The sequence below is a fragment of the Triturus cristatus genome, chromosome 6 (assembly GCF_964204655.1).
Source record: "Triturus cristatus chromosome 6, aTriCri1.1, whole genome shotgun sequence".
NCBI classification, from domain to species: Eukaryota; Metazoa; Chordata; class Amphibia; order Caudata; family Salamandridae; genus Triturus; species Triturus cristatus.
This window is the reverse complement of record NC_140589.1, coordinates 1503945673-1504522388: the sequence shown is the minus strand read 5'-3', so window position 1 is coordinate 1504522388 and position 576716 is coordinate 1503945673.

Below are 576716 nucleotides of genomic sequence, written 5' to 3'. Positions count from 1 at the left end.
GGAGATTCAGAACAGTTCAAAGTCATCCAATTCATATCTCAAAACAATATGCTGAACCTTGAGATACATTCCCAATGCATTTCGGGTGAATCTATCACCCTTCTTCAGGGGTATCTACAAACAAAAAGAAATCAATGTATTCACTATACATATCATTCTAGTGAAAACAAAGAGATGATTAGAAATCTAGGAGGGGCTAAGTGCCACAGAGGGATAGAGAATACTGCGATGCCAGATGAGGAATGAGGACTCATAACCAGTAATTAGAAAACAGAAGATGGGAGCGTGGCCGTACAAAAAAGCATGGGAAGCTGGAAAACTGCAAGTCACCATGATGTGAAGTAACCCAATCACCATAAGTGCTATGTTTACCAAAACTACTCTACCTCAAAATAAGCGAAAAAAAGATGTCAGTCTGGATGATCAACCAAATAGAATGTGCAAATATCTGTAAATAAACCAGAAAATAAGTCTCCAGGTTTTAGAAGAATTATACCATGTACACTGACGGGGTAATCTAACTAAAATGTAACAACTCACCGGGCGTATTATTACGCTCTGTTACTCAACGGGCAGTTAGAACGGTGTGCGTTAAAAAAGCTAATCATGTGTGTCGAGGTGCGCAACAAACTGGAGGGATGGTGGAACCCAGGACCCGCGGGGTGACTCCAAGTGCAAGTTGGCTTGACTCATGAGTGAGCTACAGGGACATAATAAGCTCCAGAGACCTTGTAACCTGCATCTGTATTCTTCCTGGAGTGTGTCCTACCACCCAAATGGTGTCCCTCAGGTCCTGTACCCCTGGAAGTGGTGTTAGATGTGCTCCTCCTGCCTAACCCTAAAACTTCGGAATACAATCCAGCAAAATTAGTCAGAAGAACTGATAGAGGACTGGGATCTACCTGTGAGCTGGTCCGCCCAAGGTGTATCGCCGGGGTGAATCACTTTTTTGGCGCAGCCCAACACAAAATCTATTTTGGGACTTACAAAGCCATGCAAAGTCCGATTTGTGTGGCTTTGTAAAAAAAAGAAAAACAAAGTAATACAAAGCAGCTCATAGCTCTGCTCTGCGTCACCTTGAATTAGGGAGGTGTTACATGCAGGGTGGACTGGGGCATAAAACAGGCCTGGGCACCAAAATAAAAATGGCCCAATTAATAAATCAGATATCTAAAAAAGTGGCTCACATCTGCAAATCAAGGCAGTTTGTTAAGGCAAGTTGTATATTTGTTTTGCAAGATTACAGTGACTGAATGCATTTGAGCTTGCTGGAGGGCAATGTTTGTGGTAATACCAGAGAAAAAACTGAATAATCAAACCATAAAACAGGCTCACAAACAGCTAAGAAAATTGGCCCACACACTGGCCTATTAAACCATCCCATTGAGCACTTCCAGATTGCACTTTAGGCAAATTTGATCATGGTTACATGTGTGGAGCACCTGCATTCCAGTGCAACCCCCAATGTACTTTGACACAAGCCTATATTCATGAAAATCACTAAACATGTGTTTGTACCAAAATATTGTGCCTACTCGAAGATGGTGTAATGAGGAGATATAGCTTGAATTCTCCTCGGTACGTCCACTTTGCAAGTGTGCTGCATTCTTTAGCACATATACAAAGAGGAATAAGCCTCAAGCAATAGTGTTTGTGCAGGTAAGTATCCCTTCCTGCACATAACCTATTCTGCGCACAACAGTGGCTCCCTTGAGTCATGGTGCAAGAGTGCCTGTGTTGGCGTTAGGCAGCCAGAAGTGCGCAAGCGAAACGAGAGGGTAGAAATGTGTCATATCTTGATAGATGTGGCACAGTTATGCTCTCTCCATTTCATGCAGCACAACAAAGCAACTTTCATTGCTGCACTATGTTGTATGAAATGTTAGTAAATATGCCCCTGCAAGCGCTAACATGCAGTATCACACACAACTGTGCAGCCCCTCAAAAGCCGCAGTGCAACCCTCAGTAAGTATCCCCCTTTGTTAAGCATAAGCGGATTAACACCAGAGTCAGACTGGGACACAAATCCAGTGCCTGGGTCCCCATTAGCGAAACAGATAGCTTAAAAAGTGGCTCAAATTTGCAAATTGTTGCAGTTTCAACTTGCAAAGACATGATGTATAGGTGTTTTACAAGGAGGTAGCATGCATATGTGCTTGCTGCAGGTAATGTTAGTGGTAATATTATGGAAAACAATGGAAACAACAGGCCAACAAGACCATAAAAAAGGTCCACAAAAGGGAGAAAACTGGCCCACAAACAGATCTGTCAGACAAGCCCTTCGTGCACTTGTAGATTGCCCTTTAGGTCAGTCCGAACCTGCACCATATTGAACATGATCGCTAAATAAATATTAATACAAATGGATTCTGTCCTGTCAATTATGAACACCACAACAAATCTATTGTGTTGCTGCTATATTTGCACTATAAATATTACATACATGCATACATACCCCTATTTTTTAAGAGATCAGATTTCTGCAGTATATTTGATATCTATTTTAATTGTAATAATATCCAAAATATATTCTTAAGCTGGTTGGTGTTTAGCTCCCTTTAGCAGATAATTTGCTCCTATATTCTGATGAGAACCCTGCATTCTGCTGTTCAGAATTTGCTTTCTATGGGTGCTTTTAAACTCTCAATGGTGGGCAGATATTGGTTGGGGTACTGAGTTCTTGTGAAACCCCCTACCTTGAACCATCAGGCAAAACGCTAATATTTCACTTTATAGACCTACATTCACAGACTTCTCTTCTAACGCCTTGGATACGAGTGGCCTGGAAAATTCCAACCCATGCGTAAACCCCTTTACGCACACGTCAGCATAATGAGTTTGGCTGTATTTAATGCATCTGATAATTATCGGATACGTTAAATACCTCATCTGTTGTTAAACTTTGGCAGGTTAAACCTACTGAAATTTAACAGGGTAAATTGTACTGTATTTACCATACCATGCAGAGTTTGGTGCATTAAACACCAAAATGTGCATATTATTCTCCACAAACTCGTGATAGGTGTTATTTATCACCCCCCAATAAATAACGTACACGTGGTATCGCTATTTATCATGTGCAATAAATAACACCTCAACTTATAATCAGGGCTTAAGTGCAGCTAAATCTTTTTGTTGCCATGATAGTACATACGAGCTGGACTAAAACATCCTTTTTTCCGAAGAATGTAAGTCTTTACAACCGATTCAATTACCTTGCAGTCCTTTTCCACACAGCCTTTACCACGCAGATGTCTTTACCACGCATGATATGTATATGTAAGTTAAGTATATTTCATTTTTATTATTTAAATTAATATTAATATAAATATTATTTTCTGGGGGATCCCAAACCACGTATTCTTTTAATTTACTCCTACCTCCCTTTACCACTACCCACCCCTAAACCCTTTTTTCAAATAATATTAAAATTATGTTTTTTAATAAAATATATACTTACCTGCGTGGTAAAGATACAAATACCTCCGTGGTACTTACCTGCTTGGTAATGGCTGTGTGGTAATGCTCTAGTTTAGCCACACACAGGACCTAGGACCATGTCTCCGAATCCTAGTCATCCTCGTCCCGATGCCTATAGCTATGAAGACTGGGAGGAGGAAGATGGACGAGGATTTAAGAATAAATAATATCGTAAGGTATCTTTGGTTACTTGCTTATTTTTGTGACTTATTTTAGTCAGAGCCAAAATGCCTAGTTTCCCAAACTGAGAGGTTGAAGAATAGTCTGACATTTTCTGGCATGCATTATGCACTCTGCATCCTTTCTCTCTTGGGTGGATTATCTGCTCTGCTATTTGGTTTTGGTTTTGTTTGGAAAGCAAACAAAGTGCACATAGTACCCACGATTTTCATCAACAATGAAAAATGCAATAAAATAATATGTTTAATCCACTAATGAATCAAAATTCGGTCCGCTCTGCCAGTGGTTTTTCACTACAAATAGCATAAAATCCCCATCATTGTTGTTGCAACTAAAACTGTAGCCATCTTTGGCAATTAACTCAAGTAAACTGTTAAATTATGTGTGCTTAAGGCCTCAAAGGGGTGGCTGAACAAATCAGTTTAACTGCCAAAAAATACCAACTGCTTCACAGCCCTAATGTTCGACTTAGTTTGTGTGTGCCAAGTCTGAAGGAGGGAGAGCACTAAAAGTGGTCTAACCCTGCTGGTAAGTCCAGAGTCCATGAAAAATGCCTTTTTTTCAAAGTGAATGTGTCCATCAGTGATGCTTCTGAGGTGTCTATCGTGCTAGAATCCCACATTTTTGGCCTACGCATACTGTAATAGGTTTATGGTTTAATAAAGAAAAAAGAAAGAGGAGTGAAATAGGTTTTTTAGAAGAAAAAAGAAAATTGGTATTTTCTAAAAAGAAGAAAGCAAACCAGATTCAGAATTCTTCAATCTACTAAGCAGCTTTCTAAATGAATGTCGTAAAATTAGCAGCAAAGATTTTTGAGAAAAAGTATAGAGAGCAGTTTCTGCAGCAGTGTGCAAACGAGGAACTTCTACCCTCACCGATTATAAAAAATCGTAGCTTATTTTTTATGTACCACTTACAGCCTTATTACAAGTGGATCAGTTAATTTCGACACATGCGTAAACCCCTGTTTATACATGGATTTGAAATTACAACTTAAAAGGTAATTTTTGTATCCAATAATTTTCGGATGCATTAAATAGCTCAAGATTTGTTACATTTTGGCAGCTAAAATATGTACGTTATTTACTGTGCCATGTGGATTTTGGTACGTTAAACAGCAAAATCTGCATGTTATTCCCCACAAATTCGTAAAAGGTTCTATTTATCGCACCCCATAAATAAAGTACACCTCGACGCAGTAACTAGCACCTACACTCAAACAGGGCCTTTGTATCATACTTCTGCCTTTCCTAAACCTGTAAATAATATCAGTAATAGTAATAATTTAGGGGCAGATTTACAAGCCCCTTGCGACACATTTACCCCACCGTTGCGTCACTTCTGTGACGCTGTGGCGGCGTAAACCATGCACCATGTTGCACCTTATTTACAACGTGACACATCTAGGGAGATGCGTCACGTTGTAAAGCCCTGCGCCACATTAAACCTGCGCCAGGTTTAATGTATGCAGGGTTGGCGTTCCGTCGGAAAAAGTCTCGGAAAAGTGACGCAGTGAAATCTACAAAATTTCACTGAGTCACTTTTCTGATGCCGCTGCGTCAAAACCCTGCGCCTGCTTGAAGCAGAGGCAGCATTTTAGGTATGGGCAGCCCCTGAGCATTGCTGGAGTTGCGTGGCGCTTGCGACACAACTCCAGCAATGCGCTGCCCTTACGCCATTGGATGCGTCATGCATCTGTTTATCCTTGCGCCATGATGCGCCGCATAGTAAATGCGGCGCATCTGTGGTGGCGCAAGGGTAAACCTTTGTGACGCATCTTACCTGGCGCATCCCTGTTGATATGCAGGGATGTGCCATTCCTTGTAAATCTGCCCCTCTATTTCTTGGAGAGATGTCTTGCTGGAGCACTGCAACCGTGAACCGTGTTAGGCCATGCATCAGAGGATGACATCTTCAGAACCTCTATATTTGAATCAAGATAAGGGGAGATAGAAGGGGATGTGGTCCATTCACCTTCCGGCAAGTAGTTGATAATCAAAAATAGAATGGATCACTTATTATATATTATAGAAGTGATCCATTCTATTTTTGATTATCATCTTCAGAACCTCACCAGCTCAGAAGTACAGATTTTGATAGCTTCAGCGCAGCGACAGTCTTCTGGCCTGAATGCACAAGCCTGATGACAGCTATTAAGCCAGAAGCTACCAAACTGTTGGTAAGAGTACCTGAAGGTCACACCGCCATTGATGTCGCTTCCAGTGGCCTATGCCACAACATGGCACAAGTACCGAGGTCTTTGCAACAACAACAAAACTGTGCTGCTCAGCTTTTCACTCACACCACCATAAGAATGCATTTCATGAGCATTAAACTTCACATAAAACCAGGCGGTCGTAGCACCTTTGGCAACAAGTTGCTTTTACGACACTTTGTAAGCAAAATCGTGAAACAAGTGTCAATATGATCCAGGTCTCATGTAAGCCACACAGTGATTCTGCTGAAGAGCTTTAGAGATGCATATGACATTGGCACCGGAGCTTTGCCATAAAATATAGGAAGCCTGTGTTTTATGGTATATGTTGAGACAGAGTAACCTCAAGGTCACATGGTTTGTACTACCTCCCAAAGAGCAAGGGTGAACGAGTGATTAAGGGTAGGAGGTTACACCAACAAAAAGGAATTGTGGATAAAGGACACTTGAGAAGGAATTAGGTTAGAAAGCTGTGAATAGCAAGAGTCTGAACTCCCTTAAAAAATAGGGAGAGTTTTCCATTGTGCACAGGGTAACAGGGCACCTGTCCTCCCTTCTCTGCCTTCATGCAATTCTCTCCCTCTGGCTTTTGCAGATATTGTCTTTCTCTCACACCCTCTCCTCCGCCATCCCTATCTCACTTTGCTACTCGCATCTCCTCTGTCAACAAAGATTATTTCTGAAAACAACGATCTTGCCATGACAATAGAAGGAATGAAAGGTACTGTAGATAGCTGGAATGTACTGAGATTCTGCTTAAATTAATTCTCTTTACATACCAGGGTGACTATAACATCAGTGTGAACAGAGTAGATGGTAGTTATAAGGGGATGAGAGCAGGAGAAAAAAACATCATCCTCCCAAGGTACTTATTTTAAAAGGATGGTATCTCTACCACTTCCACTGGCATCCTTCACATCGGGTACCCTCCTTGCTTCCACCAAATAATTGAGTATGTAGTGGATCCAGCGGGATGGAGGCTTTTTTAGAATCAAGGAAAAATCATGCTATACACACTCACAGAGCGGATGTATTTTATTTTGATTAATTCGTGTGTTGTCAGAGAGAATCCATAAATGATATGAGTCCTCTTTATGAATGCATATTAATAATAAAAAGGCATAAGAGGAGGCTTCTTCTTTGCATCCCTAAAAACTAAAATATGTGAGCTCCGCAAATCTTTAGTAACTCAATATATGTCTGCCCTTGTCCAGGTCATGGGCATTTGTCAGAACTGGCCTCTGTCTTCCCATCAAACTGCCTAAGTCTTACCACTAAGGGGAAAAAAGAGGAAGAAAAAAAGATGTAAAAGTCACCAAATGGACAAGTCAACCCCTTTCCAAGAATTAATTGCATGATGTTGTCTTCTTGGTTACATCATATTTATTCTCGGTGTTCACTCACACAATTAAAATTACTATGGATTCATCACTTAATACCTTAGATCCATGCTGTACGTCATCTACAGTGCCTCAATCACAGAGAATCAGTGCCCCATCACTGCACACCCTTCCCCTTCACAAATGCTCCAGCAAACCCGTGTGTTTGGAAGGGCAGTTGATATCTAAGCACTTGTCACTGTATAGAATACCCTTACATGGACATCACCCTCATGGTACTCTAAGGAAGAGCTATGGTCAGACCAGTCAGAGTAATTATCAAGTTGCATGTTAGTACATCAGACTCATATATGCAGGTCTTACTTACCAAATTTTGCAACCAAAGCCAGCCCTGCTCCTTGGATCAGGCTGTTGATGATGACTTTGGGGTGAGGGTGCACCGTTTTTGAGTCTGCAGTCAGCGGTGGCTCCTCCGCTAAGGTGGAGTAGCGTTGCCCCACTGCTTTTCAGTACTGCAAAAAAAGAAAAATAAATGACAATAACACAATGTTATCATTTTATTTTTCCTTGCTGAAGCAAGTTTTGGGGCGGGGCATGGCTTGGCTGTCATCACAGCTAGCAGGGGTGTTTAGTGGTTGGTTCAATTAAGTGTGCATGACGGTTTGGCCGGCTGTCTTGGGCAGGCCAAACATTCATGCGCACTTAGCATGTTCTACACCCGGTTGTATTGCACAGCCTGGGTGGAGAACATGCACAGGCTCCCACTCCCTGTCTGAGTGCCGAACCAGGCCCCTTAGACCAATCATGAAGACACTGCAGTCATGCTGGTGACAGCAGTGTCGTGATTGGCTAGGGGAGTCTGTGTTCTTCCGGTTGACAGAGGAGAATGAAGGAGAGGCGACTGGCGGCCAGCAGGGAAGTGATATTTTCTTTTCTATTTTTTTACCCCCTTTCCCACCTCACCACTTCTGCCCCAGAGCAGCCGCCACTAGCTGCATTTTATCTGTTTCTAGGTGGCAAAATCGCTTACACCAAAATGAGGTTTTTAAGAAAATTATTTTGGCAGAATTAAGGCTTCAAGCAAACTTTTATTGTGCGATTATTGTAAGCATTTTTGTTTAGAATTTAAATTCATTAATCAATAATGAAATATAGCCATCCATTTAAATACAAAGCAAATTGTAGTTTATAGTTTGAAAGTCAATCGCACAGATAATACGTATCACAGAAAACAGGTTGAAACAGCAGCCTAGCAAAGTTTCTACATACAAATCCGCTTATGTTGAAAGTGGACATGAATGTATGATATAAAAATTTAATGCAAGGAAGAATACATTTATGTGGTAGGGTTTATGACTGCAGTCGGAATCTGGAATGTCCATAGGGTGAAATGGAGGTTAATAATAATTTACTGTTGAGAAAAGACCACTTTCCTTCCTCCAGGAGTTAAAAATAACATGCTCCCCCTCATCGCCCTAATTATTTACTTAACGTTTGCTTCAGTGGGTGTAAACAAAGATGGTAGGGTGGACCCTAAACGTTGGAAATTTCAAAGTGTGCACAATGTTTTTCATATTCTTTATATTATTTGCTTCTATTAATGTATTATTCCTAATGTTTACATTTCCTGTAAGTAGTTTTCAAAACTGATATTTCAGGTCATGGCAGTATTAGTCATCATAGCGCGTCATTAAGAAAGTGATCGATATATATATCCTGTCTTTTATTACAGTGATCTTATGTGTATTTGTAAAGTGTACTATCACCCGGGAGGGTATCCTGGCGCTGAGCAGGTGTGTGTGCCTAGACTGTCTATGGTAGATTCATGAATTGAAAAGACAGGTTTTCAGCTTTCTGCTGAATTCAAGCAGAGCGGTGAGGGCTCTGATGTGGAGTGGGAGTTGTTCCATGCTTTAGGAGCGATGTAAGAGAACACCTATCCTCCTGGTATGGTTCTGTGTATATATGGAATGTGTGCAAGCAGGAGTCCTGTGGATCTGAGCTGTCTGGGTGGTTGGTGGAAGGAGAGGGGAATGTTCAAGTAGGTGGGCCTAAGTTGTGTAGTGCTTTCAATGTGTATGTGTGAGGAATTTGAAATGAGTGCTTTGTGTATTGGAAGCCAGTGGAGCTCCCTAAGGTGTGGTGTGAATATGAGTTCTGTGTGGGAGGTTGAGGATGTGTCTAACTTGCCAAGTTCTGGATGGTTTGTAGTCTTCTAGTGAGTTGCTTGCTTATCCCGGCATAGAGTTTGTATGCTTAGCCCAACTTGCTGGCGACTCAGGCATGGGTGACAGCTTTTTTAGTGTTCCTTGGAAGCCATTTGACGATCTTCTGCAGTTTCTCAAGGGTCATGCCCAGTTTACTGTTGATGTGTTTTCCGAGTTTCCTGACATGGGTGCTGGGTGTGGGTGTGGGTCCGTGTTTAGACGGTCATCAGTTGGAGTCCCATGCTGAGGTGTGCTTGCTGAAGATCACTACTTATGTCTTCCAGATGCTCAGCTTGGAGACAGTTGGATTTCATCCAGTTAGCAACTTTGGTCATGCAAGCAGGATATTGATAATGTGCATGAATGACATTGGCCAGAGGGATCATGTCTGCACTGAGGAGGGTGGAGCTGAGCGATGAACATTGAGGCACTCCTCAGATGAGTTTGTAGGCATCCAAAGAGAAAGATGGCAGGATACCAGCTTGTGTTCCATACTTTAAAAAGGAGAAGATCTAGCAGAGAGTAGATCGTTGGTTGCCAATATCTTCAGGCGCCTGACAAGAATGTGCCAAATGGAGCACAGAGGTCAAGGAGAATGAGAGCTGCCATGCCCCCCTATCAAGGCTTAGTCAGATGTTTTCTGCGGCAGCAATGGGTGCTATTTCTGCACTGTGGTTGGGCCTGAACCCAGACTCTGTAGTATTGAGGAGCAGATGTGTTCTGAGGTGGTCAGTGAGTTGTTGGGTGATTAGTGTCACTAAGAACTTTGCAAGGTATGGTAGGAGGGAGATGGGTCTGAAGATGGAAAGCGTGGCTGGGGCTGCAGATGGTTTATTGAGCAAGGGCATGACAGTGGCATGTTTCCAGTTGTCCACAAATGTGGATGAGTCAATGAAGGCCTTGAGGATAGGTGTTAGTGCTTTGGTAGAAGTCCTTAGTTAAAGGCATTGTAGGGCCAAGGGTTGGACGGGGGACACTGAGTGGACGTTCTTCATGGTAATAAGAGAGTCTGACCTTTCCTATCATAATTCTTTGCAACTACTAATGAACAGTGGTATAATGCTTAGGTATTTTGGCGCCACTCAGGAGAATAACACATGTATTTGTACATGAAACCACTTATTTGGAAGACAGTGCTGTAAGGTGAGGAGAAACACCAACCTCCCCAAAATAGCGGCCAAAGCCAACAAAACATACAAAGAAATCCTAAGCACACGTCATAGGTGTATCAACAATTCATTAAGTGCACGATGTTAGCACAAATTATACACAAGTTATTTCAATTCTTATTTTCTTTCTTTATTCTTTTGGTCTTGCTTCAGACAGCCAACACGTGTTTCGTCACTTACGAAGGGAAATCGTCCAGTGACTTTCTCAAGGCTATGTCCTTTTTGATAGAGACCTTTCTTTTGTGTGAGATATTTCCAACCCACAAAGGGATTCAACTACACGGAGAGCGACATTTGGGACGAGACCGTCAGACTCATGAGCTCAAGATTTGGGGACTAAATAGGAACCCTCAGATGCATGGACTGCCCTATTGACGTCGCACAAGATATTGAATCCCTTTGTTCAATTCTTTGGTCAAAGGGAATAATATACAGCCATTTCACTTTGTCAATCATGCATTTTCAAAAATACTATTTGTCAAGCTCCAGTGGTGAGGGCTTAGCACAGCAGCGCACTAGTCGATTACTAATTTTTAGGACAAATATTTTCAATGAATGTTGGTGCTCACTCCTCATGGTCCTCTGCAACAACCACTCTTACAGAAAACTATGCTATAAAGAGAAGGAGCTCCACAAGTAGCAGTTCGTATCACAATGAATTATTGAAATCCTTCTAATAATAAGTCCTCAGGCAGTAGATTCAATGCAAAGTTCTTCTTCTTTATTATAGATCAACAGAAATTCATTTCAAACTGATGAATTCTCATTTCCAGCAGCTGAGCTCAATTATTTAGATCAGACTCCACATTTTAAGTCAGCCAACGCGTTTCTTCCTAGAAGGACATCATTATTATTAGAAGGATTTCAATAATAAATTGTGATAGGAATGGATACTTTTGGTGCTCCTTCTCTTTATAGCATCATTTTCAAAAATAGTGCAATTGTTGATTGCCTCTAGGGTATAAAAATAGCCCCAGGCTTTTTTCAGCTCGAGTGACAGATCTTCCACAAAATTCTTACAACCAGGCATTGTCCTATGTCAATGACATACATTTGACAGAGGATTACCATTCAGTACAATTGACAAGAGTAGATAAGATAGTTGTGGGATTTGCTCACATGGGATACAAATTTAACTCTAAAAATTAAAAAATGCTGAACTCAATGTCATGATTTTGGGATATAAGCTGTGAAGTGAAGGCAAAACCTTGCAACATATTTCTTAGAGAAGTGTGCACTTATGCAGCCTCCAACTATGTTGAAGAGGTTACAATCCATATTGGGATTCTTACATTTTGGTAGAACTTAATTCTAGATTACGCAGAATGGGTTAAAACATTATATGACTTGATTCATCCAGACTTTTCAAGCACACAATGGACCACTAAACACATACAAATATTTTGTTCAGTACAAGCTGATATGCTAGCTGTAAAAACACTTACACACACATGTGTGACCACAACAAACCTGGTGATCCATATAATTGCAAGGACATTGGGGCACACATATATTACATTCAATGAAGGTGACACTGAACCGATTGCATATACATTGCATTTTTATATACTAATGCTGAAATGTAGTTTGCACCAACAGAAAAATACTAACTGTGGCACAGACTGATGTGGTGAGGGAGAGCGTACTAGCTCAGTGAAAATAGGCCATCACAAAAGCAAGCGTTCCGAAGGCAAAAGCACTACATCCATGATGGATACAATGGGCTCACTCACTCATCACAACAGATGTAAGTTACAGATTTGACTTTACACTACAGACACAAGCCGTTCTGTAGTATGAACATGAATATCCTCTGCCTAATGAAGTCATGCCTCTAGATCAGTATGTTTACATCATATATGCTGACAGTTTGCCCTTCCTGCCTTAGGGACAAAGCACCAATACTCAGCAGCGTGTGCTGCCATAGAGGGGCACATGCAGGATAGAGAATTCCATCCTGGAAATACCTACACGCAGTTACTCAGTGACTGCACTGCACAGTTGGCAGAAATTAGGGCTCTAATTCTGGCAATGGAGTATATGATAGTGTGCGATTTGTATTATTAAGTCCAGTCTTATAATGAGTATTTACACTGTTAGAGCCAGAATGGATTCAGAGATTTGAAAGGGTGCACAATTAAGCACAGGATGCTTTGCGAACGGTGGATAAACTGAAAGTGTACTTGCCACAGACTCATGCTGTCGTGTAGTTTCCACCTCATGGTATGAAATATACATTTGTGGACAGCATAAACCATGGGATGGTGGCAGACTGATTCAATGCACCCCTCAGGACATGTTGACCTATAGACCAGCTAGATCACAGTGCCATCATATGCCCCCCTCAACCTAGTCGGTCAACAAATAGTTTCTGGCAACCACTGAACATGACAACCCTGTTCCCCCAGAAGACATGGTAACTGACCTTGAACCCTTTTACTTAGACACTCATGCTCTAGTTTTCTCAGTTACACAACTAGAATACTGAAGTAGGTAATAACGATGGTATATAGATATATGAGAAATCACAGAGGGGTGTTTCTCAATATTTATTGAACAAGTGTGATTTATGTATAAAATATATGTGCTGTAATGATCAATAGACAGAAGCAAATTGAATTTATTAAGAGCACCAGATTGGTGAACAGAATAAAAAACATCACCATGGGGTGGTAAAAGAATGTATATATGCAGGCATAAAGTACAATATACAAAATTGATCATACTCCTAGTATGCTACCTAAGGCGAGTGTGTGTCTAGCAAAGAAAACCCGTACTAGATGATCCAACCTCGGTTACCCAATGGGAAAGAATGTAAGTCCCTGTCTTGGTCACGAGATGGACACCCTTGCAGGGAGAAGTCAGCCAGCTGCTAGGCTGAAGCGTCAGTGCGTAGAGAGCTCGCCAATATCAGCAAAGCGCTCCTCTGCCCAAACCCGGAAATGTTTGTTTATTTATAAAGAAAAGCATCCTTGTGAGTCCTGTGCAAGCCAGCATTGTTTTGGTCTATAGGTAGCCATGTCGCCCCATGGATGAAAAATAGAATGGCATTTGCACAAGGTGTGTCAAGGCCTGGTATGCAGTGTGTAAGAAATCATAATAATGTTAGGGGAAGCAGAATCCGTACGTGAAGTAGTTTCCAAGATAATAAGCCAACATTGTCATGCATGCAAATGTGCATAAAAGGTTATCGTGTAAAGGGGAAGGCAACTTAGGAAAACGTGTCAAAGATAAAAGATGACATTGGTTCTTTGTAGGCCTCCCTCAGACACATACAAATGTAATGCATACCTTGAGTCACCAATGCTTTGGCGTACACGTTGCAGGGAATTCCATGGCTAATGAAGCCGCAAAAGCAACAGTGCAAGCTGCTGTAGTCATTGCAGTTACTTGTTCCAATACGAGACTAGACAGAGACATCATGCCGGCTGTCAACAATGCATGCAATTACACCCACTTGCCGAAAGGCTTTTCACTCAAGTACTCCTACAAGTTAGATGCGCAAAATCTACCATTTGCTCACATTACTGGAGTGGGGGATAGAGTAATAACAAATTAGGACTGCAGGTTCGGTTTAGTTCTACCAGCGCATGAGGGTCAAGCATCTGCACACGCAGGGGTGGCAGCTAAGATTACATTATTGCAGCCATGCTACTGATGGCCTGGTCTCTAGAAACAGATCAAGGACTTTGCCCTTAAATGCAACTTCTGCCAGCAGATGAAGGACTCCACCATGGCACGTCCACCACAGACACCTCTACTCATTTCCAACAAGCTGCCCGCTTGTGTTTATCTGGACCATTGAGGGCCATTTTCATCAGCTGGGGCTTAGAATCACATCTTGATAGCAGTGGATTCCTGCTCTTGATTCCTATGGGTCTGGCCACTGGAGTTGGCTGATGCATGAACTGGTATAAAGGATCTGCAAGCCTTTAGCGGGACATATTCAGTTGGCACATTCCACTCCGACTATGGTCTGGTGTTCGCCTACAGGGTTTACAAAGATGCCATGGAAAGTTTGGTTGTGACCCTCTGGTATTCCTCCCCATACCATCCAGAGGGAAATTCAGTCATGGAGAGAAAAAAAGAGACTTAAAGCAATCTATAACAGCTATGGTACAAGGCTCGGTCACAGATGGGTCCAACATCTATATGGGGTCCAGAGAGCTTTGAACAATTCGCTTGGAAAATCCCTGGGTGGTCGGACTCCCTATGACATCCTATTGGGGTTAAAATGTGGGTCCCAGACCTCGACAGTGCAGTGGCAGCTGAAACAGCATTTGATGCAAACAAACGTTTGGCTGTTTGACAGTAATAGAACAGTTTCCGGGATGAACAAAGCAATCTCCATGTAAAACACACAGCCTCTGGTGAAGTGAAGGAAGTGCCAGCAACTCCCAGTTGGATCACAAAGGTTGTGGAACTTGTTAGTGGGAAAGAAGTTGAGCCATCCCACAGAGTGCCTGAACCTGTCCTGGCTGTTAAAGGTACCAGAACTGTGCTTCTTCTGCCTCATACTGGCTGCAGAAACAAGAGGTTTGTCTCCATTGCTATGATCAAATCACACTATGTGGCTAATTCTCAACAGGCTGCGTGGGGTCCAGGATAATGACCTGCCTCCTCTCACTACCGTACAGGAAACCCCTAGGGAAGCTGTGCTTAGCGATGATGCTTTTACTCCCCGGATGCGGACAGTAAACAACAATGAAATATCCCTTCTACCTGTTACTACAACAGTTACTATACAATCAACTTGTACAGAACACAGATTTCAAATCGGAATCCTGACATAAATGCTGTTCACGTCAATGTACCATAGATCGAGTCATCTCCCAGCTCTGCACAACCTGCAGCGCTGCCAAAAATAAATCGGACTGCCTCTGGCTGCTTCATTGACTTTGATTACATTTCCTCCGATTCATTTCATCCACCAGAACCTACACCTCTACCTTTTTGAATGAGACTGTGTGTTTTGTATCTTTGGTTGAAAATTTTGTTAATGTTCCTGGTCCTTTGGGTTGCTTTTGTGGGAGTCATTTTCTTGCTCCTGAACGGACACTATCTCCCAGAATGCTCTGCTGTGCAACTGGTGAACTTGGTTCTAACACCGCATTCTTCATCACACAATGTGAGAAGAGACCTTTCCCTGGTGAACATTTCAGCCCTTCTAGTTTCTGATTGGATTGTTTGGGATAGGGTATCTTATGGTGTATATGGTCCTACAGAACTCTTGCAAAAGCCATATGTATTTTTTATTTCTTTGAATGGCATTATTACTCCTAGTACTGTCTCTTGATGAATGGGATATTGATACAGTGCATGAAATGCTAGAAGATCTTGAGCATTCAACAGTTTTTTCTTCTAATTGACTAACTGTGATAAAATGTTCTGTTTTATTATGGTCAACACTTCTTACATAAAGGAAGTACTCCACATGATGTCTTTAATTAAACACAAAGGGAACATTGCCCTACACTACCACGGGTTAGTTCAAAAACATTTGCTCAGAAGTTTGCTTATTTTTCTGGTTATGATACATTAAAACCAGTGTCTTATTCTTATAATCTTACACCATCACCTGCAAAGAAGAATATGCTGAAAAACACCAAGCTGATTTATTCTGCTTCTGTTTTTCCCAGCTGTCCACACAAGGGTTTGACTTTTGAACGGACTCTGCCCATGTTAAATCAATTTGGGGAATTAAGGATTGGCAGATTCAGGCGAACAAAGCTTTGTTTAGAGCTTGCCTTATACCACAACAGATAATTTTACTGAACAAAACTATGCAACAACATCATGCCTTGGGTTGGCTAAAATCAAGGATTTGAACACTCAGAATATTCCCACATTTGCATGATTTCCAAACTAACAGCAGTTTATAAAATACAGAGGTAATACTAGACACCATGCTACGCAATGGCACGTACGATCCATCAGATACCAATTGGAAGGGATGGTTTGTGTGGCAGTTAGATACTAACGGATGTCAGGCATGGTTCCTGGGTAACACCAAGGGTGTCAAGATCAGCAGGCTTGGCCTGTGTTACGTCCAGACAGAATACTCAGGGGTGGTGACAACTTATAGTGTTGGGAAGTTGTGTCTTGATTGGCTAAAAACCTCAAACTTGTCCCAGGTGAAACAACACTTGTTCCTTCTTTCTGATGACATGGGGCTACAGGTCTTCTAGCTAGATACTCGAAAACCATGTAAAAAATGCTTCTTGCATGTATTATACAATGAAGTTTACAAAGTTTCTCAGTATGAAGCTGCAGAAAAACTGTGCGATATTGACAGGGCTAATATAGCAAAGGCTCTAGCAGTGGTTGATAAAGTATGATAACCTTATCTTCCGGGATATACTCTCTGGGTAACTTAGTCTCAACTGCAATAACATAATGTAACATAATACAACATGACATGTCTGCACTACAACACGGGCAGTCACAACCTAGATCGATCATGCTATTGAGTTGGACACTTCAGACTCTTTGTTCTGGTCGCGTACCATGGCGACATATTAATGCCACCGGCCATTTTTCACCATACTACCATATGAAACAGTAAATACTCATGGCACGCAAAGATGCAACATACACTATGTTACACATAGTGAAGTCAGAGAAATTACCTTTCACTGTTACTGAAAGGCCTTCCGCTGATTGGGTAATCCGTGAGTTCATTACTCTGCTGATTTCGATATTCCACTTCCAATACTGTTTACAACACAGTCAAGTAGGCAGATATGAAGCGTTGGTGGAAGGATATTTATATCAGTCTTGGGTTTTACCTTTTAAATTGGATTGTCGGAATAGGGAGACTGATGGTTTTGTTAGTGGGTCTGTCTGCAAGAGTACTTTAAGTAAATCCTTAGTGTGCAAGGAGGTTTCGCTTCATGGGGCTTGTAACACATCTATGGCAAACTTATCTTGCTACTTGAAAGGTTCCCCAGTGGTTGTGATCCGCCCAGCTTTCAGATTGCTCTCGAATGGGAGTTATCACATAACCTCACCTACAGCCACACCACCAAACTCTTCTGGACCGACCACCACTGCATTTACTTCGCCTTCACCACACCCACCATACGCAACTGCCCTCACCGCTCCCCTGTCGTAGCTGGAACAAGGCCACCAAAGAACATATAACCGCCTTCCTCAGCACTACCACACTGCCGACATCAACAGAGGCCTAAGCACGCAACCTCCACAGATGGATCTCCAACTGCGCCAACACTCTGGCACCCATCAAGAAGGCACCAGACAAGCAACCCTCCAAGAAAGCCCGGCAGCTGGTTCACTCCTAACTCCATGAGTCCAGACGCATCTGCAGGCTATTCGAGAAGAGATGGAAAACAGCAAAACCCGGAAACCCAGACCACCTTCAAAACCGCTGTCAATGCACACCACCACCTCCTCCCCAAAACCACAAAGAAAACGGCCCTCCAAGACAGAATCAATGCCAACGCACACAACAGCAAAGAACTCTTCGACATCGTCAAGGAGTTCGCCATGCCCAACAGCGAGACCACAGACATCCCACCCTCCCAAGACCTCTGCAACAAACTTTGCCCCTTCTTCTACCACAAGATCAGGCACATTTACGACAGCTTCGACAGCCAAGACCCTGCCTCAATGCCCGTCACCACTGCATGCAACCACGCCGCACCCCAACAGATCCTGCTCAACTAGACTCTGCTCACCACAGACTACACACTCAAGACCATGAAAAGCATCCACTCTGGAGCCCCATTGGACCCCTACTTCTAGCACATCTTTCATAGAGCAGCCATCTCCATCACCCAGAGCTTCGCCGTACCATCAGGTGCTCCATCGAAACTGCCACCTTCCCCAATGACTGGAAACATGCCGAGATCAACCCTCTCCTGAAGAAGCCATCTACAGACCCGACAGACCTCAAGAATTTCAGACCCATTCCCCTCTCCCACTTCACAGCCAAGGTCATTGAGAAGGCCATCCACACCCAACTCTCCAAGTTCATCTAAGAGAACCACGTCCTGGACATCTCTCAAGCCAACTTCCAAAGTAATCGGAGCACCGAGACCAGACTCCTCGCCACCACCGACGACATCCACTCCCTCCTCGACCAAGGCAAAACTGCAGCCCTCATCCTACTGGACCTCTTGGCTGCCTTCGATACCATCTCCCACCACACCCTAATCACAAGACTCCATGACACCGGCATCCATGACAAAGCCCTGGACTGGATCCACTCCTTCCTTACTGGTCGAACACGACGAGTCAGACTACCTCAGTTCCTCTCAGAACATACAAAGATCAGCTGTGAAGTACCCGGGGGCTCCTCCCTGAGCCCCACCCTCTTCAATGTCTACATGGCCCCCCTCACGGTTATCGTCAGAAACCATCTACTCAACATCATCTCCTATTCCGATGACACCCAGCTGATCCTCTCCCTCACCAATGAACCAACAGCCACCAGATTCAACTTTCACAGCTGCATGAAGGCTGTTGCCACCTGGATCAAAGACAGCTGCCTCAAGCTCATCTCAGACAAGACTGAAGTACTCATCCTGAGACCCACCCCCTCAGCCTGGGATGACTCCTGGTGACCTGCCGCACTGGGAACCCATCCCATCCCCATGGACCACCCACCTAACCTCGGCATCATACTGGACTCCTTGCTCATAATGAACCGCCAGACCAATGCAGTATCCACATCCTGCTTCCACATGCTCCGCCTACTTTGGAAGACATTCCTATGGATCTCCACAGAATCCACACACTCATCACCATCAGACTCGACTATGGCAATACACTCTATGCCCACTTTATCCAGAAACAACTCAGGAAACTACAGAACATTCAAAACACCACAGCCAGGCTGGTCCTAGACATCCCCCGCCACATTCAGATCAAAGAATATCTTCGACAACTCCACTGGCTCCCAGTTAACAAGAGAATCACCTTCAAGCTCATCACACATGCCTACAAAGCTCTCCACAACGGAGGACCAGCATATCTGAACCAACACCTCTCATTCCACATACCCACCAGACAACTTCGCTCCGCCCAAATTGCCTTGGCCACCATACCATGGATTCACACAATGAGAACTAGCAGAAGATCCTTCTCCTACCTCACCTTCAAGACCTGGAATACCCTGCCCCTCCACCGCAGGCAAGCCTCGTCACTGACCCAATTCAGGAAGGATCTCAAGACCGGGCTCTTTGACTGAACCTCCACGCCCAGACGAACCAGCAGCCCCCCACCCCAGCACCTTGAGACCCTCATGTGTGAGTAGGTGCACTATACAAACTCATGATTGATTATTTGATGTTGAACAATTAAGGTTGCTGGGGCATGAGACCAGGCCTATCTTGTAATGGTTTTTGCCATTGTGACTTGTACACAAGTACTGTTTGCACCTGCATGTACAGTTAGGGAGGTGATGCTTTGGCCTTCGATAAAACTTTTGAATGTGCACTTTGATGCCTTGGCCATTTCAAAAAGATGAGGCCTTAACATCTGCAATGGAGATGTTTGATCTTCAAGTTGAGAGGTCCTCTTCAGAGATGCAGTCGTTACTCCACACTAATTCTCACTGCATTTTGGAGAAATGGTGCACCACATTTCTAACATGTCTAATATTGCAGGGTAGCGTACTTTTTCATATGCATAGGCTCTGGTTTGGTCAACACCTTCCAGACAGTCTTTGGAGTTATTCCATCATTATGGCATAGTAGGAATACACTATACACAGTACTTATATGGCAGCATATATACACTGTTTTAGCACGATGTTGTAACTGTTTATCCTTTTCACTGTTCTCGTAAGCTTTCATCTGCTTCTGTCAATTAATTATTGTAGCACATATCTTTTATACAAGAATCACAAGTCTTCAATAAATATTGAAATGCGTCGTGTATTTCTTGTGTAGCTCTCTGGGCATGCATGAGTGACAAAGTGAAAAGGTTTTGGATCTGTTAATACGAATCCTTGGGGAGTCAGGGTTGTCATGTTCTGAGATTGCCTAATTCATTTATTACCTTCTGCGGTTTAGGGAACTTATGATGGCACTGTGAGCTAGCAGGACTATAGGCCAACATATCCAGAGGGTGTGCACGGAATCAGTCTGGCACCATCCCATTGTTTATGTTGTCCAACAAACACACAGTTCCACAGTGAGGAAGTAGAAGCTGTACAACAGTTGGGTCATCTGCAACTATTTGGTATAAGGCCCATAATGTTCTTATGTCTCCCCAAAGCACCCATAAACAAGATTTAGTTAATGTTTTCTTACTCACCATCAAAGAACACATCTCCTAAATATATTTGTTCTCTGTCTACAGTTGCTTTCTGCATACAGTTTTCTGCATAAAATGCAGCGTGGACCATCTTTCTGTAAACTGCACATGTGGGAACTCGTGCAACATACAATAAATTATGCAAGGATTGAATTTAAAGGCTGTAGCCATCTTTGGTATAGACATAAATCAAGTGGCAAGAAAACAGATAGTTTTGTGCATTTAACACATAAGGCATTCACATGTCACAATTCAAACATTATCCAACTAATGTATCAAAACTGAAGACAGATGACATCATCCCTATACTAGGGAGTGCTCCCTGTGGCTATGCCTGACTGCATCCTGTAGTGTCCTGTGAGATGAGGTAAGAAGAGTGAAGAACCTGTGCAAGAAGCAAAGCCGCTACTCACTGCCAAGGAAAAAGACAGCACCTCACACCCGGACAGTGAGCGCAATGTCCCATTTGCCAGCATGGGGCTAGTGCTCGATGAAGGTGTTGGTACTAGTGGGCAGCAGACGCTGCTGGAGCGAGCTCTGTTCCTGAGAGCAGAAGGTTCCACAGGTTATGATGCTGCTGGATTCCTAAAACTACTGCTTCCCTTCAAATACCGTCAAAAAGCAAAATATTGGTGAGAGATGGACTGCCTGAATCGAAGCTGTTGATGATTTCATTGATGCACTGGAGAACCAAATGACAAAAAGATCATTAAATGTTTAAGAATTAAGCGGGTGAATGGGTGATATAAGTGATAAAAAATACCACAAAGTGATGAAGTGTACCATCAAATCAAAGAGGGGTTAACCAACAATTTCAATTTTTATCAAAATGTCATTTATTTCGGCTATTGGAAAGCCATAAAAGGCATCATACATACATTCACATCAAAACATGAGATATAATCAAATTATCATAAATAGCATAACATGCCTATCATGAGATAGTGAATCGGTTTCCATCCTTGTTCCATGGACTAGGAAGTCTTAAGACCATGAAAGTGCAACTTCACATAAATGAGGACACCCGTCCTATTGCTCAATGACATTGTGGAATTGCATTTTATTTACAAGAGGCTGTTGAGAAAGAACTTTTGACACTATTAAAGCATGTGATCATTGAGAGATCCACTTGTCCAACTCCATGGGTATCACTCATAGCCGTAGTGACAAAAAAGAATAGTGGAGGAGTCTTGCACATCTGTGATGATATGTGCAAAGCGAACAAGGTGATTGAAAGAGAACAACATCCAAGTCCTCACATTGCTGACATGATTATTTTGCTGAATTGAGATAAAGACTTTTTTCACCTTGATTTGAACAAAGGGTGTCACCAGCTCCAACTGGAAGAGGGTTGCAGGGACATGGCTACCTTTTCGACTTATGTTGGTTTATTTAGATATAAAATGCTAAGTTTCTCAGTGTCATCAGCTGCAGAACTTTTTCAGGATGTCATTCATCGCATAATACAGTCAGTCGCAGATGCTTTCAATTAGAGTAATGATATACTAGTCTTTGGTGCCACACAACAGGAACATGATAAAGCTCTTACACAAGTGTGCTGTATACTTGCCAATGCAGGTCTCACTTTAAATGCTGCACAGTATGAGTTTCATAAGACCAAACTCAAGTTCTTTGGTGATGGGGTAATGACTCCAGATCCAAATAAAGTACAACCCTTGTCATCCTCTTCTCCCCCAAAAGATGTAACTATGCTGCAATCCTTTCTTGGTATGGCCAGTTATTGTTCAAGGCATATACGTGACTTTGCCACTGCAAGTGCCCCATTGAGAGACTTAATGAAACAAAATGTCGCATTTTGATGGTCCAGTGAATGTGAACAAAGCTGCAAGAAAATCAAGCATGCAATTGAGAAGACATTTATCCAAAATTACAGACAGAGGTTGCTGTTGATGCAAGTCCAGTGGAGTTAGGTGCAACCCTCGCCCAGTACACTGGAGATCCCAATGCCCCAAGACACATTATGGCTTAGGCTAGCCGAAGTTTGTCATTGACGGAACGTGCCTCTTCACAACCTGAAAAAGAAAGCCTTGCTGCGGTGTGGGCTTGTGAGCATTTTCATGTATTACTGTATGGAAAGCATTTCACAGTCATCACTGACCACCAAGCACTGCTCACCATTTTTGGCAATCCTAAAGCCATGATGCCCCCTTGCATTGAGAGGTGGGGTTGCAACTGCAGGAGTATGGTTATACGATTGTGCACAGTCCAGGATGAGATCAAAACCCTGCTACATGTACCAATACAGTGTCATGACACCTCTTCTAAAGTGACTGATGATTATGTTAACTTCATCCAGCACTGACAGAGATTTGCTGATACTCAAAAACATTATTACACATAAATTGTAGAGAAAACATACTCGACCTCTTCATGATGACTTTGAAAACTAGAAATTCAAAAATGTACAGGAAGAGCTTTCAGTTACCCCAGAAGTCAATATCTTACAATGGTCGAGAATTGTCATACCCGAGAGTCTAAGACAACAAGTTGTTGAACTGGCCCATGCTGGACCAAACAAGCTCTACGGGACCAAGTGTGGGTCCCTCATCTCGATGAGAGAGTTAATAAAGACTGAAAGGCATGTAGTCTGTACAACTGCTTGTCATCCAAGACAACCCCCCATATGTTAAACTGTTCCAAAGCATGCATGGGAGAAGACTGTAATTGATTTCTTTGGACCCCTTGACAGTGAACATTATCTACTAGAGATTGTTGATGAATATTCCATTTTACCCTTGTGGAGGATTTGTCATCAACTACTCATTAAAGAGTCATTGAGGGAAAGTATTTTTGCAACATGGGGTGTCCTTGCTTGTGCTCAGAGCACTGTGTTCAAAAGAGGAAACATAGTCATTGTCATGCAGAAACGGAACCGCAGCTCCTTTTGATGTTGACCCGCTGAGGCAAGTGATTAGTAAAAGACACATAGTAACTGCTCATCGTCCTGGAAAGTCCATTACATGAGATTCTTTGCATTTCAAGCACCTGCCTCAACCTTCGCCAGCTCCAGATGTCAGAAGTGAGACTTATCCTTCTGAGAATCTGCAGATAAATGACTGCACCATTTTCTCTGTCACCAGTGTCACCTGTGTCTCCGCAAACCCACGTGACCATATCCGGGCGATTGATTTGAGCACCAAAACGACTTATTGAAGAGTTGTGATGTAAGCATGTATTATTTGTACTTTTTATTTAACAAAGGGGGGATTTAGTGTCTAGTGAGTTAGAGATGAAAGGACCCTTTTGGTTCCTCATGTAGAATGTTCAGTTAATGGCTACATGCTGAGGAATAAAGATGTGTAATAGCAGACACTGTCCGTGGCACAATCATTTGCATGTTTCCGGGCAGGGGAGGTCGCTACACATCCAACCAAAGCAGAAATAAGGAAAACATTTCCCATGATGTGAGCCACCTCAGAGTAGAGCTAAAAGTCATATTTCCCCACCAAACTTGACTGCAAACCACCACTAAATCATCATCAATGGTAACTTACAACAGTGTCAGTTAGTTCACCACAGCACTAAACAATTTGTTATGTCAGCCTTTTCCATCAATACACCAAATAATTTACACACTGTAAACAATGTTTGAAAATACATTCTTAAACAGTATCGGGGTACTATAGTATGCAAGTGGAAAAGGGCCAAAGTCCTAGTTCCAGCAGACTTTATAGCCTCAACTTGCCCCATGGTCATTTGCTGAGCATCTACCTAGAACTCTGTCCTCCTTCAGAAAAGCCCATCAAAGGGCTTTCTCTGGCAGAAAAGAACACACAAGAAACAAATACTATGAGGTGCTTAAGATGAACTTCCTCCCTCCAGAAAATGGCTGAACTCCACATTTCATCCGAAGCACAGACTAAAACTTGGGCACTTGCCCTGATGAGGGAACAGATCAGCGCAACTCTGCAGCATGGCGCAGCCTATCAGATCGTGGTGCACTACCATGGATTTCCCACCAAACACCCCCAGGAGGTAGATTGCAAGCATTTCAACTTGTACCACTAACATTTTGTCTGTCTCTCTTGATAATGATGTAAAGCGAGAGAGGATTTGATTCACTGCGAGTACATTGTAAAGGTTTTATGCGCTTACATCTCAGTAGCCTGTTTTCCAATATTGACAACTAAAAATTTCATGGGAAACACAAAATAGCATGAAAACTGAATTTCACCAGTGTTAGCAAGTGTCAACGAATATGAAACAGAAACACTGGTAACATTTCAGAACAACCTTTTCAAATATGTGGTCTCCGGGCCAAAGCTAACAAAGAGAAGATGCTAGTCGGATAGCAAGACATTGCACGAATTACAAACATGCAACATGTGGTAAAACTTCATCTCCCACTTTGTGGGGCGGACGTGACCCTTTGATTTCAATTAATTGCAACAATACAGATACGCATCTCCTAATCTCAAGTATTCTCTTTGGCTTTCGTTCTTTTATCCCCACCTGCATGCAGAGCCTGCACTAGCACAAAATATAAACAATTGAAAGACAGCCCTTTGAAAAAGAATAGGCCACATCCACCCAGGAGATTAAGGGTTAACACGGGCTTCATTGAACGCCTCAATGAGGGGAAGGTTTCAGTTATGTTCCTTCCCATTAGGGGATTCTACAAAGGCGTACATCAACAGGAGCAAACCATTTCATCCTGTTCAGGGGCTGAATATCCATCAGTGGGCGAGATCTATGCCAACAGGCCTCAAGATTGACAAGATATTATTATTGTTGTGCCAAGGGAGAAATGAACAAAGCAGTGTCCTGATCCTGCTCTAACAATGAGGCCCTATTCTCTTTCACTGCACCTGAGAGCCAAGGAACTTTGCATTGTCGCGACTTTGTGATGTCTCATGCACTTAGCCCTTGGCCATAACCATACCATGGCCCTGAAAGGTGAGGGAATGGGGGGGGGAGGTTCTCCCTTAATCTCATCCCTCGAGTGCGATGTCCTCTAAATACAACAGGTGATGTTATCACCTTGAGCCAACTGCGCGTGCGGAATGTGTCATGCCCTAGCTCCCAACCCCCACCGCTGTCGCTCGCAGTCATTGTTTGACTGAAAACAGTGCTTGCTCCTGCAAATTTAAACGCAGCACACAGCACAAAAGACCCATTTGTGAAACGCTCCGATTAGCACTACGTGCTCGGGGATTTTTTTTTGGTCAAACACCCGCTACTTTCAAAAGAGCTAGATAGAACAAAGGGAAGCAGACAAAGTAGAAGCTGGAATGGAACATTGCAAAGGTACAAACCCACACAGTACATCAAATGTTGCCGAGCTCGGCACAGCTGTGAAACCCCCGCTGTAGTACGCTCCTCTGTTGTCACAATATTGTGTTTATTTGTCAATTATTCCCTTTGTTCGTTAATCTCATTCATATATTTATTTGGACACAAATCACATTTGCAGCTGCATTTTCCTGCTATTTGGGGAATTATTATCAGCAGGGATGTGACTATCATTAGCACAGCAGGTGCACAGGGATATGCAGGGTTCCCTGCATCCCAATCATGCCCGGCTCCAGGAATTTTTATTTGGGAGGACCAGGGTGCATTCGGGTGGGCCACTACCGGCCCAATTTGTCGCTTCTAGAGGTAGTCGACTAGAAGCCATAGATTACATCATATCTACATGCAAACAGTCACTATGATACAAGGATTGCTTCTGTGCGTATACAGAGTATGTGGAGAGTTATTTATTGGCGCCCCACCACTGACCTCTTTCTCTGTAGATACCTTTACTATAACTCTCCAACAGTGCACTCCATCTCTCCTTAGCCCCTCCCCCTCATGACCTCCTCCTCAGACTCCCTCACTACCACCCTCCACCAGTGCCCCTCATCTCTCCGTATCTCCCACCCTCCCCCCATGACCTCGTCCTCAGATTCCCTCACTACCACCCTCCAACAGCACCCCTCCTCTCTCCAAAGGCCCTCCTTCTCATGACCTCCTCGATGGATTCCCTCATTGCCACCCTCCACCAGTGCTCCTCATTGCTCCATAGCCTCTCCTCCTATTGACCCCCTCCTCAGATTCCCTCATTGCCACCCTCCACCAGTGTCCCTTATCCATCTGTAGTCCCTCCCCCAATGGCCTCCTTCTTGGATTCCCTCACTGTCACCCTCCACCAGTGTCTCTCATCGCTCCAAAGCCCCTCCCCCTCATGACCTCCTTCTTGGATGCCCTCACTGCCACCCTACAACAGTGCCCCTCACAAACTCTCCCTAGCCCCTCCCCCTCATGACCTCCTCCTCAGACTCCCTCACTACCAACCTCCACCAGTGCCCCTCATCGCTCCGTATCTCCCCCTATTGACCTCCTCCTCAGATTCCCTAATTGCCACCCTCCACCAGTGCCCTTCATCGCGCCATAGCATTTCCTCCAATGACCTCCTTCTCGGATTAGCCTAATTGCCACCCTACACCAGTGCCCCCCATCACTCCATAGCCTCTCACCCTATTGACCTCCTCCTTGGATTCCCTAATTGCCACCCTCCACCAGTGCCCCTCATCACTCCAAAGCCCCTCCCCCATGACCTCCTCCTCGGATTCCCTAATTGCCACCCTCCACCAGTGCCCCTCATCGCTCCATAGCCTCTACCCCTATTGACCTCCTCCTCAGATTCCCTAATTGCCACCCTCCACCAGTGCCCCTCATCGCTCCAAAGCCCCTCCCCCCATGACCTCCTCCTTGGATTCCCTAATTGCCACCCTCCACCACCAGTGACCCTGATTGCTCCATAGCCTCTCCTCCTATTGACCTCCTCCTCAAATTCCCTAATTGCCACCCTCCAGCAGTACCCCTCATCCCGCCGTAGCCCCTCCCAAAATGACCTCCTACTTGGATTCCCTCACTGCTACCCTCCACCAGTGCCCCTCATCTCTCCGTAGCTCCACCTCACCCCATGACCTCCTCCTCGGATTCTCTCATTGCTACCCTCCACCAGTGACCCTCATCCCTCCAAAGCCCCCCCATGACCTCCTCCTTGGATTCCCTAATTGCCACCCTCCACCATTACCCCTCATCCCTCCGTAGCCCCTCCCCCAATGACCACCTGCTTGTATTCCCTAATTGCCACCCTCCACCAGTGCCCCTCATCGCTCCATAGCCTCTCCCCCTATTGACCTCCTCCTCTGATTCCCTAATTGCCACCCTCCACCAGTGCCCCTCATCTCTCTGTAGCTCCACCCCACCCCATGACCTCCTCCTTGGATTCTCTCATTGCTACCCTCCACCAGTGCCCCTCATCGCTCCATAGCCTCTCCCCCGATTGACCTCCTCCTCGGATTCCCTAATTGCCACCCTCCACCAGTGGCCCTCATCGCTCCATAGCCTCTCACCCTATTGACCTCCTCCTCGGATTCTCTCATTGCTACCCTCCACCAGTGCCCCTCATCGCTCCATAGCCTCTTCCCCTATTGACCTCCTCCTCGGATTCCCTAATTGCCATCCTCCACCAGTGCCCCTCATCGCTCCAAATCCCCTCCCCCATGACCTCCTCCTCGGATTCCCTAATTGCCACCCTCCACTATTGCACCTCATTGCTCCATAGCCTCTCCCCTATTGACCTCCTCCTCGTATTCCCTAATTGCCACGCTCCACCAGTGTCCTTCATCTCTCCGTAGCCCCTCTCTCATATTCGATTTCATTTGTTGTATAGTGCTACTCATAGTGTAGGGTGTCACAGTGCTTTACAACATGCACACATTATGCAGAGACAATGAATCATACAAGTATGTAAATCAGCCTATATGGAATTTCACATATGCCAATGAGGATTACAAGGTGTAGGAATCACATGTTATCCATACTGGTGGGCAGTATGTTTTAAGAGGGTTTGGTCTGGAGAAGCACAAACACAGGATTTAAAGCAAACCCCAGTGTTTACGGGGTTGGCTTTACTGATTAAAATGTATATCTGCCGGAGCAAACTCTTTATAGCAACATTAGAGTAATGAAAGACTGGGGAAATTCTAACTCTATTGCAACACAAAAAAATAAGTTCTAATTATACCATTCAGGATTGTATGCAGCTCCTTGATGTCAGTTTATAGGTCACTGTCCGATTTTAGGATTGTAACTAATGTACTACAAGTAACCCACTGAGCTATCCACATAAAATACAGTTTATCTGCATTTAAAAATTACGAACAGACAAAATATTGCTCTCCAGCAGGATCATTAATCACAGAGTTATCTGGACATTTTAGTAGTTGTGTCTTGCATCTGTCATGATAACGATACAACAATATAAATTAAATATACACGGCATTCACATAATATGTGTCTTGCTGACTCACAGACTTTTGAAATAACTATTATACACACATCCTGGAAAGCATACATTAAGTATGTTTCGCGCTGGACCTTTGCAGATTATCAAAAACGGAACAATAGCCACACATTCTCTTACCTGCTCCGTTCAATCTCTGTGTCACAAACTCTGTCTGATAAACAGCTGAAGAGGTCAGGAAAGGAGAATCACGATCAACAAACTCCTTTTCTCCAGTGCTGAAAAGAAGGATATATCCATGCAGCAGGATGGTACGCACAAATTACCCGGTGCCAAAGAGGATTTCTCCCCTACGCCATGCCTCTGTACCTGCATGTGTGGGCGGGGACACAACCCACCTTTCTAAAAGGAGATGAGTCATTGGGGGTGCCTGTGAGAAAGAGCCCAGGCCCAATCACGCAACTCCTAGAAAAATAAGAAAAATAACGTTAAGAGGAACGTTTTAAATTTCAGTGGCCATTTTATATTGGCCTTCCTGATATCACTGCGTGGCCCAAGGTTCATTGTTGGGTGGGCCAGGCTCATGTCTGGGTGGGCCTGGCCCACCCGGTCCACCCACTAGGACCGGGCCTGATCCCAATAATGACTGTCTTCTATTAACCAAGCACAGGGAAAGATGGTCTATTTTCATCACTCGCTTTACCAGCCATAGCACCCTTACTACTCCACTGCTATCAGTTAGGTCTGAGTATGCCAAACACAGCATTTCACTCACATGAGGATGGCTGCACTTGCTGTAATGCAAAGAGACAAAATATAATATCATTGCGATTGAAAATACACCATACATTGAAATTGTAAAAATAAACAGCAAAGGTGCAACACAAAAACAAGGAAAAATATTCAATCCGTGTCAAAGTTCTTCTTTTATTCAAACAGCATAAAAAAATTAATCTTGATCGCTTTGAGCAGTCAACGCGTTTTGTCCATACAAATGGACTTCTTCAGGGGTGTCAATTTAACAAAATATATACATATAAATACACTTAACAAGGACATTTGACAGGGATTACAAACATGGACATATTAAAACAACATTCATAAACACCATACTATATACAATCATATTGTTAAGAAGATTGTGTGTACAAAAAAGGCAACCATCTATTGCCAAACCTATAGCCTATATATCACAACTGTATTAACTTATTTTATTTCCTTTAGCCAAAGCTTTCGTAAGGTTAAAAAAGTTTTAGACAAAAAGGTGAAGGAAACAGCAAGGAACTCCACCATTTAAGAGGATTGAAGTTTAATCGAAGTCACGGACAGAAAGGGAAAAAGGGAAGAAAGAGGGGAAAGAAAAAATACAAAGAATACAAAAAAAGTCTTGTATAAAGAAAGAGATTTCAATAAGGAAAACCCACCAAGGGGTGGAGATAAAAGTATATGAGCTGACACCAAATTAGAGAAAAGAAAAGAAAGTGCCCACGCACAATGTAAAGTACCAAAGATCTACTTTTAAGGGGTATGTCAATAAACCCAAGATCGAACCCAAGTGGTCCAAGATAGCTGAGAGAGCATAATCCAACAATAAATAAACCCACCATGGGTATAAAAGATGCTCTAATACGAGGAAATCAGGCCAACTGATTATAGGAACAGCTGATGCAGTACGGTCTTTTTCTGAGATCTATTCAACGAAAATACAAGAAAAAGGAACATAAATAACTGGTCCTCCTGTATTTGAGATATCCAGGAGGAGAAAATACAATTGCTACACAAAAACAGAGAACAAACTACTTATTTCTTGGGAAACAGTTAGCTTATGTTTGAGCGAGCATCTGTTTTAAAGGTCAGTTGAATTTACGCCATCATAATTATGTAACATAATAAAATAATCCATGAAGCGCTATTTGCAGGAAAGGGGCAACAGGGAAAAGAGAAAACGTACGTATCAGAAGCACATACAATGGAAGGTCTAATTTAGATTTACAGAGAAAAAGCGACAGACCCCTCAATACTCACTGGGTCAGAAGTGATAAGGGCCCTTAGAACAGGTCAGATTTGGATACTGCAGGGCAAATTATTGGTGGATCTGGGTCCTCTTAGTTTAATGTGGGCCCAGAGGGATAGCTGCGCACTGTTGCCGGTCTGGTGGAAAAATTGAGAGAGACCCATTTGTATTACAACGATACAGCCTATAATTGACCAAGATAAGATATCAAATATAAATAAGAGCAAAGAGGTTTACAGCTCTTCATTCTGGAAACAGTGAGTCATACATAAAGACTTAAAATCAATGTATATATTTGTTTATAAGGTAAATGTCAAGGAGAGTTATTTATGACGATTTCGAGATTAATGGTATAAAGCTTTTATATTAAAATATAAATTATGGAAAGCATGATTTATATCCTGATCAGGGCAGTGAAGCTGCTCACATGGCCATCATCATGGCGATAGATAATTAGAATCAAGATTAAGACGAGCATAGTCGCTGGAACTGGATAATAGTCCACTCTCCATCAAATTAATGATATAATGCCCAAAAATAGAAGCAGTGTTACCCTTAAATGCATAGCATAATAGCCCAAAGGCTGTTACCTTAACCCCTTGAATGCCCATGACGAGCTGGACTCGTCATGGCACACAGTTCTCGTGTGCTCATGACGAGTCCAGCTCGTCATGAGGGATTCCCTTTATTCAAAATAGCCTCGGGAGCTGGGGAAGAGATTCCCCAGCTCCTGAGGCCCCCCCTGCTTTCTGTGTAATGACGATCAGCGCGCACGTCGCACCAAAGGCATTACAGTGAAACTGAAACTGAAATGAGCCAAGAGGCTCATTTCAGTTTCACTTTCTACGTGCTCAGGGGGCTAGCTCAGCCCCCTGAGCACGTAGAAAGACAGGAGAGGTATTGTTGGAAAGGGAAGAATCTCCCCTTTCCAATGGTACCCCTCCCCATTTGGCGACACAGGAGGGCGATCCCCAAGCAGGGATCCACCCACTAGACACCAGGGAGGGGGGAGCGGCACCTTGGGCAAGGGCCTTTGCTCCCCCCGATGACTTTGGCACCATTGAGTCTTTTTGCCCCCCTGGGGGGCAGATGGGGGCAGTAGCCCTCAATCTGCACCCCTGGGGGGGCTAAAAGCCCACTAGACACCAGGGAATAAAACAAAAATAGGTGTGGGGGCTGCCCAAAACGGGCAGGCCCATGCCCCCACCCCACCCCCCAATTATTACAGTCTTTCTGCCCCCCGGGGGGCAGATGGGGCATTGGCCCATAATCTGCCCCTTCGGGGGGCAGAAAGCCCACTAAACACCAGGGATTTGTTTCTAGTTTTTTTTTAGGGTGGGGGCTGCCCGAAACGGGCACACCAATGCTCCCACCCACCCGCCACCATTACAGCCTTGGGGCAGATGGGGCATTGGCCCCCAATCTGCACCCCCGGGGGGTGGTAAAAGCCCACAAGACACCAGGGAATTTTAAAAAAAATAAAAATAGGAGTAGGAGCTGCCCAAAACGGGCAGGCCCATGCCCCCACCCCACTCTCCAATTATTACAGTCTTTCTGCCCCCCGGAGGGCAGATGGGGCATTGGCCCCTAATCTGCCCCTTCGGGGGGGGGGCAGAAAGCCCAGTAAACACCAGGGATTTGTTTTTAGTTTTTTTTTTAGGGTGGGGGCTGCCCGAAACAGGCACGCCAATGCCCCCACCCACCATCATTACAGCCTTTCTACCCACCCTGGGGGGCAGATGGGGCATTGGCCACTAACCTGCCCCTTCGGGGGGGGCGGAAAGCCCACTAGACACCAGGGATTTTTTTTGAAAGAAAAAATAAGGGTGGGGGCTGCCCAAAACAGGTATGCCCATGCCCCCACCCCCGCAATCATTAGTTTTTCTGCCCCCTCTGGGGTCAGATGGGGCATTGACCCCTAATCTGCCCCTTCGGGGGGCAGAAAGCCCATTAAACACCAGGGATTTGTTTTTAAAAGGTTGTTTTTAGGGTGGTGGCTGCTCGAAACGGGCTCGCCAGTGCCCCACCCACCTGCCACCATTACAGCCTTTCTGTCCCCCCTGGGGGCAGATGGGGCATTGGCCCCTAATCTGCCCCTTCGGGGGGGCGGAAAGCCCACTTGACGCCAGGGATTTTTTTCACGCAATTTTATTTAGGGTGATGGATTTTATTTAGGGTGGAGCCTGCCCGAAACTGGCACGCCAATGCCCCCACCCCTGCAACCATTACAGCCTTTCTGCCCCCCAGGGGGCAGATATGGCAGTAGCCCCCAATCTGCCCCCCCCCAGCGGGGCAGAAAGGCCACTATCCACCAGGGATTTTTTTTGCGCAATTGTTTTTAGGGTGTGGGCTGCCCGAAACGGGCACGCCAATGCCCCCACCCTCCCCCCCACAAAAATGACAGTCTTTCTGCCCCCCAGGAGGCAGATGGGAGCTGTAGCCCCCAATCTGGCCCCCCTGGGGGCGCAGAAAGCCCACTAGAAACCATGGATATTTTTGTTTTATTAGTGTAGGGGTAGGGGCTCCCCAAAATGGGCATGACAATACCCCCGCCCCACCCCCAGAGAAATTCCAGTCTTTCTGCCCCCCCCCCGGGAGGGCAGATGGTGGCAGTGGCCCCTGATCTGCCCCCTGGTGGGGCAGAGAGTCCACTAGGCGCCAGCGAGTACACAGGCTTTTTTTATGCTTGGGGGCTGCCCAAAATGGTCATACCAATGCCCCCACCCCCACAAAAAAAAGCCACAGTCTTTTTGCCCCTTTAGGGGCATATCAGGATGAAACCCCCTTCCCCGATTCCCCCCCAGGGCGGAAGAAAGCCCACTGGGCTCCGACTTTTTTTTAGCAATGTGTATACCTGTGGATTTTGGGCCCTAGCGCAGTTGGCACGTAGGCAAACCTAGCAAACCTGTACATTTTTTAAAACTAGACACCAAGGGGAATCCAGGATGGGGTGAGTTGTGGGCCTCTCACCAGGTTCTGTTAACCAGAATCCCTTGCAAACCTCAAACTTAGTTAAAAAAACTGTTTTTCCTCACAATTACCCAAAGTCTTCCGAGAAAAATGATACCTCACTTGTGTGGGTAGGCTTTGTGCCCACGACAGGAAACGGCCCAAAACGCAATGTGGACAACACCACATTTTCATACTGAAAACTGACCCTTTTTTTCCAAAGTGCCTAGCTGTCGATTAACAACCCTAGCTCTGCCGGCACCTAAGGAAACCTAGCAAACCTATACATTTTTGAAAACTAGATACCCAGGGGAATCTAGGATAAGGTGACTTGTCTGGCTCTTACCAGGGTCTGTTACCCAGCATCCCTTGCAAACCTAAAAATGTGTCCAAAATAACACATTTTCCTCGAATTTCTGTGGTGGAAAGTTCTGGAATCTGCGTGGGTCCACAAAATTCCACCCACCCCGCGTTCCCCAAAAGTCTTCCGAGAAAAATGGTACCTCACTTACGTGGGTAGGCCTAGTGCCTGCGTCAGGCAAGGGCCCAAAACCTATTGAGGAGACATCAAAATTACCTATAACAAAACAACCTGGTTTTGCAAAGGGGGTCCATGAGTTTTTGGCCCCGGGCTTGGCGGCCATCTAGGGAAACCTACCAAACCCACACATTTCTGAAAACTAGACACCCGGGGGATGGCTGGCAATTTTCATGTCACCTCAATACGTTGTGGGCCCTTGCCTGTCGCGGGTACTTGGGCCTCCCACACGAGTGAGGCACCGTTTTTATCAGGAGACCCGGGGGAACGGTGGTGGTAGGAAATTTCTGTCAGCCCGGTGATGCCACAACTTTCCCACACAAAATTGTGTGAAAAAGGTGATTTTTTCAGCTAAATTTGAGGTTTGCAGGGCATTCTGGGTAAGGAAACGTTGGAGGATCCACGCAAGCCATACCTCCCTGGAATCCCCCGGGTGTCTAGTTTTCATAAATGTGCCGGTTTGGTAGGTTTCCCTAGGTGGCCGCTGAGCACTGGGCCAAAAACCCAAGTGACCCCCCTTGCAAAACCAGGTCGTTTTGAGATTGGCAACTTTCATGTCGCCTCACTACGTTGTAGGCCCTTGCCTGTCGCGGGTACTTCGGTCTCCCACACAAGTGAGGCACCGTTTTTATCGGGAGACCCTGGGGAACGCTGGGTGGTAGGAAATTTGTGTCAGCCCAGTGATGCCACAACTTTCCCACACAAAAATGTGTGAAAAAGGTGATTTTTTCAGCTAAATTTGAGGTTTGCAGGGCATTCTGGGTAAGGAAACGTTGGGGGATCCACGCAAGCCATACCTCCCTGGAATCCCCGGGTGTCTAATTTTCAGAAATGTGTCGGTTTGGTAGGTTTCCCTAGGTGGCCGCTGAGCACCGGGCCAAAAACCCAGGTGACCCCCCTTGCAAAACAGGTCGTTTTGAGGTAGGCAATTTTTATGTCGCCTCAATACGTATTGGGCCCTTGCCTATCGCGGGTACTTGGGCCTCCCACATGAGTGAGGCACCGTTTTTATCAGGAGACCCGGGGGAATGGTGGGTGGTAGGAAATTTGTGTCAGCCCGGTGATGCCACAACTTTCCCACACAAAAATGTGTGAAAAAGGTGATTTTTCTGCTAAATTTGAAGTTTGCAGGGCATTCTGGGTATGGAAACGTGGGGGGATCCATGCAAGCCATACCTCCCTGGATTTCCCCGGGTGTCTAGTTTTCAGAAAAGTGTGGGTTTGGTAGGTTTCCCTAGGTGGCCGTCGAGCACCGAGACCAAAAACCAAGTGACCCCCTTGCAAAACCAGGCCGTTTTGAGATGGGCAAATTTCATATCGCCTCACTACGTTGTGGGCCCTTTCCTGTCGCGGGTACTTGGGCCTCCCACACGAGTGAGGCACCGTTTTTATCGGGAGACCCGGGGGAACGCTGGGTGGTAGGAAATTTGTGTCAGCCCGGGGATGCCACAACTTTCCCACACAAAAATGTGTGAAAAAGGTGATTTTTTCATCTAAATTTGAGGTTTGCAGGGCATTCTGGGTAAGAAAACGTTGGGGGATCCCCGCAAGCCATACCTCCCTAGAATCCCCCGGGTGTCTAGTTTTCAGAAATGTGTGGGTTTGGTAGGTTTCCCTAGGTGACCTCCAAGCACTGGGCTAAAAACCCAGGTGACCCCCCTTGCAAAACCAGGTCGTTTTGAGGTAGGCAATTTTCATGTCGCCTCAATACTTTTGGGCCCTTGCCTGTCGCGGGTACTTGGGCCTCCCACACGAGTGAGGCATCGTTTTTATCGGGAGACCTGGGGAACGCTGGGTGGTAGGAAATTTGTGTCACTTCGGTGATGCCACAACTTTCCCACACAAAAATGTGTGAAAAAGGTGATTTTTTCAGCTAAATGTGAGGTTTGCAGGGCATTCTGTGTAAGGAAACGTTGGGGGATCCACGCAAGCCATACCTCCCTGGAATCCCCCGGGTGTCTAGTTTTCAGAATAGTGTGGGTTTGGTAGATTTCTTTAGGTGGCCGCCGAGCACCGGGCCAAACACCCAAGTGACCCCCCTTGCAAAAACCAGGTCGTTTTGAGATAGGCAATTTTCATGTCGCCTCACTACGTTGTGGGCCCTTGCCTGTCGCGGGTACTTTGGCCTCCCACACGAGTGAGGCACCGTTTTTATCGGGAGACCCGGGGGAACGCTGGGTGGTAGGAAATTTGTGTCAGACCGGTGATGCCACAACTTTCCCACACAAAAATGTGTGAAAAAGGTGATTTTTTTCAGCTAAATTTGAGGTTTGCAGGGCATTCTGGGTAAGGAAACGTTGGGGGATCCAAGCAAGCCATACCTCCCTGGAATCCCCCGGGTGGATAGTTTTCAGAAATGGGAGGGTTTGGTAGGTCTCCCTAGGTGCTGGCAGAGCTAGGGTTCAAAAACTACAGCTAGGCACTTTGCCAAAAAAGGTTCCTTTTTCAAATTGAGGTGTGTCCACGATGCGTTTTGCGCTGTTTCCTGTCGCGGGCACTAGGCCGACCCAAACAAGTGAGGTACCATTTTTCTCGGAAGACTTTTGGGAACAAGGGGTGGGTGGAAATTTGTGGATCCACGCAGATTCCAGAACTTTCCACCAGATAAATGTGGGGAAAATGTGTTTTATTTGGCAATTTTTTAGGTTTGCAAGGGATTCTGGGTAACAGAACCTGGTGGGAGGCAGTCAAGTCACCCCATCCTGGATTCCCCTAGGTGTCTAGTTTTCAAAAATGTATAGGTTAGCTAGGTTTCCCTTGGTGCCGGCAGAGCTATGGTTCAAAAACTACAGCTAGGCACTTTGCCAAAAAAGGGTCATTTTTTCTGCGAAATTGAGGTGTGTCCACGTTACGTTTTGAGCCGTTTCCTGTCGCAGGCACTAGACCGACCCACTCAAGTGAGGTACCATTTTTCTCAGAAGACTTTGGGGAACGCGGGGTGGGTGGAAATTTTATGAATCCACGCAGATTACAGAACTTTCCACCAGAGAAATGTGGGGAAAATGTGTTTTTTTTGGAAATTCTTTAGGTTTGCAAGGGATTCTGGGTAACAGGACCTGGTGGGAGGCAGTCACGTCACCCCATCCTGGATTCCCCTGGTTGTCTAGTTTTAAAAAATGTATAGGTTTGCTAAGTTTCCCTAGGTGCGGGCAGAGCTATGGTTCAAAAACTACAGCTAGGCACTTTGCTAAAAAAGGGTAATTTTGCATTGTGAAAATGTGGTGTGTTCACGTTGGGTTTTGAGCCATATTCTGTCGTGGGCACTATGCCTACCCATACAAGTGAGGTACCATTTTTATCGGGAGACATAGGGTAATTCAGATTTGTAAAGGAACTGTTATTACCTATTGACTTTCGATGCATTTCTACCTTCCAAATGAAAGACATTGTGTAAAAAAGAAGTCATTCTAAAAAATGACTGATAATTCTCATGCTAGTATGAGTATTCCCAATTTCGGAAATGTGCAAATATCTACTGTTTCTAAACTCTATATCTTGTTCCCATTTCAGAAATACATAGGTGTCTTTCATACCGATTTTTCCATGTACACATTTTCACAGAATAATTACTATATACCCGGTACATAATAAAAAACCATTGCAAGTTGCTGCTCAGTTTTTGGCTCTGGGTTCGTCGGGTTCTTGGTGAACCTACAAGTCCTATATATCCCCACAACCAGTAATGTCCAGCAATGTAACGGTATATTGCTTTCAAAGAGCTGTCATAATTAGAAGAAGTTACAGGTGAAAACGTTGACACAAATGGCTTTTTTTTTCAACAAATTTTCAATTTATCCGATATTTAACTGTTAGTTTCTATAAAGAAACCTTGATGGATCTAAACAAATGACCCCTTGCTGAATTCAGAATTTTGTCTACTTCTCTAAAATGTATAGCTTTCCAGGATCCATTATTGCTTTTGTACCCATTTCTACCATTAACTGGAAGGGGTTGAAAGCACAAAAAATAGCAACAATAGGCTATGTCCCAGAAAAATGCCAAAACTGTGTAAAAAATGTTGGGTTTCTGACAAAAGTCTGGTATCTCCTAAAAGCTGGGAAAAGGGTGATTGCAGCCCCACAAACCCTTTTTTGATAACATTTGCAGGGAAAAACGCAGATGCTTTCATTTGCAGCCCGTTTTTCCCTTTTTTCCCCCAAAAAACGAAATGTTGCTGCATTGTGGCTCATTTCTGTGACCCCTCCAGGGGAATCCACAAACCCTGAGTACCTTTAGAATCCCCATGATGTTGGAAGAAAAGGATGCAAATTTGGCGTGGATACCTTATGTGGTCAAAAAGTTACAGGGGCCTCAGCGCGCGCTACCCTAAATAGCCAAAAAAGGGCGTGGCACAGGAGGGGGAAAAGGCCTGGCAGCGAAGGGGTTAATAAACCGAACAGCGAAGAAAAAGCGTCTCTCCTCTCAACTCTGGTCCGAGTGAACTGAGATCACAGAAGAAAAGCTCCCGTTTAAATATCCCGCGACAAGTACACGATGAGGATCAGCTGTGGGCAAAAATTAAGGAAATGGAGCGTTCATGTTAGCAGCTCGTGCAATATTGGCCACCATCTTAGAGTGGTGAAAGTAAGGGGCAATGTACACAAGCTTACTTGTGACTCAAATTTGGGTATTTAGTAATCCGATCTGGAATATGGGTATTAAATATTATGACTCTTTTCTTTTTGATACTTTTACTTGTTTTTTCCTGTTTTACACAAATTATGTTTGGCGGCATATATGGACTGCCTTTTTAGATTTTTACTCTTGGTTTACTTATCGCTTATGTGGCCGCTTGTGTACATTGCACCTTACTTCCACCACTCCAAGAGGGTGGCCAATATTGCACGAGCTGCTCACATGAACACTCCATTCCCCTAATTTGGCCCACAGCTGATCCTCATCGTGTACTTGTCATGGGATATTTAAACGGGAGCTTTTCTTCTGTGGTCTCAGTTCGCTCTGACCAGAGTTGACGAGAGACGCTTTTTCTTCGCTGTACGGTTTATTAAGGTAAGAGCCCTTGGGCTATTATGCTATGCGCTTAAGGGTAACACTGCTTCTATTTTGGGGCATTATATCATTAACTTGATGGCGAGTGGACTATCATCCAGTTCCATCGCCTATGCTCGTCTTAATCTTGATTCTAATTATCTGTCGCCATGAGGATGGCCATGTGGGCAGCTTCACTGCCCTGATCGGGATATAAATCATGCTTTCCATAATTTATATTTTTTTTATAAAAGCTTTATACCATTAATCTCGAAATCGTCATAAATAACTCTCCTTGACATTTACCTTATAAACAAATATATACAGTGATTTTAAGTCTTTATGTATGACTCACTGTTTCCAGAATGAGGAGCTGTAAACCTCTATGCTCTTATTTATATTTTATATCTTATCTTGGTCAAATATAGGCTGTATCATTGTAATACTAATGTGTCTCTCCCAATCTTTCCACCAGACCGGCAACAGTTCACAGCTATCCCTCTGGGCCCACATTAAACTAAGAGGACCCAGATCCACCATTAATTTGCCCTGCAGTATGCAAATCTGACCTGTACTAATGGCCCTTATCACTTCTGACCCAGTGAGTACTGAGGGGCCTGTTGCCTTTCTCTGTAAATCTAAATTAGACATTCTATTGTATACAGGAAATGTGCTTCTGATAAGTGTGTTTTCTCTTTCCCCTGTTGCCCCTTTGCCCTTTCCTGCAAATAGCGCTTCATGGATTATTTCATTATGTTACATAATTATGATGGCGTAAATTCAACTGACCTTTAAAACAGATGCTCGCTCAAACATAAGCTAACTGTTTCCCAAGAAGTGAGTAGTTTGTTCTCTATTTTTGTGTAGCAGTTGTATTTTCTCCTCCTGGATATCTCAAATACAGGAGGATCAGTTATTTATGTTCTTTTTTCTTGTATTTTCATTGAATAGATCGCAGAAAAATACCATACTGCATCAGCTGTTTCTATAAGCAGTTGGCCTGATTTCCTCAGATTAGAGCATCTTTTATACCCATGGTGGGTTGATTAATTGTTGAATTATGCTCTCTCAGCTATTTTGGACCCCTTGGGTTCTATCTTGGGTTTATTGACATACCCCTTAAAAGTAGATCTTTGGTACTTTACATTGCGCGTGGGTGCGTTCTTTTCTTTTCTCTTCTTTGGTGTGAGCTCATATACTTTTATCTCAATCCCTTGGTGGGTGTCCCTTATTGAAATCTCTTTTTTTATACAAGACTTTTTTTTATATTCTCTGTTCTTTTTCCTTTCCCCTCTTTCTTCCCTTTTTCCCTTTCTGTCCGTGACTTCGATTAAAATTCAATCCTCTTAAATGGTGGAGTTCCTTGCTGTTTCCTTCACCTTTTTGTCTAAAACTTTTTTAACCTTGTAAAAGCTTTGGCTTAGGTAAATAAAATAAGTCAAGACAGTTGTGGTATATAGGCTCTAGGTTTGGCAATAGACGGTTGCCTTTTTTGTACACACAATCTTCTTAACAATATGATTGTATATAGTATGGTGTATATTAATGTTGTTTTAATATGTCCATGTTTGTAATCCCTGTCAAATGTCCTTGTTAAGTGTATTTATATGTATATATTTTGTTAAATTGACAGCCATGAAGAAAGTTCATTTGTATGGACGAAACACGTCGGCTGCTCAAAGCTATCAAGATTAGTGTTTTTATGCTGTTTGAATAAAAGAAGAACTTTGAAGAACAAACTGTGGACACGGATTGAATATTTTCCTTGTTTTTGTGGTGCACTTTCGCTTTTTGTTTTTACTGTGATAATCCTGTAGTGTATTGGATTGCATTGTGGCAGTGGGTGCGTTGTCAGTGTGCACACAGATTTTTAGATACTCCCAGTAGATGGACATATCAGACTAGGGATAGTGTGTCAGGTGATGTGCCCTCTAGGGTTCCACTGTCTAACCTTTTCTTTTCTTTCATACATTGAAATTGGTTTACCAAGCTGTACAGACAAGGAACAAGAACTATATTCTAGTTTAATGAGAACCTCTTGGGTGGGTAACACATCTTCAGTTCACCTGAGTTTAATTTCTGTACCCCCAAACCAGCCTTCTTTCGTCTCATATGTTATCATTTATCCTCTTGACTCGCCCTCCATCGTGGACGTATTCTTGTCACTCTTGCTTCTCAGTGCCCATTCTCATTTGTTCACACTTCTCCCTATCAACCCATCTCATCACCTGTCCTACTCGCACATAACTTGTGCTCTCCACTTGCCCACATACTTCCATGGGTCACTTATACCTTCTGCTTTCTTGCTCCCCACATCTGTCATCCTTAGTCATCACTCATTATGATCCTAAATCCACTTTTTCTTCTCATTTAGCACACGCACCAATCACTTATCAATTGTCCTGATCAGTCACTCTAGGCATTCGTCTTTGTCTCTCATCCTACTGACTTATCCACATCACTCTTCCTCCTTAGTTGTCCTACGCACTTATCACCCTTGCACATTGCATCACACATATTTGATTCTTATTATTCTGATAAGTCACATCATGTTGGTATAAAGCAACCAATAAGGGCAAATATAGTGGACTGCCACTTAATTTGTTTATGAGAGATGAGTCCTATCTGCTCAAATGCACCCTCACACACCAATGTGTGATTATGAGCAGCGTAAATGGGAACCTCAGTAAAACCCACTCTGATCAGTATCTAACCCTCAGTGTGGGTAGGTTCCAGCCAGGTGCCCTGCATCCAAAGGACAGAAACACTCTGAGGAGAGAGTACAGTGTAAGGCTCAGTGGCCTGCTATTCAGGAGTAACCATTGATTTGCTACTGGCAGGGCCCATTTTTTGATTAGTACTAGCATACAGGAACATTTCTGGACTAGCTGACAAACCTTGATCCAAGGAGGTGCTCTCCCTCAGGATTTTAATTTCTAGAAAAAAGAACAATGGACTCCTGAGGCGGAAAGCCGGGAGATAGACTCTGCGTTATTTTAAAAACTTGCTGTGATACTGTGTTTTTACCTCTTTGCTCACCTACCTATCTCCTGTTGACATCCTCGAAACAGCGCTCCACGCTGCAACGACCCCCTCCTTCTGGCCGCCATTCACGAGGGCGAGGCGCGCCTCGAGACACGCCCCCTCGGTTGGCCACGCCCCCTCACCACGCATAAATAGCGCGCGCCAAAAGCTGGGCGCTGCACTAACATTGGACTCCTGAGGCGGAAAGCCGGGAGATAGACTCTGCGTTATTTTAAAAACTTGCTGTGATACTGTGTTTTTACTTCTTTGCTCACCTACCTATCTCCTGTTGACATCCTCGAAACAGCGCTCCACGCTGCAACGACCCCCTCCTTCTGGCCGCCATTCACGAGGGCGAGGCGCGCCTCGAGACACGCCCCCTCGGTTGGCCACGCCCCCTCACCACGCATAAATAGCGCGCGCCAAAAGCTGGGCGCTGCACTAACAATGGACTCCTGAGGCGGAAAGCCGGGAGATAGACTCTGCGTTATTTTAAAAACTTGCTGTGATACTGTGTTTTTACTTCTTTGCTCACCTACCTATCTCCTGTTGACATCCTCGAAACAGCGCTCCACGCTGCAACGACCCCCTCCTTCTGGCCGCCATTCACGAGGGCGAGGCGCGCCTCGAGACACGCCCCCTCGGTTGGCCACGCCCCCTCACCACGCATAAATAGCGCGCGCCAAAAGCTGGGCGCTGCACTAACAATGGACTCCTGAGGCGGAAAGCCGGGAGATAGACTCTGCGTTATTTTAAAAACTTGCTGTGATACTGTGTTTTTACCTCTTTGCTCACCTACCTATCTCCTGTTGACATCCTCGAAACAGCGCTCCACGCTGCAACGACCCCCTCCTTCTGGCCGCCATTCACGAGGGCGAGGCGCGCCTCGAGACACGCCCCCTCGGTTGGCCACGCCCCCTCACCACGCATAAATAGCGTGCACCAAAAGCTGGGCGCTGCACTAACAATGGACTCCTGAGGCGGAAAGCCGGGAGATAGACTCTGCGTTATTTTAAAAACTTGCTGTGATACTGTGTTTTTACTTCTTTGCTCACCTCCCTATCTCCTGTTGACATCCTCGAAACAGCGCTCCACGCTGCAACGACCCCCTCCTTCTGGCCGTCTTCACGAGGGCGAGGCGCGCCTCGAGACACGCCCCCTCGGTTGGCCACACCCCCTCACCACGCATAAATAGCGCGCGCCAAAAGCTGGGCGCTGCACTAACAATGGACTCCTGAGGCGGAAAGCCGGGAGATAGACTCTGCGTTATTTTAAAAACTTGCTGTGATACTGTGTTTTTACTTCTTTGCTCACCTACCTATCTCCTGTTGACATCCTCGAAACAGCGCTCCACGCTGCAACGACCCCCTCCTTCTGGCCGCCATTCACGAGGGCGAGGCGCGCCTCGAGACACGCCCCCTCGGTTGGCCACACCCCCTCCAATTTCCTGTTCTTTCACCATAAATCATGTGCCTTGGCAGGAAGCGCAGCGGACGAGCGCAGCGGGCACGACGATTGCGCGCCGAAGGCGCGCCTAAGGCAAGCCCGTCTGCGCCCGTTCGCGACTGGCCGGGACTAGGGGCTCGTCACTCTGCTCCGCCTATCACCTATACCCCGGACCAACTTCGCTGCTGCCAGGGCCCCTGGCCAGTCCCGGCCTCTATCTGCTCTCGCATCTCCTCCCTTGGTCTCTCTCCTGCTACTCCCTTCCTCTGTCCTTTCCCCACAGTTGACACCCCTCCCGTGTCTTGTAGCACCGCTCCCTCATCAACCCCCAAAGCCTTCACAGCCTATTATCTCAACACCCGGTCTGCTGTTGCCCATGCACATGAACTTTCAGTCTTATTGGATCTCCATGCTCCCGACCTTCTTTTTTTAACCGAGACATGGCTCTGCGATGACTCCCTCCCTGCCCTACTATCCACCCTACCGGCCACCTACTATGCCCTCAGGGCGGACCGTACTTCTGGCAGGGCCGGGGGTGGCGTGGCGGTCATCGCACGCACCAACCTCCCCTTCCAAATTTTATCTTTACCTGACATTGCGACCACTGAATTTCTGGTGATCCGCACAGTCTCCACCTCTCCCCCCCTGACCTGCTTCCTTACCTACCGTCCCCCTCAGTCCCCCTCACAGTTTCTCCCCGACTTTTTGGAGGTCTTGGCCACCATCACAGTCAACAACTCCTCCATTCTGCTCCTTGGCGATTTTAATTTCTGGCCCTCCGACTCCGCTGAGTGCCCATCCTCCAAGGAATTCTCCGAAACCTTTCACTCCCTCAACTTCACTTCCCATGTCCATTCCCCCACCCACATCAAAGGTCATATACTTGATCAGATCTGGTCCCTGAACTGCCCTGTGGATTCACTCTCTATTACCCCTTGCTCCTGGTCTGATCACCACTTGATCTTTTTCCTTCTTCCCATCCCCCCTCCAGCCAAGCCCCCCGGCCTAAAAACACCTGGGTCCGATCATGGGGTCGTGTCAACCTGGAGAATCTCTCTTCCCATCTTACCTCATCCCTCCCCCCCCTTCAGGGTCTTCCCACACTTTCCCAGGTCGATGCCATAGATCAGTGGCTCTCCCACGGACGCGACGCTTTTGCCCCACTCAAGCGCATTACCTCCAAACGCGACAAGGACGCTAATCGGTGGTTCACCGAAGAGCTTAAGACCTCCAAATTAACAGTACGCCGCGCGGAGCGGGCATGGAGAAGAAATTACTGCCCTCTCTAAAACTGGATTATACTAACATCCTAAGCCAGTATAAAAAAGACATCTTGGAGGCAAAAACATCTTACTTCGCCTCCAAAATTTTAGCCGCGGAAAACCAGTCCAAGGAGATATTCACCATCATCCACAACCTAGCGTTCTCGGACAGAACTACTCTTAAGCCAGCCCCGTCCGAGGAACTCTGTTCTTCTCTCAACAACTATTTCATTCACAAAATCATCACCATCAAGGCTAATATCCCGCCACCCTCCCCCTCTTTTGTCGATCCCCAATGTCCCCCCCCCAAGGGCGTGCTTACCTCACTTCCCCCTATCACTCGGGAGAGCCTGATCACCTTGGTTCCCCTGGTCAAATCCGGCTCTCCTCTAGACCCCTGTCCCGCTCACATTCTCCGTCATATCTTTGTTTCCTGCCCTGACCCTCCCCTTCACTTTCTTAACAGCTCTCTTGCTCAAGGCATCGTTCCTAAACCCTTGAAATCGGCGGTAATTGTGCCCATCCTAAAAAAACCCGGGGCAGACCCTTCTGTCCCCGCCAATTTCCGTCCTATTTCCCTCCTACCATTCCTAGCCAAGGTGCTCGAGCGCCACGTCACCTGTGCTCTGAGCTCTTTTGTGGAGAATCATGGTGCTCTTGCCCCCCGTCAAGCCGGTTTCCGCCCTGCACACTCTACGGAGTCCGTTGTCCTGTCGGTCTTGGACACCCTCAGGGAGGGCATGGACACTAATCAGCACCAGGCCCTTGTACTCCTCGATCTCTCAGCCGCCTTCGATACGGTGGATCACACCATCCTCCTCTCCCGTGTCGGAGCGGCGGGGATCGGGGGGACTGCCCTGGTCTGGTTGTCCTCCTTCCTGAGTGACCGCACCCAGGCTGTTCGCCTGGGTGACTTCACGGCGGACGTCCGGAAAGTTCAGTGCGGGGTTCCCCAGGGTTCCTCTCTTTCTCCCCTCTTGTTTAATCTGTATATTGCTCCCCTAATCTTCTCGCTTCAACAGATGGAGGTCGGCGTATTTAATTATGCGGACGACCTCCAGCTTGTCTTCAATCTATCTTCTCCTTCCTCTGTTCTAAACTTTCAATCTGTTATGCTTCACATCAGGGACTGGATGAACCACAATCACCTTAAACTCAACCCCGACAAAACCGAGTTGGTGTTGACGGGTGGTTCATCCAGCCCCTGGTCCCCTCTTTTCTGGCCCCCTTCTCTTGGCCCCCCTCCTGCCCCCGCTTCCTCAGTCAAAACACTTGGTATAAAACTTAATTCTCAACTCACTCTTCACTCCCAGGTTAGCTCTGTGGTGTCTTCTTCTTTTCTTTCACTGCGCACTATACGCAGGGTGTCCCGTTTCTTCACTTTCTCTGCTCTCAAGCTCATCATCTTGGCCATGGTGGTATCCCGCCTGGATTATGGCAACGCCCTGTATGCCGGCATCCCCGCCTACAGTTTGCGTCGCCTACAACAGATCCAAAACCAGGCGGCCCGCCTGGTTTTCAAACTCCCCAAATTTCACCACTCTACCCCGCTCCTAAAATCACTTCACTGGCTCCCTGTGCGAGCCAGAATTCAATTCAAGCTTGCTTCCATCACTTTCCGGGCCCGACACGGACTCGCACCTGCGTTCATCTCCTCCGAGATTGTTTCCTATGTTCCCACCAGGGAACTTCGTTCATCCTCCCAGTCCCTCCTCACCATCCCACGCTTCCGGAGAAAGAAGTGGGGAGGCTCCAAATTTGCTATTCTCGCCCCTACCCTCTGGAACTCCCTTCCCCTTGAACTCCGTACCATTTCTCTCTACCCACAATTCCGTAACCAACTTAAAACCTACCTGTTCACAAAATATTTCGAATAATAACCTTCCTGTCCCCCCAGCTTTTTAATTTAGGATCCGGTTAGTAACAGCGCCAAGAAACCGCTGGTATACGTGCGCTTTATAAGAAATTTTAAATTCAAATTCAAATTCAACAGGAGTCTCAAGGACTGCACTACTGCTAAAAATGCTTGATTGGGCCTGGAGCTCTCCCTCTTGCTCAGGAAACGGATTGTTAAACCGTTACAGGGCTAGATCTGGAGATGTCCAAGGAGCACCATTCCCCTTTTTCAGACAGGGGGAATGGTGGAGGGGAGTTGGGGGGGGGTGCATTGACTGTGTGGCACCTTTTTGCGGTGCAAAGCCAGTGCAAACTCTGACACCTTCTTTGCCTCTGTCTTTGGTTTTTGTGCCCATGCCAATAAGAAATATATAGCCTAACACAAGGCCTACAGTACTTTATAATCCAAAGGCAAAGTGAGCCTAAGTGCATGTGCGTCCTAATTGAATATGCCACAGGGAATCTGTGATATACATTTATGGATATATTTCTGGTTTGGTCTCCAATGTCTTACAAACATTGGTTGTAAGGTCAAATGTGTTGCTTATTCATTATTGGATTCCTCTAAGTCACAAAGGGGTCTCCCATCTTGAATGAGTCCCATAGGGCACTTTATCACAATTGGAAAGAGCAAAAGATTTGAAAAAAATAAACATTCTCCTCATATCACCATTCTGATGCCTAGTATTCCATGGTGTTAGTTTTTGTTGCTGCCTCAGCCTTGTAAATCTGTGGCAGCGTCAAAAAGCAATGGGTGTTGTGGTGGAAAGCCCACAGTAACACCCATTGCATGCCCCATTTCCGCAGAGGACTGCGGTGGAAAGGGGCATATTTTCAAGGTGGCGTTAAACCATGCTAAGTGGCTTAGCGCCACCTTGTAAATATGGAAAATGGCGCTATGCAACCAGAGCATCAAAAAAAGTGACGCTCCGGTGGCGATAGGGGCCTGTAAATATGCCCCTCTGTGCAGTGTCTTTATTGAAAACATATGGAGACTAAGGATAGGATCCAGTTTCTGTCATATCACTTGCAGGTTGAATGGTCAGATGATTTGGTACTTTACTACCATTGGGTCAAAATGTCGACAAACCCTCTCCTTGGTTTTTGTTTGTTTATTGCAATGGGGGGTACTGTGATGTATGGCACAGTCTCCCCACCTGTCAAACAATGAATACTATGTGAAACCAGGGGATTTCTCAGTGTCTTTATGTATATATGCTTGTAAATATCGTGTCCCATCTGAGCACTGCATCACCTGCATTTTATTCACCTTTGACTGCATGTAAACTGCAATATATTTATTATATAATATATACAATTGACAGAAATAACAAGATTTCATGATTTTTTTCTGGTTTCGTCTACAATGTCTTACAAACGTTTGTTGTATGGAGCAATGTGCTCTTTATTAATTTATGGATTCCTCTAAGTTACAAAGGGGTCTCCCACCTTGAATGAGTCCTACAGGACATTTGTGTGTCTATTACATGTCTATATTACAGTGTGGGTGCAGAGGAAAAGTATTTCCTAATTTGCACAAGACTGCACGCCGATGCAAATAAAGGAACGCCCGCTTGAGATCATCGCAGCGCTACATGTGTGTCAGCACAATCTTCAATATTGAAGGGGCAGCACAAGTTTCTGTGACCCTGTCTGTAATACCAAAGTTGACTGGGACACAGAAAGTTGGCACAAACACCTATTGTGAGCCTACGGCAGTTTGTGTAGTATGTCTCCTGATAAAAATAAAAACAAAAACTGTGGGCTTAGCTAAAGTCAATCCTTTAAACAGAGCATCTTGTGTAAAAACATCTCCTTTTGTCCCCATTTTGAGCTTTAACATTTGAATTAGTAATTACAGCCTTTTTCTTGATTATTTGTAAACCTGAATCTTTTAGGCTAACAGGCTAACAGAGTAAATTAGACTTTTGTGGGGGGGGGGGAATGGAGAAATAACACTTCTCATCTTTGCTGAGCTTTTTGTAATGGGTAAGGTTTATCCCTGGTTGGTATTTCTGTTTTAATTATTTTAATTCTTTCATGGTTATGGTAACTTTAGTATAAACTCTCTAGCCTTAATGATTTATCCTTGGTTTGTGTACATTCTGTGGAATGCTGCTCAATAATTTCCTCTTGTAAGTATAACATGAATTGCTAACGAGAAACACAATTGATTGGAGGGTCTTAGGGAGTTTAAAGACCTGCGTGGACAAATCCCCAAATACTGAAACTTAAACAACACCAGAGTCCGTGTGTCAATATCGGTCTACCTAGAACACAAGCATAACACGCCAGCTACATACAAACATGTGAAAGTCCTTTCAAAAGGGACCAAGTCCCATCACCCACCGAAGTGGCATGCTTCATCATCTGGGACCTCCCTTAACCGCACCTGGTGCGGTTAAAGAGCTACAACTCCTTTGATTACTATAAAAAGGAGGAGCTCAAGGATGTTTTAACTGGTGTAAATTGGAGGATATCAATCTCAAAGTGAGAAGAAGCTACCAAAAGTGTAGTGAAATTAAGTGCAGTGTGTGAAAAAGTGGTTTAAAATTGATTATCACTAGAAAAATATTTTATTCAATATCCAGTGGTATCAAAAGTAAAAACGCAGAAATAATAGAGGAAAACGTGTGCACAAGTAATTTAGGAACACGTCCTCTAAGTATAGGTCTACATGTTTCAGCCAACTAGCGTCTCAACAAAATGACAGTGGCTTTCTTCAGGACCATGACAAAACACTACTGCAATGTGAAAAATTGTGAACGTAAATATAAAAGGAACGATACAACCTACATGGGTACCTGTTTATCTGAGGATATACGGCACCGTAGGGAAGTATAATAGTCACCTGTTAAGAAAAAAGGGGGTAATTTTAACAGTGTAAACTGTTAACAGGGACAAACATACATAGTAGGTAAAAGCTGGACAAGATAGCAAATGTAGGTAGACTCTTGCAAACATTTCATAAGTAAACGTATGCCAGGAAGGAATCTCAAATGCCTTCTTACCCGTCAAATGATCGGGGAACGTCCCACACTCCTGGTCACAACTCAGGGCGTGAGGCAGCGCTCTAAAAGACAAAAGGAGCAGACCAATACTCACACAACAAGGTATTGTCTGATCGCTAACGTCAGCACAAACAAGGTCAGCTATACGAACACAACATGTCAGGGCGATAGGTAGACTAACTTAAAATAAAATGTTGTGATCGAGCCCTCGCTGGAGATCTTGGCATTCGCCCAAGTGTTAACTGAAGACATGCCCCACTTCTAACTCAAATAAAGTCAAATTGAGATGGCAGAAATACTGGAGCAGTGCAGCCACAATAAGCGTATGACCTGGTTTGTTTTCTCATAATAGCAATGTAAAGTCATATAAGGAACAATGAATCAAAGGACGCTACTCGTTACCCCTATTCAAGTCCTCGCAGGCTGCCACACGATGCGTGTGCGTGTGCCCCATTCAATCCCAGCGCTAACCACACGGGTCTATGAAGCAACAAGCCCTGGGAAGAGTGTCCGAGATGCGGATACAGCTTCAAACCATATAAACTACAAAATACTCTTCGAGGTCTGCTTACCTGTCCGTCGCTACCCTGGACTTTCTTCCTGATTGTTCCGAGTGGTAACCGGAACAGTGTAAGCGACCAGACCTTGAAGCCTTACTGAGTCACACCCACATCGCTGAGCCAATCCCGCGCGTGACCCTTGTCACATGACTCGGGAGTTCCAGTATCAAGCGTGGTGTTAATCACATTGAAAAGAGCATGTAGGGTAATGTAGTTGAACAACCAAACCCACTGCGGTCACGTCATATTCTAGACGTAATACACTAAACATAGCTCACTATGAGTAAAGACTCCAAAAGTGTATAAACAGGATCGCAATATCGGAAGCAACGTAGGGATAGATCGAGAGCGATCAAGTTGACAAGAAGTATAAGTTTTTATGCCAAGATCCCTAGTAATGCTCGATTGATTCCCTAGAGTTGAACTCAGTAAAGCGGACACTGGAAGGGACGTGTCCTGTGCATCCCCATTGAGGAGGAAAAAGGAAAACAACCGGCGACATGCAATGTATTAGGTTAGAAGCAAATACGACAGCGAGACACACCGGTGGGCCATATGATTTCTCGTGGCAAAGATATTCATCAGAGTAATGCGGACCTGTCCAAGCCAACAACCCTGAATGTCTGGATCTCAGATATATAATGAACCGGTGATGACAAAGTTGTATATCAAAAGTATTTACTAAAGTCATGTGAATACATTCTCATGCCAACAGCCCTGAATATGTGGTTCTCAAATATGTAATGAGCTGGTGGTGAAAAACACTCAAAAGTTATATAGTGTCATGCACAGCACGAGAACCGCAAAGAAGCCATCATGGATCAATAAGACATCTCGTTGTCTCAAAGTGAACGAGACACAGCAATCTCACAGTGTAGTCCAAGGAATAGCCTCATTCAGCCCCACCTGGTCACTGTTCAGTTTAAAGACCCATCGTTGTTCTTTCCTGAACAGAAATTTAGAAATGTCAGTGACATGAGACAGAATAAAAGGCTGTTCAAGTATCGTCCACCTTATATCTTCAGGCCTATGCTTAAGATCCAAAAAATGTCTAGTTAGACGTGTCGCCTGTCTCTGGCATCTAATGGTACTTTTGTGTTCCATTATACGCATCTTGACCTTCCTGGTGGTCATCCCCACATATTTCTTTTCGCAAGGGCAGGTGATCAGTTAAATTACTCTCTCGCTATTGCAGTTCGGATGTTTCAACTGTCTCCAAGGTTTGCTTGTTCCAATGTCAATTTCTGTGGTATGTTGCGTGTGTCCACATACCCCACAATTACCACACGCATAATGACCCTGGACCGGTGGCAGATTCCAAAGTGTATTAGTCGTTGGGGCCATTGTGTTCCTCGGACGTGTATGAACCAAAGTAGCGCGCAAGTTAGCGCTTCTCTTGAATGAAAATAATGGAGGAGCTAGATGTACCTGTCCTACATTCAGAATGCGCCAGTGTTTGCGTATGATTTTCTGTAGTTGGTTTGACTGGGTACTGAACGTTTGTACGCAGGTCAGTCTGTCCAGAGGGGGCTTTGGTGTCGAGGGCTCGAGTAAAGCCTCTCGGTTGTTGTTACTAGCTCGTTTGTATGATTGGCGAATCAGATTGTAGGGGTACTGACGAGCCTTCAAATTACGAGACAGAACAGCGGCATGCTCCTTAAAACTGTCAGTAGTGGAACAGTTCCGCCTAAGTCTCAAGAATTGTCCAAAAGGTAACCCTGCACGGAGTGACTTGGGATGAAAACTATCGTAAGACAAAAGGGAATTTCTCGCCATCGGTTTGGTGTACAACTCACTAGCCAAACCATTGTTAGAAGGAAAGACCCGGAGGTCTAGAAATGGCAAGCTGAGTTTACTAGCTTCCATGATAAAATTGAGGAAAGCGTTTTGGTCATTGAGCCAGGAGTGAAAGGTCTCTAGAGTGGCAAGATCACCCCACCAAATGACGAAAATGTCGTCAATATAACGCTTCCATACGACTATGCTGTCGCGAAAGGGATTGGTGACATTAAGAACAGAGCTTTGTTCGAATAGATGTACATAGAGATTGGCCAGGCTGGGGGCGAAAACACTGCCCATCGAAGTACCCGATGTTTGGAGGTAGAATTGATTCTCGAACTTAAAAAAGTTTTTGGTCATGGCCAGCCTGGCACAATTCATAATGAATGTCACTGGCGAACTCAACCTGATGGTGTTCGCTTCAAGGAGCCCTCTGATAGCTTCGAGGGTCTCTGTCTGGGGAATACAAGTATACAATGATTCCACATCAAAAGTGACAAGGAAATCAGTGTCAGTGTTGAAATCCAGACCGGGGAGCAGCTGTAGTACATCTTTGGTGTCCTGCAAGTATGTAGGCACGGTTCTCACCAAAGGCCTGAGGAAAATGTCAACAAAAGTGGACAAAGGTTCAAGAAGTGAACCCAACCCAGAAATGATAGGTCTACCCGGTGGGGGACGCTGTACCTTATGTATTTTGGGTAGCATTTAGAAGTAGAGGGTGATCGGATGTTCAGTCACCAAGTATTTTGCCTTCCGTGCTGAAATCCAACCCTCCAATTTGGCCTCAGTAACCAGCTCGAGAATTTCTTTTTTAATGCGGGGTGTTGGATCTGTCTCCAGGCATTAATAAAATCTCTCGTTGCTTAGTTGTCTTAAGCACTCGATCCTGTAGTCTTGTGCGTTGAGGATCACAATGGCGCCACCCTTATCGGCGGGCTTGATGATGATATGAGGATTTTTAGAGAGAGCAGTAAGATCCTGTTTTTCAAGGTTGGGTAAGTTGTAATATTGTCTCGTGGGTTCGCTCATGAGTGCTGAAATGTCTTTGTTCACCGCTGTCTCAAATGCAAGAACATGTGCAGGTACCGAGTGGGCAGGTGGATTGAAAGTGGATTTGTTTCTCAAACCGCTATCGCTCACACCATCTTCTGCATCTGTGTTGGCCTCTTCTCCGCCCCCTCGAACGGCGGAGAAGAGGCCAACACAATCAAACTCAAAATCAGACACGGGTCCATTGGAGCCCTCCAACTTCACCCCGCAACCTCCGCAGCACGGCGAAAGGACAAACAGGGGCAGGATCCAGCAGCAGCTAGTGGTGAACCTGAGCTCTTACACCTTGACGGACATGGAAGACAAAGTCCTCAATAGAGGATTAGGCTTTGTACCGACCAGTCCAGGGGATCCTTTTACCTTGCAATGTGAGGTAGCCAACTTCTTTCGAAAAATTAGACTACACTTCTTTTTCAAAGAAAAAGATCATGACATCACAGATGCAGAAGATGGTGTGAGCGATAGCGGTTTGAGAAACAAATCCACTTTCAATCCACCTGCCCACTCGGTACCTGCACATGTTCTTGCATTTGAGACAGCGGTGAACAAAGACATTTCAGCACTCATGAGCGAACCCACGAGACATTATTACAACTTACCCAACCTTGAAAAACTGGCTCTTACTGCTCTCTCTAAAAATCCTCATATCATCATCAAGCCCGCCGATAAGGGTGGCGCCATTGTGATCCTCAACGCACAAGACTACAGGATTGAGTGCTTAAGACAACTAAGCAACGAGAGATTTTATTAATGCCTGGAGACAGATCCAACACCCCGCATTAAAAAAGAAATTCTCGAGCTGGTCACTGAGGCCAAATTGGAGGGTTGGATTTCAGCACGGGAAGCAGAATACTTGGTGACTGAACATCCGATCACCACCTACTTCTACGTGCTGCCCAAAATACATAAGGTACAGCGTCCCCCGCCGGGTAGACCTATCATTTCTGGGTTGGGTTCACTTCTTGAACCTTTGTCCACTTTTGTTGACATTTTCCTCAGGCCTTTGGTGAGAACCATGCCTACATACTTGCAGGACACCAAAGATGTACTACAGCTGCTCCCCGGTCTGGATTTCAACACTGACACTGATTTCCTTGTCACTTTTGATGTGGAATCATTGTATACTTGTATTCCCCAGACAGAGACCCTTGAAGCTATCAGAGGGCTCCTTGAAGCGAACACCATCGGGTTGAGTTCGCCAGTGACATTCATTATGAATTGTGCCAGGCTGGCCATGACCGAAAAATGTTTTAAGTTCGAGAATCAATTCTACCTCCAAACATCGGGTACTTCGATGGGCAGGGTTTTTGCCCCCAGCCTGGCCAATCTCTATGTACATCTAATCGAACAAAACTCTGTTCTTAATGTCACCAATCCCTTTCGCGACATCATAGTCGTATGGAAGCGTTATATTCACGACATTTTCGTCATTTGGCGGGGTGTTCTTGCCACTCTAGAGACCTTTCACTCCTGGCTCAATGACCAAAACGCTTTCCTCAAATTTACCATGGAAGCTAGTAAACTCAGCTTGCCATTTCTAGACCTCCGGGTCTTTCCTTCTAACAATGGTTTGGCTAGTGAGTTGTACACCAAACCGATGGCGAGAAATTCCCTTTTGTCTTACGATAGTTTTCATCCCAAGGTACTCCGTGCAGGGTTACCTTTTGGACAATTCTTGAGACTTAGGCGGAACTGTTCCACTACTGACAGTTTTAAGGAGCATGCCGCTGTTCTGTCTCATAATTTGAAGGCTCGTCAGTACCCCTACAATCTGATTCGCCGATCATACAAACGAGCTAGTAACAACAACCGAGAGGCTTTACTCGAGCCCTCGACACCAAAGCCCCCTCTGGACAGACTGACCTGCGTACAAACGTTCAGTACCCAGTTGAACCAACTACAGAAAATCATACGCAAACACTGGCGCATTCTGAATGTAGGACAGGTACATCTAGCTCCTCCATTATTTTCATTCAAGAGAAGCGCTAACTTGCACGATACTTTGGTTCATACACGTCCGAGGAACACAATGGCCCCAACGACTAATACACTTTGGAATCTGCCACTGGTCCAGGGTCATTATGCGTGTGGTAATTGTGGGGTCTGTGGACACACGCAACATACCACAGAAATTGACATTGGAACAAGCAAACCTTGGAGACAGTTGAAACATACGAACTGCAATAGCGAGAGAGTAATTTACCTGATCACCTGCCCTTGCGAAAAGAAATATGTGGGGATGATCACCAGGAAGGTCAAGATGCGTATAATGGAACACAAAAGTACCATTAGATGCCAGAGCCAGGCGACACGTCTAACCAGACATTTTTTGGATCTTAAGCATAGGCCTGAAGATATAAGGTGGACGATACTTGAACAGCCTTTTATTCCGTCTCATGTCACTGAAATTTCAAAATTTCTGTTCAGGAAAGAACAACGATGGGTCTTTAAACTGAACAGTGACCAGGTGGGGCTGAATGAGGCTATTCCTTGGACTGCACTGTGAGATTGCTGTGTCTCGTTCACTTTGAGACAACGAGATGTCTTATTGATCCATGATGGCTTCTTTGCGGTTCTCGTGCTGTGCCTGACACTATATAACTTTTGAGTGTTTTTCACCACCAGCTCATTACATATTTGAGAACCACATATTCAGGGCTGTTGGCATGAGAATGTATTCACATGACTTTAGTAAATACTTTTGATATACAACTTTGTCATCACCGGTTCATTATATATCTGAGATCCAGACATTCAGGGTTGTTGGCTTGGACAGGTCTGCATTACTCTGATGAATATCTTTGCCACGAGAAATCATATGGCCCACCGGTGTGTCTCGCTGTCGTATTTGCTTCTAATCTAATACATTGCATGTCGCCGGTTGTTTTCCTTTTTCCTCCTCAATGGGGATGCACAGGACACTTCCCTTCCAGTGTCCGCTTTACTGAGTTCAACTCTAGGGAATCAATCGAGCATCACTAGGGATCGAGGCATAAAAACTTATACTTCTTGTCAACTTGATCGCTCTCGATCTATCCCTACGTTGCTTCCGATATTGCGATCCTGTTTATACACTTTTGGAGTCTTTACTCATAGTGAGCTATGTGTAGTGTATTACGTCTAGAATATGACGTGCCCGCAGTGGGTTTGGTTGTTCAACTACATTACCCTACATGCTCTTTTCAATGTGATTAACACCACGCTTGATACTGGAACTCCCGAGTCATGTGACAAGGGTCACGCGCGGGATTGGCTCAGCGATGTGGGTGTAAGTCAGTTAGGCTTCAAGGTCTGCTCGCTTACACTGTTCCGGTTACCACTCGGAACAATCAGGAAGAAAGTCCGGGGTAGCGACGGACAGGTAAGCAGACCTCGAAGAGTATTTTGTAGTTTATATGGTTTGAAGTGGTATCCGCATCTCGGACACTGTTCCCAGGGCTTGTTGCTTCATAGACCCGTGTGGTTAGCGCTGGGATTGAATGGGGCACACGCACACGCATCGTGTGGCAGCCTGCGAGGACTTGAATAGGGGTAACGAGTAGCGTCCTTTGATTCATTGTTCCTTATATGACTTTACATTGCTATTATGAGACAACAAACCAGGTCATACGCTTATTGTGGCGGCGCTGCTCCAGTATTTCTGCCATCTCAATTTGACTTTATTTGAGTTAGAAGTCGGGCATGTCTTCAGTTAACACTTGGGCGAATGCCAAGATCTCCAGCGAGGGGTCTATCACAACATTTTATTTTAAGTTAGTCTACCTATCGCCCTGCCATGTTGTGTTCGTATAGCTGACCTTGTTTGTGCTGACGTTAGCGATCAGACAATACCTTGTCGTGTGAGTATTGGTCTGTTCCTTTTGTCTTTTAGAGCGCTGCCTCACGCCCTGAGTTGTGACCAGGAGTGTGGGACGTTCCCCGATCATTTGACGGGTAAGAAGGCATTTGAGATTCCTTCCTGGCATACGTTTACTTATGAAATGTTTGCAAGAGTCTACCTACATTTGCTATCTTGTCCAGCTTTTACCTACTATGTATGTTTGTCCCTGTTAACAGTTTACACTGTTAAAATTACCCCCTTTTTTCTTAACAGGTGACTATTATACTTCCCTACGGTGCCGTAGATCCTCAGATAAACAGGTACCCATGTAGGTTGTATCGTTCCTTTTATATTTACGTTCACAATTTTTCACATTGCAGTAGTGTTTTGTCATGGTCCTGAAGAAAGCCACTGTCATTTTGTTGAGACGCTAGTTGGCTGAAACATGTAGACCTATACTTAGAGGACGTGTTCCTAAATTACTTGTGCACACGTTTTCCTCTATTATTTCTGCGTTTTTACTTTTGATACCACTGGATATTGAATAAAATATTTTTCTAGTGATAATCAATTTTAAACCACTTTTTCACACACTGCACTTAATTTCACTACACTTTTGGTATCTTCTTCTCACTTTGAGATTGATATCCTCCAATTTACACCAGTTAAAACATCCTTGAGCTCCTCCTTTTTATAGTAATCAAAGGAGTTGTAGCTCTTTAACCGCACCAGGTGCGGTTAAGGGAGGTCCCAGATGATGAAGCATGCCACTTCGGTGGGTGATGGGACTTGGTCCCTTTTGAAAGGACTTTCACATGTTTGTATGTAGCTGGCGTGTTATGCTTGTGTTCTAGGTAGACCGATATAGACCCACGGACTCTGGTGTTGTTTAAGTAACATGAATTGCTGCCATTCGGACACTAAGCTTCCGAAAAGGTTCCCAAACTTCTTTTAAGGTTAACAATCCCGTGCCATGCTGACATAAACGTTTGACACTTCTTCAAAATTCTACCCAGCATCAACAGATTCGCAAAACTGTCAAAGACCACATGTTCTCAATCAAAGAGTAAGACAATTACTTTTGTCAAGATGCCTTGTCTAATGTGGTTTCCTGCGCCATTTTGAAGGTCGCGAGCATTGATTCACCTTAACTCATCATTTCTCTGCATCTGGTATTTTTTCTTTCTGTCTTGATTGGTTGGGGGGTTATTCTTCTCGTCCTATATTGTGAGTATCTAGGAAAGCAGGAAGTACCCTGTAGCCCAACCGTTTCCAACATTTGCTCTTCTTTTTCGTTTTTTTGTCTTAAACTCATCCTCTTTTTTGCATTTGAATTAGGATCTTATTGCAAATGACCGGTTATTTGGTGTGGAAGTGCTGCACCTGATAAATAAATGGGGTGTTACATTTTCCGGGTGTGGTACTCTCTCACTGTTCCACGTTTTGCTGGGATAACCAGCTGAATTGCTGTTAGTGCACTCAGTTACTGAAGCTTTTTTGTCTGTCTGGCCAGTTTTCTTTGTGGTGGTTTAAAAGTGTGATTCAAAATTACCAGGCCACTCGGAATGAGTTCTATTTCAATTACTCCACTGCCTAAAACTGTGGGGTACTGTGGGGTACTAAACGAACTAAATCAGAGCAGCAATTCTGTGCTTTTGCTTATATGTTGTAGTAGTTTTAATAGCAAACAATACTGATTTGAAAACATTCATCATTTTTCATTTCATGTTTTAATAAGAAAATCAAAAAAATCAGAATGCATATTAACAACATAAAATTGGCATTCATCCTACCTACTCCGTGATGAAACCACTAAATAGACTGCACTGGTCACCTCTCTAATGGTGAACTTACTGACCTTCTCAACTTCCTCAATGCTACTCTCCACGAATATGACATTGTACCATCCTTCAATGTGAAATACCTCCACTGTGATACCCTCTAACACCTCCTCAACCTTGTCAACACCCCCTTAGCCAAGAGGAGACTTATTTATTTAAGAACAATCATTATACATAAGGATGGTTTTGTTTTGTTGCAGAAGCCTCTGCTGACTGATGATCCCAGTAGGGTTAGGGAATCTACCAATATAGGGCCTAATTCACAACTGCATTTGCAATAAGTAAAGTAGTGCTGCAGAAGTACTACTCGTACCCTACACAATACAGCTTACAAACCTATGGTAGGAGTGCTCTGCTACTGCCTTTCTTATATAGGCCCAAGTCTGTCACTGTGGTTGAAATCTCCACTCACAATATGGCTTTGTGGTAAATGTGTGAGGTACCGGGGGAATGGGATCCATTACTCAAAAATGGATTGGATTTATGAAATTTCAGGAGGGGTTTAGAAGGGAAACACACATCCACATAAGAGTATTTATTTAGACCTTACTACTCCTGATGAGACATTGTAAAACTATTGTAATTCACAAAATACATTTCTAATGTCTGATGTAACTGCAGCCTTAAAAGTGTCAAAACAGGTTTAAATGTACTCCAGTCCAGCCTTGGAGAAAGTCAAGGACCGCACATTCGTAACCACTGGCACTGCAATAAAACTCCCATAGAAAACAATAGAGGCTGGGAATCATAATAGCACCCCATAGGAATTAATGGTATTTTAATTCAATTAGCTCAACATTTATATGATATATAATACAGTGGTGATAGCAACTCTGTAGTTAGAGTTAGGGTTACCAGAGCTGGGAATTCCTTGGATTGTTCCATATTAATAACTTTACACCTGTTTGACAAACTTCCACAAAACTTTGCAGACCTATTCTTCCTTTTACATTGGCGGATGATGCAAAGTTTTTTGTTGAGTCGTTTGAGAGGTGCAAAATTAAAAGGGGGTCCCAAAATACATGTTCCCACCAATGTATTTTCCATAGACTTTTGTAATGGATGTAGCGCGAAAATAGCTGAATGGATTTACATGAAATTTGGCAGGATTAGACATTGTGAACCCCTGCTGATCCTTTTGGGTATTACAGGTAAGTATTTTTTAAGTTATAAGGTATTTTAACATAGTAATATCTGTTGTCACAGTATCTTTTACATCACAATACCCCCATATCCCAGCCCCATAAGTGGCTTCGGTAACACACTTGGCTTGGTATATTTGTAGCATCTCTGCCGGAGGTCTCTTTACTATTTTTTGGCAGAAATTAACTAGAGTTACAGCCTGACACCATGAGGCATTGTTATCGAATAGAATTCCTAGATAGTGATACGTTTTTGTAGATTCCACCTTTTTATTGTCTATATATATGTCTTTCCGTTTTCTTCCAGCTGACCCACAGCTCATTATAAAAGTTTTGGTAGCATTGATTGTTACATCTAAGTTTTCCATAAACTTGTTATAACTGTCCAGGGCCCGTTGTAGCCCTATTGGTGTGCGGGCCATGACTACGGCGTCATCCGCATAGAGTTGGGCAGGTATAGGGCGTCTTTGTGACTGTGGTGAGTCCCGGCACCCCTCTAACATGGCTTGCTCCAGGCCATTAGTATTTAAAGTAAATAAGAAGGGTGCCAGAACGCAGCCCTGTCTAACCCCATCTCTACTTGGAATGGCGCCGTGCATTCTCCCTTACGTCCGTATCGTACCCGTGCACTCGCATTATTATACAGTTCTCTTAGAAAAAGAATTATGGGAGCTTACACCCCCATACTCACCAAGATACTCCAGAGTTTACTATGACTGACACTGTCAAAAGCAGCGGTTAAGTCGACGAAGGCCAGGTACAGATTACCCCTTCTCGCCTTTGTATATTTACCCATAATGATGGTCAGGTTCAGGCCCTGTTCTACTGTTCCTAGCCCTTCCCTGAAACCGAATTGGAGATCTGATATGATGTTATTATACTCCGCCCACTGCTGTAGTCGGTTCAGGACTATGTGTCCTGCGACTTTCCCCACAGAGTCCAGCATTGAGATGGGGCAATAACATTCCGGGTTCTGTCGATCTCCCTTTTTGAAAATCGGTACCATTATAGATTCAGACCACGAATCTATAAGTCCGATTGCGCAAAAGGCTTCCAATACTTTTGTTAAAATTGGACTCCAAAGCTGTAAATTATGTTTGAAGATGTCGACAGGTACACTATCGGGGCCTGGAGCCTTTCCGCCTTTACTAGCTTTTACGGCACCTTCTACCTCTTCCAGGGTAAAGGCCAAGTCGATTGGGCAATCTGTTGGAGGAAGACTTAAGGCTGTGGTATTTACAATTATAGCATCCTCCTCCCTGGTTTTACCAAAGATGTTAGTGAAATGTTCCACCCAGCGGGCTTCGTCAAAGGCAAGTTCTATTGTCGGGGTGTTTTCTACATTCATAAAAGGGGATTTTACCACTCGCCAAAAGGCTGTACTATCCTTATCAACATTTGCGTTGTGTAGGTCAGTCCATATCTGTTTTTTTAATTCTATCTTCCGTATTTTTACAGCCTCACTATAGGCCTACCTACACACCCTAACTTCATTTATGTCCCTATCATTTTTATGCACCGCATTTTTCAATTCTATATAGGCAGTTAAACCACCCCTTGTTTTTTCCATTTGTCTTTTTAGAACTAACTTTCAGAAAATTTCTAATTGTGTCAAATATTTGTGCATATGAGTCTAACACTTCCTCATGTGATGGTGAATCATCCAGATATTTCATGATTGGTTTAAGACTTTTCTTGACCACTGTCTCTACGAAATCCTGTGGAACTACCTTATCCCATTTCAGAGAGTAGCCATTTATCTTGTCAATAATCAAACTTTGGGCTGCATATGCCCGTTTCTTGTATGGCGTCCGTGTTTCCAAAGGAAAGAATATGGACACGCTCAATGGGAAATGAACGCTTATTGCGTTCTTGTGTGTTTTAAAGGACGTCAAGTGTGTTCTACATTGGTTAGGACTTATTATAAAATCAATAATAGTGCTCAATCCCCGCCCATTAAAGGTATGCTAGAATGGGACTGGTGGTGAACACAGTGCATTAGCAAAGCCCAGGTCTAGGACAAATAAGATTTCATTTAACAAATCCCCGTACGCGGATTGGGGAAAATGAGGTACGCTACAGTTATCTTCATCAGCCAATCCACAAGTTACATCAGTATTGTGCAAACACAGGACTGTATTCAAATCCACTCCATACAAATAAAACATTCTCTTTACTACTATTCTGAATTTCTAGCAAGGTATTTCTCAACTGTTTTAACAAGTCGGCCATATATTCCTTCAGGACGTTATTATAAAAATTAATCAAGACAGACACATTTTGTTTATCCATATACAGTGTCACAATTTGATAGTTTGGTTTAGAAATTAGAAAGGAGATTTTATTTATTGTCACTAAATTTGAGACGTGGATACTCAGACCTCCTTTCAATCTCCCATGTGTGGATGCAATAGCAGGTGTATGGAAGGTCTTATAACCTTCAATATGAATTTCATTTACAGACCACGTCTCCTGTAGAATATTGCCATCAATAGCACCGGTTGTTCAACATTGAATGGAGCCGTTCGGGCCCACTCCACAAATAATCCAGCATGAGTTTTCCTTGCTGTTGCTGGTGTAAGTCCTTCTTCCCTACCCCCCGCTGGTCCTGAAGAAGACCCCGCTTCCAAGATTTCCTAATTGCTGGCTCGATTAGGGGTCGAAACGTCGACGACTTTTCCCTTTGTTTAATACACAAGACTGACAGTGATTGTACAACTGCTTTTCTTGCTAATGTTATTGCATTTGTGTTATTGCCATTCGAGTGGCAGGTTAGGTCTTCAAATTCATTTTGGATGTTCTAAAACACACGACCTTCCCCCTCACTTTGTCTGCACTTATCCCGATTTATGTTGCACTTTTCACTTCACTTACACCCGTAGTAATTGAAAATGATGATTGTGACATGCATTTGTCTATTTAATAGGTTGAAATGTTGACCCTTTTCTATGCTGAATATGATTAAATGAGGTCATTTGTGTATCTCAATAAGGTGTTGTCATAACTCGATTTAAGTGTATACTCACATACTTGTGTTTTATTAAGATAAACTGCTCCACTGTGACTGTTTTTTCATATACCAATCTATACACCCGAGTCCAGTGGTCTATCGGGTTACCCCATTGAAACATAACATATCCTGTAGACAGAAGACATAAAATTTCCCCACAAACTCATACCAGAGGTGGTTTGTTACTTTAGATTGTAGACCTGCTATGTTCCAAAATAAAATCGTTAAACTCTTCCCTTAGATGGTTTGATCTAATTGGGTAGCAAGATCTATAGTACTGTATAATGAAGTATGTAAACTCGAAGACATTGTTATTCCCTGATCAGCTTCTAGGCTATGAGAAAGATTGGATCTAGCGTTTTGAGGTCTATCGTCCACTGTCCTATCTAGGGTCTTGGATATGCAGTCCCCACTTGGAAAGGATTTCTTTGGGCTAAGTTCTATAGAATTTAATCTAGGGAAGGTATAGGCTGGCTGTTTGGCTTGTGCTGTTAAAAATGGCTGCGCCAGTCAATCTACCTCTTCTAGAGTGTGGGGAGTGAGTGACAGACAGATTCGAGTGGAAGCCCGGAAGTCCGGGAGGCGTGGCGAGGCAACGCGAGTGGGAGCTGTGCGGCTGTTGGCACGGCGGAGCTGGGCAGTGTGAGCCTCGGAACCCCGAACACCTTGAGCCCTGAGCCCTGAGCGCTGAGCCCTGACGAAGCGACCGGTGAAGTGCAAACAATCAGCACGCCAGCGGAGCCAGAGGAGCCGCCAGAGCCGAGGGGTGCCGCGGGAACAGCTGGTGAGTTGCGAGGATAGTGCATGCCGGTGGGCTGAGGTGAACGCAAGCCTACAAAGGACTTCAGTGCCTGTAAAGCACCCTCCGTGCCTTTAGAGCCTCTATAACGCCAGGTCCAGGGAGGAGGTTATAGGAGGCCTGAGGCAGAGCCTGTGGCAGAATGGGTGTGCTGGTGTTGGTGCAGCTGTTGGTGTTTATTATGAATCCATGGGCGGAAGGTGCTTTAAAGCTGCAAGACCGTGGCTTCACCCTGAAGGCCCCCTGAAAACTCCTGAAGATCTTAGGACCGCAGGAGCAACAGGGGGAGAGGGCCATTGTCTTTGTCTTTGTTAAAACACAAGTGCTAGGGGAAAGTGAGCACTTGGACAAAAAGTGTGAGCAGAGTGGAAGCAGTAGTGGGAGAACTGCTGGTGCACTGGCACGCTGTCATGTTGTAGCACCGATGTTAAGGAGTCAAGAAGCTGTTCCGACATCAAGCCTTGCAGGAGTTGTCTATGACCCTAAAATTGCTCCATAACTGCGATTGTGTCTGCGATTGCAGGGATTTGTGGGGTGTGAGAGTGCTCTCTCCGGGACTGCTACAGGTTATCTACGATACCTAATGGAGAGCAGGAGCTGTAAAAGCTGCAGGACCACCCTCATCAGAAAGCGAGCTTGTGAATTTTTATTTATTCCTTCAATCATCCTGCATTGCCTAATCTGTGGCGTATATTGTTGCATATACTGTGCTACACAAGTAAACACGCATTATTGATAGAAAAAGTATTTATATATTTTGAGGGGGCTAAGTAAGGCTACTATTTGAAATGTGCTCAGGCAAAGAAAGAACTGTAGGTACTCCAAAAAGGCGTGCCTGAAAAACTCAAGCACCAAAAGTGCTCAGAAATACTAAAGCCCAAATTAAGGGGGTAAGCCAAACGTTAATTTCACCAATAGCTAGGATGTTTGAAAATTCTACTAAAATTCCACATAAATTTGATTTTATGCTTTATCCAACAACTGCACTTATGTCAATGCATCTAGAAGCAGAAATAAAAAGCCTGCAGACCCCAATTAAGCCAACAAATAATTTAAAAGAGAATATAAATTTAATTGATGTAGACTGGTAATCGGACCAGGTAAACAAATTGCAAACTGAAGATCGTGAAGGACAAATAAAAGAGCAAACCGAGGATGCGGATCCATTACACTTAATATATCAGTATACCGAAATGTATCTCCACAAACTGGAAATAGAGAGACGGAAAAAATAGGACGGAAAAACCAATGAAGGATTTTGTACGTGAAGGTCAAATAAAAGAGCAAACAGTGGATGTGGATCCATTACATTTATTACATCCAGTATACCAAACACTATCTTCACAAACCGGAAATAGAGAGACGGATAAAAATAGGACGGAAAAACCAATGAAGGATTTTATACAAATTGATATGACCAAGAATACGCCCACTGCAGGAGCTCCGTGGCCAATAGAAGTAAAGATTGATATAAGGAAGAAAAATGAGGATTTAGTCAATGAATATACACTGAGCACTAAAACAGGAAACCAACAAAAATTCACCGCGGGTATAATTAATCCTGTATATGGACCTGTTATGCAAAATAATGCTTGCTGGAGAAAAAGAATAAGGAACAGAGTTCTGAAAGCCAAGAACAGGCGAGCATAAAACAACCAAAAACATCAGTAACTATAAATAAAATTCTAGGAAGCAACGATCAACCGATATTTATAAAAAAATATTCTACTAATAATAATAGTATGGCTACGACAAAAAATGTATCAGTAACAACAAATATAGAAAGTGGACATGACGATACTAATATTTCAATGTGTGATAAGGAAACAGACATGGACAACAAAACAAAAAATAAAGACAAGTAGGATCCATATGGGATATATTTGATCAAACATCAGTATTAACTCTTGAAGCTCTAACAGTACAATCTAATAAAATGGATACTCAAATTGATATACTCGGAGTTATGGCAAATGCAGTTGCTGGGATTGAGCACAAATTGGCCGAACTGAATAATCTCATAATTAAAGCCCAAAGGGAACCCACGTCAAATTATCTTGAATGTACATGCGCTCCCTTAATTAACAAATTGGTAACTATTCCAGACGTCGTGAACACAATCTTAGAGGATGTCAACGATATCGTCTGCAAAAAAAAAGGAATATCGTAAGGAGAATTGTTGTGACTCAGATAAAAATGTATCTGCTTTGATAGAGGAAAAAAATATGGAGCAGTCGGGTGAAAAAATAGATACCGAGGCCTTTGCTATACCAAGCACGGTAATAATACTGAGTAAAAAACAAGATATAAACAAGAAAAAAGGTATCGAAACACTGTCGGATTCCTCACATGACCTGAAGGAAGGTGTAGAAAATTATGAGGATTCAATAACCTTTGAAATAACAAAAAGACAGAGTAAAAAACTACGTAAAGCCAGAAATAAGGCGAAAAGGATAACTAGAAAAAACAAACAATAATATGGATACACCATTAAAAAAGGAAATTGCAGCAAAAAAATTAGATATCAAATTAGATGCATCCTCTAATCAACTTGACGTAGGAGGAAAATTAAGGAAAAAAATATTAGAAAACCAAGACAGTAATGTAAATGGGATGAAAAAAACCTTGAAAAAAAAGAAACATATTATGATATCTTTACTAAGTCTGGGAACATTTTGGGCGAACAAAATTCCCTCGCTACAAATACAATTACACTACCAGATAGAACTAGCCAAGGGCCTTGTTCTCCAGTATTTGAAGTAAATAGGGACCAAGAAAAAGAAGCATTATGCAAACTCAATGGAAATGGATGTGCAATAAAAATGTCACTTCTTGTGATATTCAAAATGAACAAACAATAAATATGACCCAAGTCATGAGGCCCCCAAATCTTCTTGGGCCTAAAACTGCAGTGCACAATCAGAATGATGAGCAAAACTACATGGGACAATTGATTCAGAAGACAATATATCACAACCAAAAAACTGCACTAAGTATAGGTGGGAACATGAACCAACAAAAAGTTAAGTGAGCAAGGAATGAACTGTGGGTTGATAAAACATTGACTAATTCCTTGGAAGTCAATGAAACAATAGAGGAAATGAGACAAAAAAACATGGGATAACCTAGTGATTGAAAGAAGTGGTCAAAATCGGCAAATTACATATGAGGAACAGGGAAGAATTGAAGAAAAAAGAGAAGTATGCCTCCTTAAAAGGTCTTCTCCAATTATTTTCACACCATTATATGACTCACAAGGTAAACACAATATTTTGAATAGAGGAAATATCCTTCAGCTATTGAAAACAATAGGAACATTGGAGAAAGTAACATCTGAAGATGTTGAATGTGTAAGATTTTTACCTAATCCCGAAGGCAAACATGCCCTAATGCTCTTAACAGTGGTCTCTGGGTTTACAGCGGATTTAATCATGCAAGAGCAAGGAACCTTTCAAAACTGGGGGATATTAATTAGTCAACCGACTCCAAAGGTCTATCCAACACCTTTTTTAAAAACAGAAAGTCCGACAAAAAAGCCAAAGCTGGAAAAAGATGATTCCGTTTTTCCATATTAAAAAATCCCCTTGGAAAAACATGTCTTGAAGAAAAAAACTCTTCCAATAAAATAAAAGTAGAACATGTAAATGGTATAAATGAAAAATGGATTGTGACAGCTCTACATGGTGACGAAGAACATTGACAAAACTCAACACAGGCAGTATTAGTAGAGCAGAATAGGGACAGTTTTGTAATAAGAATGTGCTCATGGAATATAAATGGGATATGTAAAAAACTAAAAGATACCCAAATAGATGCATTACCAAGTTCTAGTCATGCTATACTGTTGCAGGAAACATGGGCAATAGACCCATTTATGTTACATCAATATAAAGGATATTTTGAACCTGCAACCAAAAATTACAAATTTGGTCGTCCATGCGGGGGGCTTGCAATATTCATATTGACTGATTTAAAAATAAATCATGAGCGCATAGTTACAAACAACTCTAATCTTCTTGCTGTAAAGTTGGGAGGACTTAAAACAAACGAATAGGCATACAACCCTATCAATATTTTGAATGTAGTAGGGACATATATATTTTTTGGTCCTGATGAGTAAAGCAGTGGGGACTGCTTACGAAACATGTTGACCCAGTAGGGAGTATCTAATTGGTATACACCCCCTACGCAACCCCAATTTTTAACATTCTCAGCTAGGGAATTTAATAAAGTCTGTTTTTTCCACTAGCTAGAGGATTTTTAATTTTTTTGTATATTTCACTCACTAACCCTATCTCACTCACCATCACTTTACACATAGTTTTCTTCCTTCACTTAACAACAGTGCTCCCATATATTTATTGGTCGAAGCACGCCCCGCCCCGTAGAGGGACGGGAAGACCCCCATGATGAAGCATGACACTATGGGAATTCATAGTGTGTGAGGGGTATTTTAAAAAAACATTAAGTGCCTTTATCTGACATTACATATGGCACTGTTTTATTTATTTATTCACTATTTAAAATAATAAAATACACAAAAAATATATTTTTATATCACATTGAGTAGAACCACCTTGTTTATTTTATGTAAAGTTGAGATATACATCGGGCAAAGGTAAGATTCAAAAAATCATAATTTTGATCAATATATATATTCCACCAAAACAGAGCACTAGAAAAAAATGTGTGCTGCTCTAAATAGTCTTCTTCTGGAGCATATTTTGGAAGAGCCTTTGGCAGATTATATCGCATCAGGTGACTTTAATATAAATTTATTAATACCTTATCTACGGGACGACCATGTCCAGTCCCAGAACCAACAATGGGAAATCCCTGAACAAATAACTGATCCTTGAACAAATACTAAGCAAAACAGAATGGGGAGAAACTTTTTGATGGACAAGGAGGCATTGGGATTAAGAATATTGAACGGTAGATTTCCAATGGATATACCACCTGCTTGGACATTTCATTCGCAGAATGGTAATTCACGAATTGATTACACAATGGCTTCATTATATATCTTCAATAAAGTGATTTCCTACCAACTGAACGAAGTGCCGGACATTGACCATAGTCAACAAATAATGAAGATAAAACTATCTTGTCCAAAACCTCAAAAATATTTGACAACGCAAGGCCAGATCTATACCATCAATTATAGGAAACTCATATGGAAACCAAATAATGCGGATGATATAAAGGGAAAAACACAAAACCTAGTTAATGAGTGTTTTAAAGAAACTGCGATGAAAACAGTAATAGAGCAATGGGAAAATTTTATACGGAAAATAGTGAAGTCTATTGAAAAAACTGTATGTGTACAAACAAAACAAGTGACCCAGACTGAAATAAGAGAAAATAACATCATTCTCCCGTATACTGTGAGAAAAATTAGATGCACCCGCAACAGACTTAGGAAACAGCTAACCAGGTTTCCGTTAAATGAAGATATAAGGGTACAATTAAGAAATACTAATTATAACCTGAGGAAACTAATTTGGAATGAACAAAACAAAGTTAGACAAGAATTGTGGACAAAAATCTTCCACGCAAGTACTCAAACAAACTCAAGAGAATTCTGGAGACTGATTAACGGTCTGGCCCAACCGAATAAATCTGCCGTAGGATCTCCCCTAACTGAAGACGAATGGTCTACGTTTCCTATAAAACATCTAAACCCAGAGTCATCACCAAATATTGAATGCAACATTCAGAAAAAGATGGATAAATTTGACATAGAATGTAAATATGAAATTAATATAACTCAATTACAAGTGGCCAAACTGATAAAGAAACAAAAGGATGAGGCACCTGGCCCCAACGGTATACCGTTTGCATTATATAAAGAAGATCCAGAATTTTGGTCCTTATATCTAACTGCTGTCTTTAATGAAGTGGTTCAGAGTGGATTAATTCCGAAAACGTGGAGAGGGTCACGAATATCTCCTATCTTTAAGAAAGGAAATTGGCAATTGCTGGAAAACTACCGCTTAATTACCCTTCAAGATACTGATGCAAAATTGTTTGCTGGGTTTCTATTGATGATTTTAACAGATTGGGCAAAGGAAAAGCAGGTAATGCCCCCGAATCAAACAGGCTTTATTAAAGATCTCGGAACCTCCACAAATATATTAATATTATCCGTACCAATGGATAAGGCAATCTTAGCAAAACAACCTTTATATTTCTGTTTTGTGGATTTTAAATCTGCTTTTGATTGTGTTGATAGAAATCTTCTGTGGACAAAACTTGAAAAACAAGGAATTCCTGATACATTGTTAAAAATGATTAAGCTTCTGCACTCTGATACTTGGAGCAGGGTGAGGATTGGTGATGGACGCACACTAACAAAAGAAATCCCCACGTCTAGAGGACTAAAACAAGGGTGCGTCCTGACCACCCTACTTTTTAATTTATTTTTAGCTGACCTTTCTACAGCTTTGAATGAAATGAATGCACATCCCCCGAAGCTAGTAGACAAACAAATATTCAACTTGTTATATGCAGATGATGTTCTACTCTTAAGTCACACTAAAATTGGATTGCAACGACTAATCAAATGTATTTTAAATTTTTCAAAGGAAAATGGTATGATAATAAATGAAGCTAAGACCAAGGTAATGGTTATTACCAAAAATACGCGACTTGAATGTAAATATAAATGGTTTTTGGAAGGCAACGAATTGGAACAAGTTGTTTCCTATAAATACCTGGGTGTTATTTTTAATCACAATGGAAACTCCTTGCAACAAAAAATGGATATTACAAGGTAAGCAAATAACCTGGTTGCGGCATTTAGGACTATTCAGAAAGCTATAAGTGACTTGTCTTATCGTCCCTTTTTAAAAGTAATTGCTGCAAAACTACTACCAACTTTAACGTATGGGAGTGAGGCAATGAATGGGAAAGATGCGGAGATCATTAATAGTGCGGTTGCAAAAACCTATAAAATGTTATTCTCCCTGCCAAAGAATGCCTCACAAGCACAGGTGAGATTGGAATTTGTGTTAAATAATCAGCAATATGCAAGGAATGGCCAAGCACTTAAAGTATGGAATAGAATAAAAAATGACCAAGATAACCAAATATCTCGGCTGTTGTGGCAAGAAGTAAAAAATAACAGAAAATTACACGCCTGGTCCTATCTAAATACAGCGATAGAGGAATATGGCATAACATCGATTTGGAATAATACAATTGCTCAGGAGAGCTTAAAAAAACTATTAATAAACTTACCAACCACCTATCCTTGATAAAGGATAAAGACATACTAGTGAAAAGGAATCATGCATGGCCAATTATAAACGGATTTAAGGGAAAAAAGGTTAAAAAATATCTTGAATCATCATGGTCTAAGAAAAACAAATAAATCTTCATTAAAGCTAGATTTGGTTGTTTGCCAGGATTATGTCACTTACCTCCATGGAAGAGAACAGAGGAGGACAAACTATGCAGACTATGTAAATCTGGCCAGGAGAACATTATCAACTTACTGTGTCTTTGTCCGGAGTTGGAATATGAAAGAAAATCCACTCTTAAGAAACTACTTAATAATCGTGGTGTAAGGACAAGTAAGCAAGCCCTGATATCATGTTTTAATCCTGAAGACTTACTAATGAATTCTGCATTTGTAAAATGTATATGTGCTGTTGGGAAAAAGCTGGATGCATTTATCTGATTTTATAATGGATTGTGCTAATATATGTTATATAAGTACGTTTTTTAAAATATAAATATGATTGATTGTTTTATAAAAATTTTTATTAACTTTGACAATATTTTAGCAATTTTTGTAAGATTTTAATTAATCAAACAAATAAAAAAACTTGAACTTGAAACTTGAAACCTCTTCTAGGGAAGGGAGAGCTGCAAACCGATTTCTGACTGGAATATTATATCCAAAATGTTCTCTCACCTCTAAATCCCTACTACTAATCCCTCTGTCCAGCATTCATGGTGGTCGATAGAAATAGCCGAGAGGCAAGATATTGATGCCTCCCACTATCTTATTGTTATTCCCTGCCATCCATAGAATATTTTCCACTAACTGGGGTGTTCTAAAAGTAAGTACCACACAATCTCCTGGTAACGTTTTCTGTTCTTTACCCAGCCACTCAAACCTTCGGGCCATCTTAAACTCCATGAATAGTTGTTCAATCTGCCCAACTTTCATGCCCAGCCAATGCAATGATTTATTTCGTAAGGTTTCCCAGGATTCACTATCTTGAGTTCTCAGGTTAGGTACATTTGCAAGTATTACCGTGTATGGTGTAGCTGGTGGTGGTAGGTCCAAGTAGGATGGTTTAATCAGGGATTTCCTTGTTTATGGGGGGGCCATATGATAGTTAGCAAAAGGCCTGATGAGATTCTGCTCTTGAGTAACGGTTTGCTTCGAACTCCCTTTTGAGACCTCCCGTAAATATTGACTATTAGTATTATGAGATGGGGAATGTGGGAGAAGGGAACATCCAGATTGATGGAAATTAGTCAGGCAACCGCTTGTATCTTCTCTATTCTGACTTTGCTTGCTCTATACATTGGAGCATTTGCAAGGCTCGGGATTCCCGTTGCCTACCTTTGTTGGGTTGTTCTTTGCGTGTTTTCTAGTCCCTCCTCAGTTATACAATTAGCCAACCAGGTTTCTATCTGGGCAACTCTTTTACCCAACTTGTCTAGTGAGTCTCTAACGTAACCATCTAGCTTTTCAATTACCCAAATTAGTTTGCCTATCTCGCTACTGTGTAGTTTTGTATCATTAGCTGTGTCTTCTATATTTTTCTGTATACCTCTTTTTGTTATAGTAGATATATTTAACATTTTTAGAAGTGTTTGACACAGGGGATTTTACAATTGTTAAGGGTTCTCCTACCAACCCTGTAACATCAATCCGCTTGTTTGTTTCTGGGTATGTATAAGTTGGATTTTTCTGTCTCTTCTGTGGGGTTTGTGAGATAGAATCGGGATTGCTAGCTATTAATTTATCTGATATATCTTGAATGCAGCCGTTTTCCCTTGACCCCCCTCTCTAGAAACGGGGACTTCTACTTGTATATTTGTTGGGGCTACAATTGTCCCCAATGTACACAAAACTAATGTCTCCTCTACTGAGGAGATCTGTTTCTCTATTGCCCCCATGGCCCCGGTGAGATAACTCAATAGCGTTTGTTTTGAGTCACCCGGAACCTTTTTCTTGGCGGCCGACTGTTGTGCAGTTACCGCCTTTCCTTTCCCCATTGTTCAATAATCGGATTTGGAGTTTCTCTTAGGGACTTTTACACAAATGATACAAGGATAGTAATATCAGAACTAAACCATAAATGGACAGAGTAAAATGTGCCAAATACGTTCTTTAAAATGTCACGGTTCAATCCTTTAGCAATGACTGATGTTAATACCACAGTTGGGTTTCTTTCTGTGATCGTTATTTACTCACTTTGTCAAGTCCCACGGTATTATACCTTTAACACATGGACAGTCCTGGATTTCCTGAAACTTGGCGGCAAGGGAATTGGCCCAGCCCGGCTTTGTCTGGGTTTTGTCCGCGCACGTCCCGCGCCGCGGGGATCGAGGCTGCGCTTTGTAGCACGATGGACACGCCTCCTCCCTCGCAACTGCTGGGAATTGTGAGTGCAGCACCCTGGGACACCGAGTCCCACCAGGGCATGTAGTCCAACAGGGAGGAGAGCAGCGACGGCAGACCGCAGAAGAATATCGCCGTCAGCAGGTAGGGGAAGAAGTTCTAAAGTGCTTTGCAGCAAAAGCACGACCCCCTGACAGGAAGCTATAGCTAGTGTTCAAACGCGTCCTTATTTCTAGTGTCTCTCAGCCCAGGGCGCTTGGGCCTGGCTTGTCTATTGCAGACCACTGCCTCGCTGATTGCTGCCAGATCCAGCCCCCAGAGGCAGAGGCCTAGCACCAAATGGTCCCCCGTCACTGCGCAGGCGGTGTAAACTCTCCACACCACCTAGCTCTCCTCACCTTGTATGCGCCCTGTCAAGCCAGGTCCCTGGCACTCGAAATCGCCCTTTGCTGCTGGTTGGTAAGCTCTCCTGGAGTCCGCAGCAGCCTCGGCCCACCACACGACCTACAAGATGGGCACTACTCCGTCACTCCTCCTGGCGTTGTTGCACAGTATTGGGAGTCCCGAGCCTCCCCTCTGTGGGCGTGATGCTTGTTTTTAGATGGGGGGGGGGACTTTCATGCTCCCTGCCAAACTGTGCCGCATTCTCCCGGGTGCTCACACTGTCCCCAGGGCCGCACTGTCTTTCTGGGGTCTGCGCCCAGTTATCGTGCGCCGCAGCTGTGCCTTGGACTTCTGACCAACCGTTTTGCCGTCGCCTTCCAATAAAACATCCGCTGTCCTGCAGCCAGCAGCCTGCCAGCCAGGAAAGAGCCAGGAAAGGAGTAAAAGAAAGTTCCTCCCACAGTGATGTGCCGAGTTGCTCCGAGTTGCGGTCAGTAGTAATAGGGAGTGAATAATAATAAAACCTACTACTTAGCTATCTCTAAAACCCTAATCCAAAACGCAGTGAAACACAGACCACAGAACACAGTGAAACTGTGATAGAAATTACATGACTGCCTTTTACCTTTGGTAAACACAGCCATTAGCCAATGATATACTAACGTCTCATCCACATGTGCCATGGACATACAGCAAACTAACAGCGATATACTGTGGCACAATATATAATTTTTTAAAACGTATAACTTTAACACTACTTACACTATTCACACATACTACCAAAAATTACCATTTACATCTCATAATGTATATTCCTGCCACATTACCTCTATTCACACACTTTCACACTGTGTCTGTTTAAATTAATACACTCCGATCTGCACCACTCCACTCTATGCCACTCCAGTCTATGCTGTTACACTCTATGCCATTACACTCTACATCACTTCTCTCTATGACACTCCACTCTATGCTAAATGCTAAACCACTGTACACCACTCTACTCTATGCCACTCCACTCTACACCACCTTACTTTATGCAATTATACTCTACAACACTCCATTCTATGACACATCAGTGTATGCCACTCCCACTGTACGTCCCTCCACTCTATGCTATCCCACCGAATACAACTTCACTCTACGGCACTACACATGCTATTGTACTGTATGCCACTCCACTGTATACCACTTTAGTGTACACCACTGCACTGTACGCCATTCCAGTGTACGCTTCACCACTCTATGACACTCTACTCTATGACTATCCAATAAATGCTATTACACTGTACAACACTACATTCTATTTCACTCCACTCTACCACACTCCACTTTACTTCACTTCACTCCATGCTAATACACTCTATGATATTCCACTGTATGACACTGCACTCTATGCTACTCTACTCTATGCTACACCACTATATACAACTTTCCTCTACGTCACTATACTGTCCCACACTAAACTCAACGTTATTCCACTTTACACCACTCCACTGTACGCTACTCCGCAACAACCCACTCCACTATACTCCACTTCTCTCTATGCCACTACACTCTGGTCTATGCTATTACACTGTACGCCACTCCATTCTGTGCCACTCCACAGTACACTATTACACTGTTTGTCACTACAATCGACCCCACTACACTCCATCCCACTCCACTCTACAGCATTGAGCTCTTCTGTATTCAACTATACAACACTCCACTGTAGGCCACGACACTGTACGCCACTCCACTCTACACCACTCCAGTCTATGCTATTCCACTGTACTCTACTCCACCGTACACCACTGCACTCTATGCTATTCCACTGTATGTCACTCCTCTCTATCCCACTCCAGTCTACGAAATTCGACTTTATGCCACTACACTGTAGCTCACTTCACTCTACACCACTCTAATGTAAGCCACTCCACTCTATGCCACTTCACTCTACACCACTCCACTCTGTGTTATTCCACTATACGCCTGTCCACTCTACCTTGCTTCACGCTATTCCATGCTACTCCACTCTATGACACTCCAGTCTATGCCACTCCACTGTATGCCACTACACTGTGTGCCAGTCCACTCTACACCATTCCACTGTACTAAACTCTACTGTACAATACCCCACTCTATACTATCCAACTCTTTACCACTCCACTGTAAGCCACTCCACTATACGCCACTCTACGCTATTCCTTTGTATGCCACTCCACTGTGCGCCACCCCACTCTATGCCACTCTGCTGTATGTCACTCTGCTCTATGCCACTCCAGTCTACTCCACTGCATGCTACTCCATTCTATGCTAGTCCTCTCTACGCTATTCCACTGCACGCTATTCAACTTTATGCAACTCCACTCTATGCTACTCCAATGTACGCTACTCCACTATACATTATTCCACTCTATGTCACCCACTCTACACCGCTCCACTCTAAGCTATTCAACTGTATGCCACTCCACTCTACTCCACTATACTGTATGCCACTGCAATCTATGCCATTCCACTGTACACTACTCCAAGCTACACTACTCCAATGTGCGCCTCTCCAGTGTACTCCACTTCACTGGAAGCCACTCAAATATATGCTACTCCACTGTTTACTATATCAGTAGCCATCTGGCTCTTTACCATCTCAGGCTGTCCCTGGCAGCTTCTGCATATGATGCCAAGTTCCAGATCATAAATAAAGAATTCAAGTTTTTGGAGTGGCGCACCACCAATGTATAAACAAAGTTGTTTTGACAATGAGTCGCAAAGTCTTTATAGTTGGTAATCCAATAGTGTCTTTAATTGGAAAATGTTTGACATTTTTAGATGATTGTCAGCCAACGCGTTTCATTCAAAGATGAACTTCTTCAGGGCATGAGAGAGTGTTGTCTTGTGTGCACTGTAGCGTGTTGCTTGCCAGTCCGGGCCTCCTTGATAAGGGCTCGTGGTCTGGTAGATCAAAGAAAAGCTGCTTCCTGCTCCGTCCAGTGGTGTCCACTGGACTTTACTACCCCTAAAATGAGAAAAATCCTAACTTTAAGACTTTCGGTACTCACAGAAGGCATTTAGGAGTCCTAAAGTTAGGTCTCCTAACTTCTGTGAATACCGAAATGAGTAAGTGCCTTCTGTGAATACCAAAATGAGTAAGTGCCTTCTGTGAATACCAAAATGGTAGTAAGTTTAGGATTTTGTCTTAAGTTAGTTCTGTGAATCGGGCCCATTATGTACAATTTTGAGTCTTGCTAATAGCACATAAACTTTATTATTTACCTGGCTGTTGGTTAAGTAGCAGAACTTTGGTCAGTGACCCTGCAGATGCAAAGACATTTCCCAATTTACCCAGCTGTTTGATAAATAGCAGAAAGTATGTCCTGTTTGACCAGTGTCCTTGCAAATGGAAAACAAATGTAATTCTTCCCCTGGGGCTTGCTAAATAGCAGACAATGTGCACAGCCTGGCCTTTAGCCATGCAAATAGCAAAGAAACTTCACTATTTACCCAGGGTTTGTCTAAACAGCTTACATTTTGAGTATGCCTAATATAGATTTCAACAGATACTTACTACCAGGTAGAACTGCAAACAAGGAGTACATTTAATTGGCATCCATTTCCTTATGAAAGGTAGGGTCCTGATGTATTTTTGTTTCAGTCACACATTCCATGCATATTTATTGCGACGGAAATAGTATTTTACAAACTAACCTATGAACTATTATGTCAGCTTACAAATTATTGAATTACATGGGGTTCCAGAACGATCTGTCTAATTAATATTCATTAGGCAGCTGCCTGTATGCAATTTTCGGTGATTGACTGTAATCACAGGGATGGTGGCCTACAAGGAACAGCACACCACCATCCCTGTGACTGCATATAAACATGGAAAACTTGTTTTTAAAGTAGCCAGTGTTCCTTAAAGGAAAAAACAGGTTTTCTGTTTCAAAAAGCTTCTTTTCCTTGAGGGTGCCAACGTAATTTCCAAAGAGAAAGGGCTCTTAATGGGATCCCTTCCCCTTTGCAAATTATTTACCACTCCAGCTCAGGGGTTGTTAGCTCATCAGTGGTTTGTGACAGCACTTGCTCTCGTAAACTATCAATACATTTCTTTCTGACTTGGAAATGGGAAGTGACACCCCTTACATGGCGCTCCTATTTGTAATTCAGAAATTATCACAAAAGTTCTTTTACGAGTTGAAAGAAATTTCCAACTCATAAAAGGGGTTTTGTGCATAATGATAAGCTCTTTTGTGCTGTGATTTTGCGACATGAGGTCCTTAGTGCTAAAATGGGTTAAGATGCAAGCCTGGGAGAAAGTTTAATTATGCCAGGGTAATCAAAGTAATTTCAGTAATTCTGCATTACTCTTGCAATGCAGCATTACTGAAAATCACATGGTTAAGCAGGCTTGCATAAATAAGCGTAATTTGTGGCAAAAATCCTATCGCAGGAGCATAAGAACACAATTCTTGGGGAGCGCTATGACAGCTAGCTGTTGCTGTTCCTATTCTGTTGCATTTGCACTATTTCCGTAGCGCGAATGCATCATCTGGTACATTTTGGATGCGAGGGTGCATTTTGCAATAAGAAAACAGTTCTGCTCCTCATGTAATTTGCCGTAACTTTACTGTAATTCCATGTAATTACTCTAAAGCAAATGACACAGTTTTTGCCCACCCATACTTATAGGTCTTAAGATCCCAAATGTTTGAATATTTCCAAGTTTTTTGACAGATGTGGCACAGACTGCCACTCCATTGTACCATGGGCACGAAACAGTGACTTGGGGGGCCCTTTATGGAGCGGTCTCATGCTCCACGCATGTTCCGACTACTTTAAGTTTACCTGCAGCAGTGGCTAAAGGTAGCGATGATTAGAACCTTTTCAAGACTAGACGATGCTATTTACTCTTTTACAGCTATGTATATTGCTCTTACTCACAAAGTCATGGGAATGTGCCAAGGCCAGATAGAGGATTACCAGAAGGCTCCATGTTATGAGAAAATATCTTTTTCTACAGGAAATCAGTACATTCTAGGAATGTAAAGCCCTATTCAGTGCAAGTAAACAAATCAGATGAAAACAACTGAAAAAAATATTTGCATAAGCAAAGACCTGAGCTGGAAATGGTGTATCCTAGTGACATAATGGCATCTGATATTTAGGGTGTTTTATTGCAATAGAAACAATTGCATAAGGCCTCTCGTGTAGTCACCCACACAGTATAATTCAGAGGCTTTATTACAATCTTATGATGGACGGAGGAAAACCTCTAGGTCCTAGTCATCCTGCTCCTTTCTCTCATGGTTCTGCAATAACCTGTCCAGTCGTTCCGCAGGTCATCCCAGCCTTTCCTAACTCTGATGTTCCTTGACATTGGGTGCACGCTAGCCTTAGAGCTTCCTGGTCTGTCTGGATATCATTCCCATGTACTCTTGCACCTAGTCATTTGTATCCTGGGTATCCTGTTTCACAGAATCCCAATCCTGGGCCTTTTTACTCCCCTCACCCTAATTCTCATTGATGAGCCCTCCTGGTCCTGCTCCCATGGTTTACCTAGTACCCTATTCTGAGTGTTCCTAATACTTCTGCTCCTGGTTGTAGTTCTAGTTCTCATATTCCTTTATCTGGTTCTCATGTATTGGGTATTCAGGTACTGGTCCCTCTTGCCTTGGTTTCCCTAGCCCTCTGAGTCCTCAGGTTCTCCTGCCCCATTCTAGTCCTCTAGTCCTAGCCTCCTGGTTTGCCTTTTCCACCTTGTGCTGAACCTGGTCCCCTCTAGCATGGTCCTCCTAGTAGTGGGCCTCTTGGGTCTGGTCTTCCTCATCCCTCTCGGACTGGTCCCCCTAATTCACATATTGAGGGTCGCCCTTGCTCGTGTAGTCCTTGTGTGTCTGGTTTAGAATCCCCCTGAGTCTGACTCTCATGGACCTTCTGGGCCTAGACTATCTGGGCCTAGACTTTCTGGTCCTTTATATCACCCCTGGTCATTCTAATCTAGTGTCTCCAGGTCTTGCTAGCCCTGTTCTGATCTGTTCGCGGTCTTCCCTATCCTGACCCTTTTGCTTCTGGTCCCTTGGTCCTCCATGATCTGAGCTCTATAGGCTTGCTATTCCTGTCTCTGGTCCTTCAGTCTATTTGTCTCTTGGTCCTGGTCCTGTTCGCCCTTGTCCCTCTGGTTCTAGTCAGTGGGCTTAGGCTCAGGTATAGCCTCCAAGCCTGTCACTCAGGTTTTATTTTTTCAGCTTTCAGATTTCTTTTGCTGAGACAGCACTGTCAAGGACAAAAATTAGGGTTCCGTAGAGACAGGACCTTTACCACTTAAAATGCTGCTTAGCATGTTAAAAAGTGAAACTGCCATTCCCAAGATACATTGTGCAGGTGACTAAAATGTCAGTGCGGCTAAAGGAGCTGCTCATGACATGGGACCAATAAGCAACTATGTCTAAAACCCGCTATGCTTGGTGAATAATATGAAAAGGTGGGTTTAGTCACAAGCAGCATAGTGAACTCCTTCTGTGAATTGTCCAGATGCATTACTTAGCTGCCTCCTGCTTTCACTTACCAATACATAAAAGGTCCATTAGTGTGTCTCACACAGTTTACCTCCTAAAAATGTTCCAAGGCGCTATGCCCCAAGCATCATATGACTTCTGTACGAGGATTTCCCATTGGGGCCCAGATATCACCTATCTGTCTGCATTCCCAGTTTGCTGTTGCTTGTCAACTGCTGCTGTGTTGCCAGGGTTGAAATACTAAACAAGCACAACCCCCTTAAAAAGAAGCCTAGAGCTACCACAAGGCTATCCATAAGAGACCCAAAAAGAGCTCAGCCCTCAAAAATCATCAAAAGGAGGGTCATGAACCTTAAAAAACACTATGGATTCTCATGAGTAAATAAAACATTTATGTAACATGCTTTAAAACCATGTTCATTATTCTTTGCAGACAACCAAATACTCCTATGCTGCACCACAAACTATTTGTGCACCATATCCTAAAACTCCTTAAAGAGAAGTTTGATTTGTTCATTTAATATCTGAATATTCAAATTACATAAATGTTTTATTCAAAATTGATTTGACTGTTTTTCGTCTGTAAGCAGCTTAACTTAATTCATACACTTAGCTTTGAAAAAATGATTGTACACTTGTAAATGCACGTACTTTCAAATGCCTCACACATGTTGCACCACCATTACAAAATGGCCACCACTCTACCATTGCTTGTTATCCCTTTTTTCTTCATGGCTGGCTAAATAAATACCTTTTTTTCACACTATTTACTTGGCTTCCAGCCAAATTGTACATCATCTCTACCACTTAGCCTATGGATGGCTTAACAGCAGAGGTTATGTGCTATTTTGCAGGGGGCTGGATAAATAGCACAGATTATGTACAATTTCCCCACGGCTGGGTGACTAGCCACTTCAATTAAAATAACACAACAAGTGTGGAAGTGAATTTAAATGACAGCGTTAAGCCAGAACTTTAATATTGCACACGTTGAGGTTCAATAGAAGTTCATCAGAAGAAAAGTAGATTAGAGCTTTTGAGGTAGAAGGGGACACTTACAAAACAGGTCACTCTGAGGTGCATTATATCACCTTAATTCTTATTTTTCCTTGGCCACTTGATCGCAACTTTCCGAAGAGTGCTATGATTCTTTGTATTGGGCTATTCCCAACATGGTTTCTTTGGAATCTTGCATGATTTTAAGAGAGATTTCATGCAAACGCATTTTTGTCACTGGCAAAATCTAGACTTTGCTTCATAGGAAAATCCTTCCCATGAGATGGCCGAATTCACCTACCCTGTGATATCTGCCATTCTTTTACTAATCCACCAGTATCTAGTTTTGTCAAGAAGGCATGCAGCACAAAAACCAAGTTAGGGACAGGTGGGGTCTTCTCCAAATGGAACTCCTGATGGCCAACAGAAAGGATTCACTAAGTGAGCACTAAGAGAAAAATGATACTTCCTGTGTTTCTAATTCACAGACAGCGGCCAAGTATTAGATAGAACAGTAAGTGCATGACTGGCTGCATAATCCTTTCACCAAAGTGGTCCACCTGATGGGAATCTTTTAGATGCTCAGTGCTACTGACAGATCCAGGATCAAAAACAGCAGAGACTAGGTGGGTGCCAGGTACCTGGGACGGTCCAGGAGGGCAGATGAAAGGAGGAACGCTGCAGATTACAATTACCATAAAACTGATCAGATCCTACCTTTCCTCTAAAATCCTAACCTGGACCTAGACTAGAGAATCACCTACCACCTCATTAGCCACCTATCTTTATCTTTTCGTTTTTACTTTTATTTCCAAAATTAGCAGTTTACATGAATACTAAAAGAAAGACTATCATGGCATTATATTATGCCTTTTACCAAATCCTTATCATACATCAATGTTTACCAGGGCACATATGTGGCATGCAGTATTGATAATGAATAAATACCTACAACATGAAGTAAATCCATCATAAATATTGTGCCGTTATATCATGATTCTAGGATTAAAATGAAGGTAGGATTCCTATCGTAGCCCCAAATTTAAAACACCACATGACTCAACGTTCAGGTCTGACCAATATGATATACATTTTCCTGTGACCCACAGTTATGAGTGGATGATGTGAGACGAGATTTAAACCCTCTATGATGCTTGTTTATTCACCAGTAATATCTAGCCCTACCACTAGCCAATCATTGAAGCCCATGTTATCGTGTGATCCAGTTTAACAATGGTGACCAAATCATCCTCCTTCACCTCCCGGCACCCCTCCCCATACAATTGTAGAGCGTTTTCTCTAAATTATACGTAATTAATAAATGCGCAAACCATTGCTGTACAGCATGTGGGTCATCAATTTTCCATGCCGCTGCTATCAGGAGGAGTGCTACTGCCATAGAGATAAAAACAACATACTGCTGCCCCAAATCCCCTGAGGGGCCCTGATCAATGTCGAACAACATCATAGCTGGGCTGAAATGGAACTCTGTTGCAAACAGCTTCCTCTTAAAGGCCTCGATCTCTTCTTTACATTTCTGCAGACATCCGCAACCATAAAACATATGTACCATGTCCACAGGCCACACTCCACTGTGGGAGAATTTATCATCCGCACTCTTACCCCAACTGAACAGTTTTGAGGGTGTATAGTACAAATTCAATATCATTTTGTAGTGCTTGGTTCTCAAGCAAGAGGTGAGAAGCACTTTCATCCCAACCTCAATTGAGGCCTGCAAATCTATACCCCATATCCCCAGTTTTTCTTCCCATCGTACCTCTTGTGGTTCTAGATCATCCGGCACTATATACATCAGTGGTTTATAGATCTGGCTGATTTTACTTCTCGACTGCTGGATTGTGTCTAAAAGGGGAGTTCACTCAACTGATACGGACTCATTCTTTAGCTTGTTCATAAATTCCCTCATCTGCAGATATTAAAAAGACGTCTTCACCCCAACCCAAAATATTGCTGTAGGCCAGCAAACAAACACAGTTGCCCTTGCAAGAAGAGGTTTCCCAGCCTGCTCAGTCCATTGCTTACAAATCCCATCATGAAATGTTGCAGGTAAAATGGGGCTCGCCACAGTGAGAATGTGGGAGCAGGAACAAATCCCTGCCTTGTCCCTCTACTTATTATTGCAATCCTGCCTGACACTTGGCTCATAATTTGAAGTTGAATAAATGGAGAGTGATACAGTGCCCTTGAAAGCCTTGATCAAACCTGGGCCAAAACCCATACACCTAAGAGCTCCCCAGAGATAACTCCAGGACACTCTGTCAAACTCCTTCTCTTCATCGAGGAGGATCATAGCCACAGGGTGTAAGAAAGTGGGTTTCTGTTGCAGTAACCCCCCCCTTTTTTGCCTAATAGCTGATGCACTTTTCCTTGTTGTGCCCTGGGCTCCTGCCAATCAGGTGCCCAGGGCCTGTGTTCCTTCCCTAAAAACTGCCTAACAGCCAAAACCCAAATTGGCAAACCCTGGCCACATGTCAGCCCCTGGTAAATGGTACCCTAGGTACCCAGGGCCTTGTGGCCAGGGAAGGCCTCTAAGGGCTGCAGCACTCATTGTGCCACCCTTAGAGGCCCTGTACCCTAACACACACACACTGCTCTTGCAGGCTGAGTGTCTGGATACAAGACAAAACAGAGAGTCGACATGGCACACATCCCTGTGTGCCATGCCCACAACCTACACTGCCCTGGCATTTATCAGCCACCCCTCTAGCTGGGTGCCCTATGCCAGTGGTGTGGACACAGAGCCAGGAGCCCTGTGCCCCTACAGTACCCAGGTCCATTCCTGGGTCCTGTAAGTGCAGTGCTGCCAGCTAAGAGAATATGGGGCTGGGAGCTTGTCAAACGCGAACTCCACAGCACCATAATGGCAGCACTGAAGACTGAGAAGTTTGATATCAAACTGCTCAGCACATTAAATCCACACTGATGCCAGTGTGTGATTTAATGTACAAAGCACCACAGAGGGCATCTTAGAGAGGCCCCCTGAATCCTAAACCTACAATCCACGTCTGTTCTGAGGCTGCCTAGGCTGCCACACAGCAGACATGTTGCTGGACCCCTGGGTAGGAGAGCCCCTGCTCTCCTGGGCCTGCAACAATGCACATCCTGGGCGAGCTACTAAATCTCCTCCCCCAGGATGGGCAGGGGGAAGCTTCAAAGGCATTCCGCCTCTGTGAGCTTCCCCAGGCCACTGCAACCCCCCACTCTGGCGGGAAGCTTGGCCGGAAACACCAAATAAGGACAGGGGATGTGCCAGCCTGCCAACCCCACCCCTCAGGTGGGGGAGGCAAGGTGAAGCACATCTCCGGGCTCTCGCCATCTTGAAGATGGGAAGCCCTGCCCAATCAGGACTAGGCTCCTGCCCCCCTCCCACAGGAGAGAGGCAGGATAGGGGGTGTACCCACCCCAGGACAGGGACCCATTGGCCCCTGCCCTTCACCTACCTGTAACGCCCATAAATCTAGTATTTAGGGGCACCCTGAACCTTCCTTCCCCAGATCCCAGATTCAAAACTACAAGAAGAGCAAGAAGAACAAAGACCTGCCCTGCAGCTGCTAAAAAGAGGAAGACACCAACTGCTTTGGCCCCAGCCCTACCGGCCTGTCGACCCTCGAACCTGCTCCTGCTCCAGCGCGGCATCTCTTGTGGCCAGCAACCTCAGAAACCCCGGAGGACCTGGCTACCTTTGAACTCTGATTCCCTGGGACTCCCATGAGTAGAGGCTCTACTCAGAACCTACCTTTCACCCCTAGCAGCAGCCCGGAACCGCGATCCCAGCCCACTCTGCACCAGCCAAGCCTGACCGGTGCCGGAGTGAACTAAACCCACGAGGACGACCCCACGGCGACTGTGACCCCGAGTCCGGCACCCAAGGACCCCCCTCGACAATCCTGAAGAAGCCTGCAGCCTCAGAACAGTGTGCCACCTCAACCGCGATCAACAGAGGGTAAGATTTTCTGACACCAAAAGGCACCCCTGCACCCGGCGCCCCACGGCCCTCTGTGTCCAATCCCGGGGTACCTACCTATCCTCCAACTACCCAACTTACCTCTCAAAGTGGTGGTGGCACCTGAAGAGTCCTCGTCCCCGAGCTTGCAGTCTTTTTCCTAACCGGAGATTTCCTATTGACTACCATTGAGCGCCCGAAGGATCAAAAGCACTCTGCACCCAGCCGCCCGAGTGGCCCTGGCAGTGAAAACTCTATTCCTTCCTACTTCCCCACTTGCCCTGAGTAAGTGACCAGGAGCCCAGCTCCCACAGCTGCGTGGCTTGCCCGTCAGCAGCCACCAAACAAGGCCCCCCTATCCCTCATAGGATAACATTGGGCCTAACTCTCTCTGCACCCGGCCGCCCTAGAGTCGCTGAGGGTGAACCAACTGTACCTACCTGACTCTGGGAGACCCCTGAGTCTGTGCCCAGAACTTCAACTCTGCCAGTCGAGTACTTACCCTTAAACCGCAAACTCTATTTTCCTCATAGGGTAACATTGACTGGCTTTTTCCTGAAATTTCTTCTAAGTGTGGACTTTTCAAATCTTCAAATATTCACCAAAAATCAGCCAAGTGACAAAAACGAATTTACTCACCTGCTCTTAGGTGAGCTCCCAGTGCTGGATCTTGGTGCCCAGCACTGACTTCCGTAGGAAACCATTGACTGTTTTTCTGTGAAATTTCTTCTAAGTGTTGATTTCTGCAATTTCTAAATATTCTTCAAAAATCGTATAACATCTGAAAACGTAATTACTTACCTGTTTTGGATAAAGGTCCCAGTACTGAGTCTAGGCACCCAGTACTGGATTACACAAGTAACGATAACCTACTGTACCTATAACCTGAATTTTCTTCCATAGGGAATCATTGATTGTTTGCTCTGAAATATTTTTCAAGTGTCAACTTTTAAAATAGATAAATATTAGTTAAAAATCATTACAGTACCAAAGTCGACTTTCATCAACTGATTCTGAGAACTGACCCAGGACTGAATCTAGGATCCAGTCCTGGAATTATAAAAGTAATCTAAAAAGTAAACTGATGCATACAACTCGAATTTATCATTGAGCTCAATGTATTGTGTTTAGAAATAGAGTTGCCTACTGCAACTACTTGTAACTGTTTACTAAAAAGTCTATTGCATATACAAAAGTATTTTTATGAAACATCTCCTGTCGAGAAAGTATATTTTAATTCCAAGTGTTGGTTCTAAAATAAAACAAGCATATATTTTTTATATACAAACCATTGGCCTAGAGTTCAGTTATTGAGCGTGTGGAACTATTTGCTGACTGAGTGTGTACAACAAATGCTTTACACTGTCCTCTGATACTGCCTTACTGCTCGACCAGGCTACCACTTTGGAGAGTAAGGTTATATCTAACTTTAACCTCTGTTAAACCCTTGGGGTCTGTGGACTCTGTACACCCTGTACCTATTAAGGAACAGTATATACAGAGCCACTTTCTCACACAGGGTTCCCAGTAACCCTGGGCGTAGTACTACGGTACGCTCGTGGAGCGTGTGTAGTTTGCGCTACTATGCACCACGCGAATTGCACGTAGCACAGTGCAAAAATGCGTAGCGAGCATTTTTTTGCTTGCTCGCGGTCCTCAACGTCAAGTTGGCAACCGTGAGCGAGCAAAATCAACATCCTGGCGAGACTTTTTCCTCGTTCGCGATCAGCAACATCAAGTTGCCGATCGCGAGCGTGGAAAATAAACCTCCCGGTGAGATTCTCAATGCGGGGGGTCAGGTTTCGCATTGCGAGTGGTCGTGTATGCTCGCAACCGCTCGCGATGAGAAACTACCAGTCCGCGTTGAGAAAGCTGCAGCTCGAGTACAAATCTACTCGAGCAGCAGAAAACAACCGTTTGCACTGTGCAAGATGACGTTTGCAATGATTGCACAGTGCGGACAAGCATCCCGCACTGTGCAATCAGTGCGAACAGCATTTCCCTACCGCACTACGCAGTTCGCATAGCTACGCGTAGTGTGCGTAGTGCATAGTGCACTTCGCGTAGCTACGCGTAGCGCTGCTACACAAACTACGGCCAGGGTTAGTTCCCAGTCACCTTAGTGATTTTGTATGATGTAATAGCATGTCTGGCATGTTCAGTGTTCACTCTGTCAGGTATAAACCTGTGCTGCCAGGGTGAAACCATCTTGTTTATCCCTTTCACCACGGCGGGAATTCCGCCGCGGTGCTGGGGGGTGCGGGGGGGCAGCGCGGTGGCGCTGTGCTCATGACGGAGCCGCTCCGTCATGAGCCACGGTTGGGCTGTGCTCATGACGGAACGGTTCCGTCATGACTCCGCCCATTTGCGTTGTCCCCCCGCACAGGCGGGGAAACAGCGCCGTGCAGGCGGAGCGGCCGCCAACGGGCGTGTCATGACGGAACCGTTCCGTCATGAGCACACGGCAACCGTGGCTCATGACGGAACGGTTCCGTCATGAGCAGGGAAGGGGTTATAACCCTCCCCATGCGCATCACAAGTATTTTCAAATACAGTTTGGCATCAGAATTAATCAAAGAAATAGGCCTGTAGGAGCCCAGTTTAAATCCCTGCACACAGTCAGCAGGTGTAGTAATATTGTATTGTGAAATGTGCATCTTGTGTATATGGTTCAATCATTATGATATCATTTGTAGAATCTCTGTGTTGCTTAGTGATAGAATGCATTTGTACAGTTGGTACTGGCTGCTGAGCCTGGTGGAGCTGTTCTCTACTGGCTCCATGACCATGTAGTTTAAATAAATACTTATGCGTATTTATTTCCATCTCTGCCTTAATTACCACAGCAGAGTAGGCCAAGTGGTCAGTTTCACCACCGGTTCCTTCAATTCGGTTGCTTCATCTAGATTATATCCATAGATGGAACAGATTGTGAGTCTGACCCCTGCAATCTGATATTCAACAATCACCCATCTGCCCAATTTGTCCACTAGCTTACGTTTCCCAAGCTCGACACACTTGTTGTCAATAAAGCCACTCCCCTGGAGGAAGTTCTCTGAGTTGAACACGCAAGGAGGAAGTGCCCCCCCACCTTCAACAGGTCCCTTTTGCCCCAGGGAATATGCATCTCCTGTTCACAGGTGATATCTAGCCCCAGGGTTCTGATTATCTCTGCCACCCTTTGCCTCTTAGAATTGTCATTTAAGCCACAAATGTTCATCAAACAAATACTAATTTTACCCGCCTGCATTGTGTAACATCCAGATATTTCACCACCAAGAAGACTTTCCCATCCACTACTTCTTTGTATCACTCGGTGTAAGCTTCTACCTACTTTAAACTAATGGTCACAAAGCCCTGACTCAACTGAACCATAGCTTGATCTCCCTTGCCTCTACCTTGGCCTTAGCTTTCTTTTTGGCTTTTTATGATGCTCCCTCTTCCCTCCCCTCCCATTCTCCCTGCCCCAACCGCCCTGACCCCTCTTGATACCCCCTCTTCTACACACTAGCCCATGAGAAGCATACAGACCACGCATAGGTCTGTTAAGTTGTTTGCACACTCTCCGTCCTACCACCACAGCCCAAAACCCCCTAACAGCTTTCAATCATAGTGAGTAAATCTGCATAATCACACTTTAAGAACACTTAATTATGGTTTCTTAATTATATCACATTTCTAGTCCCCAAGTCACGCCCTGCAAAGAGAGAGGTAAAATGTACATTACATCAAAATTCGTGACCACCCAGACACTCAAAATGTATACAGTCTTGCCCTCCAAACACCCCTTAGCCATTATTTTGGATGTGAACATCCTTGTTTTATTGTTCCAGACCAGCTTGATCCTCGTGGGGTTTAATTAAAATACCTGAATCCCCTTGTATTGGAAGGGTTTGATCAGTTGTCGAAGGCTACAACACCTCTCAACTGTTATGTGACAGAAGTCAGGTTTTACAAAAAAGAAGCTGTCACTCACACTGTGCTTAGAATACGACCTGGCTTTCTCAAAAATTGCTTATCTCAGGAGAAAGTTCCCAATGTATACCAGGATTGCCCTGGGCTTCCCACCTTCCTGATTTGTTTGATTCAATACCAATGGAATTCTGTGAGCTCTTTCAATCTCTTGACCCCAGTTCCACACCTCCTGCTCAGGAAAGGCCTTTTGAAACAAGTCCACCACAAACAGTCTTGCTTCAGATCCCTCTTTGCCTTCTGCCACCTCGTTATCCTGCAGGTCAATTCATCACTGCTGATTTTCCTGATCTTCTAGTTTCCACTGGATAATGATCAACTGAGATTCATGCACCTCAGTCTGCCCTCGAGTGCCAGCAACACCCATTTCAAGAGCTGAATCCCTAGTTTCGAGGTCATCTATTCGCTCAACTATATCAGCGCATGTCTTGGCCACTTTACAAACTACCCTTTGCTGCTTGCGTGTGTAGGAGAGTGGGATCTGCTTCACATGGGTACCCCCACTTTTTGCTTGTGTTTCACTGTTTTTCGACCTTAGTCTGGCTGTGGCCCTGCTAATCAGGCCCACAGCCTAGCTGCGTCCTCTCTAAAATGGTTTGCATGTACATTAGGTACATATCTAATTGGATTCTGGAGTGCCTTATAAGCACCTAGTATATGGTATACTATGTACCTAGGGCATAGGTACCTCAGAGGCCTACCAGGGGCTGAAGCATGTATTATGCCACCCCTGGGAAGCACTCCAAAATGGCACCACAGGTCTGCTACTGCTGCCTGGGTAAGGTTGTGCTTGCACCCCTTACAGTGGTATAGGCTACATATATCCACATATATATATACAGACACATATAAACCTATAAGCCACATCTATGGCAGGCCTTGACAATCCTGAAGGCATAGTGCTTGGTTTTATGTGAGAGGGTGCCCAAGCATGAGCTGAGCCCCTCTGCAGCTTTCGGAAATACTTCCTTATGGCTGTTCTGTGATACAGCCATACCATATACTCTTAAGTGCATTATAACCTCGCGGTAAATGCTAACTTTGGGATGGCTGCATCAAAACATGTTGTGTTTGGTGTCAAATGCTTTGGAATACTACCCCCCCCCCCCCGCCAGGCCTGGCGGCGGGGGTAGCATTCCACCCTTCTAGAGGGAAAGACATGTTCACACTGGTCAAACCCGGTAGGACTTTCCTGAGCCCTGACATCATAAAATGGATGCCTCTGCCACAGACACGGGTCTGGCCTCCTGCTGCTGACCGAAACTCGGGGAGGCCTGGACAATAGGTTTCCTGTCGAAGGGAGGTGTAACCACCTCCCCAGACAGGCAGTTGTGTATTGGGGCTGGGCGGGAGCACTCTCTGGTGCTTTGAAGTCCTGCACTGGGGGCACGTTTGCTGTCCCTGTGCATAGTCCAGTTCAAACCGGTTGCAGGGGCTACCTGTCCCTACTCTGGCGTGAAACTGGACAAAGGAAATGGGTGTAACCACCCCTCTTTCCAAGCCCACCCATAGGTTGGGCCTTCGAGTTAGGTCATCCCCTAAACTTAGTATAAGTATAGGAATCCAGTCCCTTGGACTTTAGATTACCCTGGACAAAACTCTGCAACATATATCCTGGACCTTCGACGTTCTATCCTGACTAGAAGACTGACGAAATCTCCCTTGGGGTCGAGGAGTGACTCCCCAGCTTGGCAGGCACCAAAGAAGCAACTGATTGGTCTGCATCGCTGAAGCTTCCGCCGGACGCCGAAGTCTTTGCATCACCAGAGATGGATTTCCAGACTTCCCCAAGGCTTCCCTGAGTCCACAGCAAATCTGAGGCCCGTGGCTATCGTGGGTGATGTGGATCCTTGACCCCTGGACACTGTGATCTTTTGCAGCAACAGCATCTTCCTGGTCCTCTTCGAAGTTGTGCTTTTGGCTCCAAGTAGCCCCAGCCTTGAGCACCTCCTGCACCGAAGATTGCTGGCCTCCACTCTATGAGTGACCCGTGGGCCAGTTTCAAGTGCGACCGCTTGAGGCTCCTTTGCGATCACTAGCCCATTGGCTAGCAGGTCCCCACGAAGGCAACTCCTCTTCTACTTGGGCTTTCCTAGTTGCTCCAGATGTGCCCTGACTTACCCTTGCTGGGTGAGTCCCTCAGACCTTGCTGCTCTGCACCGCAGTCCTTTCTCTTAATTCCTGTGACTTGCCGTTGCCAAGGCTTGTTGGCTCCAATCTGGTCACTGACACCGCAGCACTCGACAGACTTTGTGGGTCAGCACGAATCCAGCTCATGGACTTCATCAACGCCTCCTGGACCTCGTGGCTGAAGAGTCAAAACACCCATCAACTTACCTGAAGCACCCGACATCTGTGGGCATTGGTCCATCCTGCCCTTGGTCACTGGCTAGTGACCCAGACTCTGTCTCCTCTGCTTTCAGGTTCCTTCCATCCCAGATCCAGGCTTGCATCTCTTCGGACACTTCTCCTCTTCACGGCAGCAGCAGTTCTTTGCAGGCTTCCATTGAAATCGACAACGCGACCCGACAACAAAAGACACCTAGGCACCCGGCTTCCCTGGGTGAGGTAACTCGAGAACCCTGGTGCTCCCGTGGGCGCTAGCCCTAGAACTTCTTAAGTCCAAAAGGGTTTGGTCCTGACTTGATTCTAAGTGTCCCTAATCTTTAAATTTCCAACCGCGACATTGCCCATAGAAGCTAACGGGAACCCGCGGGTGTGTTTACACTGCATACAGTCCCCGTGGGTCCCCTGTGTCTCTACCTTGGGTGGTTCCTTGGGGTCCCAGCAATTCTACAGGCTCTAGGCCTTGTGTCTATTCCAGTCGTGGTTCTTATACCATTTTTTTGGTATATGGTTTGTTACGCCCCTAGGGCCCAAACGTGTATTTGTGCTATTACTGATACTTGCTAACTTGTAAACCAAGTACTTCAAAAAGAGACTAGAGGGGTGTGTTCTATCTTAAATACATATATTTTTAATATATACCTGGTGTGGTTGTCCTTCGATTTGATCATTCAAGAGATTATAGACTGGTAAAACAAGCAGCTTTACATTCCTTCAAGACTTAGCCTGACAGCTGCTCTCCATAGCTACCACTAGGATAGCTTTCAATAAAGGTTGTCTTTAACCATTCACCATAAGGGGTTGTTTGGACTGATACAAGGTGCCCACTAGTACTAATGGACAGCATATATCAGGCCACCTTCTCACAGCGTGTCGTGGCTTAAACCCTGCGGCTATTCATATGTGTTTCTTCCCTATAGCTCATGATACATTGGAAAATGGTCTCTATGGTGGGGGGGGTCAAAATGTTATGGTCTTGAGAGTAGTCCTTCTTCAGACTTTTACCTGTGGATGCTTGCCACCCGTTCTTTATGAGAACCTTATGAGCTGTTGACGAAGCAATGCCATTCAAGGCATCACTGAGCGCACTAGAGCTACCGCTGAATTCAGTGGTCAAGACCTGGTCTTCCTTAGACCACTCCGTCTCATCAGATACTCATTAGAATAAATATCTGAGCCAGCTTTCCCACCCCAAGTAAACAAACTTGTATCATGCTTGCAGGACTTATAGGGCTGAGACATTCTAAAGGGCTTTGCATTATTAGGCTCTGGTCTGAGGGTCCCCTATCCCTCGAAGACCACACTCTTCTGAAAGCCCAACTTCCTCTCTGTGGCTGTTTCTGAGCATTACAAAGCTGAGGAGTGATTTACCTCTGATTCTGTTGCCAGTTGTCCTAGAAGATGGCCTCAATCTATCAACTGATCCACCTCATTGCACCCTAATTCAAGAGTATGTGTATGACGCCTAGCATAGGTTTTGTACCAAATCGATAAGCTTTACCCTTCCAGTACAAAATACAATGCTTAGACATGCTTTAAAGCTATCCCAAGTTTGTATGTGTGTTGTACAATACTGCACACATGCAAAGCTGGAAGCATTTGGAGAAAGCTCTTTTTGCGTTGAAAAGTAAATCGCAATTCCAGCTTTTTCACTAATACACGTCACTTACTTTTTTAGTGTTGCACCAACACGAAGGCTTGATAAATATGGACCCTGATTTGAGAGCAATGGTGTAGGATTTTGTCCCTCCTCACCTGGATGGAGGCAATGCTATTCTTAATGGCCTTCCCAAACCCACTCTCACACCTCTGAAAGGCATCCAACATGCAGCAGCTCACCTTAAAGAAGCTTGACCACACCACCCACAATACTGAAGGAACTACATTGGATTTCCTTCCAACCACTCATCACATTCATAACCAGCTTCAGTATTGGCATCTTGGCATACCATGCAGAGAAAACAACTAAATCAAGTGAGCAGTGGGACACCAGCAGGCAGGATATTGCCTTCCTTGTAATGAGGAAATGCAAGAAGGAAAATAATACCAGAAAGTAGCCCTTTGCATCTACGAACCCGGTTATGAAACAAAATCCCTTTCAATAATAGAATGGTTCCTATTCCCTCCTGCAATTTCAAAATAGACTAAAACCTTTATTTTCAAAGTGCCCCAACTTCTGCTCCACTATCCCACATAGGAGGAACCAAGGAACCTTTATATATTATTCTGTGCCCAGGTAAATGATTAATCATATCCTATCGCCGAAACCCAAGATTTAATTCTTCGTTGTTCGATCTATACAGATATCACAACACACATACCTACATACATCATATATAAATGCATATCAACGTGGCAGGCCGGCAAAAGTTCTGTTTCTGCTCTAAAACTGAAGGTGTCTCAAGCTCATTGGAGGTTATCCCAAATAATGAAATTAGGGAGGTCTCACTCATCAAAAGTATACAGAATGACACGTCAATGTGGGGGAAGTAGTGGTTATTAAACGGTTACAAAAAATGCTTAGCTAGCTGGTGAATTGTGCAGGGTGAGTCAACAAGTAGATTGTTGGTATGAGCAATAAACCTTCAAGAACCCTTGGTTGGCAACAGACTCTTCTGTGATCTTTCTCATAAATAGGTTCTATGAGCAGCTAATACAAATACAGATGGTCCAGCGACCTCAGTAAAATAGAGAAACACGAGAACGGCAACAATGGAATGTTGAACAGCAAGATCCTCTAAAATGTCTAAGTAAGTCCACTTAAGCTTGGTACCTAACAATAGTATTTGTGGTATGATTGGGACCATTTATTGTTGCATATGTCAAGGTTACTCTTCTGTGTTGTTACAACCTGAAGTAAAAAAAAAAACATAAATAATAAACCAAAAAATAAATAAAGGTAAGATGTAGTCGGACCTGTGCAATGCTCTTTTATCACTCTCAGGGGGATATACTCAAGGACGTATCGCCGAGTTAGCGGCACTTTATCGCAGGCAAAGTGGCGATAAATTTATCGCCCTATTCACAAGCTGGTGCTAACAGCCAATATTACCAGTTTTCCTGCAATAGCAGCCGCAAAAAACATCGCCATGGATGACACCGGCAACTAATGCTAATGATATGCAGAGTAGGCATTCCTGTACAAAAAGCCGCAACAACACCACTTCGCAACATTCTCAACACCCAGCCAGCTTGGTGATAAGATCACAAAACATGCGATAAGGCACGTTAGCAGCAGGGATTTAACACCTGGTCTTACCTGGTATTAAGTCGGACGACAACCTGCACCATAAAAGGGAGCCCAGGCCAGAGCCACACCTGAAGAACAACAGATGCCATGGAGCTACTGATCAGGCAGCTCGGAGCCCCAAGAGGGCCACAACACCCACCGCCACCACCCCTAGGGACCCCCCCCCCCCCCGACAACGACATTTTACATCAAATTTATGAATTCATGATCAAAACAATTCGCCTGATGTCGCACAATTACAACAATTAACATACATGTGTGGTCAGAAAAAGGAGAATCATTCATTCATCTTTGAATTTCCAAACAAAATATTTTATTAAAATTAAACTCAGTACAACTATTTGGAAGAGTCATGGCGGACCTTCTCTGGACAATCTGTAAGATAAGAAGGTGTGTCATGTGCTCATCAAAGGACAGAGAGAGAGAGAAAGAGAGAGAGCAAGAAAGGGAGAGAGAGAGTGAAAGGAAGAGAGGGAGGGATAGATAATGAGAGAGAAAGAGAGAGACAGTGAACAGAAGAGAGAAAGAGAGAGAGAAAGAGAGAGAAAGAGAGAGAGAGAGAAAGAGAAAGAGAGAGAAAGAGAGAGACAGTGAAAGGAAGACAGAAAGAGAGAGAAAAAGAGAGAGAAAGAGAGAGCGAAAGAGAGAGCGAGAAAGAGAGAAAGAGTGAGAAAGAGAGAAACAGTGAAAGGAAGAGAGGGTATGGGAGGGGGAGAGGGAGAGGGAGAGAGAGTGCCAACACTGCAGACCCAGGCCTCACTGCTCACCTGCTGCCACCGTTGTGTCTCCAACCACATGCCGGTATACACTGCAGTCCACCAGGTCCCTTATCTGAAACAGAGCTCAGATTTATGAATGACAGAGTTCATATCATTGCACACGCCATCATTGCTTGCCCGCCCCTGCGCACACAGGCTGCTGCACCCCAGCCCCTCCTGCCGTCCAGTGGTGATTGCCCACCCCTGCGCACCCAGGCATCACTGCTCACCTTCCACCACCGGCATGTCTCCAAGAGGGCCCACCATGTGCCAGTGCAAGCTCCAAGCCCGGGGCCCACGATCTTGGCAGCCTCCACATCATGCAGCCCCGCACCATGGGCCACAAGGTCACACACGTGATTCTGGGTCTTGATTTCGCAACTTATATCAGTGAACACGGCATCATTGCAGGCTGCACACCAGCTCTTTAGGTGCCACGAGCTCTGTGAACTGCAAGGCAATGCCACGTGGCGGTAGGCCCGCGCTGCTCGCTGGCTCAGGCCTACACTGCGGTCCAGCAGGGCTCACACAAATCCTTACCAGTCCAGACAGCCAGGACGGCGCATCATCGCAGGCTGCACACCCGCTCAGCACTTAAGGTGCCCCTACCTCAGTGCACCTAAAGTCACCATCCCTTGGTGGTAGACGTTTGCCGGCCGCAGTGTATCCGGTGCCACCAAGTCTGTGCAACGCAAGTCATGGACCCTCTATGATTGAGTCTCATGATATGCCAGGCAGACGCAGCCATGTCACCTCCGGCAGTGGGGAAGAACTGGGACACGTAGCGTCATCGTCCCCCCTTTATACGTAAGCTGAGTGGGCTGGGTCGGCGTACGGCAGGCTAGCGTAGGGGTGTGAATAATTATCCCTGGGCTCTGGGCGTGGTTCATTTCTGGGCTGGACAGGAAGCCAACTGATGCGTGTGTCTCTGTCACAGTGTCGGCACCACATGGCCCGCAATCGACAATGTTGCAATGTTGCATGCACCCGGAGGGCGGCTGCGCACAAAGGGATTGTACAAGGAGCACAAGACCGCTTGGGCTCTTGACTCATACATTCCAAATGTTGTGTGTGTATCACTATTGGTGCACCATAAGCCTAAGGCCTAGCCTCAATTGCAGCGCGAAAACCACATCACATTTCCAGAATGCAAGCAGTAGTCAGACTAACATTAGGGATGAAAGCACCGTTGTCTCAATACATAAGGCGGAAGGACATCTGCACTTATGACCTTGGTCTTGCATGCGGCAGGCACCCCCTGAGAGAGATACCATAGCAGATGATGACGACTCCCACACTACGCACAGCGCTAATGAAAGACCAACGTATCCACACCCCACACACAGAAGTCCTTGCTTGAGGTACTCTTGAATGGAATGCCCTTGACACTTATCTACACAACAACCCATATCTACAAACGTTGCACACACATATGACTCATTGCTCCGAGCTGTGACATATCATCCACATAACTGCCACAGGTCAGAAGAGTGCCAGTTCAATGAGAGCCACCAACGCAATGGCAGAACATCACAGGCACATGCACAACGCCTGTCACGTGGAACTGTACTGTGACCAAATGCTGCCTGTTAGTGTCTGATGCATTGACCTGCATGTTGTAGCCTTCTCTTGCCCGTACTGACATGCACATGCTAATTAAGTCTACACAACTTCACTAGTGTTCAACTGTGATGAGTGATTATTAGAATGACAAATTGTGTGCCTCAATGAGCATTGTCCGTACACAGTGAGGGACTGACTGACGCATTTCACTTAGGGGTGAGTCCATATTGCCAGCTCCACCTCTGTTAGCCACACATTGTGGTTGGGATAGTTGCTGATAGACCTGTGCTCTTACGTGTCTTCAGCAATGTGAGTATGGTATCGAACTTCTTGTCATGTGGATCAATGTGATCCATCACTACAGGCTGTGTCCACCCAGTTGAGTGTGAACAGGTATGCAAAGAGATGTTCTGTTGTAAAATGTGATGGGGGACACTACTTTAGGCCTGCCAACGACTTTGACATTTCACACACAGCCCTATTTCCAACATTGCGTGGGGCAAAGATGTGAAATTGTGCGATTGTTGTTTCAGAGCAATGAGGCCACAGCTAGTGCACACATTCCCAGTCATCTCACAGCCTATGTGTGTCACAGTCACACATGCGTATTGTGTCCATTTCCCAGTGTGTACCTTTTTGTGCAATCAATGTCCTTACATTCATCCATACTTTCATACTTGATTGATTATGGACATGACACATCTGTGTGAATTTGAATGATTTATTCACATTCAGTGGAGTGTCGGAGCTGGAGCAGTACATGGCCATGCAAACCCCACATTACATTGTGTCCAGTGGAGGGCCAGCCAGAGTAATTTAGGGATTGACAAGTACATCGGAAGAGGAAGCGTACAGTCCGCAGTCTGATTGCTGTGTCATTGTTAAGCAGACAAACTATGGCAGTCCATGTCGAGGTCCAAGGTGAGTGCCGCAGAGTGTTTCGGGGGACAGTGGGAGGTGTAGTTACAGGGCATGATGCAGAGGGCAGAACCAAGATGAAACAGGGCATATGACAGAGAAGATTGCTACTGGCTCCTTCTGAATACACAGGTGGAATCACCCGCATCTTCGTCCTCTATGTCATCTGTCTGACATATGGGTATTGTATTGTATTTTATTGTGGGCTTATATAGCGCTAGAATCGACTCCCGGAGGAGTATCTCTGCGCTTCGACCGCTGGGGAACCCGTCCTGGCTTTCCCTGAGAGATGGTCCCTGACGGGAATCTCCAAGGTGAAACCAGGCATCCCTGGCGGTCTGGGGGGGCCATTGTGAAGATGAGGCAAGCTAATGCCCAGAGTTGCCGAGTGCGATCCCTGATTAGTGTAGGCACCGAGGCGAGAATTATCAAGTCCGCTGACCCTGGTCCAAGACCCTGCCGCGTTGGGAATTGAACCCTGGTCCCGGGCCGTCCTCTGCCTTCGGGTCTGCCGCCTCTAACCAGTGAGCCACACTACTTCATGATGTTTGGTCTGCAGCACTGTGTGCCACTGACACATCAGGGGCCGGAGATGTGTGTGTGGAAGTAATTGCAGCATTCATCAGCATGTGCCTTAGTGGCAGCAATGCGATGATGAGGATCTGCAGGGCTTGGAAGATACCAACAACTTTTCGCTGGTGTGCATCTGTGGCAGCCATTCTTTCTGCATGGATCCGCTCCATATTCTCCATTATCCTCAGCATCTGTGCCAACTCTCGGAAGACATCGCTGAGGCCCCTCTGACTAGACAGTTGTTTTCCTCTCGGAGGCATGACTCCAGCGGTGCCGGGCATGGATTGCTGGAGATCATAGAGCGAACTGTGGGTGTTCGTTAGGGAGTGTAAGTGGTCCCTGATGTGACTTAGACACCCACGTATGTCATCTAGTTTGGCTGCCATGTGGTCGAACCCCACCCGCACCTGATCATCCACCTCCTTCTGGCAGTCTAACACCTGGCCTTGGAATGCAATGTGTTCTTCGGTGAGGTGCTGGGAGCCAGCCGTGGTGGTGGGTGCTTCCTGCTGTGTGGTCTGTTCAGGGGGTGGGGCCACCTCGATGCAGCTGGGCTGCCCTGCTCCTGGAGATGGGTTGCCGTAGCTGTCCATGAGCTGTTGGAGGCCATGGTGTCGAAGGTGGGGAGGTCCTCTTCGTCATCAGTGAAGAGTTGTTGGGTCTGCTCTGCAAGAGGTGTTGATTTTCCCTCTGCAATGTGAATGGGAGATGCATTTTAACATTGTGTTGACATGCATGTTGACGCGTTGTTCAAGTTTACAGACAGACTGCCTGACAATGTACATTGTGACTGTTTGGGAGGAGCTGACTATTTGATGTGGGACAGTGGACATTTGTACTACATCACGGATGTGAGTTTGTACACGTACATTACCATCTCACAGTTTCCTGCTATGCCAGATGTGATTGGCCCGTTTCTATGCACAAGCGGAACCAGTTGTGTTCTCTGTTCTGTGGTGAAAGTGTTGCACTTTGTACCACATTGTCGTCAATGTTGAGGTGCTGGTATTTCTATGTGTGTGCTGCATTGTGGGGGGAGTCGCCCCTGCAGCTGTGATTTTGCTACCCCTCCTCCCTTTGAGGTGGTGTGCCTTTGACTTCTGTGCTTCTACAGTGCAGAGATGTTGCAGACTTTGCTAATTTTGGCTCTTGTGCGGATTTTGGACTCTTGGGCATGGTTTATCCGCAGATGTGTTGTTGACGTCAGGGGTTGTTTGTGCACGTGGATGTGTCAGAGTGTGATCTGCTCCTTTCCGGATGTGTTCCACACTCAACCACCTCAGTGTTGTGATGTGCACCATGTCATGGTAATTGGACTGCAGCCATGCTATTCGTCATACAGTGTCACCTGCATTGTGAGTGTGGCTCACAGACGCACAGCTTTGCTGGTTTTCACACATGTACATGGGTTGGTTGTGAGATTGGTGCTGTATGTGGAGGGACCCCTTTGTGCCCATAGTGGACGGGGGCCTACTTGCTGTTGTATGTGTTCTGCAGTGTGTCAAGGGGATGAGGGACATGATCCAGAGTCATTCTGGGTGTGCAGGGTGCTCTACTCAATTGTGCATGTGTGCCATTGTGCCATCTCCCCCCGTCCCCCACAGTCTCTGTTCGGTACTCACCCTGGTGCTGTTGTGTCAGGTCATTTCGAGCAATGTCCGGACCCCCAACTCCTGCCACTGTCTCCACACTTATGACTGTGGACACCATTTCCTTCAACTCATCCAGCTCCTGGTGTTCCGCTGGACCGCCACCTCCAGTCTGCATTGCTGCCTAATGGTTGTCAGCGAGTTTCTTCTTGGTTTTGTGCTTCGTATCATTCCAGCTCCCCTTGACCTCTCCAATTGTCCTCCTCCTCACTCCGACTGCATTCACCTTGTCCAGGATGGCCTGCCATATTGCATTATTATTTGCCAATGACACGTTGGAGGTGACGAACAGTTGTTGTTGGTGTTCTGTCACCTCCGTGATCATGATCCTGTTTTCCTGTGGACTGAACCTTCTTCTCCTTGCCCTTCCGTGAGCCTGAGGTCCCAGGCTGGTCATCCTGGGGGCTTGTGGGGTTCTGGTCGTTCTCTGTACTTGCTCCAGGTTTATCCATGGTTCTACGCAGTTTAAATTATTTTATTTGTGTTTTTCAGTACTTTTATGGTGCATTTTCACACATGACCCGTGGGAATTGCAGGCCTGTCGCTAGTTATCGCTGATCTTTGTATCGCAATTGGCCACATCGCAACTTTTTTCGCGTTCGTGTCTCGTGTTTCTTCGGCGTTGCGTTAATTTTAACGCGGTCATTTGGTGCGTTATCATGAGACTATCGCATGGTGCCGCCGGGTTGAGAATACAACGTTAATACGGTGTTATTTTGTTGAGATAGACTGCGACGTGCAAAGTTGCTTTAAGATACCTTTGCGATAATTATCATACGTTCTTGAGAATATCCCCCTCAATTTTAGTATGATGTCTAACGTTAATTGTATCACCCAGACTTTTATTTATGGGGTCTGTGGGGGATATCCTTTACATTTTCTAGTACCCATATACTTTGTGAAACTACAGTATTACGTTGTGCTTATAAATTAGACTCTAATACAGCAAAGAGAGGCAGGATGCACACTAGACGACCTACTCTGCAGTGCCTCTTATTTTCTATGTAAAGACATTTTTTGTGGTTTGACTCCGATTGGCTGCAGGTTTATTTTGTAACAAAAGCACTCATGACCGCATGTATATACAAAGCTGTGTTAACCTTTATTTGATCTTCACTACTCAAGAGCACAGTAGCACTAGGATTAATACAATTAAAGCCGCAGGCATGTACTATGTAATCTGTCACTACACATACATATCGCATCACAAACGCACACTTATGGCTAGAGTTTCTGAAGCCTTTTTTATATGCAAGAAAAATATTGAATAAGTGATTTGAGCTAGGGGTCACCTTAATGTAAATCTATAATATCAACGTGATAGCATTCTTCCGAGCTGAATTAAGTGCCTGAAAAATATTTGTTTTTTAAAGCGGCCTGTCTGAAAAGTACTGCCAAAAGTCGTTTAGTGGGTGGAGAAACAGTCTCCTGCTTACATATACTCCTAGGAAAAATGACATTTGTAATTATATTGTTGGGAGAAGGCTGTGAACAAAGCCATGGCTGAAGCCAGGATCAAGAAGCCTGGTGCCAACCAAGGGTTCTTGCAAGTCTCCGTGTGCCGCCTTGAGAAGGGACTTACCACCGCTTAAAAATGTTTATTTTTTTTATTTCAGACGGTAATTTGTACTTAACGCTCTCAATAGACATTTCTATCTCTATATTTTTATAGAACGGATCACCATGAGTTCAGAGACAGGTAAATGTTAGGAAAATGTTTTCTTGAATGTAATTTAATTTTTCAGTTTATGTGATCACAGATCTTCCGGCTTGCTCCCCTCACGAACTTCTGCATTGCACCACGAAGATCTCCAGTACTAATGGCTAGAATGTGTGGAGTCAAAGGCGTAGGGGTGTGATGAAACCTTAGACCCCCCTGCAAATCACTTGGAGGGGTCCCCAAAACACCCAGACTTTCCAGTTGAAAATTACCTGTGGCTGAACTCTGCCCTGCACTGTGGGTTTGGGGGGATCTTTGCCTTTGTGTTACACCACTGTGTAGCATAGGGCACCATTGGTTTTCTCTGGCATGCAGCAAATATTGTGTAAGATGCAGATGGATGGATCAACAAAATATTACTCGTCTTGCTCTTGCATTGCATGCAGAATCTCATACATTGTAAGGGGCTCATTTATGAGCCCCTGCGTCACTTTTGCGCCACCGGTGCGTCACTTTTTGTGACGCACCAGTGGCGTAAAACATGCGCCATGATGCGCCATATTTACAAAGTGACGCATCTACCTAGATGCGTCACTTTGTAAACCCCTGCGCTACATTATACCTGCGTCAGGTATAATGTATGCAGGGTGGGCGTTCCCACGTAAGTAAGCATCGTAGAAGTGACGCAGTGAAATCTACGAGATTTCACTGTGCCACTTCTAGGGTGAAAATGCGTCAATATCTTGCGCCTGCCTCACAGCAGGCGTAAGACTGACGCAGGCCCTTTCACATGGGGCTTACCCCATGTGAAAGGATACATTGCTGGAGTTGCGTCACAATTGTGACACACTCCAGCAATGCGTCACTTTTGCGACTACAGATACGTCAGAAATACTGACATATCTGTGACTCCTTGCGACACGATGTGTCATACTGTAAATATGACGCATCATTGGAGTCGCAGGCAGGGCGCAGTGAAAAGTGACGCATCACTGTTTTCACGCAGTGATGCGTCACTTTTCATAAATGAGGACCCAAATTTTTTTCGGAATATTCATAGTTTTGTTTTTTGCGTTTTACTGTGATTAGGGAATCGTCATATATTTCATTAGGAATCCTTATTCTCCCCATTTGAAGTTTCTAATCAGAAACACATATTTTTAGCAAAATTATTTCCTTTTTGTAGTGCAGATTTTTTTTAAACACGACTCTAAGACAATTATTTTTTACACACAATTTAAAATTTGGTTTGCTTCATTTTGCAGCAAATTGACTGACATATTTAAAGTTTTGCCTTTTACACAAAATGTCTACCTTATGGAAAATGATTGGATTCAATTATTTTATGTCTCAGGAAGAATTTAGTATTAAAATTCATCAAATTAGCTTTTGGGCAAATAAATGTACAGACACATATTCAAGCAGGTTTTAGTCTCCCTTTAAAATTACCTTGAATCTTTGAACTATTCGAAATATTAGCAGTAATTTTAGATTCCTGGTCAAATAGAAGGTCTTTTAATTGCAATTCTTGGTCATCATTACCAATGTGTGAATGCCTAAAACCCCCCAAAATGCATTTAACTTTTTAAGCGCCAGATTATGCATGAGGCAGATTATGTTCGTACAAGGATTCGAATTAAAAATTGAGTTTACCACACTCAATAATTACTGTATGCAATAAACTCAGTTCACTATAATCTTCCTCAGATTTAATTCAGCAGGTGAAACCTGTCAAAATGTAAGAGGGAAGATACTGTGCCATACGAACTTTGGTGTGGAGAACACCAACATCTACATGTTATACGCCACTTTGAAGAACAAACACTTAATTGCAGATATTTATGGCACCGGGTAAATTCTAAACCTACGTTGTGCAATAAAAATCTTACCTCCCTCCAGGCCTCTCATAGTTATGACTTACGTGTTAAAACAAAAAAATTATACATTGTAGAGTCAAGAAATGTTTATGGGCCTTGCTGAAATCGTAAGAATCAACATCAGGTACTCTATCCCCAAGGGAAGATTAGGGTGTTCGAATTCACGCAATTTGCTTTTTCGTAATTATAACAAAATTTGGCAAAATGACGCTTAATTTTGTGACATGCATAGCTGATATTTGGTGCTGTAATTTAGAAGGAAATCGATCCTCGTGTCCACTTTAGGAGCGAGAATGCATTTAGCTCTAAAACAAGTGAAAAGAAACAAATGCACTACAAACAACAGCCACTCAGGCTTTGTCCTGTGTTGTTCCCTTGTGTTGGCGGTAAATTTTTACCATGAATGGCGGATTCGCGGTAACTTCTTACTGTAAATCGCACATAGTTATGCCATGTGGCACAGTAACATAATTTCGGGAATTTTGCGTAACAAGGCTAATGTGAAATTACCAAAATGATGCTAATTACGCTGCCATAATGTAAATTTTGCTTGAGCCAGGGAATATATTTCACTTGGTTGAATTGGAATTGGCATGAGAGTCTGTTAACACTCACAGCAAGAATAACAAGAGTACAAGCACAGGCACTGAAGACGACTCTACAAAGGAGTCAGTAACTGCAAAAATGTATTTGTTTAAATGGTTTATAAAGTGGTGTCTTGTGGAGTATAAGGAGTCACTAGTAGCTAGCCACAGGTTTCATCAATGGTTCTGTTGTTTTTTTCAGAGACCTTGCCCCTTTAGACGGTAGGGAGAGAGTAGCGGCACATAAGAATGTCCAGCAAGAAAAAAAACTTCTTTGAACAGACTGTTTACTAATTTGCCTAAACACTCTCAAGCTAAGGAGGATTCTGATATCTGGGAACATAGTGTTTCTGAGTTGAGCAACTAGCTTAATCTCCCTCCTTGTTTTACCGTGGGTAAACCTGCTTTCTAAAATCAGGTTTGCCTTGACAGATCTTAAGACCTGGCATTGTATGTATAGCATGAATAGCTCTTAAAAATATTTTTGGGTCAGACCATTTCAAGCCTTGATGATGGTGCACAGTTTTACCCAGCAGAAAAGCAAACAGGCAGGACTAAAGTTGGTTGTTGGTGTCAATCCCTATGACGTTGTCAGGAGCAAGGGCATGGAACTTGGTTTATAGACAAATATAAACTATCAGGTAAGCAGGAAGAGGAGTATCTGCAAAATACTTGTCAGGCAATTCATTAAATATAACACTTTGGCCCTCATTACAATGGGGTACAGACTGCAACCGACAGCTTGTCGGTTGTGATCCAAACCGCATCTACTGCTGCGGTCCAACGTACGCATTATGATGCATGAGGTTGGAGGAAGCAGTCAGAGAGATCGATCAACGCTTTCCAACGGGCTCATGGAGCCCGTCAAGTGGTCGGAAAGACCTCATAATCCCTTAAGGACAGCGTTTCCACTGTCTGGATTATGATGTCGGTTTCCGACAGCCTTTCCATGTTGGCCTTTCTCACATGGAAAGGCTGTTGGAGAGCGACGGGCTGCTTCACTCCTGGCCTTCCGAATGTGTGCATGGTGGGCCCCTATGGTGCTGTGAGGTGACTGCCACACGGTGCAGGAATGTTCACAAACTCCCATTTCTTAATGGGAGATTGTGGTGTGGGCGGTTTCCACCCACCGCACAAGCTCCCACTGAGAAATGAGAGTTTGCAACTACACCATGTGTGGTTGCATCCGAATAATGCGGCAGAAGCCACCAACCTGAGGTCAGTCGGTTCCCAATCTACAGCGATGTTGGTTGGAAGCAACTCCAACCGACATCGTAATGAGGGCCTTTGAATTCAAATACACCTGTGTTCAGGTCTGTTTCAATGAATGTCAAAGTGTGTTACTGCGCCTAAATGTGCGGGTGACATTTTTACTTAGGCAACAAAATAAGTAGGTGGTGCTGCAGCACTTGAGGTAGTGCACTTCAGGTTAAAAAGATGTTCATTGCATTCTATTTTTGTTCAGTGTGTTCTGATGTGCTGTTAAGTGTATTCAAGTGTAGAATATTAATGTTAATATTAATATTAATCTGTATTCAAATGTTCTGATTTTCACAAGGCAGTGTAACATGAAATGTATCCATAAGTTGGAACATGGCAAGTTAGTTTAGTAGGACCACTGACACACTGTGAGTAAAACTGCTCTCCCACCCTCGCAGCTCAACCATTAAGTGAGGCCCTCTGTGAGCCCCTGCACTCCAGTAGTGCTGGTGTTCGAGGTCCTCCTCCACCTGCAGGTTATACCTGCGCCTCATCCCTGGTGGTCCAGTGGACCTCTGACTCCTTCTCTCGCTCTCCTCCACTTTCTGCCCCGTTCATCCTCTCCTTCTGCTCCGTGTCACCCTCTAGCTTCTTCACCCTTCAGTCTTTTCATCACTTTTTCTGTGCTTTCTGCTCCGCTTCACCCTTTATTCTTTTTGCACTTTTCCTCTTCATTTCACTTTTCCTCGCTCTTTTGGCCTCCTTTCCCCTGTTTTTCCCGCCACTGCTGCCCCCGTGCCCCTCCTCCATTGCTATCAGCCCGTTCCAGTTCCCCTACCCGCTCCCAGCTGTCCAGCACTCCCCGACTCCTACTTAATGGCGGCCGAAGGCACGCCAAAGGCAAGCCTGTCTGCACCCGTCTGCGATCCGACCGTGACCAGCGCCAGGAACCCTGGACCTCTGCACCGCCAATGCTACGACCCAGTGGCACTCCACGCACTCAACCCCGGCCACAACAACAACTGCAAGCTAGCATCACCAGCCAACACCCACGGACCCTTCTGCTGTCACCGCTGCCGGCACACCTACAGCACCGCCAGGAACACTAACCACGAAGAACCTGCAATGCATCCTCCTCAACGTCCGATCATTCCAAAAACACGCCACCGAAATCTAGGACCTACTCGACAGCACCACCCCAGATGTAGCATCCTTCACCGAAACCTGGACCAACACCACCTAGGGATCGGACATCGCCATTCCCCAAGGATACAAGATCAACAGGAAGGATCGCCCCACCCGCCCGGGAGGGGGAATCGCCATCGTCCACAAATCCACCATCCACCTGAGCACGCTTCCAGACGAGCCCACAGACCAGATGGAACACCTTCACTTCAAGATACTGGCCAGCCCTACCACCACTCCCCAGGGAACCTTCATCTACCTACCCCCTGGACCCTGTGGACCATTCGCCAACTCCATCACAGACATAATCTCCCCGCATGCCATTGCATCCACCAATTCCACCCTGCTGGAGACCTCAACTTCCACCTCGACAACCAACTGGACCCCAACACCACATCCCTCCTGGACAACCTCCACAACACTGGACTCTGCCAGATCATGACCGAACCCATGCACTCAGCAGGACACACCGTCAACACCCTCTTCACAACTGAAAACTCCATAACTTTCAGCCACACCACCGAACTCCCATGGACAGACCACCGATGCGTCCGCTTCACCTTCAGAACAACCACCATCCACAGGCACCATCTGCTCCCACGAAGAAACTGGACCAAAACCACTGACAACCAGCTCACCTCCTCACTCAGCAGCTCCACCCCAACCGTCGTGGAAGACGATGACCCCAACACCGCAGCCCGAACCCTGCACAGATGGATCTCCGACAGCACCAACACCATAGCCCCCTCAAGAAAAACAACAACACTCACGCCAAGAAATCCAGATGGTTTACCACCGAACTTTAAGAGTCCAGACGCACATGCCGCCACCTCGAAAAGGCCTGGAGGAACTCCAGATCCACAGATGCCCACAACGACTTCAGAGCCGCCACCAACGCCCACCACCAACTCATCAAAAATGAGAAAAAAGAGGGAGGAGCCAAGATGGCGACCGGAGCAGACGCTTGAGCGCCCGGCTCCGCCGGCCCTTGGCCTCGGACTATCATCCTGATTCCTATCCGCGCCGATTTTCGAGGTGCAACGTGCGCGACGACGCGCTGACCGCGCCGCCGCTTTCCCGGAGTCTGAGCCCGCCCGGATGCCGGAGCTCTTGGTGCCTTTGTTCTCCGCGCTGGACCCCTGCTCCATTGTGGCCTTGGCCGGCCCCCTGGAAGCTCCGCAGTCACTGGACCCCCGGCGCAAATCTGAGCCCCGCGGCCTTGATCCCGCCTCACACCACGGACTGTCGCCAGACGAGCCGGGGGAGAGACGCCCGGACACCTCCTTCACCTTTCACCTGACGGGCTGGAGCTATAGGGTAAGCCCCGGTGTGGCGGGTCTCCTGCCCCGCTCTGTAGCCCGCGCTGTGGAAGGCTGCAGACCCCCTTCTTCTATTGCCTAGTCGTCTGCAAAGAGAGTCCGAGGGAGGGGAAGCGACTGTTGGCTTTCACCTGTTGCGGCGCAGACCTGCGGGGAGTTGCCTCCTTGTTACGATCCCCCCCCTGGCCACTGTACCTGTCAGCGGTAAAACATGGCGTTGATTGCCTGCTCGCTGCTGGGGGGTGATGCTCCGGTCTCGCCCGCTGTCCGCTTCGCCCTCCCTCTACCAGACTCCAGCTCCACAGTGCCGTCCCGGATTGCTGCCGATGTGGGGGCGCAGCTTCCGCTGACATGCGGCTCCGTTCTGGCTGCCCTGCGGGACTTTCGTCTGCAATTGTGTGTTGGCTTGCAAACGCTGAGTGAGCGGTTCGACTCCATACTGTCGGCTGCGGGTCGTGAGCGCCCCGTTTGTTCTCAACAAGACGTGGGTCTGCCAGTGCCTCTGTCCTCTTGCGGGGACGCAACGACTGGGTATAACCGTGCTACACTGGTGTCTGCATCTGGCTTTCCCGGCACCCAGGATCAATCGATCTCCAGCTCAATTGTGGACACTTTGTTTCCCCATTCATTGCTGCCTGCTTTGTTGTTGCCTGCCTCACCGCGCCCGCAAGAATATCCAGCTGAGCGACACTTGACGTCCTCGAGGAACCGTTCACGGTGGCCTACGGCTTCTTTTATGTGGAACTCCTGTACTTTACAGGCCAGGTCTGGATTTTATATGGTGCACAAGGGGACCTCAATAGATGATCGGCAGCCATTTTGTGACTCTACTTCTCCATCTTCTCCCCAGCGGCCATATTGTCTTTGTCTGCACGGGCTGCGGGGCCTTTATGTGGGGGCTAGTCTAATCTTACGCCCGTGATCGGGCCAGGGCTAGATTGATTTCAATCACCATGGTTTCACGGATGGGCTGGACTGGGACTGGAACTGTCTGCATATGTTGTGCGCACTCGTCGCGATTTGTCTGTCTTCATTATATTGTTGTGACACGTTATCTTCACACGACCGCCTTTGGGTGTAGTGGGTTCTAAGTGTGTGGAGACGTAGTTGGCCGGTGGTTTCGGGCGCTCCGAGGTTACGTGGGCTCCTCCCCGCTTTCTTCTTTGTTTTCTTATTTTCTTTCCTTTATTCCTACTTTCTCTCTTGTCTATATTTCGGGTTCATTGGGCGACAGGCACTATGCTGGGGGGGGGGCAGGCCGTAGCCTCCGCATTGGTGTAGGGTGGGGGGGTAATTTACTGTTTCTTTTTAGTTCTATGGGCCTTTTTCTTCTATGTCTCTGCGCTCTCCTTGTTTCCGATTCGGGGTCCGGGTGTGGGGTGGATTGAGTGGGGGCGGCTTTGGAGGGGTGCGTATTTACTCATGTGACTATCCTGTTATATAACTGCATCGCCTCACTGTCTGAGATTTTCTATCGCCGTTTTTAATGATGCTGCTGCTCTCCCGTGTGATGAAGCCATCTTGCGGACTCGAATCTCCTTGGTTCTATCCTCTACTGACTTTTTCATCGATAAAATTATTTTGAAAACCTTAAAATTAACCTCCACTTCTCCTTCCCCTGGTGTCAAGGTTCTCTCCAGTGTATAACTCCTGAATCGTTGCTAATCTTGACCATTGATGCACAGGGGATGTAATGTTTGTCTCAGTGCTTAACCGTTTTGTGGCCGGCCTGATGGTTGTAGGCCCGTATTTGTTCTTTTAATATGCACAAATAAAGGTTTTTAAAAAAAAAAAAAAAAAAAAAAATGAGAAAAAAGCGATTGCAGACAGAATCTCCACACACGAGCACAACAGCAAAGAACTCTTCAGCATCATCAAGGAGTTCACCCAACCCACCAGCGAGTCTACTGACATCCCTCCCTTACAAGACCTCTGCAACAAACTCAGTACCTTCTGCCACCACAAAATCAAGAACATCTATGACAACTTCGATGAAGATAACCAACACACTGAACCGTCACCAACCACCCCTGACACCCTGAAGTGAACTATTGACAACTGGACAGCCCTCACCACCAAAGACACACTGAAGACAATGAAGTCAATCCACTCCGGGGCCCCCACGGACCCCTGCCCCACCACATCTTCAACAGAGCCGCCGACACCATCACACCCATGCTCCACCACAAATTCAACCGCTCCCTGACAAACGCCTCGTTCCCCGACGACTGGAAACATGCCGAGATCAACCTCCTCCTGAAGAAGCCCTTGGCGGACCCCACCGACCTCAAGAACTACAGACCCATTTCCCTGCTCCCGTCTTCAGTGAAAGTCATTGAGAAAGCCATCAACAGCCGACTCGCCACTTTCATCGAAGAGCACAACATCCTCGATTCCTCCCAATCCGGCTTCAGAAAAAACCACAGCACAGAAACCGCCCTCCTCGCTGCAACAGACGACATCCGCTCCCTACTGGACAGAGGAGAAAGGGTAGCCCTCATCATCCTCGACCTCTCAGCGGCATTCGACTCAGTCTCTCACCGCACCCTAATATGCAGACTCCGCGACGCAGGAATCCGGGACAAGGCCCTTGACTGGATCCACTCCTTCCTCTCCGGTAGAACACAGCTGGTCAGACCCCCCCCTTTCCTCTCTGACCCTACACCAACCACCTGCAGAGTCCCCCAGGGGTCCTCCCTCAGCTCCACGCTCTTCAACGTGTACATGGCTCCGCTCGTCACCATCATCAGAACCTACGGATTCAACATTGTGTCATACGCAGACGACACCCAACTCATCCTCTCCTTATCCCAAAAACCTAACACCGCCAGACACAACTTTCAAGAAGGCATGGAAGCTGTCGCCAAATAAATGAAAAGCAGCTGCCTACAACTCAACACCTGGTGGCCCCCCACCCTCGGAAGCCCACCCACCCCCACGGACCACGCACGCATCCTTGGAATCATCTTGTACTCCGAGCTCAAAATGGAGCGCCAGATCAACTCCGTCACATCCTCCTGCTTCCACATCCTCGGCCTCTTACGTAAGACCTTCAAATGGATCCGCCTCGAGCACAGAAAGACCATCACTCACGCCCTTGTCACCAGCAGACTCGACTACGGCAACGCGCTCTATTCCGGAATAAACAAAAACCTCACCCGCAAGCTGCAAAACATCCAGAATGCTGCCGCAAGACTGGTCCTCAACCTGCCCACACACTGCCACATCTCCCAGCACCTGCGCACACTCCACTGGCTCCCCATCGAGGCTAAAATCACCTTCAGGATTTTCACCCATGCACACATGGCCCTCCACGACACCGGACCAGCATACCTGCACAGCCGACTCAAATTCCACGCACCCCAGAGGACCCTACGATCAGCCCAGCTCTCCTACGCCGTCCTCCCCCACACCAGAAAGACCAGAACAGGAGGTTGTTCCTTCTCCTTCCTCACGGCCAGAGCCTGGAACGCCCTTTCGCTCCACCTCAGACAGACAACATCGCTCCCCATGTTCGCGCGAAACCTCAAAACCTGGCTCTTCAACAGACCCCCTCCTTGATGGACTGGAACCTGCACCCTCCCCCCCCCCCAGTGCCTTGAGACCCTTACGGGTGAGTAGTCGAGCTTAACAAACACTGATTGATTGATTGAAGCAGAACCTTCATCGAAAGAATGGCAGTGTGGTTCCAGTTAAACCCTGATTATATCTGGAAATTAATGCAGGCTCAAATTGCACATCCACTAATGACTAGAGGTTTGCCGTAAATAGTGGGTGTGAAGGTCATCTCTGACTAAAATTTCACACTACAAAATGAGGAAATTTGTGCAAATTGTCCTTTAAATGACCTGTTCTGTGATGCACAAACCAACTTTTCGTGCATTTGCTCCCACGATTTGTCTTAAGTTTTATCTGCTGCAAATTACAGGTTCAAAAACCCTCTTCAGGCTCACTTTGTGGACAACTTTTCAGCCAAAAGGAGTCTAAATCCATTGAACTATTTTGGTTGTATCTGTATCTAATATTCATGTAGAGAAATGAACGGGAAATACATGCTTTGGGACCCCCCTTTATCAGCGTCCGCTTGATAGACTACCCCAAAACTTTTCAGGAAGAAGCAGTGGTGGAATAACATTGTTCTTTTAAAGTTTCGTGAAGATTCTTTAAATGGTACCAAAGTTATAAACAAACCAATAAATGCTTTTCCTACAGAAATGACAGATGGACTAGTCTAACTTGGAGAGAGGTAGAGAGTGCTTCCAGTCCACGTGTGTTGGAGAGACGGAGAGCAGATATCAGTGAACAGGAACAGGAACAGAGCGAAGGCTGAGCGCGGAGTGCCGCGGAAAACGCCGTCGCGGGTACTATCGGCCATCGAGACCCGCTGCTACTATCGGGGCCGGGGCCATCGAGATACACGAAAAGTGATTGCCCCCCCATCCCTTCATTCGGCCCTCCTTCGCCTGAGGCTACCGGATTACCTGCTTACGGCCCGACCCGGCTGCGGCAGGAGACTGCAGCCTGCAGGAGCCTGCCTGTCCGTCTTCCTGCCTACTGCCTGCCAGCCTGCTGCCTATCTGCCTGCGGGCACCGCGGAGTATTAACCAGTAAAAAAAATATATATATTAGCCAGGAAAAATTGTTCAACGCGGCAGGGGCAGAGGGCAGACCTGTACAAAGACTGAACAAATGGTGACTAACAGGTCAACAGGTTATTAACAGATGACTAAGTTAGCGCCTAGCGATCAGCGACAGAATGAACACTCCTAGCACCCCTAGCATTCAAGTGGGTCCTACCCTTGGAATAGCAACGAAGCAACGAAGTACCGGCCCCCGGCTCCCTCGGGTGGGGGTATATACAAGCTCACATGAGAGCAAGAGCAACCTCCAAAGCACCACGGCAGTCCAGGTTGCTGAGGAGCTGAGGCAGCGCAGATTTAACCACAGACTGCAGGGAACTGGAGCCAGCATTGGAGACCGACATACGTCGAGGTGGAAAGCTGGAGGCTGAGGTTGAGGTAAAAAAAAGGCGGGGGAGCGTGGTAGCTTAAGCCAACCGACTATGCTGCAACAGCTGCCCTCCTGGTAGCGTGCCTTGTTTCCCGCCCTTGCTTTTTTATACCACCCCAGCTGCCGCACCGCTCACTGTTGCTTGCCTCCCAGTGCCTCCCAGTGCCTCCCAGCGTCTCCCAGAGCCTCCTGTGCCTCCCAGTGCCTCCCAGTGCCTCCCAGCACCTCCCAGCGCCTCCCAGCGCCCCTGGACTGAGACTGAGACTGTGTTTCTGCTACGCCAGACTGGGGTGGCCAGTCATAACTTTCATATCTTCAGTCTGTTTAACTTCTACTATCTTTGTCTTTCGTCTCAGTGACCTCTCCAAGAGGGTTGATCAGGATGAGATTAAGACCTCAAGACCTCAATGAACTCTAAATGAAGCACTGAGTGAGGCACTGAGCCTCCAACAGCAATTACACTGCCAATACCAATATCAATTACACTGCTAATATTTAAGGACCAAAGACCTGGGTTCCAGTTGGGCTAAGTGAAAAGCCCTGAGCTAGACCCTGTCAAGGAAAGTCTCGCAGAGGGGAGGTACCCTAAGCCCCAAGCACCAAATCAAACACTCTTAACTTAATTACAAATAACTAAAAAAAAAAAATCACAAAACAATACACAGGAGCAATGAGATCCGGCAGAGTTAGGCAACCCTTACTCAAACCAAAATCTAACTCTAAGTCGAGGAGAAGGAAACCCGAGCAAATAATATTGTCACACTTAGCCAACCCTCAGGAAGAAAACCCCAACGTCCATAGTACACACAAAGAAGGACCCATCACGGCAACCTCAACTTCAACTTCAATTTCAATCGTAACTTCAATTGAAAATAAAAAGGACAATGTACCACCAATGGCAAATGCCTCCCCCTTAAGTCCAACTACGGCTCATCAGCTGTCATCAAGACCACTGACCTCACCTAACATACCACAGTCATTGCCACAGCTATTATCGCCTTCTACACCAAAGCCATCATCAAAGGACCTAAACGGCCTCATAACCGTTGAAGGAATGCCTGTGAGGAAAAAGATATGCACCCACCAACCAAAGATATATACAAAGTTTTCCTTCCTAAAAGACCTTGGAACAGCTATTTATTCCAAGACTGGGAACATAAAAGGACTGCAAACACCACTTCTATCAATAAAAAAAGGACTGTAGCTTTACCCACAGCAATCTAGCTGACCCATCATGGTTCGCTGGGGTTCATAACCATTCCACCGCAGAGGCCTCAACTGTAATGTCAACATCATCCAGAACCAGAGGAGTGGCTGAATCCACCTACTGAGCAGGTAAAGGAGTTAACAGCCACAACAGCCAAAGCAGGGACAACTTGGATCTGCCACGCTCCAGAAAAAGGATCACTAATGACAACTTGCGGAGCCCACCAATGACGGTTAAACCCTCCGAGATAGCGATCCACTCTAATTCAGCCAGTCGGGTCGAGACATATCCAAACCAAGCTAGCATACTGCACCCAGAAAACCTAGACTCACCAGCCAAAACCAAGGTTCAGGTTTACAACAACAAGAAAAGGACAAGATTCATTTCTTCTCCAACTGTACAGTAGTTCCCCAATTCCAACAAAGACAATCCAAGTAACACAGACAGAACAATTAATAACGACTAAGGAACAGGAACGTAGGGAAGAAAAAACGCAAAATGTATTCTCCCAACCAACCAACAGTTCTCCAACTCAAACTAAGACATCTCAAACAACCCAAGCAGACACCTGGGAGCAAAAAGCAATACACCCCAGACCAGCAGCATATGCGCCCTCAGTGCGTCGCACTTTACTACCATACAATGATTTCCATTCCATGAACAATGATATGACCTTTATAGCCACACAGGAATGGGAAGAATTAGTTGCTTCTTACAATTTGAAACCAGCCCACGTCAATTCACCCAATGAAGCAAACAATCTCCCAAGATTGGAGAAAAGTAACAATACCGGAAACCCGTTCCTGGAATCTGTATGGACAACAATCCTGAATACATTGCAAGACTCAGCCGCAGCCCTAGAATTTAAATCACATAAAATAGACTTGCAGCTCTCTGTCCTACAGACAATGGCCGACTCTATTTCAGGAATTGACTGGAAGATATCAGAACTAAACGGTCTCAAAAAGAGGGGCCAAGAAGAGGCATACGTGGTCCAAACGATACCACCACCATGCCCCTGCGTATCGATCATAGACAAGTTATCAACCTTACCATCCATGTTAGGGGACCTGATATCAGACCTAAAATCAGCAGTTCCACAAACCTCAGACTTTAGCACAGAACTGCCTGCAACGTTAGCAACGTTAGCGACTCAGCCAGCAGCTGAACAGACTGCAACTAGCAATCCATCCCCAGAGGGCAGAGAAGTTCTACCATCACCGTCAGAGAAAATGGAAGCAGAACTCACGAACCACACTGCAACCGCAGCTGACCCGGTATTAGTTAATGCCCAGACCTCCTGCAAAACTCGCAGAAAGAAAAAAAGGAAAGGAAGAAACAGGCTTCTAACTGATGCAAGATCTCATACAGAATTGCAACAATATCATCTTCAGCAGTAATCACCTGTTGCCGAAAAGCCACAGACATGGAACAACTTCTACTCTTACCCTTGCATGAGGATCTAGAGAGTCCTTCAGCATCGCCTACTGTCGTCCCCCCAGCAGCTCCGGTAAAACCATCTGGAAACGTCACCCGGAAACCTCGAGCTAGCTACATCAAGCGGAGGGTTTCCCAAACAAAAACTACCCGACCTGCACATAACATCGACCTACCAACACCTGAACACATTCTAACAATAGAAACCCGGGACAATGCCAAGACCAGTAACACAGAGCTACCTCAGCAACCTACACAATGAGCAATTAACAACACAAGAGAACCCTGGAGAGATAGTCAACAAAGTGCGCAACTAACCTGCCCAGTCATTGGCAGCCCAAGCCGTCCCTCCCAGTCCGATCATCCTGCCGTGAGGGACCGTTAACAAAGCCAACAATAATACATCACCAGGACAGTCCGACCATCATTCTCTTCACTCCAGAATACACATCCCGAGGTAGAGACGATATACTGAACAGGGGAAACATATTAAGACTTCTACATTCGATTACAAGCCTAGGAAGCAACGATCCACAACGCTTAGAAACAACTAAAGCAACCTGGAACTCCACCGAAACAGTTAAAAAAATGTTGGAGGAAGAAGCAACGTTTAAACAATGGGGGATTAAACTGAGATTTGAAAAGCAACCGCCCTATCCGACACCTTTTTTATCCCCTACCAGGTCACTGGCGCAAAAAAATACTAACTCAGTATTAAAAGGAGCAAGGAGCACTTCTCCAAGAGTGCACCCCCAAGACACAAAAACATTCTTCTCTGGACAAGAACCAAGGCACCCTGGTCATGCTTCGCCAGTCGCTCTACTGAACTGGAGATCGATTCAACGTACTATCAACACAGTTGACCACACAAATTGACAAAGGGGAAGGAACTTTGATCATCCCTTGGAAAAGACCAGGCAAATCAAAGTATGCACTTGGAATATCAATGGCTTAGCTAGCAAAAGCAACAATCCAGAGTTTCTACAATATTTAAACTCATTTGATCTGCTACTGCTTCAAGAAACCTGGGAGGAAAATGTATTTGAGCTGCAAGAGTTCACATCTCGTTGTATTCCAGCAAACAAAAGCTCCACCTTCGGTCGTAGATGAGGGGGTCTAATGATTTTTGCCTCAATAGCAACAATAGGCAAAATTATGACAATAGAATCTCAAATAGCATCTCCAAGTGTAATACAGGTGGCCAAGATCTCCCTCCGGTTAAATAACCAACTTCAAGATGTTATAATAATCAATACTTACATCCACCCCAAACAGAAACGATAAGCTGCCAACAAACTGATAAAAGCCTTGGGAAAAATAATGAACGATGAGGATTCTGATTTACTCATCTTGGCAGGTGACTTTAACATGTTTCTCATCAGTTCGGATTCAGATGATGACCTTAACCAAGAACTTAGCGCTGCATGGGGAGTGCCAAGACAGGGCTCAGCAAAAATTAGGAAACCTACAAATTGTTAAAAAAATCTACTTTGACAATTAGAACACCTTAATTTAAGAGCCTTGAATGGGAGTTACCCCGAAGATGATCCACCGGTCGCAACTTTTTATTCTGACAAGCAATCTTCCCATCTGGACTACACATTTACATCTCTAAATATGCTTGGCAGGGTAACGGTGTTCAAGATAGGGTCGAACGACCTCAGCGACCACCTGGCCCAAGAAGCCACAATAAAAGTCAACTCACTTCTTGAGACTGAACCACACACAGGTATTGGCATTGAAGTGACTTCGAATCTAAGGCGGCTTTGGTGCAATCCCTGCAACATCGACTCCATAAGCCTTGCAGCGAAAACTTTTTTCACTCAAACGGTGAGCTCCACAACAAAGTTGTCAGAAGTATGGCAAAACTTCATCCTAGACATCAGCGTGAAATTGTTAAAAGGACCGCCAAACAGGACATGCCAAGGAAAGGGAACATCAACCAAATTACAACTCACTCCAGAAATGAAAACGCAAAAACGGTTAATAAACGAAACACTGAGGCAGATGCGAAAAAGATCCAACAAACTACGACTTGCAAACAATCCTTCGGAAAGCAAAAAAAAATTAAAACGGAAGAAATGGGAAAAACAGAAACAAAAAAACCACGAGCTATGGGCGAAACTCCTCTATGAAGCAAAACGGCAAAATAGCTCAAGGTTCTGGCAAATGATCAAAAGAATAAAGAACCCAGACCATCTCAGCTTAAACTCAAACATAACGGAGGAAGCATGGACAAAATACCTCTTCAAGCACTTTAACAACATAAACGCTGCCAATGAGGACAGCCTTGAAGAGGTGGGGACAAAGAAGCTCAGCAAAGAAGCTCAGAGGGAAAAAATAGACAATTACTATACAACGGCCATGACCCAAGAAACAGGCACTAATGGAGCCACGCTACCATCGCGAATGGAGAAATTAATGCCTGACCCAAGTTCTTCTTTCCACACCGAGTCTGGCCAGCTGACGTCAAAAGGCAAATAGCCAGGGGCAGTCCGACAGGTGCCCCTGGACCAAACGGCATTCCACCAATGCTGTACAAATCAGACGCGGAATTTTGGAGCGTAGTACTAACACCGATATTCAACAACATAAAGAACACCCAGACTCTTCCGGAGTCCTGGCATGTGTCAGTAATCAGCCCAATCTTCAAACATGGCAATAGGAAACATTCAAATAATTATCTGCTTATTGCCCTCATAGATGTGGAGGCTAAGTATTTTGCAGGAACCATACTGGAGGAGCTAATGACATGGGCATTTGAAAACTCAGTAATCCCGATCAATCACACTGGTTTCTGCAGGGGTCAAGGGATCACAACCAACATCATGGCACTGACCCTGCTGATGGACGCAGCAAAAGAGACCAAATCTCCCCTTTTCCTCTCCTTCATTGATTACACTGCTGCATTCGACCACGTGGATCGCAATAAACTCTGGCAGAAACTGGACAACTGGGGAATACCCAAACTTCTTCTAGACGTGTTGATATTACTCCACTCATACACCTGGATTAAAGTTAAACTAGGAGCGGGTACACACCTCTCATAACCCATTCCGACAACAAAAGGATTAAAACAGGGTTGTGTGTTAGCACCGATCTTATTTAACCTTTTTCATACTGACTTACCAGGGGAACTCGATAAATGCCTCTGTCATGCACCGAAACTATGGAAAATTCCACTGTCCAATTTGCTTTACACGGATGACTTGGTGCTGATAAGCCGGACACCAATAGGCCTCCAGCACCTTCTAAACGTAGCCCACTCCTTTTCAGAAAGGAACGCCCTGCAAATAAACTTCAACAAATCTAAGGTTATGGCAGTGAACTACAAAAAAAAAGGAAAATCAATTGGCACGTAAACGGACAAGGGCTGGACTTGGTAAGCACCTACAAATATTTGGGAGTAATTCTGGACTTCAAGAACTCGTTCAAACCTCAATTGGACTCCTTACGAGGAAAGGGAACCGTGACTTACCTGGCGAAAAAATCATTAAAAGTCAAACTCCCCGACCTAACGTTCAACCCTCTTCTTCAGGTTTTGTGCGCAAAGTTACAGCCGATTCTCACATACAGGAGTGAATCCCTTCAAGGGAAGGACACCACATTACTGTACATAGTAATAGCTAACTCATACAGGGCTATCTTTAACCTGCCAAGATACGTCTCGCCTGCACAAATCCGGTTAGACTTCGGTATTCTGAAACAAACACTAGAAAGGCGGAGTGCGTACGTTACCAGCTGGCACAAGATTCGCAGCGCTGAGGTTGGTTCTCTAAACTCCAACTTATGGGAAGAACTTCTCCGACATCGTAAATCTTCAGCTAGAGGTTATCTATTTGATTCACTTCAAGTCCTGGGTCTGTCAGACCTTTAGGGTACTCCAACAGATCTCTTGTCTTTCAAAAAAGTCGCTAAAAAATCAGCACGAATCATCTCTTCTATTGAGGACAAGGAGGCAGTAACAAAAAGAGCGCACGGTTGAATCACGCTCAGTGACTACGGAAGAATGCAGCCACAAGCATATCTCAACATTGGAATGAATCGAAAAATGAAAGAAAAGTTCTTAAAATTACACCTCGACGTAATCCTGGTAACCCCGCATTTACCACCCTGGGTGAGAAAAAACTTCTCGCAGCAGTGCCGCCTGTGTAAAGTTGACAAGGAAGACATCGTCCATGTCATGTGCATTTGTCCTCAACTAAAGGATATGAGGTATAATTTATTACGTTCCTCCTTCAAATTACATGGCGTCCGGACATAAATGCAGGCTGTTAAACTGTGCTTTAACCCCACTAAAACAAAATTAAATTGTCGGGTCGTAAAGTTTTTTGACTTAGCAGAAAAAAGACACAAGAGGTTTGATGACCGCCGAAACATTTTATTGACAATTATGAACTCATATTAACCAAACTTGTAAAACTGAAGAAATCGCGCATAATGAACTTTTAACAACTTTTAGCAATGTTTTTATTTTTTTGTAAAGATTTTAATTAACCCCTTCGCTGCGGCGCGAATTCCGCCGCAGCGCCTTGGGGTGTTTGGGGGGTTTGCGGCACCGCTAAGCTCATGACGGAACCACGCCATCATGAGTCACGGGCGAGCTGTGCTCATGACGGAGTGGTTCCGTCATGACTCCACCCACTTGCGTCATGAGCACACGGCGCCCGTGGCTCATGACGGAATGGTTCCGTCATGAGCGGGGAACGGGTTAATCATGTACAAATAAATAAATTACTTACTTACTTACTTACTTAACAGAAATGAGGTCCTAACTATAACCACCCATATTAGACTAATATTAACATAGTTTGATTATTTTAATACATATTGCCATTAGTTATATATTTCCTACAACCCAATAGATTCATAATAATGTATTACTTATATTTTACAACTGGAGGGATGACAAATACATAGTTAATTTAAACTGATACAACAAGCCCAGACACTGAGGCATCAGTTAGTTTTCCATGAAAACGCTTACGTTTGAGCCATCCTTAAAATTAGATGGGTAACGCAGTATGATTAGTTGCTTTCCAATTACCTAGACCATGAGTTAAATAACAGCTATCCAAGTGAATTTAGAACATGGAATATAATCTAATCCTAAATCATTATTTTGGTCCCCATGTTCCTTGTGGCATAATTTTGAATGACTTTTGACAGCCGTCACCTTGGTCACAATGCTGTCAACTTTTTCTAAAGAGGTTGTCCAATGAAGCCATCTATGCCCTCTCCACTCTAGATAGGCCCAAGGTCACTGCTAGTGGTTTCATCTAGCCTGGCTATTTCACCATTGGTACGAGACCTTAGGTGGAAGTTTTCTTCTATTATCACCATGGCACCCTTTTTCAGAGAGACAGCTGTTTGTCATGGGAGCGGCCTTTTCAGGATTTCTCCTTTTTGATACTTAAGGTAGGTAACTGCATAGAACAACACCATATTGCGTAGTCACCTGGGCAGTGACATCTTGTGCCAGGCCTCTGGATGCATAATGCCAAAGAAACCACCTGCAGAAGTCAGGGAGCAAACAGGATCGCAACTCTAAGATAGTGTGGGAACACCTCAGGACCTGGTCTTCTTCTAAAGGCAAGATTTTGGGGATGAAGTGGACGAGTGATGTCAGATGATTCCCAGAGTGTCAGCACTGCACTTTCATTTACTGTGATCCCAGTCTTTCACATCCTCTGGGATCCTATTTTTGATGAAGGGCTACTAACACTGCAATCTTGAAGTTTCCGAATCAAGGGAGGAGGAGGCAGGATCACGGCGCAGTTTCTCTGGACGTAGATATTCTTCAACATGTCTGCTTGCCTTGAAGGGAGCAACACTGTTTCCACAACCAGCAAGTCCCTAGGAAGTCCAATAATTCATGCTTGTGCTGGGGAAGGCAGGGGCAAAGACAGCCATGGTGTAGACCTCAGAAAGAGAGCTCTCACTGTCATCTCCCTTCTGATGAGAACTTGTATTAAATTCTGTTCCCTCAATAATTTGTGTAAGCTCTGATGACCAATAAGAAGCTATCTCCATTTAGCTTACATTATGTGGAAGTGTGCAGTAGCATGTGCAAAACGAGATTGTAAAATAATTTCTTGCAGCTTCCAACTATTCAACCCTACATATATATCTCCAAACAATAATGTTGACTTGCATCTCATTGATAATCACTTGCTCCAAATATTTTAAGACCAGAGTTAAAATAGTAAATTAATTTCATTCTTACACATGGGATTAGTGAGTTTGAATTGGTTTAAGGATTCAGTCCAAGTCAAACATTTTGTATGAATATGTGTAACAAAGTTCAAGATTTTGGAAAAATATATTTAGGGTTTATATTTTGGCAAAATATTTTTTTTGCAGTCAATGTTTGTAAAAGGGACTTTAAGTGTAAAGTTTTAATATTTCATTTTAGTGCATTTCTGGTTATGTATCGGCTATGCTTTACATAGGTTGACATAACCAACTTGGCTTTAGAATTCACTACCTCCAAGGCTAATGGGCTGTGCTGGGTGTCAATCTCTCAAGCATACACAAGGTGATGTGAGGAATGCTTGACATAAGGTCAGCTACTGACTATCGCATGGGGTAGCATACCAGCGCATTGTTCTTTTGACCACCATGTCAGCTCACTTTGGATCCAGCCATATGCAAATCAGTCTTGACCATGCTTCAATAGGAAAACTCCACCTATAACTGCCAGGCCAGGTCCTCCCTTAACCAAACCACAAGCAACCCAAGACTGGTTTCATCCTGGTTGGGGTTCCTCAGTCTGGTGTAGCTTGATCCCAGTGGAACAGTGGGCACAGGACCCACGTCTGGGCATATTCCATTTAGGGTGGTTCATCAAACACACAAAGGTGTCAAGCTTTAGTATTTGTAAGATGTCTCAGATGATGGTCCCCTCAAATGTATACCTTTGAACTTATTGCATGACACCAGATATTCATTTTCAGTAAGCAATTTCAGTTATTAATCATGCCAGGATGTATTTCTTCCCTCTTGCATTTTTATTTAAATAAGTGTATTGGAAATGAACATCTTTTGCATGGTATTCCCCAGATTTTTGCTTTCTTTGCTGAACCCATTTTTGCTGGCCACAGGACTCTGCACACTTTACTCCTCTAACCAGTGGTAAAGTGCTTCTGCTCTCCTCACTAAACCTGTTAGAATCGGCGTACATTTAATTGGCCAATTTATTTTACTTGTAGGTTCCTAGTGTATGGTAACAGTTGTACTGAAGGGCTCTAAATAAATGCTACTAGTGGAATGCAGGACACTTTGTGCCACTCACTAAAGTTGCAATGTAAAACATGTCTCCAGGCCTGCCACTGCAACCTGGGTATGCAGCTTTAAACTGCCATTTCAACCCAAACCTTCCTTTTCAAGACTTATAAGTCATTCCTGAGGTAGGCATTAAAAACTACAGGGCACAGTGTACTATATGTAAAAATAGGGCCTGTATATTTAGGTGCCAATTCCGATCCTGTAAAACCCGGGTACGAACCGTCGTACGGAGCATTTTCTCCGTCCGACTCGTACACGGGAAAACCACCTTACAAACCCGCAAGTACGATTCGTACAGAAATACCATTTCCGAACGATTCGTACAAAACACCGACCGGCTAAAATATACCCACAATTCCGATCCGGGACACCGCGTACGTGACGTCCGGACGGAGTCAGGCAGCGTTTTACGAACCAGCAAGTACGATTCGTGCCTACGTCACTCCGCACGTAGCATTTTTTACGGGAGCCAAAAACTGCTGGGAAATTGAGGAGGACGCGAGGAAGGAGCACCTGTACGCGACGGACAGCCATGGACCCCATCCTACGTGTCATCCCGGCCCTCATAGCCTACGACCTGGTGCACAGGAACCGCCGCAGATGCCGCAGAAGGTCAGAACAACACCCAGGGGCAAAGGTGGGGGGCAGGAAACATAACCCCCACCCAAGGCTAAATGTATACATGCCCTGTACATACCGTACCTCCAGGGACTGGTCACTCGGGAGGGGGGCTTGTCCACCAAGGCCTGCGTCCCGCCACAACGGAAGTGGACGTGGACGCGTCCCGTCACCACAACAATTGTGGTACGCATGGTACCCACGCCTGAAGAACGTGGGTACGGGTCGTACCACGCCTACCCCTACGTCATCCCAACATTGGGGGTACGGCCTGTACCCAGGCCTGAAGAGCGTGGGTACGGGTCGCACCACGCGTACCCCTATGTCACACCAACAATGGTGGTACGGCCCGTACCCAGGCCTGAAGAGCGTGGGTACGGGTCGCACCACGCGTACCCCTACGTCACCCCAACAATGGTGGTACGGCATGTGGGTGTGATGACAAATTACACATGCATACCCACCCCTGGCAGTGGCAGCACAATACACACACTGAGATCATGCAAGAAGACTGTATCCTCATGTGAAACCCCACTAAACTAAGAGAGCCTAAGGGAACACACACTGTCACCCACATTCCAGGACTGATAGGAATGTACAGGTGCTGGGGCAGCCAACAAGTTGTTGCCTCCCATGGAAGGAAAAGGGTGGAGTACCCACAGATACAATGCCCACAATTGTCAGTCAGGTGCCCAAATACCCTGCAGAACAAGTAACACATGTGTGCTAGGCTGGGAGTACACACATGCATAGTGCGGAAAAGGGACCGTGTCCACATGAAGCCATGGCAACATACTCCATACACAAGTACAGTGACTACCAAGGATGGCACAGACGATGCAAGCGGAGACATTGCTGAGCAGGCATGGGCAAAGTTGAAGGGATCTGTAGACACAGGTCAGCACAACAATTGGGAAACACCCTGTAGGGAAGAAGTCAGGTGCCACAGAGGCACAGAGGAAGGAACACTCCTTGGGACAATGTCACCATACAGTAAGAGCTTACATGACCAAAGATTATTTGCAGAGACCTTGTGATGGCACGCAGATACCAGGGTCCTTCCCATGAGCAGCACACTACAACATTTCCCAGACACCTAACTCATTATCACCACCCCAACTCAGGGAGCAGCAGCACCAACAGCAATACCAGAAAAGCATTCGTGTGCAAATGAAAAACAAAATGCTTTATTCAGCATTAAAAAAAATTGGATTTGAAATGTACCCTATATACAAGGCCCATAGGCCAGTCCATATGCGAATTCCGGGGGGGGGGGGGGACACATTGGGACGAGTCTCCTCTAGCTTGCCTGCACAGTTCACAGTTCCTTTCCATCCACAGGGGGGGGGGCATCATGTGGGGGGAAGGACTAGGCACCGCAGGGACAGGAGGGGCAAGGGTAGGTGTTGTGGGTGCAGGGACGGACGACTCCACCACAGGGGGTGGGGCAGCACCAAAGGTGGTGGTTAGGATGGCGCTGCACACGGTTGCAAGGTCTGCCAGCGTCTCCCCTGCACCCGATGGAACCACAGGCCCCAAGGAGGGGGGGGTCGGAGGGATGGGTTGCAGCACTAGTGGGGGAGGGTGTGGACAGGGGGGACTCAACTGCCCTGCCTGGGGACTTCCTTGACCGCTTGCGGGGTGGTGTCACACTGGGGCTGAGGGACAGACTGGCCATGAAGGACTCTTTGTCCGACTGTTGGGCAGAGGAGCTAAGGGGAGTGGTTTTGGAGGAAGTGGGTCGTGAGGACTGCGGACTCCCACTGTGGCTGCGTGGCTGCCGTTTGCCCCTGACCCAGTGGGTGTGCCTACTTCCCCCTGTGTGTGCGTGACTGGAGGAGTGCGCTTGGCCTTCCCTGTTGGTGTGCTGCCTGTGTCTGGTGGGGTGCGTGCATGGGGATGTCTGGGTGTGCTTGGGACAGGCATGGGAGTGGGAAGTGGGGATGGGGCAGGGGTAGGGGGGGACGGAGCGCTGCAGGAGACCCACTGCTGCCATCAGTGACGAGTCCATGGACCTCAGCAACATCCGTTGGTCAGACATCGCTGATGACATGCCCTCCATGTACGACACCATCTGTGTCAGCAGTCTGGTGTGGCCATGGTGGACATTAAGCAGCGATGTCTGACCAACCTGCAACTGCCGCAGGATGTCCACAGACTCGGCATTGACGGCAGCAGGGGAGACAGGGGCAGGGGGTGCGGTGCCTGGCACGAAGGAGACATGTGGTCGCCTAGCACGGACAGAAGGGACCCGAGCAAGTGGGAGGGTGGTGATGGGAATGGAGGGGGTGGCAAGAGATGTACTGCTGCTTTCAGCTGTGGGAGCAGCCTCCGCCCCCTCTGGGAGCTCAGCCTCGGACCCGTCAGCGTCATAGTCGGTGTTGGGACTGGACAGGTCCTCCGCCTGACTCCCCTCGCCCTCTGTGCCACTTGCTGCTCCAGACTCCCCAGCACTGCTGGCACCGGTGCTGGATCCCTCCTCCACGTCCGTGCCGGTGTCTCCCTCGGTGTCCCCCGACGATGCTGTGGGCAAGGTGAAGAGACAGGAAATAATCAGACACCTGTATACATATGACACATGAGTCCAAACTACATAGGTCACAGTGCATAGCATGAAAAGCATCATGAGTTACATCTACAATACTACGCACATATGTAGGCCATGCACTACACAGTTGGTTGAGCCACCATGCCACTTTGAAACAATGGAGAGCATGACACAACAGCAAAGAACTTGATATCGAATTATACAGAGAAGCTAGTGTCTGTGGACAGTCGAGCACAGCATCTGGACCACATACCGTTGCCAAAAATGGATGAGCAGGAACCATGTCTTTTAACTTTTGACACATGCTGCAAAGCACAAACATTAAACCCTGCGCAACATGACTGGGTCAATACTTGTTGAGTGTCTGTTCCGACTATCATCACACACAGGCCAGACGTGGCAAGGAGACATATGCTTTGGACATGTAGGCCTTGCACGCACAAACCCCCCCCCTATCTGAGACAATGTGATTGAGACAGAGGAAGGTCTTACACCTCTTAATCAGGGATCACATTAATGGGCTCCATTAAAGCCTAATTGCACTCTAACTACCCCTCGTGGGGCTGACCACACATATTATTGACAAACAACCATCATCAGATAGTTGTACACAGACACACAGGCACTGGCCAGTGTGAGGATGCACAAGCCACATTGGGTCACCCTGTACAGTGTACACATGTAACACACTTTACGTAAATACAAATGAGGCCAGGGTACAATGCCACAGAGGCCAACCTATGCTGAAGACACAGAGAATGTCCACAGTGTTGGATGACACACATGATTCCTAGGAAAAGGTGTCTCAGGGGACTGTAGTGGCCACACTGCTCCATGGTCCTGGATAGATCTGACTGCAACAGGAGCAACCGTCCCCGCACTATGCATATCTCCCCCGCATGCACATCATGTCTGAGGCCACAATAGCGGTCATGCATGCTGCAAGGCAGTTCATTTTAAGCCTCACACTCCTATGTTGAGACTCTGCATCATTGCCAACAATCATGGACCCCCAAATGACTGAACTGGACAGGGCACAGGCAAGGTCCCAACACATGTCACAGACCACCCCCACACATGATGCTGCAAGCATTGGGCACTTGGATTAACTGCCAGCCTAGACTACCTTGTGCAAGAGTGACTACACACAGACCAGGGAACACATGTCAAGGAGGGGAAGGGAGGAAGAACAGGACCGGTTGACTTTGGGGAACAGGATATGCACTGCACATATAAACCCTGGCAGTGTATCCAGGCGACTGAGCACTTCCAAAAGCTGGTGACACACAACAAACACACATGTACCTACCCCCTTCCTGCTGCCGCTTCTGCTGTAGCCGCCTATCCATGTCAGGGAAGACCACCGCCAGGACATGCTTCATTTGGTGGGTCAGGCGCCGGCGCCCGCGGTTCTTGCCCTCTGGTGAGTCCCCCAGCAGGACCCGGGCGATCCTCCTGGTCCAGCACCGGATATCCTGCAGGCGTTTCCTCACCTGGGCCAGGCGCCGACTGCGACCCTCCACCGACCTCACGGCCCTGACGGCCCGCTTCCAAATCTCCCCCTTGGCGTAGGTGGCTACCTGTGAGGATGACAAAGTGAGACAACATCAATACACCTGCTCCATGTCACAGAGACACACATTAGAACAATTGTGCTTGTTTGAACAGGGCATAGTATGTAGCAAACTCATTGCACCTTTGTCATAGGGACATTATCCTCTGGGGAAGGCCAAATGCACTACGTGGCATTTAAAGTACACGAGTGGCATGAGGGGTGCGAGAGAATCAATGATCATGGCTCACACTGTGCATCACAAGCAACACCAGGATAATGGACAGCACCTCAAAGCAGTCACATGCTCCAGGCCACTAACGCTACCTCAGCGGAGTACACAGACACACACAGGCACAGGACAATCACCTGCCATTGGCAACTGCGGGTACAAACATCACTCTGCACATGTGCCACTTGACTGGGGGGAGTCACAGGTGTGGGTCTAGCTCAGCACGTCAGACACACAGCACGGCTCCCTGCTCACATCAGATGGGTAGGGCATATGCATCCTCCATGCAGCTGGGGTGCAACACTCCACATAGACACTCACCCACATGACAGGGGACTTACACACACACCAATGTCCAGGGGCCGTACACATCATTTGGACACTATCACCACAGGTACACTCAACTCACACACATCTGTGGGTACAGCCACCTGTCACACTGGGGGGACCACAGAATCACATCAGGACTATGGAAACAACATTCCCAAGGGGATTAGCCAGGCTGAATGTGGCATGCACCATGCAGTGATTGTCACAGTAAGCACAATGCAAGTGAGGAGTGCAGATATGAACCACATCAGGCTCTGCATGGGAGACATAAGGCATTCCCCCCCCCTGGGACCCACCATGAACAACATTGCATGTCTGTCACACCTGGACACAATGCCAGAAGTGACAGACACAAAAAGGGGCACAGTCACAGCTAGTCAGCACTCACCTGCTCCCCTGGTCTCCCATATAGGCAGGGGTACTGTGGGAGGATGACGTCCAGCAACGCCTCATTCTCCTCTTGGGTGAATGGCTGGGCCCTCTCCACAGACCTGTACATGGTGCCAGAGGAATCACGAGCAGCAGCAGTGGTGTGGAATGAAAGGTTGTGCAGGCAAGTGCTCTCTCATGGGTCCTGGCTGCCTTATATCTCCCTTGCTGGGCTGTTTCATTTACAGGAGTACAGAGTGATTGGTCAATCTCATTTGCATCCTACGTTTCCTCCAATCCCTTTAAACCTACCCCAGTGAGGGCCTTTGCATGGTTCAAAATTTGAGCATGATGTCAAGTCAACAACCACTTTGCAACATAGTATATTGTAGGCCTGGGCGGTAAATTCCGTTCCGTTCGCGGAATTTGCGGAATTTGGGTAATTTCGCGTTCCGCAGAGAACGCAAAATTGCCCAAAAATCTGCGTTCCGCGACTTCGCGAAATTTTTTGCTTGTTCGCGTTCTCAATATGCGTGTTCGCGAGATATTTCACCCCGAGCACGCAAACAGCGATCGCGAACAGGAAAAAAGTATCGCGAACAAGCAATTCCGCGTGTTCGCGGAATTTCTGCGTGTTCGCGGAGATTTTTTACCGTTTCGCGGAGATTTGCGTAACGCGATTACGCAAATTCCGCCCACCCCTAGTATATTGTCTCCAACCAACTTTTGCTGGCCACCTGATGCAAAAATTTGAACTGGAAACTCGGTCTCCATGACAACCAGCATGCATTTAGGCCCCTATATTTTTCCCTCATGTGTCCCCTATGTAATTTCAATATCCACACACAGGTACGGTGCGTTCCACACGTACCCCTAGGGCACCACTACTCCAGTGATATGGTCCGTACCCGCGTGTGAAGGGCTCGTATCACTTTGGTACTGTTGCCGTAGGCGTACGCCATAGAGATAGGGCTCGTACCCGCGTATGTACGGCCCGTATCTCTATGGCGTACGCCTACGCCAACACTACCATAGTGCTACGGGCCGTACCCGTGTGTGTAGGGCCTGTAGCACTAGGGTAGTGTTGCCGTAGGCGTACGCCATAGTGCTATGGGCCGTACATACGTGGGTACGAGCCGGATCTCTATGGCGTACGCCTACGCCAACACTACCATGGGGATAGGACCAGTGTGTACATGTACGTGTGTACGGTCCTTGCACACACGCGTACTCCTACCCAAACCCCATATTGTGATACGACCGTACACACGCCCTCAGAGCGTGTGTACGGTGCGTTTCACAGCTTACACTGGTGATAGGAGGCGCACAGGAAAGGAATGGAGGTGTATGACTCGCACAAGGATGGACATCAAGTCATTGTCAGTGCAGTGCATCATGTGTAGGGCCTAGGTGTGTCAGGCAGTGAGCTGGTACATGTCTCCTCATGTTTTAACCCAATAGTTGTGTGATGACCTGTGTACACATGTCATGTGTGATGGGGCACCATGTGGAGCACTTCCCTTTCACACCTTTTACATGTGTGCATGTATTTCAAACTTGTCAAGCACTGCATCACTGGCATGGCACAGTCCCCAACACCCGCAAATGTCCCCTGATGCCAGGTACACGGATGATGACACCTGACATCTCACTACCAGCGTGCCACGATGTGACTATGCCATGTGTGTGTCATGTGTTCCCATGATCTTGCTGTTGGTGTTCCGTCAACGGCATCTGCTGTAGCTGCATCCAACATGTGTCTGTGTGTAGATGCCCATGTCACACTATTACGCACACCAGGACACATGTGGAACAACATGTGACGTGTGTCTGTATGCATCTAACAGGGACTTGCGAGCTTAGGACATATCTGCGTAGTCTCAATGTCTGTGTGATCATATTTGACATGTACCCCTTCATGGCAAGGTGTGTGGTCTGTCCTTTTTCCATGACATGTGACCTGTGCGTCTAGCTTGCCGGCAGCTGTCTGTATGAGATGACATCCGTCAAATGCACATATGTGGATGTATGTCACTCCTGTAATGTGTCTGGCTGTTCACTCACACTGGCCCACAGCTACTTTCATGGCATGTCATGTAGACCTTGACAATCCATGTTTGTAGCTGGCTCTTGGTAGGAGAATCACCTGGCTGGCATACGTGTGCAGGATGTATTGCACAGACCAAACTCTGTATGTGGCATATGTGTATTAGCTGTTGAACATGTGCTCAGTTAATTGACATTGGTGTAGTAATGTACTCAATCGTCGTTATTCCTTCCAATTTTCTGCAGGGCACCGCCTCTCCCCCGACCAATACCAGACTTGGCTGCCATGAGGGAACGTGACTGCATACGCCGCTACCGATTCCCCCAACGGTTAATTGTAGACCTGACAAACAGGCTGGCACCACACCTCCAACCGCGACACAGTTATCCGACTGCGCTGACCCCCAAGATGAAGGTGATGGCAGCCCTACATTTCTTTGCCACCGGTACATTTCAATTGACCATAGCTGATGTGGGTGGCATGTCTCAGACCATGTTCAGCCGTGTCCTGCATGATGTTTTGGAAGCCATGTTGGAGCACCTGGATGAATTAATCCATTTTCCAATTTGTGAGCAGTTGACAGGTATCAAGGGTGAGTTCTATGCCCTGGGAGGGATGCCCCATGTAATTGGGTCCATTGGTGGGACACATGTGGCTTTGGTACCACCACAGGCACAGGAGGTAGCCTTCCGTAACCGTAAACATTACCACTCCATTAATGCCCTTGTGGTGTGTCTTGCTAACATGGTGATTTCCCATGTCTGTGCACGTTTTCCAGGGTCAGCACACGATGCCTACATCATGAGGCGTAGCAGGGTGCCAGAAATGATGCTGCAGCTGCACAACGAAGGAGCATGTCTTGTCGGTGAGTAGACTCTGTCCAGTATTCAGCGTTATCTTAGTATGTGACGGCATCTCCTGATCCACTTCTTTACATGATGTTTCCATGTAGGGGACTCTGGCTTTCCCAACATGCCATGGCTGGTGACGCCTCTCCGCAACCCGAGAAGAGCTGCAGATCACCGTTACAACAACGCCCATGGGCAGACCAGGCGGGTGATTGAGAGGACGTTTGGCCTCCTGAAGAGCCGATTCCGGTGCCTCCACAAGACTGGTGGGTCCCTCCCATATGCACCGGTGAAGGTCTGCAAAATCTTCCTCGTGTGCTGCATGCTGCACAACATGGCAGTGGAGAAAGCTGTGCCACTCATCCTGGATCCCGATGAGCAGGAACATCCACCCGTGGAGGATGACGGCCTTGGTCACGAGGCAAGTGAGGAGGAGGAGGAGGACATCCGGAGTCAGCTCATACGCAACTTCTTCTCATAATGGTGAGTCCCTGGGTCTGAGTGTGCACGCTTTGAGCCTTGTGTGGCATGTGTTGCAATGTGTGTGTCCAGCTAACTATATGCTAAGTGACTTTGAGGTGTGTGCTGATGTGTCACTCGAGTGCTGATGTCATTCCACACATTTTAGCTGACACACTCAATTGACAACTGGCATGGTGTCAACCTTATTCATGTAGAGTACATGACCATGCATGCGGATGACTATGTTTTTCCTGACTTCTTGTCTGTCTCTCATCCCCAGGTATTTGCGCATGCTGTCTGCTCGTGGCATGGTTGTGCTCCTGCTATTCCTCATGAGTAATGCAACGTCTGCTGAATCAGCGTTACATGCACAGACATGGTGAAAATTCTCCTTTGGGTAAGGATTGCAGCAAGGCTTTTTGGGTGTGGTAGTTGTTTGTAATGTGTGGGCACTGCTCCTGTGCAGGTTATGTTACTATGCATACATGTCGACTCACCATGGGGCACATGACATGTGGCATGGCTCACATGAATTGATAGTCACACTTTGTGACAGTCATCTGTTATGGGATTGTGGTTTGTGATGAAGGCATCAATGTGTGTACAACTTCCCTCTGAAACATACAGGAGGCTACGGGTGGGCATATTGCGGGACATCCCCATATGATGCTCAATGGGGAATTACAGCCTCTCCGTGTGCAGCAGGGGCTGTTTGGCTCAACCCCTTCACTTGTGTACAAGTACAATGGATTTACAGCATCTGTGGTGCAAAGGGGGTGTCCGGTGTAGGTCCCACATGTTAATCCAATAGACCTGTAAGTCTGTTAATGTTGATGCTTTTGCATAGGTGTGAGCCTGAGTAATAAAGGTGTTCCTCAGCCTCCAAGGTGCCTCATCTCTGTCAATGCAGGTCTCTTGCCACTGTACATGCGGCATCTCTGGCATGGTTGTCAAGGATTGTGCATATGAGCCTATGTGTAGATTAGCAACCTGCATGCTGTTCTTCATGTATTTGATTCTCTATTGTGCATGATGTCCATGGCTGTGTATGTGTTTTGGCATGTTAGTCCCCCCCACGGGCCGTCAACACCTTCTGGGGTGTGTTTCCTGTGCGCAGCTCGGCCTTCAGTTTCATGATCCGGTGTCAGTCATCTTTGGTGATTGTGCATCCTTTGTCTCTGTGTGTGCCATTGCAAACCGGTTTCTCCTTCCTTGACATACACCTGTTGCAGTAGTCCTTTCTGACATCCTAGTCTTTGTGTGGATATTGTGGCATAATTCCCAGGACATGCCGCCTGCTGTTGCAGCCACTGAAGCAAGGGCACACATAGTTTCCAGATTGGGCAACACACACACATCAAAGGTGCTCCTCCCTTCCTCCCTCAACACATTAATTTGGCTGTCTTCGGCTTGTCTGTGCCACAGTTGCGGCCACGCGGTACCAAAGGCTGGACCGTCTGCACATGCAACGTGCACATTGCACGACCCTCATGTCCTTGCATGACCCACATCACACTACAGTGTGATGTTGCAGCCACCCTCCAAGCAAGGTCCATCCACACATCTCTCGCCTGCTCTCAGGCATGCACTGAGCGCACACACAACACCTTTGCATGATGAGTGTGCAACTCCAACTGCCTACACAGCGCTGCCACACCTTCCAGGACCTGTCACACCCAGCAGGTCATGTCCCTCCTACTCCCCACCGGATCTGTACCCCTGCAAGGCCATGGGAGTGGGACTCAAGGCTTCTGCATGTAGTATGCTTTCGTTGTGAGGCACATGGCACAGGTATCATATTTCAGCGTGTCAATCTACAATGTGTCCAGGACCCCCCTATCCACCATCACATGCGCACACGCCCTCATCATCAACTCGTATGCCATTGACAGCCAGGCGCTCCTCACCCTCACCAAGGACGCAGACATTTCCAGTTCCAATATTCAAGATTGCATGGGATCTATAGATGAATGGCAGAACAGCAGCCACCTGAGGCTGGACTTGTACAGGACTGAGGTCAACATCTGTGGATTGTCCCCTTACAGCTGGCTCAACTGCTTGTGTCCCACCCACAGATGCCCCGCACAGGCACCCAGTGTCCACGCACACAAGATGTTGTGCATCATGGGTTGCTTGCTCTAATTTGCCATGGTAATCACCAGCATCTGTACCTCACACTGCAACACCCTCAGCATTATGCACATGATCCCCAGATAGATCCACTCTAAGGTAAGACGGACCATCCCCCAAATACTGCCCTGCCCTCTACGGAGCAGCCACATCCAAAATCCAGGGACACTTGTCCACATCCAGGCTGCATCTGCACACCTCAGCGTCAACATCCCGCGCCCCAGCCACATCACTGTTCAGCAGAGATAGCTGCAATGGGTCACTGTGTGCTGCAGGATGACCTTCAGACTCCTCACCCACACTCAGGAGGCAGGCCACAACCCTGACCCAAAACCAATCTTGTACCACTGTCATCCGAGACCCCGTTGTGCCATCTCCGTGCATCCAACCTTGACCTGGCCACCATTCTACTGATCCACCGTACTCCTGCATGCAGGACATAGTTCTCCCACCTGGGAACACATACCTGGGACTCCCTCCCCGGGAACCTCCAAATGAGGCGTGACCTCTACGCCTTAATGTTACTCTTCCAAATAGGTGTGTCCTCACAGTTTCCCTACCACCCCCTCAGCAGCTTGAGGCCATCACAGGTGAGTATTGTGCTCCATGTCTGCATTGAATGATACATTGTGACCCATGTGTGTCCTGTACCAGACTCCATTCCCAGGGTATGGATGTGTGGAGTTAGTTCAACACTCAGGCATAGTTTGACATTTACACACACATATGTTGGTGAATAATGCCAAATGATAGCAACATCTCATGACAAACTTAAGTATTTATTTTTGGTGGGGTAAGTCTTTTGGTGGATGAAGTAAGGTGCTCTACCAGGTGCATAGAATCCAAAGTTCACAGGGGGAGATGGCATCCTTGTCAGTTCGAGTCATCAGAGTCCAGACCACAGTGTTGGTCATCATTGGTCAGACTGTGACCAGCAAGTCCATGTGGCAGAGAATGTCATTGGGTGAGGTGGTGCTGTTGCGCCAGAGGGCCAGGTGCCAGGCCAGGTGACCTGGGAGATGTGGATGGTCCGCTGACTCTCATGGTCTTTTCCGTGGACGACCCACCTTCCTCCGGGGACCCTCAGATGCAGGCCTTGACGATGTCTGTGATGCTCCGTCAGAAGAATCCTCCTCCTCCTCCTCCCTCCCTGTGGCTGGTGCTGGTCTTCGCCTGGTGTCACAGGGAGGATTGCCCATGTTGTCGGCAATCCGACGGAGTGAACGGCTCATGTCCGTTTGCACCGCCAGGAGCTCAGCCAGTCTTGCCTCCATCCGTCCTTGGTGTTGTTGTTGACTGGCATGTTGCTCGGCCTGCAGGTTCTTAATCTCGTTGAGGGTCGCCACTACCTGGCTGATGCCCCTGGTGTCACGCCGGTATGTGTCCAGGATGTGGCGCATGTGTGCTATACCGGTTCCCTCAGCTGGCTGGTTAGGTTCTCGCCTCCGCCTGCCTCCACTCCCACCACCCCTGCCCACACGAGCCGGGCCTGCCGTTGTGGGCACATCGGGTCTACAGGACCCCTGAGGGATGGCATTAGCGTGGTCGTCTGCCTCCTCCTGGGTGCCTGGAGAACCTTGTCCCTCCTGGTCAGACTGGCTGTGTTGTTCGGTGCGAGCAGGGCTCCTGGATGTCTCCTGGATGTCTCCTGGGATGTGGCAGGAATGGGGGTGGTGGTTGGCACAGATGTACCTGACGCAGGTGCTGCAGGGGCTTGGGCACCAGAGGGGCCAGGTTGGTCGGGGTCATCCACGGAGTGGTGAGAGTCGTCGCTGCCGGTGGGGTCCTCTTCATGCTGAGCCTGGGACTGTGATTGTTCCCCCCCATTGTTGGGGGGAGGTCGATGACGTTGCCCTGTGTGTGAGAGAGAGAGACAATGTTAATGCTGTTTCATGCCACATCCATGTTTCATACATATTCAAGTAGTCACAGTTCCTCCAGGATGTGCCTAGCATTCCTCTCAATGTACACTTGGGGATGGGTATGCTGCGGGGGACATATTGGTATGTGCTCCTGAGTGTTTGCTAGTAGTTTTTTTGCTGGGATGCTTATTTGGCTATGGATTGGTCTTGTTGTGTCACATGTCAATTGTGAGAGTGGGTAAATCCGTTGCCTGCCCCGGGGGTGTGTGCTTGTGTGGGGGGGGTATGACCAGGCCTGCTGTTGTGTGTAGTGTGATTTGTCATTGGGTCTCCCAGGTGATGTGTCTGTCCCCTCATGGTGCATGCTGGCATGACAGTGTGTGTGAGTTCCTGTGCTGGGTATGTGAGCTAGTGGAGTTGTTGTTTGAGTGTACAGTGTTCACAGGGGGGCCTTGTGCTGCCTACAGCAGGGCCAAGTGTCAGCTACCTTGTCATTACTTTGCCAGTCCCTGGGCATTGGGCATGGTGCATGGGTATGTACCTAGGCCATATGAGCTGTGGGCATTGGTGTCTGGTTCTGAGGTGCACAATGTGTTGTGTGAGCCCCACCCTCCCAGCATCTCGGACATCCAGTCTTGGGTTTGTGGTTGGTGTGGCCTGGGACATGGCATTGCCTTTATTTGTGAATGGGGCATGGAGACATTAGTGGCATGAGCGTGGTTTTTGAGTGTGGTTGTATGCGGTGAGGGCTTGGGGAAGTTGTGTGCATTTGTTGTAGTTGGGGTGTGGATGCCATTCCCCCCATGTTACGTGAGTTGTTTGTGTACTCACCAGGCTCTGCGACTCCTTCGACTCCGTGTACTCCCACCGGCGGAAGCGTGGCCATCACCTTCTCCTCCCAGGGATGGTAATGTACGGGTCTGTGGGGCAGCCCGCCTCCAGTGATGTTACTCTGGGCGTATTCCTCATTCATTTTCCTCTTGACTGCCCTGCGCAGATCGTACCACCTGGCTTGGCATTCATGCCTGGTCCTTCGGATGGGCGCAACAGCATTCACCTTATCGACGATCCTCTGCCACAGGCTGGTTTTTTGGGCTATACTGGTCTGTCTGACCAATGTTCCAAACAGCTGTGGCTCGACTCTGATGACTTCGTTGACAAGGAGCTCCAGCTCCGCCGTAGTGAACTTTGGATTCTTGTCAGTGGGCATGGTGTGGGGTGTGGGTGTGGATGGTTGTGGGTGTGTGGGTGTGAATGTGAGGGTGTGTGTGTGAAGGTGAAGAGGGGGTGTTTGTGAGGGAGGTTGTGTGAAGGTGTGTAACTGAAGGTGTAGTTTAGGTGTGAGTAAGGTGCGAGTAAGGTGCAGTTGTTTGTCTGTGGTGTCTGTGAGCAGTGGGTCTGTTGCAATGGCTCATGGGTTGTGTGTGTGGGCCCTTTTTATTGGTCCAATTTTTGGGTGTGGCTGTGTTTGAATTTGTGGTGGGTGTGTTATAAGAGGTGGTTGTGATTTGGTCCTCTGTATGGCAGTTTGGATGTGGCAGGTCAGTCATAGGGATGTGTTTTGTGGTGTTGTGCGAGTCGAATTGACCCTCCTTGTGCTGTTTTACTGTGTCCTGGTTCTGTACGAGTCTTTTTCGCGTAGGTACGGTCCGTACATACGCGATGCTGGGTGAGGGTGCTGGGGTACGGTGTTGGGGTACAGTGCGTACAGGTGCGGGGCTGTGCTACGGTGTTGGGGTGCGGCACGTACAGGTGCGGGCTGTGCTATGGTGTTGGGGGGCAGCGCGTACAGGTGCGGGCAGTGCTACGGTGCGGCACGTACAGGTGCGGACTGTGCTACGGTGTTGGGGTGCGGCGCGTACTGGTGTGGGCTGTGCTACGGTGTTGGGGTGCGGTGCGTATGGGTACGGGGCTGTGCTATGGTGTTGGGGTACTATTATAAAGGAACAGTGGTCCCATTCAATTCGAGTAAATTAAAGTGCCACAATTAGTTCAATGAAAAATTGGGTTTTATGTTTAAAGACAATGCAAAAATAACTAAAAAATTACTGTAAATAGTGAGAAAATTAATAAAACAGTGAGTGAGTTGGTGGCAGGGTAATAGGAAATCAGCCGATTTCCGGTACCCAGGCAAGTGATTTTAAAAGGTGACTTTTTGGTGCTCAAAGGTAATTGTTATCAAAAAGTCAATAAAACATTTCATACTCCGACATTTCAATTTTGTAATACACTGGAGTTTAGAAATGATTGTCGACGACGTTTCGATCCCTTAACACGTATTGGGATCTCTTCAGGACAAGAAAATGATAAATAATTGCCTGGGAGAAAGCCTAGTGGGGAGGGGGAGAAAAAATAAAAAATAAAAATATGCAAGGTTAGGAAGAGAGCATAGGAAGAGTAAAGAGGGGCGAGAATAGCTAGAGGGTAATATGCGAGAAGGGAGGGATGTTGAGGGGGTGGTGCAAGAATTAAAAATTAATAAGGGGGGGGGTTGGAACTTACAGTGAGAGGATGACCCAATCAATTAGTAACTGTTGCGCAGCCGCGCCAGCCAAAACTAGACGATCCTAGTGTTGTAGTCCGGAATGAGGTATAGGCAAGAAATAGAGCCTGTGGGGAAGAGGGAGAGTCAATGCTATGCTAGTGAGGGAACGTAGGGTGCAGGTGGAGGAAGGTTGTGCAAGGGCTTACCAGCGATAAAAAGCGGGAAACAATTAGGATGAAGCGCCCCGTCAAAAACCGTCACAACCTGGGCTCGACGGATGTCAAAATTCCGCGTGGGCTGATAGGTGAGCCTGGAGAAGAATAGGAGGGTTAGGAGGGGGTGAGCGAGTGACTGAATGTGTGAGTAAGGGGAGACAAGTGGGTTACGGCTTACCAGGGGAGCGGCGAAAAATAGGGAGGGTTGGTCCAAAAGGGCGAGTCAGGTCTGTGTTGTACACGATAGGATTTCCGAGGCAGCCCGGTCGGGCTTGTCGATGGGTTCGAAAACCTACATTCTGCGGGGAGAAGGAAGGAATAGTGAAATCGGAGGTGGTGGGGGTTGGTATAGTAGTTACGGGACAAGAGGAATAGAACTCACCGTGGGGCGGAAGTCCGGGAAATAAGCGAAGGAATTGGTTAAATAGTTACGATGCAAGCCGCATAACCCACGAGGACCTGTGAAAGGGAGGGAGGGAATCGAGTGAGAAAGGGCGAGTAATGTGGGGGAAGTGAGAAGTGAGCGAGCGAGTGTGTCTTACCTGGGGAGCTCGCGAGGATCAAGCTAAGCGTCAGGGTGCGGGCTGTGTGAATGAAGCCTCAGTGGGACGGAAGTGCACTGGTGAAATGGAAACGCCCAGTAACCGAAAGCGAAGAGGGCCAAGGTGTGGTGGAATAAGAGGGCGGCCATGATGGAATGGTCAAGGAAGCCAATAGAAACAAGGATTGCGAAGGTAACCCAGATAGGAAATTAGTAGTAAGGAAAGTAGCGCCTCAGGATGAGGGGCGAGGAGCAATAGGGAAAGGAGGAAATGGGGGATAAGTTAGTATAATGTTAAAATACTTCAGTTATAACAAGGGAGTGAAAGGAAAGGGGTTAGAGGGCATGGAAAGGCCAAAGAATTGCTCGGTACTTGGTACATAGATTTAGAGAGAAAACACATTTCAGTAATTTTACGCATGGTAAAGTGTACACAAGGAGATATTCATGGATTAGAGTAGATTAGACCAGTCCTCAAGTCGGTTCAGTCCAGAGTGATGGCTATCACAGCGAATTATCCATTTGAGTTCCTCTTTGTTGAGGACAGATGCAATGTTCATGTTCCTTGTGGACTGTGTGATAACGCTGATCACCTGCCATCTCAAGTCGTCCTCGGTATGATTAAGTTGTGTGAAATGTTCAACAAGAGGAGCGTTAGCCGTCTTGCAGCGGATTCTGCTTCTATGTTGGCAAATGCGAATCCTAATTTTCTGCGTCGTTTGTCCCACATAGATCAAATTGCACGGGCATGTTATGGCATATATAACATTAATAGTGTTACAATTAGAAAAATTGTTCAAGGTGACGTTAATGTTAGCATGCACGAAGGTTTTAGTATCCAATGTGAGGCAGCAGACACTACAGTTAGTACATTTGAAGTGGCCCACTAGTCGTGGTAGATTGCAAAAGGTTCTCAGGGTAGAGTCCCTGTTAGTTTCTGGAATTGCGGCCCTGACTAGATGATCCTTAATACTTTTGTTCTTTTTAAATGCAAAGATAGGGCACTCTATACGGAGGTTTCCAGCATTCAGTGTAGGCCAATGTCTCTTGATACATTTTTTCACTATGTTAGAAATAGGTGTAAAGGTGGTGACACACACGAGTTTGTCGTTCTGTTTCTTATCCTTGGGAGTGAGTAGGGTTTCCCTCGGGCAGTACCAGGCTCTTTTAAGCGATCTCTTGACTAATTTACGTGGGTAACCTCTGTCAGTCAATTTTTTGAGTAGCAGGTTAGCTTCAGAGAAATAGTCTTGTTTGAAGAAGCAATTGCGCCGTATCCGCAAGAATTGTGAGTATGGAAGTGAGTCGCGAAGGTGTTGGGGTACGGCGCGTACAGGTACGGGCTGTGCTACGGTGTTGGGGTACGGTGCGTACAGGTGCGGGGCTGTGCTATGGTGTTGGGGTGCGGCGCGTACAGGTGCGGGCTGTGCTACGGTGTTGGGGTACGGTACGTACAGGTGCGGGACTGTGCTATGGTGTTGGGGTGCGGTGCGTACAGGTGCGGGCTGTGCTACGGTGTTGGGGTGCGGCGCGTACAGTTGCGGGCTGTGCTACGGTGTTGGGGTGTGGCACGTACAGGTGCGGGCTGTGCTACGGTGTTGGGGTACGCCGCGTACAGGTGCGGACTGTGCTACGGTGTTGGGGTGCGGTGCGTACAGGTACGGGGCTGTGCTATGGTGTTGGGGTACGGCGCGTACAGGTACGGGGCTGTGCTACGGTGTTGGGGTACGGTGCGTACAGGTGCGGGGCTGTGCTATGGTGTTGGGGTGCGGCGCGTACAGGTGTGGGCTGTGCTACGGTGTTGGGGTACGGTACGTACAGGTACGGGGCTGTGCTACGGTGTTGGGGTGCGGCGCGTACAGGTGCGGGCTGTGCTACGGTGTTGGGGTGCGGCACGTACAGGTGCGGGCTGTGCTACGGTGTTGGGGTACGGCGCGTACAGGTGCGGGCTGTGCTACGGTGTTGGGGTGTGGCACGTACAGGTGCGGGCTGTGCTACGGTGTTGGGGTACGGCGCGTACTGGTACGGGGCTGGGCTACGGTGTTGGGGTATGGTGCATACAGGTACGGGCTGGGCTACGGTGTTGGGGTACGGTGCGTACAGGTACGGGGCTGGGCTACGGTGTTGGGGTGCAGCACATACAGGTGTGGGCTGTGCTACGGTGTTGGGGTACGGTGCGTACAGGTGCGGGGCTGTGCTACGGTGTTGGGGTGCAGCGCGTACAGGTGCAGGCTGTGCTACGGTGTTGGGGTGCGGCGCGTACAGGTGCAGGCTGTGCTACGGTGTTGGGGTACGGCGTGTACAGGTACGGGGCTGGGCTACGGTGTTGGGATATGGTGCGTACAGGTACGACCTGGGCTACGGTGTTGGGGTACGGTGCGTACAGGTACGGGGCTGGGCTACGGTGTTGGGGTGCGGCGCGTACAGGTGCGGGCTGTGCTACGTGTTGGGGTACGGTGCGTACAGGTGTGGGGCTGTGCTACGGTGTTGGGGTGCAGCGCGAACAGGTGCGGGCTGTGCTACGGTGTTGGGGTGCGGCGCGTACAGGTGCAGGCTGTGCTACGGTGTTGGGGTGCGGTGCGTACAGGTGCGGGCTGTGCTACGGTGTTGGGGTGCGGCGCTTACACGTGCGGGCTGTGCTACGGTGTTGGGGTGCGGCGCATACAGGTGCAGGTTGTGCTACGGTGTTGGGGTACGGCATGTACAGGTACGGGGCTGGGCTACGGTGTTGGGGTACGGTGCGTACAGGTACAACCTGGGCTACGGTGTTGGGGTATGGGCGTACAGGTACGGGGCTGGGCTATGGTGTTGGGGTGCGGCACGTACAGGTGCGGGCTGTGCTACGGTGTTGGGGTACGGTGCGTACAGGTGCGGGGCTGTGCTACGGTGTTGGGGTGCGGCGCGTACAGGTGCGGGCTGTGCTACGGTGTTGGGGTACGGTACGTACAGGTACGGGGCTGTGCTACGGTGTTGGGGTGCGGCGCGTACAGGTGCGGGCTGTGCTACGGTGTTGGGGTGCGGCACGTACAGGTGCGGGCTGTGCTACGGTGTTGGGGTACGGCGCGTACAGGTGCGGGCTGTGCTACGGTGTTGGGGTGTGGCACGTACAGGTGCGGGCTGTGCTACGGTGTTGGGGTACGGCGCGTACTGGTACGGGGCTGGGCTACGGTGTTGGGGTATGGTGCATACAGGTACGGGCTGGGCTACGGTGTTGGGGTACGGTGCGTACAGGTACGGGGCTGGGCTATGGTGTTGGGGTGCAGCACATACAGGTGTGGGCTGTGCTACGGTGTTGGGGTACGGTGCGTACAGGTGCGGGGCTGTGCTACGGTGTTGGGGTGCAGCGCGTACAGGTGCAGGCTGTGCTACGGTGTTGGGGTGCGGCGCGTACAGGTGCAGGCTGTGCTACGGTGTTGGGGTACGGCGTGTACAGGTACGGGGCTGGGCTACGGTGTTGGGATATGGTGCGTACAGGTACGACCTGGGCTACGGTGTTGGGGTACGGTGCGTACAGGTACGGGGCTGGGCTACGGTGTTGGGGTGCGGCGCGTACAGGTGCGGGCTGTGCTACGTGTTGGGGTACGGTGCGTACAGGTGTGGGGCTGTGCTACGGTGTTGGGGTGCAGTGCGAACAGGTGCGGGCTGTGCTACGGTGTTGGGGTGCGGCGCGTACAGGTGCAGGCTGTGCTACGGTGTTGGGGTGCGGTGCGTACAGGTGCGGGCTGTGCTACGGTGTTGGGGTGCGGCGCTTACACGTGCGGGCTGTGCTACGGTGTTGGGGTGCGGCGCATACAGGTGCAGGTTGTGCTACGGTGTTGGGGTACGGCATGTACAGGTACGGGGCTGGGCTACGGTGTTGGGGTACGGTGCGTACAGGTACAACCTGGGCTACGGTGTTGGGGTATGGGCGTACAGGTACGGGGCTGGGCTATGGTGTTGGGGTGCGGCACGTACAGGTGCGGGCTGTGCTACGGTGTTGGGGTACGGTGCGTACAGGTGCGGGGCTGTGCTACGGTGTTGGGGTGCGGCGCGTACAGGTGCGGGCTGTGCTACGGTGTTGGGGTGCGGCGTGTACAGGTGCGGGCTGTGCTATGGTGTTGGGGTGCGGCGCATACAGGTGCGGGCTGTGCTACGGTGTTGGGGTTCGGCGCGTACAGGTACGGGACTGGGCTACGGTGTTGGGGTACGGTGCATACAGGTACGGGCAGGGCTATGGTGTTGGGGTACGTGTGTACAGGTACGGGCTGGGCTACGGTGTTGGGGTGCAGCGAGTACAGGTGTGGGCTGTGCTACGGTGTTGGGGTACGGTGTGGAGGGGGTACGGTGCTGACATACGGGAGTACGGTGCTGACATGTGCGGGGTGAGGAGGGCTGAATGACTCGTATTCGGGCACAAGTTTACCCATGTACATGTAGGCTACAGCGTTCGCTCCGTACGGGGCCTTTTACATGCAGTTGTGTATTCGGACGGGCGGTACGGGTCGTACTTGCGCGCTCGGACTTCTGTTTTACGATTTGCACGTAAAAAGGTCCGGCTCCCTATCGGACACTTTTCCCAACGCTATTCGAACGTAAAAATTTACGGCACCCTCTCGGACCATTTTCCTGACGCAATTCTTATGTATTTTTCACGTACGAATCGTACTTCGCAGTTTGTACGGTACTTGTACGATTCGTACGTAAAAATATACGAATACGAGTCGGACGGTAAATGTTTTTTAACGGATCGGAATCGGCACCTTAATGTTTTACATGCCCTAGCAGTGAAAAATCTCCAAATTAATTTTCCAGTGTGGCAAGGTTGACTCACGCATAGGTTAACACTGTGTACACTATTTGCCACATGCATCAAAAGTAGGATTTGCAATTCCTAAATAGCGATTTTTAAGGAATCGCTATTTGGGAACTGCAAATCCTTATGCATGTAGGAATTTGCAAAATATATCACGATTCCTTAACATTACTTATTAGCGATTTGCAAATTGCGAATCGCTATTAGGTAATACATTCATTCCTATGAGCCTATAGGCTCATAGGAATGAATGGCAATGCAGTCACAAATTGCAATTACCAAATTGGTAATCGCAAATTGCAAATACAATTCCAAGCGAGCCAGGGGGCCTAAGGCCCCCCTGATGCACCCCTCAAAAAGGTAAGTGTGCATATGTGGTGCACACACATACCCTAATGGCATGTGTGTGCGCCACATGTCACTTTGAAAAATGCACTTTTGTGCATTTTTCAAAGAATGCGAAAATTACCATTAACCTGAACTTGATGGTTATTAGCATTTCCTAAATGCACAGTTTGCATTTAGGAAAGGCTTGATGCATTGTCTTTAGGGAATCACAAATTGCGATGCCCTAAATGCATTCACAATTTAGGTAATCGCAAAAATTGTGATTACCTATTTTGCGAATGGAAATGGGTTCATGCATCAGAAAAGGCCTTTTTCCAATCGCAAAAGGGCCAATTCTGGGAATCGGCCTGTTTGCGACCAGATGGTTGATGCATGTTGCCCTATCACCTCAGTAAGTGCTAGATTTACTTTGGGAATAGTTAGAAAAATGGTTCAAGGACTCATTTTAATAGCGTTTTAAAATCCAACTTAATGTTCATGGCAGATGTTTTATGAATATTTTTTAAATTACACTTTTAGAAAGTTATCATTTTCCTGCCTAAAACCAAAAGGTTTTCCTTTGATGTCCACCTGTCACCCAACCCCTGACGGCTCCTCTGTGATGAGATGTGTCTTGCTCTAAGTGAATAGACAGAGGGCTCTGCGTTTGGTGAGAGGTTGTGAGGTTGAACTTTCTTCCTCAGGATCTGGACGCGAAGATACAAGGACCCACCTCTTGATACCTTCAACTCTGGTTTTAGTATTACAGAGGATTGAAGTGATCAAGCGGGGGGAAGGGAATTCGAGAAGGGAACAACTGGGAAGAAGATCTGTAAGGGAAAAAAGACTACAAATACAAAAAAATACTTCAGCAATACATAAAACAAATGTCTCTAACTATCATAAGTTTGCACTAGTATATGATTAAAATGAGAGGGTCTGAATTCACAAAGAAAAATAAAAGAGCTAACATCACTCAAACACCACTGCCAATGTGTTTCAGGACCCTGGATGTGACTCCAAGGGTCAGTTGGCTGATCTCTTGTTTGACCTAAAAAGGACACATGAAGTTTCCAGAGACATCTCTCTCTGCAACTACCCAGCTGACCATTTCCAACTGTAACTGCCCTGGATCCTGCTGCTGGTCTCTGCTGGAGTGGGACTTAGAAACTGTTTGCCTGCTGTGTGCCTGGAGAACTGACGGACACCAAGGTCGCTTTCAACGCCGCTGCCACTGACATCGAATCGCAGGTCAGCCTCAACTTGCTGGCTTTCTGTGAAAGAGATCCGACTTCCCCAAAATGTTTCTAAGTCAGAATGTAGAGGGCTTCATTGGAACTGATTCCAAGCAACAGCTGATCAACATCAATGCCTTCCTGGGCACAGACTTTGGACCTCACCAAGTCAGAAGTTTCCTGTCTTCGTCGATACCGCACTTGGACCCCATTCTTCTGTAACCTGCTGACGATGAGCCTCGCTTGGTATCCAGCTTGCGACTTGCCCCATTGATGACTCTTCGATGACCACTTTTTCACCATAAAAGTTTATAAGTCATGTGCACTCTGGATATTCTCTATGTAGGCTGCATGCAGCTCGCATAAAGAAAATGGATTCCCCATAGGCACACAGCTGGGTGCCGTCCTCACCAATCACAATGCTGCCATTGCAGGGTTGTGATTGGCTTAGGGAAGGAGAGGGAGGCTGCCGTCTTCCTGTTCCTGCCGAGCAGTAAAGCAGCAGGAAAACAAGGGACCTGGCCAGCAGCGGAGGCGGCGCAGGACCCGGTAAGGTACGCTTTTTAAAAGTATTTATATTAGACCCCGCGCAAACCCCCTCATGAACCTCCCACCTGACCCCTCCACCCAACCCCCCACCCACGAGTCATGCCAGATGCAACTGTGACACTGTCTCCACCTACTTCCTCATTGCCAATCTGTAGAACTTTCTTTTTTTATCTCCTGCCAATGAGGCATGGTCCACTCATACAGCTGGGGTTTTGCCATCCTTCATTTTATTTTCTGACCTTAGTGACTTGGCCTAAACCATGACCATGAGATGTGAAATTTGTCCTTACCTCAGTACATGCACCTTCTCCAGACAAAAGCATGCACTGTACTAGAACCTAGCTTTACTCTTTACATGTGTGGCTGAGATGCTTTCAAAACTGGCACAAACAAACATCTAGAATATAGCTATTTAAGCTGAAAGTGAGGACAGGGTTAATTCACCATGACAGGGTACCTATTCTTCTCAACAAGCAATAATATAGAACCAGCACTACCTCAGTTTCCTTTAATCCTCTTCAAATTGCCTGCACCTTATAGCCATCAGCGAACACCGAAAGGAGACAGAACCAATGTCTGACTTGGCACTATTGCTGGGAAGTAGACAGTCCCTTTTCTTGCCCATTCCCCTGTCCAAATGCCTTGTCCTTTTCCTCTTTCTTCCTTTGCCTCTTTCATTGCTTTCCGTGATTTTGGAAATGTAAGTTTCTTGCTTAACAGTGTCATTGAGAACAAAACACAACAGAGGAGTGGTGGCCCTAGCCTGTTTGATAAGTAAATATAGGAAGGGAGAGTGAGGGGATAGTGGTGAGTGTGTGCATGTGCATGCCTGTGTGTGTTTGTGTCTGTATGTGTGTGTCAGTTTATGCCTGCTTCATATGAAGTGTGTTGGGGGGCTATGTATGACACTGAATCAAGGCATCTAAAGCTGCTCCTGGCATATGATAGTTTACAGTGAGCAGATATTGTGTTATATGAATGCATGATACTGTGCATGGTTGTAAAGCTATATCTGCATATCTGGAGCTATTAATGGTGTGTGAGTGCTGTATTTGATACATGGGACATAACAGTGGGTGTGAGGCTGAAGGTGGGCACTTGAAGTATTTTTTCATGTGATGGCAGAAAGTGGGTTTATATAGATCTCATTTGGCCATATTTCCTTCCACCCATATAAAAGGTAGGAGTCTGTCCTGGAGAAGGGTGATCATCATGGAATGCTGGCCTAGCTGATCTGTTCTTTACATTACAATTTATGCTTACATGGATAGCATCCAAATCAGGCTGTGATTGGAAAAAGTACTTTTATCTCGAGAAGCAATGGCGCGCCACTAAGAACACTTCTGACAGAGTGGCGTGCAAAGCAGCCCTCAACAACTACCACCTGCTCATCAAGGAAGCCAAGAGAGTAGCCATCACTGCACGCATCGACACCACGACCAACCACAAATAAAGGAACTCTTGAAATTAGTCCTGGAATTCTCCAACCCGACAGTCACAGAGAACACCATTCACCCCTCCCAAGAACTCAGCAACACGCTCTTGGGCCATTTCCACAGCACGATTGCCACCATCTACACCAACCTTAACCCCCAACCCACCACTCTCAGCCTTGACAACCTCAACCCACCAGCAAACACCAGCTGAATGATCACTACCTAATCTCAACTCACCACTCAGACCATCACAGCCATCATGTCATCCATCCACTCTAGGATGCCCACTGACCCCTGTCTCCACCATATCTTCAATCTTGAAACTAACCCAATCAGCACAGAGCTCAACAGCATCCTCAACAACTCCCTCTCTACCACTTTCCGGAGGAGATCGAAAAACACAGTGGTCAGACCCCTCCTAAAGAAACCATCTGCCAATCTCCGCGATCTAAACAATTACAGACTGATCTCCCTGCTCCACTACCCAGCCAAAGTACTTGAGAAAGCCATCAACCAGCAGCTCACTAAATACCTGGAACAAAACCACCTATTTGATGCTTCACAATCAGGGTTCTGTGCCAACTACAGCACAGAGATCGTGCTGATTGTTGCCACAGATGACAACAGAACACTCCACGACCATGGAGAAATGGTGGCCCTGATCCTACTCAACCTCTCTGCTGCATTCAACACCGTCTCCCACCATACTCCCATCGACAGACTCTACTACATCAGCATACAGCAAAATGCCCTCAGGTGGATCGCCGCTTTTCACACAGGACACACACAGAACATCCGACTGCCTCCACACCCAAGGACATCATATACGGTGTACCCCAAGGATCATCCCTCAGTCTCACCCTGTTCAACATCTACAAGACCCCCTTGTGAATTACGTCAGATCCCATGGACTCAACATAAACTCCGATGTAGACGACACTCAACGAGTTATCTCGCTCACCGGGGACCCCTCCAATGCCAAATCTGACTTCTGCAAATCCATGAACAACATAGCCAAATGGATTAGAGACAACTGCCTCAAACTCAACTCAGATAAAACAGAAGTGCAGATCTTTGGGAAGAACACTTCCACATGGGACCACACTGGTGGCCAGCTGAACTCACCCACACCAGCAGACCATGCATGCAACCTTGGCATCGTCCTCAACAGCCAACTTACCATGAAATGACAAGTCAATGCAGTTGCCTCTTCATGGATCCCAATCAATGCCAGAAAGACCATCACACAAACCCTCATCACCAGCTGCCTCAACTTTGGCAACACTCTATGCTGGAATTTCCACCCAGCTCCTCAAAAGACTCCAAACCACACAGAACACTGCAGCCAGACTCATCCTGGACCTCCCCAAATGGACCCACATCACCACCCACCTCAGAAATCTCCACTGGCTCCCCATTCAGAAGAGATGTCAGTTTAAGATTCTCATTCACACCTACAGAGCTCAACACAATCAAGGACTGCCCTACATCAACCATCCTCAGAACTTCAATCTGCCCGCAAGACACCTGCCCTCCTGCTCACTCTCCCTCACATCCCCCGCATCCGGCACAGCCACAACCAGGGTCACTCCTTCTCCTACATCACCACCAAGACCAGGAACAGCTGACCCTCCACCTCTGTTCAGCACGCTCCCTTGTAGACTTCAGAAAGAAATGCAAGACCAGACGCTCCAATGGAGACATGGTACCCTCAGTGCCCGGATACCCCTAGGGGTAACAGTGCTGCCCTAAACAAATGCTAACTGATTGGTTGCTAACTACTCTGGAGAATGCATGCACAATATTGAGTCATTGATGTGACAAAATTACCCTTATGTTTAATTCAGCAACATTACTTGGGGGCCCCCAAAACATCTGTAATTCTAATTTTTGGACCCCCGGACCTTGGTTCTGAGAAAGTGCTTGCCTTATTTGGGATAAAACCTCAACTTTCTTTTTGATTGTCAGCTAATACTTGCACTTCAGATTGGCAAGGATGCAACTACTTGCTTGTTATGGTGAAAATGTTTAGAAATATACACCTGCTACTACCTTCTAAAGCTTACAAAATTATGTTCCAGGTGTATCTCTTCTCACTTTTATTGCTGCAACATCCTTTATCTTGGTTTGCCACAATACCTATTATATGAATTTAAAATTCCCAAAATTAACTTCAGTATGCCAGCACTAGCTTTTTCCCATGGGTGACTCCGTAAGCAAATAATTATCTCTGGTTGCCAGTGGCAAACTCACAAGTATAACATGCCCACACACACACACAATTGCACTCACTTTAGTTCACTGGCACCCATGCTCACACACTCATGCTCATTTTCACTCATTGATTCACACTCACCCCACTCATTCCCACTCCTTCACTCACATTCTCATTCACTCATTCTTAGCCATGGTCACTCATGCTCATTCCTACTCTCTCACACTCATTGTCCTTTTCCGATATTCCTTCACACTCATTCTCACTTGCACTCACACTCATTCTTATTAACTCATTCTCACTCAGTCCAACTCAATTAGAGTCATTTGCACCCCCTCACACTCATTCTCATTAACTCATTCTTAGCCAAGGTCACTCATGCTCTTTCTCACTTCCCCACACTCCCTCACATTCATTGTTCCTTACCCATAGTCCTTGGAACATATTGGCCCTCACACTCATTTGTACACAGGCATACTCACACTCATTCCCACTCTCTCACAGTCCTTCACATTCCTTCATCCTTTCCCACTCAAATTCATTCTCACTTACTCTCACTGTTACTCAATGTCTCTCTCACTCACACTCAATCCACAACTCCACTCTCACTTTATCAGTCTTTCACACTTATTCTCACTCCCATTTAAATTCGCTGTCACTCACTCACATTCATTCTTATTCACTATCACTCCTCTTCTTACTCTCCCTCTCACACATATTCACACAAACATTCTCTCTCATTCACATAACACACATATTTAATTGTTTTTACATACCTTCAGTAGGACAAACACCCAGGACAGGCACACAGCTCCTTCCCACCTCAGTCATTGAAGCAGGTAACTAAAAGGGGAAGCTGAACAGGCTTCAGCTTTCAGTCTCTCGCTAAGGTTAAAGCTTTTGTGCTACCTTTATAGGTGATGCTGCAGCACATCCCAAATTAAGAGTCACGCATGCATGTCAAGATCCTGAGGCCATGGTTGCAACTTCTTCAGCCCTGTAAAATCTGTCTGATGGCTGGTGCAGGTGTTTCTATCTCAGTCAACTGACAGATCCACTGCCTCAGACGGCTGATTTATCCTTAATGTCAGAGAGTGTCAGCTTTTTTTCTTAGGTCTCACTTTTGAGACAACTTTAACTGTTTCATCAGACTATTGTTTTACCAATAAACCCAAACACAGTATGCATGCAAACAGGGGCTTTGGGCAAGCAGGCTTCATCCATCAGTCTATTTGATTGTCATTAGTGATTAAGAAGGTGCTGCCAAGCCCTGCCTGCCTTCCCTGTGCCTGATCCTCTGACCAGTCCTGGCCCTTTCGGACCTGCTCAGCCATGGCATGACAGTGACCCTCTTAGCCTCACAATTTTGCCTCTCTCGTCTTCCTGTTTACTCTCTTTCCACTCTCACTCTTTCACTCTCAGTTTGCTCTTTCTGCTCTATTGCCTTCGGGCCTTTAGGCCTTTTTGCCTGTTTTCCATTATCACTCTTGCGCTTTCACTCTTGCTTTCTTTCTCAGCTTTTTGCCCTTTTGCCTGTTTTTCATTACCTCTGGTGCTGTCACTCTTGCTTATTTTTTCAGCTTTTATTCTTTTTGCCTGTTTTCCATTTACTCTTGTACTGTCACTCTTGCATGCTTTTCCAGCTTTTCCCTTTTTGCCTCTCTTTACATTTAACTTTCTTTGAATTTTTTGACTCTTTTTGCCCATTCGAGCTTGTTTTCCCACATCTCTTACATCCTTGCTCACCTTTTTCCTTTTTTGTTCTTTGTCTGTTTTATCTCTTCTACTCCTCTTGACTGTCTGCAGCCTTTTATTTTTACGTTTCTTCCTTTTTCGCCCTTTCCCCTTTCTTTCGCTTTCCTGACACTTTTCTGTGCCATACACTTTTTTACGCTTTTCAGCTGCTTGCTCCTGCCCCATCCTGCTATGCCCACTGCCCCAATCTCCTCCACAGTCCCCAACCCACTTGATATTGGATGCAGCATGGGCATGTGCAGAGGATGCACTGATGACAAAGTCAAACCTGTCTGTGCTCCACCTACCCCAGTGCCATGACCCCTGGCCCTCCTCCCATTCACATCGGCCCTAGGCGCTGTTCGGCCTCTGACATCCATGCCATCAACATCGTTCATCCTTCAGCTTGCAGCTCTCATCACTCCCACTTCAACACTGAAGATCATTCTTGGTACTACCTGCCATGTGTCCTGCATGCCCTCCCTGCTACCAACCCCACTCACTCCCTTTCACCTCGCTTTATGCTTCCACCCACACAATACCCCAGCGCACAACTCACACCCCACCCTGACTTGATTCTCCCTAAACTCTTGCTCAATCGTCAGACACGCCATCAAAGTAGGAGACTTCTTTCATGAGCTCTCTCAAGATCTTCCCTTCCGGACCGAAACCTGGCTCACCTTGAATTGCTCCCCCGACATCCAAGTAGCTATACCCCATGATTTCAAACTCGGATGAGGACAAGCGGGTGTTTGGACAAAATATTGTGTTTTTAATATTGTTATGCCAGAATATCGTCGCAAGAATATTGTGAGGCAGGAAATAACACCTATAGGAATATCACAGGTAAAATTATTATTTTAACAGGTATGTTTTTATTATTGCTGTTAAATACATTGTTGTAAAAATATATCCATGGTAGTAAATATCGTTTTTATTATCAACATTATTGTTTATTTGTAAGTGTATCTTTTATTTGTTTTATGTGTTTGAATGTAAAATATTTTTAAATGCATCATTTAATATGTGCTTTTTTACATTTTGCATATAAAAACCTTTTTACAACAAATAATAAATGCAAAGTGTTAATGTAATATAGTATTTGAGTAGCGGGATGTTGGCTTTGTATTGGAAAGGATGGGGAAAATATTAAAAAATGTGTACTATTTTTATGTACAATTTTAATTGAAAAATACTTTTAAAATTTTTGTTTTACATTTTGCAGTTGTTAATATTTATTATTAAGGTATATTTTACAGATATAATAATATTTTTGTAAAAGATAGCTGTATTATATACTGTTTAAATTTTTAACATGTTCACCGTTAGGTAAAAAGGAAATAGAATTTGTTTTTCATCAGTTTGTTTTTTTAATGTAATTTTCATTTTGAATATTTAGGTGCCGATCCGTTAAAAAAATTTACCGTCCGACTCGTATCCGTATTTTTTTACGTATGAATCGTACAAGTACCGTACAAACTGCGAAGTACGATTCGTACGTGAAAAATACATACGAATTGCGTTGGGAAAATGGTCCGAGAGGGAGCCGTAAATTTTTACGTCCGAATTGCGTCGGGAAAAGTGTCCGACAGGGAGCCAGACATTTTTACGTGCATATCATAAAACAGAAGTCCTATCGCGCAAGTACGATCAGTACCGCCCGTCCGAATGCACAACCGAAAGTAAAAGGCCCCGTACGGAGCGAACGCTGTAGGCTATATGTACACGGGTAAACTTGTGCCCGGATACGAGTCGTACAGCCCCCCTCACCCTGCACATGTCAGCACCGTACCCCCGTATGTCAGCACCGTACCCCCCCTCCGCACCATACCCCAACACCGTAGCACAGCCCCGCACCTGTACGTGCCGCACCCCAGGCTCGTCTCCCAGCCCAGCACCTGTACGCCCCGTACCCCAGGACCGTACCCCAGCCCCCCACCTGTACGCGGAGCACCCCCGGCCCATCTCCCAGCCCCATACCTGTACGTACCGTACCCCAACACCGTAGCCCAGCCCCGTAGCTGTATGCACCGTACCCCAACACCGTAGCCCAGCCCTGCACCTGTACGCACCGTACCCCAACACCCTAGCACATCCCTGCACCTGTATGCACCGTACCCCAACACCGTAGCACAGCCCTGCACCAGTACGCACCGTACCCCAACACCGTAGCACATCCCCGCACCTGTACGCACCGTACCCCAACACCGTAGCCCAGCCCCGTACCTGTACGCACCGTACCCCAACACCGTAGCCCAGCCCCGTACCTGTACGAGACGCACCCCAGGCTCGTACCCCAGCCCCGTACCTGTACGCACCGTACCCCAACACCGTACCCCAGCACCCTCACCCAGCATCGTGTATGTACGGACCTTACCTACGCGAAAAAGACTCGTACAGAACCAGGACACTGTAAAACAGCACAAGGAGGGTCAATTCGACTCGCACAACACCACAAAACACGTCAACATGACAAAATACATCTCTATGACTGACCTGGCACATCCAAACAGGCAAACAGAGGCCCTAAATCACAACCACCTCTTATAACACACCCACCACAAATTCAAACCCAGCCACACCCACAAATGGACCAATAAAAAGGGCCCACACACACAACCCATGAGCCTTTGCAACAGACTCACTGCTGCCAGACCCCACAGACAAATAACTGCACCTTACTTACACCTTAACTACACCTTCACTTACACACCTTCACACAACCTCATTCACAAACACCCCCTCTTCACATTCACACACACACCTACACCTTAACACCCACACACCCACAACCATCCACACCCACACCCCACACCATGCCCACATACAAGAATCCAAAGTTCACAATTGCGGAGCTGGACCTCCTCGTCAACGAAGTCATCAGAGTCGAGCCACAGCTGTTTGGAACATTGGTCAGACAGACCAGCATAGCCCAAAAAACAAGCCTGTGGCAGAGGATCGTCAACAAGGTGAATGCTGTTGCGCCCATCCGAAGGACCAGGCATGAATGCCAAGCCAGGTGGTACGATCTGCGCAGGGCAGTCAAGAGGAAGATGAACGAGGAATACACCCAGAGTAACATCACTGGAGGCGGGCTGCCCCACAGACCCGTACATTACCATCCCTGGGAGGAGAAGGTGATGGCCATGCTTCCGCCGGTGGGAGTACACGGAGTCGAAGGAGTCGCAGAGCCTGGTGAGTACACAAACAACTCGCGTAACATGGGGGGAATGCCATCCACACCACAAATACACCAAATGCACACAACTTCCTCCAAGCCCTCACCGCACACAACCACACTCAAAAACCACGCTCATGCCACTAATGTCTCCATGCCCCATTCACAAATAAAGGCAATGCCATGTCCCAGGCCACACCAACCACAAACCCAAGACTGGATGTCCGAGATGCTGGGAGGGTGGGGCTCACACAACACATTGTGCAACTCAGAAGCAGACACCAATGCCCTCAGCCCATATGGCCTAGGTACATACCCATGCACCATGCCCAATGCACAGGGACTGGCAAAGTACTGACAAGGTAGCTGACACTTGGCCCTGCTGTATGCAGCACAAGGCCCTTATGTGACCACTGTACACTCAAACACCAACTCCACAAGCTCAGATAACTAGCACAGGCACTCAAACTCACTGTCATACCAGCATGCACCATGAGGGGACAGACACATCACCTGGGAGACCCAATGACAAATCACACTACACCCAACAGCAGGCCCGGTCACACACCCCTCCTCACACAAGCACACACCCCCGGGGCAGGCAACGGATTTACCCACTCTCACAATGGACATGTGACACAACAAGACCAATCCATCGCCAAATGTTATGTTATGTTATGTTAATGGGTGACTTATATAGCGCACGGCTACTCCAAGGAGTGTCCCGGCGCTTTCTGACCCATTACTGATAAAAGGAGAAAAGACAACAGAAACATAACAGAATTACTGATTAAAAAGCCAGGTTTTCAAGGCCTTTCTAAAGGCAAACAGGTTGGGAATGCGGCGGAGATCAACAGGAAGGGAGTTCCATAGTTTGGGGGCGAGATATTTAAAGGAACGTCCACCTATTCTGACTTTCCTAATGGGAGGCACCATTGCCAGGCCAAGACTTTCCGACCGGAGAGATCTGGTGGGTTTGTAGAAAGAAAGCCGTTTCTGAATGTAGGAGGCCCCCACCAAATGGAGTGCCTTATGGGCCAGTGTAAGAGCTTTGAATGTGATTCGCTTCTTGATCGGAAGCCAGTGAAGGGAGGAAAGCAATTCAGATGATCTGGCTTGCCGGGGTAGGCCGAAGATGGCTCTTGCCGCAGAATTGTGTACAACCTGGAGTTTGTGCAAGAGATAATCCGGCAAACCCAGGTAGAGGACATTTGAATAATCAAGTCTGGAACAAATCAGAGCTTGTACTGTCAGCTTCCTGTGGGCTAAAGGGAGCAAAGGAAGCAATTTACGCATCATTTTTAGCAGACCAAAACAGGTACCCGTGAGACCTGTGATCTGTGTTTTCAAAGCCAGGGTGTTATCGATTTTGACCCCAAAGTTTTTAGCGACCAAAGAGGAAGAGGAAGGGGGGGACATGTAAACCGGCCACCATTCCTGCCAGGGCGGTTCTGCCTGACAGCCGAAGAAGAGCACCTCGGATTTATCAGGGTTGCACTTGAGGCTGCTCCGCTGAAACCAGTTGAAGACAGCCCCAAGGCAACCACGGATGCTCTCCCCGTCGAACTCCATGCCCTTCTTGCAGGTGAAGAGGAGCTGGGTGTCGTCAGCGTATGATATGATCTGGGCACCCATCGACTCCGCCAGTACCGCCAATGGAGTCATGAAGATGTTAAAAAGGGTCGGGCTCAGCACCGACCCTTGTGGGACTCCGACATCCATAGGCGGCACCTCGGCGGAGTGCGGGGGGGCCCAGACCACTTGTCGACGACCCGCTAGGTAAGATCTCAGCCAGCTCAACACCGTCCCTCTGAGACCGATCTCGTGAAGTCTTCTCAAGAGGGCCTCATGCGGGACGGTGTCGAAGGCCGCCGACAGATCGGCATCCGAGCCAAAATTCTACTGGTCAAACACTCAGGAGAACATACCAAACTGTCCCCTGCAACATACCCATCCCCAAGTGGACATTGAGAGGAATGCTAGGCACATCCAACTACCTGGAGGATCTGTGACAACTTGAATATGTATGAAACATGGATGTGGCATGAAACAGCATTAACATTGTCTCTCTCTCACACACAGGGCAATGTCATCGACCTCCCCCCAACAATGGGGGGGAACAATCACAGTCCCAGGCTCAGCGCGAAGATGATCCCACCGGCAGCGACGACTCTCACCACTCCGTGGATGACCCCGACCAACCTGGCCCCTCTGGTGCCCAAGCCCCTGCAGCACCTGCGTCAGGTACATCTGTGCCAACCACCACTCCCATTCCTGCCACATCCCAGGAGACACCCAGGAGCCCTGCTCGCACTGAACAACACAGCCAGTCTGACCAGGAGGGATAAGGTTCTCCGGGCACCCAGGAGGAGGCAGACAACCCCGATAATGCCATCCCTCAGGGGTCCTGTAGACCCTATGTGCCCACAACGGCAGGCCAGGCTCGTGTGGGCAGGTTTGGTGGGAGTGGAGGCAGGCGGAGGCGCCAACCTGACCAGCCAGCTGAGGGAACCGGTATGCCACACATACACCACATCCTGGACACATACCGGCGTGACACCAGGGGCATCAGCCAGGTAGTGTCGAGCCTCACAGAGATGAAGGGGACCCTCGACGAGATGAAGAACCTGCAGGCCGAGCAACATGCCAGTCAAAAAAAACACCAAAGACGGATGGAGGCAAGACTGGCTGAGCTCCTGGCGGTGCAAACGGACATGAGCCGTTCACTCCGTCGGATTGCCGACAACATGGGAAACCCTCCCTGTGACACCAGGCGAAGACCAGCACCAGCCACAGGGAGGGAGGAGGAGGAGGAGGATTCGTCCGACGGAGCATCACAGACATCATCAAGGCCTGCATCTGAGGGTCCCCGGAGGAAGGTGGGTCATCCACGGAAAAGACCGTGAGAGTCAGCGGACCATCCACATCTCCCAGGTCACCTGGCCTGGCACCTGGCCCTCTGGCGCAACAGCACCACCCCACCCAATGACATTCTCTGCCACATGGACTTGCTGGTCACAGTCTGACCAATGATGACCAACACTGTGGTCTGGACTCTGATGACTCCAACTGACAAGGATGCCATCTCCTCCTGTGAACTTTGGATTCTATGCACCCGGTAGAGCACCTTACTTCATCCACCAAAAGACTTACCCCACCAAAAATAAATACTTTATTTTGTCATGAGTTGTTGTTGTCATTTTGCATTATTCCCCAACATATGTGTGTGTAAATGTCAAACTATGCCTGAGTGTTGAACTAACTCCACACATCCATACCCTGGGATAGGAGTCTGGTACAGGACACACATGGGTCACAATGTATCATTCAATGCAGACATGGAGCACAATACTCACCTGTGATGGCCTCAAGCTGCTGAGGGGGTGCATGCAATACTGTGCCGACAGACCGATTTGGAAGAGTACCATCAAGGCGTAGAGGTCATGCCTCATTCGGAGGTTCCCGGTGAGGGAGTCCCAGGTATGTGTTCCCAGGTGGGAGAACTATGTCCTGCATGCTGGAGTACGGTGGATCTGAAGAATGGTGGCCAGGTCAAGGTTGGATGCATGGAGATGGCACTACGGGGTCTCGGATGACAGTGGTACAAGGTTGGTGTTGGGTCGGGGTTGTGGCCTGCCTCCTGAGTGTGGGTGGGGAGTCTGAAGGTCATCCTGCAGCACACAGCGATCCATTGCAGCTATCTCTCATGGACGGTGATGTGGCTGGGGCGCAGGATGTTGCAGCTGAGGTGTGCAGATGCAGCCTGGATGTGGACAAGTGTCCTGGGAGTTTGGATGTGGCTGCCCCGTAGAGGGCAGGGCAGTATTTGACACGGATGTTGTCGTGGACCTGGGGGATGGTCAGTCTTTCCATGGAGTGGATCTATCTGGAGATCATGTGCATAATGCAGAGGGTGTTGCAGTCTGCGGCACAGATGCTGGTGAGTACCATGGCAAATGTGAGCAAGCAATCCATGATGCACACCATCTTGTGTGCATGGACACTGGGTGCTTGTGCGGGGCTTCTGCGGGTGGGACACAAGCAGTTGACCCAGCTGTAAGGGGACAATCCTCAGATGTTGACCTCAGTCCTGTACAAGTCCAGCCTCAGGTGGCTGCTGTTCTGCCATTCATCAATGGATCTCATGCAATCTAGAATATTGGAACTGGCAATGTCTGTGCCCTTTGTGAGGGTGAGGAGCACCTGGCTGTCAATGGCATACGAGTTGATGATGAGGTTGTGTGCGCATGTGATGGTGGAGGGGGGGGTCCTGGACACATTGTATTTTGACACGCTGACAGATGATACCTGTGCCATGTGCCTCACAACGACAGCATACTACATGCAGAAGCCTTGAGTCCCACTCCCATGTCCTTGCCAGGGTACAGAGCTGGTGGGGAGTAGGAGGGACATGACCTGGTGGGTGTGACAGGGCCTGGAAGGCATGGCAGCACTGTGTTGGCAGTCGGAGTTGCACACTCATCATGCAAAGGTGTTGTGTGTGTGTGCTTAGTGTATGCTTGAGAGCTGGCGGCAGATGTGTGGATGGACATTGCTTGGAGGGTGGCTGCAACATCAGACTGTAGTGTGATGTGGGTCATGCAAGGACATGAGGCTCGTGCAATGTGCACGTTGCATGTGCAGACGGTCCAGCCTGTGGGACGGCGTGGCTGCAACTGTGGCACAGACAAGCTGATGACAGCCAAATGAATGGGTTGATGGAGGAAGGGAGGAGCATCTTTGATGTGTGTGTGTTGCCAAATCAGGATACTTCGTGTGCCCTTGCTGCAGTGGCTGCAACAGCAGGCGGCATGTCCTGGGAACTATGCCACAATTTCCACACAAAGACTAGGATGTCAGATAGGACTACTGCAACAGGTGTATGTCAAGGAAGGAGTGACCGGTTTGCAATGGCACACCCAGAGACAAAGGATGCACAATCCCCAAAGATGACTGACACCGGATCATGAAACTGAAGGCCAAGCTGCGCACAGGAAACACACCCCAGAAGGTGTTGATGGCCCGTCGTGGGGACCAACATACCAAAACACATACACAGCCATGGACGTCATGCCCAATAGAGAATCAAATACATGTAGAACAGCATGCAGGTTGCTAATCTACACATAGACTCATCTGCAAAATCCTTGACAACCATGCCAGAGATGGCGCATGCACAGTGGCAAGAGACCTGCATTGACAGAGATGAGGCACCTTGGAGGCTGAGGAACACCTTTATTACTCAGGCTCACACCTATGGAAATGCATCAATATTAACAGACTCACATGGTCTTTTGAATTAACATGTGGGACCTACACTGGACACCCCCTTCGCACCACTGATGCTGTCAATCCATGGGAGTGGCACACAAGTGAAGGGGGTGAGCCAAACATCCCCTGCTGCACACGGAGAGGCTGCAATTCCCCATTGAGCCTCTCATGGGGATGTCCCGCAATATGTCCACCCTTAGCCTCCCGTATGTTTCCGAGGGAAGTTGTACACACATAGATGCCTTCATCAAAATCAACAATCCCATAACAGATGACTGTCACGAAGTGTGACTATCAATTCATGTGAGTCATGCTACATGTTATGTGCCCCATGATGAGTCGACATGTATGCATAGTAACAATACCTGCACAGGAGCAGTGCCCACACATTACAAACAACTACCACACCCAAAAAGCCTTGCTGCAATCCTTACCCAAAGGAGACTTCTCACCATGTCCGTGCATGTAACGCTGATTCAGCACACGTTGCATTACTCATGAGGAATAGCAGGAGCACAACGATGCCATGAGCAGACAGCATGCACCAATACCTGGGAATGAGAGACACACAAGAAGTCAGGAAACACATAGTCATCCGCATGCATGGTCATGTACTCTACATGAATAAGGTTGACACCATGCTAGTTGTCAATTGAGTGTGTCAGCTAAAATGTGTGGAATGACATCAGCACTCGAGTGACACATCAGCACACACCTCAAAGTCACTTCGCATACAGTCAGCTGGACACACACATTGCAACACATGCCACACAAGGCTCCAAGCGTGCACACTCAGATCCAGGGACTCAACATTATGAGAAGAAGTTGCGTATGAGCTGACTCCGGATGTCCTCCTCCTCCTCCTCCTCCTCACTTGCCTCGTGACCAAGGCCGTCATCCTCCACGGGTGGATGTTCCTGCTCATCGGGATCCAGGATGAGTGGCACAGCTTTCTCCACTGCCATGTTGTGCAGCATGCAGCACACGAGGAAGATTTTGCAGACCTTCACCGGTGCATATGGGAGGGACCCGCCGGTCTTGTGGAGGCAACGGAATCGACTCTTCAGGAGGCCAAACGTCCTCTCAATCACTCGCCTGGTCTGCCCATGGGCGTTGTTGTAACGGTGATCTGCAGCTGTTCTCGGGTTGCGGAAAGGCGTCACCAGCCATGGCATGTTGGGATAGCCAGAGTCCCCTACATGGAAACATCATGTACAGAAGTGGGTCAGGAGATGCCGTCACATACTAAGATACCGCTGAATACTGGACAAACAGAGTCTACCCACCAACAAGACATGCTCGTTCGTTGTGCAGCTGCAGCATAATTTCTAAAAAATTGGGGGTATACCCATCAATCACCCTCCTATACCTAGGTAAGGAAAACACAATGTAGAAAAAACAGTATGGAGGAACAAATAGGCCGAAATTGTTTGCAAAAGGATACTTTTAATTATCCTTTCGTGTGTATATAAATTCACATCTCATTCTTCATTTTTTACTGAGCATGTATAACAAACATATATTTACAAAACACAACCTATGTACATAAAACGCAAGTACGCTACTATCCAAAAATAAGTATTCAATTAATGATCCACCTTTCAATAGTGTGGACATCCATGAGAGCATATACATTGCATAGGAAAAACATTATCTCCATAAGTTCAAAAGCAATGTGAAACTCATAAGTCCCAACACATTCCAATTTTTTTAGGAGCCCTCTGTGAAACCAAAATGTCGACACGGTCGCGTTTCAGCCAATCAATTCCTTTTGGCCTCTTCAGGACAAGGAAAGCAGCAGCAATCTACATGGAAAAGAAGCACACTCAAATAACATATACATTATGTGAACCCTTCTAAGCTCACCTTGCACTGTACAGGTCCTTCACCTCTAACGTGAAACGCAGACAAAAAGTCCCACCACAAATGAGGAAACAAAGAGAAAAAGAAAAAAAGCCGATTTTCGTGGCAAGAATTATCTTTAATGATACATTACTCCCTCAAGCTTATTAGATGTATTAATGTGCTTAAAGGCAGCAGGAATACTCGTTCTATCATTTAGAAAAAGTGATTCTTAATCCCTTCACCAAACAAACCAACATATCTGCACTACAGAGACAATTAATCTAGAAAGAGTTAGACACCGGAATCTAGAGGAGCCTTTCTACGGGAATGACCGGTCTACAGGACTGACCTCGAGTCGATGGAACCGCTGAGCGAACCAATTGTACTAGAGAGAGCGTGAGTCCAGCCCGTCTGTTTACAATTCTATGGAGAGAAAAGAGCAATTGCTAAGGCATTTCTCCAATGACTAAAGGAGCTTCGTCTCACTTAAATATGAATACCTGGGTCTGGTGGCAATGAAGCCCCCTGTCCGTGTACACAATTCTTCAAAGGGGAGCAATCCGACGTGGTGACTAACTGAATGAAAAAAACAACAACGCGCAAGAGGAGACAAAAATAAATAAATAACCGTCCCGAACTACCGTTTACTTTGAAGAAAATCTCAAAAAGGGGGAAATAATCTCAAGTTCGTATGCGCTTACCTTAGTTTTCTACCAATTCCGAAGCCAATTCTCTCGCTATCTTCCTCTCACCTAGCACGTAGCGCGAGTGGAGTAGCTGGGAAGGGGAGTCAGAGCCTTATTTCCTGGTTGTAAACAGTAACATAGGACTAAGTTCCTCCCGAGAAACGCCAGGCAGCGAATCGGCCATATTAGAGGGGAGCTGTACTAAGACAAAGTAATTAAATAAACGCTCCTCTTATATTTCCGGAAAGGAAGCCGCTATGTATCTGATATTATCGGAGCTTACCAAACTGTACTTAAGACAAAGTAATTAAATAAACGCTCCTCTTATATTTCCGGAAAGGAAGCCGCTATGTATCTGATATTATAGGACCTTGCCAAACTAGAAATGGTGTGCAAACCTTCCTAAAAATACGGAAGGAAAATGGACATCACTAGTTCTTATAAAGAAAAATAAATAAAGAGGGAAACGTATTATAAGCCAAAGTGAAAGGAAGATAAAGCACCCAAAGTCTTTTCCATGTGCAAACAAAGAAAGTAAGGAAACCTGTAAATATCAAGGCTCACATTCTAAAAATACATATTATTATACATATATATACATACATACATCGTGACTGTACATGTGGAGCACTCTTCTGACACAATTAGTTACGTTTGTCAATCCTGCATTCAGGGTCTAAACTAGTTGATGAAACTATTATTGTATCAGTGCCCAAATTTCATCTCTATCATTTAGGCCATCTATTGCTGTCCGGTATTTTTCAATGAGCCTCGCCTCCTGACGATTCAGGGTACTTTGCAGGATGGTTTTGTTCATAGGGCGCATAACTGTCAAAACCGTCCACCTCAATTCATCCTCATTATGTCCAATTTCGACAAAGTGTTGGACCAACGGAGCACCTAAGGTTTTACACCGAATTCGTGATTTGTGTTGCTGAATACGAAGTTTCACAGCTTGGGTAGTTTGACCAATGTATGTTTTTTTACACGGACATTCAATTGAATAAATTACGTTTTTCGAAATACCAGGACACAACTTAATGCACAAATTCTCCTGGAGTATCTGAAATCAAATACAATCCCAGTAGGTTTGCAGGTAAAAAACATTCCCATCATATTTGTGAATGACAAAGTTTATTTATTGGACTTCAGCGGAGTAGGAACAAAGTGTTCAAGAGATTGGCTAGTTTTATCTATCCATACAGCACTGAGAATAAGTGAAGAAGAGTTGAAGGAAATTCGTAAACTAGAGGAAGAAATTAGCGGTGATAGCACTATCCAGGATGCAAAAGCATTGTTAGAGTCAATAGAGAAAACACTTATTGATTTTAAAAATCAAACTATCATTGCAAAAACCTCAAAAGTTACTAGAGACATCAAGGGGTTTGACAATTTAACAGTCTACCCGTACCTTAAGGAAGATTACTATAAAAATAACAACCCTAGTACTTTGAATCTCCAATACAAAACTCGATCACGCTCCAAATTCATTACATTTTCAGACTCTTCATCTGATTCAGACCAGGGGCCAGGTCCTTATCTTCCACCATACCCCCCCTATCCCCAATATTTTCAATACCCTCGTGCCCCCGCTCCTTTTTTAGGCAGAGGCAGGGGGAGAGGATTCAGAGGCAACTGGCGAGGCCAGCAAGGATGGCAACCTCCTGTTCCCCAACAGACTCAAGAACAAAATTACTTCCGTACCAGACAACGAGCATACCGGAGATAGATCCACTGATACCTGCAATGTCCTTGATACCATACGAGGAGATACCTATTTATAATTTGTCTAAACATCAGCTAACTGCGGTTGAAACTCAAGTGTTAAATAAAGGGTTGTCATTTGTTTCCCATGTTATACAGAACTCAATAGACACTAAAAAAGAGGTTCTACAATTCCTACGGAAAGTTAGATTGCGAGTCTTCTTTTCAGAATACACTGAGGCATCAGACAATAATATCAGCAGATTAAAAAATAAATCCACCTTTTGCCCAGAAAGTGCAGCTATGCCAGATTTAATACTTCTGTTTGAAAATCAAATATTGAGAGAGGTAGACAATCTGCACTCAAAAAGGACGTCCTATAAACCAAACTTCTCGAGAGATGAACAAAAAGCACTTCAAAATTTAGCAGCTAACCCATTAGTGGTAGTGAAACCTGCCGATAAAGGTGGAGGAATTGTGCTATGGGATGCAGAGAAATACGATGAGGAAATTATTAGACAACTCAGTAATCAGTCACATTATCGACCACTTGAATGTAATCCTACAGCTCGTTTGAAAGCTGAAATTTTACATCTGACCAATAAAGCCTTGGATAGTGGCTTTCTGTGTAAAAAAGAATTTGAGTTTTTGAATATCACCACGCAGAATGTCCTGCCAAAAATTCATAAAAACGCCACTATACCACCAGGGAGGCCGATCATCTCAGCCTGTGGTTCTATTTTAGAGCCTTTGGCAAAATATGTGGATTACTTCCTGAAACCGTTTGTTCCTGACACTAAAGCGTACGTTCGAGACACAATAGACTTTATTTCCAAAGTCGAGGGATCGATGTTCGATGATCACCAAAATATTTTGGTTACGTTTGACATCGAAAGTCTTTATACAAACATTCCTCAAGACGAGGCACTCTTGATTATGACACTGATACTAAACAAAAGACCTAGACCACATCAGGTTCCAACCGAGTTTTTGATCTCTCTGGCAAAAATATGCTTAAAAAGTAATTTTTTCAATTTCAAAGATGACCTGTTCCTCCAAGTAAAAGGTGTGGCCATGGGTTGTAGCTTTGCACCGGAAATAGCCAATTTGGTCATGGATCAATTTGAGACCCTATTTATCTTCAATGAGGCTGGCCCATTTTCTGCTAAAATTGCGAGATGGGTCAGATCATTGACGACATTTTCTTGATATGGAATTGCAATGATGAAGATCTAGATGCATTCCACACTTGCCTTAATACACGCACACCAGATTTGAAATTTACAAAAAATGCAAGCAAAATTCAAATCAATTTCCTTGATGTTTGGGTCAAAAATAACCTTGGGCTATTAGAGGTTAGTTTATTCACAAAACCTACGGATAGAAATACTCTTCTAGCATATAGCTCAGGGCACCCACGACATCTTAAGGACAATTTGCCATATGGGCAAATCCTTAGAATACGCCGGAATTGTTCGAATAAAAATGACTATTTTGATAATGCAGCCACCTTGCGGACAAAGCTTTGTAATAGAGGGTATCCAAAAAAACTGGTCAGGAATGCACTCAAACGAGCTTGGTTTACACCTCGGGAAACCTTGCTAACACCAAGGAGCAAAGAAAAGAAGGATCAACTTACCTGTGTGTTGACTTACAATCCCAAGGCAAACAAAGTGAGGCAGATCATCCAAAGAAATTGGCGGTTGATCGACCAATTAGGGTTGGCTAAACCGCTCTTTTCCTTCCTAAAAGGAAAAAACTTGAGAGAACATCTGGTTAAGGCCTCTAGACCATCAGCACCGAAAAGTGATGTAAGAACCATGATGGGACTGCCACCAGTACAGGGACATTTTAGATGTCAGAATTGTGTGGTATGTCCCCAAACAAGTGACTCTAAGTTCACAACAATTGGGGATCAAAAACATATTCAATTGGGCTTCTCGAATTGTAATTCGAAAAACGTAATTTATTCAATTGAATGTCCGTGTAAAAAAACATACATTGGTCAAACTACCCAAGCTGTGAAACTTCGTATTCAGCAACACAAATCACGAATTCGGTGTAAAACCTTAGGTGCTCCGTTGGTCCAACACTTTGTCGAAATTGGACATAATGAGGATGAATTGAGGTGGACGGTTTTGACAGTTTTGCGCCCTATGAACAAAACCATCCTGCAAAGTACCCTGAATCGTCAGGAGGCGAGGCTCATTGAAAAATACCGGACAGCAATAGATGGCCTAAATGATAGAGATGAAATTTGGGCACTGATACAATAATAGTTTCATCAACTAGTTTAGACCCTGAATGCAGGATTGACAAACGTATCTAATTGTGTCAGAAGAGTGCTCCACATGTACAGTCACGATGTATGTATGTATATATATGTATAATAATATGTATTTTTAGAATGTGAGCCTTGATATTTACAGGTTTCCTTACTTTCTTTGTTTGCACATGGAAAAGACTTTGGGTGCTTTATCTTCCTTTCACTTTGGCTTATAATACGTTTCCCTCTTTATTTATTTTTCTTTATAAGAACTAGTGATGTTCATTTTCCTTCCGTATTTTTAGGAAAGTTTGCACACCATTTCTAGTTTGGTAAGCTCCTATAATATCAGATACATAGCGGCTTCCTTTCCGGAAATATAAGAGGAGCGTTTATTTAATTACTTTGTCTTAAGTACAGTTTGGTAAGCTCCGATAATATCAGATACATAGCGGCTTCCTTTCCGGAAATATAAGAGGAGCGTTTCTTTAATTACTTTGTCTTAGTACAGCTCCCCTCTAATATGGCCGATTCGCTGCCTGGCGTTTCTCGGGAGGAACTTAGTCCTATGTTACTGTTTACAACCAGGAAATAAGGCTCTGACTCCCCTTCCCAGCTACTCCACTCACGCTGCGGGATAGGTGAGAGGAAGATAGCGAGAGAATTGGCTTCAGAATTGGTAGAAAACTAAGGTAAGCGCATACGAACTTGAGATTTTTTCCCCCTTTTTGAGATTTTCTTAAAAGTAAACGGTAGTTCGGGACGTTTATTTATTTATTTTTGTCTCCTCTTGCGCGTTGTTGTTTTTTTCATTCAGTTAGTCACCACGCCGGATTGCTCCCCTTTGAAGAATTGTGTACACGGACAGGGGGCTTCATTGACACCAGACCCAGGTATTCATATTTAAGTGAGACGAAGCTCCTTTAGTCATTGGAGAAATGCCTTAGCAATTGCTCTTGTCTCTCCATAGAATTGTAAACAGACGGGCTGGACTCACGCTCTCTCTAGTACAATTGGTTCGCTGAGCAGTTCCATCGACTCGAGGTCAGTCCTGTAGACCGGTCATTCCCGTAGAAAGGCTCCTCTAGATTCCGGTGTCTAACTCTTTCTAGATTAATTGTCTCTGTAGTGCAGATATGTTGGTTTGTTTATTGAAGGGATTAAGAATCACTTTTTCTAAATGATAGAACGAGTATTCCTGCTGCCTTTAAGCACATTAATACATCTAATAAGCTTGAGGGAGAAATGTATCATTAAAGATAATTCTTGCCACGAAAATCGGCTTTTTCTCTTTTTCTCTTTGTTTCCTCATTTGTGGTGGGACTTTTTGTCTGCGTTTCACGTTAGAGGTGAAGGACCTGTACAGTGCAAGGCGAGCTTAGAAGGGTTCGCATAATGTATATGTTATTTGAGTGTGCTTCTTTTCCATGTAGATTGCTGCTGCTTTCCTTGTCCTGAAGAGGCCAAAAGGAATTGATTGGCTGAAACGCGACCGCGTCCACATTTTGGTTTCACAGAGGGCTCCTAAAAAAATTGGAATGTGTTGGGCCTTATGAGTTTCACATTGCTTTTGAACTTATGGAGATAATGTTTTTTCTATGCAATGTATATGCTCTCATGGATGTCCACACTATTGAAAGGTGGATCCTTAATTGAATACTTATTTTTGGATAGTAGCGTACTTGCGTTTTATGTACATAGGTTGTGTTTTGTAAATATATGTTTGTTATACATGCTCAGTAAAAAATGAAGAATGAGATGTGAATTTATATACACACGAAAGGATAATTAAAAGTATCCTTTTGCAAATAATTTCGGCCTATTTGTTCCTCCATACTGTTTTTTCTACATTGTGCAGCATAATTTCTGGCACCCTGCTACGCCTCATGATGTAGGCATCGTGTGCTGACCCTGGAAAACGTGCACAGACATGGGAAATCACCATGTTAGCAAGACACACCACAAGGGCATTAATGGAGTGGTAATGTTTACAGTTACGAAAGGCTACCTCCTGTGCCTGTGGTGGTACCAAAGCCACATGTGTCCCATCAATGGCCCAATTACATGGGGCATCCCTCCCAGGGCATAGAACTCACCCTTGATACCTGTCAACTGCTCAGGAGTTGGAAAATGGATGAATTCATCCAGATGCTCCAACATGGCTTCTAAAACATCATGCAGGACACGGCTAAACAAGGTCTGGGACATGCCACCCACATCAGCTATGGTCAATTGAAACGTACCGGTGGCAAAGAAATGTAGGGCTGACATCACCTTCATCTTGGGGGTCAGCGCAGTCGGATAACTGTGTCGCGGTTGGAGGTGTGGTACCAGCCTGTTTGTCAGGTCCACAATTAACCGTTGGGGGAATCTGTAGCGGCGTATGCAGTCGCGTTCCCTCACGGCCGCCAAGTCTGGCATTGGTCGGGGGAGAGTCGGTGCCCTGCAGAAATTTGGAAGGAATAACGATGATTGAGTACATTACTACAACAATGTCAAAGAACTGAGCACATGTTCAACAGCTAATACACATATGCTACATACAGAGTCTGGTCTGTGCAATACATCCTGCACACGTGTGCCAGCCAGGTGATACTCCTAACAAGAGGCAGCTACAAACGTGGATTGTCAAGGTCTACATGACATGCCATGAAAGTAGCTGTGGGCCAGTGTGAGTGAACAGCCAGACACATTACAGGAGTGACATACATCCACATATGTGCATTTGAAGGATGTTATCTCATACAGACAGCTGCCGGCAAGCTAGATGCACAGGTCACATGTCATGGAAAAAGGACAGACCACACACCTTGCCATGAGGGGGTACATGTCAAAAATGATCACACAGACATTGAGACTACGCTGATATGTCCTAAGCTCGCAAGTCCCTGTTCGATGCATACAGACACGCGTTACGTGTTATTCCACATGTGTCCTGGTGTGCGTAATAGTGTGACATGGGCATCTACACACAGACACATGTTGGATGCAGCTACAGCAGATGCCGTTGACGGAACACCAACAGCAAGATCATGGAAACACATGACACACACATAACATAGTCACATCGGGGCACGCTGGTAGTGAGATGTCAGGTGTCATCATCCGTGTACCTGGCATCAGGGGACAGATGCGGGTGTTGGTGACTGTGCCATGCCAGTGATGCAGTGCTTGACAAGTTTGAACTACATGCACACATGTAAAAGCTGTGAAGGGGAAGTGCGCCACATAGTGCCCCATCACACATGACATGTGTATACAGGTCATCACATAACTATTGGGTTAAAACATGAGGAGACATGTACCAGCTCACTGCCTGACACACCTAGGCCCTACACATGAAGCACTGCACTGACAATGACTTGATGTCCATCCTTGTGCGAGTCTGACACCTCCATTCCTTCCCTGTGCGCCTCCTATCACCAGTGTGAGCTGTGAAACGCACCGTACACACGCTCTGAGGGCGTGTGTACGGTCGTATCACTATATGGGGTTTGGGTAGGAGTACGCGTGTGTGTACGGACCGTACACACGTACGTGTACACACTGGTCCAATCCCTATGGGAGTGTCGCCATAGGTGTATGCCATAGAGATACGGCTCGTACATGCATGTGTAGGGCCTGTAGCACGATGGCGTACGCCTACGGCAACACCGCCAAAGTGCTACGGCTCGTACCCACGTGTGTAGGGCCCGTAGCACTATGGCAGTGTTGTCGTAGGTGTACGCCACAGTGCTACGGGCCGTACCCGCGTGTGTAGGGCCCGTAGCACGATGGCGTACGCCTACGGCAACACCAACATAGTGCTACGGCTCGTACCCGCGTGTGTAGGGCCCGTAGCACTATGACAGTGGTGCCGTAGGCATACGCCACAGTGCTACGGGCCGTACCCGCGTGTGTAGTGCCTGTGGCATGATGGCGTACGCCTACGGCAACACCACCATAGTGCTACGGCTCGTACCCGCATGTGTAGGGCCCGCAGCACTATGGCAGTGTTGCCGTAGGCGTACGCCACAGTGCTACGGGCCGTACCTGCGTGTGTACGGCCCGTAGCACGATGGCGTATGCCTACGGCAACACCACCATAGTGATATGGACCCTACACACGCGTGTACGGACCGTATCACTATGGCGTACGCCTACGGCAACACTACCATAGTGATACGGACCCTACACACGCGTGTACGGACCGTATCACTGGAGTAGTGGTGCCCTAGGGGTACGTGTGGAATGAATTGAATTTGAATTTGAAAGTATTTATAAAGCGCACGTATACCAGCGGTTTCTTGGCGCTGTGGCTAACGGAAACTGAGGTTAGAAACAGGGAGGGAAGGGGAAGTGTTTATACAAGGGATTTAGTGAATAAGTGGGTTTTAAGGCATTTGCGGAACTGTGAATAGAGGGTGATGGAACGAAGTTCGAGGGGAAGGGAATTCCAGAGGGTAGGGGCAAGGATAGCAAATTTAGATCCTCCCCACTTCTTTCTCCGAAAGCGTGGGATGGTGAGGAGGAACTGGGAAGAGGAACGCAAAGACCTGGTGGGGATATATGAGGCAATTTCAGAAGAGATGAAAGCAGGTGCCAAGCCCGATCGGGCCAAAAAGGTAATGGATGCAAGCTTGAATTGAATTCTAGCTCGCACAGCTACGGACCGTAGCTGTGTGTGGATAGTGAAATAACATAGGGGACACATGAGGGACAAGTATAAGGGCCTAAATGCATGCTGGTTGTCATGGAGACCGAGTTTCCAGTTCAAAATTTTTCATCAGTTGGCCAGCACAAGTCGGTTGGAGACAATATACTATGTTGCAAAGTGGTTGTTGACTTGACATCATGCTCAAATTTTGAACCATGCAAAAGCCCTCACTGGGATTGGTTTAAAGGGATTGGAGGAAACGTAGGATGCAAATGAGATTGACCAATCACTCTGTATTCCTGTAAATGAAACAGCCCAGCAAGGCAGATATAAGGCAGCCAGGACCCATGAGAGAGCACTTGCCTGCACAACCTTTCATTCCACACCACTGCTGCTGCTTGTGATTCCTCTGGCACCATGGCCAGGTCTGTGGAGAGGGCCCAGCCTTTCACCCACGAGGAGAATGAGGCGTTGCTGGACGTCATCCTCCCACAGTACCCCTGCCTGTATGGGAGACCAGGGGAGCAGGTGAGTGCTGACTCCACTAGCTTTGACTGTGCCCATTTTTTGTGTCTGTCACTTCTGGCATTGTGTCCAGGTGTGACAGACATGCAATGTTGTTCATGGTGGGTCCCAGGTGGGGGAATGCCTTATGTCTCCCATGCAGAGCATGATGTGGTTCATATCTGCACCCCTCACTTGCATTGTGCTTACTGTGACTATCACTGCATGGTGCATGCCACATTCAGCCTGGCTAATCCTCTTAGGAATGTTGTTTCTATAGTCCTGATGTGATTCTGTGGTCCCCCCCGTGTGACAGGTGACTGTACCCACAGATGTGTGTGAGTTGAGTGTACCTGTGGTGAGAATGTCCAAATGATGTGTACGGGCCCTGGACATTGGTGTGTGTGTAAGTCCCCTGTCATGTGGGTGAGTGTCTATGTGGAGTGTTGCACCCCAGCTGCATGGAGGATGCATATGCCCTACCCATCTGATGTGAGCAGGGAGCCGTGCTGTGTGTCTGACGTGTGAGCTAGCCCCACACCTGTGACTCCCCCCAGTCAAGTGGCACATGTGCAGAGTGAGGTTTTTACCCGCAGTTGCCAATGGCAGATGATTGGCCTGTGCCTGTGTACTCCGATGAGGTTGCGTGAGTGGCCTGGGGCATGTGACTGCTTTGAGGTGCTGTCCATAATCCTGGTGTTGCTTGTGATGCACTGTTTGAGCCATGATCAGTGATTGTGTCGCACCCCTCATGCCACCTGTGTACTTTCAATGCCACGTAGTGCTTTTGGCCTTCCCCAGAGGATAATGTCCCTATGACAAAGGTGCAATGAGTTGGCTGCATACTATGCGCTGTTCAAACAAGCTAAATTGTTCTAATGTGTGTCTCTGTGACATGGAGCAGGTGTATTGATGTTGTCTCACTTTGTCATCCTCACAGGTAGCCGCCTACGCCAAGGGGGAGATATGGAAGTGGGCCGTTAGGGCCGTGAGGTCGGTGGAGGGTCGCAGTCGGCGCCTGGCCCAGGTGAGGAAACGCTGGCAGGGCATCCGGTGCTGGACCAGGAGGATCGCCCGGGTCCTGCTGGGGGACTCACCACCACGCAAACACGGCGGGCGCCGGCGCCTGACCCACCAAATGAAGCGTGTCCTGGCGGTGGTCTTCCCTGACATGGATTGGCGGCTACAGGAGAAGCAGCAAGGGGGTAGGTACATGTGTGTTTGTTGTGTGTCACCAGCTTTTGGAAGTGCTCAGTCGCCTGGATACACTGCCAGGGTTTATATGTGCAGTGCATACCCTGTTCCCCCAAGTCACCCGGTGCTGTTCTTCCTCCCTTCCCCTCCTTGACATGTGTTCCCTGGTCTGTGTGTAGTCACTCTTGCACAAGGTAATCTTGGCTGCCAGTTAATCCAAGTGCCCAAATCTTGCAGCATCATGTGTGGGGGTGGTCTGTGACATGTGTTGGGACCTTGCCTCTACCCTGTCCAGTTCAGTCATATTGGGGTCCATGATTGTTGGCACTGATGCTGAGTCTCAACATAGGAGTGTGAGGCTTGAAATGAACAGACTTGCAGCATGCATGACCGATGTTGTGGCCTCAGACATTATGTGCATGAGGGGGAGATATGCATAGTGTGGGGACGGTTGCTCCTGTTGCAGTCAGAACTATCCAGGACCATGGAGCAGTGTGGCCACTACAGTCCCCTGAGACACCTTTTCCTAGGAATCATGTGTGTCGTCCAACACTGTGGACATTCTCTGTGTCTTCAGCATAGGTTGGGCTCTGTGGCATTTTACCCTGGCCTCATTTGTATTTACCTAAAGTGTGCTACATGTGTCCACTGTACAGGGTGACCCAATGTGCCTTGTGCATACTCACTGTGGCCAGTGCCTGTGTGTCTCGGTAGAACTATCTGATTATGGTTGTTTGTCAATAATATGTGTGGTCAGCCCCACGAAGGGTAGTTAGAGTGCATTTTGGATTACATGAAGCCCATTTTTGTGATCCCAGATGAAGAGGTGTAAGTCCTTCCTCTGTCTCAATCACATAGTCTCAGTTAGGGGGGGGTGGTTTGTGCGGCCAAGGCCTACATGTCCAAACCTTATGTCTCCTTTCCAGGTCTGGCCTGTGTGTGATGACAGTCTGAACAGACACTCAACAAGTATTGACCCAGTCATGTTGTGCAGGCTTTAATGTTTGTGCTTTGCAGCATGTGTCTAAATTTTAAAGACATGGTTCCTGCTCATCCTTTTTTGGCAACGGTGTGTGGTCCAGATGCTGTGCTCGACTGTCCACAGACACTTGCTTCTCTGTATAATTCGATATCAAGTTATTTGCTGTTGTGTCATGCTCTCCATTGTTTCCAAGTGGCATGGTGGGTCAACCAACTGTGTAGTGCAGGGCCTACATATGTGCGTAGTATTGTAGATGTAACTCATGATGGTTTTCATGCTATGCACTGTGACCTATGTAGTTTGGACTCATGTGTCATATGTATACAGGTGTCTGATTATTTCCTGTCTCTTCACCTTGCCCACAGCATCGTCGGGGGACACCGAGGGAGACACCGGCACGGACGTGGAGGAGGGATCCAGCACCGGTGCCACCAGTGCTGGGGAGTCTGGCGCAGCAAGTGGCACGGAGGGCGAGGGGAGTCAGGTGGAGGACCTGTCCAGTCCCAACACCGACTATGACGCTGACAGGTCTGAGGCTGAGCTCCCAGAGGGGGCGGAGGCTGCTCCCACAGCTGAAAGCAGCACTCCATTTCTCGCCACCCCCTCCATTCCCATCACCGCCCTCCCACTTGCTCGGGTCCCTTCTGTCCGTGCTAGGTGACAACATGTCTCCTTCGTGCCAGGCACCGCACCCCCTGCCCCTGTCTCCCCTGCTGCCGTCAATGCCGAGTCTGTGGACATCCTGCGGCAGTTGCAGGTTGGTCAGACATCGCTGCTTAATGTCCTCCATGGCCACACCAGACTGCTGACACAGATGGTGTCGTACATGGAGGGCATGTCAGCAGCGATGTCTGACCAACGGATGTTGCTGAGGTCCATGGACTCGTCACTGACGGCATCAGTGGGTCTCCTGCAGCACTCCGTCCCCCCCTACCCCTGCACCATCCACACTTCCCACTCCCATGCCTGTCCCAAGCACACCCAGACATCCCCATGCACGCACCCCACCAGACACAGGCAGCACACCAACAGGGAAGGCCAAGCGCACACTTCCTGTCACACACACACAGGGGAAAGTAGGCACACCCACTGGGTCGGGGGGAAACGGCAGACACGCAGCCACAGTGGGAGTCTGCAGTCCTCACGACCCACTTCCTCCAAAACCACTCCCCTTAGCTCCCCTGCCCAACAGTCAGACAAAGAGTCCTTCATGGCAAGTCTGTCCCTCAGCCCCAGTGTGACACCACCCCGCAAGCGGTCGAGGAAGTCCCCAGGCAGGGGAGTTGAGTTCCCACACCTGTCCACACCCTCCCCCAGTAGCACTGCAACCCATCCCTCCGACCCCCCCTCCTTGGGGCCTGTGGTTCTATCGGGTGCAGGGGAGACACTGGAAGACCTTGCGACCGTGTGCAGCGCCATCCTAACCACCACCTTTGGCGCTACCCCACCTCTGTGGTGGAGTCGTCCGTCCCTGCACCCACAACACCTACCCTATCCCCTCCTGTCCCTGCGGTGCCTGGTCCTTCCCCCCCACATGATGCCCCCCCCGTGGATGAAAAGGAACTCTGAACTGTGCAGGCAAGCTACGGGAGACGCGTCCCAATGTGTCCCCCCCCACGAGTTCGCATATGGACTGGCCTCTGGGCCTTGTATATAGTGCACATTTCAATTCAAATATTATTTTTATGCTGAATAAAGCATTTTGTTTTTCATTTGCACACTAATGCTTTTCTGGTGTTGCTGTTGTTGCTGCTGCTCCGTGAGTTGGGGTGGTGATAATGTGTTAGGTGTCTGGGAAATGTTGTAGTGTGCTGGTCATGGGGTGGACCCTGGTATCTGCGTGCCATCACAAGGTCTCTGCAAATAATCTTTGGTCATGTAAGCTCTTACTGTATGGTGACATTGTCCCAAGGAGTGTTCCTTCCTCTGTGGCACCTAACATCTTCCTTGCAGGGTGTTTCCCAATTGTTGTGCTGACCTGTGTCTACATTTCCTTGGTGTGTGATGGATCCCTTCAACTTTGGCCATGCCTGCTGAGCAATGTCTCTGCCTGCATCGTCTGTGCCATCCTTGGTAGTCACTGTACTTGTGTATGGAGTATGTTGCCATGGCTTCATGTGGACATGGTCCCTTTTCCGCACTATGCATGTGTGTACTCCCAGCCTAGCACACATGTGTTACTTGTTCTGCAGGGTATTTGGGCACCTGACTGACAATTGTGGGCATTGTATCTGTGGGTACTCCACCCTTTTCCTTCCATGGGAGGCAACAACTTGTTGGCTGCCCCAGCACCTGTACGTTCCTATCAGTCCTGGAATGTGCGTGACAGTTTGTGTTCCCTTAGGCTCTCTTAGTTTAGTAGGGTTTAACATGAGTATACAGTCTTGTTGCATGATCTCTGTGTGTGTATTGTGCTGCCACCGCCAGGGGTGGGTATGCATGTGTAATTTGTCATCACACCCACATGTGGTTTGTCATGCAGTGGGGGAAGGACATCCATCCTCATGGGAGTGGGACACTGCTGTCAGTTATGTGTTGTCATGGCACTCTCAACATAGTCGCACATTGTGGATGCCTTCATGCACCCATGGAGTTTTGGTCATTGGAGGAGGATGTACACACCCCCATGTCTCTGTCCACTGCTGGGAGTCCTCTGCACCCACCCCTCATGTGTCTGGGCACTGCTGGGAGTGATAGGCACCCACCCCTCATATGTCTGGGCACTGCTGGGAGTGATAGGCACCCACCCCCCACATGTCTCTGTCCACTGCTGGGAGTCCTGGGCACCCACCCCTCATATGTCTGGGCACTGCTGGGAGTGATAGGCACCCACCCCTCATATGTCTGGGCACTGCTGGGAGTCCTCTGCACCCACCCCTCATATGTCTGGGCACTGCTGGGAGTGATAGGCACCCACCCTTCATATGTCTGTCCACTGCTGGGAGTCCTCTGCACCCACCCCTCATGTGTCTGGGCACTGCTGGGAGTGATAGGCACCCACCCCTCATATGTCTGGGCACTGCTGGGAGTGATAGGCACCCACCCCTCACATGTCTCTGTCCACTGCTGGGAGTCCTGGGCACCCACCCCTCATATGTCTGGGCACTGCTGGGAGTGATAGGCACCCACCCCTCATATGTCTGGGCGCTGCTGGGAGTCCTCTGCACCCACCCCTCATATGTCTGGGCACTGCTGGGAGTGATAGGCACTCACCCCTCATATGTCTGTCCACTGCTGGGAGTCCTCTGCACCCACCCCTCATGTGTCTGGGCACTGCTGGGAGTGATAGGCACCCACCCCTCACATGTCTCTGTCCACTGCTGGAGTCCTGGGCACCCACCCCTCATATGTCTGGGCACTGCTGGGAGTGATAGGCACCCACCCCTCATATGTCTGTCCACTGCTGGGAGTCCTCCGCACCCACCCCTCATGTGTCTGGGCACTGCTGGGAGTGATAGGCACCCACCCCTCATATGTCTGGGCACTGATGGGAGTGATAGGCACCCACCCCTCACATGTATCTGTCCACTGCTGGGAGTCCTGGGAACCCACCCCTCATATGTCTGGGCACTGCTGGGAGTGATAGGCACCCACCCCTCACATGTGTCTGTCCACTGCTGGGAGTCCTGGGCACCCACCTCTCATATGTCTGGGCACTGCTGGGAGTGATAGGCACCCACCCCTCATATGTCTGGGCACTGCTGGGAGTCCTCAGCACCCACCCCTCATATGTCTGGGCACTGCTGGAAGTGATAGGCACCCACCCATCATATGTCTGGGCACTGCTGGGAGTGATAGGCACCCGCCCCTAGGTCTCTGTCCACTGATGTGGATCGTAGCACGACAAAAGCACCCACCCGACTGCACCCTTGGTGCAGTACACTGCTCACCTGGCCATACACCCCCCCAATATACTGGTCAGATGCTGCACCAGGCCCTATCCCATCATTCGTGGCATGTGTACGCCCTGTATCAATGATGTGCTGGTGCCCTAGGGGTACGTGTGATGCGCTCCGTACCCATGCTCTGAGAACGTGTGTATGGGTCGTACCACGCGTACCCCTACGTCACCCCAATAATGGTGGTACGGCCCGTACCCAGGCCTTTAGAACGTGGGTATGGGCCGTTCCGCCATTTGCTGGGGTGACGTAGGGGTACGCGTGGTACGGCCCGTACCCACGTTCTAAAGGCCTGGGTACGGGCCGTACCACCATTCATGGGGTGACGTAGGGGTACGCGTGATGCGCTCCGTACCCACGCTCTGAGAACATGTGTACGGGTCGTACCACGCGTACCCCTACGTCACCCCAAGAATGGTGGTACGGCCCGTACCCAGGCCTTTAGAACGTGGGTACGGGCCATACCGCCATTGTTGGGGTGACGTAGGGGCACGCGTGGTACAGGCTGTACCCCTACGGCACCCCAACATTGGGGGTACGGCCCGTACCCAGGCCTTCAGAGCGTGGGTATGGGTCGCACCACGCGTACCCCTACGTCACCCCAGGAATAGTGGTACGGCCCATACCCACGCTCTGAAGGCCTGGGTATGGGCCGTGCCCTCAATGTTGGGGTGCCGCTGGGGTACGGCCCGTACCCAGGCCTTCAGAGCATGGGTACGGGTCGCACCACGCGTACCCCTATGTCACCCCAAGAATGGTGGTACGGCCCGTACCCAGGCCTTTAGAACGTGGGTACGGGCTGTACCGCCATTGTTGGGGTGACGTAGGGGTACGCGTGGTACGACCCGTACCCACGCTCTTAAGGCATGGGTACGGTGCATACCACATTTGTTGTGGTGATGGGACGTGTCCACGTCCGTTGTGGCGGGACGCAGGCCTTGGTGGACACGCCCCCACCCCCCCCGAAGTGACCAGACCCTGGAGGTAAGGTATGTACAGGGCATGTTTACTTGTTAACTTGGGTGGGGGTTATGTTTCCTGCCCCTGCCCCCCACCTTTGCCCCTGGGTGTTGTTCTGACCTTCTGCGGCGTCTGCGTCGGTTCCTGTGCACCAGGTCGTAGGCTATGAGGGCCGGGATGACACGTAGGATGGGGTCCATGGCTGTCCGTCGCATACAGGTGCTCATTCTTCGCGTCGTCCTCAATTTCCCAGCAGTTTTTGGCTCCCGTAAAAAATGCTACGTGCATAGTGACGTAGGCACGAATCGTACTTGCTGGTTCGTAAAACGCTGCCTGACTCCGTCCGGACGTCACGTACGCGATGTCCCGGATCGGAATTGTGGGTATTTTTTGGCCGGTCGGTGTTTTGTACGACTCGTACGGAAATGGCATTTCTGTACGAATCGTACTTGCGGGTTTGTAAGGTGGTTTTCCCGGGTACGAGTCGGACGGAGAATACGCTCCATACGACCATTCGTACCCGGGTTTTACAGGATCGGAATCGGCACCAAAGAGTAGAATGTGTTTTAATATTTATGTTTATTATTTTTCATATGAATAATAATTTTTATAGATGGTTAATTTATAAATTTTATTTCTAAATATGTATTTTATATTTAAATTTTGTTACCGTACCAACATATTTTAAATAGAGTGTATGGTATTTTTTGAAATGTCTAATCACCATTTATTTTATTAATATTATTGGTGTTTTTTGAATATTAAAATCAATTTGATTTGTGTTGTGTTGTATATTTTTCAAGTTTGTACATGTTTTTTATTGGAATTAGAAACATAGTTGGAACTGTGTTTTGGGGGCTGGGTTTTGGATTTTTTGTGTGTGACTTCTAGTGACTTTGTCAGTCAGTCAGAAAAAGCCTTGTTTAGTTATTAAAAACCATAAAAGCAAACATATAAAATCAGACATCCATCAAAATACATGTACATAAAAATAAAACCATTATAAATACAGTAAAATACAGATGCAGATTCATATCATGTGCAGCATCACATAAATATTGATTTAACACAATTATATCCTCCTAATCCTAGGGGCTCCAGCCAAGAAGATGGTGATATCAAAGCATATTAGGGGACTTGTCAACATGTGTATGTAATCCAAAGCATATCTAGTTTGCTCGAAGCACTGTTCTTTCAATAATGGCAGTATATGCCCAGATGAATGAACTAATGACGTCCTGAAGCCCCCACATCCACTCTTTTTTAGTGTAGAGGAATTGCATTACAAAGAAAGGCACATTTGGGCAGGATAGTTATTTTAATCAAATTAAGTCTACCAAAGATTGTTAAAGGCAGATGAGACCAGCTTGATAAGAGCGATTGTACCGCCTTCATCATAGTTGAACTCGGTATTTTATCCACGTCCTGCATAATTCTGATACCAAGATAGCTCATCTCCTTTTTAGATGTAAGATTCATGCACACTGCCTGAGACGTTTGCAACGACATTTGTGTACAGGCCCCGGTGGTCCAGTTTTGACTGCACATTGTTGGAATGTGTGTGGTTTCTGTTGCGGTGATTGGGTGCAGTGTCGGCAGGGGGCACAAATAGTACATGTGTGCAGTCAGTTGCCCCCAACACATGCAGGAAGGCTGCAATGGCATGGTTCCGTTGCTTGGTCTCCAGTTGTTTCTGTGGAGTTTAGGTGAAGTGAACATGCATGTGTATCAAGGGCAACGAACCCTGATGCTTACAGGTGTGATAAATCCTGCATAATGAGACCATAACAGAAGTTCATGTGGTTGTAACATTCCTTTTCTTTCCTACGAAGGTTACCACACAAGCTTCTGTTACGGTCATTTTGTGCAGGATTGATCATACCTGTAAGCATTCCGGTTTGTCCAAGTGCAATACATTGTATCATAATGCGTTTGTCACCATACTAACGCTTGACCATTATCTTCATTTATCCAACAGGTTTCTGAATACGGACTTTTCGGATTTCCAAGACGATCTACAGTTATGTCGATCCACAAGTTGATGTTCCCTGTTGGCAATATCACATGTTGTTTGATGTTTTTGTGTTGTTAATTCATGTTTCTAATAAAGTACTGTTTTTCCACTACTGTTGACTAATAGACTTCATGACCTGGCGCACCCCCATTTCAGTGACTACAATCTTGGATCTGGAGCACTGAGGCATCAAGCAACGGCTGGGGTTGGGGTTGGTTGTGCAGGAATACTACGAATTGTGACGAGCGGGTGGTGCGGATGCAGGGGCCCTAAGTTGCTTTTGTAGACATGCATCCAAGATGTGTTAGGACGTTTAATAGGGCTGACTGTGAGACTCCACCGACTCTCACAGATGTTAGTTGGAAGATACCAGAGGCCAACAGGTGCAGCACAGCCAGCAGCTTTGTCTGCATAACAATGTTGATTGTTGCTGTGTTGGTACCGTCAGCCTGTGGGCAATGTGGCGGTGTGCACCAACTTGAGAATGAGGCGATAATTCTTTCGCCACTTTTGCTGCTCTAAACTGCTGATAACTCGGCAATAAGTCCCAACTGTTGAGTTATAGGGTGACTCTAAAACGAGCCCTTGTGTTTATTAGGACTTTGTTGTAGCTACATGCGAATCACAAAAAAAAGATGAAAAAACAAGAAAAATGTGCAGGGTACAAACACCGTGATCCCCTAGGCCTGCGCGGGGGATCCCACAAAAAGGCGCAGGGCCAAAAAATTATAATTTTTTTTTTAATCCGGATCAAAAAATGAAAAAGAATGATGGGGTGTATTCTCAAGAACTTATCGCTGCGTTATCGGCACTTTATCACAGCAAAAGAATTATCATCCCATTCTCAACCTGGTGAAAACTACCGATATCGCCAGTTTTCCATCGATAGCTTCCTCAAAAAAACATCGCCACCAATGAGAGAGACAACTAACGCTAATGATATCCAGAATAGGCATTCCTGTGCAAAAAAACCCCATAAAAACACGACTTCCCAATATTTTCAACAACCAGCGATATCTGCAATGTGATCCATAAGCCATGTTAGCAGTAGGAATTTGACGTCTGCCTTTTACTGGTGTAAAGCAGGGCGACTACCTACAGTATGAAAGGGATCCCAGCCCAGAACCACATCTGAAGACCAACACCGGTCATAGAGCTACTGACCATGCAGCTCTGACACCCAAGAAGGACACAACACCCACTGACACCACCCCCAGGGCCTCCCCTTCAGACCGTCTCCCCCTCCTACTACCACCAAGGCAGCGCAGAACAGAACAGCGGACCTTCCCAAAATGGCATGGCCACACAATAGCTGAATGTTGGGAGACATGGGAACCAAGTATGTGTGAAGGAGGCAAATCACCCATCAATAACAATGCACACAATGCCAAGTGTAGCGGTAATGTGCTGGACAGACCTCACTATGCAGAGCACAGACCTCTCCATGTGTACATATACTGCTGGTGCTTGTACTGTTGTGGACAGTGGACGCAACCATGTTACCTCAGGCAATGGGGAAGATCTCGGTCATGTAGCTGTGTCGTCGTCCCTTGTAAGCCGAACCGGAAGCAGAGTGAGCTGGTCCAACGTACGCCACTCCAGCATAAAAGTGTGAATAAATAGGCCGGGGCTCTGGGCGTGGTTCACTTCTGGTAAGGTCAACACATCTGCCAGAGCGGTGGCCCTCACCTTGCCATGAGGACGCCGCCATGACCGCCAGCCTCCTCGACACAGGCCCCCTGTGAACCCAACAGCACAGCACCGCAGAGTTATGTCTGTACAGACTACTGCCTTCAATGTACACTGCGGACAGCAGGGCTCACAATTCAGATCGAGTCGCGATTGCAGATGACGCAGTCCAGTAGACAAGAGACATTGCTCCCAGTGCGGCCCACCCGGACCACGCATCATCGCAGGCTGCGCACATGCTGAGTGCTGCAGGTGCCACTAACTCAGTGCACCACAAGTCATCGCCACATAGCCTTATTAAGGCAGAATTCATTAGACAAAAGACATTGCTACCAGTGCGGCCCGCCCGGACCACACATCATCACTGGCTGCGCACACACAGAGTGCTTCAGGTACCACTAACTCTGTGCAGCTCAAGTCAACACCACGTGGCTGTGGGTCCTTGCTGACCACTGCCTCCAGCCTACACTGCGGTCAGCAGGGCTCACAATTCAAGATTAGTGCCAATGCAAATTGTGTAAGAGAGTATAATCGGTTAAGCAGACCAAATGCTCTCAATCTGCACTGCTCAAGTCAATGTCATGTGGCTGTGGGCCCTTTCTGACCACTGCCTCCAGCCTACACTGTGGTCAGCAGGGCTCACAATTAAAATTGAGTCTTGATTCATTAATTGCAGAGTCCAGTAGGCAACAGACATTGCTCCCAATGCGGCTCGGCCAGACCAGGCATCATTGCTGGCTGCGCACACGCTGAGTGCTTCATGTGCCACTAACTGTACAGCTCAACTCTATGCCATGTGCCTGTGGGCCCTTGCTGACCACTGCCTCCGGCCTATACCGCGGTCAGCAGGGCTCACAATTCAAATTCAGTCTTGATTCATTAATTTCAGAGTCCAGTAGGCAACTAACTATAACGTCCCTGAAACCTACACATTTCAACAATGTATTCCATACATATTTCATCTTTTGTTCCATACGCCTACACTGCGGACAGCAGAGCTAACAATTTGAATTGAGTCTTGATTTATTAATTGCAGAGAAAATTGTACTCTATGTCCTCTGATTTTGTCAAGAGGATGTGACAAAATGCATTCCTCGATGTCTGTGCTGACTACTGCCTTCCATCTACACTGCGGACAGCAGGGCTCACAATTCAGATCGAGTCGCAATTGCAGATGACGCAGTCCAGTAGGAAACAGACATTGCATCCAGTGTGGCCCACCTCCACCACGCATCATCGCTGGCTGCGCACATGCTGAATGCTTCTGATGCCACTAACTCAGTGCACCACAAGTCACCGCCACGTGGCCTTATTGACGCAGAATTCATTAGGTAAAAGACATTGCTCCCAGTGTGGCCCGCCCAAACTATGTATCATCGCTGGCTGCGCACACGCTGACCGCCACTGTTGCTACTAACTCAGTGCACCACAAGTCAACACCACATGGTTGTAGGCCCTTGCTGACTGCAGCCTCTGGCCTACACTGCGGTCAGCAGGTCTCACACATATCCAATCTAATCCTGTCCTGCAAGGACATGCCATCATCGCTAGCTGCACACACGCTGAGCTCTTCAGGTGCCACTAACTCTGTGCATCACAGCTCATGGACCCTTTATTATTGACCTTCGTGCTGTAGACACTGAACACAACAATGTCACGTCATGCAGCAGGAATATCAGCACGCTCATCTCTAGTGCCCCTACCTCAGTGCACCACATGTCATGGACCCCTTATGATACAATCTTTTGTGTGTGATTTCAGATCTGGTGCCCCTACCTTAGTGCACCACAAGTCATTGACGCTTTATGATTGAATCTCTGTGTGTGATCCGATTATCACTGTTGTAGTTGTTCCTAGCACAAACCATTCCATGAGGGCTGACTTACACTCACCCCACACGCATCCAGCACAGACATCACTGGACATGTGACCCTGGTAATAAAAAGGGGCCGAGCGGACGTGCCTGTAGCAGGTTCCACTATCTATCTAACTGTGTTTGTGTGTTCTTTATGTATGCATGATGGCTCTGGTCCCTACCACATTACATTGTGCTGTTGACTGCGCATGCAACCATGTTACCTCTGGCAGTGGGGAAGACCTCGGTTATGTAACTTTGTCTGGGTCATTCAATGAGTACATGGGTAGAGACTGGATGATTAGAGTACTGCAAGGAGAGTGTATAGTGAATTTATAAGTGCTTGGGGATTGGCGGAGTAATTGGATAAGTACATATGTTGGCAGAGCCTAACCCCCGCGCACAAGCTTGGCTCTATTTGGCTGCCAACCAGTGGCAACCCCGGCAGAGCGTCAGGATTGCAAACCAAGCCTCGGGAAAGGCCCAGAATCCTGTCTGCAAGATATTCCCAGCCCCACAGCTGGATCATTGACATACGGCGGATAGAATCTACGGAATTCTGTAAGCGTAAGCGGAGTGGGCAGAGCCTATGTATGCCAGTCAGGGGCACAACTAGAGCCAAATTTCAGGGGCGGCTGATAAAAATTTCGGGGGGGGCTAATTCTTCCAGTCATAGAGATGCAGGGGCTCCGAGAAGAGGTGAAATCACCACAAAGCTTCAGGTAAATGGTCTTTTAAAGACCTGTGAATTACTCGGGTGCCGCGCTGAGAGCTGTGCACCCAGCGCGTTCACACTAGGGGCCGCACTGAGAGCTGTGCACCCAGCGCGTTCACACTAGGGGGTTGTGCTGAGAGCCACGCAGCCAGTGCGTTCACACTAGGGGGCCCTGCGTTAGAATCGCCACTCAAAACTTTTCTAAAAAAAAAAACAGCCCACTTCCATTAATTTATATTCGCCCCGAGGACCCCATTCCCCGGGGCATGCCCAATTCTTGAATGTATTTATTAATCATTAGGCCGCATGGTCCCCCTTCCCTTCTCCACTTCTGGCCCCGGGGACCCCATCCCCCGGGGCCTGGCCTCTTCGTTGGGGACCGTGGGGGGAGCCTCAATGCCCCCACGGTCCCAAATGGCTCCCCGCCTCCTGCAGGAGCTGGCATTGCTTTTGGGCAAGAGGAGCTGCTAACATACAGCTTCCCTTGCCCAAAAGCAATCACGCAATATAATTATACGATTGCCCCCGGAACCTGGCCCACCCGGGGGCTCATTTAAATGAAGTGGGGCAGCCCCGCCTCATTAAAAAAAAAACATTTAGTCTGGATTCGGGCATTATGACGTTTAAAAAAAACCAAATTGTGCCTGGGGGTCCTTGTGGGACCCCCTGAGCAGGCCTAGGGATCAGGGTATTTTTACCCCGCCTCTTTTCTTCTTTTTTCTTCTTTTTTCGACTGTTTTCTTGTGACTTGGTTCTACCGAGTCACAAGATGGCTGCCAACACTTCCTGGTTTGGAGTGTTGGCAGCCAATCACAGTGAAGCTCGTGGTCGTGGCAGCCAATCACAGTGAAGCGCGTGGTCGGAAGGGTGCGCGCACCCACCGCTGCCAAAGATATCAAAACTTTTATTTTTTTAATTCCCCAACAACTACTGAACAGATTTACACCATTTTCAAAAAAAGTCGCTTTCTGAATCAAGCACTACCTTTTTGCCAAATTTGGTGTAATTCCATTCAGCAGTTCGGGCTGTAGCCTTGGCTAAAGTTTCCTATAGGAAATTGATTTTCTGACTTTTATTTTTTGAATTTCTCAGCAACTACTGAACGGATTTACACCATTTAAAAAAAAGGTCGCTTTCTGAACCAAGCTCTACCTTTTTGCCAAAGTGGGTGTAATTCCGTTCAGCAGTTCGGGCTGTAGCCTGTCATAAAATTTCCAATAGAAATTAACATGGAGTAAACACTTTTTGGGACCCCCCTTTATTCTCATCCCCCGCATGACAAATCACCCCCAAACTTTTAGGAAAGGAGCTGTCCTCGCTAGACCTTTTTTGGGGAGAGTTTTGCAAACATTCGTCAGTAGGTAATATATATATATATATATATATATATATATGTAACTGCTTAAACTCCTCGAACCTCCGCTGTCAAACCACAGCAGCAGCAGCAGCGGCGAACAAAGGAGAACGGACCCCGATTGCTGGCAGGAAGATTTTATTCTTTTCCTTCGCTTAGTGACGCGTTTCGGGCACAGCCGTGCCCTTGATCATGCACTAGTAACCGGCTGCCAATACAATTTTAAATAAGCCAAGTGAGTTTCACTTCCTGTGTCACATGATCATGGACAAAGGCAACAGACTAGTAAAGGAGACAAATAACGTGTGATCAAACAAACAATCATCATAACTTTCCTACAAGCATCAATAAATTGCTAAATTGTTAGTGCAATATTGCTGTATAAATACAGATGAAACAAACTACATCAATTAGTTCAATTAGAAAATTAGACATGATGTTAAAGCAAATACATATATAACAAATCAACACTGGTACTGGATAAAAAAGTGAACCATATTAAAAACACTGTTAATAAATAGGATAAAATATCGCTAATAAGACAGTATCAAATTGGTGCCACATAATCCAGCTATGAGCCAGCGGAAGTCTTGCATAGCAGCCTGAATGCTAGTAATAATGTAGTTTTGGCCTGATTGTTGTTGTTATGTGTCTACATGCTAGTCTGAACTAAATGTAAAAGTGCCAATAAACTATGTGCAAAATATAGCAATTTATCCCCTTTCCTCAAATTCATCTCTTTCAGAAAACGGACTGTCCATTGTGAGTGAAACACCTAAAAAAGTCCCTACAACTTTTGAAAAGTTAGGACATGTGCAAAAGAAGCAGAAGCAGCTGAGATTCTATACTGAGTATCAGACACTAACAAAGAATATGTATAAAAATAACCCTCTGAAGAACAAATTAGTTCACATCCAGTATCCGGAAGGAGTAGATGTCTGAAAAAATTGTATATATATGTATATATATATATACATATAAATATAGAGGGAGGTGACTGTAAGACATCAGTGTACGAACAAGTGTAAAAAGTGTACAAAATGTAAAAAGTGTAAAAAATGTATAAAAAGTGTAAAAAGTGTAAAAAGTGTAAGAAATGTGTAAAAAATGACAGATCTCCAATTCAGTCGACATAGTAGTACAGTATATACCACCACATATTTCTATAAGAAATTGTGTAAATCTTCTGTTGTATTGAGGCCATGTGGTGCTCTACTGTCCAATTCCAGAATAATGCGCGATTCTAGTTGTCTAAGTTTCTTTTCTTTGTTACCGCCCCTTCTTAGGGGGGGAATCGCATTAATTACAAAGTACGAGAGGCAGTTTAGATCGTTATTATGTTCTCGTTTGAAATGTCGGGCTACAGGGTATGATGGGTCATTATTAACTATAGCCCGGATATGCTGCAATATTCTGACGTGCACCTGCAGCTTGGTACTTCCCACGTAACGTAAGCCACAGGTGCACACCAGAACATATATAGCATACTCAGTGCGGCAGTTATAGTTCCCTTGAATGGTATGTTTTTCTTCTGAGAATGGAGTGGTGTAATGAGTAGTATTGACACCAAACTTGCATGCACGACACAAAGAACACTTGAAAAAACCTTTCCTTGGTTTAAGCCACGTACCAGTGATACCAACAGCTCTTTACTAACTGACTCCTCATAGATTTGGCTCTTCTGAAAGTGATAGTAGGAGTATCGGGGAGACGTGGTCCAAGAACCCCATCTGTAAGTACAATAGGCCAATTTTTCTTAATAATAGATTTGATTTTCCTCTCCTGTCTACTGTATGTTGTAATAAGCCTAGGGCATGAGTCAACTTCAGTTTCATCAGTAGTTTTGACTGTCTTATGAAACAATGTATCTCTAGGTCTGTCTTGGGACTTAACTAGGGCACGGTTCAGAATTTTGTCGCTGTACCCTCTTTGTCTAAGTCTGTGTAACACATCATTAGTACACTTGTCAAATTGTTCCACACACACATATATATATATATACACACACATATTACCTACTGGCGGTCGCCAGTAGGTAGTTATAGTTAGGACCCCTTTTCCATAGGAAATCCGCAACATTCTATTTTGAATAACTTTGGCGCCGGTCGATGAATCCTCGCGAATTTCTCAAAATAGGTGGGGCGCTACGCTCCGCTCCTACCCTGAAAGTCTCGGGGGGATACGTCAAGCGGGGGCTGAGATAAAAGGGGGGTCCCAAAACGCGTTTTTCCCATGCATTTTTCCATAGGACCTTTAGAACGAGCTACAGCCCGAACGGCTGAACAGAATTACTAGAAATTTGGCAGAGAGGTAATCCCTATGTCAAGGAAGTGCCTTTTGTAGGTTTGGTGTAAATCTGTTCAGTAGATTCTGAGAAAATAGCCTTTAAATCAATATATATATCTGAGCCCGCTTACGGTACGCTTACCGTACGCTTACGGTAAGCTTACGGTACGCGTACGGTGGCGTGCGCGAGCGCGATTCTGATTGGCTGTTAGATCTTAGTAAACATTCGAATCGGCCGAAACCAGGAAGCGGCGGCCGCCATTTTGTGTGTTTCACTCAGAAAAAAAAGAGTGAAAACAAGAAAAGGGGGCAATGAGGAGAGTTACAGACCCCCTTACATGTGTGAGGGGGTCAAAGAAGGACTGTAAAGTACAAAGAAAACATTTATTGATTTTTAAAAAAAACACGGGGTACGCGTACGGTAAGCTTACGGTAAGCGTACGGTAGAAAAAATAAATAAAAAAATAAATGAAATTCAGATTTAAGTGTTTAGATATTAGGGGGCTCTAAAAAGAGCCGTTGTGTTTATGAAATTATTTTTTAGTGGTACCTACAAGTAAGTACCGATGCAGAGTCTAAGGTTCAAGAGGAAGACTCTGTTCCCTTCATCATTGAAGTGCACACCATCTCCTCTATAAATGTCTTGCATGTCATAACGCAAGTTGTTGTGGTAAATGGCACCCATACCATAGTCACGGAGGAAAGCAGAAACAGATTTGTTGACGTGCTTTCTTGCTTTGTCAATCTGCGGACAGAAATGATTGGACCAGTTCCATTTTTGCCTTTGGCATATGTTGGAAAACACAAAGGCAGTTTTAGGGAAAAGTGAAAACAGTTGTGCAAAGGTGTCCTTCACAAGCATTTCCAGACCTACCCCAGTCAAAGTGCCTAGGTCATTGCCACCACAGTGCACTATTATGAGGTCAGGGTGTTGGATTTGCATGAAGGATTTCACCAATGGCATCAATTGGTGCCACTTTAACCCTCTCTGACCAATCCATTTAATGTCTACATTTGGCAAAGCAAGGTCTCTCACCATATCTGTTTTCTCTGCAAACTTTTCACTCCAGAAGACATAGCTGTGCCCTACAATCCACACTGTGAACATCTTCAAAGGAGAACTGGATGCACTCAGGAGGTGTCTTTCAGTAGAATGGCAATATGAAAAGAAAGACAGTTTGGAAATGGAGGCATACATATTTTTTTCAAAACAAAAAGAACTGATTGGCTGTTTCATACCATTCTAGAATAAAAACTAGGCTGTATGTGTAAATTAATAGAAGCATGTTTTGTATTGGTACAAAAAAATGTGTTACCAAAGAACAGTAGTATGGATTTGCTGTTAGGTTTGAAAAGTCAAGCACTCTTGCTCTGTGGAATTGAAACATTGTGTGGCGAACTTCTGACCTAACTCCACACAGCAGTGTTCCATGAGCTGTTGCTATGGTAGCAGGCAGAAGTCAAGTTGGGGGAAGGGTACTAGGCAGAAGTCAAGTTGGGGGCAGGGTACTTTTGGAAAAGGGTTGGTTTTCAACCAATAGAAATGTGTGATTACATTTGAAAAAAAGGGGGAAGCACTGAGATTTGAAACTTACATGTATATGTGTGGAAAAATAGAGGGAAAGTTTGCCATTATCTGGTTCTGCTGAGAGGAGAGAGGTGTAGAGAACAGAGATCCTGGCTCTGATAATCTGCTGTTTGAGTGCCACATTTCTTTCACAACTAACTAATTTTAAAGGTGAGGTTAGAGTTTGAGAGGAGATGTATATGGTAAATTAAGAAATGAATAATAGAAATGGAAATTCTTTTTGTTGAAGTTGCGTTTATCATTTTCTGTTTTGGGAGAAATTTAAATGTGAGGAACATGTAAAATAATATGGACTATGTTTTCACGATAAATTAAGGTGTACTGGAAAAAAAAAGAATAGTTTAAGGGTTTGAGGTTGGACTCAGTAATGCAAATACATTCAGCATCACTAAGGCTGGTTGCCCTTGCTGGAATGTAGGCAGCCACCCAGGTTACACATGGTGGTGGTCTGAAAAAGCAGTTTGGACATGTGCATTTAAAAAAATCAAAAAAGTGGTTTCATAATGTGTCAGTCTGTAAAAGTGATTTTCACTTGCCAAAAAAAAAGAGCAGTAAGTGTGCTTTCAAATTGGCAAAGAAATTTCGTTTTGGGACTAATGTGAAAACATGACTCTGTGTGGAAATAGGAATTACAGGCAGAGATTTATTGCGTTTTTTTCTGGTGATTTCACAGTTGCATTAGTAGGAAAAAGGGGGAGCGATTTTTTTGGTGCAGAAGCAGACTCTTAGCACACACCCAGCTCCTTTCCATGTATAATCATGCACACTATTTACAAGCGAGTGGGGTTTGATAAATATGTAAATATGTGTACTGTATTATAAAATGTTTTAATACTTTTTTCTTTTTTTTCAGATTGATATAGAAAAATTTCGAAAACTAGAACCATTTTTAAAGCTATTTTTAAAAAAAACAAATGAATAAATATTTTTTTGAGTGGGTATGGTAAGTCAATAATAATAATTGTAGTCTCTCAAGGACCTTGTAATGTGATAATTGATTTTTAGTGTTTTTTAAAAAAAAAAAAAAAAAAGTACGCGCACCGTACGCGTACGGTAAAAAAAAAAATAAAAAAAGTTTTAAAAAACATATGTAAAAAAAAGATGAAAGATAAGGTTGGCTCTTAAAAGAACCGTTGTGTTCATGCAGGGACAGAGGAAAGAAAGAATGGGAAAATTATTCAAAGCGACAAGTGTGCTGATCTATTTTGTTGTTCACTAGGGAAACACTGGTCTCCCTATGGCAAATTAGATCTTGACAAAAGGCGCATCGAATATCAACCCTCCGAAATCGAGGGTTCATTTCCAGAGGGCCAGCAAAAGGAGATGCTCCCCCCACAGATGAAGGGCTCACCTGACCTGCAGAAGAAGGAGTCAGCTCTGCAGATGATGGTCCAGGCTGAGCTGCTGTGGATGTACTTGCTTGTCTTTCTGAAGAGTTACCTCCAAAAAGATGACCATGTGTCCTTCTGTGTACATCCTTGAGGTGTCTCTTCATGGTATGATTCCCAAAGGAATACTTCCTGTCAGGATTACCTCTTGAAAGTACACGCTGACACAGCTTGCAAGTTACTAAGGGTGCATTCACCTTTTGCTGGCCTTCAGGAAAAGTAAAATAATCCCATACATAAGAGGGCTTTTGTTTCCTCGCTCTCTGCCTCAAAACAGTGCTGCTAGTGCTAGCCTCACTCTCAGAAGAGCTCTGCTGTTCTGCCATCGTATCACAAAGACAACCCAGCTCCTTCTCCTAAGGGATCACAAGCAGAAATGAGAGGAATGGGTGTGGTGTAGGAGAGTTCTAGAACTGAAAGTAGTTTCAACCAATCAAAAGTTGTGTTTCATGATCACATGACCTACCGTACGCTTACGGTACGCTTACGGTACGCTTACGTCAAAAGTGCGCATGCGCGTAAAAAAGACACGCGCTTGCGCGCATGCGCATAACAGACACTACCCGACACTTCCGCGTAACGTGCGCGTGTAGCGTACGCGCGCACGCGTCCCACGCGGAGTACGCGCGGCTACGCAAATTGAGTAACTATACGCAAGCAGCGTAGAAAAATTACGGGCGTTGCGTAAACCGTACGCTTACCGTAAGCTTACAGTACGCGTACTAAAAAAAAAATAAAAAAAAAAAAAAAAGTACTGCAAATAAATTTTACATGTTTATTTTAAAAAATATATTTAAAAAAAACATATTAAAGAATTTTAAAAATTTAACCATAGTCTTTATAAAAGGTAAGAAAATTAAAATAAAAATATGTTAAAAAAAATAGAAGAAAAAAAAAACAATTAGCATTTAAAAAACCTTGCAAATTCACTGAAAAAACCATGGGTTTCACACACGTTATAGTTAGGAATTAGCATTTAAAAAACCTTAGAAATTCAGTGAAAAAACCATAGGTTTCACACACGTTATAGTTAGGAATTAGCATTTAAAAAACCTTAGAAATTCAGTGAAAAAACCATAGGTTTCACACATGTTATAGTTAGCTGGACATTTTACTCGTAAAAAACCAATGAAATTCCCCCGTTATAGTTAGTTCAGCTAACTATAACTCGCGCGCCCGCAATGCACTGCTGATGACGTCACATATTACATCACTCATGACATGGTCAGTGACATCACTCATGACATCACTGATGACATCTCAAATGACATCACTGATGACCTCACTGATGACATCATCCTTGTGATAGAGTGGCAGACCTCCTCTTCCCCTAATAAAACCTTTGATACACACATTCAAAAATAGAGACTAAAATTTACAAAACAATGGACATACCAATAACAGTTACAACAACCTCTTCAGTAATTCTAAGATCCACATACACATCCACTCATTCACCAACAGTCCAATACAGTCACTCATACATGTACTCACTTATCATATGTACTCATACACCTATACATCCTGTTACACAATGCCACTCATCCATAGAGCTACTCACACACATAGTCACTCATGCCAATAAAGAATCAAACATACATTTACTTGCATATACAGTTATACACACACCACCACACTTACTTCTACAGAAACTTACACATACTTAGTCTTTTAAACAATTACTTATAGAAATACATACTTATTCATACAGGAACTCTTTCAATCTCTCACTCTCACATATACTCACATATATAAACCAATAGTCACATATACTAGTTTTAAACATATGTAGTTACTCATAAAGACACTATTGAGACAGTCATTCACTCACTAACACACCCATACACACACTCATCCACCCATGCAGTCCTGCACACATGCTCTGTTCAACACATACAAACAGTGAGTCACTCATTCATGCACCTATGCACTACGTCATACCCCCCACCGAACCATGCAGACACTCATACTGATACTCAAAAAAACAACTAATAACCTATATAGACACCCATGTAGCTACTCTCCAACCCATGCAGCCACTTATACACAAAGTGAGAGACTGATACAGATATTTATATATTTAAACATTACTAACTAAGCCATGTATTCACTATGATACACTTAATCAGTCAGTTACACAATCAATTTTTCAAAAAGAAATCATCCATTTAGACAGTAATATACCCATTTATTCTTCCATCGACCTTGAGATATACATATATAAAACATATTTAATTTTCAGAAAAACACACATTCACTGGATGATGTCATCAGTGAGGTCATCAGTGATGTCATTTGAGATGTCATCAGTGATGTCATGAGTGATGTCACTGACCATGTCATGAGTGATGTAATATGTGACGTCATCAGCAGTGCATTGCGGGCGCGCGAGTTATAGTTAGCTGAACTAACTATAACGGGGGAATTTCATTGGTTTTTTACGAGTAAAATGTCCAGCTAACTATAACATGTGTGAAACCTATGGTTTTTTCACTGAATTTCTAAGGTTTTTTAAATGCTAATTCCTAACTATAACGTGTGTGAAACCTATGGTTTTTTCACTGAATATATATATACATCCATATATATACATATATATATATATATATATTTCATTAATCAGGTTTTTAATCAGATTAGGGGCGTGGCCATGGGGGCCTGCTTCTCTCCTAGTTATGCCTGTTTGCATATGGGGCTATGGGAGGAACAGGTCCTCATGGCATCCCATGGTGACATCTTTAATAAAAAAGTTGTGTTTTGGTTCAGGTACATAGACAACATATTCATGATTTGGAAGGGTACAAATGACAGTGCATGTGACTTTGTGAAACAACTAATCTGAAATAATTTGAACCTACAATTTACAGCTCAGATGAGTAGGGAATTGATTTGTTACCTGGATGTTGAAGTGTTCATTGTGGGAGGGAAGCTTCAAACAAAACTGCATAGGAAAGCAACAGCGGGCAATACGGTACTACATGCCCTTAGCCATCAACCTAGACATCTAATAAATAGCATTCCCTACGGGGAAATGCTGCACATTCGTCGTATATGCAATTCTGACTGTGACTGCATAGCAGCCCAAAAGCAAAGCAAGGAAAGGTTCTTGAACATGGGTTACTCTCAAGAAGTGGTAAACAAAGCTATAAATAGAACCACTAGCATCAACAGGTTAGAAGCGCTTACCTATAAAACTGATAACACAAAAAAGAATTTATATCAGAACAAGTCAGAGGCACCAACCAGACTGATCTTAACGTACAATTTACAACATAAAGCTATACGTAAGATCGTCAATAAGAATTGGGCCCTCGTTCAAAGTGATCCAGTATTAGGTAGTCGCATCACCAAATCTCCTAATATCACTTTTAGGAAGTCTAGATCAATGAGTAACTCCCTGGTAAAAAGAAGCCCAGAGGTGAAATTGAGTAAAAACTGGTTAAACTCTGGGAGAGGGTTTAGAAAATGCACTAGTTATAAGGCTTGCAGGTATGGGGTGAACACCACCTCATACTGCACACCCTTCTCTCCTAACCCCATACTAATTAACAAGTACCTTAACTGCAAGACTGACTATGCTGTTTATCTGCTGGGGTGCTCATGTGGCCTGCAGTATGTGGGAAGCACTAAGCTGCAGGCGCACATTCGAATACTCCAGCACCTAAGGGCTATTACAAACAAAGACGATACTTACCCAGTTGCCAGGCACTTTAAGGATCACCACGGCAGTAAATGATCTCAAATATTTTGTCATGGATACGATCCTGCCCCTTAGATGAGGTGGCAACCGTGAACTGATGCTAAGAAGGCTAGAGACCAAATATATTCTTGAATTAGATAGCAAGATGCCTCAAGGTCTTAACTCAAGTGAAGATTTCCACATATGGTTATAATTATTCTTTATTCCTTCAGAATATCTGTATCAAACCGCTAACTCAAATGGTCAATAAATCTTAGCTTTCACTTTAATCAATTTTTAGCACTTTAGTAAGTCACAGATGTGATTTCTAAAGGTGACCTTTCTTTTGCACTATTAGCAACTTTGCACTTTATTGATGACGTGTTATAGACTATATGTAAAGGCCCACTTGGGCAGGATTGTTTTTTGATTGTCATTGCAACAAGATTCTTTAACAATCTTTGATGATATATGATTCGACTTGGCTTTTATTTAATACGTCTGTCCATATATGCATTTGTGCTACCATTATCTGATTGCTGACTTGCTGACTTTATTTTAAGGATATAACATAGATGGTTTTAACCTTTTTTCTTGTCTTAAAATCATTATTTTATCTTGGTAGTACAATTACTAGCATTTCTTTTATGAATTTCTTAAAAGTGTGCTTTGCTTGGAGGTTTTTAAATATTTATTATTATATAAATATTTTACAATCACTAGCTTTCTTGGATATACTAAACTGATATTTTACACATGGATTAAATTTATCAAACAGTATATATATTTAAGATTGGCTGCAATGAAATGTCGACCAAACTTTCTTTTTTGTCTATGCACCAATTCATGTTCGAATTTCAGTCACATGGTTTGCATTAGCACTTTAAAAGGGTGAAAGCACTCCACATGCGCGTCATGTGATCAAGGGCACTCAGCTTCCTGAAACGCGTCATGGCGGTGGTGCAGGGCAATTTTAAATAAACACATACACATCATCAACGGGTCTGCATTCGTCTTTTTTGGGACTGAGTCGTCTTCGCGACGAAGCTAGCACTATATATATATATATACATATATATATATACATATGAATATATATATATATAGTCAGTGGAAAAAATCAACGGTTACTGGGAATATATAATTAGGCTCAGATTTCACTCATGCAAAGTCATAGAAATTCATCAGTTATACTCACCTGAGCGAATTAAGCTCAGATTTCACTCATGCAAAGCCATAGAAATTCAGCAGTTATACTCACCTGAGCTAATTAGCGCCCTCAATACCTCAATACACTGCTTAGGACCTCACACACATTTACATTACTCATGACATGGTCCGTGACATCACTGATACTGTAGCTTGCTTAAGAGACTGTGGCTGGGTTTGCGATACAGTCATTAGTACAGGGATGACATGGGAAGCCATGTGTAGAAAAGAATTCAAGGCCTGGACCTGGGAAAGAGACGAAGGTCTGAAAAGGAGAAATGGAATCCAGTGGTTGTCAAAGAAATGATGTCAAGTTGTGAGATAAAAGCTGCTTGACTATTGTGTCACATGAAAACCTATGTTTCAGGGAGAAATAGAGGCTTCTGTGCAGGGAGATGGCCGCATGGGTGACCTGGACTCAGACGTCTCACGTTGTGAAATGCTCATGTTCAGTGTTCCAGTTTGGGCAATGCTCATTTGCAATGTCCGTTAGCGGTTCCAGTAGGTTTGTCTTGACAGACTACCTCCCACGTAGTAGTGTGTCCATGAATGAAGGCTATAAACACTTCTCTGTTTAATCAGAGCAATGTCTGTTTACATAGTGCTCAGCAGATAGAGGATTTTAGTACAAGATCAGAAGTTCCATTATTCCATTAAGTTTGTTTTTAAACTGGCCAGCAGCAAGGAAAAAAAAGAGGTTTACAGAGAAAAATATTATAAAACCATCTGTAGGAGTATTTTTGAAGTTCTGGAAGTGGTCATGAACTTTAATCTTTCAATCAGTGCCAGGTTGCTAAGAAGCTCCTTGGGCTAGAACTTCACTTTATCTTCCTTGTTGCACACTGGCTTATCTAAATCTCATACACTTGGTCTCTCTAGTTTTGTAAATATTTGTAGTTAATAGTGAACAATAATTCTTCTTCTTACTGGGTCTGACCAAAGACAATAAAATTACTGGCTGTCCAATTTGCTCTAAAAACCTTTGTTCTGTATGTAAATTTTAATGTGCACCATTTGCCATCAATGAAAAAAGATTTCCTTTTTTCCATTGCAAGTTAGAAGCAGTACATCTGTTCGCATATTTACAGTTAATCCCAGATTTCTAAAGGTTTTGTGTTGGGCTTGCTTTCTATATTTGTATTTTGCAAGGCAGACCCCGCGCAAAATCCTTTATGGTATTTACAAAGCAATGCAAATGGCTATTTGTGTTGGTTTGTAATGAAAGTATTGCAAGGCAGATCATGGTACTGCCTTGCATTGCTTTGAGTCAGGGGGACATTCCATTGGTGATGCATGGGTATTCCAGTGCAGCCACCCATGGATTTTGATGTAAACCCATATCTACAAAGACTTGTAGACAAACTCCTGAACCTCCCTGATGCTGGCATAACTAGGAGAAATATCTTTAATTCTCTATATTTCCTCTTTGCATGTGTGCTGCATTCTGCAGAAACCATACAAATAGAACATTGCCTCGAATTTTTGTTTTTGTGCAGCCAGGTGCACTGCGGTTCAAGGGTGCATGTGTTTACTCTAGGCAGCACAAAGTGCACCAGCACATGGAGAGAGCAGAACTGTGCCATTTCTTTCAAGATATTACAATATATATATCTTCAAGGTACATAGATCTGGAGTTAAGAATAGTAAATGTATACTTACAGTCTCGATATTTTAGACACGATATCCTGTCCACATGATATATATGTTTTCGATATTCTGTCACTGATCCATTTCTGCTCTCTTCAGGTGACGCAGTGCGGCACAGTAACTCTGCTGGCTGCACTGTACTGCACCACTTGTTAGTAAATTTGTCACTTAACTCAGAGTGCTTAGTTGACTTAGAACAGCTGAGCCATCATCCCCTATAAGAACTTTCTGACTAATCTATGCATTTATTTGGTTTAATCATGGCCATGTGCAATTATGCCATTGGATAGAGTACTACTGTTTTTCACCTACTCTGATGGTCAGGAAGATATTTTCTTTAGCACAACCACTCCCCCTTGCTGGAATCTCACACAGCAATTTTTCACATTCCATTTTCTGCATTTAAGGTTTACCAAGTTGTGGCAATTTGCTGGTTTCCTTAGGAGAGTGCAGTCAACTCTAAAGTTTTTCTTTTTAGTTTGTCTGATCATGATTTTAACAGCTCAGGCTCAGGCTGCTGTTATGTTTTCTACAAAGAAGTAATAAATGTCTCAAGGGAACTACTCCACTCTTCGCAAATTATTAGAAAACTGGCTAAGACTGGTGATAAAGTCTTCCTTTAATACTGGGAGTTTCATAGATTACAACCTGAAGTCAAAAGTTAAATTGTCCAAATGACTAAGCTGGATGAAAATCCTGAGATATTCTACTCCACAAAGTATTCCCATCCTCATGTAGCCAGAAGATCTGATGAAAACTATTGTTCCCACAAGAGGAAGAACTTGGATAAGAACTTGGTTTTTGTCTTTCACAGCCATCTGCATCCAAGGATCTGAAGTACACAGAAACAAAGGAAGTGTAGTAAATTTACAGGCCTGAGAAAAAGATCATGCTCGTTTGATAAGGCGGACGTGGTCCCTCCATGTAAGAAAAAATGAATTTTATTAAATTAGTTCCACACAGTTCCATGTAAGAATTCCAATTCTCCAAATATTCACCCAGAGCTTTGATTTAATTGATATGCACTATCAACCACTACATGGAGACAAGATTTGAAGGCCCAACCTCCCTCAGTACCTAAAAGTGTTCCTGTTGTTTTGCAAAACTCATATTTCAATTCAAATGTTAATTAGAAAGTCTGGTCTCTTCAAGACAGTAGCAAGCCAACATTAGATCCAGGAATCTTCAAGTGATTATAATTTCTTTTGATCCCTTTCAGGAAGAGATGTTCAGCTCTACCTTAACTGCAACTTAGGAAGTTACACGCACTGGCCCAGGCATTCAATGCCTATTCAGAGGTAGAGACAACTGTATTCCTGTCAGCCTATAAGTTCATAAATGGAGGGATCAGCTCACACTGGTCTCAATGGCTCTTTCTGATTCGTTAATGCTTGATCAGCTTCTCTTCTGGATTGCTCTAAAGAATTATCCATCTAAAGAATTATCCAGACATTTCCTGCTGTTCCTCCTTTTCCTGTCGTACCCAGTGTACATTCTGCATTACATAATTCTCCAGCACAAATAATTTAATTAAATCATGGAATCTTCCAGGCCTTTTGGAAGAATCATAGTCCCTTGTATGTGATTCATGGACTTGCGTCAAATTATAAACAGCTGGCAGCACTGGGCAGAAGCAATCAGGTTTCTGACACCCTCTGTCGGCAGACAGGAGTTGTGTGATTCTGTGAAGAGTACAAAAAGAGGCATGATATTAATCACATTTAGGCAAACTCAGAAGGGCGTGATGTATCATTATTGGTGTAATATTTGGTGCATGACAACAAATTGATTCTCAATGACTGGATGGGCATTGAGAATTAATCAATCTTGAAAGCTGAAGATAGGATTTCTTTGATAAAGCCCATAACTGATCAAAAGCTGGGGGGTCATCTGGTTCTTCCCAAAAAATAAACTGGTAGCAATTTGTCAAATAAAAGACTTACACAAATTGAATCTTCTGATTCTTCATCTTCAGGGACTCATGCTGGGCCTCCTCCACTGTTGCTCTATGGTCGTGCCTGCCCACAGGTTGTAGGGGATACCTACAGACCTCTGACCCAACTTCTGGATTCACTTATTTATTTTATTTTATTTTATTTTATTTTATGAGTTTTATGTAGCAGGAACTTGACCCCAAGGTATCAGAACACTTCACAGAGTAAGCACAACAGCAGAAACATGAGGTACATAGATCAAATATATGGTAAGGGTAAAAAGAGGAGTAAATGGTGGGATATCTAAGCAAAAAAGCAGTAAGTACATGAGTTACATGAAGCATAAAGAAAAATACATAGCAACATTATATAAAAGAAGACTCTGATAGACGGATGTATGACGTTACAACGCACACTATTACAACGCATGCACTTACAACGCATTTTTTACAACGCATAATCCATTACAACGCATGACATTACAACGCATGACACTACAACGCATTTTTAAAAAATACCTTTACAACGCACTACCATTACAACGCATACTACCTTTACAACGCATACCATTACAACGCATAATATTAAATTACATTTAAGGTAAGTATTAGATAGTATAGGGGTAAAAATTACTATTCTAACTCCAGGGGGTGCAACAGTAGGGTAAGTGTTGGATAGTATAGGGGTAAAAATTACTATTCTAACTCCAGGGGGTGCATCAGTAGGGTAAGTGTTGGATAGTATAGGGGTAAAAATTACTATTCTAACTCCAGGGGGTGCAACAGTAGGGTAAGTGTTGGATAGTATAGGGGTAAAAATTACTATTCTAACTCCAGGGGGTGCATCAGTAGGGTAAGTGTTGGATAGTATAGGGGTAAAAATTACTATTCTAACTCCAGGGGGTGCATCAGTAGGGTAAGTGTTGGATAGTATAGGGGTAAAAATTACTATTCTAACTCCAGGGGGTGCATCAGTAGGGTAAGTGTTGGATAGTATAGGGGTAAAAATTACTATTCTAACTCCAGGGGGTGCATCAGTAGGGTAAGTGTTGGATAGTATAGGGGTAAAAATTACTATTCTAACTCCAGGGGGTGCATCAGTAGGGTAAGTGTTGGATAGTATAGGGGTAAAAATTACTATTCTAACTCCAGGGGGTGCATCAGTAGGGTAAGTGTTGGATAGTATAGGGGTAAAAATTACTATTCTAACTCCAGGGGGTGCATCAGTAGGGTAAGTGTTGGATAGTATAGGGGTAAAAATTACTATTCTAACTCCAGGGGGTGCATCAGTAGGGTAAGTGTTGGATAGTATAGGGGTAAAAATTACTATTCTAACTCCAGGGGGTGCATCAGTAGTGTAAGTGTTGGATAGTATAGGGGTAAAAATTACTATTCTAACTCCAGGGGGTGCATCAGTAGTGTAAGTGTTGGATAGTATAGGGGTAAAAATTACTATTCTAACTCCAGGGGATGCATCAGTAGGGTAAGTGTTGGATAGTATAGTGTAATATTATGCGTTGTAATGGTATGCGTTGTAATGGTAGTATGCGTTGTAATGGAATGCGTTGTAAAGGTAGTTTTTAAAAATGCGTTGTAGTGTCATGCGTTGTAATATCATGCGTTGTAATGGATTATGCGTTGTAAAAAATGCGTTGTAATGGTAGTGCGTTGTAAAAGTTGCGTTGTAAAGGTTGTTCCCCTGATAGACAATATCAAGTGCACGAGTTATATGAAGCATAAATAAAGATACATAGCAACAATTATATAAAAGAAGAATCTGTGGATGTAAGGTTATGAGGTTGTTAAGGTGAGGAGTTGCCAGGGTGGGGGAAAGTAGATGCATAGTTTTCCCCAGGGTTGTGAATGAGCATAGCAACTTAGCACTAACATTCATGACATTTTAGCACTTTATAGTGCAAGCACATCAGTGATAACAAGGGTGACATATTGAATAAACACAAACATATAACTAGGTAAAAAGTAGTAAACAAAATAAGGTAGGATATGTAAAACAAAATAGCAGCCAGAACCTGCGAAACATAAGGTGTCAATAAAAATGCATATCGCTGCCAAATCAAAAAGAAATATGAAAGGTACTGTATATAATAGTTGTGAGGTAGTTGTGGAAGGGGGATGCAAAGGTGGGTAGAAATGCTGTACAGTTTTCCCTGAGGTGGGGATGCATAGCTTTATTTGAGGGGGTGTAGTGTAACATAGGTCCAAGACTCAGGCAAGGTACGGTGTGACAGGAGGCAACAGACGGACAGAGGGTGGGTCTTAACAGGGAACACAGGTGAGGCCAAGTCCTCAGTGAGAGACTAATTTGTTGGAAATAATTTTTCATCCTGAAGAAGGATGTGAATGTGTAGCATCTGATCCCAGTAGGGAGGGAGTTCCAGATATTTGGGGCCATTCTAGAGAAGGATCGGTTGTAAGTTTTCTTTTCTTTAATTTTTGTAGCTTGAGAAGTAAGGTGATCACACTTCTGGAGGATCTATTTGCACCTGTAAGGGTAAATTTCTGGGCTAGATAGGAAGGGGTGTTGTGGTGCAGCACTTTATGAGTCATGCAAGCAATTTTGAAATGCATCCTGGCCTTAAAAGGTAGCCAATTCAGAGATTGAAGGTCAGGGGTGATGTGATCACTCTTTTTAGAACCTGTGGTGAGCCTAGCTGCTGCATTAAGTGCAGCCTTAAGAGGAGCATGTGGGGTGTTCTGAAGGCCCACTTGGGTAGCACCACCATAGTCTAGGTTTGAAGGCACAAGTGCATGAGTCGTAGTTGTGAGGTCAGCTGCATGGAGGGAAGTTTTATGTTTCCTAAGGATATACAGCTGATAGATACCTCCTCTAGTGATTGCGCTGATGTGTTTTTGCATGGAGAAGTCTTTGTCTAAAGTAATACCTAGTGATTTGGTGGAGTCTACGATGTGTGGGGTGCAATTCAGGGCAGAGAGAAGGGGATCTCTTCTTTGACATTAGAGGTGGTAGTGGGAGGGGCAATCAGTAAGAATGAAGTTTTAAGGGCATTGAGTTTGAGGTGATTATGAGTCAGCCATTGTTGTGTTATTGTTAGGGTGTTATTGAGGGTGTGAATGTTATGGAAATACGTCTTCCAACCCTCTTCAGAGTGATGCAAAGAAAACACAGACAACCAGGCAGGGCCCTGGGACAATTGAAATGTATTTGCAGGTACCAATGTTTATTCGAAGGCCAAGGCAGCTGCACATCCCAGTTACACCTTAGAACAAGTTTCTCCTGCCCTGGCTCATTTTCGTTTGACCTTTATTATATATTGTTACAGAAATGCAACCCTTAGCAGAAACCAAGAAAGAAATAGAAAATAGAATTGCTACATATGTGTAAACTAAAAGGAGCACCATGACAGGTGGACTGTTTGTAGGATGAAGAGAGCTATAACCTTGTTTGTAGATTGTCCTGCAAGCACGAATGTGACTCAAAGAGGATTGTTTGCACAGTTGGTGGACGTGACAGAGCGGTCAGCAGTGGAGCCTTGGTGCAGGGCTGGATTAGCTCAAGGAAGGAGGGGGGAGCACTGCAGAGCAAGCAGCTTGGTCAGAGACAGAAATAGATAGCTCAGTGGGTTTGACATAGTGCGTGGGAGAATTGAAATTGATTACCATATCTGTACGATACATACATATGGATATATCTATTTTCTCTCCCACAGTGTATGTTCTCGAGGGAGGTTATTCTCATGTAGAACTAGGTGTCATCAGCATACATATGGTAGGAAATGTTGGAGCCTTTAGGTTGGGGGCTCCATGTAGGTGTTGAACAATATCTGGGAAAGGATAGAGACTTGGGGGATGCCCAGCGATAGTGGAGCCAGTTTGGATAGAGTAAGATGAATTAGGAAGAGCTGCGACCTGTTGTGTAGGAAGGTGAACCATTTTAGCACAGTGGGCGCATCCTGTGTTCTAGGAGGTCGAGCAGGGTAGCATGGCTTCAAAGGCTGCTGACAGATCCAATAGGATCAAGAGGCAACGTTCATTATGGTCAAGTAAGCATAGGGCATCGTCGACAATGTGGACCATGGCAGTTTCCGTGCTGTGACCCGAACAGAAGCCAGATTGGCATAGGTCTAGGAGTTGGAATTGTTTGATGTGATTGTGGAACTGTAAGTGCGAACATATTTCTGGGAGTTTGAATAAAGTGGGGATGTTGGATATGGGGTGGTAGTTGGTGAGGTCGGACTGGTCAGAGTTTTTTTTTAGGATACTGGTAACCTGACCAATCTTGCGATAGTCGGGTAGGGTGCCTTGGGGGATTGATTATCTTAGTTCATAGTTGGTGTAGGAGGTGAATGGACTAATTTAGGAGTGTGGAGGTGAGGGGATCAATAAAGTGGTTAGAATATTTTACCGAGGTCAAAAGATTTAGAGTGCTAGTCTCATCGAGGGTTATGAAGCTAGATTAGGTGGCGTCATTTTTGGCAGGGATGTGGCATTATAAGGGTGTGCTTCATGGTCCATTGTGTAGGGGATTAGGAGGGGTTGGGACGGTATAATATTGAGAGTGACTGGATGTCGTTAGTGAATAACAACATTTTTGCAGCGAGAAAGGAGGCACAGGTTCCACGGTTAGTGGGTGCTTTGTTGTTTGTGGAGCAAGATCAATTCTGAAGAGAGATTGGTTTCTGAAAAATTTGTTTCTTAGGTCTATTCGTAGCAGTGTCTAGTTTGTTTTGAAAGAACACTGCTTTGGAGTTCCTAAAGTGGTTATTGTAGACACTCCGTCTTTGACATAGGAGTTTGTGATTGGCCATGGAGGGGGTGTGTCTCCATGCCCTTTCAGCAAGTCTTAGGCTTCACCATTTGTCATTAAGATGACTGTTGAACCAGGGGTTGGAACTCTTGGAAGGGATTTATTTTAGTGGCTTAGGGGCTATGGTGTCCATGATATTTGAAACTGAATTGAAATTGTGATCAGTGAGGTCTTGTGCATCGGTCATGGTGGGAGGTGGGAGAAAGGTTTTACAGCTAGCTGTAGATACAGAAAGTGAGTTAATGTTTCAGTTGCCATGTATCCAGTATTTGGCTTTCTTTGGTTGGCCCTTGGAGCTGATTTCTTTTATATTTACGGAGAAGGTGGCACAGTGTTGGCCAGTCCAATCGCAAGGGAGAATAGACTATGGATCCTGCCAAGTCCTAAGCAAATGTCTCTCTGCTGGCTCATCAAGCTTTTCTTCTGTTTGCCTGTGCCATCACACAGTGGATGCCACTCATCTTTACTGTGTTTTTTTCTCTTGGTTAGCTGGGGGAGGTAGAGTGTGCAGCAGAGAAGTGGGCAGCATCGTTCAGAGGAACCAGTTTAGGAGGCCAGAATGGCCTGAGTCCTGAGTATTTCCAGTTCTTTGTCCATGTTGACTCACTGTCAATTCAAGGGCCTTTCTTTCTACAGAGAATCAGCTACCTGTGGGTGGAGGTAGCAGTGATAGAGTGGTCATAGGGGAAGGAAAGTCCCTTTGGCTGATTGAACTGTTTGTTGCTTAATCTTGGCTATGGGCTTCTTTGTGGATGGCAGAAGCTTAGCATTCTTTGCATTTCCAGCTGCATGCAGTGGCCAGCGACTGGTGATAGGTCGAGCTTTGTAGGACAGTTATCGGACAGCTATCTGATCAACCTGTTTTGTTATCCTTGGATCCAGCACACTCGATAATATGCAATATGAACCCATTTGAAGGAGCGTGGTATTCTGTTCTGAATGATTAGTTTTGTCTTATGCACTTTGTTTTACAATTCTAAGCCATGTTATCCTTGTGACTCACTGTTCACTGTGTTGGTTAATATGCACTCCATGTTATATGGCTGTTGACTATTGACAGCCGTAGCCAGCAGAAATGTCTTGTGGCTAGGGAAATTTACCACATTAAATCTTTTGTTTTCTTTTTTGGGCTCCAAGTCCCCAAGTAACAGAAGTTGTGCTAGAGCTTGGTCCTTTTACTTCATCAGCCTTATCATCCCTATCCGGCCCTTTTGTTCTTTATGGTCTCTTTTTCTTTGTGTCACCCTGGGTAACTGTAAAATAGGTGGCAGTACTGAATTAAATACCAAGCCTAAAAGTAGTAATCTGGATGCCTTTCAGTAGAGGTTTGTTGGTGTCAAATATCCAAGGAGATGGCTCTGGAAGAAAGATAACTATCTATCACCATGAATGATCTTACTTATACAACCTTGCAGTTTCCAGCGGGCATGACAGATGTCTCACAGGATGTCTCACAGAGGGTTGAAAACACTCTCTTGGATATGGATGTGCACAGAGAGGCAGCAGCCCATGGCACATCATTGTCTCAACTATTTGGACCTGCTGCTGAGAGAGAAGAAAATGGAAAGCAGAGGTCCCAATCCAAACAGTAAACGTGGCATGCCCTCAAAGGGTAGCAGTTGCACACACCAGGCATGGGGAGAAATGTATACACCTGGGACAAATTTTATGAGAAATTAAAATTCATGGTGGATAATTGCTTGAACTCGCTGTTAGAATGTACTAGTGCTTTGGAAGGCACTGTCATTCGGCTTTCTGAAATTCCCCCACAGACCCTCTTCACAAGCAGGGATTTCCCCCAGAAATTCTCCCAATTATCCCTACTTAATCAGCATTTATTCCAGCACTACATCCAGATGTTGCACAAGCAAGACCCCTGTCAGCCCAAATTGCAGGTGCCTCTATAGTACCTCAAATTGATAATATGCCAAATGTTAAAAATATAACCGTATATGCACCCACACAAATGAGAGATGTTAATTGTGAGGACAGGACCTTAGTTTCAGGTCCCAGTTCTAGGACTTACCCTCTCTCTTATACCACTGCCTTGTATTAATTTACCACCAGAGGCATGCCCATATGTGTCCATTTTGGGCAATGTACGTTATTACCACCAAACGCAGTCAAAACCACTATCCAAATGAATAACACAATTTGCCATTGGTTTCCTTGCACAAAGATTTATTGTGCTCTATGATAATATAGTTTTTGTAACGAGGGTGACTTGGATTCTTAGATTGGTTCCATGTCCGAGAAATATGAGGGAGACTGTGTAATAATAACCTTTAAACTGCCTACACTGACTTAACTTCAGATATTTTAGGATTTCCCAAGGCTATCCCAAGTGAACCGTATTAGAATTTCACCCTTAGGTTTATTTTACAGCCATCTACAAACTGTGAAGCAGCTTCAGTATAACAGCCAATGTCCTCAATCATCTTTGTTATCTTTCATATCAGCAGATCCTTTTTCAGTCCAAAATCACTTTCAGCTGCTGTCAAATTTTAATCAAATTGGCTGGCATGGAAGGCATGAGGGACCTTTAAAGCTAGAAACAGAGGCCAAGTATGGTGGGTTCTTTTTCTTCCACCTCAAGAACTGGCCCTATCCTTTCAGAGCTAGCTAAAGAGGGCTATTCTCCACTGTAAATAAACATTGTTAGCTGAAACATATCAGGTAATGCAACTAAAATAAGAGAAGAGGATTGGCTGTCATTCTTTAGGACATTTGACATTACTACTTTGCAATAGACATAGGCTCTGGAGGGAATACTTTTTTTCTGTGCCTGCCTCCCCTTCTTCCTCTGGGCAATCTAGGTGAGGTTTATTGACACTATCAAAGGTCTCACTTAACAATAGGGTAATTCTCATACCATTTTTACACTCAGTGATACAAACCTTCTGGATTATATGTTCTAGTCATTGTAATTGTTTTCATATTAACTTTTGGAATGAGGTTTCTCTTAGCCCAAAAGCATGCAATGTAGGTATTTTGTTCTCTGCCCTTAAGGTCATTATAAAAGGGTGCAACTTTCTCACCTAGTCCTTTCATATCCTTATAGGGGGAGACTGTGATGCAAATATTGATGAAAGAACTACACCCGCTGATCCAATTCTAAGTGAGATCATCTGACAGTTCGATATTAAAATGGATGCAAGGGAGACAGTCCTTCACAGCTTCTTGTTAGAGTTTGATTTGTGTAACACCATCAAAATATTGGACAAACTTGATAAACAAATTACCACTTTCATTGCCTAGGGTAGAGGTAATGTGATTGTATGTTTTTTCATAACCTTTGCCTATGAACAGACAGGGTGTACTACAGCTAAAGCATATATTGATCACAAACCAAATGTTTTAGACAGAACGATACCTTTGAATAACCAAAGAAGTCCCAACAAGGGCATTATGGAAAAATAAGTCAAGGACAATGGTACGAGGCTATGATGGAAAGGTGCCAACATTCCAGGTATTTTTGTGACCACTATTAGGAAAAATCAAACACTTGTTAATGAGTCCCCAACAGATGATGTCAATACTGGCACACTTATTGTTGATAATTTTGTTAGCCGACTCCACTTTATCAGGAATTTGCTTCTGTCTCCTGTCCATCCAATCCAACATGCAGAACCGGGTTGGTTTGAAAGGGCTTACAGGGATGCATATAAATGCTTACGCAAAGCCCTGAATAATAACCCTAGAGACAGAGAGGAAACAGAAAGGTGTTGGTCTGCATATAAATTCACTCTGAAAACAAGAAAAATAGCCCTAAAGGAGACATGGGAAAACTGGTCTTATCCTGATATACGAAAGAAGCCAAGACCTTCTGGACAAAAGTCAACAAGGATCAATCCTCCAAGGACCAGTTGCCAGGACTTGCGGTTAATATTTTTGCGGAACAATGCATGGGACACTTTAGCTCGTCTACCATCTTGATACATTAGAAAAGCAGAATCCAGGGGAGAACCCATTAACCATCAGGTTCATGAAGTCACTATAACAATTTCACAGAGCCCATCAGGAAAGTCCTCCAGTCCAGATGTCCAGATTGGGTGCCTCTGTACAGGTATAAAATAAATAAATTTTTGGGCCCCTGGCATCCCCACTACCATGAACTAAGCATGTATGACTAAACTACAATCTGCCTGGCAGACAGCAATAATAGGGTCCATGTTTAAAAAAGGCAACAGACATGACTCGTGCTGCAAGAGAACCTATTTAATTACTTGACTTCAGAGACAAAGTTGTAGGCTGCATGGTCTTAAAAAGAATTCTGGTGTAGTCTGCAGATGCCAACATTCTATCTGAATCAGGGGCTTCAGAATGAGGGGAAAATGTAAACCTTCACCTGCTAGTAAACAAATATACTGCTGTGAAGGGGTGTTCTTTGTGTCTTTCCGTTATGGACTTAAGTTCCACCTTCCATCGAGTTAATCGGTCAAAGCTATGAAACATACTAGTTAATAGGGGTATAGACAAAACCATTGTTGAGGTTTCCTGGACTAGCAGGCTCCTATACAGAAGATGCTGTTCTGCAGCAGGACTATTCAAACAGAAGGCACTTCACATTACTCATAGAGAAAACTCCCCAAAGCGGAGCAGAGTTTTTTCTCTAGTGTTGCTCGCCAAAGTTCAGTTGGCAAGTGCGAGCGAGAGAAATTGCATGCTCAACCACCTCCAAGCAAGATTTCTTAACAGGGTCGGTCTCAGCAGGTTGCTACTGCTCGCATTGAAAAAGCTGCCGCTTGCGTGGAGGGAGCTTCCGCTTAAGTAGAAAATATACTTGAGCAGCAGAAAGAAGTACTGCCCTCTTGCACTCCACATGATGGCGTTCACACGGATTTTACAGTACAGGAGATTCTCTTGACTCTAAAAATCAGCGGGAATAGCACGATGTACAGGACTGCTCCGCTTGCGGAACTCAGCAGAATTTTGCGTAGTGTGACTCCACAAACTCTGCCCAGGCCTACGCAACACTTATTTTATTGACTGTCATGTATGCATATATAAAACCATTAGCTTACATAATTGTGCATCCTAAAATAACAATACAACATCTCAGAGGAAATGGATGTTAATAGTACATTTTTTTCAGGCAATAACACCAGTCTGGTTTGAAGTTATCAATATTCTAGTCACTCTCGTCAACTGACCCACTACAATCTACTGAATAATTTATTGTTGGTGTATGAAATCTATCTTTTCTGCATGGATTGTTCACCTTTTGCTGGATAATATACTTTTTCTGTCTTTAGAACTCAGTGCACTTCACAACAGCTCAGGAGTAGAGTGCTCCCTCTTTTAATATGGTTGAATTGCCATATTCCTAATTGGCATATTTAACTTGCCTATAAATCCCTAGGTGCAAAGTGTACCCATGGCCTGGAAGTTAAACACTACTAGTGGACTGCAGCACATATTGTGCCATTCACTACAGTTGCAGTGAAAAATAGTTTTGGGCCTATACTGTGTAGCCTGACTGAAGCAGTGTAAAGAATGCAATTCAACATGCCAGAACAAACCCTTTTGACAGGTCAAACCTCCCTTTTAAATATAATAAGTTACCTTTAGGTTGGCCTTGTAGAGCACAAGACAGAATGCATGGTATTTAAAAGTAGGACATGTAGACATTTAATGTTAACATATTGGTACAGTAACTAGCACCCAAAAGCTATTTTTCATTTTGGTGGGTCTAGTTGTCTTATGTAGAAAACCAGAATATGGATTACAATCCCAATACTCTGTATAGGAAATAGGCTAGCTAGAAAAATAAATAAACCTCTATTTTTAATATTAATTAAAAATCCAAATCAATACTGAAGTTGGATTTTTATGGCTCAATACGATTTATTAAACCTGGATGGCACAAGTACGCCGCTTTCCATCTACAACGAATAGCTGGCAGCGAGATCAGTGAACATTGTTGCACAACTTAAGCCTACAACCCGGAGGCCGGCAGCGATGAACAGGTGAGTTTTATCCCATATTGTATAAGGACATGTGAAAATTTAACAATCTCAACCCCCCCCAACTCCTCCACTAAATCTGCTATAAATAATCAATGCATATACTGGGCTTCTATAGCAAGAAATTAAGTGAAGAAAACATAAGGAATACATGTCTAGTCTGCAGCTGGTGTGTCAAAGGGGATCCTTAAATTACTCGGACAAGTCAATTTTCGAAATTCAGAGGAGAGGATGCTGATAAATGGGGCCCATGTCTGGGTAAGATGTACCCAGGTAATCATTAGCCATGGACAATCACTTCATTCCTAAAATAAACCACAGCCTATGTCACCAAGAGACATAGGTGATCTTATCAGTTCCCCGTAGTGATAGAATCACCTGCCGTGCTGCTCCCAGCGCCAGAGCTATCTATCGACCATGAAGGGAACGTAAGACAGCGTTCACAGGATTTGAGAGGCCAAGTATAGTGTAGGTTGTAAATATGGGGATGGAGGTATGGAAGGTAGTATCAATATTAGTGAGAACCTGGTACCAAAATCGATGAAGCTTCCAACAGTTCCACAGAACGTGTAGCAGGGATCCAGTTTGTCCAGAGCCGTACCAGCACCCCTTAGAACATCCGGGGCTCCAGGTATAAAAGCAGGCAGGAGTTATATACAAATAGGAGACAATCTTGTTGGTTCCCTCCGTAGTAGCCATGTTGTGGGTCATATGGTGAGTTCTATAGAAGATATCTGTCCATTCTTTGGTGGTGAGATCCCTCCCTATCTCTGCCTCCCACCTGAGCTCCCTCTTGGAATTCATCCCTAGGGTTAACCCTAGATAGGGTTAACGCTAGGGATGAATTTCATTTCAGATAAAAGATGGGAGTCATCAGATTTGAGCAGCAGCCATTTTCTCAAGGGAGTCAAAGTGCGGGAGGCCCCCTGCCTGTAACCTGGCTAAGTCACCCAGTGCTGCAACTGCAAGTAAGAAATGTGATCCAATGGGAGAAGAGCATAATCTGATTTCAACTGATCAAATGGGATGTCACTTATGATCAAAAAGGGAACTCACATGCATTTCTGCCACCGTTTGAAGACTACTAGATCTTGCCCAGGCGGGAAGCTAGGATTCTTTGTGATCAGAGTCATTGGGGAGGGAAATGTTGTCAGACTGAGCTAGAGGGCCAATGGAGTCACATACCATTAATGTCAAGTTCGTCACCGGCTAGGAGTAAAGACCCACAAGCTCTGTGCTTGGGCTGAAGCCAGACCTCCCTCCCTATGTTGGATCCGTCCACTGCCGCGTCCATAAAGGACCAAAGCTTTTCAGAAAATAGTTGCATACAATCCACGAGAAAGCGAAGTTGAGTGGCTTGGTAGTAACAAATCAAAGATGGGTGTCCTAGACCGCCATCAGACTTCTGACGATGTAAAATCTTATGACTAAGACAACATATCTCGCCCTCCTAAATAAAGTTATTGATGACCGATTTGAACACAAATGATTTGCTTTGGTCTGGGGAGGACAAAGGAAGTGTTTGAAAAATATTAAGTAGGCATGGGAGAATGGTCATTTTGACTCCCGCTATGCGGCAGACCAAGAAAGATGTACACAACACCTGGAGGACAAGGACCCCTTAGTCTGAGACAAAAAAGTAGAATAATTTGACATTGCAGTCTTGGAAGGAGTCTTAGCCAACTGTATGCCCAGATTGGAAACAGCCTCCACCGCCCAATCAAAAGGAAATTCGGAACGCAAAATGGATTTGTAAGGAGCTGAAACTGAAAGAATCAAAATCTGAGATTTTTGTATTTTGACTTTAAAGCCAGAGACTGTGCTAAAAAGTCGTAGTTTGTCAAGCAAGGTGGGGAGAGAGGATAGAGGATCAGTTAATGGTAAAATAACATTGTCTGCATAAGATTAATCAGATAGTGGTACACACCACATGGAATCCCTATGATAGTTGGATTATCTCTAAGTCTTTGCACCATTGGCTCCATATAAAGAGTGGAAAGAAGGGGGGAAGAGGGCACCCCTGGCACGTTCCCCAAAGGATAGGGAAAGAAGAAGAAGTCATGCCATTGAACCAGACATAGAAGCAGGGGGCACTGTAAATGCAGATCAGCCATCAAATAAATTTGTCACCAAAATTGTCAAAGAGTTGCGAAGAAGTAGGGCCAATAAACACGGTCAAATGCTTTTTTAGTGTCAAATGAGGGAAGGAGTGATTCCTTATGTGACTGCTGGATTTTGTCTAGGAGATGCATCAACTTTTTAGTATTATCTGTGCACTGCCGCGTGGGAATGAATCCCACCCGGTCCTGGTCGACCAAACCCAGCATGAGATGATTCAAGCAATGCACTAGGATGCTAGTGAAGAGCTTTGAATCTATGTTCAGCAGGGAAATTGGTCTGTAACAGCTGCAAAGAGTAGGATCTTTGCCAGGTTTAGGGATCACTGAGATAGCCCCTTCTAGCATGGAATCAGTCAAGGAACCAGAATCCAAAAATTAGTTATAAAGCTGAGTCAATACAGGCACAAGTTTGTGATCTCCGCATCTGAATGCACTGCTGTAGCGCTGTTAGGGTGATCTCCTTCACTGCGGAAGAACTCATTTTGTTTTGAAGGCAGTGTGCAAGCATCCACCAACACTTGTTACTAAAGAGATAGGCTTTCCACTTCAATTTCAGCAAGGTGTATTCTGCCCTGTCAAGTCTTTAAGTGTGCGGTTCCCAGCAGCCGAGCTGGCAAGAAATATGCCCATTATTACTAATTTAAGTACTTCCCAAACCAATGTCAAGGAAACTTCTACAGAATCATAAGTTTGAAGATAATCAGTGAGGAGTTTCTGTAAAGAGTGAAGGGTGGTGGGAGACTGCAAGAGGGTGTCTCTAAGTCTCCAATGAGATGGCCAGAGCTGGAATACCTTAATCCTGAGAGACAAGGTAATGGGAGTGTCATCAGAGAGAGATCGGGGTGTAATGGCCACTGCAGTGGTGGATGCTACCAAAGAAGGAGATGCTAAAAAATATTCAATAGGGGCATACATTTTAGAGATGGCAGAAAAAAGGTGTAGTCCCTCGTAGATGGATGAAAAGGGCATCAGACATCCCACAGCCCACAGTCAGACAACCACTGGAGGCCTGATGGTGAAAAGGCTCCAGTTTGACTGAAACGCTGGCCAGAACGGTCCCTATCCAAATCCATCACTAAATTTAGATCCGCTCCAACCACAATAGTTGCATCAGGTGTATCAATGACAGATGACAGAGAGCTGATAAAAGCTACTTGTTGATCATTAGGGGCATAGATTTTCACCACTGTAAAGCAAAAGGTGCCTACTATAATGCACACAACTAACAGGCGGTCCTTGATCTCAGAGAATGCAGACAAAAACTTCACCTCTGAACTTCCAAGACAGGGGAATGACTACACCATTCTTCTTAAGGGGGCCAGAGGAACAGAGCTGATGGGGAAACCATTTTGAGTGCACTCTGGGGACAACCTTAGAAAGTAGGTGGGTTCCTTGCAGGAGGCATATGTCACAGCCAGATTGGTCTAACAAGGACAGTACTGTCGTACGCTTAACAGGATTATTTAAACCCCTGACATTAATACTAAGTATCTGAAGATCCTGGAATGGAAAATACAAATAAGAGAATCTGTGTAGCACTCTCGAGTTTTAAGAAAATGAATAGTTTTTCACTGTAACTAGGGCAGAGGAGCGGCCAGAAAAGTGGGAACAAAGGGCATCTAAAAAGAAAGTTTGCAGAAGATCAAATGAAGACTCCCCAAAACCATATGAATTGACCCAACCTTATAACAAAATGGGATAACAATGACATAAGTCAGTCAGAGAAGAAGGTGAAAGAGTCAGGCCAGAGGGCAGAGAAATACTCCGAAGTCTCATAAAAGGTGTCGGTTCAACAGGGAAAGGGAGACGAGGTAGTCCCAACTATCCATGGTGGTCCCCTCAGCCCTGCCACAAAGAAGCCCTCCTGCTTGTAAGGGGAAATCAGTATATGCTTGAAACCTTGATGTTAGGGTGTTCCTGGTTCTGCAGGAGATCCGGATAGTGTGGAAAGCACAGATTGTCTCTCCTTGGCTATTGTAGCCATATCAGGTTTCAGTCCTGATGAGGATCCTTTATTCCGTTGCCACCAGGGTCTCCTCTGACCTTTCTCTTGTGAAGGTCTAGTGTACTCATCGCCTGTAGTCAAGTCCACCAAACCCAGAATCTGGAGAGCCTCCTTGAGGGATTGCAACTGCAGGAGCTTCCCATCATGGCGAAACACAATGCGGAAAGGCTGGCCCCAGAAGTAAGCTACTCCAGCTTCATGTCCATGCACAGTAACAGAGCGATAATCTCTTTGTTTCTGAAGTGCTTACGCTGATAATTCGTGATATAGTAGATGTGAGTGGCCTTTAAACTGGATAAGTTGCGATTCTCATGCTTTGTGCAGGATGTTCTCTTTTACTTGAAAATCATGGATGCAGGTAAGAATGTCCACTGGAGGAGCGTTGCTTGATTTCGGCAGACCCACACGGTGAGCCAGGTCAAGTTGAATATCAGTTCCTATCGGGGACCCTAGGCTGTGACACAAAAGAGCCCTGATGTACTCCCCAAGATCTTCTCCTTCAGCTTGGGTCAGAACACCTCTAATATGTATGTTATTTCCATGGGACCAATTTTCCAAGTCCTCAGTATGGGCCTAGAGGTCGACATGTTCTTTTAGATGTGAGATCTCTTGTTTCATCATTTCAATCTCCTCTTCTCTCCCGGTTTCCCGATCCTTCAGGGTGAACACCGTGTTGCCAACCTCCCCAGTTCTTGACAAACTTGTTTTACATCTGCAGAGAGTTTCATTTTCATCATTCTCAGATCCTCACGGAGAGATGGAAAAAGCATTTCCAAGAAGAATTGTGTCACAGGCCCCTCCAAATCATCTGATTCTGACAGGTGCTCAGTAACAGGCATGGGTTGCTTTGTGGGGCCCGTTGTTCTGGTAGGCTTTGTAAGCATTTCTTTGCGAGAGTGTTGATACTGAGGTTCTCCAACAAGATGCCTGGGCCGCTCTGAAATGCGGGCCAGTCTCCCCTGCTCAATGAGTGTAAGGGTGTTCCAAAGGAAGGCTGGTTCCCTGGGTTGAGCAAGCCACGTGGTACAGAAGGCACCTCTGGAAGGTATTAGATCAACAACGAAAGTCAAATGGATCAAGGGCGGGCCAGAGCATTGGAGGATGCAACAGCCTGGATCCGGTTCCCCATTTTACATGTCCAAGCCTCAAACTGCACCCCTTCTCAACTCGACAGGGCTCCGGCTAAGTAAGATATAAATAATGCTGTACCATAATGAGGCTGCTACTTCTGAAAAGGCTCTTTGAACCTCAAAAAGACTCAAAGAGATCCACAGAGCATTCACTGGTTCTCGAGAGTTAATCCTAGTCCTTCTCAAGGCAAATTGTAGGGAGGCCCAGACATCGCTCCTCCTCTATGTCAGGCAAGAGAGGGCAAACATAGATTTCCCTTGGACGCCAGGGGTCACAGAGCAGCACCATCCCCACAGTCAATCCGGGCACCAAATGGTAGTCCAGAGAGCAAGAGCAATCCTATATGGCTCTCCACAGACCAGAAACTGGGAGAATGCAGTGCCCACCATGAGTATCTGTGCAGAATGGGTGTCCTGTGTGTTGTTGGTGTTGTATTTAGGGTTCCCTATACAGGAACTGCTCTCCACCTAAACTTGGGAACTACCCAGAGTTCCCTGTTTCTTTTTTTCATAATTTATGCACCACTCTAAGCCTGAAAGAGCATTATATATATAATTGCATGACTGCTTGAGTAGTGCCTGGCTGGAGGAGTGCAAAGATAGTGTATGGTGATTTTATAGGTGCATAGGTAGTGACTGGGTGATTGGAGGAGTGCATGGCTAATGGCTGGTTAATCAAAAGAGTGAATGAGTAGTGTCTGGGTGATTAGAGGAGTGCATGGGTAGTGCATGTGTGATTGGATGAGAGCATGGGTAGTGCCTGGGTTATTGCATGAGTGGATGAGGAGTACCTGGGTGATTGCAGGAGTGCATGAGTAGTGCCTGGGTGATTTTGTAAGTGCATGGGTATTGCTTAGGTGATTTTGTAAGTCCATAGGTAATGCCTGGGTGATTCCATGAGTTTATGGGTAACACCTGGATGATTGCATGAGTGCATGGGTAGTTATTTGGTCATTGGAGGATTGCAAGGGTAGTGCCTGGGGATTTTATAAGTGCTTGGGTTATGGCGGAGGGATTGCATGAGTGCATGGGTACTGCTGAGGTGATTGGAGGAGTGAGTTGGTAGTTTAAAAAAATGAATGTGACTGCATTAAAAGTGACTGTAAACATCACTTCCTAATATTATGCATATTACATTATTACATTATTTAATCTTACCATGTTTATTGAAGTAGATATCAAACTAATTGAAACTATTTTATAGTTGTTTCATTGTAAACTAAATGTAAAATATTTTTAAACTTTAGTATTACTTTCTGTAAAAGAGAATAAAAAAACCTGTTATTGCATATAATATTTTAGTTTTAAGAACACAACATAATTTCAAAATGACATAACATATTCAGTTTCCCCAACAAGTTCAGTCCAGTATCTGTCTACCTATCTACAGTTTCTAAATTATGTTCTTCAACTATATTAAATGATCTACTTCTCTGAAATACATTTTCTAAAATATGCACTCTCATTTAGATCGTGTATCATATAAAGAACAAATATATAAACTACTTGTTTCAAACACAATTTTGCAAATGCAATAAGAATTAGCACAAACAATAACCCAAACAGTAATTCTTCACATTTTCCCAATAGGTCGAATAATGATTCTAAATCTATTTGCATTCAAAATATCCATTAATTTGTGTTCACATCTTCTCAATAGGCCGACTAATGTTTTCAAAACTTTGGCATAAAAAATATTAGATTTGAATTTGGAAATTTATAAGGCAACCGACATTTGAATTCCAAATGGGCATCATTACAATGTGTCCATCCTTTACTGCACTTTAAATACACAGTATAGTGTCCAGATGTTGTAGTAGATCCATCATGGAATATAATAGCCACTGCTATAAAAGTCCTTCCTGAAATTGAAATTTGAATTGTCACACAACACCCAGCTGATCCTCTCCCTCACCAACGACCCAGCCACCGCCAGAACCAACCTACACGAAGGGATGAAAGACGTAGCCGAGTGGATGACGAACAGCCGCCTGAAATTGAACTCAGACAAAACGGAAGTCCTCATCCTCGGACCATCACCCTCTGCCTGAGACGATTCCTGGTGGCCCCCTGCCCTGGGCAGCGTACCCAAACTAACGGACCATGCACGCAACCTGGGCTTCATCCTGGACTCCTCCCTCTCGATGACCAGACAAGTCAACGCCGTCTCATCATCATGCTTCAACATCATACGCATGCTCCGAAAGATCTTCCGATGGATACCCATCGAAACCAGGAAGACGGTCACCCAGGCACTCGTCACCAGCCGTCTGGACTACGGTAACACCCTCTACACCGGAACCACAGCCAAACTACAGAAAAGACTCCAACGCATCCAGAACGCCTCCGCACGACTCATCCTGTATATCCCCCGACACAGCCACATCTCCGGACACCTGAAAGACCATCACTGGCTCCCCATCAGCAAGAGAATCACATTCCGACTGCTCACCCACGCACACAAAGCCCTCCACGACCTGGGCCCCAGGTACCTCAACAACCGCCTGACCTTCTACACTCCCACCCACCAGCTACGATCGTCCAGCCATGCCCTCGCCGCCGTTCCACACATTCAAAGAGCCACCATGGGAGGAAGATCCTTCTCCTACCTGGCAGCCAAGACTTGGAACTCCCTCCCCATCCACCTCCGTCTTACCCAAGATCACCTCTCCTTCAGGAAGCATCTCAAGACCTGGCTGTTCGAGCAGTAGCGGACCCCCCTTCCCCTAGCGCCTTGAGACCCTCCGGGTGAGTAGCGCGCTTTACAAATCTCTTGATTGATTGATTGATTGATTGAATTTTGGTTCTCAATTTTGTTCCATCTGCTCTACAACGTTGTAGCATTAAAATGACATATTGTCGAAATCTTTCTAAAATTAATGTTGACAACATTTCTGATTTACAATGGAAACATTTCATATCTTGATTAGCTGTTTTTACTAATTTGTTAAAAGAAATGGATTTGCAATTTGGTATTTTCAAATATATGAATCGTTCAGTGTCTATCTCTCTGGTAGAAGAAAATGAGCACTCTTCACATTTATGATCCCATCTGTAAATTAGTCCAAACAAATTTTTAATTTCAATACCTTCTTCTTCCAGTACTGCAAGCATAAACATAAGAAACTCTTGTGCATCTTGTTGTATGTTCTGTGTAAACTGTGAAGAACCAGTACATATATCCAAAAGATGCCGAATGTCAGAAGCAGTATGGATTTTAGTTCTCTCACTTACCAACTTTTGAAAAAGATGATGTAATAAAGAACCCAATCTTTTTTCTGGATTTTCCATAAATTTATGATAAAGATCTTCTAGATAAAAGACAAGATTTAGAATTACATTAGCATAGCAGTTGGTACCTGAACTATTCTCTAACTGGTAACCTACAATATCATCAACATAGTCCATTTTCATTTTCTTGGCAGCTTTATGCTTCTCTTCAATTGTTTTCTTTTTTCAATCACACTAGAATGTTTGTGATATTTCCGTTTTGGACATAGTATATGTTTTTCATATATGGGATATTCACCTAAGTGAGGAGCATAAACTCTTCATAACCGATTATACTCTTTTACACAATTTACATCAGCACTAACATTTTTCTCAACAAAATCAATCAAATACAAACCAGATAATGTTCTTACACGAGACAATGCAACATATGCCATACCCTCTTTAAACACTGTACTTCCAATATTTACCAAAGCACTGTCTACACTTAAACCTTGAGACTTATGACTGGTTCCGCATATGTTAAAGAAAGAGGAAACCGTTTTCTACGAACATACAAATCTTTTACAAGCAAAAAACGAACAGCACAACGTCCAATCTGTTTTACCTCTTCAATCTGATCAAATTGAATCCACAAGAATTCAATTCCATCTCTGTTCGGATAATTAGCAAAATCAACAACTTTTCCCATTGCTCCATTTACTAAACCATTTTCTACATCCAAATTACGCTGGAAAATTACCCGACAGTTTTCAGTCACATATAAAGTCTTTTCTAAACCAGCAGTCTTAGATATAGACTTTTCAAAAGATTCCAAATTTGATTTGAATTTTTCTGAGAGAATAATAGTAACTCCTTCGTGTTCTATTTTATCAATGGCTTCCATTTTCATTATTTGTTGTTTTTCCAACTTCAAAAGTTCTTCATTGAATGTAGAACACTCTTGCAGTGTTGGCATTAGTCAAATTATAGACTTTTTTCCTCCATTATTTTGTACATTATTTCAGGAGCAATATTTTCATTTGGAAACAAGTCTGATAGTAGCCGACTTTGTAAAGCTTACAAAGCTTGTTTACCATGTTTCATCAAGACACCAATTCTTATATCTTGAAGAATGTTTCCATTATGTTCATCACTTGTTTGTCGCATATTCTTAATGAGTTCTTTATATTCAAAATTAGACCAAATGTTGACATTTCCAATACTTCCCAAATATTTCCTAGTGTCTTCATGGACAAGTGTTTCTTTTACATTGCATGCCATTACATCGCATTTTCAGAAACTACCTTTACAATGGATTCCATTACATCGCATTATACCTTTATAACGCATACCATTACAATGCATACCATTACATCACATTTAAGGTAAGTGTAGGATAGTATAGGGGTAATAATTACTATTCTAACTCCAGTGAGTGCAACAGTAGGGTAAGTGTTGGATAGTGTAGGGGTAAAAATTACTATTCTAACTCCAGTGAGTGCAACAGTAGGGTAAGTGTTGGATAGTGTAAGGGAAATATTACTATTCTAACTCCAGTGAGTGCAACAGTAGGGTAAGTGTTGGATAGTGTAAGGGTACTATGCATTGTAATGGTATGCATTGTAATCACTTGCGATGTAATGCCTGCGTTGTAATGACCTGCATTGTAATGACATGCATTGTAGTGACATGCGATGTAATGGCTGCGTTGTAATGACATGCGATGTAAAGGATGTTGCGATGTAAGGACTGCTATGTAAAGGTAGTGCGATGTAATGACTGCGTTGTAAAGGTTGTTTCCCATAGGGAATACCTTGCTGATTGCATGAGTGCATAGATAGTGCCTAGATGATTGCATCAGTGCAGCAGTAATGCCTGAATGATTACAGCACTGCATATGTAGTGCCTGTATCATTGGAAGACTGCACTGCACATACTTGGGTGTTTTTATAACTGCATCAGTTTGGGGCCTAGCCAAATATAAAGAAGCAGACTATTACATGACTCAACTATAAGTTTCTCCATATTGCTACAAGCACATATACATATAACTCTACCTTTTCAAATCATCATTGTAGCAAAAGAAATATGTATACAATATTTCTGGAATATAGTGAAACCTAAAAACTGAAACATGCAATAGATCTGCTTGAGTGATTGCATAACTCCATGGGTAGTGGTTGGGTGATTGTGTGAGTGCAAAAGTAGTCACTGGGTAATTGCAGTAGAAGATGAAAAGTGACTGGCTAAGTGCATGAGTGCAGGCATACAAGTCGAGTGTACGGAAAAGTGTATAATACCACCTGAAGGCATAGATGCGTCATTAAGTAGTGCCTAGGTGAATAGATAAGTGCAACAGTACGGTCTGCATGATTCTATGACTGCAAGAGTGGTGCGTGGGTTATTACATGAGTGCATGCATACAGCCTGCATGATTCCATAACTGCAGGGGTAGTACAAAACTAGTGCCTAGGTGGTGCCATGAAAACAGGGATAATATCTGGAGAATTACTAGAATACACAGCAAGTGAGTGGGTGATTTCATAAGTTCATGAATACTACCTTGATGATTTACAGAACTACTAAGATACTGCCTGGGTGATTACAGGAGTGCAAAGGTAGTGACTGGGTGATTTTAAAACTGCATGAGTAGAAGTTGAGTGGTTACATAAGTACAAGAGTAGTGCCTGCGTGAGTGGAAGATTGGAAAGATAGTGGCTGGCTGATTGAAGCACTGTATACCTAATGCATTTGTGATTGCATGGGTACAGGGGTAACGTCTAGAAGTGTATGAGCAAGTAGACACATATCTCAGTCACAACACCATGCACAGCTCAAAACTTCACAGAGTACACTTCAATTTCAAACAGACACTGAAAATTATGCAGTATATGTGAAATATAACTTTCTTCACATCATACAAATTACTCTAATAAATAACATCTCTACAAACACCACAACTCACTTTCAGGCTACTGCTTAACCATTATACAACTACTTATAATATCACACCTACCCAATACAAGTAGGAACCCTTCACAAAATCTTTAATAAAACTCTCACCATACTACTAAAACCATACATGAATATGTCTGTACCATTACACTATCCAAATCTTAAAAATTCACTGAACAAACTTAAAATTTCAAGCAAACATCAAAAATGATGCGGCATACTTCAACTGTACCTCTCTAGAAATTTTTTAAAAGAAGCCTAATTAATAACACCTTATGTCAGCATCGTTTACACCACACTTTAGTGCTGCATATTCACCATTCTACTAGTACTCACAGTCTTCAGCCTACTACATAAAAAGTAACAATATCTCTTTGTTATACATCATTCACCTTCAAAAGTATAAGAATTATGAAAATCCATGCACACTTTAAAACTTGACAGACGACACCTCCAACTTTAAAGCATCAACTAAAATTATGAAGTATACTACAAATGTACATATCTACACACTAAAAGAAGCTCCCATAATCACTAATCCATATTCCAATCTACACATAATACTATACTGAATCTATTTTGAACAACATTTAACTAGTATAAAACATACTACAATAAACATGTTTACATTTAATAACATATATATATTATATATATATATCAAAAAATAAAGATCCTAATTAATTATTCAACTTGAAAAATAAAGTTAACACATAATAAACCTCACAAATGTATCACTCACCTTCAAAATTGATTTGTAGAGTATGAAATATCAGAAACTCTGAAATGATTTTGTTATGCTCGCAATAAATGGAATGCACTGCTTTCAGCAAAGCAAAACCAGTGATGGCAAAGTTTCCCTCTCTTTCTCCACACAAATAAATGTAAGTAACAAATCACATTGCTTCCTTCATTATTTCAAATTGTAAAACACATTTCTATTGGTTAGACATATTAACCCTTACCAACTGACTTTTAAAAGTACTCAAACTGCTTCTGGAATATTTTGAAGTCGCGATTCCACCGTGCACCAAAGCGATAGAGCTGCGAATCCATACGGGAGTTCAAAAATATATTACAAATGAAAATACCACTATTTATTAAAGAACACACCACTTCTAAAGATACTACTGACTTGGGAAATCTTACTTTAATAAGATTTCACTTATATATAAATTACAATTTCAAACTTTAAGTCCACAGTTAAGTTTCAACCCTTCCCCGATTCTGCTTAATGCCAGTTTCCATAGCAACAGTTCATGGAACATTCAACTGAACTCACAGGTCACAAGTTCACCATATTTTCATGTTCAACACACAATGCTACAAATGCAAACAGTAGGTGTGATTGACATTTTCAAAATATGAGCTTATCCTATATACTGTACCTTTTAAACATGTTTTACTAACCAATAAAAACATGCTTTTTAAAGAAAGTAACATGCACCCTATTTTTTAATGTACACTGTTCTTAAAAAGCCAAACAATTTTCTACTTTTTTAAAAACTGCATCTTGTCCACCATTTTACATACCTCTCATTCTACCAACTGACTACCTCAGCTACAGACATCTTTTCATTACTTCCAGGCATCCCTTCAAGATGTTTACAGTGTGGATTGTTGGACACAGCTATGTTTTCTGGTGCAAAAGGTATGCTGAATGCAGAGGTATTGACAAAGACCTCGCTTTGCAAATATGGATATTAAATGGATTGCACAGAGAGGATTAAAATGGCACCAATTGATGCCTTTGGTTAAAACCTTTTTGCATCTCCAAACCCCTGACCTCTTGATTGTGCACTGTGGTGGCAATGACCTAGGCACATTGACTGAGGTAGGTCTGGAAATGCTAATGAAGGACAACTTTGCACAATTGATGTTGCTTTTATGTCAAACTGTCTTTGTATACTCTAACATATGTCAAAGACAGAAATGGAAGTGGTCAAATCAATTCTGTCCACAGATTGAGAAAACTAGAAAGAATGTAAACAAAGCTGTTTCTGCTTACCTCAGAGACAATAGGATGCGCTCCATATATAACAACAATCTACGTTTTGATATGGATGATATCTACAGAAGTGATAGAGTACACTTTGCAGATCAAGGAAACCACGTCTTTCTCACCAACCTAAAGCTCTGCATCCGCACTTACATGTAGCTACAACAAACTCACGATGAAAACAATGGCTCCCGCCCTGTCATAGCAAAAGGCACTGTCCCGGGGATGGACACACCTGGACATCGCAGGAGCTGGCCCTGGGGGGTGGCGGTCCCCAGGGCCATGAAGGGCTCCAGCAGGGGGGTAAAGCCCCGGGGAGGTGGTGGTCCCCAGGGGCAGGTGGTCCGCACCAGACCCCCGCATACCAGCAACTATATGCCCTGGGGAGGTAGTGGTCCCCGGGGGCATGTGGTTGGGCTTAAACCCCCACACACATTAAAAAAAACGGAGCCCGGGGAGCTGGCGGTCCCTGGGGCTGTGGGGGGGTGCATACCTACCTGCATAAAATTGTCAAAGCCCAGGGGAGGTGGTGGTCCCCGGGGCATGTGGAGGGGCAGAGTGCCCCCTGCAAACCACAAATGAAACCTAAGGGAGATGGCGGATCCCACCACATAATTTGACATTGCCCCGGGGACCTGGCCCACCCGGGGGCTTAAGTACAACAAAGCGTTTTTTTTTATTCTTACCCAGACTCGCGCACCCGGTGCAAATTCGGTATATATATATTTTTTTAATGCTTTTTTGAGCCCTGGGGTTCCTTGTGGGACCCCCTAAGCCGGCCTAGGGGGTCAGGGTGTTTGTACTCTGCCCCCTTTTCCTATATTTATCTTCTTTTTCTGATTTCTTGTGACTCGGTTACCGAGTCACAAGATGGCTGCCAGCACTTCCTGGTTTGGAGTATTGGCAGCAAATCAGAAGTCAGCTCGTGCTCAGGAGGAGTCGCGACTCCTCCACGGTGCTTAGATATATATATTTTTTACTTCTTGAATTTCTCTGTAACTACTGAACATATTTACACCATTTGAAAAAACAGGTCGCTTTCTGAACCAAGAGTTACCTTTTTGCCAAATTTGGTGTAATTCCGTTCAGCAGTTCAACCTGTAGCCTGTTCCAAATTGTCCTATCGACATTAACATGGGGAAAATGCGTTATTGGGGCCCCGTTATTCTTCACCCCCACTTAACGAATCGCACCGAAAATTTCAAGACAGGAGCTGACCGGAGCACACCATTAGTTTTGAAAATTCCATGAAGATTCATCAAACAGCGCCAAAGATATTGGCAATAGAAACTATAACTACCTACTGGCAACCGTAAAGTAAATGGGGACTGTTTCATTCATATATACATATACATATACATATACATATACATATACATATACATATACATATATATAGGTAGGTAGTTATAGTTAGGACCCTGTTTCCATTAGAAAACCGCAACATTCTATTTTGAATAACTTTGGCGCCGGTTGACGAATCCTCGCCAAATTTTCAAAATAGGTGGGGCGCTACGCTCCGCTCCTACCCTGAAAGTCTCGGGGTGATTCGTCAAGCGGGGGCTGAGATAAAAGGGGGGTCCCAAAACGCGTTTTTCCCATGCATTTTTCCATAGGACCTTTAGACACAGCTACAGCCCGAACGGCTGAACAGAGTTCCTTGAAATTTGGCAGAGAGGTAGTCTACAGGTCAAGGAAGTGCCTTTTGTAGGTTTGGTGTAAATCTGTTCAGTAGATTCTGAGAAAATAGCCTTTAAATCAATATATATATCTGAGCCAGCTTACGGTGCGCTTACGGTGCGCTTACCGTACGCGTACGGTGACGTGCGCGAGCGCGATTCTGATTGGCTGTTCGATCTAAGTAAACATTCGAATCGGTCGAAACCAGGAAGCGGCGGCCGCCATTTTCTCTCTCGCACTCTGAGGGGGGCAGCAAAAACAAAGACAAAAAACATCTAAAGGGGCAGTATATTCAGTTCTTAACCAGCCAGCATCGATATAGGTGTCCCCAAACAACCCCCAAGCCCAAAAAAACAATTTTATTTTTTTCGAAAAATCGCCGATTACGCTTACCGTACGCGTACGGTTAAAATTATTAAAAAACAAAAAATTATCCACACTATCCCCACCCCGTGTGCAAATGGTGCCCGTAGGGCACCATTTGTGCATGACATATAAGTAATTGGAAAGTACAAATGAATACCTTTCACAACGAAGCGCATAATATGTCCCCCATGTGCGCACGGTGCGAGAAGCGCATCGTGCGTACATGGCCCATCCCGCGTAACGTGGGCACGCGGTGCCCGCAGCGCACCGCGTGACCACCGTGCGTGCACGGCACTAACTGCGTAAAGTGGGCGCGCGGTGCGCGAAGCGCACCGCGTGCTCACTGTACACGCACGGTGCGCGAAGCGCACTGTGCGCGCACGGAACGAACTGCGTTAACTGGGCGCACACGCCACGAATGGCGTAAAGTAACTTAGCATTTAAAAAACCGTACAAATTCACTGAAAAAACCATAGGTTTCACACACGTTATAGTTAGGAATTAGCATTTAAAAAACCTTGCAAATTCACTGAAAAAACCATAGGTTTCACACAAGTTATAGTTAGCTGTACATTTCACTCGTAAAAAACCAATGAAATTCCCCCGTTATAGTTAGTGCAGGCAACTATAACTCACGCGACCGCAATTCTCTGCTGATGACATATGTGTCTTTATGAAAAAAAATATTTGTAATATATGTATAGCTAAAATTTAATGGAAGAAGACATGGGCAAATAAGTGTCTAAATACAGTATTAGCATCAGCAGAGGATTGCGGTCACGTGAGTTATAGTTGCCTGCACTAACTATAACGGGGGAATTTCATTGGTTTTTTACGAGTGAAATGTACAGCTAACTATAACTTGTGTGAAACCTATGGTTTTTTCAGTGAATATATATATATATATACGCAAGGTTGCCCTTTTAGAAGCTGCCGCACACAGTGGGGTTGAAGCACAAATCGCCACAGGTAGCTCTGTTGACAGCATGCCCCAAAGCTCTCCATGCAGGCCATACGTGTTTCGAGCGTGTTTGCCGCTCTTGTTCACTGGCTGAAAGGATGGAAGAAGCAGGCCGATTGAAAACAGGTGATTTATTGTAATAACGAGTCCCGCCCAAGTGGGCGTCATACACACAGGCATTCTGGTAGCAGTAGTCCCGAAATAATGCCTAAGACTCACAGTTTTCTCAAAACAAGTGTGCTGCTTCCTTCATCATTGTAAAATAAACTGTCCTTGTTAGGTGAAGAGCGATGATTGCATCATTGGCCTCAGCGCCAATATCTGCCTGTGGTTGAGGCCCCCACCGTTCCCTCGAGAGTCCGTGAATAACAGCACTCAGGATCCGCCCAAAAGCAGCGGGGCAGCTCCGCGACCGTGCCAGCCGCTTTAGATCCATACGCAAGGTTGCCCTTTTAGAAGCTGCCGCACACAGTGGGGTCGAAGCACAAATCGCCACAGGTAGCTCTGTTGACAGCATGCCCCAAAGCTCTCCATGCAGGCCATACGCGTTTCGAGCGTGTTTGCCGCTCTTGTTCACTGGCTGAAAGGATGGAAGAAGCAGGCCGATTGAAAACAGGTGATTTATTGTAATAACGAGTCCCGCCCAAGTGGGCGTCATACACACAGGCATTCTGGTAGCAGTAGTCCCGAAATAATGCCTAAGACTCACAGTTTTCTCAAAACAAGTGTGCTGCTTCCTTCATCATTGTAAAATAAAATGTCCTTGTTAGGTGAAGAGCGATGATTGCATCACTGGCCTCAGCGCCAATATCTGCCTGTGGTTGAGGCCCCCACCATTCCCTCGAGAGTCCGTGAATAACAGCACTCAGGATCCGCCCAAAAGCAGCGGGGCAGCTCCGCGACCGAGCCAGCCGCTTTAGATCCATACGCAAGGTTGCCCTTTTAGAAGCTGCCGCACACAGTGGGGTTGAAGCACAAATCGCCACAGGTAGCTCTGTTGACAGCATGCCCCAAAGCTCTCCATGCAGGCCATATGCGTTTCGAGCGTGTTTGCCGCTCTTGTTCACTGGCTGAAAGGATGGAAGAAGCAGGCCGATTGAAAACAGGTGATTTATTGTAATAACGAGTCCCGCCCAAGTGGGCGTCATACACACAGGCATTCTGGTCGCAGTAGTCCCGAAATAATGCCTAAGACTCACAGTTTTCTCAAAACAAGTGTGCTGCTTCCTTCATCATTGTAAAATAAACTGTCCTTGTTAGGTGAAGAGCGATGATTGCATCACTGGCCTCAGCGCCAATATCTGCCTGTGGTTGAGGCCCCCACCGTTCCCAGAGCGGCAAACACGCTCGAAACGCGTATGGCCTGCATGGAGAGCTTTGGGGCATGCTGTCAACAGAGCTACCTGTGGCGATTTGTGCTTCAACCCCACTGTGTGCGGCAGCTTCTAAAAGGGCAACCTTGCGTATGGATATATATATATATGTTTACTGTTGTGAGCTCTTCTTTTTTCGTGTTGATGTTTACTGGATCCTCCATTCCTGTTTCAGAGCTTGCCCTGCAGAGTCGGTGGCCCCGGCAAAGTGGAGAAAAAAGTGGTGATATATATATATATATATATATATATATATATATATATATATATATATATATATATATAGTTAGGACCGAGTTCCCATAGGAAATCTGAAAATTCTATTTTGAATAACTTTGGCGCCGGTTGACTTATCTCCGTGAAATTTTCAAAACGAATGGGGCGCTCCGCTCAGCTCCTAACCTGAAAGTCTCGGGGTGATTCGTCAAGCGGGGGCTGAGAAAAAAGGGGGGTCCCAAAACGCGTTTTTCCCATGCATTTTCCCATAGGACCTTTAGTCGAAGGTACAGCCCGAACGGCTAAACAGAATTACTTGAAATTTGGCAAAGAGGTAGTCCTCAGGTCAGGCATGTGCCTTTTGCTTAAATGGTGTAAATCCATTCAGTAGTTCCTGAGAAAATCAAAAGTAAAATCACATATATATCTGGGCGGAGCCTAACCACACATCTCATTGTGAGATCTGATTGGCTGTCAGCACTTCATCCAAGAAGTGTTGGCAGCCATCTTGGAACCAATATACATGATAGCACCTCATTAAAAAGCATTGCAGTTAATAGAAGGTTTTAAGACTTTAGTTACATTATAAATCATTTGTTGATGGTACCATACTCATTTTAGGAATTGTGGTGTGTTCTAAGGCGATTTTACCATGTGAAAAGCCTTCTGCTGTGATATCATGAATCATGTTTGAGAGAAAACTATTTTCTCATGCTTTTCCCACAGAGGTTTGGAAGGTGATCTATAAGCTAAACTGAGAGCATATTTTCTGTAAATTCACATTATCTTTCTCAGTCATGTGAGAATGAAGTCTGACATTCTCATTAAAACATGTACATCCAACAAGGGCAGAAACTGTCAGTTGATTCCTTTGTGTTCTAGTGCAGCTTCCCAGAGGGTTCTAAAGAACAACTAGAGCGCTAACAGTCTTACTTATGACAAACGTATGGCACACCTGAAGCCATCTTGGTTGGAATAAAGTGGTAACTCTTAAAACATTTAATTTAACAAGGAAGAAAATGAGGGGGTTCATTTTGCCATAGAAAGTATGATTAATGCTGCAGAAAGAAAAATTAGGGCACATTTTGAGTGACTTCTCAAATCCTCTTCTATTTCATTAAAAAATTCTGACATGCAGACTGAAACATGCACTTTCAATACCAGCATCAGACTTCCCTGGTGAGCAGTAGCTTTACTACAGTTATCTAATGAGTAACTAGAGTGCTAACATTCAGAATGGTTGGCAAATGTGTTACACATCTGAATGCCTTCTTGATGGAACCAAAGTAAAAAACTGAAAGTATTTCCTACTGAGGAGACTGCAGTAAATGAGGAAATTAGGAAACTTCATAACAAATAAGTCTCCCAAGATGGCCACCAGAGACAAAAGAGCCCAAATGTAGTCCAAATATCACCCAGATGTAGCCCAAGTATAGCCCAATGACAGAATGTCCCAGGGTGTTCTAACGAACAACTAGAGCGCTAACAGTCTTACTTATGACAAAAGCATGGCACACCTGAAGCGATCTTGATTGGAATAAAGTGGTAACACTTAAAACATTTAATTTAAAAAGGAACAAAATGAGGGGTTTCATTTTGCCATAGAAATTATGTTTAGTTCTGCAGAAAGAAAAATTAGGGTACATTTTGACTTCTCAAATCCTCTTCTATTTCATAAATAAATTCTGACATGCAGACTGAAACATGCACTTTGAATACCAGCAGCAGACTTCACTGGTGAGCAGTAGTTTTACTACAGTGATCTAATGAGCAACTAGAGTGCTAACATTCAGAATTTATGGCAAATGTGTGACACATCTGAATGCCTTCTTGATGGAACCAAAATAAAAAACTGAAAGTATTCCCAGGAGACTGCAGTAAATGAGGAAATTAGAAAACTTCATAATAAATAAATCTCCCAAGATGGCCACCAGAGACAAAAGAGCCCAAATGCAGCCCAAATATCACCTAGATGTAGCCCACATGTAGCCCAATGACAGAAGTGTGCAAAACACTTATTTTTTGTGTATTTGCAGTTTTATATAGTGCAGACTTGTCAGGTATTGGAGTGCTTTACATGAACATTGGTTACATCACACAAGATCAAATTCATTTTGGTTGTAGACATGGGGAGATTAAGTGATTTGACCAGAATCACAGAATGTTGAGCTGAAGCAGAAACTCCAACCTGGTTCCCCAGTTGCAAAGTCTGTGGCTCTGGAAGGAACACCACATCCTCTCCCTAGGTGCAACATTTAATCAAGTGGTCAACTGGATAAAAAAACATAAAGATTACAAATTATTTAAAAGTTCTTTGTCGCTATTTGAAAGCTCAGAAAATATGTCCTCATTTTAGTTTTTTAGAGCACTAACCATAATTTTAATGCAAATAAGACCCTCTCATATATGTAATTTCTAAAGGAAATACTCTAGGTTTTACAGTTTTGATTACATCAAGAGGACGTCAGGCGATCCACACTTTTGTAATAAATATAGAATGTTAGCAATCTAGTTGCTCATTGGGTTACTGTTGAGAGGCAGAGGCCAGGGGTACGGACTCTGAAAATTGAAGACAGGTAGGAGAGTGCAGAGGCAAAAATTTGACCACACTGGGCAGGCAGGAAGGGCAGTGGCAGCACAACAGACTATGGAGGGCAGAGGAAAGGGGGGCAGGAGCAACAAACCAACAATACAGGACTGGCAAGAGAGGCTGTGGCAATATAATAGACCATTGTGGGCAGAAGGAAGAGGCAGTGGTAGTACAACCATACATGCCAACAGACCCGTTTCAGCCAGGAAACGTCCAATGTTTTTAAGCTCAAATGGGCTTTATTTGATCTGTCTCCTGTCTACAATCTCCTCTTTTTCAATGTAACTCAAAGGGGAATATCAATACCCCAGTTTTTTTTCAAAATCTCCCTCTTACCAAGTTCAAAATGTTTGCAGGTATGGTACATTGGATCATGGTAGGCAGGAGGAATTGGGGTAGGGACATGGACTCGGATAACAGAGGACAGGAGGGACATGGAGAAGTGCACCAAACTGACCCTACAGGGCGGGCATCAGGGTTTGCAGCAGCACAATACACCACACAGCGCATGCGGGACGGGAGTACAGCACAACAATCCATAGAAAGCAATAGGGAGGGGACAGGACCATGCACATGGACAACAGAGAACAGAGGGGAAAGAGGCAATGGTAGCTAGCTGACCATAATGGACAGACAGGAGAGAAAGCTGCAGCATAACAGACCATAAAGGGCAGGAGGGATGGATCAGCGGCATTACAATGGAACAGACAAGCCAGGAGGGAGGGAATAGGGGTCTGCACATGGAAACAGAGAGCTGGGGGCAAGGGGGCAGGACAGGAGCAGCAAGATGACCATGGAGGTCAGGCAGGATGGGCACTAGAAATAAGACACACCGTGGAGAGCAACAATGAGACTATGATGGCATAAACACAGACCATTGAGGGAAGGTGGGAGGGGGTCAGGGGCAGCTAGCTGACCACACAGGGAAGGTGGGAGGGGCCTTGGCAGCACAGAAGACCATGCATGGCAAGCGGGAGGGTTAGTGGCAGTACAATGGCTATGATGGGCAAGAAGGAGGGTGCAGGGGCATGCACAAAGGACCATGGAGGATAGAAGGGAGGGTCAGGACCTGGGCACAGACAAGAGAGTTCAGGGGAAGGAGCCTCACAACAGACCGTGCGGGGCAGGCAGGAGGAGCAGTTGCAGCACAACAGACCAGGGAGGGCAGAAGGGTGTGGCAGTAAAATAGACCATGGAGGACAGGAGGAAGGCGATAGGGGCATGGCATGTGGACAGGCAGGGTAGAGGTGACAGGGACAGGTTACAGTCATCTGACAATGCTAGGCCGGTGGGAGGGGAGTGGCAGCTCAACAGAACACTCAAAGTAGATAGGAGTGGCAGGTCCATGGAACATGGTGGGCAAAAAGGATGGAGCAGGGGCATGCACAAAGACATCGGAGGGCAGGGTGAAGGAGAATAGGGGCAGCAAGCTAAGCACAGAGGCTTAGCAGGAGGTCAATGATGGGCCATATAATTGGGCAATGGAGGGCAGGAGGAGTGGACTGGTACATCATGCTAAATGGAGGGCAGTGGCAGCACATCAGACCGTACATGGCAGGAGGGAGGAGGCTAGTCCATGCATTCAAACAACAGAGGATAGGGAGGAGGTGGATGGGGCAGCAAGCTAACTGTTCAGAGAAGGTGGGTATTAGGAACTTTATTGTTTTTAAAATGTGTGTCTGTGTGAACTACTTAAAATATGAACAAGTATGCAGCATAATCTCACTTTTATTCAGGAAGAAGAGGACGTTTGTGACTGTGACTCCGGGCTCACTTGGCAGAAATAACCCCTGACCCTCCACCCCCATCGCAAAATGTAATGCCCGTGAAAAGGGTAGGTGGATGCAGTGTTATATAGAACATAGTCCTGAGAGCACGATTGAAAATGAAAACTAGATATAGTATATGGTATAAACTATGCACCAAAAAGTGTGATATAAGATGAACTAGGGCGTGAAATATAATATGCAATACATTGTGCGCAATGACAGATTCATTGGAAAGCGCGAGATAGCACAGGCACTAGCGCGTGCTATGCGATATGTGCCTTGGAGTGTAATATGCACAGGGCAGTGTTGTGTAACCTAACTAGTCTCTAAAGTTGTAATATAAAATATGTGCTGGGGAGTGTAACGTTGCATATGCACTGTGACAAAGATATGGATCCCAGATTGTAATATGTATGGCATAGCGCTGTGCGTTATAACATAGGCATCGAGGAAGGCACGTTAGATGGGGCAATATAACCAGTGCGAAGGCAAGTGTGGCATGACATATTCACGGGGGGTGTTACAGTGCACTTGGGCTAGAGAGTGTCATAGCATACGCACTAGCTGGTGGAATACAACACAGAGGTGTGAGGTACTCGGCGGGCACAGGTGGGTGTAACACAGCATTGGGCTCAGCCAGGAGCACGCTGTGACTCTAAAGTGAGGTTTGTCTCCTTTCCAGAGAGTAAAATAAAATGTATTACACATCCGGCGGTGGATGTGTATTTTATTAACTGTGAGGGGGGTTTCTTGCATAGTTTGGTCGAATTTTTGTCGAATCCCCTTTGAATGGCTTGGTGTGCGTGTATATTAAATGTGCCCGTCAATAGCTACCCATATTTGTATAAATAAACAACAAGGGTGTCTACTTGGAGAGTACCCACCGGTGGGGGTGCCGGGATTAGGCACGGTAGGGCGTCAGACACGTCAGAGCTTCACTAGCGGTGTAAATACATTCCATGTGGATTCATTCTATGCATAGTCGCCTTTTAATGAATATCGCACAAATTGTCATGGTGATAGGTACGTACGGTTTGTCCAGCATGTCCTAGGTGTTTCTATAAATATATATTTTTTTAAAATAATAAAAAACAAAGGCCGGCCCCAGGGGATGGGGTCCCCGGGGCCATAAGTGGCCTGAGGAGGGGGGCAACGCAGCCCCCTCCTAAAGAATAAAAAAAAAAAAAGGCCATGACCCCGGGGTTGGGGTCCCCGGGGGCGATTAAGGCCTTGGGAGGGCCAAATTTATTTTTTTCAACAAAACAAATTAGGGTGCAGACCCTGGGGGATGGGGTCCCCAGGGTCAGTAAATTAGAAAAAGAAGGGGGGGCACACAGCCCTCCTTCTTACAAAAATAAAATAAATAAAAGACCGGAATCGTGCCAGAGGCCACGCCCCCTCCTTGCAGCACTCTGCAAACGTGCCCCCTGGCCAGTTGTAAGTTGGGGAATTAATGCCCCTTCAATACTGAGGGTCCCTGAGGACCAACTAGCCCAACAGGTATCTCCAGTATGCGCCAGGGAGCTGCGTTGCAGACAGGTGTTCTGAAGCCACGCCCCTTTTTACACCTCTATGCAACGCAGCTCTGTGGCGCTTACTGATGGTACCTAGTGGGCTAGTTTGACCCTTGGGACCCTTAGGATTCAAGGGCACTTAATCTCTCAATTTAGAACAGTCACAGGGCGCGTTAACACAGTAGTGAAGGGAGGAGATGGGGTCTGAGGTAACATGTGCAAACACGCCCTGTGGCGCGTTTTAAGTTGGGGAAATAATTCCCTTTCAATCCTGAGGGACCCTGGGGGCCAACTTGCCCACCAGGTGCTTCCAGTAAGCGCCACTGCGCTGCGTTGCAGAGAGGTGGTCTAGGCCGTGCCACTTTTTACACCTCTCTGCAACGCAGCTCTGTGGCGCTTACTGGAGGTACCTAGTGGGCTAGTTGGACCCTAGGGACCCTCAGGATTCAAATGAACTTAATCTCCGAACTAAAAATGGCCACAGGGCGTGTTTACACAGTGGTGAAGGGAGGGGACGAGGCCTGAGTTAACGTGTGCAAACAAGCCCTGTGGCGCGTTTTAAGTTGGGGAAATAATTCCCCTTCAATCCTGAGGGACCCTGGGGCCCAACTAGCCCACCAGGTGCTTCCAGTATTGACCACTGCGCCGCGTTGCAGAGAGGTGGTCTAGGCCGTGCCCCTTTTTACATCTCTCTGCAACGCAGCTCTGTGACGCTTACTGGAGGTACCTAGTGGTCTAGTTGGACCCTAGGAACCCTCAGGATTCAAGGGGACTTAATCTCCCTACTTAAAATGGCCACAGGGCGTGTTTACACAGTGGGGAAGTGAGGGGACGGGGCCTGAGGTGACGTGTGCAAACACGCCCTGTGACGCGTTTTAAGAGGTAGTTTTAATCCCCTGCCCTATTATATACTAGGGGCTTACAGAGGAGGTCATGCTGATCACAGGGGGACCCCAACGCATAGTGTTCCCTAGTGTATGTAGGTGTTTTCACTGTATTCTGAGTGTCTTTTAACATAGCACTGGCTCTAGGACGGGTTAGTCAGACTCAGTTACCACCAGTATCCGTTTGAAAAAATTGAGGGTACAGGATGATTTTGCAACAAGGCTTCCTTCTGCTCTTCTGTTTGTTCTTTCTGCACGTTATCCTTCTTCCTGCACTTTTCTACGTCTTTGAGGACTTATGTTGCTTCTTTCTGCATTTCTTTTTTTTCTTCACATGTCCTATCTCTGTAGGCATAGTTAGAAATTAGCATTTAAAAAAACTTTGAAATTCACTGAAAAAACCATAGGTTTCAGGCACGTTATAGTTAGGAATTAGCATTTAAAAAACCTTAGAAATTCACTGAAAAAACCATAGGTTTCAGGGGCGTTATAGCTAGCTGGACTTTTCACTCGTACAAAACCAGTGAAATTCCCCCGTTATAGTTAGTTCAGCTAACTATAACTCGCGCACCCGCAATGCACTGCTGATGACGTCACATATTATATCACTCATGACATGGTCAGTGACATCACTCATGACATCACTGATGATATCATCCATGTGATAGAGTGGCAGACCTCCTCTCCCCCTAATATAACCTTTGATAGACACATTCAAAAATAGAAACTAAAATTTTCAAAACAATGGACATACCAATATCAGTTACAACAACCTATTCAGTAATTCTAAGATCCACATACACATCCACTCATTCACCAACAATCCTATACAGTCACTCATACATGTACTCACTCATCATATGTACTCATACACCTATACATCCTGTTACACAACGCCACTCATCCATAGAGTTACTCACACACATAGTCACTCATGCTATTAAAGAATCAAACATCCATTTACTTGCATATACAGTTATACACACACCACCTCACTTACTTCTACAGAAACTTACACATACTTAGTCTTTTAAACAATCACTTATAGAAACACATACGTATTCATACAGGAACTCTTTCAATCTCTCACTCTCACATATACTCACTTATATACACCAATAGTCACATATACTAGTTTAAAACGTATGTAGTTACTCATAAAGACACTATTGAGACAGTCATTCACTCACTAACACACCCATGCACACACTCATCCACCCATACAGTCCTGCACACATGCTGTCTTCAACACATACAAACAGTGAGTCACTCATTCATGCACCTATGCACTACGTAATACCCCCCACCGAACCATACAGTAACTCAGACACTCATACTGATACTCAAAAAACCAACTAATAACCTATATAGACACTCATGTAGATACTCACCAACCCATGCAGCCACTTATACACAAAGTGAGAGACTGATACAGATATTTACATATTTAAACATTACTCACTAAGCCATGTATTCACTAAGATACACTTACTCAGTCAGTTATACAATCAATTTTTCAAAAACAAATCATCCATTTAGACACTTATATACCCATTTATTCTTCCATCGACCTTGAGATATACATAGATAAAACATATGTAATTTTCAGAAAAACACACATTCACTGAATGATGTCATCAGTGATGTCATTTGAGATGTCATTAGTGATGTTATGAGTGATGTCACTGACCATGTCATGAGTGATGTAATATGTGACGTCATCAGCAGTGCATTGCGGGCGTGCGAGTTATAGTTAGCTGAACTAACTACAACAGAGGAATTTCAATGGTTTTGTACAAGTGAAAAGTCCAGCTAACTATAACGCCCCAGAAACCTATGTTTTTTTCAGTGAATATATATATATATATATATATATATATATATATATATATATTTATATATATATATATATATATATATTATCTACTGGCGGTCGCCAGTAGATAGTTATAGTTAGGACCGTGTTTCCATAGGAAATCCGCAACATTCTATTTGGAATACCTTTGGCGCCGATTGACGAATCCTCGCGAAATTCTCAAAATAGGTGGGGCGCTCAGTAATATCTGACGTCATCAGCAGAGGATTGCGGTCGCGTGAGTTATAGTTGCCTGCACTAACTATAACGGGGGAATTTCATTGGTTTTTCACGATTGAAATGTCCTACTAACTATAACATGTGTGAAACCTATGGTTTTTTAAGTGAATATATATATATATATATATATATATATATATATATTACCTACTGGCGGTCGCCAGTAGGTAGTTATAGTTAGGACCCTGTTTCCATAGGAAATCCGCAACATTCTATTTTGAATAACTTTGGCGCCGGTCGACGAATCCTCGCGAATTTTTCAAAATAGGTGGGGCACTCAGTAATATCTGACGTCATCAGCAGAGGATTGCGGTCGCGTGAGTTATAGTTGCCTGCACTAACTATAACGGGGGAATTTCATTGGTTTTTCACGATTGAAATGTCCTACTAACTATAACATGTGTGAAACCTATGGTTTTTTAAGTGAATATATATATATATATATATATATATATATATATATATATATATATATATATATTACCTACTGGCGGTCGCCAGTAGGTAGTTATAGTTAGGACCCTGTTTCCATAGGAAATCCGCAACATTCTATTTTGAATAACTTTGGCACCGGTCGACGAATCCTCGCGAATGTTTCAAAATAGGTGGGGCGCTACGCTCCGCTCCTACCCTGAAAGTCTCGGGGGGATTCGTCAAGCGGGGGCTGAGATAAAAGGGGGGTCCCAAAACGCGTTTTTCCCATGCATTTTTCCATAGGACCTTTAGACAGGGCTACAGCCCGAACGGCTGAACAGAATTACTAGAAATTTGGCAGAGAGGTAGTCCTCAGGTCAAGGAAGTGCCTTTTGTAGGTTTGGTGTAAATCTGTTCAGTAGATTCTGAGAAAATAGCCTTTAAATCAATATATATATCTGAGCCAGCTTACGGTACGCTTACCGTAAGCTTACCGTACGCGTACGGTGGCGTGCGCGAGCGCAATTCTGATTGGCTGTTACATCTAAGTAAACATTCGAATCGGTCGAAACCAGGAAGCGGCGGCCGCCATTTTCTCTCTCGCACTCTGAGGGGGGGGCTGTAAACAAAGGCAAAAAACATATAAAGGGGCTGTTTAGACAGCGCCCATGCACATAGCCATGTTAGTTGAGTCCTCAAAGATCCCCCAAGGCCAAAAACGGTAAATTTTTATTTTTTGAAAATTTCGTCGATTACGCTTACCGTACGCGTACGGTGCGCTTACGCTAAAAATTTTAATAAAAAAAACAAAACACTCTCTGTGCATGGCATATTATTGCCATCACTTACAAATTAAATTTAACAGATTACCTATCACAAGGAAGCGCATAATATGTCCTCCATGTGCGCACGGTGCGTAACGTGGGCACGCGGTGCGCGTAGCGCACTGCGTGCCCACCTTGCGTGTACGGCACTAACTGCGTAAAGTGGGCGCGCACCGCGTGCTCACTGTGCGCGCACGGTGCGAACTGCGTTAAGTGGGCGTGCACGCCACGAATGGCGTAAAGTAACTTAGCATTTAAAAAACCGTACAAATTCACTGAAAAAACCATAGGTTTCATACACGTTATAGTTAGGAATTAGCATTTAAAAAACCTTGCAAATTCACTGAAAAAACCATAGGTTTCAGACATGTTATAGTTAGCGGAAATTTTACTGATAAAAAACCAATGAAATTCCCCCGTTATAGTTAGTGCAGGCAACAATAACTCACGCGACCGCAATCTTCTGCTGATGACATATGTGTCTTTATGAAAAAAAAATATTTGTAATATATGTATAGCTAAAAATTTATGGAAGAAGACATGGGCAAATAAGTGTCTAAATACAGTATTAGCATCAGCAGAGGATTGCGGTCGCGTGAGTTATAGTTGCCTGCACTAACTATAACGGGGGAATTTCATTGGTTTTTTATCAGTAAAATTTCCGCTAACTATAACATGTCTGAAACCTATGGTTTTTTCAGTGAATATATATATATATATATTTATATATATATATATATATATTACCTACTGGAGGTCACCAGAAGGTAGTTATAGTTAGGACCTAGTTACTATAGGAAAATGGCAACATTCTATTCGTAAAAACGTTGGCGCTGATTGATGAATCTTCGTGAAATTTTCAGAACTAATTCTTTGTTAAGATCAGCTCCTATGTTGAAAGTTTGGGGGTGATTCATCAAGAGGGGACAGAGAAAAAGGGGGGTCCAAAAATGTGTTTTTGCAATGTTAATTTCCATAGGAAACTTTAGACAAGGCTACAGGTCGAACGGGTGAATGTAATTACCCCAAATTTGGCAGGGAGAAGGGTCTTGGTCAAGAATGCATGCTTTTGTGTATTTGGTGTAAATCCGTTCAGTAATTTTTGAGAAATATTGAAATTTACAGATATCGATATTTGGGAATTCTGCCATCTGAGGCATTACGAGCACGAGCTTGCTGTTGATAGGCTGCGATCGCTGAGAGCGTTTGCAACTAGGAAGTGTTGGCCACCATTTTGTGATTCCGTTGAAGCGAGTAAGGGGGAAAAGGGCAAAAAATGTGGGAAAGAGGAGTGTAGGAGCACTGTAACCTTTGTGGGGTGTTTAGGGTATGCTATAGAGGGCGTGCAAAGTGAACTAATCATACGTACCGGTGTGAAAGTCCTAGGCTACGAAAATTAAGTGAGGTATTGGCTAGTGTGTGATGTTTCTAAGGTGAGCTTGTGCGCGACTCGAGGATTAAAGCGTGAGCCCACACTGTGTGTCTCATGCTGTGAAGTCATGTGCCCTGGCCGCTGCAGTACAGTTGTGGAAGTAGTGTCAGCATGTATTTATACCTACTAGGATGAACTACTGACCCGTAGTGGTGTAAAAGTCTTGGGTATGGAAAATATGTGAGGTAGTGTGTAGAGTCTCATGCTGCTAAGCTGAGCTGCTGCCGGACTCAGGGATGAAAGCTTGAGCCCAAACTGTGTGTCATATGCTGTGAAGTTATGTGCTCTGGCCGCTGTGCCACATCTGTGCAAGTAGTGTCAGCATTAGGGGTGGGCGGAATTTGCGAAAGTGACTTTCGCAAATTATCGCGAAAATGTTAAAAATCTCCGCAAACATGCGGAAATATCGCGAAGATGCGGAAGTTTTTTTCCCGCCCGTTCGCGGTATTTTCTGCGTGGTCGCGGCTCGCCAACTTACCCATGCAATTGCTCGCAGGCGCGACCATCTTGTTTTCACTCTTCTCGCGGTGCATGATCGCGAGAAGAAAGACGTGATCGCGCGACGCATTACGTTACTGCGGGCGCAAACTGTCGCGAGACAGCACAAATGGCTACCAACAATCCAACATCTCGTGGAGAACGCGACCGGATCGGGAAAACTTGTCGGCGAACGCGGGGATTCAGGTTAAGCGATCGCGCGCGCGCGAGAATGTATTATTTTACAGCGCGAGCAGGAAACAAATTATCGCTAAGCTGCGGAATGCGGAAATTTGGACATTTTCGTGCTCTCCGCGGAACGCGAAAATGTCAAATTATCGCAATTTCCGCGAGCGGAACGGAAATTTAGCCCAGGCCTAGTCAGCATGTAGTTATAGCTACCTGGAGGAACTTTTGTTTCGAACATTGTAACTTGTGTATGGTGCTTAGGGGGTGTTATATAGAGAGTGTGAAGGTAAATTCATGTGTATGAAATGAATTTGGTATTTGGAAAGTGGAAAGCACTGACTCCTACAGGTCTGATGGCACTGGGGGCGTAAGGTGAGGTGCTGCTGGAGTTGGGAATAAAGATGATGAACTACTGACTCCTATTGTGAACTTTTAACGTGCACGTGACGTTAAATGTTCGATAAAATGTTGCAAAAGTATATCATTAGGTTAAAAAAAATGATGAACTTTTCACCTGCAGGTGTCGTAAAAGGTTCCAGAAAGTGTGGTGATAAAATAGGTGGAACTTGTGAACTGTATATGGCGCGGAATAATAAGTAGCTTTACGGAAGGAAAATTCCAAATTAACCAATGGATGTGAGTTTTGGAATGTCGTTGAAGGAATGAAGTATTCTGATTTGTTCTTTACATGTATTTATGTGTGGAGCGACAGAGAAATTGTGCCATTTCTGGTTTCATTCTTGATGAAGTCAGAGCTTTACATGTACTATGTGAGAAAGAGAGAATTGTATGCGTGTGTGATTTGAAATCTGGAAACAACTACAAAGTTGAGTTAGAAATTAACAAGGTGTGTTATATGTTTTATAGTATTGATTAAGTATTTGAGGTGATGTTTTTAATTTTGAAAGTATTTTTTATTTCAAAGTAATATAGTGTTAGTAAAGTGTGGTGTTTGATATTGGTTATGAAATATGCATAAAATTTGAGCTGTTGTTACATAAGTATTTTATATATGTGTAGGAATTTTTCACAGAGAAGAAGTATAGTTTGTCATCTTTATAGGACTGTATTGTTTTGAAAATGAGGTACAGCGTTAATTTGAGTTTGTAATGTATTTGGGGAGATAAAGAAAATGTTGCATGTTTGCAACTGATACTTTTTGTGGAAATAGTGGGGTGGGGGGTGGTAGGAGACATATGTGTTATTAAGTTAAAAGTGATAAAACAAAATGCAGAAATGTTATGTGGGCAGGTTGTGGCCTTATTTTTGACGCTGAGAGGTAGGTTTGAATGTAAGTCAGGGATAGGTTGTTGTACAGTGGGGCCGTGTACAGTGTCTGGAGATTACATGGAGAGGAGATGGAGATAGGAAAAGTGATACGTTCCTTTTGTATGTACGCATAGTTTGAATCATGTGATCCTAAGTTGAGATATATTAGGAATATGGTATCTGGTTTGCATTTGGGTATAGTTAATAGTTTTTGTAGTTTCTGACTAGTGAATAATAAAAAGGTAGATATGATAATATATATGGTAGTAAACGTATTAATTATCGTCTGTTCTTACGGAATAGAAGTAGTTGGGGAGTGCTTCTTTAGAAGAGATGTTTTATAAATGTGTGAGAGATAAAAAAAATGTAAATGTGCGGTATATTTTCTGTATGACTTTGTTGACATTAGAGAACTATATGTGATTATAAGTGATACTATTTGTCTGGCTGTGTCGCTGTGGCGGATATATGTAGGTGTTGAAGTGGTTCGTGTTTTACTGATGGTGAGCTTCATTATCCCTTTTGAGACACTCATCAATTTATTCATTCCGTTTAATATCTTTAATGTAGACACAGTAAAGGGATTATATATCAAAAGTTTGGGAATTAGAACTTTGTTTACTCTCCCCATGCTCTGCTATACACTCTACAGAGTGGTTAAACTACTTTTGTAACATATAGATGTCTAGCTAGTAAAGGTGGTGTAGTTCGACTGGGCCCATTTATAAACCGTCCTATGGGATGGTTTATGTCTTACCCGCCAATTTGCATGTTTGAATCCTTTTTGCTGATAAGTGTTCCGGCAGACACTTGTTAAAATTAACGTCGGATATGGGTATAGTGGCGATACTAGGAATGGGGGGGTTTCTGTTTGATTTCGTACTGTTAAGCAAGGGCGGGGGTGGGTGTGGGGGAGGTCGTTATGTTTCTGATTAATACGTTTTGCTGATGAGGTTTTCGGGAGACATCTGTTGAAAGTAAACCTCTGTATGGCTATAGTGGCGCTTCTACGTTTGTGTGGCTCTTTCTTTTATTGCGTAAAGTTAAGCAAGGGCGGGTGTTGAGGTGGTGTAGTGGTACTGTGACTATTTATAAACCGTCTTATGGTATGGTGTATGTGTGAGTTGCAAAATTGCAGGTTTTAATAGCTTTTGCTGATGAGCGTTCCGGCAGACACCTGTTGACATTAAGTCTATGTATGGCTATAGTGGCGGTAACAGGAGTGCTGGGGCACGTTGTTTGATTTTGTAAGGTTAAGCAAGGGATGGGTGGAGGTGGAGGAGGTGCTTATGTTGCTGATTATAAGATGGATATTTGTAACGTGGGCATGTGTTGTTACTAAAGGTAATGTAGTTTCACTGGGCCCATTTATAAACAGTGCTATGGTATGGTTTATGTTTTACCCGCCAATTTCATGTTTGAATAGTTTGTGCTGATAAGTGTTCCGGTAGACATATGTTAAAATTAAGCCTGTGTAGTGACGCTACTAGGAATGGGGGGTTTCTGTTTGATTTCGTACTCTTAACCAAGGGTGGGGGTGGGTGTGGGGGAGGTAGTTATGTTGCTGTTTGAAATACAGCATATAGTAACGTGGAGATGTGGAGCTACTAAAGGTGATGTAGTACCACTGGGAGCACTTATAAAGCACCCTATGGCATGGTATATGTTTTACCCGCAAATTTGCATGTTTTAATATGGTTTGCTGATGAGCTTTCCAGGAGACATCTGTTGAAGTTAAGGCTGTGCATGGCTATAGTGGCGGTTCTACGTTTGCTTGGGCTCTTTCTTTTATTGCGTAAAGTTAATCAAGGGCGGTGTTGAGGTGGTGTAGTGGTACTGTGACTATTTATAAACCGTCTTATGGTATGGTGTATGTTTGAGTTGCAAAATTGTACGTTTTAATAGCTTGAATACTTTTTGTTGATAAGTGTTCCGGCTCACACCTCTTAAAATCAAGCCTGTATATGGGTATAGTGGCGCTACTAGGAATGGTGGGGGGTTTCTTTTTCATTTTGTATGGTTAAGGAAGGGTGTGGGTGGTTGTGGGTGTGGGGGAGGTGGGTATGTTTCTGATTAAAACACAGAATATAGTAACGTGCAGATGTCGAGCTAATAAAGGTGATGTAGTACCACTGGGAGCACTTATATGAAGTGCCCTATGGCATATATATGTTTTACTCGCAAATTTGCATGTTTTAATACGCTTTGCTTATGAGCGTTTCAGAAAGTGAGTGTTCTCTAAAAGGGGAGGCAAAGCTCTTCAAGCGGTGTGGGCTATGCAAGTTGGGCCGTGGTCTAAATCAAGATAAGTATCATTGTGTGCTTTAGAAAATCCTCTCCAATTATCCTACATTTGGAAAAAAACATTCTTTAAAGGATTTCCCTTCCTTCTACAACGTGGGTAACGTAGCGTGATGTCTCCAGTTCTCAGTAGTGAGCAAAATAAGCATGAGTACATTGATGTGCATGCTCTCACTGCAGTGCAATAAAAAAAAAATTGACTATGTTTGCGAGGGCCAAAAATAAAATTGACTTTGTTTGCGAGGGCTGAAAATAGAGCCTGATAGAGACCCTTTTGGAGGCTCCTTGAAAATAAGTGCTGGTCCTCAGACCTGGCCCAATTAAAGCCCAGCATTCATCTATCCTAAGCACTGCGCCATCCAACCATCTTTTAATTGATGCATACATTCCTACTTATATACATACATACATCTGTTCCTGTACTTATCTTAAACATCTATGAGCGCACTCGCCTATTGTAAGCACTGTGTCATTAATGCAGCCATACGCCTATATATCCATAGATACATCTGACCCATAACCAATCCTAAGCATCTATCAGTCCACCAGTCTATCGTAAGTACTGGTCCCTGTATTCATTTATCCTTCCATTCATACATTGATACATCCATCTATGTAGCTATGCATTGATGCATCTGGCCCTGCATCCGCTCGCCTTTTATTCAACTATACATTCTTATTTTCGGGCATCGTCCGCCCCAATACTCATCCATCCAGCCTGTTAAGGGGTCGAAAAGGTTTGCAAAAAGCATTGACAGGCAGATTATTTTATAAAGAACAACAAAGCTTTGAGTTGCTCTTTGTGGAGCATACTTCACCATCCTTCTCTGGTGGTGTTTTAAAGAAAGGTACATATAGCGAAAGAAATGTAAAGGAGTTTTTAAGTGTAAGACGGTAATTTAGAAACATAACGTTTTGTCGAGTTGTATATAGGTACACTGTTTAAAAGTGGCCGTGACTGACAGATACTGAATACCTGTATTTCTTACATTTGAGAAACTATACCAGAGAGGTAATTTGGGGTGGTGAGAACTTTGATTTCTATATTTCCATGTGAAGTACAGTATAGGAATATAAAAGTAAGTGGAAAGCTTTTATATTCATATTAAAGAGGGGGTGTGAGAACTAAGTGAGGCAGGCAAAGCATGTGTTTCTATAGCCCTAAAACAAGAGAATGTGTAAGGTCAGAGCAGGTTCGTGCTGGAGTTGCTTGCTTGTGGTCGTTTCAAGAGGCGCAACCAGAGCGAAATTTCGGGGGAGCCTAATTTTTTCAGCAATAGGCAGAGGGGGGATGTAGGGGCTGTAAAAAGGGGTAAAAAAGAACAGAGTCTTCTTTACCAAAAAATGATCTTTTGAAAACCTGTGAAGTACTCAGGTGCAGATGTGTGTGTGTGCACGCGGTAAGCTGTTTGAGAGAGTCCGGGGCAATGGGTGATGCGCTCCTGGTGGTGTGTTTGCTAATTACCACACGATGATGTTGCTCCTGCGTTGCAAAAAGAGAAGGGAAATTCTGAGAGAAAAAGTGTCTTTTTAAAGGATTTCCATTCTCCTGCAATGTGAGTCACCTGGCATGATGTCTGCACTTCTAAGTAGTGAGTAATGTGCATGCTCTCACATTCTCACTGCAGTGCAATAAAGAAAAAAAAAGGGATGAGGTTTGCAAAGGGCTCCCAAAAGTAGACCCCCATACAGACCTGTTTTGAGGCCACCTAAAATAAAGTGCTGTTGCTCAGACACCCACAGACACCCCCCCGCACTTAAAACCGCGGTGGCAGTGTTATGTTTGGAAAGTTGTAGATAAAATTGTAGGCTAGTAATGTTAATTTTTGTGTGTGCTTTTTGGTTGATGATATCATCTTAAGTACATGGATTAAAATTACAAAAAAATACTATCTGTAAAGTTGTCTGTGGTGGGTTGCAGAGAGAGTGGTGTGGGGTGGTGGGGTGCGGCGGAGAGGTGAAAAGTACGAGGTAGTGCAGTTACATATAAATTGTAAAGGTGTTTGTAAATAATTAAATAAATACTTGCTGTGTGTTCTCTGGCACTATTTGTCATGTTAGTGCTGCTCTGTCATGTTCAATCACGTTGCAGCACTGGGTGTGGAAGTCGTTAGTGGAAGTTTTGTAATTGTATGTTTTAACATAGTGAACAAATGTGAAAAATAATTGAATCTATTTTTTTTTCCAGAAAATGATTTCGTTTGGATTAAAATTTGGAAATGCCAAGAAGTAAAAAAAACAGAAAGAAAAGTGAAGTAAAATATATATTTGTTCAAAAGGCAAAAGTCTGTATTAGGAAAAAATGGGAGTAGTACAGAAAAACTTTATTCTACTATAAGTTCAAGATGAAAAAAGGATCACAGAAGAGGAAAAATAGGAATTTTTCAAGTAAGGTGAAGCAGAGTTCAATTTCAAATACCAGGAAAAGGAAAGATGATAAAGAAATAGTAGCTGTTACTCGGAGACAAAAGGAGTTTCATGAAAATCGTCAGAGACTTTTTCGATCTAGAGTGATTCAGAATTCAATGAAAGAATGCTTCAAATATAAAAGGAATGTTTTTGAATTGAAATAGAAACAGCGTATTGAAAGTATAGTGGATAGTGCTTTCAATTTAAAACAGAAGTTATTCATTGAGATTTTGAAGAGAAAGTATTAAACAGAACGTTAAGTTGTTACAAGGACTAGATCTATGTCACGTAAGAAAATATACTGAGAAGTATGGACATTATCTGGTTTGTCTTTGAAGAAATGTTTGGTAAAGTGTTTTTTATCAGTTGAGGATGTTATCTGTATGTTATTCAGAAATGCGGAAGTTTGTGAGGAAAGTGTACTATGTAAAAAGTTCTGCATTATTTTTAAGTGAAGTGAGTACAAGTCTTTTATATGCTTCTTTATTAGTTGTTCAAAAAAAGTGTGATGATATTGAAATGCGATATTTTGGTTCAGAGGAGCAGTTCATAGAATGTGAAAGTTTGACAATTACAGATGTTGGAGGAGATGGGAAAGTGATTAGCACTGATGAGTTTGAAGAAGAAATTGGAAAGTTTAATGTAGAGTGGTGTGAAATACGAGACGATGTTTGTATTTGTTGTCGACGTACTGATTATAAAAGTCAAAGTAGGAATGTTGATTTGTATTTGAAAAGTGAAAAGGAAAACAATGGTAAGTGGGTAGAATGTACAATTTACTTGTTGGTGGAAGGTTAATTTGAGTTAGGTAGTGGTCAACGTATATGTAAATATTGTTAATACAAATTAGAAGAGAACAAAATGCCTTTTAGAGCAGTACATAATAACTTAGAATTAGTAGCTATTCCGGAGGAACTGGCAGAATTGAATACATATGAGTCTGTTCTAATTCAATGTGTTAATTATTTTCAAACTATAATTCAGATGGAGCCTAAAGCATTTAAACTGTCACCAACAGACTTGCAAAGAGGTTTGAAGGAAGAGTGGTGTAATTATCTTTGGATTTTAAGAAGCATATTGAAACTATTGCTGGAGTGAAAGAGGAAAATTAGGCAATAGTCATTTAGTAAATGTTGTAGTAACAAAAAGTCGGAAAATATGGAAAGGTTTTGTGGGTGTTAATAAAGTTGAAAAGGCTACCTTATATCTTATAGAGAACAATATTTATTACAAACTGTAAATGTGGGTGAACAGGTAATAAGTTTAGAAGATGAATCTTGTTGATCGATATTCTGAAGCTGCAATCGGTACTGGTGAATCATTATACCATCCACCTTCTCCTGTAGGAAACAGCTGTGGACAATAATGACCTTCCAAGGTTTTCTCCCATACACTTATTGGAGTTCCCTGTTCTTTTTTCATTTCAAATAACTCAATGTTGCTTCCTATTACTTCTTTTGAATGCAAAGGACATATTGTGTAATGTTCATAAATATCTTCAGTCCTTGACTTGTCCACTCTCTCTATTTGACAACTTGAAATTTCAGATTATATTCTGAAGATCCTAGATTTCGATTTGCATTTTATACATATTTCACCTTTTTGTTTGAAAGTGATCTGTCTTCTTTGTCGAATGCAGTGAACCACATACTTAAAACTAAAGTTCATCAATAAGTTCTTTCTGTGAAAGTATTTGTGGAGAAGCTTCAAGAAAGAGATGAAAATTTAGAAGGACACTCAATCAATTTGATGGCATGTCAACGTGGAACAAATGAGTATTGGTATTGTCGTCATGAAGAACTCAAGTGTATGTTACGGAATATAGGTACAAGAACATGGTTTGTCTCACTTAGCTGTGCAGAGTATGCATGGGAAGATTTGCTTGACGTTCTAAGAGAAGCAAATTCCAATATAAAAAATGTTGAAATAAAGACTTGTGGTGAACTGTGTTCATTGGATCCTGTATATGTGTGCAGATATTGTAATGATAGGTTTCAACCTATAATGTCTTTTATCTGCAATAAAAAGAATACAGCTCTTGGAGAGGTTACCGATTTCTTTTAGAGAAAGGAGTATCAAGCAAGAGGTGCACCTCATATACATATGCTACTATGGATCAAGGATGAACCTAAATTTTGAAATGATTCTGATGAAACAGTATTGTCTTTCATTGAATAGTATGTGACATGTGAGATACCAAGAGAAGAAGGAGATAGAAGCTTGAGATAGCAAGTTTTACATTTACAAAGTCACAGTTGTTGAAAGTATTGCAGAAGAAACTATAACTTTAAAGGAAAATTTTACACCAGATGTCGGTTTGGCTTCTCCTGTCCGGTCATTTGTAAAGGAAGAGTAAATTATTTTTTTTCTTCTGTAAGGTACACAATAACTCGGAAATCTCAAAAGAATAACTACAAGTTAAAAAGAAGAGAAGTGTCAAAGTATATCAATGATTACAATCCAGTCATTTTACAAATGTGGAAAGCGAACATGGACATTCAGTATGTTGCAGATAACTCAACTGCTGTTGCATGTTACGTTACATTGTACATAACAAAATCAGAAAAAATAGAGATGAAAGAACTGTGGGAAGAAATTCCACAAGAGAAAAGTCTTAGTAAAGAATTGTAGAGCTTTACTTTGAAAATGTTTCCCACCGAGAAATTGGATTGTATGGATGTTCAGACTGATTGTGCTCTTCGAGTTTAAATTCAAAGTCACGAGGAATCATTTGGGTAAGTTTAGGTATTGCCTGCAAACGAAATGGAGTGTTGAAATGATTTGAAGAAATTGAAGAATTAGCAGTAAATGAAGCAGACAGTACAGACAATCTTAAAACTAATATGTTGGACACCTACTAACCGAAAAGGAGTCAACATCTGGAACAGCTATGTCTGTATGAAGTACTTAAGCATTACAGCTTGAAATGTTAAAGAGAATGTAAAAGAAGGAAAATATGCAGTAGTTGGACATCATGATTGTTTAGTAAAACATGCAAAGAGTAATCTCATAAACCACAAGAAAGTTAGTTGTGAAAGTTTAGAGAAGGGAGAATTTTACTATTTAGCACTTCTGCAACTTTTTAATTCATGGTGTAGTGAAAGTGAATTATTTGGAGACTTTGACTGTTACGAAGATTCTTGTAATACATGTAAAAGTAGCGTTGCATGTACAATTTTTGCTATATATTTAAAAAAGTTGAATGATGAAGATGAACGGAAAAAGACTATTGCAGCTGAAATTGGTAATGAAAATTCTCAAGATAGTAAAACTAGTGGTCCATGTAGTCACGATCTACTTGGACGAGCAATACTGGAAAATGAAGCAGCCATTGCTATGCATGAAGTTGAAATTGCAATGCTGTACAGCAGGTCCGAACAGTGAAACGGGGTCTTGATTCTATGATTGAGGATGTCAGAATTTAAAGCCTGTTTTAATTTCTGTGTACCCCCTCTGACCAGGTGCATTCAACTCTAGGTCCCAACAGTGGAATGGCATCTTGATTCCACAATGGACGATGTTACAACTGCATCTGAGAGTGAGATGAAGGTCCTCCCTTCGACCAGGTGTAACTAACTCTAGGCCCCAACAGTAGAAAGGTGTCTTGATTCCACCATGGATGATGTCCAATATTACCTGCTGCTTGTTTTTTGCAGAACTCTCTCTGTTGAGGTGCATCAGACTCTGTGCTTCCATAGCTAACTGCTGTGCAGGATCATTGGGGTTGGTTGAGTGTAGTCATTGGAGTACACCGCGGTACAGCAGATCTGAATACTGAAACGGGGTCTTGATTGTAATATTGAGAATGTCAGAAGATACAGTCTGTGTTTATTTCTGTGAACCACCTTCGACCAGGTGCAACCAGCTCTAGGTCCTAATAGTGAAACTGTGTCTTGACCCCAGAATGGAAGATGTCCAATATTACTTGTTGCTTGGTTTTCATAGAACTTCCTCCGTTGAGGTGCATCAGACACTGTGCTTCCGTAGTTAACTGTTGCACATGATTATTGTGCTTCGTTGACACCAGTCAGTGGAGTACACCGTGGTACATCAGGTCCGAACAGTGAAACAGGGTCTTGATTCTGTGATTAAGGGTGTGAGAAGTTAAAGTGTGTGATGATTTTTGTGTACCCCCTCTGATCAGGTGCAACGAACTGTAGGTTCCAACAGTGGAACGGTCTTTTGATCCCACAATGGAGGACTTTAGAACTGCATCTCAGAGTGAAGATGAAGGTACTCTGTTCGACCAAGTGCAACCAACTCTAGGTCCTAACAGTGGAATGGTGTCTTGATCTTAGAATGGAAGATGTCCGATATAACCTTTTGCTGGGTTTTCACAGAACTGTTTCTGTTGAGGTGCATCACACTTTGTGCTTCTGTAGTTAACTGCTCCACATGATTATTGGGATTGGTTGACTGCTGTCGCTGGAATAGAGCATGGTATAGCAGGTCCGAACAGTAAAACGGGGTCTTTATTCTATGATTGAGGATGTCAGAAGTTAAAGTTTGTGATGATTTCTGTGTACTCCCTCTGATGAGGTGCCTCAAACTCTAGGTCCCAACAGTGGAACGGTGTCTTGATCTGACAATGGAGGATGTTAGAACTTCATCTGAGAGTGGAGATAAAGGTACTGCCTTCGACCAGGTGCAAGCAACTCTAGGTCCCAACAGTGGAACGGTGTCTTGATCCCAGAATGGATGATGTCCGATATTACCTGCTGCTGGATCTTTAAAGAACTTCCTCTGTTGAGGTGCATCAGACTCTGTGCTTCCGTAGCTAATTGCTGCACATGATTATTTGGCTTGGCTGACTGTAGTGGCTAGAGTACACCGCGGGACAGCAGGTCTGAATAGTGAAACGGGGTCTTGATCCCACAATGGACGATGTAAGAACTGAATTTGAGAGTGGAGATGAAGGGTCTCCCTTCCACCAGGTGCAACCAACTCTAGGTCCCAACAGTGGAACGGTGTCTTAATCCCACAATGGACGATGTTAGAAGTGGCATCTGAGAGTGGAGATGAAGGTACTCCCTTCGACCAGATGCAACCAACTATAGGTCCCAACAGTGGAACGGTGTCTTGATCCCACAATGGACGGTGTCCGACATTAACTGCTGCTTGCTTTTCACAGAACTGTTTCCGTTGAGGTGCATCAGTGTCTGTGCTTCCGTAGTTAACTGCTGCACATGATTATTGGGCTTGGTTGACTGTAGTCGGAGGACTACACCGCGGTACAGAAGGTCCGAACGGTGAAACGGGGTCTTGATTATATGATTGAGGATGTCAGAAGTTAAAGTCTGTGATGATTTCTGTGTACCCCCTCTGACCAGGTGCAACCAACTCCATGCATCCGAATCGAACGGCACGTGGCTGTGAGGTGTTAATGACTACTGCCTCTGCCTTACACTGCGGTCAGCAGGGCTCACAATTCAGATCGAGTGGTGATTGTTTAATTACAGAATTCAGTAGGCAACTAACTACAACATCTTGAAATATACAGAATATTATTTTTGTATATTTGCTTGAAGAATTTTTTTTAGATGAGTTATATGTTTAGTACAATGGTGACATTCATCTTGCAAGTTCAAAGAAACACTGAATAGTCTACACTGTGGACTGTAGAAATCGCAATTCAAATTGTTTTGATTTATTTATTGCAGAGTTTTCTGTAATTTATATTGTTGTATTTTGGGAAGAGGAAGAGAGAAAATGTATTAATGGATGTCTGTGTGAATAATGCCTTCAATTTACACTGCAGACAGCAGTGTTCACAATTCAGATTGAGTCGGTATTGTAGATGACGCAGTCCTGTAGGAAAAGACATTGCTGCAGTGCGCTCTGTCCACACCATGCATACACGTCACCGCAGGCTCCGCACACGCTTTTTCTTGCTTTGCGTACGACAAACTGTGTAGCTCAAGTCCACCTTACGTAGGTGTGGGTCCTTGCTGACCGCTCTCTCTAGCCTACACTGCAGTCAGCAGTGTTCACAATTGAGATCAAGTCGCTATTATAGATGATGCAGTGTTGATGGCAACAGACATTGCTGCTAGTACGGCCCGCCCACAGCACGCTTCATCGCTGGCTGTGCACATGCTGAATGCTTTTGATGTGGCTATCTGAGTGCACTAGATCTGCTGGACCCTTTATGATACAATCTTTTTGTGTATTATTTCAGATCTATTGCCTGTGTCTGAATATAGTACAAGTTGTGGTTCTTTTACGATCACATTTTTTCTGTATTATTTTACATCTACTGTCCCTACCTTACTGCAGCACAAACTATTGACTCTTTTATTATTGAATCTCTGTGTGTGATTCAATGATTACTGTTGTGGTTGATGCTAGCAGCAACCATTCCTTGAGGGCTGATTTACACTCACCCCACACGCATCCAGCACAGATGTCACTGGATATGTGACCCTGGTAATAAAGAGGAGTCGAGCGCACGTGCCCGTACCCACTTACACTATCTATCTGTGTCCGTGTGGTCATTATGTATGCATGATACTGCCCCTGGACCGTACCACATTACATTGTGCTGGGGGCAGGGTATGCAACCATGTTACCTCTGGCAGTGGGGAAAAGTTCTGTTATGTAGCTTTTAGATGCATGGCTATCACAGGAGGAAGGCTGCTTTACAGAGCATGAATATTGATGAAGATGATGGTTGCATGTTGTGTGTACTGTCAGATATGTGAACATAGCAAAAAGTTTTCAAAAAAGCTCTGTAAGCAGAAGAGGAGTCCAGTCTCATCAAATGCTGTAGAGAGAATGGTGAAAATGCATGGGATCCTCCAACTGTTACAATGGGAAATGTTATGAACCAATCAAATGCTTTTCTTTAAGGACACGCAGTGAGCGCGCAAGGAGGCCGCACCCGACACAATTTTGAGAAAATATTACCATAATATAAGTTTATTACAGTTAGAAATATATAAATGGTTAAAATATTTTAGATTATCGCTTGTTCTCATATACACTTTAAACTTATTTAGATATAGTTTTGAGATGAAAATAAAATGAGGGAATGGCGTTCCCGGCATGACACCATACGTCTATGACGTAACACAGGGCCTGGCAGCATGCACTCGTCGCATACGCAACGTGCGCAGGTGTGACCCCCATACGTACATGACGTAAGGCGCGGTTTGGTACTGCATACCCATCGCATACCAAAGCAGCAGTTGGCACGACCACATACAAATATGATGTTACACGGGACACGGTGCCACAAACTCGTCGGATACGAAATGCGCATCCTTTATGAGTTTAGCAATATGGTGGATAGGATTCACATGCTGATGGAGCTTGGTAGACTACCGGTACGGGACTCTAGTTTTCTCAACAACAAAAAAAATTCTAAAGATTTTTTTGAAGATATAAAACATTACATCATTTTTAAAGGTAAAAAAAGTTTATAGAGTTCCAAAATATTTTTTTTTAAATTAGAAAAAATATGGGTTTTATAAATATTAAAATATGAAATTAACATTTAAAAAACCTTTGAAATTCACAGAAAAAACCTTAGGTTTTACAGACGTTATAGTTAGGAATTAGCATTTAAAAAACCTTAGAAATTCACAGAAAAAACCATAGGTTTCAGGGCCATTATAGTCAGTTGGACATTTCACTCACAGAAAACCTTAAAAATTCCCCTGTTATAGTTAGTTGAGCTAACTATAACTCGCGCCCCTGCAATGCACTGCTGATGACATCACATATTACATCATTCATGACATGGTCAGTGACATCACTGATAACATCACTGATGACATCCCAAATGACATCAATAATCACATCATCCACGTGAAAATCTGATGCACCTCATCAGACCCTAATATAATAGTTGATACGCCCACTCTAAAATAGAGACTATAATTTTCAAAACCATGAACACACCAATACCAGTTAGTACATATCCACTCACTAATTCCTAAGTCTACACAGACATCCATTCATTCACCCATACAGTCACTCATACATACAGTCAGCCATCAATACAGCATTATTATATCCAGTCACATATCTATACAGATACTCACACACCGCCTCTCAATGATAGTTATTCACAAATGTAGTCAGTAATGGAAATAAACAATCACAGTTTTATTTACTCACCTGTACATTTATGCATATACCACCTCACTTATTTAAACATATACTAACACATACTTCCACTCTAATACAATAACTAATACAAGCACACACTGATCCATACAGGCACTCCCACAATCACTCAGTCTCACATATAGTCATTTATACACTCCAACACTAATATATACTATCTTTCACATATGCAGTTACTCACACCTGTATCACTGAGGCATTCATTCACTCACCAATAGACTCATACACACACACACTGAGCCATACAGCCCTTCACAGATATAGACTTGAACACATATACCCAGTGAATTATCCACTCACACATCTATGCACTGAGTCACACCCCCCACCCATCCACACAGACACTCAGGCACCCATACAGATACTCAGACAACCAATCAACACCCATATAGATCCTTATTTAACTGCTAACCAACGCATGCAATCGCTTACACACCAACTTACAACCTAAACTGTGTGAATGTCTGTATCAGTCACTAACACATGCATTAAGTAAGACACAATTAATCACTCACTTATACAGTCAGTTACACACCTACTTAATCATCCATCCTGACTCATTCATTCTTCAATATACCTTGGCATATATATATATAAAACATATTTACATTTTATAGAAACAGATAGTTACTGGATGATGTCATCAGTGATGTCATTTGAGATGTCATCAGTGATGTCATCAGTGATGTCATTGACCATGTCATGAATGATGTAATATGTGACATCATCAGCAGTGCATTGCGGGGGCGCGAGTTATAGTTAGCTGAACTAACTATAACGGGGGAATTTCACTGGTTTTGTACGAGTGAAATGTCCAACTAACTATAACTTTACCTAAAACCTATGGTTTTTTCAGTGAATTTCTAAGGTTTTTTAAATGCTAATTTCTAACTATAAGGTGCCTGAAACCTATTGCTTTTTCAGTGAATTTCAAAGGTTTTTTAAATGCTAATTCCTAAATATAGCACCCCTGAAACCTATTTTTTTTAGTGAATTTCAAAGGTTTTTAAATGCTAATTCCTAACTATAACACATCTGAAACCTATGTTTTTTTCAGTGAATTTCAAAGTTTTTTTAAATGATAATTTTTAAATATATTAATTGTTATATTTAGCTTTTTGATACTGTTTTTCTACATTTTTTAAACTATTTATTTTTACATATTTTATTTTTTAAATTACATTACATATTTTTAATATAAATTTAATTTTTTTTTTTAAATATTGAAACGCTAATACTGTTTTTTTATTTTATATTTTCTCAAATATATTTGTAATAGTTTTTTTATTGGTGTTTTTGTCAATTTTTGGGGGGATTCGGGCACCCAACGCGAGAGGAGTCGTGCACCCAACACGTTAGAGGTCGTGCACCCAATGCGCAGGAGTCGTGCACCCAGCGCGTGCACATCAGGGGGCTGCACTGAGCGCCACGCTGGGTGTGCGACTCCTAATTTGCCCGTAAAAAGAAAATTAGCTCCTATCACTCATTTCTATTCTCCCCGGGGACCCCATCCCCCAGGGCCTATATACAACATTGGGGACCGTGGGGGGAGCCCCAATGCCCCCACGGTCCCAGCTGGCTCCCCACGTCCTTCGGGAGCCGGCATTGCTTTTCCACACGGAGAGCTGCTAACATGCAGCTCTCCGTGTGGAAAAGCAATATGGTTTGCATTTTGAAAGAGAGAGCAGGTTTCCTGCTCTCTCTCTCAAAATCCAAACCAAGTTTGCTATGTCAGGGCGGGAGCCTCGGCTCACGCCCCGCCATAACAAACAGCAGTGTCCCGGGGGTGGGCACCCCGAGACACTGCAGGAGCCAGCCCTGGGGGTTGGGGGTCCCCAGGGCCATCGATGGCTCCAAGAAGTGGGCCACACGGCCCCCCTCCCACAATATCAAAAGCCCTGGGGGGTAGTGGTCCCCGGGGCTTGGGGGAGCCTCTGAGCCCCCCACCCATTTGTGTTTAAGGCCCCGGGGGTAGCGGTCCCCGGGGCTGGGGGGGCCTTTGAGCCCCCCACCCATTTATTTTGTAGCCCCAGGGGGTGGTGGTCCCAGGGGCTGGGGGCCCCCCTTCAAATGTAATATTTTTGCCCCCAGGATTTGGCCCCCATGGGGGCTAAATATTAAAGAAGCGCGGGAGCCCGCGCTTCGTTTTATTTATTTTTTATGGCAAGATCCGTGCACCCTATGCGCATTTTGCCACTTTTTAAAAAAAAAAAGGTTTGGGGGGCCCTGGGGGTCCTTGTGGGACCCCCTAAGCAGGTCTAGAGGGTGAAGGTATTTCTACCCTGCCCCCTTTATACATTTTGCACACTTGATCCACTGATTTCTTTAGCCTCGCTTCTACCGAGGCACAAAATGGCTGCCGACACTTTCTGGTTTGGAGTCTTGACAGCCAGTTGACAGCCAATTATCGTGATCGGGAGGATGCGCGCTGGGTGCTCATAGGGTGCGCAGATCCTCCAAGGCCATAGATATATATGTGATTTTACTTTTGATTTTCTCAGCAACTACTGAACGGATTTACACCATTTAACCAAAAGGCACAAGTGTGAACCAAGGGCTACCTCTTTGCCAAATTTGTTGTAATTCCGTTCAGCAGTTCGGGCTGCAGCTGCGATTAAAGGTTCCTATGGAAAATTGCATGGGGAAAACACGTTTTGGGGCCCGCCTTTTTTCTTGGCCCCCATTTGATGAATCACCACAAGACTTTCAGGATAGGAGCAGACCGGAGCGCCCTACCAGTTTGAAAATTTCACGAAGATTCGTCAACCGGCACCAAAGTTATTCCAAATAGAATGTTGCGGATTTCCTATGGATAATAGGTCCTAACTATAACTACCTACTGGTGACCGCCAGTAGGTAACATATATTTACACATATATATATTCACTTAAAAAACCATAGGTTTCACACATGTTATAGTTAGGTGGATATTTCTCTCGTAAAAAACCAATGAAATTCCCCCGTTATAGTTAGTTCAGATAACTATAACTCGCGCGACCGCAATCCACTGCTGATGATGTCACATATTACATCACTCATGACATGGTCAGTGGCATCACTCATGACATCACTGATGACATCATCCTTGTGATAGAGTGGCGGCCGCGTGAGTTATAGTTATCTGAACTAACTATAACGGGGGAATTTCATTGTTTTTTTACGAGAGAAATATCCACCTAACTATAACATGTGTGAAACCTATGGTTTTTTAAGTGAATTTGCAAGGTTTTTTAAATGCTAATTCCTAACTATAACGTGTGTGAAACCTATGGTTTTTTCAGTGAATTTGTACGTTTTTTTAAATGCTAAGTTATGTATGTATTATTATTTTTTTTATATATTTATTTTACAATAAACTACGTATTAAAAAAATGTACATTTTTTTTTTTTTTGGTTTTACACCGTGCGCACCCCCGCGATTTAAAAAAAAAAAAATTTAAATGTTTTTTTCTGCCTTCGGGGTCCTTCAGGGACCCCCTGACAAAGGCAAGGGGGTCAGGAACTCTCTACCCTGCCCCCTTTTCACGTTCGCCACCTTCCTTTTTCACTCTCGCACTGAAAACAAACAAAAAGGCGGCCAACACTTCCTGATTTTGACCGATTCGAACGTTGACTAAAATGTAACCACTAATCAGAATTACGCTCGCGCCCGCTAGGGTGCTCGCACGGTGCGCGCGGCTATAGATATGTATGTGCTTTTAACTGCAATTTTCTCAGGAACTACTGAACAGATTGACTCCATATATGCAAAAGGCATATCCCTGAGCTGAGGACTACCTCTCTGCCAAATTTCAAGTAATTCTGTTCAGCCGTTCGGGCTGTACCTTGGACTAAAGGTCCCTATGGAAAATTGCATGGGGAAAATGCGTTTTGGGACCCCCCTTATTTCTCAGCCCCCGCTTGACGAATCCCCCCGAGACTTTCAGGGTGGGAGTGGAGCGGAGCGCCCCACCTATTTTGAAAATTTTGCGAGGATTCGTCAACCGGCGCCAAAGTTATTCCACATAGAATGTTGCGGATTTCCTATGGAAACACGGTCCTAACTATAACTATCTACTGGCGACCGCCAGTAAGTAGATAATATACATATATATATATATATTCACTGAAAAAACCATAGGTTTCACACATGTTATAGTTAGCGGAAATTTTACTGATAAAAAACCAGTGAAATTGCCCCGTTATAGTTAGTGCTGGCAACTATAACTCACGCGACCGCAATCTTCTGCTGATGCTAATACTGTATTTAGACACTTATTTGCCCATGTCTTCTTCCATACATTTTTAGCTATACATATATTACAAATATTTTTTTTTCATAAAGACACATATGTCATCAGCAGAAGATTGCGGTTGCGTGAGTTATAGTTGCCAGCACTAACTATAACGGGGCAATTTCACTGGTTTTTTATCAGTAAAATTTCCGCTAACTATAACATGTGTGAAACCTATGGTTTTTTCAGTGAATTTGCAAGGTTTTTTAAATGCTAATTCCTAACTATAACGTGTGTGAAACCTATGGTTTTTTCAGTGAATTTGTACGGTTTTTTCAATGCTAAGTTACTTTACGCCATTCGAGGCGTGCGCGCCCACTTAACGCAGTTCGTTCCGTGCACGGTTTTTATCAACTTTAATAAGCCCTGTACATTGGTGGCCTTCGGCCACCAAAAGCACAGGGGGTGGGGTCAATGTGGATAGTGTTTTTTTTATTTCGATTTTATAATTTCATGTTGCCAAAATTTAGTTTTTTTTACCTATTAATAAGCCCTGAACATTTGGTGGCCTACGGCCACCAAAAGCACAGGGGGTGGGGTAAGTGTGGATAGTGTTTTTTTTATTTTTTTTTTTTTACCGTACGCTTACGGTAAGCGTACGGTAAGCGTACTCGGCGAAATTGCCGAAAAAAAAATAAAACCGTTTTTGCTCTTGGGGGATGTTTGGGGACTCCCTCAACATGACTATGTGGGAGGGAGTTGTCAAAACAGCCCCGTAACATGTTTTTGGCCATCTTGTTTGATAAACAACACTCAGTGCGAGAGACAAAATGGCGGCCGCCGCTTCCTGGTTTCGGCCGATTCGAATGTTTACTAAGATCTAAGAGCCAATCAGAATCGCGCTCGCGCACGCCACCGTACGCTTACGGTAAGCGTACGGTAAGCGTACCGTAAGCGGGCTCAGATATATATATTGATTTAAAGGCTATTTTCTCAGAATCTACTGAACAGATTTACACCAAACCTACAAAAGGCACTTCCTTGACCTAGGGACTACCTCTCTGCCAAATTTCTAGTAATTCTGTTCAGCCTGTAGCTCGTTCTAAAGGTCCTATGGAAAAATGCATGGGAAAAACGCGTTTTGGGACCCCCCTTTTATCTCAGCCCCCGCTTGACGAATCCCCCCGAGACTTTCAGGGTAGGAGCGGAGCGTAGCGCCCCACCTATTTTGAGAAATTCCCGAGGATTCATCGACCGGCGCCAAAGTTATTCAAAATAGAATGTTGAGGTTTTCCTATGGAAAAGGGGTCCTAACTATAACTACCTACTGGCGACCGCCAGTAGGTAATATATATATATATATATATATAGAGAGAGAGAGAGAGAGAGAGATACATATATATATATTCACTGAAAAAAACATAGGTTTCGGGGGCGTTATAGTTAGCTGGACATTTCATTCGTGCAAAACCATTGAAATTCCCCCGTTATAGTTAGATAAGCTAACTATAACTCGCACGCCTGCAATGCACTGCTGATGACGTCACATATTACATCACTCATGACATGGTCAGTGACATCACTCATGACATCACTGATGACATCTCAAATGACATCACTGATGACATCACTGATGACATCATCCAGTGAATGTGTGTTTTTCTGAAAATTACATATGTTTTATATATGTATATCTCAAGGTCGATGGAAGAATAAATGGGTATATAAGTGTCTAAATTGATGATTTGTTTTTGAAAAATTGATTGTATAACTGACTGATTAAGTGTATCTTAGTGAATACATGGCTTAGTGAGTAATGTTTAAATATGTAAATATCTGTATCAGTCTCTGATTTTGTGTATAAGTGGCTGCATGGGTTGGGCAGTAGCTACATGAGTGTCTACATAGGCTATTAGTTGGTTTTTTGAGTATCAGTATGAGTGTCTGAGTGTCTGTATGGTTCGGTGGGGGGTATTACGCAGTGCATAGGTGCATGAATGAGTGACTCACTGTTTGTATGTGTTGAAGACAGCATGTGTGCAGGACTGTATGGGTGGATGAGTGTGTGCATGGGTGTGTTAGTGAGTGAATGGCTGTCTCAATATTGTCTTTATGAGTAACTACATATGTTTTAAACTAGTATATGTGACTATTGGTGTATATATGTGAGTATGGTTAGAGCTCAATGGTTAGAGTGGCAGACCCTGATGCAGAGGTCTGGCCCGGGAGCAGGGTTCAATTCCCGCCTCTGCGGCTCTTGGATTCAATTTCCCCGGACCTGATAATTCTCACCTCGGTGCCTATTCTAATCATGGGTCCCACTGTGCAACTCTGGGCAATAGCTTGCCTAATCTCCACAACGGCCCCCACAGCGCTAGGATGCCTGGCTTCACCTTGGGGGGTGCCCAGGAGTGGACATCTCATAGGAAAACCAGGATGGGTTCCACAGCGGTATGAATACAGCGCTACGAGACCTCTGGGTAGAAGTGCGCTATATAAGTACAAATACATTTACATTTATGTGAGAGGGAGAGATTGAAAGAGTTCCTGTATGAATAAGTATGTGTTTCTATAAGTGATTGTTTAAAAGACTAAGTATGTGTAAGTTTCTGTTGAAGTAAGTGTGGTGGTGTGTTTATAAATGTATATGCAAGTAAATGGATGTTTGATTTTTTATAAGCATGAGTGACTATGTGTGTGAGTAACTCTATGGATGAGTGGCGTTGTGTAACAGGATGTATAGGTGTATGAGTACATATGATGAGTGAGTACATGTATGAGTGACTGTATAGGACTGTTGGTGAATGAGTGGATGTGTATGTGGATCTTAGAATTACTGAATAGGTTGTTGTAACTGGTATTGGTATGTCCATTGTTTTGAAAATTTGAGTTTCTATTTTTGAATGTGTGTATCAAAGGTTATATTAGTGGGAAAGGAGGTCTGCCACTCTATCACAAGGATGATGTCATCAGTGATGTCATCAGTGATGTAATTTGAGATGTCATCAGTGATGTCATGAGTGATGTCACTGACCATGTCTTGAGTGATGTAATATGTGACGTCATCAGCAGTGCATTGCGGGTGCGCGAGTTATAGTTAGCTGAACTAACTATAACGGGGGAATTTCAATGGTTTTGTACGAGTGAAAAGTCCAGCTAACTATAACGCCCCTGAAACCGATGGTTTTTTGAGTGAATTTCTAAGGTTTTTTAAATGCTAATTCCTAACTATAACGTGCCTGAAACCTATGTTTTTTTCAGTGAATTTCAAAGGCTTTTTAAATGCTACTTTCTAACTATGCCTACAGAGATAGGACATGTGAAGAAAGGAGAAAAAACGCACAGAAAGAAATAAAAGAAATGCAGAAAGAAGCAACAGAAGTCGTCAAAGACGAAGAAAAGTGCAGGAAGAAGGATAACGTGCAGAAAGAACAAACAGAAGAGCAGAAAGAAGCCTTGTTGCAAAATCATCCTGTACCCTCAACTTTTTCAGACGGATACTGGTGGTAACTGAGTCTGACTAACCAGTCCTAGAGCCAGTGCTATGTTAAAAGACACTCAGAATACAGTGAAAACACCTACATACACTAAGGAACACTATGCATTGGGGTCCCCCTGTGATTAGCATGACCTCCTCTGTAAGCCCCTAGTATATAATAGGGCAGGGGATTAAAACTACCTCTTAAAACGCGCCACAGGGCGTGTTTGCTCACGTAACCTGAGACCCCGTCCCCTCCCTTCCCCGCTGTGTAAACATGCCCTGTGGCCATTTTAAGTTGGGAGATTAAGTCCCCTTGAATCCTGAGGGTCCCTAGGGTCCAACTAGACCACTAGGTACCTCCAGTAAGCGCCACAGAGCTGCGTTGCAGAGAGATGTAAAAAGGAGCAGGGCCTAGACCACCTTTCTGCAACGCAGCACAGTGGCGCTTACTGGAAGCACCTGGTGGGCTAGTTGGCCCCCAGGGTCCCTCAGGATTGAAGGGGATTTATTTCCCCAACTTAAAATGCGCCACAGGGCTTGTTTGCACACGTTAACTCAGGCTCTGTCCCCTCCCTTCACCACTGTGTAAACAAGCTCTGTGGCCGTTTTTAGTTGGGAGATTAAGTTCATTTGAATCCTGAGGGTCCCTAGGGTCCAACTAGCCCACTAGGTACCGCCAGTAAGCGCCACAGAGCTGCGTTGCAGAGAGGTGTAAAAAATGGCACCGCCTGGACCACCTCTCTGCAACGCAGCTCAGTGGCGCTTACTGGAAGCACCTGGTGGGCTAGTTAGCCCCCAGGGGCCCTCAGGATTGAAGGGGAATTATTTCCCCAACTTAAAACGCGCCATAGGGCGTGTTTGCACACGTCACCTCAGGCCCCGTCCCCTCCCTTCCGCACTATGTAAACACACCCTGTGGCCGTTTTTTAAGTTGGGAGATTAAGTCCCCTTGAATCCTGAGGGTCCCTAGGGGCAAAATAGCCCACTAGGTACATCCAGTAAGCGCCATTGCAGAGAGGCGTAAAAAGGGGCGTGGCCTCAGAACACCTGTCTGCAATGCAGCTCCCTGGCGCATACTGGAGATACCTGTTGGGCTAGTTGGCCCTCAGGGACCCTCAGTATTGAAGGGGAATTAATTCCCCAACTTACAACTGGCAAGGGGGCGCGTTTGCAGAGTGCTGCAAGGAGGGGGCGTGGCCTCCGGCGCGATGCCGGTCTTTTATTTATTTTATTTTTTTAAGAAGGAGGGCTGTGTGGCCCCCCTTCGTTTTCTAATTTATTGGCCCTGGGGACCCCATCCCCCAGGGCCTGCACCCTAATTTCTTTTGTTGAAAAAAATTATTTTGGCCCTCCCAAGGCCTTAATCGACCCGGGGAGCCCAACCCCCGGGTCATGGCCTGTTTTTTTTTTTTTTATTCTTTAGGAGGGGGGCTGCATTGCCCCCCTCCTCAGGCCACTTATTGCCCCGGGGACCCCATCCCCCGGGGCCGGCCTTTGTTTTTTATTATTTTTTAAAAATATATATTTATAGAAACACCTAGGACATGCTGGACAAACCGTATATACCTATCACCATGACGATGTGCGTGATATTCATTAAAAGGCGACTATGCATACAATTAATCCACGTGAAATGTATTTACACCACTAGTGAAGCTCTGACATGTCTGACAAACTACCGTGCCTAATCACGGCGCCCCTGCCGGTGGGTACTCTCCAAGTAGACACCCTTGTCGTTTATTTATACAAACATGGGTAGCTATTGACGGGCACATTTAATACACACGCACACCAAGCCTTTCAAAGGGGATTCGACGAAAATTCGACCAAACTATGCAAGAAACCCCCCTCACGGTTAATAAAACACACATCCACCGCTGGATGTGTAATACTTTTTATTTTACTCTCTGGAAAGGAGACGAACCTCACTTGAGAGTCACAGCGTGCTCCTGCCTGAGCCCAATGCTGTGTTACAACCACCAGTGCCCGCCGAGTGCCACACACCTCTGTGTTGTATTCCACCAGCTAGTGCGTATGCTATGACACTCTCTAGCCCATGTGCACTGTAACACCACCCCGTGAATATGTCATGCCATACTTGCCTTCGCACGGGTTATATTGCCCCATCTAACGTGCCTTCCTCGATGCCATGTTATAACGCACAGCGCTATGCCATACATATTACAATCTGGGATCCATATCTTTGTCACAGTGCATATGCAACGTTACACTCCCCAGCACATATTTTATATTACAACTTTAGAGACTAGTTAGGTTACACAACACTGCCCTGTGCATATTACACTCCAAGGCGCATATCGCATAGCACGCGCAAGTGCCTGTGCTATCTCGCGCTCTCCAATGAATTTGTCATTGCGCACAATGTATTGCATATTATATTTCACGCCCCGGTTCATCTTATATCACACTTTTTGGTGCATAATTTATACCATATACTATATCTGGTTTTTATTTTCAATCGTGCTCTCAGGACTATGTTCTATATAACACTGCGTCCACCTACCCTTTTCACGGGCATTACATTTTGCGATGGGGGGTGGAGGGTCAGGGGTTGTTTCTGCCAAGTGAGCCCGGAGTCACAGTCACAAACGTCCTCTACTTCCTGAATAAAATTGAGATTATGCTGCATACTTGTTCATATTTTAAGTAGTTCACACAGACACACATTTTAAAAACAATAAAGTTCCTAATACCCACCTTCTCTGAACAGTTAGCTTGCTGCACCATCCACCTTCTCCCTATCCTCTGTTGTCTGAATCGATGGACTAGGCTCCTCCCTCCTGCCATGCATGGTCTGATATACTGCCACTGCCCTCCATTTAGCATGATGTACCAGTCCACTCCTCCTGCCCTCCATTGCCCAATTCTATCGCCCATCATTGACCTCCTGCTTAGCCTCTGTGCTTAGATTGCTGCCCCTATTCTCATTCCCCCTGCCCTCCGATGTCTTTGTGCATGCCCCTGCTCCATCCTTTTTGCCCACCATGTTCCATAGACCTGCCAATCCTATTGAGCTGCCACACCCCTCCCACCTGCCTAGCATTGTCAGATGACTGTAACCTGTCCCTGACACCTCCACCCTGCCTGTCCACATGCCATGAACCTATCCCCTTCCTCCTGTCCTCCATGGTCCATTTTACTGCCACACCCTTCTGCCCTCCCTGGTCTGTTGTGCTGCAACTGCTCCCCCTGCCTGCCCCGCACAGTCTGTTGTGAGGCCCTTTCCTCTGAACTCTCTTGTCTGTGCCCAGGTCCTGACCCTCCCTTCTATCCTCCATGGTCCTTTGTGGAAGCCCCTGCACCCTCCTTCTTGCCCATCATAGCCATTGTGCTGCCACTAACCCTCCCGCTTGCCATGCATGGTCTTCTGTGCTGCCATGGCCCTTCCCACCTTCCCTGTGTGGTCAGCTAGCTGCCCCTGATCCTCTCCCACCTTCCCTCCATGGTCTGTGTATATGCCATCATAGTCTCATTGTTGCTCTTCATGGTGTGTCTTGTTTCTAGTGCCCATCCTGCCTGACCTCCATGGTCATCTTGCTGCTCCTGCCCTGCCCCCTTGCCCCCAGCCCTCTGTTTCCATGTGCAGACCCCTATTCCCTCCCTCCTGGCTTGTCTGTTCCATTGTAATGCCCCTGATCTGTCCCTCCTGCCCTTTATGGTCTATTATGATGCAGCTTTCTCTCCTGTCTGTCCATTATGGTCAGCTAGCTACCATTGCCTCTTTCCCCTCTGTTCTCTGTTGTCCATGTGCATGGTCCTGTCCCCTCTCTATTGCTTTCTATGGATTGTTGTGCTGCACTCCCGTCCCGCATGCCCTGTGTTGGGTATTGTGCTGCTTCAAACCCTGATGCCCGCCCTGTAGGGTCAGTTTGGTGCACCTCTCCATGTCCCTCCTGTCCTCTGTTATCCGAGTCCATGTCCCTACCCCAATTCCTCCTGCCTACCATGATCCAATGTACCATACTTGCGAACATTTTGAACTTGGTAAGAGGGAGATTTTGAAAAAAAACTGGGGTATTGATTTTCCCCTTTGAGTTACATTGAAAAAGAGGAGATTGTAGACAGGAGACAGATCAAATAAAGCCCATTTGAGCTTAAAAACATTGGACGCTTCCTGGCTGAAACGGGTCTGTTGGCATGTATGGTTGTACTACCACTGCCTCTTCCTTCTGCCCACAATGGTCTATTATATTGCCACAGCCTCTCTTGCCAGTCCTGTATTGTTGGTTTGTTGCACCTGCCCCCTTGCCCTCCATAGTCTGTTGGCTGCCACTGCCCTTCCTGCCTGCCCAGTGTGGTCAAATTGTTGCCTCTGCACTCTCCTACTTGCCTTCAATTTTCAGAGTCCATGCCCCTGGCCTCTGCCTCTCAACAGTATCCCAATGAACAACTGGATTGCTAACATTCTATATTTATTACAAAAGTGTGGAACGCCTGACGTCATCTTGATGTAATCAAAACTGTAATACCTAGAGCATTTCCTTTAGAAATTACATATATAATAGGGTCTTATTTGCATCAAAATTATGGTCAGTGCTCTAAAAACTAAAATGAGGACATATTTTCTGAGTTTTCAAATAGCGACAAAGAACTTTTAAATTATTTGTAATCTTTATGTTTTTTAATCCAGTTGACCACTTGATTAAATGTTGCACCTAGGGGAGAGGATGTGGTGTTACTTCCAGCGCTGCAGACTTTGCAACTGGGGAACCAGGTTAGAGTTTCTGCTTCAGCTCAACATTCTGTGATTCTGGACAAATCACTTAATCTCCCCATGTCTACAACCAAAATGAATGTGATCTTGTGTGATGTAACCAATGCTCATGGAAAGCTCTCCAATGCCTGACAAGTCTGCACTATATAAAACTGCAAATACACACAAAATAAGTGTTTTGCACACTTCTGTCATTGGGCTACATGTGGGCTACATCTGGGTGATATTTGTGCTCCATTTGGGCTCTTTTGTCTCAGGTGACCATCTTGGGAGATTTATTTGTTATGAAGTTTCCTAATTTCCTCATTTACTGCAGTCTCCTCAGTAGGAAATGCTTTCAGTTTTTTACTTTGATTCCATCAAGAAGATATTCAGATATGTCACACATTTGCCATAAATTCTGAATGTTAGCACTCTAGTTGCTCATTAGATCACTGTAGTAAGGCTACTGCTCACCACGGAAGTCTGCTGCTGGTATTAAAAGTGCATGTTTCAGTCTGCATATCAGAATTTTTTAATGAAATAGAAGAGGATTTGAGAAGTCACTCAAAATGTGCCCTAATTTTTCTTTCTGCAGCACTAATCATAATTTCTATGGCAAAATGAACCCCCTCATTGTGTTCCTTTGTAAATTAAATGTTTTAAGTGTTACCACTTTATTCCAATCAAGATGGCTTCAGGTGTGCCATACTTTTGTCATAAGTAAGACTGTTAGCGCTCTAGTTGTTCGTTAGAATACTCTGGGACATTCTGTCATTGGGATTTACTTGGGCTACATCTGGGTGATATTTGGGCTACATTTGGGCTCTTTTGTCTCTGGTGGCCATCTTGGGAGATTTATTTGTTATGAAGTTTCCTAATTTCCTCATTTACTGCAGTCTCCTCAGTAGGAAATACTTTCAGTTTTTTACTTTGGTTCCATCAAGAAGGCATTCAGATGTGTCACACATTTGCCATAAATTCTGAATGTTAGTACTGTAGTTGCTTATTAGATCACTGTAGTAAAGCGACTGCTCACCAGGGAAGTCTGCTGCTGGTATTGAAAGTGCATGTTTCAGTCTACATGTCAGAATTATTTAATGAAATAGAAGAGGATTTGAGAAGTCAAAATGTGCCCTAATTTTTCTTTCTACAGCACTAATCATACTTTCTATAGCAAAATGAACCCCCTCATTTTGTTCCTTTTTAAATTACATGTTTTAAGAGTTACTACTTTATTCCAATCAAGATAGCTTCAGGTGTGCAATACGTTTGTCATAAGTAGGACTGTTAGCACTCTAGTTGTTCTTTAGAACACTCTGGGAAGCTGCAGTAGAACACAAAGGAATCAACGGACAGTGTCTGCCCTTGTTGGATGTACATGTTTTACTGAGAATGTCAGACTTCATTCTCACATGACTGAGAAAGATAATGTGAATTTACAGAAAATATGCTCTCAGTTTAGCTTATAGATCACCTTCCAAACCTCTGTGGGAAAAGCATGAGAAACTAGTTTTCTCTCAAACGTGATTCATGATATCACAGCAGAAGGCTTTTTCACATGGTAAAATCACCTTAGAACACACCACAATTCCTAAAATGAGTATGGTACCATCAACAAATGATTTATAATGTAGCTAAAGTCTTAAAACCTTCTATTAACTGCAATGCTTTTTAATGAGGTGCTATCATGTATATTGGTCCCAAGATGGCTGCCATCACTTCTTGGATGAAGTACTGACAGCCAATCAGATCTCACGATGAGATGTGTGGTTAGGCTCTGCCCAGATATCTATCTTTTTAACTCTAATTTTCTCAGGAACTACTGAACGGATTTACTCCATTTAAGCAAAAGGCATGAGTATGAACTGAGGACTACCTCTTTGCCAAATTTGGTGTAATTCCGTTTAGCAGTTCGGGCTGTAGCTGCGTCAACAGGTCCTATGGGAAAATGAATGGGGAAAATGCGTTCTGGGACCCCCCTTTTTTCTCAGCCCCCGCTTGACGAATCACTGTGAAATTTTCAGGATAGGAGCGGACCGGAGCTGGCCAAAAGTTTGGAAACTTTCGTGAAGATTTGTCAATCGGCACCAACGTTATTCTAAATAGAATGTTGTGGATTTCCTATGAAAAATAGGTCCTAACTATAACTACCTACTGGCGACTGGCAGTCGGTAATATACACATAAATATATATACATACATATATATATATTCACTGAAAAAACCATAGGTTTCAGGGATGTTGTAGTTAGAAATTATCATTTAAAAAACCTTTGAAATTCAGTGAAAAAACCATAGGTTTCAGGGATATTATAGTTAGAAATTAACATTTAAAAAACCATAGAAATTCACTAAAAAAAGATGTTTCAAGGACGTTACAGTTTGTTGGACATTTCACTTGTACAAAACCAGAGAAATTCGACCATTATAGTTAGTCGAGCTGACTATAACTCGCGCCCCCGCAATGCACTGCTGATGACGTCACATATTACATCGTTCATGACATGGTCAGTGACTTCAATGATGCCATCTCAAATGACGCTCGTGCCTGGCGAGGGTTTGCGACTCCTCCTCGGTGCTCAGATATCAAAAGTTTTCTTTTTTTAATATCTCAGGAACTACTGAATGGATTTACACCATTTAAAAAAGGGCGCTTTCTGAATCAAGAGCTTCCTAAATCTGAGAAAGGAGCAACAGAGTAAGGGAACTAAGGCGTCTGTAGTCCAAAATGAACATAAAATATGGTACAGTGCACCCTATAGGATTGAATAAGGATGAAGAGATGTTTGTTCATTTGGGTTAATGGTCTTATCAATTTGTTGTTTTGATCAGTTCTGTTCCATTGTTTATACATAATTACCAGTACATCGTAAGCCATGTTTGTGTTTTTTACTCACAATACCAAATATTGATTGCACTGTTTTTAATTCTTTGTAGGAGATGGAAATATCATCATGTCAGGTTGAAGAAATGCAAAAGAGCTTCTGATACCACATTTAATGGTAGACTTCAACTGAATACATGTTTGCTGGACATTGTGTGATGTGCTATAGCGCCCACTAGGGCAGTACTGTGCCAGTATACAAACAAACAGAAGAACTTCTTGTCTGTCGAGGCCCACTGGGGCAGAATTGTATGATTTAAGCTGGGCTGAATTTATCCGAAAAGGAGCACGTCCTTCGTATTGGCCCACTGGGGTTGAATTGTTTATTTAATTAATGGATTTCAGCGTATAACCGTCATTTTTCCTATGTGATTTAACATTTCTCACACAAGATTATTTTATACAATAATTTTCAGTTATCTCATAAATTGTGGTGTGTTGTACTAATTTTGAATTGAAAGTAACCACTTCAAAATGGATGCCACTTTACAGCTGTCCATGAGGCATTCAGATATGTAATCCTACATTTATTTTCTTGAAAGTGCACTATATGTTTTTGATGTTACAAACAGTCCTTGACACATGACCAAGGTGTGGCTGCACAGAAACGAGTCGGGCGTTTGCTTGCCACATGTTTAAATAAATCACGCTTTATGGATTTGGGCGCGAGCTTGCTTTATGTTTATCGACAAAAGTACTTTGGAGAATTACTGGAGGTTCGCGACCTCACTTGAGCCCGCTGCTGAAAGAGGCAGGGAGACCTGTGACTTCAGTTTTTGTATTATATATATATAGACTATTTTCTTTTCATGAATGAAGCAACAGTATAGTGTATTAACTCTAACACAAGATGTGATTGTACAGGCGACATACTGAACTCATGAATTTGAATATACTATCATATGTGCTAATGAAGAAAAAGGAGGTTGGTAAGATAAAATATTTATCTACGATCACACAATTTGGTCATGTGGGGAAGGTGGGATTGATCCCAGAATTTCTGATTTCACATTGTGCAATTCAGCCTCTAGGAGGCTATATCTTTCTTTCTCTACAGTATTACACTAAAGATAACTATTTTATCTGTATTCTTTGCACGTGAGATTAGAGTTCGTTTGGCAGGCAGATGCACCATCAAAGTTCAGTTCATTTTCTGGCTTGAGAGTTCAAGAGGACCTGGAACTGAGCCAGGCATCCTGATGGAAGCTTTCACCCACCTCAAGAAAGAGGGAATCAGACTTTACAGCAGGTCGAGAGCTTTGTGGCAAGGCTGTGCCATCTAGGAGGGGCTGGGTGATGTGTGCTACGTGGCACTAAAACAAGAGGGTTAACCATAGTTAAACGTTTTCCAAAAAATGTTAAGGAAAAGATCTTGTGCAAGTCATATGTGATTTAGGTGTTGCACCATGAGAAGGCCATTTAATGTTAAATGTATACTTTTGTACATATATGGGGAAAGGAATCCTCAAAATATACCACAAATGCTCTAGTATAATTATGCACATCTGCACACCAATTAAATCTCAATCAAATTAAATGTGTGCCCCTGGCGGGTCTCTTAGCACTGTCTGTAGCCTTGCCCCCATAGCCCCGCCTCTGCACAAGCCCCACCCCCTACTCCACATCTCAATATGTAGACTACCTGCACAGGAAATGCGGTAATAATGTACACTAAATTGGCACAAATACAGCTAGTAAGTGCGCTTCAGAGTTGTTTGCATTGGAGTATTTTGGTATCGTATATGTGTCTATATTTAATAAAATTCATGTTGTTTTCCATTATATAAAATATGGGGCTCATGTTCAGGGCGTGATGAGGTCATTCAACAAAATGCGGGCAAGCACGGACCCATGTATTCAGTGTCAGAGACTACTATTGCACTGTGTTTTTCAGACCAAAAAATATTTCTGCTTTTATCCAGTGTTCTTTTTTTAGAATGATAAGCCCAGCAGCCTCCACAAAAAAATATTTGCAAAACCTATTACAAAGCAAAATAAACATTCTTCACAAAGAGACAGAGCTGTTGAATCTTGAGTTTAAATATATACTTTCAAAAATGTTCACTCTTATGTCAATGCTACAAAAGGATAAGTTGTCCCTCTTCCCAATAATGAGTGTATGTCCATGTTATATAGAAGGAAAGCATCATGTAAACCCAACGATTACAAAATGTTCTTCTCCAGCAGCAGACAGAATTAGGTTAACGTGAATGGAGGTGATTAAGGAGCTTATTACAAGTCTGGCGGTCCACAGACTCAAAGATTCATGGGGGCGGCAGTTGCGGTCTTGATACCGCCCTGATATAACGAGGGCAGTCGGCCAGCCCTGGGACCACCGCAACATCCCTGGTGGTGGCATGCCAGTCCTGAGACCGCAATATGCTTGGCAGGCCGCTGCGGCCCCACCAACCATATTACGAGTTTCCTCACTGCCACACTTTTTATAGTGGTGTGACTTCTGTGAAAAGTGTGGAGGGCCCCCTGTTGCCTCACGCCATGATGATGCACACAGGGGGGCACAACATGTGCACCTCTGTGTGCATACACACAAGTACCTGCACGGAATGGACAGTTGTGCAGGTACTGCCTTTGACATTCCCATTGCAGTGCCTATTTCATACGCACCACTCTGTGACCGCCAAAGAACCTCCTGCCAGACAGGAGAAAACTCCTGATCTGACGGGCAGCTCCTACATTGGTTTGGCGCCAAACTCATACTATGGCCCATTGTGCAGCAGGCCACAGACCACTAAAAAAATATTTCTCAGCAATCCTGTTATGGATAGCTCATGATGGGTTGGGTGCAGCAGGATGCGCAGGATTATAGCAGTGCCATTCTGAATGATTGCAGAACGCCCTGCAGCCAGGGAGGCTCTCATACGGCTCATTACATTACTCTACTCAATATCAGGTCACAAGACAATTTAGAAAGCAGAAGACTGGGAACGTGGAGGTGGTGGAAGCTGGATATACTATACCAAAGTAAGGAATAGTGTGCACAGAGTCCAGTGGAACCCCAAAGGTAGGCAGAGGTAAACGTAGATAATACCTTACTCTCTATTTGTGGTAGTGTGGGTGAGCAGTAAGGCTTTAACAGAAGGTAGTGTTAAGCATTTATTGTACACACTCAGGCAATAAATGATGTCACACACTCAAAGACTGAACTCAGACCAATTAGCTGTCTTTTTTTTGTCTAGAACAAAGCCATGCCTGGTACAGGTTAATATAATAACACTTTGCAAGAATAATGCAGTTAAATACAGATTGAATGCAGTTGAATGCAATTGGATTGGTTACAGGTAAGTGATTTGTTTGTAACACAATTGGAATTACTTTTCAGTTACTTTTTAGATTACTTTTCGAGTTACTTTGTAGGTAACTTAAAACAAAAAAATTTACTCAGTGTGATATGCCTAGATATCACACTGGGACATTTCCTAGAGAAAAAGGTAAGTAAACCAGTTTTGACACTTTTGCAGTTTCTTAGGGTTTCATACAAACCAACTCCACACTTAGAAGATTTTTCATAGTAAAGTAGTCCATGCAGACGTATGGGAGAAAACTGTGTTATCAGTTTATCAGTAAGTATTTTGGTTTTGGAGTTGGTATTCTGGAGTTAGAACCAGGGTCAAGGATGCACTCTCGAAGCACCCTCAGTGGCACTATGGCGGCCGGGTGCAGAGTGCTGAGGCCCAATGTTATCCAATGGGGAATAAGGGGTCTCCGGTTGGTGGCTGCTTACGAGCAGGCCACAAGTTTGAGGGAGCAAAGCTCCTGATGTTAGACTCAAGGCAAGGGGGATCAGATTTAGCACACAAGCTGCACCCACAGCTGCACATGGGCAGCTGGGTGCAGGGTGCTGTTTTGGCATTGGGTGCCCCGATGTTTTCAATGGGAGTTGCTGCTTTTAGATTTTGGCTGCAGGCTCGGTCCAGGAAGACTTCCAGGAGGAACCAACAGCTAGGCAGGTAAGTTGGAGTGCTCGGGGACATAGGTGCACCTCGGGTTCTTTTCTCCAGGGTGCAGAGCGGCTGTATGTAGGGGTGTCTTTTGAGGTTGGATTTCACCTAAACATGTCACTCGCAGTTGGGGGGTCTCCGAACCAAGGCTGCAGGCGACGTCGGGGAGTCCTGGAGGGGTCAACCCATGGTGGACTCAGGCTCTGGAGTGCTGGATGACCTCGCTGGGACCATTGGGCCACCTGTATTTAGGCCGTAGGTGTTGGGTGCAGTGGTGGATCTAGGCGTCAGGTTTCTTAGCAGGCTCAGAGTCTATCTTGGGAATTTCTTTTGAACAGAACTGCTGTTTACAGGAGATCCAGTCTTTGTTGAAGGCAGTCAGTCCTCCCAAGGGTTCTGGAGGTTGCTGGCTGCAGGACCAGGCAACTATTGATGCAGGATCTCTGGATACTGCACACGGGCCAGTAGGGCTGGGGGCAAGTCAGTTCTTCTCTGCAGTCTCCTCTGCTGGGCGTCTTCTTTCATCCTTCTTCTTTGAAGGTTGTGGGAATCTGCCATCTTAGTTCAGGGCTGCCCCCTAAATACTCTATTTAGCAGGTGTTTTAGGGGTATTGAGGTCAGTAGCCAATGGCCTACTGACCTTAGGGTAACTACACCCTTGTTGTGCTCACCCCATGTGGGGGAGTGGACACAATACATAATTCTGATTGGAGAGTGCCTGCCATCTGCAATATGGCAGGCACTGAAGAGTGGGCTTCACCTCGCCTCCCCCACCTGATGGGTGGGGTTTGCAGAAGTGGGCACATCTTCTGGGCTGCTCTAATTTGTCCTGCCTGTCTTCCTGCTGAAAAGGATGGGAGATAGGACAGGGGCCTGCTCCTGATAGCAGGAGAGGCTGAGGGCCACATTACAAGGCGGCAAGGCCTTTGAAGCTCCCCTGCCACAGATGGCTCTTCTTGACCTTGGGGAGGTGTGCCCACCACCACCAAGGAAAGGCTTTGTTTCTAGGCTCAGGGAGTGAAGTCTCCCACACCAGGGGCCCAGAAACATGTCTCGTGGTGGCAGGCTGGTGGGTACCAGTCAAGCAACCCACTAGAGGCTGGCTGTTTTTCAGGGGGCATCTCTAAGATGCTCTCTGAGTGCATTGTATAATAAATCACACACTGGCACCAGTGTGGGTTTTTTATACTGAGAACATTGATACCAAACTTCCCAGAATTCAGTAAAGCCATTATGGTGCTGTGGCGTTCGTAATGACAAACAACCCGACCATATACTCTTTTATGGCCTTACTGCACTTACAATGTCTAAGAATGGACTTAGACACTGTAGGGTACAGTGCTCGTCCAACTGTACCCTCACTAGTGGTATAGTGCACCCAGCTAGAGGGGTTTCTTACCCATACCAAAGGTAGTGGGTTGCAAGCATGGCACACAGTTATGTGTGCCATGTCGACTCTTCACTTTTCTCTGCACCAAAACACGCAGCCTGCAATGGCAGTGTGAGTTTGTGACGTCTATCTTACTGTACAGCTGTACTTACATTGGCTGCTGAAATTACGTGGCTCACACATCAGCTGTTGACACTACATTGTCCACGCAATTGGCGGCCATCATTAATCATCGGGCTGTCTTGGCTTCAATTCAATTGCCTACACGTCGTTCTAATAAGACTCATCACCGTGATAGGCACATGGTTGGATACGCCTAAGCCGATCAGCCTCTTTCAACATCAATTGCCTGCATGTCTTTCTTATACATGATAGGCACACGTTTGGATACACCTAAGACTATCAGCATTTTTCAACGCACAAATGTTCTGGGCAACCACAGATCTTGAGGCATTTATTTGGGAAGATGCATCTTCATTTACGCTCGCTTCCATGACTGGCACACGTTTTATCTCCTGTTTGACTCTTGCTTGCTTGACAGGCACACGTTTTGTCACTTTTGTCAGATTTACTTTACGGTATCTTCTCAATATTGTTTTTTGTTTTACAAGACTTACTATTTGTATTGTTGCTTGTTGGTGACAGACTGATTGATTTCAAAGCTTTTCTTCTCTTGCTGATTTTATTGTTAAACATGTCTTCTCCTAGTAATGTGATGCGACCTCCACCATTTCTACAAAACCCAGGTAAACCACTCACTGCTTGGCATAAGTGGTATACGGTTTTTGATAATTATCTTGCAGCTATATATGCCACTAAATATTCTGCATCTAGGAAAAGAGCTCTCTAATTTAACCATTTAGGAAGTGCAGGACAACAGGTTTTTGATAATCTTTCTGTTGTTGCTGCACCAGCTACTGATGAGGATTGGAATGTGTTTTCTGAAACATAGCACGTGTTGGTAAACATTATGTTGCTGAACCATCTGTTACGGTTGAAAGACATGTTTTTTTTTAAAGTGTAAACAGATGCAGGAAGATGAGTCAGTTGAAGATTATTTAGCAGTTTTAGGAGTCTTGGCATCAAAGTGTGAGTTCTGGAACTAACTTGGATTATTCGTTATGAGACCAATTAGTTTTTAATTGCTTTTACAAGAAGGTTCAAGAGCGCATTTGAACTTGTAAAAATCCTTCTTTAGAGAAAGTGATGAATATTGCGCGAAGCATTGAACGCTCTGTGGTTTCTTCCAAAATGTTATCACAAGATCGTGCAAGCAAATCTTTAGTGAGTACTAATGTTATGCAACTTGCTTCTTCAAGTAATTCGACATAAATGCTATTTCATTTCGACCAAAACTAAGAAAACTTTTGATTTTTTTTTTTTTTAACAGGAGCATGTTACAGATGTGGCTCCAAAAATCATATGGGTATCAGTACCAATTGTCCTGCACAAGGGAAAAGGTGTCACGTTCCGCTGTGGCTCCTGTAGATCTGAATGAAGCACAAGGGTTCCACCTCCCGACGTCCCCGGCTCTGGTTGTAGAAACACAGAGTGCCAGGGCAATCAGGCGAGGGAAAAGGAATATAAGGGGGACCGCGGGGATTGGGAGCCCTGCAAAGAAAGAACATAAAAGAACATAGTATACAACCACAAGGTAAATTACTCTCAGTTAGGTCTCACTAAGTGTTCCTACCAAATGTGTCACTTCATGCATACCAAGGCACCCATAGATAAGTAGCCTTAACCTCAGACTCGAGAGGACAAGCCCCCTCCAACACCAGCAAGATCTGTCAGACCTTTCTCCCCTTCGTTCCCCTGTTTGCTTCCCCTGTGGCGCTGCTGAGCGCTTCTCGAATTGATGCTCAATTGCCCTAATCCCAAAGTCACTACTCCTGCATTGATATCATGTAGAGATCTAGCGCTTCCTGTTTCCTTGCCAGAACGAAGGTAAAGGGATGACCAAATGTCTCGTATTCCTTATTCCCTTTCCTCCTCCTCTCCGGTAACAATATACTGTCCTGAACTGAGCCGACCCCTCCCGGGTTCCAGAGATACCTGTTTCCTTTCGATAGTTCCACCGCGTCTCCCTCGACGTCTGATGAAACGGAACCGCTCCGAACCTCGTTTCTGTCCAGAGGTCTTGAAACGCGGCGACGCTTACGTCAGCGTCCCGCGTGGAGTTTCGTGAAGCCGGAACTGACTTCCCGGATCCGCGTACCTCGCGGCGGCACTCCGCCACGGCCAGGCACCCGCTTCCACCACTGTAACAGACGTGAACACCCGCGTCTTCCTCCTTCTCTGCTGGGCGTCTTCTCCAGCACCAACCACAATCCAGTATTACGCGCCTCGATTGGCTTGCAACGCGCGTATTTGCCCATCTTGGCCACGCCTCCATACAGCTGGGGATTCTGGGGGATGTAGTCTTCCTCTGACTGTACTTCCGGTAGGCGCCCTAGATCCGCGCCTGACAGTATGCCCCCCTTGCCGTGCGCCTCCTAAGACCAGGCATGCCCGGGAAACGGGCGTGGAACGAACGCACCACCACCGGCGTGTGGACATCTGAGGCCGGGACCCAGGAATCCTCCTCCGCTGAGTAACCCTTCGACGCCAGAAGATACCACAGCCGACCCCTCCGAAATCGGGAATCCAACACCTTCCGCACCTCGTACTCCACATGGCCGTCTCGATGGATCGGCGGGGCTGCCACCCTCCTAGCCCCCGCCGCCGGCTTCAGCAAGCTGCAGTGGAACACCAGATGGATGCGTAAAGAGGCAGGCAAAGCCAACCGATACGCCACAGAGCCCACGCGACGAACCACGGGATATGGACCGATGAAGCGAGGATGGAAAACGCTGCGCAACTTGAAGCGGAGGTATTTCGTGGATAACCACACCCTGTCGCCCGGTTGATAGGACAGTCCGTCCTGCCGACGGCGGTCAGCCCATGCCTTGTAAAGGCCCTTAGCTCTCTCCAGATTCGTCTTGAGGTGCTCGTGCAATTTCCCCAGAACCTGCAACTGGGCAGCAAGAGTGGGCTGGTCCCGTACTTCCGCGGGGAAAGACAACGGAAGAACCTTGGCGTGATATCCGTAGGTAGCCCGAAAGGGAGATTCCTTGACGGAGCTATGCCACGCATTGTTGTAGGAAATTTCAGCCAACCAGAGGAGCGATACCCACGAAGCGCTTGCTTCCTTGGAGTAGCATCGTAGATACGTCTTGAGCGTTTGATTAAGACGCTCGGTTTGGCCATCCATCTGTGGGTGGAAGCTAGCGGGCCTCTGTCCGATACGATCACCCCAGGAAATCCATGCAGACGCACCACTTGAGATAGCAACAACTGTGCGGTCTGACTGGCAGAGGGTAGGTTTTTGCACGGCACGAAATGGCCCATTTTGGTGAGGCTGTCCACCACCACCATGATCGCATTGCAACCCTGGTCCATCGGTAGACCCACCACGAAGTCGATGCTGATGTTCTGCCAGGGCCCTGCGGGAGTCGGCATCGGGACCAACTTGCCTTTGGCTTTCGAGCAGTCACCCTTGGCTTGGGCGCACACGTCGCACTGTTGTATCCATCGTCGGACGTCCTCATTCATGTGTTCCCACCAGAAGTGACGTTGCAGGAGACGAAGAGTCTTTGTACACCCGGGGTGACCCGTTATCAGTGCTTCATGACACCATTCGAAAGCCTGGTGCTGCAGCGCCACTGACGGGACAAACAACCGGTCCTGAAAAAAAGGCAACCCTCCTTTCATTCGCCGATCCACTCCCTGTTCCTCCCATTGTAGCCATTGCACCAGAGTGCGGTGTGTCCTTACAGTGTTCAAAAACGTGTCTGCCCTGATCCCACATATCACCTTTTCTGGGGGTATGATGGCCTCTAGGACTTCCCGACGAGCCATATACCCTCCGGATTGTCGGGAAAGCGAATCTGCTTTTTTGTTCTCCGAACCAGGTCGGAAAGTGATGACAAAGTCAAACCCTGCAAAAAACAGCATCCACCGCATCTGCCGTTGCGTGAGGTGTCGGGCTGTCTTTAGGTATTGCAAATTCCGGTGGTCTGTATACACTGTTACTGGATGCGTAGCCCCCCACAGGTAGTGCCTCCATTCCTGAAACGCCTTTCTCACGGCTAGCAGCTCCTTTTCAGCAATCGTGTAGTGTGTTTCAGCCGGGGTTAATTTCCTAGACAGAAAGGCTATGGGATGCAGTTGTCCTGACAGTGCTTCCCGTTGCGAGAGTACCGCCCCCACTGCTATGTCAGAAGCGTCCGCTTCTACTATGAACAGTGAGTCGGATCTGGGATGCTGTAGATTCGGGGCGGTAGTGAACGCTTGTTTTAGTTCACAGAACGCCTGCATAGCCTCTTGAGTCCATGAAAACGGGTGACCTTTCCTTAGCAACCGGGTAAGTGGAGAGTCGAGCTGTGAGAAGTGAGAGATAAATCTCCTGTAATAGTTAGAAAAGCCCAGGAAACACTGTACGTCTCTCACTGTCTTGGGGATAGGCCACTCCTGTACAGCGGACACCTTCCTCTCAGCCATACTCAACCCCGAAGGACTCAGGACCACCCCCAGGAACTCCACCTTCTCGACGTGAAATTCGCATTTGCTCAACTTGCAAAACAATTTGTTCTCTCTCAACTTGTGTAGTATCTGCGAAACATGTGTGCTGTGGGTTCTGCGATCCTTGGAATATATCAGTATATCGTCGATGTATACCACCGCTGTTTTATCGATGTACTCCTTGAGAACGTCATCGAGAAAGTATTGGAATGCCGCCGGGGCATTACACAGCCCAAACGGCATTACTCTATACTCAAAAAGACCATATCGCGTTTTGAACGCCGTCTTCCACTCATCACCCTCCCGTATCTGGACCAGGTGATAGGCCCCCCCGCAAGTCCAACCGAGTGTAAATGGTTGCCTCCTTCACCTGGTCCAGCAAGACAGGGATGAGCGGAAGAGGGTAACGGTTGCGTACCGTGTTTTTATTCAAAACGCGATAATCGATGCACGTCCTCAATTCGCCATTGGCCTTCTTGATAAAGAAAAGAGGCGACGCTGCCGGAGAACGGGAAGGTCTAATGAACCCTATTTCTACATAGTGCTCTAAGTACTGTCGCAGATGCTCTGTCTCCGGCTCAGATAAGGCATACACTCTGCAAGAGGGCATGATAGCCCCAGGGAATAACTGCGGTGTGGTGGCAAGTCTTCCGCCTTACTCTCGCTAAACACTTCCCTATACTGGTCATATACTGCGGGAAGAACCGTCTCTTTCTCAGCGGCCGTGAGAATGTGATACCCCTGGGTGAGGGCAAGAAGAGGTGTTCGGTGCACGTTAGCGCATTTCCCTTTGCAATACTCGGTCTCAAATTCCACCGTTTTTCTCTTCCAATCTATCGTGGGATTATGGGTTGTTAACCAAGGCATCCCTAGGATCACTTCATACTGGGGTGCCTTGATGATATTTAAGGCGACCTCTTCCACATGATCCCAAAGAGGTCCCGGTTTGGTCAGGGTCAGTGCTTCAGTGACCTCCGTGATGGGCCCTGATATCAGAGGTTTCCCATCGACTGCCCATACCGTTTCTGGACTAGTTCTCGGGATGCGCCTTAACCCCAGCCGCTCCACCAACCCGCTATCCACGAAATTCCCGGTGGCCCCGGAGTCAACCATTACTCCGACCTCATGGTCTTGTGTTCCCACCGTCAATCGCATGATTAGCGTAACGTGTGACTCTGAAGCGACTGATTCTATGACCGCCAAAGAAGGCAACTGCAACGCACGGGGTTCGGACACCCGAACGCTCAGTTCTGTCGCCAGGGCGTCTGGGAGGGAGGCCTGCATCGTGGTCACCGCCACTTTCTTCATGCCAGCATACCCGCTCTTCTTGGGTTTTGTGGGACAGTCCCGAACATAGTGGCCCTTCTTGCCGCAGTACATGCATAAACCGGCTAGTCTGCGGTTTTCCCTTTCCGCCCTAGATAACGGGGCCCGGATTGCACCCACCTCCATGGGTTCTGCCTGGACCTCAGAAGGGGTTCCGGCGTTCCTGCTCCCCCTCTCGGATTTCTCTACATGGGCATACACTCTCTCTCCCCTTCGTTCAGACAATCTATGATCTAGTCTCAACGTGAGATTCATCAAATCCATGTACGTGGAGGGCTGCGGATCTATCTGGGCCAGCATGTCTTTCATGTCATCGCGCAAGCCTTGGTAATAGAGGGACATTCTTTTTACCTCGGGCCAGGCCATTTCAGCAACGAGACGGTTGAATTGGGTCAGATACGTTACCAAATCCTGTTTCCCCTGTCGGAGTTTCAACAATTCCCGGTCAGCCGAGAAAGTGGTGGCCCTTTGATCAAATACCCGCTCGAACTCGCTTCTAAAGGCGTTCCAATCTGACAGTAGGGGGTCGTCGTATTTGACCAAGGGCACAGCCCAGTTGGCAGCGTCCCCAGTCATATACGAGATTGCAAAAGCCACTCTTGAATGGTTAGAGGGAAAGGAAGCAGGTTTGCACGAAAACTGCAAGGCTATTTGCGTCAGAAAGGTTTGGATCTTGTGGGGATCCCCAGAGAACCTCTCCGGGGTAGTCAGGGGAATGGGAGGAGACACGTTCACCTGTATAGGAGATGACGACGGTGTGGCGTCAAAAGGATTTCTACCCTGTCGATCCACCCTTTCTCTCAGGGCGGCCGTTTCTGCCTTTGAGACGGCCAATTCCTGTTGCACTACCAGGAGAGCCTGTAACACGTCGTCTAACGACGCCATGCTTGTGCTTTATTTGAACCCACAGGAGTATTATCTTGGGCGCGTAAGGGGGACCGCGGGGATTGGGAGCCCTGCAAAGAAAGAACATAAAAGAACATAGTATACAACCACAAGGTAAACTACTCTCAGTTAGGTCTCACTAAGTGTTCCTACCAAATGTGTCACTTCATGCATACCATGGCACCCATAGATAAGTAGCCTTAACCTCAGACTCGAGAGGACAAGCCCCCTCCAACACCAGCAAGATCTGTCAGACCTTTCTCCCCTTCGTTCCCCTGTTTGCTTCCCCTGTGGCGCTGCTGAGCGCTTCTCGAATTGATGCTCAATTGCCCTAATCCCAAAGTCACTACTCCTGCATTGATATCATGTAGAGATCTAGCGCTTCCTGTTTCCTTGCCAGAACGAAGGTAAAGGGATGACCAAATGTCTCGTATTCCTTATTCCCTTTCCTCCTCCTCTCCGGTAACAATATACTGTCCTGAACTGAGCCGACCCCTCCCGGGTTCCAGAGATACCTGTTTCCTTTCGATATTTCCACCGCGTCTCCCTCGACGTCTGATGAAACGGAACCGCTCCGAACCTCGTTTCTGTCCAGAGGTCTTGAAACGCGGCGACGCTTACGTCAGCGTCCCGCGTGGAGTTTCGTGAAGCCGGAACTGACTTCCCGGATCCGCGTACCTCGCGGCGGCACTCCGCCACGGCCAGGCACCCGCTTCCACCACTGTAACAGACGCGAACACCCGCGTCTTCCTCCTTCTCTGCTGGGCGTCTTCTCCAGCACCAACCACAATCCAGTATTACGCGCCTCGATTGGCTTGCAACGCGCGTATTTACCCATCTTGGCCACGCCTCCATACAGCCGGGGATTCTGGGGGATGTAGTCTTCCTCTGACTGTACTTCCGGTAGGCGCCCTAGATCCGCGCCTGACAAAAGGTGCAGCAGTTGTAAAAGAATAGGACACTTTTATACTGTTTGTAGATCCACAAAAGAGAAAAGTAAAGTAAGTCATCTCAGTGTAGAAGATTAATCAATATGTGATGCAATGAACAATGCATTGTTAACTATTGAAGTTAATATGTTATGTAATGATTGTAAGGGACCAATTTGTGATGTACGGATTGGGTCTAGTGACATAAGTGACATGGCTGACTCCGGATCACCTATCACAATTCTGCCTGAGAATACTTTCAAGAAATATTGGTCCAAGATGTTGCTAAAACCAACAGATGTCAACCCCAAAGCATTTGGGGAATACAATATCATTATGGTTGGATATTTTTCTGAAGCAATCAGATTTAAAGGAAGAGAGATATACCCATAGGTTTATGTGGCACACAATGGGCATGATATTTTGGGCTGGCAAGAACAAGCTAATTTAGGTATTATTCTAAGACCAGGACATACGGAACCTGTGGTGTTGGGGGACTTGCCTGTTCTATCAGTTGAACAAAGTTCTGAAAATGATCTAATTTTGCTTGACATGTTCTCTAAATTTGCTAGCATTTTTAGCACTAAGGTTGGATCAGTTAAGGGATTTCAACACACTATCAAGCTGAAAAATAATGTTATTCCTGTTGGACAGAAAGTTAGACCAGTTCCTCTTTCAGCCGGGGATGATCTTAAAAAACATTTAGACAAGATGTGTTTGCAAAATATAATAACACCTGTTGAATCTTCTGAGTGGGTTTCCGCTGCTGTTGTTGCAAGCAAAAGTTCAGGAGACATATGTTTATGTTCTGACTTGAGAGTTCACAATCGCAATATAGTAGTGGATTGCCATCCTCTTTCTAGAATTCAGGAGATGTTAGCTAAACTGGGGGAAAGCAAGTATTTTACCACCATTGACTTACGTTCAGCGTACCACCAGATTCCTTTATCTATTGAGTCACACCACTGACAACATTTGTTACTCCTTTTCGTGTCCATATGTACGAAAGGATGCCATTTGGATTGGCATCTGCTGCCAGTGTATTACAAAGGCTTATGGATCAGATGTTTGCCAGAGACAAGGGCATCCAAGCCTTTCAAAACAACATACTTATCCATACTGAAACTTTAGACCAGCATTATATTTTGTTGGAAAACGTTTTGAGCAAGTTGGGGATGCATGGTATGACGTTGAATAGGAACAAGTGTCGATGCATTACTGAGAAAGTGGGTTATCTGGGACACAACATCTCAAGTGAGGGTATAAAACAAAAATTATCTTTACTCAATGCCATCAATGCTGCACCTATTTCTACTGATAAAGATGCTTTGAGGGCATTTCTTGGTCTGAGCGAGTATTACGCAAGATTTGTGTAAAGTTATGCTGTTATTGTGCAGCCACTAAGGAATTTATTGAAGAAGAATGTTAATATGTGTGGTCGGAAGAAACACAGAATGCTTTTTACTCTGTTAAAAGGTTGATATTGGAGTCACCAGTTATCAGACCCTTTACCCATGGGGAAAGAAGCATTGAAACCTTTGATGCCAGTTCCAAAGGGGTAAGGTGCAGTATTAAGTCAAATGGTGAAAGGACAAGAATATACTGTGGCTTTTGCTTCAAGAACTCTTAGTGGAGCTGAAAGGAATAATACCACAATAGAACGTGAGGCATTAGCGTGTTCATGAGCTGCAGAAAAATGTAAAATGTATATTCAGGGAACCAGATTTAATTTGCTCACAGACCACAAACCATTTATTTACATGTTAGGAGACAGTTGCTCCCATAAAGCAGCCTCAAGTCTGATCAGATTACTAGCAAGGTTGCAAGAATTTATTTTCAACATTAAGTATTTGCAGGGGGGTAAAAATGTTAGGGCAGACTGCCTATAACGTTTACTACTGGAAATTGGTGACAATGATGATTCAGTAAAAAATTATGATTTTGAATTTGTGCTAACTGTGGATGATGTTATGGTAGAGGTCAATATTTCTGAAGAAGAGTGGTTTGAGAGTTGCGGTAAGGATGACTGTTTGAACAGGGTAAAGACATTTTTGATTGAAGGTTGGCCTTGTGATAGGAGTATGTCAGTAGAAGATAAGTGCTTTTCACAAGTAGCTTCTGAACTAACATTAGTCAACAATATTTTATTGAGGCAGGGCAGATTTGTACCACCAGAACGGTTAAGAGGTAATAATATTTTGTTGGCCCATAAAGAGTTTTTAGGGATTTCAACTATGGTCAGAAAAATTAAACAGACTTATTGGTGGCCTAGCATTGATGGACAAGTCAAATGTTTTGTGGATAAGTGTGCTGAGTGTTTGTGTTCAGACAAACATTGGAAAACCTCTACATCACCCCTGTGTCCTGTAGATTGCCCAAAAAGTGCATGGGAAAAGTTAGGTTTGGACTTTTCTGGTCCTTTTAATATTCTTTGTTGTGACAAAAGGTGTCTTAGTGGCCTTTTCTAAATGGCTGTACTTTGCATTTGTTAAAAATGCTGACACTGGTTCAGTAATTTCATTTTTGGAACGTTTATTTTTGATTGAAGGAATGCCTAAAGAACTAGTTGCAGATAACGGAACACATATTGTCTCTGAAGAGATGGATACATTTCTTGGGAAAAACAACATTAGACATATCCTTGTGACTTTGTATGGTCCTGCATCCAATGGACTTGTGGAGAGGGCAAACAGGTTGTTGAAAGAAGGTGTACAGACTGCTTTTGCCAAGAAATTGGATGTTACAAAGTATGTGCATCATGAAGTATGGAGTTATAATATGACCCCCAAAGCTCTTACAAGCTCTTGAGAGGTGGAACAACTATTTAATTGTTGTGTCCCTCTTGGTTATTGGATAGAGTGGGACAATCTCACTATCTGGATGTACAGAAGGTAAGAGAGCATGTGAGAGAAAAATACGCCTCTTATAAAAGGAATTATGACAGAAGAATGCACGTAAAGGAAAAAAGTTTTAACTCCTGGTGACTGAGTGCTAATTAAATAACCTATTAAGGTGAACAAAGGGCAATCTAAATTTTCGGAGCTTGATAAGGTTGTTAGAGTTTCCAGGATGGCAGTTTTATTATAAGATAGAGGATGGTGGAACAGAAATGCTTTAGTTAAGTTGAGTGAAGAACAGGCTATGATAATTTATCAGAGTGTAAGAAGTCAGAATGGTAGCTGTACGAAAAGGATTAGAAGGTAATGATTGGTTTGATGTAGAAGATGTAACTCATACTCTATGGAGAGCCATGCAAGAATGGTTTGTTCCTCTAGTTCTGTTAAAGACAGAGGTGATGGCAGCAGAATTTCTAATCCAGGTATATTAAGAAAAGTTGGTGCCGACATCGCTAACGGTGGAGGTGATAATAAACAAAGGAGTAGTTGTAGAATTAGGACGGCGCCTATTCTTTCAAGAGATTATGTGTATTATTGATTTTACATATGCTGTGTATAGTAGTTATATTTAAACTGTTACCTATATCTTTCCAGTTGATTGCATCGTGTGTTTTTTTCCATTTATTAAGAAAGCGGTATGTGTAATATGTGTGTATGTATGTGATGCTTAGAACTGTACTTTGTTAGGTGTCTTTAATAAAGTTGAGTTCATTTTAGAATGCATAAGGTCACTGTTTGTAGAGGTTCTAGATTGTTAAGCTTTCCTACTCAGTGACTGCCCTGCTGTCTTGGCGAGCTGTCATGGGTCTGCTGTATGGAAATAAACATCTTCTGGATTACTTCTATGCCTGGATTGTTTCCTGCATTACCCTTACTACAATGCCTTGTTACCCTCTTGTCAGTTGATCTCCTTCTCCAGGCCACTTCCCTCCCAGTGCAGCAGTGCCTATCCTACTTCAGCTCCTGGGACTCGTGATAAGCTGGGAGCTAGTTACAGCACATCATCTGCTAGCATTGGGTATGTCCAGACCTCTATCACACTTATGTGTACTTCCATTTGTATTCTATCCAACCTTTAGTAATTTATGCTCCCTCCTTGATGTTTATATTGATGCCTTAAGACACTGTGTCTCAGGAATCTAGTCTAGATTTTATGATCATTCTGCAGGAATGTGTGCCTCTCTCTCTGTGCCGCCTCAACATCTTTTCTGCTTATTTTGGTTCTTTATTAACATCCTTGAACTATTTCAAGGAGTTGAGTTTACCTCAGGTAGAGATGGAGGTATTGGCATTGACATCAGCAGGTTTGCATTATTGTATCCATGACAAACAGTGGTTAAACACATTTCCAATCACTACAGCATGATTAGCCTTGGAGAAAAGGTATAACATTTCTTTAGTCCGTGAAGCTGATGAAACAGACCTTTAATCGTCTTGCATCTGATCCTGAAGGAAAAGTCCATTGTTCCACTATACTGTATTGTTATTTCCCATCCTCTTTGGTGAATAGTTAATTATAAGAAATCGGGCAGATTGGAGGCCTCGTCATTATGCTTCAGCATTTAGGAGATGCCAAAGAAGTAAATAATATTTGTATTTCATTACTTTCCTATCAGTTACAAATGAATCACCATCCACTACCCTTGCACCACTACATATCTCTCTAACATTCCATTTTGTCTCTACTCACCTCCTGCAGTGACATAGGTATATAAATTATCTACATATGGGTGACACAGAAGAGCAAAAGATGATATGAGATGTAAGATAGAGGTCAGTGAAAGTGGTACTAGGTAGGAGAAACATGTAAAACCTAATACTTAACTATATATAAAGCCCTAACACAGCCAAAGTGTACTTAAAACAACATGGCTGCCTTTATCTTTTGTAAAGGCTAATTATCCAGTCACATAATGCCTTGTCGTTGGCATGTACTGTGGTACTTCCACTAACTTAAAATGGTTTATAACTTTAAAAATGCTTCCCCACTCACCTGTAATATCGTAAAGGATCATCTGCACGCCATAATGTATAATCGCTACAAATTTTCATGTAAATCAGATTGGGCTTATTCTTGCTGCAAGTGAGTACTAAGTCTTTGGAATATGCATTTGTGCCAGAATGCATTTTGGGACCCACTTCTTTTTTCTATGCACCCCTTCGACAAATCTCTGCAAAACTTTCCATCCTCCCCAGTGTAGGTAAAAGAAATAAAGGAATAGGTCTGCAAAGTTTCATACAGATTCGTCAAATAGACGCAAAGTTATAAGTTGTCAAAATTCTGAGGAATTTCGCCACCGCTATATATATATATATATATATATATATATATATTCACGCTCCAACTTGCCCTCAGGCGTGGCAGCACTCCCCAACAACACCTTCGGATAAAAACACAGATCACACTCTGTATTCTTTCTGTCCTCATGTCGACAATTACTGCCTGACGCGTTTCTGGGCATCCGTCCTCATCAGAGGCTTCGACAAACGAGATTGTGCATTGTAGACACACCCACTTTATTCATAATCAACCGCCCGTGGATGGGCTCACTCAGGTGAATGAAACGCTTAGACTTGTGGGTCTTGTAGTGCCTATTGATTAGTTCCTTGATGGTTGCACGAATATTGTCCATGAAAAGGTCCTGAATGGGCCCCCAAAGTGTGAATGCGCCATAAATTCCTGTTGTTGGTCCATAGCCGAGGCCCAGAGGATTCCAGGCCCCCAGTCATCACAGGGTGGTGCAAGCCGCTACGGCCGGGCCGGCCGCTTATAAATTCACGCTCCAACTTGCCCTCAGGCGTGGCAGCACTCCCCAACAACACCTTCGGATAAAAGCTCAGATCACACTCTGTATTCTTTCTGTCCTCATGTCGACAATTACTGCCTGACGCATTTCTGGGCATCCGCCCTCATCAGAGGCTTCGACAAACGAGATTGTGCATTGTAGACACACCCACTTTATTCATAATCAACCGCCCGTGGATGGGCTCACTCAGGTGAGTGAAACGCTTAGACTTGTGGGTCTTGTAGTGCCTATTGATTAGTTCCTTGATGGTTGCACAAATATTGTCCATGAATGGGCCCCCAAAGTGTGAAGGTGTGTGTCTCTGTGACATGTCGCAGGTGTATTGATGTTGTCTCACTTTTTCATCCTCACAGGTAGGCGCCTGTGCCAAGGAGCAGATCTGGAAGGACGCCGTCAGTGCCGTGAGGAAGGCGGAGGGTCGGAAGCGGCGCCTAGCCCAGGTGAGGAAACGCTGGCAGGATATCCGGTGCTGGATGCGGAGGATCGCACGGGTCCTGCTGGGGGACTCACCTGTGAGCCAAAAGAACCATGGGCGCCGCCGTCTGACCCACATCCACAAGCGTGTGCTGGCGGTTGTCTTCCCTGATATGGACAGGCGCTTACGGGAAAAGCAGCAGCAGGAAGGGGGTAGGTACATGTGTGTTTGTTGTGTGTCACCAGCATTTGTAAGTGCACAGTTGCATGGATACACTGCCAGGGTTTAAATGTGCAGTGCAGTTCCTGGTCCCCAAAGTGTAGCGTTGCTGTCCTTCCTCCCTTCCCCTCCTTGCCATGTGTACCCTGGTCTGTGTGTAGTCACACTTGCACAAGGTTATCTAGGCTGCCAGTTTATCGATGTGCCCAATGCTTGCAACTTCATGTGTGGGGGTGGTGTGTAACAGGTTTTGGGACCTTGCCTGTGCCCAGTGCTTGTGGGGTCCATGTCAGTTGTCACTGATGCTGAGTCCAGACATAGGAGTGTGTCTCAAAAGTGTAATGCTTTACAGCATGCATGTCCTATTTTGTGGCCTGTGACATGATGTGCATGAGTGTGAGATATGCAGAGTGCAGGGATGGTGGCTTGTGTTGCAGTCATTACCATTCAGGACCATGGAGTAGTGTGGCCACTACTGTCCCCTGGGGCATATTTCCCTAGGTATCATGTGTGTAAACCAAAAATGTCGACAATCTCTGTGTCTACAGCATAGGTTGTGCTCTGTGCCATTGTACCCTGGCACCATTTGTATTTACGTAAACTCTGCTACATGTGTCCAATGTACAGGCTGACCAAATGTCCCTTGTTCATACTCACGGGGGCCAGTGCCTGTGTGTCTTGGTAAAATGATATGATGATGGCCATTTGTAGATGATGTATTTGTACCGGCGCACCAGGGGTATTTTGTGTTCAATCAGGATTTCTTGCAGGCCATGTGTTTTTAGTCCAGACTAAGAGATGTAAGTGCTTTCTGTGTCTCAAAAAATTGTCTCATGTAGGGGGTGGTTGGTGCGGGCAAGGCCTACATGTCTAAACCTGAAGTCTCCTTGCTAGGTCTGGCCAGTGTTTGATGTTTGTCTGGACATACACTCAAGGTGCAGTGACCCATTAATGTTGGGCATATTTTTAAGTATTACCTTTGCAGCATGTGCCTACAGTTAATAGACATGGTTCCTGCTCATCCCTTTTTACGCCAACGCTGTGTGCTGCAGATGCTGTGCTGGATTGTCCCCAGTGCCTGGCTCCTCTGTCCAAATCCATATCATGTCATTTGCTATTGTGTCATGCTCTCCATAGTTGGTCAGTGGCATGCTGGGTCAACCAACTGTGTGTTGCAGGGCCTACATATGTACCTTGTGTTGTAGATGTTACTCATGTTGCTTTTCAGCCTATGCACTGTGACCTATGTGGATTTGACTCATGTGACATATGTGTACAGGTGTCTGATTATTTCCTGTCTCTTCACCTTGCCCACAGCATCGTCGGGGGACACCGAGGAAGACACTGGCACGGACCGTGAGGAGGGAGCGAGCACCAGTGCCAGCAGTGCAGAGTTGTCTGGCACATCGAGTGGCACGGAGGCCGACGGGAGTGCAGCGGAGGACCTGTCCAGTCCAACCACCACCAACTATGACGCAGACGGGTCCGAGGCTGAGCACTCCGAGGGGGCGGATGCTGGTCCCACAGCTGACACCAGCACTCCATCACTACCCGCCCCCTCCATTCCGATCACCGGCCTCCCACTTGCTCGTGTCCCTTCCCGCCGTGCTCGGTCACCACGGGTCTGCCAGGCACCGCACCCCCTGCCCCTGTCTCCACTGCTGCCACCAATGCTGAGTCTGTGGACATCCTGTGGCAGTTGCGGGTTGGTCAGACTGCGACGCTTAATGTCCTCCATGGCCACAGCCGAGTGCTCAACCAGATGGAGGCATACTTGGAGGGCATTTCAGCCGCGCAGTCTGACCAACGCAACTTGCTGAGGTCCATAGACTCGACACTGACTGCAGCAGTGGGTCTCCTGCAGCGCTACGTCCCACCCCCTACCCCTGCCCCATCCACACTTCCCACTCCCATGCCTGTCCCACGTACACCCAGACGTCAGCATGCACGCACCCCACCAGACACAGGCACCACACCCACAGGGCAGGGCAAGCGCACACCTCCTGGCATGCACACACAGGGTGAGGTAGGCACACCCACTGGGTCGGGGGGCAAACGTAAGTCACGCAGCCAGAGTGGGAGTACGCATTCCGCAAAATCCACTCCCTCCAAATCCACTCCACTCAGCTCTCCTGGCTAAGAATCCAGCAAAGATTCCTTGCTGGCCGCTCTGTCCCTGAGCCCAACAGTGACACCACCCTGCAAGCGGTCAAAGGAGTCCCCGGTCAGGGTAGTTGAGTGCCCCCCCTGTCCACACCCTCCCACAGTAGTGCTGCGACCCATCCCTCCGACCCTCCCCCCTCCTTGGGGCCTGTGGTTCCTTCGGGTGCAGGGGAGACGCTGGGGGACCTTGCTGACGTGTGCAGCGCCATCCTCACCACCTCCTTTGGCACTGCCCCACCCCTTGTGGTGGAGTCCTCCGTCCCTGCACCCACAACGCCTACCCTTGCCCCTCCTGTCCCTGCGGTGCCTGGTCCTTCCCCCCCACATGATGCCCCACCCCCTGTGGAAGACAGGGTGGTCTGAACTGTGCAGGCAAGCTAGGGGACACGCGTCCCACTGTGTCCCCCATCCAGCTGTGACTTATGGACTGCCCTATGGGCTTTGTAAATATTGAACTTTATCCAAACAAACATTTTTTGATCATGCTGAATAAAGCAATTTGTTTTTCCTTAGAACAATACTGCTTTTCTGGTATTGCTGTTGGTGGGGTTGCCACATGATTTTGGGTGGTGATCATGTGTTGGGTGTGTGGGAAATGTAGTAGTGTGCTGGTCATAGGGGGGACCCTGGTATCTGTGTGCCATCACAAGGTGTTAGCTAAGTTTCTTTGTTCATGTAAGCAGTTACTGCATGGTGACATTGTCCCAATGTGTGTTCCTTCCTCTGTGTACACTGACATCTTCCCTGCAGGGTATTTCCAATATGTTGTGCTGAGCTGTGTCTACATTAGCTGGGTGTGTGACGGACCCCTTCAACTTTGCCCATGCATGCAGAGCGATGTCTCCACCTGCATCATTCGTGGCATTCTTGGTGATCACTGTACTTGTGTATGTAGTCTGTTGACATGACTTCATGTGGACATGTTCCCTTTTAGGCACTATGCATGTGTGTACTCCCAGCCTCACACACATGTGTTATATGTACTGCAGGGTCTTTGTGCACCTGACTGACAATTGTGGCCATTGGATCTATGGGTACTCCACCCTTTTTCTTTCCATGGGCACTGCTGGGAGGCCTCTGCACCCACCCCTCCTGCGTCTGGGCACTGCTGGGAGGACTCTGCACCCACCCCTCCTGTGTCTGGGCACTGCTGGGAGGACTCTGCACCCACACCTCCTGTGTCTGGGCACTGCTGGGAGTGATAGGCACCCACCCCTCCTGTGTCTGGGCACTGCTGGGAGTGATAGGCACCCACCCCTCCTATGTCTGGGCACTGCTGGGAGGACTCTGCACCCACCCCTCCTGTGTCTGGGCACTGCTGGGGGGACTTTGCACCCACCCCTTCTATGTCTGGGCACTGCTGGGAGGACTCTGCACCCACCCCTCCTGTGTCTGGGCACTGCTGGGAGTGATAGGCACCCACCCCTCCTATGTCTGGGCACTGCTGGGAGGACTCTGCACCCACCCCTCCTGTGTCTGGGCACTGCTGGGAGGACTCTGCACCCACCCCTCCTGTGTCTGGGCACTGCTGGGAGTGATAGGCACCCACCCCTCCTGTGTCTGGCCATGTACGCTCCATATATACACGGGTGGGGGTACGGTCCATACATACAATGTTGGGGTGGGGGTACGCTCCATTCATACACTGTTGGGGTGGGGGTACGCTCCATACATACACTGTTGGGGTGGGGGTACGCTCCATACATACGCGGGTGTGGGTACAGTCCGTACATACACGGGTGGGGGTACGTTCCGAACATACGCGGGTCTGGGTACGCTCCATGCATACACGGGTGGGGGTACGGTCCGTACATATGTGGAAAAGCAGCCAGTTACTGTCGAACGCCCAGGCTGTTGGCGCAAGGACGCCTCTAATTTCCCATAGCAAATAGTTACCAAATAAAGAGACAGGCGCTGGAAGCTGGAACGCAAGAACAGGGTTTATTTCTCATGAGGAGAGCCTGTCATTTCGGACACGCACACAGAATGTCTTTCGGGAGGTGCTCTAACCACATCTCTGAGGCCTGGCCTCTTATACACAGGTTTATTGCTTTATTACACGTAACACATTCTTGTTGAGACTTTGATGTACGGAAAGACATCCTTGGAATCCCCACTTCAAGCTCGTTCCCACACATATCTACAGTAAGTGATGGCTATTCCACAGCAGCATACTCTGTCGATTCCCGGAACGGGGTATCTGATCGGATCGCACGGGGTGGGAGGCCTTTGATTAGTCGGAGATCCTTTGAATCGGGGCAACTGCTTACAGGAAGGGGGCCAATAAATGGCAGCTGCAGGACCAGGTGGTGGCTTGGGAGCGGGGCAGGGCAGAGGAAGGGGGTTCATCAAAGGACGGGGAGGTGCTGGCCCCGGGGGGTTTTTTTTCGCTTACGAGGTAGGGTCGCGCTGGGGAGGGGTGTATGGTCAATGCACGAGAGAGCGGGGGGGTGTTCGCAGCGCCAAGGGAACGCGCTGGTGATCGGCGAGGGGCAGAGGGGCCATGGCGCTTTCAAAATGGCTACTGCTTAAGTGAGCGTACGTGCCTGAGAGGGGACAAGGTGGCGCCGATTATGTTGACATCGCAAACCAGATTTTAACAGTCCTCCCTTTTCAACATATCTAGCCAGCTTGTCTAGCCGACATCCACCTTCGTTAAATTCTTAGCCACGACATCGTAAATGCTTTCATGCGTTCCTGATTTCAAAGTACAGAGTCTTAGGGCAGACAGGAATAATCTGACACAATTGTACATAATTACATGTAGTTGATGTGATAGGCGAGGAGGTAGCGCATACAAAATTACATCAGCTGCGTCATATGTCAGACCCGGAGATAGGAGGAGGGAAGCTCGCTTGAACACAAACATGATACCGTGAAAAATGTTCTGGCAAAACAAGGAATATTACGTACATTACTGAAGGCCTAGACTTCGTGTGGATCAAACTAGACAGCATAGTCATGTGCACGGCTGATGTTATACAATTGTCATTATACAAAGTTAATGTTTCTTAATTATCAGTGTACAGTTGGAAGTGACCGATGTAATATCTTGAAAACTCGATTGGAAGATAGTCAATACGAAAGTGGTTGGGAGAGGAATTCAACTCAACATGAGTTACAGTCAGAGGGGGGGGGCAATGTCCAAAATTGAGTTCTTCTTTCCAGTGTCCTATTACAGCGAGCCATCACTGGTAAGCTCTCATTGTTCTTCTTCTTTCGTTGGCACTGTTGAGCACTGGCGGTGGAGCTAAGGTCCAGCTCAAATCCAGGTTTTCACGTTGCAGGGTGTGACCATTCTTTGCTCTCGGATCACAGTCCTGTTTTGTCCTGTTCCCTAACTGATCTTATCATAGGTGCCTTGAGACGGGGTACCCGCATTTCGTTCTTCTTTTGTCAAGTCAAGTTCAAAATCCCATATGAAAAAAGGGGGGGGGGATAGGGGCGTGCTTTGGGAGGCCGAGGGAAGAGGGGGTGGAGTGGGATCGGAACAAAAAGCGGACCAAGGAGAGCAGAATCTTTTAGCACTGAGCCCATCAATCGGGCTCGACGGGCTGGGACTTCAGGCACGAGCTGATCAGTGAGCAGGGGGGCTTCGGGATAGCCCTTCTTTCTATCACTTTCCATGCTGAGAATGGTGCCTCGTCCCGCATCTTTTTGCTCCGTGGCTCCCCCTTGGTCGAAGCCATAGATGTTCCATGATCCGCAGCCAGGCTGTGCGTCACGTCCGACCCCTCTCCTCCGATGACCGCATGTTATCTTTGAATGAGTACAAGAAACAAAATCTTAGAGAACTGGTAGGGAAGACGTTTACACACTTCATTCTCTCTCCCAACCCCAAGTAGTCGGGGAAACGTTTATCGGTCACTCTATGGTGGATGTCTATTAACTCTTATGTCGGTGTATGCTACTAACTCATTAATCATTGCTGTGGTGCAGGTTTGCGAGTGTTCCTGCAAATTTCCATCATCAGGTCTGCTAGGTGTTGATTCCTGTACCTTATAAACGTGGCAAGAAGTCTGACATCTATCAACTTCCTGGTCTATCAAAATTCGAACCGGCTTCTCCGGTAGAGACTCGTCTTTCTAACACAAGCCCTGTTGATTCATATTTTTCTCCAGGGACTGCTAAGTTTATGAAAAAGTGCGAGGTGCTACTGTCATGGGCTCACAAATATCTGTTTCGGGGAGGAACACAAGCTAAACATTTTTCTTGCTGGAGACAATAGTTAACCTTTATCAGTTTTAGGCGATGTAGCTTTAAAAACAAGGTCATCAGCTCTATTGCTTAAAATATCCAGGGACGGCTAGTACAGAACTGGGACTATTCTGGAAGGACGGGGTGCTTGGACGCTCTATTTCTGTGCAATGGGCGGGGCGATTCTGAGCGATGGAGGTGGAGTCGTTAGAGCCCTAAAACAACAAAAACCACTGACATATAGTTCCCATTATAAGGGCCAGATTGGGAGACATCAGTCGTCTTACCTGTCCTTTCTTTCTCAGCCAATTAAGTTCCATCATTTTACAGAAAGGAGAGGTAGTAGTGTGGCAAAATACGGTCGTTTTGCTTCTGTCAATTTGTTCGAACACTGTCGTGTTTAGGCCAATTATACATATACTGAGGAGGTACAGTGTCATCATCTATTCAAAAAGAGGGCGAGGGAGCCTTCAGCGAGGGAGAGAGAGAGAGAGAGAGAGAGAGAGAGAGAGAGAGGGAGAGACGTGCGCATCAAGTAGGCTATTTGGTACACGTACGACATAAAACGAGAGAGAGAGAGAGAGAGAGACAAACGTGTACGATAATAGGCTACTTGGTGTACACACAACATAGAGCAGCACGGGTCAGTTTTACGTACAAAAACACAAGCTGGGGGAAAACATAAATTCAACGTTCACGTACACACAAATACCGGATAGGGTGTAACAGTACATACATCAAGCACAGAAACCTAAGACGAAGACACAGAGCTATTTTGGGTAAGGGGACCTTTCCTTTCCTGTCCTTTTTCTATGCGTGCTGCATATTTTCAGTATTTTCTGTAATTCATTGGGGGGGGGGGGGTCGGACTTTTTACTCCCCTCCCTTTCTGGGCAATTTTGTTGGAGGCCTCATTTAAAAAAAACACTTACTCCTCTTTTTCCGGTCGGATATTAGTCCAGTCGTGTTTATACTCACGGTGGAGCCTTCCAACCCCTGGGCAGGCGGTGATCCAAACTGAGGCAGAGGAGGGGTATCGGTCGGACGTTCAATGGTACAACTCTTATTTTCTAAGTGGATGGAAGAAGAAGTGGTGAATCTAAAACATGCCAGTATCCCTAACTTCTGGGCTGAGGGGAGGGTTTTGGATGAACCCCGACCTGGGGTATTCTTAACTTCTCTTATTTAGTCAGCACACGAATCGACTCACTGGTGGTACATTTGGGTTATCAGTTGGAGTCGGGTTCGTCGTACTGAAATGACCCTTCAAGTTTCTGGTGTAAGTCACCCTCCAATTTACTAGCTTCCGGGAGAGGGAGAGTCGTTTCTTCAAATGAGGAGTTACCATATTCGGGCTTATTTTCCCATCCCCTTGATCGATAGACAAGCATTTCAGTCATACAAAGACGTTCTCTCTAGCGACCCAGGCATATGCAATACATACACATTCATACCGTACAATCAGGGCATGTACGCACAGTCATACCATACAGTTTTTCACGTTCCCAGTGATGGTCTGCACTCCACGCACCATCTCACAGCGCTTGTCTATGTCTTTCCCTACATGGAGCACGGTGCGGTCCATGTCCACTCCATTCTTCAGTCGGAACTCCGATGTAACCTACAGAGAAGAAAAGAAGGGGGGGGGCAGCATTCAAAGCACATCAGCGCGCATAAACATGAAAAAGTTCTACTTACCACGTACCAGACTAGCTGCAGGAACGTATGATACCACAGATCTTGACTATCCTTTTCGCATTTTTTTTTTCTGTGTACTATATCCTTCCTTTCTACTATACCAAAAATGCTTCATTGTATTTGTCCCTAAATTCGAGTTCCCTCTTCGTGCATTTCTTTCTCAATTAGTCGTATATTATGGGACAAAATACCATACCTTACATTCGGCAGATACCTTAAGCTACAGTCAACCATTTTCTAACAACTCTGGAAAAAGACAGGTGTGATGGATACAAATTTTCAGCAATCCAAAATTCAGGCAAAGGGTCTGCATTATCTGTCTTCTATTGTTTGGGAATGACAGCCGTTATTCAAAACCTTACCAACCTAGGCGATTGTTATGACGCTGATTCCATAATTCCTTCGAAAACCCTTTATTGTGAAAATGTCAGTATACAAATACGGGCCTACAACCGTATAGGCCGGCCACGGTGCAAGAGGCGTCGAGTATCATGAGCAACACTACCTTAACGCGAAAATAAAAATAATCAATAATGAGAAGACCAGCATCAATAAGGTTGTTCGCATGCCCAGTCAGTACCCTCCCCGTCCCCCGCCCGCCATGTGCAAAAAGACCGTATACATATCCCTTAACATCAATGCCAAGTAACCGGAATGCCATAAGGAGTTGTAGGTCCCTCCTACATCGGCGCCATTTTGGGGCGAGGTTGGGTGGGTCCAGGGTACAGTCTAAATGTTTCCACTAACTAGCGGCCGGACCAGAATCCCTTTCGGCAGTTCAAAAAATTTTCATTAACGCCAACAGAAAGAACAGACAGCATGAACCGTGACTCGAAGGTGGGGAAAGCAAAGTTTTTTTCCTACCGGGTCATGCTGAGGTTCCACCGGAACTGATTCGAGTTGGTAGTCTACAGTGTCTCCTGGTAATTCAAACAGAAGCTGGCGTCAGCATGAGGACACCACCATCTCGCAGCAACGCCGTGGTCCTTTCGGAGAGCGGGACAGCAGGCATGTCTCTCTGCCGATGCCCTGAATCAGTCTCTCTCACAGCACCATATGGGGACAAGGTGGCTGCCGCCCGGGGCAAAGACAAGTTAATTTGGAATGATCGAGCAATAGTGGCGGTTGCCCCCACCGGAAGTCCGCGGGAGTCGAGGGCCAATGACTCCCGTAGAATCTGCAAAGCTGAGAGGACGTCTTCAAGGGTGGGGCCCATGCCCGAGCAGGCAAGCTTCCGAGTTCCAAGGTAGCCCAGAGCCGTCTTAGTGGACCAGGCCCGAATCCGAAGAGCCGGCCGCCATTTTGAGAGTCCTGTGGCAGCAGCAGTTCTCCACCACAGCCACCGGAGTGGGTCCCCCGACCAACCAACTGCAGGGGCCCACTTCTTGGGTGGAACGCTAATGGAAACTTGGTGCAGAAAGGAACCTCCGCCTGGGTGGTCGTCCGGCAGGTGAAACGTTAATGGCTGTCCTGCTGCAGCTGGCCGGCGAGGGAAACAATAAGGGGTGCTCTCTCAGCTGGTCGGCGAGTGAAACGCTAAGGGGCGCTCTCTCAGCTGGTCGGCGAGTGAAACGCTAAGGGGTGCTCTCTCAGCTGGTCCGCGAGTGAAACGCTAAGGGGTGCTCTCTCAGCTGGTCGGCGAGTGAAACGCTAAGGGGTGCTCTCTCAGCTGGTCGGCGAGTGAAACTCTAAGGGGTGCCCTACTGCAACTGAGGAGCCTCCACCTGGGGAGGCGGGGGAGGCCCGTTCGCGTCGCCTCCCCCCAGGGCACCCCACGCCGTCTTTCGGCGCAGCATTGTAGGATGGCCAGACCAGCGCAACAACTTGCTGGACACCACCTCGGTGCCGTCCGGATCTCGGCGCGCCGTGTTGCCTCCGGCCTATTCGCACAACAGTCCGCCACTGATGCCGCCTCACAGGCCGATGGATTTTGTAGGCTTTTTTATAGCCCAAAGCCGACTAAAAGACAGACCAAAGCAGCCCAATGTTGCTACTCCGAGGAAGGAGGGACAGGGACTGTGTCAAGCGGACGGTGAATGCTTTGGGATGGATGTTGCAGCAGGCTGCCATGTAAATAGTTGTTTAAAAAGAGTGTTTTAACGTGTTTACCCTGTTGGAGTGTTGCATATACCTACAAGTTTTTAAAGCGTTTTAATCATACTACTTTGTTGGAGTGTTGTACATATTTGTAATCTGGCAACGAGCACAAAGATGTTACTGCATAACCAGAAAAAGACATAGCCCAATTGTGCGCGATCTAGCCCAGTTCAGCGACGCCGATGGTGGGTATCAGCAGACTTCCATTTGTGTAGGGTTTTGTCGTTTTATTGGGCGGGGTGGGTGGTAGGGCAGACATGCTTAGGCAGCGAGAGCGACGGAGCCGAGCTACCTCGTGGCCGTCTCGACCGTGAGCTTGGCTCCTTCCCCTAGTTTCATATTTTTCGCGAAGGGCTATTTCCTAGTGTTTCTTATTTTTGCAGGGTCAAAAGGATCCCATCAGTGGCCTACTGGTTTTGCTCGATTCCTTTTGTTTTTCTATAGCGATTTTTATGCCATAGTTTGTTAGAAAGGTACAGCGGCTAATCCGTATTTTATATGTATGTCCTCTTTATTAGGGGTGCCCTCCGGTGGGGCCGGACGAGCTACCTCTAATAAATGGTCCGGGTAGAACCAAAGAACCAATTACCAATCAGTGGGGAGAAGATAGGCATGACGGGTTACAACGGGGACAAAAGTCTGCACTACCTATCTTTTCACTGCTTGCAAAGACTAGACAGAATATCTCTATTCCACGTTATTTGTAAGCAGAGAATACCTCCAAAGAACCAATATCGAACAACCAGTGTTCGGACAATCAAACAATCAAATGGTGAGAAAGAGATAGGCACGACGGGTTACAATGGGGGACAAAAGTCCGCGTTACCTACCCCTCACTACCTGCAAAGGAAGAGAGAATCTTCGTATTCTTCTCCGTTTGCAGACAGAGAATCTCCAAAGAGAACCAATGTATCAAGTAGCAACCAAAGCTAAATGGACCAATCAATGAAAAATACTAGTATTTCTAAACAATTCCAATACAAACAATCAATCAAATAGTCAAATCAGATGGATAAAACCATTCTGCCAATCAGACGTATAAAACGTCCTACTTAACCTTACCCGGACCACGTGGACAGTTCTTCGCTTTCCCCTTCCAGCGCCCGATCGTCCTCTTACTCCAGTTTTACCACAGCACTCCTGTGGGGTCCCAGTCAGGACAGCGGGTCACTCGAGAGAGGTCCGTTCAGAATTGGTGAAGTTCACTCGATCGGCAGCCAGACGAGGGTCCTCTCCAGGCAGGTATACTCCAATCGTTTAGACGTTCACCCCGTCGTCAGGACCTCTCTTACTGAACCCACATGTCGCTGATGGGCCCGCGTTGGGACGCCAATTGTGGAAAAGCAGCCAGTTACTGTCGAACGGCCAGGCTGTTGGCGCAAGGACGCCTCTAATTTCCCATAGCAAATAGTTACCAAATAAAGAGACAGGCGCTGGAAGCTGGAACGCAAGAACAGGGTTTATTTCTCATGAGGAGAGCCTGTCATTTCGGACACGCACACAGAATGTCTTTCTGGAGGTGCTCTAACCACATCTCTGAGGCCTGGCCTCTTATACACAGGTTTATTGCTTTATTACACGTAACACATTCTTGTTGAGACTTTGATGTACGGAAAGACATCCTTGGAATCCCCACTTCAAGCTCGTTCTCACACATATCTACAGTAAGTGATGGCTATTCCACAGCAGGATACTCTGTCGATTCCCGGAACGGGGTATCTGATCGGATCGCACGGGGTGGGAGGCCTTTGATTAGTCGGAGATCCTTTGAATCGGGGCAACTGCTTACAGGAAGGGGGCCAATAAATGGCAGCTGCAGGACCAGGTGGTGGCTTGGGAGCGGGGCAGGGCAGAGGAAGGGGGTTCATCAAAGGACGGGGAGGTGCTGGCCCCGGGGGGGGTTTTTCGCTTCCGAGGTAGGGTCGCGCTGGGGAGGGGTGTATGGTCAATGCACGAGAGAGCGGGGGGGGTGTTCGCAGCGCCAAGGAAACGCGCTGGTGATCGGCGAGGGGCAGAGGGGCCATGGCGCTTTCAAAATGGCTACTGCTTAAGTGAGCATACGGGCCTGAGAGGGGACAAGGTGGCGCCGATTATGTTGACATCGCAAACCAGATTTTAACACATACACTGTTGGGGTGGGGGTACGCTCCATACATACACTGTTGGGGTGGGGGTACGCTCCATATGTGCGTGGGTGTGGGTACGGTCCGTACATACACTGTTGGGGTGGGGGTACACTCCATACGTACGCGGGTGTGGGCACGCTCCATACATACACTGTTGGGGTGGGGGTACGCTCCATACGTACGCGGGTGTGGGCACGGTCCGTACATATTCTGTTGGGGTAGGGGTACGCTCCATACGTATGCGGGTGTGGGTATGGTCCGTACATACACTGTTGGGGTGGGGGTATGCTCCATACATACAGTGTTGGGGTGGGGGTACACTCCATACGTACGCGGGTGTGGGTACGGTCTGTACATACACTGTTGGGGTGGGGGTATGCTCCATACGTACGCGGGTGTGGGTACGGTCCGTACATACACTGTTGGTGTGGGGGTACGCTCCATACATACACTGTTGGGGTGGGGGTACGCTCCATACGTACGCGGGTGTGGGTACGGTCCATACATACACTGTTAGGGTGTGGGTACGCTCCATACGTACGCGGGTGTGGGTACGGTCCGTACATACACTCTTGGGGTGGGGGTATGCTCCATACATACACTGTTGGGGTGGGGGTATGCTCCATACGTACGCGGGTGTGGGTACGGTCCGTACATCCACGGGTGGGGTGTTGGTACGCGCCGTACATACACGGGTGGGGGTATGGCCCGTACCCAGGCCTTTAGAACGTGGGTACAGGACGTACCGCCTTTATTGGAGTGACTTAGGGGTGGGCGTGGTACGACTCGTACCCGCGCTCTTAAGGCGTGGGTACGGTACGTACCGGATTTGTTGGGTTGGCGGTTCGCATCATCACCCACTTCCGTTGTGGCGGACACTGGTGTTGCTGGACACGCCCCCACACCCTCGAGGTGACCAAGCCCTGGAGGTCAGGTATGTGCGGGGCATGTATGACTTGTGACATGGGTGGGGGTTTGGTTTCCTGCCCCTGCCCCCCCCTTTGCCCCTGGGTGTTGTTCTGACCTTCTGCGGCGTCTGCGGCGGTTCCTGTAGAGCAGGTGGACTGCTATGAGGGCTGAGATGACACGTAGGTTCGGGTCCATGGCTGTCCGTCGCGTACAAGTGGACCTTGTGCGCGTCGTCCTGATTTCCCGGCAGTTTTTGACAGTCGGAAAATATAATCCGTGCGGGGTGACGTCGGTGCGGATCGTACTTCCTGGTTCGTGATACGCAGCCTGAATGCGTCCCGACGTCACATCGGTGCTTTCCCGGATCACATTTGTATGGATATTTTCGTCGGTCGGGGTTTTGTACGATTCGTACGGAAATAGTTTTTCCATACGAATCGTACTTGCAATATTGTAATGTTTTCTGACCGGGTACGAGTCAGACGGAGAAAATGCTCCGTCCGACGGTTCGTACCCGGTTTTTCCAGGATCGGAATTGGCACCTTAATCCTTGCGATTTATGAATAGTCACTGCATATGCCAGAGAAAATGGAAATTGTTTCCTACGGACATATAAATCTTTAACAAGCAAAAAACGAACTGAACAACGACCAATTTCTTTAACTGCATCAATCTGATCAAATTTAATTTTTAAAAATTCAATTCCTTCTTTTTTCTGATAATTCACAAAATCCACCACTTTGCCCATTGCACCATTAACTAAACCTTTCTCCACATCCAAATTACGCCTTAAAATTACCCGACAGTTTACACACGCATACAGTGTCTTTTCCAAACCAGCAGTTTTAGATATTTTTTTTTCTAAACAATCCAGTTTTGATCTCAACTTACCCGTCAAAATAATAGTGATTCCTTCATGCAGTATTTTATGGATGGCTTCCATTTTTACAATTTCTTCATTTTCCAATTTTAATAATTCTTCGTTGAATATTGAACACTCACGCAGTGTTGGCATTAAGCAAATCACTGACTTATTTTTAGCAATTTCCACGTACACTTTTGCAGCAACTGCATTTTCATTTGGAAAGACATTGCAAAGTAATCGACTCTCCAAAGCTTCTTTCCCTTTTTTTGAAAGAATTCCAATTCTTATATCTTGAAGAATACTTCCATATTCAGCATCATTTGCCTGTCGCATATTTGTTGTCAGTTCTTTGTATTCAAAATTACTCCAAATGTTCACATTACCAACACTGTCAAGAGACTTTCTAGTATCTTCATGGGCAAGTGTTTTAAATACCGGTTGTCCTTTTACCGGTGTCAGTTGCAGTAGATCTCCAAAAACTATGACGTGTTTTCCTCCAAATAACACGTCATACTCTGTGTTAAGAATTTGCTGCATTCTTAAATGCACAAAGGCAAGCATCAAGTTTGAAACCATGCTCACCTCATCAATAATGAGAAGTTTCATTTTCTTCAGCACTCTTGAAACTTCACAACAAGCTTCTCCAGATAGCTTGCGGTATTCCAATTTGTTCTCATGCTCTACTGGCAGCATTAGTAAACGATGTAAAGTAATTCCTTTAATGTTATGTGCTGCCAACCCAGTTGTAGCAGTGACAACACAAGACAAATGCGACTCAGTTGTTTTTTGCTGATAACTTGTAATTACTTTAATTGAGAAACTCTTTCTTGTTCCAGCTTGACTACTCACATACATTCGGATAGGCTGAAATGATGTACATGAGCAGTTTTTCTTTTCATGAAGTAATCCATGGTCAATCTGCTCTTTCACTTGCTGATATATTTGTTTCTGTTCAACATTTAGTTGCTCTTCCAAGTTTCCTAACTGTATTGCATCTTCTTGTGCTTGATACATTGCTGTTTCCACCTTATTCATGACAATCGCTGCTTCATTTTCAACAATTGGTTGTCCTATTGGATCTTGACTCAGTGCAGCAGAACTTTGACTGTCTTGAGAACTGTCTCTAGCAATCTCAGCTGCAATTATAGCTTCTTGATCAATTTCATCATTCAACATTTTGACATAATTTGCAAAAGCACTGCATTGTATGCTATCTTTACAAGCATTAAATGAATCTTCATAGCTGGGAAAATCTCCAAGTAATTCCAGTTCAGAACGCCATGGTTTGAACATCTGTAAAAGGGCTAAATAGTAAAATTCCCTTTTGTCAGCAGTGTCGCAACTCAGTTTTCTGTGATTAATTAAATTTCCTTTCCTTTGTTTCACCAGACATCCTTCAGAACCAATCACTCCATATTTTCCATCTTGATGTTCTCTGTAATATTCCGTTTAAAAGTGTAGTTTTGCAACACTTCATAGAGACACATGTTCTCAAGATGACGGCTTCTCTTTGGATAGTATGTGTCCAACATGTTGGTTTTCAAAATATCTGTACTTTCAGGGTCATTTTCTGCTAAATATTCAATTTCTTGAACAGATTTCAGTACCCGATTTCGCATTCCTGCAAGACCTAGACTCACCCAAATGATTCTTCTACTTTTGGAATATAGACTTGCAGATGATAACCGATCTGAACATTCATATGTTCCAATTTCACGATGCGATAACATTTTCAAACTGAAACTGTATAATTTCTTACTTAGACTCTTCTCATGAGAAATCTCTTCCCACATTTCTTTCAATTCAGTCTTTTCTGATTTAGTAATGTAAGATGTTACATATCGAGCAACAGCAATAGAATTGTCCGCAACATACTGAATATCCATGTTAGCGTTCCACATGGATAAAATAACTGGGTTGTAGTCATTTATGTATTTTGATTCTTCGCTTCTTCTTAAGTTGTAGGTGTTTTTCGGAGACTTTCTTGTGATGGTATGTCGTACAGCTGACATGAAACTGTTCACTCTTCCTTTGGCTAATACAGGACGTGGAAATCCAAAATGACATTTGGTATAGAACTTATCCTTTGACTTGTACTTTCGTCGACAGTATTTTCCACACCTATGGTTTTGAAATCGTAAGACTTGTTCTTTTAAGTTTTTGTCTTCTCTGGTTTTTGGTACAGCACATGTAGCATAATCTTCAATGAAAGACAAAACACTTTCAGCTGAATCTGTTCCAAATTTGGGGGCATCCTTGACCCATAACAAAAATGTGAGGAGCACCTCTTGCTTGATACTCCTTTCTCCAAAAGAAATCCACAACTTCTCCAAGAGGAGGATTCTTTTTATTGCAGATGAAAGACATCATATCTTCAAATCTATGATTGAAATATCTGCATACATTGACAGGATCCAAAGAGCACAATTCTCCAGGTGTCTTGTATTCAATATTATTTATATTGGAATTTGCCTCTCGAAGAAATTCAAGTAAATCATCCCAAGCATACTCAGCACAGCTTAGTGTAACAAACCATGTAGGAGTTCCCAAGTTCCGTAGCATGCATTTCAGTTCTCCATGTCGACGGTACCAATATTCATTAGTCCCACGCTAACATGCCATCAGATTAATCAACTGAGATTCTAAATGATCATCTCTCTGATGCACTTTATCCATAAAATCCTTTGCAGTTACGTTTTGCAGATGCATTCCAGTTTTTAAAATGTGATTTACTGCATATGAAAGTCCAGACAAGTCACTTTCAAACAGAAGATGAAACATATAAGGGATACATTGTCAAAATCTTGGATCTTCTGCATATAATCTTGTTGTCCGACATTCAGATGCAGGAATCTACACAGGATGTTCATCATATCGTCCACCTTTTCCTGTTAGAAACAACTGCGGGAAACAACGAGCTTCCAAACTCTCTTCCCATACACTCATGGGACTTCCTGTTGCTTTTTTCATTTGAAACAACTCAATTGTATTCCCCATCACCTCTTTGGAATGAAGTGGATGTACACTGTAATGTTCATAGATCTCTTCACATCTGGACATGTCCACTTTTTCAATTTGTCTACTTAATGTTTCACTATCTTCTGCTAAACACTACTGCAATCCCAAGTGTACACAGGGTTTTTAGCACGTCTCCCTAAAACTTCATCAGCTATCACTTCTTCTGCATTTCTTTCAACCATTTTCTCTTTCTCCATTGGACAACCATCACTAACCTCATAACCTCTACCACTGGTGTCAACTGCATACAATAATTTTTCACTTAGTGAATAACTCTCTTCATTAACAAAAGGCTCTGCACTAGAACTGTGTTTCCATTCTCCCCAAAAAACATCACACAATTCTTTTTTTATTAATAACTCTTTTCCTCCTACTTTTGGCCTTCATTACATATATTGATTTATCTAGTGATCGAATTCTGTTTAACACTAAAATAACCAGTTTCCTTTTTACTTCAAAAGCCTTTTCCACAATGCTTTCAATATGCTTCTTCTTTTTATAGAATAAAGCTCTCTTTTTATATTTCTTTACCTCTTTCAGCAAATTATGCACTACTCTCTTGTAAAATATTTTTTTGCGTAATTCCTTATACCTATTTTGTCTTCTTTTACCATACTTTATCTCCTTTGACTGAACATTTGCTTTTTTACTTTTCCTCTTATTTTGATTTTTTTTCTTACTTTTTCAGAAGTTGCAGCATTATCTACATTCTGTTTGCTCCTACAAACATTTTTAATAAATTGCTTCGTGATCTTACCAGAAGATTTTTTCCTTTTAGCCACATTATCTTTTTCATTCAATATTTGTGGTTGATGTTTCTTCAAATAATCCTCCTGTCTCTGTTCTTTTCTTTTTCTGTTTTTTCTGGCATACTTTCTCGATTTTAAAGTTGAAAAACAGTATCTGCAAAAAAGAGTCACAAATAAGGTGGCAATTACGATCCGGTAAAAAAATGGCCCGTCCGACTCGTATCCGGTCTTTTTACCGTACGAATCGTACAAGTGCCGTACAAACTGCCAATTACGATTCGCATGGGAAAAAGACCATACGAATCGCATTGGGAATAACTCCCCACATGTCCTCGGGTCGGAAAACGTGTCCGACACGTCCCCGGACGTTTTACCGTACAAATGTGAAAAGTGAAGTCCGACCGCGGAATCACGATCCATCCCGTGCGTCCGATGTTACAACAGTATGGAAAAAACACCGTCCGCACCGAACTCCCATAGCAACCATGCCGACATGTGCCCGCATACGCGCCCAACACCCCCCCAGCCCCCGTACGTTTGAGTCCTACCCCCACCCGTGTATGTACACCCGTGTACGTTCGAGTCGTACCCCCACCCGTGTACGTTCGAGTCGGACCCCCACCCGTGTATGTACACCCGTGTACGTGTCGTACCCCCACCCGTGTATATACACCCGTGTACGTGTTGAACCCCCGTGTATGTACACCCGTGTACGTTCGAGTCGTACCCCCACCCGTGTATGTATACCCGTGTACGTGTCTGTTGGGGTTCTTACCGCGTTCGAGTTCTTTGCACGGAACCTGGAATGAAGGGTCCGTGCAGGGAATGTGGAGCGGTCGGGGTTGGCAGTTGCTGCCGGGGTATCTGAGAGGCTGGATCGGAATAAAGAAGCTCTACTCCACCTACCTTGTATCTTCTTTTCATTGGCGACGGGCTGGTCCAGCTCTCAGTTCCTCTTCATCGGTTCGGTGATTCCGTTTTTCTGCCTGCACTGCTGTTGTGACGACGAACTCGAAGGAATTGAGCGTTATGAAGGAATTGTGCGTTATCGACCTTGGGGTTGCCGGACTCAGAACCTTCCTCTGCTGCTCTTCCTTCTACGCTGATCTTCGGCGGTGAGAGTATTTTGGATTTTTCCCCTCCTTCTGGCATTTGCTCGGCGCGTAGATCGGCGCGCGGCGTAAGCGTGAGCGTCACGCTCTGACGTTCCTCCTCGTTGTGTACTGTAACCTTGGCAACTTGGCGTTCTGAAGCATGCGCTTTGGATAAAGGCGGTGCGCGGAGTTCAGTGCCAAACCTTGCTGTGTTTTTAGAGCGAAGTGTCGAGATGGCATGTGGAGCAATTTAGAAGGAATATTTTTTAATCTACAATTCGTAACTCTTGTGGAATGTACAGTCATATTCACGGGAAAACACTTGTTTATGCAGGAAATGACATTATACAGTTATACAGTTATGTGCACATGCAATCATTCTTAGGCAGAAGAGAGCAATTTTGAAGTTCCATTAGAGTATTATTCTTCCCTAAAAGACACTTTTAGTAGCAGTAGGAAGATTTTTAAGTGACATTTGCAGCTTTGTGTTAATTCTTGTGGCAGCAACTCACCCACGCAAGATTGACAATGGACAACATTGCTGCTCCACCTCCATTTTTACAGTTACCAGGTCCTCCTCCTATGCTATGGCAACAATGGAAGGCCACTTTTGAGGCCTATTTGGAAGCAATCGATGGTGACACTTTCACATCCAAGAAAAAGAAGGCCTTACTAATGTACAATGTAGGTGCTGAGGCAAGGTCAATTTTGCAAACTTTACCTCTAGAGTCTGTGTGGACGTGCACCAGCGGTGGTGAAGATGGGGATGCACTAATTGTCGATAATTATGCTTCCTTGGTAAAAACTCTTGATAAAATATTTAATCCCAAGCGCAATGTAGTTCTGGAACGGCACAAATTTTTGCAGCGTGCACAGATGCCTGGTGAATCCATTGACGACTTTGTTGCTGCTCTCAGAATTTTGGCTCTCAAATGTAATTATAGAGAATTTCGTGATGAAATAATTCGTGATCAGCTAATTGAGCGTACATGTGACAAGAAAGTTCAACAGAAGCTTCTATCCTCTGACGATCCTGATCTTGAGACTGCTCTTATCTTAGCAAAGAGTGTTGAACATTCTCAACTCTGCATGAAAGAGTTAAATACACCTGCATCGACATCCGAAACCACTTCTGCATCTGAGGTCAAGCTGGTCACCACAAAAGCTCCTGTTAAATCAGCCAAGAGTATTAACGTCAATGCTTCCCGGACACCATCCGTGTCTAATTTCCCGAAAACAAGAGTTGAACAACATCCTTCGTGTTATCGTTGTGGTAGCACCTCTCATCTGGGAAACTTCAAGTTTTGTTATGCCATAAATCAGACTTGTTTCAAGTGTGGGAAGAAAGGACACTTAGCGCGGATGTGCAAGGCAACTGTACCACAGAGGGTACCTCCTCGTACTGTGAGGGCCATAGAAGAGGACTGCGTGTATGAAGATGATGAGCGCTACGAATTATTAATGTTATCTTCATCATCTATACAAGAAGAAGGGGTTGTAGAAATAGCTTCTATCGGAGAGGGTCAAAGGAGGAAAAGTCCTGTGTGTATTATAAATGTGAATGGGAACGGCATGAAGTTTCTTGCGGATTCCGGTTCCCCTTTTACTCTGATTAATGTCAAGGATTTTAAAGGTCTGGGCAACATTCCAGTAGTTCACTCCAGTATAAGAATTTTTGCGTATGGTGGTAAAAGGGTGAAGGTAATAGGGAAATTCAAGGGAAAGTTAGAATTCAAGGGTGAGTGCATTTCCGGTACTGTATTTATAGTGGAGGAAGGTGCGAATTTGTTAGGATGGCATGAACAAGGCGAGCTAGGAATCATCCTTGATCCTAATCACGCTGACATGGTGCTATCCAAACGGGAGGCTAGACAATACTATGCTAGTCTTTCGGATGTACCTCCAGTACATACCATCACGATTGATGTGTGCGTTGAGAGTGATTGGATTAAAGGTTATCCTGAGGTTTTTAGTGGAAAGTTGGGCAAACTCAAGGGGTTTCAACACCGCATTGTTCTCAAAGATGGTGCAACGGCTGTGGCGCACAAGGTACGGAAAGTACCACTCAGTATGCGTGGGGAATTGAGACTTGAATTAGAACGGTTATGCGCGTTGGGGGTGATTGAAGCTATTGAAGGGTCTGAGTGGTTGTCACCCATTGTTTTAGCGCGCAAGGCCGATAAGTCCCTTAGGATGTGTGTGGACTTGCGCGATCTGAATGCGTGCATCTGGGTGGATCGACAACCTCTACCCAACATTAATGAGATGTTGTCGACATTGGAGGGTGCCAAGTATTTTACTTCTCTTGACATATCTTCTGCGTACCACCAAGTCGAACTGTGCAAGGACTCTAGACATCTTACGTCCTTTGTGACTCCTGATAGAGCTTTCCGATAGTTACGCATGCCGTTTGGGTTGGCATCAGCTTCCGCAGTGTTCCAACGTCTCATGGGGAATTTGTTCAAGAACACTGTGGGGGTGGTGTTTTTCCATGACGACATTCTTATTCACGGGAAGACCATACAGGAGCACGATGTCAGAGTTAAGCACGTGTTGGACATAGTTAAATCTAGTGGTTTGACGCTAAGAAGGGACAAATGCAGATTTCTGCAAGATGGGGTAGATTACCTTGGTCATCACATCTCCGCTAAGGGTGTTGAACCAAAAATGAAGTTAATAGATGCCATTAAGGATGCACCTGAACCCAAAAATAAAGACCAGTTGCGCTCTTTTCTGGGGCTAGTTGAATATTACGCTAAATTTGTACCCAACTTTTCAGACAGAACTGTATGTTTGCGTAGTCTTCTGAAGAAAAATGTGAAGTATACCTGGTCTGAGCAATGTGCGTCTGATTTTAGGTTACTCAAGGAGGCTATAGTACAGGCACAGCCACTTAAACTTTTCGACATCAACGACAAATGTATTGTCACCACCGACGCCAGCAATGTGGGTCTAGGTGCTGTTTTAATGCAGAGGAGATCGGACAATAAGGAAGAAATTATTGCCTTTGCATCCAGAACACTTCGTGGTGCTGAAGGAACCTATTCTACCATTGAAAAGGAAGCGTTAGCACTATGGTGGGGTGTACAGTATTTTCGTAATTTTCTGTGGGGAAACAATTTTGTTCTCAGAACTGATCATAAACCTTTGGTAGACTTGTTTACCACCAAAGGTGGTGGTAGAGCTACGCCTCGTATTGCCAAATGGCAGTACAGACTGAATGAATTCAATTATTGCCTGGAGTATGTTGCTGGTGTGAAGAACCGTGTGGCTGACTGTTTGTCTAGGCTGCCCCTTTCTGGAAGTGTTAGTGAACCTGCCAATGACTTTGTAGAAATGGTGTGTGCAGTCAGTACTGTTGCTGATACGGGAGCTGCCTTATCTGAAGGGGATTGGAAACTGGCCATTGCTGAAGATGTGGAGCTTTGCAGGGTAATTGATTTGGTAATTCAGGGTTGGCCCAATAGTACTGCTATTCCTGAGGAATTGATTCCCTACTCGAGAATTAGTGACGAGTAGTCTTTGGTTGATGGGATTTTGCGCAGGGGTGGGTTGCTGGTTGTTCCCTTGTCATTACGGAAGAAAGTTTTAGACTTAGCCCATGAAGGTCATTTGGGTATTCGAGCGATGAAGCGGAGGGTGAGGGAAGATTTTTGGTGGCCGGGTGTCGATAGGTCCATCGAGCATTGTGTCAGGGATTGTGGTGCGTGTGTGCTGAGTGACAAATCTCAGGTAACTTGTCCGTCCTCCGTCAGTCCCATTGCGGTCAAGGAGACACTGTGGTTCAAATTGGCTTTTGATGTGGCTGGTCCATTCAGTGGTTGAGGGGTTTCTCCCAAATATGTGCTAGTTTTGATTGACTATATGTCCAAGTGGCCAGAGGTTAAGTTTGTGGAGGGCATCAACTCAAGTGTGATTATTAAATTTCTGATGGAGGTTTTCCTTCGGGAGGGATTTCCAGAAGAACTGGTGACTGATAATGGTACGCAGTTGGTGTCTACTGAGATGCAAAGTTTTCTGAGCAAGCATGGCATCAAACACACTCTTACCTCTCTTTACCATCCACGTAGTAATGGGTTGGTTGAGCGTTTTAATCGTGTCATCAAGGAGCAGCTACAGTTGGCCTCCGTTAATGGGTTTGATTGGAAGGTTGTGATTTCGGATGTGTTGTGGGCAATGAGGACAACCCCACACTGTAGTACTGGAATGTCTCCATTTTCCTTGTTAAGGGGGAGAGTTGCGGGTTCAAAGCTCAACAAGGATTGGATGCTAAGAAAGGTTGTGGATCCACTTAAGTTGGGTGCGGTGGTGGATGTTAGAGCTGCCACCCAAGCCAAGTATGGCTCTAATTGTCCTAAGCAGTCTTCAGTGTGTGAAGGGGATTGGGATAAGTCTGCTGTGTCTGTGGTACCTAAGTCCAAGGTGGAGTTTGTGAGAGCCAAATTTGGTGTTGATACTCAGGGTACAATTCTACGTTCCAGCATTGATACGCATGGTGGTCGCACTTCGGAGAGCAACCTTGCTCCTCAACAGGTTCCTTTGAGAACTAAGTTTCTTCCTGCCAGGACCAGGTCATCTCCTGTTAAATTACAGGATTATGTTAGATTTTGACTTTCTGTTTTGGTGATTAATGTGTTTACTTGTGGGTGGTGTTTGTTCTTATGTAATTAAGGGTTTGTGTTTTTTTTGTGAAGGAAGGGGGGTGTGTTGGGGTTCTTACCGCGTTCGAGTTCTTTGCACGGAACCTGGAATGAAGGTTCCGTGCAGGGAATGTGGAGCGGTCGGGGTTGGCAGTTGCTGCCGGGGTATCTGAGAGGCTGGATCGGAATAAAGAAGCTCTACTCCACCTACCTTGTATCTTCTTTTCAGTGTCGTAACCCCGGTGTATGTACACCTGTGTACGTTCGAGTCGTACCACACCCGTGTACGTTCGAGTCGTACCCCCCGTGTATGTATACCCGTGTACGTGTCGTACCCCCCCATGTATGTACACCCGTGTACGTTCGAGTCGTACCCCCACCCGTGTATGTACACCCGTGTACGTGTCGAACCCCCCGTGTATGTACACCTGTGTACGTTCGAGTCGTACCCCCACCCGTGTACCTTCGAGTCGTACCCCCACCCGTGTATGTACACCCGTGTACGTGTCGTACCCCCGTGTATGTACACCCGTGTATGTTCGAGTCGTACCACACCCGTGTACGTTCGAGTCGTACACCCACCCGTGTATGTACACCCGTGTACGTGTCGTACCCCCAGTGTATGTACACCCGTGTACGTTCGAGTCGTACCCCCACCCGTGTATGTACACCCGTGTACGTGTTGAACCCCCCGTGTATGTACACCTGTGTACGTTCGGGTCATACCCCCACCCGTGTACGTTCGAGTCGTACCCCCACCCGTGTATGTACACCGTGTACGTGTCGTACCCCCCGTGTATGTACACCCTTGTACGTGTCGTACCCCCACCCGTGTATGTACACCCATGTACGTGTCGAACCCCCAGCCGTGTATGTACACCCGTGTACGTGTCGAACCCCCCGTGTATGTACGAACCGTACCCTCACCCGCGGACGTATGGAGCGTACCCCAGGCCCCAACACCAGCACCTTCACACAACATCGCGCAAGTACGAGTCGTACCAAGCCAGACACAAGGACAGCACTGTACAACAAAATGCCTGAAGTACACACCGTACACACGTTAAAAACACACGTACACAACCAGGACAAAGCAAAACAACACAAGAATACACCATTCGAATGGCACAAAGCCACTAAACATGCCCAACAAGCTCAAAAACAACACAATCACTGACCTGCAACTGCCAAAATCCAAAACAGAGGCCCAAAACACAACCACTCCTTATAACACACCCACCCAAAGTTCAAACACAGCCACACCCACCAATGGACCAATAAAAAGGGACCACACACACAAACCATGAGCCTTTGCAACAGACTCACTGCTGCCAGACCCCACAGACAACCTACAGCACCAAACTAGAACCTTTACTACACCTTACACTTGCACACCTTCACACACACACCTTCACAAACACCCCCACATCACATTCACACACACACCCAAACAACCACACCCACACACCCACAACCATCCACACCACCCCTCCATCCACACCCACACCCCTCACCATGCCCACTAACAAGAATCCAAAGTTCACTAGCCGAGAGTTGGAGGTCCTTGTCGATGAAATCCTCAGAGTTGAGCCACACCTCTTTGGAACATTGGTCAGACAGACCCGCATTTCTGAAAAAAAAGCCATGTGGCAGACCATCGTCGATGCTGTGAATGCTGTTGCGGACACCAGAAGGACCAGGCATGAATGCCAAGCCAGGTGGTACGATCTGCGGAGGAGGGTCCGATCCAAAATGACCGACGACCACAACCAGGCCAACGTCACTGGAGGAGGGCCGCCCCGCAGACGCGTAGAATACCATCCCTGGGAGGAGCGGGTGATGGCCATACTGCCGGTGGTGGCAGTCGACGGATTAGAAGGACTCCGAGACCCGGGTGAGTACACAAACAACTCACCTCACATGGGGGGAACGTCATCCACAACCAAACTCACAAACAGGCACGCAACCACCCCAAGCTATCGCATGACTCAACCACACTCCATTAACACGCACATGCCACTGGCGCCACCATGCCCCATGCACCCAGCTGGACAATGTCAAGTCACAGGCCACAGAAAACACCAACACATGACACGGTAAGCCAGATGGCGGGAGTGTGGGCCCAAAAAATCACATAGTGCAAATCAGAAGCAGACAACAATGCCCTCTGCCCATATGGCCTAGGTCACAGCCAGACAAACAGTGTGTCCCCACACAGGAAAGACTTGCCAGCAAATTGCGGACGCCTTGCATCAACACATGGGGGTGATGGCACGTTCTTGCACATGACAGCAGCTAATGAAGAGCCAACACTGTGAAAGAGTGGCAGCACACACCACCACAGCAGCAGTGCAGACACACACACTACACCCAATGGGTGCCTGGAGATCAGAAACAAACTCACATCAACAATCCAAGGGCCATTCAAAGATCTGCTAACAGTGTGTGCCCAGGAAGCTGGGCTGAGGTGACAGAGGGTGACACACAGAGGGAGGGAAAGGGGGACAGAGAGGGAGGGAGACAGAGGTAGACACAGGGAGACAGACAGAGGGAGGGAGGAGGGTGACAGAGGGAGGGAGAAAGGGAGACAGAGGGAGACGGACAGAGGGAGGAGGTTGACAGAGGGAGGGAGAAAGGGAGACAGAGGGAGACGGACAGAGGGAGGAGGCTGACACACGGAGGGAGGGAGAGGGGGACATAGAGGGAGGGAGACACAGGGAGACGGACAGAGGGAGGAGGCTGACACACAGAGGGAGGGAGAGGGGGACAGAGAGGGAGCGAGAAAGGGACACACAGGGAGAGCAAATCAGCCTTGTGGGGTGTGAGAATGTCTGCTAATCAGCAGGTAGACTGCGTGCATGTAGCCAAGGGTGGCCAGTGCCAGAACCCCCCCTCTTCTCCATGGCAAAACACAGGGCCATGTCACAACCTGTGCACGAGCACAGCGACAGCTACCTGCATTATCCAAGTGTGTGGAACAACTCCATGTGCCCACGTACAGTGCAACAGGGAAGGCGCCAATGCATGGCTCGCCACACCTGCCCACTCCACTGCTGACTGCAGTCACAATTAACGCAGCAAGTAACACTGTGCCACACATAGGTAAAGTCGCAAAAGCTGTGGCCAAGGGACCTACCCATGTACAAGTGCACTGTGAGTGGAATGCAAGACATATCCAAATTCCCAGAGGAAATGTGCCAGCTTAGAAACCAATGAAACATGGATGTTGCATGGAACAAAATTAACGTTGTCTCTCTCAGACACAGGTCAACGTCGTGGATCACCCCCCAACACTGGGGGGGAAGACTCACAGGACCCGGCTCAGCGGGATGACGGAGCCACCGCCAACGACGACTCTCACCACTCCGTGGACGAACCCGTCCCCGACCAACCCGGCCCCTCTGGTGTCCAACGACCTGCAGCACCTGCGTCAGGTACAACTGGGCCAACCACCACCCCCACTCCTGCCACATCCCAGGAGACACCCAGGATCCCTACCCCACTACCACAATGCAGCCAGGCTGGCCAGGAGGGACACGGTGTCCCGGGCACCCAGGAGGAGGCAGGCGGCAACGCGAATGCCACCCCTCAGGGGTCCCGGAGACCCGATGTGCCCACAACGGCAGGCCAGGTGCAAGTGGGCAGGAATGGTGGGAGTGGAGGACGGCAGAGGCGCGAGCCTGACCTGTTGGCTGGGGAACCGGTATATTCCCATGTCCGTAACATCCTGGACACATACCGGCAGGACACCACGGGCATGGCCCAGGTTGTGTCCACCCTCAATGAGATGAAGGGGACCCTCGATGAGATCAAGACCCAGCAGGCCCAGTAACATGCGGAGCAACATGCCTGTCTACTGCAACACCAACGGAGGATGGAGGACAGACAGGCTGAGCTCGTGACGGTGTTCACGGGAATTCACAGTACAATCCGTCGGATGGCCGACAACATGGGCAACCCTCCCTGTGCCAGCAGGTGTAGAACATCACCACCCACAGGGAGGGATGAGGAGGAGGAGGAGACATCCGACGGAGCATCCCAAACATCGTCACGGCCTGCTTCTGAGGGTCCCCGCAGGAGGGCGGGTCGTCCACGGAAAAGACCGTGAGGGTCGGCGCAACAGCACCATCTCCCAGGACACCTGGCCTGGCACCTGGCCCACTGGAGCAACAGCAGCACAGCAGCAAAAGACATTCTCTGCCACATGGACTTGCTGGTCACTGTCTGACCAATGTTGACAAAGACTGTGGCATGGACTCTGAGGATTCACAATGGCAAGGACACCAACTCCCCTAGTGAACTTTGGATTCCACACACCCGGAAAGCCCCTCATGTCAAACCCCCTCCCCTACCCCAACCAAAATAAAAAGTCACACCATAAAGAGAAGATGCCTACTGAGTGCATTATTACCTTACATGTGTCTTGTAAAGTCTAACTATGCCTGAGTTCTCATTTGACTTCAACCATCCACACCCTGGGGCCTGAGTCTGGCACAGGACACACATGGGTCACATTGTATTAGGCAAGACAGACAAGGAGCACCATACACACCCGTGATGGGCCCAACCAGCTGAGGGGGTGGTCGCACAACCGTGCCGACAGACATATTGAGTACAGCGACAGCCATGCGCAGAGGTCAGGGATCATGTGGAGTGTCCTGGGGGGCACAGGTATGTGTGGATAGGTGGCAGAACCATGTCCTGCAAGCTTGAGTCAGGTGGATGCAGAGAATGGTGGCCTGGCCAACGTTGGATGTATGGGGATGGCACATGTCACAATACCCACACAGTCATGGACATCATGCACAATACAATACACAGTCTAATCCCACACAAACAGCTTGCATCTTGCTACTCTACACATAGACACATAGCCACTATCACGGAAAACCATGCCAGACATGCCGGATGCACCGTGGCAACACACCAGCATTGACTGAGAAGAGGCACCTTGGAGGCATAGGGACACCTTTATTAGTCATGTATTCGGGATTGCAGAGGCAACTCTGAGTACACATGAAGGGGGCATGTGAAGTAACATGTGGGTCCAACACTGGAACCCCCCTTCTGCAGCACAAATGCGTGATAGCCATGGAACTGGCACACAAGTGTCGGCTAACAGCTAAACACCCCCTGCTGCTCACGGAGAGACTGCCATACACCATTGATCCGCTGATGTGGAAGTCCAACAGCATGTCAAGCCAAGGCAAACCGTATGTGTCCGAGGGCAGTGTAACACACATTGATGCCATCATCACATTCCACAATCCCATCACTGATGACTGTCAACAAGTCTGACAATCTATTCAGGTGTACCCAGATGCATGTAATGTGTTCCATGGTGATGCGACATGTCTGCAGAGGGACCAAACATCGACAGGGGCAGTGTGCATACATCGTGAACAACTGCCACACCCAATACACCCCTGATGCATCCCTTACCCTAAGGAGACTTCCAAACTTGTCCGTGCGTGTAACGCTGAGTCAGCACACGATGACGTGTCCATGAGGAATAGCAGTGCCACAACAATGCAACCAGCAGACGGCATGCGCAAGTACCTGGGGATGAGAGACACACAAGAAGTCAGCCACAAAAAGCACAGCCACTTGCATGTGCATGTACTCGACACATGTAAGGATGACAACATGCCAGGTCACAATTATGACTGGGGAAATACACATCACTGCCACCATCACTCCAGTGACACATCCACACACACCTCTGACTCACGTGGCATACATGCAGATGGACACACACATCGCAACACATGCCACACGGGGACCAATGCGTGCACACACAGACACTGGTACTCACCACTAAGCAAAGAAGTCGCGTATGAGCCGAGTCCGGATGTCCTCTTGCGGAACCACATCCTCCACATCACTAGCCCCATTGCCAAGCCCTTCGTCCTCCACGGGTGGATGGTCCTGATCATCTTGATCCAGGATGAGTGGCACAGCTTTCTCAACTGCCATGTTGTGCAGCATGCAGCAGACCATGAAGATTTTGCAGACCTTCGCCGGGGCATATGGGAGCGCGCTGCCGGTCTTGTGGAGGCATCGGAATCGGCTCTTCAGGAGGCCAAACGTCCTCTCTATCACTCGCCTTGTCCGGCCATGGGCGGTGTTGTAGTGGAGCTGGGCCGGTGTGATGGGGTTGCGGAGAGGTGTGATCAGCCATGGCATGTTGGGATAGCCAGCGTCCCCTACATGGAAAACACATGGACATAAGTAGGACAGGAGAAGCGGTCGTGCTGGAAGTCTACGCAAAATACAGGACAGACAGACTGTACCCACCAACAACACATGCTCGTTTGTTGCGCAGCTGCGTCATCATTTCAGGCATCCTGCTATGCCTCATGATGTAGGCATCGTGTGCTGATCCTGGAAAACGAGCACAGACATGTGAAATCACCATGTTGGACAGACACACCACAAGGGCATTGATGGAGTGGTAGTGTTTGCGATTCCTGTACGCTACCTCCTGTGCCTGTGGTGGTACCAAAGCCACATGTGTCCCATCTATGGACCCAATGACATGGGGCATCCCTCCCAGGGCATAGAATCCACGCTTGACCCCAGTCAACATTGCAGAGGTTGGGAAATGGATGAAGTCATCCAGGTGAATCAACATGGCCTCTAAGAAATCATGCAGCACACAGCAGAACATGCTCTGGGACATGCCACCAACATGAGCTATGGTATTTTGAAAGGTACCCGTGGCAAGAAAATGTAGGGCTGCCATTACCTTCAGCTTGGGTGTCAGTGCCGTAGGATACCTGTGCAGCGGTTGCAGGTGTGGTGCCAGTCTCGCCGTCAACTCCAGAATCAACTGTTGGGGGAAGCGGTAGCACCGGATACAGTCATTCTCCCGCATGTCAGCCAAGTCCAGAATTGGTCGGGGAAGAGGCGGCGCTCTGCAGTAATTTGGAAGTGACAAGGAAGAGTGAGTGCACCACAACAGCAATTTATTTGTACTGAGCACATGTTAATCTGTCAATACACATATGCTACATACGGAGTCAGGTATGTGCCACATGCCCTGGACACGTATGGCTGCCAGATGACACCCCTACCAAGACCCAGCTACACACGGAGATTGTGAACCTCCACATGCCATGGCATGGGATTAGCTGTGTCCCAGTGTAAGTGAACAGCCAGACGCAACACAGGATTGACATACATCCACACATCAGCAGAAGTAGGATGTCGATTGCAGAGACTGGTTGCGGAACACTAGAGCCACAGGTCACATGACATTACACTAGGACAGCCCACACACCTTGCCATGAAGGTGTACATGTGATGACTCACCACACATTCATGGACAGGATGCAGACATGTCCTTGTTAGGCTACTCCGTGTCCCATGCATACATACACACCTCACATCCAATACCACATGTGGCATGGTGTGCGGAACAGTGTGCCATGTCAATCTACACACAGACACATGTTGGTTGCTGCAACAGCTGCTGCTTTTGAGGGAGCTCCAACATCAACCCAATGGGAACCCCCCACACATACATGACATAGTCACATCGTGCACCGTGGGTAGTGACATGTCAGGTGTGGTAACCCCTGTACCGGGCCTCAGGGGACACTTGCGTGTGTTGTTGTCTATGCCATGCCAGTGATGCTCAACCCAAGTGTGCAGTACGACATGCACACATGTCAAAGGAGTCAAGGGCATGCCTGGCACACATTGCACCGTCACACATTACATGTGTACACATCTCATCATACATCTGGTGCCTTCTTGACTCAGGAGTAATGTGCCACATCACAGCCTTTCACACCTGTGCCCCACACATGTAGTACTGCACAGACAATGCCTTGATGTCCATCCATGGACAAGTATGTCAGCCCTATTCCTTCCTGTGTGCTGCCTGTCACCACTGTGATGTGTGAAAAGCACCGTACGGCTACTAAGAGGGCCTGTGTACGTTCCCATATCACTATGGGAGTGCTGCCGTATGTGTACCCCTAGGGATAGTGAGCGTACGCACGCGTGTACGCTCCGTACCACTATGGTTGTTCTCGCGTATGCGTACTCATAGTGATAGTGAGCGTACAGGCGTGTGTACGGTCCGTACCAGCATGAGTACGCATACGCGAGAACACCCATAGTGAGACGGGCCGTACACGCGTGTGTACACTCCGTCTCACTATGGGTGTTCTCGCGTATGCGTACTCATAGTGATAGTGAGCGTACAGGCATGTGTACGGTCCGTACCACCATGAGTACGCATACGCGAGAACACCCATAGTGAGACGGGCCGTACACACGTGTGTACGCTCCGTACCACTATGGGTGTTCTCGCGTATGCGTACTCATAGTGATAGTGAGCGTACAGGCGTGTGTACGGTCCGTACCAACATGAGTACGCATACGCGAGAACACCCATAGTGAGACGGGCCGTACACACGTGTGTACGCTCCGTACCACTATGGGTGTTCTCGCGTATGCGTACTCATAGTGATAGTGAGCGTACAGGCGTGTGTATGGTCCGTACCACCATGAGTACACATAAGCGAGAACACCCATAGTGAGACGGGCCGTACACGCGTGTGTACGCTCCGTACCACTATGGGTGTTCTCACGTATGCGTACTCATAGAGATAGTGAGCGTACAGGCGTGTGTACGGTCCGTACCACCATGAGTACGCATACGCGAGAACACCCATAGTGAGACGGGCCGTACACGTGTGTGTACGCTCCGTACCACTATGGGTGTTCTCGCGTATGCCTACTCATAGTGATAGTGAGCGTACAGGCATGTGTACGGTCCGTACCACCATGAGTACGCATACGCGAGAACACCCATAGTGAGACCGGCCGTACACGCGTGTGTACGCTCCGTCTCACTATGGGTGTTCTCGCGTATGCGTACTCATAGTGATAGTGAGCGTACAGGCGTGTGTACGGTCCATACCACCATGAGTACGCATACGCGAGAACACCCATAGTGAGACGGGCCGTACACGCGTGTGTACGCTCCGTACCACTATGGGTGTTCTCGCGTATGTGTACTCATAGTGATAGTAAGCGTACAGGCGTGTGTACGGTCCGTACCACCATGAGTACGCATACGCGAGAACACCCATAGTGAGACGGAGCGTACACGCATGTGTACGCTCTGTACCACTATGGGTGTTCTCGCGTATGCGTACTCATAGTGATAGTGAACGTACAGGCGTGTGTACGGTCCGTACCACCATGAGTACGCATACGCGAGAACACCCATAGTGAGACGGGCCGTACACGCGTGTGTACGCTCCGTACCACTATGGGTGTTCTCGCGTATGCGTACTCATAGTGATAGTGAGCGTACAGGCGTGTGTACGGTCCATACCACCATGAGTACGCATACGCGGGAACACCCATAGTGAGACGGAGCGTACACACGCCTGTACGGGCCGTTGCTATGCATTTGGGGTGCCCTAGGGCCCCGGAACGCACCGTACCTTTGTGTGAAGCTCAAAATTACATAGGGGACACATGAGGGACAAGTATAAAGGCCTACATGCATGCTGGTTGTCATGGAGACCAAGTTTGAATTTTGAATTTTTTCAGGAAGGTGCACAGCAGAAGTCAGTTGGAATGAATCTACTTTGTTGCAATGTGGTTCTGGAGTTGACATCATGCTCAAGAAAAAAACACATTAAGAACCCACTGACTGCTAGGTTTGGAGGGATTGGAGGAAACATAGGATGCAAATGTGAGTGACCAATCACTCTGTACTCCTGTGCATGAAATAGGCCAGCAAGGCAGATATAAGGCAGCCAGGTCCCATGAGGGAGCACTTGCCTGCACATCTCTGTATTCCACGACCCAGCTGCTGCTACTGATTCCCTGGAACCATGTCAAGGGCTATGGAGAGGTCACAGCCATTCACCCTGGAGGAGAACCTGGCTTTGCTGGATGTGATCCTCCCACAGTACCCCCTGCTGTATGGCCGACCAGGGTATCAGGTCAGTGCAGAGTCTACTAGCACAGACTGTGTCCCTTTTTTGTGACTGTGACTTCTGCCATTCTGTCCAGGTATAACACACATGCTATGTACTGTAGGGGGGATCCCAGGGGGGGAATGCCTGATGTCTCCCAGCAGTGCCCAGAGACAGGAGGGGTGGGTGCCTAACACTCCCAGCAGTGCCCAGAGACAGGAGGGGTGGGTGCAGAGTCCTCCCAGCAGTGCCCAGAGACAGGAGGGGTGGGTGCAGAGTCCTCCCAGCAGTGCCCAGAGACAGGAGGGGTGGGTGCAGAGTCCTCCCAGCAGTGCCCAGACATGAGAGGGGTGTGTGCAGAGTCCTCCCAGCAGTGCCCAGAGACAGGAGGGGTGGGTGCAGAGTCCTCCCAGCAGTGCCCAGAGACAGGAGGGGTGGGTGCAGAGTCCTCCCAGCAGTGCCCAGACATGAGAGGGGTGTGTGCAGAGTCCTCCCAGCAGTGCCCAGAGACTGGAGGGGTGTGTGCAGAGTCCTCCCAGCAGTGCCCAGAGACAGGAGGGGTGGGTGCCTAACACTCCCAGCAGTGCCCAGAGACAGGAGGGGTGGGTGCAGAGTCCTCCCAGCAGTGCCCAGAGACAGGAGGGGTGTGTGCAGAGTCCTCCCAGCAGTGCCCAGACATGAGAGGGGTGTGTGCAGAGTCCTCCCAGCAGTGCCCAGAGACAGGAGGGGTGTGTGCAGAGTCCTCCCAGCAGTGCCCAGAGACAGGAGGGGTGTGTGCAGAGTCCTCCCAGCAGTGCCCAGACGCAGGAGGGGTGGGTGTGATGCACAGTGTGAGCCTTGATCATTGATTGTGTCTTTGCCCTCATTCCACCTGTGTACTTTCACTGGCACGTACTGCTTTTGCCCTTCCCCAGAGGAGAATGTCCCTATGGCAAAGGTGCAATGCGTTGGCTGCATGACATGCCTTGTTGTAACCAGCTAATTTCTTCTCATATGTGTCTCTGTGACATGTTGCAGGTGTATTGATGTAGTGTCACTTGTTCATCCTCACAGGTAGGCGCCTCTGCCAAGGAGCAGATATGGCTGACCGCTGTCAGCGCCGTGAGGAGTGCGGATGGTCGCAAGCGGCGCCTGTCCCAGGTGAGGAAACGCTGGCAGGATATCCGGTGCTGGACGCGGAGGATCGCACGGGTCCTGCTGGGGAACTCACCTGAGAGCCATAAGAACCGCAGGCGCCGCCGTCTCTCTCACATCCACAAGCGTGTGCTGGCGGTGGTATTTCCAGACTTGGACAGGCGCTTACAGGAGATGCAGCAGCAGGAAGGGGGTAGGTACATGTGTGTTTGTTGTGTTTCACCAGCATTTGTAAGTGCACCGTTCCATGGATACACTGCCAGGGTTTAATGCTGCTGTGCAGATCCTGTTACCCACAGTATTGCAGTGCTCTCCTGCCTCCCTTCCCCTCCTTGCAATGTGTTCCCTGGTCTGTGTGTAGTCACTCCGTCACAAGGTTATGTAGCCTGGCACCTTCTCCACGTGTACAATGCCTGCAGCATCATGTGTGGGGGTGGTGTGTAACAGGTTTTGGGACCTTGCCTGTGCCCTGTCCAGTTCTGAACTTGTGGGTTCCATGTCAGTTGGCACTAATGCTGAGTCCAGACATGGGAGTTAGTCTCTCAAGTGTGAGGCCTTACAGCACGCATGTCCTATGTGGTGGCCTGTGACATGATGTGCATGAGTGAGCGGTACGCATAGTGCAGGGATGGTAGCGTGTGTTGCAGTCATTCCCATTCAGGAGCATGGAGTTGTGTTGCCACTACTGTCCCCAGGGGCATATGTGTAATCCGAAAATGTCGACACTCTCAGTGTCTACAGCATAGGTTGTGCTCTGTGCCAATGTCCCCTGGCCCAATGTATATTGTCGTGAAATGTAGTACAAGTGTCCACTGTACAGCCTGACCTGATTTTCCTTGTTCAAACTCACGGTGGCCATTGCCTGTGTGTCTTGTTACAATCATCTGATGATGCCCATTTGTACATGATTATTTGGACAGGCGCACCTTGGGTATTTTGTGTGCATTATTGAATTTTTGCATCCCATGTGTATTTCACCCAGACTAAGAGATGTAAGTGCTTCCTGTGTCTCCAAAGAATTGTCTCATGTAGGGGGTGGGTGGTGCGGGCATGGCCTACATGTCAAAACCTGAAATCTCCTTGCTAGGACTGGCCAGTGTGTGATGTTTGTCTGGACATACACTCAAGGTGCAGTGAGCCAGTCAGGGTGGGCATGTTTTCAGTATTACCTATGCTGCATGTGCCTCTAGTTCCTGGCTATGGTCCCTGCTCATTCCTATTTCCTGCCACGCTGTGTGGTGCAGATGCAGTGCTGGATTGTCCCCAGGGCCTTGCTCCTCAGTCAAAATTCCATTTCATCTCATTTGCTATTGTGTCATGCTCTCCATAGTTTTTCAGTGGCATGGTGGGTCACACAACTGTGTCTTGCATGCCCTACATATGTACCTTGTGTTGTAGATGTAACTCTTCTTTTGTTTCAGGCTATGCACTGTAACCTATGTAGATTGGACTCATGTGACATATGTATACAGGTGTATGATTAATTGCTGTTTCTTCACCCTGCCCACAGCATCGTCGGGGGACACGGAGGGAGACATGGGCACAGACGGACCAGAGGGACCGAGCACCAGTGCCAGCGGTGACTTCGTGGCTGGCACATCGAGTGGGACTGAGGCGGAGAAGAGTGAAGCCGGGGACCTGTCGACTGGCACAACAGAGTATGAAGCTGACGGGTCCGAGGATGATCTCTCCGAGTGGGCGGAGGCTGCACCACCATCTGACAGCGGCACAACATCTCGCCCCGCCCCCTCCATTGCCATCAGCCGCCTCCCACTTGCTCGTGTCCCTTCCCAGCGTGCCCAGTCACCGCATGTCTCCTTCCTGCCAGGCACCACACCCCCTGCCCCTGTCTCCACTGCTGCCGCCAATGCCGAGTCTGTGGACATCCAGCGGCAGTTGCAGATTGGTCAGGCTGCGATCCTTAATGTCCTCCATGGCCACAGCCAGGTCCTCAACAACATGGAAGCATACTTGGAGGGCATTCACTCATCGCAGGCTGACCAACGCAGCTTGCTGAGGTCGATAGACTCGACACTGACTGCAGCAGTGGGTCTCCTGCAGCGCTTCATCCAACCCCCTACCCCTGCCCCATCCACACTTCCCACTCCCATGCCTGTCCCACGTACACCCAGACATCAGCATGCACACACCATGACGGACACAGGCACCACACCAGCAGGGAAGGTCACCTGCACACCTCCTGGCACGCACACACAGTAGGCACACCCACTGGGTCGGGGGGCAAATGTAAGACACGCAGCCAGAGTGGGAGTCCGCATTCCACCAAATCCACTCCCTCCAAATCCCCTCCCCTCAGCTCTCCTGGCCACATATCACACAAAGACTCCTTCATGGCCGCTCTGTCCCTGAGCCCCACAGTGACACCACCCCGCAAGCGGTCAAGGGAGTCCCCGGTCAGGGTGGTTGAGTCCCCCCCCTGTCTACACCCTCCCCCAGTGACACTGCGACCCATCCCGCTGACCCCCCCCTCCTTGGGGCCAGTGGTTCCTTCGGGTGCAGGGGATTCCCTGGGGGACCTTGCTAAGGTGTGCAGCGAGATCCTGGCTTCCGCCTTTGGCCCTGCCCCACCCCCTGTGGTGGAGTCCTCCATCCCTGCACCCACGACGCCTACCTTTCGCCCTCATGTCCCTGCGGTGTCTGGTCCTTCCCCTCCACATGATGCCCTCACCCCTGTGGAAGACGACGGTATGTAACTGTGCAGGCAAGCTAGGGGACACGCATCCCACTGTGTCCCCCATCCAGCTGTGACTTCTGGACTGCCCTATGGGCTTTGTAAATATTGAACTTCCTACAAACAAGATTTTTTGGATCATGCTGAATAAAGCCATTTATTTTTTTCCCTTGGAACACTACTGCTTTGCTGGTATTGCTGTTGGTGGGGCTGCTACATGGTTGTGGGTGGTGTTCATGTGTTGGGTGTGTGGGAAATGTAGTAGTGTGCTGCTCATAGGGGGGACCCTGGGATCTGTGTGCCATCACACGGTGTTAGCTAGGTTTCTCTGTTCATGTAAGCAGTTGCTGCATGGTAAAATTGTCCCAAGGTGTATTCCTTCCTCTGTGTACCCTGACATCTTCCCTGCAGGGTGTTCCCAAAATTTAGTGCTGAGCTGTGTGTACATTAGCTGGGTGTGTGACGGACTCCTTCAACTTTGCACATGCATGCTGAGCAATATCTCCACCTGCATCATTTGTGGCATCTTTGGTAGTCATTGTACTTGTGTATGTGGACTATTGACATGACTTCATGTGGACATGTTTTCTTTTCGGCCCTATGCATGCGTATACTCCCAGCCTCGCACACATGTGGTACATGTACCGCAGGGTCTTTGTGCACCTGACTGACATTTGTGGGCATGGTATCTGTGGCTACTCCACCCTTTGCGTTCCATGGGCACTGCTGGGAGTGTTAGGCACACACCCCTCCTGTCTCTGGGCACTGCTGGGAGGACTCTGCACACACTCCTCCTGTCTCTGGGCACTGATGGGAGTGTTAGGCACCCACCCCTCCTGTCTCTGGGCACTGCTGGGAGGACTCTGCACACACCCCTCCTGTCTCTGGGCACTGCTGGGAGGACTCTGCACACACCCCTCTCACGTCTGGGCACTGCTGGGGGGACTCTGCACACACCCCTCCTGTCTCTGGGCACTGCTGGGAGGACTCTGCACACACCCTCCTGTGTCTGGGCACTGCTGGGAGGACTCTGCACCCACCCCTCCTGTCTCTGGGCACTGCTGGGAGGACTCTGCACACACCCCTCTCATGTCTGGGCACTGCTGGGGGGACTCTGCACACACCCCTCCTGTCTCTGGGCACTGCTGGGAGGACTCTGCACACACCCCTCCTGTCTCTGGGCACTGCTGGGAGTGTTAGGCACCCACCCCTCCTGTCTCTGGGCACTGCTGGGAGGACTCTGCACACACCCCTCCTGTCTCTGGGCACTGCTGGGAGTGTTAGGCACACACCCCTCCTGTCTCTGGGCACTGCTGGGAGGACTCTGCACACCCCCCTCCTGTCTCTGGGCACTGCTGGGAGGACTCTGCACCCACCCCTCCTGTCTCTGGGCACTGCTGGGAGGACTCTGCACACACCCCTCGTATGTCTGGGCACTGCTGGGAGGACTCTGCACATACCCCTCCTGTCTCTGGGCACTGATGGGAGGACTCTGCACACACCCCTCCTGTCTCTGGGCACTGCTGGGAGTGTTAGGCACCCACCCCTCCTGTCTCTGGGCACTGCTGGGAGGACTCGCAGGCACCCACCCCTCCTGTCTCTGGGCACTGCTGGGAGGACTCTGCACCCACCCCTCCTGTCTCTGGGCACTGATGGGAGGACTCTGCACACACCCCTCCTGTCTCTGGGCACTGCTGGGAGTGTTAGGCACACAACCCTCCTGTCTCTGGGCACTGCTGGGAGTGTTAGGCACCCACCCCTCCTGTCTCTGGGCACTGCTGGGAGGACTCTGCACCCACCCCTCCTGTCTCTGGGCACTGCTGGGAGGACTCTGCACACACCCCTCTCATGTCTGGGCACTGCTGGGGGGACTCTGCACACACCCCTCCTGTGTCTGGGCACTGCTGGGAGGACTCTGCACACACCCCTCCTGTCTCTGGGCACTGCTGGGAGGACTCTGCACACACCCCTCTCATGTCTGGGCACTGCTGGGGGGACTCTGCACACACCCCTCCTGTCTCTGGGCACTGCTGGGAGGACTCTGCACACACCCCTCCTGTCTCTGGGTACTGCTGGGAGGACTCTGCACACACCCCTCCTGTCTCTGGGCACTGCTGGGAGTGTTAGGCACCCACCCCTCCTGTCTCTGGGCACTGCTGGGAGGACTCTGCACACACCCCTCCTGTCTTATTGCACTGCTGGGAGTGTTAGGCACACATCCCTTCTGTCTCTGGGCACTGCTGGGAGGACTCTGCACACACCCCTCCTGTCTCTGGGCACTGCTGGGAGGGCTCTGCACACACCCCTCCTGTCTCTGGGCACTGCTGGGAGGACTCTGCACCCACCCCTCCTGTCTCTGGGCACTGCTGGGGGGACTCTGCACACACCCCTCCTGTCTCTGGGCACTGCTGGGAGGACTCTGCACACACCCCTCCTGTCTCTGGGCACTGCAGGGAGGACTCTGCACACACCCCTCCTGTCTCTGGGCACTGCTGGGAGGACTCTGCACCCACCCCTCCTGTCTCTGGGCACTGCTGGGGGGACTCTGCACCCACCCCTCCTGTCTCTGGGCACTGCTGGGGGGACTCTGCACACACCCCTCCTGTCTCTGGGCAGTGCTGGGAGGACTCTGCACACACCCCTCCTGTCTCTGGGCACTGCTGGGAGTGTTAGGCACCCACCCCTCCTGTCTCTGGGCACTGCTGGGAGGACTCTGCACACACCCATCCTGTGTCTGGGCACTGCTGGGAGGACTCTGCACACACCCCTCCTGTGTCTGGGCACTGCTGGGAGGATTCTGCACACACCCCTCCTGTCTCTGGGCACTGCTGGGAGGACTCTACACCCACCCCTCCTGTCTCTGGGCACTGCTGGGAGGACTCTGCACACACCCCGCTCATGTCTGGGCACTGCTGGGAGGACTCTGCACACACCCCTCCTGTCTCTGGGCACTGCTGGGAGGACTCTGCACCCACCCCTCCTGTCTCTGGGCACTGCTGGGAGGACTCTGCACACACCCCTCCTGTCTCTGGGCACTGCTGGGAGTGTTAGGCACACACCCCTCCTGTCTCTGGGCACTGCTGGAAGGACTCTGCACACACCCCTCCTGTCTCTGGGCACTGCTGGGAGGACTCTGCACACACCCCTCCTGTCTCTGGGCACTGCTGGGAGGACTCTGCACACACCCCTCCTGTCTCTGGGCACTGCTGGGAGTGTTAGGCACACACCCCTCCTGTCTCTGGGCACTGCTGGGAGGACTCTGCACACACCCCTCCTGTCTCTGGGCACTGCTGGGAGGACTCTGCACACACCCCTCCTGTCTCTGGGCACTGCTGGAAGTGTTAGGCACCCACCCCTCCTGTCTCTGGGCACTGCCTGGGAGGACTCTGCACACACCCCTCCTGTGTCTGGGCACTGCTGGGAGGACTCTGCACATACCCCTCCTGTCTCTGGGCACTGCTGGGAGGACTCTGCACACACCCCTCCTATTTCACAATATGTACGCTTAGAACATACACGGGTGTGGGTTCGCTCCATGCCTACGCGGGTGAGGGTACGGCTTGTACTTACACTGTTGGCATGGGGGGTATGCTCCATGCATACGCGGGTGAGGGTATGGCTCGTACTTACACTGTTGGGTGGGTACGCTCCATACGTACGCGGGTGTGGGTATGTGTCGTACTTACACTGTTGGGGTGGGGGGTACGCTCCATGCATACGCGGGTGGGGGCATGTGTCGTACTTACACTGTTGGCATGGGGGTACGCTCCATGCATACGCGGGTGAGGGTACGGCTCGTACTTACACTGTTGGGGGGGTACGCTCCATACGTACGCGGGTGTGGGTATGTGTCGTACGTACACTGTTGGCATGGGGGGTACGCTCCATGCATACGTGGGTGAGGGTATGGCTCGTACTTACACTGTTGGGGGGGTACGCTCCATACGTACGTGGGTGGGGGTACGTGTCGTACTTACACTGTTGGGGTGGGGGGTACGCTCCATGCATACGCGGGTGGGGGTACGTGTCGTACTTACACTGTTGGGGTGGGGGGTACACTCCATGCATACGCGGGTGGGGGTACGTGTCGTACTTACACTGTTGGGGTGGGGGGTACGCTCCATGCATACGCGGGTGGGGGTACATGTCGTACTTACACTGTTGGGGTGGGGGTACGCTCCATGCATACGTGGGTGGGGGTACGTGTTGTACTTACACTGTTGGCATGGGGGGTATGCTCCATGCATACGCGGGTGAGGGTACGGCTCGTACTTACACTGTTGGGGGGGTACGCTCCATGCGTACACAGGTGTGGGTACGTGTCGTACTTACACTGGTGGGATGGGGAGTACGCTCCATGCATACGCGGGTGGGGGTATGTGTCGTACTTACACTGTTGGGGTGGGGGGTACGCTCCATGCATACGCGGGTGGGGGTACGTGTCGTACTTACACTGTTGGCATGGGGGTACGCTCCATGCATACGCGGGTGAGGGTACGGCTCGTACTTACACTGTTGGGGGGGTACGCTCCATGCGTACGCGGGTGGGGGTACGGTCCGTACATATCCGTACCCACGCTGTGGAATGCTTGTGCGGGCCGTCCCCAGGCCTTTGCCACGTGGGTACGAGCCGTCCTGCCATTGTTGGGGTGACGTAGGTGTGGGCGTGGTACGACTCGTACCCACGCTCTTAAGGCGTGGGTACGGGATGTACCTGTATGGTTGTGTTGCCGGTTCGTGTCGTCAAGAACTTCCGTTGTGGCGGTCGCTGGCTTAGCTGGACACACCCCCACCCCATCGTAGTGACCAGGGCCTGAGGGTCAGGTATGTCCAGGGCATGTGTGCTGTGTGACTTTGGTAGGGGTTTTGTGGCCTGCCCTGGTCCTGCCACCCCCCCCCTTTCCCCCCTCCCTTTGTTGTTCTGACCTTCTGCGGCGTCTGCGTCCGAACCTGTAGAGGAGGTCGACTGCTATGAGGGCCGGGATGACACGTAGGTTCGGGTCCATGTCTGTCCGTCGCGTACAGGTACTCCTTGTTCGCGTCGTCCTGTCTGTCCGTCGCGGAAAGGTACTCCTTTTTCGCTTCATCCTGATTTCCCGGCAGTTTTTGGCAGCCGGAAAATATTCACCGTGCGGGATGACGTCGGTGCGAATCGTAATTCCTGGTTCGTGAATGGCAGGCTGCGTGCGTCCCGACGTCACGTCGGCGCTTTCCCGGATCACATTTGTATGTTCATTTTCGTCGGTCAGGGTTTTGTACGATTCGTACGGAAATGGTATTTCCGTGCGAATCGTACTTCCATGTTTGTATATTTTTACGACCGGGTACGCGTCGGACGGAGAATGTGCTCCGTCCGACGGTTCGTACCCGGTTTTTACAGGATCGTGATCGGCACCTAAATGTATATTAATAACTTTCAAATTTACAATATTCCATTACTGTACAAACACATTTTATATATAAACAGACTAAAAAACTATAGCCCTGTACCACAAGTGTGACGATGATTAAAACACTACATACATAATGCATACTACTTTGAAGCAGTTCATGCCCTAAAGCCTACCTCACTAAAAGACTTCATGCTAACTAACTGAATGATTACAGTACTAAAAAGAGACACACTGGGTGAGTAACAGGGTGGTTGCTAGAAGTGTATGAATACTAACTGGGGAATTGAAGCTGCGAAAGACAACTGTGTAGCTCATTAGAGAACTGAATGCATACTGGATAGGCATTTAAAGCAGTCCATGTGCTAAGGCCTGGCTCACTGCATGAGTACTTGGGTACTGACTGAATGATTAGACTACAGCAAGGAGACTGCCTGGATGAATTTATAACTGGTAGACGTTTTGCACAGGGAATGAAAAACAACTGTGTAGGTGGTTAGAGAACTACATGCATACTGCATGGACATTTGAACCAGTCTATTTGGTAATGAATGGTTCACAACATAAGTACTTAGAAACTGACTAAATCATCAGACTACTTCTAGGACAGTGCCTGGGTAAAAATATTAAATTTTCAGTCCTGGGGCAGTAAAGACAATACTAAAAGGTACTGTACTTTAGTGTCAAAGCATGACTCATTTTATCAGCGCATAAGCAAAGACTGGCTTCTAATGCTACTAAAACTTGACAACATGACAGGTTTCAAAACAGTTTTCTGTCAGCAAATGCACAATGTTACCAAACGCTTCTCTGACAGTGGTTCCCAAATGCACAAAGACTCACAGTGTGATTCTAGACAAGCACCACTATCCCTAGGAGTTTACCAAAACTCATTCACTACAGTGGAAGAGCTAAGGGAACTGCACACAATCTACATATTTCACGACTACACTTTAGTGTCAATGCCTGACTCATTTAATCAACACATAAGCAAAGACTGGCTTGTAATACTACTAAAACTTGACAACATGACAGGTTTCAAAACAGTTTTATATCAGCAAATGGACGATGTTACCAAACGCTTCTCTGACAGTGGTTCCCAAATGCACACAGACTCACAGTGTGATTCTAGACAAGCACCACTATCCCTAGGAGTTTACCAAAACTCATTCACTACAGTGGAAGAGGTAAGGGAACTGCACACAATCTACATATTTCTCGACTACCCTTTAGTGTCAATGCCTGACTCATTTAATCAACACATAAGCAATGACTAACTTCTAATGCTACTAAAACTTGACAACATGACAGGTTTCAAAACAGTTATCTGTCAGCAAATGCACAATGTTACCAAACGCTTCTCTGACAGTGGTTCCCAAATGCACACAGACTCACAGTGTGATTCTAGACAAGCACCACTATCCCTAGGAGTTTACCAAAACTCATTCTCTACAGTGGAAGAGCTAAGGGAACTGCACACAATCTACATATTTCACGACTACACTTTAGTGTCAATGCCTGACTCATTTAATCAACACATAAGCAAAGACTGGCTTGTAATACTACTAAAACTTGACAACATGACAGGTTTCAAAACAGTTTTCTATCAGCAAATGGACGATGTTACCAAACGCTTCTCTGACAGTGGTTCCCAAATGCACACAGACTCACAGTGTGATTCTAGACAAGCACCACTATCCCTAGGAGTTTACCAAAACTCATTCACTACAGTGGAAGTGATAAGGGAACTGCACACAATCTACATATTTCACGACTACACTTTAGTGTCGATGCCTGACTCATTTAATCAACACATAAGCAAAGACTGGCTTCTAATGCTACTAAAACTTGACAACATGACAGGTTATAAAACAGTTTTCTATCAGCAAATGCACGATGTTACCAAACGCTTCTCTGACAGTGGTTCCCAAATGCACACAGATTCACAGTGTGATTCTAGACAAGCACCACTATCCCTAGGAGTTTACCAAAACTCATTCACTACAGTGGAAGAGGTAAAGGAACTGCACACAATCTACATATTTCTCGACTACCCTTTAGTGGCAATGCCTGACTCATTTAATCAACACATAAGCAATGACTAACTTCTAATGCTACTAAAACTTGACAACATGACAGGTTTCAAAACAGTTATCTGTCAGCAAATGCAAAATGTTACCAAACGCTTCTCTGACAGTGGTTCCCAAATGCACACAGACTCACAGTGTGATTCTAGACAAGCACCACTATCCCTAGGAGTTTACCAAAACTCATTCACTACAGTGGAAGAGCTAAGGGAACTGCACACAATCTACATATTTCACGACGAAACTTTAGTGTCAATGCCTGACTCATTTAATCCACACATAAGCAAAGACTGGCTTGTAATACTACTAAAACTTGACAACATGACAGGTTTCAAAACAGTTATCTGTCAGCAAATGCACGATGTTACCAAACGCTTCTATGACAGTGGTTCCCAAATGCACACAGACTCACAGTGTGATTCTAGACAAGCACCACTATCCCTAGGAGTTTACCAAAACTCATTCACTACAGTGGAAGTGATAAAGGAACTGCACACAATCTACATATTTCACAACTACACTTTAGTGTCGATGCCTGACTCATTTAATCAACACATAAGCAAAGACTGGCTTCTAATGCTACTAAAACTTGACAACATGACAGGTTTTAAAACAGTTTTCTATCAGCAAATGCACGATGTTACCAAACGCTTCTCTGACAGTGGTTCCCAAATGCACACAGATTCACAGTGTGATTCTAGACAAGCACCACTATCCCTAGGAGTTTACCAAAACTCATTCACTACAGTGGAAGAGGTAAAGGAACTGCACACAATCTACATATTTCTCGACTACCCTTTAGTGTCAATGCCTGACTCATTTAATCAACACATAAGCAATGACTAACTTCTAATGCTACTAAAACTTGACAACATGACAGGTTTCAAAACAGTTTTCTGTCAGCAAATGCACGATGTTACCAAACGCTTCTCTGACAGTGGTTCCCAAATGCACACAGACTCACAGTGTGATTCTAGACAAGCACCACTATCCCTAGGAGTTTACCAAAACTCATTCACTACAGTGGAAGAGCTAAGGGAACTGCACACAATCTACATATTTCACGACGACACTTTAGTGTCAATGCCTGACTCATTTAATCCACACATAAGCAAAGACTGGCTTGTAATACTACTAAAACTTGACAACATGACAGGTTTCAAAACAGTTATCTGTCAGCAAATGCACGATGTTACCAAACGCTTTTCTGACAGTGGTTCCCAAATGCACACAGACTCACAGTGTGATTCTAGACAAGCACCACTATCCCTAGGAGTTTACCAAAACTTATTCACTACAGTGGAAGTGATAAGGGAACTGCACACAATCTACATATTTCACAACTACACTTTAGTGTCGATGCCTGACTCATTTAATCAACACATAAGCAAAGACTGGCTTCTAATGCTACTAAAACTTGACAACATGACAGGTTTCAATACAGTTTTCTATCAGCAAATGCACGATGTTACCAAACGCTTCTCTGACAGTGGTTCCCAAATGCACACAGACTAACAGTGTGATTCTAGACAAGCACCACTATCCCTAGGAGTTTACCAAAACTCATTCACTACAGTGGAAGTGATAAGGGAACTGCACACAATCTACATATTTCACGACTACACTTTAGTGTCGATGCCTGACTCATTTAATCAACACATAAGCAAAGACTGGCTTCTAATGCTACTAAAACTTGACAACATGACAGGTTTCAAAACAGTTTTCTATCAGCAAATGCACGATGTTACCAAACGCTTCTCTGACAGTGGTTCCCAAATGCACACAGACTCACAGTGTGATTCTAGACAAGCACCACTAGCCCTAGGAGTTTACCAAAACTCATTCACTACAGTGGAAGAGGTAAGGGAACTGCACACAATCTACATATTTCATGACTACACTTTAGTGTCAATGCCTGACTCATTTAATCAACACATAAGCAAAGACTGGTTTCTAATGCTACTAAAACTTGACAACAAGACAGGTTTCAAAACAGTTTTCTATCAGCAAATGCACAATGTTACCAAACGCTTCTCTGACAGTGGTTCCCAAAGTCACACAGACTCACAGTGTGATTCTAGACAAGCACCGCTATCCCTAGTAGTTTACCAAAACTCATTCACTTCAGTGGAAGAGGTAAGTGAACTGCACACAATCTACATATTTCACGACTGCACTTTAGTGTCAATGCCTGACTCATTTAATCAAAACATAAGCAAAGACTAGCTTCTAATGCTACTAAAACTTGACAACATGACAAGTTTTAAAACAGTTATCTGTCAGTAAATAAACGATGTTACCAAATGCTTCTCTCACAATCCTTACCCAAATGCAAACAGACTCACAGTGTGATTTTAGACAATCAACACTATCCTAGAACTTTACCAAAATTCGTTCACTACAGTGGAAGAGGTAAGGAAACTGCACACAATCTACATATTTCTCGACTACCCTTTAGTGTCAATGCCTGACTCATTTAATCAACACATAAGCAAAGACTGGCTTGCAATACTTTTAAAACTTGACAACATGACAGGTTTCAAAACAGTTATCTGTCAGCAAATGCATGATGTTACCAAACGCTTCTCTGACAGTGGTTCCCAAATGCACACAGACTCACAGTGTGATTCTAGACAAGCACCACTATCCCTAAGAGTTTACCAAAACTCATTCACTACAGTGGAAGTGATAAGGGAACTGCACACAATCTACATATTTCACGACTACACTTTAGTGTCGATGCCTGACTCATTTAATCAACACATAAGCCAATACTGGCTTCTAATGCTACTAAAACTTGACAACATGACAGGTTTCAAAACAGTTTTCTATCAGCAAATGGACGATGTTACCAAACGCTTCTCTGACAGTGGTTCTCAAATGCACACAGACTCACAGTGTGATTCTAGACAAGCACCACTATCCCTAGGAGTTTACCAAAACTCATTCACTACAGTGGAAGAGGTAAGGGAACTGCAAACAATCTACATATTTCTCGACTACCCTTTAGTGTCAATGCCTGACTCATTTAATCAACACATAAGCAATGACTAACTTCTAATGCTACTAAAACTTGACAACATGACAGGTTTCAAAATTGTTATCTGTCAGCAAATGCACGATGTTACCAAACGCTTCTCTGACAGTGGTTCCCAAATGCACACAGACTCACAGTGTGATTCTAGACAAGCACCACTATCCCTAAGAGTTTACCAAAACTCATTCACTACAGTGGAAGTGATAAGGGAACTGCACACAATTTACATATTTCACGACTACACTTTAGTGTCGATGCCTGACTCATTTAATCAACACATAAGCAAAGACTGGCTTCTAATGCTACTAAAACTTGACAACATGACAGGTTTCGAAACAGTTTTCTATCAGCAAATGCACGATGTTACCAAACGCTTCTCTGACAGTGGTTCCCAAATGCACACAGACTCACAGTGTGATTCTAGACAAGCACCACTATCCCTTGGAGTTTACCAAAACTCATTCACTACAGGAGAAGAGGTAAGGGAACTGCACACAATCTACATATTTCACGACTACACTTTAGTGTCAATGCCTGACTCATTTAATCAACACATAAGCAAAGACTGGTTTCTAATGCTACTAAAACTTGACAACATGACAGGTTTCAAAACAGTTTTCTATCAGCAAATGCACGATGTTACCAAACGCTTCTCTGACAGTGGTTCCCAAATGCACACAGACTCACAGTGTGATTCTAGACAAGCACCACTATCCCTAGGAGTTTACCAAAACTCATTCACTACAGTGGAAGTGATAAGGGAACTGCACACAATCTACATATTTGACGACTACACTTTAGTGTCGATACCTGACTCATTTAATCAACACATAAACAAAGACTGGTTTCTAATGCTACTAAAACTTGACAACATGACTGGTTTCAAAACAGTTTTCTATCAGCAAATGCACGATGTTACCAAACGCTTCTCTGACAGTGGTTCCCAAATTCACACAGACTCACAATGTGATTCTAGACCAGCACCACTATCCCTAGGAGTTTACCAAAACTCATTCACTACAGCGGAAGAGGTAAGTGAACTGCACACAATGTACATATTTCACGACTGCACTTTAGTGTCAAAGCCTGACTCATTTAATCAACACATAAGCAAAGACTAGCTTCTAATGCTACTAAAACTTGACAACATGACAAGTTTTAAAACAGTTATCTGTCAGTAAATAAACGATGTTACCAAATGCTTCTCTCACAATCCTTACCCAAATGCAAACAGACTCACAGTGTGATTTTAGACAATAAAATCTATCCTAGAACTTTACCAAATCTCGTTCACTACTGTGGAAGTGGTAAGGGGACTGCACACAATCTACATGTTTAAGTACAGCACATCAGTGTCAAGGCATGACTCATTTAATCAACATAGAAGCAAAGACTGGCTTCTAATGCTACTAAAACTTCACAACATGACAGATTTCAAAACAGTTTTCTATCAGCAAAAGCACGATGTTACCAAACGCTTCTCTGACAGTGGTTCCCAAATGCACACAGACTCACATTCTAGACAAGCACCACTATCCCTGGGAGTTTACCAAAATTCATTCACTACACTGGAACTGGTAAAGGAACTGCACACAATCTACATATTTCACGACTACACTTTAGTGTCAATGTCTGACTAATTTAATCAACACATAAGCAAGGACTGGCTTCTAATGCTACTAAAACTTGACAACATGACAGGTTTTAAAACAGTTATCTGTCAGTAAATAAACGATGTTACCAAATGCTTCTCTCACAATCCTTACCCAAATGCACACAGACTCACAGTGTGATTTTAGACAAGCAACACTATCCTAGGAGTTTACCAAAACTCATTCACTACTCTGGAAGAGTTAATGGTACTACACACAATCTACATATTTAAGTACACCACATCAGTGTCAAAGCATGACTCATTTAATCAACGCATAAGCAAAGACTGGATTCTAATGCTACTAAAACTTGACAACATGACAGGTTTTAAAACAGTTATCTGTCAGCAAATACATGATGTTACCAAACGCTTCTCTGACAGTGGTTCCCAAATGCACACAGACTCACAGTGTGATTCTAGACAAGCACCACTATCCCTAGGAGTTTACCAAAACTCATTCACTACAGTGGAAGAGGTAAGGGAACTGCACACAATCTACATATTTCACGACTGCACTTTAGTGTCAATGCCTCACTCATTTAATCATCACATAAGCAAAGACTGGCTTCTAATGCTACTAAAACTTGACAACATGATAAGTTTTAAAACAGTTTTCTGTCAGCAAATACACGATGTTACCAAACGCTTCTTTCTCAGTGGTTCCCAAATGCACAAAGACTCACAGTGTGATTCTAGACAAGCACCAGTATTCCTAGGAGTTTACCAAAACTCATTCACTACACTGGAAGTGATAAGGGAACTGCACACAATCTACATATTTCACGACTGCTCTTTAGTGTCAATGCCTGACTCATTTAATCAACACATAAGCAAAGACTGGATTCTAATGCTACTAAAACTTGACAACATGACAGGTTTCAAAACAGTTTTCTGTCAGCAAATTCACAATGTTACCAAACGCTTCTCTGACAGTGGTTCCAAAATGTACACAGACTCACAGTGTGATTCTAGACAAGCACCAGTATTCCTAGGAGTTTACCAAAACTCATTCACTACACTGGAAGTGGTAAGGGAACTGCACACAATCTACATATTTCATGACTACACTTTACTGTCAATACCTAACTCATTTAATGAAAGCATAAACTAAGGGTGGGCGTAGTTCGCGAAGTAGCACTTCGCGAAGCTACGCAAAGTGAAGTTCGCACTACGCGAGCTACGCGTAGCACTTCGCGAACTGCGTAGTAACATGTTCGCACTGTGCAAGATGTTGTTTTCAATGATTGCACAGTGCGGACAAGCAACCGGCACTGTGCAATAATTGAAAATGGCATCTTGCACAGTGCGAGCTGTAGTTTTCTGCTGCTCGAGTAGATTTTTACTCGAGCGGCAGCTTTCTCAACGCGAACTGGTAGTTTCTCATCGCGAGCGGTCGCGAGCATACGCGACCCCTCGCAATGAGAAACCTGACCTCCTCGCGTTGGGAATCTCGCCGGGAGGTTTATTTTCCATGCTCGCGATCGCGAACAAGGAAAAAGTCTCGCCGGGATGTCATTTTGCTTGCTCGCGGTCGCCAACTTGACGTTGAGGACCGCGAGCAAGCAAAAAATGACCGCAGCACTACGCAACACTACGCTACGCGTGTTCGCACTGTGCTACGTGCAGTTCGCGTAGTGCGAAGTAGCGCGAACTTCGCAAACTACGCGAGCGTAGCGTAGTGCTTCGCCCAGGCCTAGCATAAACCATAACTGTCTTCTAATGCTACTAAAACTTGACAACATGACAGGTTTTAAAACAGTTATCTGTCAGCAAATGCACGATGTTACCAAACGCTTCTCCACAGTGGTTCCCAAATGCACACAGGCTCTCTGTGTGATTCTAGCCAAACAACACTATCCCTTACACTATACCAAAACACATTTCTTCATCTACAAGGAGTACTTCATTTTACTGCAGAAACATAGCTCATTTCACAAATTCATAAACAATAAGTGGTTTCTAAATATTCCAAAATATAAGAACTGCATAGGTATCTGTCTACAAACACATGAAAAAACACAAATCCTTATCACAAAATGGTTTCTACATGCACACACACTGTCAATAAGATTGTAGAGAAAAAAAAATACTCCCTACACTTTAGCAGAAAAAATACATTAGTCTGATTAAAATAAAAATAGTCTACATACATCCCCTCACAATTAAATAACTCACCTTTCAAGATGTTTTGTAGATTAAGAAGTATATCAGTCACACACCAGAAATCAGTCACACACCAGATTTTCTTATACAGAATCTCTGCACTGTGCACCTGTCAGCAAAACCAAAGAATGGCAAAGTTTCCCTCTCATTTTCCACACATATATATGTAAACATCAAATCACATTCCTTCCCACATAAATTCAAAAGCAAACACACATTTCTATTGGTTAAACATTTCAACCCTTTCCAAATGACATAAACTTCAACCCTTCCCCCAATCTGCCTTCTGCCCGTTACCATAGCAACAGGTCATGGAACACTGTACTGAGCACACAGGTCACAAGTTCAGCACACACAATGTTGCTAATCAAAACACCAAGTGTGCTTGACTTCTCAACATATCAGCTTATCATATATAATGTTCCTTACTATCTGTTTTTGTTAACCAATAAGAATCAAGCGTTTAAAAAACAGAAATATGCACCCTACCTTTCAGTGTAGAAGGTTGTCAAACAACCAATGATTTCTTGTCTTTTTTCAAAATTGCATCTTAGCCACCATTTTAGAAACATCTTAATTTCCAAACTGCCATTTCATTTACAGAGACCATCTGAGTGCATCCAGACCTCCTTACAAGATGCTTACAGTGTGGATTGTGGGACACAGCTACATTTTCTGGAGCCAAAGGTATGCAGAAAACAAAGGCATTCACAAAGACCTAGGTTTGCCAAATGTAGACATTAAATGGATTGGACAGAGAGGGTTAAAGTGGCACCAATTGATGCCATTGGTGAAATCCTTCATGCAAATCCAACAACCTGACCTCATAATAGTGCACTGTGGTGGCAATGACCTAGGCACTTTTACTGGGGTAGGTCTGGAAATGCTTATGAAGGACACCTTTGCACAACTGATTTCACTTTTCCCTAAAACTGCCTGTGTGTATTCTAACATATGCCAAAGGCAGAAATGGAACTGGTCCGATCATTTTTGTCCACAGATTGAGAAAGCTAGGAAACATGTGAATAAATCTGTTTCTGCTTTTCTCCGATACTACAGAATGGGGTCCATTTACAATAACAATCTGCGCTTTCATATGCAAGAGATGTATAGGAGAGATGGAGTACACTTTACTGATGAAGGAAACAGAGTCTTCCTCAACAAATTTAGACTCTGTATAGGTACTTACTTATAAGTACCAAAAACTCTCAATGAACACAACAGCTCTTTTTAGAGCCACTCAAGAACAAAACACTTAAGCTTAATCTTTATCTCCCAACAATTTCATTTTTTTTCCCTTGGATCCGCGAACCCACCGCGAGAGGATCCGTGCATCCAACGCGATAGGATGCGCGCACCGTGCGCGCATTTTGCCGCTTTTTTTTTTTAAACAGGGGGGCCCCAGGGGGTCCTTCTTGGACCCCGTAAGCACCTCTAGAGGGTCAGAGTATTTCCACTCTGCCCCCTTTATATGTTTTACGCACTTATTCCTCTTGCTTCTTCAGCCTCGCTTCTACCGAGGCAGAAAATGGCCGCCAACTGTTCCTGGTTTCGAATGTAGAGAGACGCTCGACAGCCAATTAGCATTCAGCGTGTGATCGGGAGGGTGCGCGCTCGGTTCGTGGAGGGTTCGCGTACGGTGCGGGTAGGATCCGCGGATCCTCCGCGGCCCTAGATATCACTAATTTTTTACCCTAATTTTCTAAGGAACTACTGAACAGATTCACACCAAATATGCAAAAGGCACGAGTCCGAACTGAGGACTACCTCTTTGCCAAATTTGGTGTCATTCCGTTCACCGGTTCGGGCTGTAGCTGCGACAACAGATCCTATGGGAAATTGCATGGGGAAAATGTGTTTTGGGACCCCCCTTTCTTCTCGGCCCCCGCTTGACGAATCACCATGAAACTTTCAGGGTAGGAGCGTAGCGGAGCTGGCCAAAAGAATAGAATGTTGCGGATTTCCTATGGAAAATAGGTCCTAACTATAACTATCTACTGGCGACCGCCAGTAGATAATATATATATATATATATATGTATGTAAATTACCTACTGGCGGTCGCCAGTAGGCAGTTATAGTTAGGACCTAGTTTCCATAGGAAAACCCGTTTTCCCCATTTTATTTTCCATAGGAAAATTTAGACAAAGCTACAGCCCGAACTGCTGAACTGGATTACACCAAATTTGGCAAAAAGGTAGCCCTTTTTGTTAAATGGTGTAAATCCGTTGAGTAGTTCCTGAGAAATTAGAAAAATAAAAAGTTTTGATATCTATGGCCGTGGTGGGTTCGTGAACCCTCCCAAGCACGAGGTTCATTCTCATTGGCTACCAACACTCCAAACCAGGAAGTGTTGGCAGCCATCTTGTGACTCTGTAGAACCGAGTCACAAGAAAACAGTAAAAGTAAGGTTAAAAAACAAGAAAAGGGGGCAGAGTAGAAACACCCTGACCCCCTAGGCCTGCTCAGGGCGTCCAACAAGGACCCCCAGGGCCCAAAAAGCATATATTTTTTTTAAACGGCAGAATTCGCACTGGGGGCACGAATCCTGCCGATAAAATAAAATAAAACGAAGCGCGGGCTTCGATCTTCATTATTATTGAGCCCCCGGGTGGGCCAGGTCCTGGGGGCTTGCAGAAAGGTAATAGCAGGGGCCTGCGGGGCCCCCCACAGCCCCGGGGACCACCACCTCCCGGGGCTTTATTTATGTTTTGAGGGGGGCACACAGCCCCCCTGGAAGCCCCGGGGACCACTACCTCCCCGGGGCTTTGCACATATTGGTAGGGGGGCCGTGCGGCCCCCCCTCCTGGACCCTTCATGGCCCTGGGGACTGCCACCCCCCAGGGCCAGCTCCTGCATTGTCCCGGGGTGCCCACCCCCTGGACATTGCTGTTTGCTATGGCAGGGTGGGAGCACGGCTCCCACCCTGCCATGGCAAACCCTGCTTTGCTTCATTGATGCAAGAGCAGGAAAACCTGCTCTCGTTTCAATGAAGCAAAGCAGAATTACTTTTCCACAAGGGGAGCTGCATGGCAGCAGCTCCCCTTGTGGAAAAGCAATGCCAGCTCCCGCAGGAGGCGGGGAGCTGGCGGGACCGTGTGGGCATTGGGGCTTCCCCCACGGTCCCCAATGAAGAGGCCAGGCCCCAGGGGATGGGGTCCCCGGGGCCAGAAGTGGCTTGGGAGGGGGCCACTCAAACCCCTCCCTAAATAAAAAAAATACAAAATAAATTTTAAAACGGCAGGCCGGCCCAGGGGAATGGGGTTCCCGGGGCCATATTTGGCCTGACGAGGGGGGCCACGTGGCCCCCCTCCCAAAAATAAAAATAAAAAGGATGGCCAGGCCCCGGGGGATGGGGTCCTTGGGGCCATAATTGGCCTTTGGAGGGAGGCCAGGCGATCCCCCTCTGCACAATAAAAAAAAAAAACAAGACTACCAGGCCCCGGGGGATGGGGTCCCCGGGGCCAAAAGTGGCCCAGCGAAGGGAGGTGCCACACAGCCCCCTCCCAATTTTAAAATAAACATTTTTTAAAAAGGAACCGGCAAATTGCCGAAGGCCCCACCCCCTCCCTGCACCACTGTGCAAACATGCCCCGTGACACGTTCTAAGGTGGGGATTAAGTCCCCTTGAATCCTGAGGGTCCCTGCGTTCCAACTAGCCCACCAGGTACCTCCAGTAAGCGCCACAGGGCTGCTTTGCAGAGGTGGTTTTCCGAGGCCACGCCCCTTTTTACACCTGTCTGCAACGCAGCTCTGTGGTGCTTACTGGAGGTACCTCGTGGGCTAGTTGGACCCCAGGGACCCTCAGGATTCAAGGGGACTTAATCTCCCAACTTAAAATGTACCAGGGTGTGCGTTTGCACAGTGGTGCAGGGAGGGGGCAGGGCCTGATGTGACAAGTGTGCAAATGCGCCCCGTGGCATGTTTTAAGTTAGGGGATTAAGTCCCCTTGAATCATTAGGGTCCCTGGGGGCCAACTAACCCACCAGGTACCTCCAACAAGCGCCACAGGGCTGCAATGCAGAGAGGTGGTCCGAGGCCATGCCCCTTTTTACACCTCTCTGCAATGCAGCTCTGTGGCGCTTACTGGAGTTACCTGGTGGGCTAGTTGGACCCTAGGGACCCTCAGGATTCAAGGGGGCTTAATCCCCCAACTTAAAACACGCCACGGGACACGTTTGCACAGTGGTGAAGGGAGGGGGCAGGGCCCGATGTGACAAGGATGCAAAGGTGCCCCGTGGCGTGTTTTAAGTTTGCGGATTAAGTCCCCTTGAATCCTGAGGGTCCCTGGGGGCCAACTAGCCCACCAGGTACCTCCAGTAAGCGCCACAGAGTTGTATTGAAGAGAGGAACCTCTCACTGTCCACAAAACAAAAGCTAAAGGTATCTTTCAAAGATCTTGCCTTTTAGAAAGTTACTGCTTAATTGTCACCAACTGGTTTTACTAAGCAGCGGTCCATTTTAAGAACTTCCCACTATTTTTTTAAACTTCTTTTGTCATCACAAGCTTGGTTATGATAATCTGTGATGAACCTGATCTGTTCTTCCTCACTCTCCAGCTGTTGTTTAGGTATCAGCAATTCATTCCGTTTTAGTTTTGTCTACTTTGCCAGTTGCTTGTTTGATTGTTTTTTTACTGTATCCTCTTTCATAGTACCTCTGGGTCATGATGGCTTTTTCTTTCTGGAACCCCTCTTCCGTACTACAGTTCTGTTTGGCCCTTAGTAGTTCCCCAAATGGGATGAATTAAATTAATGGGATGACAGCTATCTGCATATAGCAGGTTGTTGCCCATGGTTTCTTTACAAAACAGCCTGCTGGTCAACTTGTTGGCTTTGAACTCCAACTTCAAGTGTAAAAACTCAATTGTAGTGTCATGTATGTGACTGCTAAATTTCAAATTTAAAGAGTTTTCATTCAATGTGGTAATGAAGTCTTAGGCTTAATAATAAGTACCTTTGCAGATACAGAAGATGTAATTGAAGTACCGTACCCAGAGAACGACGTGGCCTTCAAACTGTCTGATGTTACTGACAAGTTACTTCTCCCACCAGCCCAGGTACAACCCGGCGAAGCTGGGGGCGAGGCAAGATCCCATCGCCGTTCCCTGGGTTTGTCTGTACAATTGTTTATTGAAAAGAAATTGTTTATCAGGCAAATATGCATCATTTCTAGGAGCATCTCTGTGTGTAAAAGATAGGAGAGAGATCTCCCCTTGAGGAAGTATCTGCATGCATCAATAGCAAGTTCATGTGGGATGCAGGTATATAAACTATTCATGTCTAAGCTCATAAGTAAATAGTTTTTTGTTCCAGTCAATATTGTTGATTAGGGGGGCGTGGCTTGGAAGCCGGAGGTAATGGACACCATCCGTCAGAGCTCCGAGACGGGGTAACACGCTGGAATCCCTCCAGGCTTTTATTTCTGCCTTTTGGATCCCTCAACTGCATTTCCATGCGTCGGAATCCACCCTGCTTCGCTGGTAGCAGCTGTAAGATCCAGGGGTGAGCGTAAATGGCTTTTTTCCAAGATTTCTTTCTGCTCGCGGCTGAATGAAAAGCAGCGGCCGCCATTTTGTTTTTTTCTCTCGCCCCGCTTTTCCCACGCATACAACGAAGATATTTCTCCTCACAATCTGATGCCCATAGGACCTGAGGTGAGCATCTATGGCAATTTCTGTGCCCTTTTATCACCTGGACTCGCATTAAATTACTGATAAATGCAAGGGGTGACACATTTGGAATTTTTCACTGATGTTTTTTCAGCGCTTGCAATCTTGAAGCATCTCTCCTCATGGATTTGTGCTCAAAGGTTTTAAAATGAACGTTTGTTGCGGTTTTTTCGCCGCATTTACCTATTTTTGACCAATAACACGCACCAGAGCTGGTTCCATTGAACTTGTTATTACTTTTATATTTGTAAGTCTATGCATACTCAGTTTTTCTGTGGCCTTGGACTTTTTCTTTGTACATCTTACGTTTCCAGTGAATTTCTCCCTTATTTTTGATGGCAATGCCCCGTACTAATCATAATAGTGGTCAGCATACTAACAAAATGTCATTAGAAGACCATTATCCTTTCAGCATCCTACAAGATAATATGGAGGAGGCAATTCCTGACTCTGCCAGTTCTAAGCACTTATCTTCTACTATGTTGCATTCTAGTTCTAAACCAGGTTCTAAAATACCTTCTGCATCCTTTTGTTCTTCTGGTAAACGAACAAAGGTTAATCCTCCGTCTCCTACCAATACTTCTTCCACAATTTCCATGGAACTCTTACTGGAGGAAATACATTCCCTCATGGCAGAGACTAACTCCCGTCTCCAGAACCTTGAGAATAACTGGTCACATACTGAGCAAAAAGTTGATGAACTTGAAAGCCGCGTTGAGTCTATTCAAGCTGTCACGGATCTAGTTCCTGGCATGAGTAGAGATTTTACATCTTACACAACAAGTTGAAAATTTGGGAAATCGCAACAGGCGTAATAACTTACGCATTTATGGTCTTGCGGAAGGTCTTGAAGGGTCTGATTCTTTGTCCTTTTTTCAAACCTTCTTACCAACTCTTCTTGGTTTTCCTGATAAACCTCCTCTAAACATTCAACGAGCTCATCGCCTAGGGTAAAGTCCCCATTTTTCTCCTTCTTCATCCTCAGCCAGGAAGGCTTGGGGAGTTATTTTGGACTTTTTAGAACATACGGATTTGCTCAGAGTCCTTCACGCTGCCAAACAAAAAGGGAAAATCTCTTGGAATGGCTCAAATATTTTCTGCAGATCGTCAGAAGAAATTCTTGGATATGAGACCTGCACTTCGTAACCTGAATGCTCGCTATGGCTTATTTCATCCGTGTTTGTTCAAGGTGACTTATAACAATAAAACAACAAACTATGAAGATCCTGCACTTCTCCAATACTTTTTGAACACCTGCAGAGATGAATCCATGGACATTCCTCGATCATAAGATTTTTGGATTATTTTAATACCGTTTGTTGCTAACTGTTCTAGTCTCTCTTCTGATGTATTTTGTCTTGTAATTTCTCTTGTTAACATTTTTCTTTCCCTTTCTTATTAGATGTGGTTTTGTGATCCTTCGCCTTATGTTACTTCGTTACTCCTGGAGGTCGTTTTCCTCGTGCCTTATTCCGTCCCGGAATCCCTTGTCTGGTGTGCTGCACTCCTTATGTAGCTTCACCCCCCCCCCCCCCGTCTCACTTTCTACTTGTGGTATGTCTTATTGTTATTTCTCATTGTTTTTTTGTGGTATGTCTTTTTGACATTTTTCTCTATTATCAAGTGTTGGTCTTGTATTGTATTTTTGTTTTATGTTTTGCTCTCCCTCATTTCTTTCCTTTCCTGTCCCTCTCTCTCACCCTTCTTTTTTCTCACTTTTGTATATCTTACAATAACTTTCTTTTACAGCTCTCCGCCATCTCTTCATTCCTGAATTTCTTTCTCAATTTTATCTTACCTAGTTATGATCTTTCTCCCAGCAATAATTCTAATTCTTCTACTGTTTGTATAATAATTTTTCATGTTCAATTTGATTGGTTATTTTTAGAGTTGTAACATGGAATGTTAAAGGAGTAAATAACCCCATTAAAAGACAACGGGTATTATCCCATCTAGCTAGATTAAATGCAGATATTGCATTAATTCAAGAAACACATTTATCTGATACCGAAGCATCTAAATTTAAATGAAGTTGGGTAGGCAATGTCTTTACTTCCCCGGCTCTAGGTAAGAAAAACTGAGTCTCTATCTTGTGTCATAAGAAATATCAGGTTTCAGTTGTCCACCAAGAATTTGATTTAGAAGTTTGTTGGGTAATTGTCAAAATACTTATAAATCAAATACCTCTAGTTCTTTTTAACGTGTATGCACCGGTCAATGTCAATAATACTTTTGGGTCCATGTATCTGATAAACTTTTTTAATTTATGATGAGTATATTATTTTGGGTGGTGACTGCAATCAAGTTTTTGATCTCATATTAGACAGAAACTCTTCTGTTAAATTTTCTAACACAAAGATGCATTCACAATTTACTTCCTCCATACGCTGCAAATCCTTAGCTGGTATATGGAGGCTTTGCAACCGAGATATTCGAGAATATAGTTTTTACTCCCCTCCTCATCACTCACAATCCCATATAGACTATCTCTTCTTTAGTAAATCCTTATCTCAGCAAGTTTCCCATTCTGAAATTGGCTCTATTTTAATATCAGACCACGCTCCAGTTTTTGTTGATTTTGAATTGATACCTTTTTCCCCTCACGCAGGTAGATGGCGTTTTAACAATGTGTTATTGTCTGATCCTAATTTTACAAGCCAATTCACCTCCTTTGCTTCTGAATTCTTTTCCTTTAATAATACCCCAAACTCTTCCCCTGTAATGATTTGGGATTCTTTTAAAGCTGCCGCCAGAGGCTTTACTATAAATTTTGTTTCTCAAAAGATAAAAGCTTTTGAAGATAAAAATGTCCAGTTGCTTGTCAAGATCAAACAACTTGAATACACTTATTACCACTCGAATTCTGAATCCGCATTAAAGAACCTTATTGAAGCAAAATTCCCTTTTAATAAATTATCTACTGAAGCCGCATCCTCTTATCTTTTAAAAAGCAGTGCTCGTTACTATGGAGGCCAAAATAAGATGGGGAAATTGATAGCAAATTACTTGAAAATAAGACGTGAACGGACGAAAATATAATCTATACGAAATGACGCAGGTATATCTTTCTTTAAAGACAACGACATTTTGAGTGAATTTGTTTCTTTTTATAAAAATGTATATACTCCTGAACAACAACCAAATTCAACTGACCTATCTGCTTATTTTTGAATCTATTGAATCCCCTCACCTTATAATACAGACTTCTCTTCTTTAGAAACTGATATCACTCTATCCGAAATTACACACACAATTTCGATATTGAAAAGAGGAAAAACTCTGGGTCCGGATGGATTTACCATTGAATTTTGCGCTCATTTTGCGAATCTCCTACTCCCTCAACTTTTATCACTTTACAAAGCCTTTATCACGTAGAGCAAGATGGAATCGCCCTGAGCTCGCGCTGATCGGCTGCTCACGCCGGAGGCGTAACGCTCGACTAGCTGCCCTGCGCTGTTTACCGGGATGCTGGATTACCGCGCTCGTTATTCTCGTGATTCAGGGAGAGCGCTAAGGCGGCTCTCAAGGCCTCTTTCAAGACTGCTGCCTCACGAAGTGTTGTCCATTCTGGATGCAATTGCTGGAGCCAAATGTGCCATCCGTAAGACATCGGTGAATCTCCTCGACTTGCAAACTTGGGCTGTGCTGCACTTTACTGTTTCTCGCTTGTTTGCAGCAGCAATACTCTCCTTGCCCTCCCCAATAGCCGTAAATACAGACAGCAGGCTATGGTCTAAAGGAAATCAAAGCGAGAAGCTACACGAACTTAGTAGAGACAACATGAGCGCCCGAGGGGCACGGAGAGGCTCTAAACAAAAAACGCTCGCAGCTGCCAAGGATTGAAAGGACGCCAAAGACGTTAAAGGCGATGCCCTCGATCCTTCAGAAGAAGCTTCAAAGACAAAGCCTGAGGTTGGTGGAGATAAGAGAGTGTTGGGCAAATTGGGGAGTAAATCTGGGGGGGGACATATCCGGAGAGCATAAACACACTAATACTACACCCCCCCCCCCGCAAAAATCTTCCTGGGATCTAAAAAAAACCTTTTAAACCCCAGCACTAAAATTCTTACGTCCTCCATTAACTATTCAACAGCAGAGAACCTAAAGATAGGTGCACTTCAGCAGGGGAACACAACGGAGGGCAGGCTCAGTTACACCACGCCTACGGGCCCAGATATTGATACTGCTAAGATTATGGAACCCTCAAGAACTCAAGAGGGCCCCCCCCAAACCCCTGTTCTTGTACAACCACTTACTAATGTCACGACCCTTCTGACTCAGCCCTCCCTGCAAATACAGGTCTCAGATAGCCTACATAGTGATACTAGCCTTGGGACCCCGCTTCTCAATCTTGACTTCGGACAAACAGGGACTAGTAAAACCATTCAAAATCTGGCAGTACCCTCTGGCTCCCAGAACCCCTGGACTCCCGAGGCGGGACCAGAACACTTCTATTCGGTCTCTGACGGCACATCCACTTCCTCACTTGAGGATGGCTCCGAGGACATCAGCGATGGGGACAGTGAGGACTCACACAAGGATACAGGCATGGTCTTGCGTCATAGGAAACCTCTCAGCAAAAATAAACGCCGCAGCCAGCTTAAATGGGATTACTCTGACTCCCAGATGTCATACTTGCCTGAGGAAGATGAACAAAACGCTACTCAGTGGGGGAGTATAAAGAACTTGCATGCAGACTCCTCTGAGCCTTCTCTAGCCTTCATTCTTACATCTATTAAAGAGCTTCATGAAGAGGTTCGGACGGACAATCGTATAGCCAAGACCGCTGCCAAGAAACTACAGGGTGGGCTGAGACGATTGAATAAGACTTGTGTCGACATCTGTGATAAAGTTACCATGATAGAAGCACGAACCGAACATTTGGAAACTGAAGCCCTGGCCACTAAACAGCAGGGTGAGTCCAATACAGCCTGTATGATTGATATGATGGTAAAGATTGAGGAACAAGAAAATCGCCAGCGCCGAAACAACCTCCGCTTACTTGGCATTCCGGAGGGAAAGGAAGGGGATGATCCAAGGCGCTTCATAGTTAAACTATTACAGGATTCCTTCCCCGACCATCCGGGCTGGGACTGGGACCATGAAGTACAGAGGGCGCACCGATTCCCCTTCTATCAAAAGCGACAACATAACAGTGGTAATTCATTAGGGGGACAACCAAGGGTGTTCCTCGTCTACTTCGGAAATTTCCTTCTCAGACAGATTGTATATGACCAGGCCCGCTCTAACTCAAAGAAAGGAGCCAATGGGATAGTTTTTTTTGCCAAACCAGATTTCTGCCATCAGACTGTTGAACGAAGATGGCGTATGAGGCAATTAATCTCACCTTTTCAACAGCAGGGGGCGGAAGTGTATCTTATGAATCCTTCAAGGCTCAAGATAATCTTCAATGGGAATGCTAGGATCTTTCTCTCCGAAATTAAAGCTGGAGAATTTCTGGAGGAACTGAAATCTAGAAAGAAATAATAACATTTAACTATTTGGATGAAAATGAAGTTAGGCTTAGGATGCGAGCCCTTTTGACTTTAAATGACTTCACCTGTTAGCTCCTTATATTTTTTCCTCAATCTCTCTGCTTTCTTTATTTCATTTCTCTTTTTTGACACTGTATTTTACACAGGGCAAGGGTAAGAAGGGCAAGAAGGGGCTCCTGGCCGACTTTATCAAATTAGAGTTAAAGCTAAAGCTTTTTTTCTTTTTTCTCCCAGTCCGGCGTGGCTGGCAGCGGAGCCCAGGTTGACTTCCATCATTCAGGTTTTTCCTGATTGCTCAAAAAAGGGGGGGGGGAGGGGGGAGGCCTGGGAATGGCATCTTAATGGGAAAGTTTGACGCAGAAAATTTAAACACTAGGTTTTTATGTCTCTGCACACACACACATATACACTTAATACTCACTTATTTTAGACTAGGACAAGAATTTGGGAGTTCTACTTGGTATTACTTATTTTCTCTTTGTATTTCTCTTTGTATTTTTTTTCTTTTTAAATGGCTAAGCTAGATGCATTAAGAATTGTGTCTGTTAACATATGCGGATTAAACGACCATGCTAAAAGGCAAAATGTTGCGCTGGGGCTTCGATCTCTGGGGGGGGATGTTTATTGCCTACAAGAAACTCATATAGAGGGCTCCCAGAAGCATCTTCTAGACTCCTTGGGGTTCCAAGTTCTGGGGGCCACTACTCAAGGTTCTAAAACTAGGGGGGTTGGAATTCTCGCTGAAAGAAGACTTTCTATTTCCTCGCCCCGGGTTAAGACTGATCCCCTAGGTAGATGGGTTATTACTGAGTGTTATCTTTCTAATAATGCCCCTTTTACCCTTTGTTCAATTTACGGAAGCTTCACAGATGACCCTGGAGTCATTAACCTAGTTTCAGGGGAATTAGCACATTGGCCTACCCCTCTTGTTCTATGCGGCGATCTTAACCTGCATCTGCCTTGCAACTGGGAGTCCGACAGCCATTGGAAATACAAAGGCAGAAAGCCCCTAGTGTTTCAGGCCTTGAAAAATCTCGCACAGATACACGGCTTAAAAGACTGCTGGGCTAGATTGAACCCCTCTCAACCTGGTCACACCTTCTTTTCTGCTCCACATCACACCCTTGTTAGGTTAGACTACTTTTTTCTTTCATCCTCAATTATTAATAATTGTAACATTGAAATAGCCCCACGCTTTATGTCCGATCATAATCCCATTATTATTAACATCAGAGGGCTAGGCAAGCATAAAGAGGCCTCTGCTTGGAGCTTTGAGAAAGCTCTGCTTCAGGATTTATCATATCAGGTTCATATGCAGGGATGGCTAAAGGAATTCTTAGAAACTAATGTTGGGTCTGCCCCACTTATGATTGTATGGGATACGTTAAAAGCAGGGATTAGGGGGGAAACCCTCAGCTTCTCAGTCCGCAAAAATAAAAAGGAGAAGAAGCTGCTAAATAATCTACAGGAGAAATTAAAGAATGCTGAAATGAAATTAGGCCATTACATTCAAACAGGGCAAAACATAGAGACAGGGCAGAAAGAAGTAGTGTTGGCCAGAGCTGAAATTGGGGCAATCTTTGCGGAAAAAACCGCGGTAAAATGGGCAAGCTTCCGTGAGAAAAACTACGAGTGTAGTGATAGTATTGGGCATCATTTGGCTGTCAGAACTAGACAACAAGTTTCTAACAGTGAGATACATACAATTAGACTTCCATCGGGAAATGAAACCAACGATATTTATCTTATACGAAAGGGATTCCAGGAGTTCTATTCTAAATTATATACTGAGGAGAACCAGAGTCCTAAAGATTTAGTTATAAGGGAGACTACTGGCTACCTCAGTGAGATCAATCTTAGATCTCTTTCCTCGGACAACAGAGTCCTATTAGATGTAACTCCTATTTGGGACGAGATACTGGAATCCGTTAACAGTCTTCCGGACGGAAAAGCTGCTGGTCTTGACGGCATTCCAGTAGAATTTTATAAGATCTTTGCCCCACAAATCAAAACAATTTTTACAGAAGTAATAACCTCTATATTTAACGGGGCTCTGCCCCTAGCTTCCTGGTCTAAGGCCAGAATAGCTATCTTTCCAAAAAAGGATAAATCCCCCTTAGAGATGGGCTCCTATCGACCCATCACACTTATTAATTGTGATTCAAAAATCTATTCTAAAATACTAGCACAGAGAATCTCCTCAGTGGTCGACTCCTTGGTTTCAGAGTGGCAGCATGGGTTCATCCCAAAAAAAGGAACAACTGAGCACGTTAGACGAGCTATTACTCTTTTTGACGCCGCACAGGCCGCCGGAGACCCGATGTCACTTATATTCTTAGACGCTGAAAAAGCTTTTGACCGGGTCTCCTGGCGATACTTATGGACAGTCATGAGCAAAATGGGCTTCGGGCCAAAAATCTTACAGGCGATACAAGCCCTTTATGTGAAACCAACTGCTTGCGTCACCATCAATGAGCAATTTGAGATCTCCCGGGGCACCAGGCAGGGCTGCCCTTGCTCCCCTCTGTTGTTCGCCCTCTATTTGGACCCCTTTATTAAGCAAATTCAGAAAAATAATGAGATCACCGCAGTCAATTTTCAAGGCAGCTATACTAAAATTATGGCCTATGCCGATGATCTGGCTATCACCTCATCCGATCCTTTAACTGCCATTGTGGCCATTGAAAAAGAAGCGGCTAAATTCGGAAAGATCTCTGGCTATGCCCTGAACCAAAACAAAACTCAAATAATAACAAATAGCCAAATATCCTGTATTGACTGCAGGGTGGTCTCTAAAGCTAAATATCTAGGAGTCTCTATCTCATCAAATTTGGATGAAATTGTTGAAGACAACTTAGCTCCATTAGCCAAACATACCAGAAAGGCTTTGAAACAAATTGATAATTTACATCTAACCCTTGTTGGCAGATGTAATGTCATAAAGATGACATATTTTCCTAAGCTCCTATATTTCTTTCGAACGATACCCCTGGAATTTAACAAAATGAGTCTACAAAAATTCCAACAAATATTCACTCAGTTCATTTGGTCATACTCTCAATCCAGGAGGGCTTTAAAGCAATTATGCCTACCCAAAGAACGAGGGGGGTGGTCTTTTCCTAATATTACTCTCTACTATTGGGCCTCGGTACTTCAATATAGCACAGAATTGTTAAAAGAAGCCCCACTACCTCAAACATCAGAGCTTTCTTCGCCATTTCAGCTACTTCTGGGTGAACAATCTTGGGGCTGCCTACTCCGAGAAACCACTTACGGATACTATAAACGGGTGAGATTTAAGACATTACTTAATTCTTTTAAAGTCTTCCGCAGTATCAGTAGAGTTTTTGGAATCGGCAGATTCAACCATTATACTCCCACTCTAAACAATGATAATCTGCCTGCCATTTTTGGCAAGGCCTATTTCTCAAACTGGCATAAGGCCGGTATTTTGAAATTAGGAGATCTCATGACCAATGAAGGAGTAATACCTTTCTCTGAGCTACTGACCAAATTCAAACTCCAAAGCGAAGATGCTTTTAAATATTTCTCTGTCTCTAACTTTCTATCTAGGAAGGCTGGGGGCCCCTCAGGATTTAAAGAAATTGACCTGTTAAACTTGTTACGTAATCCATTAACCCCTCGAATTGGCCTTCCTTATAATACTATAAACAGACAGACACCTGATGACCTACAAAAGACAGCTGACAAATGGCACAACAAACTTACTTCTCACAGTAGTACCTTTTTTAACTCACTTGCATTATCACAGAACATTTTAATCTCAGCTAAATTACAGGCGCAACACTTTAAAACTATCTTTTTCTTGTACTTCACTCCTAGCAAGATTGCAAAGTGGGGGACTGGCCAAGGCACCTTTTGTCCCAGATGCTCTGAGTACGCGGCTGATTCAATACACGTGTTTGCCACATGCTTAAAGCTCTCTCATACAATAAACCGCATACAGGAATTTCTAAGGGAAGTCACACTTCAGCCTATAATGTTAAATCCTACTATCATAATGTTAGGCACACAGACTGAAACTTCACGATTGAAAAGAGATGGCCTAACATTCATCGCAATGACAGTTTGGAGGATTTGTGTGGCATCCGCCTGGCTAGATCCGGAACCCCCCTCTTTTTCACAATGGCTAGACAGATTTATGGCAACTTATCATCTAGAAATGACTGTTTACGCCAGAAAGGGCACTAAAAGTCGGAAAAAGGGGCTCGAGGTGTGGGATAATCTCACCTCTTGGCTGGCATAGATAGGATAAATCGCCAGGCTTTTTCTTTTTTTTGGTTTTTCTGGCTTTTTTTTTTTTTCTCTCCTTTTTTTTTTCCTTCTTTCCTTGTCTTTTAATTTTTTCTCTTTTCTTCTTTTCTCTTCTTTTTTTTTTTTCTGTGTCTACTATTCCCAACCTGCACGCTATTTTTTTGCTTTCATTGAGAGGGTGGGGGGTGGGGGGAGGGGGGAGGGTGCTCTATCGAATAGCTCTTTGTATTTCTTCACTGTTAAAAAAATAAATAAAAAAAAAATAATAAAAAACAAACAAAAACAAAGCCTTTATCACTACTGGTTCATCGTCTGGAACCTTTCAAGAGGCCATGATATGTTTAATACCTAAAGAAAATAAAGATCTATCACTTTGCAAAAATTATCGGCCAATCTCGTTAGTTAATCTGAAGTATAAGATCTTTGCAAAAATCCTGGCTCTCCGTATTGATCCTATTTTACCTAATCTCATTAGCCTGGAACAATCGGGATTTGTAAAAGGTCGTCTCTCATCTGAAAACTCCAGAGTCTTTTTTAACATGCTTAGTAAGGCGTCCTCTCTTGATCATCCCATTGCTGCTATTGTATTAGATGCAGAAAAGGCGTTTGATAGGATTGGTTGGGATTTCATTTTTCAGGCACTAAAATGGATAGGGTTTCCTCCTAAACTAATATCTCTTATTTCTATACTATATTCAGGTCCCAGAGCCTGTATTTTTGTTATCGGCAAAACTTCAGACTATTTTCCACTCATTAGAGGAGCACGTCAAGGATGCCCCCTCTCTCCTCTTTTATTTATAATAGCATTAGAACCCTTTTTAACAAAAATTAGGTTAGATGCTAACATCACCGGTTTCAAACTTAATACTTCGCACGTCAAAATGTCCGTTTATGCGGATGATATTCTTTTATATTGTTCTAATCCACCTACCTCCATTCCTGCTTTTTTATCTCAAGTTTAAATTTTTTCTCAATCATCTGGTTATCGTCTCAATTCAGACCAATGTGAGGTTCTGCCTCTAAATATACTTTGTCTAAAACAAGACTTCATACAAACAGGCTTTTCTTGGCAAATTTCTAAGAAAAAATATCTAGGCTTGTGGTTCTCTTCAAACATCCCAGAAACATTAAAGATAAATGTTATCTTACTAAGACTTTATCTGACTCTATTGACTGCTGGCACCCACTCTTTCTCTCTTGGTGGGGACGTTTAGACTCCATCAAGCTGATGCTCTCCCCTTTGAATCTTTATCTTCTCTCTATGATTCCAGTACATATTCCTGCAGTCTACTTTAAGAAAATTGACTCTCTTTTAACTAAATTCCTCTGGAATAACAAGTCTCCTCAAATTGCTCTATCGGCTCTAAAGGCTGACAAGTCATCTGGAGGCCTTAAATTTCCTGATTTTAAATCATATCATTATGCCTTTTCTTTAAAACAATCTTCTTCTTGGCTTTCTGATGATCAATGTATTCATCCTCCTATTTGGATAAATATAGACAAAAAAAAATTATATCCCCTTTTGAATTTAAAGAATCCCTTGCCTTTACTAGTAATAGTTCTCTTTTTCGTTCTCCTGTTATCTCTCATACACATAAAATCCTTGCACCTCTTCTTCCTTCTTCCTATTGTTCGTCTTCCTCATTAGATCAACAGCCAATTTGGCACAATAACTTATTAATCGCACCATTTATTGGAAAATGTGGAGACTCAAGGGACTGCTTTGGATCTCTCAGCTAGTAATCAATAATGTTCCTATATCGTTTTTGGATCTCCAATCAAAATTTTCTTTGCCATCTCCTTGTAAAGCTAAATATGTTTTACTTTGTTCCTCTCTTTCCCAGTATCTTCATTCCATACCGTCTACTTCCATTCCCTGCTCCAGATGCTCAACTCTTTTCCCATTATTATCAGCTCCCTCTTCGGCTTCTTTTTATAAATGTTTCTTTCTCTCCTCCAATAGGAGTATCTCCATACCTGAAGCCATCTTGATTGGGATAAAGTGGTAACACTTAAAACATTTAATTTACAAAGAAGCAACATGAGGGGGTTCATTTTGCCATAGAAATTATGATTAGTGCTGCAGAAAGAAAAATTAGGCCACATTTTGACTTCTCAAATCCTCTACTATTTCATAAAAAAATTCTGATATGCAGACTGAAACATGCACTTTGAATACCAGCAGCAGACTTCCCTGGTGAGCAGTAGCTTTACCACAGTGATCTAATGAGCAGCTAGAGTGCTAACATTCAGAATTTATGGCAAATGTGTGACACATCTGAATGCCTTCTAGATGGAACCAAAATAAAAAACTGAAAGTATTTCCTACTGAGGAGACTGCAGTAAATGAGGAAATTAGGAAACTTCATAACAAATAAATCTCCCAAGATGGCCACCAGAGACAAAAGAGCCCAAATGTAGCCCAAATATCACCCATATGTAGCCCAAGTATAGCCCAATGACAGAATGTCCCAGAGTGTTCTTAAGAACAAATAGAGCGCTTACTGTCTTTCTTATGACAAAAGTATGGCACACCTGAAGCCATCTTGATTGGAATAAACTGGTAACACTTAAAACATTTAATTTAAAAAGGAACACAATGAGGGGGTTCATTTTGCCATAGAAATTATGAATAGTGCTGAAGAAAGAAAAATTAGGGCACATTTTGAGTGACTTCTTAAATCCTCTTCCATTTCATTAAAAAATTCTGATTTGCAGACTGAAACATGCACTTTTAATACCAGCAGCAGGCTTCCGTGGTGAGCAGTAGCTTTACTACAGTGATCTAATGAGCAACTAGAGTGCTAACATTCAGAATTTATGGCAAATGTGTGACATATCTGAATGCCTTCTTGATGGAATCAAAGTAAAAAACTGAAAGCATTTCCTACTGAGGAGACTGCAGTAAATGAGGAAATTAGGAAACTTCATAACAAATACATCTCCCAAGATGGCCACCAGACACAAAAGAGCCCAAATGCAGCACAAATATCACCCAGATGTAGCCCACATGTAGCCCAATGACAGAAGTGTGCAAAACACTTATTTTTTGTGTATTTGCAGTTTTATATTGTGCAGACTTGTCAGGTATTGGAGTGCTTTACATGAGCATTGGTTACATCACACAAGATCAAATTCATTTTGGTTGTAGACATGGGGAGATTAAGTGATTTGACCAGAATCACAGAATGTTGAGCTGAAGCAGAAACTCAAACCTGGTTCCCCAGTTGCAAAGTCTGCAGCTATGGAAGTAACACCACATCCTCTCCCCTAGGTGCAACATTTAATCAAGTGGTCAACTGGATAAAAAAACATAAAGATTACAAATAATTTAAAATTTCTTTGTCGCTATTTGAAAACTCAGAATTCTAATTTTTTAGAGCACTAACAATAATTTTGATGCAAATAAGACCCTCTCATATATGCAATTTCTAAAGGAAATGCTCTAGGTATTACAGTTTTGATTACATCAAGAGGACGTCAGGCGTTCCACACTTTTGTAATAAATATAGAATATTAGCAATCTAGTTGTTCATTGGGATACTGTTGAGAGGCAGAGGCCAGGGGCACAGACTCTGAAAATTGAAGGCAGGTAGGAGAGTGCAGACGCAAAAATTTGACCACACTGGGCAGGCAGGAAGGGCAGTGTCAGCACAACAAACTATGGAGGGCAGTGGAAGGGGGGCAGGGGCAATAAACCAACAATACAGGACTGGCAAGAGAGGCTGTGGCAATATAATAGACCATTGTGTGCAGAAGGAAGAGGCAGTGGTAGTACAACCATGCATGCCAGCAGACCCGTTTCAGCCAGGAAACGTCCAATGTTTTTATGCTCCAATGGGCTTTATTTGATCTGTCTCCTGTCTACAATCTCGTCTTTTTCAATGTAACTCAAAGGGGAAAATCAATACCCCAGTTTTTTTCAAAATCTCCCTCTTACCAAGTTCAAAATGTTCGCAAGTATGGTACATTGGATCATGGTAGGCAGGAGGAATTGGGGTAGGGACATGGACTCGGATAACAGAGGACAGGAGGGACATGGAGAGGTGCACCAAACTGATCCTACAGGGCAGGCATCAGGGTTTGCAGCAGCACAATACACCACACAGGGCATGCGGGACGGGAGTGCAGCACAACAATCCATAGAATGCAATGGGGAGGGGACTAGAATCCGCGCACCCACCGTAATGTGTACGCTTTGGGTGCGCGACTCCGAAATTTTTTGGGAAAAACAAATTTACAATTGAAAATATTATAAATATATTAAAATAAAAAATAAAACAAAAAAATGTAACAATATTTCAGTTTTAATTTTTTTTAGATTTTTTTGCAATTTTCAGAAAAATATATAATGTTATAAAGTTATTTACTGAATAAAATATTTATAAATAAACATTTAATAAACTGAGGGGAAGAGGCAATGGTAGCTAGCTGACCATAATGGACAGACAGGAGAGAAAGCTGCAGCATAGCAGACCATAAAGGGCAGGAGGGACTGATCAGGGGCATTACAATGTAACAGACAAGCCATGAGGGAGGGAATAGGGGTCTTCACATGGAAACAGAGGGCTGGGGGCAAGGGGGCAGGGCAGGAGCAGCAAGATGACCATGGAAGTCAGGCAGGATGGGCACTAGAAACAAGACCCACTATGGAGAGCAACAATGAGACTATGATGGCATACACACAGACCATGGAGGGAAGGTGGGAGGGGGTCAGGGGCAGCTAGCTGATCACACAGCGAAGGTAGGAGGGGCCATGGCAGCACAGAAGACCATGCATGGCAAGCGGGAGGGTTAGTGGCAGCACAATGGCTATGATGGGCAAGAAAGAGGGTGCAGGGGCATGCACAAAGGACCATGGAGGATAGAAGGGAGGGTCAGGACCTGGGCACAGACAAGAGAGTTCAGGGGAAGGGGCCTTACAACAGACCGCGCGGGGCAGGCAGGAGGAGCAGTTGCAGCACAACAGACCAGGGAGGGCAGAAGGGTGTGGCAGTAAAATGGACCATGTAGGACAGGAGGAAGGGGATAGGGGCATGGCATGTGGACAGGCAGGGTGGAGGTGTCAGGGACAGGTTACAGTCATCTGGCAATGCTAGGCAGGTGTGAGGGGAGTGGCAGCTCAACAGAAAACTCAGAGTAGATAGGAGTGGCAGGTCCATGGAACATGGTGGGTAAAAAGGATGGAGCAGGGGCATGCACAAAGGCATCGGAGGGCAGGGGGAAGGAGAATAGGGGAAGCAAGCTAAGCACAGAGGCTAAGCAGGAGGTCAATGATGTGCCATAGAATTGGGCAATGGAGGGCAGAAGGAGTGGACTGGTACATCATGCTAAATGGAGGGCAGTGGCAGCACATCAGACCATGCATGGCAGGAGAGAGGAGGCTAGTCCATGGATTCAGACAACAGAGGATAGGGAGGAGGTGGATGGGGCAGCAAGCTAACTGTTCAGGGAAGGTGGGTATTAGGAACTTTATTGTTTTTAAAATGTGTGTCTGTGCAAACTACTTAAAATATGAACAAGTATGTAGCATAATCTCACTTTTATTCAGGAAGAAGAGGACGTTTGTGACTGTGACTCCGGGCTCACTTGGCAGAAACATCCCCTGACCTTCCACCCTCCATCGCAAAATGTAATGCCCATGAAAACGGTAGGTGGACGCAGTGTTATACAGAACATAGTCCTGAGAGTACGATTGAAAATGAAAACTAGATATAGTATATGGTATAAACTATGCACCAAAAAGTGTGATATAAGATGAACCGGGCGTGAAATATAATATGCAATACATTGTGCGCAATGACAGATTCACTGGAGAGCGCAAGATAGCACAGGCACTAGCGCGTGCTATGCGATATGCGCCTTGGAGTGTAATATATCCACAGGGCAGTGTTGTGTAACCTAACTAGTCTCTAAAGTTGTAATATAAAATATGTGCTGGGGAGTGTAACGTTGCATATGCACTGTGACAAAGATATGGATCCCACATTGTAATATGTATGGCATAGCGCTGTGCGTTATAACATAGGCATCGAGGAAGACATGTTACATGGGGCAATATAACCCGTGCAAAGGCAAGTGTGGCATGACATATTCACGTGGTGGTGTTACAGTGCACATGGGCTAGAGAGTGTCATAGCATACGCACTAGCTGGTGGAATACAACACAGAGGTGTGTGGCACTCGGCGGGCACTGGTGGGTGTAACACAGCATTGGGCTCAGCCAGGAGCACGCTGTGACCCTCAAGTGAGGTTTGTCTCCTTTCCAGAGAGTAAAATAAAAAGCATTACACATCCGGCGGTGGATGTGTGTTTTATTAACCGTGAGGGGGGTTTCTTGCATAGTTTGTTCGAATTTTTGTCAAATCCCCTTTGAATGGCTCGTGTGCGTGTGTATTAAATGTGCCCGTCAATAGCTACCCATGTTTGTACAAATAAACGACAAGGGTGTCTACTTGGAGAGCACCCACCGGCGGGGGCGCCGGGATTAGGCACAGTAGGGCATCAGACACGTAAGAGCTTCACTAGCGGTGTAAATACATTCCATGTGGATTCATTGTATGCATAGTCGCCTTTTAATGAATATCACGCAAATCGTCATGGTGATAGGTACATACGGTTTGTCCAGCATGTCCTAGGTGTTTCTATAAATATATATATTTTTTTAAATAATAAAAAACAAAGGCCGGCCCCGGGGGATGGGGTCCCCGGGGCCATAAGTGGCCAGAGGAGGGGGCAACGCAGACCCCCTCCTAAAGAATAACATTTAAAAAAAAGCCATGACCCGGGGGTTGGGGTCCCCGGGGCCGATTAAGGCCTTGGGAGGGCCAAATTAATTTTTTTCAACAAACAAAATTAGGGTGCAGGCCCTGGGGGATGGGGTCCCCAGGGCCAATAAATTAGAAAAAGAAGGGGGGCCGCACAGCCCTCCTTCTTAAAAAAATTAAATAAATAAAAGACCGGCATCGCGCCGGAGGCAACGCCTCCTCCTTGCTCTTCAGGCCTGGGTACGGGCCGTACCCCTACGGCACCCCAACAATGGTGGTACAGCCCGTACCCAGGCCTGAAGAGCGTGGGTACGGGTCGCACCACGCCTACCCCTATGTCACCCCAACAATGGTGGTACGGCCCGTACACAGGCCTGAAGAGCGTGGGTACGGGTCGCACCACGCCTACCCCTATGTCACCCCAACAATGGTGGTACGGCCCGTACCCAGGCCTGAAGAGCGTGGGTACGGGTCGCACCACGCGTACCCCTACGTCACACCAACAATGGTGGTACGGCCCGTACCCACGCTCTTCAGGCCTGGGTACGGGCCGTACCACCATTGTTGGGGTGACGTAGGGGTACGCGTGGTGCGACCCGTACCCACGCTCTTCAGGCCTGGGTACGGGGCATACCCCTACGGCACCCCAACAATTGTGGTACGGCCCGTACCCAGGGCTTCAGAGCGTGTGGGCGGGTGGGTGGGTATCGTGCTACGATCCACATCAGTGGACAGAGACATAGGGGTGTGTGCCCATCACTCCCAGCAGTGCCCAGACATATGAGGGGTGGGTGCAGAGGACCCCCAGCAGTGCCCAGACATATGAGGGGTGGGTGCCTATCACTCCCAGCAGTGCCCAGACATATGAGGGGTGGGTGCAGAGGACCCCCAGCAGTGCCCAGACATATGAGGGGTGTGTGCCTATCACTCCCAGCAGTGCCCAGACATATGAGGGGTGTGTGCCTATCACTCCCAGCAGTGCCCAGACATATGAGGGGTGGGTGCCCATCACTCCCAGCAGTGCCCAGACATATGAGGGGTGGGTGCAAGGACCCCCAGCAGTGCCCAGGGATATGAGGGGTGGGTGCCTATCACTCCCAGCAGTGCCCAGACATATGAGGGGTGGGCGTAGAGGACCCCCAGCAGTGCCCAGACATATGAGGGGTGGGTGCAGAGGACTCCCAGCAGTGCCCAGACATATGAGGCCTCCCAGCAGTGCTCAGACATATGAGGGGTGGGTGCAGAGGACTCCAAGCAGTGCCCAGACATATGAGGGGTGTGTGCCTATCACTCCCAGCAGTGCCCAGACATATGAGGGGTGGGTGCCCATCACTCCCAGCAGTGCCCAGACATATGAGGGGTGGGTGCAAGGACCCCCAGCAGTGCCCAGACATATGAGGGGTGGGTGCCTATCACTCCCAGCAGTGCCCAGACATATGAGGGGTGGGCGTAGAGGACCCCCAGCAGTGCCCAGACATATGAGGGGTGGGTGCCTATCACTCCCAGCAGTGCCCAGACATATGAGGGGTGGGTGCAGAGGACCCCCAGCAGTGCCCAGACATATGAGGGGTGTGTGCCCATCACTCACAGCAGTGCCCAGACAAATAAGGGGTGGGTGCAGAGGCCTCCCAGCAGTGGACAGAGACATGGGGGTGAGTACATCATCCTCCCATTAGCAAAACTCCATGGGTGCATGAAGGCATCCACAATGTGCGACTATGTTGATAGTGCCATGACAACACATCACTGACAGCAGTGTCCCACTCCCATGAGGATGGATGTCCTTCCCCCACTGCATGACACACCACATGTGGGTGTGATGACAAATTACACATGCATACCCACCCCTGGCGGTGGCAGCACAATACACACACTGAGATCATGCAACAAGACTGTATCCTCATGTGAAACCCCTCTAAACTAAGAGAGCCTAAGGGAACACACACTGTCACCCACATTCCAGGACTGATAGGAATGTACAGGTGCTGGGGCAGCCAACAAGTTGTTGCCTCCCATGGAAGGAAAAGGGTGGAGTACCCACAGATACAATGACCTACAATTGTCAGTCAGGTGCCCAAATACCCTGCAGAACAAGTAACACATGTGTGCTAGGCTGGGAGTACACACATGCATAGTGCGGAAAAGGGACCATGTCCACATGAAGCCATGGCAACATACTCCATACACAAGTACAGTGACTACCAAGGATGGCACAGACGATGCAGGCGGAGGCATTGCTGCGCAGGCATGGGCAAAGTTGAAGGGATCCCTCACACAGCAAGGAACTGTAGACACAGGTCAGCACAACAATTGGGAAACACCCTGCAGGGAAGAAGTCAGGTGCCACAGAGGAAAGAACACTCCTTGGGACAATGTCACCATACAGTAAGAGCTTACATGACCAAAGATTATTTGCAGAGACCTTGTGATGGCACGCAAATACCAGGGTCCTCCCCATGAGCAGCACACTACAACATTTCCCAGACACCTAACACATTATCACCACCCCAACTCAGGGAGCAGCAGCACCAACAGCAATACCAGAAAAGCATTTGTGTGCAAATGAAAAACAAAATGCTTTATTCAGCATAAAAAAAATTGGATTTGAAATGTACACTATATACAAGGCCCATAGGCCAGTCCATATGCGAATTCCGGGGGGGGACACATTGGGACGCGTCTCCCCTAGCTTGCCTGCACAGTTCACAGTTCTTTTCCATCCACGGGGGCATCATGTGGGGGGGAAGGACCAGGCACCGCAGGACAGGAGGGGCAAGGGTAGGTGTTGTGGGTGCAGGGACGGACGACTCCACCACAGGGGGTGGGGCAGCACCAAAGGTGGTGGTTAGGATGGCGCTGCACACGGTTGCAAGGTCTGCCAGCGTCTCCCCTGCACCCGAAGGAACCACAGGCCCCAAGGAGGGGGGGGGGTCGGAGGGATGGGTTGCAGCACTATTGGGGGAGGGTGTGGACAGGGGGGGACTCAACTCCCCTGCCTGGGGACTTCCTTGACAGCTTGCGGGGTGGTGTCACACTGGGGCTGAGGGACAGACTGGCCATGAAGGACTCTATCTGAATGTTGGGCCAGGGAGCTAAGGGGAGTGGTTTTGGAGGAAGTGGGTCGTGAGGACTGCGGACTCCCACTGTGGCTGCGTGGCTGCCGTTTGCCCCCCGACCCAGTGGGTGTGCCTACTTCCCCCTGTGTGTGCGTGACTGGAGGAGTGCGCTTAGCCTTCCCTGTTGGTGTGCTGCCTGTGTCTGGTGGGGTGCGTGCATGGGGATGTCTGGGTGTGCTTGGGACAGGCATGGGAGTGGGAAATGTGGATGGGGCAGGGGGGACAGAGCGCTGCAGGAGACCCACTGCTGCCGTCAGTGACGAGTCCATGGACCTCAGCAACATCCATTGGTCAGACATCGCTGATGACATGCCCTCTATGTACAACACCATCTGTGTCAGCAGTCTGGTGTGGCCATGGAGGATATTAAGCAGCGATGTCTGACCAACCTGAAACTGCCGCAGGATGTCCACAGACTCGGCATTGACGGCAGCAGGGGAGACAGGGGCAGGGGGTGCGGTGCCTGGCACGAAGGAAGCATGTGGTCGCCTAGCACGGACAGAAGGGACCCGAGCAAGTGGGAGGGCGGTGATGGGAATGGAGGGGGCAGCGAGAGATGTACTGCTGCTTTCAGCTGTCGGAGCAGCCTCCGCCCCCTCTGGGAGCTCAGCCTCGGACCTGTCAGTGTCATAGTGGGTGTTGGGACTGGACAGGTCCTCTGCCTGACTCCCCTCGCTCTCCGTACCACTTGCTGCGCCAGACTCCCCAGCACTGGTGGCACCGGTGCTGGATCCCTCCTCCACGTCCGTGCCGGTGTCTCCCTCGGTGTCCCCTGATAATGCTGTGGGCAAGGTGAAGAGACAGGAAATAATCAGACACCTGTATACATATGACACATGAGTCCAAACTACATAGGTCACAGTGCATAGCATGAAAAGCATCATGAGTAACATCTACAATACTACGCACATATGTAGGCCATGCACTACACAGTTGGTTGAGCCACCATGCCACTTTGAAACAATGGAGAGCATGACACAACAGCAAAGAACTTGATATCGAATTATACAGAGAAGCTAGTGTCTGTGGACAGTCGAGCACAGCATCTGGACCACACACCATTGCCAAAAATGGATGAGCAGGAACCATGTCTTTTAACTTTTGACACATGCTACAAAGCAAAAACATTAAACCCTGCACAACATGACTGGGTCAATACTTGTTGAGTGTCTGTTCCGACTATCATCACACACAGGCCAGTCCTGGCAAGGAGACATATGCTTTGGACATGTAGGCCTTGCCCGCACAAACCCCCCCTACCTGAGACAATGTGATTGAGACAGAGGAAGGACTTACACCTCTTAATCAGGGATCACATTAATGGGCTCCATTAAAGCCTAATTACACTCTAACTACCCCTCGTGGGGCTGACCACACATATTATTGACAAACAACCATCATCAGATAGTTGTACAAAGACACACAGGCACTGGCCAGTGTGACGATGCACAAGCCACATTGGGTCACCCTGTACAGTGTACACATGTAGCACACTTTACGTAAATACAAATGAGGCCAGGGTACAATGCCACAGAGGCCAACCTATGCTGAAGACACAGAGAATGTCCACAGTGTTGGATGACACACATGATTCCTAGGAAAAGGTGTCTCAGGGGACTGTTATGGCCACACTGCTCCATGGTCCTGGATAGATCTGACTGCAACAGGAGCAACCGTCCCCGCACTATGCATATCACCCTCTCATGCACATCATGTCTGAGGCCACAACATCGGTCATGCATGCTGCAAGGCAGTTCATTTTAAGCCTCACACTCCTATGTTGAGACTCTGCATCAGTGCCAACAATCATGGACCCCCAAATGACTGAACTGGACAGGGCACAGGCAAGGTCCCAACACATGTCACAGACCACCCCCACACATGATGCTGCAAGCATTGGGCACTTGGATTAACTGCCAGCCTAGATTACCTTGTGCAAGAGTGACTACACACAGACCAGGGAACACATGTCAAGGAGGGGAAGGGAGGAAGAACAGGACCGGTTGACTTTGGGGAACAGGATATGCACTGCACATATAAACCCTGGCAGTGTATCCAGGCGACTGAGCACTTCCAAAAGCTGGTGACACACAACAAACACACATGTACCTACCCCCTTCCTGCTGCTGCTTCTCCTGTAGCCGCCTATCCATGTCAGGGAAGACCACCGCCAGGACACGCTTCATTTGGTGGGTCAGGCGCCGGTGCCCGCGGTTCTTGCCCTCTGGTGAGTCCCCCAGCAGGACCCGGATGATCCTCTGGTCCAGCATCGGATATCCTGCCAGCGTTTCCTCACCTGGGCCAGGCGCCAACTGCGACCCTCCACTGACCTCACGGCCCTGACGGCCCGCTTCCAAATCTCCCCCTTGGCGTAGGTGGCTACCTGTGTGGATGACAAAGTGAGACAACATCAATACACCTGCTCCATGTCACAGAGACACACATTAGAACAATTGGGCTTGTTTGCACCTTTGTCATAGGGACATTATCCTCTGGGGAAGGCCAAACACACTACGTGGCATTTAAAGTACACAGGTGGCATGAGGGGTGCGAGAGAATCAATGATCATGGCTCACACTGTGCATCACAAGCAACACCAGGATAATGGACAGCATCTCAAAGCAGTCACATGCCCCATGCCACTGACGCAACCTCAGCGGAGTACACAGACACACACAGGCACAGGACAATTACCTGCCATTTTCAACTGCGGGTACAAACATCACTCTGCACATGTGCCACTTGACTGGGGGGAGTCACAGGTGTGGGCCTAGCTCAGCACATCAGACACACAGCACGGCTCCCTGCTCACATCAGATGGGTAGGGCATATGCATCCTCCATGCAGCTGGGGAGCAACACTCCACATAGACACTCACCCACATGACAGGGGACTTACACACACACCAATGTCCAGGGGCCGACACATCATTTGGACACTATCACCACAGGTACACTCAACTCACACACATCTGTGGGTACAGTCACCTGTCACACTGGGGGGACCACAGAATCACATCAGGACTATGGAAAAAACATTCCCAAGGGGATTAGCCAGGCTGAATGTGGCATGCACCCTGCAGTGATTGTCACAGTAAGCACAATGCAAGTGAAGAGTGCAGATATGAACCACATCAGGCTCTGCATGGGAGACATAAGGCATCCCCCCCCCTGGGACCCACCATGAACAACATTGCATGTCTGTCACACCTGGACACAATGCCAGAAGTGACAGACACAAAAAAGGGGCACAGTCACAGCTAGTGGAGTCAGCACTCACCTGCTTCCCTGGTCTCCCATATAGGCAGGGGTACTGTGGGAGGATGACGTCCAGCAACGCCTCATTCTCCTCTTGGGTGAATGGCTGGGCCCTCTCCACAGACCTGGACATGGTGCCAGAGGAATCACGAGCAGCAGCAGTGGTATGGAATGAAAGGTTGTGCAGGCAAGTGCTCTCTCATGGGTCCTGGCTGCCTTATATCTCCCTTGCTGGGCTGTATCATTTACAGGAGTACAGAGTGATTGGTCAATCTGATTTGCATCCTACGTTTCCTCCAATCCCTATAAACCTACCCCAGTGAGGGCCTTTGCATGGTTCAAAATTTGAGCATGATGTCAAGTCAACAACCACTTTGCAACATCGTATATTGTCTCCAACCGACGTTTGCTGGCCACCTGATGCAAAAATTTGAACTGGAAACTCGGTCTCCATGACAACCAGCATGCATTTAGGCCCTTATACTTGTGCCTCATGTGTCCCCTATGTAATTTCACTATCCACACACAGGTACGGTGCGTTCCACACGTACCCCTAGGGCACCACTACTCCGGTGATACGTCTGTAACCGCATGTGTAGGGCCCGTATCACTTTGGTAGTGTTGCCGTAGGCGTTCGCCATAGAGATAGGGCTCGTACCCACGTATGTACGGCCCGTATCTCTATGGCGTACGCCAACACTACCATAGTGCTATGGGCCATACCCGCGTGTGTAGGGCCCGTAGCACTAGGGTAGTGTTGCCGTAGGCATACGCCATAGTGCTATGGGCCGTAAATACGCGGGTATGAGCCGTATCTCTATGGCGTACGCCTACGCCAACACTACCCCAGTGCTACGGGCCGTACCCGCGTGTGTAGGGCCCGTAGCACTAGGGTAGTGTTGCCGTAGGCGTACGCCATAGAGATACGGGCTGTACCCGCATATGTACGGCCCGTATCACTATGGCGTACGCCTACGGCAACACTACCCTAGTGCTACGGGCCGTACCCGCGTGTGTACGGCCAGTAGCACTAGGGTAGTGTTGCCGTAGGCATACGCCATAGTGCTACGGGCCATACATACGCGGGTACGAGCCATATCTCTATGGCGTACGCCTACGCCAATAACCCCAGTGCTACGGGCCATACCCGCGTGTGTAGGGCCCGTAGCACTAGGGTAGTGTTGCCGTAGGACAGACCAGGCGAGTGATTGAGAGGACGTTTGGCCTCCTGAAGAGCCGATTCCGGTGCCTCCACAAGACCGGCGGGTCTGCAAAATCTTCCTCGTGTGCTGCATGCTGCACAACATGGCAGTGGAGAAAGCTGTGCCACTCATCCTGGATCCCGATGAGCAGGAACATCCACCCGTGGAGGTCACGAGGCAAGTGAGGAGGAGGAGGAGGAGGAGGAGGACATCTGGAGTCAGCTCTTACGCAACTTCTTCTCTGGGTCTGAGTGTGCACGCTTTGAGACTTGTGTAGCATGTGTTGCAATGTGTGTGTCCAGCTGACTGTATGCTAAGTGACTTTGAGGTGTGTGCTGATGTGTCACTCGAGTGCTGATGTAATTCCACACATTTTAGCTGACACACTCAATTGACAACTGGCATGGTGTTAACCTTATTCATGTAGAGTACATGACCATGCATGCGGATGACTATGTTTTTCCTGACTTCTTGTGTGTCTCTCATCCCCAGGTATTTGCGCATGCTGTCTGCTCGTGGCATCGTTGTGCTCCTGCTATTCCTCATGAGTAATGCAACGTGTGCTGAATCAGCGTTACATGCACGGACATGGTGAAAATTCTCCTTTGGGTAAGGATTGCAGCAAGGCTTTTTGGGTGTGGTAGTTGTTTGTAATGTGTGGGCACTGCTCCTGTGCAGGTTATGTTACTATGCATACATGTCGACTCACCATGGGGCACATGACATGTGCCCTCATGACTCACATGAATTGATAGTCACACTTCGTGACAGTCATCTGTTATGGGATTGTGGTTTGTGATGAAGGCATCAATGTGTGTACAACTTCCCTCTGAAACATACGGGAGGCTACGGGTGGACATATTGCGGGACATCCCCATATGATGCTCAATGGGGAATTGCAGCCTCTCCGTGTGCAGCAGGGGCTGTTTGGCTCAACCCCTTCACTTGTGTGCCAGTACAATGGATTTACAGCATCTGTGGTGCAAAGGGGGTGCCCGGTGTAGGTCCCACATGTTAATCCAATAGACCTGTGAGTCTGTTAATGTTGATGCTTTTGCATAGGTGTGAGCCTGAGTAATAAAGGTGTTCCTCAGCCTCCAAGGTGCCTCATCTCTATCAATGCAGGTCTCTTGCCACTGTGCATGCGGCATCTCTGGCATGGTTGTCAAGGATTGTGCATATGAGTCTATGTGTAGATTAGCAACCTGCATGCTGTTCTTCATGTATTTGATTCTCTATTGTGCATGATGTCTATGGCTGTGTATGTGTTTTGGCATGTTAGTCCCCCCCACGGGCCGTCAACACCTTCTGGGGTGTGTTTCCTGTGCGCAGCTCGGCCTTCAGTTTCATGATCCGGTGTCAGTCATCCTTTGTCTCTGTGTGTCCCATTGCAAACCGGTTACTCCTTCCTTGACATACACCTGTTGCAGCAGTCCTTTCTGACATCCTAGTCTTTGTGTGGATATTGTGGCATAATTCTCAGGACATGCCGCCTGCTGTTGCAGCCACTGCAGCAAGGGCACACGTAGTTTCCAGATTTGGCAACACACACACATCAAAGGTGCTCCTCCCTTCCTCTCTCAACACATTAATTTGGCTGTCTTCGGCTTGTCTGTGCCACAGTTGCGGCCACGCGGTACCAAAGGCTGGACCGTCTGCACATGCAACGTGCACATTGCACGACCCTCATGTCCTTGCATGACCCACATCACACTACAGTGTGATGTTGCAGCCACCCTCCAAGCAAGGTCCATCCACACATCTCCCGCCTGCTCTCAGGCATGTACTGAGCGCACACACAACACCTTTGCATGATGATTGTGCAACTCCGACTGCCTACACAGCGCTGCCACGCCTTCCAGGACCTGTCACACCCACCAGGTCATGTCCCTCACCCTCACCAAGGACGCAGACATTTCCAGTTCCAATATTCAAGATTGCATGGATCCATAGATGAATGGCAGAACAGCAGCCACCTGAGGCTGGACTTGTACAGGACTGAGGTCAACATCTGTGGATTGTCCCCTTACAGCTGGCTCAACTGCTTATGTCCCACCGACAGAGGCCCCGCACAGGCACCCAGTGTCCATGCACACAAGATGTTGTGCATCATGGATTGCTTGCTCTAATTTGCCATGGTAATCACCAGCATCTGTACCTCACACTGCAACACCCTCAGCATTATGCACATGATCCCCAGATAGATCCACTCCAAGGTAAGACGGACCATCCCCCAGGTCCACGACAACATCCGTGTCAAATATTGCCCTGCCCTCTACAGAGCAGCCACATCCAAAATCCAGGGACACTTGTCCACATCCAGGCTGCATCTGCACACCTCAGCGTCAACATCCCGTGCCCCAGCCACATCACCGTCCAGCAGAGATAGCTGCAAGATATCACTGTGTGCTGCAGGATGACCTTCAGACTCCTCATCCACACTCAGGAGGCAGGCCACAACCCTGACCCAAAACCAACCTTGTACCACTGTCATCCGAGACCCCGTTGTGCCATCTCCGTGCATCCAACCTTGACCTGGCCACCATTCTTCAGATCCACCGTACTCCTGCATGCAGGACATAGTTCTCCAAACTGGGAACACATACCTGGGACTCCCTCCCTGGGAACCTCCAAATGAGGCATGCCCTCTACGCCTTAATGTTACTCTTCCAAATAGGTGTGTCCTCACAGTTTCCCCAGCACCCCCTCAGCAGCTTGAGGCCATCTCAGGTGAGTATTGTGCTCCATGTCTGCATTGAATGATACATTGTGACCCATGTGTGTCCTGTACCAGACTCCGTTCCCAGGGTATGGATGTGTGGAGTTAGTTCAACACTCAGGCATAGTTTGACATTTACACACACATATGTTGGTGAATAATGCCAAATGACAGCAACATCTCATGACAAACTTAAGTATTTATTTTTGGTGGGGTAAGTCTTTTGGTGGATGAAGTAAGGTGCTCTACCGGGTGCATAGAATCCAAAATTCACAGGGGGAGATGGCATCCTTGTCAGTGGGAGTCATCAGAGTCCAGACCACAGTGTTGGTCATCATTGGTCAGACTATGACCAGCAAGTCCATGTGGCAGAGAATGTCATTGGGTGAGGTGGTGCTGTTGCGCCAGAGGGCCAGGTGCCAGGCCAGGTGACCTGGGAGATGTGGATGGTCCGCTGACTCTCACGGTCTTTTCCGTGGACGACCCACCTTCCTCTGGGGACCCACAGATGCAGGCCTTGACGATGTCTGTGATGCTCCGTCGGAGGAATCCTCCTCCTCCTCCTCCCTCCCTGTGGCTAGTGCTGGTCTTCGCCTGGTGTCACAGGGAGGGTTGCCCATGTTGTCGGCAATCCGACGGAGTGAACGGCTCATGTCCGTTTGCACCGCCAGGAGCTCAGCCAGTCTTGCCTCCATCCGTCCTTGGTGTTGTTGTTGACTGGCATGTTGCTCGGCCTGCAGGTTCTTAATCTCGTTGAGGGTCGCCACTACCTGGCTGATGCCCCTGGTGTCATGCCGGTATGTGTCCAGGATGTGGCGCATGTGTGCTATACCGGTTCCCTCAGCTGGCTGGTCAGGTTCTCGCCTCCGCCTGCCTCCACTCCCACCACCCTGCCCACACGAGCCGGGCCTGCCGTTGTGGGCACATCGGGTCTGCGGGACCCCTGAGGGATGGCATTAGCGTGGTTGTCTGCCTCCTCCTGGGTGCCTGGAGAACCTTGTCCCTCCTGGTCAGACTGGCTGTGTTGTTCGGTGCGAGCAGGGCTCCTGGGTGTCTCTTGGGATGTGGCAGAAATGGGGGTGGTGGTTGGCACAGATGTACCTGACGCAGGTGCTGCAGGGGCTTGGGCACCAGAGGGGCCAGGTTGGTCGGGGTCATCCACGGAGTGGTGAGAGTCGTCGCTGCCGGTGGGGTCATCTTCACGCTGAGCCTGGGACTGTGATTGTTCCCCCCCATTGTTGGGGGGAGGTCAATGATGTTACCCTGTGTGTGAGAGAGAGACAATGTCAATGCTGTTTCATGCCACATCCATGTTTCATACATATTCAAGTAGTCACAGTTCCTCCAGGTGGTTGGATGTGCCTAGCATTCCTCTCAATGTACACTTGGGGATGGGTATGTTGCGGGGGACAGATTGGTATGTGCTCCTGAGTGTTTGCCAGTAGTTTTTTTGCTGGGATGCTTATTTGGCTATGGATTGGTCTTGTTGTGTCACATGTCAATTGTGAGAGTGGGTAAATCTGTTGCCTGCCCTGGGGGTGGGTGCTTGTGTGAGGGGGGGGGTGTGACCAGGCCTGCTGTTGTGTGTAGTGTGATTTGTCATTGGGTCTCCCAGGTGATGTGTCTGTCCCCTCATGGTGCATGCTGGCATGACAGGGTGTGTGAGTTCCTGTGCTGGGCATGTGAGCTAGTGGAGTTGTTGTTTGAGTGTACAGTGGCCACAGGAGGGCCTTGTGCTGCCTACAGCAGGGCCAAGTGTCAGCTACCTTGTCATTACTTTGCCAGTCCCTGTGCATTGGGCATGGTGCATGGGTATGTACCTAGGCCATATGAGCTGTGGGCATTGGTGTCTGGTTCTGAGTTGCACAATGTGTTGTGTGAGCCCCACCCTCCCAGCATTGTGGACATCCAGTCTTGGGTTTGTGGTTGGTGTGGCCTGGGACATGGCATTGCCTTTATTTGTGAATGGGGCATGGAGACGTTAGTGGCATGAGCGTGGTTTTTAGGATGTGGTTGTGTGCGGTGAGGGCTTGGGGGTAGGTGAGTGCATTTGTTGTAGTTGGGGTGTGGATGCCATTCCCCCCATGTTACGTGAGTTGTTTGTGTACTCACCAGGCTCTCTCCGTGTATTCCCACCGGCGGAAGCGTGGCCATCACCTTCTCCTCCCAGGGATGGTAATGTACGGGTCTGCGGGGCAGCCCGCCTCCAGTGATGTTACTCTGGGCGTATTCCTCATTCATTTTCCTCTTGACTGCCCTGCGCAGATCGTACCACCTGGCTTGGCATTCATGCCTGGTCCTTCGGATGGGCGCAACAGCATTCACCTTATCGACAATCCTCTGCCACAGGCTGGTTTTTTGGGCTATGCTGGTCTGTCTGACCAACGTTCCAAACAGCTGTGGCTCGACTCTGATGACTTCGTTGACAAAGAGCTCCAGCTCCGCCGTAGTGAACTTTGGATTCTTGTCAGTGGGCATGGTGTGGGGTGTGGGTGTGGATGGTTGTGGGTGTGTGGGTGTGAATGTGATGGTGTGTGTGTGAAGGTGAAGAGGGGGTGTTTGTGAAGGAGGTTGTGTGAAGGTGTGTAACTGAAGGTGTAGTTTAGGTGTGAGTAAGGTGCAAGTAACGTGCAGTTGTTTGTCTGTGGTGTCTGTGAGCAGTGGGTCTGTTGCAATGGCTCATGGGTTGTGTGTGTGGGCCCTTTTTATTGGTCCAATTTTTGGGTGTGGCTGTGTTTGAATTTGTGGTGGGTGTGTTATAAGAGGTGGTTGTGATTTGGTCCTCTGTTTGGCAGTTTGGATGTGGCAGGCCAGTCATAGAGATGTATTTAGTCATGTTGACGTGTTTTGTGGAGTTGTGTGAGTCGACTTGACCCTCCTTGTGCTGTTTTACTGTGTCCTGGTTCTGTACGAGTCTTTTTCGCGTAGGTACAGTCCGTACATACGCGATGCTGGGTGAGGGTGCTGGGGTACGGTGTTGGGGTACGGTGCGTACAGGTGCGGGGCTGTGCTACGGTGTTGGGGTGTGGCGCGTACAGGTGCGGGCTGTGCTATGGTGTTGGGGTGCGGCGCGTACAGGTGCGGGCTGTGCTACGGTGTTGGGGTGCGGCGCGTACAGGTGCGGGCTGTGCTACGGTGTTGGGGTACGGTGTGTACAGGTGCGGGGCTGTGCTACGGTGTTGGGGTGCGAGTGAAAAAAACAAGGGCACCCAAAGGGATTGGTCAGGGACCTTGGGAACTTATATGTTACAGGAAACAGTGGTCCCTGAAAGCAAAAAGGATATTAATACAATGAATATAGCCTCAATCGGTACTATATTTAAGCCAGTGTCCAGCCGGACAAAGGCACCTTTAATATACAATGTTTTGGAACAGTAGTACAGAAAATGTAAGTTAAATCTCAGTGGGATACAAGCCTGTATACTAAAACTTACATATCGCATAGAAAACAAAGTGCGAAAAAGGCTCAGGCAATTTCAAGGATGTTTCTGTCAGTAGATACTTTAGATGGTGAAACATCAAATATACAGTAGGTCACCTTCACAAAAATCTATATACAATAAATAGAGTGTGTAAGGCTGACAACTATGTCGACGGCGTTTCGATCCTTATCAGGAGGATATCGGATCATCATCAGGACTAATTAAATAAAATTGCCCGTACACAAATGCCTGAATTATATTACATAAGTGACAACATAACAGCAATTGAGGAAAAATGGGAGAAAAGGAGGAGACAAAAAGATGCAAGAATTAAATCACACGTTTGGAAGGCAAGACGGTGAGAGTAGATGAGGCATAGATATGGGTCAGATAAGTATCTCTCTAGACGAAATAATGAATAGTGAGGGTCACATGGATGCCAAAGTAGTGAGGGTGTGGAACACGATTATTCTAGAATAGCATGGCATAAAACATGGTAAATTACACTAAACCTCGTTTGTGAAAGAAGGAGCGAGTAGCAGGGATGCCATGATATAAGAGAATATTCGTGAGTAACGTGACGTGGAACAATGCAAGTTACAAAAAACAACGTTTATGGAGGAGGAGTAAGTAACATGAATGCCGTGATAGAAGAGAAGGACAGTGGTGTGCGCAACATGTAGCTACATCAAAAAGCATAGCAACACCCATTGTTAACAAGTATGCTTAGCAGAAGTATCTTATAGTATAAATGCCGTAATGCGTAGTGATTAGTTTAGTAGAAACAACATTGCACTGTACAATAACCTTTGTGGGAAAATAGTAAGCGGTAATCTGGCGCGTACTCAGGAGAGAATAGCGTTGCAACTAAGGTTGCAAACTCGGTTTAAATTAGCAAGGTGTACAGATATTGAATAAATCGGTAACACTGTTCGCAAAAATAAGTAGTGGTGAGAAAGGAGTGTACCAAGGATGGATAGGAACACGGAAATCCGCAAATGGTGAAGAAATTAAACATGCAATTGTTTGGAGGAATATGCATTTGATGAATGATTACTTCGAGCGATGTAGTATTACGAGTACTCGACGCCTGGGACGGGGACATAGTTGTCAGCCTTACACACTCTATTTATTGTATATAGATTTTTGTGAAGGTGACCTACTGTATATTTGATGTTTCACCATCTAAAGTATCTACTGACAGAAACATCCTTGAAATTGCCTGAGCCTTTTTCGCACTTTGTTTTCTATGCGATATGTAAGTTTTAGGATACAGGCTTGTATCCCACTGAGATTTAACTTACATTTTCTGTACTACCGTTCCAAAACATTGTATATTAAAGGTGCCTTTGTCCGGCTGGACACTGGCTTAAATATAATACCGATTGAGGCTATATTCATTGTATTAATTTCCTTTTTGCTTGCCTGACCAATCCCTTTGGGTGCCCTGGTTTTTTTCACATGCACCCCAACACCGTAGCACAGCCCCGCACCTGTACACACCATACCCCAACACCGTAGCACAGCCCGCACCTGTACGCGCCGCACCCCAACACCGTAGCACAGCCCGCACCTGTACGCGCCGCACCCCAACACCGTAGCACAGCCTAGGAAGCTTGTTTCCGGTCCAGGGAAGGCATGGCTTGGCAGTTCGGGCTGGACTGTTCCCATGAGGCACAGGGTCAGACTGATTTGCATATGGCCATGTCTGAACTGGGGTGGCAGAGTGGGCTAAAGAACGGTGATGGATCAAACCCAGATCTCTTGACTGGGTGTGAGTGTTTGATTGGTTCTGATGCTCCGTCCATCACCACACCCTTTTGTACCACTTTGTTCGCCATAAGTTGGCAGGGTATGCTCAGACGTGAGTCCCTTGCTCACTTTGCCACTGGATTCAAGCAAGCCTGGCTGAAGACGGCTGAAATGCCAGAAACCGGTCCTAGGAAGCTTGTTTCCGGTCCAGGGAAGGCATGGCTTGGCAGTTCGGGCTGGACTGTTCCCATGAGGCACAGGGTCATACTGATTTGCATATGGCCATGTCTGAACTGGGGTGGCAGAGTGGGCTAAAGAACGGTGATGGATCAAACCCAGATATGTTGACTGGGTGTGAGTGTTTGATTGGTTCTGATGCTCCGTCCATCACCACCCCCTTTTGTACCACTTTGTTCGCCATAAGTTGGCAGGGTATGCTCAGACGTGAGTCCCTTGCTCACTTTGCCACTGGATTCAAGCAAGCCTGGCTGAAGACGGCTGAAATGCCAGAAACCGGTCCTAGGAAGCTTGTTTCCGGTCCAGGGAAGGCATGGCTTGGCAGTTCGGGCTGGACTGTTCCCATGAGGCACAGGGTCAGACTGATTTGCATATGGCCATGTCTGAACTGGGGTGGCAGAGTGGGCTAAAGAACGGTGATGGATCAAACCCAGATCTGTTGACTGGGTGTGAGTGTTTGATTGGTTCTGATGCTCCGTCCATCACCATCCCCTTTTGTACCACGTGTTGGGGTGCGGCGCATACAGGTGCGGGCTGTGCTACGGTGTTGGGGTACGGTGCGTACAGGTACGGGCTGGGCTACGGTGTTGGGGTATGGTGCGTACACGTATGGGGGTACGGTGCTGACATGTGCGGGGTGAGGGGGGCTGTACGACTCGTATTCGGCACAAGTTAACCCGTGTACATGTAGGCTACAGCGTTCGCTCCGTACAGGTCCTTTTACATGCGGTTGTGTATTCGGACGGGCGGTACGGATCGTACTTGCGTGCTCGGACTTCTGTTTTACGATTTGCACGTAAAAATGTCCGGCTCCCTATCGGACACTTTTCCCGACGCTATTCGGACGTAAAAATTTACGGCTCCCTCTCGGACCATTTTCCCGACGCAATTCGTATGTATTTTTCACGTACGAATCGTACTTTGCAGTTTGTAAGGCACTTGTACGATTTGTACGTAAAAATATACGAATACGAGTCGGACGGTAAAAATTTTGTAACGGATCGGAATCGGCATCTATATATTTTTCTGAAAATTGCAAAAAAATCTGAAAAAAACTAAAACTGAAATATTGTTTATTTTTTTTGTTTTATTTTTGTATTTTAATATATTTATATTATTTTCAATTGTAAATTTGTTTTTCCCCCAAAATTTCGGAGTCGCGCACCCAAAGCGTACACATCACGGTGGGTGCGCGGATTCTAGTCCCCTCCCTTTTGCTTTCTATGGAATGTTGTGCTGCACTCCTGTCCCGCATGCCCTGTGTGGTGTATTGTGCTGCTGCAAACCCTGATGCCTGCCCTGTAGGGTCAGTTTGGGGCACCTCTCCATGTCCCCCCTGTCCTCTGTTATCCGAGTCGATGTCCCTACCCCAATTCCTCCTGCCTTCCATGATCCAATGTACCATACATGCGAACATTTTGAACTTGGTAAGAGGGAGATTTTGAAAAATACTGGGGTATTGATTTTCCCCTTTGAGTTACATTGAAAAAGAGGAGATTGTAGACAGGAGACAGATCAAATAAAGCCCTTCTGAGCTTAAAAACATTGGACGTTTCCTGGCTGAATCGGGTCTGTTGGCATGTATGGTTGTACTACCACTGCCTCTTCCTTCTGCCCACAATGGTCTATTCTATTGCCACAGCCTCTCTTGCCAATCCTGTTTTGTTGGTTTGTTGCCCTGCCCTCCATAGTCTGTTGTGCTGCCACTGCCCTTCCTGCCTGCCCAGTGTGGTCAAATTGTTGCCTCTGCAACCTCCTACCTGCCTTCAATTTTCAGAGTCCGTGCCCCTGGCCTCTGCCTCGCAACAGTATACTGATGAACAACTAGATTGCTAACATTCTATATTTGTTACAAAAGTGTGGAACGCCTGACGTCATCTTGATGTAATCAAAACTGTAATACCTAGAGCATTTCCTTTAGAAATTACTTATATGAGAGGGTCTTATTTGCATCAAAATTATGGTTAGTGCTCTAAAAAACTAAAATGAGGACATATTTTCTGAGTTTTCAAATAGCGACAAAGCACTTAAATTATTTGTTATCTTTATGTTTTTTTATCCCGTTGACCACTTGATTAAATGTTGCACTTAGGGTAGGGGTGGGTGGAATTTGCTAAATTCACTTTCGCAAATTATCGCGAAAATGTTAAAAATCTCCGCAAACACGCGGAAATATCGCGAAGATGTGGAAGTTTATTTCCCGCCCGTTCGCGGTATTTTCTGCGTGGCCGCGGCTCGCCAACTTACTCATGTGGTTGCTCGCGGGCGCGGCCATCTTGTTTTCACTCGTCTCGCGGTGCATGATCGCGAGAAGAAAGACGTGATCGCGCGACGCATGACGTTACTGCGAGCGCGAACTGTCGCGAGACAGTGCAAATGGCTACCAACAATCCAACATCTCATCGGGAAAACTTGTTAGCAAACGCGGGGATTCAGGTAAGGCGATCGCGCGCACGCGAGAATGTATTATTTTACAGTGCGAGCAAGAAACAAATTATTGCTAAGCTGCGGAATGCGGAAATTTTGACATTTTCGCGCTTTCCGCGGAACGCGAAAATGCTAAATTATCGCAATTTCCGCAAACGGAACGGAATTTTGGCCCAGGCCTAACTTAGGGGAGAGGATGTGGTGTTACTTCCAGAGCTACAGACTTTCCAACTGGGGAACCAGGTTGGAGTTTCTGCTTCAGCTCGACATTCTGTGATTCTGGTCAAATCACTTAATCTCCCCATGTCTACAACCAAAATGAATTTGTTCTTGTGTGATGTAGCCAATGCTCATGTAAAGCACTCCAATACCTGACAAGTCTGCACTATATAAAACTGCAAATACACAAAAAATAAAAAGTGTTTTGCACACTTCTGTCATTGGGCTACATGTGGGCTACATCTGGGTAATATTTGTGCTGCATTTTGGCTCTTTTGGCTCTGGTGGCCATCTTGGGATATTTATTTGTTAAGAAGTTTCCTAATTTCCTCATTTACTACAGTCTCCTCAGTAGGAAATATTTCAGTTTTTTACTTTGGTTCCAACAAGCAGGCATTCAGATGTGTCACACATTTGCCATACATTCTGAATGTTAGCACTCTAGTTGCTCATTAGATCACTGTAGTAAAGCTACTGCTCACATGGGAAGTCTGCTGCTGGTATTGAAAGTGCATGTTTCAGTCTGCATGTCAGAATGTTTTAATGAAATAGAAGAGGATTTGAGAAGTCACTAAAAATGTGTCTAGAGATTAACAGCACTAACCTGCACCAACTTTGGTGAGACACTCTGCAAAATGTCAAGTAAGCATTTAAATTGAACTGCATGTACCAGGATGCAAAGGGGCGAACTGTGCTGGGAGGTAGCAGTGTGCTCCCATCCCCCTTCTGTTTCAAAAAGGCTCCCTTGAGCCACTGGGCTGACGAGCTCATGGGAGGCACCTGTGCGCCAGGGAGAGGTACAGAGACCTGAGAGGATTGTGGCAGCTTTTTCAGCAAACCCCAGAAGAATTTCGTTTTATCTCTACTGAAGAAGGATGAAATCCAGAAACACATGTGTCTAGAGATTAACAGCACTAACCTGCACCAACTTTGGTGAGACACTCTGCAAAATGTCAAGTAAGCATTTAAATTGAACTGCATGTACCAGGATGCAAAGGGGCGAACTGTGCTGGGAGGTAGCAGTGTGCTCCCATCCCCCTTCTGTTTCAAAAAGGCTCCCTTGAGCCACTGGGCTGACGAGCTCATGGGAGGCACCTGTGCGCCAGGGAGAGGTACAGAGACCTGAGAGGATTGTGGCAGCTTTTTCAGCAAACCCCAGAAGAATTTCGTTTTATCTCTACTGAAGAAGGATGAAATCCAGAAACACATGTGTCTAGAGATTAACAGCACTAACCTGCACCAACTTTGGTGAGACACTCTGCAAAATATCAAGTAAGCATTTAAATTGAACTGCATGTACCAGGATGCAAAGGGGCGAACTGTGCTGGGAGGTAGCAGTGTGCTCCCATCCCCCTTCTGTTTCAAAAAGGCTCCCTTGAGCCACTGGGCTGACGAGCTCATGGGAGGCACCTGTGCGCCAGGGAGAGGTACAGAGACCTGAGAGGATTGTGGCAGCTTTTTCAGCAAACCCCAGAAGAATTTCGTTTTATCTCTACTGAAGAAGGATGAAATCCAGAAACACATGTGTCTAGAGATTAACAGCACTAATCTGCACCAACTTTGGTGAGACACTCTGCAAAATGTCAAGTAAGCATTTAAATTGAACTGCATGTACCAGGATGCAAAGGGGCGAACTGTGCTGGGAGGTAGCAGTGTGCTCCCATCCCCCTTCTGTTTCAAAAAGGCTCCCTTGAGCCACTGGGCTGACGAGCTCATGGGAGGCACCTGTGCGCCAGGGAGAGGTACAGAGACCTGAGAGGATTGTGGCAGCTTTTTCAGCAAACCCCAGAAGAATTTCGTTTTATCTCTACTGAAGAAGGATGAAATCCAGAAACACATGTGTCTAGAGATTAACAGCACTAACCTGCACCAACTTTGGTGAGACACTCTGCAAAATGTCAAGTAAGCATTTAAATTGAACTGCATGTACCAGGATGCAAAGGGGCGAACTGTGCTGGGAGGTAGCAGTGTGCTCCCATCCCCCTTCTGTTTCAAAAAGGCTCCCTTGAGCCACTGGGCTGACGAGCTCATGGGAGGCACCTGTGCGCCAGGGAGAGGTACAGAGACCTGAGAGGATTGTGGCAGCTTTTTCAGCAAACCCCAGAAGAATTTCGTTTTATCTCTACTGAAGAAGGATGAAATCCAGAAACACATGTGTCTAGAGATTAACAGCACTAACCTGCACCAACTTTGGTGAGACACTCTGCAAAATGTCAAGTAAGCATTTAAATTGAACTGCATGTACCAGGATGCAAAGGGGCGAACTGTGCTGGGAGGTAGCAGTGTGCTCCCATCCCCCTTCTGTTTCAAAAAGGCTCCCTTGAGCCACTGGGCTGACGAGCTCATGGGAGGCACCTGTGCGCCAGGGAGAGGTACAGAGACCTGAGAGGATTGTGGCAGCTTTTTCAGCAAACCCCAGAAGAATTTCGTTTTATCTCTACTGAAGAAGGATGAAATCCAGAAACACATGTGTCTAGAGATTAACAGCACTAACCTGCACCAACTTTGGTGAGACACTCTGCAAAATGTCAAGTAAGCATTTAAATTGAACTGCATGTACCAGGATGCAAAGGGGCGAACTGTGCTGGGAGGTAGCAGTGTGCTCCCATCCCCCTTCTGTTTCAAAAAGGCTCCCTTGAGCCACTGGGCTGACGAGCTCATGGGAGGCACCTGTGCGCCAGGGAGAGGTACAGAGACCTGAGAGGATTGTGGCAGCTTTTTCAGCAAACCCCAGAAGAATTTCGTTTTATCTCTACTGAAGAAGGATGAAATCCAGAAACACATGTGTCTAGAGATTAACAGCACTAACCTGCACCAACTTTGGTGAGACACTCTGCAAAATGTCAAGTAAGCATTTAAATTGAACTGCATGTACCAGGATGCAAAGGGGCGAACTGTGCTGGGAGGTAGCAGTGTGCTCCCATCCCCCTTCTGTTTCAAAAAGGCTCCCTTGAGCCACTGGGCTGACGAGCTCATGGGAGGCACCTGTGCGCCAGGGAGAGGTACAGAGACCTGAGAGGATTGTGGCAGCTTTTTCAGCAAACCCCAGAAGAATTTCGTTTTATCTCTACTGAAGAAGGATGAAATCCAGAAACACATGTGTCTAGAGATTAACAGCACTAACCTGCACCAACTTTGGTGAGACACTCTGCAAAATGTCAAGTAAGCATTTAAATTGAACTGCATGTACCAGGATGCAAAGGGGCGAACTGTGCTGGGAGGTAGCAGTGTGCTCCCATCCCCCTTCTGTTTCAAAAAGGCTCCCTTGAGCCACTGGGCTGACGAGCTCATGGGAGGCACCTGTGCGCCAGGGAGAGGTACAGAGACCTGAGAGGATTGTGGCAGCTTTTTCAGCAAACCCCAGAAGAATTTCGTTTTATCTCTACTGAAGAAGGATGAAATCCAGAAACACATGTGTCTAGAGATTAACAGCACTAACCTGCACCAACTTTGGTGAGACACTCTGCAAAATGTCAAGTAAGCATTTAAATTGAACTGCATGTACCAGGATGCAAAGGGGCGAACTGTGCTGGGAGGTAGCAGTGTGCTCCCATCCCCCTTCTGTTTCAAAAAGGCTCCCTTGAGCCACTGGGCTGACGAGCTCATGGGAGGCACCTGTGCGCCAGGGAGAGGTACAGAGACCTGAGAGGATTGTGGCAGCTTTTTCAGCAAACCCCAGAAGAATTTTGTTTTATCTCTACTGAAGAAGGATGAAATCCAGAAACACATGTGTCTAGAGATTAACAGCACTAACCTGCACCAACTTTGGTGAGACACTCTGCAAAATGTCAAGTAAGCATTTAAATTGAACTGCATGTACCAGGATGCAAAGGGGCGAACTGTGCTGGGAGGTAGCAGTGTGCTCCCATCCCCCTTCTGTCACTAAAAATGTGCCCTAATTTTTCTTTCTGCAGCACTAATTATACTTTCTATGGCAAAATGAACCCCCTCATTTTGGTTCTTTTTAAATTAAATGTTTTAAGAGTTACCACTTTATTCCAATCAAGATGGCTTCAGGTGTACAATACGTTTGTCATAAGTAGGACTGTTAGCGCTCTAGTTGTTCTTTAGAACACTCTGGGAAGCTGCAGTAGAACACAAAGGAATCAACTGACAGTCTCTGTCCTTGTTGGATGTACATGTTTTACTGAGAATGTCAGACTATTCTCACATGACTGAGAAAGATAATGTGAATTTACAGAAAATATGCTCTCAGTTTAGCTTATAGATCACCTTCCAAACCTCTGTGGGAAAAGCATGAGAAAATAGTTTTCTCTCAAACATGATTCATGATATCCCAGCAGAAGGCGTTTTCACATGGTAAAATCACCTTAGAACACACCACAATTCCTGAAAATGAGTATGTTACCATCAACAAAGGATTTATAATGTAACTAAAGTCTTAAAATCTTCAATGAACTGCAATGGTTTTTAATGAGGTGCTAGCATGTTATTGGTCCCAAGATGGCTACCAACACTTCTTGCCAATCAGATCTCACGATGAGATGTGTAGTTAGGCTCCGCCCATATATATATGTGATTTTACTTTTGATTTTCTCAGCAACTACTGAATGAATTTACACCATTTAACCAAAAGGCATGAGTGTGAACCAAGGGCTACCTCTTTGCCAAATTTGGTGTAATTCCGTTCAGCAGTTCGGGCTGTAGCTGCGATTAAAGGTTCCTATTTAAAATTGCATTGGGAAAACATGTTTTGGGACCCCCCTTTTTTCTCAGCCCCCGCTTGATGAATCACCCCGACACTTTCAGGATAGGAGCAGACCGGAGCGCCACACAACTTTTGCAAATTTCGCGAAGATTCATCAACCGGTGCCAAAGTTATTCCAAATAAAATGTTGCGGATTTCCTATGGATTATAGGTCCTAACTATAACTGCCTACTGGCGACCCCCAGTAGGTAATATATATATATATATATATATATATATATATATATATATATATATAATTCACTTAAAAAACCATAGGTTTCACACAAGTTATAGTTAGCTGTACATTTCACTCGTAAAAAACCAATGAAATTCCACGTTATAGTTAGATCAGGTAACTATAACTTGCGCGCCCTCAATAAACTGCTGATGACGTCACATATTACATCACTTATGACATGGTCAGTGACATCACTCATGACATCAATGATGACATCTGAAATGACACATTGTGCATTGCGGTCGCGCAAGTTATAGTCACCTGATCTAACTATAACGTGGAATTTCATTGATTTTTTACGAGTGAAATGTACAGCTAACTATAACTTGTGTGAAACCTATGTTTTTTTAAGTGAATTTGCAAGGTTTTTTAAATGCTAATTCCTAACTATAACGTGTGTGAAACCTATGGTTTTTTCAGTGAATTTGTACGGTTTTTTAAATGCTAAGTTATATATTTATTTTAAATTTTTGCGCGCACCGTGCGCGCGCTTTGGGCACTCGGTGCGCATCGCGCACCGAGCGCCCACGTTGCGCATTTCGTGCCGTGCACGCCTCGCCATTTTTTACAAAATATCAATTGTTTTTTTCTCCCTTGGGGATCCTTAGATTTATATATTAAATATGATTGTTAATTTTTTTTTTTTTTTACCGTACGCGTACGGTAAGCTTACCGTACGCGCACTCCGCGATTTTTTTTAAAAATTATTAAACTTATTTTTCATACTTTTTGGTCCTTCGTGAACCCCCTGACGAACGCTAGGGGGTCTGCAACTCTCTTCGTTGCCCCCTTTTCATGTTATCAACCTTTGTTTTTCAGTGCGAGAGACAGAAAATGGCGGCCGATACTTTCTGATTTCGACCGATTCGAATGTTTACAGTCATGTAACCACCAATCAGAATTGAGCTCGCGCACGGCACCGTACGCGTACGGTAAGCTTACCGTAAGCGCATGGAGCGCGCTTACAGATATATATATATTGATTTAAATGAAATTTCTCAGGACCTACTGAACAGATTTACACCAGACCTGCAAAAGGCACATCCCTGTCCTGAGGACTACCTCTCTGCCCAATTTCAAGTAATTCTGTTCAGCCGTTCGGGCTGTAGCTCGGACTAAAGGTCCTATGGGAAAATGCATGGGGAAAACGCGTTTTGGGACCCCCCTTTTTTCTCAGCCCCCGCTTGACGAATCCCCCCGAGACTTTCAGGGTAGGAGCGGAGCGTAGCGCCCCATTAGTTTTGAAGAATTTGCGAGGATTCGTAAACCGGCGCCAAAGTTATTCCAAATAGAATGTTGCGGATTTCCTATGGAAACACGGTCCTAACTATAACTATCTACTGGCGACCGCCAGTAGATAATATATATATTTATGTATATATAATATATATGTAACAATGTGAATGGTGTCATTTAAAGTAAGGCATACTGGCTTTGTCAAAAAATCACCAATAACTTTAATCAAATGTGTATTTAATAAATTCACTCATTGCAGTGCTTAATAATAGTTATTGTCATTTTTCAAGGCACAAAGTGCAACCTTAACTCCAACCACTAAAGGTCCATGCACTCCAGCTCAATGCATACAGATCCAGCTTGGGGTGCTTTTAAACAATATGGTAAGCTCTTCTTGGGTCATGGATTGAATGACCTAGGAGACGTACTTTTTTTTTAAATGTTGCTGGGGGGCTGCTGCACTCCCCGCAACATTGCAAAGTATCTTGTCGGTGCCCATGTCCCTTCCCAACCCTCATTGAGGCCCTTTCTAGGGACCCTATCCTCCCAGGCCTGTGATTTTGTTGGAGGGAGCACAAGTGGGGCCCTACTTCAATTATTGGATCCAGGGACCCTATCCTGCTGAACTCGATCGCAGTGTACCCGGCGTTATATTAGGGGTGTGCAGAGTTCGCGGAGTTTCACTATGCGGAATTCCACAAAGTTAGCTAAAAACAGAAATACAGTTCAGCTCCTCCTAAAGTTACAACACAATCCTGCTTGGTGGCTCCCATATACAGCTTATGCTGTTTTCTAATTGCTCTAAAACGCTCAGAAACACTGCACACACACACACACTCCTTCTCCCCCACTCCTTTCCTCAGGGTGTTCCATACAGATGGCGAGCAAAGTACCTGGGGAGTTTGGAGCATGGGCTGAATCAGCAGATGCTTCCCTCACTGGCTTTCACAACATTACTCCAGCACCGAATCACCCAGGAAACCACATCCTTCATATTCATGCCTCTTGTTTCTTGGTACCGCCAACGGTCACCTCCCCTCCGGTCGTTGCCCTAGTACTACCTTCACTCCGTGCTCCTTCGCACTCTTGCTTTTGCTTTTTTGCACATCCCCCTTACCTCTGAGAGAAACCAAACCGGCCAGCCAGACAGAAACTGCTGTGGCCACTATAGAGCAGGAACAGGAGGAGGAGGGGTTTATGCGATGCTAGGGTTGAGTGAGGGCACCTCTATTTCACTGTGGGTGTAGCAAGTTTCTCCCAGTAAAACAAATGCACATTCCAATTTAAGAAAACCGGTACCTCTTCCAGCTGAAACAACTAGTCTGTACAGAGTAAACCAGCTGATCTCCCCTTTCCTGCTTCATAGCCAATTAATCACTTCCATGTGTAATATAAACAAGTATACTAAGTATAGGGATGACACGATGTTCGCACTTAGCACAGCTGAGCGAATCTCCTGTTTGAAACAAAACGTGGCTATGTACTATCCTAACATAAACTAGTGTGATGTGTGGTTGTAATATTCTTTAATGTGTATGTGAAGATAAATTGACCCATCATAAATAATCTAAAACCTTAAGCAGATTGTCATAAAAATAGTGTTTCTCAATGGGGTTTTTTACTACCCAATTGATTTTTACATATACAAATACCAAGCTACAAAATAGTTATTTCTTTCTCACTTAGGCTTCTCCTGTAGAACAATGACACAATGTTCTAAGTAAAGCTGTCCGCATTCTATATTTATGGCCAGACTCTTGGTGTTTACTATTTTCATGTGTGTTCTACCCACCTCTAAATAGCTAAATAGCTCTGACTCTATGGAAGGAAACAGTAGAGCCAGCATTTCTACTTCACTCACACTATATGGAAAGCCACTGGTGAGTGTAAATATATATTGAATAATTCATTTTTTTTACACTTGTTATAAACTCTGTATAAAGCTTTCAGTGCCTGGGACTGTGTCAGACACTCCAGTAGTCGCCTAGCACGGTTCAGGGACAGACCATGTCCTTTCCACGGAAACACCAATATATGATGCAGTCTAGACTTCCTGAAATTGCGGTGGAAGTGCATGCGCCCAGCTTCTTGTCTGCAACAACTAATTTTAATAATGGAGCATGGAGAGAGTGGAGAGGCCTGTGTCAGCTTGCTAAGTGATGCACGCGAGGGGCATTATGTCAGCACTGGTAGGGGACGCGGTGGGCGAGTGCCGGTAAACTCCGCTCTGCCGGCAGTTGGTGGAGTTTTTGCAGAACTCCACGCTCCAAGCAGAGTACAGAGTGGGGAAAATTCCTCAAACTCCACTGGCGGAGCAGAGTTTGATGCCCACCCCTAATTTATATGTCATTATGTGCTATTTATATGTTAACTCTATATTTTACTTTTCACTTTCTCTCAAATTCACAGCAAAGCGTAAAGCATATTCTTGCTAGTAACTCTGCATTTTGCTGTTGTTTGAGCCTTTCTTTTTTACATCTCATGGATAAACTTTACCAATACTTGACCTGCTGGAATACACCTTGGCCCCCACATTTGCTAACATTTTACATCATGGTTGTGCTACTTTGTGGTGCAGCTACAACCCATACAGCTAGTATATATTTACAAAGCAATGCAAGGGCTGATTTGCACCTCCTTGTGTGGCTTTCTAAAGAAATGTAAAGCAACACAGCATCTTGTGTTGCATTGCATTACATTTCGTACTGGGAGTTGTTCCATGGGTGAGCCACGGGCATTCCTGTGAATCCACTCATGGTTTTCACACAATCCCAGGTTTACAACGGTTTGTAAACCTGAAATTGCATGAAATTGCTACACCTCTCAGAGGATGACATAATGAGGAGAAACATCTTTTTCTCTCCTCATTATTTCCTTTATCTATATGTGCTGCATTCTGCGGCACACATAGAAAGAGAAAAATGCCTAAAGGAATTGTTTTTGTGCAAGAAGTCAACTCTTTCTGCACAAAACCAATTCTTGTAATGCATCTCCCCTTGCATCATGGTGCAAGGGGGTATGATTGGTGGTAGGCTGCATGACATGCACCAGCACTGTGAGAGAGCACTATATCTTTGTAGATAATGCACATTTCTGCTCTCTCCCTTTCACCCAATTCAGCGCATCAAGGTGACTTGCTGCTCTATGTTCTGTAAACGGTTGGTAAATCTGGCCTCTTATTTCATAGGGCAACATTTTGTACTGCAGAATAGCAATACTGAAGTTTGATGATGGGTTCTTGTTAATCATTATTTTGAAACTGGCTGTCATGTGATAAGTAACTTAGGATCCTGATTTAGATCTTGGTAGGAATTCCACCATTCCGCGGTGGAGGCAGTCCCAAGTACTCTGTTGAGCTGATGGTGCTCCGCTGCTGTATTGAGATGTTATGGCAATACACAGTAGATCACCCCGGGGGCTGTCTTCTCTGCTGGCAAACAGTACTCTGTTACTGTCAGGATAGCTGGTTTGCGCAGAGCCAATTTAGATGTTCCCATTGTGCTGGCTGTGTCTTGGCGGTGGTGTCCTGATGGTGTGAGGCCATAGGTAAGTACTACTTATCATTATCGCATTACACATATATGTTGTGTATCTGTCAATATGTATATGTAGGTGATGCATAATGCCATTCATTTCCAATATAGCATTGCACACCAACAACATACACACACTATTGTAAGTACACCCACAGTCAGCACAAGCACAACACCAAAGAAATATTTTTTATGTGTCACTACAGGTGTGTGCATTTTACCACAATAAGTCGTAAGATGAACACTCATGCATGACACATAAAGAAAATGCATGTAAGTGCAATTCACAAATACACGAGGTGAAAGCTAATGTTAATACACTATATAAGGAGACACTTGACACAGAAGACTGCCTTAAGATTCCGGCCACAACGGGGTTGCTCATTATCGTGGTCAAGTAACAGAAGCACAGGAAGGACGTGGACAATGGGGTTCAAGGCTGAAATGGAAGTGGGAACCCAAAAAAAGGTGAGTTTTCTTTTTCTTCGTTTCCACCAACCCGAGTTTGGCAGTTTCCCCGCCACAGTTGTCTTGACAGAAAGGCACATCTAAATCGGCTTGGCGGTCTTCATGGCAGGACTCCCCTCTGACAGCTTCTGGAAATGGCACAAACGATGTGGACAAGGATTCCTGATGGAGGAGTTGAGACTGTGGTTGTCTTTCACTCATGGACCAGCCAACATCTAATTATGGCGGGCAGACCGCCAATCCGGCAGGCGGGAATACCATCGGAAAAGCGATGGCGGGACCCAACCCGACAAGATCTAAATCAGGCCTTTAGTTTTCACTATCATTTCATAGAATGTAATGGTGCTGTTTTATGTCTTGTGGTCAGTTTTACCATGCCATTAGATCTGGCTTTAAAGGGATGTTGAATGGTAATGTGAAGCATTACAGATAGATAACATAGTACATGATATGTATTTGTGTGTAAATGAAATACTGAAGAACAATAGCTCCCACATATGGGCAGAGCAAAGCCCCTCTCCTGGTGATTCTCACATAATTGCCTAGCGATCGCTGCACTGTCAAGTCAGACTACAAAAATGAAACAGGAGTTTTATATTTTTTACATCTTCTTTGCCTTTACATGCTGTTGCTTGTCAATATTTTATCTATTCTCAGCTGATTCTTTTTGAAGTTAGGTGGTGATAATAATGTTTGTGGTACAAGTTTTGCTCAGTTTCACTCAGGCTCCCCTTCTATTTTTTTCTCAGATAGATAGAAGTGTATGCTATTACTTCAAACTCTTTCCTCTCTGCAGATATAGAGGGTTGTGACATTTTCTGTGGTACCGTTCTTTAGAGGTGGATATTTTCCATTCCATTTTCATCTGTTCCATCTGTTAATCTCTGCATTATTTGTCATAAATGGATATATGATCCTGGGACTTAATTTGAGAGGATAGGCCTAGCTAGCATCATTCTCTTCAGGTTCCCAGCAGATTTGTCTTGTTCGATGTCCTGTTTTCTGATATTGCTCTCTGTGTCTGGCCTCAATATGCCATCATCCCTTATTGTGTTGTATGGGGCTGTAGTCTGAGGGTAGTGTAATGTACAGACAGTATACCCTGCAAGCGAGTTGGTTGATGAGAGGAGCCTCCCCCTTCCTGGAGATAGCTGTCCTAGGAAGGGCTGTTAGTCCAAACATGTATGGCTAGAGCTACTTGAAGGTTAATTGGGTGCCTCCATGGAATTCTGAATGACTCAGGATCTCTACATGAGAGCAGCACATGTTAGGCCTGAAAATGAAAGGACGGCAGCTTGAAACGGGCCTGCAAAAAAGAAATAACACATCTCTTCCGTAAACAGTAACTAGCATACAGTGTAGAAAACTGAAACGACCAGGGGAACAAGCAATGAAGTTACTCCCAGCATTTTCTAAAGAACCTTTATTACATTACCTAGAAGGAGTTAATATAGGTTAGTTATTAAAGAGTGTCCTACACCGTGTATGCCTATCTGTATATCGGTGGGGGGAGGGGGCAGGAGGTGTACTCTAGTGGCTAAACTGCTAACTCAGGAGCGAGGGGAGCTGGATTCCATTTATAGATCTGGCGCAGGGCTGTAAATGGTGTGATTCTGGCCAGATCATGTATCGGATAATTTAGTGTTTGGCAGAGCTGGAACTCTGCTATAAATATGCAGGGCTTCTGTCCTACTAAACTCTCAATTGGTTTAGGGTTTTCACTAGTGGGGCTTTGGTTGGTTTGGACACCAGTTCAAACTCATGGTCACCCTGCCCTGTTCACACAAGAGCATTTGTCAATAGATTTCCTTGCCTTGACCTCTATGTTCTGCAGGGAGAAATCACCCTGTATAAATGGACTATTGATTGTTTGTTAAGTGGAGGAGAAATGCCAAAAATAACATAGAATCCACTTGGCATTTCACTGAACCAACATTGGAGATGCTGAAATCCCCTCTAAGCATGCAGTCTCCTGTCAGGGGAGTTGATACCATTGCCTCCTCTGAACTAGCAACTCAGTCACAGTTTGTGAAGTAAAACACTGTAGAAGTGGTAAAATCAAGTCCTGTTTTCTTCGGTCATATCTTTGAGAGCTGGTGTCAGTCTAATCATTAGTCCTTGGCTTTGGTGGCAGCTTGCCATTTCAAAAAGCGACAAGAGCAACATGCTGGGATGCAAACTCCTCAATAAATGGAAGAAGAAAACAGGTCTTCTAAAAGCATATTGCAACTATACCTAGGAACAAGATTGTGTCCTGTTTCAGCACTACTCTATTCAGAGGGGTGGCCTTTCCCCTACATAGGGCTTCTTGTACCCAGGACCTTCACTTTAGCCCACATGGTCTCAAAAATATAGAGGGGCAGATTTATGTTGCCTGGCGCATCTCTGCAAATCAGCAGGGATGCGCCAGGAAAGATGCGTCACGCAAGTTTACCCTTGCGCCACCCAAGATGCGCCGCATTTACAATGCAGCGCATCATGGCGCAGGAATAAACAGATGCATGTCGCATCTGGGGCGTAAAGTTGGCACAGTGCTGGAGTAGTGTTGCGTGCGACACGCAACTCCAGCACTCTTCCAACTTGCCCTATCTGTAACGTGGTGCGTCAAGCCTTACGCCTGCTTCAAGCAGGTGCAGGGTTTTGACGCATCAGCGTTGGAAAAGTGACTCAGTGAAATCTTGTAGATTTCACTGAGTCACATTTCAGGGGCGTTCCTGCGACGGAACGCCCCCCCTGCGTAGAAACGCCCACATGAAACCTGACGTAGGTTTCATGTGGCGCAGGGCTTTACACCGTGACGCATCTCCATAGATGCGTCACGATGTAAATAGGGCGCAGCGTGGCGCAGGGTTTACACCGCCGCTGCGTCACAAAAGTGACGCAACGGCGGCGTAAAAGTGGCGCAAGTCCAACATAAATCTGCCCCAGAGTCTTTTCTAAAGTAAATTAGCAGGTGGAGACTGAATAAATGATAAATGCAAGCAGCATTGTCAATGCAGACTAAGTTGGAAAGGCAGACCTGTCAACAGAGTGAAGAACAGCCAATTCCTCCTAAGGCAGCCTCCAGCACACTGGCTGAAGGCCGTTAAGGACCTCAGCCCAGTAGTAAATCCCCTCAATATGAAGCTCCCATCACAAGAGCCCAGATCTATGTAAGAAAGGTCCTGAAAGGTCCACCCATCCAATCAATGAGGTAGAAGAAAACCTCTAGCCAATGCATGTTGAGCTCCTCTTAGACAAAGAACACTTGTTTCCTGGATTTCATTTGTGACTTCACCCAGACCACCTGACTCTAGTTTTAATTGAGGGGCACCCCTTGTCTAGTTTTCCATCTGTAAACAGGTACTGGATATACAACTGAAGCATGTATGAAGTGGGTATATATCCCTAATTCACCTAACCTTGAGTCAGAGATTAAATAAGCCAAACAGCGTAGTCAGAAGCCTACCCTTGCTGACTCTCCGCCCTCTGGGGCCAACCAAGCTATTCCTTCCCAGTGTGACCTGTACTGAGTAAGTTACCCATAATGAGTGGAAAGGGTCCTAAAGTCCTGCCTTGCCTATCGAGTGAGGGCAAACACTGTGCCTCCTTGGCCTGGCCCTGGGTTCAGAAAGTAAACGTTCCCTCAAGCAAGATGCTCTCTTCCATCAGTTATACCTATAAACAAAATATTTATAGAAACACATAGCCTACATTGCTTGTTGTGGTGCCCCATGGGCTGTTCTCTACTGGAGACCAGCCACCCTTGTGTCCAGTCCCCCAGGAATCCTTCATCTGGGCTTGCCATCACAGCCCATATCCAGCGGGAAACTCGAATGTCTGGCCCACTGGAATGCTGTTGGGCTGTGGCGAAGTTCTGTAGCCAGGCTCCTAGGGCCCTGCAGTGCCCGTCACAAGTTTCACAAAGCCATATCCTGTTGCCAGGGGTAGAATCGAATTCACGCAGTATGTAGCCTCATCAGTCTGTGTGTAGCCAAGCAGCAGGATCATGTGCCTGCAGACAGCATTGATGGGAGCCCGCACACTATCCTTCTCTATGACTTGGGTGAGGCTGGAGGGTCGGGCTTGGTCAAGCACCATCTAATGGTATGCTATCAGGCTGATGCTACAGCCAGAAATTGCATGACGTTGCTGCTGGAACACATTGGATTTTGTAAGAAAAGGGTCTTTACTCTTCAGCTCCAGTGTTGCATATATAACTGTAGTTATTGAATTGGTCTTTCTGATGTCTTAGGAACTTGTGTCCTGTTTGGCAAAACGGTTCTCTTGCTGATGCATGGCCTTGTAGGCCTACTGGGGATGTATTCTTATTCAGCAATTTGGCAGCCAAGTCTGATTCTCTTACCAATCGCTCAGTTTTCCTTACTGTGTGTTGGGACTGTTGTCCCCATGTGGTCATGGTTGATGTACGACTCGTTGGTGTATGCTGTTGGTTATAGACTTCTCACTGACTAATATTGCTCCATCACGCGAAGGCTGTTGTGATGAAGACTTGCATAGTGGTAATGCGCTGCTTTCTTACTGATAACTTCATTCCCTTTCTAGGTCATCAAATCCCTGCCTATATTCCTGCAGCATGGTCAATGTCTTTGAATATTGGAGCACTGTTTGAGTCATACACTTCTGTGGTGGGGCTAACATGTTTCCCATTTTGACCCCTTCGATGCTCATGACAGAAGGGTTCCGTCATGAGCATTGGTCCCCCTGTGCTCATGACGGAACCATTCCGTCATGAAGACAGGGGCACGAAATCCCTCTGCTGCAGACAGTAGAGGGATTTCCTTTTCTCCCCCAGAGCCTCAGGAGCTGGGGAAGAGCTTCCCCAGCTCCCGAGGCACCCTCCCTGGTTTCTGTGAAAGGACGATCAGCACGCACCTCGCGCTGTCGTCATTTCACAGAAACCGAAACTAAAATTAACCTTTAGGTTCATTTCAGTTTCACTTTCTACGTGCTCAGGGGGCTATCTCAGCCCCCTGAGCATGTAGAAAGACGGGAGAGGTATCAGTGGAAAGGGGCGATCCCCAAGCAGGGAGCCACCCACTAGACACCAGGGAGGGGGGATCCGCCCCTTGGGCAAGGGCCTATGCCCCCCTCATAAACTTTTTGGTCAATTTAGTCTTTCTGCCCCTCCTGGGGGGCAGATGGGGCAGTAGCCCCCATCTGCCCCCCAGGGGGCAGAAAGCCCACTAGATACCAGGGATTTTCATTTATATTTCAATTAGTGGTGGGGGCAGCCCAATATGGGCATGCCAATGTCCCCACCCCCCGGCCACAACATCTCAGACTTTCTGCCCCCCTGGGGGGCAGAAAGCCCACTAGATACCAGGGATTTAAAAATATATATAATTATGCGTGGGGGCTGCCCAAAATGGGAATGCCAATGCCCCCACCCCTCCCGCCACAAAGATACAGTCTTTCTGCCCCCCTGGGGGGCAGATGGGGGCAGTAGCCCCCATCTGCTCCCCCAGTGGGCAGAAAGCCCACTAGATACCAGGGATTTAAAACAAATATATAATTAGTGGTGGGGGCTTCCCAATACGGGCGTGCCCATGCCCCCTCCCCCCCTGAAAAAATGACAGCCTTTCTGCCCCCCCTCAGGGGCAGATGGGGGCAGGAGCTCCCAATCTGCCCCCCTGGGGGGGGCAAGAAGCCCACTAGATGCCAGGGATTTTTTGGGGCAAATCGGAATTAGGGTGGAGGCTGCCCAAAATGGGCATGCCAAGGCCCCCACCCTTCCCGCCACAAAGATACAGTCTTTCTGCCCCCCTGGGGGGCATATGGGGCAGTAGCCCCCAATCTGCTCCCCCGGGGGGTAGAAAGCCTACTAGATAACAGGGATTTTTTTGAAAATTATAATTAGTGGTGAGGGCTGCCCAATTTGGGCATGCCCATGCCCCCACCCCCCACAAAAATGACAGCCTTTCTGCCCCCCCTGGGGGGCAGATCGGGCAGTAGCCCCCAATCTGCCCCCCGGGGGGCAAAAAGACCACTAGATGCCAGGGATTTTTGGGGGCAAATCGGAATTAGGGTGGGAGCTGCCCAAAATGAGCATACCAAGACCCCCACCCCTCCCTCACAAAAATTACAGCCTTTCTGACCCCCTGGGGGGCAGTAACCCCCAATCTGCCCCCCACAGGGCACAAAGCCCACTAGATACGAGGAGGGCGATCCCCAAGCAGGGAGCTACCCACTAGACACCAGGGAGGGGGGAGCGGCCCCTTGGGCAAGGGCCGTTGCTCCCCCCATAAACGTTTTGGCCAATTTAGATTTTCTGCCCCCCCTGGGGGGCAGATGGGGCAGTAGCCCCCAATCTGCCCCCCCAGGGGGGACAGAAAGCTCACTAGATACCAGTGATTATCATTTATATTTCAATTATTGGTGGGGGCTGCCCAATATGGGCATGCCAATGCCCCCATCCCCTGGCCACAACATCTCAGACTTTCTGCCCCCCCGGGGGCAGATGGGGGCAGCAGCCCACAATCTGCTCCCCTGAGGGGCAGAAAGCCAACTAGATACCAGGGATTTTTGGGGGCAAATCGGAATTAGGGTGGGGGCTGTCCAAAATGGGTATGCCAAAGCCGCCACCCCTCCCGCCGTAAAGATACAGTCTTTCTGCCTCCCCTGGGGGCAGATGGGGGCAGTAGCCCCCAATCTGCCCCCCTGGGGGGGCAAAAAGCCCACTAGATGCCAGGGATTTTTGGGGGCAAATCGGAATTAGGGTGGGGGCTGTCCAAAATGGGTATGCCAAAGCCCCCACCCCTCCTGCCGCAAAGATACAGTCTTTCTGCCCCCCCCTGGGGGCAGATGGGGCAGTAGCCCCCAATCTGATCCCGCAGGGGGGCAGAAAGCCTACTAGATACCAGGGATATTTTTTAAAATTATAATTAGTGGTGGGGGCTGCCCAATATGGGCTTGCCCATGCCCCCACCCCTGCAAAAATGACAGCCTTTCTGCCCCCCCCCCGGGGGGGGGCAAAAAACCCACTAGATGCCAAGGATTTTTTTAGGCAAATTGGAATTAGGGTGGGGGCTGCCCAAAATGGGCATGCCAAGGCCCCCACCCCTCTCCCACAAAAATTACAGCCTTTCTGCCCCCCTGGGGGACAGATGGGGGCATTAGCCCCTTATCTGTCCCCGGGGGCAAAAAGCGCAGTAGACACCAGGGATTTTTTTGGGCAAATTTTAGTTAGAGTGAGGGCATTGGCATGCCCATTTTGGGCTGCCCCCACCCTAATTAAAATTTGCCAAAAAAAATCCCTGGGGTCTAATGGACTTTCTGCTCCCCCTGGGGGGCAGATGGGTGCATTAGCCCCCAATCTGCCCTGTCGGGGGGGTCAAAAAGCCCACTAGACACCAGGGATTTTTTTGTTGCAAATTTGAATTAGGGTGGGGGCTGCCCAAAACGGGCATGTCCATGCCCTCATCCCCTCCCCCGCAAAAATTACAGCCTTCCTGCCCCCCCAGGGGGCAGATGGGGCAGTAGCCCCCAATCTGCCCCCGGGGGCAAAAATCCCACTGAACGCAAGAGATTTTTTTGGGCACATTTTAATTAGGGTGGGGGCATTGGCATGTCCAATTTGGGCAGCCCCCATCCTAATTAAAATTTGCCCAAAAAACATCCCTGGGGTCTAGTGGACTTTCTGCTCCCCCTGGGGGGCAGATGGGGGCAGTAGCCCCTAATCTGCCCCCCTGGGGGGGCAAAAAGCCCATTAGACGCCAGTGATTTTTTGGTGCAAATCTAAATTAGGGTGGGGGCTGCCCAAAATGGGCATGCCAATGCCCCCACCCCTCCCCCACAAAATGTACAGCCTTTCTGCCCCCCTGGAGGACAGCTGGAGGTATTAGCCCCCAATCTGCCCCGCAGAGGGCAAAAAGCCCAGTAGACGCCAGGGATTTTTTGTGCAAATTTTAATTAGGGTGTGGGCATTGGCATGCCCATTTTGGGCAGCCCACACCCTAATTAAAATTTGCCCCAAAAAATCGCTGGTGTCTAGTGGTCTTTTTGCTCCCCTAGGGGGCCAGATTGGGGCATTAGCACCTAATCTGCCCCGCCGGGGAGGCAAAAAGCCCACTAGACGCCAGGGATTTTTTTGGGGCAAATTTGAATTAGTGTGGAGGCTGCCCAAAACAGGCATGCCCATGCCCCCACCCCCTTCCCCGCAAAGATTACAGCCTTCCTGCCCCCCCTGGGGGCAGATGGGGCAGTAACCCCCAACCTGACCCCCCAGAGGGGCAAAAAGCCCACTAGACACCAGGGATTTTTTGGGGCAAATTTTAATTAGGGTGGGGCGTTGGCATGCCCGTTTTGGGCAGGCCTCACCCTAATTTAGGTTTGCAAGGGATTCTGGGTAACAGAACCTGGTGGGAGGCAGTCAAGTCACACCATACTTGATTCCCCTGGGTGTCTAGTTTTCAAAAATGTATATGTTTCCTAGGTTTCCCTAGGGGCCGGCAGAGCTAGAGTTCAAAAACTACAGCTAGGCACTTTGCCAAAAAAGGGTAATTTTTCACTGCGAAATTGAGGTGTGACCACGTTGCGTTTTCCACCGTTTCCTGTCGCGGACACTAGACCGACCCACACAAGTAAGGTACCATTTTTCTCGGAAGACTTTGAGGAATGCGGGGTGGGTGGAAATTTGTGGATCCATGCAGATTCCAGAACTTTCCACCCAAGAAATTTGGGGGAAATGTGGTTCATTTGACAATTTTTTAAGTTTGCAAGGGATTCTGGGTTACAAAACCTGGTGGGAGGCAGTCAAGTCACACCATCCTGGATTCCCCTGGGTGTCCAGTGTTCAAAAATGTATAAGTTTGCTAGTTTTACCTAGGTGCCGGTAGAGCTAGGGTGTTAGAAAAGGTAGACGGACCGGGAGGGTCGGCCGGGGTCAGGAGGAGAGGTCTCCGGGGAGAGCCGTCTCCAGTGATCGTACAGACAAGTAACTTCCCCCCCACAGACAGATATCACACACGGATAAGGTTCAGTGTTCTTTATAAGCACTTATTTAAGGTACGGTTGGATGGTACAAGGAGGTCTGGACTCAGGGGTCCCCTCGATTATAGTCTCGCAAGGTAGGGAAGGGGGTAGCGGGACAGTCTATTTACCAATCAGGTAGTTCGGATGAGGTGATGATGAGCTCACAATCCTCGAGCTTGGTGGTACGGGCCGCGGCAGCGCCAGCAGGTCCCGGTGTGGATGGTCGATACAACGGGCCGCGGCAGCGCCAGCAGGTCCCCGGAAGATATACGGTCCGCGGCAGCGCCAGCAGGTCCCGGTGAGGATGGTCGTTACAACGGGCCGCGGCAGCGCCAGCAGGTCCCGGTGAGGATGGTCGTTACAACGGGCCGCGGCAGCGCCAGCAGGTCCCAGGAAGATGACTGTTGCAGAGGGCCGCGGCAGCGCCAGCAGGTCCCAGGAAGATGACTGTTGCAGAGGGCCGCGGCAGCGCCAGCAGGTCCCAGGAAGATGACTGTTGCAGAGGGCCGCGGCAGCGCCAGCAGGTCCCAGGAAGATGACTGTTGCAGAGGGCCGCGGCAGCGCCAGCAGGTCCCAGGAAGATGACTGTTGCAGAGGGCCGCGGCAGCGCCAGCAGGCAGGACGATGATTCACAAGAGCGGGTTACGGCAGCGCCAGTAGACCGTCAAGGTTGAGTTCACTCGGTGTCTCTCGACTCCAGGATACAACTGCCTTCCTGCTCCGGAGCTGCCTCAGTTATAGGGCTGGTGCCCTTTGATGTCCGGACCCTCGCACTTGGAGGTCGGAGGGTCCGGGATGAAGGTGTCCAGACACCCAGCAGGGGGTGGAGCCAGTGCCTGGGGGAGCTGGGGGCGATCGGCACCTGGCGGGGGAGAGCCCTTGACACTTCGTTCTCCCATTGACCTGCCAAGTGGTCCGCTCACCTCCTGGGTGGATGGTGGTGCCGGGATGTCGGGGCCGGCCAGGCCCGGGTTTAGGGTCGGGGGGAGGCCAGGCGGCCGCGTGGTGCAGGGCACAAGATGGCGGCTTGACCCGGCCGGGGAAGCCGGTGGGGCTGGACCCTGTGATGAGTAAGGGTCCGAGGGCAAAGGGTCCGTCGGGAGACGGAGTACAGGTGCTTGTCGCGGGGTTATGCCAGGTGGGCCGGAGTCCGGGCCCTGTCGAGCGGGGAGGGAGCAAGCCGTCTGTGAGGCCTGTCCAACATGCGTCCCCCCCAGCTGAAGGCGGGGAGAGTCACCCATCTCCTTGGGGACTCTCTTCGTCGAGGCGGAAAAAGCGGGACAGGCCATCCGCGTCGGCGTGGTCTTGGCCTGGTCGGTGCTCCACGGTGAAGTCCATTCCCTGCAGGGAAATGGACCAGCGCAAGAGTTTTGGGTTCTCCCCCCGCATCTGCATCAGCCATTGCAGGGGTCGATGGTCGGTTTGTACCCGGAAGTGGGTACCGAAGAGATAGGGTCGGAGCTTTTTGAGGGCCCACACCACTGCGAAGGCCTCCCTCTCGATGGTGCTCCAGCGCTGTTCTCGGGCCAGGAGACGTCGACTGATGAAGGCCACCGGCTGGTCATGACCTTCGGGGTTCAACTGAGAGAGGACGGCTCCGATGCCGTGGGCGGAGGCGTCGGTCTGCACCACAAATTCCCGACTGTAATCGGGGGCCTGGAGCACCGGGGCGGTGCACAGGGCGGTCTTCAGCTCCTCGAAGGCCGCTTGACACTCAGGAGTCCAGTTGACCCGCTTCGGTTGATTCTTGGATGTGAGACCCGTGAGGGGCCCCACGATGCTGCCGTAGTCCTTCACGAACCGCCGGTAGTAGCCGGTGAGCCCCAAGAAGGCTCGGACCTCGGTCTGGGTGACGGGGGGCTGCCAGGACTGGATGGCAGCAATCTTAAGTTGCAGTGGGGCCACCAGCCCGCTCCCCACTTGGTGCCCAAGGTAGGTCACAGACCCTTGGCCAATCTGGCACTTGCCGGCCTTAATGGTGAGGCCGGCCCGCTGGAGGGCTTGTAGGACCTCTTGGAGGTGACGGAGGTGGTCGGACCAGTGGCGGCTGTATACAGCGATATCGTCCAGGTAGGCAGCGCTGAATTCTTCAAGCCCCGCCAAGACCTGGTTCACAAGGCGTTGGAACGTGGCGGGGGCATTCTTCATGCCAAAGGGCATGACCTTAAATTGATAGTGGCCATCGGGGGTAGAGAAGGCTGACCGTTCCTGAGCCCTGGGTGTGAGGCCGATCTGCCAGTAGCCCGCCGTTAGGTCGAAGATACTAAGGTAGCGGGCGGCCCCCAGCCGGTCGATCAGCTCGTCTGCCCGGGGGATGGGATGAGCGTCGGTCCGGGTGACATCGTTCAAGCCCCGGTAGTCGACGCAGAATCTCAGTTCAGGTGCGGTGCCGGGGGCAGCGGCTTTGGGAACCAGTACAACCGGACTGGCCCAGGGACTGTCCGAGGGCTCGATGACCCCGATCGTGAGCATCTTGGCCACTTCCTCCTGTATGCAGGCCCGTACCCGATCTGGTACGCGGTAGGCCCGGTGCCGGACAGGGGGACTGTCCCCGGTGTCTACGTCGTGCAAACACCAGGGGGTGACCCCGGGGGTGAGGGAGAACAGGGCAGCGAACTGCAGCAGGAGGTCCCGGCAGTCCTGGCGTTGCTCCGAAGTGAGGGCGTCAGAGAGCCGGACCCCGTCCACGGAGCCGTCCTTCTCCTGAGTCTTCAGGAGATCCGGGAGGGGCTCGGAGTCTTCTTCTGTGCCACTGTCTGTAGCCATCAAGAGGCTCAGTTCGGAGCGCACAAAGTGTGGTTTGAGCCGGTTGGTGTGGAGGACCCGAAGGGGGTTCCGGGAGGACCCCATGTCGATGAGGTAAGTGACGGGGCTTTTGCGCTCGACCACTTTGAAGGGCCCCGTCCACTTATCTTGCAGGGCACATGGTTCGGTGGGGGACATCACCCATACTTGCTGTCCAGGCTCGAATTCAACGGAGGAGGCATTGTGATCATACCACCTCTTCATGTCCTCCTGGCTGGCCTCGAGGTTCGCCTTGGCCATCTCCCTGAAGCGCCGGGTCTGGTTTCGTAAGGCCAGGATGTATTTGAAGACGTCTGGAGGGGTCGTTAGGGGGGCCATCTCCCAACCTTCCTTGACTAGGCTGAGGGGCCCTCGCACAGGGTGCCCGTATAGGAGTTCGAAGGGGCTAAAACCGAGGGACTTCTGGGGAACTTCCCGGTAGGCGAAGAGGAGGCACGGGAGCAGTACATCCCACTGGCGACGGAGAGGCTCTTCCAATCCCCCAATCATCCCTTTGAGAGTGCGGTTAAAACGCTCCACTAGTCCGTTCCCTTGGGGGTGATAGGGGGTCGTGAATCTGTAGGTGACCCCGCATTGTTGCCAGAGGGACTTCATGTATTTGGATATGAAATTCGTACCCCGGTCGCTGACGACTTCTCGGGGGAAGCCTACCCGGGAGAAGATCCCCATCAGGGCCCGGCCAACCACCGGAGCGGTCACTGTCCGTAGGGGCACCGCCTCGGGGTAGCGGGTGGCATGGTCCACTAGTACCAAGATGAACCTGTGTCCTTGGGCTGTGCGGGGGTCCAGAGGTCCCACAATGTCTATCCCCACCCTCTCGAACGGGGTGGTGACCACAGGGAAGGGTTGTAGAGGGGCCTTCAGCTTCCGGCCACTCTTCCCGCTGGCTTGGCATGTGGGGCAAGACCGGCAGTGGTTCAGGACGTCATTCCTCATTTTCGGCCAAAAAAAGTGGGTCACCAGGCGACTGTACGTTTTGTCCTGGCCCAGGTGTCCAGCCAGGGGGACATCGTGGGCCAGGTTGAGCAGAAAGTCTCGGAAGCGGAGCGGTACCACCAGAACTCGACCGGCCCCCAGCTCGGCGATTCTTTGCTCGCTGTAGAGCAGGTCGTTATCCCAGTAGACCCAGTGGGTTCCAGTGGTGTCCCCGGCGTTTTGGGTGCTGGCTTGTTGGCGGAGTCCCTCGAGGGAGGGACAGGTCTTTTGTTCCTGGCGGAACTGTTCTTGGGTGGGCCCCCCTTCTTGCCGCCACTGAGCCAGATCCGGAAGGTCCTGGTGTGGCGCGTCTTCTTCGGTAGTCGGGTCCGGTAGGTCGGACTCGCCGTTGTCCTCTACAGGGGCAACCGGGGGCGGAGGTGCTGGCCATTCGGTTTCTTCTGATCGGGGGGCGGTACGGGCGGCCATGGATCGGGTGGTTATGCAGGCCCAGTCCGGGAGGCCCAGCATCCCCAGGTGCTCTCTTCTCTCAACGGTGGCCCACGGGGAACTCTCGAGGTCATTCCCCAGGAGGCAGTCCACGGGGGCATCGTCCCGGACCGTCACCTTCAGTAGGCCGGAGACCCCTCCCCATTCAAACGGGACGCAGGCCATCTTACACATGCTCTCAGAGTTGTCTGCCGCGCGGACGGGGCAGAGAATGTTCGGTAGGATCTGCTCGGGCTTCACCAGGTGACAGCGGACGGCCGTTACACTGGCGCCTGTGTCACGCAAGGCCTCGGCTCGCTGTCCATTAATGGTCACCCACTGACCGTATTTCCTGGTGTTGGCGGGAAGGGGGGCCCGCGGAACCATGTCTCTCCCCCCTAAGCATGCCAGGACCATGGCGGCCGGTTCCCACCCTTGCTGGGCCGGCTCATACTCTTCGGGTCCCTCCGAGGATTGCTCTTCCCCTAGGGCGGCGGCAGCTACCTGGCGGGGCTTGGGTGTTTGGTTTAGCGGGCAGTTCGGATCATTGGCGTAGTGGCCTAGTCGCTGGCACCGGTGGCACGTGACGTTGGCTCGGTACCCAGGCCGCAACGGGGGGTTGCCCCGGCCGGCCGGAGCCGGGGTGTTGGCCACGGGTGTTGCGGGCAAGGCGTCCCTCCCTCGCCCCTGGCCCCCTCCTCCTCCCCGAGGACGGTGCTGGCCTTGGTTGTTTCTGTTCTGTTCGTGGGGCCCCCTCCGGCTCACTCGGGTGCTTTCCCATCGGTCAGCTTCGGCGGCGAGCTGCCGGGGGTCAGTCAGCTTACTGTCGAGTAGGTGCTGCCTGAGCTCGACGAAACAGTTGTTTGACAGGTGCTCCCATACCATGAGGTTGAAGAGTTGTTCGTAGGTGGTGACCTGACTTCCCTTGATCCAACCCTCGAAGGCCCGGCTGAAATAGTTCACGTACTCTACCCAAGTTGTACCTGGGATCCGGGTGCAATCTCTGAACCTCTGGCGGTACATCTCGGGCGTGAGGCCGTAGCGGGTGAGGAGGGCAGCCTTCATGTGGTCGTAGGACGACATTTGGTGATCGGGGAGCTGCAGCAGGGCATCGCGACCCTCGTTGATAAATCTCCCCCAAAGGCCGGCTCCCCAATCACTCCGATCGATCCGGTGGGAGGTCATTGCGATCTCATAGGCTTTAAACCACTGTTGTATGTCGTCTTCTCGGACATACTCGCGGACCACATCCTTGGGGATGTGAACTTTTTTCTCAATTGGCCCCGGGGTGTGTGGTCGCTCAGGCACCCCCAGTTCCTTATTCTGTTTGCGCAGTTCTATTTCCGCCAGTCGGCGCTCGTGCTCGAGCGTTATTTTTTTCTCTTCCAGCTCTCTCTGTCTCTGCTTTTCCTCTCGTTCCTCTCGAAGCCGCATATGCTCGAGGTTGAGTTTCTGTTCAGCTAACTTGAGTTCCCCATCCATCTTGAGTCGTGCCATCTCTAATTCGTGTAATCTGACTCTGTCTCTTTCTCGTATCTCCTCCTGCGAGAGGCCCGTTCCCCGCTCCTCGGGAGCCGTGGCGTTCCCCTCTGGTGTGATGCTGTTTTGGTCTGGTGCGACGCTGCTTTGGTCGGAGGGTCCTGCGACCCCAGTTTCTGTCCATGACTCAAGAGCGCGCTTTAGATCATCCTTGGTACTCAGGCCGGTGGTAGCAATGCCAAGTTCTATGCAAAATTGTCTCAGTTCGCGGTGGTTGTATTCTTCTAATTTCTCCATTTGGAACTTCTCGGTGGAGCTGCTATCTTTGGTCGACATCGTGCTTTGTCGTGGGGTGAGCTACTCTCTGTACGATTACGCGTTGATTCGGATCGCGCCGCTGGCCACCAATGTTAGAAAAGGTAGACGGACCGGGAGGGTCGGCCGGGGTCAGGAGGAGAGGTCTCCGGGGAGAGCCGTCTCCAGTGATCGTACAGACAAGTAACTTCCCCCCCACAGACAGATATCACACACGGATAAGGTTCAGTGTTCTTTATAAGCACTTATTTAAGGTACGGTTGGATGGTACAAGGAGGTCTGGACTCAGGGGTCCCCTCGATTATAGTCTCGCAAGGTAGGGAAGGGGGTAGCGGGACAGTCTATTTACCAATCAGGTAGTTCGGATGAGGTGATGATGAGCTCACAATCCTCGAGCTTGGTGGTACGGGCCGCGGCAGCGCCAGCAGGTCCCGGTGTGGATGGTCGATACAACGGGCCGCGGCAGCGCCAGCAGGTCCCCGGAAGATATACGGTCCGCGGCAGCACCAGCAGGTCCCGGTGAGGATGGTCGTTACAACGGGCCGCGGCAGCGCCAGCAGGTCCCGGTGAGGATGGTCGTTACAACGGGCCGCGGCAGCGCCAGCAGGTCCCAGGAAGATGACTGTTGCAGAGGGCCGCGGCAGCGCCAGCAGGTCCCAGGAAGATGACTGTTGCAGAGGGCCGCGGCAGCGCCAGCAGGTCCCAGGAAGATGACTGTTGCAGAGGGCCGCGGCAGCGCCAGCAGGTCCCAGGAAGATGACTGTTGCAGAGGGCCGCGGCAGCGCCAGCAGGTCCCAGGAAGATGACTGTTGCAGAGGGCCGCGGCAGCGCCAGCAGGCAGGACGATGATTCACAAGAGCGGGTTACGGCAGCGCCAGTAGACCGTCAAGGTTGAGTTCACTCGGTGTCTCTCGACTCCAGGATACAACTGCCTTCCTGCTCCGGAGCTGCCTCAGTTATAGGGCTGGTGCCCTTTGATGTCCGGACCCTCGCACTTGGAGGTCGGAGGGTCCGGGATGAAGGTGTCCAGACACCCAGCAGGGGGTGGAGCCAGTGCCTGGGGGAGCTGGGGGCGATCGGCACCTGGCGGGGGAGAGCCCTTGACACTTCGTTCTCCCATTGACCTGCCAAGTGGTCCGCTCACCTCCTGGGTGGATGGTGGTGCCGGGATGTCGGGGCCGGCCAGGCCCGGGTTTAGGGTCGGGGGGAGGCCAGGCGGCCGCGTGGTGCAGGGCCCAAGATGGCGGCTTGACCCGGCCGGGGAAGCCGGTGGGGCTGGACCCTGTGATGAGTAAGGGTCCGAGGGCAAAGGGTCCGTCGGGAGACGGAGTACAGGTGCTTGTCGCGGGGTTATGCCAGGTGGGCCGGAGTCCGGGCCCTGTCGAGCGGGGAGGGAGCAAGCCGTCTGTGAGGCCTGTCCAACATAGGGTTAAAAAACTACAGCTAGGCACTTTGCCAAATAAGGGTCATTTTTCACTGCGAAATTGAGGTGTGACCACGTTGCGTTTCGCGCCATTTCCTGTCGCGGGCACTAGGCTGACCCACACAAGTGAGGTACGATTTTTCTTGGACAACTTTGGGGAACGCGGGGTGGGTGGAATTTGTGGATCCACGCAGATTCCAGAACTTTCCACCACAGAAATGTGGGGAAAATGTGTTTTTTTGGACAATTGTTTAGGTTTGCAAGGGATTCTGGGTAACAGAACCTGGTGGAAGGCAGTCAAGTCACACCATCCTGGATTCCCCTGGGTGTCTAGTTTTCTAAAATGTATAGGTTTGCTAGATTTCCCTAGGGGCCGGCAGAGCTAGGGTTAAAAAACTACAGCTAGGCACTTTGCCAAAAAAGGGTCATTCTTCACTGCGAAATTGAGGTGTGACCATGTTGCGTTTTGCGCCGTTTCCTGTCGCGGGCACTAGGCCAACCAACACAAGTGAGGCACCATTTTTCTCGGAAGACTTTGGGAAACGCGGGGTGGGTGGAAATTTGTGGATCTACGCAGATTCCAGAACTTTCCACCACAGAAAAGTTGGGGAAAATGTGTTTTTTTTGACAATTGTTTAGGTTTGCAAGGGATTCTGGGTAACAGAACCTGGTGGGAGGCAGTCAAGTCACACCATCCTGGATTCCCCTGGGTGTCTAGTTTTCAAAAATGTATATGTTTGCTAGGTTTCCCTAGGGGTCGGCAGAGCTAGGGTTCAAAAACTACAGCTAGGCACTTTGCCAAAAAAGGGTCATTTTTCACTGCGAAATTGAGGTGTGACCACGTTGCGTTTTCCTCCGTTTCCTGTCGTGGGCACTAGGCCGACCCACACAAGTGAGGTACCATTTTTCTCGGAAGACTTTGGGGAACACGGGGTGGGTGGAAATTTGTGGATCCACGCAGATTCCAGAACTTTCCACCACAGAAATGTGGGGAAAATGTGGTTTTTTTTGGCAATTTTTTAGGTTTGCAAGGGATTCTGGGTAACAGAACCTGGTGGGAGGCAGTCATGTCACCCCATCCTGTATTCCCCTGGATATCTAGTTTTCAAAAATGCATAGGTTTGCTAGGTTTCCCTAGGTGCCGGCAGAGCTAGGGCTAAAAAACTACAGCTAGGCACTTTGCCAAAAAAGGTTCATTTTTCACTGCGAAATTGAGGTGTGACCACATTGCGTTTTGCACCGTTTCCTGTGGCGGGCACTAGGCCGGCCCACACGAGTTTGGTACCATTTTTCTCAGAAGACTTTGGGGAACGCGGGGGGGTGGAAATTTGTGGATCCACGCAGATTCCAGAACTTTCCACCACAGAAATGTGGGGAAAATGTGTTTTAAAAAAAGAAAATTAGGTTTGCAAGGGATTCTGGGTAACAGAACCTGGTGGGAGGCAGTCAAGTCACCCCATCCTGAATTCCCCTGGGTGTCGAGTTTTCAAAAATGTATAGGTTTGCTAGGTTTCCCTAGGGGCCGGCAGAGCTAGGGTTCAAAAACTACAGCTAGGCACTTTGCCAAAAAAGGGTCATTTTTCACTGCGAAATTGAGGTGTGACCACGTTGCTTTTTGCGCCGTTTCCTGTCGCGGGCACTAGGCCGACCCACACAAGTGAGGTGCCATTTTTCTCGGAAGACTTTGGGGGACGCGGGGTGGGTGGAAATTGGTGGATCGACGCAGATTCCAGAACTTTCCACCACAGAAATGTGGGGAAATGTGTTTTTTTTGACAATTTTTTTGGTTTGCAAGAGATTCTGGGTAACATAACCTGGTGGGAGGTAGTCAAGTCACCCCATCCTGGATTCCCCTGGATGTCTAGTTTTCAAAAATGTATAGGTTTGCTAGGTTTCCCTAGGTACCATTTTTATTGGGAGACTTAGAGTAATTCAGATTTGTAAAGCAACTGTTATTACCTATTGATTTTTTAGGCATTTCTGCCTTCCAAACGAAAGACATTGTGTAAAAGGGATGTCATTTTGAAAAATGACTGATAATTCTCATGCTAGTATGAGTATTCTCATTTTCGAAAATGTACAAATATGTACTGTTTCTAAACTCTATAATTTGTTCCCATTTCTGAAATACATAGGTGTCTTTCATACCGATTTTTCCGATGTATACAGTTTCCCGCAATAATTGCTATATACCCGGAAAATAATAAAAAATCATTGCAAATTGCTGCTCAGTTTTTTACCCTTTGTTCGTCGGGTTCTTGGTGAACCTACAAGTCCTATATATCACCACAACCAGTAAGGTCCAGCGGAAGTATCGGTATATTGCTTTCAAAGAGCTGTCATAATTAGAAGAAGTTACAGGTGAAAATGTTGACACAAAAGGCTGTTATTTTCAACTAATTTTCAATTTTTCCTTTATTTAACTGTTAGTTTCTATAAAGAAACCTTGAAGGATCTACACAAATGACCCCTTGCTGAATTCAGAATTTTGTCTACTTTTCTAAAATGTATAGCTTTCCAGGATCCATTATTACTTTCACACCCATTTCTACCATTAACTGGAAGGAGGTTGAAAGCACAAAAAATAGCAAAAATAGGCTATGTCCCAGAAAAATGCCAAAACTGTGTAAAACATGTTGGCTTTCTGACAAAAGTCTGTCATTCCCTAAAACCTGGGAAAATAGTGATTTCAGCCCCACAAACCCTTTTTTGATAACATTTGCAGGGAAAAAAACAGACGCTTTCATTTGCAGCCCATTTTTTCCATTTTTCCCCCCAAAAATAAAATGTTGCTGTATTTTGGCTAATTTCTGGGACCCCTCCAGGGGAATCCACAAACCCTGGGTGCCTTTAGAATCCCCATGATGTTGGAAGAAAAGGACGCAAATTTGGCGTGGATACCTCATGTGGTCAAAAAGTTACAGGGGCCTAAGCGCGCACTACCCCAAATAGCAAAAAAAGGCCTAGCACAGGGGGGGAAAAGGCCTAGCAGCTAAGTGCAAGAACAGTTGTTTGTTTCATTGTCACCGACCGCCATCAATCTATAATAACGGAGAGAAGTAATAGTGGGACTCAGTGTAACTAAAATTGGCATTAAGTAATACGAGCAAATAACTATCACACTGTAATTGCTCATGTATGCATCAAATTAAAATGGTCGAATAAGAGAGATGTAATTGTAATATGTTTTCTAAAGCAATGTGGTAAATCATCTAATTTCTCACTACATTTAGGGAGTGAAAAAAAGGAAGTGTGTCATGGAGGAATAGTGAAGGAATGCAGAAAATACCTTGGAAGAAAGATGAGAAGGAAAGGATCAGTGAACAAAAGAAGTAAATAAGAAAGGATGAGAGGTATCAAAGAAGTAAGGACATAGGTGGAAAAAGAAGGAGAAAGGAAGCATGGGAAAATGAAGGCAACGTTAGAGAACTGAGGAAAGATGGTTGCAAGGAAGAAAGGATGGGAGGCAGGAAGGAATACATGAACGAAATAAGTAAGAGAAACAGTAATAAAGGTATGAAGGAAATCGAACAGGGCAGAATGAATAGGGAAATAAGAACAGGGAGACGGTGGAATGAAGCAAAGGAACAGAAACGAAAAATAAAGGAATGCAGGTAGTTGAGGGGATGAAGGAAACGAGGCAAAGAAGGAAGCCTGCAATTAATGACGGAAAAAAGAAAGGAAGAAAATAGACAAGAAAGGGTGGGAACAGGAAAATTGTCCGTATTGAGGCATAGGCATACATTAAAAAAAATAATAATAATAATAACTCTTAGGATTGTGACTTATTGATCTGACAAAGTGAATTTCCTAAAGGGTTCAATTAGAGAAGAATATACAAGATCGGCCTATTGGAAAAGCCTAACATGAAATTCGAATACTCAATTGGAAATATGAGCAAACCTGTCACTCCTGATAGCTCAGTAGAATTAAGCACATGTGTGACGAAAATTATCTATTTCCCAAAACAAAGTCATGCGTAAATTATTTCCATTCGTTAACCTAAGTTCAAGACGGAAAATATGGTTCCACTAGATTTGATTGTGTCCGATGTAACAAAAAATTAGGTTGAGCATACAAAAGAAATAAGTAAACACATGGTGAGCTCTGTGTTAAAGAATAATCCAATAACTTTTGGTAATCACAACAACATTTTTTTTTTTACTAAAACATTTATTGTACGAAAGCGAATTTAAATAATGCTGTCTAGTGAATCTCATGTGCATGGCTTTGGGGTTTTCCATATAGACTGAGCAAAGAAGAAAAAAAATGGGCCGATATCAACTTTATAAATTGGATATGCTGGGGGGTATATGCATGCCCCGCTCACAATATTAAATATTTACGCCAAGAGCACCGAAGATTGCCTCTGTGGCATATCCAAGTTGTGTAGAAAACAAATACAAATATGTTGCTCCAGTCAATTATACGGCTTAAATGGATGTCTTAGGTGAGAGCAGAGGTAACTTTAGTCACCAGAAAAAAGGGTTTTAAAAAGTGCCAATGTTTTTGTCTGAAATGTTCTTGTCTTAATCAGGTCAGTGTTCATTACTATACTATAGGGCACACGTTTGCCGTCTAGAGGCTTATCCAGTATATTTTATTTTTTATTTTTATTTGTATTATAGTAGTTGTAGTTAGTTATAAATACAGAAAGCACTGGAAGGGAAAAAGAAAAGATGGGCTGAATTAGCTACTTTCCTATTGACAAATGAAAATTAAAAGCTCTGCATTTAGGATCCCTTGTTAGGTAGCACATGGAATTCTAAGTGGGCAAACATCAGTTTGTAAGTATTTCTCCAAGAAGTTCAGAATGACAACGAAGGATGCGGTGCCTATCACTCAGAATCCCAGGAAGAAAAATAAACAATTGATGACAGCCCCTTCCAGAATTTTAAGTTAAGCATGTGTCCAATACTGATTTATAAGCAGCAGCAGCAGTCTTTTTTGCTAATGTTTAAAAAAGGAAAGTACTATGTGGAAGATTTACAAGCCCCTTGCACCACTTTTGCGTCATTTTTAACATGGGAAATGTGACGCAAAAGTGGCTCAAAGGGCTTGTAAATGAGCCCCTATGTTTGTAATTGAGCTTAGCTCACTGTTTTATCATGATTGTAAATAGAGGCACTTCAATTATTCTATGTTTTAAAATGATTTTTCTTTTGGTTGCAGTTTTAAATAACTTTTATGTTTTGCAATATCTCGGTATTTATTTTTGTTTTACCGTTCAGGGCATTTTTTTTGTCCTTTTGACCCCATATTAAAAAATAGATTTTCCTTTGAACTGCCGGGCCTTTTTGTTGTAAGGACTCTTTCGCTCTTAGGACACAGAACTCTACTCTTGTAATGTCAGAGCACAGTCAGTTTTAGCTGTCTGGAAGACCTTATGTGATCAATTCTTCCAACAAGTACAATAAAAGAAGTATGGAGAGAATGGATCTTGGATCAGTTCTCTTTAGTCATTGATTTTAATGTGTTTTTTAGGGTTTGCCATTGTTTAGTTGTGGTATTACGGCCATAGCATTTTGTGTACAGTTATATTGTCCTATTTGTACTCTTATAAGGTTTTAGTCTCAAGTAGTCCTTTGGTTAGACCAGAGTTAACGTATCCTCCTTGATGTATTTACTTTGCTGATACAATAACATTTTAATAGCCAATTTATTCAATTTAGTTTAGGAATTGCTTTTTTAATCTTCTAAAACTAAAGTTCTATGTATTATTCACCTTTTCATCTGTATTTGTTTTAATTTGCTGTCTTAATAACATGCTGTTAGTTGACAAAGTGAAGACATGCACACCTGGGCTCTCTTAAAGATGCAACAACAATAACAGCACTTTTACAAAATATCCAACTCTGCAGTATTGTGCTGTGAATTCCATTTTGTGTTCACCACTTGCAATACAAACTTCATCTTCTGACTCATTTTCATAACACTCTGGGGCAGATTTACAAGCCCCTTGCCTGACTTTTGAGACGCCGTTGCATCACTTTTGTGACGCAGCCACAGCGTAAATGTTGCGGCCCATTTACCACGTGACGCATCTAGGGAGATGCGTCACCTTCTAAAGCCCTGCGTCAGGTATAATGTATGCAGGGTGGGCATTCCCACCCAAAAAGACATGTAGAACTGCGTCACTCTACGCCTTCACTTCGTCAGACCAGCTCAAACCAGGTGCAAGTAATGACACAGGGATTTTTGAAAGGGACTCATACATCTATTGTGGTGCATTGCTGGATTTGCGTCACTTTCATGATCAACTCCAGCAATGCATCACTTTTGCGCCAACAGATGCGTCAGAATTTCTGACACATCTGTTAATCCTTGCGCCATAGAGCACTATATTGTAAATACAGCGCATCCATAGTGGCGCAAGGACATTCAGCCCTGATGCAAGGAAACTGACGCATCTATGCAGATGCGTCAGTTCCTTGTAAATCTGCCCCTCCTGTTTAAGGCACAGATTGACTCTGCTATAGTAGCCTTTTTAGGAAAGTAGCCATGCTACTAGCTTCCATATTGTTGTAACCCAAGAATTTGTTCGAAATCTGAATTTTCTTTCAAGGACAGCTGGGCACAATACACATAAAGTCGCCTAACTATTACCAAACACTTTATGAATAAAAAACATTGGCTTTGTCAATGCTTGATTTGCTTAAACAGTGGGAGGATGGTAAGTTTGGAGTAAGAGTTCAGAAAGCCATTGACCCTTTTTTTCTGATTACTTAGCGATTGTCTTTGCTTTTACATTGCATGGGAGTGGACAGGCTGAAACTGTTAAAAAGGAGCTGGCCAGTCATGACAATGACTGGGCGCCTTTGTTCGAAGTCAGTGGTGGGCTGTGCCCACTGTTCACCTTCTACGCAGAAGGCTGCAATACCAACTGTGAAGCTGATGGGCCGGTTAGGCTCTCATGATGAGGGTGGGGCCTTGCAGATGGAATGAGGCAGAAATGCAATTGTTCAAGGTCAGTTACTCAGGAGTGGAGTCATGTTCAAAAAGGATATTTTGTCACTCCACATCACACAACACTGTTAGGGAATGAGAAAAATAGAGTCTGACAACAGGGTTTTTCTTTGAGACTTCAGTAAAGTACAGCCTTTTTATTTAATTCTTTAGTTATTTTAAATGTTGCCTTGATGTTGCTTTCGATAGTGCTATTACTATGTAATATAAATCCTATTGGGGATACCCTCAACCATGCAGCCACTTAAGTTTTTCAACTGCCATACAGTTTTATCATCTGCTTTCTCTGTTAATTTGGTTTCAACAGATATAAGTCAGCTAAATGAATCTACCAAACAATGTCCTCAATATTTATTTGGGATTTTAGCATTAAAAATCCAAGTTTGAGGGGCATAGCCTAAATGCCGGTTTGAGCAGTAACGGCGGGGTAGCATGTAGGGAGAAGGTAAGTGTAATATTTGACCAAGTATGGGTTAGTTTAACAAAGTTTTTTCTCCCGTATTACTCCCTCCCAAATGGGCCACCATCTTGGTTTTCTTCCGGCCTGCATCAGTGCCTCAAACTCATGCTGTCGGCCATGCTGGGGCGCAAAGCTTTAGGCAGCCTTTGGACATTCTTCATGTTTTTACCCACATTTGAATATCAGTTTTAGAACTCTTCTCTGCATATTTATGGGTCATTCTGCACTACTTCTCCCTTAATGCTCCATTTATGTCAGGAGCTGACAGACAATTATAGTATTCCTGGTATGAACGGACGGAGTCTGACACCTTCTATTCATATATCACTTTCAAAGTATTGAATATCTGTCCATTGGGAGTTTGGGCTGTGCACTGGAGGGTCCTGGTTCCTTTGGGTCATAGATTCTTTCATGGCTTTGAGTGTGGACTCGGCTGCACCCTTCCTATTAAAATCAGTACCTTTACCCATGACCATGCCTCTTCACCACAAAGACACATACATCAACAATAATAAAAGGCAATAGAAGGATCCTACTTTTCCGATGAAGTCACCTCTCTTTGACATTAGAGGATTTGATGGAGGAAATAAAGCATTTGAAACTGATTGTGATGGAAACAAACTCTACGCTTCAGAGGATCGAGGACAAATACTCAAGCTTAGAGTTCAGGGTGACTGAGGTAGACCAACGCTTCAGAGACATCCAAGATGTAACTACTAAGGTTGAGATGATCTCCAAGGAAATTTCCCTTCTTAAGCACCATACCAAGGTTTTGGATAATTGCAACAGGCGCAACAATCTGCTCATGTATGGCATTACTGAGAGTGCCAAGGGTTTTGATATGGTTTCCTTTCCCAAGGGGCATCTTCCAAAAATTGTTGGTCTATAGGAGGCGGCTGACCTCAAGCTCCACAGAGCTCATCGTGCTGGTCCTAAACCATCAGCACCATCTCCATCAGTTTGTCTAAGAGGCATTACAGTTCATTATCTCCAGTACTCTGACTTGGTGAGGGTTCTCTGAGTGGCTAAACAAGGAAGCAAATAATGTGGTTGGGCCAGAAGGTCTTTTTTTCACAGAATGTGGCTAGAGCGACAGCTACTTGTCAAAAAGAATTTCTCTCACTGAGTTTTGCACTACGCTCCATGAATGTTCAATATTGCCTGGTACATCCTTGCCTGTTCAGGATTACGTATAAGGAGAAGACTGTGTCTTTTGCATCACCAGATGGCTCAAAAAAAGTAATCTATCTCAATAAGGGAGATGAGATGGACCTCAGGAACACATGATTTAATGTTATTAATGTCTTGTTTTTGCTTCAATTGATTTATGTATTGAGTTATCTATGATGCTCCAGTTATATAAAAATGTTCATCTAAAGTTTTTGTTTTACAGTAGTCTCCCATCATCTGCCTGAATCTTCATCTCAGACATCTTGTATATCCTGTGTACCCTTCCCCCGACCCAGCCTCTACATTTTGTTTCCTTTCCCCCATGTTAGTAATTGCTCGCTCTTTCTTAAGAACGCCATCAAGGCATTGGCTCTCTGGGTTTCCTTTTCTTATCAACGCATTGCAGATACCTTCTGTTTGTCTCTGGGTCACATTCTTCTTTTCTTGTTTGTGTTTGTTGATTTATATTGGATGTCTACCTTTTCCACGTTTCACCATCCCATCATCTTTTTGATGAGGATTTTTATGCTTAACACTTTTGCATGGTTGAAGCCTTGCTGGTTTCTTACCATCATTTTTTCACTTGTTATGTTCCTTACCTTCTACCCCGTTCCCCACATCCTTTCTCTCTTATCTTGCAGTTCATCTTTTCTCTCTGCTCTAATTTTTATTCTTCTACTTTACTACTTCTCTAACAATTGTGTCTCGGGTTCTGGTTGTTTTAATTTAAGTAAGTTGAATGTTGCTGTTTTATATATTGTATACTCCCTATTACATAGCTAATGATCTGCATATTGTGTCTTGGAATGTTAAAGGTTTGCATAGCCCTATTAAGAAACAAAGAATACTCTCTCATCTATCTTGTTTGAAGTGTAAAATTACATTATTAAAAGAAGCTTATCTTTCACATACAGACATTAATCCTCTTCAGACAAACTAGATAGGCCATGTATATTTTTCCCCAGCGAAACAAAAAAGAATGGAGTTGTGATACTGCTACATAAATCGCTTCCAGTGGTCATTCAGAGGGATGAGAGGGATGATGATGGTCATTGGATTTTGTACACCTCACTATATAACAAAACACCAATATTTTTCTGAAGATCTATGGTCCCACAGGTATAGATTTTCATTTCTCGGTACGAATGTATAAAAAAATTATGTCATGCTCTAACTTTAATTTGGTGGTTGGAGTGGATTGGAACCAAGTCATCGATCCTTTTATTGACAGACATGCCTCAATTACATTCCCAACAAGATGGGCCACTAATTGGATCATGTGTCTAGAGATAAAATATTCCCCTTCAATAACTGACTCCACCCGGATTAATTTGAATGATGCTCAGAAAAGAATACACAGTGGTGCCGATTACGATCCGGCAAAAACCGGGTACGAACCGTCGGTCGGAGCGTTTTCCCGTTTGTAAAGTAAAACTTTACAAACATGGAATTACGATTCGCACGGAAACACCATTTCCGTACGAATCGTAAAAAACACCGACCGACGAAAATATACATACGAATGTGATCCGGGAATGCTGCGACGTGACGTCGGGACGCTTTCAGGCAGCGTTTCACGACCCAGGAATTACGATTCGAACCGACAGCAGTCCGGACGGCAATATTTTCACGGCACCCAAAAAGTGCCGGAAAAGCGAAGTACGGCGCGAATCGACCAGAGTAGGTGGCCCGGTACGCACCGTACCCCCCCCCAGCCCCCGTAGGTACGCGCCGACCCCCCCCAGCCCCCGTACGTATGCGCCGACACCCCCAGCCCCCGTACGTACGCGCCGACCCCCCCTGTATGTACACCCGTGTACGTTCGAGTCGAACCCCCCCCGTGTACGTTCGAGTCGAACCCCCCGTGTACGTTCGAGGCGAACCCCCGTGTATGTACACCCGTGTACGTTCGAGTCGAACCCCCCCGTGTACGTTCGAGTCGAACCCCCGTGTATGTACACTTGTGTACGTTCGAGTCGTACCCCCACCCGTGTATGTACGGTGCGTACCCCCAGCGCGTAGCACTGGGGGTACGCACCGTACATACACGGGTGGGGGTACGACTCGAACGTACACGGGTGTACATACACGGGGGTTCGACTCGAACGTACACGGGGGGTTCGACTCGAACATACACGGGGGGTTCGACTCGAACGTACACGGGGGGTTCGACTCGAACGTACACGGGGGTTTGACTCGAACGTACACGGGGGGTTCGACTCGAACGTACACGGGGGGGTTCGACTCGAACGTACACGGGGGGTTCGACTCGAACGTACACGGGGGGGTTCGACTCGAACGTACACGGGGGGGTTCGACTCGAACGTACACGGGGGGGTTCGACTCGAACGTACACGGGGGGGTTTGACTCGAATGTACGGGGGCTGGGGGGGGTCGGCGTGTACGTACGGGGGCTGGGGGGGGGTCGGCGCGTACGTACGGGGGCGGGGGGGTCGGCGCATATGCGGGCACGTCTCCATGGTTGCTATGGGAGTTCGGTGCGGACGGTGTTTTTTCCATCCGGTTGTAACCTCGGACGCACGGGATGGATCGTGATTCCTCGGTCGGACTTCACCTTTCACATTTGTACGGTAAATCGTACGAGGACGTGTCGGACACATTTTCCGACCCGAGGACGTGTGGGGAATGATTCCCAATGCGGTTCGTATGGACTTTTTACCATGCGAATCGTGATTGCCAGTTCGTACGGCACTTGTACGATTCGTACGGTAAAAAGACCGGATACGAGTCGCACGGGGACATTTTTTACCGGATCGTAATCGGCACCAGTATGTCAGAGAGGTGGTCTCACCTTCACCTGTTTTTTCGGGGCAGATTGGTTACAATACAAAATTATGATATTACCAGTCATAATCTATTACTTATCTATTCTGCCCATAAAGCTTCATTTGAAGTACTTTAAAACTTTCAACAGTCTGCTTAGTAAATTCTTAATGAAAGGCTGGAAGGCACATATTTCATTAGAGTCATTAGGTAAACCTAAAGAGCTGGGAGGCGTACGTTTTCCCAATTTGCACAATTATCACTCCTCTTTCACGTTGAAACAAATACTTCTTCACCTGGCTGTTGACAGGGATTCTCCCCCAACTGTATGGCATAAATTAGCAGACGCGACAATTTCTCCATCTTCGTTTTGTACTGTCGCTCATTTTTCACACCCATTGAGGAATTTCCCCCCTAGCAAGAACTTAATATTTCATATCCCCTTCTCACCCGGTAGTTATCATCAGGACAGGCATTTCTTGAATCCTCTGTATAGCATAAAAACACATTAACTATCCAACTGTACAAATTATTGGAAAGACTAGGTAAAAAAGATATCATTCAAGTTAAGCAGTTATTTCAGAGTACTGAACCGTTTTCCCTAAGTGTGATTCAACACAGGTAAGGTCTCTCTCCTGCTTCCACTCTCAAGCATGAACCCTTAAAGAATGCTCTTATGAAACTTGTATCAACTCTTACTCATGCAGTCATTCACTCCTGATCTGCTCTATGAACCTTTTTCCCTGTCCTTAACTGTTAATGCCTCATATACAGTCAAACAATTGGTATATCTACACTTCCTACTCATACTAAGTCTAAAGTTGAGTTATTGTGGGACGCAGACTTGCAACTCTCTTTTTTGATGCAAACCTGTAATCTAATCTGGTTCAAGTTTCATCACACCTCTCGCACAGCAAGCACTACAAAAACCTTATACTATTTTTATGATACACAATTTTTAAATCCAGTTTCTCTTCCCAAATACTACTATAATGTTGACAATATCTGTTGGATCTGTAAAATATCACCCGGTTTTTATATGCATGTGTATTTTCATTGTCCTTTCATCATAACGTTTTAGCTGAAGTATGAAATGTAATTTCGAGAATATACTCTAATACCTTTCCTTTTGAAATTCAGTTATTTTTTTGGGGGAAGCTCATCCTATATTTGGATTGGCAGTCGCAAATTGGTAGGTTTGTAGACCTGGTTATTGCAATTGCTTTGCAAATAATTACATCCAACTGGAAAGATGCTACAGTGGTAACCTTTACTAGATGGTGGGATTTACTTTGTTATCATCAGAGACTTGATAGAGCACATGCTTCTCCACCCAACAAATCATTACAAATAATTTATTCTGCTTACCCCTCACTACATATTTGAACTATAGGCCAGCTCAGACTTTGGACACATCTACCACATTAAAACCTCCATGAACTATTTTATTACTTTATTCAGAACCGTGTTCTCATATACTTGAATTATCTATGAGATGATCACTTTAATATCCAATTTATGTAAAGTTTATCATTCCTTCTTTTTTTCCTGTTTCTTTCTTTCCTTCTACCCCTCTTTCTATAGTCCCCAATTATAAAAAACAAAATAAATAGATACAAGTACTACTTTTTATATATCTAATATGTAAGTGTACATATTTATTTAATTTTCAGAATACTATTATATATTAAATATCACCTTGGTTTGTTCAAATGGTGTTTGCATATACCAAAATGTTTGTAATTTACTCCTGTTGTTATAACTTTCAATAAAGCATTTAAAAAAAAAATAATATATATGTCCAGGTTTGAAGAACTAAATTCTCCTGAAAGGTCACATGTATCTGATTGAGTAATCAATCTCTGTAGCAGTCACATTATTGATTTTAAAGTTCAGTTATGGAGACAGTCTTTAACCATCATTGAGACAGAATTACTTCGATCGATCTCAACTGAGGTGAAATAGCTGAACCCTTCACTGGGATAAACCGTAGATCAGGATATTGCTCCGGGTATCACTATAAAGAATTTGGCACATTATCCATTTAATCATTTTGATCAACATATTGGATACCCTCAGAGGTGATAGTGCACTTCACAAAAACACATAACACAATGTGACAGATTTTTCAACAAATTATTTTTTTCTCTTCCTTCCTCCTTCAGTTTGGCCCATGTCATTGAGTGTGTGAAAAATGTAGCTGGTTCAAATACTACCATAAAATCACCATCACACCGCCATTCAATGGCTCACATATCAATTTATGGCTACAAGTAGGTTCAACATGTAATCATAGCTCAACTACCTCCAGCAGACAGAGGCATTCAGCAAAGTCATATACCAGGGGCCATACTGCCAATACAGCACACTTTCCTTGTTTGTACCACGGCGCACCTTGAAAAAGGTGGGCTCTGCACAAACAAGGAAAGTGCACCATATTAGAATGAATGAGCTGCCCCGAGGGCAGCCGGGATCTCATGCTGCCCCTAGTGCAGGGCTTTCAAGTGGAATACAAGCAGCTGTTTCAAAAGTTGCTCCACGTTTTACTGTGTAGATGGCTACCCGCCGGCACTTTTAAGGGGGATTAGAGACACCCTTGTGGACGGGTGCAGTGAATGCATTTACAATTTGACTGAGGAAGAACAATTAGATGTCCTCCTCATGACTGAAACATGGCTAAATAAAGATTCTTGCCCTTATCTGCAACTGGCTCTCACTTACATACTACACCTGCATACACCTAGATCAAGGAGGAAGGAGGGGTGGATGAGCTGCCATAGCCTTTAAGAAATCTTTAAAATGCACTACTTTCTGGGTTGAGGGCCTGGTTGGTTCAGAGGCCCTAGGATTTGTCATCTCTCCCTCCACCCAATGTTCCCTTCACCAGATTCCTACTATACCCCCCCCCCTGGTTATGCAGGAGATTTTATTAATTTCATTTCCCAAGCATTGGGTTAAAAATCATTAATTATACGAGCTTCATGATCTTGGGAGACTACAATATTTAATTGGATAACCCATTGGACAGCCTAGTATCAAAACTGTCTGGTTAGTTGGTGGACGTTGATCTCTCCACAACCCTCAAGGGATCAACACATAAAGCAGGCCGCACCATATATGTCACTTTTTCTAAGAGCCCATTAGATCTAGGCAGGCCAAATGAAGTCCCACAGTCATATCATTTTATACTACCCTTCTCATAGTCCCCTTCTAATTGTCTAGGAAGAACGGGGCCTACTGACAAGAATTGGGCCTGGAATAAGGTGGACGTATCCTTACTGAAGGATACACTTGCTGCCACCAAACCTACCCTAAAGGGTGACATAATGTTAGACGAGGTCAGTGTGAACAACTGGCTCACTGACGCAACCTCTATAGCTGCCCCTGTTGTAAGCAACAGGACTCTTAGACCCAGGCAGTTGGCTCCTTGGTATACAATTAAACAGATGAAATAAATAAAGCATTGTGAAAAGCTAGAATACGTTTGGCGAAAACAATACAACGAAGCCTACAAAAGCTGGTACAAAGTAGCACTTAGCACCTACCACATTATCCTGAAACTAGCACATTGCACTTTTTATTCTAATATATTTGAAAAAGCCAACAATAATGCAAAAGCTATTTTTAGAATTTCACAGACCCTAAAAGCACTGCAACCCCCAAGCACCACCCTATGTTCTCAATTGAGCACTTTTTTGAAAGTTAAAATTAAAAAAATCCATGCCAAACTTGCAAAAATGGAAGATAATGAGCCCTCTAGTGATGTATGTCATTTAATGCTCCGGGCTCAGATAAACTAATGTAGTTTACCCCTTTAACAGTTGAAGACCTGGAAAGTTTTTTCACCAAAAGTAAATCACACTCTTCCTTGGATCCTTTCCTCCACAAATTACAAGGCTTATAAGGGATAGCGGTTAGCCTATTTTCCTTGATCTATTCACTACTTCCTGGTGCCCTGGGAGAGTATGCCCTCCTAGAAAAATGCAACCATCATTACCCTTTAAGAAAAAGTGAATGCAGATCCCAAAATACTCCCATATTTTAGACCCATCTTTCGGCTCCCCGGGGTCACTAAGATCATGGAAAAGTTGTTAACACCCATTTAATGCAATTCCTGGAACCTGCAAACTCCTACACCCATCACAATCTTGTTTTCTGGCCTTTCGCAGTATAGAGACGTCTCTCATGAAAAGGACAGATTCCATAAATTCACGTTAGACACTGGCCTTAATGCTGCACTAATTTGAATCAGACTTCTCAGCAGCATTGCACGTGATCTTGCACATAATAATGTTACACCAGCACACCTACATTGGGGTGGAGGAAAAGCCTTGGCCTGGATGCGTTCCTTTCTAGAAGACAGGATGGCTCAAACCTTTTTTTTCAGAATCTAAAACACTCAAGTATGGATTGCCTTAGGGCTCAGCCCTGATCCCCGCACTTTTTGATATATGTATGACACTGCTGGCATACCTTATTGAATCCTTCAGTATCTAGGTGGTCTCCTATGCAAATGATACACAACTTCTGCTGACCTATAACAACAATGAGTCAGAGGCCACAGTGAAATTTGCAGCCTGTATGGCAGCTGTGATGGGATGGTTGAAGGCCAACTCCCTACAATGGAACCCTGAAAAAACTGAGGTCCTGCCGTTTACCCTTTACCCCTGCATGGCTGGTCAGGAGCCTGGTAGTCAGTTGCAGTGCATTACCCCTCCACCCGACCCCCACCCCTCCCCGGCCGAAGTGGCAGGAAACCTAGAGGTTTTTGTTGACATAAGTCTATCCCTTAAACCTCAGATCTCAGCTGTGATCAGAAACGCATGCTGGTTTCTAAAGATGGTACAGGCATTGATCCTATCCAGGCTTGAGTATGACATCATTTTGTACCTAGGAATCCCAGGTTACTTTATTTAAAGACTACAAAAGGTACAAAATATGGCAGTCTGCCAATCTTCCTAGACACTCCTCAGTATCCCAGTACCGAAGCCAGCTACACTAGTTCCCAGAGAAGAAAAGAGTCATTTTTAAAGCACTGACAGTGGCGCACTCAGCTTTCTACAAGACAGGTATGAAATCTCTATTTGATAGGATGACCACATACTGCCCTAAAATATCCTTATGGTCACAGTCGGCCCATCTGCTGTCAATCCCCTTCACAAAGCAAAATAAATGGGGCAGTTCTGACTGCTCGATGCTGGCAGCCAAGCCCTGGAATAAGCTCCCTTTATCTCTCAGATGCATTCTGGATAAAAAAAAACTTTCTGCAAACAATTCAAAATGTACCTTTTCAAGGGTAAAGTGGTCTCGATCCTCCCAATGGCTAAATTCCTCAGCGCCTGGACACTCTTGCAGTAGCAGAGCGCTCTACAAATCCCATCATTCATTCATAGAGCCCAGGGGGGGCAATCAAAGTAGGTGCACACTCCCGTTGCACCCCCAAGGCACAATGCATAATACGGATCCAGATTGTTTATGGAGGGTAAGTTGCAGACCAGACTTGATTAAAACAGCCAGCATAATTTGCATGTACAACCAGGTAAATATCACAACAGATTAACATATGAACAGCATGGATAAATGATTCATATGTATTTGTGAAGCATAATATGGCATCATATCAGAAAGAAATGACCATGGATTCAAACAAAGCAAACACAAGGAGATGATGGACAGAGCGCTGAAACGTTTTAGACTCTCACCCCCAGTCACAGATCTGCGTTGAATCCATCATCATTCTTTAGCTCACTTTGCCACCTCAGTTCAGACCCATATCTGTGATGGGGGGTGAGTGTCTGAAAAGTTTCAGAGCTCCGTCCATCATCTCCTTGTGTTTGCTTTGGTCGCCCTAAGTTGACGCTCACTTTGCCACTGGAGTCAAGCTAGCCTGGCTGAGGAAGGGTGTTACCCTGAAACCAGTCCCAGGATACTTGTTTCCGGTTCAGAGAAGGCCTGGCTTGGTATTTCACGCTGGACTGTACCCATGAGGCACAGGGTCAAGACTGATTTGCATATGGCTGGGTCTGAACTGAGGTGGAGAAGTGAGCTAAAGAATGATGTTGGATTCAACTCAGATCTGTGACAGGGGGTGAGTGTCTGAAAATTTTCAGCGCTCCGTCCATCATCTCCTTGTGTTTGCTTTGTTCGCCCTAAGTTGGCAGGGTATGCCCAGACGTAGGTCCCTTGCTCACTTTGCCACTAGATTCAAGCTAGCCCGGCTGCAGAGGGGTGTTACCCGAAAACTGTCCCAGGATGCTTGTTTCCGGTTCAGGGAATACCTGGCTTGGCAGTTTGGGCTAAACTGTTCTCATGAGACACAGGGTCAAGATTGATTTGCATATAGCTGGGTCTGAACTGAGGTGGCGAAGGGAGCTAAAGGATGATGATGGATGCAACCCATATCTGTGACTGGGGGTGAGTGTCTGAAAAGATTCAGCGCTCTGTCCATCATCTCCTTGTGTTTACTTTGTTCGCCCTTAGTTTGCAGGGTATGCCCGGACGTGGATCCCTTGCTCACTTTGCCACTGGATGCAAGCTAGCCTGGCTGAAGGGGGGTGTTAGCCCAAAACCGGTCCCAGGATGCTTGTTTCCGGTTCAGGGAAGACCTGGCTTGTCAGTTTGGGCTGGACTGTTCCAATGAGGCACAGGGTCAAGACTGATTTGCATATAGCTGGGTCTGAACTGAGGTGGCGAAGTGAGCCCATATCTGTGACTGGGGGTGAGTGTCTGAACAGTTTCAGCGCTCCGTCCAACATCTCCCTGTGCTTGCTTTGTTCGCTCTAAGGTGGCAGTGTATGCCCAGACGTGGGTCTCTTGCTCACTTTGCCACTGGATTCAAGCTAGCCTGGCTGAAGAGGGGTGTTACCCCGAAACCGCTCCCAGGATGCTTGTTTCCAGTTCAGGGAGGACCTTGCTTGACAGTTTAGACTGGACTATTCCCATGAGGCACAGGGCCAAGACTGATTTGCATATAGCTGGGTCTGAACTGAGGTGGCGAAGTGAGCTAAAGAAGGATGATGGATTCAACCCATATCTGTGACTGGGGGTGAGTGTGAGTGTCAGAAAAGTTTTAGTGCTCCGTCCATCATCTTGTGTTTGCTTTGTTTGCCCTAAGTTGGCAGGGTATGCCCAGACGTGGGTCCCTTGCTCACTTTGCCACTGGATGCAAGCTAGCCTAGCTGAAGAGGGGTGTCACCCCAAAAGCCGTCCCAGGATGCTTGTTTCCAGTTCAGGGAAGACCTGGCTTGGCAGTTCGGGCTGGCCTGTTCCCATGAGGCACAGGGTCAAGACTGATTTGCATATAGCTGGGTTTGAACTGAGGTGGCGAAGTGAGTTAAAGAATGATGATAAATGCAATCCATATTTCTGACAGGGGGTGAGTGTCTGAAAAGTTTCAGCGCTCCGTCCATCAGCTCCTTGTGTTTGCTTTGTTCGCCCTAAGTTGGCAGGTAATGCCCAGACGTGGGTCCCTTGCTCACTTTACCAATAGATTCAAGCTGGCCTAGCTGAAGAGGGGTGTTACCCCGAAACCGGTCCCAGGATACGTGTTTCCGGTTCAGAGAAGACCTGGCTTGGTAGTTCGGGCTGGACTGTTCCCATGAGGCACAAGGTCAAGACTGATTTGCATATAGCTGGTCTGAACTGAGGTGGCGCAGTGAGCTAAAGAATACTGATGGATTAAACCCATATCTCTCACTGGGGGTGAGTGTCTGAAAAGTTTCAGCGATCCAACATTATCCTCTCCTTGTGTTTGCATGGATTCAAACATGGAAACTAATGTGACATTACTTTATCCTGTCACTGAGGTTTATTGTCTGTTTTCTTAGTTGGTATCATGCCCTGCACATTAGCATCCCTGCCTGATGAATGCATGGTATCTTGATTCTGGCATTCATGTCTGTAATTGTGCAGACAATTTATTGCAAGCATCTCTCAGAATTAAATTCTTTGTAACTGCTTATTCAGTCAGTCTGATGCTCTGCAGTTCATGCCAGTTCTGCCTTCTTTGTGCTTCTACTACTGTTTCCTTGTCGCCAAGTGCCCGGGTCCTTGTCTATGATTCTCTCAGCTAGTTTACTGCATATATTCTTACTTCAGCAGCCCAGATTTGTGGCCCTGTCCTTTTGGTTTCATTAAGTGTCTTCAGCTCCTCCTCTTGGCTTCCAATAACTATAACCAACATCCAGAAAGCTTCCAATTTGTGCTGAGGTTTAGGCACAGTGATTTCGACTATTGATCTTCTTGGTATTCATGAGGTCATCATTTGAGCTCCCGCATTTTGTTTCATTCTATAAGATAATTTTTTGGGTGCTCTATATTACACATACTCTCAATGAGAAGATAAATACTTTAACCAGTGAGCTGTTTGCCTTTACTAGTCTTGACAGATTATGAAACCACATGCAGTTGTGGCTGACATGGATGCAGCTACATTGCATAGTTTACAAGAAAAAATAGAAGTTATTTTGTTGGATAATGAAGTTATAAACCAAAAATGACAAGAAATCCAAATGACAACTTCGGGTACAGCTTCAGTGCAACTTCCTCTTGGTCAATGAGGAACCTTCCCGATCCTGAGAAAATTAATGGAAAGCCTAAGAGCTACTAGTTTTTGTAAAGCAATGCAAGATTAATTTTATTTTTAAAGCCAAAATTGTTCTAAGCAATTAAGCAAAAATAGATTTTGTTCTTGGAAATTTTACAGGAGATGCTGCTATTTGGGAAAATTACAATAATCACAAACCAAAAATATCATAGGAGGGAGAGAGAAGCGAGAAGTGTTTGGCCCCCACTTTGATTCCAGTCGTATGTACCAAAATATCAAAAGGAGTGGGATCAAATGTTGTGGAAGGATCATCTTATATGGAAAATTCTGTGGGGCCCTCAACAGCTATTCTCGATCAACGGTATATTTTTGCCACTGAAGTACTAGTAACTGGTAGCTTCATCATCGGGTATTAACCTCCAACAGGGATCCATGTCAAATAGTGCTCTAAAATCACCTTCTATTCAAAAGGATAGGTTTATTACGACCTGGGTAGTGGTAAGGTTAAAAACAGACAAGGTTGTATGCAGGTATGGATAAGGTGTCCCCACACATCATCAAGTATAAGACAGTTCAACATGTTTCAGCCTACTTGTGCCCCAGTGAGTTGATGGCTTTTGTCAGCACCAACAGGGATGGAAGATCCCATTTTTGAGCCAGTCAGGACACTATCCCCTGGCTTTGAACATGATATAGATGAGTTCACCCTCCTACTTTCCATTGTCAGTTTATTGTCTTACTGGCTAAGTGACTCCCACCCACTTAGTGACTCCCACCCACTTAGTGACTCCCAGTCACCCCCCATTGTTAGCTTGCTTGCCCCTCCTGCCCACCCTGCACTGCCAGCTTGCTCTCCATCCTCTCCTGCCATTCCTCCATTGTCACACAATAAACAAATGGCAACTCTGTGTTCCTCAGAACTTGGGTTGCGTTGACAGTGTGCAAATACAGTGGAAAATATGTATATGTACTAATCCTTACTATCAGGAGAGTGGAACAACATCCTCTTCAAAGTTTTTTCCTTTGGACAAATAAGAAATCCAACATTTGCATGATAAATCATTTGTAATAAATCATAGTGGTCTTACTGTCAGAAAAATAATAACAGAGTAAGCCACAAGTGGAGAGGTGTTCATAAAAATGGGTGCATAGTAAAATCACAGAAACAAAGCACCTCAGAGACAATTCATGTCAAGAATGACTGACTATAGATATAGTAGTAAATTAGGATGAATTTTCATTGTAAAGTTCCACTCAGTTGGTTATAAATCTAAAGAATGTCAGTCTAATCGTTATATATTATAGGCGGGTGGACTCCCTAGTTCATCAGGACGGTAACATATTACACCTCCATAGAAAGGTCAATACATTTTTTAAAACAGTCATTCCGACAGGTCCAGAACCATTAATCTTAGAAGTGTAATTATAACAGAGATAAGGCATCACTTTGATCTTCCCAACCACAAGAGCACTTGCCCGATATTGTTCACATTTAAAGCTTCACTGGCCATTATACCGGAAAACATTCTGCACAGTGACAGGAGCAATAAAAGTCCCCAGCTCTCCCCTCATTTACTCTGCTCTCTACCTAAAAGTGCCCATGACACCAACAGCTATGTAATTAGATTCCTATTGTACTTATAAAAATGATGAAATAACAGATCATTATGGAAATTACTGGATTTTATGAGTAGGGGGTGTATATGTGGAAACTGACTATAAGATAGAACTAGAATGAATGGAAAATAATGTGAGTGTGCAAAAAGAATCAAAACAACAGGATAATGCAGGGCCCAGTGGTGTAACACAAAGTGACTGATTCCCTCTAGAATGTGATGAGGGTCTACTGAAACTCACATACCTCACAGATATCTGAAGGCTTTACAGAGAATTGAGGCCCCAGAAGAGTGGGGATCCTCCTGTTCTGGAATGCCTGTGGGCTCCTGCATTATGTCCCTGAAAAGGTCAAACAAAGTTAATCAGATGATTCGCCAAAAGGAATGTGGAGCATTGTACATTTAAAGAACATTGGGAATGAAGATGGATATTCATAAAGATAAGAGTTGTTTTTCAGAATTGATGTGCATACAAGAGATCAGTAAAGGCAAGAGGTAGTAGTGGTTTAACAATCGCACCTCATTAGAACAAATAATGTATGTGGGTACATTACAATGATGTTAAAGATTTATGGGATGGTACTTTTTGGGTATCCCACACCCTTCTGTCAGAGGTGTGTGCTCACATTGTACCAAATGTTCCAATGTGTATAAACTTCAAAGAAGGAAACCATTAGTCCAAAAAATGTCATAAGTTCCAAACAGTAGGGGCTTGTGTTGAACAAAATGTTTATTAAAGATATCGAGGAGTTTGTGATCTTCGGTACATTCACATTTACTTATTAATCCTTCGGAACTGAACAACAGCCGACATGTGTTTCATCCTCCAGTGACTTTTTCAAGGCTTATATAAGGTATAGATAAGGTCATGTGTTCCATGTATGTTGACTTGAAGTGGTGGATACATGGTATGATGCTCGCTGAGACTCCAGAGAGCAACACTTCGTCAGATAGGAGCTTATTATGTTCTCCATCTATTTATAAATCTCACCTGACCTTTGCAACATTGTCTTTTTAGCTTAGGACGATATATAGTTCTACCAAAGCCTTATGCTAGGACCTTGTATAATACAAAGATTATACAGATCAAGAGTTTTTAACACATAACAGGCACACATTGTGCTCCAACCCTAAAGATGAATACCGAATGCTGCATACATATTTACCAGCCACCACAAATACTACACACTAACAGTGACCTGACCTGTACCTTAGCAAGGGTTGACGCTTTCACTGCAGGACACAGCCTTCTGTGTGGACAGTATCCCAGCCCCACAGACTGGATTTGTGTCCATTTCTTTATTTGTCACATCTCGCAGAAGTACAGTTCCTGAGAGCATCACACTGTGTACCCACCACTCCATGTGGGTCACACACGTGGAACATATGACCTTATTTATACCTTATATAAGCTTTGAATAAGTCACTGTGTAACGAAACATGTCAGCTGTTGTCCAGTTCTAAAGGATGAATATGTGAATGTACCACAGATCACAAAATCCTCAATATCTTTAATAAACGTTTTGTTCAACATAGGACCCTACTGTTTGGGCCTAATGATATTTTTTGACTAATGACTTAATCCTATGGTTTCCTTCTTTGAAATGCATCGCAGGTATGCATTCTTAAATTGATACAATTTTGTAATAACGATTTTCAATAGTATTGTATGGAAATATTTATTTTTAGAAAGTAAGAGACAATGAGTCAATGTGACTAATGGGAGCAGCTACTTCCTGCTAATCTGGCAGGGTCAAGACTGACTGAAAATCAGACTTATGACTGTGGTGATTTCCATTCAGTGATACAGAAAAGAGAATATTGGGGAACAGAACTTGTATGAACAAAATTGAGACATCATGTGTACCCGTTGAATCTTGCTCAGCTGCTTGCATCAGGGAATTATGCCATGCTCTTGCATCTTATACCATAAGACTGGTAAATACTTCAGTTAAGCAAGTGAAGTACCCCTGAAATTCTTAAACAAATAAGCATTGCCCATCTCCTAATCCTAGAAAGAGACGTAACTAAACAACCAGGATCATATTTCATACCATAAAGTCCTTCACAACCATCAGTCAGGTTTCAAGCCAATGAGATGTCGCAAAATAACATTGGAAATCCATCTAAGTACCTAAACTATGACAGAAAACAAGTGGGTCTGTTGCTCCTTGATCTTTCTGTAATCTAACCCACCTCAGGTTATGGTTAAAAGATTCCAGAATTTTCTGTGGACTTTGTGTTGCATTTCCTCCAGATTTACAGTAAAACACAAGATTTGGTTTTCTTGAATCATCAAAGTGCAAGGGTTCATTAATGTACTAAAGGAATTCAAACTTCAACTGCTGGTAATCTTCCTCTGCTTACAGCGATTGTAGATTCACCACCACTACCTTGTATTCTAGATGAATTCTGATCACTTTCAGGTAGACTGGGTAAAAATCAAATATTTTAGGAGTTTTCTTACTGTGGGACAACTAAAATGTCTTTACCTGAATGGTTTCAAAAGTGTGGTTGTGATTTTGGGCAACACAGTTATTCAAACTGAATGGCTCTGCATTGTAGAAAGACCATCCCTTCTGACATACAGTCACATGGCCAGGGCATAATTTTGATATTGACATTTTATTGTCTCAAAATAACAAAGAGGATATTTATGCTTTCAACTAATTTTCTTACGCCACACCTACTGGTTCATCATAGACTGAAGTTAACAAGAGCACAGGTAAAGGCATGCTTTTATTACTGCACCAAAATGTACATTCCCTTCAGGTCAGAAACCCATAGACATGATTAAGCAGGTACCAAAGGAAATGATGGACGGAGTGTTGAACATTGTAAGCACTCACCCCCAGTCAACTGATCTGGGTTTAATCCATCACCGTTCTTTAGCCCACTCTGCCACCCCAGTTGAGACATGGCCATATGCAAACCAGTCTGACCCTGTGCCTCATGGGAACAGTCCAGCCCGAACTGCCAAGCCATGTCTTCCCTGGACCGGAAACAAGCTTCCTAGGACCGGTTTCTGGCATTTCAGCCGTCTTCAGACAGGCGTGCTTGAATCCAGTGGCAAAGGGAGCAAGGAACTCACGTCTGAGCATACCCTGCCAACTTATGGCGAACAAAGCAAAAACCAAAGGAAATGATGGACGGAGTGTTGAACATTGCAAGCACTCACCCCCAGTCAACTGATCTGGGTTGAATCCATCACCATTCTTTAGCCCACTCTGCCACCCCAGTTGAGACATGGCCATATGCAAACCAGTCTGACCCTGTGCCTCAATGGAACAGTCCAGCCCGAACTGCCAAGCCATGTCTTCCCTGGACCGGAAACAAGCTTCCTAGGACCGGTTTCTGGCATTTCAGCCGTCTTCAGACAGGCGTGCTTGAATCCAGTGGCAAAGGGAGCAAGGAACTCACGTCTGAGCATACCCTGCCAACTTATGGCGAACAAAGCAAAAAACAAAGGAAATGATGGACAGAGTGTTGAACATCGCAAGCACTCACCCCCAGTCAACTGATCTGGGTTTAATCCATCACCGTTCTTTAGCCCACTCTGCCACCCCAGTTGAGACATGGCCATATGCAAACCAGTCTGACCCTGTGCCTCATGGGAACAGTCCAGCCCGAACTGCCAAGCCATGTCTTCCCTGGACCGGAAACAAGCTTCCTAGGACTGGTTTCTGGCATTTCAGCCGTCTTCAGCCAGGCTTGCTTGAATCCAGTGGCAAAGGGAGCAAGGAACTCACGTCTGAGCATACCCTGCCAACTTATGGCGAACAAAGCAAAAACCAAAGGAAATGATGGACAGAGTGTTGAACATTGCAAGCACTCACCCCCAGTCAACTGATCTGGGTTTAATACATCACCGTTCTTTAGCCCACTCTGCCACCCCAGTTCAGACTTGGCCATATGCAAATCAGTCTGACCCTGTGCCTCATGGGAACAGTCCAGCCCGAACTGCCAAGCCATGTCGTCCCTGGACCGGTAACAAGCTTCCTAGGACCGGTTTCTGGCATTTCAGCCGTCTTCAGCCAGGCTTGCTTGAATCCAGTGGCAAAGTGAGCAAGGGTCTCACGTCTGAGCATACCCTGCCAACTTATGGCGAACAAAGCAAAAACCAAAGGAAATGATGGACGGAGTGTTGAACATTGCAAGCACTCACCCCCAGTCAACTGATCTGGGTTTAATCCATCACCGTTCTTTAGCCTACTCTGCCACCCCAGTTCAGACTTGGCCATATCCAAACCAGTCTGACCCTGTGCCTCATGGGAACAGTCCAGCCCGAACTGCCAAGCCATGTCTTCCCTGGACTGGAAACAAGCTTCCTAGGACCGGTTTCTGGCATTTCAGCCGTCTTCAGCCAGGCTTGCTTGAATCCAGTGCAAAGGGAGCAAGGAACTCACGTCTGAGCATACCCTGCCAACTTATGGCGAACAAAGCAAAAACCAAAGGAAATGATGGACAGAGTGTTGAACATTGCAAGCACTCACTCTCAGTCAACTGATCTGGGTTTAATCCATCACCGTTCTTTAGCCCACTCTGCCACCCCAGTTCAGACTTGGCCATATGCAAATCAGTCTGACCCTGTGCCTCATGGGAACAGTCCAGCCCAAACTGCCAAGCCTTGTCGTCCCTGGACCGTAAATAAGCTTCCTAGGACCGGTTTCTGGCATTTCAGCCGTCTTCAGCCAGGCTTGCTTGAATCCAGTGGCAAAGTGAGCAATGGACTCACATCTGAGCATACCCTGCCAACTTATGGCGAACAAGCATTGTCTGAAAGCCAAAATTTATCTTTTTTAATCACATAAAAGCGTGCATTGCACCAGTGCTCCATACAACAAAAGGGGACTGCTTATTGTGGTGATATGCACATTTTGCAAGACTGGAATGGTGGTACTTCCCGTCAAGTAAGCCAATGGTTGAAGTGAGCTGACTCTGTCACCAGGCACTATAATGTGGTGGGTGAAAATAAAAGGTAATTGCCACTAAGGATGACTTAAAGTCCGTCTAAGTTAGCATGTATAGAATATTTATTAAAAACAAAAGATCTTGGCTAACACCAGACATAAAAATGACTCCACCCATAACTATCCAAATTACTGTGAAAGGACTCCCTCCACCAGTTGCTCTTCCCACACTGCTTTCCAATCATTGGTTATTAGCTGCCTACATCATCCTATATCTATTTGAACACTGCTTCCTAACCCTGTCTGTAATTCTTCAATAATGGATCATTCGATTTAGGCTAAAGTATTAGACTTTTCTTGTCAGCCCAATGTTCAAGTCCATTTGTGGGTTCAGTCGACTCAACAGACCTTGGCGTGGGATCTATTTACTCTTTGCTCACTCTTTCCATGATAAAATGAAGAAAGTTAGACTCTTTGGCTAGACTTATGTACAAAGTGTTTTAATGGTCACAAACCCTCAGATTCGGAAAATCTCAGGGTTTTGCGACTGCTAAAACACTTTTTTGGAAAATACTAAACCCAATTAATGGTTTAGAAAAGGTATCCTGAATTATTAAATGATTAAGCAAACAATAAGGAATCGATATTTGGAAAGGGCATGTTTAGGGCATCCCTACTAAATACTGTTTTAATATGTTATGTACTACTGTTTTTCAGTCGAAATCCTGTTGCAAAACATTCATATTTCACCATCAACTCAAAGGGAGGTGGTAAGCCATTTCAAAATGTAAAGGGGTCGCCCAGGAACCCCTTTCTCTTTGTAAAGGTTGACAAAACCTTTTTTTAGGAGTAGTCAGTCATCTGTGGAACCACTGCCTGTACCTGAAAAAGATTTGTGTAATATTTCATTTTTTTTAAAGCCTCCCATTTTCCTTTAAGTAAAAAAAAAAAAGATGTATTATTAGGAAATCACAGACATAGTGGTCTGACGACCCCAGCAGGACACCATCCCTGTGATGGTGGCCAATCGTAGTGGGTCCCATTTTGCAACTATCCCATGCATATATTATTGAGGTAGGTTGAATTGCTCCCCAGTGCGATTCAGTATTTTTTAGAACCAACCTATTAGTACTTAGGTTGGTTCTCAAAGTGCCCGTACATTCTGTAGAAATCTGTGCACAAATTGTGACCACTTTTACCAAACCTATTTTAGTACATCCCAAATAAGTAATCAGAAATTGTGAATCAGTATTAGTCGCAATTTACGATTTCTTATTTGAAAACTTTTCACATGAGGGCATATGTTTCTTACAGTCTAATAGCCTCTCCTCCCTGAGACTATGAACTTTTGGTAGTCTTTTTTTAATTGGTAAACTTCTGTGGTCTCAAAGTCTTGTTCTAGATGAAAACCCAATTGATATTCATTCCAGTTCCAACATACACCTTTTATATTTCTCTGTTTGCTATCGCCCAGTGTCAGGGTCAGACTGGGAGTGAAAATAGACAGGGGCGGTCCACATTTGTGAATCAGGTAGCTAAAAAAGTGGCTCACATCTACAAATTAGATCAGTTTTGAATGTGTAAAGACTGCTGCATGCGTATCTTGCAAGTTATGTGGGACTGCATACATTTGTGGGTAATGTTTGTTTTAATATCAGAGAAATCAACAGTATAAAACGGCCCATCTGGCCAAAAACAGGTCAACAAATTGCTAAAAAAGAAGTCCCACACACTGATCTGTGAGACCAGCTCATTGGGCAGTGCCTGATTGCCCTATAGGCCAGTCCGACTTTACACAGCGTGCTTTTGCACCCGTGCCTTGTCTTATCTAATGTGTAATTGACTTTCTCTGGATCGCAACATGAAACCCCTTGCACTACAGGGAATACAAGCTCGAAGATGCAGATCAGTAAATACCTCTGAACACCTGCCATGAGCTTTTTCTAATTGATGGACAAGGCTTTCACCAATGATACAGGTTTAGTTACAGTATCCAAGATGGATACACTCTCTTCTAGAGGAGTGTGGTAGCCTGAGATGTGTCAAGTCCATTGGAGTATACTTGAATCACTCATCTTTACTGGCAAATTAGAATGGCATTTTCTGTGCTGTCGGGTTTGTCTGTGCTCTGCCCAGGCATGGAATCAAGCATTCCATTAGGGTGAGGGTTTAGCGGAGCACACAGATTGTGCCTATACATGGGGTGTATGGCTTTCCACTCTGTTTTCTGAGTCTCTTGCCTAGGGATAAGTTCTTCCATGGTACTCAAGATGCCTCTCAGGAAGCTTGTATGATATACTATCTTGCTCCTCTCTCCTCCTCATAGGCTCCCTTTTTTGTCTCTTCCGCTCAGTGACCTGAAACAGCCTAACAATATGTACCCATGCCCGGATGGGTAATACATTACACATTTGCACTCCGCATCTCTATAATGTGCAGATCATTTTCTTTGTAGCTGCTGAGTGCCAAAATATAATCGATTGGCAAAATGTCACTTCCAAGACAATATTCATATCATGTCTCCCCTCACATGTCACCTCCTCCCAGGAGGTACTAGCATGCATCTTTCTCTAGGTCTATTCCTTCTATTCACCACCAGTGGTATCTGGTATGGAATGGGGGTGGCGGTGGGAGTAAAAAGAAATATATAGCACTTACCTCTGCACAGCCGCCATCACTCCTCCATTGTCTTTCTTTTGCTTCTCTTCCTGACTCCCAGAAGAAGGAAGCACACAGGCTCTTCTAAGGCAATCATGATGCTGCCATCACCACCATTACAGCAGCGTTGTGATTGTTCTGAGTGGCCTGGTTCAGTGCCCAGACAGAGAGTGGGAGCCTGTGCATGTTCTCCACCCAGGCTGTGCAATAAAGCCAGGTGGAGAGCTAGCTAAGTGCACCTGAATGTTTGGCCAGCCCAAGACAGCTGGCCAAACGGTCATGCACACTAAAGTACACATATTTCCCCCTCATCCTGCTCTGCACACTATAAATACATCACCACAGAAATAGCATTCTACAACCATCCTGCATTAACACACATCTTGCAGGCCCAGGTCTTTGTGTTTGCCACAACAATGTGGAAATTTGAATAGCCAACCTCTTGGACCCTTGTTGTAATCATATTCCAAACATCATAGAGCATTGTGAGAATGTATATTCAAGGCAGTTCACATCTCTAGAGAGCCAGGTCGCAGATGTGGGCTCAGAAAATACTAGTATCTCCTCCCCCGTTTCAAGCACAAAATCCATGCCCAGAGGTCACATGTAAGGTGAACTAAATCACAATTCATTCTCACTAGTAGGATAATCTGTTGCATCTCTAGACATTAAGCCATTCACATGACATTAGTCATCAGTAGTATTCAAAATTCAAGCATATAAAGAATTATCACAGATTTCTGTTCTTGTCCCACCACACTGCACAAGAAAGGAAGGCGAAGGTAGAAACAAATGATATTCAAAAGTGAGAGGGAGCAAGGGGGTGACTTAGGAAGTAGAAAGATGAAGGGTTTGTAGCAATATCATGAACATTCGCAGGTCTTGGAGGTTATCTGTGGATCACTGTAAGTAAAACACACTAAAAGCGCAAAATAAACTCTCAGGAAAATATCCTGCAATATTAGATTCTCTACAAAAAAAATAACCTGTTGGCATACCTTGCAAAGTATCTAACACTCCATTGTTCCCATTTTCCAGTGCCTCAGCCTGACACTGAGAGTTGAACTGTCCGTACAGTACTCTACACTGAACTGCTTCCTGTTCAGGCTTCCAAGCCCTCTGTGCAAGATAAGGCTCGTATTTACAGTAGCACAAAGAATATATTATATGTATGCAGGCTATACAGTGCAGACTACTGGTAAATAGTCCAAAAAGCAATAAAAACCAGCCACTAGCATTGCAACATTTAATTCTGGCAGTGCTTGTATAAATGTAATTCCTAATCTTTTAAGTTGCCAGCAACAGTAAAACCCTGAAAGAAATCTTTGACGTTGTAGAGCACAAACCATTTAAACTGGCTGGCGTGTAAAAACAAACACAAAACAAGGAGGTTTTGAGGTTAACTGAAATTCAACAATTTGTTTTCCATCTAGGAGCGTGTACCTGGAGAGCTGGAAAGCACCTATCTGCAGTTCCATGGACAATGCCAAAAGGCTACATTTCAAGTAATTGTATCTCTACCCTGTCCAAACTCATCTCTTTAAAGTTCCAAATGAGCTGTGCTGGAGAAATACATGGCGTCATAACCCGTGCAAAGCTGCGCGAGCCGAAATGATCTGCGCGGGATAATAACAATAGCTCCTCAGTGGTGAAAATGCTCAAAATGAAGGGCAATTTTACACGAAAGCTCAGAAACCACAGACGAGGCTAATATTTTTCAGAAAAAGCCAATATCAACATTTTTGATTCGGTGTTCAATTCATGAATCTGTAGGCAGGTTAATACTATCCAGATGATTCCGGGGCTTTTTGAGGTTTCCAAGAATAAGCCATTCATGGAACAGTCGCCCATTAAAGGCGCTTCCATTTAGTTTCCATGCACTCATTCTTATTTACAACATGAGGTTCCTTTGGAAAGACGTCATGCGAAATAGCTTTAATCCGTACGTCTATCACTGGCTTTTTGATGTGATTGGGGCATGTGTCATATATCCAGAAAACATCCATTGGCAAGCTGAACCCGAGCTTGTACTGCTTGGGAGTGGTGCTGGCGAGGGTTTGTGGTACCCAGGTCAATTGAGGAGCATGAAATGATGGCTTTTAGAGGTTATATAAGATTCCACTTATGGGACACGTTTTCAATACTCAGTGTATGGCTAAGATGACGTCCACGTGCCGGCTGGAGTACCATCAATGGGGCTCCTTGTAGCAATCATCATGGGGATAGTAAGCATCTTACGAGACAATGAAAGGCGCAGTTCATTGGCTACGCTTGGATCCCATACAATAAGGTGGCACGTGAATGACAATTTATGAATATACATGAATCAGTCTTCAGCAGTGTCTTGGGCCGGGTTCTAAAATCAGCCCTTAGAATTGCATTCATACCAGTCCTATATTGTACAGAGTAAATGTAGCGCATGAGTCAGACCACCTGCACGAACATTTTGATGTGGGCATATTATATACATATCTACAGGAAAAAAGTTTGCTTTTCCTCAGGCTTGTTTTCCAGGCTGGATAGCAGTAATCCATGTATCTATCTACCCCTTAATTCAGCCAACCAGAGGTTTTCCTTGTCACATATCACCAGTCAAGGCTGGTCTGCAGTCTGTTCTCTTATTTTTTATTTTTACTGAGCAGAGACATAGGCTACAGCACATTCATCATTTTCATTTCATCAATTCATTAGATCCCTAATATGACCACAAAGTGCAAATGTGCATAAGGGGGATAGTCCGGTATGCTTTCATTAAAGTGCAACAGTGTTAGATTTAGCAGCCACCCGTTCAATACATTATATCCTTAATATATCCACAAAGTGGAAATGTGCACCAGGGGGATAGTCCAGTATGCTGTCAATAAAGTGCGACAGTGCAAGATTTAGCAGCCAACGACTCAAAGGCATCCAAGATACAATTCCTCAAGTTTTGATCTTGGTCTTCTATAAACTCTATATATAATCCTTCCACCTCGAGTTTAACCAAAGCTTCTCTTAAGTAAGTTACCATTGCAGAGTATGCCTCCTCATGCGCAGTATGCCCACTGATCCTTTTCCCTAACGCTTTTCCATCAGATCCTTGGTGCTTGCGCACTGGATGCACCACAGACAGTTATGCCCTTGCCAACTTCCTTTCCACACTAGAGGAGTGACAACCTTAATCCAGGTTATTACGAACACTGTCTCCAGTCCTGAACTTTTCACCCACAAATCATTGATATCAGGTATGTTGGTCTAATTAATTAAATGAAAGCAGCAGCTTCCGAAATGACCTTTAAGGAGGTTGTCACCCAACACCAAAGCAAATAGGATGGGTCAGCTCTGCACTTTATTAGCTTCCTCAATGATAGGGAATTTAATATCTAGTCACTGACATTTCAAAAGTTTGTGTAAATATTTTACTTGCTTAATATTTTAAGCCTATTTTTCAACACTGTGAGCTGTTTATGCTAACGCAATAAAATGCCTTAGGATTAAATGTGAATACTACATACCAGAAAGCTTCGGTTATCAGTTCATTTGCTGTGGCTAGCCACTCAACCTTGCAGTGTCACAAATTGTGGATTTGCATGCTATGCTTATGAGGTAAGTACATGTATTTCATATTTTTTGTTTAACTGAATGAATCAGTGTCACTGCTCACATAATCTTGGAAATCATGGCGAATGTAATTTCTGCAAATTGATCCCCAAGGCTGAATTGTGTATGAATCCTTCACTGTGCTTTCGAACAAACTAATGAATACAGCAGAATCGTTCCTTTGCTTGGGGACTGCTTATGTAACCTTTTTGGCAAAGTCATTACAAATGCTTGTGTCTTTATGGTGTATGGAAACCAAGAATCATCTAATCTACTTGTGCTTCCTGGTTATCCATACTGAGGTCAGCAGCCTGGGTGGCTTCTGCAGAATTTAGATGGCAGTGAATCAGACCCTCTGTGCCTGTGCCTACAGAGGATGGTTGACCAGTCATAAGAAAAAAGCTAGATTGCAAAGAAATATCGATGGAAAGTCTTTACTAACTATGGTTGACCAGTCATAAGAAAAAAGCTAGATTGCAAAGAAATATCGATGGAAAGTCTTTACTAACTATGGTTGACCAGTCATAAGAAAAAAGCTAGATTGCAAAGAAATATCGATGGAAAGTCTTTACTAACTATGGTTGACCAGTCATAAGAAAAAAGCTAGATTGCAAAGAAATATCGATGGAAAGTCTTTACTAACTATGGTTGACCAGTTATAAGAAAAAAGCTAGAGTGCAAAGAAATAACGATGGAAAGTCTTTACTAACTATGGTTGACCAGTCATAAGAAAAAAGCTAGATTGCAAAGAAATATCGATGGAAAGTCTTTACTAACTATGGTTGACCAGTCATAAGAAAAAAGCTAGATTGCAAAGAAATATCGATGGAAAGTCTTTACTAACTATGGTTGACCAGTCATAAGAAAAAAGCTAGATTGCAGAGAAATATCGATGGAAAGTCTTTACTAACTATGGTTGACCAGTCATAAGAAAAAAGCTAGAGTGCAAAGAAATAACGATGGAAAGTCTTTACTAACTACTCACCACTAACTAGAAAACACCTCATTTTCACAGGTTTCCAGATGATCCAGGTACAGGTTTGTAATTCGGTGCAGCTATTCAGGGCTTTGAAGGTAAAGGTTCAATAGGTTAAGCATAAAGCTCAAAAGGGATTTGTGGAAGTACGTGGTACAGGAACAATAAAAGACAATTTATGCATTGCCATGCACCTCAGGGCAAGAAGTTTTTCTTGTTTCAAACGCATTGTAGAGAAAGGGATGGAGCAAACCTGTAAGAGAAGAGTATAAGGGAAACGTAAGGACTAGGTTCCAATGGGATAATGCATTGGCAGAAAGGAATGAAAAGTCATCGAGAACACTGAACTCTTCTTGAGGGAGCTACCTGAGCAAAAACCACCGAAGGAAGAAAAGATTCTTGGATTGGATTGGAGGAAGGCTGTCGTACAAAAGGGAGGTGTAGGTGAGTCAATATTGAAATCACATTTAGACTCCTAGGTGCCGATCACGATCCGGTAAAAACCGGGTACGAACCGTCGGACGGAGTATATTCTCCGTCCGACGCGTACCCGGTCGTCAAAATTTACAAACAAGGAATTACGATTCGCACGGGAACACCATTTCCGTACGATTCGTAAAAAAGCCCGACCGAACAAAATAAACCTACAAATGCGATCCGGGAAAGCGCCGACCTGACGTCGGGACGCTCGCAGCCAGCCATTCACGACCCAGGAATTACAATTCGCACCGACGTCATCCCGCACGGTGAATATTTTCCGGCTGCCAAAAACTGCCGGGAAATCAGGACGACGCGAACAAGGACCACCAGTACGCGACGGACAGACAGGACGACGCGAACAAGGAGGACCAGTACGCGACAGGACGACGCGATCAAGGAGTACCAGTACGCGACGGACAGACAGGACGACGCGATCAAGGAGGACCCGTACGCGACGGACAGACATGGACCCGAACCTACGTGTCATCCCGGCCCTCATAGCAGTCCACCTCCTCTACAGGTTCCGACGCAGACGCCGCAGAAGGTCAGAATAACTAAGGGAGGGGGGAAAGTGGGGTGGGGTGGGGGTGGCAGGACCAGGGCAGGCCACAAAACCCCCACCAAAGTCACACACCACACATGCCCAGGACATACCTGACACCCATGCCCTGGTCACTACGAGGGGGTGGGGGCGTGTCCAGCCAAGCCAGCGACCGCCACAACGGAAGTCCGTAACCACGCGAACCGGCAACACAACCAGACCGGTACGTCCCGTACCCACGCCTGAAGAGCGTGGGTACGAGACGTACCACGCCCACACCCACGTCACCCCAACAATGGCGGGACGGATCGTACCCACGTGGCAAAGGCCTGGGTACGGACCGCACAAGCATCACATAGCGTGGGGACGGATATGTACGGACCCTACCCCCACCCGCGTACGTATGGAGCGTACCCCCACCCCAACAGTGTAAGTACGACTCGTACCCTCACCCGCGGACGTACGGACCGTACCCCCACCCCACCAGTGTAAGTACGACTCGTACCCTCACCCCGTATGCATGGAGCCAACCCCCACCCCACCAGTGTAAGTACGACTCGTACCCTCACCCGCGTATGCATGGAGCCTACCCCCACCCCACCCCACCAGTGTAAGTACGACTTGTACCCTCACCCGCGGACGTACGGACCGTACCCCCACCCCACCAGTGTAAGTACGACTCGTACCCTCACCCCGTATGCATGGAGCGTACCCCCACCCCAACAGTGTAAGTACGACTCGTACCCTCACCCGCGTATGCATGGAGTGTACCCCCACCCCAACAGTGTAAGTACGCCTCGTACCCTCACCCGCGGACGTACGGACCGTACCCCCACCCCACCAGTGTAAGTACGACTCGGACCCTCACCCGCGTATGCATGGAGCGTACCCCCACCCCAACAGTGTAAGTACGACTCGTACCCACACCCGCGGACGTACGGACCATACCCTCACCCCCACCAGTGTAAGTACGACTCGTACCCTCACCCCGTATGCATGGAGCCAACCCCCACCCCACCAGTGTAAGTACGACTCGTACCCTCACCCGCGTATGCATGGAGCCTACCCCCACCCCACCAGTGGAAGTACGCCTCGTACCCTCACCCGCGGACATACGGACCGTACCCCCACCCCACCAGTGTAAGTACGACTCGTACCCTCACCCCGTATGCATGGAGCGTACCCCCACCCCAACAGTGTAAGTACGACTCGTACCCTCACCCGCGTATGCATGGAGCCTACCCCCACCCCACCAGTGTAAGTACGCCTCGTACCCTCACCCGTGGACGTACGGACCGTACCCCCACCCCACCAGTGTAAGTACGACTTGTACCCTCACCCCGTATGCATGGAGCGTACCCCCACCCCAACATTGTAAGTACGCCTCGTACCCTCACCCGCGGACGTACGGACCGTACCCCCACCCCACCAGTGTAAGTACGACTCGGACCCTCACCCGCGTATGCATGGAGCGTACCCCCACCCCAACAGTGTAAGTACGACTCGTACCCTCACCCCGTATGCATGGAGCGTACCCCCACCCCCACCAGTGTAAGTACGACTCGTACCCTCACCCGCGTATGCATGGAGCCTACCCCCACCCCACCAGTGTAAGTACGACTCGTACCCTCACCCGCGTATGCATGGAGCCTACCCCTACCCCACCAGTGTAAGTACGACTCGGTCCCTCACCCGCGTATGCATGGAGCGTACCCCCACCCCAACAGTGTAAGTACGACACGTACCCCCACCCCCGTATGCACGGAGCCTACCCCCACCCCACCAGTGTAAGTACGACTCATAACTTCACCTCGAATGCATGGAGCGTACCCCCACCGTGTATGTTCTAAGCGTACATATCCAGAAATAGGAGGTGTGTGTGCAGAGTCCTCCCAGCAGTGCCCTGAGACAGGAGGGGTGTGTGCCTATCACTACCAGCAGTGCCCTGAGACAGGAGGGGTGGGTGTGGAGTCCTCACAGCAGTGCCCTGAGACAGGAGGGGTGGGTGTGGAGTCCTCACAGCAGTGCCCTGACACAGGAGGGGTGTGTGCCTATCACTACCAGCAGTGCCCTGAGACAGGAGGGGTGTGTGCCTATCACTACCAGCAGTGCCCTGAGACAGGAGGGGTGGGTGCAGAGTCCTCCCAGCAGTGCCCTGAGACAGGAGGGGTGTAACACATGTGTGTGAGGCTGGAAGTACACACATGCATACTGCCTACAAGGGAACATGTCCCCATGAACTCATGTCAACAGACTCCATACACAAGTACAGTGATCACCAAGGATGCCACTAATGTTGCAGGTGGAGACATGGCCCTGCATGCATGGCCAAAGTAGAAGGGCTCCGTCACACACACAGCTCATGTAGACACAGCTCTGCGCTAAATATTGGGAACACCCAGCAGGGAAGATAGCAGAGTACACAGAGGAAGGAATACACCCTGGGACAATTGCACCATGCAGTAACTGCTTACATGAACAAAGAAAGTGAGCTAACACCTTGTGATGGCACACAGATCCCCGGGTCCCCCCAATGAGCAGCACACTACTACATTTCCCACACACCCAACACATAAACACCACCCAAAACCATGTAGCAGCCCCACCAACACCAATACCAGCATAGCAGTAGTGCTATAATGAAAAAAAATGAAGCTTTATTCAGCATGAGCACAATGTCCGTGTGTTAGAAAGGATAGACGGACCGGGAGGGTCGGCCGGGGTCAGGAGGAGAGGTCTCCGGGGAGAGCCGTCTCCAGCGAGAGCCGTCTCCAGCGATCGTACAGATAAGTAACTTCCCCCCCACAGACAGATACCACACACGGATAAGGTTCAGTGTTCTTTATAAGCACTTCTTAAGGTACGGTTGAATGGTACAAGGAGGTCTGGACTCAGGGGTCCCCTCGATTCAAGTCTCTCAAAGCAGGGTAAGGGGTAGCGGGACAGTCTGTCTACCAGTCAGGTAGTTTGGATGAGATGATGATTAGCTCACAATCCTCGAGCTTAGTTGGTGCGGGCCGCGGCAGCGCCAGCAGGTCCCGGAAAGATGGTCGATGTACGGTCCGCGGCAGCGCCAGCAGGTCCCGGTGAGGTTGGTCGTTACAACGGGCCGCGGCAGCGCCAGCAGGTCCCGGAAAGATGGTCGATGTACGGTCCGCGGCAGCGCCAGCAGGTCCCGGTGAGGATGGTCGTTACAACGGGCCGCGGCAGCGCCAGCAGGTCCCGATGAGGATGGATGTTGTAGAAGGCCGCGGCAGCGCCAGCAGGCAGGACGATGGTTCACAAGAGCGGGCTACGGCAGCGCCAGTAGTCCGTCAAGGCTGAGTTCTCTCGGTGTCTCTCGACTCCAGGATACAACTGCCTTCCTGCTCCGGAGTTGCCCCAGTTATAGGGCAGGCGCTCTTTGATGTCCGGACCCTCGCACTTGGAGGTCGGAGGGCCCGGGATGAAGGTGTCCAGACACCCAGCAGGGGGTGGAGCCAGCGCCTGGGGGAGCTGGGGGCGATCGGCACCTGGCGGGGGAAGAGCTCTTGACACTTCGTCCTCCCATTGACCTGCCAAGTGGTCCGCTCACCTCCTGGGTGGATGGTGGTGCCGGGATGTCGGGGCCGGTCAGGCCCGGGGTTAGGGTCGGGGCGAGGCCACGCGGCCTCGTGGTGCAGGGCCCAAGATGGCGGCTTGAACCGGCCGGGGGAGCCGGTGGGGCTGGGCCCCGTGATGAGTAGAGGTCCGAGGGCAGAAGATCCATCGGGAGACGGGGTACGGGTGCTTTTCGTGGGTTATGCCTGGTGGGCCGGAGCTCGGGCCCTGTCGTGCGGGGAGGGAGCAAGCCCTTCGTGTGGCCTGTCCAACACCGTGGATCGCAGGCAGTTCAATATTCACAAAGCCCATAGGGCAGTCAATGAGTCTCAGCTGGATGGGGGACACAGTGCGATGCGTGTCCCCTACCTTGCCTGCACAGTTACATGCCTTCGTCTTCCACAGGGGGGAGGTCATCATGGGGGGGGGAAGCACCAGGCACCGCAGGGACATCAGGGCAAAGGGGAGGCGTTGTGGGTGCAGGGATGGAGGACTCCACCACAGGGGGTGGGGCAGGGCCAAAGGCGGAGGCCAGGATGGCACTACACACCTTTGCAAGGTCCTCCAGGGAGTCCCCTGCACCCGAAGGATCCACAGGCCCCAAGGAGGGGGGGGGGTCAGAGGGATGGGTCGCAGCGCCACCGGGGGAGGGTGGAGACAGGGGGGGAGAATCAACCACCCTGACCGAGGACTTCCTTGACCGCTTGCGTGGTGGTGTCACTGTGGGGCTCAGGGACAGAGCGGCCATGAAGGAGTCCTTGGGGGAGATGTGGCCAGGAGAGCTGAGGGGAGGGGATTTGGAGGGAGTGGACTGGGTGGAATGCGGACTCCCACTATGGCTGCGTGTCACACGTTTGCCCCCCGACCCAGTGGGTGTGCCTACCTCACCCTGTGTGTGCGTGTCAGGAGGAGTGCGGTGGACCTTCCCTGCTGGTGTGGTGCCTGTGTCTGTTGATGTGGGTGCATGCCGACGTCTGGGTGTACGTGGGACAGGCATGGGAGTGGGAAGTGTGGATGGGGCAGGGGTAGGTGGGGGGAGGTCGCGCTGCAGGAGACCCACTGCTGCAGTCAGTGTGGAGTCTATGGACCTCAGCAAGTTGCGTTGGTCAGCCTGCGATGAATGAATGCCCTCCAAGTATGCCTCGATGTTGGTGAGGGTTTGCCCGTGGGCATGGAGGACATTAAGGATCGCAGCCTGACCAACCTGCAGCTGCCGCTGGATGTCCACAGACTCGGCATTGGCTGCAGCAGTGGAGACAGGGGCAGGGGGTGCGGTGCCTGGCATGAAGGAGACATGCGGTGACCGGGCACGCTGGGAAGGGACACGAGCAAGTGGGAGGCGGCTGATGGGAACTGAGGGGACGGTGCGAGGTGTTGTTCCGCTGTCAGCTGCTGGTGCAGCCTCCGCCCACTCGGAGACATCCTCCTCGGACCTGTCAGCTTCGTATTCTGACGTGCCAGTCGACAGGTCCTCGCCCGCACTCTCCTCCGCCTCTATCCCACTCGATGTGCCAGCCCCGATGTCACGGCTGGCACTGGTGCTCGGTCCCTCCGCCTGGTCTGTGGCCATGTCTCCCTCTGTGTCCCCCGACGATGCTGTGGGCAGGGTGGAGAGACAGAAATTAATCAGACACCTGTACACATCTGTCACATGAGTCCAATCTACATAGGTTACATTGCATAGCCTGAAAAGGAAGATCCCTAACATCTACTAAACAAGGTACCGATGTAGGGCATGAAACACACAGTTGGTTGAGCCACCATGCCACTGAAATACCATGGAGAGCATGAGACAATAGCAAAAGACAGGAAACGGAGTCTGACATAGCACCCAGGCCCTGGGGACAATCCAGCACTGCATCTGCACCACACAGCGTTGTCGAAAATAGGGATGACCAGGGACCATATCCCTGAACTTGTGACACATGCTGCATAGGTAATGCTGAAAACATGCCCAACATGACTGGGTCACTGCACCTTGTGTGTGTGTCCAGACAAACATCACACACTGCCCAGACCCAGCAAGTAGAAATCAGGATTTGACATATAGGCTTTGCCCGTCCCAACCACCCCCTACACGAGGCAAATTGTTGAGACACAGGTGGCACCAACATCTCATAGTCTGGATGATAAACACAGGGGCAGCCAAAATGCAAGATTGGACGCCAAACACCCAAGGTGCGCCTGTACAAATAATGAGGTACCAGTGCCCATCCTCAGATGAGTATAACAAGACACACAGGCACTGGCAACTGTGAGTATGAAGAAGGACATTCAGGTCAGGCTGCACAGTGGACACCTGTACAAAATTGCACGTCTATATACATGGTGCCAGGGGACAATGGCACAGAGCACAACCTACGCTGTAGACACTGAGAGTGTCCACGTTTTGTGATGACACATACAACACTGACGAAAAGGTGCCCCAGGGGACAGTAGTGGCCACGCAACTCCATGCTCCTGAATGGTAATGACTGCAACACACGCCACCATCCCTGCACTATGCGTATCGCACACTCATGCACATCATGTCACAGGCCACTACATAGGACATGCGCGCTGTAAGGCATGACACTTGAGAGACTAACTCCCATGTCTGGACTCAGCATCAGTGCCAACTGACATGGAACCCACATGCAGTGAACTGGACAGGGCACAGCCAAGGTCCCAAAAACTGTTACACACCACCCCCACACATGACGCTACAGGCATAGTTCTCGTGGACAAAGCACCAGCCTACATTACCTTGTGAAGGAGTGACTACACACAGACCAGGGAACACATTGCAAGGAGGGGAAGGGTGGCAGGAGCGCAGCGCTATACTGGGGCAACCTGGATCTGCACAGCACCTTTAAACCCTGGCAGTGAATTCATGCTACTGTGCCCTTACAAATGCCGGTGACACACAACAAACACACATGTACCTACCCCCTTCCGGCTGCTGCATCTCCTGTAAGCGCCTCTCCAATTCTGGAAAGACCACCGGCAGCACACGCCTGTGGAGGTGGCTCAGACGGCGGCGCCCGCGGTTCTTGTGGCTCTCAGGTGAGTCCCCCAGCAGGACCCGTGCAATCCTCCGCGTCCAGCACCGGATATCCTGCCAGCGTTTCCTCACCTGGGACAGGCTCCACCTCCGACCATCCACACCCCTCACGGCACTGACGGCGGTCAGCCAGATCTGCTCCTTGGCAGTGGCGCCTACCTGTGAGGAAGAACAAGTGACACCACATCAATACACCAGCCACATGTCACAGAGAGACATATGAGAACAAATTAGCTGGTTACAACAAGGCATGTCATCAGCCAACGCATTGCACCTTTGTCATAGGGACATGATCCTCTGGTGAGGGAAAAAGCAGTACGTGCCATTGTGGGTACACAGGTGGAATGATGGCAATGACACAATCAATGATCAAGGCTCACACTGTGCATCGCACCCACCCCTCCTGTCTCAGGGCACTGCTGGGAGGACTCTGCACCCACCCCTCCTGTCTCAGGGCACTGCTGGTAGTGATAGGCACCCACCCCTCCTGTCTCAGGGCACTGCTGGTAGTGATAGGCACACACCCCTCCTGTCTCAGGGCACTGCTGGGAGGACTCTGCACCCACCCCTCGTGTCTCAGGGCACTGCTGGGAGGACTCTGCACCCACCCCTCCTGTCTCAGGGCACTGCTGGTAGTGATAGGCACACACCCCTCCTGTCTCAGGGCACTGCTGGGAGGACTCTGCACCCACCCCTCCTGTCTCAGGGCACTGCTGGGAGGACTCTGCACCCACCCCTCCTGTCTCATGGCACTGCTGGTAGTGATAGGCACCCACCCCTCCTGTCTCAGGGCACTGCTGGTAGTGATAGGCACACACCCCTCCTGTCTCAGGGCACTGCTGGGAGGACTCTGCACACACACCTCCTGTCTCAGGGCACTGCTGGGAGGACTCTGCACCCACCCCTCCTGTCTCAGGGCACTGCTGGTAGTGATAGGCACCCACCCCTCCTGTCTCAGGGCACTGCTGGTAGTGATAGGCACACAGACCTCCTGTCTCAGGGCACTGCTGGGAGGACTCTGCACACACACCTCCTGTGTCTGGCCAGCACCTCAAAGCAGTCACATGCCACAGGCCACTGACGCCACCTCAGCAGAGTACACAGACACACACAGGCACAGGACATTCACCTGCCATTGCCAAATGCAGATACAAACCTCACTGCACATGTGCCACTAGATCGGGGGGGCTCACAGGTGTGGGGCTGTCACTGCACGTCAGACACACAGCACTGCTCCCTGCTCACATGAGATGTGCAGGGTGTTAGACCTGGCACCTTGGCGTGAGTTTCCCTTCCACTTTGTGATGGTGTGCCTCGATTGTTTTGCTGGTGTTGTCCGCTCAGGGCACTGCGCCACGGCTAATCCGTGCCGCAGTGCAAGTGCTCCCTAGGTAAAGTGTACCTGTAATTGATGTCCATGATTGGTTTATTGGATTCACTGTCAGTCCCCAGTAAAGTGCACCAGGGGTGCCAGGGCTTGTGAATGCCAATGCTGCTGGTGGGCTTGCAGCGCTGGTTGCGCCACCCACGGAAGCGGCCTTGTAAAGTGTGTCTAGGGTCTGCCACCGCAGACCCTGTGCGCGGTCCGGGACCGTCGCGCTGACTGCGCAAGTGCCCCCACTTGCCAGTCCCTAAACCTTCCCTTACCTACATATTAGCCACCCCTCTGGTAGGCCCAAGGGCAGGGTGCATTGTAGGCATAAGGTAAGACATGCCCTGGTGTGTGTGGCATGTCTTAGTAGTGAATTACAGCCCTTGTCGTTTTTCACTATTGAAGGCTACCTGCTCTCCATAGGCCAGAATGGGCTGCCGGGATCACGCCAACGCTGTGACCCCAGTGGACTCAGAGAGCATGGTAGAGTGTCCAGTTTGGTATGCCTGAACTCAGGATGATAAAATACTTCTTGTAGTCAAGTTTATTTTAATATCCTGGGTTTGTAAATACTACTTTTAGAAAGTTAGTATTTACTGACCTGACCATCTCAGTCCGCCTCTGCTGTGTGTATGTGTTCTGCCTGGCAACAGTAAGGAGCAGGGTGGGGGGATCCCCAGAGACAGGTTGGCTGCCAGGTGGTGGGTAGAGAGATTACACCTGGATGGGTGGGAGGAGTACACCTTGACTCTTGAATAGACCTGTGCTCTGCCACCACAAAGCCGGCGCCACCCCCTGTGGGGCGGCTGATGTCTCTGCCCTGCTTCTGAAAGGAAAGAGCAGAGTCACCATAACAAAGTGCTCCAGAACTGGACTGAGCCAGGCCTAGGCCCCCTGGCGCTAAAGAACAAAAGAATCATGGTATAAAAGTAGGAGCCTGGCTCCTAAGAAATCAGAATCCTGTTTACCACAAAGAACCTCTGCCCGACTAGAAGGAGAAGAAGACGCTGGAGGAGCTGGCCTGCTGCTTGCCTTGCTGAGAAAGGAGAGGAAGAGACTTACTGAAAAGACTTTGCTACTTTGTGCTTGAACATTCTCCAAGGGCTTGATCTGAGCTTGCCCCCTGAACTGAACCCCAGGAACAGTGGGTTCTTTGTGCTTCTTGCTCGTCCTCCAATTCGAGCCGTGTGTGCATCCCGCTGGAAAAGAGACTGCGCCCCTCATCGCCCCTCCTAGGGCCGTGACACCCAGAAGCTCGCCTGCCTCAAACCCGTGAGAGCCCCGCTCCGTCCCGAGCCGCTCTCTGTCCCCGGGCCAGGCCGCCTGCATCCCTGTCACCGCCTGCTACTGGAGCGCGCTGGACGCGCTATCACCCCTCCTGCCGGAAGCCGTCCGACGACTGTGATCTACGCCGGGTCGTCCAGCTGCACTAACCGTGCCCTGCGACCCCGCTTCGCTATCCCCGGACTTCTCAGGCCGCGCCGCCCCCGCTGTGGAGACCCTCCTGCACCGCCGTGCCAAAGGGTCGCGGGCCGCGCCTGCCTACTTGCCCACACCTGCTGATTGAGGACCCAAGAACACTTCCCGAAGTTGAGAGTCGCACCGACCTGTGCCGACTCTCCTAATCACGAAAGAAGTCCAGTATCGGGCTCGGGGCCCGCAACGCCTTATTTCCCCGTTCGCAGGAACCGATCTCTGTGAGTACTGGAACTACAAGTAAAGAGACTACGAACTATCCATTTGAAACTACGAACCAAGAACATTTGCCTGCTTTACAACCTGGTGGCCTAGCGAAAACGTTATTGGTCTTGTGATAAGTCTGCTGAGATATATATACCTTATTTTTACATAAAGAATCGTATTTTTATATATATCCAAGTCTGGTGTCCGTTTCTGGGGGGATTGATGTATTTACTGTGTGTACGATTGTAAGTGCTTAACCAACAACGCCTGAGGAATCGCCTTGGCTGCTCACGCCACGCACCTAGAGGGTGAGCAAGGGTCATTCGCGAGGGGTTATCCTGCGCCCTGACGTGGAGGAGAGGGTTCCTGCTTGACACAAGGGCAACCTTGCGCCAACCAGAGATCCCCGACTCTAACATTGGTGGCAGCGGTTGGGATTTCGGATTTGCACTTGTAATTTGCATACAGTGAATTATTAATCGCCAGATAGTGAGAGCAGACCAAATAACGCAGCCACAGGTTTGTAATTGTTGAACTTTGTTGAGACATCTGCCATTACTGCAACCATGCCTGGCTCGCACTCCGCTGGAAGAGCACTCTCTGTGATTTCTGGAATAGATGAGGTGGATTGGGAGAGACTGGAAGGCTACACGATGGAGCAATTGAAAGGCTACAGTGTACAATTCAGAGTCCCCCATGCTGGATGCAAGAGGAAGCCCCAGTACACCAAGGCGTTGAGAGCCTGGAAGGAGTCACGAGACCTACGGAATGCGGGGGACATCGTTCCACCCGACAACCTTGAGGAACCCAGCAGAGTCCGGTCGCCAGAGGAGCTGGCAGACAGGGCAGCCGACAGGGCGCATGCAATGGAGATGGCAAAGTTGGCAGGACAAATGGAAATGGAAAAGCAGAAGTTGGCCCTGGAGGCACAACAACGCCAAATGGATCATGATATCAGATTGAAGGAGTTGGAGCTGAAGGCGAAAAGTTTGGACACCGCTCCTTCTGGTGGCAGCACTCCACCAGCGCAGGTAGAGTCCAAGGTGTACATCCCCAAAGACGTAGTAAAGGAGTATTTTAGAAAGGATGACATAGGGCAGTGGTTTAGAGCCTACGAGGTGGCCATGTCCTCACACCGGGTCCCTGAGAAAGACTGGGGAGCGGGGCTGTGGGGAAGGTTCCTTGCTGAAGGGCGTGACACACTGTTAGATTTACCCTTAGATCTCCAAACCTCATACCCCCATATGAAGGAAGCTTTAATGACCAGGTATGGGTTAACTCCGGAGCTATATAGACAGAGGTTCAGGGAGACCAAGAAGATCCCTGAGAGTACGTATGTGGAATATGTGACCTTTTTCTGCAGAGCGCTGGATGGTTGGGTGAAGGGTAGCAAAGTGAATGATTATCAAGGGCTGCTTGATTTAATTGCATGGGAGCACTTGTCCAGTCAATGTTTTCCTGAGCTACGCCAGCACCTGATTGATAGCAAGCTGTCCAACCCGAGGAAGCTTGCTGAGGAGGCGGACCGCTGGCTCAGCACCAGGGTCCACAAGGGTCAAGTGGGAGACTCCGCCAAAGGTGGGCAGGGTCCCCAGCAGAAGAGTGGGGGGGACAAGGGTAAACAGAAGGGGTTCCAAAAAGGCCCCCAAAGTAATTCCCAAGGGAACCAGCAGAAGGGTTCTCAGCCTCCCCCACCCCCGCAGCAGAACGGGGCCCCGACAGGTAGACCTGTTCCAAAGGGGCCCTTCAATTGTTATAAGTGTGGTGACCCGGGTCACATTGCCTCTGATCCTAAGTGTCGCCTGTTTGGTAAGACCGCACCCACTGGTGCTCCACCCCGGCAAGTAGCTAGTGTTAACTTTGGGGAGGAAGTAGCAGTCCAGGAGGGTGGGGGTCCCGGGCAGATGACCCTAGTCTCGCTAGGAGACAGTGAGATGGTCCCTGTAACCTACCTGCCCTCTAACACTAAGAAATATGGGCAGGTGGTGACCATCAATGGAAAGAAGGTGGAGGCTCTTAGAGATACAGGAGCCAGCGTGACCTCGGTGAGGCAACACCTGGTGTCTCAAGAGCAGATTGTACCCAATGCCTACTGTAGGGTTGTCAATGCTGACAACGTAGAGAGTCGTTGTCCAATGGCTCAAGTTCCCTTTGAGTGGGGGGAGGTCTCTGGTACTCTACAAGTCGCTGTGAGAACTGACATGCCTGTAGATTGTCTGCTAGGGAACGACCTGGAGAGTTCCCCTTGGGAAAAGGTGGAGAAGACCACGCATCTGAGGATGGTGGGTCTACCCGACTGGGCGTGCGTGACCACCCGGTCCATGGCAGCCAGTAGGGGTGTTGAGAGGGTCCTGGAGCCTGAGGGAGAGGTCCAGGAACCGGCCTTAGGGAGGAGGCGCAGGAGGCGCGGGAAACCGGCCCCCGAAGTTCCCACGGCCCAGGAGGAAGTAGACCCTGAGGGGGATGCTCTGGAGCCTACCGGGGAACAGATTGCCGAACTGGGAGATCTGCCTGAGCTGACCCATTGGCAGCAAGAAGGAGGTCCCTCCAGGGAGGAATTCTGCAGGGAGCAGAAAGAATGCCCTTCTCTCGTGGGTATGCGGCAACAGGCTGCAGACCAGGCCAACGGTGTTCAGGCCAAAACACACTACGTGTACTGGGAGAGTGACCTCCTGTATTCCGAGCCTAAGGCTGCTGAACCTGGGTCAGCCCGTGTGCTGGTGGTACCCCAGAAGTTCAGAACCTTCCTACTGGGGCTGGCTCATGATGTGCCGTTAGCAGGACATTTGGGGATGGACAAGACCTATGACAGGCTTGTCACCCACTTTTACTGGCCCCAAATGCATAAGAATTCCGATTCCTACTGCAGAACCTGTCAGACTTGCCAGGCAAGTGGTAAGAGCGGAGGGAAGCACAAGGCTCCTCTGCAACCTTTCCCTGTGGTCGGTACGCCATTCCAACGAGTGGGTATTGATATTGTGGGGCCTCTGGATCCCAAGACAGCCCTGGGCAACAGGTTCATCCTGGTCTTGGTGGACCATGCCACCCGGTACCCTGAAGCCATCCCTCTGAGGACAGTGACGGCCCCCGTGGTGGGACGGGCACTGATGGGAATTTTCTCCCGAGTGGGATTCCCTCTAGAGGTGGTGAGCGACAGGGGGACCAATTTCATATCCACATATATGAAATCCCTGTGGAAGGAGTGTGGGGTAACGTACAAGTTCACCACTCCTTACCATCCCCAAGGAAATGGGTTGGTTGAGAGATTCAACCGAACCCTCAAAGGCATGATCATGGGCCTGGACGGTCCAATGAGGCGTAAGTGGGACGTCCTCTTGCCATGCCTGCTCTTCGCTTACCGCGAGGTGCCACAGAAGTCTCTAGGATTCAGCCCCTTTGAGCTTCTGTATGGTCACCCGGTAAGAGGACCTCTGAGTTTGGTAAAGGAAGGCTGGGAGCAATCTCCCAGGAAACCTCCCCAGAATGTATATAGTTACATGCTGGCCTTCCGAAACCAGACTCGGCGTTTCAGGCAACTTGCTGAGGCAAATCTGGAAGCCAGCCAGGAGGAGATGAAGCGGTGGTACGACCGGAATGCCACTCTGGTAGAGCTTCAACCTGGACAAAAGGTGTGGGTCTTGGCCCCAGTGGAGCCGTGTGCACTTCAGGATAAGTGGACAGGTCCATTTGAGGTTGTGGAGCGCAAAAGTCCTATCACCTACTTGGTGGACATGCAGACTCCCAGGAACCCTTTGAGGGTCCTACATGTTAACCGCCTTAAGCCCCACTTAGAGAGGACCGAAGTGGGCATGCTGCTGGCCACTGATGATGGAATGGAAGAGGAGACCGAGCCTCTTCCTGACCTCTTAGTGGCCTCTGAGAAAGATGGGTCAGTGGATGGAGTTAACCTCTCACCCACCCTGACGCCCGAACAACAGGAAGATTGCCGCCACTTGCTGGGACAATTTTCCGACCGATTCTCCCTGGTTCCTGGTGTCACAGATTGGTGCGTCCATGAGGTGGACACCGGAGACAGCTTACCTGTAAAGCACAAGGCTTACCGGGTAACTGACAGGGTCAGAGCTTGCATTAAGGAGGAGGTCTCCAAAATGCTTGCGCTAGGGGTGGTTGAGTCCTCCAGCAGTCCTTGGTCCAGCCCCGTGGTCTTGGTCCCAAAGGCTGCTGCGCCGGGAGCCACACCTGAACTCCGGTTCTGTGTGGACTACAGAGGACTCAATTCAGTCACGAAGACTGACGCGCACCCCATCCCCAGAGCTGATGAGCTCATTGATCGGCTGGGGGCTGCCCGGTTCCTCAGTACGTTTGATCTAACGTCTGGGTACTGGCAGATCGCCTTGACCGATGGGGCCAAAGAGAGGTCAGCATTCTCTACACCAGATGGGCACTTCCAGTTCCGAGTCATGCCATTTGGGATGAAGAATGCCCCTGCCACCTTTCAGAGGTTGGTCAACCAGGTACTGGTTGGGCTGGATGCGTTCAGTGCCGCCTACCTGGATGACATCGCAGTGTTCAGTGCCACCTGGCCTGAACACCTGCGCCACCTCTGGGAAGTGTTGATGGCGCTGCGCCGAGCAGGCCTCACGATCAAGGCAAGCAAGTGCCAGATCGGGCAGGGTTCCGTGGTGTACTTGGGACACCAAGTGGGGAGCGGCAAGGTGGCACCCTTGCAACCCAAAATTGAAACCATCCTGGCTTGGGAACCCCCCAAGACGCAGACTGCAGTGAGGGCCTTCCTGGGGCTCACTGGGTACTACAGGAGGTTTGTCAAGGGCTATGGAACGATCGTTGCCCCCTTGACAGAGCTGACTTCGAAGAAGCAGCCCAGGAACGTGATTTGGACTGACACCTGTCAGAAAGCTTTCGACACCCTGAAGACTGCCATGTGCACGGCGCCCGTGCTCTTGGCCCCTGACTTCTCCAAGGAATTCCTAGTACAGACAGACGCTTCAGAGCATGGTGTAGGGGCTGTTCTCTCACAGATGACTGAGGAGGGCTGGGACCAACCCGTAGCCTTCATCAGTAGGAGGTTACTTCCACGGGAAAGTAGGTGGAGTGCAATTGAGCGAGAAGCATTTGCTGTGGTCTGGGCGCTGAAGAAGCTAAGACCCTACTTGTTTGGGTCTCACTTCCGGGTTCAGACAGACCACAGGCCCCTCAGATGGTTGATGCAAATGAGGGGTGAAAACCCGAAGCTGTTGAGGTGGTCCATCTCCCTACAGGGTATGGACTTTACGGTGGAACACCGTCCTGGTACCGATCACGCCAACGCTGACGGTCTGTCCAGGTATTTCCGCCTTAGTGACGAGGAACCCCCTGGGCAAGGGTAGTTCTCCCCACCTTTCAGCTGGAGGGGACACGTGTTAGACCTGGCACCTTGGCGTGAGTTTCCCTTCCACTTTGTGATGGTGTGCCTCGATTGTTTTGCTGGTGTTGTCCGCTCAGGGCACTGCGCCACGGCTAATCCGTGCCGCAGTGCAAGTGCTCCCTAGGTAAAGTGTACCTGTAATTGATGTCCATGATTGGTTTATTGGATTCACTGTCAGTCCCCAGTAAAGTGCACCAGGGGTGCCAGGGCTTGTGAATGCCAATGCTGCTGGTGGGCTTGCAGCGCTGGTTGCGCCACCCACGGAAGCGGCCTTGTAAAGTGTGTCTAGGGTCTGCCACCGCAGACCCTGTGCGCGGTCCGGGACCGTCGCGCTGACTGCGCAAGTGCCCCCACTTGCCAGTCCCTAAACCTTCCCTTACCTACATATTAGCCACCCCTCTGGTAGGCCCAAGGGCAGGGTGCATTGTAGGCATAAGGTAAGACATGCCCTGGTGTGTGTGGCATGTCTTAGTAGTGAATTACAGCCCTTGTCGTTTTTCACTATTGAAGGCTACCTGCTCTCCATAGGCCAGAATGGGCTGCCGGGATCACGCCAACGCTGTGACCCCAGTGGACTCAGAGAGCATGGTAGAGTGTCCAGTTTGGTATGCCTGAACTCAGGATGATAAAATACTTCTTGTAGTCAAGTTTATTTTAATATCCTGGGTTTGTAAATACTACTTTTAGAAAGTTAGTATTTACTGACCTGACCATCTCAGTCCGCCTCTGCTGTGTGTATGTGTTCTGCCTGGCAACAGTAAGGAGCAGGGTGGGGGGATCCCCAGAGACAGGTTGGCTGCCAGGTGGTGGGTAGAGAGATTACACCTGGATGGGTGGGAGGAGTACACCTTGACTCTTGAATAGACCTGTGCTCTGCCACCACAAAGCCGGCGCCACCCCCTGTGGGGCGGCTGATGTCTCTGCCCTGCTTCTGAAAGGAAAGAGCAGAGTCACCATAACAAAGTGCTCCAGAACTGGACTGAGCCAGGCCTAGGCCCCCTGGCGCTAAAGAACAAAAGAATCATGGTATAAAAGTAGGAGCCTGGCTCCTAAGAAATCAGAATCCTGTTTACCACAAAGAACCTCTGCCCGACTAGAAGGAGAAGAAGACGCTGGAGGAGCTGGCCTGCTGCTTGCCTTGCTGAGAAAGGAGAGGAAGAGACTTACTGAAAAGACTTTGCTACTTTGTGCTTGAACATTCTCCAAGGGCTTGATCTGAGCTTGCCCCCTGAACTGAACCCCAGGAACAGTGGGTTCTTTGTGCTTCTTGCTCGTCCTCCAATTCGAGCCGTGTGTGCATCCCGCTGGAAAAGAGACTGCGCCCCTCATCGCCCCTCCTAGGGCCGTGACACCCAGAAGCTCGCCTGCCTCAAACCCGTGAGAGCCCCGCTCCGTCCCGAGCCGCTCTCTGTCCCCGGGCCAGGCCGCCTGCATCCCTGTCACCGCCTGCTACTGGAGCGCGCTGGACGCGCTATCACCCCTCCTGCCGGAAGCCGTCCGACGACTGTGATCTACGCCGGGTCGTCCAGCTGCACTAACCGTGCCCTGCGACCCCGCTTCGCTATCCCCGGACTTCTCAGGCCGCGCCGCCCCCGCTGTGGAGACCCTCCTGCACCGCCGTGCCAAAGGGTCGCGGGCCGCGCCTGCCTACTTGCCCACACCTGCTGATTGAGGACCCAAGAACACTTCCCGAAGTTGAGAGTCGCACCGACCTGTGCCGACTCTCCTAATCACGAAAGAAGTCCAGTATCGGGCTCGGGGCCCGCAACGCCTTATTTCCCCGTTCGCAGGAACCGATCTCTGTGAGTACTGGAACTACAAGTAAAGAGACTACGAACTATCCATTTGAAACTACGAACCAAGAACATTTGCCTGCTTTACAACCTGGTGGCCTAGCGAAAACGTTATTGGTCTTGTGATAAGTCTGCTGAGATATATATACCTTATTTTTACATAAAGAATCGTATTTTTATATATATCCAAGTCTGGTGTCCGTTTCTGGGGGGATTGATGTATTTACTGTGTGTACGATTGTAAGTGCTTAACCAACAACGCCTGAGGAATCGCCTTGGCTGCTCACGCCACGCACCTAGAGGGTGAGCAAGGGTCATTCGCGAGGGGTTATCCTGCGCCCTGACGTGGAGGAGAGGGTTCCTGCTTGACACAAGGGCAACCTTGCGCCAACCAGAGATCCCCGACTCTAACACAGGGCATATCCAGGCCTCATGCATCTGGGGTGGTCCACTACACATATGCACCCACACAAATGACATTGGACTTACACACACAGATGTCCAGGGGACGAACACATCATGTGGACACTCTCAGCATAGGTACAGTGGACAAACACACATCTGTAGGCACAGTCAACTGTCACACTGGGGTAACCACAGAATCACAGGAGGACTGTAGTAGCCCCATACCCTGGAGGATTAGACAGGCACAATGTGTAATGCCACATGCAGTGAATGTCACAGTAAACACAATGCAAGTGAGGAGAGCAGACATGCACCACAGCATGCTCTGGCTGGGAGACATCAGGCATCCCCCCCCGGGACCCCCCCTACAGTACATGGCATGTGTGTCACACCAGGACACAATGCCAGAAGTCACAGTCACAACATAGGGACAGTCTGTGCCAGTGGCCTATGCACTCACCTGATACCCTGGTCGCCCATACAGCATGGGGTACTGTGGGAGGATCACATCAAGCAATGCCATGTTCTCCTCCAGGGTGAATGGCTGTGTCCTCTCCACAGCCCTTGACATGGTTCCAGGGAATCAGTAGCAGCAGCTGGGTCGACGAATTCAAAGATGTGCAGGCAAGTACTCCCTCATGGGACCTGGCTGCCTTATATGTGCCTTCCTGCCCTGTCTCATGCACAGGAGTACAGAGTGATTGGTCACTCACATTTGCATCCTATGTTTCCACCAATCCCTTCAAACCTAGCAGTCTGTGTGTACTCTATCGGTTTCATTCTCCTGCATGATGTCAGCTCCACAAACACATTGCAACAAAGTAGATTAATTCCAACTGACTTCTGCTGTGCACCTTCCAGAAGAAATTCGAATTTTGAACTTGGTCTCCATGACAACCAGTATGCATGTAGGCCTTAATACTTGTCCCTCATGTGTCCCCTATGTAATTTGGAGCTTCACACACAGGTACGGTGCGTTCCGGGGCCCTAGGGCACCCCAAATGCATTGCAACGGCCCGTACACGCGTGCCTACGTTCACTATCACTATGGGTGGCCTCGCGTATGCGTACTCGTAGTGATAGGGAGCGTACAGGCGTGTGTACGGCCCGTACCACTACGAGTACGCATACGCGTGGACACCCATAGTGATAGGGAGCGTACAGGCGTGTGTACGGCCCGTACCACTATGGGTGTCCACGCATATGCGTACTCGTAGTGGTACGGGCCGTACACACGCCTGTTCGCTCGCCATCACGACGAGTACGCATACGCGTGGACACCCATAGTGATAGGGAGCGTACAGGCGTGTGTACGGCCCGTACCACTACGAGTACGCATACGCGTGGACACCCATAGTGATAGGGAGCGTACAGGCGTGTGTACGGCCCGTACCACTATGGGTGTCCTCGCGTATGCGTACTCGTAGTGATAGGGAGCGTACAGGCGTGTGTACGGCCCGTACCACTATGGGTGTCCTCGCGTATGCGTACTCGTAGTGATAGGGAGCGTACAGGCGTGTGTACGGCCCGTACCACTACGAGTACGCATACGCGTGGACACCCATAGTGATAGGGAGCGTACAGGCGTGTGTACGGCCCGTACCACTATGTGTGTCCACGCGTATGCGTACTCGTAGTGGTACGGGCCGTACACACGCCTGTACGCTCGCCATCACGATGGGTACACATACGGCAGCACTCCCATAGTGATATGGGAACGTACACAGGCCCTCTTCGCAGCAGTACAGCGGTTTTCACACATCACAGTGGTGACAGGCGGCACACAGGTAGGGATAGGGCGGACATACTTGTCCATGGATGGACATACTTGTCCATGAATGGACATACTTGTCCATTAATTGACATAAAGGCGTCGTCTGTGCATCACTACATGTGTGGGGCACAGGTGTGACGGCCTGTGATGTGGAACATTACTCCTGAGTCGAGAAGGCACCAGATGTATGATGAGATGTGTACAGATGTACTGTGTGATGGTGCTATGTGTGCCAGGCATGCCCTTGACTCCTTTGACATGTGTGCATGTCGTACTGCACACTTGGGGTGAGCGTCACTGGCATGGCACGGACACCAACACACGGAAGTGTCCCCTGATGCCCGGTACAGGGGTTATGACACCTGACTTGTCACTACCCACGGTGCACAATGTGACTATGTCATGTATGTGTGGGGGCTTCCCATCAGGTTGATGTTGGAGCACCCTCAAAAGCTGCAGCGGTTGCAGCAACCAACATGTGTCTGTGTGTAGATTGTCATTGCACACTGTTCCGCACACCATGCCACAAGTGGTATCGGATGTGAGGTGCACATGTATGCATGGGACACGGAGTAGCGTGACAAGGACATGTCAGCATCCTCACAAGGAATGTGTGGTGAGTCATGACATGTGCACCTTCATGGCAAGGTGTGTGGGCTGTCCTAGTGTAATGTCATGTGACCTGTGGCTCCAGTGTTCCGCTACCAGTCTCTGCAATCGGCATCCTACTGCTGCTGATGTGTGGGCGTATGTCACTCCTGTCTTGCGTCTGGCTGTTCACTTGCACTGGGACACAGCTATTCCCATGGCGTGGCATGGGGAGGTTCTCAATCTCCGTGTGTAGCTGGGTCTTGGTAGGAGTGTCACCTTGCATCCATACGTGTCCTGGCCATGTAGCACATACCTGACTCCCTATGTAGCATGTGTGTATTGACAGATTAACATGTGCTCAGTACACATGATTTGTTGGCGTACTGCACTCACTCTTCCTTGTCACTTCCAAATTACTGCAGAGCACCGCCTCTTGCCCGAACAATTCCGGACTTGGCTGCCATGCAGGAGAATGACAGCATCCGGCTCTACCGCTTCACCCAACCGTTGATTCTGGAGTTGATGGCGAGACTGGCACCACACCTGCAACCGCAGCACAGGTATCCTACGGCACTGACACCCCAGCTGAAGGTAATGGCTGCCCTACATTTTCTTGCCACGGGTATCTTTCAATATACCATAGCTAATGTTGGTGGCATGTCCCAGAGCATGTTCTGCCGTGTGCTGCATGATTTCTTAGAGGCCATGTTGATTCACCTGGATGACTTCATCAAGTTCCCAACCCCTGAACAGATGACTGCGGTCAAGCATGGATTCTATGCCCTGGGAGGGATGCCCCATGTCATTGGGTCCATAGATGGGACACATGTAGCTTTGGTACCACCACACGCACGGGAGGTGGCGTACCGCAATCGAAAGCACTACCACTCCATCAATGCCCTTGTGGTGTGTCAGTCCAACATGGTGATTTCACATGTCTGTGCTCGTTTTCCAGGATCAGCACACGATGCCTACATCATGAGGCGTAGCAGGATGCCTGAAATGATGATGCAGCTGCGCAACGAACGGGCATGTGTTGTTGGTGGGTACAGTCTGTCTGTCCTGTATTCTGTATAGCCTACCAGCACGACCGCTTCACCACTACTAACGATGTCCATGTGCTTCCCATGTAGGGGACGCTGGCTATCCCAACATGCCTTGGCTGCTGACACCTCTCCGCAACCCCATCACGCCGGCCCAGCTCCGCTACAACACCGCCCATGGCCGGACAAGGCGAGTGATAGAGAGGACGTTTGGCATGCTGAAGAGCCGATTCAGGTGCCTACACAAGACCGGCGGCGCACTCCCATATGCCCCGGCGAAGGTCTGCAAGATCTTCATGGTCTGCTGCATGCTGCACAACATGGCCGTTGAAAGAGCTGTGCCACTCATCCTGGATCAACATGACGAGGACCATCCACCCGTGAAGGACGAAGGGCTTGGCAATGGGGCTAGTGATGTGGAGGATGTGGAGCCGCAAGAGGACATCCGGACTCGGCTCATACGCGACTTCTTTGCTTAGTGGTGAGTACCAGTGTGTGAGTGTGCACGCATTGGTCCCCGTGTGGCATGTGTTGTGATGTGTGTCTCCACCTGCATGTATGGCACGTGAGTCAGAGGTGTGTGTGGGTGTGTCACTGGAGTAATGGTGGCAGTGATGGTTGTACTTCCCCAGTCATAATTGTGACCTAGCATGTTGTCATCCATACATGTGTCGAGTAAATGCACATGCAAGTGGCTGTGCTTTTTGTGGCTGACTTCTTGTGTGTCTCCCTTCCCCAGGTACTTGCGCATGCCGTCTGCTGCTTGCATTGTTGTGGCACTGCTATTCCTCATGGACATGACATCGTGGGCTGACTCAGCGTTACAGGCACGGACACGTTTGGAAGTCTCCATGGGGTAAGGGATGCATCTGGGGTGTATTGGGTGTGGCAGTTGTTCACGATGTATGCACACTGCCCCTGTCGATGTTTGGTTCCTCTGCAGCCATGTCGCATCCCCATGGGACACGACATGCATCTGTGTACACCTGAAGAGATGGTCTGCCTGGTTGACAGTCATCAGTGATGGGATAGGGGATTGTGATGATGGCATCAATGTGTGTGACACTGCCCTCGGCCACATACGGTTAGCATTGGCTTGACATGGTGTGGGACTTCGACATCAGCGGATCTATGGTGTATGGCAGGCTCTCCGTGTGCAGCTGTGGGTATTTAGCTGCTAGCCGACGCTTGTGTGCCAGTTCCATGGCGAACACGCATTTGTGCTGCAGAAGGGGGGTGCCAGTGTTGGACCCACATGTTACTCCACATGACGTGTTCATGTGGACTTCGAGTTGCCTCTGCAATCCCGAATACATGACTAATAAAGGTGTCCCTATGCCTCCAAGGTGCCTCTTCTCAGTCAATGCTGGTGTGTTGCCACGGTGCATCCAGCATGTCTGGCATGGTATTCCCTGATTGTGGCCATGTGTCAATGTGTCGAGTAGCAAGATGCAAGCTGTGTGTGTGGGCTGAGACTGTGTATTGGGCATGATGTCCATGACTGTGTGGGTATTGTGACATGTGCCATCCCCATGCATCCAACGTTGGCCAGGCCCCCATTCTCTGCATCCACCGGACTCAAGCTTGCAGGACAGGGTTCTGCCACCTGTCTACACATACCTGGGTGCCCCCCAGGACACTGGACTGGATTCCTGACCTCTGCGCATGACTGTTGCTGTACTCAATATGTGTGTCAGCACGGTTGTTCGGCAACCCCCTCAGCTGGTTGGGCCCATCACGGGTGTGTATGGTGCTCCATGTCTGTCTTGCCTAATACACTGTGACCCATGTGTCCTGTGCCAGACTCAGGCCCCAGGGTGTGGATGGTTGAAGACAAAAGATGACTCAGGCATGTTTAGACTTTACAAGACACATGTTAGGTAATAATGCTACCAGCAGGCATCTACTCTTCATAGTGTGATTTATTATTGGGGGGGGGGGGACAAAGTGAGGGGCTTTCCGGGATTTTGGAATCCAAAGTTCAGTAGGGGAGTTGGTGTCCTTGCCATTGGAAATCCTCAGAGTCCATGCCACAGTCTTTGTCAACATTGGCCAGCCAGTGACCAGCAGGGCCATGTGGCAGAGAATGTCTCTTGATGCTGTGATGCTGTTGCTCCAGTGGGCCAGGTGCCAGGCCAGGTGTCCTGGGAGATGGTGATGTAGCGCCGACCCTCACGGTCCTTTCCGTGGACGACCCGGCCTCCTGCGGGGACCCTCAGCAGCAGGCCGTGACGACGTCTGGGATGCTCCATCGGATGTTTCCTCCTCCTCCTCCTGATCCCTCCCTGTGGGTGGTGATGTTCTCCGCCTTCTGGCACAGGGAGGGTCGGCCATGTTGTCGGCCATCCGACGGAGTGTAGCGTGAATCCCCTGGAATGCCGTCACTTGCTCAGCCTGTCTGTCCTCCATCCTCCGTTGGTGTTGCAGTAGACAGGCATGTAGCTCCGCATGTTGCTGGGCCTGCTGGGCCTTGATCCCCTCGAGGACGGACACAACCTGGGCCATGCCCGTGGTGTCCTGCCGGTATGAGTCCAGGATGTTACGGACATGGGAAAATACCGGATCCCCAGCCAACTGGCCAGGCTCGCGCCTCCGCCGTCCTCCACTCCCACCACCCCTGCCCACTTGCGCCTGGCCTGCCCTTGTGGGCACATCGGGTCTCCGGGACCCCTGAGGGGTGGCATTGGCGTTGTCGCCTGCCTCCTCCTGGGTGCCCGGGACACCGTGTCCCTCCTGGCGAGCCTGGCTGCATTGTGGTGTTGGGGCAGGGATCCTGGGTGTCTCCTGGGATGTGGCAGGAGTGGGGGTGGTGGTTGGCACAGTTGTACCTGACGCAGGTGCTGCAGGTGGTTGGACACCAGAGGGGCCAGGTCGGTCGGGGTCGTCCACAGAGTGGTGAGACTGGTCGCTGCCGGTGGGATCGGGCTCCTGCAGATCCGGGTCCTGTGAGTCTTCCCCCCCAGTGTTGGGGGGTGCACCACGACGTTGACCTGTGTGTGAGAGAGACAATGTTAATTTTGGTCCATGCATCATCCATGTTTCATCAGTGTCAAAGTTGGCACTTTTCCTCTTGGAATTGGGATCTGTCTTGCATTCCACTCACAGTGCACTTGTGCATGGGTGTGTCCCTTGTGCACCACTTTTGCCCTTTTCACTATGTGTGGCACGGTCTTACTTGCTGCGTCAAGTGTGACTGCAGTGAGCAGTGGAGTGGGCAGGTGTGGCGAGCCATGCATTGGCGCCTTCCGTGTAGCACTGTACATGTGCACATGGAGTGGATCCACACACTTATATGATCCAGGTAGCTGTCGTTGTGCTCGTGAACAGGTTGTGACATGGCCCTGTGTTTTGCCATGGTGAAGAGGGGGGGTTCTGGGACTGGCCACCCTTGTCTACATGCACGCAGTCTACCTGCTGACGAGCAGACATTCGCACACGCCACACGGCTGATTTGCTCTCCCTGTGTCTCGCTCCCTCTGTGTCCCCCTCTCCCTCCATCCCTGTGTCAGCCTCCTCCCTCTGTCCGTCTCCCTCCCTCTCTGTCCCCCTCTCCCTCCCTCTCTGTCCCCCTCTCCCTCCCTCTCTGTCCCCCTCTCCCTCCCTCCGTGTGTCAGCCTCCTCCCTCTGTCCGTCTCCCTCCCTCTCTGTCCCCCTCTCCCTCCCTCTGTGTGTCAGCCTCCTCCCTCTGTCCGTCTCCCTCCCTCTCTGTCCCCCTCTCCCTCCCTCTCTGTCCCCCTCTCCCTCCCTCTGTGTCCCCCTCTCCCTCCCTCCGTGTGTCAGCCTCCTCCCTCTGTCCGTCTCCCTCCCTCTCTGTCCCCCTCTCCCTCCCTCTCTGTCCCCCTCTCCCTCCCTCTCTGTCCCCCTCTCCCTCCCTCTGTGTGTCACCCTCTGTCACCTCAGCCCAGCTTCCTGGGCACACACTGTTAGCCGATCTTTGAGTGGCCCTTGGCTTGTTGATGTGAGTTTGTTTATGATCTCCAGGCACCCATTGGGTGTGATGTGTGTCTGTGCGCTGCTGCTGTGGTGGTGTGTGCTGCCACTCTTTCACAATGTTGGCTGTTCATTAGCTGCTGTCATGTGCAAAACAGTGCCTTCACCCCCATGTGTTGATGCAAGGCGTCCGCCATTTGCTGGCAAGTCATTCCTGTGTTGGGACACACTGTTTGTCTGGCTGTGACCTAGGCCATATGGGCAGAGGGCATTGTTGTCTGCTTCTGAGTTGCACTTAGTGATTTTTGTGGCCCAGCCTCCCGCCATCCGGGTTACCGTGTCATGTGTTGGTGTCTTCTGTGGCCTGTGACTTGACATTGTCCAGCTGGGTGCATGGGGCATGGTGGCAGCAGTGGCATGTGCGTGCTCATGGAGTGTGGTTGAGTCATGCGATGGCTTGTGGTGGTTGCGTGCCTGTTAGTGATTTTGGTTGTGGATGCCGTTCCCCCCATGTGAGGTGCGTTGTTTGTGTACTCACCCGGGTCTCGGAGTCCCTCTAATCCTTCGACTGCCTCCACCGGCAGTATGGCCATCACCCTCTCCTCCCAGGGCTGGTAGTGTACGGGTCTGCGGGAGGGCCCTCCTCCTGTGGCGTTGGCCTGGTCGTGTTCCTCCTGCCTCTTGGCTCGGACCCTCCTCCGCAGATCGTACCACCTGTTCTGGCATTCCTGCCTGGTCCTTCTGGTGTCCGCAACAGCATTCACAGCATCGACGATGGTCTGCCACATGGCTGTTTTTGCTGCCATGCTGGTGTTTCTGACCAATGTTCCAAAGATCTGTGGCTCGACTCTGAGGATTTCATCAACAAGGACCTCCAACTCTCGGTTACTGAACTTTGGATTCTTGGTAGTGGGCATGGTGAGGGGTGTGGGTGTGGATGGTGGGGGGGGTGTGTGGATGTTGGGGGGGATGTGTGGATGGTTGTGGGTGTGTGTGTGTGAATGTGATGAGGGTGTGTTTGTGAAGGTGGTTGTGTGAAGGTGTGCAAGTGTAAGGTGTGGTGAAGCTTGTAGTATGGTTCTGTGGTGTCTGGCAGCAGTGAGTCTGTTGCAAAGGCTCATGGTTTGTGTGTGTGGGCCCTTTTTATTGGTCCATGGGTGGGTGTGGCTGTGTTTGAAGTTTGGGTGGGTGTGTTATAAGTAGTGGTGGTGTTTTGGGCCTCTGTTTGTCTTTGGCAGTTGCAGGTCAGTGAAGGTGTTTTTGTAGTGTTTGTTGGCCATGTTTAGTGGCTTTGTGCCATTCGTATAGTGTATTATTGTGTTGTTTTGTTTTGGCCTGGTTGTGTCCGTGCGTTTTGAGCGTGTGTACGGTGTGTACATGGGCCATTTGGTTGCATGGTGCTGTCCTTGTGTGTGTGTTGGTACGACTCGTACATGCGGTTGTGATGTTGGGGCCTGGGGTGCGCTCCGTACTTAGGAGGTTGTGTTGGGGGTAGGACCGGAACGTACTGGTGTGTGGGTACACGGTGGTACGACACGTACAGGGGTGGGGGTACGACTCGAACGTACTGGGGTGTAGGTACACGGTGGTACGACACGTACAGGGGTGGGGGTTCGACTCGAACGTACTGGGGTGTGGGTACACGGTGGTACGACACATACAGGGGTGGGGGTACGACTCGAACGTACTGGGGTGTAGGTACACGGGGGTACGACACGTACAGGGGTGGGGGTACGACTCGACCGTACTGGGGTGTGGGTACACGGTGGTACGACACGTACAGGGGTGGGGGTACGACTCGAACGTACTGGGGTGTAGGTACACGGTGGTACGACACGTACAGGGGTGGGGGTACGACTCGAACGTACTGGGGTGTAGGTACACGGTGGTACGACACGTACAGGGGTGGGGGTACGACTCGACCGTACTGGGGTGTGGGTACACGGTGGTACGACACGTACAGGGGTGGGGGTACGACTCGAACGTACTGGGGTGTAGGTACACGGTGGTACGACACGTACAGGGGTGGGGGTTCGACTCGAACGTACTGGGGTGTGGGTACACGGTGGTACGACACGTACAGGGGTGGGGGTACGACTCGAACGTACTGGGGTGTGGGTACACGGTGGTACGACACGTACAGGGGTGGGGGTACGACTCGAACGTACTGGGGTGTAGGTACACGGTGGTACGACACGTACAGGGGTGGGGGTATGACTCGACCGTACTGGGGTGTGGGTACACGGTGGTACGACACGTACAGGGGTGGGGGTACGACTCGAACGTACTGGGGTGTAGGTACACGGTGGTACGACACGTTCAGGGGTGGGGATTCGACTCGAACGTACTGGGGTGTGGGTACACGGTGGTACGACACGTACAGGGGTGGGGGTACGACTCAAACGTACTGGGGTGTGGGTACACGGTGGTACGACACGTACAGGGATGGGGGTTCGACTCGAACGTACTGGGGTGTGGGTACATGGTGGTACGACACGTACAGGGGTGGGGGTACGACTCAAACGTACTGGGGTGTAGGTACACGGTGGTACGACACGTACAGGGGTGGGGGTACGACTCGACCGTACTGGGGTGTGGGTACACGGTGGTACGACACGTACAGGGGTGGGGGTACGACTCGAACGTACTGGGGTGTAGGTACACGGTGGTACGACACGTACAGGGGTGGGGGTACGACTCGAACGTACTGGGGTGTGGGTACACGGTGGTACGACACGTACAGGGGTGGGGGTTCGACTCGAACGTACTGGGGTGTGGGTACACGGTGGTACGACACGTACAGGGGTGGGGGTTCGACTCGAACGTACTGGGGTGTGGGTACACGGTGGTACGACACGTACAGGGGTGGGGGTACGACTCGAACGTACTGGGGTGTAGGTACACGGTGGTACGACACGTACAGGGGTGGGGGTACGACTCGAACGTACTGGGGTGTAGGTACACGGTGGTACGACACGTACAGGGGTGGGGGTACGACTCGAACGTACTGGGGTGTAGGTACATGGTGGTACGACACGTACAGGGGTGGGGGTACGACTCGAACGTACTGGGGTGTAGGTACACGGTGGTACGACACGTACAGGGGTGGGGGTACGACTCGAACGTACTGGGGTGTACATACACGGGTGGGGGTTCGACACGTACACGGGTGTACATCCAGGGGGGGGGTGTACATTGAACGGGGGTACGACTCGAACGTATGGGTGCTGGGGGGAGTGTTTGGCGCGTATGCGGGCACATATCTCCATGGTTGCAATGGGAGTTCGGTGCGGACGGTGTTTTTACCATACGGTTGTGAGTTCGGACGCACGGGTGGGATTGTGATTCCTCGGTCGGACTTCACCTTTCACATTTGTACGGTAAATCGTCCGAGGACGTGTCGGACACATTTTCCGACCCAAGGACGTGTGGGAAATCATTCCCGATGCGGTTCGTATGGACTTTTTACCATGCGAATCGTGATTGCCAGTTCGTACGGCACTTGTACGATTCGTACGGTAAAAAGACCGGATACAAGTCGTACGGGGAAATTTTTTACCGGATCGTGATCGGCACCCTAGTAATTAAAGGAGCAGAATGGGAAGGATGACATAGAAAAATAAAGAAAGAAAGGAAAGCCCCTCAATAAAAGAGATAACATCGGGAACACATAGACAGAAGAGTTAAAAGTTCATTTATTGGGAACAGGTCACAATAAAGAAAGATAGAGAAGGGACAAGAGAGAGAGGAAAGGAAGATCTGGCTAAACCAAAGCCACTGACAAGAGGGGAAATAAAAGGATAAAAAGAGGCTGAAGTCAGCAAGGAAAATAATGCTTAAATACACACCTATATATGTTGTGTAATATGCTACTTATTACCGTTGTTGAGGGTAGACAGGGGCCATACATTGTTTCTTTATTATCACTAGTGAGAAAATTGAAAGTCAACAATCTGGATACAAACAAAAACATTTATCTGTTGAAAGCCTGAGGGTGTCTTCTGTTAACTCACACCCAGATAGTTGCTTAAATGGCTTAAAATGTCTTGAAGAACTTACATGGGCAAATAATTTACGACACCAACATTAACAGTCCACAACTCCCCTTTCAACTTGCACCAGCTGGAAACTGAGAACATCGGAAATACAAAGTAACACGCAACCCGGATGCCCTGAGTATGAGATTCAATGCTAATGAAGCGAGAACGGAAATACTAAAGATCACTCACTTTTCTGGATACTTCCATAGGATAATGACAATGGTGAAACTTCGCCAGCAGGCAAATTTCTACGAACCAAGTGAGAAAGGACGATTTAAAGACACAAACACAGTCAAGACTGGTTTTGACATAATGTACTAAGACAGTGCTCAGTGGATTGACTGGGTAGTTATATTGACACATCACATAAGCATTATCTAAGGTATGCAGCGCCCTGACAGGTGATAAAACCTAGAATTATAGAATTTATTATGAGGCTGCATCATATAACTCATGACTCCCTTCCAGTTGCCTATCTGAACCAGCAGTGTCGGCACCAAAATCCAGATCAATTCCGCTTTCAGAATTAACACGAAACACTCTCAGGAGGAGGTGCAGCATGAAATTCTTCTTAGATAATTTAAGTAGTCCATCTTCTAAGTTGGGAGTATTTCATAGGCCACTCAATTTAGGAGTTGAAACAAATTTACATTATCTATTGTTTTACAGCAATGAGCAAACAGGTAGTTCATCTGTAAAATTCACAGTCATTGTGATCAATTCTGCAACCCACCTAGATGAACCAACTTTTTCCAGGAATGAGTGACTTCACAAACAAAGTTGAGTTTTTCTCCCGTAGATAAAACGTTTTTCAACAGCTAATTCCAGTAGACATTACTGTAAAAGTTGCTTTTGTACTAAAATAAGTTGCATAGCCTAGCATCAAAGTTGTTCCATGTGCCATCTAAGGGCAAAGGTCTAGCAATATTCCAAACTATGTATTATTCCTTACCTAAATAAAAATATTATTCATGGTCAGAGATTGTCTCTAGCAATGGTTCTCTGTCCTTGCCTGAAAGAACAGTGAAAACCCTGGTTTCCGTCTTGACTACTGCCTGTCCCTCTCCATTTGTGAAAGTGTGTTCAGTTTCTCTGACCCAATAACACCTCAAGTTGAGTAATTGGTTTGCCCCTGTAGCCCACAATGTAACATCGTCCTCCTTTTTCACAAGTTTTTATTGTCATTTTTGTTAAAGTGGACTCTGAAGTCGCCAGTCACTTCTGCTGCCTATCTCACCGTGGAGTGGTCTTTGTGGGCACCTTTTTATTTTGGAGATGGAGATCAAGGCTTTCAGCTTACTTGATTATATTTTCATAGGCAAGATAGTTTGTGGTCAATAGAAGGTCTTATGTTTCAGTAGTGATCCTGCTTCCCTTATTATAAGTGGCTTTTGGGTGTGTCTTACTGAATGTCGCAAGGCTTTTGTGTTTGATTTTTCCTCACCCTGTCGACATCCATATCTATGACTATTGATGGTTAAGCATATTGTCTTCAAACTGTGTATATTTTTCTCCTTTGTTTTCTCTGCTTTGTCACAATCTAGGGTTCTTCCATTGTTTTTTGACAGCCCTGCTCTTATTTGGGATTTAATTTCAAGTGCAACTCTTGCCTTGCACTGGAAAATAGCCCTGCACTAACACAAAGTATTGCATCGAGTGTGCATGCGATTGTTGGTAGAAGGGCGTTCCCATGCAACCAACCATAGGTTATGACGCAAAGCCCTATCTACTAAAAATAGTAGAGTGGGCTTTGCGTCATAGGTTTACATTTCTCTGAACATTTACAACATTTCATATGAGTTGGGCTATATACCACATATCCAGTGCAAGGAAAAGTTTTAAACCATCCCTGAGCACAGTATTTTGCACTAAAATGATGCACTTTCAGTACACAGCCTATGCTAAGCATCACACACACTGTGGTGCAAGGGTGTGTGCACAGTGCAAGGCAGGCTCAAAAAGCACCGCCACAGGGGGAGGGAGAAACATTGCCATATCTTAGGGTGCTGCACTGCTTCATGTAAAATGTTAGTAAATATATCATGGTGTTTGGATTTGTTGGATGAATAATAGCTCCAAGATAGACTTTCTAATTGAGATGTGTGCCAGATCAGATGATCCTTCTCCACCTGACATAACAATGAATTCAGTGATATCTTGGTGGATTCTGTCCTCATGTCTTTCTAATTATGGTCAATGATAGCTCCACTACCCCTATTCCTTGATGTTGTTGTTGTGTTGTGTAGCTCTGAGGATCATTATGCACACAAGGAACTGCCATTTCATTATGGCCTGTTGCTGGTCTTTAAAAGCTCTGTTATTTAGTTATTTTCTATGAAATAACCATTTAATTCAGGACTTTGTATGCTGCAAATGTGGCCATTCCCTAAATGCTCCACAATGTCTCTAATCAGGTAGCTTCTCGAGCTCCTCGAGTTATGAGGTACATAGTTACAGGATACATAGTTGCTTTACTTGTGAAGATGAGCTGGAGTTTGGCACATGTGGCATTTCTTTAACTTTTTCTCTGCAGACAGATACAACAAACAGGACCCACAGCCATTCTCCTATATCCTGTGTTATGGTCTTTATGTCTCACTGAATCATGGCAGCCATCTACTGTTGTGATTTCTTTGCAAATACCAAATATCTGTTTTAAATGTCTTTGTCCATTCCAGTTTCCGCCTGATATTTTGTGGCATCATTTGAGCATCCCTACCAACATAGTTTGAACATCTTCTGGAGTTCTTGCAATGTATGGCTAATTGGCTGACATTCAGCCATCAGTGTCAAATTAATGTGAGCTGCAGTTGTCCTCAAAGATGTGGTAATTCTCAGCAGGAGATGCTTAGGTAGAACTCTGGGGCAGGATAGGACCTTAATATGTGTCAATTGGGCTATAATCAATCTCTGGCTTTTAAATGTTCCTTAAATTGTGAAGCATTTTGACTTTCATGTTTCAGCATATTATCTTTAGGAGTTGGGAGGCAATAATTGCAATGAATAGTTTTCCCCTCACAACAGAAGTTGCTTTTCTGAAGATCAAACTTATGCTAGATGCTCCTTCTCTGGAAGTATGTGCCCTCCACATAAAGCAAGATTCCTACTGGAGTAGGAGATAATATTTACATATCAATCGCTTCCTTACTTGTGTTGTTCCATAATTACACCCAAACCCACTCATCTGACATCAACAGTGAATTCAGAGTGAGCGTCATTGTCCCCTGCATCGTTATCCTTCAAACTCTTAAACTTCCTTTGGCATTCTGATGTCCAGTCAATGCTGTGTTCTTAATTTAGGAAGGGTGCTTGTGGTAACCTAATCCTTGATGTACTGTGTATGGTGGATCTTAGAAAGGCCATATGTCCCTTATATTTTAGTACTGATAAGTGAACATGGGTTAATAACTTGTCTGTGTCCAGTTGCACACATATTTATAGACTGCTAAATAGGCATTTATCCATGATCTTCACAATCAGACATATATCTTGGCATGTAATGGAACTAATTTGTAACACATTGTTGCTTTTTATCAGACAGAGATAAACCAGTTTGGAAATCAAATCTCTCCTCCTCCAAACAAAATCTGTTTAATTCTTCCTCTTCCACTTCAACATATTCCCTTGACTTCCCTCTACTCTTGTGAGGAGGGAAAGGTTCCTCTATCCAGGCAGCTATAAGTTTAAAGGCAAAGGAAGAGGAGCAGTTTTTAAACTCATGTTCAGATGAGCCACAAAGATTACACAATTTCTCAGCCACACAATCCTCTGCTTCATGGCAAATATTTCTACACATTGTGCAGAAAGGTGCAGTACAATCTTTAGCTGAGTCCCCCTCCAAATTATATTTTCTGCATCTTTATGGCTGACCCACATATAAAACAGTGCATGTGGCTGTTCCCAGTTTAATAGCACTTGGTGTATGCCTTAGTTCCTCAGTGGGTGGGTCTCTTTTTAAAGTCACTAAGGCTTTAAAATAGCCAGTCTTTACTTCATCAGCATCTCTTACTCTGGCCCCATGTGAAACAATACAAAACTGATTAAGCAGGGTGATTATGTCAGTGCTCTGAATATATTAATTAATTTTGGAGACACCCACCCATCTCTTCTGAGGCTAAGTTAAGGCACTTATAGCAAAAACTGTCAGAGGTGCAGAGTAATTTTTCTCTTTAAAGCGCTTGAGACTTTGTTCAAACAAAGCAAAGGTGGAGAAAATCACTTCAAAGACTTTACCTCCAGGAAAAGCAAACAGGTAGCCAATCTGATCTGGTCTGATGCAGCACTGACCATCTGAACATCAGTCCATCCATCTAGACGTTGTCAATGGACAAGAACCTCACAGCATTTCGGCTCTTTCGAGAAACTGCCAGCATTGCAGAAACCCGTCCGGAAGGGTGTCTGTTGTGAAGCGTCCCTCCAAAGAAGACCAGTAGGCATATGCAGAGAAGAAGATCTTTACTGGAAAGCACAACCTGGCATCCAACCACCTCAATGACCCAGCTGCAACTGGCAATCATGGAGTGCCATCAGCCTTACAATCTAAAGGAACACGGTGAGAGTGAAGACTCCAACCAAGGTAAGATGCATGACAAAGTACCAATAACAGGGAGGAAAAGAAGAGGTAAATAACATCACAACAGTTACCCTATCTCAGGCTAAAGAGAAGAGCTGCAACTGGTGGAATGCCTGGACCCTCCACCTTGGGTACCTAGGAGAGGATGACTATGTGACCAGGGTGTCTCCCCTGTCCTAGTTATGTGCTCATCAGCTGAGTACAGCTTGGTTCCAGTGACACAGTGATCCTGGGACCCACGTCTGTACATACCAATGCAACTTAGGGCAGCACATAGAACACAAAAAAGGTGATTGAAGGCTGCTTGCAATAAGTCTAACCACTGGCAATAGCTCAGCCTAGCAATACAACCTATTGTTCTTGTGCTCTTCATGCTACCACACTTTATACCAATATCCCACAGTATAATGCTTGATAAATAATGTCCCATACCTTAGAGACAAGGTAACATTCTGTCCTTGTCCCCACTTTAGTTAGACTCACTGAAATCGCATTGACCTGCAACAATTTCCAGTTTCAGAATGATTTATTTTCGTAAGTAAGGGGCATCTATGGGAGCAGTATTTCGACACCTATTTCATCTCTTTTCTGCACCTAATGGTAATGATTGGCAAAAATATGCTTTATACCACCTTATTTAGAAAAGCTACAGAACAGACAGTATAACTAATATACTCCAGTAAATACCCAAGGGGTCTGCAAGACAGCCTCTCTTTGGGCCAATTCCTGAGGTTGCAAAGAAATTGTGCATTAAAATTGATTGTATTCACTGAATCAGATTTACTGATCCAAAGTCTGTCAGAAAGAGGTTATCCAATGAGGCTAATTAAAAAAAAGCCAGACAGCATGTCTGGTTAACTGTGTGGTGCACCTCTTGGTCTCCAAGTAAAGCCTTATATTTGTTAGTGCCTTCACTACTGCAAGCAACGACGTCAGACATATAATACACAAACTCTGGCACCTTGTCAAAGACACAATAGGCATGTAAGCAATCCCTTGTGCTCATTTAAAGGGGAAAAAACATCCAAGACATTCAAGCTAAAATGTCTGAAAGACATTTGCATCTGTATGTATTTCAGGTTCGTTAAGAAATTATTTTAGTTGGACCCAGCTACTTATTGTATCATTATTTTTAAAGTCTAATGTTTCTCACAGTTCAACATTGATTCGAAGGTTTGCTTATTCTGAAAATCCCCAGTCTTTAGTGCCAACATTTGCCAATCAAAGCCTTGCTCCGGTCACTTCCTAAGTCGAATAATGAACATGTGTTGCTCTCTGTAAGTTTGAGTTTTGTGTGCAGTAACCTGATTGTTAATGTTAATAAATCAAACAAAAAAACGAGCAAACAATCTCAGCCATACATCTAATAGAAGTATTTGATTCACTGTAATACCTCCAAACCGTTCGAAGGGACAATTTCTGGTTTCACAAAAATGCACCCATTACATTTATTAGACTAGTTTGATGAAAACATATTAGAAAGAGAGGAATCTGTAAAGGCAAACATTCATGTTTAGAGAACCTGAATGACACAATGCCAAGCTAAGGCAGCAAAAAGGCCACATACTTCATGGGAGCTGTGAGTGGGATATCAACGGGGCCAAATAGTCTCACCTATAGAGTTAACCTGACTTCTGAAAGTACCATTTGGCTTATCCCTGGTAGCTTGGCTCAAGCAGATCAAAATGGATAAAAGTAATTCAAACTCTTGGGAAACAAATGTGTACAATTATTTGTAGACTTGAAGAATGAGGTTGGGTTGTAATGTACAGGTGACATATGGTAAGACATTATGATGTGGCTAGTTCTGGCTCGTGTAGTGTGTTGGGTTTGAACGCACCCACGTTGTCTGGCTCAGGACTTGCTGCTGGCGCAGTGAGCTGGGGGTCCTTATGAGGCATGTTTCATAAAATATCTGTCACGTACATCTTCGAGTAAGATGCCTTTTCAATAAGAAAATCAATCAAGAATAAAACAGGGACACAAATAGCCTACATTAGTCTTCAATTCAACGAACAATACACATTGAAGTCACCAGGTGGAACCACACTGCATTATTCTCTGAAACAGTAATGATTTCATAACAAGCTGGCTCAAGACTTCAAAGATGCTAAATGCAGTTTGCCTTCCAGTTGAAAGAAGCTGATAAGCCTCTTCAAAGGTGCTGAGCTGTGTCCTTGGAAAACGAAACTTAAAGAGAGTTTTCTGTTCCTATGACTCCATCTCAAATGGCAGGAAGGCAGGTGAGCTACAGGTACCACCAGTTCAGGAAAAGAGTACTGGCTGCAGATGCTGAACGCAAAGCCGAAGTCACGTCTATTAAAAGTCCCATACTTCCATCATATTTTCAATGAAGTGATGCGCTTCCTGCTCTGGGAAATTACCCTATGGCATTAAATCCCTCCCACAATCCCATGCACCTAAAATGAAAGATAGTGAAACCTTGTCTCAGCTGTGCAGAGCTCTCATCTGACTTGCAACTAATTTCTGTACAAGTTCAGCCACTCTGAGCCACAAAGCAAACCGATGTCATAACCAACACTTGGCCCGAGGAAGGGGGAGCCAGGAAGTCTCATTGTTGTTAAGAATGAAAATGGGTGGTTGCCAGTGGTAGTTCCTCTGCTATGGCAGAGGAGTGTTGCCCCACCGCTTTTAAACTGTGCCAAGTAGAAACATAACATTTTAATAACTGGAAGCTATTATCATTCAATGCTTCGTGTCCTGCTGCTTTGCAGGTGAGCGGGTGGGGGGGGCTGCTCTGCTCTCGGAACAGGGAGGGGAGGAGTGGTTTGCCCACTCCTAAGTGCGTAATGACTGTTTGGTCGGCCCTCTCAGGTCGCCCAAACCAGTATTGTGCCCTTTCCCTGTTCTCCATGCAGGCTGCATTACAGTTTGCGTGGAGAACATGCCCACCCCTCTAGCACCTGGCTGAGCACCGTGTCACGGCTCTCAGACCAATCTGAGTGACTTAGGGGATGGAGCCTGACTTCTTGTTCCTGGAGTCGGAGGCAGAAAAGCAGGAGCAGAGACTCAGGAACGGGTTTATTTATTTTTTTATTCCCCCGCACGAACCCCCCACGACAACCCCCGTGACCCCCGTGCCGGTCCCACCTCCCGCGAGCCATGCCGACCGCCACTGGTGGTTGCGCCATTCCTTTTCTTTCATTGATTTGTTTCTCCAGGCCTCCTACCCATCCTGTGATTTGCGTGACAGCTGTTTAAAGTGCTGTTGAAGATCTAAGAAATTTGGACATTTTGAAGCAATGATGGTTTTAATTGAGACACCCTGTCATTGAAATGTACAGTAAATGACCAAAGACAGGTGTCATTTAATATTCCACAGCAAATAGAATACTATAAGATAACTGGAATCTAGCTTCCATGTCACAAATCTGGATCTGATCACATTTACCATACAAAGGTTAAAATGTTATGGTAAATGTGCATCCTCAAAATTACTCGTAATCTAAAATACGAGGATTTTAGCTTTAGTAATGGCTGGGACAACTTCATCCTTCACTGGCATTTCCCATGTATGCTGTCTCTAGACGGCTTTACAGGTGATTTCTACACCTGGGCAAAGTTTTATTTACACAGGTATAACTTTGTGTATTTTCTGGCATTTCATCTTACAATTGTGACGTAAAATGCCTGAGATTAAGCAATTGCTTCACAATGCGTATTTGAGACTTCATTGTAGTAAAAAACCCTCACCTAGGGGCATGAGAAGAACACATGATGTGAACCAAACTCACGCAGCTCATGTCACTGCGATGTTGTGCTATTTTTTTGTACTATATGCTTCCTCAAACCAAAAATAGACATGAGAATGCATTTTGCACTGCAAAACAGTGCGAAAAGGCTGCAAAAAGACTGTATTTCCCTTAGTCTTGTGCAATTTAGCATAATTGCTTGGGCATTTTACATTATTTCCATAAAGGAAATTACTCAAATTTCACACAGGCCTAGAGATCTGTGCACCGAGAGTTGCCTGTTAAGAATAACATATGTAAGAATTTGTGAAGTAAAACATAACCTTAAACAGAGCAAGAGCCACTGAGCCTATTCAGTAGGCTGCAACTCACAACTCGCCATAAAAATCCAAATAAAACCATGAAAAAGAGAACTGGAAATACTAGATAAATAGTTAAGCCTCAGAAGGACATGAATTCAGGGGTTATGAGATTCATCAAGAAGTATTTAACTGTCATTAAATTGTTGCAATCCTTCAGACAAGTGCATTTTAGACCTATTCTGTTTTTATTATGTGCCTGCTTGCAGATTCTTTTCTCTCTTTTAGTAGTAAGTATGACATTTTAGACACGTGCAGAAATGTTATCATGTCCGCCGTCTATCTAGGTGGACACATTTGTATTGCTTTTGTTATTGATGCTATCATAACATCATGGACGCTTACTGTGGAAGCTGATGTGCTTTTTATTGTTATAGATGTTCTCTTGTGTCATAGAGGCCGGACTGTATCAAATATGATGGAGTTTCTGCCACAAGTCATGAGAAAAATTGTTTGAGGCACAATTCAAAGATTGTCCACAAAGGAGACTTGTAAGCTTTTGTTTTGGTGGCCACATTCAAAACTTCAGCAGTTTTCATTGGTGTGAAGGAGATGAAGGAAGGCTGCAGTAGGGTCTTGAGATATGGGTGAGGACAACTTCTGGGGATTTGATGATTGTCTTGTGGATTTTGGGACCCATGGCCTCAAAACCCTCTGAGATGGTATCTGAATGGTATGGGGAAGGACTGGAATCTCTTTTTAAGGCCTCTGAGTTTCTCAGTTTCCTGGTAGATATTAAATAAACTCTTTGTCTGATTTGGAACGTTTAAAAGTAGGCATTTTTGTCTCTCTTGAATGAAGGGACATTTTGCTGAAGAAATTTTAGCCTCGAAAGAAATGGAGCTGCAAGGAGCCAGGCTCTTTAAACTTTGGAGCATATTTACAAGCCCCTATCGCCTTGAGAATGCCACTTTTTATGACGTTCCAGTGGCGATAAACTCTTTCTTCCTTCACATAAAAAATAATTTAAAAAATGACGATTTGCAACTTCTATGTGCACTGCACAATGCAGCACATATAAAAGTTAAAATACACCATCCTGGATTGTTTATGTGCAAGAAAGGACACCTGGTTGAAGATCAGTGCCAGTACAATCACAGGCATGTTGACAAAGTGATATAATAGACGGGGTAACATAACTATTTTGGCTAGAGATAATCGGACTGCAACTGACGGGGCAATGTAGTCCAGAAGCCAATTTGAGTTTTAGGCGAAATAATTGCTTTTAAGAGGTTATTGGATTCTCAGACTCTACTCACCACTAGTCCGTTACCCTAGCGCCGTGATATCTCAAGAGATGAATGTCGCGCTCTATAAATAAAGAAAGAAAGAAAGAAATATTGAAATGTATGAAGGCCACAAACATGAAATTGCACCCCAACATATCAAAGGTCAGTTGTAGGTATAGTGAGAGACAGGTGGACAATAGATACTGACTGCGGGTGACATTGAGGATCTGATCAAAACGGCATATGTTGAGTGAATTGTTATGTTGCAGGACAAAGAAACATTGATCTGCGTGTATTAAATGTGGAAGTAGAGGGAGTAAAGGTCTCGCCAGTACCTTGCCTAAGATCTTGTATTCGGTATTTTGCAGGGACAAGGGTGTGTAAGAGAACATATCATCCTGGATCCTGCCCGGTTTCAATAATGAAGTGACCAGCGTCTGGCTTGTGGTAGGGGGTAGTGATCCCTCTGTCAGTGACCCATTATACAATCACTCTAGCTGAGGCACTAGGCGTGTTGCAAATGCGGTGTATAATTCTATAGGAAGTCCATCCGATCCTGATGTTTTTTTACAAGTGAGGTCATTAATTGCCTGCCATATTTCCCCGGGATTGAATGGGACACCCTATGCTTCCCTGTCAGATGCCAATATGCTAAGTATCTGCAAACTGTCCAGGAATTATTTGTCCACTTCTTCTCTTGCTCAATTTTACCACTTCCGTGTCAGAGAGATGCGTCTCTTGCAAGTAGAGTATGCGTGCTTTACGGCAGCTGAGCTGCGCTAGAATTCTATATTGTTTTTGGACTGTTTCCATACCCTTGATGTTCCCAGTAATGATGTTAAATTTATTTTCAACCCCAGACACGAAAAGAAGCAACAGTCAGCATATATCAATGTGCCACCCATTGACAACAAAAACGTAAACATAACCAGCAGTTAATGATGTCAACAATATTTAAACAGTACCCCAATACAAGGTCCAGCTAAGAACAATCGGTTGACCAAAACTGTGAGAAAAATATTTAAACAAAAGAGCGGTGTGTGCAATCGCTATAGGGGCATGTAGAATAGGACCTACCACCTATCCAGAAGGGGGGGGTCAGCTGAGGCAAAGACATACTCACGGCTAGAGAGCCCCAGAATCACCAACAGGTTATTTGAACAAAATTAACACCTGCAATTAGTGAGGAAAAGATAGACCTTGGCAGCAACCATGAATCTTATAAACTTCAAATGAGGCCATGTCCCTGCTAGAGGATACGTAGTTGAGCCCAAGGTCAATGTGGAGAGAGCATGGCTCCAAAAATAGTCAATGTCATTGTGAGGTGCATGACTTAGCTGTTATCTATGCCATTCGGCAAAGGAAGTTGTCGGCTGTTTGTGGCGTGACTGATGGGAACAACACCTTGCTGCCACTGGAGTTGGAATCAGAGGTACAAACCGTCAAGGAGTAGCTAAAGCTAGAGCGAAGACAATGATGTTGGTCCCTGATAGAAGTTCCTGATGCCAGTGCATCCCTCCTACTCGCCAAGGCCTGCTGTGGGGAAGGAGCTGCCAGGGTCGGGTAGCAGGGAACAGTTCTTTGGTGGCACCTCTGGGGGGGTGTTGAGCTTTAGGTGCCAGTGGTTCCAACATCCCAGGTCTCTGGGAAACAGCGGAGTATTGCTCCAGCCAATCCCAAGCAGATTCTGGTGTATCAAGGAAGAGGGCGCACTGGTTGTGTATGACGTTTAATCTGGCGTGGAATATGAGGGTATATGTCATGCCTTTCTCCTTTAATTTTTTTTGACCACCCGATTGGAGGAGCACTGGTACTGGACTGCCAGTGTGTAGCCCGGCAACAGCGACACACATACATTTTCCACAGTGATAGTGGTGTTCTCCCTAGCACTTCAGAGAAGGACATCGCGATCCTTGAAGTTTAGTGTGCGGGCCACTATCGGGCACAGGAGTTTTACTGGAGTCAGCCAACGTGCCAGGACCCTGTGTGCTCTTTTGATCATGAACAATTCAGAGAGTCCATGTGACGTCCTTGTATTACGCAGTCAGGTTTCCACATATTGTGTGGCATTGGGGAACTCCACATTTTTAGGCATGCCAAGGATGCAAACATTATTGTGGTGTGAACGACCCTCAGCATCTTCTGAGCGTCCATGCCATGCCATGACTTGTTTACAGATTTGATCACAGACTGAAGTCTGTTCTATTTACCAGGGTGTCTGAGAGTATGGGGATGTTTCAGTGGCTTTAACTCTCTTGGCCAGTTTGCGGTGATCATTCTTGATGAGATTTAAGTCAGTACTGATCGTGCCAAACCTTTGTTCAATGGCCCTCCTGGAGTCTTCTGCTGACATTATGGAGGAGGTGTGTGACAGAGGTAGTGAAGAGTTTGTGAGTTTAAGTGGCTGCAATGGTTTTGGTCTGGTGCGACCCATTGTGAGCTACCAATGACAATGTCAGACAAAGCGCAGTTGCAATGTCACAATAGTTGTCTCAGAATTTATTATGCAGTCCTCATCAAGCAATGCAGACTTCAAGGTGGCACCAGTTTTCTGTGGCTACAGAGACAGTGCAGGAGGGATCAAAAAGGAGGGGGCAAGGGTCTATGGCCAACTGGTGTGCAGGGAGACTTGTTGGAGGAACAAGTGTTAGTAGTGCATTGCAGGCCCCCACCACTTGGACATGCATTGAAAGTTCAAAAGGCACCATCCAATCAGTGAATCAAGAGTCAGTTCTCTGAAACAGTAACGGTGCGCGTGTGAAGCCCATCCTGAAGCAGTAAGTAGGGGTTATGGAAATAGAGACTTACTTACTGCCAGTCTTGTATCTGGCAAATCACACTGCGGCACTGTGTTCATGCAGCACTCAACACTGCCCCGATCGTGCATGGCCTTCTCCCGAACTCATGTGAATAATTCGTCCAACACTAGTATCCACCCCGGCCTGGGGTGCACAGCCAGCACAAAGACAAGACCCACGCTGCCTGCAGGCCCTTGGGATGTCATGGAGAAGAGGCTGTGACAGTGATGTAGGGCCACTTTCAAGATGGTGCTCTCCACTTCAGTCATGCAGCTCTGACTGCGGCTGCTGCATTAACAGTCCCCAGCGGTCAACACTTTACATTGGTGCCTCATGCTGCAGGATTCCACATTGAAGTGCAGATATCCGATGATTCCGGACCCAGGCCGGGAGCTCGAGAAGTGTATGTCTGCCATCTTTTGCGGCTAGCCACACTCCCCTGAGTCAACTTTAACTTGCTAAGATTTATGTGGCACAAGTACTTACAAAAACAGCCAGATAATCACATATGTCACAAGTACTATTGTCTGTATTCTGGGTTCCCATTCAATCTCAGCTAGTCTTTAAGGCCCCAACAAGTTCCCTTAAAGTCTTACCACTCAGGTCACCATCCTTTCTAGCCAATACACTTTACCTTCTATCAACCTGCCACACCAATTCTTGCTTGACATCATCAGAACCAGAACAGTGGCTTGAGGAGACCGTGCTTTCTGTTCAACAGTGGCCAAACTGTGGCACTCTCTCCCTTTGAGTTTGGGTGCATAAACACATGTACTCTGTTTTAGACTCAAGCTGAAAACCTGGCTTTTTAATAATTATCTTCCAGCTTTTTCCCTGGTCACTGTTTTATGGAAGCATTTGTGTACGAGTGCTCAACAAATTAATACCAACCACCTTATTGTCATATAACTTGAGGATATATTATCATGAGGGAATATACAGTGCTGATCAAATATCCAAAGAGTGTATAGGCAAAGCATGCCAAAGGAGAACAGTAGTGTTATCTAAGTATGACTGGTAGGACAGGAAATCCTTACACTCTCTCTCCCACTCACACACACGTTTTACTGCCAGTGCTTTTCTCTGCATGGATTAATAATGTTGTCTGCCCACCCGTTATGAAGAAAGAGGTGTCAGGCTAAAGTCTCTGTCAATAGCGCTACCTTAACATGTGCACCTGATATTCGGTGTTCGACCACTGTATCAGGGTTTAGAGATCGACCTGCAATAATGTTGTGTCCATAGGATCTGCTACAAATATATTGTGATAGGAAGTCTTTGTGAACTTAAGAACAGTAAATATATACTTCTCTGTGCATACTTACCTTAAAAAATGTCCTTTCTTTTTATGTGTGGAGACATCCCCAGTCATATACTACTAGTAACATACCTTTGTGACTAGCCAACAATCGTAAACTTACATAAAGGTTTAAGTTCACATTTGTGAATCAGGCCCTTGTTATGTTATTGTTATATTTTTGCCATGGTCTGGCAGCTTCAAAATGCTACATAGGAATGTGCTGTCGCATGGCTTATACTTTCTCAGTAAAAACGATGCATTTTTTGGACAACAAAAACATCAAAACTGTGCAAGATGGATTCTACGCACACCATCAGGATATGTTAGCCTTATTCCTGCTAGCTAACAGTGCACCATCTGTATTCCTAAACCAGGAAAGGTAACAGGTGGAATATGCAACCTCAGAACATGACAACCAGAGAAAATCGTGGTAACAGGTCTAGAACCTTTTTGTTTGGTAACTTATGCATACCCAAAGAGATACACAAGAAATACACAACATGGTGTTTCAATATTTATTGAAGAATTATGATTCTTGTGTAAAATATGTATGCAGCGATAATTAATAGAAGGAAACAGAATAGTGTGATCAGCATTACAAGAATGGTGAAGAAGATGAATAATTCTACCATTGTTCTGTTTACAGAGAATATATACAAGCATTTAAACATAGTTATATTTTGCTCCTATCTATCTCTACCTATCCTAGTGTGTCTAAGGTAGATGAATCTGCCAGAATCACACTAGGGGGATCGAACTCCCACATTACCTGTGGGTTAGTGTCACCAGGGAGCCCGTATTGGAGATGATCTGGGCTTTATCCCTCGCAGGAGGTAAACAGAACTCAGCTGGGCTGGAATTCCGGCATGGGTCAGAGCGCCAGAGAAATGCTCCTCTAACTAAACAAAGAAGTGATGTTGTTTATATATTAAACATCACCCATGTTGCTATGCCAAAGTCCCAGTCAGGCTGCCATTATTGATTATACCTTGACAAAGCTGTCACCAAGTGAAAAATAATAAACAACAACATTTTGTGCAGTGAACCTTAGCCTTCGTACAGAATGTTCAAGGATTTTGATTATGTGCCTACGCAGATGTGCAAATGTAAGCACAACTATTTCTTTGGACACTATCCAAACAAGCACACAGGCAAAAGTGTGTCAAATATCAAGGTTCAAGAAAAGATGTCAAGTTTGAACGTGAGCATGTAAAATGGTGGTGTTCCTTTCCGCATGAAACCCACTCCTTGGATGTGCGGTGACTAAAAAGCTTCCTAAAAAATGTATGCTAAAAGATATGAAGTTCATCTAAAACCTAAGCTAAAAGGAATGTGCTTCTTTATTAATAAAAACAGATAGAAAGCCAAATTGCAATTTCAAAAAGAGAACTTACTGACAGTGATTAAAAACAGTTTAGTTCTAAAAGCAATTTTGCAAACATAAAAAGCATAGCCGAATAAAATCTCTCCACTGCTCAAAACTACCAGATTGTTTAAATGGTCCGAGCAGTAGACAACACCCAGCATCCGCAAGTGACCACTCCGTTGGTACCCCTCTCACCAGTTCCATGTAACAAATATGATCAAATCCAACCCAGCTATCACCCGCTGAATGAGTGACGGCCAGTAGTGCATTCATAGAGGATGAACCAGGATCCAAGTCATCAGGAGCTGAATCATCCCAGTAGGACTCATAGTATGCATTCTCGACCAATGGCAATCGTGCAGGGCATCTGTACAGGTGCATCTTGAAGGGACCCTTCAGAAACATAATGTCTGCAGATTGGACCGGTTGCATTCCTAAGCATATATCGAGGCACACTCAAAAGTGCACAGCTGACAGAGGAATACGGGCTGCAAGCAGTGTACCAAAGAGGCCGAAAGGAGAAGAACCAGTAGATATTAAGTTCTTGAACCAAGGGTGTTCCAAAGGACTTTTTTAATTCTCTCATGACACAGTAGCACATGTGGTAGTGCCATCACCATTTGCCCATCTCACAGAACATTCATTGCCGAACAAATAGCTTCCCAGCACGGAGTGTATGAAAGATGGAATAGCTCCGAAGACTGTCTGGAAGGTTCTAAACTACCCACAGTCAAATGATTTAAAACAAAAATGTACTATCCCACCAGTTTCGGAAACTTTAAAAATGTGGTGCACTAATGCCCCAAAATGGTATAAGAGGTTGATGCGGAGTAGCAACTGTATCTCAGAAGAAGACCTGGCAACCTGAAGATCAAACATCTCCCGTGAAGATGTTAAGGCCAATTCCTTCTGGAACAATAAGGCTTCCAGTCTGCTTAAAGCATTTTATTTTTTTATTTATTTCTCGATTTTTGTAGGCCGCAACACCTACCCAAAAATGGTTTCCCGGCACCTGGACGGAACTAGATGCAAAGGAAAAGTGTTGAGAAGAGGTTACTGGTCCAATAACCAGGTTTTTAAAGATCTGCGAAAACTGGTGTAAATGGTTTCTTTGCGAATAGCGAGAGGGAGGGTATTCCAAAGGGTCGGGCCAAGAAACGAAAAGGATCTGCCTCCCATCCTGGCAAGTTTGAACCTGGGCACCAAAAAATTTTCAAGAGTGGCGGAGCGAAGATGGCGAGTGGAGACATATGGGCAAACAAGAGAGTGCAGATATTGAAGTGCTGAGCCCCATTTGATCTTGAACATGTAGCTCAGTGCTATGAATTTTATACGATTTTCCACTCTGAGCCAGTGTAGATCCCGAAGGTAGCCAGAGATAGGACTGGATCTGGGGACTCTGCAAAGAAGTCTTGCTGCAGAGTTCTGTACCAGTTGCAGTCTATGGGTCACAGCCTTATTTGCACCCAGAAAGAGGACATTCCCGTAGTCCAGCTGTGAGGTGATAAGGGCGTGGACCACTGTTTTCTGGGTGGCGTTAGGTAGCATCCAAAGGCTCTTCCTAAGCCATTTAAAAATGGTGAAACAAATGGCTGTGACCTTGACTGCTTGATGATGCATAGTCAAGGAGTCATTGATATAGATGCCCAGGTTGCGGACATGGGTGGAAGGCCATGGAAGAGCACCCATCTCGGCAGGCCAATGAAGCGGCCCCCAAAGATCTTTCTCCTCACCAAGGATTAAGACCTCGGTTTTATCGCCGTTTAGCTTCAGATAGTTCTGGCTCATCCATGTTGCAATTTGCCTGAAGACAGGATGTGGAACAGGAATCAGTATGTGAAAGTGAGAAGATGATCTGAGAGTCATCAGCATAGGTGAAAAGGGTCAGACTGGCCTGTTCGGCAATGTCAGCTAAAGGCCTGACGTACAAATTAAAAAGCATAGGGCTTAGTATGGAGCCTTGGAGTACCCCATAGGGTGATGAATGGATGTTAGAACTATGCGTGGCAGAGTAATCTGAAAGGTACGATCATCCAAGAAGGAGACAATCCAGTCCAGGGCTGAGCCACAGATGCCAAAAGACCTCAGTTTATTGACTAATATGGGATGGGAAATAGTGTCAAACGCCGCGCTCAGGTCTAACAGTATGAGCGCGACTGTGTCTCCGGCATCCAGGTGAAGGCTTAGCCTATCTGTAACCCCTAGCAGAGTGGTTTCGGTGGAAAAACCAGCTCTGAACCCAGATTGAGAAGGGGGGAGGATTGCATTAGTCTCAATGAACTGGGAAAGATGGAAATTGATGTGTCTTTCAAGGATTTTGGAAAAGACAGGCAAAAGGGAAATCGGTCGATAATTTGCAGGGACAGTAGAGTCAGCAGTGGGTTTCCTTAACAGAGGGATAACCATAGTGTGTTTCCAGTGTGAGGGAACTTTGGACTCAAGTAGGGAAGAATTCAAAGCTTTCAGGATAACATGCATATGGGAAGAGTCAAGTTGCTTGAGAATAGTAATTGGTATGGGGTCATTAGGAGAACCGGACTTGACTTTGTCTAAAATAATACAGAGGGAATCCAAATTAAGAAGGGGCCAGGAATTTAAAAGGGGAGGGGTAGTACAGAGCTCCGTAATGAGTTCTGTATGTGATAAAACAGTAGTCAGATTAGAAGAAGGTGACAAGAAGTCAGTGAAAATGGGTTGTTGTTGCAGGGGCATGCTCAAAAGAGAGTTGGCTATTTCAAGGTAGATTTTCTCAATTTTAAGTGTGAAGAAATGGGCGAGATCTTCACACTGATTTTTGTTTAATGGCAAAGGGTTTACTGTGGTTTCAGATCCTGCAAGATTTTTTACTAGACCAAAACGTGTTTTTAAACAATTAGCGGCATCTGTGATGAATTTGGGAACATAAGTGGCTCTAGCAGTATTACACAGATTATGGTAGACTTTTTTTGCCTTTTTATAGGCCTCTTTAAGATCCGGTTCGTAGTCTCTTCTCCATTTCTGTTCCAGTGCTTTACATTTGGATTTTTCAATTTTTAAGGTGTCGTTTAACCATGGGGCCGGGGGACGATGGTAAATGAGTTTTTTGTTGGTCAGGGGGAGACAAGAATCTACGGCATTAGAAAGCCAGGTGTAAATATGTTTAGAGAGCACGTCAATCTGCGAGTCAGATGTAGGTACATTCGAACGTAGAAGATTGTTAAGAGCATTAGAGTCGATTTTTTTCCAATCTCTTTTTGACGTCATGAAAGAAGGAAGCATCAAAGTTCACATTCAAAATTTGTATGGACGGCCAAATTGTCGCATCCCTAACTGTATGGGCACGTAGAAATAGGCCATCCAATGTGGTATTCCTGGTCTCATCCCACAGCAGTCTTCACTATTCAACATCAAATAACTCCCATTCATGAGCAATCTGAACTCTGGACGAATCAAAGCAGCAGGAGAACCTTTCAAAAAACGACAAGTTCACCATGTCCGTTTTACATGCTGTATTGAGAATAATCTCCTTGCAAACTAAAGAATGGCCTAAAGTATTGCCGCAGCCTGTGGCGCTAAGAAAAACCTCAGTTGCACCATTCCTACAGCGATGCTTGAAAGGCAGGACCCATGACTCATATACAAACCCTTCTCCTAGTGCTACGTGTCGGTCTTCTTGGTGGTGTTGCAAGCAGTGTTGAAGGTGAAATGTTGAAATTGGCAGATAAACAAATATGGTGTTGATTCCGATCCTGTAAAACCCGGGTAAGAACTGTCGGACGGAGCGTTTTCTCCGTCCGACTCGTACCCTGGAAAAATACCATACAAACATGCAAGTACGATTCGTACGCAAACACCATTGCCGTACGAATCGTAAAAATCACCGACCGACCAAAATATACCCACAATTCTGATCTGGGACGCCGCTGACGTGACGTCCGGACGGAGTCAGGCAGCGTTTCACGAACCAGCAAGTACGATTCGTGCCCACGTCACTCCGCACGGACAATATTTTACGGCAGCCAAAAACTGCCGGGAAATCAGGACGACGCGCAGAAGGAGCACCTGTATGCGACGGACAGCCATGGACCCCAACCTACGTGTCTTCCCGGCCCTCATAGCAGTCCACCTGGTGTACAGGAACCAACGTAGACGCTGCAGAAGGTCAGAACAACACCCAGGGGCAAAGGGGGGGCAGGGGCAGGAAACATCACCCCCACCCAAGTCCAAAATCATACATGCCCTGCACATACCTGACCCCCAGGGCCTGGGCACTTCGGGGGTGTGGGCGTCTCCACCAAGGCCTCACAACGGAAGTCAACACGGACGCGAACCGGCAACACAACAATTGTGGTACGCACCGTACCCACGCCTCAAGAGCGTGGGTACGGGTCGTACCATGCCCACCCCAACGTCACCCCAACAGTGGCGGTACGGCCCCTACCCATGCCTATGGGACGTGGGTACGGCCCGTACCGCCATTGTGGAGTGATGTAGGGGTGGGCGTGGTACGACCCGTACCCACGCTCCTAAGGCGTGGGTATGGTGCGTGCCCCACGTCACCCCAACAATGGAGGTACGAGCCATACCCACGCCCCCAGAGCATGGGTACGGCCTGTACCACGCGTACCCCTACATCACCACTGCAATGGTGGTACGGCCCGTACCCATGCCTGTGGGACGTGGGTACGGCCCGTACCGCCATTGTGGGGTGACGTAGGGGTGGGTGTGGTACGACCCATACCCACGATCCTAAGGCGTGGGTACGGTACGTGCCCCGTGTCACCCCAACAATGGAGGTACGAGCCGTACCCACGCCCCCAGAGCATGGGTACGGCCTGTACCACGCGTACCCCTACATCACCACTGCAATGGTGGTACGGCCCGTACCCATGCCTGTGGGACGTGGGTACGGCCCATACCGCCATTGTGGGGTGACGTAGGGGTGGGCGTGGTACGACCCGTACCAACGCTCCCACGGCGTGGGTATGTTGCGTGCCCTTACGTCACCCCAACAATGGAGGTACGGGCCGTACCCACGCCCCCAGAGTGTGGCTACGGGCTGTACCACGCGTACCCCAACATCACCACTGCAATGGTGGTATGGCCCGTACCCACGTCCCACAGGCCTGGGTACGGCCCGTACCACCATTGCAGTGGTGATGTAGGGGTACGCTTGGTACGAGCCGTACACACACCCTAAAGTCATGGGTACGGTACGTACCCCTATGGCACCCCAACAATGGGGGTATGACCCATACCCACGTCCAAAAGGCATGGGTACGGGCCGTCCCGCCATTGTTGGGGTGACGTAGGGGTAGGGCCAATACCCAGGCCGTAGGACGTGGGTACGGGTCGTACCACGCCAGTGGCCAGACACATAGGGGTGTGTGGCCATCAGCCCCAGCAGTGCCCAGACATAGGAGGGGTGGGTGCAGAGTCCCCCCAGCAGTGGCCAGACATAGGAGGGGTGGGTGCAGAGTCCCCCCAGCAGTGCCCAGACATAGGAGGGGTGGGTGCCTAACACTCCCAGCAGTGCCCAGACAGAGGAGGGGTGGGTGCCTCTCACTCCCAGCAGTGCCCAGACATAGGAGGGGTGGGTGCAGAGTCCCCCCAGAAGTGCCCAAACATAGGAGGGGTGGGTGCAGAGTCCCCCCAGCAGTGCCCAGACATAGGAGGGGTGGGTGCCAATCACTCCCAGCAGTGCCCAGACATAGAAGGGGTGGGTGCCGATCACTCCCAGCAGTGCCCAGACATAGGAGGGGTGGGTGCCTAACACTCCCAGCAGTGCCCAGACATAGGAGAGGTGGGTGCAGAGTCCCCCCAGCAGTGCCCAGACATAGGAGGGGTGGGTGCCAATCACTCCCAGCAGTGCCCAGACATAGGAGGGGTGGGTGCCTATCACTCCCAGCAGGGCCCAGACATAGGAGGGGTGGGTGCAGAGTCCTCCCAGCAGTGCCCAGACATAGGAGGGGTGGGTGCAGAGTCCTCCCAGCAGTGCCTAGACATAGGAGGGGTGGGTGCCTATCACCCCCAGCAGTGCCCAGACACAGGAGGGGTGGGTGCCTATCACTCCCAGCAGTGCCCAGACACAGGAGGGTTGGGTGCCTATCACTCCCAGCAGTGCCCAGACATAGGAGGGGTGGGTGACTATCACTCCCAGCAGTGCCCAGACATAGGAGGGGTGGGTGCTGAGTCCCCCCAGCAGTGCCCAGACATAGGAGGGGTGGGTGCAGAGTCCCCCCAGCAGTGCCCAGACATAGGAGGGGTGGGTGCCTATCACTCCCAGCAGTGCCCAGACATAGGAGGGGTGGGTGCCTAACACTCCCAGCAGTGCCCAGACATAGGAGGGGTGGGTGCAGAGTCCCCCCAGCAGTGCCCAGACATAGGAGGGGTGGGTGCCTATCACTCCCAGCAGTGCCCAGACACAGGAGGGGTGGGAGCCTATCACTCCCAGCAGTGCCCAGACATAGGAGGGATGGGTGCCTATCACTCTCAGCAGTGCCCAGACATAGGAGGGGTGGGTGCCTAACACTCCCAGCAGTGCCCAGACATAGGAGGGGTGGGTGCAGAGTCCCCCAGCAGTGCCCAGACACAGGAGGGGTGGGTGCCTATCACTCCCAGCAGTGCCCAGACATAGGAGGGGTGAGTGCCTATCACTCCCAACAGTGCCCAGACATAGGAGGGGTGGGTGCTGAGTCCCCCCAGCAGTGCCCAGACATAGGAGGGGTGGGTGCCTATCACTCCCAGCAGTGCCCAGACATAGAAGGGGTGGGTGCCTATCACTCCCAGCAGTGCCCAGACACAGGAGGGGTGGTTGCCTATCACTCCCAGCAGTGCCCAGACACAGGAGGGGTGGGTGCCTATCACTCCCAGCAGTGCCCAGACATAGGAGGGGTGGGTGCCTATCACTCCCAGCAGTGCCCAGACACAGGAGGGGTGGGTGCCTATCACTCCCAGCAGTGCCCAGACACAGGAGGGGTGGGTGCCTCTCACTCCCAGCAGTGCCCAGACACAGGAGGGGTGGGTACCTATCACTCCCAGCAGTGCCCAGACATAGGAGGGATGGGTGCCTATCACTCCCAGCAGTGCCCAGACACAGGAGGGGGTGCCTATCACTCCCAGCAGCGCCCAGACATAGGAGGGGTGGGTGCCTATCACTCCCAGCAGTGCCCAGACATAGGAGGGGTGGGTGCAGAGTCCCCCCAGCAGTGGACAGAGACATGGTGGTGTGTACACCATCCTACAATTAGCAAAACACCATGGGTGCATGAAGGCATACACAAAGTGCGACAATATTGAGAGTGGCATGGCAACACATCACTGACAGCAGTGTCCCACTCCCATGAGGGTGGATGTCCATCCCCCACTGCATGACACACCACATCTGGGTGTGATGACAAATGACACATGCATACCCACCACTGGCGCTGCCAGCACAATACACACGATGAGAGCATGCAACAAGACTGTATACTCATGTGCCACCCTACTAAACTAAGAGACCCAAAGGGAACACACACTGTCACGCACATTCCAGGACTGATAGGAATGTAGAGGTGCTGGGGCAGCCAACAAGTTGGTGCCTCCCATGGAAGGAAAAGGGTGGAGTACCCAGAGAGACAATGCCCACAATTGTCAGTCAGGTGACCAAAGACCCTGCAGAACACGTAACACATGTGTGCGAGGCTGGGAGTACACACATGCATAGGGCGTAAAAGGGAACTGGTCCACATGAAGTCATGTCAATATACTCCATACACTAGTACAGTGACCACCAAGGATGCCACAAATGATGCAGGTGGAGACATTGCTGAGCATGCATGGCCACAGTTGAAGGGATCCGTCACACACCCAGGATATGTAGACACAGCTCAGCACAACAATTGGGAAACAGCCTGCAGGGAAGATGTCAGGGTCCACAGAGGAAGGAACACACCTGGGGACAACAATATCACCATACAGTAAGAGCACACATGACCAAAGATTATTTGCAGAGCCCTTTGTGATGGCACACAGATACCAGGGTCCACCCCATGAGCAGCACACTACAACATTTCCCAGACACCTAACACATTATCACCACCCCAAATCATGGAGCAGCACCCCCAACAGCAAGTCCAGGAAAGCATTAGTGTGCAAAAGAAAATCAAAATGCTTTATTCAGCAGAAATCAATAATGTCAAAATGATTGTCCACAAACTAGAGGGCCCATAGGCCAGGCCATATGCAAAGTCCTGGTGGGGGACACTCAGGGACGTGTCTCCCCTAGCTTGCCTGCACAGTTCACTGTACCACATCATCCACAGAAGGGGGGCATCATGTGGGGGGGAAGGACCAGGCACCGCAGGGACAGGAGGGGCAAGGGTAGGTGTTGTGGGTGCAGGGACGGATGACTCCACCACAGGGGGTGGGGCAGCGCCAAAGGTGGTGGTAAGGATGGCGCTGCATACGGTGGCAAGGTCTCCCAGCGTCTCCCCTGCACCCGAATGAACCACAGGCCCCAAGGAGGGGGGGGGGTTGGAGGGATGGGTTGCAGCGCTCCTGGGGGCGGGTGTGGACAGGGGGGGGGGGACTCAACTACCCTGGCCGGGCACTGCCTCCACCACTTGTGGGGTGGTGCCACACAGGGGCTGAGGGACACACTGGCCATGAGGGACTCCTTCTCTGACAGTTGGCCAGGAGAGCTAAGGGGTGTGGTTTTTGAGGAAGTGGGTCTTGAGGACTGCGGACTCCCACTGTGGCTGCGTGCCTGCCGTTTGCCCCAGACCCAGTGGGTGTGCCTACTTCCCCCTGTGTGTGCATGACTGGAGGAGTGTGCTTGGCCTTCCCTGGTGGTGTGCTGCCTGTGTCTGGTGGGGTGCGTGCATGGGGACGTCTGGGTGTGCATGGGACAGGCATGGGAGTGGGAAGTGTGGATGGTGCAGGGGTAGGGGGGGACGGAGCGCTGCTGGAGATTCAATGCTGCAGTCAGTGACGAGTCTATGAACCTCAGGAACATCCGTTGATCAGACATCGCTGCTGACATGCCCTCCAAGTACGACACCATCTGTGTCAGCAGTGTGGTGTGGCCATGGAGGACAGTAAGCATCGATGCCTGACCAACCTGCAACTGCCGCTGAATGTCCACAGACTCGGCATTGACGGCAGCAGGAGAGACAGGGGCAGGGGGTGCGGTGCCTGGCCTGAAGGAGTACTGTTGGCGCCGAGCACAGAGGGAAGGGACCCGAGCAACTGGGAGGCGGGTGATGGGAATGGAGGGGGCGGCGACAGATGGAGTGCTGCTTTCAGCTCTGGGAGCAGCGTCCGCCCCCTCTGGGAGCTCAGCCTCGGACCCGTCAGCGTCATAGTCGGTGGTGGGACTGGACAGGTCCTCCGCCGCACTCCCCTCCGCCTCCGTGACACTCGCTGAGCTAGACTCGCCAGCACTGGTGGCACCACTGCTGGATCCCTCCTCAAGGTCCGTGCCAGTGTCTTCCTCGGTTTCCCCCGACGATGCTGTGGGCAAGGTGGAGAGACAGGAAAGAATCAGACACCTATATACATATGACACATGATTCAAAACTACATAGGTCACAGTGCATAGCATGAAAGGCAACATGAGTAACATCTACAATACTACGCACATATGTAGGCCCTGCACCACACAGTTGGTTGACCCACCATGCCACTGAGAAACAATGGAGAGCATGACACAACAGCAAATAACTTGAAATCAAATTAGACAGAGGAGCTAGCCTCTGGGGACAGTCGAGTACTGCATCTGGACAACACACCGTAGCCAAAAAAGGGATGAGCAGGAATCATGTCTTTCTACTTTTGGCACATGCTGCTTAGCAAATACATTAAACCCTGCCCAACATGACTGGGTCACTGCATGTTGAGTGTATGTTCAGACGATCTTCACACACAGGCCAGACCTGGCAAGGACACATACGGTTTGGACATGTAGGCCTTGCCCGAACAAACCCCCCCTACCTGAGACAATGTGAGTGACACAGAGGAAGTACTTACACCTCTTACTTGGGGATTACTAAAATGACCTTCAATAAAACCTGAATGTACACAAACTAACCCTCGTGCACCTGTCCACACATATTATTGGCAAACAACCATCATCAGATAGTTGTACCAAGACACACAGGCACTGGCCACTGTGAGTATGCACAAGCCAAATTGGGTCACCCTGTACAGTGGACACATGTAGCACACTTAACATAAATACAAATGAGACCAGGGTACAATGCCACAGAGCCCGACCTATGCTGAAGACACAGAGAATGTCCACATTGTTGGATGACACACATGATACCTAGGAAAAGGTGCCCCAGGGGACTGTAGTGGCCACACTACTCCATGGTCCTGGATGGATATGACTGCAACAGAAGCAAATGTCCCTACACCATGCATATCTCCCACTCATGCACATCATGTCTGAGTGCACAACATTGTCAAGCATGCTGTAAGGCAGTACATTTTTCAGACACACTCCAATGTCGGGACTCAGCATCAGTGCCAACTAACATGGACCCCACTTTGACTGAACTGGCCAGGGCACAGGCAAGGACCCAACACATGTTACACACCACCCCCACACATGATGCTGCAAGCATTGGGCACTTGGATTAACTGGCAGCCTAGATAACCTTGTGCAAGAGTGACTACACACAGACCAGGGAACACATGTCAAGGAGGGGAAGGGAGGAAGAACAGCACCGGTTGCCTTGGGGGAACAGGATATGTACTGCACATATGAACCCTGGCAGTGTATCCATGCAACTGCGCACTTCCAATAGCTGGTGACACACAACAAACACACATGTACCTACACCCTTCCTGATGCTGCTTTTCCGCTAAGTGCCTATCCAAGTCAGGGAAGACCACCACCAGGACACGCTTCATCTGGTGGGTCAGACGCCTGCGCCCATGGTTCTTATGCCTCTCTGGTGAGTCCCCCAGCAGGACCCGGGCAATCCTCCTGGTCCAGCACCGGATATCCTGCCAGCGTTTCCTCACCTGGGCCAGGCGCCACCTCCAACCCTCCACCGACCTCACGGCACTGACGGCTTGCTTCCAGATCTCCCCCTTGGCATAGACGCCTACCTGTGAGGATGACAAAGTGAGCCAACATCAATACACCTGCTCCATGTCACAGAGACACACATTTGAACAATTTGGCTGGTTTGAACAGGGCATAGTATGCAGCAAACTCATTGCACCTTTGTCATAGGGACATCATCCTCTGGGGAAGGTCAAATGCACTACGTGGCATTGGAAGTAACCAGGTGGAATGAGGGGTGCAACACAATCACTGATCCCGGCTCACACTGTGCATCACAAGCTACACCACGATTATGCACAGCACCTCAAAGCAGCCACATGCCCCAGGCCACTGACGGAACCTCAGCAGGGTACACAGACACACACAGGCACAGGACAATCACCTGCCATTGGCAACTGCGGGTACAAACATCACTCTGCACATGTGCCACTAGACTGGGGGGTGTCACAGGTGTGGGGCAGGCTCAGCACGTCAGACACACAGCACTGCTCCCTGCTCACATCAGATGGGTAGGGTATATGCATCCCTCATGCAGCTGGGGTGCAACACTCCACATAGACACTCACCCACATGACATGGGACTTACACACACACCAATGTCCAGGGGACGAACACATCATTTGGACACTCTCACCACAGGTACACTCAACTCACACACATCTGTGGGTACAGTCACCTGTCACACTGGGGGGACCACAGAATCACATCAGGACTGTAGAAACAACATTCCCAAGAGGATTAGCCAGGCTGAATGTGGCATGCACCATTCAGTGATTGTCATAGTAAGCACCATGCAAGTGAGGAGTGCAGACATGAACTACAGCATGCTCTGCATGGGAGACATGAGGCATCCCCCCCTGAGACCCACTCTAAAGAACATTGCATGTCTGTCACACCTGGGCACAATGCCAGAAGTGACAGTCACAAAAAAGGGCACAGTCTGAGCTAATGGAGTCAGCACTCACCTGCTCCCCTGGTTTCCCATACGGGCAAGGGTACTGTGGGAGGATCACGTCCAGCAGGGCCTGGTTCTCCTCCTGGGTGAATGGCTGGGCCCTCTCCACAGACCTGGACATGGTGCCAGAGGAATCACGAGCAGCAGCAGTGGTGTGGAATGAAAGGTTGTGCAGGCAAGTACTCTCTAATGGGGCCTGGCTGCCTTATATTTGCCTTGCTGGCCTGTTTCATTTACAGGAGTACAGAGTGATTGGTCAATCTCAATTGCATCCTACGTTTCCTCCAATCCCTTTAAACCTACCCCAGTGGGTGCCTTTGCATGTTATAAAAAATGAGCATGATGTCAAGTCAACAACCACTTTGCAACTTTGTATATTGTCTCCAACCGACTTCTGCTGGCCACCTGATGAAAAAATTTGAACTTGAAACTGGGTCTCCATGGCAACCAGCATGCATTTAGGCCCTTATAATTGTCCCTCATGTGTCCCCTATGTAATTTCACTATACACACACAGGTACGGAGCGTTCCACGCCCCTAGGGCACCACTACTCCAGTGATACGGTCCGTACAGGCGCCTGTAGGGTCTGTATCACTATGGTAGTGTTGCCGTAGGCGTACGCCATGGTGATACGGTCGGTACATGCGTCTGTAGGGTCCATATCCCTATGGTAGTGTTGCTGTAGGTGTACGCCATGGTGATACGGTCTGTACACGCGTGTGTAGGGTCCGTATCACTATGGTAGTGTTGCCGTAGGCGTACGCCATGGTGATACGGTCCGTACACGTGTGTGTAGGGTCCGTATCACTACGGTAGTGTTGCCGTAGGCGTACGCCATGGTGATACGGTCCATACACGCGTGTGTAGGGTCCGTATCACTATGGTAGTGTTGCTGTACGCGTACGCCATGGTGATATGGACCTTACACGCGTGTACGGACCGTATCCCTATGGCGTACGCCTACGGCGACACAACCTTGGTGGTACGGACCCTACACACGCGTGTACGGACCGTATCACCATGGCGTACGCCTATGGCGACACAACCATAGTGGTACGGACTCTACACACGCGTGTACGGACCGTATCACCATGGCGTACGCCTACGGCGACACAACCATAGTGGTACGGACCCTACACACGCGTGTACGGACCGTATCACAATGGCGTACGCCTACGGCGACACAACCATAGTGGTACGGACCCTACACACGCGTGTACGGACCGTATCACTATGGCGTACGCCTACGGCGACACAACCATAGTGGTACGGACCCTACACACACGTGTACGGACCGTATCACTATGGCGTACGCCTACGGCGACACAACCATAGTGGTACGGACCTTACACACGCGTGTACGGACCGTATCACTATGGTGTACGCCTACGGCTGCCCTACCATAGTGATAAGGACCCTACACACGCCCTCAGAGCGTGTGTACGGTTCATTTCACACCTTACACTGGTGACAGGCGGCACACAGAAAGGAATTGAGCTGTCATACTTGGCCGAGGCTGGACATCAAGTCATTGTCAGTGCAGTCCTACATGTCTCGGGCCTAGGTGTGTCAGGTTGTGATGTGGCACAAATCTCCTCATGTTTGAACCCAGTAGATGTGTGATGAGCTGTGTACACATGTCATGTGTCAAGCTGCACTATGTGCCTCACATCCCCTTCACACCTTTGACATGTGTGCATGTAGTACAGACTTGTTGAGCACTGCGTCACTAGCATGGCACAGTCACCAACACCCGCAACTGTCCCCTGATGCCAGGTACACGGATAATGACACCTGACATGTGACTACCGGCGTTGCACGATGTGAGTATGTCATGTGTGTGTCATGAGTTCCCATAAGCTTGCTGTTCGTGTTCCGTCAAATGCATCTGCAGTTGCTGCATCCAACACGTGCATGTGTGTGGATGGGCATGGCACACTATTATGCACACCAGGACACATGTGGAATCAGACATAACATGTGTATGTATGCATCGAACATGGACTTGCGAGACAAGGACATATCTGCGTAGTATCAATGTATGTGTGATCAGTTTTGACATGTACCCCTTCATGGCAAGGTGTGTGGTCTGTCCTTTTTTCAGGGACATGTGACCTGTGCCTCTAGTGTTCCGCAACCTGTCTGTATGATAAACATCCTTCTTCTGCACACATGTGTATGTCTGTCACTCCTGTAATGCGTCTGTTCACTTACACTGGCTCACAGCTAGTTTCATGCCATGTCATGTTGAGCTTGTGAATCCACGTTTGTAGATGGCTCTTGGTAGGAGTGTCACCTGTCTGGCATACGTGTCCAGGATATATTGCACAGACCTGACTCTGCATGTAGCATATGTGTATTGGCTGTTCAACATGTGCTCAGTACATTGACAGTGTTCTTGTACTGTACTCACTCTTCGTTGTCCCTTCCAAATTACTGCAGGGCTCCGCCTCTCCCCCGACCAATCCCAGACTTGGCTGCCCTGAGGGAACGTGACTGTATACGCTGCTACCGCTTCACCCAACGGTTGATTCTGAACTTGACAGCAAGGCTGGCACCACACCTCAAACCGCTACACAGGTATCCTACTGCACTGACACCCAAGATGAAGGTGATGGCAGCCCTACATTTCTTTGCCACGGGTACATTCCAACATACCATTGCTCATGTTGGTGGCATGTCCCAGACCATGTTCAGCCATGTCCTGCATGATTTTTTAGAGGCCATGTTGGTTCACCTGGATGAGTTTATTCATTTCCCAACTCCTGAGCAGTTGACAGGTGTCAAGGGTGACTTCTATGCCCTGGGAGGGATGCCCCATGTCATTGGGTCGATTGATGGGACACATGTGGCTTTGGTACCACCACAGGCACAGGAGGTAGCCTATAGGAACAGGAAACATTACCACTCCATTAATGCACTTGTGGTGTGTCTTGCTAACATGGTGATTTCCCATGTCTGTGCTCGTTTTTCAGGATCAGCACACGATGCCTACATCATGAGGCGTAGCAGGGTGCCTGAAATGATGCTGCAGCTGCGTAACGAACGAGCATGTCTTTTTGGTGGGTAAACTCTGTTACTCCTGTATTTAGCGTCATCTTTCTGTCTTACTGCTTCTCCTGACCCACTTCTGTCCATGATGTTTCCATGTAGGGGACTCTGGCTATCCCAACATGCCATGGCTGATCACACCTCTCCGCAACCCCAGAACGGCTGCCGATCACGGGTACAACAACGCCCATGGGCAGACCAGGCGAGTGATAGAGAGGACCTTTGGTCTCCTGAAGAGCCGATTCCGGTCCCTCCACAAGACCGGCGGCGCACTCCCATATGCACCGGTGAAGGTCTGCAAAATCTTCCTCGTGTGCTGCATGCTGCACAACATGGCAGTGGAGAAAGCTGTGCCACTCATCCTGGATCCGGATGAGCAGGAACATCCACCCGTGGAGGACGAGGGGCTTGGTGACGAGGCAAGTGATGTTGAGGAGGAGGAGGAAGAGGACATCCGGAGTCGGCTCATACGCAACTTCTTTGCTTAGTGGCGAGTTGCAGTGTCTGAGTGTGCACGCATTGAGCCTTGTGTGGCATGTGTTGCAATGTGTGGGTCCATCTGCATGTCTGGCAAGTGAGTCAGAGGTGTGTTTGGATGTGTCACTCGAGTGATGGTGTAATAACAGTATGTCTTACCTGAGACACTATTTTCACCTAGCATGTTGACAACCTTATACATGTCTAGTACATGCCCATGCATGCGGATGTGCTTCTTTTGGCTCACTTCTTGTGTGTCTCTCATCCCCAGGTATTTGCACATGCTGTTTGCTGGTGGCATTGTTGTGCTCCTGCTAATCCTCATGAATACAGCAACGTGTGCTGAATCAGCGTAACATGCACAGACATGTCGAAAAATCACCTTAGGGTAAGGGATGCACCACTTCTTTTTGGGTGTGCTATTTGTTTGGAATGTGTGTGCACTGCTCCTGTTCATGTTTGGTTACTTAGCATACATGTAGAATCACCATGGGTCACATGACATGGAGCTGGATTCACCTGAATTGATAGTCACACTTGGTGACAGTCATCTGTAATGTGATTGTGGGTTGTGATGAAGGTATCAATGTGTGTAACACTGCCTTCGGAAACATACGGGATGCACCGGGTTGACATAGTGTGGGACATCCCCATTAGTGGCTCAATGGTGAATTGCAGCCTCTCCGTGAGCAGCACGGGGTGTTTGCCTCAAACCTGTCACTTGTGTGCCAGTTCTATGGGTTTCCTGCATCTGTGGTGCAAAGGGGGATGCCAGTGTAGGTTCCACATGTTCATCCACATGACCTGTGCATCTGTTAATATAGATGCATTTGCCTTTCCGGCAAACATGACTAATAAAGGTGTCCCTCAGCCTCCAAGGTGCCTCATCTCTGTCAATGCAGGTCTCTTGCCTCTGTGCATGCGGCATGTCTGGCATAGTTGTCACATATTGTGCATATGAGTCTATGTGTAGAGTAGCAAGATGCAAGCTGTTTGTCAGGGATTATGATATGTATTGTGCACGATGTAAATGGCTGTGTAGGTATTTTGCCATCTCAGTCCCCACAACGGCCACTTTGCTGCATGTGCATCCATTGTCTGTGTGTATGCCATGTTGAACCAGACACTCCTCCCTTCTCATACACCTTTTGCAGTAGTCCTTTCTGATATGCTTGTGTTAGTGTGCAACTTGTGGCATGGTTTTCAGGACATGGCGCCTGCTGCTGCAGGCCCTGCAGCAAGGGCACACAGTTTCTAGATTTGCCCTCACACACACGCCTCTAAGACGCACCCCCCTTCCTCCCTCCACCCATTCATTTTGGTGTAATCTGCTTGTGTGTGACACAGTTGCGGTGGCAAAGGCTGGACCGTCTGCACATGCTACGTGCACATTGCACGTGCCTCATGTCCTTGCATGTGCCACATCACGCTACACCATGATGTTGAGGCCACCCATCAAGCAATGTCCATCCAATACATCTGTTGCATGCACTCAGGCTTGCACTCATTGCCCACACAACACCTTTGCATAATGAGTGTGCAACTCCAACTGCCTACACAGCGCTGGCACGCCTTCCAGGCCTAGTCACACCAACCAGGTCTTGTCCCTCCTACTCCCCACCGGCTCTGTACCCCAACATGGCCATGTGAGTGGTACTCCAGGCCTCTGCATGTAGTATGGTGTCGTTGTGGGACACATGGCACAGGTATCATGTCTCAGCGTGTCAGTCTACAATGTATCCAGGATACCCCTCTACACCATGACATGCGCACTGCATCTCATCATCATCTGGTGTCCCATTGACAGGCAGGTGCTCCTCACCCTCCCCAAAGACGCAGTCCTTGCCAGTTCTCATATTGAATAATGCATGGTATCCATTGGCAGATTGCTGCACGTTGGCCACCTGATGCTGGACTTGTACATGACATAGGGGCACATGCATCAACAATGCCATTTGCGATTCCTTATTAGCGAAAAATAAGGAATCGCTAATAAGGAATAGCAAAAGGCTATACATGTAGGAATCGCTATTCAAATAGCGATTCCTTAACTTTCCTTAATTGCTACTAGCAAATTGCGAGTAGCAATTAAGGAATGCCATCCCAATCATTCCTATGGGCCTCCAGGCCCATAGGAATGAATTGGAGATTGCATGAGCAAATAGCGAGTACCAGTAGGTTCTCGCAAATTGCTCATGCAATTTCAAGGGTGCAAGGGTGTCAAAATGACACCCTATTGCACCCCTGAAATTGATATGTGCACATATGTTGCACACACACATGCTCTAAGGGCATGTGTGTGCGCAACATGAAACTTTGAAAAAATGCACAAAAGTGCATTTTTCAAACTTTTAGCAAATTACCATGCAGTTCATCTTAATGGTAATTTGCTCCCCCTATTAGCGAAATCGCAACTTTTTTAACTTTCATGCATTGCATTTAAGGAATCCCAAATTGAGATTCCTTAAATTAAGGAATCTCAATTTGGGATTCCTTAAATGCTATCGCTATTTAAGGAATCGCTATTTAAGGATTCCTTAAATAGCGATTTTTGCTTTTGGGTTGATGCATTGGGATTGGGTATTTTAAACTCAATACCGGGAGCTATTAGCGAATCGGTATTTTACCGACTGGATTTTGGCTTGATGCATGAGGCTGTGAGGTGTTCATCTGCGGATTGTCCCTTTACAGCTGGGTCAACTGCTTGTGTCCCACCCGCAAGGGCCTTGCACAGGCACACAGTGTCCACGCACACGAGCTGGTGTGCATCATGGAATGCTTGCTCACATGTGCTATGCTGATCACCAGCATCTGTACCTCAGGCCTCAGCACACTCTGCATTATGCACAAGGTCCACAGTTCGATCCACCTCAAGGCAAGACAGACCATCCCCCAGGTCAACTTCAACATCCGTGTCCAATCCTACCCTGCACTCTAGGGAGAAGTACCTTACAACTCCCATGACACTTGTCCACATCCAGGGTGCATCTGCACAGCTCTGCTTCAACATCCGGCAACCCAGCCACATCACCGTCCAACAGGGATAGCGGCAATGGATCACTGTCATCTGCAGGATGACCTTCACAATCCACGGCCACACTCAGGAGGCAGCCCACGACCACGCCCCCAACACAACCTTGTGGCACTGTCATCCAAGACCCCATTGTGCCATCTCCATGCATCCAACCTTGGCCTGGCCACCATTCTCCACATCCACCTGACTCCTGCTTGCAGGACATAGTTCTCCCACCTGGCTACACATACCTGGGACTCCCACCCCAGGACACTCCACATGATCCCTGACCTCTGCGCATGACTGTTGCTCTTCGAAATAGGTCTGTCCTCACAGTTGTGCAGGCACCCCCTCAGCTGGTTGGGCCCATCACGGGTGAGTATGGTGCTCCATGTCTGTATTGGATGATACATTGTGACCCATGTGTGTCCTGTGCCAGACTCAGACCCCAGGGTATGCATGGTTGGAGTTACTTCAAAACTCAGGCATGGTTTGACTTGCCAACACACACATGTAATGGAATAATGCTAAATGATGGCATCATCTCGTGATTTCTAATATTCTTATTGGTGGTGGGGTACGTGTTTGGGGGATGCAAAGTGGTGCTCGCCGGGTGTCTGTAATCCAAAGTTCACAGGGGGAGTTGGGATCCTTGCCATTGGAAGTCATCAGAGTCCACGCCACAGTCTTTGTCAACATTGGTCAGACAGTGACCAGAAAGTCCATGTGGCAGAGAATGTCATTGGATGAGGTGCTGCTGTTGCGCCAGAGGGCCAGGTGCCAGGCCAGGTGACCTGGGAGATGGTGATGGTCCGCTGACTCTCACGGTCTTTTGCGTGGACGACCCACCTTCCTCCTGGGACCCTCAGAAGCAGGCCGTAACGATGTTTGGGATGCTCCGTAGGACGAATCCTCCTCCTCCTGATCCCTCCCTGTGGCTGGTGGTGATCTACGCCTGGTGGCACAGGGAGGGTTGCCCATGTTTTCGGCAATCCGATGGAGTACACGGGTCATGTCAATTTGCACCGCCACGAGCTCAGCCAGTCTTGCCTCCATCCGTCCTTGGTGTTGCTGTTGACTGGCATATTGCTCGGCCTGCACGTTCTTTATCTGGTTGAGGGCCTCCACGGCCTGGCTGATGCCCCTGGTGTCACGCCGGTATGTGTCCAGGATGTTGCGGACATGTGACATAACCGGTTCCTCAGCTGTCTGGTCAGGTTCGCGCCTCCGCCGTCCTCCACTCCCACCACCCCTGCCCACTTGAGCCTGGCCTGCCGTTGTGGGCACGTCGGGTCTCCGGGACCCCTGAGGGATGGCATTTGTGGGGTTGCCTGCCTCCTCCTGGGTGCCCGGGGTACCTCGTCCCTCCTGGTCAGACTGGCTGCGTTGTGTGAGAGCAGGGCTCCTGTGTGTATCCTGGGATGTGGCAGGAATGGGGATGGTGGTTGGCACAGTTGTACCTGACGCAGGTGCTGCAGGTGCTTGGGCACCAGAGGGGCCAGGTTGGTTGGGGTCATCCACGGTGTGGTGAGAGTCGTCGCTGCCGGTAGGATCGTCGTCACGCCAAGCCTGGTCCTGTGTGTCTTCCCCCCCAGTGTTGGGGGGAGATCGACGACCTTGCCCTGTGTGTGAGAGAGAGACAATGTTAATGGTGTTACATGCGTCATCCATGTTTCATACATATTCAAGTTGGTACAGTTCCTCTGGGTAGTTGGATATGTCTAGCATTCCTCTCACAGTGCACTTGTGGATGGGTATGTTGCGGGGGTCAGATTGATATGTACTCCTGATTATTTGGCCTGTCTAATGAGTGTTGGGATGCTTATTTGGCTATGGATTGGTCTTGTTGTGTCACATATCCATTGTGGGAGTGCCAATTTGTGTTGGCTGCCCCGGGGGTGTGTGCTTATGTAAGGGGGGGGTGTGACCGGGCATGCTGTTGGGTGTGGTGTGGTTTGTCATTGGGTCTACCAGGTGATGTGTCTATCCCCTCATGGTGTCGGCTGGCATGACAGTGAATGTGAGTTCATGTGGTAGGTAGGTGGCATGTGGAGTTGGTGTTTGAGTGTACAGTGGTCACAGGTTTGCCTTGTGCTGTCTACAGCAGGGCCAAGTGTCATCTACCTTGTCTGTACTTGGCAAGTCCCTGTGCATTGTGCATGGTGCATGGGTATGTCCCTTGGCCACGGCTGTCAACACTTTTCCTATGTGTGACACACTCTTTGTTGTTGCATCAGTTTTGAACGCAGTGAGCAGTGTAGCAAGCGTGCGTAGCGAGCGCTGCAGAACCTACTTACGTGTTGCACTGTACGCGGCCAAATGGAGCTTTGTCATGTCTATTGGAGAATGCAGGTAGGAAACTTATGCATTTGTGACTGGGTTCTAACAAACACTGTGAGTGGGTATACTGGGTGTGAGATTAGGTTTGTGCCTGCAGCGAGGATTGACTCGTGCACAGTTTGAGACATGGCCCAGTGCTTTCCAAATGAATGAGGGGTGTTTCACGCACTGCCAGACCTTGTCAACATGCACACAGTCCACCTGCTGATGAGCGGACATGCCCACACCACCCAAGGGTGATTTCGTCTCCCTCTGTCCCTCTCTCTCCCTCCCTCTGTCACCCTCCTCCCTCCCTCTGTCTGTCTCCCTCTGTCGCCCTCTGTCTCCCTCCCTCTCTCTCCCTCTCCCTCCCTCTGTCTGTCTCCCTCTGTCGCCCTCTGTCTCCCTCCCTCTCTCTCCCTCTCCCTCCGTCTGTCTGTCACCCTCTGTCGCCCTCTGTCGCCCTCTGTCTCCCTCCCTCTCTCTCCCTCTCCCTCCGTCTGTCTGTCTCCCTCTGTCGCCCTCTGTCTCCCTCCCTCTCTCTCCCTCTTCCTCCGTCTGTCTGTCACCCTCTGTCACCCTCTGTTGCCCTCTGTCTCCCTCCCTCTCTCTCCCTCTCCTTCCCTCTGTCTGTCTCCCTCTGTCGCCCTCTGTCTCCCTCCCTTTCTCTCCCTCTCCCTCCGTCTGTCTGTCACCCTCTGTCGCCCCCTGTCGCCCTCTGTCTCCCTCCCTCTCTCTCCCTCTCCCTCCGTCTGTCTGTCTCCCTCTGTCGCCCTCTGTCTCCCTCCCTCTCTCTCCCTCTCCCTCCGTCTGTCTGTCACCCTCTGTCGCCCTCTGTCGCCCTCTGTCTCCCTCCCTCCCTCTCTCTCCCTCTCCCTCCCTCTGCCTGTCTCCCTCTGTCGCCCTCTGTCTCCCTCCCTCTCTCTCCCTCTCACTCCATCTGTCTGTCACCCTCTGTCACCCTCTGTTGCCCTCTGTCTCCCTCTCTCTCTCTCCCTCTCCCTCCGTCTGTCTGTCTCCCTCTGTCGCCCTCTGTCTCTCTCCCTCTCCCTCCGTCTGTCTGTCTCCCTCTGTCGCCCTCTTTCGCCCTCTGTCTCCCTCCCTCTCCCTCTCCCTCCGTCTGTCCGTCACCCTCTGTCACCTCAGCCCAGCTTCCTGGGCACACACACTTTGCAGGTCTTTCAAAGGCCATTGGCTTGTTCATGTGGCTTTGTTTAGAATCTCCCGGACCCCATTGGGCAGAGTGTCTCTGAGTCTGCGCTGCAGCGGCGGTGTGTGCTGACACTCTTTCACAGTGTTGCCTCTTCATTAGCTGCTGTTATGTGCGAATTGGGCCTTCATACCCATGTCATCCTGCGACGCGGCCGCCATTTGCAGGCGACACAGTACAGTGTCGGGACCCACTGTTTGTATAGCTCTGCCCTAGGCCATATGGGCTGAGGGCATTGGTGTCTGCTTCTGAGTTGCACAATGGGATCTTGGAGGCCCCCCCTCCCAGCATCACGGACATCCTGTCTTGTGTTGGTGTTTTGTGTGGCCTGTGACTTGGCTTGGCCTTGCTTGGTGCATGGGGCATGGAGCCGATAGTGGCATGTGCGTGTTGTTGGAATGTGGTTGCGTCCGGTGATGGCTTTGGGGTAGTTGCGTGCATTATCGGGAGTTGGGTTGTGGATGCGGTTCCCCCCATGTGGGGTGAGTTGTTTGTGTACTCACCAGGCTCGGCGACTCCTTCTACTCCATGTACTCCCACCGGCGGCAGCGTGCGCATCACCTTCTCCTCCCAGGGATGGTAGTGTACCGGTCTGCGGGGCGGCCCATCTCCAGTGATGTTCCCCTGGTTGTATTCGTCGGTCATTTTGCAGCGGACCATCCTCCGCAGATCGTACCACCTGGCTTGGCATTCATGCCTGGTCCTTCTGATGGGCGCAACAGCATTCACCCTCTCGATGATCCTCTGCCACATGGCTGATTTTGCTGATACGCTGGTCTGTCTGACCAATGTTCCAAAGAGCTGTGGCTCGACTATGATCATTTTGTTGACAAGGATCTCCAGCTCCGCTGTTGTGAACTTTGGATTCCTGTCTGTGGGCTTGGTGTGGGGTGTGGGTGTGGATGGTTGTGTGTGTGTGTGTGTGGTTGTGAAGGTGTGTGTGTGAATGGGATGAGGGGATGTTTGTGAAGGTGGTTGTGTGAAGGTGTGCAAGTGTAAGGTGTAGTAAAGGTTCAAGTCTGGTGCTGTGGGTTGTCTGTGGGGTCTGGCAGCAGTGGGTCTGTTGCAAAGGCTCATGGTTTGTGTGTGTGGGCCCTTTTTATTGGTCCATTTGTGGGTGTGGCTGTGTTTGAACTTTGGGTGGGTGTGTTATAAGGGGTGGTTGTGTTTTGGACCTCTGTTTACCTGTTTGGCTGTTGCAGGTCAGTGTTTTGGATGTATTTGGGCTTGTTGGACGTGTTTTGTGGTGTTGTGCGATTCGAATTGACTCTCCTTGTTGTGTTTTGCAGTGTCCTGGTTCAGTACGTGTGTTTTTCGCGTCTGTGCGGTGCGTACATCGGCCATGTTGTTGTACAGTGCTCACATTTGCTATGGCTTGGTATGACTCGTACATGCGCACGGCTGGGTGAGGGTGCTGGTGTAGGGGCCTCGGGTAGGGGTACATGCCGTACATACGTGAACTGAGGGTACGGCGCATACATGGGGGGCTGGGGGTATGGCGCGTACACAGGGGATGCTGGGGGTACGGTGTGTGCCCCCACCCACGTATGGATGGTGCGTACCCCCACCTCCATATGGACTGTGCGTACCCCCAGCCTCCGTATGTAAGCACCGTCCCCCAGCACATACCCCCACCCCCCGTATGTATGCGCAGTACCCCCAGCCCCCGTATGTACGTGCCGTACACCTGCCCCCCGTATGTACACGCCGTACCCCCAGCCCCCCCTATGGACAGAGCGTACCCCCACCCCCCCATAGGTACGGAGCATACCACCACCCCCGTAGGTACGCTGTGGACCCCCCAGCGCGTAACGCACCGTACATAGGGGGGGTGGGGGTACGCTTCGTACCTACGGGGTGGGGGTACGCTTCGTACCTACGGGGTGGGTGCTAGGGTATGGCGCATACGTGGGGGGTGTGCTGGGGGGTTGTTCGGCGCGTATGCGCACAACTATTTGGACGTCTCCATAGTTGCTATGGGAGTTCGCACCGTACGGTGTTTTTTCCATACGGTTGTGCATTTGGACGGACGGGACGGATCGTACTTGCGCACTCGGACTTCAGTTTCCCGATTTGTAGGTAAAACTGTCCGGGGACGTGTCGGACACTTTTTCCGACCCGAGGACGTGTCGGGGAATTTTCCCAATGCAATTCGAATGGAATTTTTCACATACGAATCGTACTTGCTAGTTTGTACGGGACTTGTACGATTCGTACGGTAAAAAAACCGGATACGATTCGTACGGGGGAAATTTTTAACGGATCGGAATCGGCACCTTGGTGTATTATCCAATCAGTACTCAGCACTTCTGCAACATTAAATGGTAACTTTTCAAATTTTTCTATGTGTAACATAGTGGATATTGCGTCTTTCTTGGCCATCATGATCTGTTCCTTAGTTAGATTGTATTGAAAAAGCAAGTTGCTGGCATTTAGATGTTTCTATGGGATGTGACCAGTATGTAGTGTCTGTAAAGTCCAACTTAGTAGCATGATAGATCTAAGTTGTGATTGCCCATGTTGCAAAGAGAACATGTCACTCTGTATGATGTTACCCAGAAAATATATCTTATCATTGTGACCTGAAAAAAATGCAAACTTCTGTGCAAATATGTTTTAGTTATATTGTGGTGGTGTAGGGCAGTGTTCACATTGTTTATAATTAAATAGCGCATGTGGAGTACTTGCTTTATGGAAATAATGGTGACCATAATAGTGGAAACAGAACATTTCATCATAATTAGCAGGTACATCCTACATTTCTTCACTATTAAAGACTAGATAGTGCTCACATTTAGCAAGCAATTCATACACAGTGTTAATGTCCCAGACGTTAGAGATGGTACCAGGAGTGATAACATCAATTAATGAAATTCGAAAAATAAATGATATTTTTAAAGTTTCAGTTGGTCCAAATATATCATAGGATGCCTTATCTGAAACAATTCCATCAGGAACTGGACACAATATTCACCAGGGAAAGGTCTCTTCACACTTTGTGTGATGAAGAATAGGGTTTCAAAACCTCATTTACCAGTTCTGCAGTAGAGCATTCTGGGAGATAGTGTCTGTTCAGAAGCAGAAAAAAGACAGTCACAAAACCAATTCAGTGAAAGAGGAAAAGTAAGGCAATTGTAATCCAAGTGTATATCCATGGAGGGATATGGTATGTCTATTTGAACCAGATGTACAAGTCATGTGGTCCCTTTTGTGGAGGTGGATCAGGGTCTGACGAATCAAAAGAGAAGTCATCAAAGTCAATAAAGTAGCCGCAGGGTGGTTGCACAAGGTTGGGTGGCTCGTAAAACTATGTAAAAGTAGATGGCTCTAATGGTGGTACATTGTGATCGACACTATCCTTGTCAGTTTGCAGAATTGAAATCTCTGTTTCTGTACATGATGATTTTATTGCATTCATTGATGTAACAGGAAGAAGTGATACTTCAGTATTATCTGTCCCTACCTGGGGAGAAGAAGCTTCTTCGTCAGTCAAAGCTTCCAACTCGACCTCGTATACGATAGTGAGAGGAAACAGGTAACTACCCAGGAGCCCTTTTAGCCTACTATGTAGAATTGACCACATGATGTGGATTAAAGAGCTCTATTGACACAAATCTCTTGTTTTTGCTGCCTGCAAGGGGTGGTAAAAGTAAAGTTCTGGTACTTTAAAATACCAGGACAGGTACAGGCACTGTGTAAGATGGCTAGAATTCCTATTTGTCCACTATCTTTTCTTAGCCCAGATCACCAATCTTTGGAATCCAACCAGGAGTTGCTGGTGCTTCCTTCACTTGACCAGTGTTAGAGCATTTCTTCTGGTTGTTGCTCTGAACTTCTCGGAAGTTGTTCAGTTCCTGGTATACATCCAAACATTCATTGATGTCAAAAGGCGTTTCTGTCGCCACTTTAGTGGACTGTCAAGGTCTGGAACCCACATTTTAGCCCCAAACAGGATCTCAGAGGGAGTCCAACCATGCAGGGATTTTCTAGGCAGATTATTGAGGTCTCTCTGGACCCCGTACAAGTGGTGAACCCAACAGCGACCTGAACCTAACACCCTAGCTGTTAAAGACTGCTGTAAGTCACGGTTCTTCCTCTCCACTACTGCGCTTCCCTCAGCATGATAGGGTGAGGCGTACTGCACAGTCACACCCAATTTTCCAATGGTGTCTCTGTAAGCCTTGAGGGGGAACGACAGACCCTGGTCAAAATGGAATGTAGCTACTCCATATATCCCATTCAAGACTTGCAAGTCTTTTATAACAGTTCCAGCATCAGCCGATCGCTATGGCCATATGAATAGGAATCAAGAGCCAGAATCCACTGCCACCAATATGTACTTGTAAGGTCCATCTGATTGTAAGGGTCCACAGAGGTCCAAATATACACAAGCCAGAGGCTTATCTGAGATCAACAGAGGTGTCTGCGGTGGGCGGACTGTGGTGGAATTCTTCATCTGCTGGCAGATGTTTGTATTTAAGGACAAAGTCCTTGGTCTGTATAAACCTGGCCACCAGTAGTTTGCTGCAATAGTGACATTTTAGCTGTCACCACTGCATGACCAGATGCTAGACCCTCATGTGCTGTTAGGATCAATCCTAACCTGTGATATGAATTAGGTATTGCTCTATCCACCAACTCCAGGAATCTGAGCAAATGGAATGTTTTGCACACTTAACTGGTGGGAGTATTTAGTTGAATAGCTGTTTGGCAAGTGGGTGCCACCACACGCCGCATTGACAGCCGTCATGATGTCTCCATCTATCCATGTATTAGAACGAGTAATTGCAGCAACTGCAGCAGTTTGCACTGCTGCTTTTGCAGCTTCATGAGCCATGGAATTCCCTCCAACATGTATTCTTATACACTGATGACTCAATGTGTATCACATGAGTCAGTGGAAAAACTGCTTTTATTTTTGCCAACTGTACCCAAAGCAGCTTGTGCTTTATCGGGTACCCTTTGGAATCTCTGAATCCAATCTGGCTCCAATAGTGTAAGCAACTAAGACTGAACACATTAATACAAATCACACACTATCAATGTGGGGAATCTGGGGCCCCGTGTTTTCAAGTGCCAGAATTAGAGCTTTTATTTCAGCCAACAGCGTTGTGCAATCACCAAGTAACTGTGTGCAGATTTTATGGAGGTGGAATTCCTTTTCCTGCATCCTGCCTTTTACTGCTGCAAACACTGAAAAGAATTGGTGCTTCGTCCCTATGGCAGGCTGAGCAGAACTGTCAGTACTGATGATGTAATCATACAGATCTAGAGGCATAACTTTATTGGGCAGAGGATATTCATGTTCATATTGGAGATATGCTTTTGTTTGTAGTGTAGAGTCAAATATGTAATCTACATCTGGTGCTGTCAGTGAGTTGGCCCATTGCATCCATCTCGGATGTAAAGCTTTCGCATTTGGAACACTAGCCTTTGTCACAGCCTCTGAGGCAGTGACGGACGTCACAACAATTATTTGTTCCCACTAAGCCAATGATCTTTCTTTCATTACAGCAGTCTATACCGCCTTCAGTATTTCATCAGTCCGTGCAAAATGCACTTCTGAATGTGTATATAAATGAGATTCATATGTAATAGATACTGTGTCTCTTTCATTGAATTTGACATAGGTGTACCCTGATGAACCTGCAATTATAAGGATCACCAGGTTTGTGGTGTTCACACAGGAGTGTAAATGTTTTAAAGCCAACGTATCCAAGAGATAGCGTTCACCAGGTCTGCTTCAGCAAGTGTAGAATAGCTTGATTCACAAGTCCAACGGCCGGTGGGGCAATATTAGGGCTCCCTTCAGAGAGAAACCCCCACGACAACAGTGAAGAGGGGGAGAAAAGCCCATCAACCCCTGGATACACTGGGGGCACCAAAACAGGAATGTAGCAAGCAGGCTGGCACACAGGGTCCTTGCAGAATGGCAGGCAGTCCCTTCTGCAGCCCAGCAGGCCATAGGGCAGCACAACAAACAAGGGGGTCCTATGGTGATTCCTCCAGGCAGTACAACCCTTCCTTCTGGCCAGGTTCAATCTGTAGAGCCAGTGGCAACTGGCTAAGTTCCACGCACTGTCTAAAAACATGGGGTCACAGCCCCAGTGCTTATAATACTAAAGTCTTTGTTCTGGGGGCACTTCAAACAACTTTAGAACTGCACAACACCCCCATTCAAACCCCAGCCCTGGCTCGAGACACACTACAGGGGGCGGAGACAGCATTGTGAAAGGCAGGCACAGCCCTATTCAGGTGCAGGTGACTACTCCTCCCACCACTCTAAATGCAGACCAGACATATTCCTCCCAACTATGAATCATCCAGGAAAGGCAGGACACACCTCAACCCCCCTTGTGACTGTCTACAGTGCATGCACATCCACAGATCCTGTCAGTCTACTCTAAACCAGAGTTGATTACACAACCAGGCAGTGCACAAAGAGTCATAAGCACACAGAAATGCCCATTTCTAAAAGTATGATACTCGATACGAAAGCTTCTGTTCCGCCCCCGACTGCCGCACTGCTGAAATGAGCTTTTCATTCATATGTTAACAATGCACACCGTGGTTGTTTATGCAGTTCTTTCTTATCTGTTTCAGTACCCCTGCCGAAGAACTTAATCAGTTCGAAATGCATTGGGTCAAAGTGCCAGTCTTTAAGAATGTTGTAAGCACATGTCTATGTTTAAGCTATGAAGTGCAGCATTAGACATTTGAAAATGCACAATAAAACATTCTTGCTCAACATTGCTGTCTCTGGAGTGACTACATGAGCAATAACATCGATTGATTGACAAGCACAAAGTTTGGATTACTATGGATTACTTTGGAGTACTCTGGTTAAATGTTAGGTATAATTCCTGAGGAGAGGTTCCTCATTTCAGCAGTGCGGCAGTCGGGGGCGGAACAGAAGCCTTCGTATCGAGTATCATAGATTTGCTGTGTGGGGACGATCACAGCTGACTGTCCCCAATATAAGCAAAAATTAAATTCACACAAGGGAAGGTGTGCACTCGTTATATTAACACTGGCTTTGCAATTTCGTCGTCCCAAATACAAGATGCACCCCAAGTGCGTGTAAATTATTGAGCCTCTTGGAAATACCACTCTTGAGACAGCATAATTGTTATCGTCTAGAGCAGATGGCTGATAGATTCACTTTGATTGGACTGCATTCATTCAGGACTCAGAAGGAAGCAACCTCGCTAAACCTATAATGAACTTAATACTGTTGTTAATTATTTATTCACCACAATTGATTCTTTACATTTGTTCATTCACGTTTTTGTTCTCTGTCTTTGATTCATTTTGATTAGTTGCATTGTTTTTCAATTGTTTGATCATAGCTTGTGTAATTCAGTTAGGTTCACTGCTGCTGTTTACAGGACTAGTGCACTATGGGAATGTGAGGAATCGGGTTTTTTTTCACTAGTAACTAGATGACACGACAGGTCACGGGGTCAGTTTTAATTTGTGAGATATAAGGAAAACGTGTGCGCGAGTAAGCTTTAAATAGGGACTTAATGGGCGGGAAGTCGTCGACTCCCTGAAACACGCAGAATGATGAACACACTCTAAATTGCTGGTTACGGCGCAAAGAGGTAAATGAACACAGTGTACTCGCTATAAATGTCAGATTACACGGTGGGATAATATTTTTTTTTGTTCATTTTGTAGAAGTACATTGCACGGGTTGTTTATAGTAATGAGGGGAGATAGATGGACAGGTTTCACAAAAAATTTGGGGATTATGCTTTTGCTCTTTTGTAATTTTCAGCTTTTCATTCATATGTTAACAATGCACACCTTGGTTGTTTATGCAGTTCTTTCTTATCTGTTTCAGTACCCCTGACGAAGAACTTAATCAGTTCGAAATGCATTGGGTCAAAGTGCCAGTCTTTAAGAATGTTGTAAGCACATGTCTATGTTTAAGCTATGAATTGCAGCATTAGACATTTGAAAATGCACAATAAAACATTCTTGCTCAACATTGCTGTCTCTGGAGTGACTACATGAGCAATAACATCGATTGATTGACAAGCACAAAGTTTGGATTACTATGGATTAGTTTGGAGTACTCTGGTTAAATGTTAGGTACAATTCCTGAGGAGAGGTTCCTCATTTCAGCAGTGCGGCAGTCGGGGGCGGAACAGAAGCCTTCGTATCGAGTATCATAGATGTGCTGTGTGGGGACGATCACAGCTGACTGTCAGCACGCACTTATTTGGCAATATAAGCAAAAATTAAATTCACACAAGGGAAGGTGTGCACTCGTTATATTAACACTGGCATTTCTAAAAGTGGCATTTCTAAAATAGTTTCACCATTCAGCAGTTTATCACCACTATTCCAAACATAGCTACGCTACCCCTTTCATATCAGAAATTACCACTAAAACACATATAAGGGAATGTAACCCATGAATAGAATACCTCTGTCCTAAATGCTTCTTGGGCCTCAAACACGAAGTTCACGTCTCCTCCTGCAAGGGGGAGGCCATGTAGTTGTAACATCTGCACAACTATGTGTCTGCAGTTCACCAGTATATTAACTGGTGCTGTAGCAGACATCTGAATATGTGGAGTTCAGAGAGGGTACCATTGTGGGGTGATCCTTTGAAGCTTGAACAACCTACAGCCAATACATAGGGGTACCCTAATCAGCTGAGGAGGATTTTTCCCTAATACCACAGATGTCTCCGGTTAATAGGTGAGTTGGGGTCTTTGAGTATACAAAAGAAAACTACTCGATCCATTAAATGGGAACCCAAGCTATAATGTTGATGGCACCAAGTCGTACGGATTTTAGTTTCTCAGTAAAAACAGTGTGTTTGTTAGTCAAAATAAACATCAAAACTGTGCAATACTGATTCTACGTCCACCACCAGGATATGTTGGCCTTAGTCCTGCTTGTTCATAGTGCACCAGCTGTAACCCTAACCAGGAATGGTAACAGGTGGAATATGCAACCTCAGAACATGACAATCCTGCCTCCCCAAGGAAATTGTGGTAACAGATCTAGAACCTTTTTGTTTGTTAACTCATGCACACCCAAAGATGTGCATGAGAAATATATAACACAGTGTTTCAATATTTATTGAAGTATTATGATTCTTACATAAAGAACGTGTGCTGCAATAATCAATAGAAGGAAACAGAATAGTGTTATCATCATTGCAAGAATGGTGAAGAAGATGAATAATTCAACCATTGTTCTGTTTACTGAGAAAATATGCAAGTATTTAAAAATTGTTATATTTTGCTCCCACCTAGCTCTAACTATCCTAGTGTGCATAAGGTGGGTGAATTAGCCAGAATCCCTGTAGGGGGATCTAACTCCTACATTACCTGTTGATAAGTGTCATCAGGGAGCTCATCTTGGTAGAGAGCTGGGCTTCATCACTCGCAGAAGGTAAAAAGGAATCAGCTGGGCTGTAATTCTGGCATGTGTCGATCTTATAGTGCCCTCAAAATGCTCTTCTAACTAAACAAAGGAGTGATAATGTTTATGTAATAAACATCACTCATGTTGCCATGCCGAAGTCCCAGTCAGGCTGCCATCATTGATTCTACCCTGTTAGAAATGGTGGTCTCTAGTTGGCAAGAGCTTGCACCTTTTTCCAAATAGGTGACGATGTGAAGCAAAGCGGTGCGGAGTGCGGTGCCCACAGGTTGCGGTGCAAGCAGCGGCTCGGTGGCTTCATCAGCAGGTGTTGTCGGTGAGACCAGGGTTGTGGTGCGGCATTGTGGCGGTGCACTCTGCAGTGCCTTCAGCAGCGGCGTCGTAGAGGCCATTGGGTAGCTCTTTCTTCTGTTGCAGCACAAAACACACAGTCCCCAGTGCTGAGGGCAAAAGAACTTGAAGTCTTTGCTGTTCCTGAGACTTCTTGAACTGGGGGCAAGCCCGAAGCCTTTGGAGAAACTCACAAAAAGAGATTGCAGAAAGTTCAAGTCCAGTCCTTTCAGTGCCCAAGACAGAAGCTGCCACTCCAGGCCAACACAGCAAAGCACACAGTAAAGTGGTAGTTCCTCCTCACAGCTTCCCCAGCTCTTCTTCTTGGCAGTCTTCTTGGTCCAAAAGAGTTCTAAAGTTCTGGGGCATGGGCCCCAATATTTATACCACCAAATCCTTAGTTCTCGGAAGGCAGAGAGTGTCTGTACCCAGCCAAAACCAGTTCCGTCCTCACTGGTGCAGCTTCCTGGCAAGGGGTGGAGACGACATTGTGCAAGGCAGAGCAGGCCCATTCAGGTACAAGGAAATATCCTCCCACTACTCTAAATGCAACCCAGGTCTATTCAGCCCAACCCTGTCCCATCAGACTTCTGGAGCTGCTGCCCCTCTCCAGCCCCTGTCATCCAAAAGCCAGACATGCAATACACAAACCTAGCAGAGGCACACTGGATGGTTAGTCAAGAAAATACCTACTTTCTAAAAGTGGTATTGTCAAACACAGAATGCAAAAATCCCCCTCACTAAAAAATGCATTTTAACATTCTGAGTTCAGGCATACTAAACTTTATTTTCCTACCTTGTTAACAGGGCCAGTTATGTTTATAAGATGTTATACACAAACTCCCCATTCTGTCATATGAGAACAGGCAGCCTTGCAATGGTAAAAAACGAAATACACTGTAATTCACCACCAGGACATGTCACACACAGCAGTACATGTCCTACCTCTAACATACACATCACCCTGCCCACAGGGGCACCTTGGGCCTATCTTAGGGATGATGACATGTAGAAAAAGGGAAGGTTGGGGCCTGGCAAGTGGGTGCACTTGCCAGGTGGACATGGCAGTTACAAACTGCGCACAGACCCTGTGGTGGCAGGTCTGAGTTACGTTTCCAGGGCTACTTCTGTGGCTGGCGCAACCAGGGCTGCAAACCCACTAGTAGCATTTGATTTACCAGCCCTGGCACTCTCAGTGCACTTTACTAGGGCCTCACCAGTAAATCAAATATGCCAATCTTGGATACACCAATCCATAATATAATTTACAACAGGATCACTTGCACTTTAACACTGAACAGCAGTGAGAAAGTGGGCAGAGACACTAAACCAGCAAAAACAGAGTCAAAACCGGGAGGTCAGAAAGCAAAAAGATGCCAAGTCCAACATACCCTGACAAAACTGTCGCCAAGCGAACAATAATAACATTTTGTGCAGTGAACTTTAGCTTTCGTACAGAATGTTCAAGGGTTCTGATTATGTGCCTATGAAGATGTGCAAATGTAAGCAAAGCTAATTCTTGGAACAATATCCGTACAAGCATGCAAGCAAAAGTGTTCATATATCAACATTCAAGAAAAAATTTCAAGTTTAACCGTGAGCATGTAAAATGGTGGTGTTCCTGCCCGGGCCTAAATGTGACCACATGACAGTGCTTCTTTTATTGCTGTTCACAGGCACTCTTTCATTTTTTTAACATTTTAATTTACCATTCTAGAATGGAATTTTGCCATGTAAGAATGATAAATTGAAAATGGTGTTTCATGACCCGTGCACACAAGTGAGTCAAAGCACAAGTGTGCGCATGGGCGGACATCGCGGAATAGTTTTTTTCCACAGAAAACCCATTTCATGATTGCCAGCTATGCATGCACTTGTTTGGATGTATGCTCACAGGTGCCATTAGCAAAATGTATTTGCAGTTTTACTAATGCTTGTTCCTATTGTGTTGTTGTTAATCTTTATCTCCATACAATACATGCTTCTATTTGGCATGCTTCTGTGACTTCTCTGGTTATTACACTGGTTGAAAATTAGATATTTATTACTCAGAAGGTGAGTCTATTGATGTGCTTTTCGCAAAAATTGCATTTTGCTTTTCTTGCATCCCTTATTTGTGAGTGTAGTAAAGTATTGTGCACATCAGTGTGATGTTCAGTCTGCTCCTGTGATGGCATTTTACCATTGTATTTGCTCGTTATTGTGTTTATTGTGTAATTGGTTCGTCGACATGCTTTCTCAGTATGATAAACATATAAGGATTGTTTTAATTTCATTATTCTAAATTCTTTTATCAACTTCATAGTCCACATTTTGCTGGTTATGCCATTGCTTCATTAAAACCTCGCATAGAGCCTTTTGGTTTCAAGTCCACTTTGCTTATATTCATCAGCTGTAACTCAGTCACACTAACGTCTTTGTTAAGAGCAATTACACGTAAATGAATGCAATATTCCTTTTCCCATTTAGCAAATATGAGATTTGTGCCCTCCGCCCACAATGAAGTTTGCCTGTTGATCCTGAAGGCACCGTTATGGATACATTTCCAGACTCCAAGGTGAGACTTTAAAAAAGGGGTTATTCATAGAGCAATTGAACATCACATGTGATGACTACTTTATGCTTTAGCAGGTTCTCTGTCACAGAAGCTATAGCACTGGAATGCAAGGTGAGGTCATAGGTGATAGCCATAGTGTGTTTATCATTGAGGTTTGTTTTACCCTTCCTGCTCTCTGAATGTTTGATAAAGAGTGTGAGTGTTGGATGTGATTGACATGTTAATGTATATGTGTACTATGCGAGATGTAGCACAAACAAAATATAGCCTTCCTGAAGTGAAGAGTTGTGTTTGCGTCTTGTTTTCTGGCTTCTTTAATGAGTGGAGGATAAAGTCTGCACACTGGGAGAAAGTGAATGAGGCCTGTTGTGATATATATTTTAGCAGAATTGTTCTGGAAGATATCCACTTCGATTTTCATCCTTCCATGGAAAGGTTCTGGTACTATTATTTTCTGTTATGTCTGGGTTCTCCCAGACCAATCCTCTGGAAGATGAGTTTCGATTATATCTGAGACTCCTTTTTTGCTATTTCACCATTATTTAAGAGTAAATTTCCTTAGTGCCTCAGTAACAATAATTGCAGGGGGAGGGCACATCTCTATCATATCTTTCCTAGTTTGACTACCTTCTGGAATGTATTCTCTTGGCCTTCATAGGATCACACCCACTGTTCCCTTAGCAGCGGAGAAGGTACAGGAAGTCCTCCTCTACCCTGGCAATGGGCTTCCTAGGTGAGTCCACATTAGGTCCAGGCTACATAACCAAATTTGGTTCATTCAGATATCCAGCACATGCTCTGACCTCCTTAGATCACCGGTGTTTCAAGTAGCTCAGTTCGGTACTAGTTAACATTTCTGCACTGTAATTTTCAGCAAGGGAAGCCATGCACAGTTAAGACCAGCCCCCCAGGGTCGCCTATTGTCAAATGGGGCACTTATTCCAATGGGGCTAATACAAAGCAATCCCAAAGAGCTATGATATGAAATACTATTTAAAAAGAAATTTCCCTGGCATCACAAAGTTATGCAATTTTTACATATACTAACACTCTGAATCAGAGTTTGTGTCATGTATCAGTGGTGCGGACTCATAATTCTGGTCACAAACAATTGAAAAGTTAGTGACCTCCAAGTTGAGGAGGTAGCCCATTTGCATAAGGGAAGTGGTTCCCTTTGGACCTCTACACCTTTGTGAATGAAAAAATAACGTTTCTGGGGAGTAGGCAATGGTCAAGTGGACCAATGTCAATTGTCAAAGAAACTTTTTGAAAAAGAAAACTTTTCCATTTTAAAAGCATCATTGTTTCCTTTAAGGAAAACAAACTGCTTTAAAAACAAAAAAACATTTCTTTATTAAAGGACAAACACCAACACAGTTGTCTGCTGAGACTTGGAGGCCACTGTCCCTTTCATTGCCACCGAATAGTCGCAATTTCTCACCTTCTTAGGGAATATTAATGCAGTAGATCGGATTGGAAACCACTCTGCATTGGAATTGTATGAATTGAGGTATCAGTACATAGGTTAGATCGTAACATTCCATACTGAATGAACTGAAACATATTTTAGTGACAATTGTGACCAGTTTTTGCTACTTGTTCAATGATCCATCTGGCCCTATATTATTTAATGAACATAACCATTTGGTGTAGCAGGACAGGGAAGCGAAGTGCCCATGTATTAGTCTTGGGATAGTGCATTTAGCTGCCGATGGCTACCAACATAAAAGAGGAAGTGATGGAACGCATGTCTTGATATCAGCCACATGGAACATAGGTGATTGGGGTCAAATATCTAGGGGCAGATATATAACGGACTTGCGCCACTTTTACGCCGCTGTTGCGTCATTTTTGTGATGCAGCGGCGGCGTAAACCCTGCGCCATGTTGCGCCCCATTTACAACGTGACGCATCTAGGGAGATGCGTCACGTTGTAAAGCTTGCGCCACATGTGGGCGTACCTGCACAGGGGGGGGGCGTTCCGGCGCAGAAACGCCTCCGAAAAGTGGCTGAGTGAAATCTACAAGATTTCACTCAGTCACTCTTCCGGCCATGCTGCGTCAAAACCCTGCGACTGCTTGAAGCAGGCGTAAGGATTGACGCAGCATTGTAACAATAGAGCACCCCCGAGCCTTGCTGGAGCTGTGTCGCGCTTGCGACGCAACTCCAGCAATGCGCCAACCTTCCGCCATCAGATGCGTCACGCATCTGTTTATCCTTGCGCCACGATGCGCTGCATTGTAAATGCGACGCATCTATTGTGGCGCAAGGGTAAACTTTCGTGACGCATCTTTCCTGGCGCATCCCTGCTGATTTGCAGGGATACGCCAGGAAACATAAATCTGCCCCTTAGTTACTAAATTAGTCGCAACGTGACTAACTCTTAATCTTGGTAGGAGCAAGAGCAGATAGGTGGGCGTATCAAACGTTGCTTTTAAACGTCATATCAAATTTAAGGATTTTCGTCTGAAGAATGTTCAGAAGCCAGCTGAAGAGTCTTCAGAAAATTGACTTGCATGTCTGGTATTTGTTTTAAGAGAAATCAATGTGTACAGTCCTTGTTTTTTTAGTAACATTCTTTTGCATAAGACTAAAAACAATAAACTATTTCCATTAAAAATGTAAGGCTTAATTAAGAAACAAGAAATTTCCAACGAAAATGTAATCTAGTTTTCTTCTCTGAATCTGTTTCGGTTAATGTGGTCGCCCTTTACTCCTTCAATCGCCAAAACAAGATTAAGGGTATTAGGTAGTCAGTTATGCTCCCTGTAGACATTGTTATTATTATTCATAGGTTATTAGCACCTAAATTAACCGAACAGATACTCATGTACGCACAGTGCTCTAAAGGTCTGAGGGTGGCATCCGATAGGTTTGTGTAAACACGAGGTAATTATAAAAACGAACCTAAAAAAGATAATGGCCGTGTACGAGAATAAAATATCCATGCACCAATAATATACCCAGAAGTCCATTCTGTTTCGATTTATTTTGTGAAAAGACACAAGCTATGACTATTTAATCAAGTCTCCAGTCAAACAGAAGACGCAATGTTATGATGTTTGTTTGACAGATTTTGTTCTTGTTTAAATGGTGATCAGCTTTTGCAGCCCCATAGGCTGACATACACAACTAAACAAACGATATTTCAAACCCAAATAAAGGTGTTCAAAAAGAGAAAAAAAACAAATGGACCTTAGTCTGAAAGGGATGTGTCCGGTTAAAGTTCGTGACATTAATAAACACTATGACGTTCAGTTCACGTGTGTGTGGAATATACGAGTGTGAACTGAATATCCAGTTTCTCAAATAGAAATAGCTGCAGCCAAAGAATGCAAGCAAACAACTGCCTCGAGCAAAAGCGAAATAGGAGCAACTACAGAAACCCGCGCTCTATTATGCACCAGGATAATTCAACCCCGACTGTGTTACCACTTATTTCGACTTGAGTGCAACAGAGATACCTTCCTCAGGGAACACATCCTGAAAAAAGCAGCACGAGTATGAACATTCACAGGATGTTAAATATTACCCTAAAAATATTTCATTGATAGCACCCAAAAAGAAGCCATTGAATGAATCGTGAACTAGAATGCCGTGCTTATTATTATTATTAAAATCATTATTATATCATCAACTTTATTAGCAACTGTTAGCAACTTTTAGAGGGCACGCATTCACACCAGAAGAATTATTGGTGCACACCAGACTTGAACACTAGCAAATACCCTATGATAACACAAATATTGTAATTGTAACAGCCAGAAATAAGTGCTGGCAAAGCCAATGAGTTTAACGTTTGAACTCATGGCCTGACAACAGCATTAAAACACTTACTACAGTGAAAAATAAAGAATAGGTATGGAGCAGTGTCATTTTAGCTTCACTCTTACACATCACAGAAACGTAGTATACTTGTGTGCGTCTATCATTCATTACCCCCAGGTCCTGTTGTCCTCGTCCCATTCAGTAACATATTGGAGATAACCATCTCCCGACAGAAAAAAAGAACAGAGGCATGCTGGGACCCTAATACTGCCCCTCCCACCGGGAGTACATAAGCAGTACTTACCCAGCAGAAGGGACGTGGTTTTGCTGGTGCTGCTCCTGCTGGGCTGGAGTGCTCTTTCTTTTCTCCTCCCCCCGCCCTGCTGCCTGGCTGTGGGGGCGGGGGGTCTTCTGGTCCGCCTCCTGGCCTGCTGGGCTTGCTGGGTTGCGGGCCTGTTCGTGGCCTTATCTGCCACCAATGGCTCTTCGCACCTGGTAGGGCTGTGGGCGCCCTCGCGTTCGCAGTTGGTGGAGTCTGCTGCTCGATTCCTGGGTTCCCGTGTCTCTGAATTTCTCCGGCCGGCCCTTTGCGGCTGGCCTCCCGGTTGCTTCCGGGTCGCGTGCGCGTCTTCCTGGGGCTGGGCCGGGTGGAAGGCACACCGCGTTTGCTGGTCTCCTGGTGTTCCTGATTTTGATGGGCCCGCCGGGTCGGATCACTGGGGCTGTTGGAGGGGGGCCATCTTCCTGGTGGCGTCTCGGCCCCCTCTCCGGGTGAGTACCGCATAGCGGTCTTCCTTTTCTTTGGCAGGAGTGTTTCTGTGGTCTCATGGTATGGCTTCCTGCCGTGCTTTCTCGGTACTGAGTGGCGCCTCGTCCAGTGTGCATTGTCCCGAGGACTAGGACGATGCCCTGAGCCATTTCCTTTCATAGTTTCCTGCTCTCGCACTCGTTTTCCCTGGAGTGCTGTTCGCTCTGCTGCCTGCCTTCGCATTTGGGCGCCGGTAGCTGTTGCTCTGTGGCTGCGTTTTGTGAGTCCCTTGCTCACTTTGCCACTGGATTCAAGCAAGCCTGGCTGAAGACGGCTGAAATGCCAGAAACCAGTCCTAGGAAGCTTGTTTCCGGTCCAGGGAAGACATGGCTTGACAGTTCGGGCTGGACTGGTCCCATGAGGCACAGGGTCAGACTGATTTGCATATGGCCATGTCTGAACTGGGGTGGCAGAGCGGGCTAAAGAACGGTGATGGATTAAACCCAGATCAGTTGACTGGGGGTGAGTGCTTCCAATGTTCAACACTCCGTCCATCATTTCCTTTGGTTTTTGCTTTGTTCGCCATAAGTTGGCAGGGTATGCTCAGACGTGAGTCCCTTGCTCACTTTGCCACTGGATTCAAGCAAGCCTGGCTGAAGACGGCTGAAATGCCAGAAACCGGTCCTAGGAAGCTTGTTTCCGGTCCAGGGAAGACATGGCTTGGCAGTTCGGGCTGGACTGTTCCCATGAGGCACAGGGTCAGACTGATTTGCATTTGGCCATGTCTGAACTGGGGTGGCAGAGTGGGCTAAAGAACGGTGATGGATTAAACCCAGATCAGTTGACTGGGGGTGAGTGCTTGCAATGTTCAACACTCCGTCCATCATTTCCTTTGGTTTTTGCTTTGTTTGCCATAAGTTGGCAGGGTATGCTCAGACGTGAGTCCCTTGCTCACTTTGCCACTGGATTCAAGCAAGCCTGGCTGAAGACAGCTGAAATGCCAGAAACCGGTCCTAGGAAGCTTGTTTCCGGTCCAGGGAAGACATGGCTTGGCAGTTCGGGCTGGACTATTCCCATGAGGCACAGGGTCAGACTGATTTGCATATGGCCATGTCTGAACTGGGGTGGCAGAGTGGGCTAAAGAACGGTGATGGATTAAACCCAGATCAGTTGACTGGGGGTGAGTGCTTGCAATGTTCAACACTCCGTCCATCATTTCCTTTGGTTTTAACTTTCTTGCCTAACCATCCTGTGTGCCTCTGCCTTTGGTGTATTCCCTGTATGGGTTTATAGTGACAGGAGCAGGAGTGAACCAAGCCTGAGCCAGGCAGAACTAGTTTATGGATGCCAGTGGAACTTTGTTTGTGCCAACTTCAAAGGGAAATGTGGTATAAATATTGGAGCCCTGACCCCAGAATTTTAGAAATCTTTTGGATCATGGAACCTGCCAAGAAGAGGATCTGGAGAAGCCGTGAGGAGAGACTACCACTTTGCTGTGTATTTGCTGTGTTGGTCTGCAGTAGCATCTTGTGTCTTTTGCAGAGAAAGGACTAGACTGAATTTTCTGCAACTTCTTTCGGAGTGTCTCCAAGGGCTTGAAGTAGAGCTTGCCCCGTGTTCAAGAAGTCTCAGGAACAACAAAGACTTTAAAATCCTCTGGGTACCAGCATCTGAAGCTAGTGGTTTCAGTTGCCACAGAGGAAAAATTCCCCTGATGCCGTCCCTGACGCAGCTGCCGGCTCTGTGACCTGAACACACCGCAGAGGGCACCGCTGAACTTTGCACTGTAACCCTGGTCTCAATGATGACACCGCCACAGAGCCGCTGCTTGTACCGTGACCTGTGGGAACTGCACTCTGCACTGCTTCGCTTCACACCGCTCCCCTGGTATCCCCGATGTTGATGCGTGGAGGACACGGAGCACTGTCCTGCTTCGCACTGCAGCCCTGGTCTCACCAGCGGCGCTGCTCCAAGCTGACCTAGATGCCACTGCCTGCACCGTGGTTTAAGGGCACCGCTCTTAAGGTACAAGACGCACTGCCCGTCCCACACCACAGACTTGGCCCACAGACATCACCCCATTGACTCCAGCTCGTCAACCCACGACAGTGCTTCAGCACCACTGATGCCATTGCCTGCACCGTGATCTGCCAGCACTGCAATGATCACCACCTCACTTTGCACCACAGCCCTAGTCTCACTGACAATGCTGGATGCTGTCACCGAGCCACTGCCTGAACTGCATCCTGAGGGCACTGCACACCGCACTGATGCATCACTGCACTTCGCACCATAGCCCCGATACCTGCCAATGCTCCCTACTTCAACTGCACGGAGCTTGACCAGCAACACGTGTGACTTCAAGGGCCCAATGACGCCTACACCGACCTCAGGGACCGACACCGGCTCATTAGAGCTCATCGCAAGGTCCCCGACCCCTGCAATTCTGAAGGTACTGTTTTGCGGGTCTTCCCGACACCGCAGCTGGCGTGCGACACTGCGGTCAGCCAGAACATTTGTATTTGTTTTACTACGCTGAGATTGCCCTTGACAGACCTATCGACTTCAAGTAACTAATTTTAAAGTTTATTTTTACTACTAGGCAAGCAACATATCAAAGTGTTTCCACTAGTTGGGAAAATCAAGGTCTTGCTATGCCATGCCATGCCATGCTTGAGACCTTTATCTGCTGTCAGAACATGATTGATGTTCTGTTCACAGTGTGACAAGTGCATGAATGTCACAGCACTACACATAACGAACGATGGGTAGAATTGTCTCAGAGTACCCTGTGGAGCAAAACTTAAAGCCCTTAGGAGTTTTTGAAGTGCTTTTAGGGAACGTAGTACAGTCATCTCCAGCATGTTTACCCTGGTTTCAAAGGTAGATATGAAGCTTGCACTTCTGGAAGTGCTAAAATCGACTGGTGTAAGTTTGTACTTCAATAGTGCATGGAGTGTGTAGGAACAATAACAATCCCTCACATTTTTGAGAATTGAACATCCTGTGTTGTCCTGGATGGAGTAAATGTCACCGTTGTTCTAACAGGTCAGGAAGGACCTCAAGACCTGGATTTTCAACCAATAGGAACAGGCAGCGTGATCCCGCAGCAGGACCCAGAAGTGCCACAAGACCCTCACAGGTGAAGTAGCCATGCTGTTCAAATCCTGATTGATTGATCTACTTACTTTCAAATCACCTAGCATTCCCACATGTATCCTGATAAAAATAGCATGCCACTTGTGTGGGAGGGCCTAGCGCCCCAAAACACAACTTGGGAAATCTATTTTTCCCTTTCAAAGCCAATGCTTCTTTGTAGTGCAGGTACTTTTGGGCCTGGGATCAGCTCCCATCAGAGAAACCTACCAAACCCTCCCTTTTCTGAAAACTAGACACCCAGAGGAGTCCAGCGAGGCATTACTCGTGTGGCTCTCATAAGGTTTCCTTACCCAGAGGTTCTTGCAAATCTCAAATTTTGACTAAAATCACACATTTTCCTCACATTTCTGGGAGGAAAAGTAAAGAAATCTGTGGAGAGCCACAAAATTCCTAACACCCAGCATTCCCACATGTCTTCCAATAACAACAGTAGTTCAACTGCCACCCACAGAAAACTGACAAAAACAGGCCTTTTTAAAAACTGGTAGGGTATTCCTGGGTGGTGTGTCTTGTGTGAATCCCACAATTTTTTCTTTCCAACAGGCCTTGCAAACCTAAAATTTGCCTAAAGAACATATTTTTCTTACATTTTTGTGATGGGAACTTTTGGAATCTTCAGAGATCCACACAATTGACAGGAACGGATCAAAAAGGGTCACTTTCAGGATGGTATAAACCTGTTTTCTTAATGTGTAGTTTGAAGTCTATGCAAGTATTGATGACTCCATCTTTGCAACCTCCGGCAATCTGACTTCTGCAGCAGCAGGGTATTATTGTCAAATCCTGTACAAACTCTAAAATGTTACGAATGATTGAAAACACAAACATTGTCCACAGCAAATGTATAACGTTTCTATTAATAGTGTGTGCTTTGCAGTGCTTAATTCGAGCTGGTGGTTTACGGTGCTTGGCACCGGCACTTAATTGTCAACACCTGCACTTATGACAGTCTATATTTATTTATTTATTTACACATTTATAGAGTGCTTGGTTACACCGACGGTGTGTCCCCGTGCTAAAGAAATCACATGAGAGGGTGGAAGATTGCCTGCAAGTCTGGTTGCTGTGTGAGTGTATCGCCAAGTCTATCCTGGCTATGGTTGTACAAATAGCCAGGTCTTTAGTAGCTTGCAAAATCTTCTTTTGCATGGCTCTCTTCTCAATTCTAACGGGAGATTATTCCAACACTTTGCAGCTCGGTACCTAAAGAAGCGCTCCCCCATTCTCGCTCTGACAACTCTTGGTACCGTCACTAGGTCCTTGTCTAGTGATCTCAGGCTACATCCTGGTATGTATCTTGTGATTAAAGGTAACAGGTAGCTAGGGCCTTTTTTTTAATAGGATGCGATGGCAGTGGCACATTGCCTTAAACATGATTCTTTTTTCCACTGGGAGCCAGTGGAGAGCAGTCAAGGTTTGTTTAGTGTTGGTTCTTCTTGGCAGGCCGAGAACTAAACATGCCGCCGCATTCTGTACTTTCTGTAATTTGGCTAGACCTCTTTTTGTAGTGCCCAGATATAAAACATTGCCATAGTCCAGTTGGGAGGTTATTAATGCGTGTATGATGGTTTTCCTGGAGTTGGAAGGTAGGAGATCTAGGACCTTTCGCAGAGTTTTCATAGCAGAGTAGCATTTCCCGGCCACCTTACGGATTTGGCTCTCAAAAGTCAATTCGGAATCAAACCAAACCCCTAGATTTTTAACTTCTGTTTTAGGGGTCGGTATTTGTCCCAAACAGTCGGGCCACCATGCGGTAGACCAGATTGATGGAGTCTTACCAACAATCAGCACCTCAATTTTATTACCGTTCAGTTTGAGGCAGTGATTGGACATCCAATGGGCTACCTCTTTTAGGCAGTCAGAGAAACGTGCCGCCGCTTGGTCCTTGTTCTGAGATAGCAGCACAATAAGTTGAGTATCGTCTGCATAAGATACAATTGACACCTTGTGTTTCTCCACGCTCTCAGCCAGTCGTCCCACGCAAATATTGATTAAAGAGGGACTTAGAATTGATCCTTGTGGTACCCCTTGGGGTAGGGAAATGATCTCCAACATGTAAATTTTCTGTGCGACTTGGAAGCTTCGTGAGGAGAGAAACGATGTCAGCCAGCTTAGAGCGATATGCCTCACACCGCACGTCTCTAGCCTATGGAGGAGGAGTTTATGAGAGACGGTATCAAACGCCGCACTGAGGTCAAGAAGGATCAGTGCGGCTGTCTGTCCCTCGTCTGCTTGCATTCTCAGGGTTTCCGAGGCCATAAGCAATGCTGACTCAGTGGAGTGAGCCCTTCTGAAACCCGATTGAGATGGATGGAGTAGTCCATTCCTGTCTATGTGTTCTACCAACTGTTTATTTATTGCTATCTCTGCAATTTTCGCCACAAAAGGCAGTAGTGAGATGGGGCGGAGGATTTCCAATATGGCTAGGTCTAATGATGCTATTTTTTTAAGAGGCTTAACAATGGCTTGTTTCCATTTGGTCAGGACCGTGCCGTTTTGGAATGATCTAGAGATAAGCTCCGATATATATAGCATAATTTCCTTGGTGCCTTCCATTATTATTTCTGGTCAGGCCGGATCCCGGGGGGCGCCAGATTTGATACCTTTTGCTATGGCTGTAATCTCTTCCAATTCAGGGATCTTAAAGGCCTCTAGCGTTATTCTCGTGAACATGGTATGGCTTCCAGAGGCAAGCCCTGTACCTTGTCTTGCTTCTACCAGGAAGGTGTCATAAATTTTGGTCACCTTTTTTGCGAAGAATTCTGCTACCCTGTTGCAGCTTTCCGCAGATATGGTAGAATCATCTTTAGTTTCATGTGTTCTAAGGGACTTTAGTATGATAAACATTTCTATTGATGAGTTCTTAGTCCCTTCAATTTTTTCTGTGTAAAAGGTACATCTGGTTTTTTTGATTAGTGCATGATATTGTTTTAATTCCTTTTTGTAGTATGCCTTTGCTCTACTATAGTAGTCCTTCCTCCATACTCTCTCAAGCCTTTTACAGGTCTTTTTGGCTGACTTTAGCTCCACATTAAACCAGGGAGCAGTTTCATTTTGTCTCCTTGGTTTCCTAGAACTCCAAGGTGCTGTCCGATCAAGTGTGTGTGTAATCCATGTTTCTAGTTGGTTATTGGCTAGGTTGATATCTATATCAAGTAAGGGTCTTTCTCCTAATAGTTCACGGGTGAAGGAGGTAGAGTTAAAATTATTCCATTTCCTGGTCGTGATTTTCTTGATCTGTTGTTCTGATCTTTCCCTGTGAGAGGGTATCGTAAACTGAATTAAATGATGGTCCGACCAGGGAATTGGCCATGGTGTTTCTACCTCTGTCTCCGTGATATTTGAGAAAATTGGGTCCAAGGTAAGTCCCCCTTGGTGCGTGGGTGCCTCCACTTTTTGTACTGTGTCAGTAGGTCCCTACATATTGAGTTAGCATCTTGATTTAGTTTGTTGTCGTAATGTATATTTAAGTCTCCTAGGACCAGGAGATTCTTGTGACGAAGGGCTGGGTGTATTAGTTCCTCTTCTAGACTAGTAATAAATTGTGCTAATGGTCCTTGCGGACGGTATATCAGAAAGCCGGCAGTGGTGTGATCCTCCGTGGCTGCTAAAGAGAATAAAAGTGCCTCGCAATCTTCAATGTCTGCTCTTTTAGTTGTGCATTTCAGTGTGGATTTGTGTATTATAGCAATACTGCCGCCTCTTTGACCGTCTCGATCCTGCCGTGTTATCAGATATTCATTAGGGATGGCGTCCAAGGTATCAGAGGTGGAGCCTTCATGAAGCCATTTCTCAGTCAGGAAAAGAGCATCCAAATCTCGCTCTCTTAGTAAGTCATGGATTTCAAATTTATGTTTAGCTAGCGACCTGCAGTTCAATAGTGCTAGGTGTAGCTTTCCTACTATCTTCTTATTTGGTTTGGGTGTTAGGGTCAGTTGACAGTGGTTGCATTTCCTTTCTCTACTGTCAGCGATTATATTATGTTTGCATAAAATATTGCAAGGCCTCTCTAATCTACGTAGTTCCTCAGTTGAAAATATGATCCTGCCGATTGGACCAGGGGTTTTGGTCTCTGGGCTCGGTCGTGTGCGGACGGGTGCAAACGGGCTTGCCTTTGGTGCGCCTTTGGCACGCCAGCGGCGCGCCCGCTGCGCGCGTCCGCTGCACGTTCGCATGCACATCGTTCTTATGAGGAGTCCCGGGTAAGAAGTCCTGCCTCCTCAAACCGGAAGTGAATTCTGTTGTGTTTTGCCCTGCCCTCCACACAACGGCACAGAGCCGGGGTGGACTGGGGCGGGTGATGCGGAAAGCGCGGCTTTGGTTAAAAGCACAGGTCAGTGAAACGTAGTGCACACAGTTTTTAAAATTTAAACTTGAATTGTACATAAAACAATAATAGCGTTTTCCATTAAAAGTTACCACACACAAGCGCATCGGGAATCTCTGTGAGTCTATCACATAGTGGCACTGTTTGTCTAATTTAGAGATTGTAGTTTATGACATAAATATTTGGCACAGGACAGATTAAATTCAGCATTCATTTCTTCTCTTCTTCATATTATTTCATGATTCAGCTACAGTTTAAAAACTCACTGGGAAATGAAGAATTTGCTGTTTCAGTGAAAGTAAGAGAATGGAGTCATGTCTATCTAGTTTGTCTTGGAATAGTACCATCAATTTTCCATTCTATTTCAGTTCTTCACATTCCTAAAAAATTTATATTTGCGTCCCCAAAACAGTCCAATAAATTAAAGCACTCGTGTTCATAAAACAAGAAGCTTGATAATGTGAATGTTTGCGATGGTGCTTTGCATAGTTGTGTGCCTATTTTGAAGACATTATACTGTCTAACGTGAATACTGTATACACAAGGAGATGATGGACGGAGCACTGAAAATGTTCAGACAATCACCCCCAGTCATAGATCTGGGTTTAATCCATCATCGTTCTTTAGCTCACTTCGCCACCACAGTTCAGACCGAGCCATATGCAAATCAGCCTTGACTGTGTTCCCCATGAGCAACAGTCCAGCCCGAACTGTCAAGCCAGGTCTTACCTGACCCGGAAACAAGCATCCTGGGAGTGATTTCTCATCATCGTTCTTTAGCTCACTTTGCCACCCCAGTTCAGACCCAGCCTTATGCAAATCAGTTTTGACCATGTTCCTCATGGGAACAGTCCAGCATAAACCGCCAATCCAGGTCTTCCCTGGGACCTGTTTTGTGAATACTGTAACTCTGAGCTTCTCCAGGGACCAGTACCGTGATCACATTATTTTCACTGCATCAATGCAGAAGGGGTCTTCTTTCTGTCTACAGTGCAGATATGAACTCAAACAAATTAAAAGTTAAAGCATGTGTTGCTGACAGCAGAACTCGGCTACATAAAGAGGCATTTACTGCCCTGTATTCCCGATCTGTTCTGTTTTTAGCCAATACGGTAACTTGAATATTTTTAGTTAATGTATGCGCTAAAGGTGGAGAAAAAGTAATGCACAGATTGCTCCAGCATCAGCGCAGCACAGAGAATGGTATGTTTCAACCACAGGATAGAACATGAGCTGCATGCAGACAGTACAAGTTGGAAACAAGGGCCAGTACTACATGTACAGGATACAAAGTTACTATGCCTTCTTAGGCTGCGCACTGAAATAAAATGGCTTTAAGCTATAGCCTTTTTAAATTAGTACAAGGAAGGACTGACACACCAAAGTACTTAATAGTGACTGTTGAATTATAATGCACTTCCATAAGCTATACATCCGACACTTTCTGCACCTGCATCTACTCTGAGTTGCATCTCATCTTCCACACACAGTGGTACATCTATGGTTTCTTTGACAGCTGCACAATCATTTACCATGCCACCTTCACATTTTGAGGTAACTGTGATCAGGCTGACACTGGACGTAACACAACTCTTCCCCTAAGGGTCTTGTAAAGAAATAGGAAAAACGCCCCCATTGTCGGACTTCCTCTCTTAAATCACAATGTTATGGTTCAAAAGGGCTTCTGAGAGTGTGGATTTCACTGCCATTAAACAGAACTGCTGTCAGATAGGTGCTTTCAGTGATTTATGTGTTTCCCCTTTTCAGAAAAAATATATGATCATACCCTCGAGGATATGGTAGACATCAAAACTGCAGGAAAGTCAAGAGACTATAAACATAACCTCACTTGGCACATACACATGTGCAGAACCTGTTGCTAAAGAATGTCAGCGATGATGATGTCAGAAGGTCTAGATGTGTTTGCCTAGGCTTTGAGTAATTAGGCAGCGTTAATTACAGGACTTCAAGGAGACGTTTTTCCGAAGCAGTTTTTTTTTTATTTAAAAACAAATATAAAACCAGAGATACATTGATTAACCACATACTTTTCTCCCCCCTGAGCTACAAACACCCCTTAACATTGCATTTGCAACATATGACTGTCAGTTCATTGTTTTGCCAGCTGAATCAAAGCAAGCCATCACTCCCTGTGCTCACCCCAAGCCTCAAATAAGGACGCTGCAAACGACTGATTACCAAATAATACATCTTAATAAGCTGCACATGAGATAATAAAATAGTAATGCATATTTAGGTGGTGAAACGTTTCCTAAATCTTCCATGCATCATGTAAATGCAATGTAATTTTGTGTGAACTCCTCTTTTCATAGAGAAAGCATGGCTCATGTGTAACTGTGCTGTCCCGCCTGCTTATGTGAACAGTTAACCAGAAGCGTTAATAATGTGTACTAATTAAATCATGCATGGAGTCCACGCGCCAAGGTCGGTGATTGGTAGGTATCTAAACTGAACTCTCAGATGTTTAATAAGTCAATAACTTCTCTAAAGATGGATAGTTATTTCACAGTTGTAGGAACAGATTATCAAAGCTTATTTGAATGTGTATATTTAGTTTCTACGGGCAAATGGCCTTTTCTAAAAGTATAAAACCACTTTAGGCAATAACAAGAGTGGTTTTACACATGGGAAATGTTTTAGGGCCTGATTTTGAATTTGTTAGATAAGTTACTCCATCACAAGCATGACGGATATCCTGTGCGCTTTATTACAAGTGCATTACACCCTATGGCTGTAGTTCTCAACCTACCGTCCGGGGACCAATAGGGGTTCGCAAAGCCTACTCAGGAGGCCCATGACCGCTTAGAAAATGAAATAATAATAACCAGGTTAATGAAGTGTATGTAATTATAGAAGCAAAATTGAAAATTGAAAATGTTATGATGTTCTGTAAATGTGAATGAAATTGAAATAGGGGGCTACAAATTATGTTACTATCCTCGCATTGATTTGTGGAATTTGGGTAAGTGCATCATCCAGAATATATTATAGGCGATACGTGGCCTCAATTTAATTTAGAAAAGCTCCAACCTTTCCATTAAAATTTGGATTTTTTTCCATTTGTTTCTAAATTCTATAAAATATTTCATCATTTGCGTGATTGTTCGATGAATGCTTGTTTCTGTGGTTTTTTTTTAAATGTTCTGTGGTTCAAATAATCAAAAATGCTTAAGGTGGGGTCCTGGCTTCCAATGGGGGTCCTTGGATTCCAATAATGTTTCACTGAGGGTCCCCGGGTTCTAGCAATGATTAAGTAGCGATCCACAGAAGTCAAATGGTTAGGAAACACTGCTCTATGGTACTTGTAATAAGGACTACAGGATGCCTGTCACATTTTTGACGGAGTAAGCTGTACATCAAACTCTAAATCAGGCCCAATCTCACCTAAAGCTGTTTGTATGAGTAAACATCTACTCTCAGAAACTCAGATTTCTACATACAAACACCCACAAACTAACATTTTTGTGGGTATTAACAAAATGTTTCGCAACACATTTCCTCTATAAAAGTGGTCAGAGGTTTACTTCTGTCATGGGCAAGATAAAATCCTTTTCAGTAAGGTGGCTATGAGTAATGATCAGGAAGTTGCTGCCGTGAAGGACAGGAATAAATCCAGAAATATGCAGGGAACATTCCCAAAATTGGCAGGAGTGTATTGGCAGGAGTTTCTCCATCGGGACAAGGGGAAAATACATTCCCTGCAAAGAATGAGATTTAAAATAATAATAATGTGTTAGAAAATGGGGTTACTAATTTGTGAGAAAGGTACCAATACCATCTGAATAAACATTTTGGTTAGGACAAAACCCAGTTCTCAGACAATCTCTGCTCAACTCCTGGCAGTTATGGCACAAGCAGCAGACAATCCCCAAATAAATCTGTGCTATGCTCAAGCAATAGGAACAATTACAATTTTAAATTGATGAACGCATTACAATAAAATTCCCAAACCAATATAGAAAACTAGAGAAATGTAATGAGCATAAAGACACCAAGACCATGAAAGTAAGCATGATTTCAGACTTACCGCAATTAAGCAGAGGTTGGATTCACCAAGCTGGTCTTAACTATCAAAATTGTCACTTCTCAGTTAGTGTTTTGTATGGAATTTGAAATGTTCCGGGGGCAAGGCCAAAGTTTGTGACCAGTGAGGGTCCCTAGAAGTCAAAGACATCATAGTCAAGCTCCATTTTAAGCCCTTGGTATTGGTGCCAAAAGCTCTATGAGGGACAAATTTGTATTTCATAGCAGCAAATTCATTTGGCAGGATGGTCAGATTAGGAGTAAGTGAAATTCGCATAATTTATTTTCCAGTATTTACACACAATTTTGAGAAAATTGCACAAAATGACTTTTTATGCTAAATTAAAATCTGGCATTTAGGTCTGTATCTAAGCGCAAAATGTATCATCATGGCTATTTTGTATGAGAGGATTTCACCCTAAATAAATATCATGAAAAACAGAAGTACCGCAAACCACAACTGCTAGAATTCTGATTGTTTGATTTCCCATGCTTCTAAGCTATGATTTTTCTGCATATGTGGAGTAATTACCCAACATGGCATAATTTAATTTCAGAAATGTCATATACTTAGTGTAACATGAAATTATGTGAATTATGCCAAAGTAATTTTAATTTTGCCAGGGCTTAAGTTAGAACTGCTCACTCACCCCTCTTTGGACTTTGCCACTTTTTTGGAAATCCTCCAGTCGGGCAAGGCTGGAAGCTGTAGCCTTAAATATGGTCTTCCACCACATACTCATCACAAGGCTAAACAACATAGGCATCCAAGATGGATCAGCTCTTTCCTCACCAGAAGAACACACAAAATCGGCCTTTCCCCCTTGGCCACCGACCCCAAGGAAATCATTGGTGTAGTTCCCCAAGGATCCTCATTCAGCCCCACCCTCTTCACCACTTACATGACACCTCTGGCCAGCATCACCAAAACCCAAGAAGTACACATCATATCCTACACTGATGACACAAATCTCATCCTCTCCCTCTCCAAAGACATCACCAACACCAAGACCAACTTCCACAACTGCATGACAGATGTTGCCAACTGGATGTAGGGCAATTGCCTGATGTTCTACACAGACAAGGCAAAGGTACTGATTTTCAGAAACAAAAGGTCCTCATGAGATGCATCCTGGTGGCCCTCAGAACTCGGACCTACTCCTACACCTATTAACCACACTAAGAACCTAAGCATCATTCTGCACAAGCTAACCATGATGACTTAGGTCAACTCCGTCTCCTCCTCCTGCTTCTTCATCCTCCATATGCTTCATAAAATATTCAAATGGCTACACCAAAGCTCAAGACACACCTTCCGACCAGGCCCTCATCTCCAGCGGAATAGACTACAGCAATGCTCTCTATGCAGGGATCGCAGATCACCTCCTCCTCCTCCATCTATAGACCATACAGAACGCTGCAGTCAGACTCGCCCTGGATCTCCCAAGACAAACCCATATCACCCCCTACCTCAAGGAACTCCACTGGCTTCCTGTACAGAAAATATGACAGTTCAAGTTCCTGAACAATGCATGCTAGGCCCTACACAACTGTGGACCAGTCTACTTAAACCACCCAAAATTACAAGTCTAGAAAATGGGAAGGCAAGCAGAGTCTCAAAATATCTTTTAAAACAAATGACAAAGATTCAAAACTGATGGTCAGGAGTCATTCAATAGAACAGTTAGTTGTACAAAATATAAATATAATATCCAGGCACAGGAACCTTTTAACTTCCATATCTTCCAATTTCTCCGAACTGTGTTCTGAAACAAATGGCCCAGCCAACACGTTTCGTCCCAGCATTGAGATTTAATCAGGGCAGTGCTTAAAGTCAAAATCTGAATAGTGGCACAAAACTCCAAACAATTCTGTTGTGTCAGTTCATAGTAAAACTAATTTGGACAGAGAGAGTATGTACCTTTTTTGCGGCAAGGTGGATAGCAGCTTCTGTTTGTTTCTTGTTCAATTGCTTTAGTAACACAGGCCGTTCTGTGGCTTCAGAGTAACTTCTGGGTGGTGAAAGAATCACAGACTTAAATCACCAACTGAACTTTCATGAGATCACCAGACACCTCTGCCTTGCATCCCTTTCTCTAACCCTCACCACTAGCATCCAATATAGCAGATGCGGAGGTCACTCATTCTTCTACCTGGCAGAGAAGATATGGAACACTTTCATCTACGGACCTCCCCATCTCTTCCAGAGTTCCGAAAGTCTGAGCAAGTTTTCTGTGCGGCAACAAGTTCAGAGTCGAGGGAACTTGATTTTCTCGGCCACCTTGAGTGCGATATCCCTGGGCACACCTCATCACCTAATCCTGGTCCTCCAGAAGTAGAAAAATGACAAAGTCCTTGTTTTTTCCAAGTTCTGTGAAAGTTCCTCCTGGTCAATCGTGCAGCCCCCAGCTCCTCATGGTAGGCTTGTAGGCACCAGGTCTCCTGTAGGCACCGGTCCTCAGTTGTCAGCTGAGCCCTCTCAAGTCATTGTGCTTGTTGTTTTCGTAAATCACAGCAGTGAAATACATGACCACTTGAGAGCAATTCCAGTCACTGGGTGCCAGCAGGAGTTGGGAGGCCTTAAATCCTTGTATGTGTTCTTTTTTTCCATTAGATGGAGTTTTCTTCCAGCATAGGCTACTTTTTCAGATTGAGTCTTCTTAGGTCCATTAATGTTCTTAGGAGGTGGTGGTGGAGGAGCCAGAGTTATCCTATGCACTGGCTTTTTTGCAGCACTTCCTCTTTGCCTTACTGTAAAATAACCTAGGAGCCCCTGTTTCAAGACGGAAAAACCTAGTTGCCACCAGGCAGGCATTTTTCAGCTCCTATGCCACTCCCCTATTCAGATGAGGTCTCTTATTACAAAACAAAACTGTTCTTTCCTCCTACTGTGACTAGGACTTGGCTGCCTGGGAGAGTCTTGGGAATGAATAGGACAAGTCCTCCTTGACATCTCAAAGTAAAAGAGGTTGTATTAAAGATGCCATTTGTTGTGCTAACTGTTCCTGTTCACTGCCAGAGAGCTTATCCCTGCTAAATGGTCAGCAGTTAACACACATTGGCCCTTACTAGGCTCAAAGGCATGCAACTCTCCTTTGAGCCAGAGTCATTACTTCTCTCAGCCAAGGATGTGTATTGCACCTCTGGAGGTTTTAAGAAAGTTGTGGTCAGATAGCCTAAAGTACATATTTATAAAGTTATTCTTCTGCTTACGTTATCAAAATCTAGATTTCACCATTAACTCAGATTTAAAAAACCAAGTAGGAAATCACTTTGAAGCATTTTTCTATCCTTTATAAAAGCAGCAATAGGGAATTAATCTTTTAATCCTATTTAAACGTATTTAAGGAAAATCCCAGCAAAACATTCACAGTGAAATAGCTTTTGACTCTTACTTCACTATGAGGGTACATTAACCCCAATATGCATGGCGTTCTCCTTGTGCATATCAGCACCCTGCTCTGTGGGTTTACAGGGCACACTTTAGTGGTGACATGAATGTATAATGATAGGCTTTTCCCAAATGACAAACGCATTTTTCCTACTGTGCATCACTGCGATGCATTTAAACTACAGCCCTGCCAGAGAACAGTGGGGCCCTGGTACATATATATTTGTGTCATATATGTAGGTGGTGTAAAACACATTGGAGCGCATATATGACTTTTAACTTTCCATGGCATTGGTGTGGTTTAGGCACAATTTACAAAGGACTTGTAGGAGAGTTTCAATGTACAGCATATATTTAAGAGGGGAAACACATACACTTTACTACTGTTTAGCAATGAAAAATGTTTACAGCATCCTAAAGCCAGCAACAGAGGGTCCAAAAATGGCAACAAAATCTGGGGGGACCATCGAGAAAATGCAGATTTGCAGCGGTTCATTTTCACTTGTTAGTTCACAAACAGATTTCATGAGCAATCCTGGAGGAAAACTATTTCAACTGCAGCTTTCCCAGAGGTATTCCAGTGAAACGCAAAAAAATGTAAGTAACAGGAAACTGAGATTTACCATTTTGATTGTAAATCTGGATTGTCTTGCACAAGTCAAATTTCACTTAGTGAATTCAAGTCACCCGATAGCAACTCACAAGTGACTGAATTACTATGAATGCATTGCCTAAACACATTTTAACATTATCCTGTATTTTTTCAGTTGGCCTTTTGGATAGGTTACCCATTAACAAAGAGTTAAGTAAGGGTGTGCTCAGATTTCAGCACCTTACAGCAGTTACCTTCACCATAAGTAAATATTTTTGTTTCTCCAAACAAAAGCTCAGGTCACCTAGAATTTTGCAAAAAATAGAACTTACCATTATTATATAAAAAGTGAATATAGATGCCCTTAAAGAATGGCCACAAACAAAAGAAAATTCTAAGCACAGAGGATTAGTGAACAGAAGAAGCAGAAACAGATAATGGAACAATTGCATTAATGAAGTCATAGCAGGCACAATTCTATTGGCTTTGTACACATATATATCTCGCCACTGGATAGTTATATTTATGATTGTGTTTCCATAAGAAAATCATTTTTGTTTTCCTTATAACTGTCGCCATTTGATGAACAGTCACCACACATTCCCAAAAAGGTTTTTTTCCACCTCAACTCTTTCCTAAAAAGTTTCAGGGTGATCCGTAAAGCAGGCGCCAAGAAAAAGGGGATCCCAAAACGTCTTTTACCCCATTAATTTCTCCATAGAAAATTTTGACGCTTTGTGATGTAGTGCAAATTCATTCAGTAGTTCTTGAGAAATTAAGGTTAAGAAACTTTGTATATTTCAGTGGATCCGCAATCTAAACCACACATTGTGATTGGCTGACCGCTACCTGAAGGAGAAGTTCCAGCCTCCTTCTTAGGTCTTGCGGACTCGGTCCCTGAGTCCTAAAAAATAACAGAGAACTAGTTAAATGGGTGACAGGGTAGCAGCACCCTAACCCCCTGGGTCTCGTGGGAGGTTGCAGAGGGACCGGCAGTGGGGTCACATTTAAAAAAATGTTTTTGGGGGGGTTCTGTAGATCTGTGGATCCACTGCGAGATCCTACGTTACACCTCTGGTGTTATAGTTGGGAAACAGAATTTAAAAAACCTTAGGAATTCATTGAAAAAAATTAAGATTACAGGGACGTTATAGTTAGGCTTATATTTCACTTTTACAAAACCAGTGAAATTCATCAGTTATAGTTACCTGAGCTAAATATAACTTTCGCCCCCCACAATGCACTGCTTATGACATTACATACTACATTTCTCATTACATGGTCAGTGACATCACTGATGACATCACTTATGACACATCAAATGACATCACTGAGGAAATCGTCCACAAACCCACTCACACACCTACTCACAACCCATACAACCTCTCATATGTCCACTCACACACCTGCACAACCACTCACATACCCATACCAGTATTCACACACATACTCACTCCTCCATAGAGCCACTCACACACCCACTAACTCACTCATACAGCCACTCAAACAACCATTCACTCACCCAAACAGCCACTCATCCAACCACTCACACATAAAGCCAGTCACATAACCACAAACTCACCCATACAGCTACTCACACACCCAATTATTTACCTAAAAAGTCACTAACAAACCCACTCACTCATTCAATCAGCCTCTCAACATAGTCACTCACTCACCCATACAAGCCCTCACACACTCACTCACATACCCACACAATCACTTGCATACCCATTCACATATCCATACAAGCACTCACGCATCCCCTTATTCACCCATACAGGCATTCACACTCTCCAATACAGCCATTGGCATACCAATTCACTTAAGCAAACACCCACTCAAACATCCACCCACCCACACAGCTACTCACACACCCTCTTAAACACTCATACAGCCACTCACACACCCATATGCACAAGGATACATACAGTTACTCAGCCACACACATGATATATATTAGCAGTAGTGTCACACCAGGAGGCGTATTTGCAGAGTGGTAGAGTAAGATGGCAGGGCCTTCAACTAGCACTCAGCAAACCTGCTGTATGGGACTTACTGGAGGTAACAGGAGGGTGTTTTGCCTCCAGGATTCTTTGGAGCCAAGGGGACTTCATCCCCAAACAAGCAGTGCACCAGGAGTCACGTTTGCAGAGTGGTGGAGAAACGGGGCGTGGCCTCCACAGTCCTCTCAGCAATCTGACTGTGTTGGACTTACTGGAGGTAACAGGAGGGCTTGTTGGCCCCCAAGGACCCTCTACAACCAAGGGGACTTCATCCCACAACCAGTTATGCACCAGGAGGCCCGTTTGCAGAGCGGTAGTGAAAGTGGAAGTGGCTAATAGCAGGTTTTAAAAGGCTCAGCTTTTAAAAAAAAAAAAATAATGGAAGGGGGTAACATTGCCCCCTCCCGGGCCGATTTCAGCACTGGGGACCCCATCCTCCTGGGCCTGGACTTGTACAGTTGGGGACTGTGGAGGGAGCCTGAAGGCCCCCACAGTCCCTGCCAGCTCCCCGCATCCTGTGGGACCCGGCATTGCTTTTAGACAGAGGGAGCTGCTGAACATGCAGCTCCCTCTGTCCAAAATAAATGCCGCTCAACTTCTAGCAAGCAAGAGCATTTTTAATGCTCTCGCTTGCTAGAAGCAGAGCAGAGTTTGCTTTGGCTTGGCGGGAGTGGCAATGCTTCCACCCAGCCATAGCAAACTGCAATGTCACGGGGTGGAACCCTAGGGCCACTACAGGAGCCGGCTCTGGGGAGTGGTCCCAGGGCCATCCATTGCTCCAGGAGGGGGGCCACGTCATTTTCTCCAGGGCGGTGGTGGTCTCTGAGGCTGCAGGGCGGCCACACGCCCCCCATATTCAAATTTGCAAAAGCTTTTGGGAGGTGGTGGTCTCCAGGGTAGAAGGCCCACACAGGATGCCCATTCATTAAAGTTACAGCCTTGGGGAGGTGGCAGCCCCTGGAGATGTGGGGGGTCTGCATGCCCCCCCAATATTTTCAGATTAAGCCCCAGGGAGGTGGCCCTCGCAGGCAGCTACCCACAGGCTGACATCAGGGGTTGGGTACAGCACCTGGCCAGTGGCTTGGCCTCCACGGCCAGCCCCCACAGGCAGCCAAACCTCCCCTTCACCCCTCTACACCCAACAGCCACCATATATATATAAAGTGGTTCCATCATGTTTCTAAAAAAAATGTAATCATATTTATAGTTCAATAATAAATTGAAAAAGTTTAATGAAGTTTTATTGAATTACAGGTCTGTGATTCTTTCTTTTTACATAGTTTTTATTATTACATATTGAGGGTAGAAAATGTGAGAATAAATAGTCAGAGCTATATTATGTTTTCTTTAAGAAAAAAATTAAAACTTAAAACTAATGGGTCTCTGTTTTACTTTTTCACATTTTACACCCAAGAAATTGCAATTGTAGTAATAATCAAATATAATTTTTGTATTTTATGTCATATATCTTTAACACATAAAATTAAACTGGCCCCTAGGTGGCACTACAACCCCAGCTGTAGAGCAAGAGGTCCAGCTTGGGCAATGCCTAAGGAAAATATAGTGAATTCTCCTGGGATAACATTTTGATGACCCAGGAGACTTATGTTTTTTTCTAGTATTGCAGGGGGGCTGCAGATCTCCCTGCAGACCCCCTCCCGACAACAACAAAAAACAAAAATTGCTGAGGTCCCTTCTAGGAACATCACCAAAAACAAAATATATGTAAGTAGCCCTCCCAGGGCATTATGGGGCAGCCATTTATCATTCAATTTTGGATTTAAAAAAATGTTTCTGGGTGTTCCGGTCCCACTTGGGACACCCATTATTTTTTTGCTTTAAATGGGCCATTGGGGGAGCCCCAGGGCCCCTTCGGACCTGCCGGATCTGGTCAGCGACAGAATCCCACCATGGCAGCATCAAATTTGATTCAATCAATTTTTGTCCTATCCTGACACATCAAAGAGGGTGTCTTACTCTTATACTACTTCTTATGACATACGTGTGGCGAGTTTAGCTATTTGGACTAAGGTCATTATATTAGTTTAGATTTCCGGAGGCCATTTTTTGATTAATCTCTGTGCATCATTATCAGATTACGTTCATCCATTGATCTAGGGTCTTCAGTCCACATAAGAACATTTCATCCTGAAGATGGTCTTATAGATGGTAGCACGAGACAAGACCGAAACGTCAACAATTCCACCCATTTTTGTGTATAAAGGACCTTTCTGGAAATGTTCATTGCTTATTCAATGATGTTCTCCTCATTTGAAAATATTTGAAATGGGCTATAACAAAAGTGTTCACGAGAAAACAGTTACTGTGAAGATAATCTATCTCAGTCACTTTAGTATTTATGTGAGTTGCATTCTGTACCCTTATTTATAAACTGATTTTTCTACATAAATGTGTATTTTCAAAGTATACACCTGTCTTGCTTTCCTTTGTTGATATACTCGCTTTGAATGAATATAATTGATTGTGTTAATTTGTTTGCTTGAAGGGCTTTATAGATTTATTTCTTTGAGTCAATAAGATTTTCTGTGTTAAAAAAATCTTACCTTGGTTTTGATTTAACCAAGCCTCCAAGGGTCTATTGGGTTGCCCAATTTGCTGCCAGGATCCCTGTGCAAGTAGCCCTATTTCATAGGGCCGTGCAGGAGCCAACATTGTTTTTGCATCAAAGGGGTGCCCACCCAGGCAACTCCACACCATTATTATATGTTGGGGCTACAGAGGAGCCACAGGGCCCCCACAGCCAGCCGTCATTCTCTTTTTAATTACTATAAAGTGTCATGCCCCGATGGGGCACGCCCCAATGCCCACCTGGGGCACCCCAAAGCTCTTTCCTCTACAGGTCTGTGGGGGAGGCCCAGGGCTCCTGCAGCCCTGCCAGTTCACCTGCTTCACCCATCGTGGGTACAGCGGGAGCCGGCCTTGCTCCAACCCAGCAGGAGCTGTTTTCGTTTGCTCCTGCAGGGAGGGAATAATCAAACCTTTTCCCTGCTCGAGAGTGTGGGCAGGGAAATGTTTTGTTCTCCCAATTTGTCCGAGGGAATAGGGTCCCCAACCCATTATATGGCTCAGCGAGGGGACCATGTGTTTCCCCCTCCCCTTTATGAAATTATCAGCCCTGGGTGATGAGGTCTCCGGTGCCTCCTGGAGGATTGGGGAGGGGGGCCATGCACCCACTCCCCCTTAAATAAACACCACACCTTTCCCTGGTCTACCCATGGGGGGGGTTCTGAAAGGCACAGAAGCCCTAATTTTTTGGGTGGAATTTTGCTGTGGATTTGCGGATCCTCAACCAATTCATGGCAAAAAAAATTACAAATATTTTGGCCCCAGGTGGGGTCTCTACCCTGCCTCCTTATGTCTTTGTTGGTGGTTTTCCTTAGGACTCTGGACCAATTTCCGAGTCCTAAGATGGTTGCCACCATTTCTTGGTTGAGGTGGTGCCAGTCAATCAGATCTCAGGATTAGATCTGTCGGCTCTGCAGATCCTCCACACCCTAATATATACAATTATTTTAACCTTAATTTTTCCAAAACTACTGAATAGATGTACACCACTCTTTCTGTACAAAGATCTAGCTTTCTACTAAATTCTGTGTAAATCCGTTCAGCGGTTTGGGCTGTAGCTGTCTCTAAAGTTCCTATGGAACCCGCCCCCTTTTTCAGAACACAAAAAGGCATTTGCTATGGAATCACGATCCTAACTGTAACTACCCAGAGACGACTGCCACTGGGTAATACATACATATATATAAATAGATAGATAGATAGATAGATAGATAGATAGATAGATAGATAGATAGATAGATAGATAGATAGATAGATAGATAGATAGATAGATAGATAGATAGATAGATAGATAGATAGATAGATAGATAGATAGATAGATAACCAGAGTGTAGCTATAATTAGCTAGGAGTTCCCTTTAATAAGTAGATTTTTGTGTTTTGACCATTTGACAAATCTGCGCATAACGTTCCAAAAAAAAAAAAGCTCATATTTTTTTGTTTGGCTTTGCAGATTTCATGCAGATCCGTTAAGGCGGAAGGGGGAATTCATGGATGTCAGAATAGTGACATTTCCTATTTTAATTCCCAGAGAATGTGTGCAATCCTCTATAAGAATCAGCTGGACAGAACTGCATCAAACTTGGCATAAATGTAGAATTGTACTAAAAAAGTGCCTTTGCTTGGTTTGGTACCATTCATTCAGTATTTTTCAATAAATAGGCATTACAAAAAATACAGGGTGAGTTTGACATCATTACTGTTAATTTGCTGATTCTTGGTAGATTCACGAATCCTCATAGGATCCACCAATCCAATTTAAAAAATAAAGTTATGGCAACGAATGAGGGAGTTTTTTTTCCCATCGAGCATTGTGGATTCGCTAGTCTGGCTGTGGATTTGTGAGTCTGCAACACTGTAATAGGCTGACTTTCACAGAAATTTTTTTGTTTCAGCAATACACACACACATACACATAAACCATTTTAATCTGGATTGCCGATTTGGGGCCATATGTAGGTAATATATATTTACCGATTCATAAATACCGAATTTTACCGATTCGGTATTTATGAATCGGTAAATAGAATGTAGGTAAACATTCGGTATTTATGAATCGGTATTTACCGATTCGGTAATAATGCATCCCTTTCAATTCATTCCTATGGGCCTGGAGGCCCATAGGAATGAATGGGAAGCCATTCACAATTACCAATTCGGTAAATACCGAATCGGTAATAGGGGGAGCATATTCATGGGTGGCAGGGTGTCACATTGACACCCTGTTGCACCCCTGAATCGTGCATGTGTGCACATGTGGCACACATACATGCCCTAAGGGCATGTATGTCTGCCACATGGCACTTGTCAAAAAACACAAAATTGCTTTTTAAAAGGTTTTCGTTATTTACCATCAACTTGTAGTTGGTGGTAAATAACGAATCCAGACACCTAAAATGCACTCACTTGAGTGCCCCCTACATTGTATTTCAGGATTCGGTAATTTACCGAATCGGTATTTTACCGATTTCTTAAAATTCCGAATCGGTAAATTACCGAATCGTGAAATCCAGCCACCTACATCTCAATTGCCTAAATACCGGTCGGTAACGGGATATTTACCGATTTTCGCCCGTTACCGACCGGTATTTAGGTACCTACATATGGCCCTTGGTGTTTAATCCTGACAGATGGAGCACAAGTGTACTGACAGGTCTTGGGAAATATTTGAAAGAAATTCTTCATGCAAAGAATAAAGGGGCATATTATCAAGGACCGGCGTTAAAATTATCGCCGCTTTATGTGCAGAAAACTGCCGCTAAAGCGGCGATAATGGGCTTGATAATATGCCCTGGAGAATTCCAATAGAAGCCCATGTTGACACCAGAACATGGACTTCTATGGGATTTCTCTGCGGCATATTATCAAGCCCATTATCGCCACTTTAGCGGCAGTTTTCTGCCGATAAAGCGGCGATAATTTTAACGCCGGTCCTTGATAATATGCCCCAAAAGTGCTTTATTAACGCATTAGGGCAGATCCGCTGCATTTCAGCCTATGCGTTGTCCTTGGGTTGTTAGGAGGAGCAGGAGGTAAGCACTCTGGAAATGAATGAATGTAGAAAGCACATACATTTGTGATTGCGATATATTGATTAACGTTTTTATTTGGAGTGGAAATGAGGAAAAGACGGCCCTTTGTGGGTTTGGGTAAATTTTAATGACTATAATTTGCACTTCAACATAGATATGAGTACCATCGGTATTGGCACCAGATTTACAACTACAGTTCAAATGTGGGCTGGACAACTACATTGGAAAATCTATAGCAGGCAACACCATACGGCAGGTACTAGCAGTCATCTGACTAACCTAAGTATTTCATTTCATATGGGGATATTTTCCCTTCCTGCAGGAACTATGGCTCAGAGGTGACATTTGGAATTTGTATGAAGGATAGAAGCCAGATGTTAGTCCTCAAGAGTATTTACATGCAAGGTGAAATGAAGCTCTCCGGGCCGGTTACTGTACCAGGAAAGCAATCCAAAGGAAGCGGGGAGGTAGTTTTATTAATTATCTTCAGTTGTTGCCAGTCCAACAAGATGAGGGAATTTTGAGGGAGCTTTGCTGGGTGCTGAGGTCAGACAAAGTGATCATTCAAAAGAACAGAGACTCCTATGATCACATACGCAAAGAGTGGCTCACTAGAAGATAATTTAGTTAGAATCCAGCTACCCAAACAGGTACCACCTAGGAACTGTTTGAAGAGCAGACATGGATTCCATACATGCAAACAATGGAAAGCATGTAGACACAATCAGGATGAGTCACAGTTCCATACTCCAATAAGAAGACAGATAAAAAACTATCACATGCAAGGAAAATATTGCAACCTAGAACCCAGAACATCCCTACAATATAGTGTAAACATGTAGTGAGTACTTAAAACGCAGATTTGGAACATCTGAGGTAGATTATTACGAAAGATGAGAGCTACATGGTAGCTAAACATTTCGACGACTTTCACAATTGTAAACGACATTTTGCTAAATTCTTTGAAATTGATGATGACAAGCTGAGGAGAAAAGATGATGAGCGGAGGAGACAGGCTAGCAGCATTGAACCACCTAGGCCCTCTTTATGAGAGACCTCTTCATTCGATTGCACTGGCTGCAGCAGTTAGAGGAGGTGTCAGAACTATGCCCTTTTCACTTTTAAATGTTGTTTCACCTGCTGAAAACAGATGCAATCTCAGTGTGAAAGCGTGGGGTAGCATGAGGAATGACAGGGAGAACCAGACACGAAATTACCGAATCCACCGGTAATTCTTCATTCCTCAGCGGACCCCCAGGTTCTAACTCTTAATGGGACAGATTTTTCCCACTCGCACAGATGCAAGTACCTCCGGTTTCGGTAACTCTGCTGTTGGGGAAAATCCATCCTATTTTCCACGTCACTGGTAATGAGGGCGTAAAACTCAAAGTACAGAGTTGACTTAGAAAGCCACCCTTCTGGAGGCTTAGATTGGAATGAATAAGTTATCTGTCCACTCGTAATTTATACTTTTCCATTTCTCCTTCTCAGGTGCAGCTGCATTTAATTTATGTAATATGTTTCACTACTTTTGAACATTTCGTGCACTTGTAATGTTTTATCCAGTGATAGTTTTTAATTGCTTTTTAGGTCTCGCTGAGCCAGCGCATACGCTGCTCTGCGAGACATTTAGTATGGGGATTTTCAAAGTGCTGCCACAGGCTTTTGGTGGCCTAGCGCTTGCGTTCACGCGCACAGTCGCCATCTGCCTCCCTTCCAGCGCGATCACTTTTTTTTTTACATTACCACAATCTTCCCGCGTCGCGCGGCCAATGCTTGTTTGTACAGCGCTTCATACCTCTCGCCCACTGCTTCTAAGCACTGCGAATAACATATGTTACGATATTACTCTCTTTACCAACCTCGGAAGAACGCAAGGCTGTATCCGGCTTTCTGGGATTTCAACTCTTTACTTTACGTCACCGTAAGTGTAAACGGCAAACTTTAAGTTCGCAATTCAGTTCAGGTTGATCTGTGTGTTTATTAAGCTCTTGATCACTGCTAAAAGCGCTATGATAATAAGTGTTAATTGCACTTACTCGTTAGCACCCATTCATACGCCCTTGAAAAGCTGAAAGACTGCATAGACAGGATGAGAACCAGTGACTTTCGGGTTATTTGCACATATCTGCAGTGGGTGCATTTGCCCACTGAGCTGCCCAGTGGCGTAACGCAAAATGATGGGGCCGGAGCCCTTTGAAGAATGTGATGAGGGGGCCCCTAAGTTTCTCATATACCACAGAATGCGTTGTCCGGAAGGTTGGCGGCCTTTGTTACGCCCCTGGATCGGACTTTACGATGGCACAGGCTTTTGGAAAGCGCTTGCATATGGCCAATCGGCACAACTACGAGAATATTTTCTAACTACGATATAGAATCAGGAACATGCATAGATGTTTAAGGCTGGATATAAACACAAATGCAAGTCAGCAGCGCATCTGCAGATGTGAGTGTATCAATTATTGTCTCATCTCTCTTGCCGAACTCCACAACTACTACGATTATGATGTCATTTTTGCTCTTCAAAAAAACACTGGATTAGCAATCTATAAATGCTTATTCTTTTCCAACTATCCACCGTTCCCACATAACTTCTGCCCTGATGAGAAGCAACCATGCTGCCAAATCATAGATTGCCTAAGTTATTTTAAACAGAATACAAACTCATCTTCTTCCAAGGACCACTGAAAAAAGATTGCTATATTTCCCTTTTTTTTTTTTAATTCATCCATCATCCACTGTTTAATTTCGAAGGAGGCAATGATGGCTTACTGTTTGAGGGGGCTCTGCAGCATAACACTACATCCTGTGCTTCTATGCACTCCTGAATGATTTGGAAGGTTGAGGATTGACTAAGAACAGCTGATTTTAAGTTTTGTTCTAACGGTAGCCCCTTGCAGGCCCTCTTCATTGACAGAGTTTCCAGATTTTCGACCATCCTGTCAGGATGTGTCTAAGTGCACTCACAATCTCATGTGGACAGCGCCTCAGGCCCCTTGCCTGGACGACAGTGCAGAGCACTTTAACATTAGGACTGGTACTTCAAACCTATTACTCAATTTATACTCTGGATAGAACTGAGGCGATATTTGTACAAACAAAAAATTGTAAGCAGCACCCACAAATTACTTTGCGTAGAAGACTACAGAAAAGACACAGAAAAGGAAGGCTGGCCTCAGAAATTGGTTGCTGGTCACAAATAATACCCTATCTTGAAATCACAAACATGGAGTGAATGGTGTTTTCTCTTCGTACGCAGTACCTCTCTCTCCGAACAACCCCCCTCACCCACACCCTATTGTCTATGTTCCTTTCAGTGTCCCGGGCGCTACCTCCCTCTTGCCCAATCATAGCTGCCTCCACCCTAAGCGCGCACCTGAGCGACTGACGTCAGCAGGCAGCTCCTGATGCAGAGGGCAGACCCAAACCTTACATCAGCGGCTCCTACAACGCGTTTCACCTTGGCTCTCATTACTGTACATCATGTTCTTTCGACTGCTGTGTAAGAACAAACAAGCATTGGCATAGCCAATAGGTCTCGCCTTCGGGACCTTATAAGTGTTTAGCCATGCAACAGTCGCTGTTGTTACACCAAGGAGATTGTGCTGCATACCTAAATACTTATAAGATCCCAAAAGCGAGACCTATTGGCTATCCCAATGCTTGTTATTTATTTTTTCAGTCCCAGTCTGTACTGCTTGATTTTCCCGGCTTTCTGGTGCTGCAGGGCAGTCCATATGACTTCAGTCTATTTCCATCTAAGTCTCAAGTCTGGAGTAGTGAGTAGAGCCTGTTTGTTAGACACTTTGACACAATTCCGTGCTTCTACCCATAGCCTAGGGCCTATACACATAGCCTAGGGGATAGATTCGTTAGTATTGAGGATAACTTGCCCTATGGTGAGGGTATTTCGTAGAGTTGTACTGAATCCAGGCCTGGTAGGCCTCAAACGGGAGAGACTCCATCTTTCTTTCTGCTCCGGCAGCCCGGGACCTTCCCAGAGGGAGGGGGATGTTTTAGTTATGAAGTGTTATTCGCTCGGAGAGAACTGGTTCGGGCCGGCCCTTATCGAAGGATTGTATTTTTCTTCATGCCGAAGACACTACAACAGGCCGGCCGGCTGGGAAAGTGTCCTTGGTACGGGGAGGTACAGGAATTTGGTGGGCGGCAGGTCTTGAGCTGGAAATTTCCATGAGGGAATGCACGTCCATATTAGTGAAAGTCTGAGTGAGATAAGACACTTGCTTCTAGACCGTAGGCGGCATCTGGCCGTTAGCAGAAAAGCTATTGCTTATTTCAGGGAAGACTGATGGCAAACTCAAATCCAAAGAGAAGGGAGTAGTCAAGGAGGACAAGGTTCTAGTGACTCGGAGAGGGAGAAGGAAGCAGACCCACAACTGCCGAGGGGTAACTTCCAGGCTAAACCGAGGCATAGACGAGAAGGGAACCCAGATGTCCATCGAGCACAGCCTACACAGATATAAGGTGCAGTCGATCCCTTTTTCTTCTTTGAAGTATATAACTTAACCTTTCACTTTCCTTGCAGGTTCCATATGTATGGTATGTTCTATAACTATGCATGTGCCATTTGAATAAAGTATTTAGCTTGTTGTACGTTAGCATGTGTTGTGTACTTTTGTATAGGAGAACAGTCTATTCTTTAGTCGGAGTTACTTCAAAGTGAACAGAGACTAATCCTGGTCAGGTAAGGGGTAACTGGATGAGGGGAAAAGACAAGCCCCTCGAACTAAGAGAACAGGTTGTGCTCAACTGGTAGTCTTTGTGTGATCGGATATGTGGTAATCCTAACTCCCCTGTCGTGTACTATAATTATAATAGGATAAGCTCGTGCTAAGGCTGCCGAATGGGTAGGAGATTCTGGGTCTAACAACGGCCGCGAGACTTTGAGTGTCGCTGCCGAATGGGTAGGAGGTTCTGGGTCTAACAAAGGCCGCGAGACTTTGAGTGTCGCTGCCGAATGGGTAGGAGATTCTGGGTCTAACAAAGGCCGCGAGACTTTGAGTGTCGCTGCCGAATGGGTAGGAGGTTCTGGGTCTAACACAGGCCGCGAGACTTTGAGTGTCGCTGCCGAATGGGTAGGAGATTCTGGGTCTAACAAAGGCCGCGAGACTTTGAGTGTCGCTGCCGAATGGGTAGGAGGTTCTGGGTCTAACAAAGGCCGCGAGACTTTGAGTGTCGCTGCCGAATGGGTAGGAGGTTCTGGGTCTAACACAGGCCGCGAGACTTTGAGTGTCGCTGCCGAATGGGTAGGAGGTTCTGGGTCTAACACAGGCCGCGAGACTTTGAGTGTCGCTGCCGAATGGGTAGGAGATTCTGGGTCTAACAAAGGCCGCGAGACTTTGAGTGTCGCTGCCGAATGGGTAGGAGGTTCTGGGTCTAACAAGGGCCGCGAGACTGTGGGTGTCACTGCCGAATGGGTAGGAGATTTTGGGTCTGAGATTGCGAGGCTGTGAGGCCTCCATATATAATTATAATAGGAATTCCCTGTCCTTAGGTGGTACGCATATATGTGGTTATTTAGGTGTAAAAAGGCCCTAGGGAGGGGGTAACGTTCTGCATTTGGGTTAGAAGGGCTCTGTAGAGCAGGTTCCACCCGATCTAAAAACCCAAGCAGAACATTTGGCGTCACGAACTGTTTACGAAACCTGTGTGCGTTGTGTTTGTCTTGTGTTTGCTTTCAGCGTGTGCGTGGTTTTCTTTTTTGTATATTTGCGTGTATAGTTTTTTTTTTTTTCTCTTCTTCTCTTCTCTTTCTTTCTCTCTTCCTTTCTTTTCTCTGCGTCTCTTTTTCTTTCTTTTTCGCGATGTTTTCTAGGAAATCTAAAGCTACTCTTAAATTGTCCGTTGATATTCCCGGATGGGATTCAACGCCTTATGGTGCCTTGGCCCGAGAGTGGGCTGATTCTACTGGTTTGAGTGAAAATTGGACCTCTTCTTTGGAATCGGCGGAACCGGCTGACGTGATTACTTGTTTGCAAACGGCACCTGTCTTGAAGGGAGAGGAGGTTCCCGCTTTAGGGCGCAGAGGTTGGGTTATTCTATCTGCGTATCGGATTTTGCATGAGAAGTTGCTGAAATTGCAGATCGCTCTTAAGGATGCGGATTCGCACTTTGTTGAGGTTCAAAATTCCAATACTTTATTGCGCTGTCAAAACAAGTTGCTTTCCGACAAAATTGACACTTACCAAACGGTTGCTGAACGGGCGGCTGTGCGGATTGCTCGTTACAAATACAAACACAGGCGTGGTCGAGTTTCGTCGCGTAAGGTGCGTCTGGCCGTGGCAAAGGCTGGACTGGATTGGAATCCTGATGAATGGGATGGTAATATCTGGGACTCGGCTACGTCTTGTTCCTCGGGTGAGGACTGTGCTGTGCATGAGTTTTCTCGTTCCCGTCATGACAGTAAGTCTACTTCCCGCACCTCTGATGGTGCACCCCGTGATTGCGCTCGTCCTTCGGGCGGCATCGATGCTTCTTACACTGATTGTCCCTCTACTAGTACTACTCGGGCTCCTTCTGATGCTCGTCCTGTGGTTGCTGCGCATCCGGTTTTTCGTCGGAGGTTGCAGCAGTCTCCCAATGCTCCGCAGGGTGTTTCTTTAGACTGCTTGGAGGATTTTACCCAACAAGAAATTAGTGATATTTTGCAGCGCTTTCGGCAGCGGACTGGTGAGGCTTTGCTCACTTGGATGGTGCGCCTTTATGAACTAGGCGCTGCTGGTATTATGTTGGATACTGGCGATTGTTTGAAGTTTTGTTCTTTGAGTTTAGATTCTTCTGTACAAGATCATTTTCGTAACTATAATGGTGGTGGTCAGATTTCTTTGCTCCAATTGGCGACTGAGGGCTGTAATTTGAAGTATCCTACTGAATCTGACTGGCCTGTCAATGACAAGCCGTGGTATACCCTGCGTGATGCTGCGCAACGTCTTAAGGAGGAGGTGATGAAAACGGCTATTTTTCTGGGCACTGCTGACAGGTTGCTTGATGGGATGTTGACTTCTTCTGTGCGGAATCGTATCATTCGCTCTTCTCCTGTTGCCTACAAGCAGGTCATGATGACTTTGTTGATTAACCAGACTGGTAATGTTCTATCTACGGTGTTGGAGTCGGTACGCCAACTCGGTGAGTTGGGTGAGTGGTTTAAACCTGAACGTCAGTCCCGGCCTGACACTCGTACTCCTGGTGAATATAAATTTACTAGACGTGACATCTTTACTGGTCTTTTGGCTGATGGTGTGCGTCGGGAAGACATTGATGGTGAGACTACTGCCCGTTTGTGGGAGATGTTTCGCAAACGGGGCTTGGATCGGAAGGAGGGTGCCCGGCGTGTTCGAACGACTGAGTGTGATCATGGTTGTTCTGATGGTAGCGGTGATGATGATCGCCGTGGGCGCTCTGATCATCGTGATGATCGGCGTCCTGTACGTGATCTGTCCCCCCGTCGAGAGCGGGACAGGGAGAGAGAGGGGGAAAGGGAAAGGGGGAGAAATGATTATGCCTACAACAGACGTAGAGATGATAGGGATCACTCCCCTGAGCTGAGAAGAAGGGAGGATAGACACAGTTTTAACGATCGAAATTTGCAGTGCAGTGCAGAGGACAGGAATCCATTTCGCAATAGAGATGGATATGAACAGGAAGCACTGATACCTAAAAAACGTGAGAGTCTTTATCCTGATTTGTCCTGGTACACAGAATGCAATAAGAATGACTAGGAAATAGGTCAAGCTCCGGTACACAGATGGGCTCACAGAGATAATAGACCCTATGTAGATATTGAAATTTATTGGAGACATCGTAATATCCAAAGGGCCCGAGCATTAGTTGATACAGGAGCGGAGGCCACTCTTATTCATGGAAAATCGAAGAAATTTACAGGGCAGCCTTTTACTATTACTGGATTAGGAGGAAAAGAAACCCCCGCAGTTCAAACTTTGCTTGAAATGAGAATAGGTAGAATTCCTAGAAAGGAATATTCTGTATTAGTGGTGCCACTCCTAGAATTCATAATTGGAATTGATATTTTGAAAGGAATGACGTTGCATCTTGATGATGGGTGTTACCAATTTGGAACGACGCATTATATCTCGTCCAGACCTATACGGGTTGGTCGTTTAAGGATGCCCCCCATACAAGTTCCCCAGGCGACAAAGGTGGTTTGTCAGAAGCAGTATCATATTCCGGGTGGTCATGAAGAGATTAGTACCACCATTCAGGAGTTGGTTAATGCAGGTGTTATAACTCCAGTTACTTCTGCTTGGAATAATCCTGTTTGGCCGGTGCGTAAAAGTGATAATTCTTGGCGCATGACTGTTGATTATCGAGAATTGAACAAACACACGCCCTCTTTGACGGCTGCAGTACCGGATGTTATTACTCTGATTGAAAGAATCCAAACACACCCAGGTACATGGTATGCGTCCCTTGATATTGCTAATGCTTTCTTTTCTATTCCAATTGCCCCTGAGTGTCAGGAACAGTTCAGTTTTACGTGGAACGGGCGTCAGATGACGTTCAGAAGTCTTCCTCAGGGCTATGTGCATAGCCCTACGATCTGTCACCGGCTGGTGGCAGAACACTTGACTGAGGTACCAGTTCATCCCAAAATTCAGATATGTCATTATATTGATGATGTGCTGATTCAAGGCGAAACACAAGAGGATGTTCAGATACAATTAGATAAAGTCATTGAATGTCTGCGTGAGAAAGGTTGGGAGATCAATCCGGACAAATTACAGGGTCCATCCCAAGCTGTAAAATTTTTAGGTATTAATTGGCATGAGGGACACCGTGAGGTGATCCCTCAGGTAAAACAGAAGATTCTTGATTTTTCGGTTCCGAGGAATAGGAAGGAAGCCCAAAGCTTTATTGGTTTATTTGGTTTTTGGCGCCAGCATATTCCTCATCTGAGTCAAATATTGGCCCCATTGTATCGTGTTACACGTAAGAAGAATGCATTCGAATGGGGTAAACAACAGCAAGATGCATTTAGCCTAGCAAAAGAGGCGATTCAACATGCTATGGATCTTTGGCCTGTATGTGATGGTGATGTGGATTTGAATGTGTCTGTGCAAGGCCCTTATGCAAACTGGAGTCTGTGGCAGAAACAGGGTAGGTGCAAAGTACCATTAGGATTCTGGACCAAAAAGCTACCTGATGCTGGTGAGCGTTACACACCTTTTGAGAAACAGCTACTTGCTTGTTATTGGGCTTTGGTGGATACCGAGCAATTAACATTGGGACATGACATATTCTTGCGTCCTGAAATTCCTATTATGCAGTGGGTTTTGAGTTCACCAAAAACTCATCGAATTGGGCATGCTCAGGAGGCGAGTGTGATTAAATGGAAATGGTACATACAAGACAGGGCACGTGTGGGTCCGAAAGGAGTTGCGTCCTTACATGAGCAGGTGGCGCAAGTACCATCGACTGAGACTGAGAGGGAGTGTTCTGTACCTTTAGAACAGGAGTCTCCTGTCAAGTGGGGTAAACCTTTTGATGATTTGTCCGTCGAGGACAGGAACCATGTGTGGTTCACAGATGGGTCAGCAAAATTTATTGGAAATACACGGCACTGGAAGGCGGTGTCTTATAATCCGATCACACAGAGACTATTGAGCACAACTGGTGAAGGAAAAAGTAGTCAATTCGCAGAGCTATATGCTGTTTATCAAGTCCTGAAACAGGAGTTACCTGGCGTATGCCATATTTTCACTGACTCCTGGTCTACTGCAAATGGACTGGCTGTTTGGTTACCAACCTGGCATTCTCGTAATTGGAAATTACACTCTAAAGAGTTATGGGGAAAGGAGTTATGGCAAGAAATTTGGGAAATGCTCCCACAGAGTACTGTTACCATCTTCCATGTGGATGCTCACACCCCGATAGACTCCCTTGACAAATTTTTTCATAACATTGCAGATGAGAAATCTAAAATTGCCGAGGCAGTGGTGGACAGACAAGATCCTGACATTGCGGGATTGGCGAAATGGGCACACCAGAAGGCAGGACACTTTGGAGAGAAGGCCACTAGCAGGTGGGCTGCTGACAGAGGAATTTATATTCCCCTAGATCTAATTAAAGATGTTATTCTACATTGTCCCGTCTGTCAACATATCAGGCAGCGTAAAGTACCCCAAATTGTTAGAGGCCATTTACATCGCGGGAAATTACCCGCTCAAATCTGGCAGATTGATTACATCGGACCCCTTCCCATGAGTAGAAATTGTCAATATGTTTGCACAATTGTCGATACATATAGTGGGTTGCTGGTAGCTTTTCCATGTAAGCAAGCCACCCAATTGAACACCATAAAAACATTGGAATTAATTATGATGTATTATGGTGTGCCATTCCAAATTCAATCTGATAATGCATCCCATTTTCGTGGAAGATTGGTACAGGAATTCTGTGTGGAACATCACATTGAGTGGATCTTTCATATACCCTATTACCCGCAGGCCTCAGGCCTGGTGGAAAGATTGAATGGTCTGCTAAAGGACCAGTTGCGCAAACTAACAGATGACAAGTATAAAAATTGGCGAGACTTTTTACCTCAAGCATTATTGATCTTGAATAATCGTCCTTTTTTAAATGCTGAATCTCCACTTATGCGTTTGTTCCCCCCACAGGTTGAAACAATGCCTAATATAATAAATGAAACTGTGATGTATTGGGAAATTACTTCCGGAGCTCTAGCTCCATGCAGAGCGACCCCAGGGTCGGCAGGCTTGGACTTGCATGCTATGGATGACACCGTTTTAAAAAGCAAAAATCGGGTCATCATTGCTACCGGTGTTGGTATTCATATACCACCGGGAAATTTTGGATTGATCGCCCCTAGATCGGGGTTGGCTGTAAAAGGCATCCAGGTACTTGGAGGTGTAATTGATAGTGATTATCAGGGAGAAATCAAAATACTTCTGCTAAATAGCAGTGAGGATGACCTACTGATACACCGCACCGACCGAGTGGCTCAATTACTCATTATGCCTGTTTTCAGTGGTGGAATAATAAAAGGCACTGCCCCAACTTTGCTAACTGTACGAGGCCAGAAAGGCTTTGGCTCTACGGATAATCCTGGAGCCAAGATTTGGGTGCAATCGCCTAAGAATCCCCCTGAACAAGCAGAGGTTATTGCCACCGGTCAGGATAACACCATTTTGGTTATGAGGCCAGGGAAAGATAGCTGGGAAGCTGTCCCAGCTGATAAATGTTATTTACGAGAATGATTAATGCCCGTGTTTGGTTCTTTTTCAGATCATTCTTTGGATTGTTGCTGCGGGATGTGTCGGTACTGGACACCCTTCGGTCTACTTCGGAGAGAAAGGAGGGATCCCATTAACCCGGGATGAATTGGGAACCAGAGTGTTGCGTTCCTTCAATGCGTGGGACTCGTCATCGAACTTTTGGACACTGCTGGCGAAAAGAGTGACTGATGCCCCTCACTTCTGTTTGACACCGATGAGATCTGTACATGACATTCTGGCGACATGCCTAGTTGCTGTCCCCGCTTCGCTGGAAACCTTAACGAGCATTTTTAACGTTTCAAAAGCTCGTTCGAATATTATTCTGGGTGATTTTGCTACCCATGCATATTGTCCTTTATGTACTGAACTGCCGAATGAACAACTTCCTATCCAATCCCAAATAACTACGTATAACATCACACAGGGTGACCTGTGCTTTTTCCTCACATGTAATCCAAATGCAATCTCTGAATGTCTACGTCTCAAGTTAAGAGGTGCTGTTTCATTCACACCCCATGAGCGAACTTTGTGCCTCCAGAGGACACCGACCTCATGTGCTTCCATACAAAATAATATGACTTGTAATAGTTTGGTAGTTACTCCTAGTCACTATCGCGCAATGTTGCTACCTGCCGGATGGCTTTTCTCATGTGGTAATACTTCCTGGCCCTATGTCCCTGCAAATATTTCCGGAGGTCCGTGTGCCATTACTAGACTTAGTCTGCTTATGTTTTCCTCACATCCGAATGCCAACTCTCGTGTGCTCCGAGATGCAGTTATGTTACAAGAGGATTGTGACTCATCTTTGCATTTATATTCCAAGTCTGAATACCTTAGTCTAGCTGTCTCAATTATTGGTGTCCCTGCTTTGGCGGTTTATAATGCTAAATCCATTGGAAAAATGGCTTGCTGGATGGTTAAGTCTATTAATCATACTTCCACAGTCCTATCTGACTTACTATTAGATGCCCAGGGTGAACGTAGGGCTATCTTGCAAAACAGAGCAGCCATTGATTATCTTTTACTTAAGCATGGACATGGCTGTTCAGATTTTGAAGGCCTCTGTTGTTTTAACTTATCTGATCATACACAATCCATTCGTGCACACATAGATAAATTGCATGATCTAACTAACGAAGTTAAGAAACACATTGATCAGGGTTGGTTTGACTGGCTCTTCAACTGGTTGCCAGACCTGAAGATGCTACGTCAAGCATTAGGTGGCATTTTGATTACTATTGCTGTTTTGATTTCTATCTGTTGTCTTATTCAATGTATTCTTTCACTGCTTCAATTCTGCACATCTGGTACTAGACACAGATCGGTTAGTTTTGTTTCTTATTACTCTTCCACAGATGTTAGCTCCGTTTAGTATATGTAAATAGACTAAAGTCAAGGGTGGAATGTACTGCTTGATTTTCCCGGCTTTCTGGTGCTGCAGGGCAGTCCATATGACTTCAGTCTATTTCCATCTAAGTCTCAAGTCTGGAGTAGTGAGTAGAGCCTGTTTGTTAGACACTTTGACACAATTCCGTGCTTCTACCCATAGCCTAGGGCCTATACACATAGCCTAGGGGATAGATTCGTTAGTATTGAGGATAACTTGCCCTATGGTGAGGGTATTTCGTAGAGTTGTACTGAATCCAGGCCTGGTAGGCCTCAAACGGGAGAGACTCCATCTTTCTTTCTGCTCCGGCAGCCCGGGACCTTCCCAGAGGGAGGGGGATGTTTTAGTTATGAAGTGTTATTCGCTCGGAGAGAACTGGTTCGGGCCGGCCCTTATCGAAGGATTGTATTTTTCTTCATGCCGAAGACACTACAACAGGCCGGCCGGCTGGGAAAGTGTCCTTGGTACGGGGAGGTACAGGAATTTGGTGGGCGGCAGGTCTTGAGCTGGAAATTTCCATGAGGGAATGCACGTCCATATTAGTGAAAGTCTGAGTGAGATAAGACACTTGCTTCTAGACCGTAGGCGGCATCTGGCCGTTAGCAGAAAAGCTATTGCTTATTTCAGGGAAGACTGATGGCAAACTCAAATCCAAAGAGAAGGGAGTAGTCAAGGAGGACAAGGTTCTAGTGACTCGGAGAGGGAGAAGGAAGCAGACCCACAACTGCCGAGGGGTAACTTCCAGGCTAAACCGAGGCATAGACGAGAAGGGAACCCAGATGTCCATCGAGCACAGCCTACACAGATATAAGGTGCAGTCGATCCCTTTTTCTTCTTTGAAGTATATAACTTAACCTTTCACTTTCCTTGCAGGTTCCATATGTATGGTATGTTCTATAACTATGCATGTGCCATTTGAATAAAGTATTTAGCTTGTTGTACGTTAGCATGTGTTGTGTACTTTTGTATAGGAGAACAGTCTATTCTTTAGTCGGAGTTACTTCAAAGTGAACAGAGACTAATCCTGGTCAGGTAAGGGGTAACTGGATGAGGGGAAAAGACAAGCCCCTCGAACTAAGAGAACAGGTTGTGCTCAACTGGTAGTCTTTGTGTGATCGGATATGTGGTAATCCTAACTCCCCTGTCGTGTACTATAATTATAATAGGATAAGCTCGTGCTAAGGCTGCCGAATGGGTAGGAGATTCTGGGTCTAACAACGGCCGCGAGACTTTGAGTGTCGCTGCCGAATGGGTAGGAGGTTCTGGGTCTAACAAAGGCCGCGAGACTTTGAGTGTCGCTGCCGAATGGGTAGGAGATTCTGGGTCTAACAAAGGCCGCGAGACTTTGAGTGTCGCTGCCGAATGGGTAGGAGGTTCTGGGTCTAACACAGGCCGCGAGACTTTGAGTGTCGCTGCCGAATGGGTAGGAGATTCTGGGTCTAACAAAGGCCGCGAGACTTTGAGTGTCGCTGCCGAATGGGTAGGAGGTTCTGGGTCTAACAAAGGCCGCGAGACTTTGAGTGTCGCTGCCGAATGGGTAGGAGGTTCTGGGTCTAACACAGGCCGCGAGACTTTGAGTGTCGCTGCCGAATGGGTAGGAGGTTCTGGGTCTAACACAGGCCGCGAGACTTTGAGTGTCGCTGCCGAATGGGTAGGAGATTCTGGGTCTAACAAAGGCCGCGAGACTTTGAGTGTCGCTGCCGAATGGGTAGGAGGTTCTGGGTCTAACAAGGGCCGCGAGACTGTGGGTGTCACTGCCGAATGGGTAGGAGATTTTGGGTCTGAGATTGCGAGGCTGTGAGGCCTCCATATATAATTATAATAGGAATTCCCTGTCCTTAGGTGGTACGCATATATGTGGTTATTTAGGTGTAAAAAGGCCCTAGGGAGGGGGTAACGTTCTGCATTTGGGTTAGAAGGGCTCTGTAGAGCAGGTTCCACCCGATCTAAAAACCCAAGCAGAACACAGTCTCATCAACTTTTAAATGAAAATGAGGACAATGCAATTAATGATAGAATCACATGAATGGATGTAGACATGTAGGATATCATATTCAATAAGAAATCTTCATTAGATCATTAACAATTTATCGATTATTTGTGTATCCAAAAGTCTCATATCATAGCATTTGCCCACTTGGGCTTTACTTCAAGCACTTAAGTAATCGCAAAGTGTACTAAACATGTATTAGCAGATTGCCCAAAAAACACCCTGACTTTTTGGTCTTTACTCATTATGTTGATTGAATGCACTCTGAATTTGTTGAAGAATACTATGTTAAAAATTATTTTTCTTGGATTGACTTGAATGATTAGTACTAGTTCCATTTCTAAGCCTGGACCCTGGTCGCTAAATAATCTGATTTTAATTTATTGGGATGCTATCGGCTGTTTTCATCATTCAAACAAATACAATATGTTTTCTCTATTTCGAAGTGTTGATGTCTATGAGGCTATAATCGGAAAAGTCTGTCTTTTATTATTTGCGCCTTTTAGCACTTGAGAGTTCACTGTTTCTAATAATGCCTTATGCAAGGCCCCTTTGTGGGCTTAAACTTGATGGGCCCTATTCCACTGTTATTATTCAAATCAATACTACTGGCGGCCAATCTCCATTGTGCCTTGCTGCAAGCCTTAAATAACAGTGGTTAGCAAATAATATGTAACTTTATTTTTTCTAATTTTGTTTTGAGAATCCCTTGACTGATTCAAGAATCCTGAGATCTTAGGGTCGAGTATCTGCAAAAATGGGACAGGATTCATAAATTCTATGAAAGAAATAATTTGTGTAAATGTATTTTAATTCTGGGGGAAGGAGGGCTACATGGGCTTGGGAGGGTTACATTAGGCTCACCCTGCCATCTTGAACCATTCATATATTTATTTTTCTCAAAACAGTGCTCAGTAGCATGTGTTCATTTATGGGGCTATAAAAGGAATGTTTCAGTGATGGACAACCAATGAGAGCACAGCAGATTTTTGAATCCGCAGCCAGACCGGCAAATCCCCAGGCACAACAGAAGAATAAGCTCCCTCACCCAATAGTGTGCCTTTCATTATTTCACTAGATTCAGAAATCCCATGAGGTTCATGAATCTATGAAAGATCCAGGAAGTAATGGTCTATATACATCTAATCTTTAACCCTTTCAAACCCCTGCACCCAAATAAAATGTATGAGCCCTATTACTACTATAAGGATCTACTCCAAAATAAGCCAAGGCCCTTCCTTGAGTTCTTCTTTGAAGCCATTTTTGCTATTTCAGACAGTAAACAATCCTGTAGGAGTTCTTTATTGGGCCCTAGTTGATGGATCTGCACTAAACTGACCATGCCAAACCAAACTAGGAGGAACATTTTTATTAAAGGTTTGAGCAGATTTATCAAACAGCACCATAGTAATAAAGACAACAAAATAATGCCTTTTCAATGGAAATTCTGCCATTTTCTTGATTGCATTGGTGATATAGCCCTCTGTGTGATATATAGTATGATAGCTCTCTTTCCTCCCAATGGAATATTTCCCAGAGGACCAGGAGATGTACTTGTTCTAAAGGTATTCTTGATTAATTTCCTCTTGCTTGCTCCCTAATCACGCTCTCACAGTATTTTTCTGTAGACTTTTACCTACTTATGTTTGTTCTTCTTGCAGTTTTGCCAAACTTCTTTGAACATGGGACAGCTCCTATTATTCAGTAAGTTGACGTATTATATTATAGTATCAGGCCGTCTCACTCTACAATGTGGTATTCATTCTAAGGAGTCAAGATTTATATTCTCTATTGTCTGACTATTGTGGATCCCAATGGCTGTAATACTCCTCTCCATTGAAGGGGGTTAGAGTGCTTTACATGAGCATTCGATTACATTGCACAGCTTTCTTTGGGAAGGGGAAGACTAAGTGATTTGGCCAGAATCTCAGGATGTTGAGCCAACATGGGTACTTGAACCTGGTTCCCCAGTTGCAAAGTTGGCAGTTTTGGCAATCAGAATAATCACATTTATTTATTTTGTTTTATCAAAATGATAGAAAACATGATGAGTATCAAAATTCCAAGCGCATCCAACGTCACACACACACGTCCTCTCAGTCAACATAACCCAAACACATACCCAGGCAGACTCTTACATACTACCAATTCAACATTCACTATACAGCAAAATGACATTATTTTTAAATCTATATAAAATAATTACTAAACCCTCCCACAAAATAGGGGAATACAAAAATTCAAAGGTATAGTTAAATAGAGTCCATAACAGCATCTGAGGATCCCATGATCAGTTGGTCATATAGTTCAGCATCCAATTTCTTCTCACAAGGGTAGATGAGAACAGGGAAACTAAAATCAAAATAATGTTTTTTTGCTCTATAGTGAATGTTGAATTGGTAGTATGTAAGAGTCTGTCTGGGTATGTGTTTAGGTTATGTTGACTGAGAGGTCGTGTGTGTGTGTGACGTTGGATGCGCTTGGAATTTTGATACTCATTGTTTCTATCATTTTGATAAAATAAAATAAATAAATGTGACTTTTCAGCACATTATAATGTCCATACCATAATTTGGAAGGCCAGGATAGTTGGGCTGTCTTTATATATCAGTGATTGTTTTGCTCTAGACGCATCAGCATACAGGCAGAGGGATTTCCTTTATGATTATTTTGACTATTTCCCCTGTCCTCTCTGCCTGTTATCAGCCTCAGGGGGGCCCTTCAGTGTGAGTGGTAGTTCTGGCAATCAGACCACAGCTCCTCCCTCCACATAACTCTTCCAAGATCCCTCGCTTCATTTGGATATATGTGGGAATCTGCTGAGGAGCACTTCACTGAGTTGCTCATGAGGTTTGTGGCAACATTTATCATGAAGGGTGTCATCCAGAGTTTCAAATTCCTTTTTCTCTGTGCTGAGGCAATTCTATTGCCCCCTCTCATATGATGTTCTGCTGTTATGTGAAACCCAGAACCTTATGCTGACATCACATGTGTATGTTGTGTGTGTGTATCTGCAGTGAGTGTGTAGCCCGTGTGTGGTAGTAGGGCTCTGTATGTAGTGTGAGTATAAATACTAGGACAAGTGGGATCCATATTGATTACCCCTAGTTTAGCAAAGGCACAAGATAGAGAATGAGGACAGCTTCCCCTGGCCACTGAAAGTGTATTGCCCTATTCCTGTGGCTGGAGGGTAAAGTCCGAAACACTGAAATGAACAAGGATGGAGAAAGGTTTACCCTTAGAAATTAAATGAATATCTTGCTAGCAAAGGGATGCTGTTTAAGTCTTCATGAACACTGTTATTTGGAGCTCGTAAGAGTGCCTATAGTTTCTATTAAGTTGGTCAAGGTGAAGAGGTTTCTTCTTGCCTGCACGAACAAAAGGCGAAAACTGAGCTCAGCACTCCTGCTTAGCAACCGGACTGGTCTCGGCAGGCACCCAAGAGTGACGGACATTCCCAGGAAGACTGCAGATGCACTGCCCAATTTGGCAATACAGTATAATTTTTCTTTAACAATCATAATTTTAGAACGGGGTGGGTTCATTTCAATCCTCCATAATTTGACTTTTTCAAACCTAGAAGACAGAACATTTAGATATTTGATGACGTGAGTCTCTGAGACAGAAGGACTGTTTACAATGCATTTAATTGTACTGTGTCATGCTCATTCCTTCGTTTCCTTCCACAACAGATTGATGATGAAGACATGCTGCTCATCACACTGATGAATATAGTTCTTGTGTTGTGTTTGTCTTTGTCACACCTTTCCCCAAATCCCATTTTCACATATATTCTTCAAACCCTTAATCCTCTTCCCCTGGGCTAAGTGATTATTTTGGAGGTGTGTCTTAATATACAGCAAATAGATCACACACTTGGTGGGGCAGATGTGGTTAAACGTGACTCCAACTCACTGCAGGATATTCTGTTACCTGAGCAATAGCCCACATGCATAAGTAAAAATGTAATTCCTCAAAGTCAACATCATCTTTCAGGACTTTGTAAAAACGCTTAATTTTGTCGACTACAGAGTACACACTTTAAGTAAATTTTCCCTGACTTGAGGATTTCCAAACGTTGGTTTTCAAATTCCATGCTCACCATTGCTCAGAATAATTTACTATTGCTAGTTTTTGTTATAATATGTGATATTCTTTGATGTGTCATGGTGGTAGTTGTCTCTTCTCAGTATTTCTAAAGCTATAATATAAATGTATATGTATAGCCTACTTTTTTAGTTTCCTGTGATCATTTTGATTAATCCTGCAGTTGGAGATCACCTAGGTGGGAGTAAGACCTCGCTGTGATGCCTTCCCTGTTAGCGCATTACCATTACCCTTACCATAAAGCACCTAGGGAAACCCTCCAGTAAGGTGTTGGAAGATTGACAGAGGGAGCAGCCGCCAGCCATCATTTCATCTACTCAGGTAAGAGATCTATGGGGTGAAGTGAACTACATTACTCAGTACAAAACTAATTTGTACTGCAGATGAGATAACTTAATTGTTTATCTATGTTTTTTAGGCAATATAGTGGCTAGTGTATACCCTCCTAACTGGCATACACTTTAAAAAATAGTAAAGAAAGGCATAAGTGCAAAGTTAAAGTAAAACACAACAAAATCTTCAGACATAAAGTGGATTATAAAAAATTGCCCCTTTACTAACATATATATTAACATGTAAAACCCATCCTCTCGACCCATACAAGGCCCAACCATCTCTTACATTTTTCCCCATCCCCAACCAATGTCTAAAGTAAATATAAATGCTGTCCAAATTATCAAAAAATGCCCTGCACAATTTCCCACCCTCTTCACCCACAACAACTCCCTCCTACCAAAGTAAAAAATATTAAAAAAGGGCTAGGCGAGGGCCTTCTTTATGAGGGTCTCCAGATGGTGGATGCGGGCTTCGAGGCATGCTCGCGCAGCACACAGCGACGGTGGAGCCAGACTGAAAGTGGGGTGGCATGGGAAGCTCCAAGCTGTCGGTGACGCTGGTGTGGCCTAGCAGCTGGAGGCACAGGTGTTTGTCCGGTGGAACGGGGCCCAGAACCAGGGGCATGTGCCAGGCCCTTCTCATCCACCAGCCACTAAGAGTGGTCCTTGGTGGCCTCCAGTCTCTACCACCGGGCCATGATCTCCTGCAGGTCGGTGGTGGTGGTGGACAAGCAGAAGCAGCTATATCAAGAAAGAAAAAAAATGTAAAACAGACAAATTGTAAGAACTCTTGCTTTTATAAATTATATAGTTACGCAGTATAAGTACATTTGCTGGGTTCCTAGGGCCATTGTAATTTTATGATGTGATTAGGAAAGTCAGTCACACGGACATTATTTTAACAGAACATGCCTTACATAAAAGCACTGACTGGCTGAAATGAGGCAGCATAATCTTAAAATAACAGAGGGATTTTTTTTCTTGTAAAGGATTTCATAAAAAAAGCAAAGCAGATAGACACTTTGGGGCCTATTTCAATGTTGGTCAGAAAGCCTTTGAGTACAGGTCGGAGGCTTTCCAACCCACATCGACGGTTTCAATACTGATTGCCTAATTTCAATGTAGGCAGATGGCACTGAAATCGCACAGTCAATTCGGCTGGATTCCGACGTTCTCGGGGAGCTCGTCGGCCAGGCGGAGACCGCCCCGTAATCCCAATGGACGGCGTTTCTGAAGTTCGGATTACAATACTCGGTTTCTGACAGGCTTTCCATGCTGGGCTTTCCGACATGAAAAAGTCTGTCGTAAAGTGAGTTTGAGGGACCATAGCAGGGCCCCTTCTCCTTGTGGCCTCCGGTTGGGGGCTGAGAGGCACCTATGGTGCCCCCCTGTTGATCACTTCACCATGTGACAGGCACTCTGAGGGGCTTGCCACGTGGTGCAGGGATGAACACAATCTCCCATCTCCATATGGGAGCTTGTGCGATGGCCGTTTTACAGCCGCAGCACAAGCTCTCATAGGGAAATCGGAGTGTGTGACCGCACCATGTGCGGTTGCATCGTAATTATGCGGTCGGTCCCAATTCCGTGATGATGTGTATCGGAGGCAACCCCGACCAACATCATAATCGTTCCCCTAAGTGTGGAAAAAAGAAAAAAAACTCTGTTTAATGACTAAGGAATCATCCACTATGGAGTACAAGTATTCTATTCTTGTTGTGCTAATTGACTGAAAGCGTGCTAACTAGCACACCAGGTACAAATTTGCCTCTGTTTGCAGTCTGAAGCTGTGGTAGCTGCAATGGACAAAAAATTACTGTTTTTCGGATGGCCCTGTTCTTCTCCAAATGTATTTCAATTCTACCCTGACTACAAAGAGGCAGATGATTAATAATATGTCACACACATCATGTATAACATGTGGATAATAGATATCCTGTCTGCTGTAAGCGGACGTGGGAAAAACAGGCACAAGGAAAGGAACGTGATATATAAATTGTACTCGGCACATTCATCACAGAGTATCTCATCCGCAAAATACGAAATCACAAACACTTAGTCCCACTTTTCTTTCTGGCCTCACCCTCAAACCCAAATTATTCAAATCAAATACATTCGCTTGGCAGTAAGGGAAGGAAACTGGATTTAAGGACTTATTTAGACTAGTGTTTGCCAGAGGGGTTACTCCATCGCAAACATGACAGATATCAGATATCCATTACCCCGTATTACGATTTGTAATACCGCAGACAGGATATACGTTACTTTTGTGATGGAGTAACTTCCTCTGCCAATCTCTAAAAATTAGGTCCTTAGTCTGCTGCAGCTGGGTAAGGTACAGGGAAAAGGCTGGGTAGGTACGGTACAGGTTTTGCTATAGAATAGATGATGTAGCTTAGGCTTAGTCAGTCACTGTACTTGAAACTGAAAGCTGATTAATGTCAAATTTGAACAGGCGTAAATCCATTATGGAAGCAATATGGACCACTTGTCCTGTAACATGTGGCGCATCCCATAAATGTTTTTTTTCAATGTTTCTGGTAGGCTGAGACAAAACTTAGGAACAAATAAAGGTACTATGAGGTGAATGACAGAGTATGGTCTGGGAGGGAAGAGAAACACACCTTGTTTTCATTTTGGCTTGTAATCCATTGAAAGCTTTGTAATGCTACAGAAGCAGACGCACATTGCACTATCAACACTGCAGTGCCCGATTGAACCATGCTGCAGTCAGGTGGGGTCATGAACCATGGATCACGACTCGCAAAGTGCCATGGACAGGGAGGTCATGAATGAATGATGATGGGTGGGATCTTCCTCACTTAACAAATACAGTGGGTACACTAGTAATTGTCAATAACCATGCAATGTAACTTAACATTGCCCATTCCTGCCGCCGCAGAAACTTACCCTTCAGCTGCTGCTGGTGCACTGGTGCTGCTGGCCCCGTCCCTGGAGATCTGTGCAGCTAGTAAAAACATTACACATTTTAAATGCCAGATACAATGCCCCTTTTTATTTTTTAAATAAAATACAATAGCAATAAAATATAACTTTGGTCATGTTGCTGGTTGCCAATGCTAGAAAACCCAGTAGTAAAGTCAACAGTAATGGAGAAGCAGAGATATGATGACTGAGAGTCACATAAAGTGCAATGAAAGGGTAGAATAAATTGGTCAATAAAGGACATATGGTTTTGGCTGGCAAATGCAATGGGACTGTCGTCATACTACACTCCTGCCATGCTGCACTGTTATCAAAGCTGCTCAGATACAGAATAATAATACATACAACTCAGCATTGGGGATCACCATAACCATGCCCACTCTCTTGTCATTTGAACACGAGCAAGAAATTGAAAGCCTTTTCAGCAAAAAAGCATAGAGGAGCTTGCTTGGGTCTACTGACTCTGCAATCTGCACAGTAGGCTACCTACTCTATTGTCTTCGTCTCACAGTACCAGTCAATAGGGTATAAAGTTTGGGGAGAGGGACAGCATACCCAAGCAGAAGAAAGCTTAAGCTACAGATTAGTACAGACACAGGAGTAAGTCAGCTACAAAAACAAAATAATATAGAAAAAATGATAATGCAGGCAGGCAAAAAAAGAATAAATGATAAATAGAATGGAGAGCATTTAAAGAAAGTCATAGTATAACAGAAAGAAGGAAAAATGTAGCTAATGGGGAGAGGCAAAAGTTAGAGAAATAAATAATATTAACGAGAACTTACTGGGGCCAGAAGAGCCGTCCACTGCAGCGCTGGTGGTGGAACTTCCACCCACCTCGGCACTGGTGGTGGCACCCTCCTCTGCCCGACCCTTTGGTGCCCTCTTCTTTCCCTGTGGTGCTGATGTAAGAAATAAAGAAGATAACAAAAATAGATTAGTAATACAGTTAATCACCTAAAAATATTTTGACAGGCAAAGGCAAACGCAGTAACATATTGACATTTTATACTTTTCTAAGTCAGATTGCCTATATTATCGAGTTGACCTCTTCCTAATTTCCGAAACCTTACCTAAGCCCTATTCCTAATTTCATAAACTACATTTGGAAATACTTGAACTTTGCCTCACGAATCGCACCAACTTGGATGGGTCAACTCAGTCAGTTTCCCTTTTCAATGCAAAGATGCATATTGTGCATACTGCATTACTGGAAGATAGTTTGGGACTGTACAAGCTATATAAAAAGAAAGAGAATGCTAACTCACTGATAATATATTACTACTACTACCGCCGCACTACCACTATCTCAGTGACAGGACGACAGAGGAGTCTGCAGAACTTCTTACATATTCAGCCCAAGCGAGCACCTACAGTAATGAGCTGAAGTAGTAGCATGAGCAACTGCCTTGCTCAAATTGAGTCTCATAATTTTCGTAATGTTACATGAAATTAACTTACCTCTCAGTGTGAGCAACATACTATTTGGAAAAAAATATAGCATTATAAAATAGGACACAACAAATTAGTAATAATGAATTACTATTACTCACCAAGCCCTGCAACCTGGATGCCCAGCAGGTCGAGCAGGTCCCTCTCCCAGTCCAGGATGTCAGCCCAGGGGTGCATCAGTTGCTGCTGGGTGCGCCGAACCCCAGTGCATTGGCGAATGCAATGGTGCACCCTCCCTAAAAGCAGCCATCTCCCGCAGGCCGTATCCACTCCCGGACCTGCCTCCTGTTGCTAGCATGGATGGGGAGGAGGAGTGTCATAAAATAATTGAGTGCCACCACCTCCTCCTTGCTAAAAATTGTGCGGGGCTGAACCCCCTGACCTGTAGCCACCTCTCCCATTCTCTGCTAAGGCGCTGGGTGAATATGAAAAGAAGGAGGAAACCAAAAGGGAGAGAAGGAATAGACTAGAGAGGAAGAAATCAGGAAGTGAGGGGGAAACAAATGAAGGCACAAAAAAAATAGAAAATAAAATAAAAGAGGCAAAAGTGTACAGCACACCAACACAAATACACACACTAAGGAAATATATGTAAAACCTGGGAGGATAAAGTAAGGATGGCAAAGATATTGTAGGATTGAGAAGTAGGCCTAGCACCAAGCACAGAATAGGAAAAATAAAATGGCCGCGCGGGCTACCACGTGGTGCCATTCGTATGCACGCGCATTGCCATGGGGAGCGTGCTAATCGCACCAACCAGTGCGAATGGGCGGCTGAGCACAACTCTGTCCATTCACACAGAATTAGGTGGAGTTCGCAGAGTTTTCTTCTCACTCTGCCAAATTCCGATTTTACTTAAGGAAAATGTGTAAAGCATCTACCAATACCAAAACAGTTAATAAGTAGAAAACACAACGTAATAAAAATCCTACTCCAATTTATAAAAATAGAGATCATTTTAATGAGCAAATAGAGACCAAAAATGACAACAATTTAATGTGGGGTACCGAAGATATGACTTTTCACAGTATTAGGTGTTTCTGGCAACAAAAAGCTCCAAACATGGTTATTTGGTCATGCTAGACTGGGTCAAAGTCAAAAGTCAAGGTCGACCATGATGGAGCGTGGGTCGGATAAAGGGACCCGATTCATCTTGGTGGAAAGTTTACCTTATGACTTAATCCATTATCTGGAGAAAAGTCCTTTTAGACAAGTTCATCAGCGGGTTGGGGTTCCAACTGTATCCGAAGAGGGACTCATCGACAGCAGGTCTCTGAAGCCCTGGGCCTCAGTGGGGGCCTCAGCTCAGGTGGGAAGTTCGAGACTCTCGACGTAGACGGTGGGAAAACTCTGAGCAACAGAAATCCAGAGTTGGGACCCAGGAAGGCATTGTCATCGTCAGGTTGCTTCTCTGCATTTATCCATGTGAAATTGTCTATGCTCGGACTTAAAAACGTCTCTGGAAGTCAGGATAGTTTTAGTGGCGCAAACCAACAAGATGATTCTGACCAGCAGTTCAATGTATGAGGATGCAGCTCAGTGGCAGTGTGATGGTAGCCTCTGGTTCTTTGGAAGAAAAATTCTGAAAAAGTTTGTAAGTGTACAGTCTTGCAACTGGGTAGAGGGAAAGAGTACACTCTAACAAAAGCTAAGGGTCAATTACTTTTTGGGCATTACTTCGGGTTTAGGATTCCATATTCCAGCAGCCACCAGCAGGGTCCAGGGCAAATTCAGTTGGAACTGGTCAGCTGGGCTCAGCACGGGTGTGGGCATCTTGCATTTTTTGTGTTCCTGGAGCTGAACAGAAGGCTAGCCAACTAGTCCCTTGAGTTCACTCTTGTGTCCTGGGTACAAGTGGAGAGCATGTGTAGCCATGGGGGTTTCTCAGTCCTTCTTCTGTCTTCCAGAGGTTTAGAGGTGTCAGCCTGCAGGTGGGGGAAACTCCTGGCCAGTCCCTTAAAAATGGGGTTTAAGTTTACACGGGTGCCCCTACCCACCTTTTTAGCACTTTCTGAATGTATTACTGTACACTCTCCACCTAAAACCAATATGTCAGAAAAATGTTTTTCTTGTGCAAAGCTCTGGGCACATCCCTGAGGTGTGCCCTAGGATAATGAGAAACATCCACTGTAAACCAATTCTGGAACAGGATTTCCCCCACTGGGATTGCTGCCACTCTGGCTACTTTGGCAATGGCATGTGCAGGCCTCAGTGGTAGTGGTGACAGAGTATGCCCCTTTGAAGCTTGAACATTTAGTGGGCACGTCTCCGGGCCAATCTATCAGGAGGAGTCCTTGAATCATGGTTCTAGACTATCCTCAAACTGAAGTTATGCATTATCAGGTGCTACAATGTAACCCAGTGCTTTTCTATGGCAAAGCCTTTCTTGCCACAGTGAAAAAAGGCTTTAGAGGTTTTTTTTACTACAAGGACATGTAAAATGTATGTACATATGTCCTACTTTTTATATACTGTGCACCCTGGGCATTTAGGGCCTACCTCAGGGGTGAACAATAAGTATTCAAAAGGCAGGTTTAGGCCTGACAAAAGGCTTATTTTGCCAGGTCAAATTTGTAGCTTGAAAACTGCCCAGCTAGGCTGAAGTGTTAGGCCTAGAGTCATGTTGTCACTTGTCGGCACAATATGTGCTGCTGTCCACTAGTGACATCTAGTAAAGGCCCACGGTACACAGAGTACCATATACTAGAGATATTGGAGGGGTCAGAGCACATATCTTGGATTCTGGATGGCAACGCCACAGTGTTCAGAGTCCATACACCAGCAATAAAATCGGAAGACATAGCAAGTAATAAGATTGACCTGGGCAACTGACTGTACATTCTCCACTCAGTTTATTTTGTCAAGGAATCAAACCTTCTATTACTTCATAGGATATAGCACTTTTGACACCAAAATCTCCTCCAAAGCAATTTCCTGAATCACTCTGTAATGCTGCAAAAACGTAGAGGGGGTATTCCATGTTGCAGCCCTACAAAATTAAACTAAAGAGCTGCTTCCTGAGCATCTGCAAGGGAAGTAAACATGGCTCTAGTGAATCTACATTCCACCCATGCTGGATGCGGAGTTCATGCCTACCTATATGCCAATGCTATCAGAGATCTGATCTACCTGTTAGGAAGGTTTTGATCCTGTTAGATCTGGGGGTCTCTAGTTGGCAGAGGTATACACCTTAGACCAAATAGGGACCCTTGCTTCTAGTCAGGGTACAAGGACACACACGGTAGATAACCCCTGCTCAGCCTCTAGGTAGCTTGGCTCGAGCAGGCAGGCTTATCCCCAAGGCAATGTGTAAGGTATTTGCACGTAGACACCACAATGATCCCCCCTCCGCACACCACAAACTTAGACCACACAGGTGAGTTATATCAAAAATAATATATCTTTATCTAGTTTCCCCAGTTGAAATCAAGTATCACAGGTTTACACTATATTCGCTTTCTTGGTTGTTCGGGATCGGTAAGACGATAGGCTCTAGTCTCTTGCGTGATT